At 44.8% G+C, this 576,716-nt stretch overlaps 2 protein-coding genes across 4 annotated transcripts; both read right to left on the reverse strand.

Annotated features, from left to right (window-relative positions):
- Nucleotides 1-41,775: 41,775 nt before the first annotated feature.
- Nucleotides 41,776-350,460, reverse strand: SNORC (secondary ossification center associated regulator of chondrocyte maturation). 3 transcript variants are annotated; one of them, XM_085634694.1, is made up of 3 exons: nucleotides 350,213-350,460; nucleotides 95,638-95,808; nucleotides 41,776-43,610 (listed from the first exon to the last, which is right to left on the reverse strand). In XM_085634694.1, the coding sequence occupies exons 1-3, from the start codon at nucleotides 350,436-350,438 to the stop codon at nucleotides 43,501-43,503; spliced, it is 507 nt and encodes a 168-aa protein (XP_085490820.1). In that variant the 5' UTR covers nucleotides 350,439-350,460; the 3' UTR covers nucleotides 41,776-43,500. The 3 variants fall into 3 exon arrangements, with proteins under 3 accessions (XP_085490820.1, XP_085490821.1, XP_085490822.1); XM_085634695.1 differs by having other exon boundaries at nucleotides 95,638-95,805; nucleotides 350,213-350,454; XM_085634696.1 differs by lacking the exon at nucleotides 350,213-350,460 and adding an exon at nucleotides 190,095-190,232 and having other exon boundaries at nucleotides 95,638-95,805.
- A 116,049-nt stretch (nucleotides 350,461-466,509) lies between these two features.
- LOC146785551 (uncharacterized) lies at nucleotides 466,510-563,330 on the reverse strand. Its single transcript, XM_085633067.1, has 6 exons — nucleotides 563,167-563,330; nucleotides 562,998-563,066; nucleotides 560,065-560,140; nucleotides 501,188-501,249; nucleotides 471,282-471,390; nucleotides 466,510-466,748 (listed from the first exon to the last, which is right to left on the reverse strand). The coding sequence occupies exons 2-6, from the start codon at nucleotides 563,019-563,021 to the stop codon at nucleotides 466,510-466,512; spliced, it is 510 nt and encodes a 169-aa protein (XP_085489193.1). The 5' UTR covers nucleotides 563,022-563,066; nucleotides 563,167-563,330.
- Between the last annotated feature and the right edge of the window lie 13,386 nt (nucleotides 563,331-576,716).

The following is a 576,716-nucleotide window of genomic DNA, read 5'->3' on the forward strand; positions in this document are numbered from 1 at the left end:
GCCAGCGCAGCTCCTCTGGACCTCGGACTGCATTCGCACAAGATGGCGCCTGCTTGGGAGTGCAGCAAACGGAGCTGTGGAACGAGGGTCTAGGGAGGCTCGCCCACTGCAGCCACTGTGCCCAAGTATAAACTAGAGGAGCAACGTTGTCCCGCCTACCGACGCTCATCGCCAGGGGCTGCCCATAGGAGCAAATTAAGGACCCAGGCAAACTCGGCACTAAGTGAGGTGAGGAGGGAAACGGAGCAGAGGCATGGCCTATTGCAGGCTGAGTGGGAAGCCTGTATGTCCAGACAGCAGCAGGTCTGCCTTGGGGTGCAGTTCATTACTTGGAGCAGTGAGAGAGGCACCCAACCTACAGTGAAACACAGACATACCAAGTTCCTGCCTGTAGAGGAGCACCACACTGGGGAGCAGCGCTGGACTGGGGCCTACCTATCCTGGAGCCCTCCACAAGGCCGCAAGGCCAGTTGGATATAGCCTAATGCCCAGCAAGTAAGCAATACCACAAGGGGCCGCTCAACCCTCGAAGCATACTAATATTTCCGGCCCCTACCTGATGCCCCATTGGGGATGCGTGTCTTAACCCTCCCCCCTCACCATCGCCAGGCCACATAGGTGAACTTGTGAAACAACGAAAGAGTGTGAAAATGGAGAGAAAATCAACTTAACAGTGATTCTCCTAATTGACAGAATCAGTGCCAGAGAGACCAAATCAACCTGACTTTAAAGTAAAACCCTCACTCACCAACATAGTTGGTGACATGCTTCATCATGGGGTTTAGCCAGGGGTGCCTTATGCACCTCTGGTGTGCTTTGACGCTTGTCTTAAGGCGGAGCAACAAACTTCCGACTAAAGGAGTGAAGTGATTTGGTGAGTGAAAATCAAAAAAAGGGGGGTTTTAAAAGTCATGTGTCGTCTACCAGAACATTTTAATAGTGGCGAGACATGGACGAATTAAAAAGTGAAAAAGGATAATGACTCCTGACGTTTAATTGGTCAGGTTTATCCTATGGATAATCAAGTGGTCGACATGTTTCAGCTTGTCAATGTATTTCACTAAGCTTTCATCAGGACCTAATTTTGAAAAGGCACCTGGGCGGTATAAGCACGCTAAGGCTTACCCTAACCTCAGGTGCAAGGAACCGATACACTCACGGTTTACAGTAGAGGTCTTCCACTGATTCGAAGGAAACCTCGTGTATCTGTAAACAAATGTGTACAAATATTAAGATCAACATACAAGAAATATTCAAGGTGTATGTAACATACGTCAGATCGAGTGTCAGACATGGCACAAGTTGGAATCAATCGTGTAGTCCCTGCAATTTACATGACCCATGGTAATATACAACAGCTTCCATACAGTTTAGAAAACTGTAGTTTAGTTTGTGTACCAAACATACCCAAGTTCAAGTAAACAGACGGTTGAAACATTAAATCAAAAGTCTAGACTTGGGATGAGATTATTGAGTCAGTGTGGATCACGTTAAAAAAGGCACTGTCAAAGAAAGATCGATTAAAATGGGGCGAGAAATCATCCCAGAATCGAACAAACAATAAGGAAAAATAACTTAAAAGAGCTTACGTATATGAAGGTAAAGAAATGCTCCTTGGGCAAGGAAGCGGTTTGCGGGACTACAGAACAACTATGGTAGAAAAAGGAAAAAACGGGAAAAAATTACAACTTTGAACAACCCGTCATCCCATTCTACCTAAAAGTACCGCTCAGTAAAGAAAAACCACTACATGTTTGTAACGGGCGGTACTCACGTCGTCCAAGTCCTCAGCCAGGTGATTTCACCTACACAGGACCGCCGAGCCCGGAGTCAACACAGAGTAGGGCCTTAGTGTTTAAATACCGAGGGTCAGCAAGGGAAATCCGGAAGTGTCCTCGTCTGCCTGATACGCATGCGCACCATCGGCAAAGGCATAGAGAAAGGACCCAGTCGCTGGCCCTCGGGAGAAAAAAAGACTAGAAAAATCAAATACTCCACTCGTGAAAACTTTATTAGTAGAGTATTGATTAGCGCAAACAATCGTTCAAAATTGGTACAAAATTGGGGGCATATTAAATACCTTTGTCTCATAAAGACTTCGGACAAAGCCCTAAAAAGTTTTTAAACACCCCAGAGTATAAAGATCTTGGGAATCAAAATCGGGGCTTCAGTTTTAGGGCCCGTTGGGTTGAAAGAATAGGGGAAGTCATAGTGTTTGGATACCGAGGGTCAGCGCGGAGAATCCAAAAAAGTCCTCGTCTGCCTGATACGCGTACGCATCATCAGCAGGGGCAGAGAGAAAGGACTCAGTCTCTGGCCCTTGGGAGCAAACACTCGTAAAAGAATTGTTCAAAATTGGGGGCATATTAAATACCTATGTCTCATACATAAAGATTTCGGACAGGGCCCAAAAAGAGGGTGTTAGAGATCTTGGGAACCAAAATCGGAGCTTTCGTTTATAGGCAGGCGAGGACGAGGGAGAAGGAGAGGAAACAGTCAGGTCCACTGGGAGCAGGAGGAAGGGATAGGGAACCACACACGCAGCAAGGCGGGGACCAGCAATCAGAGAGTCTAGTGCTGAATCTCTCCTCGGTCACATTGACACAGACAGAGAGCAAAGTACTTGAGAGGGGATTAGGATTCGTGCCCACTGCATGGCTGGATCGCTTTCGATTACATTGCGAACTTTCAGAATTTTTCAGGAAGTTAAAACTTAAATCTTTTTTCGAGAAAACCAAATCTGATGTCCTTGTAGATCGTCCCAGTGACACCACCTTACGTCTGAAATCTACATTCACCCCCCCCTCCCCATCTGATTCCAGCAGAGCTTACTGCTTTTGAACAAGCAGTTTTTAACGATGTCGAAGCCTTCCAGGACCAAGGAACTTACAAGAACATGAGTGCCCTTGAGTTTCAGGCTCTTCAATCATTACAGAGTAATTCTGACATTGTGATAAAACCTGCTGATAAGGGGGGAGGAATTGTAATCCAGAATGCCATAGATTATGATCTTGAATGCAGACGTCTTCTAAACAACTTGAAGAATTACATCCCTCTAACCACAGATCCCTCTCCAATTTTGAAAACTACTATATGCAATCTTGTCGAACATGCCGAGATAAGTGGATTTATAAGCAAACATGAGGCTGATTTTTTTACTAAAGGAAAAGGCATAATTCCTTATTTTTATACCTTTCCAAAAATTCACAAAAACAAGTCACCCCCTCCGGGCCGCCTCATAGTATCGGGCATTGGCTCTCTATTAGAGCCTCTTTCTATTTTTTGTGATTTTTTTCTGAAACCCATAATTCAGGATACCCCCACCTATCTTAAAGATACCAAAAGTTTTTGGGCATCTCTACAAGAGCTTAAGGTAGATCATGACAACACTATCCTTGTCTCTCTGGATATCGAGAGTCTTTATACAAGCATCCCCCAGGACGATACAATCAAGGTCATTGGGGAAGCTCTTGACTCTATCAACTGGTCTTTTCAAACATCGAAAGGATTTATCATTGAGTGTGCCACTTTGGCACTCAAGAAGAATTTTTTTGAATATCAGGGCACACTATACCTCCAGTCAACAGGTACCTCGATGGGCAGCACTTTTGCGCCGAGTGTGGCAGGATTTTATGTTTTTGATTTTGAACGTAAATTTATCCTGAGCCAACTTAACCCTTTTTCTTCGTATCTTTCCTTTTGGAAGAGATATATCGATGATATTTTTATCATCTGGCAGGGTCCCGAGAGTATCCTTTGTGATTTCCTAATATGGATTAATACCTGTGACCCTCATTTGCTATTCACCCACTCCTTTCATAAACACGAGATGATTTTCTTGGATGTGGTTGTCACTAAGACTGATGGCGCACTATCGACTAAAACACATTACAAACCTACAGCCAAAAACAACCTTTTGGTTTTCTCCAGCTTTCACCCTCGACCATTACGGGAAAACTTCCCCTATGGCCAATATTTACGCATCAGGCGTAATTGTAGTAAGGTGGAGGACTTTCGTACACAGTCCAAAGAACTTACATACAAACTAAAACAGAGGGGTTATCCTGAAACTATTTTAGCCAAAAGCTGCAAACGAGCAAGAAATCAACCCAGAGAGGTCCTGTTGCAGAACTATCCCAGAGAGCCCAGAGACATACCATTGACGTGTGTAACTACTTACAACGTTGCCTCCAACGCCATTGCAAAATCCATTAAGAAAAACTGGAGGATTCTGGAGAGCAATAACATCAAATGGGAAAAACCTTTATTTGCATACAAGAAAGCCATGAGTATTAAAGACTCCCTTGTCCACACGAGACCGAGGATCTTAAATAAGTCCACCGAACTATCTGTCCTTGACACCTGGGGCCTACCACCTATTCTTGGTCATTACCCATGTGGGTCATGTAGTGTGTGCCACCTTACGTCCCCCACTAAAACGTTGGCTTTGGAAACTGGAAAAATTTGGACTCAACGTAGCCACACTAATTGTAACACGACTGATGTGGTCTATTTAATCACATGTCCATGTGATCTTAAATATGTGGGCATGACCACAAGGAAAGTCAAGTTACGCATTGGCGAACATCGAAGTAATGTTCGATGCAAAAGAAGCATGACAAAACTAACTGAACATTTCTTACGCTTCAACCATACTGCGGATGATCTACAATGGACCATCATAGAACAAGTAAAACCATCCTTTTTGTTTGAAAAGGAACAACGTTGGGTCTATCGGTTATCAACACACCTGGTGGGCCTGAACGATAACATTCCATGGGGAACAGTTCTGAGACGCAATAGCTAATGGCTCTCTGTACTGCTGTTGTCTAATTTTCTGAATAATTTCTGAATAAATACCTTAATTTCTGAATACATACCTCTATTTTCCAAAACCGTCCAGCATAAAGACTTCTGGTTCCCTATACTTTTAACCTATTGGGTCCTATAAACGAAAGCTCCGATTTTGGTTCCCAAGATCTCTAACACCCTCTTTTTGGGCCCTGTCCGAAATCTTTATTTATGAGACATAGGTATTTAATATGCCCCCAATTTTGAACAATTCTTATACGAGTGTTTGCGCTAGTCAATACTCTTTCAATAAAGCTTTCACGAGTTGAGTATTTGACGTTCTAGTCTTTTTTCTCCCAAGGGCCAGAGACTGAGTCCTTTCTCTCTGCCCCTGCTGATGATGCGTACGCGTATCAGGCAGACGAGGACTTTTTTGGATTCTCCGTGCTGACCCTCGGTATCCAAACACTATGACTTCCCCTATTCTTTCAACCCAACGGGCCCTAAAACTGAAGCCCCGATTTTGATTCCCAAGATCTTTATACTCTGGGGTGTTTAAAAACTTTTTAGGGCTTTGTCCGAAGTCTTTATGAGACAAAGGTATTTAATATGCCCCCAATTTTGTACCAATTTTGTACGATTGTTTGCGCTAATCAATACTCTACTAATAAAGTTTTCACGAGTGGAGTATTTGATGTTCTAGTCTTTTTTCTCCCGAGGGCCAGCGACTGGGTCCTTTCTCTATGCCTTTGCCGATGGTGCGCATGCGTATCAGGCAGACGAGGACACTTCCGGATTTCCCGCGCTGACCCTCGGTATTTAAACACTAAGGCCCTACTCTGTGTTGACTCCGGGCTCGGCGGTCCTGTGTAGGTGAAATCACCTGGCTGAGGACTTGGACGACGTGAGTACCGCCCGTTACAAACATGTAGTGGTTTTTCTTTACTGAGCAGTACTTTTAGGTAGAATGGGATGACGGGTTGTTCAAAGTTGTAATTTTTTCCCGTTTTTTCCTTTTTCTACCATAGTTGTTCTGTAGTCCCGCAAACCGCTTCCTTGCCCAAGTAGCATTTCTTTACCTTCATATACGTAAGCTCTTTTAAGTTATTTTTCCTTATTGTTTGTTCGATTCTGGGATGATTTCTCGCCCCATTTTAATCGATCTTCCTTTGACAGTGCCTTTTTTAACGTGATCCACACTGACTCAATAATCTCATCCCAAGTCTAGACTTTTGATTTAATGTTTCAACCGTCTGTTTACTTGAACTTGGGTATGTTTGGTACACAAACTAAACTACAGTTTTCTAAACTGTATGGAAGCTGTTGTATATTACCATGGGTCATGTAAATTGCAGGGACTACATGATTGATTCCAACTTGTGCCATGTCTGACACTCGATCTGACGTATGTTACATACACCTTGAATATTTCTTGTATGTTGATCTTAATATTTGTACACATTTTTTTACAGATACACGAGGTTTCCTTCGAATCAGTGGAAGACCTCTACTGTAAACCGTGAGTGTATCGGTTCCTTGCACCTGAGGTTAGGGTAAGCCTTAGCGTGCTTATACCGCCCAGGTGCCTTTTCATAATTAGGTCCTGATGAAAGCTTAGTGAAATACATTGACAAGCTGAAACATGTCGACCACTTGATTATCCATAGGATAAACCTGACCAATTAAACGTCAGGAGTCATTATCCTTTTTCACTTTTTAATTCGTCCATGTCTCGCCACTATTAAAATGTTCTGGTAGACGACACATGACTTTTAAAACCCCCCATTTTTGATTTTCACTCACCAAATCACTTCACTCCTTTAGTCGGAAGTTTGTTGCTCCGCCTTAAGACAAGCGTTGAAGCACACCAGAGGTGCATAAGGCACCCCTGGCTAAACCCCATGATGAAGCATGTCACCAACTATGTTGGTGAGTGAGGGTTTTACTTTAAAGTCAGGTTGATTTGGTCTCTCTGGCACTGATTCTGTCAATTAGGAGAATCACCGTTAGGTTGATTTTCTCTCCATTTTCACACTCTTTCGTTGTTTTTCATTGATTCTGGGGGACTAAGAGTGTAGCTCAACCCTCTCTCTCTTGTTGTTTCTATTGACACATAGGTGAACTGCCATTGGAGCCCCCAAACGGTGCAAACTTGCCTGGGACCCCACCACCGATAGTTCCCCTCCCCTACTACAGTTGTGCAAATGGATCCACTGACCCGAGGAGCATCTGTGGATGCTTTGCGGGACTGGGCCCCTGGCCACACAGAGAAGCTCACAAACCTACACAATTATTAAGCTGCCCGTTCCCCTCCAGGGGGGTGCGATAGTTTATGGCATAGATCACTGCCTGCACCACAACAGTAGGCGTTGCCTTGGTGGCTGGGGTCTGGTCCCCTGCCCACATGAGATAGGTCCCTGGCGGACCAGTGACATCTGCGTGGGAGGCCTGGACCCTTGCGTATAATCATGACCACCTCACGCAATAGTGAAAAGGAGGGCTCTATCAAAGGCCTGCTCATTAAACCTACAAGCAAAAAAGCGGTACACCATGAAGAAGCAACCTCATTGGTTTCATCCTAGGCAGAGGATACCGCAGCGGAGCAGTGAAGAGACGATGCACCAGTTACCAGGGCTTTCTTGGAAGCTCTTTTTGGCACCCTAAGAGTGGACATTGCAACCCTCAAATAGGAGTTGGCAGAGATTAGGGACCTGAAGAAGGAAGTGGATGAACTGGATCAGAGAGTCAATACACTGGAGCACACGAGTGACTGCAACCAAGAACTAGACGCCCACAGCCCACAGGTTCATGTGACGTCTTTGTGCCAAAGCTTTTTTACACCTCACTGGATGGAATTAAAGGACTCCACATTATTGTCCATATTATTGTCCTGGTAATAAGTGCCAACCCCAAAGGCTTTCTGTTAGTGTTCTAGGGGCAGGCTATTCAGGAACACAAGGTTGACCTGACCTTCTTGTATGACATCTGAAAACAGGCTGATGTCCATTCCAGTAGCTTTCAGTGGATTTATGAAATTCAGCAGATGCCACAACATTTGTTTTCATGCAGTACACTCTCCAGAAGTGGAAAATAGAAGTGCCCATTACTGAACCAGAGACAGGAGACTAAGTGTTATCTAGGTTCTTCGAGGCCTTAGGGGGCTTCTGTTGCTAGTGTAACATGTCAACCTGAAAGTCTGATCACTGTATCTAAATGGAAAGAGGTTAGATTTTGTTTTGGATTTTCATGTACCAGTGGTAATAGGAATCTCTGTGGGCATATTTACTATTCTTTCACACAATGCAGGGCAGCAAGTAAAGTTGCTGCATTGCGTGAAAGGGAGACCGCGGAAGTTCTCCATCTTTACAAATGCCCCGTGCCAGTGCAAGCGCCCTTGTGCCATGTTGCAAGAGTGCCTGTGTTACAGGCAGGATTGTTTTTATGCAGGAAGGGACACTTTCCTGCACAAAAACGAACCTCAGAGGCATTTTCTCTTTCTGCAGCACACATGGGAAGAGACAGTAACGGGAGAATACGTGTATTTCTCCTCGTTGTGTCTCACTTGTGAAGGTGTAGCCTATTAACAGAAACCAAGGTTTACCAACTTTAGCTTTAGTCAAAATCCAGGGGTGGGTACATGGGAACACCAATGCTCCACCCATGGAAATCCTCCCCGCGCAAAGTATCCCGAGGCAGCGCAATGTGGTGCCTTGCGTTACCTTGTGTTACTTTACATTTACTAAACCACACCAAGTTGCTTTGCTAAAACTGATTTTGCATTCAGGCTGTGCCACAAAGGAAACTCAACCCTGATGCAAAATCTTTGTCCAGACAGCAGCAGGTCTGCCTTGGGGTGCAGTTCATTACTTGGAGCAGTGAGAGAGGCACCCAACCTACAGTGAAACACAGACATACCAAGTTCCTGCCTGTAGAGGAGCACCACACTGGGGAGCAGCGCTGAACTGGGGCCTACCTATCCTGGAGCCCTCCACAAGGCCGCAGGGCCAGTTGGATATAGCCTAATGCCCAGCAAGTAAGCAATACCACAAGGGGCCGCTCAACCCTCGAAGCACACTAATATTTCCGTCCCCTACCTGATGCCCCATTGGGGATGCGTGTCTTAACCCTCCCCCCTCTCCTTCGCCAGGCCACATAGATGAACTGCCATTGGAGCCCCCAAACGGTGCAAACTTGCCTGGGACCCCACCACCGATAGTACCCCTCCCCTACCACAGTTGTGCAAATGGATCCACTGACCCGAGGAGCATCTGTGGATGCTTTGCGGGACTGGGCCCCTGGCCACACAGAGAAGCTCACAAACCTACACAATTATTAAGCTGCCCGTTCCCCTCCAGGGGGGTGCGATAGTTTATGGCATACCTCACTGCCTGCACCACAACAGTAGGCGTTGCCTTGGTGGCTGGGGTCCGGTCCCCTGCCCACATGAGATAGGTCCCTGGTGGACCAGTGACATCTGCGTGGGAGGCCTGGACTCTTGCGTATAATCATGACCACCTCACGCAATAGTGAAAAGGAGGGCTCTATCAAAGGCCTGCTCATTAAACCTACAAGCAAAAAAGCGGTACACCATGAAGAAGCAACCTCATTGGTGTCATCCCAGGCAGAGGATACCGCAGCGGAGCAGTGAAGAGACGATGCACCAGTTACCAAGGCTTTCTTGGAAGCTCTTTTTGGCACACTAAGAGTGGACATTGCAACCCTCAAATAGGAGTTGGCAGAGATTAGGGACCTGAAGAAGGAAGTGGATGAACTGGATCAGAGAGTCAATACACTGGAGCACACGAGTGACTGCAACAAAGAACAGACGCCCACAGCCTCAAACTGCTGAACCTTCAAGATCAAAATGCTGAACTACGTTACCAGGTGGAGGACCTTGAAAATAGGTCCAGGAGAGTCAACATATGATTTAAGGGTGTTCCTCTCCAAGCCGCTGCAGGAGACCTCAAGGACTATGCGCCTAGGATCTTCTATTATGTAGCACCAGATCTTGCACCACAAGACATCCTGCTGGACCGTACACACAGAGCAGGCCAGCCTGCCAGCTCCCTGGGCATGCCTCAGGATATTCTCACGTACCTACACTACTATAAACAGAAAGAGGTTGTCACGATGGCAGTGCAAGATCATAATACTATAGACTTTGGGGGCAATAAGATATGCCTCTATCAACTCCTCTCACCTATTACTTTGCAACAGCGTCGCTAACTGAAACTACTCACCAAACTACTACAAGAGAAGGGGATCTGCTACCATTGGGGACACCCCTTTCACCTCACTTCTTTCTGGGAAAATGAGACACGAAGTATACGCACCATGGAGGAAGCAAAAATTCGGTGGACATTGATGCACATCCCACAGGTGAGAACCCTGGCACTGCTCCGCATAGCTCTCTCCTCCCTCAGCGAGTTTGAGATGCTTCACAAGACCAAAACAGGAAAAGTTAGGTAAACCGTCTGAGGTGGAAAGCCGCAAGAAAGAGCAGTCCTGCTGCGTCAACTCCAACGACATGAGACAAACGGGGAATCTGGTAACGTCTGATGAGCGTTGCCCCCAGAGACCTCTAATTGAAGACCCCCTGTTCAGTCCCCCATTCCTACCATTAGGATTGGCGATATCCAGGCAGTTGAGTTCCCTAACGTTGTGGAGTGATGGACGTTCAACCCCAGCGGTTACACCACGGACCTTACCTTTTATGCTCAAGGTGACACGGAGAGGGGATTGCCAACATTCTACTGTTTATTGTTCTATATGTTATCTCTTATCTGTTTAATCGATTCTTTCCCCTTTTATCACATTGCATACCAATGCAGTTAGCTACACCCTAACCTCATGACCCCCCTGGGTAGCAATGAAGACAAATGTCATAGGCCTTTTACATTTTTACTTTATATAGGCATGATCAATGGTTAAAATACTCAGTTACAATGTGAGGGGCCTCAACTCACTGGTAAAACATGTGTCCTTTCTATCCATTCTTCGTGCAATATATGTTTGCTCAAGGAAACCCACCTTCTCAAGGCAGACTGACGGCGCATTCAATCACGTTGGTTTGATTGCCAGTATTTCTCATCTAGATTGGGGAAGAAAGCAAGGGTCACAACCTTAATAGCCTCGTACTTCCCTGGCAGGGTAGTTCAAATGCAAGCAGAAATTTCCAGCCCCTTCTCTCACTTCGCATCGCCTTTGAGCCATACACATTCACACTTGCCACTATTTATGCCCCCAATGAACATCAAGAGACCTTCATTCTTGAAGGAACTGGGCCAGGGGATGGCCACCATAGATGCCGATGTTATGATGGGTGGGGACTATAACCTGGTCCTGGATGCCAATCTGGACAGCTCAGTGCAAAGGGTAAGACAGACAGGCGCACTCAAACCGCAAGGTCATCAACAGCTAACCGAGGATAGTCTAACTGATATCAGGCGCAGGCACAATCCTACAGAGAGGACCTACTCCTTTTAGCAGCCCACCAATCCTACACACAAATTGATTTTTTCTTGGTGACACTGCGCTTCTTGGCATTCCTTACAGATGCTGACATTGGAGTTGCTGCCCTCTCCGATCCCTCCAAATCAACATTATGCTCCATATGCCCAGCCTGTTTTCCCAGAGCCACTCCTGGTGCCTTAAACTCCTCACACACGCACCAATAGTCACTGAGATCACAGAGGCAATCCAGGTCTTTTTGGAGACCAATGACACCCCAGAGACACACATAGCGCTGTTATGGGAAACGTTGAAGGCGGTGATCTGGGGCCGATTAATAGCAATCGCAGCTTGCTTCAACTGGGAATGACGGGACAAGCGGGTAGGTCTGGAGGGATGGGTGAGGGAGCTAGAAGACTCTCCAGGTGCCAAACGGGTGCTTGGCTTTGATGAACGTGTGACTACAAGCCACCGCTTCGCTAGATCCATGGTGTAAGGTAATCCTAGACTTGATATTCATTATGCTTTCAGGAACCCGGAAGGCACTATGGTAACCGTAAATTCAGCAGTTTTTTTCTGGTGCCACAGGTTAGGTTACGCCTTGGTGTGCGTATACCGCCGTGGCACTTGGTCCTGACGAAAGCCTCGCTACGGGCATTAGGAGGCTGAAACATGTAGACAAAACTCTCAAATAAATAAATAGACCACACATCACTTTTCAACCTAGGAGGTAACTGGTCAATCTACCCAGTTCTAAACATCCACCTCACTGTTTTTACTCTTGGCTTATTTCTCTTCCAATAAAAAGAGTTTTTTGGGATAGAGGCAATCTTAATCCTTTACACTATCACTTTCTCACCCCCACAGAATCACCAAACCCGCCCCGCTGTAATAAGGCGTCGTAGCATACCAGAGAGGCACTCGGCCTCTCTGGTGGAAACCCAATGATGAAGCATATGACCAACCACGTTGGTGAGTGAGAGTTGTTCTAGAAAACAAAAGTGTTAATTCTAGAAAACAAGAGTGACTCCTCTTGCTAGCTCTTCATCTTTTGGCCTCACTCTTATGTTTATTTGTAAAGCGAAGATGATCACATTGCCAAAGCATTTCAGCACTACTATGCTGATCTCTACAGGGCTGAGGAACTAGCAGAGGAGGATGCTATTTCATCTCTAGACCAAGCTCCTATAGAAGACCTAGATGCCGCAACATGCCCTACACTTAGAGAGTGACATACATACAGGTGAAGTGTTGACGGCGATTTTCCCATCTCCAGTCAGGCAAAGCTGCAGGGCAGGATGGTTATCCCCCTGACTTCTATAAGCTGTTCACCTCCCTCCTTAGCCCCTATCCTCACACGCCTCTATAATTCCTTCAGTGATACAGACTTCTTAATAGTTCCCATGAAAGCAACCACCATTACGGTCATACCCAAAACAGGCAAAGATCCAGCCCAATGTTCATCTCATTGACCTATTTCATTCCTTACATGTTGATGCTAACATTTTCACTACTATTCTAGCAAATCACTTGGCCCCCTATATGCAGTTCCTAGTGGACCCAGATCAAGCGGGTTTTATACCCAAAAGGAGCTGTGATGACAACACTAAGGGCATTTGCCACCTTCTGGATAAAGCTCAGCGCTCGCGAATGCCTGCGCTCCTTTTCTCAATCAACACTGAAAAGGCATTTGATCGGGTCCACTGGCCTTACTTGCAGATGGTACTTCAAAGGATAGGCCTTGGCCATCAGTTCAGAGGATGGGTTTGATGCAGCTACTAAGTCTGAGTTAATGGTCTCACATCCCCAATGTTAGATATTACCCACGGCAGGGGTGTACTTTGTTACCGCTAGTTTTTTCTCTCTATAAGGAGCCATTTGTGGAACATGTACGTGGAAATCCCACTATCTCGAGTATCACATTATGGGGGGGGGGGACACAAACTAGCTCTAAATGCAGACAATGTTATGGTGGCTTTCCGAATCCTCTCCTCAATTGCACTTATTCGGGAACTAGAAGCCTTTGGGAAGGCCTCAGGGTTCAAGGTCAACTTTTTGAAGTCGCAGATACTTAACCTCACGGTTCCACGAGCTGACCAAACCACCATCAAACACCTTTTCCCTTTCCCATGGGTTACACAGGGAGTGGTATATTTAGGCCTTCACATCCACTCCACAACACAACAGATGTCCAAAAGCAAATATGGCATTCTAAAGCGCAATCTTGGTTGGGGTGACTCAAGGCGATCAAAATGACTCTCCTACCTAAGATCCTATACATTATGCAAACTCTCCCTCTACTACCCCACCAGAAGTACTAGGCAAGCTACAACATCTCATAGAGCACTATATATGGGTGAGTAAAAAAGCACGTACAGCTAAGCAACAGGCATACTCGTTCCCTGCAGACGGAGGTCTTGGGATCCTTCATCTCATGCATTACTATCAAACGGCACAGCTTCACTATCTAGTAGAATGGGCTAGGTCCACTACAGAAAAAGATAGGTGTTTTATTGACCTAAGATATTTGGAAGGTACAGTTGCTACCCAAGCCCCACTGACCGCCTCGGGTATACATCTCTCCAACACCCCGAGCTACTATGGGGACCTAGGATAAGGTGCAGTTATCAAAGAAGCTATCCACGCTCATCTCTCCACAAACTCCAATCATTGGGAATTCGGATTTTCCCTCAGCTCACCGGGGCTCTGACTATCTACCGTGGCAGCAGGCTAACTGTAAGAGAATAGGCGACCTCTTTGACCGTACAGGGCTAATGGATTTCCACCAGATCCAACATAATTATGGCTTACACTCAACAGAACATCTGCAATACACGGCAATCAGACACTTGGTCATGCTAACTTCAATTTGTCTGCATGCTAGAAGGCCCCTGTTACCATTTGAAAAATGGCTGATCACCTGGCACTCGGACAAACGTTTACTCTCTGACATATATACCTTCCTCAACACACCACAAACCCACATCACATCTGCGGCACGGCTACAATGGGAAAAGGAATGTGAACACCCCTTCACCCCTATAGAATGGTCAGATATCCAGAAACGGGCCAACACATCAGTGAGCAGTGCCGCCAGCAAGGAGACACTCCTCAAATTGGCACACTACTTGTATAACACCCCAGAACGCACAGCCCAAAGGAAACGCAAATTGTTGTAGGGGCTGTGGCCAGGTAGGGAATCTGACACATCTTCTTTGGCATTGCCCTCAGATTCACCATGACTGGCGCAAAGTCCTTGATGCCATTGATAAAATGTATGACACTAAACTTCCTAGATTCCCGAGCTATGTACTATTGGGTTTCCCCAAAGCCCTGACCTATAACATGAACTGTGTGTGGGAAGGAGCAATCAGTTTAACCCAATGCGCTGCCAAACAAGCTCTTCTAGCTCACTGGGGCACGTCCAAAATACTGAGTGACATCGATTGGTTCCATAAAATCTGGGACATTTTGGGGATGGAAAAACTTACAGCTGTTTCCGAGCAACGCTTACCCCAATTTGATGAAAGTTGGGGCCCATGCATACATTTTCTTACAGAGGAATTCAGAGAACTGATTTGTCCAGCATACCTAGGTGTACTTCTCCTCCTACCGGCAGATCACCCTGCCAATTGAATAGAGATAGGGCACCTGTGCACACACCCTCACATATCCACACAAGCAACAATAGATGCCATTGACTAGACGCGGCCTTTCCCTGACCAGAAGAGTTGACTACCCTCATGCCATTCCTCGTTCATTTCCCCTTCCCTTACTTTTATCCCCTACTCCCTATTTTCTCGTTGCTTCTTCGTGGTCCTCACCGACCAGTGGATATAGGCGAGGTATTCTGTTGTATTTTTCTTGCTATATAAAAAACATTAAAACAAGATTTAAACTGAAAGGCTGACACAAACTAGCAGCTTACCGAGATAATACCAGTTTCCCGCTGTTATGGCTTTTTTGCTATTTCTCATATTTCTGAAGTAGGAAATTGGTTTGAGCCTAAATATGTGATACAGTGACAGAATGAAAATTTGAAAATGGTTCATTCACATGCCCTCGACAGCAGGGCATTTAGTAATTTTATATAGTGTCAAGTTTCATTTAAAGATAAGCATTGGCTTAACGAAACTTGGGGGGGCTCCCGTGCACAGTAGATACAGCCCCCCCCCCCCGCACACACGCACCGTACCCAGTCCAGAGCTCTCAGGCCAGGGACCTGCCAGTGGCAGAGAGGTACCACGGAGTTCATAGACCACCAGAATATCAATGTAACTGCCCCTACACTGTGTAGGGACAGGGGGTTCTTAGATTTGTGGCTGGAGACCAGGTCTCATCCATTGAAACTTAACTTGTTTTATTTTTGTATATATATTTGTAGCTGGCAACCTATAGTGAAAGAAAGGACCTTATTGAGATGGGTAGGAAAGGATCGTCTTGAAAGTAGGAAAGTGAAGGGTACTGATCAGTGTATGAGTCATCTCTCCTAGGGCAACCATAATGATGTGTCATGGTGTCCATGAATTTACTTAACTTGTCTTGTTGAAGAGAGTATCTTAGGTTGTCCAGGTTCTGGGCAGCCTCACATCCGTGCTGGGCATCCTTTATAATCTAGGGTTTTCGCTGATTGTAACGTCTCTGTCATTTCATCTCAGAGGATTCGGTTCATCGGAGCTATTGTTTAAAGAACTCAGATGTATCCTTCATCAGCGATACCATGGTGTGACATATCTCTCACCCCATAATGACACTCTAGTGGATTCAGATATGTCTTTGTTCATCTTTTGGATATCCACATTGTTCCTTATAGAGGCCTATAGAATGAAGGTTTTCAAAGTCCTCTTTCCAATTGTTCGGTCAGCTGAGCATACCACAAACCAGTTGTTTCAGATCTGAGCAATCTTACACACCACTTTTAGTGGCTGGTATAGTTATATAATTTTTGTCGGGCTTTCCCTAAACCCACCCTTCTTCTCAGGTGCCAAATACATCAAACTCTTTGAGGTTCATGTGACGTCTTTGTGCCAAAGCTTTTTTACACCTCACTGGATGGAATTAAAGGACTCCACATTATTGTCCATATTATTGTCCTGGTAATAAGTGCCAACCCCAAAGGCTTTCTGTTAGTGTTCCAGGGGCAGGCTATTCAGGAACACAAGGTTGACCTGACCTTCTTGTATGACATCTGAAAACAGGCTGATGTCCATTCCAGTAGCTTTCAGTGGATTTATGAAATTCAGCAGATGCCACAACATTTGTTTTCATGCAGTACACTCTCCAGAAGTGGAAAATAGAAGTGCACATTACTGAACCAGAGACAGGAGACTAAGTGTTATCTAGGTTCTTCAAGGCCTTAGGGGCTTCTGTTGCTAGTGTAACATGTCAACCTGAAAGTCTGATCACTGTATCTAAATGGAAAGAGGTTAGATTTTGTTTTGGATTTTCATGTACCAGTGGTAAGAGGAATCTCTATTTACTATTCTTTCACACAATGCAGGGCAGCAAGTAAAGTTGCTGCATTGCGTGAAAGGGAGACCGCGGAAGTTCTCCATCTTTACAAATGCCTCGTGCCAGTGCAAGCGCCCTTGTGCCATGTTGCAAGGGTGCCTGTGTTACAGGCAGGATTGTTTTTATGCAGGAAGGGACACTTTCCTGCACAAAAACGAACCTTGGAGGCATTTTCTCTTTCTGCAGCACACATGGGAAGATACAGTAACGGGAGAATACGTGTATTTCTCCTCGTTGTGCCTCACTTGTGAAGGTGTAGCCTATTAACAGAAACCAAGGTTTACCAACTTTAGCTTTAGTCAAAACCTAGGGGTGGGTACATGGGAACACCAATGCTCCACCCATGGAAATCCTCCCCGCGCAAAGTATCCCGAGGCAGCGCAATGTGGTGCCTTGCGTTACCTTGTGTTACTTTGCATTTATTAAACCACACCAAGTTGCTTTGCTAAAACTGATTTTGCATTCAGGCTGTGCCACAAAGGAAACTCAACCCTGATGCAAAATCTTAGCACATTTGAACCTGTATGTTTTATCTCATCTCCCCCTCTAGTCCCAGATATCTTCCATGGATTGAGAACTAGTCAGTACTGTTTCCTGATTTTGAAACCACCAGGCGAGTCTTATCAGTGTTGGTTCTCTAACCTTCCCCTCCTGTGGAAAGGTACCTTCTTTAAATGATAGTCTTTGCCATACCCTAGAAACAGGAGGGCCCCATCATCACCAAACTTTGGCACAGGTTGGTCCCCTTCTTCATCACTGAACTTGACAGATTAGTTTCCGATGGAGCTAGACTTCGCTTACTTACCTAAGCCAGCATTTGGCTCTTATAAAGCAGTAAAATTAGGTTCATTCATGTAAGATGCACCTGCCGCCATGCCAAACAAACCAACCTCTATGACGCCTTCCATAGTGAGTGACATCAAGACGTGTGCTCTTCCTATCCTTCTAGATTCTCACACCATTTTCCAGCAAAGAGAAGTGTTGTTTAGACTTCACCTCTAGTTTGTTTTACCAAATGTCCTCTTTGACCTTAAGCTTCTTGAAGATTGTTTTCATTCTGTCTTATTTTTCCAGCCTCGCAGTTTTTTTCAGCCGAGGAGACAGTTGTGGACAGGAGACTGGCTTTGCAGTCCTACCTTGACTGAACCTTCCCTTCTTGCCTTACCCACAAGGTGTTGTTCACACACCTGACTCGGAAGGTACAAAATATGATGCAAAAGATACCATTGCTAAACGAAAAGTACCCTTAATTGTACATGCAATCCCGATTCCCTTAACGAACGGTGCACCAGCCATCAGTACTAAGGCAAATTTGGGGGCCTCCACGCTCCTTGAATGTATCAGAGATGTTTGTAAGGTAGCTAAGTGAGCTACACCTTCAGGCATTCTGCAAGCTTAGTCCTTGATGCATCTTCAAGACGCCATCCCTCTTCTATCCAAAAGGTTCTCAGGAACATGCTTTCTCGAGTATTTGTACCTCATGTTTAACTTTAGGAATAAACTTTTTTTTAAATTATTTTTATTAATTTAACATTGTCACAACAATTAATAAAAACGACATAACAATACGATTTCAGTATCAGACCTCACAAAACATTGCAATAAATAGGCACTTTTACATACCTTGAAGATGATCTGTACCAACTTACATATGCCAAATGATGCATATTCCAAGAGTAAAAAACATTTTTCTGCAGGAACTATTGAAATTATGCTTCCCAGAATCACGTATCATAATGTGTTAATTCAGGCATACTCTGGATGCCTCTTCAACTATTGAACAGTAGTCCATACCCTTAGCTAGTCTCGAAATGGGGGATGCCCTAGATTGCCCGTGCCTGGCTATAGCCCGCTTGGCCAGTACACACCCAATACAAACCAACATAAGCCTGCCGCCGGAGGCCATCCTAATATCCAAATACTCCTAGGATTATTATACCTATAGGGATGCCTGTCGCTCTTCAAGCATCGCTAGAATTCTATTCCAGTATTTCTGAATCAATCTGCATTCCCAGATCTCTTGGATCCAGGTGGGATCACCAACTATTTGGCAGCCATCTTAGGCTCCACCCAATCCTCCTCATCCACTTCTCCCAAGTCGGATTACCTACGTCCATGGGGTCTGGTACATCGATCACCAAGGTTTAGAATAAACTGGAAATACCTTTCTGCCCAATTTTCTCCAGCGTGAGTTTAGGGTCTAGTGGCTTAAAGTCAGAGATTGGGTCTGGACGTCTCCCCAGAGTCTCTAGTGTGTGCCATAGCTGTAAATAAAGGAAAACGTGGGACTGGCGTGTTTTTGCACAGTTGCTCGAACGAGAGCATGTGATTGTGGACCCACACACCTCGCAGTATAGAGATGGCCAACCTGTCCCATTGCTTAAACCCTTGTAATCACTCTGATTCCTTTAACCACCACCCTCTCACAGTGGTGTTTCCCCTGGTAATCCTTGTGTTATACCTCATCCACTTCAAAGCGTTATGCCAGCTTTCAAGTGGTATAGCAGTAACTTTGGATGTTTGTGCAGGAATCTTGGTGCCATACAGCCAGGACCAGAGGCTGAGCTCTTAAATGCGGCCAGTTGTAGCTTGAAGGCAACCAACAATCCATTGATTAATAATGTGTGCTGCCCAGTACTATAGTTGCAAGTCTACTGCCCCTAATGACCCATTAAATGGTGCCTGAGCATATTTTTTGTAGGCAATCTGGAGGTATTCAGATCCCATGCATAGCTGTTTATACTAGTTTGTAGTTTAGAAATCCTCTTCAGAGGTATCCTCTACGGGTAGGTTTGAAGAATGTATAACAACTAGGGTAATGCGATCATTTTGAATAGAGCAATGTGTCCCAACATATTTAAAGGGAGTGTACTCTAGCGTGTCATGTGTCCCTTGACTCTAAGTTCTAATGGGGTAATGTTCAGCTTCCAGCAGGTCTCAAGGTCTTTAGATACAGGCACGTCCAGATAAACAATTAATGCTGGGACTGTCATGCGGTAGGAAGGGAGGGGTCCCACCATCGAGACTAGAACCGGCTTATCCTAGTCAACTTAGAGGCCGCTGTCCTTCCTTCCATTATCCCACCTCAGCCCCAATAGCTGCACACTCCGCCTTACTCAGCTAACAGCTCAATACCAAAGGGAAAATGAGCAGAAACAAGGGAAGACTTTGTCGGGTGTCTCTCTATATCAGAAACATCCGGCATAATGTATCATATACCCTAATCTGTTGTAGACCATGGAGCAGTAAAGAACCAAAATCTAGGAATCAAAGAAAATGTACATCTCTAGTGACTCCAGTATTTTGAGTGCTAAAACATCCCTTGTTCATTCCAATTGCAAACACCCGTCCTCCTTTCCCACCATGATTACCCTGCTCATGAGCAAATGGCTCCTTAAATTATAAAATAAAATAAAAAGAGCAGTGAGGAGTTTGCCTAGCTATGTCATGAGAGATAATGCACCAATTACAACTGTTGTTCACGCATTCAGCACATAACTTTAGTTAACAGCTCGAAGACGGATCATTTAGTCCTTCCAATAGCATGATTCCCCTTTGTTTCTAGTAGAACTAATAACAAGAGTGGTGGAGTCACCATAAAGGTAACTTTCGTCTTTATTTCTGTATAGGAAGAGCCAGACAGCAAGAACAAACTGGAGGACAGGAAGGGGCTGTGGGTTAGATTTAAAACATGGAGGTGAACAAAGACGATAGAAAATAGAGCAATGGAAAGTGTTTTTTTCAAAATGAAGAGAAAGTGAGCAGAGATGGCTTATACAGCTAACACGAGTTTAACCTCAGCCTAACAAGGGCCCAAACTTACACAGATCATTGAACTGTCCCTACAAGTTCTCCAGCAGGAATTTAAATCTGCCAGAAGTCCTCCAACTTGATCATTGAGCTCCCTTTGACATTATTCTCGGGGCCATCTCTTAGAAATGTCCCCAATCTCATCTAACAGACCTCTCTGCAGAACTTGAATGTTGAGGCCTGGGATCCGGATGGTGTATGGAACCCTAATCTGTCATGGCCAGAGGACCAGCACATTTCTGCCTAGATCAGCTTGCCGCTGCCTCCGAAAAGCATAAAAGAGAAGAAAGGGTCCGACATAGCTCATGTCCTCCTGCAATTGCCTAGTTTCTTGTAGATGTAATTCTAGTAGCATAGCCTGTTTGAGCACCCACAGCATTTTTAGGCAGGAGAGCTGACATTTATAGTGTGCCCACTAGACAGTCAGACTATCATAAACCCCTTTTTAAGCAGCAAGGTTCCACCAATCGTAAAATACACTACTGTTTAATCCAACTTCTACCTTATGGTTGCACACCAGGCAGGCTAGTACTCTGGAATGGCCACGCAGTCACCTAGCTCGCTACAAAGGATAAATAAATGGGCATGTGAGAGCGTGCAGGTAATAAGAGGCTCTGAAAGAGGCCCTGTAGGAGAGTATCTGCTTTCCTATCTTACATACAGTTCATGTTCTCCTCTGATCTAGGCTCTTCCTGATCTCTCCTCTAATTTAGGCAGTTTCTGATCTCTCCTATAATCTCAAATGTTATTGCTCCTCTCTTTTCACAGCAGGTCATGATTCCCTGTCTTCCCAGTGGTTATCATTCTGGAATGGGCAATAACACGAATCTCAGCCATTCATGTTAGGTAGAAAAATATAAACACAGCCAGGAAAGTACAGACATGTTGTATAGTTGGTTTCACCATGCTCCCAACAGTACACATATCCAACCACATGCCTCATACACAGCAACCAACATGAAACTTTAAACAGAGCATTTGCACACAAATCCAACACAGAACATATTCAACATGTAGTTGGGTATCACCCTGCACACCACTAACCCCTCCACCCCTACACGGATACATCACATGTTTGAATACAAAATACATGAAGACAGAATTCCAACATTCATATCTAACACTGCCCAAATATGCTCTTAATGACAGTTGAAACACTCATTAGATGTGATTACCACCTGTTGCCATACATTCATATATCCTTCTGCATGCAAATTGGAATGGCAGTCATTCTAAGTGGGTAAATATGCTATTGTATACAACTATCTAGGATCACTAATCAGACACTAGAAAGATTTGCAAATCATTGAAGGCAGCAAATTCACCAAACCGAGGAGCATACCCATTCCCAATAGGGGTAGCACCTCCTCTCACACCAAATCGGATCTTATGGTCAGGTTTGTTATTTTTTAGGGTGACATCTATGGTGTAATAGTTCACCATAGCATAATATTTAGAGCAAATATTGAGGGCTCCTAAACTTCTAGGACAGCCTAGCTATGTTGGTGCCTGAAGATTAGCACCCCTCCCCAGAATGTGATATAACTTAAGTGCCTATCTGAACCTTATGATGGGTTGGTATTTTTTCCCAGTCGAGTGTGATTTTTGCATCTAACAACATAACCTTGGATGTTGACAGATGGTGCTTGGAGTGCTGGATGTCCAACTATTCGGAACGGGATTCAGATGTTTTTCAAACCGCAGGAGAGACAACGATGTCGGTTTAACGGAAAAAGTAAAAAAAAAAAAATCTTGGAACATTTTAGGTTGTGGATTTAGTGCAGTTGAGAGAAATTAAATAGAGGGTGAATGAGCAAGAAGTCCTACATAGTTCAGGAAAGTTTTCATAGAGCCCACCAGTAGACAGCACACCTGCTGCAGCAGGGAGGTAAGCGAGTTAAGACGTGATACTGTGAACCCTTGGTTTCTCAACATACACTGCCAAGCGTGGAGTCAATTTTCTGTTACTTGTAAGGTATATTTGTATGAAAAATATGATCAAGCAACTGTATAGTTTTCAGAAGGAAGACAGGTGGGTACGGTAAAGGAAATGAGTGGGAGCATAAGTATGGGAGAGAGGCCAGATTTGTCTTTGGTGATTGCAGGTTATGGGACCTACTGAAAGGCACACAGGAGGGATACCTTATTCCTAAAACATTTTGTGAGAATTTTGTAGGTCGACTATAAATTGCATTTGAGGAATTACTAACACTGTAGATCAAACGGCGTCACTTTACCACCCAGTGGCTGTCTGCGTCTTTCACTCTTTCTCATTCTCCGTCATTTCCTTTCTGACATGAGAGAAAGACTCAAGACCATGCCAACAGAAAGAAAGAAGGAAAGATCTGACCAGAACCCCAGGATAAACCTTGTCCTGGCTGAGGGCAAGTAAGACCCACTCTTGGGCCCCAACCGGCAATTGCATTACCTTGCACTACTCTTGAGTATTCATTACGAATTTACATTTTTGGTCTTGTGTCCTTAACTTTAGCAGGCTGAAATCTGATCTCCCAGATACGGAGAAATCCAGACTTTTACTAGTTTGAAATCCGAGAAGTCTTAGGATAATGGTCAACAGTTAGTTGTCTTTTCGCTATGATGGCTTTCTTGGGTCGGTATCATGTCTCTAGTGGGTTGTTAAAAAGTAATAGGCTCTCCGTAGAGCAGGTAAAGGATCAGTGTTACTTCTAAGGTTTTGCACAAACCTGTCTCCTGGTCTACCTCTCATGAAATGTTAAATTAGCCCAAATGATCTGAAGAGGATCTTTTTAGGCTCCTGATGGTATAAGTGGAAGACATAGAGAATAAGAGGCGCTAGCGAGTGCTAGGCCCTGTCTACGCTGTATGTGAATTGGTTTAACTGTAGAGAGCCAACGTAGTGGTTTCAAAGAGAATGAGATGTAGCTCTGTTCTCTAACTCCTGTTGAGCTTTGGGGCTGCAACCTCAGCTTGCTGTCTTCCGCTGAGCTATTCCCCATTCCCTTGAGGCCCCAGTAGATGTTGTTTCTGTAGTTTTAGTGATCTCAAGAGGGAAGGGTAGGTTGGTGAGCATGTGGTGGAGGTGGAAGAAGCAGGGGTGGATCACTGATGTGGGGGTCAGGTAGAGACCCTCTGAATGGACGATGGGGTGAGAAAGACCATGTGTATGAGACAATAGGCCCGGTGTTTAAGGGTCAAAGCCAGTTGACCAAAGAAGAAGGCACAGTTAGAGTTAATTGCCCTGCATACAAGAGCTGATGGCTTGACAACTGTTGGTGAGAGAAGACAGGGGTTCACAAATGTGTCCAGCTACTTCAATAGGTGTCACTTGAAAACATGTACAAGCTGATGCTAAAGAAGTGAATGAAAGAAGCAAACTGGAGATTAACTGGAGATTGAAGAGAATTGTTTAGAAGAACTGCAGTGGAACCTGCAGGTAAATGGAAGGAGTACCATAGGCTGTGAATGATATCAAGGGGAAAGATTATCCTTGCAGGAGGTGTCTCTGAAATGCCTGATGGCCAGTGGTGTCGAAAGCAGCATCCCAGTTCAAGAGCAGCAGGATGACGACACCTTCAGCATATGCTGCCCAAGGGGGATCATGGAGGAAAGAGGCCAGTACCAAATTTGTATCTCTACCTGGGGTAAGCTATCTGCAAGGGATTGTGTAGCTATTTACTCAATGGTTTTGTCTGTTTTTGCAGGATGTGGAGGGACGGGGGGGGGGGGGAGTTCAACATTGCCTGCACAAATGGTAGTATCTAAATGGGAGTGAAGGTGACAGGATTGACTACATCAAGCAACATTATATTTTATTGATGAAAAAACATGTTATGGGTAGGTGGAGGTTAATTACTCCAGAAAAAAGCAAGGCATTGATGATAGATCTCAGTTGAAGGCCTATTGGTTAGAGAAAACTTTAGTGTGGCTGGGCATGGGTTCTAAGGTGGATTGGAAAAGCTGCTTTGTTGTTATCTAGTGCTAATATGGGATGGTAGCAAGATGTTAAAGTGTGTATAAAGAGTTAGATGTTCCTGGAAGGCGTATTGAAGTCCGGGCTTAGAAGCGAGTGGGGAGAGGAGTCATAATTGCGCACAGAGCAATGGAATTGAAGGTGGAAACCTTTTGAGTTAAAGTTACGTTTGTCACACTGTCCTAAAGTTACGTTTGTCGCACTGTCCCAAAAGGGATGGCATGGAATTTGCTGTACACCTTGAGACATCCAAACAACTCTTTCCTAGTTTTTGTGAATATTCTTTTGTGAGTGCTGGATATATAAAAGGATTTACAGCGCCAATTCTGCATCAAATTCATACACTAAATTCACAGAAGTATGCTAGCAGTAATTATGATGACAAGGTGTTCAATTCTTGTACACCCATTCTCACCAGACTCCCAGGTGTGGCTTGTACTATTGGGCACGTGCTGTGATAATGGTCACCCACTGCCCCATGACCTTGTGTTGTGCTCGATAATATTAAGTATAGTGGCCTGACTGATGCCACACACTGGCCTGTGGCTTTCCATCTAAGTCTGTACCATTGGGCACAAAGTGTGATATCACACCCAGACTTGAATCTCGACCTGTAGTCTTGGAGTGATATCGGACCCTGAACTGAAACACTGCATCATGGCTTGCAGTATATGGTCGAGCACTGTGGTATCATATCTTGAAGTGTGATACTCCACCATGGTCTCTGTTACTGGACCATAAGATACTTTTCCTATGAGCTCCACTGCAATGTCCCCTGCAATATGATCTTTCAGCTTTGGGTGTTGTCTTTGCCATCTAAGCCACAGATAGGACCACTACTCCCTAACTGAATGTGATATTGTGCAGCGCAGTATTAAACGCAAAACCGTCATCCTGTATCGGGCAATAGGAAATATTGCGTTAAAGAGAAACAGTGTCCTGCTGTAATCAGAGACCATATTTTCCCTTATAGATATGGACTCCTCAAATACAGATGTTCTGCATTTGGAAATTACTGTACTTATTCTGCACAGTGTTCAAAAACTAGATATAACTCATTTAATTTTTTAATTTAAAAATACAATTGTGATCATACTTTAAGAAGTACTTGGTTTTTGAAAGTGTTGTAGTTTCATTGTGGCTCCCTGTGTGTGCTCCTTGAAGTAGAATGTTGTATCTGAATGAGTCGATAACTTGGCACTTCATTTTTATAAAGATACATCCATTCATCTCTTTATTAGCATATGTATGCCATGAGATACCAAAATAAGATATTAATAGTAAAATTTAAAAAAACACAGAATATTTCGATTAAAACCTAAATATAATAAAAACAGTCCCAATTAGATGTAACTCTTGCTAATCAATAATCAACAAAGGGGTTATCTGTGCTCTCCTTTTCGTAAAACAGGCTCCCATGATGGAACTAACCACAGGCTTGTAAATGGTTCGTGACTCTGATCTGGCACAAAGTCAGCGGCGGCTCCTCCACAATGGTGGAGGAGCGTCGCCCCACTGGCACAGAGCCAGAAGCTGAAAAATAAAACAGAATTTATTATCAGTTTGTTTTTCATCGCAGATGGGGTGAAGTGATGTGCACTGCTCAGTGTGCATGTCGGTATGGCCAGCCAAACAGACATGCGCAGTTAAGTTTCTAAAAAAAAACAGCTGTATTGTGAAGTTGCGGGTTGGAGAACTAGCACAGACTCCCAGTGATTGAGCGAGCATTAAATCAGTTCATTCAGGCCAATCCCTGTGCTGCTCTCATGCTTGGTAAAGAGAGCTGTGCGGGGATTCGATGGGGAGTGTCTGATGCTGTCTCAGGGAATGCTGGGAGCAGAGGAGCACCGAGGCGTGAGGTGGCCAGCAGCATCAGGTATGTTTAATTTATTATTAACACTCCCCCCCGCAATCCCCCCCACTTTTTATATATGTTGGCCTCCACTCCACAAAGAACTAGTGCTTCTGTGCAAGTTGCAATCAAGAACAGTTTTAACAATGGGAAAAGCCATTTAGTACATAAATGGTTAGTCTTAGTGCAAAATCACAGGATTCAGAATTGATGCAGCTGTTGGAGAATTTAGCAATATATGTTTTAATTGGCAAAATGCATAGTCGAAATTTTAAGTATAAGGTGCATCTGGCTGATGTCGTTCAAATATTGTTCCATGCTCAGTGCATGCAGGTTAAAATGAACGAGCATGCTGAGCCAATGCGCTCCTTGACTTTAGTGTGCAAAAATGCTTCTTTGACCATGGCAGCAGTAGCACTGGTAATATGAACTAGTTCTAGTCAAAGATGCCCAAGGCCAAGGTTCTTTAAGCAGTTTCTCACATAGTTTGCCCAGGGATTGTGATGGATTATCTCTATTGAAGACACTTTAAGCATAGTTCTCAGGTATGATTCTCCATAACGACTGGGGTTAAACTCAACCAATACAAGACCAGTACTAGGGCTATAAGCTTAGGAATAGTGACCATACCCAGTTCCAGGTATAAAGAATGCAGCGGTGTGCCAGAGCTCAGATGTAATAGTGGTCTCAAGAAAGAGTTTTCCCTCTTTTTGAGCTATTTGCTTTACTATACTAACATAATTATGTGCCATAGGTTGCTGCTGCCACTGCCTTTTGCTTATATATGTAAAGAACAACACTCAATGTGTGGCAGTCGATCTTATTCTTGAGCCTCACAATGGCTTTGGCAGACTGCTGTAGGGTGCAAAAACAACATGCAAAAACAACAGTTGATGGACAGAATGCAGAACAATGTCATACATTCACACCAATAAAGAGATCTGGGCCTAAATCCATCTTTTTTTGCTCACCATGCCGTTCCAGTTTGAACCCAGCCATATGCAAATCAGTCTTGACCCTGTGCCTCATGGGAACAGTCCAGCCCGAACTGCCAAGCCAGGTCCTCCCTGGACTGGAAACAAGCATCCTAGGACCGGTTTTGGGGTTTCACCCCTTTTCAGCCAGGATAGCTTGATTCCAGGGACATGGAGAGCACGGGAGCCACGTCTGGGCATACCCTTCCCACTCGGGTGACAAATGCAAAAACAACAGTTGATGGACAGAATGCAGAACAATGTCATACATTCACCCCAGTACAGAGATCTGGGCCTAAAGCCATCATTTTTTTGCTCATCATGTCGTTCCAGTTTGAACCCAGCCATATGCAAATAAGTTTTGACCCTGTGCCTCATGGGAACAGTCCAGCCCGAACTGCCAAGCCAGGTCCTCCCTGGACTGGAAACAAGCATCCTAGGACCGGTTTCGGGGTTTCACCCCTCTTCCGCCAGGATAGCTCCGTCCATCATCCCCTTTGGTTTTGCTTTGTTCGCCCTAAGTTGGCAGGGTATGCCCAGACGTGGGTCCCTTGCTCACTTTGCCACTGAATTTAAGCTAGCCTGGCTGATTAGCCAGAAACCGGTCCCAGGATGCTTGTTTCCAGTCCTGGGAAGACATGGCTTGGCAGCTCGGGCTGGACTGTTCCCGTGAGGCACAGGGTCAGACTGATTTGCATATGGCCATGTCTGACCTGGGGTGGTGGAGTGAGCTAAAGAATGATGATGGATTAAACCCAGGTCAGTTGACTGGGGGTGAGTGCTTGCATTGTTCAACACTCCGTCCATCATCCCCTTTGGTTTTGCTTTGTTCGCCCTAAGTTGACAGGGTATGCCCAGACGTGGGTCCCTTGCTCACTTTGCCACTGGATTCAAGCTAGCCTGGCTGATGACGGCTGACTAGCCAAAAACTGGTCCCAGGATGCTTGTTTCCGGTCCAGGGAAGACATGGCTTTGTAGATCAGGCTGGACTGTTCCCATGAGGCACAGGGTCAGACTGATTTGCATATGGATATGTCTGACCTGGGGTGGCGGAGTGAGCTAAAGAATGATGATGGATTAAACCCAGATCAGTTGACTGGGGGTGAGTGCTTGCATTGTTTAACACTCCGTCCATCATCCCCTTTGGTTTTGCTTTAAACTGCTGTAGGGTGTTAGCTGCCTTGTCAACATGGGCGCGCCAATAAAACTTGTAGTTAAAGGAGATCCTCAAATAGTCATTGACCGTGACAATTTAAAGTACCTTGCCAGCTTTTCTTGATGGTTTTATCAGCGGTAGAGATGATCCCATTGGCATTACTTTTGTCTTTTGCATGTTAATAAGGAGGTGTTTTAGGCAGCAGTATCTTTCAAAACGGTTCAGCCTCCTGTGCAGCTCATTTTGTGTGCAGGATAGTGTTACTGCATCATCTGCTAACAGGAGGATGACCGTTTTTTGGTTGCCCAGCTTCAGTACGTCTGTGTGCCCCTTGAGTAAGAATCGTTCAGGAAGAGGGGGAAAAGTAATGGGCGAGAACACACTCCTGATGCACCCTTGAACTGATGTTATGGTATTTGCACTTGTAGAGCGCGCGATTACCCTGGGATGTCCTGGCGCTAAGTATTGGTTTCCGGGGAAAATGAATGTATGCTACTGAGTGAAGACCCATGTCTTCAAGCCCTTCCGAAAGGAGAGGAGATCCGGGGCATTCCTAAGATGAAAAGGAAGCTCATTCCAAGCTCTAGAGGCACAGGAAATGAAACTCCTGCCTCCCCAGTTAACTTTTTTAAAAGTAGGGACTTGCACTGGTTTGGCACCAGCAGACCGTAGCATTCTACCAGGAATATACCATAGAAATTTGCACCTAAGGAACTCCGGACCAGTTCCATTGATGGCCTTAAAAACGGTACATAATGCCTAGAAACAAGTTCTTTGTTTTACAGATAGCCAGTGCAATTTTTTAAGCTCTTCTTTCACGGAAACACATTTCGGTGTTCCAGACAGCAATCTGGTCGCTGCATTTTGGACTAGTTGAAGCCTATTCATATGTTGTTTTTGGATATTAAGATATAGGCCATTGCAGTAATCCAAACGCGACATTATAAGGGCCGTCACCACTGTCTTGAGATTGCTCTCGGTCAACAAGATCTTAATTTTACTTATGATTCTGAGAACCATAAAGCATGCTGAAATCACCATGCTTACTTGATCATCCATGGTAAGTTTATTGTCCACCAATACCCCAAGGTTTTTGGCTTTTCTTGTCGGTATGGGGCAAGAACCAAGGTCCTTCGGCCACCACTCCAGTGTCCACACCCGTGGATTGTTCCCGAACTTTATGACCTCTGTCTTGTTGGAGTTAAGTTTTAAACAATTGTCAGACATCCAGCCAGAGATTGCGCTCATACAGTCATGGAAACGTTCCCCCGTTTCCTTTTCACCTCCCTCAGTCAGTGACAACACTATATGCGTGTCGTCGGCGTAGGAGGTGAGCTGGAAACCAAAGGACCTGATGACTCCCTCCAGTGGTGCCACATATATATTAAAAAGCGTTGGGCTGAGTAATGAGCCCTGTGGCACCCCACAAGGGAGTGAAATAGGTTTGGACGTGTTGCCATCCAATTCCACGGTTTGTGATCTATCAGATAGGAAGGATTGTAGGAGTTTCTATGCTGAACCTTCAACACCGATCTCAGACAACCGGTCCATCAGTAATTTGTGATGGACCGTGTCAAAGGCCGCAGACAGGTCCAGTAGAATCAATACAGCATTGCCTCCCCTGTCTACAGCCTCTCTAATTTCCTCCGTGATGTCAACATAGAGGGTGGATTCACCTCTACTTTCATAGACATTTAACATCTATGTGGCACCCCTAGCGAGAGTGATGCGTAAATTTGGCTTTATCCCCGTGTCTTATGCGGACGATACGCAGCTCCTCTTCCCTTTTAAGACTCTTACTCCGGAATTGAGGAGGTCTTTCTCTGCTGGCATGGAAGCTGTGGCAGGTTGGATGTCCTCCAACTACCTACAGTGTAATGTAAATAAAACGGAGGTCATGCTGTTTGGTGAAGCAAAAATGCTTTGGACCCCTGACTGGTGGCCTCCTGGTCTAGGCATAGCACCTGAGCCCAAACAGATTGTTAAAAATCTGGGGGTTCGCCTGGACCAGGAGTTGTCACTGAAACAACATACAAACTATGTCACTGGCGTATGCTTCCACACCATTAGCTTGCTGCGGAAAGTTTTTCCATTGCTGCCTGAGCAATTCAGGAAAACGCTGGTGCAGGCCCTTGTCATGAGTCGGATTGACTATTGTAATGGTCTCCTACTTTCTGCAAATGAGGGAGTACTGAATAGACTTCAGGTTATACAGAACACCGCGGCTCGCCTCGTTCTAAATGCCCCCCCAAGAACAGCATCTAAGCCTCTGCTAGAAGAACTCCATTGGCTTCCTATCCGTCAAAGGATAAAATTTAAAACTTGCTGTATAATACACAAGAGCCTACATAGACAAGGTCCACTCTATTTGGAAAAGAAATTTATCCCATACATTCCATCTAGAATGCTCAGATCCAGTAATGGGCACTCACTGGTAGTGCCGCGTGCTAAGAAAGCCAGGCACGGAAGTAAAGCACTCTCAGTGTTGGGACCTAAATTGTGGAACTGTCTTCCTGTAGCCACTCGCTCCTGTTTTGAACATCTGGTGTTTAGGAAACAACTAAAAACTCTGTTGTTCACAAATGCAATCTAATGCCTTCCACATGCTCCACTCTTGATATAGGATTCTTATGCCAGTAGCGCAGAGATACTCCAATTGGAGTCGATTCCAGCGCTTTACAAACCTGCAAATAAATAAATAATAGAGAATGATGGTACACATGGCTTTGTGTAATATTGTGATAGCTTGTAAGAGATGCTTTTCAACTCCCTGTTCTTTAAGCGTTTCCCATAGTTTTGATCTATTTACCAGGTCAAAGGCTCATTTAAGGTCGATGAAGGACAAATAAAGTGAGCACTTGAGCGTTTTTGTGCATTTAACACATACCATAAATACCATTATGGCTTGGTCGATGGTACTGATGCACTTTCGAAACCCCATGTGTGCATCTCTGATTACAGTATTCTTGTCCACCCAGGCCTGTAGCCTGTTCAGGACACCCCCAAATATTTTCTCAGTATTGCCCATGAGCGATATTGGCCATGGTTACTTGGTGGCAGCTCATTTTCTTTTTTGTGGAATGGGGCAATGATGGTGGATCGCCAGGAGGATAGGATGTTGTTTTTTCCCAAGACCCCGTTGAATATCTTAGTCAGGTCTGCGAACCAAGTCTTATAGTCAAAGCGAAACATATCAACTAGTACACATTCTGGGCCAGTTGCTTTGCTGGCCTTCTGGTCCATGATTGTTCTTTCTACTTCTGGGCGCAAAATAATTAACTGCTTTCTTATTGGGGGATGTTACATTCTCAAAGGGCTGATGTAGGGTCGCCACTAGAATATATGGTCTTGTAATTATCTACCCTGGTCTGTTCTGGAATATGGTAATCCTGGGATCCTGGCTCTTCTATAAATATTCTGGGATTTTCCTCCAAAAGGATTTGCTGTTCTTTTCTTCTGCCTTAATCAAGTCTTACCACACTTCTTGCTGGTAATTCAATTTCTTACCCCTAAGTAGGGCTTTGTATTCTCTCCTTAAATAAGCTGCCCTTGATTGTAAGAATGGATGACCTTGATTGTAAGAAAATGTTGTAATCCAATTTAGGTGAGTGCACTGATTTCCTGCGTTTGCTCTGAGGTGAGCTCATGAACGATCTGTCTTTAGTTACATCGACAATTATGAGGAGCAGTGGTGTTGAAGGACTTCTCTGGCTGTTAAACATAGTGGTCGACCGTCTTTACATGGATAATCCTGCAGATATCGCAAATCTTTCCCAGAGTAGGAGTAATGTATTTTTTAGGACAGGCACAGAACTGCATTCGGACCTCATGCTGATAGAGAGGAAACATGGGGTAAGTGCTGTCCTGGGAGCCTCTATCCCTAGATTTACAATAGCCCTCATGATGCAAGTGGATGACTGAGGCCTACATGGTGTGTAACCTTCATGTGGTGAGTCGGCTGCCACAAGTACCAGAAGAAAGTGCTAACGAATGCTGTTTGTTGGGACATGAAGATCCTGTAAAACGATTGGACACATTGGTGGATATTAACATATCCCAGAGGTTTGATAGTGTGACATTGGGCAAGTGCAATGTCAATCCAAGACGTTATCCAGTGTTTCCCTCTTCCAGCTTTGTGTAAACCTGGCGTAGAGCATCAGGATTTTGAAAATGGTGGGTATGTGCATGTGAAACATACAAGAAAACGGAGAAAGGGTTTGGCCGCTTACAGACTTAAAAATAAGATGGTATTATGCCACTATTGGTTGTTGGAAGGGATGATATATGTCATTAAGCCATGTTGACCAAATATAAGGCATAAATGAATCCGAGATTTGAAGTGGGATTGTAAGAATGGGAAAAGCCTGGGGGTCAGAGTATGAATTCAGGGTGTCATGAGAGAGAGGGCTTCTGGAGTGTATGTACATATCACATACATGGAGAATTAATTGATTACGTATCTTGGTAATTCTTGGTTCCATTTAAAAATACTGAATTGTTATCTGCAGTCTTTTGGGTGGTTAGTTTGGAGGGTTCTAGTTTGTTTTGTATTTTTGTTTTTAATGAGGAATGTATTATACTTGTGTCATGTAACATCAAAACAGCTGTGTCGCTGATAAAGTGTATGCACAGATATTCAGAATAATGCCTGTTGCAGTTGGATATAATGTTGCTTTGCTAACTAGTACAAGAGATTCCGGGTATGTATCCAAGCGGCCCTTGCTGTTGGAGATCCTTTACTTAACATTGTGACACCAATGCTAAGATTACCAACAAATTAGTCTTGCATGGATAACTTCCCCGATTCAGGTTTAATGCTTACCAAATCATACCAACTCCAACTGACTTTTTTCATAGGCTTCTGCATTTGTATTTTCATTGAATGTTGTTGAGCTGGGGTAATTGAAGAGGACAGGCTGCCAGGACATGGAGATATACTCAGCCATAGAAAGGTAATTAAGTCCTGCTGAAGACAGATCACTTGGGGAGGGGTCAGTCATCTAATATGAGTAGAAGAGGAGTACAGGAGAAGAAAAGGAGAGTATAGAATGTATTTTGGAAAGCATCCACATTTTGCAGTGCAGAAACATCAGTAGGTGAAACAGAATACGCTGTGAGAAAGTGGCTCTGTATATACTGTTCCTTAATAGGTACAGGGTGTACAGAGTCCACAGACCCCAAGGGTTTAACAGAGGTTAAAGTTAGATATAACCTTACTTTCCAAAGTGGTAGCCTGGTCGAGCAGTAAGGCAGTATCAGAGGACAGTGTAAAGCATTTGTTGTACACACTCAGTCAGCAAATAGTTCCACACACTCAATAACTGAACTCTAGGCCAATGGTTTGTATATAAAAAATATATGCTTGTTTTATTTTAGAACCAACACTTAGAATTAAAATATACTTTCTCGACAGGAGATGTTTCATAAAAATACTTTTGTATATGCAATAGACTTTTTAGTAAACAGTTACAAGTAGTTGCAGTAGGCAACTCTATTTCTAAACACAATACATTGAGCTCAATGATAAATTCAAGTTTTATGCAACAGATTACTTTTTAGATTACTTTTGTAATTCCAGGACTGGATCCTAGATTCAGTCCTGGGTCAGTTCTCAGAATCAGTTGATGAAAGTCGACTTTGGTACTGTAATGATTTTTAAATAATATTTAGCTATTTTAAAAGTTAACACTTAGAAAATATTTCTGAGCAAACAATCAATGATTCCCTATGGAAGAAAATTCAGGTTATAGGTACAGTAGGTTATCGTTACTTTTGTAATCCAGTACTGGGTGCCTAGACTCAGTACTGGGACCTTGATCCAAAACAGGTAAGTAATTACGTTTTCAGATGTTATACGATTTTTGAAGAATATTTAGAAATTGCAGAAATCAACACTTGGAAGAAATTTCACAGAAAAACAGTCAATGGTTTCCTACGGAAGAAAAATGAGTTAAAGGTAAGTATAGTTGTGGGTACTTTTCAGAGTCAGTGCTGGGCACCAAGATCCTGCACTAGGAGCTCACCTAAGAGCAGGTGAGTAAATTCGTTGTTGTCACTCGGCTGATTTTTGGTGAATATTTGAAGATTTGAAAAGTCCACACTTAGATAGAGTTTGCGGTTTAAGGGTAAGTACTCGACTGGCAGAGTTGAGGTTCTGGGCACAGACTCAGGGGTCTCCCAGGGTCAGGTAGGTACAGTTGGTTCACCCTCAGCGACTCTAGGGCAGCCGGGTGCAGAGAGAGTTAGGCCCAATGTTATCCTATGAGGGATAGGGGGGCCTTGTTTGGTGGCTGCTGTCTGGCAAGCCACGCGGCTGTGGGAGCTGGGCTCCTGGTCACTTACTCAGGGCAAGTGGGGAAGTAGGAAAGTGTAGAGTTTTCACTGCCAGGGCCAATTGAGGCGGCTGGGTGCAGAGGGCTTTTGAGCCTTCGGGCGCTCATTGGATTTCAATGGGAAATCTCCGGTTTGGAAAAAGACTGCAGGCTCGGGGACGAGGACTCTTCAGGTGCCACCACCACTTCGAGAGGTAAGTTGGGTAGTTGGAGGATAGGTAGGTACCCCGGGATTGGACACAGAGGGCCGTGGGGCGCTGGGTGCAGGGGTGCCTTTTGGTGTCGGAAAATCTTACCCTCTGTTGATCGCGGTTGGGGTGGCACACTGTTCTGAGGCTGCAGGCTTCTTCAGGATTGTCGAGGGGGGTCCTTGGGTGCCGGACTCTGGGTCACAGTCGCCGTGGGGTCGTCCTCGTGGGTTTAGTTCACTCCGGCACCGGCCAGGCTTGGCTGGTGCAGAGTGGGCTGGGATCGCGGTTCCGGGCTGCTGCCAGGGGTGAAAGGTAGGTTCTGAGTAGAGCCTCTACTCATGGGAGTCCCAGGGGATCAGAGTTCAAAGGTAGCCAGGTCCTCTGGGGTTTCTGAGGTTGCTGGCCACAAGAGATGCCGGGTTTGGAGCAGGAGCAGGTTCGAGGTCGACAGGCTGGTAGGGCTGGGGCCAAAGCAGTTGGTGTCTCCCTCTCTTTCGCAGCTGCAGGGCAGGTCTTCTTTTCTTCTCGCTCTTCTTGTAATTTCGGAATCTGGAATCTGGGGAAGGAAGGTTCAGGGTGCCCCTAAATACTAGATTTAGGGGCGTTACAGGTAGGTGAAGGGCAGGGACCAATGGGTCCCCGTCCTGGGGTGGGTACACCCCCTATCCTGCCTCTCTCCTGTGGGAGGGGGGCAGTAGCCTAGTCCTGATAGGGTAGGGCTCCCCATCTTCAAGATGGCGAGAGCCCGGAGATGTGCTTCACCTCGCCTCCCCCACTTGAGGGGTGGGGTTGGCAGGCTAGCACATCCCCTGTCCTTATTTGGGGTTTCCGGCCAAGCTTCCCGCCAGAGTGGGGGTTGCAGGGGCCTGGGGAAGCTCACAGAGGCAGCATGCCTTTGAAGCTTCCCCCTGCCCATCCTGGGGGAGGAGATTTAGCACCTCGCCCAGGATGTGCATTGTTGCAGGACCAGGAGAGCAGGGGCTCTCCTACCCAGGGGTCCAGCAACATGTCTGCTGGGTGGCAGCCTAGGCTGCCTCAGAGCAGACGTGGATTCGTAGGTTAGGTTTCAGGGGGCACCTCTAAGATGCCCTCTGGGGTGCTGGGTACATTAAATCCCACACTGGCATCAGTGTGGGTTTAATGTGCTGAGAAGTTTGATACCAAACTTCCCAGTCTTTAGTGTTGCCATTATGGTGCTGTGGAGCTCGTGTTTGACGAGCTCTCAGCACCATGTACTCTTAAATGGCAGCACTGCACTTACAGGGCTCAGGAATTGACCTGGGCACTGTAGGGGCACAGGGCTCCTGCTCCTGTGCCCACACCATTGGCATAGGACACCCAGCTAGAGGGGTGACTGATGTATGCCATGGCAGTGTAGGTGATGGGCATGGCACACAGGGATGTGTGCCATGTCGACTTTGTTTTGGTTTTGCACCCAAACACTCAGCCTGCCAAGACAGTGTGTGTGTGTAAGGGTACAGGGCCTCTAAGGGTGGCACAAGGTGTGCTGCAGCTCTTAGATGTCTCCCTTGGTCACAAAGCCCTGGGTAGTTAGGATACCATTTACTAGGGCCTGACATGTGGCCAGGGTTTGCCAATTGGGGTTTGGTTTGTTTTAGGGAAGGAACATAGGCCCTGGGCACCTGATTGGCAGGAGTCCAGGGCACACTCAGTCAAAGTACATTCAGCAATTCAGCAAAAAGTGGGGGCATACCATGCAAGAAAGATGGCACTTTCTCACATACGCCTCCTCCATTTTCTAATAAACGTTTACACCAGGAAGAACTAAATTTGAGTCTGTGGTAGATTTGAGACTGTTGGGTCCCCGAATGAATGGTAAGTAGCTACATAGAACACAGGCCTTGGTGGAAGGATATACTTATACCTGGAACCACTTGCTCTAGAAGAATATGTAGCACATCTTCTTGGTGAGGGTACATCAGTGCTAAAGGACTATAAAGCCTCTAGCCACTTCCACTGGCAAGTGTAGGGAGATGGTGAAATTGGCAGCCTGATTGTCACTTTATGTGCACCCGAGTTAAATATGATATGTTAACAGGTAAGGAGAGAGAGCAATGAGGAGGCACAATGCTTTATAGTGGTCTCCTCATGGCCGACAAACAAAACTACTTGTTAGCAAAGAAGTATGCAACTATGTCGTTTTCAATGGGCCTTGCACAGAATCAGAGGCAGAAGGTCAACAATCAAATAATGATGGTGCTAGAGACCTGGAACCAGGGTATCTGTGAGGACATTGCAGAATTGATCCCAGATGGGATTGAAACCATTGGATCCAAGGTTGACATGCTCCCTTATAGACTCAAAATGCAAAGGTATGATGTCAACAAGTGGGGGCATGTATAAAAGAAGTAGAGCAAAGGGTCTCTACTGGAAAGAGCTTAGTAAGCACTAAGCAGATCCCACAGCAGATGGTTAGTGAGTGGTGGGCCAACAGAAGACTAATCTTACAGATATAAAGGATTGATCTAGGTGAAACACTTTAGGCTTCAGTCCTTAATCTGTCTAGGAATACTGAAACAGACCAATGTATTATTTCTTTAAGGACCATATTTTCAGCTGTTGCCCAACAAACAAACCATTGCCTTACTGACCAATAATGTACAGCACAGATTTGAATGTCTGACTCCCAGTTTCATTCTTTAGACCAATATTTCTTAGAACTTAGATAGCTGCAGTCCCACAACACAATTATATGCTAAAAAGCAGACAGGGAAAAGGTAACATAAAGTATCATAGTAATGTCATCCTTTGAAGAGTTTGCAGCTTTGGCACCTCTGGTGAGACAGAACCTCTACCATATTGAAACAAAAAACTTTACTCTTCCAAGATCAAGGTTTTTAAGGCGAGTAAGCTTGTGGCAATATTGCCAGGGGTATTTGTTAGGCCATCACTAGAAAAGTGTTGTGATCACAAATTTGGAAAGAAATGAATTTATGGCTCACTTTCTAGACTGTGAACTTTAACATGTATTGGGAGAGTAGAAGTAGTCACTGAGTTCAAACCTGAAAGATGCCAGCATCAACATTCGAGTGATAGACAATGAACTGGCAAGTGAAATGCAATATTGAGAACTAAGTATGGTAAAGCGGATGGAGCAAATAAATCATTATAGAGTCTATAAAATGCATGCTGAGGAATGCATCCACCACACTAAGCATAGGAGAACATATATATTATACTTACAAGAGACACACCCTTTCAAGAGTGAACATATGAAATTGGGTAGGCAGTGGAATGGCCTCGTAAAAATGTCATTGCAATTTTCAACTGTAATACATGTAGTTAAAGTTGTACTGTTTGTGATTTTCTCAGGACAGATGGGTGGTACTAGATGATGGAGTGAAATGTAATGTGTCTAGGTGAATACTTATGGGCACACTTATGACTTAATTGTTTAGGTTCTTTTTCTTATTATTATATTACATGGGATTCTGTAATCTCTGTATAGACTTGTAACGCACACAGTCGCTGATTATATAAGACGTCGGAACTTCACTATCATAAGTTATTGTGGTCGAGTTCTGACGTCACAATGCCTGCTGCCACAGCCAGCAGCTGAGGTGAAAGGCAGGCCAGATCAGGTCATGAAGCATAATTTAAGTAGCTTTGTAAAGCAACAAAAAAACTGAAGGTTGCTTTTCCTTCTGCTCTATTTTAATAGCTTACAATGACGAGCAGAGAGAATAGGTTTATTTTTTACACTCCTTAGACAGAGAAATGCGAGAATCCTTCTGCATGTTTCTACACATTCCAAGCTACTGCAGCTTTTTTCTATTTTTATATTTCAAAACTGACTTGTATTGAACTGTTTCTAATATTGGTTTGCAAGAAATATCTAACCGGTTTTTGATGTGTTTAATTTTGCACTAGACGTTTATTTTTATACTTCATGTTTGCAAACATGCTTGCAGTTTCATTCTTTAGACCAATATTTCTTAGAACTTAGATAGCTGCAGTCCCACAACACAATTATATGCTAAAAAGCAGACAGGGAAAAGGTAACATAAAGTATCATAGTAATGTCATTCTTTCAAGAGTTTGCAGCTTTGGCACCTCTGGTGAGACAGAACCTCTACCATATTGAAACAAAAAACTTTACTCTTCCAAGATCAAGGTTTTTAAGGCGAGTAAGCTTGTGGCAATATTGCCAGGTGTATTTGTTAGGCCATCACTAGAAAAGTGTTGTGATCACAAATTTGGAAAGAAATGAATTTATGGCTCACTTTCTAGACTGTGAACTTTAACATGTATTGGGAGAGTAGAAGTAGTCACTGAGTTCAAACCTGAAAGATGCCAGCATCAACATTCGAGTGATAGACAATGAACTGGCAAGTGAAATGCAATATTGAGAACTAAGTATGGTAAAGCGGATGGAGCAAATAAATCATTATTGAGTCTATAAAATGCATGCTGAGGAATGCATCCACCACACTAAGCATAGGAGAACACATATATTATACTTACAAGAGACACACCCTTTCAAGAGTGAACATATGAAATTGGGTAGGCAGTGGAATGGCCTCGTAAAATTGTCATTGCAATTTTCAACTGTAATACATGTAGTTAAAGTTGTACTGTTTGTGATTTTCTCAGGACAGATGGGTGGTACTAGATGATGGAGTGAAATGTAATGTGTCTAGGTGAATACTTATGGGCACACTTATGACTTAATTGTTTAGGTTCTTTTTCTTATTATTATATTACATGGGATTCTGTAATCTCTGTATAGACTTGTAACGCACACAGTTGCTGATTATATAAGACATCGGAACTTCACTATCATAAGTTATTGTGGTCGAGTTCTGACGTCACAATGCCTGCTGCCACAGCCAGCAGCTGAGGTGAAAGGCAGGCCAGATCAGGTCATGAAGCATAATTGAAGTAGCTTTGTCAAGCAACAAAAAAACTGAAGGTTGCTTTTCCTTCTGCTCTATTTTAATAGCTTACAATGACGAGCAGAGAGAATAGGTTTATTTTTTACACTCCTTAGACAGAGAAATGCTAGAATCCTTCTGCATGTTTCTACACATTCCAAGCTATTGCAGCTTTTTTCCATTTATATTTTTTAAAACTTACTTGTATTGAACTGTTTCTAATATCGGTTTGCAACAAATATCTAACCGGTTTTTGATGTGTTTCATTTTGCACTAGACGTTTATTTTTATACTTCATGTTTGCAAACATGCTTTCTCTTTCATACGAAGAGGCAATGCACCAAGGTTTTAAGTGGTTTGTGGGACAGGTGATGGTGTGACCATGTATTACATGGGATAACGTACCCCCTGGCGTACATGATGAGGATATTGCAAGCCACAGAGGAGTTCCATAACCTTATAAAAGAACTCGGCCTTCAGCCTTATTACTTTATATGGTTATGAAACTCCTCTGTGGCTTGCACTACCCTTATAATGCATGGCAGGGGGTACTTTATTCATTATATTATTATCATGATGTCACTTTTTGGAAGCCATGGTCAGGACTTATCCAATCACAAACGCAATGGGATAGAATTTTAACACAGTAGTAGACTATGGTTGCATATTAGACAATGGGCTTAAAGCATTTTCTGGGTCAATTGGTTTGACCTTCCTGTACGTTATAGGACTAGTTGTTTCCCAGTATTCTCAAGAAGAGCCAGATATTCTTCCAGAAAAGAGGGGTGCAATTGAAACAATTTCTTTAAACAGGATATGTTTAAACTCCAAATCAGTGTAGGCTTGGGTAGCTAATAGCAAGAGAGAACACACATGCATATTGGAGGATTGTGAATATGTCACAAGTGAACAATGAAAAAACAATTTATGTCAATTACTAATGTTTTGCATGGGTGATTGTGTGGTACAAACCATTGCATCGAATACACGTACAAAAAAAAGACCCCATCAATAAATCTGAGAAGTAAAATGACTGAATAGTCTTGACCAGGAAGTACATAAAGGTGTCACTGATCTATCACTAAAGTGAAGAACAGAACCTCTGGCATGCATACGTTCACCAGGAACCAATACTCACATAGTGAACAGTGTATCATTGTCAACCATGAGATCACGGTACTGTAGAGGTTATAGACCGATGAGATTGTCGTTAAGGTCAATACGCAGCAAGTGGTATCCGAGGTGGAAGGATTGAGACAAAACAGAGGCCACATGGATTACTGTATTGTATCAGACATCGGTAAAATTGTCTGCCAATTTCCAGGAAGGCAGATCTTTTGTAGGTTGTATCTTAAAGAAAGCCCAAACTAGTCCTTTTTATTGTATTGTATTGCAGGATTTTCATAATGCTTCACACCCCTTAGGAGGATACGAAGCACTTCAATTTCCAACGGTTCCCGTGTGCCCTTTCAAAGGTGTGTCTTTGGAAGAGTGTTGGATGTATATGGCTTGCATGGGAGAGTTATGTTGAGGTGTGTGAGATTTGAAGACTTGCTACAAACGTGATGCGTGATGTGTGCGGCTCGTCCCCATGAACTGTCAGACAGTGTTAGAGGAGAAGAAGCCGCTCTTTCCTACTTACCCGTTTATATGCCTCATTGTCGTGACCTCTCTTTATAGCGAAGGTGTTTAGTGCTTTCCCATAGACATCTTAAACGGCGACTCTCCGAAGTTTGAAAACCTTTTCGCCTTAGCAAGCCATTATGTAGTTTCACTAACTTGTTCACTTTCTTTGTTAGTATTATGCCCCCACAAAAATAGAGTTATCGCATTTTGCTCAAAATGTACGCTTCAAATGTCACCGGGTAGTTATTTTTTTAATAATTAAACATCACATAATTTTAATAGATGGATACAGTGGTAAAGCCATGAAATATAATTACTAAACCAGCAGTATTGAATACAAATCCATGGAATAAAAAAAAACTTGAAACAGATAACAGAGTAAAAACATTGCCTTGGCATGATTCTGATTCGCGCGATTCTCAGGCACATTTCATTTATTAGTAAGTATTCTGTCCTTTTTCTTAGCAACAAACTTTTAGGCACCAATGTCACTTCTATACAACGATTCAATCCTGAAAGCATGTTCGTGACAGAGGCACTGTTTGCTAAAAAATTCTGCTAATAATTCCATCTTTTGCACTAAAACACAGGTGCATTTGCCACACTTGGCGACGCATCCCATGTAAGCTGGGCTTTGGAGCAAATTACAAGTGTGCTAAAGCAAACAACTGAGTTACACTTTCAAATTGGTAATATCAGATATTAGTTGTAAACAAATGGAACATCCGAAGATGGAGATCACTAGAATTGTCCTACTTTACCATGAAACCCCTTTTATACGAAATAATATGGAAAAAATGCAAAACTGTAACCGATTAAAAATGAGAAAGTCTGGGATAACTCTAAAGTGTGCTGAATCTTGTGAGTGTGATATCACGAAGAAAGATATTCCATCGCAAAGTGTGATAGCATGTAATCGGGTAACATGCTGGGGCATTCTATCTTGGCAAGAGGTGACATTACAAGGCAGAGCATATTATCTTGTGATGTGAGATATTACTTCTTAGAAGAAGATTTCCTACCATTTGGCAATGTTCGATTTTTGGGGTATGATATGTTGTGAAGTGAGATATTACAGGTTGGAGGGAGAGTTTATTTGTTAAAGTTGAGGTTTTAGAGAGCGTGAACCATATCAATGCAGGTACAAACTAACACCTTGTAGGGTGATGTTGGGTGTGTGTGTGTGTTAGGTATCTGCTAATGCCCCTAGAAGTGAGCATTGTGCACCAACAATGGATGGTGGGCTCTTACACACAGAAATAAGTGAGCACTGAAACAAGGTGCACATACAAAGACTGCAAAGTGAAGAGACACACACACATCTACAGCATGGAACATACACATGATAGAAAGAAAGAAGGGAGGCCCGCCTCACAGGAGCAAGAAACAACTGAGGGAAGGTATCTTACGCATGGGAGGATGAGACCACCAACAAGATGGCCTCTTGTGCACGGAAGGAAGAAATCCCTTAGGGAAGGAATACTGATGCACACGAAGATACAACTGCTCAGGAAAGGTTCTCCAACAGATAAAAAGAAGAGACCACTGATGCAAAGGGTAGTCACGCTCAGAAAGAAGAGATAGTGCTGGAAATGAAAGCTTACATACATGGGGATAAGAATGCTCAGGGAAGCATAATTTAGACAGGAAGTGGCCAGGGAAATATGTAAATAAGAAAACTAGACTGCTGAGAAGAAGAACACCCATGGACACTGGAAGTGAAGACCACCAAACAAATTGGGCTGATATGTGAACAAGAAGCTGAAGATTTAAGGGATACAGAAGTAAAAAATGCTGGGAGACAGGACAAAAGCATGGGAAGATAACACTACTGAAAGAAGGAGCACTCTTGCACATAGAAAGTAAAGGTCCTTGAGGAAAGGCATGCAAGCAAACAGTAGGAAGGAACCTCTCAAGAGAGGCCGCTGAGGGGAGATACACTTGTAAAGCTTTCTTGTGTTCAGGACGCTGAAAACTTCCTTAGAGTAATGACGAGGAGTGCCACGATGACTGAGGAACCCAGGAGAGCTGCAATCACAATAGTGGCGATGGCTCCAGAGCCCAGCGAGCCTGTGGAGGATGAAGAGAGACGACAGTGAGCATACACTCCACTCACTAGTGCATTCTGTAGCAGAACACTATTAATCTCTTGTTTTTATAGCACTTTTAAAGAACATCTTTATACATAATTCTAATTCCCTAATCAAAATTGGGAGTCAACTTCCGAAGGATGAAAGGCGAATATCTGAATATGCAACCTGTAGATCACTGCAGAGCTCACTAGTGCGCACCCAAGAAGTTGTGCTATCTTGCTGGAATGTGAGGAGTTCACTAGACCAATGATCGGTTCTAAGATTTTTCACAGTTATAGTCAAGCTCTTTCAGTGATCTTCCATTTGCAGTTCACTTCATTGATTGTTGACACATGCCAAACACTTTAGCTCAACGTCGATGTCACAACCCAAAGAACCCTTGGTATGGTGAGTGTGAGAAATTGGGTTGTTGGTTGTCTGGGGTGTGAGCATGGGTGAAGTAACAGCCATAATCACTTGCAGGGTGAACCACAAAAAGTCACTAAATTAATCTGTGCTTAACCATGGGTAACTTGGCACAAAAAGCAGTCAGGCTTAACGTAGAGGCAATGCATAAAGTGTTTATGCAGCACACTAACAGTAATAAAGTGAAACACAAATTCATATGTATTAAATATGCCTAGTTGATAAAAACCACTGCATATAAAAAGAGCACAACAACAATTTGTCTTAGAATTACTATTAAAAAGACAGCTTAAAAACTCGTCGAGAAATATTATATTAATACTGGTGCTAGCAACAATTTTACACATAGGATGTAAAGTGCATTTGGAGAGACAGTTGAAAAACTCATCAAAATATATATATATCACAGTACCGGTGCCAGTAAATGAGAATTTGAATAAAAAAAAAAAAAACACAACACAAGTCGAAATCCCATACCAATGTAGAAAAAAAGAGTACATTTTATTAATTTATTTGACAATACAACAACAAAAATCCAATCAGTAGAACTGGAGCTTTGATTTTTTAAAGTTTTAATAAAAACTAGCATCAACTGAGGACATCTAATCACGCAAGACTGGGTAAAAGTTGCAAAATGTGTCCGACCGCGATGGAGTGCAGTTCTGATACAAGAAGTGAATTGGGCCCGGTCAGCTTTTACCTTTGAACTTAGAAAATGTTTTGAGAAAAATGTTCTGAGAAGGGAAAATGCAGGGGGCAAAGCTGTAGGCTGTGTACGGTGAGGGAGCGTCATTGTCAGGGAGCCTTGGGTCAATGCTGCGGTGAATATTTCTATGTTTTGAGACTTAGTCGAGACTTTCAAGTGGGACGAAGCAAGCGGCTGTAGCCAAAGACAGTTCCAGGTGTTCCGATACCCCTTTGGAGAAGGACCACTGAACAGGATTTGCTGTTGTGGAGAAGAACATAGCGGGAGAAGCTGTGAAGTCAATCTGACCACCGATGCACCTTGGGTGGATAGGCAAGCAGCTTGGTCCCAGTCTCCTCCTGGCTGTCAGAACAGTTTTTTGCAAAACATTGTCTATGTCCTAGTTTTGGTATTAGGCCTCTTGGACACCTTTACAACCAAGGGTCCAGGACGTTGCGGGACACCACTTGGGTGGTCAGGACTCATTCAGGCTGGGTCCAGGTGCGGGTTCAAGAGGGTGTTAGCCCTTTGTGTCCCTGAGGCTGTGAACAGGAGACCATCAAACTAGCCCTTAAGAGTCTCTCGGATAGTCCTGGGTTCAGATGAAAATCACAACAGCAGGGTTAGCCTCTGAGGGTTCAAGGCAGGCTCCAGGTAGCAAAGCAATCCTTCCAGGTACAGCAAAGCATCCTTCCAGGTACAGCAAAGCATCCTTGCATACTGCTCAGCAGGTCACAGCAGTGGTCAGTCATGTGAGAATCTTTCCATAGGCCCAGGAGTGAACTGAATAGTCGGTCAGAAGGTCCTCTTTTTTATCGGCTGGTGTCCTTCCTCTGGAATGTGGTAGAAACTTCTAGTAAGGTTCTTTGAAGTGCACGGAATTTCCTGCCTTCCCTGCCTTGGCTCCAAGCTGGCTGCATTGACAATGTGAAGGTGATTAGTTTTTTGTGTGAAGGCAGAGAACACCCTATTCAGTTGCAAGTGGGTTGTGCTCAGCTTCATCCCACTACTCCATCCTGAACAGCAGATGGCCCATTCAGGCACACCTAATCCCTCTATTGTCTGACTGTCTGGGAGGAAGTTACAAACTCTGTCAATTTCAGCACAAAAATAGAGGTATGTAGGCAACAAAAATTTGGGGGAAGACAACCCTATGGTTGCAAGGTCTACAGTGAGTAATTGAAATCATAAAAATAAAGACGCAGATGGCACAGGGAATATTGGAAGTAAGATCTTATTTCCTATAAACAGCAGTTTTAAATAAACAAATGCTATAATTATGGCCAACCAGAATATTTAAGGATTCAAATTCAAGCAGTTGGAAGGACTCAAAAAAAGGTCTTTGAGGTACTAAAATCCCTTACTGACCATAAATGTGTTGATATCAACATTTTCCCCTCTAAGGACCTGTTTGACAAATCGCTCCCTTTGTTTACAATATAATCCTGTGTATTTATGATATTGCAGCTTTTCAGAATCGACTGAAACCTTCAGCTGACCTGGAAATATAAATGGCAACATTGACTGAAGCTCTATCAAAGCTCTGAGGTGACCAAGAAAAATGAATCAGTTGTTGGTTGAATGGAAATTCTTTTATTTCCCAGATACACAAACAGTGGAATCCCTAACAATGGAGATAATACCAGGATCTCTTTTTAAGCCATAACCTGCTCATGTCCAGCAGCTTATTAACCCAGTGGTTGGAGATGCAGTATGCCAATTCCTTCAGATATTCTTGTACTTAAGCATCGTATCAAGCAGCCGAAGAATTAATTTCTAATTTATATCCAGAACATATAGCAAATTATCAAAACTTTACTCTTCTGCTGGCACTGGAAAAGATTCTGGAAAGAGTTGTAGCGTTAACTATATGAATATCTGGAAACAAACAATTACTTGAATGACCAGCAGTGTGGCTTTCAGCCTGGAAGAGGCATGGAAACTGCAACACTGCTTATTAAGGAACAGGTCTGAATGGTTCTAGATGAAGGAGAATTAGCAGGTGTGATCCTTTTGGATCGCTTCTCTACGTTTGATACAGTGATTCACAGTACACCAATCTAACACCTTAAAAAGGCTGGGAAATCAAGGACAGTTTTGCAATGATTCACATCATTTCTAGAGGATTAAGTACAGTAAATTAAGATAGCTAAGCATTTCTTGCCTGCTCTAATATCTTCATGAGAAGTTCATCATTATATCTGGTGCTTTTTATCCTAGATGTACACCCGCTTTCCAAACCTATTCAACCATCAGCTGTACTGTTTCTCATATGCAGGTTGTAGGAAAGTATAATATTAGGTGGTATGGCTGGTTAGCCTCACCATGTAATATTGTTACAATGCCCCAAAGATGGTGCTTGGATTCACACTAATACATCTTTAGAGTAGTCCTGGTAGCATGGCAAAGAGCATTCAGGCTTTACTAGATGAACATGTGGTAGTGGTAGGTATACTTTATTTAGATATAAAAAAATATCTTTAAAAGATCAGCTCAAAGTTACACAGCAAAACATTTTAAATACAGAACCTTTGCATAAAAACGGTAGTTAATAGAAACTTCAAAATACAATAAAAAACTTCACCAATCTATCAATGGAAAAGGACTTAATGTGCAAAGTGCAATGTCCAGTTTAACATTTAAAGTGCATTTAGATACAAGTCTTTGACAAGGACCATGAGTACAGACCATGGACCGTAAAGTGACAGCCAATTGTGCAAAGCAACAGTTCAATAAAGAGGTATATGCAGCAGTTGAGAAATCATAAAATAAAAAGAAATAGCTCTTAAAAAAGCATAAAAGCGAACCAGCCCGTAATTACTTAAGAGAGCGGTAAGCATTTCGTAAGAAAATTGTAAAAGCAATGTTTAGACCTGTGTTTTCTGGCATTAATGCTGCAATAATTGCTTGTCTGCACGTTCGGATTCCCAGCCTGTTCCACTCAGTTTTCAGTTTACGTCTACGTTGTGACATAAAAGATGGACAAAGACAGACTATATGCTCCATGGTTTCGGGAGACATGCCGCACCCCCTGCAGATTACGGCCTCTGACAAACGGCGCCAGACGGGAAGATCTTTTAAAAATTGCCATTTGCCCAGTCTGGCGGCCATAAAGCTGGTTTTTAGGTACAGGGAGTAAGTGCAGGATAAATAAGATGCGGGGGCTAACCGACCATATGAAGACATTGTTGCCCAAGCATGTCTGCGTTTAGCAAATTGGGCTTTATCAATGATCAGGGACCTCATTCGAATACAGTTCTTAATGCTAGTTTTAACATGTGTTAAGCATTTCAGAGTACCGACATGGACTATAAGTAATTGACACGACTCAAGAGAAATCCGACACAAAGTTATAAAAATAGAGTATTTTAATCTTAAATTAGACACCAAAATGAACAGAATAGCATACATATAACCAGAGTTATACATTTTGAGGCAATATTAAATCAGTGCAGTAAAATACATAGACTAAATAACATTGCGGTCAATGGCAAAATCCAATAGTGACAATTGGTCACTTGCAGATCGAGCTGCTTGGGACCCTTATAGGTACATGGTCATGAGGGCCCCAGGACAGGCCACAAAGGTCAAATCAATTTGACTTGGTCCATGGAGTCCAGGTGCAGAGTTTCTTTGGCTGTCCTTGGAGCTAAACGTAAGCTGTGGGTGGTGCTGTTTTTACCACTTACACAGTGTTACAAGAAACAAGATGCAAATACACAACAGGTACACAGCTGCTGACGTCGGATGATGAATGACGGTGTTCTCTGTAGTTGCAGTGTTGAGTGTGGGGGTTGGTTACCGGATTGATGACCAACTAGCCTTGGCAACAGAAAGCACAACAAAAGATTCTGGAACTTCACTGCATCCGGGGAAGTAAACTGAAACTTCAGGGCAGACGAGACTCCAACTCCAACAATGCACTGGACTACCTGGATTTGGGCGATCCTTCGGAGGGCCTGATGGCCAGTGATTTGTAGATGTGGTGAGTGTTTTTACGTGCAGTTTGCAGGAGAGACTGAGGGTGCTTCTGGCTTCTACAAGGGTCCCTCTCTTCTGGGGTGTCGAGATTTGGACAAGGACGAGGGTCGTTCACACAGTTCCAAGTCTGTTGTCTCAGGGACAAAGTATTCCTCTTTTGCTTTGTGCTGGCAGGCAGAGTCCTGTTGTTGGTGACACAGGTCTACTCTTGGTCCTGCTTTGAAGTAAGTTGTTCAGATCTGAGGTACTGGTTTCAGGGGGGTCCCTTAAATCCTAGATTTAGGGGAGTTAAGGGTATGTAGCTAGTAGCCAATGGGCGGCTAGCCCTTGCAGCTAGTCTGCCCCAGAGGTGACCACATCCAGTGCTGTAGGCCACCTTTTCTGCCCAGATCCCACTATTTCTGCCCTCCTAAAGATGGCAGAATTAAATTATAGGTGTACAGACAAGTTGCCCACCCTAGAGGTGTGGCCAGCCTTCCTGGGGGTGTACACCTCCTGCATAGCTAATTTCCCACCTTGCCCAGGTGCAAGCACGTCTGGGGCAAGGGGAGGTCTCTTTCCCCCTCAGACCGACAGCCCAGACGCATATCATAGGCGACATAGCATTTGAAGCTCACTGCTTTGATGTGCCAATTCACTAGCCATCTGGGGAGGAGGGAGGTGTGAACTTCTTTGTGCCCATGCCTTTGTTCCTGACTCCTGGGAGTGACCTCACTGCCAGGCAGGAGGTCAGAATGCTTTCTTGGCAGCCGCAGACATGGGCAAGCACGGGCTGGTCAGCCAAAGCACAGTAAAGCTGAGGGGGAACCAAGGGGTAACCTCTGAGGTGCCCTCTGTGTGCATGCCACGTCGCCCAGGGCATAAAAATCATTACTTATTTTAGTGGTACCATAATGGAGCTGCCAATCTGCATTTGGAGCAAAAAATGGGAGGTGACCATACAAAAAAGAGACACTTTCCTACACAGATAATACCCAACTGATGATCCACCTCAATGAGCATGCTCCAGCTTCTTTAGTTCGCCTGCACAACTGTATGAAGTCAGTCCAACAGTGGATGGCATACAGATTTTAGAAACTATTCCAAACACGTCATAATTAATTATTCTGAGAAACAATAAACTTCGCTGTGTAGAGGCTGTGTGGCCCAGTAGCCAGGGCATGTTCCCATGTCTGGCAGCTAAGGTAAATCTTTAGTGATATCTTAAATGGTGAACTATCAATGCAATCCCAAATAAATATGATCTACAGCGCATGTTATGCTCCTTTCCCCTTCTCCCAAAAGAGATGTATGTCAACAATATATTGGCATGCCTGGATTCCAAATTGGATTATTGCAATATTTTGTACCTGTATCTGCAATTACTGTAGGATAATAAAAATGGAAACACGTTCAGAACGCAGCAGGTGATCTTGCATCAAAGAAAAATTATCATATCTCAGGTGCACAAACAATCCATAAGGTGTACTACCAGAGAGAAATGTTTTGGCTTTCATCTTTGATAAATTACTCAACGTTGGACATCTCTCTTCATTGTGAGGGTCAACTCCTGCTTTAAAGTCACATCTAAAAGAAGAGCCTTAAGAGGGGGTCGTACTTTTAGATACTTAGATGGTAGGATGTGGACTCGATTGTCTCATGGAGTGAGACAGATTAAACAAATCCTCCCTTTCAGAGACGTCCTTAAGACTTTCCTTTCATATGTTGCTTAGCTTATGCTTACTGTACCAAAAATATAGTTCTAAGCACCAAGAAGCCAATGCGGTTGTGCTTTATAAGAAGCACATCAGAAACAACATACATCTACCATAATGTCCCAGTTACTTGGGGGGGTGGAGCTAACTGCCATGCTGTCGGCAGAACACGTCGAGAGCTCCTCGCTGGCCCGCGAGCCCCCAGCCCTTCCTGGCCACCACACCCAGCATCGGGCGACGCCCGAGTGCCCCCAGACTATGGAGGCTGCAGTGGGGGTGGCGAGTGTAGGAGCGGGTGCTCCTGATCAACGGAGAGCGCCTCCTCCTCACATATAAAATTGCAGCTCCGTAGTAAAGTCGAGACAGTGGAGCCTGCCTGTGCAGATTGGCAGCGGCACCCAGGGTGGTGCTTTAAGAGGGGTGGTTTCTTCCCCCCCCTCTTTGTCTCAGGGATCGGCCCAGAAGCAGGGGCCTGCACTACTCCTTGCAGCCCCTGACACTGCAGGCTGGGCCTCCTTGATGGCTTCCTCTTGGCGGGGGGACTTGCAGAGGTGTAGACAAAACGCCACACATGGCTGCAGGGTGAGGAATGCTGCAGCTGGATGGGGTGACCTCCCAGGCCCACGAGCACCTGGATGGTTGGTTGAGGGGAAGATGGGGGTCTTGTGACTAATCGGTTCCCCCCTGCTGCTGGTCTCTGGGGGGAGTGGCCGGGTAGCCTGAGGGGATCCCGCTGCTGTGTGTGGGCCCCTGTATAATCCGTCCCATGGAGGGTGGGTACTCTCTGAAGAGAACTATCCTCCCCCCAGATAGGTGCCCAGCTACCTGCCTTGCATTGACTGTTACTGCCCTGGATGGACCCGGCTGTTAGTGTTTCACCACCACCACCCCCCCCCCCTCCAAAACCTTGGTATTTATCAGATGTTTTTGCGACACCCTTGTTGGAGCTGAGGGACCTAGTTGGCTGGGGATCTCCCTGGTTGCCTGTGGAGGAATTTCAGGACAGCTGCAATATTTGTTGAGAGGTGGGGAAGTGGTTCCACTCCTCATTTTCATTCTGAGGGTGGCCTTAGTTCCCCCTGACTGCTTTGTGCCCCTATGTTGCCACTGCCGTGGTTGTGGCAGACAGTGCTACGCCTACTGGCATTGTTGCTGCTGACTTTCCATACTGGACTTGTGGGACTGGACTCGCTTATACACCCTGGGTATGGGTCTCACCCAGAGATCCAAGGATGATGCCCTAACAAGCCCCCCCCCCCGAGGAGGGGATCAAGCAGGGCGCTGGGGGCAGGGACACCTCCCACATGGACAACAAACTTGATAAGTTACTAGCCGCGACTGATGCTACCGGGTGCACCTGGAGGTAAAGATTGACTCTATTGCGATTGAGCTAGGTCTCATTCGCGAGGAATCTAAGAATGGAGGGGAGGGTGTCTGCCTTGGAGGCATCAGTTCAGGACCTAATGCCTGAGGCTTAAACCACGGTATGCCATCTCATAGAGTTAGAGGCGCATACTCAGTGACTGGCTTCCAGGCTGAACGACCAGGAAGGAAGGGCCCTCCATGACAACATCAGGGTCATTGGGCTAACAGAGAGAGTGATGGGTGATCACATGCTTAGTTTTCTGGAGGACTTGCTCTAGGAGGTTGTAGCCCAAGAGGGTCAAAGTTCTATGCTCTGGACCGGGCACACAGAGTCCCTGCTTTCCCTCCTAAAGTGGGGGCCCCACCCCACCCAGTGGTGGCCTGTCTCCTCCTTTTCTGCAATAGAGAGTTCCTCCTTCAGCAAGCCCGCAACCATGGCCTCTTCGTGATGGAGAATGCTGCAGTATCACTCTATCCTGACTTTACTTACCAGGTTCAAACTCAGTGCATTTCTTTCATCACAGTTAAGAGAAGACTTCATGAGCTGAGGTTGCCCTATTCCCTGCTTTTCCTGGCCCGCTTGAGAGTGCAGGCGGAGGAGATGACTCATTTCTTTCTGGATCCTGCTGCAGCATGGGGCTGGCTGGAAAGCTATGGCAAGGGGACAATGCACCTCGAGCCTGCAGTTCTATTCAGTGGCAAGAAGTGAACCGGCCTACTAAACAGCAGGCAGCCGAGGAATGGATGAGGGCAGTGGAGACAGAAGCTTCCCTGAGATATGGTAGGAGCTCACCACATCCCGAGACATGTTCCCGCAGGTAGTCCACTTCGAGCTTTGTGAGCTCCACGGTACCAAGACTAGAGGACAACCTGCAGGGGTTACTCCAGGCATGTCAGATGGCAATATTTGATCTTATTTAGAAAGGCGTTTGCCTCGTTGGTGGTGCTGTGATGTGGTGGCTACATTGTATTCTTTGGAATTCCCTTGACTTGACTTTCTACTGACCGGGGGGAGCAGGGCATGTGCGGGTGGCTTGTAGTATATGCAATATTTTTCACTCTACTTCCCACTGTCTATCAGACTGGGTGGGCTCTCTCACCTATTGAGCATTCTGACATGGACTTGGTTGGCTCTTGTTGATGGGCCCTAGTTTGTAGGCTACTTGCCTCACTTTAAAAAATCGCATTAGTAAATTGGGGATTATGGAGTGATGCTCACCTGATAGTTAAGACACAATATTTTGTAAATAAAAATTATTAGAGTGGTGCACACAAGGAAGGAGTATTTACCCTATGCTCCTACACTGAAATCCCCAGGGTGGGAGCCCTGTACAAGATTAAACAAACCGTGGGCACACACTATACATACAAAAAACGGTTAGTTTCCGTGCAGTAGTTGTTTGTGGTCAAACATTAACATAAGGAAGAAAGTATGTTTCACATGAATAATGCAATCATCCAAATCTTTGGCGTCAGCAGAGATCTTTTATTTGTAGATCTTGTTCACAGTTCATGTAGGGGGGTTGTGGGAGTTTTTTTTTTTTACTGTTCGGTTTGTTAGTGGTGCGGTTGTGGCAGGAGTGGTTGTATTCTATGGCTGGCGGCTGGAGCTCCGGTCATGTGGCTGGCTTTGGGGGCAGTGGAAGGCATGACTGATTGTTGGAATGGTTGACCGAATACGGCTGATTACCTGGAACGCTTGGGGCCTCTCTAAGCCCTCTAAGCGTTACAATGTTCTGGCCTATTTAAAGCAGAGGGGGGCGCAGGTTGCGTTCCTACAAGAGAACCATCTGTTGAACTCGCAAGAGATGGCGACAGCAACTGTACTGCACTGCTAACTCCGCATTTGTGAGGGAAGCCTTTGTTTGGATCAGACCTAGGGTATCATTCCAATTACATCAGGCAGTTATAGACCCTGAAAGCAGGTATGTGCTAGTGCTGAGATGACTGGATAGCAAAGATGTCGCCTTGATTAATGTTTATGCCCAAAATATCGACCAACCTTCATTCTTGACTATCTTGACACCCCTTATAGTAGGAGGGGACTTCAACTGTATGGCGGACATTTCTCTGGATAGGTCCCACCCCCATTGCACTTGCACTTACGCATGAATTAGCAGAAGTTTTACTGCGCATGAGTGCAGCATTGGGGCCTGGCAGATTGCTGGAGGGTGCGGTACTCCAGGGTCCGGGTTTACTCCTTTCACTCTGGCTTGCAGGATTTAGAGGTATGGTTGGATCGGGTGCTATGTTGTGGCATGTTAGAGGGTGGTGCATGCGGAGTACTTAGCGCAGACCTATTCTGACTACCGTATCTGCTAGGCACTTTCAGGTGGTACCCTGGTATGTCTTGTATCGGTACTTGGAGGTTGCATCCGGCCCTGCTTGAAGATCTGGCATTCCGGATCTAGCTCGGTGGGCAGGTGACTAATTATTGGATTGACAACGTGGGCTCAGCATAGTCGTTAGTTGTTGAATGGGAGTCTTTCAAGGTGGTTGTCCACACTTACTGCATTGCCAGTAAGATGGAATGCGCAACGAGCTGCACTCAGACATTAGACAGCAGGAGTCGGTCCTAAATGGCTGCCCCTGGAGTTGGGCGAGACGCCAGAGGGCAGATAGCGTGTACTTGCTGAACGGGTAAAATTGTTTGCTATGGTGGAATGCCTGCAACAATATGATTACAGGGCTTATATTGCAAGGGCACATGTAGAGAGGGTCAAGTCAGGGAGCATGGTGGCCTAGCTCCTTTGGGAAGAAGAGGCAAAGGGGCATGCTATCCTTCCTGTTAAAGACTCTGCAGGCCAAAACGTGTTCAAGCAGGAGGACTTTAATTGCACTACTATCGTGCTCTGTAAGCAGTGGGTGTGGGGGTTTAATGAGTCGGACGTACTGTGTTATATTGAGGATTCCTTCCCACCAGTACTGGATCCTGCCACATGGAGTGAGTGGATACTGTTGCTACTGTGCAGGCAGTTTGGGTGCAATCAAGGAGATCGCCTGGGTCAAGGTCCTGGGTCAGATGGATTGCCCATAGAATTCTACTCCACTTACTCTGCGGCCATTGAAGCTTTTAACAGAGTGCGATAGCTAAGACTGCTTCTGCCCTCTTTGCACGAAGCCACAATTGTGTCTCTACCCAAGAAAGACAAGGATCCACTGTTGGTAGACTCCTACCACCCCCTCTCTATACTTAACACAGATTATAAGATCCACAGCAAGGTTCTGGCAAACAGGATCTTGCCACATGTGGGCAATTTGATTCATCCTGATCAGACAGATTTTATTCCCTCCCGTAGTACCCTGCCTAATATTCGCCAGCTGATTCACATCGTGGGTATGCAGGAAACTTTCTCACCAAACGACCTGGCATTATCTGTAGATATTCGGAAAGTGTTTGATTCCCTGCGCTAGGAGTTTTTGTATGCTACCTTACTTGGGATGAAGTTTGGAGCAGCTTTCGGTAAATGCACTAGGCTATTGTATACTCAGCCGATGGCAAAAGTCTGAACTGGATTGGTGATATCAGCAGCGTGCACAGTGGAGCAGGGCACTCAACAGGATTGCCCCTGGTCCTCTCTATTATTTGCGCTGGCTCTAGAGCCATTTGCACTACAGTGCAGCAAGGTGGACACTATCAGGGACCGCAGGTATCGGGAGATCGCTTGTGTATCTCGCTATATGCGGATGACATGCTACTGTATCTGCACAATGGGCCATCTGATTTGGAGGGTGCAGTGTCACCTTGTCAGCTTACAGGTGTCTGACTGTCCTAGAGGTTAACAAGCATAAGTCTTGTGCCTACCCCCTGTGACCTGGATCGGAAGAGGATCCCCCCTCCACTGCTGTGCCAGTGCTGCGCCGGGAACATGCCTCCATACGTTACCTGGTAGTTGATGTTTATAGATCTCCAGACTGCTTTTTGAGGGGAACTTTGCCCTATGGCGGGCAGTTGCCTTTTGGAGCCCCCTGCCTATATCAGCCAGTAGTCGGACAGCCATCTCAAAGATGATTCTGCCGCAGCTCCTCTATTTATTTGTGACGCTGCTGGTCGAGCTCCCTAAGACGTATTTTTAGGAATACTGTTACAACCTCGATTGTGCACGGAGAGAATGTCCTAGGGTGAACAGCATGCTACATATGGGCACCGGCATTACAGAGGATACGAACTAGGGTTCCATATACCTGCGAGCTCCCCTTGATGATTCCTTGGTATTGACAGCACCTGGGAGGTTGGGCCAATCTACGCTGTGGCCCGAGGCAAGGCTCACCATACTGGGTGACCTCTGTGCGGGGGTGAAGCTAGTGCTTTCTTGGATTTGAGGGAGATGTAGGAACTTCTGGCGGGGCACTTCCTGTTACATGGGGAAGGGTGGGTTCTACAGAGCCTCTGAAGGATGTGTGTCTCAGCTATCTGTTACTTATAATGGGAATGACGAGGGTGGTCTTGCTGCGCTATAGAGTCCTGTTGAGAGGTGCTCAGGTGGACCTGTTGCAGCTGCACCAATGCTGGATGATGGACTTGGAACCGGTGTTCTGTGACTCTGCCTGGAAGAAAATCCTGGTGTTCATCCGCAAGGTGTCCCAAAATGCTATATTTAAACTTATTCAGTTGTATTTCGTGCCCTAAGCGTATCTCACCCCTAAACATCTTCATACCATGTTTCCTGGGGCTTCGTAGGTGTGTCCCCAATGTCACGCGACCGAGGCGGGGTTCTGCCATATGGTATGGACTTGCCTGGTGCTGGTTCCTTACTGGGCCACTGTCCTGCAAGTAATTTGTCAGGCCACAGACCGACAGTTTGAGTGCTCCTGCAGCTATGTTTATTGGGTATTCATGTTCGAAGTGCAGCGCGGTATGTGACAAACAGGTTTACTGATTTGACGCTTGTGCTTGCCCGACGCCAGTTGACGATGAGCTGTAAATATCCCACTGGTCCTGGCTTGGGTAGATGGGGGCAGGAGTTGACTAGATGGGCAGATTGTGAGAGGAAGAAGCTTTAGAGGGAGGAGGCCAGGAGAGTGCGTAGAGTCCCAACTTTACCTGCTTGAGATGCAATACTCGTGGCTTGCCCAAGACTAGATGCCCTGGGCTGGATTTTACCTGAGGGAGTGGTCACTGCGGTGCCCTTGCCGGAAATAGGCAGAAGACTACTGTCCCCGTCCCCTGCTCCTTCTCCCGAATGTGGGAGGCCCCTGCTGAGTGAGAGGTGGTTGCTCATGTCCTAGCTCTTGATAGAAGAAAGTTACTTTGCTGTAATTGTTTTCTGCCTAGCTTTCCAAGTTCTGGTTATTTCCTTGTTATATCGTTCTCCTTCCATGTATGTACTTCCAGCTGTTACCGACCAATAGCGGTGATGGATCTTGTGACTAGGGCTGGAAAGAAAGACTCTGATGAGGAAGCCTTGGTCTTGCAGTACAGACAATGAGCAGACAGCCATAGCCCCATTACTACAATGCCAATCTTTAACATGACAGTCGTTATCTGTAGTAATGGACCAAACAATATGCATGGTGATGTATGCCAACAAAACCTTGCAATGCGTCTAACTGGTGATAAGCACGTTACTACTCCTAAGTTAATATACATACATCTTATCTAAAGTGGGGCCGGTAATCTTATTTGGGGTGCAAATTCCAGCTTGCAATCAAAATCTAACTACCTTGTGGATGTAAATCACAGGGATTTTCCCCTGCATTTTGCAAGAGAAAAAACCTGCTGGAAACCGCAAGAACAAATTGTACAAAATGTTGTTTTGCAGGCACAGTAATGAGTGAAGTCATGAACAAAGTGTGTATGACTCCTCATTCCTGGATACACAAACTGTAATCGGGTGCTAATTGTGCCATATAAGGCTAGTGAATTCAACTTATGCAAAGTGATATCTTTTTTTTAATAGTAACCAGCGACAGCACTCTCGCTAAGGCGGAGGAGCGTCGCCCCACTGAGTTCAAAGGAAAATAAAATGAATATAATGCATCGTTAATAATGTTACGTTATTATAAGTTTCTTTTTTGTACGGAGTCCTAGCCAGGTTATGTCGGGCGGGGCTTGACTGTCCTCACAGGAAGGAGGAGTGGTTGCTGAACCATAAGTGTGTATGACGGTTTGGCCGCCCGTCTTGAGCCGGCCAAACTATCATGCATGTTCTCCACCCGGCTATATTACAAGGCCGGATGGAAAACATGCACAGGCTCCCACTCTCTGTCTGAGCGACGAACTAGGGCGTTCAGACCAATCACGATTCTGCTGTCATGCTGGTGACAGCAGCATCGTGATTGGCTAGGGGAGTCTGGGAGCTTATACGCTTCCTGCTTCCTGGAGACTACAGAGGACGAGCGGCGACCAGCAGGCAAGTGAGCTTTTCTTTTCTTTCTTCTTTTTGTGCAATTCCCCCACCCCATCACTACATTTCCCTAGCAGCTGCCCCTGATAGTAACTAGGTCTTCCCTGACTTATCGAGATTTTATGATCGTAGTCACCACACTAACACTGTCATTTTGTATTGGCGTGAAAACCCACATGCCTTGTGCACAAGTACATGTCTAAGCTTATCACAAAAAGCAGGTTGGAAGTATAATGTCTGACCCACATTAAGCACAGTAAAGCCTAGTTTGAGAGGCAGAAGTAGGAACTGTCCCCCCGAGGAGAGTCCATCAACCCGTGTTATGCCCCATGGGACATGCGGAGGCCCCCGATCCTACATTGTCGATTTTAGATAGTGCGGCTGAAAGTAACATCTGTACGTCCACTTCTACCCTGACCGTGTTGAATGTACCGATTGTTCTTTTCCTGACAACTGCCCCCACAGCAGGACCGGGGTGTATCACTCCATTCACCATCATGAAGATCGCAGACCCACTGAGGGGAAGCCCGAGGACAGACAGACTCCTTTATTGGCGATGCTGGCTCAGGAAGCACACTGAGCTGTAAACCACCAAATTAACTTGCCCCTAGACCCGGAAGCTCTTTCTTGCAGCTATACTGGAGGATAGGACAATCAACCAGAAGGTAAAGTTGGTGACAGGAATTAACATGAAGTGGCCTCGGTGTGACCTGGAAGTTCTCAATAATGATTACCATTGTAAGAGAATATTCTAGCATAGAGGGAGAATTAATATACTAGCAAATATATTAAACAAGGCAGCTGTAAAGCCACAAGAAAGTGAGTACCGATCATCCAACTCAGGGTGCAACCACATTACTTGGGCAATATAAAGTGCTTCTTGGGCAGGAGAACTAGAAGCTAATGAACAAGTCCCTATATATACATGTGTTTAAAGCACACTGTACATCAACTGAGGAGTGAAGAAAAAAATCTCACATGAGAACCATAGTAAAGCAAGTATTGTTGATCTGTTAAAATGAGGAAAAGACGAGAGCAATAGAGGAGAGTGAAGGAGTAAGGTAAACAGTGATAAATAGCTCAAGAGTGGGGGAGTAGAAGGAAGTGTGAGTTCAAGTTAGGATGAGCATCTATATTTGGCAATGTCGAGAAAGAGGTCCACCTCAGGCTTGAGCGACCTGAGAAGAGGAAGATGGAGCGAAAAGAAATTGCACTTTGCTTCTGTTAATTTTTTCATCATGCTCCTTTCTGATAAGATTCAATTCCAGGTAGATTCACAACCTATCCAACTAGACTTTCATACATATGTTAAGGCTGAGAATCTCTTTGGAGTGGGCAGCATACATTTGTTTTAAACAGTACACTATCTTCACAAGTTCAAATAACAAGTGCCAGTGTCTGAGGTGTTATTGCCATGTGAGCACGTTGGTGCCACGCAAACGCCAGTGCATCTGTAAGGCCATAGAAAGAGGTTGTCCTATCGCTGCTCTAAACTTATGTAACTGGAAATGTAAGGGGTAGGAGCAAAGAGATCTCCAATCAAACGTGTAATACAAAGAGTATATCGTTTTATGGGGGTCAATACAAACAGTAGTCAAGAGGGGCAAACGCTACCTCCAGCCTTAGTGAGTCCTGCCAATTTGCGCAGGGCCAAAGGATCTGTACGTGGAGCAGCAGTTGGGTTGTGGATAGTGTGTCAACAGAGGTAAGTGAGCTTGTTGGCCCTATAGCTATCATAAGGGTAAACGAATGCAATGCAATTTTGTGTCAACGCAGCATGGGTGATGGGGACTTCAGAGTGGTAAACGGTACTGATCCAGCGCTGGGCCAACATCTTACAATTGATTATCCGATAGGTCTTTTCTTTGTCGACGGAGAGGTGAAGGGGGTTAGCATTAGTCAAACACATCTAAATAACTTTGTAACCCATCTGGTACACAATAATAACTAGGAATCAGAAAATAAAGTTAAAAGGTTTTATTACAAGTTAACAGTCAGGATAATGTAAATGCATCTCAATGCCATCCTTTAAAGGTACAGGACAACAATGGGACAGCTAAACCTCCTGAAGAAGTTCAGGCAGGCGCATCAGCATGAGGCAAACAAAAAGTTGCGTCACAGCAATACAGAATATTAACAGTTGAATCTGACGCTCAGAGAAGAGTCTCCGAACCTCTCTGATAAACATGAGTAATGTATAAAGTCATTTAATTTAGAGTCTAAAAGAGTGATTAAATCTAAAGGGGTCTCAAAAGGGTCAGGGAAGTCAGAAAAAGAGAAATATGTGGGAAGGTGTCAACATCGCAAAAGCTTGGTTAAGTGTCTTCCAGGGATAGGGAAGTAAGTGTTAGCCTAAACCCCACTTGGAAAATAATCAAAGGAGAAAACATAGAGGTCTGTACCTCACAAAGTTCAAAGGAGAAATGGCCAACATCAACCAGTTAGAACACCAGTTAATAGCATACAAATGTTCACACCATTAGGGGCTCCATTGTCCTTTCCATTCTCACATTGTGAGCTGCAACATTAATGAATTCTCCCAGACCAGTCCTGTGAACAATATTGACCATGGTTACCCGCAACTCCTCAATACATTACAGAATAGGAACTGTAAATTAATGTTCTGGCTCTCCATGTTCTTTGTCAAGGTCCTCTTCTGAGGCTCTCTATCACTAGGACAGTGTTACACATATTCTCAAACTAATAAACCATGTGAACGTGCCTACAAGAAAAAAGACATGCAAGCAGAAATGGAAAAGCAGGAGGGGCGTGGCCAAGCAGGGACTGGAAATGGCCACGTAGCATGTGAGCTCCGTCGCCCGACTTAGCCCTTAACTATCCTCTTCATCGATCCGCAGCGCCCAGACGTGATCCCGAGTGTCGGATCGTTGGAGGAGCCCGTCCGCCCCGGCCCGGCATGTGGATTATCGAAAACGAGGGAGCGAGTGCCTCTACAAGATCGCGGCCAGCTCACGTCTCGGCAGCCGGGGCCTGTGGTAACGGCTGCGGCCGCCGTGAAGACCCGGGCCGCTCCGCCCCTCTCAACGCTGGTGCCGCGGCCTGTACGGCGGCTGTGAACCCCCCCCCCCCCCTCCCTGCTGCTGATGTTACCTTGAAGACTTGGCCCGCTCCGGAGTGGCTGGCAATATTGGCGGTCCCGCGGGAGGTTGGCGGGAGCTGTGGGTGACCCTTGCTGCGATCCAAATTGAGCGCGCCGGCGGCGGGTCTCAAAATGGCGGCGGCGCGGCTCTAACTGTGGGAACTCCCGTTCACTGCCTGAATGAGTAGCGGTGTTTGGCGGCAGACCACGGAGGGACCCACCTCATTGATAAACAGCTGATGTGCCCAGATCCGAGTGACCGGTGGAGCTGTCGGGACCCTGCCTGAGCGGGGACCGCGCCGCAATGCGTATGGAGAGTATCCTGGACCTGCAGTGACGTAGCAGGTGCGATATCACGCCACAGTGCAGCTAAACAGAGGCGAAACAACAGGTGCAACACCCTTGATGCTGGCAGCCTAATCTGGGGACTTTCTCGCTCCCATAGCGTTGTGCGTCGTTGGGACTGCCAGGCGTCGGGGGCGCACTGTACTGTATAGAGGGGGGTGACGCCAAGTGCCCTGGTCTGACGCCGTGGATTACAGCTGAACGTGGTGGCACCGCGGGCCCTGGTGTGGAACTGTCGGTGACTGCCCATCAGGAGGAGACAGTGGTTTCGCTGGGACTCTTTCTCAAGCGCGGCCCCTCCATCGACCTCAACACGAGCCGCTGTCTAGCGCCTGGGGAGTGGAGCTTCGACTGTGTGGGCCACGGGTGTGACGGCACGGGTGCTGGTCCCGACACCCCGATCGGTGAGCTGTGTGTATCGTTTCGCCTGCCCGCCCCCCCCCCTCTGTTTCTTACCCTGAATCGGCTAACATCTTGCGCTATGACGGACCGTGTCAAGGGATCCGGGGTCAAGGCGGCGAAGTCGGTCCAAACAAATAAATTGGACAGATATACGATCTCTAAGGACCCGCAGCGGGGGCACCAGCAGGAAGAGGGTGAGCAGGGAGGACCTGGACCTGAGGAGCAGAAATTCTCCCTTAAAGACGTCATGGAGGCAATAACGGGGGTTAAGACCTCTTTGGACTCAGTGGCTATTGACATCAACATTATCAGGACCGACCTGGGGAAACTCAATGAAAAGGTGAAGCAGGTGGAAATCACGACTGCCGGCCTGATGAGTGACGTAGCGCAGCTGCAGAGGTAGGTCCGCGACCTGCAGGACTCCCGGAACCTCACAGACCTCAAGTTGGATGATTATGAGGGCCGTCTTTGCCGCAACAATCTTCGCATCATAGGAGTCCCGGAGAAATCAGAGGGACAGACTCCTCATCTATTTGTCAAGGACCTTATCCTCAAGCACCTGCGGCCCAAGGGACTCAGTAAATTCTTTGTGATCGAGCGGACCCACGGGGTCCCGGGCGGCCGACCCAAGCCGGGCGCTCCCCCGCAGCCTATGTTGGCCCGTGTCCTAAACTATCGAGACTGAGATGTGATCCTTCAAAATTCCAGGGCCGGCACTCCCCTCCGATATGAAAATGCTGAAAACTCCTTCTTCCCAGACTTCACGCAAAGGGTGCAGAAAGAACGAAGACTATTTTTGTCTATCAAGCGCGTCCTGAGAGAGAAAGGCCTAAAGTACTCGATGCTGTTCCCGGCTTGGGGGGGGCGGGGGGGGCGGGGGGGGCAGGGGGGATGGGCGGTGGGATCCATGGCTCCACACCTAATCGGGACTACTGATTTATTGTTGGACATATTTCAATTATGTAGTCAAGGGGTGACATTGATGTAGCTTAGGGCTTGGACACGGAGCTCCCTGCTTTACCCCTTTGGATCGTTTTTTCCTTCTTTCCTTGAATTTCTAGGGCGACAGGCACTCTGCAAGTTGTTAATGGGCAGTTTCGAGCCCAGAGGGCAGGGGAGCAGGCCGGGGGGTTGTTGGGTAAGGGTCTTTTTGTCTGTTTTTTGTTTGTTGAATTCGATGTTATGACGATGGTACAGTTTCTATTTTTAAAGGGTTTCAATACCACACGCTAATTCTGACGTGACGCACCTTGCAGAGCAGCTGACTCGGGGGTCGCTGTTGACCTTTTGGTCTTTTAAGGGCCGTTGTATCGCTGCTGCTATTTGTGACTGAATTTGTACTTTTACCTTGTATAATCTGCTGCTAGACCGCTTTCTGTCTTTTACTGTGTATTTTAACTTGTACCAGGCTTATCCCCCACATACTCGCACCTTAAAAACAGCCACTCTCACCTGCTGCTTGAGCGGGACCCCTTCCTTTTGCGCTGTGTCCGCGCCATCTTGGGACAGTCTCGGGTGTGTGAGCAGACGCCATATTGGTAGGGGCACCAGCATCATTAGGTGACAGAGTATAAAACAGGGCACATGCAAGCGCGCAGCCTAATTCTGACGTGACGCACCTTGCAGAGCAGCTGACTCGGGGGTCGCTGTTGACCTTTTGGTCTTTTAAGGGCCGTTGTATCGCTGCTGCTATTTGTGACCGAATTTGTACTTTTACCTTGTATAATCTGCTGCTAGACCGCTTTCGGTCTTTTACTGTGTATTTTAACTTGTACCAGGCTTATCCCCCACATACTCGCACCTTAAAAACAGCCACTCTCACCTGCTGCTTGAGCGGGACCCCTTCCTTTTGCGCTGTGTCCGCGCCATCTTGGGACAGTCTCGGGGGTGTGAGCAGACGCCATATTGGTAGGGGCACCAGCATCATTAGGTGACAGAGTATAAAACAGGGCAAATGCAAGCGCGCAGCCTAATTCTGACGTGACACACCTTGCAGAGCAGCTGACTCGGGGGTCGCTGTTGACCTTTTGGTCTTTTAAGGGCCGTTGTATCGCTGCTGCTATTTGTGACTGAATTTGTACTTTTACCTTGTATAATCTGCTGCTAGACCGCTTTCGGTCTTTCACTGTGTATTTTAACTTGTACCAGGCTTATCCCCCACATACTCGCACCTTAAAAACAGCCACTCTCACCTGCTGCTTGAGCGGGACCCCTTCCTTTTGCGCTGTGTCCGCGCCATCTTGGGACAGTCTCGGGGGTGTGAGCAGACGCCATATTGGTAGGGGCACCAGCATCATTAGGTGACAGAGTATAAAACAGAGCAAATGCAAGCATGCAGCGCGCGGGTGCAGCGGGCGCGCCGATGGCGCGCCGGAGGCGCGCCAGAGGCAAGCCCGTCTGCGCCCGTTCGCGTCTCGGACGAGTATCGGACGACACATGATGCCCCTACTGACACCAAGGTACGCCGCTCCTATTCCAGAATACAGCTGCTAGAGATAGGTAGCAGGTCATACATGCCTACTTCTGCCAACACCGAGCCAGTTGAAAAGGTCACTCAACCCGATTTGGGCACAGGCAAAAGGTGCCTGAAGGCGCAGAATAATCTCATTTGCGGACTGCTAAACAGCCGGTCACTGGTAAAACACCATACGGAAATCACACTACTGATCAAAGATCTGAAGCTCGATGCACTATTCCTTACGGAAACCTGGATCAGAGCTGATTCAGTAGTGGAGATTGGCCTTGCCTGTCCCGAGGGCTTTAAAATCTTACATAAACCCAGGAATGGGGGCAAAGGAGGCGGGGTGGGCCTGATTTATAGGGAGGAACTTCGGGTCACCCTGCTACAGGTGGACGAGGTTGAGGGAATTGAAGTGATGGGCTTTTCATTTCACGCAGCTAGTGGTAATCTACTCACAGGCCTGCTCTGCTATCGCCCCCCAGGGAGTATTACTCCACTGCACCCCCTCTTGAACATCATTACTAATCTATCACTATCACACTCCAAAATGATCATACTGGGGGACTTCAACTGGTGGGAGAACGCCAGTATGAAGAACCAGCTAAGGGACCTGACCTATACTTGCAATTGTCTTGGCCTCCAACAACTAGTCACCTCCGCTACTCATCGGGGAGGTCACATACTTGATCTCCTCTTTGCAATAGAGCCTGAGGTAGAACTTCTAAATATTTCACCCCAAATCTGGACAGACCACTACCTTATTCACTTCAAAATACAGTTAGTCGACCTTCCAGCCCAAGCTAAAACCGAAGTGCTGTATCGGAATGGGAGAGACTGGACTAAACTAGCAAGGACGGGCACTCTCTTAATTCCCCCTTCAGTAAGCTTATTTCAAGCTTCCAGTATGGTGGAGGCGAACTATAACGTCTATCATGAGTTCATCACCGCCGATCTAGACCGTTTAATCCCCATGAAAAAGATGAAAATCAGGAATAAAACCTCAGCGCCCTGGTCCGATGAAGACCTGAGAATGCTAAGACAACACTGCAGAAGGGCCGAAAGGAAATGGAGGAAGGGATACTTAGACAGGGACAAGCTCACGCTAAAATCAGCACAGAGCAGTTACAAGTTGCTCATTGCGGAGCGTAAGGCCAACTTCTATGCCGACTCTATAGTGCAAGCATCAAATGGGGTTAAGGAACTGTTTAAAATTGTAAGAACCATGTCGGCCCCGTGCTGCCTAGAGAATAAAGTAGTAGCCTCACAAAAGCTGTGCAACGAGATTGCCATTCATTTCAAGGATAAAGTGGCTAAGATAGTCGATCTTTTTAAGGGCAACAAAGTAACCAGTCAGGATTTAGATAAGGAGGCGACCAGGGAGAGGCCGACCCGCCATTGCACCCTGGCTTCTTTTCCCACTTTCACGGATCTGTCGTTCGATACGACAGCTCACAGTATTTCCTCCGGTTCCCCCCTTGACCCCCTGCCTCAGAAGGCGTGGAAGACCTACGGCCGCCTGACCTTCCCCTGGCTGCGCCAGATTTGCAACCAGTCCCTGGAAGTGGGCCTGGTCCCAGAGGGTTGGAAACAGGCGATGGTCTCACCCCTCATCAAAAAACCTACCCTGGATCCTACCAACCCGGCTAACTTCCGACCTATCTCTCTCCTTCCTTTTCCTATTAAAATTCTAGAAAAGGTCGTGAGCAGGTCCCTCTCCGACTACTTAGAGGAATACCATCTGTTGGACAGGGACCAGTTTGGCTTCCGTCCCGGACACGGAACGGAGTCAGCTCTGGTCACCATGCTGGACAACATGCGAATGCGGGCTGACGACGGGAGCACCGCTGTTCTAGTGCTCCTGGATATGTCAGCCGCATTTGATACAGTGAGTCATTCAATCCTGCTGGAGCGCCTGGAGGAGTTTGGGGTGAAGGGCCGGGCACTACAGTGGATCCGCTCCTATCTGGCGGGAAGACACCAAGTGGTGACTCTGGGGCCTTTTTCCTCTGAAAAATCCCCCGTAGCCTTTGGAGTGCCGCAGGGCTCCAGCATCAGCCCCATACTGTTTAATATATATCTACAGCCGCTGTTTGCGATCATCAAGGCGTCAGGGGTGGAGTTAATCAACTACGCAGATGATACGCAGCTGGTTTTCTCACTGGAAGGAAAACAGTCAGTCCCCCTTGAACAATTTCAAAATTGCATGAGGATGACCATCGACTGGCTACAGAATAACTGCCTGCAGTTCAATGCAGATAAAACCGAGCTACTCTATTACTCACCGTTAAGACAGATCCAACATTTACCAGTGGATTTCAGGCTCGTTCCGGACAAGGCTCCACTGGCGCCAGCCAAAACAATACGAAATCTCGGTTTTTTGTTCGACACTAATCTCCAGCTGGACTCGCAGGCAAATAAGACGGCCAGCGTGTGCTTCGGGTTACTACGGCTTCTACGCCGAATCCTTCCACTTCTGCCAAAGGACGCCCGTAGCACGGTTGTAAGGAGTACGGTACTAAGCAGAATGGATTACTGTAACTCCTTGTATTTAGGAGCCCCTCAATACATTCTGCAGGGGCTACAGAGAGTCCAGTCAGCTGCTGCGAAACTGGCGTTAAATCGCAAGCATGACTCTTCTTCTACTCAGGCGCTATATGAGCTCCATTGGTTGCAAGTTAGAGAAAGGGTTCTTTTTAAGTCCCTCTGTTTAATCTACAAAGCTACCCACGGGATGGGCCCAGCCCCTCTTCAGGAAATATTTACCCGCTATTCCCCCACAAGACAGTTGCATTCTTCTAACGCCAGTCTGTTGGTTCAACCTAGTTTTAAACGATCATGGATGGGCGGAAGGGCCTTCAGTGTGGTGGGTGCTCGGATGTGGAACGAGCTCCCTCAGGGGATTAGACAGATGAACTCGCTAATGGAATTCAGAAAGAGCCTTAAGACCTGGCTCTTTCCAGTAGCCTGATGGCCCCCTGATCGACCCCCCTCAGCATTGGTGATTCCATTCTGTCAGAGCGCCTGGATACCCGTAGGGTCACAGCCTGCGCTTTATAAATTTCAATACAATGCAATACAATACTCCTCGCACGTATCAATGGGGGTACGGCGTAGCAAGGAAGTTAGAATTTTAAGTTGGAATGTGAACGGGCTGGGGGACAAAATCAAACGTAGTATAGTATTGCAACAGGTTCGGAGGCTTTCACCGGATATTGTGTTACTTCAGGAAACTCACCTCATTGGCCACACATGTAAAGCCATGCACAGATGGGGCTATTCCATGATCACCCATTCAGGGTTTGCGTCTAATTCCAGAGTGGTGGGCATCATGCAAAAGAAATCATTCCCTTTCTCACCTGCTTCCACTCACGTAGATGACCGAGGTAGATATGTGGGTATCACGGGCACATGGGAGGGGATAACCATCACCTTCATGTCCGTTTACGCACCCCCGGGGTTGCAGGCCACCACACTCTCCGATCTCAGCGCGGTGCTGCTGGCGTTGCCGGAGAGGCATCTTGTGATTGGGGGAGACTTCAACTCAGTTGTATCAGGTACACTGGACAGATGCCCCCCGCGCACGCTACCTCCCACCGCTCACTCTTTCTCTAGTTTCTTGGAGGCGATGGGACTGGTGGATGGTTGGAGGGTGTATCACCCTGACAAGGTCTAATACACTTTCCACTCGGGCGCCCATAACAGCCTTTCACGGCTAGACTACATCGTTGTCCCCGCCCCGCAGGTGACGGACATACACGAGATACGGCACTTAGCTAGAGGCATCTCCAACCACTCTCCCCTCTGGGTCCACATTGTCCTTGACGACTCCCCGGTGGGGCATGTCGCCCCAATTAACCCCTGGTACCTTAAAAGCCCTAAAATACGGACCGGTCTGATTAAAGCCATAGATAATTATTTTCGGGAGAATGAACATTCGGTCGACTCCCCACAGACACTATGGGAAGCCTTCAAATCAGTGGTACGGGGCGAAGCCCTCTCCTTAATAGCGGGGTCCAAAAAAGACAAGCTGGCGGCGGTCTCTGACATAGAACAAGAAATCTATCGTCTCGAGAACGACCTTGACCCTGACCCCTCGCCAGAGACTCTCCATGCCCTGCGACTTCGACAGGAGGAATACAGAGCCCTGGTCACCGACCGTGCTAAGCTACTAGGACAGTGCAGACTGGGACAAATTTACGACTGGGGAGATAAAGCCGGGAAATTAATCGCCTGGCTAGATAAAAAGAAGCGCGCTAGCCGACTAGTTCCCGAATTAAGGAGCTCTGGAGGATCTGCTATAGTGGATCCTCAAGGTATAGTTGAACACTTCGCAGCGCACTTCCATACAGTTTACCGCTCCGTCGCGCCATACACTGAAGAGGACTCCTCTGAACTTTTGCGTGACATTTCTCTGCCGGTATTATCCGACAGTGACCGTGCTTTCATGGATAGCGCCCTTATTGCTGACGAGATTGCAACCGCAATCAGAATACTCCGCCCTGGCAAGGCGCTGGGTCCCAATGGCATCCCGATTGAACTCTACAAGCTCTGCCCGGACAGAATAGCACCACATCTGAAATCTATGTTCGAGACTAGCCTAGAGCAGGGATCGCTTCCCCCTGACCAACGAATCGCGACCATTGTCACGATCAATAAGGAAGGGAAACCTAAAACTGACTGTGCCTCCTATAGGCCTATCTCATTGTTGAACGCTGAGTCCAAAATATTAGCCAAGGTGCTCGCCAACAGACTGATCAAGGTTATAGGTGGCCTGGTGCACCCTGACCAATCGGGGTTTATGCCTCGGCGAAACACCGCCCTTAACCTGCGCAGACTGCACGGGGTCTTGGGCAGGGCGTCGACCTTGCGGGAGGATGCCATTGTGGTCTCCCTAGATGCCACTATGGCCTTCGACACACTTGAATGGCCTTATCTCTTCGCCGTACTCACGAAGTTGGGATTTGTGCCGGGCCTTAGTCAATGGGTACGACTACTATACAGTTCTCCAATGGCTCAGGTAACTGTAAATAACAGAAAATCTGACTCCTTTCTACTTAGCCGAGGGACCCGTCAGGGGTGCCCCCTCTCCCCTCTACTGTTCGCCTTAGCTCTTGAGCCCCTTGCGGCCTGGGTCCGCAGGGACGCAATGATCCGTGGGTTGCGGTGGTCGACTGACTGGGAAGACCGTATATCCCTGTACGCAGATGATATACTGCTATACCTTGCATCCCCCAAAAGATCCCTTATCGCGGTATTTGACATCCTGTCCGTCTTTGGTAGATACTCCGGGTTTGGCATCAACTGGCAGAAATCTCTCCTCTATGTCCTGAGTGGAAAGGCCCCCCCAATACCCCGAAACTGTCCCATACCAATAGTCTCAGATGGCTTTAAATACCTGGGTATTTTTATTTCGCTGGGCAAAACTCTCCGTTTTACCCGAAACCTCGCTCCCCTGATACAACAACTAAAGCAAGATATTGGAAATTGGAAATCACTCCCCCTCTCCTTGCTGGGCAAGGCGGCCCTTTTCAAATTGATGTCCCTACCCCGCTTTCTCTATGTCCTCCAGAATTCGGCAGACCCAGTACCAAACTCTTACTTTAAACAAATAGAGGGGCTCCAACGAGACCTTCTCTGGGATGGGAGGCCCCGTATCGCTTTCCACAAACTCACCCTCAACTGGTTCGACGGGGAGATTGGATTGCCTGACATCAAGAAATACTACTGGGCCTCACACCTAATGGCAATAAACCACACCAACTACGGACGGCCCGACGACCCCGGGATTAGTATGGACAGACTGCTCCTTCCAAATGGTTCCCATACCCGGGCCCCTTACTCTAAGCCCAACAGATACCCCCTCACCGGTCCCACTAAGCATACTGTCCATATCTGGCACACGGCGACTGCATCGCTGGGGTGGACCATCAAACTGGCCCTGTCCACGCCCCTGTGGGACTCCCAGAGGCTCGGGGACCTGGGCAACTCACAGGGCTTTGATAAATGGGACCTAATTGGCATCTCCCATATCAGAGACTTGTGGGATAAAACTGGTGTTAAGTCTTTTGACTCCCTTCAACGTCAATATACCATGGCGGAATCAGAGCGTTTTCGCTACCTACAAGTACGCCACGCATTGCAAACAGCTCTGCCCCGTGACACCGCCCCACCTGACTACTCACCATTAGAGGACAGACTGCTAGATGGTTACCTGCCCGAGAGAGCTATCTCCCTAACATACAGGAAACTCATTAACAATATGGATGACCCATTGTTGCCTCTGCGAGAGAAATGGGTGAGGAACGGTATCGAGTTGGACGATGAAAATTGGCAGACCGCAGTCTCCTCCCCCAAAACTGTTGCCATCCCGGCGCGCCTCCGTCTTGTACAACTAAAAATATTACACAGAGTCTACATCACAGGCCCCCAACTGATACACATGGGTGGTCCAGCGGATGGGTATTGCAGAAGGGGATGCACCCAGCTAGGCACGTTCATGCACATAATATGGCACTGCGACCCAATACAGACTTACTGGCGAGAGATCCATAACATTATGAGCCAAGCACTGGAACTTACTGTAAGGCCTGAGGCCCCCAGATGCCTCCTTAATATCTGGGAACCTACTGACCTCAACTCACATGCTGTACAATGGGTCACATTGGGCTGCATTATTGCCAAAAGAAACATTGCCCAACTCTGGGGGGGCAACGCATGCCCCAAGTGTCGTAGATTGGGAGACGGACCTCGACTGGTGTATGCTGCGGGAAAAGACGATTTACGCGGCTAGGGGCTGTCCCCGAAAGTGGTCTAGGATCTGGACTCCCTGGAACACATACCGTGGCTACATATGCACCCCACCAGGTGACCCCGAATGTGACAGTCCCCCCTCACCATAACTTCCAATCATCATCCTCCTATGTCTTAACACCTTGGTTTTGCTGTGTTCCCTGTAATTGATCTGATTGGAACTGTACCTCTATGTTGAACATGTTTAATAAAAAGAATTTAAAAAAAAAAGAAATGGAAAAGCAGTATTTTATGCAGAAAGAAATACAGGCCTACTCATGTCAACCTTTCACATATTATTCAATGGTGCACATTAATACATGTAATTTGTGCACATATAACTATCAATAAATAAAAAATGCCGGTACAGAAATTCAAAACTAGGTTGATGTTGGAGTTTGAAATAATGTAACTTTGAATACACGAGTATAAATGTGACTGAGAATTACATTATACATTTGTATATGAAAACATTAGCGCAAATGTTTAGATAAATATTGCTTGTTTCTGAAGTAAATACATTTTAATGGTGTGAGGATGGTTTTATCCAATCTCTAAAGACTACATTTCATTTTAGTAAGGTTACGGCACGCAGTGTATATGAAATTTTAGTTCTAAAGTGAATGCACTTCAGTACTAAATTTAAGTGCAACATTTTACATTATTAATGTTAGGACACACAAAGTATGTAGTGGTAAGTGAATGTATATATTGCATATTTATCACGTGTAAGGGTGGAACCAAAATGACGCTGCTCCAGCACTGCGGGAGAAGGAGCCCTTCAACAACCATGCAGAATAGAAGCATTGACAAAATATATCATAGCAGAGCTACACAGATCTGGTCCATCCATTACAGAAGTTCGCCAGCAGTCTGGGGAGGCATATCTGAGGGCCCTTTGTCTCAAGAAGAGACTATTGCAAAGCGGTTGATTCAGGGTCCCCTTAGGAGTATAGGACCTGAGTACGCTCAAGGAATGTTGCCCAAGCTTCATGTGCTGATCTCTGTCTTTCCTCCGCTCGGCTCCTGGTCGGGGTCATTCTGCCCTGTGTTTCGGTCCAAGCTGGAACTGAGACTATCTGCAGGGCTGGGAATGGGACACCAGCCATCAGTTACTCTGGGAGGGGCAGAGAAAGAGAGTTGTTCCATGCAGTCCTTTTCGGCAGCCGAGTCCCCAGAGAAATTAGACTTATTTGTTGCCGTTATCCTGAGATTAGCTGGAAATAGAAGAGAGTATGTAAGGCCCAATATTTGCAGTTTTTGTTTTACCCAAGCAAATGATGTACATTGACGCTGCACTGCCACAGTATAGTCAGGAAAAAGCATTATTCTGTGGTTGTTTCCTTCAAGCAGGTCTGCCTGTCTCATGTAAGTTTGCCAGTAAAGTGGGGCGTAGATCCAAAAATGTTATCAGCGGCCTGGAACTATGTGAGCCCTTTCTATGGAGAAAAAGGGAGTCCATTATTGAGGAGGCATAAAATTCTTAATCCAGGTCTCCAACTATGTCATTGAGTTGGGGTCCTCCACCACCTCCGGGAGGTCCACTATTCTGAGACTGCTCCAGTGGGAACGGCCATCTTTATCTTCTGCTTTCTCCTCTAAAAAGCTCATGCAGTCCATTAGGGTGAGCAGCTGGTCCTGGGTATCCTACACCCCTAGCTGTAGTTCCTGCAGTGACCATTCAGCGAGGGTGATGAGCTTAGCAAGCTTTTTGTGGGAAGCACGGAGGAGGCTCACCTCAAAGACCATGGTGTTGATTTTACTCTAGTCGGGCACTCTAGTTTTCTATTGCTCTCAAGATATTTTTCAGTTGTTTCATGAGTGCATTTAATGTTTGTGACATAGGAGTTGACTACCTGCATGTACTCGAAGGGGGAGAGCGGGTCAGAGCCCTGTCCGGTCGAGCTGAGTATGTGGATCGAAGACGGCCATATCAGCACAGAGGCAAAGTACTGCAAACATGTGTAAAACCAGCTGCTTCAGAAGTAGGCAGTAGTAGGTGCGGTCCCCCTTGCAGTGGCAATACAAACACAGGATACCACAGCAGATCTACGTAGGTTGTCACTGCAGCACGTCAAGCCCACACTTTTTAGATGCGAGGCAGACTGGGCAAGGAACTGTAAGCAACGTCATGAATAGAGACAGTATAGAGTGGGAGCGATAGGTCAGCTAATCTCCCAGCAGCTGCTAGCAGAGTGTGGTTCAATCAATCAATCAGGGAATTGTAAGCGCACTACTCACCCGTCGGGATCAGCAGTTTCGTTCAGTCGAAGAGCCAGGTCTTGGCCGCGATGCAGGAGAAAGCTCTTCCTCCGGTTCTGGCTCTGTGGATGCACAGGGTTTCAGCAAGGGTGAGGTAGGTGGATCGGCGGTTTCTTTTGGGTACGTGGAAGGAGATTTTCTCATTGAGGTATAAGAGTTCAGTGTTGTGGAGGCATTTATAAGCGTGGGTGAGTATCTTGAAGGTGACTATCTTTTCGATGGGGAGCCAGTGAAGGTTCCGTAGCTGTTGGCTGACGTGTTTGTGTCGAGGGATGCCGAGGACGAGTCTGGCTGTGGTGTTCTGTAGTCTGGAGCTTGCTGAGTAGAGACTTGTTTATACCGGCATAGAGGGCGTTTCCGTAGTCCAGTCTGCTGGTTAAGAGTGCGTGGGTGACTGTCTTCCTTGACTCGGGGGGGATCCATCTGAAGGTCTTATGGAGGATGCGGAGGGTGTTGAGGCAGCCCAGGGTGAGGAAAGCGAGCAGTATTAAATGCCACTGGAGGCCAGGTCTCAAATGCAATTGTTTTGAAGAAAGGGGGGGCGCAGGAGGGGTCCATCATGTTTCTGGTACTAGCTCTTCCTATTAGAGCTGCGGCAACTTCCAACAATGCACCCTCTGCAACCTGATGATAAGGAGCCAGGGCAGGCTGGCTAGGCAATGGAATGTGCTCCTGAGGGTGCAGGTCTGGACCCAGATTGTAGTTCTACTACCTCATAGGTGGGTCCACCTTGAAGTCATGCCTCTGCACTGCTCCCCACAGCAGCCCCAGTAGTGAGCACTTCAATGTGATGTCTGAGCCCCTCATCACCAGGGTCAAAAGCTCATCCCAGCTGCTGCCTGCAACATCCAGAAAGGCTAAAGTAGGTCGTGGGTCACAGTCCAAGCAATAGCGCGGTCCCTACTGCACAATTGTCGGATGGGTGTGTTCTCTGGGGGTTATTAGAATGCATGCTGAGGCAGGGGGAGATATGCATTCAGGCATCTGCCATCTTGGCCTTCATGGCCACAACATAGGATAGTGAGTGTCTGTTAATGGATTAAAGAGACTTGAGGTGTATTCAGGTATATGCATTTGGTGCACCTATATTTAATGGCACTGGGTGAAGGCTTCTGAGTAAAGCCTTTGGAAAGAGAACTTAGACTTTTACAAATCAAGCACTGTTGGTACCATCCTGATAAGGATGCCCACAGTATGCCAGGAATTACCACGTTTATGCCAGGGCCTGTATTATTTCAGGGACGGGCACTATTATTCCATGGATGACCACAATAGGACAGGATTGTCCAATATTGTTCCAGGATCAGCTTATAACAGGTGTAGATAACACTTGTCATGCCTTGTTGCAAGTGTTTGCGACCACTCCAATACATTTCTTGTCCTGGATATTGGTGGAGGACCCTTTCACTCTTGCTTAGGACTTGTCACTCAGGATTTTGTGCATTCTACATGACAAGAGCCATGCCACGCAGGATTGTGGACGCCTCATGTGTGTTGGCCAGTTATTACCCCAGCCTCCAATCACCATAGCAGTTAATCCTTTCCCCATCTGAGCACCACAAAAGCTGTTACCGAATGCCCCATCCATGTGGCAGGATACAGAAGGATTCAAGATATACTGCAGGGTTTGGTGATCCAGCAGTCCATAAAAGCCACGCCCAGGGCATTGCCAGGGGCTTGACCTTCCCCCCCCCTGTTGAGAGGGAACCACCTGTGTTCCTGTGAATGGGTTCAGCTCCTCGCCTGTGTTCTGCCTCTCTAGTTGTGACCATCTTCAAGCCAGATATCCAGAAGATCTTCCCAGAAGTTTTCTTTTTGCAGCACTTCTTAAATTTCCTTCTGCAGCATCACCTCAAAGACTTTCCTTGCATCCTTGGAATTAACAGATGTCTCTCAGTGCTGTCTTTAGAGACCTCAGGCTAGTGATAGCTAGGGAAAGTTAGATATTACTTGCTTAGATTGTGTGGCTTTTGTACTGTTCCCCTGCACCTACATAATGGGATTCCGTTATACCCTTAAAGTTATGCTGTAATGGCGGTCTCTTGGGCTCAGGCAGTGTTATATGCAGATCCTGGGTGAACTTTGTATTTAATCTGTATTGTCAGTTGTGCATCATTAACAACTGCTCTAGGACATCAGAACAAAACCAGTCTCATGTTGATTGTTTTCGCTCTAACACAAGAAAGGTACTGCGCCATTCATATGTTTAATGTGTACCATAGTCTAGCAGTTAGCTTGAGTATGTCTCGTTTTCTGTAAAATGTTACCATTCAGCAGAAATCCATGTAAAAGAAAAAAATCTGTGTAATTTAACATGATGTAAGAGAGGATCACAGCAGTATTCTTTTTATTATAAAGAAAACAAAATAACTCGTTAGAGATGCCAGAAAATCCAGGAGAACCTTCATCTGGTGAGATGAGCTGTGTGGCTACAAACCAATGATGTCTTTTGTGTGCCTTCTTGCAAGACCCCTGTTTTCCTTTCCTCCTCTTTGCCATTAGCGCCAAGCGCAGTTTTAGACATACTCAGAACTGTCGACGGGGAAGGAAACTAGTGGGTTCCACGTCGTTCCGCAGCAACATATGGAACTACAGGTTAGTGGTGATGAATCTTGACAACTTCAGGCAATGAATGCTCACAATATGCTTGAAAATAGCAAAACTATGGCACTATAAGCTGTATACCAAGGATGGGCATCATTATGTCATGAATGCCCAAAAGTTAACACCTAAATGTCAGAGCAAGCATCATACCAAACTGTGGGCAGTGGGCATCATCGTGTAATGGATGCCGACAATTTGCCAAGAATTACCATAATTAAGTCACTGCTACAATTCACTTACTTCCGCAGCACAACGTCCTCCTCCCTCGGGTGTCTTCCAGGAAGTTCCTGATGCAGGAAACTGCACTACCCAATCCTGGTGCTGCTTTCACAGCATGAAAGCAGCACCAGAATTGGATAGAGCAGGCTCTCCCAGCGCTCCTAAGAGCACTGGAGACCAGTGCTTTCCCTAACCCAGCTTAATTTCAGCATTGATTGATTTGGATTTAACATCAGCTCTTGATCTGAGTTTATGCTGCTCATGAGTTGCATGTAGTACTTGTTTCTTGTATTTGTGATGTTATTGCCAATCTTTACTGTGCACATGCTGTTGCTGATTAACTTTTATTGCAAGATCATTGCTTTCACGAACAATATATTCCAGAGTTGTAGCAAGATGCGGCTTTTAGATTCTCACAATTCACTCTGTCTGGTGTCCATTTTCCTTTGGATTAGGTTATACTTGAACTGTGGATCTGTACTTGATTCAGAATTCTCTTTACCAATCTGGGCAATATTGTCACTTCCTGCTTACAGTGTTACAATACACCTTTGGTACTGTTTCGGATGCTACTCTAAGGCAGCCTATAGCTCTGAGATGCCTTTGGATCTAGTTTCTGGTTGATTACTGGGATTTTACAGATAGCTTTGACTCCTGATTCTGGTACCCAAGTTTACTTCCCTGTACAGGATGCTGCATTTGCTTTCTTGGATCAAGCATTATCATCAATGTTAGTTTAGCCAGGGTGATACTGAATTTGAAAATTGTATAAGATTGAAACAGCAAGCCATCTGATTCCACTTGCATCCAATTAAGCTCTCTTTAGAACATATGTTATTAACTATGGAACATATCTGTTACGACCCCTTTGAGAGCTAGAAACTTAAGTTATACAATGGATAGTTATTTTCTGGAGCAATCCTGAGCTCGTGAAAGGAACTCTTTTTTCTTTCAATTTCTTCTTTTAGTACAATACTGTGTTTAATCTATTTTGAATCAATGTAGTCTATCTTGACTAACCTCAATGAGGAAAATGTACGTTGACTCAGCATCAGCTTATGGATCAGCATAAGCCTTTACTAGGATGGTAGTAACTTGCTTAAGAAGAATTTTGAAGGCTTGTTCACATGGTAATGCCAAAGATTCATGCACTTTGTGGTAAGGTGATTCAGGTTTCGTCCATATTTCAGCTTGTTAATGGACTTGTCAATAAAGTTAGTGGTCTGATTGTCTTGGCAAATCTGCTGAAGTATGCATTAAAACCTATGGAAGTCTCACTGTAAGGTATTTAGTCGCTATGTTACTACTTAGGGAATTAATAAGCTATGTTTTCTGGTGATACTGCGAGTCTGCTATAGTTCACACTATTTCAGAAAAAATGGCACTTGTCAAAGGGCAGTTTGAGGTATTGAGCCTGTCTGGTACTTAAATCAATATGATGTGTTTTTCCAGAGTCCTGCCAAACACAGTGATAGCCTCAAGATACACCAGCATTTACAAATGATTCAATCTCTGACAATCAATTCAATTGATGGAATGACTCCGGGGCACTTTATTAGCTTTGAAGCAAAAAGAACTGAATTATTAGCCAAAACAGTGTTTTTTGTATCTCGTGGAATCTTTGGAATTTTTTAATACTCACCTCAAAAGTTCTAGATAAGAAAACCACGGACTTCCAAATACAGGGTAAAGATTATCATCAGCTCTGTTAGTAGTGCATTGGTCTGGCACTGTTCTGCTGATATAACCAATGACAAAATGTATATCATTATAGCTCTTGGGGTAGAGGACATTTGGAGAAGTGTGTGGTCTTAAGGATTCCCTGATCATTACAGCTGACAACAAAGCTTCTAGATATTTGTGTGCCTCATTCCATTGGCAGATACAAAGCAATCTGTTCATTCTCTAAATTGTGTATTGTCAGACCATCTGGTGCCAATGGTCAACGTCCTCTTGACACGTAGAAAATATTTCAGCAATCCACTTCAGTGCAACTCTGTCAAAGCCCGTTCGGGCGACAGGGCAAGTAGGAGGCAACTGGGCCACAACTGTGGAAGGTGAGGTCACTTGTTTTTGATGTCCCAGGTCTGCCCTACTGTCACTCTGCAAATGGGGCCAAGTACAACCACTTCAGCACTTGGCTCTCAGTGGTAGAGATGGTGAATGGTCACAAGCTTCTCAGAGAGGTTGAGTGCGGTGCTCAAGGTCTGCACTCAACAAACACACACACACATTAGTATAATACATGATTATCCTACCTTTCAAGAAGAAAAGTACTTTAACGCACACTAGAACTAAATACTACACGTAAGGAAATGTACATGCTGCAATTTAGTGTCCTGGCACTACAGTAGGCCTTTGCTTTTTCCAATTATTGACCCAGGTTCCCTCCTTTATGATCTTGGCATTTCCTTCCGGTGGTCTGTTTCTAGCGTGTTTAGACTCAAATGCAGTTTTCCACGGTACACTTGTATTATAATAGAGTCTTTTTTGCTCAATTCACTGGTTTTCTCTCAACAAATCTCTTCCAGTTAGTGAATGTGCCACCCTTGTTGTGCAGCCGTCTGGCTCGTCTGATGCTCACTCACTCACCCTCATCATTGGGAGAGCAGGAACCCAAAGTTCATTTTGGCCTTGTCAGTGTCTGACTGATGAAGTAGCAAGCCATGGCCGGCTGCTCATGGATGTGATGGATCTTCTCAAAGCTGGTCCAGCTAGTCTTTCCAGATCTGTGCGGCATGCACAGTAAGACTCGAGCGGTTGCGGATGCCTGGCACTAGTCTTGCTGCCTAGATGGTGGACAATGGCTAGAAGTACGCTGAGGTATCAGGTCACGCAGCAGCTTTGAGTCACGCTAAGACTAGGTTAAGTGCAGTGACTCAGGTCACGTAATGGTTTCACACTCCAGATGCAATGGTTCAGGACACACCACAACTTCACAGATAGGAACTAAGGTCATGTCATAACTTCACAGATCAGGCACAGCAACTGAAGTCTTGCTGGAGCTTCACAGATCAGGCACAGGCATAGGTCACACAGCATAAACCCACTGGGGCCATGCTGCACCCCACTCCTGGACAGTCAATCCTCCTGTAGTGCTGGCAGGCTCCTTCCCTTTCTCAGCAGGCAGGCTGGTATCTAAGTGCTTCTGGGCAGGTATCATTTCTAGCAGCAAGGGTTGGGCTCAGGTGATGTCTCCTCACCTCTTGGAAACTGGCAGTGAGGCTGATGGCATCCCTATTTGTACAGCAGTCCTCTGAGTACTCTGTGGAGCACTTACATGGTAATAGAAAACACGGTACTGAAAGAACAGGTGGGTCAGTGGGGACTGAAACCAACTCCCTCCTGTGAAATTTACCTATAAGCGAGTGCAAGACATGGCAGTAGAAAATCATACAATTTCCTGAGTTTCTCTGGTAGAGTTTCCATCATGCTCTTAAGGATTTTATTACTCCTCTCCACTAACTCTTTGGTTTTGAGTGGAAAAGTGGTAGGTCTCCCCAACTTGCTCCCACATACCTTTCATACATGAAATCATATTGTCCCACCTTTGAGAAAATACAGTCTTCTGAAATCCAACCTTAGAAAAGATCGCTAGGAGAGCCCTAGCTGCCATCTTTGCATTGTGCTCCTCAGATATATTGCTTCCGGATACCTGGCCTGGTGGCATGGTACACCACAACCAAAATTTACTAATTGCCTAATGCAGAGTGGGGGAGAGCGCAAAAGGACTAACAATGTCTATGTCCACAAGCCCAAATGGGCCATCTAACACTGTCCAAGGCACTACCAGTGCATTTTGATTACCTCCTAACTTCCCACCGAATTGGCAAGTGGGACAGAGTCTACATAACCTGTCTGTGTTTCTGTTCTACCTTGCCAACAAAACATAGGTTCCAACCAATCCTGAGACATTATAATGCATATGTGTTTTGCTAAGAGCACTTAGTCCCTCACTGACACCAGGAGCTTCCTGTAAACTACTGGTACCACTAGCCTCTTGCTAGCACCTGGTTCAGGAATCACAGACTCAAGCAAAGTAGTCCATTGTTCCAGCTAGCATAATGTCTTCCAACCATTCCCTTGCTGACCTGCTCTTGGGCTTTCTTTCAATGTGCCACAAGCGTAGGGCACTGAACTTGTGTGGAATTCCTTGAAGATCCTTGGTCCCAGGCTCCTTCAGGGACTAACATGCAACCTGTTCTCTAGTGAGCACAGCTGATGTGGTCCAAGCCATGAAGGCTTCTGGTCCTAGTGCTAAACCAGAAACAATCAAATCACTATCGATGAGAAAACCAGCACCTTGCTTCTCTCTCACCCCTACATCCACCATGGCTGACATGCCCTTGATTTTTAGCTTAACTTGGTCAATTAGGTGCTCCATGTCCTCTCCACTTGCTACCAAACCTGTGCCATTGGCACCAGGGAGAATTTCCTAGGGTTTGAGATACTTCCTCTGAGCCATAGTATTATAAACTCCTGTTTCTCTCAAGAGAGAACCCTTCCATTACTCAAAGGTTGGGCTTTCTAGCTATGTGCATACGATCCAGTTATCAGATTTGCCACCACCTCAATTGGTTCAGATATGATGGTTTGTGAATATTCTTCAAACGTGGAGATATGTTGATTTTAAGTTGCAAAGCAGAGTTGACCTTTATATATAGAATAAGTAATGGGAGCCTATTGTAGCATGGTAGTACCAGTGCATTCAATTCCACTGTATAGAATTTCCGATTTTGATGTTATGGTTTTGTTGTCTATCAATAAAATGATGTAATCCATGGTGCACTCCAAATGCTCATCATGCACCAATCAACCTACGCCTCAAGTTAGATCATTGATACACTGTGCCTTCTCCTAGATACAATTTAGATACTATACACTCAGTTCATCATTCACCATCTGAAAGCTACCAAGCACACCCTTGTGCTTCATCCTTTACTTTTGAACCCTCATAAAATTGTAATTCTAAATATTAGTGAGATATCATGTTGTCTTACACATGGTACTGCCTGATTTCTGAGCACTTCCCACGAAAAGGACTTGTAATGCATTGATAGCCGTACACTGCCAATGTTTGGAGCAGAATAATTAAGTACTTTTGCCTTGCTCTGTATCTTTCAAAGCTTGAGATACAAAGGATATGATAATTGTTTTTCCAGGCTGCATCTGATTTAACTGCTCCTATTGCATGTAATCTCACATTCGTGGTATGAATATTTCGACATAAGATCTCAAATGTTCCAAGAAGTTCTCCTTGCGGTTTCATGGCATTGTCATATAATAGTCCTTCTTGATAAAAAAGGACCTGCAAACCAGGATACTGAAATCTTAACTGCAACCTTCACTTATCCCTTATCAGACTACCCCAATTCCTTACTGGTTAGACTTCTACTGAATCCACAGCCTTCCTTTTCTATCCTTTCTTTCTATTTAATATACTTCTCTTATTTGTATTACACTCTTGTATTGCCTGGTCTGTAACCTATTCCACTAATCAGCCTGGTTAACCTAAAATTATTATTGGACCTCCCTATCACTTCTCACTGATTTACTATCTCCTGCTTCTCAAACGGTCTTTACTATCCTCATAGCACCAATAGCCAAACTCCAGTCTTGGCCCATGTAAAAATACATGCCCAGTGATGATCTTGTGTGTGGGTGAGACTCGGTCACTCAGATGATTAATCACAGAGCATGTTCTAAATGCACTGTACGTTTTTCACTCCACTGATAGGAAGGCCTACGTAAACCAATTTTAATGATCTATGCTATTCAGGTGAGCACAAAGGCTGCCATGGAGTATATGGTACAGTATCACCTTCAGTGGTGAAGGCTGTATTGATGTTCATTTCTGGTCAAACTTAAAAAATACTTGAGTTTCCCAAGGAGTATTCCCTCCTTTATGCCAATCATGTCAAATTACAATTAACCTGAAAAGTGTTGTCCCTTTTCACTTCCAACTGACATAATCCCACCTGATACTGTCGTGAGGTTTAAGGGTGCCAGCGGACGTTGCGAAGTTAGCATTAGTTTGTGCTCTGCATCACCGCCATCTTGCCGTTTATGCACACAACACTACATGCCTTGTTTCCCGTAAACACCTCTGCTCGTGCTGCTTCACATGGGAACTGTCTGCCTTTCACTATTCCGGTTGTACTCTGTGTTCTAGTCTGTACATCGTGTTCAAGGACAGAAAACAACTTCACTGGTTAATCGGCTTTGGTCCGTCCCCACACACATATAGACATAACATGGAACACAGCTGCGCTACTGACTTTTCGGGTGTTTTTAATATGGCACGAGATGCAAGTTAACATCACTTGGGAGAAAACCTTTCCAGAGGAAGAGCTGTGCTTGTCCGGAGATGTAAATTCTATCATCTAATACTTGAGGTAGGGGGTTCCGCTGTCCAAGCCCAGAGGTCTTCCACTAATACAATAAACATAGCTTGTAGCACGGAGAGGGTGGTAAAGCGCTATAAGGCTTCATCAACTGTCATTATAATATGCTGTCCCCATTCATATTATATGGAATTGTAACTATGCTGATTAGATTGTTTTGATGCATTTCTTTGCTAATGCTAGCACGTGTACTGCATTACAGAGCTTGTTAGTTGAAATAAACATTTTAGACTATACAGTGTCTCTGGTTACTCACATTGTGAACAAGTATGAGTATCTAAGCGAAAGAGTGTCTTGTTCCCACGAAGTCTGAAAGGCCCCGAGTCACATGTTCTAGGATATCCAATCATTGGTAGCTCCGCTGTAGTACGGAGAACGAATGGGATACTATAGCTAGCTGGATAGGGGTTCTGGGCACTGAGGCGTGTTTTTGGTACACCACAATACACCGAAGTACTGGTTTTCTGTGCATAGTTCTGTGTACGCGCAGAATCCCTGCAACATGGCACACCTAACGTTTGGTCTGGTACTTATTTACGAGGCACTTTAGTAGTTCTTAGTACTTGCTCACAATCCCCTCGCCTCTGTTTCCGGAAAACATTGGTGACGGTTTACCTACCTATATTGTCGCTTTTATAGGTGATTCAAGCTTGAGATTTACAAAAAGGTATCGTTCGTATTTTGAATTACGACCCAACATTGTCTAGCCGCCTTTTTTCTTTAGTGTTTTCTCTTCAAGTTTCTATATAGAAGTTGACATCGCGGCACACAGCCGTGTGGCGGTCTGGCATCATTTGCAAGCATGTGGGGTGCCGGATGCAGGTGTCAATCTGATCGTTGTGGTCCAAGCCGACCCAGTATACACATATGAGGTGTTTTATTCCTGGGTCACGTTTCCAGCAGTTGAAAGGGCAGATAATTTGTGGCATAGATACAGCCATACCGCACTTCCTGCTGTGTATCGGCCACATAGAACTTTCCAAGTTCCGTTGACGGCATGGCAACATCGCATTTCGTTTGATGGCACCCTTCCCGTACCCCTGACAACTGTCATGTTGGGCCCGTTGTCGATTGATGGGGCCACTTGGCCAGTGTTGGTGGGTTACATGCCGCATCCACGGCATTTGACATGCGATGTGGCGGCCCTACGTCTCATGCACACTACTCTAATCCGTGTGTATAGAGCATTGGTTCAGTATGTGAACCGCAACATCCAGAAGGGAGCGCCTCAGCTGGTGCAGGCAGTGTTACTATTAGACCCGTAATGGTTATTTCGGTTATGGGCAAGCCTCCCCCAAATAAGGAAGGTTTACCTTATTGACTTGCTGAGAAATTTGACCAGCTGGAAGCAGTGTTTCCACATACCACTCCAGTGGAGAAGCATCGAATTTTGATAATTAGTTTGCAGAAACACTTAGTACCTGAAGTCACTGACTGCGAGAGTTGGGTAAAATATTCGCGGCAGTTTATGCAAAGTGTTTTGGCAAACCATCCATGACAGTACTTCCCTCTGTAATAAAACGTGTTCAAGATGAACACGGTCCAGAGGCCGCAGTCGAATTGGGGATGAGGTTAGTTGGAGCGTATGACGTGGTTGCTGATCTAATCCTTGCTAATGTTAAGGATGATGCAGTCAACTTTCAAGAGTCTAATGCTTTGGAGCTTGTCCCAGATGTGGACAAGCCCCACAAATTACCTAAGATTATTTCCTAGGCTAATAAAACAGTTGGGTGTAATAGTTTGGGTGTTAAGCCTTTTGCTAAAGTGCCTGCACAACCGCAGGCGCAACGGACGTCTCAAACTGATCAAGGAGGCCGTCCTCAATTCCCGAAAAAGAATTGGAAGAATAATAAACAGGGGAAGACACAACAAAAGGAAGGGCGACGGACGACGGGCCACCTTCGATCCCAGAACGCACTTATGAACTGCGTGACCGCGCGTGAATTAAATCTCCTGATCGATTTCAGGTTCCTGATACGTGTCCTCCTCATTCTTCACAGGAAGCATCAGGCTCATATGCTGGTGGAGGTGCCCCGCAGGGACTTGAGCAGTCATGGACGAGTGACGGGCAGGGTAAACAAGAGGCAGCGCCCTCCATTCCAGAAGAAGAAAGTGGCCGCTTTAACTGCGAGGTATGCCACGGATGGTGAGGACCCAGCTCCGGAATCTAACATGGGCAGTAACGCTGCTAGACAGCGGAGGTTACAGTAGTGCGGCAATCACTACATCCATTTCTGGAGGCGACAGCAACTGATACTTTCATTACAGTGGAAACTGCTGACACCCGAGTGGCTCCCCCTGACAGACTATATGAAATTAGTATTCTCATAGAAGGTGACATAAAACGCAAAATCAAAGGGTTTTTTGGGGAAAATCTGACTTCTTTGATTGACATCGTGTTAGCAGAGGCAGACTGGCCCCCGCCTTTCGTTCTAGCAGCTCCGAGAGGGGAGGAGGTAATCCTCCCTAGTTTTTCACACAGTGTCTCGAAAGAGCATGCGCAACATTTTGCAGAACAATGGGCTTCGGTGCTTGCACCGGCTTTATACCGTACTCAGGTGGGATGGGATACAACATCTCCTCACCACGAGATTCCATTGCGGGCCATGCCTCAGGCACAACCCCAATATCCCATCCGAAGGTAGGCAAAGGCTCCTGTAGCGGAAATACTCGACCAATTGGAGTATCAAGGGGTAATTGAGACATGAGTGTCACCTATGAATAACCCTCTTTTTACAGTAACAAAGCCAAACGGGTCGTACCGCATAATTTTGGATTACCATCATTTGAACTCTCATTGTCGGATGAATGCGGTACAGAATACCCATAGTTCAGCTCTAGTGGACAGTCTAGTTCGGAAAAAATATAAGATGACGCTAGATATATCCAATGGCTTTTTTAGCCACAATCTGTCCCCCTTGTCAAGTCAATGGACAGCTTTTACACACAGCAGCAAACATAAACAGTTTACAAGATTAGCGATGGGCTATAAAAACGGCCCAGGTGTTTTCGCCACACGTGTGGTCTCATTGTTAGACACAATCGACCCTGATGCATATTCGTATGTAGATGACATTTAGCTCTCAGATGACGAGTTATATTTGCATCTTTGTCGCGTGGACCGCATCATTGTGGAATTTGCAGACTACGGTTACAAATGTAATTTTGCAAAATCACACATTGCTGAATTTGCAGTGTTGTTCCTGGGCTACGAGCTCAATAATGAGGGACGTGGATTGGCACCGCATTTCCTAGAGATGTGTGCACGCTTGCATCCTCTGACAACCCTGAAAAAATTACAATCCTTGCTGGGTTTCTTAAACTTTGGTCGCACTTACGTACCAGAGATTGCCCAGCGTATCAAGCCTCTTTATGCTTTGATACAACCAACATTTGCGAAAGCATGCTGGCTTCCGGAACATACAAAAACACTGCAGTCTTTGCAGTCTGATTTACTTGATTCTAAACTCTTGCTAACTCGTGACGACCATACTAACCTGGTGAAAAGAATAGTCCCAGGCGTGGTAGGTTTCACATACTTGACGTTTAATGAAGGAGACACAGTTCCTATTGCTTATAAGCCCCACTTGTACACTTCAGCAGAACTGCGGTTTTCCACAGTCGAAAAGGTCTTGACTGCAGCCCAGATGGCAATTCTGAAAGAACGCGCCTGGCTCAAGGAAAACGCATGTTGGTGGTAACACCATATCCTGCTCTGGAAGCAGTGACAAAGGCGAGTGTTCCTAATTCCAAAGCTTTACATCCGCGGTGGATACAATGAGCTACATCATTGACATCCCCAGATGTCACATTTATCTATGATTATTCGTTACAGATTGCAATATGAATTTGTTCATCCAGCTCCTTTGTCCATGCGCCCGCTCGAGGAATACCATTGTATCATTTACACTGACGGTTCGGCACAACCGGCGATTGGATCTAAACATTATTACTCTGCAGCCTGTGCGATTGTGGCTGGTTCCATAGTGAACGGCGAGTTTAAGTCCAGTGTGGTCCAAACACAGGCACTCAGCGACTGCACAGCCCAATTAGCAGAGCTGCGTGTTTTGGTGCTCGCACTGGAGTTTGCAGATCCTAATGTGACTACTTTGACTGTAAGCGATTCCTTTTACTGTGTACAATCTTTTAATGACAATTTATTCTTTTGGTCACACAATGAATACCGTGATTCCAAAGGCAAGACAATTAAGCATAAGATGCTATGGGTTCGGGTGGCAGAGCTGAAAGAACGCCCACTGCTCACATAAGTGATTCATACTCTTGGCCACCAACGTGTAGGAGTACATGCGGTTGGTAACAGCTTAGTTGATGAAGCAGCTAAGTCGGCAGTGGACACGTGCTTAGTAGCAGCAGTTACAAGATCCATGAGTAAAATTGATGATGACATCTTGGCAGCTATAGCTGCTACAGAAAAGGGAGGTAATTATCCGAAAGGATTCCCTTCCAAATACTTTTATCATTTAAACCCTGATAACGTTCCTTATGTGACAATTAATAACGTTGGTGAGAGGTTGATTCCCAACACAGACCGCAGGCTTACACCGATAATCGCAGCACACGAGGGCATGGCCTCGGCGCATGCTGGTGTGTCTGCTACAGTCAGTATCCTGCAACAACATTACTGGTGGCGTGGCTTATATAAACAAACATGTACTTATGTGCTTTCTTGTGACATTTTCCAGCACATCAAGCCGTCTACTGTGACTTGTCCACCACAAACATTGTTATGCATATCCAATAGACCATTTGCTTGTGTTTATTTGTATCACTGAGGTCCTTTTTCTTCTGATACTGCCTATAAATTCATCTTAGTTGCAGTTGATTCGTGCACACGTTTTCTATGGGTTTGGCCACAACGCAGCGTTGACGCTTGAGCTTTAGTCAGGGATTTGCGTGTCTTTGTGGGAATTTTTGCAGTGCGTACCCTACATTCGGACCAGGGTCCGACGTTCGCCTCTAAGGCGTACAAAGAATCCATGCGGTCTTTGGGGGGATGCAGGTCGAATGTTTGTCTCCATATCGGCCGGAGGGCAATTCTGTTGTGGAGCGAATGAACCTTGACTTAAAGCAATCCTTAACAGCTAGAGTCCTAGGCACTGGCAGGAACTGACTCGCCCATTTGTATAGCGTACAATGTGCACTTAATAATCTCCCTAGAAGACCTCTGGGTGGGCGGTCCCTTATGAATTGCTCTTTGGCATGAAAATATTTGTGCCAGACCTTGATGGTCTAGACTTGGCGGCTGCAGCCGTCCCTTTTGACGTAGATTAACATTGTGCTGCATTACAGAACCTACAAGACACAAGAGACAGTCTAGCAAAAGAACATTTACCTGCAGCTGCTGATGGTGCACTGCAGTTTCCAGTGATCAGCTGGCTGCCTAAAATTGGAGAACTGGTCCGAGAGAAGTCAAACCCTGGATCTTACTATTTTAAATTAAATTCCAAATCAAATACGAAGGTTATGCTTACCAACACTAAATTGTTATACTCTGATTCCTTCATCCTTAAATTGGCGGTGGGGTTCCAAAACTTGGCAGGTAAAGGGCACAGAAGCTTTGCATCGTGCATGTCTTATACCAACATAAATACTGTTTTTTAACGATTCTATCTATCAGACTACTTGTCTGGGTTCAGCTACGGCTAAACAACTAAAGACTCCTGCTTTTCCTTCCCTTGCCGAATATCGAGACTGGAATGTTACTACCAATTACACATTTGAGGAGTTGCAGTCTTTATTTACAAATGCAACATTTAATATCTTGAATCTTGACTCTATAGGGTGGTTGGTATGGCAGACCAGTGCAGATGCATGCCAAATGCATTTCCATAACAGGGCTCCAGGTTACACACAGGTTAGACCTGATTCATGATTTACAGCAACACATACTGTTACAACGTATTCTGTTGGTAAATTATGTCAGACTTGGTTACAACACTCTACCTTAGCTTCTGTTAAACAGCATTTGACAATGTTATCGAATGATGTGGATTTATCAGATTTCATAAAAGGCCCGATTGGCCCCAGGCCTAAACGATGGATATATGCAGTTTATAGTGAAATTTGGAAAATGTCTCAAATTGAAGCCGCTTCACGTTTAAGGGCTATAGACCAAGCTAATCTTGAAAAAGTTCTTGCTGTGGTAGATAACAGTATTAATACCCTTTCTTCCAGGATATACACCTTGGACAATATTGTTTCTTCCGTTGTTGATATTGTACAGAATGATGTATCTGTGTTATATCATGGTCAGAACCAATTGCGCTCTATTATGCAGTTAGCATGGACCTTGCAAACGCTTAAAATGGGTGGCGTGCCATGGGACTATGTAAACGCGTCCTCTTTGTTTTTGCCGCAGTGGGATGTCGGTGCCGCATGCACATGATTTCCTGCAACAAAGTTACATCGAGTGCCACGCCAGGTTGCCCACCGATGGTGCTGGAAGCACCCATCATTAATGAGCATGTGTGCTCTTTTTAATTGCTTAACTGGATGGCGTCTACCTTTTCAGATGATGACAATGATTTCCTGTTGGAAGCTGTCGCCACTTTTGGCGCTTACACACTGATGGATTGATTATACCAGGCCCCAGACATTTTTTTTTATTTTTTTTATTTTTCCCACTCCATTTCATTATTTCAGGATACTTTTAATACTAAATAACTGCAAATATCTCACCCTATTGACATTCTTCACTTCCTGGTCGCACAAGCTCTTGTTGCTCAGACTTTTTGAACTCTGTGTTCTAGTTCGATCACGGTGTGTAGGACTGCCCAAGGGAAGGGTGTCGTGAGGTTTAAGGGTGCCAGCGGACGTTGCTAAGTTAGCATTAGTTAATGTTTTGCATCACCACCATCTTGCCGCTTATTCACACAACACTATATGCCTTGGGTACCGTAAACACCTCTGCTTGTGCTGCTTCACATGGGAACTGTCTGCCTTTCACTATTCCGGTTGTGCTCTGTGTTCTAGTCTGTACATCGTGTTCAAGGATAGAAAACAACTTTACTGGTTAATCGGCTTTGGTCCGTCCCCACACACATATAGACATAACATGGAACACAGCTGCGCTTACTGACTTTTCGGGTGTTTTTTATATGGCACGAGATGCAAGTTAACAACACTTGGGAGAAAACCTTTCCAGAGGAAGAGCTGTGCTTGTCCGGAGATGTAAATCCTATCATCTAAGACTTGAGGTAGGGGTTTCTGCTGTCCAAGCCCAGAGGTCTTCCACTTATACAATAAACATAGCTTGTAGCACGGGGAGGGTGGTAAAGCGCTATAAGGCTTCATCCACTGTCATTATAATATGCTGTCCCCGTTCATATTATATGGAATTGTAACTATACTGATTATATTGTTTTGATGCATTTCTTTGCTAATGCTAGCACGTGTACTGCATTACAGAGCTTGTTAGTTGAAATAAACATTTTAGACTATACAGTGTCTCTGGTTACTCACATTGTGACAAGTATGAGTATCTAAACGAAAGAGTGTCTTGTTCCCACGAAGTCTGAGAGGCCTTGAGTCACATGTTCTAGGATATCCAATCATTGGTAGCTCCGCTGTAGTACGGAGAACGAATGGGATACTATAGCTAGCCAGATAGGGGTTCTGGGCACTGAGGCGTCTTTTTGGTACACCACAATACACCGAAGTCCTGGTTTCCTGTGCATAGTTCTGTGTATGTGCAGAATCCCTGCAAAAGTACAATAGAACCAACTCAACCATACCAGTTAGGTTCAAGAACAATGTACAGTGCTGAGAGAGATACCCTCAAGGTGTTGATGATACTGTTTGCACTGTGAATGATGGTTTTGTCTGTCTTGTGGTGTATGTACACCTCTTGGTGGCCCTAAATACAACTACATTTATTGTATGTACTTAGAAAACAGGTGATACTCCGAAATAGATTGTGTTATTTGACATGACCCCATTGTGATATCTGACATGATATCTTTAAAGTTTTACGTAGTTATGATGTAAACTTATATTAAACTTCTGTAACGTAATATCAAAAAGTATTTGGAATGCCAACCGGGTGAGGAAAAAAGTTGAAAGCCTTCAGCAGCCTGCGTTTGAACCAGTATTTAGGAATTTAGGGGTTCCTTTTCATGCTCTTTCACTGCTTGTGTAGGCGGGAGCATTCGTTTTTCGGTAGTTTTACTGTATAGCTTTCCCGGGTAACCCCTCTGTCCCATCACTAAGTGATCCACCCTGTATGCTGGCTCATCTCTATCCGCAAATAGCCAATCGTTAATTGTTACCATCTGTGAGGCCCAATAATATTTTTTAATGTCTGGAATTGCCAGACGCCTTCATAAACACTTCTTTGGAGTTTGGTTCACTATCCCTGAGCCTCCCCCATCCCAGAGGAGTCCCTTCAACTCACTATCCACTTCTCTAAAAAACCTGTCTGGTATCTTGTATGGAGTATTTTGTAGGACAAATAGGATGCGCGGTAGTGTCATCATTGTAAAGAGCTCTGCTCTTCCCATCAAGGAGATCGGTAGGCTCCTCCTATGCGCCACACTTCTTTTCAGGCGCTCCAGTTGGGTCATCACGTTTTCCTCTATGAATTCTGAATCTGTCTGTGTTATAGTAATGCCTAAATCTTAGAATTTTTCTTTAATCGGCAGGGGTAGAACCCCATTCGTGAGTCCGAAAAGCAGTAATTTGCTTGTTTTATATACGTCAGCTTGTGTGGGCTTTACTTCCTCTTCTTGTGACTGTCCCTCCCCGGGAGCATGGGTCCATTACTTGTGTTCTTACACTGCTTGATAATGTAGCTCTTCTTCTGTTGCTATTTGGCCTGATTCCAGGGATTTGGAAGGGTGTGGCCCAGTATGCTTACTCTTTAAGCAACAGATACCAATTTGCAAGGTTGGATATCTCTGTATGCTCTTAGCATATCCTTTCCTGTAGAGTGCTTGGGGATCTCTACTTACTCACACATTTAGTAACACAAATACGAATCACTGAGTGTTGTTCTACATCACCATTATGTTGACATGGCTCAATGTGAAAATGGCACTCGGCTCTATGCATCACGCCAAGACTGCATCTTGGATCCAACATCTTTTCTAGACAAACTGGATAACGCATCTCTCTTTGAAAGAGAGACTGAATTCCTCCTTAATTCTTCTCTGGTACATCCAGCCGTCGGATCTATGTCTGGCTTGCTCTATTAAACCTCTTGAAATATCTCCCAAAATTGTCACCTCTCTACAATTCATCTTTGATTTTCAAACCTCAATAGAACCTCATATTGGAAAAACTCTAGGTCGTCCCACTACTATTGACAGTCTCTGTAAACCTAACACAGGCTGCTGAATGCTTACAACTTTCCTCCTCACCCAAATAGCCTAGCATGTACTTGATATGATGTGGCATAAGTTTAATACAAGTTTACATCATAACTACTCAGCACTTTAAGATGTAAGGTCAGATATCACAATGGGAGGCATGTCCAATACCGTTGACTATTTCGAGATCTCGCCCTTTTTTTTTAGGTGCAAACAATAAATGTAGTTGAGCTTTTTGTCCTACATATTTTCCGGCACATTTTGCATATAGTTCATCAAATGTACATAAAGAAGAGTCTACCCATGCTTAGCCCGTTTCATGTACACTCTGCCACAGTTACTTAACAGCAAAAGGAGAAGAGAACTCAGTGATCATAAAAATCAGAAAATATTTCAATACACAGAGCCATCAAACTCGTACTAAATAATCGTAGTAATTCAACACAACTGGCCAGCCAATCCTGATTCAAGCACAAAACTCCTGTTTGCGCCTGAATCGATATTATAAGTGATGCGCCAATAGCATACCCCTCAGGTGTTTGCTCCCATGGCATGCATAAGGTAAACTGTGGGAGCAAGCAGAGTGTGCACCTCACAACAGGATTAAACATGCATTATTAGCAGCACCTGGTCCCTGACTCCGCGGTGCGATACCTAGAACAGAGAAGAACACCTAATAAATACCACAGTCAGGGGTCCTTGTACTTATTGACAATTAACACCCGGAATTGTTATTAATCAGCCAGAAAGAGAAACTTGATTGTGCAGACGCAAGACTGTTGTACCTCAATGGTGTCGATTTTACCATTCCATTAACGCATTCTTCTCAGCCAATGGTAGGGTGTGAAATATGACAGTTCCACAGTACTCTTGCAGATACGAGGAACTGCGAGAATGCCACTCCAGTGCTCTACGTGCATAGAGCTAGTACTGTGAAGATCTGGGTCACTGGAGGTCCAAATGTCCATCATTTAATTCCCGCCTTTTAAAAATGGCAACAGCTTTGATACAAAATGCTTTCTATATGTGCTGCAGAAGGCAGCACATGTAGAAAGAGGAAAAATCGAGAACTAAAGATATTTCTCCACGTTACACCTCACCTGGCAAGGCGTAGCATTTTGATGCATGCCCAGGTGTATCGCTGATGGTAAGTCTGAGAATGCGCCACCCATGGAACGCCTCCCTGGGACAGAGTACGCAAGGTAGCGATTTGTGCTGCCTTGCGTTACCCCAGATTTCTCAAGCCCTGCAGGGCCACACAAGGTGGCTTTGCATTGCTTGATAAGTCTCACTTAGGTTTTGTGATGCTCTTGCGCACCCCCTTGCATGATACAAGGGTAACACAAAACCTTGATAAATCTGGCCCCAAGTATATATAAGTATTATAGGCAACAAAAATGTTTCGACCAATAGGATAAATTGTAAGTATCTTTACTGTTTCTGGAAAAGCTGTGTATTTTGAATAATCAATTGTAAATTAAAACTTAAGTATAAGGCAAAAGTTACTACAAACACTTAGCCCTGTAGATAATCCCTGTAGATATTGTTCCTATATTCCTATTTTTGCTGCCAGCTGTTTCAATATGAATATCAAGATAATAAATTCTCACCTGTGTGTCTAAAGATTGTTCATAAAGAAGTTCATGGTAAATGTGATAATATGCTCTATGCCTTTTAGGTTTTTCTTCCACTCTTTACAAGTATTTTATCAATAAAATAGTGCTAGCCTAAAACAGCACGTGAACAAAGTGTATTGGATAATATCGGAATTTCTTCAAAATGTTGCTTGAAGATATTAACCTCTATGTGGGGCATAATTGACAACCGTCAAAGTGTCTCCCTTTTAAAAATGAAAGTGTCTACACCTGTAGAACGAGAGATACCCCAAATGTGATATTGAGTATGCCTGGTCAGAGTTCGCGGAGTTCCGCATAAATTCAGCCGAACTACGCGAAGTTTCACAAGTGGTGGAGTGCGTTAGAGCACGCCATTTGCGCTGATTTTTAGCGCTGGCTGTTTGTCCCGCGTTGGAAAATCAGCACGAATGGCATCATTAGAAGTGCAAGAGGGCGCTGCTTGTTTCTACTACACGAATAGATTTTCTACTCAAGCGGCAGTTTCCTCAATGCGAGCAGTAACGACCATTCGCTATAGCCCGCATTGAGAAATCATCAGCCAGGATAGCATGAATCCAGTGGCACAGTGAGCCCGGGACCCTTGTCTGGGCATACCCGGCACACTTAGGGCGGAAATGCAAAAGACACAAAATTGATGGCCGGAATGCAGAACAAATTAAAACATTCACCCCCAGTCAAGAGACCTGGGTTAAATCCATCATTCTTTTGCTCACCTTGCCACCCCAGACACTGGATTCAAGCTATCCTGGCTGATGAGGAGTGAAACTCCTAAACCGGTCCTAGGATGCTTGTTTCCGGTTCAGGGAGGACCTGGCTTGGCAGTTCAGGCTGGACTGTTCCCATGAGGCACTGGGTCAATAATGATCTGTATATGGCTAGGTCTAAACTGGCAGGCCACAATACAAAACATAGGCATTGCTACTGCCATGGCAGCGGTTGCATCCTAATACCTATGGTAAGACCGCCGACAGCCTATCCGGCGGTCCCATTTCCAGAAGGGTGGCGGTCGGAGGAAAGTCCGACTGCCATCCTAATCAGCCCCATAGTGATGAATGTGTCAACTTTGACATAATTTGGCTGCAAAATGGATTACGTCCAGAAAAAAGGTAATTGGTCAGTTCCACTCTAAAACCATCATTAGGTCAATGTCAGTTGACATCACGTTCTGTTGACTTTTAACACCACTCTCTAGGTCTGGCGTTACCCAGGATCTTTTGAGTTTACGACATTTGTAGGTATAATATACTTACTTATAGGGTCATTCAACTAGCTCTATTCATCCATAGGCTTGTTGGTGTGGAATTCACATTTTTCTCCTCTCCTCTACGGAGTACACCATGGGGTGACGGGTGAACCCGCTCCAACAATTGGCTAGCTTCACTTTAATTCACTGAATTCTGCACTTTCACAAGGAGCACATCTAACACACAGTAATTCCCTTCAGTGCTTGGACTACTATGGCGTTATGTTCTTTTTGAGACCAAAACATATATATATTTTTAATCTGTGTTTTCTTTTGGATTGATGATGGCACAGCAACTTCCTCAACAAAGAACTTTTGGAAACACTATGTAAAAAAACACACTGACAAAGCCAAAAGGCTGGAAGCTAATGCTAGACCTGCTGTCTCTGACAATGCTTGTTATTGTAAATGTGGGCTTCAACACGACGAGGGGATTCTGTGGGAAATTGAGGTAGCAGCTTGATGAAAATACATTTCTGACAGAGTTACTGTCCAGTCTAAAAGTGTGATGAATATTTTAGTGAGTGCTTTTGATTTCTCTCTCACTCTCCAGGACTTAGACCTGTACCTTTGCTATTATTTTCACATAATCAATCATTTTCACCGTATGAATCCGTGCAAACCAATGTTCTCCTTCATTAGTCGTACCCAGGGTTTCATTACTTCCTATTTTATCACCTCACATACATACAAATAAGGCTGCCAGCAAGTGATCTCACAGCCTGGGGTACATACCATCTCCATTTTCCAGCAGGTGGGTGGTGTCCTCTATGTTGCTGTCAGCGGTGTAGGGTGGGGCGCCTGTCATTTCTGAGTGCGCTGTTGTAGGTCCAATGGGGCCTGCTCCAGATGGAATTTCGGGGGGTTCATTCCACAGCGTAGGAGACGGGTCCTGTGGGTATTCTGCTGGAAGACACAGTGCGTACATTGTAATTTATACTGGTATTAGAAAGGTGCAGACCTTCTAAAAATGTTTTATCTCCACCTGTACCTACTGAAGGATCTACCATCTGATGCATAATTTACAGACGAGTTCTGAATTGAATCTAAATGAGATTTCCCAGACTTCCTGACTGGATGTCGACATTTTGAAAGTGCTCATGCCCCAAGGAAAGTAAGGTGACGCTACTCCCATGGCACAGCACCAATGCCAAGCCCCCTATGGTGTAAAGAAATGGGATCTACCAGGGCAGGAACAGTGCAAATACCCCAGGACTCGAAGCAAGACCAGTGCTAATAACCTATAATGACCAGGTTGTGCACGGAATTCCACTGCCCAATGAAACAAGCCACAAAAAATGGGCATATTAAGCAATATTCCCATGCGTAACTAGTAATTTCCACAAAATGACACATTATGTGGCTCACCCATGGCCTGTTGTCAGCCCTTATAGATGTGAACTAGAGCATGTGTCTCGAGTACAAGGCTGAAGCAAGTTGCTCATGTTTGAGACAAGGTGCAATGCTTCATGTCATGCTAAAACGCCATTTTTGTAACAGGTGTGGTCGGAGACATCATCAATGGGCAACTCTCTGAAAATATGATACACTGCAATTGTTGAAGGCCCTAGACTGCCCTGCCCAATCAAACGGTGCCAGTGTGTGTCCCACGATATCAGATTCCTTCACATCGCCTGGTGAAAAGTTGATGTCAAACGGTGGAAAAGGAGGCGAGCTGGAAACCCCTGCACTGTGAGGGTTTCTAACTCATCTTTGGAGTTTTTGTACAGACAGTGTTCTTTACAGGTTTTGTGAATGCCCCAGGACATCAACAGAATCCTCAGCCAGCTATTGCTTTTTTTTTTTTTTTTTTTTTAACTCAGCAGGTCTACTTCTCCCTACTCAAATGTGTGACCTTTTACAAAATAGACAACTAGCAAGATACACGTGCCCTATGTCACCGAGCAACAAGCTATGGCACTGAAAATGCTACTATTCAGTAAAATGTCATACTGAGCATGGGAAACTATTGCATTTCAAGGTCCATTGTTCCTGACGTTGAGGCACTAACATCAGATAGCATTGCTCCTAATTTGACTTTACCTTTGCAGGAAAACGTTGATTGACAGGAAATATTTAGAAGAGAATGTTGTCAGTCTAATAATGTCTGCTTTTACATAGGGAGCATTGGGGTTGATTGACTGTTTGACAATTCGACAGAAGCTTAAAGGCCGGTGTCTAGGAGTTGCTGTGGTCTGGTTTTTAGGTCAAGTCTACGAGACAGCACAGCTATGTGGTAAAAAAAGCCCTTTTGTCAATTTTCCAAGAACTTATATTTGGCTTAGAGAACATGCATTGCTTACTGCTGGTTGGCTTTATTGTTACTTTCCTTTGCTTGTTTCTTATTGGATAGTTTGCCTTGTCCATCTTGTGTTTGTCCCTCCCCTGGAGTACAGCCTATTTACTTGCATCTGTTCACTCCTATTCTCACTTTCAGGGAACTACTTTTTTTCTTTCTTAATCACTCCATATGAGTTCATGTGTTTGCCAGTTGTCTCTCTTGTGTGTTTCTCTCCCCTGCACTCCGTCTTGTTCTGTGCTCCCCTTCTCTTGTGCTCCGTTTTGCTCTCACTCGCTCATGTGCTTCACTCCTTCCCCTGTGCCGGCTGTCTCTCATGTGTTGCATTTCCCCTCCTTCCGCCCATTCCCCAGGGTTCCAGTTTCTCCACTGCCCAACATTCCTATTTTTTTAATTACATTTCAAAAAACATTTTATACCTACAACAGCTCTGTTGCACTACTACCTTTTTATTTTATTTACAGAACCGTTTCGGATTGGTAAATTAAAAAAAAAAAAGATAGACACTTCATTTTGGTGGTGCGAGGATATACAATTGTGGTCTATGTGCCTTTTAGTTTTTTTCTTTTTTAATTCATGCTTTCAGCATCAGCATTTTTGCTGATGCTGTACAAGGACAACAGACATTGGTAGAGCCAATAGGTCTCAAAGGCAAGACTTAGGAGCTTTGCAAAGGCTTGCTTTTTTTGAATTGCTGAGTTTGGGCAGCTCGATATACCTGGGCCAATTTGGCAATGGCTGAGCTGGCCCAGGGAAATGGGGCTTGAGAAAGGAAATCAGTTTATGATGCTCGTGACACCACTAAAAGCCAGAGGGGATGATCGTCAATAACAAAACAATGACAATGAGCCTATTTGGTGGGCACAGCACTAAGTGTGCTTGTCCTGCTTCCATTGCATTCTGGGCTCATAATGATCTTTGTAATGTTTAGGTCATCGTCTCATTTTCGGAAGTAAATCATTTTCAATTGTAATTTTAATTTTATTATTATTCAAAATATCATTATTGTTAATCATTTACTTGATACAGCTGACGAACATTGGCAACGTCAATAGTTCTGGCTTGTTCTAGTCATAGGTCAATAGTCTTGTTATATTCCTGGATGCAATACCAAAGCCTCAGAGGCATCCAAATACTGCTCAGGTGGTCTGATGTGTGAAGCCATACATTAGATTTTGTATGTTTTAAGCCACACCTGTAATTAGATAGGCCACACCTCTTGGAAAGGATTCCCTGTTAAACTTCTTTGGCCATGCCCCGTTTAGAGGCCACCCCACATTTTTCATCGCACCTAAAGCACTGATGGGCTGCAATGATGTGCCTGAAGCGCAGAGGCTTCTCTGTGCTTTAAAGGGCAGCTAACAAAGGAGCAGAGAAGTAGGAAAGATAAGGCAGCACTCGACTCTCAATGGGTAAGAGGGCGCAAAGAGCAATCTCTGACTCTACGTAGAAGAGTCTCTCATTTCCGGTTTAGTGGTCTTTCACTCCTAGTAGAAAGGCCACACCCTTCCAATAGGTTTCTCATTCCTGATGTCCTGTGGGGCACCTTAAGTCAGACAGTTCTGGCTTTTTTACTAAGAGCACCTTGCATTCGTTGATTCATCATTTCACTTTTTAACACTTTAAGCATATTTTTTTTAATCCCACAGTCGAAAGTGCTGTTATCAGTACAGCCATGACTAGCTGAAATTGTCATTCATGATGTCTCAGTGAACTAATTCATCCTCTCCTGAAATACATGTTTGACCTCCTGGCCATAGACGCGAAACTCATTGAGCCCAGTCATCCTTCTGAGGTTGATAACATGAGTACCATTGAGTTCAGTAACAATAAACACCTGTTATTCAGCACAAAGATACTAGAAGGGGTAAATGTACGCTTACAATACACGTCTTATCCTATCTTATGCCTTTCTATTGAATGGCCTCTCACCGCCAGTAGATGGGGCCACTCATTTCCCATAGAGCGGCAACTCAATCACGATACAGGAGACTCTCAACCCATATAGGATCTGATTAGGAGTCGGCGGAGCAGTATCGCAAGTGGAGATACCGCTCCATCTGATTCCAAAGAGGCCAGTGTTTCCAGATCTGATATTACTGGGTCCACAATTTTGACCTGAAGCGCTGAACCTAGGTTTATTGGGTGTGAATCTACATCTGGTGAAACCTGGCGCTCTGCTTACAAGGCAGTGGCTGCGGGTAGAGACGCAGCTTAGCTCCAGCACGACCAGTCCGAGCAGGAGGAGGGAAACGGAGAGTACCCCACTCCTGACTCACAAGATCCTGTCCCAGGCCTCCAGACTCCACCACTCAGCAGCCATTGGATCTTGGGTGAGAGGCAGAGGAGACGCCCCTTGACTCCAGTCAACACAAGAGGGGTGAAAGCCAAAGCTCCTCTCAATTTGCAGGAGAGTGTCCGCACCCTTCTGATTCCCCTAAGCCTCCCTCACCATGAACGTCAAACACTCTGAGCTAGAGAAAGAGGCCAGGTGAGAAAACAACCAAGCCCAGCATTATAGGCCCCCGGGGAAAGCAGTGCAATGGGCCCTGCCTACGCAACCCCTCACAGTAATGAAAAATGTTTAACAGAAAATCAGTGTTACATTCTGGTCTGCATGGGGGCCCTATGCTTGTGGGGCACCCAGGCAACTGCCCAGTGAGCCCATTCGTTGAGACGGCACTGAGTCCAGTCCCAAGCTATCACTGACCACTCTCACATAGCAGCAATACCAGAGGGAGAGAGCACGGCACCAGGGTAGAAGCAGTGGGCAAGGGCTGGTAGGGCCAACAGTAACACCACCAGGAGCATCAACTGCTCCCCATTATTATTCGCTAGACCTGGGAGACCCTTGACCGCTATCTGAGCCTCCCTGCTCAGAGCCGGTGGTAGACAAACATTAAGGGGAGAATGAACTTCCAGAAACAGTCATTCTGGTGAGGAGAAGTCCAACTCAGCTCTGTATCCTTCAACTCTTAGGTGTATAAAGGCTTCACGCTACTCACAGCGAGGCTGCTCACTCCTCATTGGTCACTACCCACTCAGCAGCCTTTTACAACCTGGAGGAAACTCACTTCTAATTGAATGGTCTCTACTCCACATAATCTGACCTTTTGTTCCACAAAGAGCGACCCCCACACCCTGAGTAGAAGCCCCTCACTTCCCATTGAGTCATTCTCAGTTCCCATAACTTGCAAAAAGATGCTCAACCCTGAAAGATGTTTCTTTCTTCTCTGGGGTTCCCTGTATTTCCCATTTTAGTTGTTTCAGATCTCTAACAATAACGAGGAACCAGCACTAAACGCTCCCAGTGCAGAGTGCTAGTCCAAAGTGCTCCCGTGCATCCACTACCAGGGTCATGCCTCGCATTTCATAGCTCTAAGCATTACCCTACTCTGTTTTATTATGTGACATTTCATTGTTATCAGGAACTAAAAAGTTACCAATGAGGTCTCTATTTTTGTGCGAAACAGTAATTGTACTGATTTTTGTTATTGCAATTATCTTTATTTTGGTTCCTTATGTCCTTAACCTTAAATTAATCCAGCTTTCCCCACCAGGATTTTTAGTTCACTCATAGGAGATGGTGTGAAGTTTGCTTTCAGTTACAATGTAAAACTCACTTTATTGCACATAATCTATGAGTTAACATAGAATAGTGCCCTGACTTGCATGTGCTCTCGGCACTGTTGTGCCTTTGTATCTCAGTCATGATCTGGTTGTGCCCCCTTGCACACACAGCTATGCCAATGCACCTCAATTTTGAAATATATGTGCAACCCTAACCATGACCTGCATATAACCTATGTATGCACAGCTCTGCCAGCATACCTCAAACCTGACCTGCGCATATTCAGTCTATGCATATATTGCCACAATAAAGAAAAGGGAGTTGGAGGATAGGAAGGTAGGTTTTTGCCTCCTGTTACAATATATCTATCAAAAGGGATCCAAAAGGATCCTGATAAAGCCTACCTAAAAAATAGGTGCTCTATAATTAGTAGAGTCCTATACTAGAAAAAACACTTGTTTTTCTAGAGTCCCCTCACTCACCTAGGGTTACCCCAGGGTGACATGCTTCGTCATAGGGGTCCTCCCAGGCATCTACTGTCTGGGGCGTGCTACAACTTGGCGGAATACGCAGGAGCACTTTTTTATTTTAAACTATGTGTAGTGATGTGCTGTGTGGAGTGAAAAGTGAAATAGATCAATAAAAATTACCTGGATAGTGAGCCCTAATTTTATTCTGCTCTTATCCGGTAAATGTACATTAAAATGGGGCTAGTAGTAGAGAACAGTAACCATTATGTGAAACTGTCCCTAGTTACTTGGTCGACATGTTTCGTGGTTACCCCAACCACTTCATCAGGACCACACAAGGACCAGCCTTGTGTGTACCACTCCGTGTCTTTACAGACAAACAAATACATTTGTACTTTTTGCAACCGATTTGGTTTGCTAAATACATACGATTCCCATGTTACAAGGATTTCTTAGATGCATAGGGTCGTAGTTTTTTTATGGAGGTGTAATTCTACTCCATGGTGTTGCTGGGGCAGGGAGGCTCTAGATATTTGTCTAGATAGGACCATCAATGCTGATGGTCCTATCTAGTAGATGCCTGGGAGGACCCCTATGATGAAGCATGTCACCCTGGGGTAACCCTAGGTGAGTGAGGGGACTCTAGAAAAACAAGTGTTTTTTCTAGTATAGGACTCTACTAATTATAGAGCACCTATTTTTTAGGTAGGCATTATCAGGATCCTTTTGGATCCCTTTTGATAGAGATATGCATATATTGCTACATCAGTGTACCTTAACCATTACCCAAACATACCTAGTGCACGTGTAGCTCTGCCACTGTTCCTCAAAGTTGACCTGCACATACCCTGTGAATGCACACCTCTGCCATGTACCGCAGATTGCCCTGAATATAGGGATATGCAGAGATAGCTGCCAGTGCTTTTCAGTGCTGTCCTGCAGTTGCTATGCACACACTATGCTCTACTCTTGTACGCCAATTGTGGTGTGAAGATGCCCCTGTGCACACACAACTCCACCAGTATAGTTAATTCCCAATATACATGTACAATGTGCACATAGCTCTACTGATGCGCTTGCTTAATTTGAGCCGGTGGTTTCCGGTGCTCAGTACTGGCACTTCATTGGTTTCAAGTGCTCAGCACCGGCACTTAATTGTCACCACCGCACTTAGGACAGTCTGCCACATGGTGACGCTGATCTTCTAATTCAGAGATGAGCAGAACAACGGTTGTTTATGAATACAATATATATAAAAATTGATAATACCTGCCTCCCCAGACATTCCTTTAGGTTTGGGGACCTGGAATAATCTGAACTGTCGCACTTGCAGGCATGAGAGATGGTTAGTAGTTGTTGTGGCAGCGATGACAGGGGCGATGGGTGGTGCAAGCTGCAGTGGCCTCCTGGTCAGGGCCCTGGCACTCATTATTTTACAAAATAAGCACTGATCTGCAAATACACTAGTCACAAAAAGCTTACCTCACTCACGACCTGCACGTAGATGCCACGCTCCCAGTGCACCTCTGTCCTGACCATTCTATACCCTGTGTGCACTCATCTTGGGCAGTGCAGCTCATTCATAACCTGCACATATCACGTGCATTGCCAGTGCACCCCAGCCTTGCCCTGCAGGTACGCTGTGCACCCACAGCTCTGCAAGTGCACCCAAGACCCAACTGAGCATAATTTGTGCACAAAATTGTCTGCTAGTCTACTTCAATACAAGGTATGCCAACATAGCTTCCCCACAGCACTTCAGACGTGACCTGCAGGTGCTTTGAGTGCCCATTCTATAAGCAGGACCCTCGAGGGACCTGAGGGTTAGCAGGAGCCTCAGGGAACCGAGAGTCAGTGTGAGCCTTCAGACAAATAAGGGCAAGTAGGAGTCTCTTGGAACTAACAGTGAACAGGAAACTTCAGGAAATTAGGGTTAAGCAATGGTGTAGCTGGAAGGGGGATGGGGGTAGAGGAGGGCGCCCCAGGCGGCATGAGTTTTGGAGGCGGCGGCCTCCCCCCGGTATTACCTGCCATCTCGGGCGGCAACAGCAAGCTCCCCCCGCTCCTTAATGCGTTTGCCACAGGGCAGCAAACACAGGGACCGCCACGGGCAGCCAGAGGGCTAGCTACGCCACTGGGGTTAACAGGAGCACCTGGCAACCGAGGGTAAACAGAAGCCTCAAGCACCTGAGTGTGAGGAGGAGCCTTGGGGAACTGAGGGTGATGAGGGACCTCAAAGACCAGAGGGTAGCAGGAGCATCTTAGAATGGAGGGTGAACAAGAGCCTTGAAGATCTGAGGGTGACTTAGAGCACTGGGCAGTCGGGCTGCTGCCAATATGCAGTGGCGGAGCGGCAGAGCAGTGGGCGGGAGGGTTGAATTAAAAAAGTTCAAATTAAAAAAACTTACCTGATCTTGTGCCCACCTCGCATTTCAGTGCTCCTCCGTTCTCCTGCTGCTCCCAGCAGTCCCTGGGACAGACTTCCCATCCAATCCAGATGCTGCTCTCAAACTATGAGAGCAGCGCTGGGATTTACCTGAGCGGGCTGGTTTGATGCTCCGCTCCGGCACAGGGAGTCTGTCCCGTTTCTCCACCCACCAGTAGAATACAGCCAGGTTAGAGAAACCTAAGTGAGCTTGTCTGTTTGGCCAGCCTAAGGCGGCCAGCCAAACAGACATGTGCACTTAGAAGTAAACATAGCCCTTCATTCCTCCTCACTCTCATGACCCAGCCTGGCCCCTCCCTACACACGCTGGCTCAGCCAGCAGCTGAAAAATAAAACAATATTAAAATATTGCTGTAATTTTCAGCTGCTGGGTCTGAGCCAGTGGGGCGACTCTCCTTTGCCATTGCAGAGGAGCCGCCGCTGGCACTGGGGACATGTATTGAACAGGGCTCTACTAGGAACATGAGTCGGTGTGTGCCTGTGGGATTTGGTAATTCCATGTGCCCCTGATGGTGAACAGAAATCTCCAAAAGTCTGTGCCTGATCCTTTAGGGCCATTTTGGTCTGGGGTATGTGACGAGCACTAACAAAGACCAAGCAGATCTGTAACTGATGGCGGGCAGGGCTTTCAGGGATCCTACAGTTTTAAGAGGCTATGGGACCATTAGGTTGAGCAGTGGATTTAGGGACCAGAGAATACAACCGATATTTATGGACTTGAAGATTAGAATTAAAAGACTGCAGATGAACTATATTGATGTAATGATGATTTTCAGTCTTGGCCAGTGTTTCTGGTCCCAAACTTAACTTGCTGATACTAAAAAAGCAATGTCTATGTCTATGTACTGTTTCTTGTAGAGCGCATAAATCACCCGAGGGTCTCACATCAATGTTTCACAAAAGGTTGCGGTTTGTGCATGTGAGCTACTTTTTTTGAGGGCCCGGCATATTTTTGTCACCAAAACGACACTGGGCAGTAAAATGTTTACTTGCCTTGTGTGACTTAGGGCCAGATTTTCAAATAAATACACGCAATGCAGTGCAGCACCCAAAGAGGCTGCACTACTTTGCGTGACAAAGAGAGAGCAGGAAAGCGTAATGTCTAGAGATATGGCTCTCTCCTCCCCTTTCCTTAGCACAAGCGCTGATTTCAGCTTCCGGACCCCAAGCACACGTCATAACTCTAGGTTGTGTGTGCAAGTCTAGCATAGGTTTTGCACAGGAAGGGTAGACTTTCTGTACAAAATGCCATGCATAGACAAGTTTAAAAGCTTTTCCCACTTTGTGCACACTTTGTGTGTGTGCTGCACAGTGCAGCACGCATGCGTAGTTGGAAAAAAGGAGATATAAAAACACTACTCCTGTTAGCGCCTCCTTTGAAGTGGCAGTAACTTTTGGCGCTACACCCCGTCTACAATTCTTTGTAAATAGGGTTTTGCGTCAAATGGCATGGGTGGTTGCATGGGAACGCTGATGTACCATCCATGTAACACCACCTTGGCACTAAGTAATGCAAAACAGTGCTTTGTAGTACTTTTAGGGTACATTACAAAGAAAAGATTTTGTGCTGGGTAGCCTTACGTATTTGACACTAACTCAGCGCAAAATGTTTGAAAATCTACCCCTTTGTTTATAGGTCAAATGCTGGTTTCTTTAATGTTTTGCTACTTGGTACGTACAAGCATCAAAACTGTGTAGAAATGCTGTTATAATCGAATTGATCGAGCACTCGCTGCTGACATCTGTAGTTGGTCAAAGGGTCACAGATTTAAATTACAGTATTATTAACTCAGTCTCTCATCCTTTCGGGATCAATAATGGTGTATTTTCATTGAAAGTGCTACATACAAATAATTTGTTGTTACCATTATTAGAGAAGGAATCGTTTACTTCCTGTGATCTTATTGCCTATCGGTATTGATGTTCACTGTGGTGCTACCTTCCGTTGGCGTTTCATATTACCACTGGTAGTAATTCTTGCCAGCAGGCAGCTTTATTTGTCACAGAACAGTGGTACTTCTAACCTGTAGTAATTAATTTCTATGGACGTTATAATGTGCAGAGCTGTGAAGACTGTGGGGTAGATAATAGATTTATTAAAGCTCATGCAATGCAGCACAGCGCAGCAACCTAAGTTCTTTGCTGCACTAAATGAGTAGGAGGGAGGAGGACAGCGCCATATCTAATAAGATATGGTGCTGTCCTGCTCTACTCCTAGCACTGTCTCCCAATCAGGCTGCCTAGCACCACACATGCATGCCTTTTCACAATAGTGTAAAGGTTCATGGGTACCCTTCCAGTGTAAAATACTATGCTTAGACAAACTTTCCAAAAATTTCCCATGTTGGATGTGTGCTGTACCATGCAGCACATATGCAAAGTCTGAAACATTTGGAAAAATAAAAGCATTTCTCCTTATTAATGCCTGCCTCAAAGAGATGTAAGTTTTTGGTACAATACCCTGTCTGCGATTGTCAGTAAACAGGGCTTTGCCTAAAGTCAAAACACAGGGAACGCCTCCTTGATGCAAAGTAACACAAAGCAGTACAAAGCAAACTTTGGCACTGGAAAGTAAATCCCAAATAAACCTTTTGTGTTGGTTTGCGACATGAAATGTGAGTAAATCTGCCCCCGTAATTTATTTGTATTTATCTATAGCTTTTCGTACATCTTTTGAGCAATAAAGCGCCTTGATAGTTCTGATGGTGTGGAATTGTGGTGTTGGCGGGGGTTCTATTCAGTAACTGTTAGGTTAGTTGCTGGCTGTTGTTACAAGAAATGCTGAGGGCCTCTTGAAATCTTCTTGGCTTCCGTATTTTAACCCACCAGCTGCAAATAAACAGCCCAACAGCAAGGGTAACACAGAAGCAATATAAATCCCAACTGCCACATTCTTAACATATTTTGTCAAAAGAGCAGCAGCGTAGCTTAGAAACCTCACCATCTAGGGTCCTAATATTAGGATGTAAAACCGCATGAGTAGGGGCAGTACAACTGCCCAGTTTTAGCTCTCCCCACAAGTATCAGTGTTAAACGGTGGCCTGCATTCTGGAAGTGTCACATGCGTATGAATGATAGCTGACATCCAGGAAGTGCTTAATTTGAGCCGGTGGTTTCCGGTGCTCGGCACCAGCACCTAATTGTCAACACCGGCACTTATGGCAGTCTGCCACATTGTGGCACTGCTTGTTTAATTTACAGATGAGCACAAAAAAAGTTGTTTATTAACTGAATATACATTAAAAACTTTAAATACCTGCCGTTCAAGCCATTTGTATGGCTTTGGGGGCCTGGAATAGTCCCAATTGTCACACTTGTAGGAGTGTGATGGTTAGTAGTTTTGTTGGTACTGTCATTGGTTGCACTGGCAGGGGCAATGGATGATGCACATTGCAGTGGCCTCCTGAAAAGGTTCTTGGCACTTATTGTTTGACAAATTAAGCACTGCATTCAGGAATGTAGGCATCAGTGGTGCAGCCAGTTAAGTGGAACCGAGTCCAGCGGTGGAAGGGAGTCCTAAGCGGCTGGTGTTAAGGGGCGTTGCCCTACTAGCTTCGGAGTCTCTGGACTGGGATCGGGGAAGAGAAGAGACTGTACACAATGCAGCAGCTGCAGCTCCCTACCTAAAAAAAAACTGAATTTGTATTCAACACAAAGCAGTGAGCACTTCATTTGATTCAAATAAAGTGCTCACTGCTTCGTGTTGAATACAAATGCCATTTTTTTTTTAGGAAGGGATGAGGTCAGAGACATCCTGAGCATGTGCAGACCGGTGCGAGGACTACTGCTCGCCCTCGAAGCCCATGCGAGAAGAGTGATGTCAGCCTAAAAGGAGTGGCCAGAGAAAGGGAAAATGGTTGGGTTTAAATGGGGCGCTTATGCTGTGGCCCATGCGATTTTAGCAGCGCGCTATTGAAATGAATGGTAAGGGGCAGGGCTGGCCTATCTCAAGACAGAGTAGTGGGTGGCAACAATTGGAGCCCCCCTTGCCTTCGCGCTACCTCCTAATTGGACTGGGGGAGTGGGCTGTGGAAGAGTTTGGCTGCGCAGGTCTGATTTCGTCATAATCTGCACACTCCGGCCCCTCCACACTCACTTGCCATGGCACGACTGGTGTCTGTGGCTGGCAGCCCTGCTGCTGCTCCTGGCCTCCATCAACACAGGTAAGGCGGATCAATACGTTTTGTTACGATGCCAGGCCTTGAGCGAGCCTCCGAGCAACTGTGCACCACTCCATGATAGCCCGGCTGGTTCATGCACCTTTCGTGTTCATGCTTGTGGTCGGTATCTAGCCGGGGGGTCATCACGTGCAATCCCCGACTTGGCCTTTCAGCCTTCCAAAGCTGAAGAACCGATTTGCTTAATAGGAACACTCTCTGACTGGTTAAGCGCCAAGAGACAAATCACTTAGTCCTGAGTGCTGTATAATCGGTTTTGCTTAGATCTGAGCTGATAGATTGAGATTCCACTCCATGCACAGCACTTGAGCTATATCATCCTGTGCCCCATTCCCCCTCCACCCCCCTGCTCCGGTCTATAGCATGGGAGAGTTCACTGCCCTTTAAGGTGGGCGTAAGTTGTTGCAGTCCTCCGTGTGCTTCAGTACAGGGCTGTTGTGATGCACGAGGGGATTTCAGAGCAGCGCTCAGTGCCCTCCTGTCGTGTTTCCCCAAATAATGTGAGCTAAATATTCTTCCTGTTTAAGCAGCCTGACAAGTGTGAGCGCTGTGGATTGGTCCACCAGTGGGATAAATAAACAGATTTTTGTGAGACTATGACAAACCCAGTGTGCCCATATTTAGTGTAGAGTTTTACTTTCCTGGACACTACGTGCAGGAACACATTCACGCCGGCCCCCGCTCGTGCCTTCATTCCGGCCTTCATTCCGGCAGGGATCAGTATGGCGCCTGGGCTCTGGTATATCTCACGCTGGGCTCTGAGGGCTACCAACACCTGGCCCGCACAGTGTCCCTGATCCAGGGCTTCCCCTGGTGTAGGTGAAGCGATGGCGTGCTCGTGGGTGGACTCCAAAGACTGTGGACTGAAAGTTATACAGGACGACTCTCCTGTGTCCAACTCAGAGGCCCTTAGGCTGGACCGTGCCGCGAGGACTTCGGACTCAGGAGAGGTCACCAGCATCCAGCCAGAACCCAAGAATAGGAGTCCAGTGCCAGACCCACACATAGGGTTGCTGGTCCTGTGTAGTGACCCAGAGGCCTGCCTGTTTACTTCTCTTGCCCTGGAGGCCAAGGCAGTACCTTGTCAACCAGCCCTTAGCTACACCATCTCTGTGCGTGGTTGGGACCAGGTACCCCAGAGAAATAGTGTTTAGACGCCCACTCTGGGCCACCTATTCCACGCATGTGCTGCATCTGTATCACTTCCCACTGCTGGAGGTGCACAGTACTATCCTACAAAGAGACTTACTCCTCCTACACAACTCGCTTCAAAAGATGATGCCCGAATCACAGAATACTGCAAGTGTGCTGTATTCCATGTGTTGTTGACTGTGTTTATGCTTGGGACGGACACTGGCATCGGCTGCAATCACAGCATAGCACTGCAGATTATTGACAGGCTGGGGTGTGACAACAGGTAAGTAATTTCTGGGCAAGGACAATTTCTCACTGTATTTCAGCCGACTTTTATTTTTAATTTTCAGCAGCTACGAGAAGCCTCTGAGCAATTATTCTGAACTCTGCTCCCCTCCTGCCCTGAAATAACTTTTAAATGGTTGTTGCTGAAACAATCAACATTCTACATTAACCACATGGGCTACCTTTGAGCATGTTTTGTTTGTTGCATCGAATCCTCACGTGGGGATTATTGATCGACGAGTGACATTTTTTTCACTCGTCAGGTATCACGTTTTCATATGCTGCTTTACGACTGTGGAACTACATTTATTCCCTCACAGTATCGCCGTTAAAGGGGGTGCATGCTTTTTATTTATCCTCAACATGTATTTTGAGACTCGCTGGACTTGTGTTGCCTTTTATTTTGTTTTTTATATTTGCAACATGGGAAATCAGTTTTTTCCAACATGGCGTTAAATGTGGCTCCTGTACCTGATACAAAATGGCTGACGCTTGAAGTGTGCAGGCAGTTTCAGAGGGGAGCTTGCTCGTGGTCTGATGAGGAATGCAAGTTTGCACATTCACCTAAGAGTTGCCAGGTTGAAATTGGGCAGGTTATTGCCTGCTTTGATTCCCTAAAGCTAAGAGTTTTTATTTGACTTTCACAGTCCATTTTGTTTTAACTATCATGTGTTGTGTGACTTTTTCTGGCAGTTGTGATTGCCTAATTGATGTTTCAAAGTAAGTTATTGATCATTAAAAGCAGATTCATTTTCTATTATGTTTGTTGTCATGCGGGCTTTGAGGATAGTTTGGGTGTTAACCAAAGTAAGAGGTGAAACAACTAAACTAGTCTTCTTGACCAATACTCATTGTCCCATATCAACCCTCTATATTAACAAAAGCAGCTCCAGTGAGTATGTAACAGAGTGCTTGTTTGTATAGTTAGTTGATTCACAATTGCTTTATTAACCTTTCTGCTTTCTCAAATTTGCTTGAAAATGCACCATTTGTCCACTCTTTTTTCAACATTTTCTCGGGGGTGGAGGGGGAGACCCTCCCGAACCTCCGTAGGTTGTTCGGGCTCGCACGCTAAGCTCGCTCGCCGCAGTGCAGTACCACAATCATTTTACGCCTCAACACTTTCAAATGTCACCAGCCGCCACTGCCTAAGCCTCAGAGACATCTTAAGGCATGGGCAAAATGGGCCTTGGCACAGGGCCCCAGCTTGCTCTATCAGGGGGCCCCCTGATAGAGCAAGCTCTGTTCTGCACAGAGTTGTGCCCTAGTAACCTTAAATAATTCTTAAATAGATTTTTTTAAATACCGTTTTCCTTTAATTTATTTTTAACATGGGTGATGTGCTTGAGTCTATTGCAGACATAATGTTGAGCTTATGTTTCATACAACATCCATAACAAAGTTTATTTGAGATCAAAACAGGTCCTCACATGAGAAATTGGAGGATATCACAGAGCTTATTTATAGTAACATTAGTGAGCTTCTGCTGTGTTACAATATTGAAAACAAACATCATTATCCCTGAATATTAGATGTAAACACATTTAGAATTTTAGTCAGTATTATATTGTATAGTAATAGCATTTATATAGTGCTTACTACCCCTGATGAGGCATCAAAGCACTTTTTCGGCGAGTAGCACGATACTCTAGAACCCAAAAGGATTAGTGGTGATTATTATAGTGAAATATGAAATTAATTTGAGCGGTGGATAAGTTAGTCTGTTATTTGGATTGAGAAGGATAGTGGTTGGATGAAAGAGTGAAGAGTTTGCATTTATATAGCGCTTGCTACCTACCTCTGAGGTTGTTGATGCACTTTGGGGGGAGTAGCTCGCTACTCTGGAACCCACGTAGGATTAGTGGTAAATTAGTGTAGGGAAATATGAAAATTAATTTGATTTGAGCCGTTGTGTCGTGCCTGTGCCTGGTCAGAGAGGGCATGAAAGAGCCAAAATTGGATCATAAATTCAAAGCTGTTCTGAACTGAGGCCCCCAAAATAGGTCCTGCTAAAACGGTCACATACTAGTGGTAGTTAGATTACAGGTTACCCGCTCTAATTCATGTAAACACATCGCCTGCCTGGAGCCCAGCAATGTGTTCACTCTAGGGGTATAGGGCTTTTTGGAGGGATTAGGGCAGAGATGATAAGAGTGAAAGGAGTAGAGGGAGGAAGGGAATGAAGGTCAAGGAAAAGGTGACTGAAAGGAGAGGAAAAAGTGACAACGGACAAGGGATAGGGAACAGGAAGTGAAGAGGGCAGGAACAAAGATGTCAGGGAAAGAACAGGAGGAAGGAGATTGAAGAAAGAAGCGAAGACAGGATACAGATATGAGAGAAATGGAGGGAGGCGACTGAGAACAAGCAGATTAAGGGGATATTGGGGAAGAGAAGGTCAGGGCACAGATAGAAGAGAGAGGAGGCTGCAAAAGTTAAGGAGAAAAAAGTGTAACAGAAAGGAGAGGTTACATGGTTGATGAGGCTGGAGAAAGAAGATAAAAGTTGAATGAGAGACGAGAAGCCAAGCGAAGAGAGTCACAGGGATAGGGAGGAGAGCGAGAAAAGAAAGCCGAGGTCACAGAGGGATGGAGAGCGGGAAAAGCAGATAGAATAAAGACTTTGAGACCTATAAATACTTTTTAGGCAGCAGGTGCAGTAACACCCACTGTATGCCAATTATGGCAGTTTATTTATTTAAATTACCAACCCAGGTGGCTGCAGTTTTACTTTATTGCATTAGGGTCCATTACACCCTTCCAAGTGCCAATGGATGGTGTTGGCATATCACAAAGGTTTTGCACATTTGTTACCTGTGTACAATGCTAGTTTTTAAATACATAAACATATTAATATTGGGAGCTAGCCTACACTCTATGCCACTGCACTCTATTATATGCCACTGCACTACATGCCTCTGAAAAACTACGCCACTGCACTCTACACTGCACCACTGCACTTTACGTCACTCTATGCCATTCAAACCTATGCCACTCTACTCAATTCCAATGCACTCTTTCCACTGCACTCTATACCACTCTGCTCTTCTCTGCACCACGGTACTCTACGCTGCTTCACCACTCTATGTCTCTACACCAGTCTACTCTGCTGCTGCATTCTATGCCAGTGCGCTCAATGCTATTCTTCTCTGCACCACTCAACACCATTTCACTTAATCCCATTGCACTCCACTCTACTCTGCACCACTACACTCTATCCCACTCTACTCTGCACCAATCTACTCCATTGCATCGTACTCTGCACCACTGCACTCTACTCCACTCAAATTTACTCTGCAATCTACACTCCTCTAATCTAATCATCACCACTCTGCTCTATGCCACTTAATTCTACTTTGCACTACTCTAGGCAACAGCACCCTTTGCCGCACCACTGTGTTTCACTTCACCACTCTATTCCAGGTCACTGCACTCTACTATCCACCTCTCTATGCCACTGTACTCCACTCTGTTCCATTTCTATATACGCTAATTTATTTAAAATTTACTCTGCACCATTCTGCTTTATGCCACTGCAATCTGCACCACTCTATCCTATGCCACTGCACTCTACTCTGCACCCTTCTACTCTATGCCACTGTACCCTACTCTATTCTTCTCTGCATTATTCTACTCTATGCCTTTCACTCTATGCCACTGCACTCCACGCCACTCTACACCACTGCACTCTACTCTGTAGCACTGCATTCTAGGCCACTCTACACCAGTGCACTCTACTCTGTAGCACTACACTCTATCCCACTCTACTCTGCACCAATCTACTCCATTGCATTCTACTCTGCACCACTGCACTCTACTCCACTCAAATTTACTCTGCAATCCCACACTACTCTAATCTAATCATCACCACTCTGCTCTATGCCACTTAATTCTACTCTGCACTACTCTAGGCAACTGCACTCTTTGCCGCACCACTGTGTTTCACTTCACCACTCTATTCCAGGTCACTGCACTCTACTATCCACCTTTCTATGCCACTGTACTCTACTCTGTTCCATTGCTATATACGCTAATTTACTAAACATTTACTCTGCATCATTCTGCTTTATGCCACTGCAATCTGCACCACTCTATCCTATGCCACTGCACTCTACGCTGCACCACTGCACTCTACTCTGTACCCTTCTACTCTATGCCACTGCACCCTACTCCATTCTTCTCTGCATTATTCTACTCTATGCCTTTCACTCTATGCCACTGCACTCCACGCCACTCTACACCATTGCACTCTACTCTGTAGCACTGCAGTCTTGGCCACTCTACTCTACACCACAGCAATCTATGCCAAACTCATTTACTCTGCACTCTACCCCTAATCTCCTTTGCACCACTCTACGTCACTGCACTCTATTCTGCATCACTCTTCTCTATGCCACTGCACTCTACTCTGCACCACTGCACTCTATGCTACTCTAATCTACTCTTCATTCACCATTCTAATTTACTCTGCACCACTGCACTCTAGTCTGCACCACTCTACATCACTCTACTATATACCTCTGCACTCTACGCCACACTGCTGTATGCCACATCGCTGTATGCCACACCAAGGAACTCTAGGCCACTGCACTCTAATCTGCACCACTGTATTCCATGTCACTGCACTCTCTATGTCACCCGTATCTACTCTGCACCACTCCATGCCACTGCCCTCTGCGCTACTGCACTCTACGCTCCTGCACTATATGCTGCACCACTCTATGCCACTGCACTCTATGCCACTGCACTGTACACCACTCTACCCCACTGCACACTACGCCCCTCTACTCTACTGCACTCTACCCTACTGCACTCTACCCCACTGCACTATACGCCACTCTACTCTCTGCACCCTGCTCTCTACACCACTGCACTCTATGCTACTCCACTCTACACCACTCCACACAGTGCCACTCTGTCCCACTCCACACAGTGCCACTCTAGGGCCCTATACTCTAGGCCCCTTTAGTCTACATCACTCCAAGCCACTATACTACACACTCTGTCAATCCAGACTACACCACACCACTCTACACCATGCCACTCCACTCTACGCAACTCTACTCTATGCCAATCCACTCTAAATCACTGCACTCTACACCACTCTATATCAGTCCACTATATGCCACTCCACTGTACGACACACCACTCAATCCTTTCGTCTACACTCCAAGCCACTCATCTACTCTACTTCACTCCATGCTGCTGTACAACATGGTAAAAAGACATTGTCAAAACCAATAGCTCTCAGTAGGCAAAACCTATTGGCTTTGCCAATGCTTGTTCACTTAATTTGATCTCAGTGATTGTACAGCCTAACCCCTGGGATTGCTGCTTGAAGCCTAATGTAATACCTAATCCTGAGGTTATTCTTTTGCTTCTCAGAAGTACCAACCATGAGCCTCTGGATCACATGCCAGTCTTTCACCAGCTACTTGGACGTTACTTCAGAAAAGTTCCTTAAGCATAAATATACTTTCGCACCTGTTTAATTTCAGCTCAAAGTTGTTCTTAATATAAGTCTTAATTTTCACCACTTTTTAGTTCTGGTTAGCATAATAGGAAAGTCTGATGGAACTGCATGTACCACTGGTGTAAAGGTAAATGATTAACACTGTCTTAACAGGGCAGAAGAAACATCAGCACCTTTTTAAGGACTGAATTGGCAAACCTGGTAAATGGAGGAACACATGGGGGCCGTATCTCTGCATGAATGATTGAACCACGTTTATTGGGCATAAAGCAGTTGCCCAAAGGAGTCTTGGCACTAGGCATGCAAGCCTCAGCCGGATGAGAAGGTGTGGGGGAGGGGAGAGAGAAGGAAAATCAAGGAAGCTGAAAAGGTTTTGAGTAAATTGCAGATGATGTGATCCTTGGAGCTTCTCAGATGTTGCAGATGTGAGCTCCATAATTTCACAGATAGGTAGCAAAAAGTTCTCCAACCCTGTCTGGCTTTAGAGATTCTCGGGGGTTGTAGAAGAAAAGCGGAGAAGGATCTAAGCAGTTGCCTGGGTTGGTAGGGCGAAAATCCATTTTTTTAATGCAATTCTTACACAGGGTATTTTTGGCAGAGGAGTGGCTTTGGCTTCAGGAAGAAATCTAGTTGCCATGTTTTGCACCACCTGTAGATGATGGACTGATGAAACCCTCGACATAGTGCATTTTTGTAATCCAGGCACGAAGTTATCAGAACCTGTATTGGGATCTTGCCTGCTGATTCAGTTAAAAGTGGCATAATCTTTCTCAGAGATTTTAGGCACATACTGTCAGTGGGCACTGCAAGATGGTGGACCCAGGCAGCAGCGGCCATCAGGAGGGAATGGAGGACATGCTAAAGGCAGCAAGGGAAGCAGCAGCCACACACTGGTAATAATGGATTTTGGGGCAACCGAAAGGCGACTCAGGAGGGCAGACCAGCCCAGAGGAACCCATCAACAGAGAGTGAGGAACACTGCGAGGATCGCCCCGAGGAGAGCAAAAGGAGGGACACGCCTAAAAAGCGGCAGGGAAATGCCAGCGTCGGTGACAAGAAAGCAACTGAGAGGAAGAAGGCTGGGTGCCTGTGACAGCGGCATAGACAGCGAGACCCAGTACCAGCAAGTGAGCCAAGACGGCAATTGGTGAGCAGATGAAGCACCCTGAATACCTCAGCGCCGATGGGGTGCACCTCTCAGATGCTGGAATGGAGGCCTTCTAAGCAAGCCTATGGGCTACCATGGCGCTGGCAGGGTGCGAACAGCGACGGAGCACATAGGAGAGTAGCCCGAGGACGTAAGCCCACGGACGGCATGGCAGTAAAGGAGATAAAAGGAGTAGAGCTTAACATGGGTTTGAAAGGCCACACCTGACCATGGTGGGGGGGGGCAGGCCAAGCTACTTACCTTGGGACGCCTTACGGCAGGGTAAGGCAGTCAGAGATGGAGGGTACACAGAGCATAACACTCACAGCCTAGGCCCACCAGACAGCGGACTGCACTGAGCAAGTGAAGGTAGAGATTTAAGCTTAAAAGAATTTGTGGAATTGCCCCTTCCCCCACACTGAAAGTAAATTCCAGCTCAAATACTCCAATGACATTGCTAACCATTAAAATGATTTATGGCATCATTTATGACTGTATGACAAGCTAGCAAAAACCCTATCTACTTGATTTATGGCGTGATTTGTGATGACATGACCAGCCTTATGGCATGATTTATGCTGAGGTTTAAAAGTTTATGCCAATTGCAATTACAATGATTGATTTATGACATACTGGCAGACGGAATGATTTAGGACCCCAAATCAAGTTTCTTTGGGGTATATGTTGTGAATTCAGTTGAATAATAAAGCTATGGTCAAATACTTCCAAAAGCATACACATGGTGTAGTGCTTTATTTCAATGGGAGTGGCTGCGTGCGCGGTTTATTACAGGGTCTGCTTCAGAGTCTTTGGAGTAGGGTAGAATGACAGACTGCATCAAAGGTCACTGAGAGATCAAGGAGTCACCCTTGTCCAGAGTCATACTATTAGTATTATATGACAATAAGCATAGTTTTGTTCTGCTACTCTGTACTATAGCTGGTTCTCAAATCTATTTGGAATTCATCCAAAAACTGGTTAGTTTGAAGGTAATTTGTCAACGGGGAATTGATGGCTTTATCTTGTATTTTGCTGGCAAGTGAAGGATATGTGTTGGCCTGTAGTTAGCAGGTAGGGAAGGATCTCCTGAGAGCTTCTTTAATAAAGGTCCGTCTAACCATTGCCAATTTCCAGTTTCTGGGGACGTCTGCAGAGTTTATTGAGAGGTTGCAGAGATTTGTAATAATGGGAACCATTTCCTTGTTTGCCATTTGAATCACTCATGGAAAACAAGAGTCTAAAAGGAAACCTAATTTGGTTTTCAAGAGGAGATCTTTTACAAGTTGGGCTTCCAACATAGAGAAAGCTTCCAGGAAAGCACAATTTTGAGAAGTTGTGGGCATGTCTATTCGGTCATTAGTAATGGCATTCTTGATTGCCTCTTTAAAATAAGTGGCACATTTGGTGTGAGTGAGTTCTAGAAAAACTTCACTAGCAGGCTGTCTTAAAACACTGACTATCTGGAACAATTCTCTAGTAGGGTTTTTTGCATTGATAATTTTAATAGAACAGTATTCGGCTCTGGCATTGCTTAGGAGGGTTTGTTTATTCATTTATCATTGCTCTATAATCAGTTTTGGTTTCTGTCTAAAAGGCAAGTTTACCCTTTCTTTCAAGTTTCCCACAATTTCGCTTGGCTACTTAACTTAAAGGGTTTCTGAGTACCAGGGGGCTGATAAATTATGGCTCTTTGACTCCCTTGCACAATGAGGGGCATGGAACTTAGTTAAACACAGGTTAAAGTCCTCAGATGCTATTTCTACTCCTGTAATAAAACACACTTCAAATTTACTTGCTTTATTCCCTCATTCTATTTACGATCCCAGGGATTCTTTTCTTAACTCAACAATTTGGCATAATAAAAAATTGCTGATACATGGTAAACCTTTTTTTGGAGGGCTTGGAGAACCAGGGGTTTAGTTTAGATACATCAACTATTCTCAGAATCACAATTTATACCTTTTCCTACGCTCAGACAGCTATTTCATTTTCCAACTTCTTTTAATCATAAATACGCCTTACTTAAACATACTGTGTTGGAGGCCTTTTCCCAGCTCTCTCCTCTGCCTTCAACCCCCAATACCTCTGACTCCCCTTCTAAACTTCATGCCTTATTAGCAACCACACCCAAGGCTTCTATTATTTATAAATATTTGCAAGACACAACCACTGTCAGACAGAAGACAAAAATTGAAGAGGCATGGGAGCGTGATTTCACCACTTGCTGGCCATTAACTCTTTGGGAGGGCATATGGACCAAATTGCGTAAAGCTTCCAGAGCAGCAAATATTACTCAAACACTATTTTTTGTTTATAATAGACTTTTATTTACACCAACTACTTTATGCAAACGTTTCTCATCTAACACGGATACATGTTGGACTTGCTCTTCCCCTAACGCTGATATATTTCATATGTTATTCACCTGTTCACATGTACATAGCTTTTGGAAACAAGTATGGTCTCAAATTAATTTAATGTATAAGACGAATTTCTCCTTTTCTTTTGTACACATTTTCTTGGGTAGTCTCTCATCCATCTGGAATGATGTTTCACTCAATGTCAAGATTATTGATTTGTTATTAGCAATCGCATTTCAACAAATTACTGTCAACTGGAAAGATTTTTCGAAAATCTCATATAGGGCCTGGTGGTATTCTGTATACCATAATCACAGACTAGATACTGCTTTTGATGGGTTGTCAAGGCAAGATTAGTGTATTCTGATTCTTGGAGGAAAAAATTCCAATTCAAAGCAAGTTGATTTAAACGTGAGCTAGTCCTTTATTTGCACTCATACATAGGGGTGGGTATGAGAAAAAACCAAGGGGTGGCACAGCCAACACGTGTTTCGCCCCCTACATGGCCTATAGGCCTGGGGCTTCTTCAGGGCGGGTATTACTGAAAATGGACGTTTCCACGATGTGCTAGAAAGATATAGTCGGATTCTCAAATCTTGGCTAATGCCCGGTACGAGTGTTCTGTTTCATTCAGTTCTCTGCTTTTGTTTACCCATCTCACATGGCCTCAAAACGTGCTGATTTATGGTCGCCTGTCACGATATTCATCGACATTAGTGCTCAGCTGTACTCCCAACCTCGTCCTTCACAGCAGGAGGTTTCCAAACCTCCTTGAATCCCCTAATGATTCCATTAGTTTCGTTCTAATACTTAATGTACATATATGTCTATTTTGATATGCATTCTTTTGTTTCCTCTTTGTATAATTCAACCAATTCTTCTACTCTCTATGTATGGAGCTTGGACTATGTTGTGGTATAATTTGTACTGTATATTGTGTTGGTCACCGAAACTCTTTCTCAATAAAATAATTTGCTGCTATTAGGGCCAATAGTTTCAGTACTAAGTGACTCATGTACAAAGTGTTTAACGGTTGCTAACCTTTCACAGATAGGGTTTGTGACCACAACAACACGTTTTAAAAGGTACTAACCCCAATTAATAAATCGGAAAAGTTTTTGTGAATTGTTAAATGGATTTAGGAAACAATGAGAGGAGAGGAGTTGGCCTAATGGCTAGGGTGGTTGACCTCGAATCTGGGGAACTGGGTTCGAGTCTCGGCAACGACGCTGAACATCCTGTGATTCTGGGCAAATCACTTAATCTCCCCGTGCCTAACAAAAATGAACGTGTCCTCATGTAACGCAACTGGTGCTATGTAAAGCGCTCAGAGGAGTGTCCCCCCCCCCAGCCAGCAGCAGCAGCTGCAAAACTTGAAAAAGAAAATGATAACAAAACATGTTTATTATAGGTTTATTTTTCTCCAAAGAATTCAGTCTAGGGGACAGGCCATGGGGATGACAGGCACGAGGGGGAGTGGTAGGGGCACTGTTGTCAGTGTGCATGTGGGTTTGGCTGGCCGTCTCAGGGTGGCCAAATCAGCATGCGGATTGAAGCTATCTCCAACCCGAGCTGCGTTGCCGGGATGGAGACAGCAGACACAGGCTCCCAGTCTCTCTAGAAGTGCAAATCCAGGCTGCTCAGGCCAATTCTGATGCTGCTCTCATGCTGCAAACAGCATGAGAGCAGTGTTAGGATTGGCTGCAGGTGATTTTTTTTTTTTTTTTTTGTTTTGAGACCTGCCGCCCCTCCACTTTTCCCCAACACCACCCGCGACTGCCATCCAGGTGTGTGGGGCCTTCTATTAATTGACAGACACCTACGCTTTATAGTAAGTTCAAGAGATTTAGATATTCTTGGTTTTCCTGGTGGTCTAGGTGAAAATGTAGGTCTCATAGCAAAGTAAAGTTCACTTTTAGAGTTACCAAAGGAGTTGAAAAGTGGAAATGCTATTGATAAAATTTGTGCTTGGTCCAAGAGGATGGTAAAATATGGCTCCCGAGAAACATGTGGCACTACTGGCTTTGAAGGAAAAAGCTATACACTCTGCCCCCGAGAGTGAGTCGTTCATCATTGTACAATTTCTTCTTTGTATATTAGTGCTATAACCGACACTCTTTTTATTGACGCAATCATGCCTAATGAGTTGGTAATTATAGGGAATGGCATTAGCAACATGTGTTCATAGGTGGTGGGTCTTGTGTTCTGATGTCCAAATGGGTTAGGACTTGTTGTCTATGCCAGATGCAGTTCAGTAGGAGTTCAGGTCCTGTAACCCCGAGGCAGATGCGGAAGTCTAGCCCATCCCCTCGTGTCTCACAGGATCCAATATTGCGTAGGCTGATTACTGCTTTTTCCCATTTTTTGGTGGATGATTGTGCTGGTGGTGTTACTTGCTAAAGTGTAGTTACTGGTTGACTGCGACAAGAGCTTGCATGTTAGTGGACCGGTTGAGCTTTTCTTTAGATATGTGAATAACTGTGTTGTCTAACTTGGTTAGTGTGCCAAAATGCCTCCTTGGATACTCAGCAGTATTCCACCTGGCACCGATCCCCCAGTTCACGTTTCCCTGTATCCATGCTCCAGTGTGTGTCTTAGAGGCCTGGTTATTATACCCCTCTCCGCCCCCCCCCCCAGGCTGTGTGGAGTGTGATATGCTCTACTTGTTTGACGGTTCCACCTCTCGCGCCTTCCATTATTGTGCTTTTTTTTTTAATTCTCGGACCATACTCTAATGACTCTAGGCCAATAGTGAGATCTGTATATGGCTCTTACTTTTCTACTTTATGTATCTGGTGAGGGCCTGCTCAGTGGTACAAAGACTTCTCCAGTGCTTAATTTGTAAATAAATAACTGTCAGTGCTCTCGTCAGGAGGTCACTGCAGATTGCACCATCCATTGCCCCTAACAGTGCTGCCAATGACAGTCCCAATACAACTACTACCCCTCAGACTGATACAAGTGTGACAATTCGGACTATTTCAGGCCACCAAAGCTATAAGAACAGTTTGAGAGGCAGGTAATATTAATTTTTAGTTTATATTAAATTACTAATTATCTGTTGTTGTGGTCATCTCTCAAATTATCAAGACAGCGTCACCTTGTGGCAGACTGTCACAAGCGCCGGTGTTGACAATTAAGTGCTGGTGCCGAGCACCGGAAACCACCAGTTCAAATTAAGCACTGGTTGCTTCATCAGATTTGGGATGGCGAGTGATGGGATGCTGTTTCGGGTGAGTGTGAGTTGTAAAGGGTGGTTAATTGACAGCTTAGGAGAGAAAGAATGTAAGCATGACAGTATTGCAAGCCTAGAGGCAACACTACCTGGAAGAGACAAAAGAGATTGAACAGAGACTGCTCTGGAAATGACATTGTATTTTCAAATGAACACTGTTGATGTGACATACATATGTAATGCAGGGATCCTGCAAGCGGATCGCCTGATGGAGGCTGCCCTCAGGAGAAAAGCTCCAGAAGATGCAATGCAGGCTACCCAGTCACATATAAACAAATAAAGCCACAGCAATGTGGCTGGTCTCCATACACTGACAAATGCTGAAGAAGTGAATGTCCTGCATTCATTGCCCTTTCCGTTGCACAAAAACATTTCAGGGCAGGAAGACTGACGTGTTACAACATTTCCTGGTAGATTTCCTGGTAGATGGGCCAAGTCCAATACTTGGTAAAAGTTCAAGAACTTGGTTGCACTTCCCCCAGCTGTGTCACTTTCATAGCAAAGAAACCCAACAGATTGTGTCATTTCCCCCCACTGCAAGTGCTTAAGGCATTACACTTAGCATTTAGTGTGTGCACAGGGCCCTCGTCACTCTCCTGACTGGTGGTTTGCTCATGGAGAGAGTGAAGGGCATGGTACCTAGCTGGAGACTCACCCTCTATCACTGGCATTTATTTTGCTTCATCTCCGCCTGACTCTCTGTTCCTATTTGACTGCCCTTGCTCATCTCTACCTCATCCTCCCTCTCTTCCTCCTCTCATCTCTTCCTCATTCTCCATGCCCACTGCATTCCACTCCTTTTGCACTGCCACATTCTCCACTCTGGCCTCATCGCCTCACTGTCACTAATTCAGACCCACCTGTTTCTTCTTGTTGCTGCCTGTCACCTGAACCCTAATTCTTCATCTCGCTCATGACACCTCTCCCACCAATGCCTTATCTCTCTCCCTTCTCTTGATCCCGTTCACCCAGTAGCTCTCTGCCATGGTGCCCTTCACACACTGCCTCATTCTTCATTACTGCCTCGCTCTTGGTCCGTGCACTTTTGGTCCTTGCCACTTTACCAACACTGCCCCTTCTCCATCCTTGCCCCGCATCCTCTTCAAACTTCCATAAAACACTTAGTTTCTTCCCCTTCTTAGCTGAACCCAGTTTCCATAGGTGAGAGAAGTAGAGTGGACTATGAATGTTATGTTGTGTGTATTTGAATAGCACACAAGTCAGCCAGGGGGATATCCTGGCCCTGAAGCGGGAGCTGTGGGGTCTGAGCCAGGGATAGGATTAGGTGAAGAACCACATCATCAGTTTCTTCTGGAATTCAAAAACTGAGGAGGCAGCTTTGATGTGAAGTGGAAGGTTGTTCCATGCTGATTTATGGAAAAACAAAAAGTAAGAGACCACATTGGAGGAAACCAAATCATGGAAATCCAATGCTGTGGAAAGCCAATTTTAAGGAAATACAAATAAACTGAAGATTAAAGGAAATATTTTAAAGGAAAGATAATTTTAAGGAAACATCCAAAATCACATCCTTGGGAGAAGATATGGAGTAGTGAGGGTTTTTTGAGTTCAGGGATGGGTGATGGGCAATGAGAGTTTTTTTAGGGTTCATTGAAGGGTGTTTAGTGTGGTGAGAGGGTTTTAGGGTTCACAGATGAGGAGTTTAGGGCTGGTGAGAGTTTTAAGGTTCAGTGATGGGTAGAGTTTTGCGGTAGTGCCACATTCTCCACTCTGGCCTCATCGCCTCACTGTCACTAATTCAGACCCACCTGTTTCTTCTTGTTGCTGCCTGTCACCTGAACCCTAATTCTTCATCTCGCTCATGACACCTCTCCCACCAATGCCTTATCTCTCTCCCTTCTCTTGATCCCGTTCACCCAGTAGCTCTCTGCCATGGTGCCCTTCACACACTGCCTCATTCTTCATTACTGCCTCGCTCTTGGTCCGTGCACTTTTGGTCCTTGCCACTTTACCAACACTGCCCCTTCTCCATCCTTGCCCCGCATCCTCTTCAAACTTCCATAAAACACTTAGTTTCTTCCCCTTCTTAGCTGAACCCAGTTTCCATAGGTGAGAGAAGTAGAGTGGACTATGAATGTTATGTTGTGTGTATTTGAATAGCACACAAGTCAGCCAGGGGGATATCCTGGCCCTGAAGCGGGAGCTGTGGGGTCTGAGCCAGGGATAGGATTAGGTGAAGAACCACATCATCAGTTTCTTCTGGAATTCAAAAACTGAGGAGGCAGCTTTGATGTGAAGTGGAAGGTTGTTCCATGCTGATTTATGGAAAAACAAAAAGTAAGAGACCACATTGGAGGAAACCAAATCATGGAAATCCAATGCTGTGGAAAGCCAATTTTAAGGAAATACAAATAAACTGAAGATTAAAGGAAATATTTTAAAGGAAAGATAATTTTAAGGAAACATCCAAAATCACATCCTTGGGAGAAGATATGGAGTAGTGAGGGTTTTTTGAGTTCAGGGATGGGTGATGGGCAATGAGAGTTTTTTTAGGGTTCATTGAAGGGTGTTTAGTGTGGTGAGAGGGTTTTAGGGTTCACAGATGAGGAGTTTAGGGCTGGTGAGAGTTTTAAGGTTCAGTGATGGGTAGAGTTTTGCGGTAGTGAAGGACTTTTAGTGTCCGGGAATGGGTAAAGTTTAGGGTAGTGTGGGTTTTCAAGGGTTCAGGCATAGGTGGAGTTTATATGTAGAAAGGGTTTTAAGGGTTCAGGGATAATCAGAGTTTAGGGGTGGTGGGGAGTTTTAAGGGATCAAAGATAGGTGGGATTTAGGTGTAGGAAGGAATTTTTAGGGCTCAGGAATGGGTGGAGTGTGGATGTAGTGAGGGGGGTTTGGATAAGAGATGGGTCAAGTTTAGGACTAGGAAGCGCCTTAAGGGTTTAGGAATGTGTGGAATTTAGGAGTCAGAGATAGGTGTAGTTTATGTGTAGGGAGGCATTTTTAGAGAGCAGAGATGGATGGTGTTTAGGGGTGGTGAGGGGTCAGAGAATAGAATTAAAAGCATCTAAAGTAATTTGTGGACAACGTTAAAGATATAAATCCGAAATAATGTCCCCTGACGTAAAGGATTGAAATAAATACCTTCAACAAAAATGTCTCTCAAAGTAAAACCTGCAACTATTTCATTTACACGTTAAAAAATAAGTAAGCAGAAGCCAATTTCGAAAAGAAGACTTTCCATGAAATTGTAAATGCCATTCATCCAGAAAATTTCCCCTAAACTGTTAAGATGAATTGATTCCTCATTAATGGTATTCCGTTAAATTGTTTAAAAAAAAAATCACATATAACCGATCCAGGCTTTAGGAATGAGGTAGGAGAAGGCATGACTGCTGAGTGTGGTGCTGGAAATCAGGACGGGGTGGGGGGAAGGGGTTTAGTTGAGTGACGGCATCTGGTAGGCTTGTGAAAATTTATGCAGTTATTGAGATACATAGGGCAGTTTTTGTAAGGCTTTGTATATGCATGTGAGGAGCTTGAAGAGTGCTCGTTTGTGGGTTCAGAGTCAGGGAGCACTTTGAGGTGCGGGGTAATGTGAGTGTTGGTTGTAAGTTGGGAGTGAAGTCTTCTGGTCATTTGAGTGCTAATTCAAGCACAGAGTGCAGGAATGGAGGAAGTAGCAGTGTAGAGGATGAGAAATATTTTGGAATATATTTGTTTTTCTTGTGAAAGGAATTGATGCAGTGTCTACTACGAGCTGGTGTTTACGGGTTGTGGGGGGGGGGGGGGGGCAGTGGCACTAACTTCACAGGGCCGGGACACTTGTGGTTGAATCATGCCTACATCAGTGCCACTAAGTTTTAAAGTAGACAGGTAGGCAGAGCCAGTTTGTTGACTGCCCAATCGCTAATGAGAGTAGAACTTGTGATGTGACCATCGCTCGCAACTTACCCCATTATGTGGTGCAGGTGTTGTCTGTCCTAACATGAGATAAAGGGTTCACCTTGCTACCACGGCGCTTGCTCTCACAACACACATCCAAGCGCTCAGTCTGATTCGTGAAGTTACACTGGAATGGGAGGGGCCACGCATGGACACAACCAAGGGCCTGGCAAGTGTGGTGGAGTGCAATAAGAGTGCCTGTGCCCCATGCTGAATCAGCCACTGCCCGCAACTGTGCCACCCACTGCCTAGAGGGAGTAACAGCTATCACCGGACCATTCCATTTCCCCTTCTATTGAGTCTGAGCACTCAAAAGCCCTGGATGAACGAAGCATGGCATTGGGCAGCAATCAGTACTGGAATTATACATTTTGTTCCACGGTCAGAGGGTCTGAGAGACTTATCAAGGCAGAGCACTGCCTATTACCACGTCCAGTGTCAAGGAAGGAAGGGAAACAATAGGGCTGCTTGCCCCATGTTGTGGTATGTTATGCCCACAATCCCATATTCATCTGTTGGGTGCCAACTAGACCATGTCAGTGCTGACTTCAGAATCAGGGATTCGGAACACACTAGAATGGCATAAAGGCGCCTTTGGGATATTTGAATATGCCCCAAAAATACAACGAGGTTGGACGGTTTTGATAGGTATGTGGCAAAGATTTTCTGGGACAGTCTCGTATTTTTCAGCATCGGTCCATCCTGGTTTTCACAGAGGGTCAACTGAACACAGAGAGAGGCAAGTTTTCATGTGTTCCAGTAGAGGGTTAGTTAGACGTCCTTAGCAGAAAGCAGTTTAATTAACATAGATGATGCTGCGTGTAAAAGCTGCATCTAATTACCCTAAGTACTTCATTAACTGTGTTTTCTATGTTGGGGAGGAATGTCAATTAAATAATTATGTGCACCTACATGCAAAATTGCAGTTCTACTTCTATGTTTGTGGAATGCCCCAGTTTTTGTTTTTCAAATTCTGGTCACCTTATACTACAGTCCCGTCTAAGTGCCGAAATTCATACCCCAGGTTAATAAATTTGGAGCCACCTACTTTCTCCTAAATAACAACTCTGTTCAGGAGAAGAATGGCCTCTGAATCAAGCCTCTATCAATTTGAGACTTAACTGGAACACTGCAATTAATGTGGACGACCAAAGTTACTTATCTCAAGTTTAATAGCTGTTCATAACATGGCAGCCAGTCTTCTTTTAGGTTTCGGGAAATTCAAGTTGGTAGGCACTCACCTGGTCAAACTTCACTGGTTACCAGTGGGCAAAAAATATATGAATATTTTTCAAGACTCTATGCCTTATCCATCGTATTATACATGCTAAAATCTCTATGCACATCCCACATAGGTTTACCCGTAATGTCCCAACATGTTCTCTGCAAGCGGATGCTAGCGGCTCGCTTAATATGGGCTGTATTGAACTGCCTGGCTAGCCGACGGCTCATTTTCGTAGGTAGGTGCACTTTTGTGGAAATCTAATCCAACTCACATGCGACTTATCCTAGATTTGTTAACGTTCTGCTAATCTCTAAATACTTTACTCTTCGTGCTTAAATTTGTTTCTTATGTTTCCAGCAACAGAATACGCTTGGATAGCAGCGAGCTCTGCATAGTTAATTTCATTAGCACCGTTGTCCATTCATGATGAGAAGAGTTCCCTGGTACACTGGAGGTTGTGAGGATGAGGGAAGGGGAAGATGGCGAGGGGGTGCTCTAATTTGCTTTTGCTAGATGCCAAGAGTGCTAAGCCAGGTAGAGCTGTCCCAGCCAATGAGAATTTGTTTTGCCTAGAGCAATAAGTGGGTTGACTGTTTCAATACCAGATGGATTAATGGACGTCTATATGGCTCAAGGATGAGTGGAAAAACGGATAGACAGATTCATCAATGAAAACTGAATGGGTGTGTGATGGATAGGAACATTTATGGGTTCTTGGATGGACGAATAAATAGCTAACGGGTGAATGGCTAATGATGGATGGCTGAACGGACAGGAAGAAGGTTAAATCGATAGATGGAAAAACCACCTGACAAATCGGTGATAAAGAACTGAGAGGACAGATGGATGACTAGGACAGGGATGGATGGACATATTGTTAGACCACTGGGTGGAGAGGTTTTTGGATAGACACGCCAATAGATGTGCAGCTGAATAAATGGTTAAATGTTTGTCTAGATGGACTAATGACAAATGAAAAGATGTGTGGATGAACATACTGACAGACAGATACATAGAAAGGCCAAACGGAAGGATGTCACCCTTTACCAAACAGTCTCAGAGTATAACCATAGTGTACATGTGCAATGTAAGGAAACAATAAGGCTCCTACCATACCTATCTACTTAGAGGGGTATGAGCTACCTGTGTGTGCAGAGAGCCCCCAGATCCTGTTCCTAATACATGATCTACCGCACTATTCCCTACAACCTCAATCAGGTCTGTGGGATTACTCCAGGAGAGTGGGGTCTCTTGAGCTGCATGAAGCTTGTCTTCAGGGTCACAGAATTGTGATTGTGAGGTACTGTTTGCCAAAGAGTCTCTGGTTTTGTGGCTACTGATTGCCCCCAAGATCTGTAGGTCTAAGGGCGGCCTGGTTGATGATGGGTGTCCCCCACCATGGGGATACAGTGTGCCTGAATTGCCCAATTCTTTAGGATTGGCTTTAGGATTGGCCTAAGGCGTCTCCTGCTTTGGAGTAGCTTGCTCCTGGGGCCTAGGGTATGTAATCTAGTGTTTCTTCTCAGGTTCCACCCTTTGGAGGCAGTAGATACCCTCTAACATCCCATGCTTTGGGGGTATTAGTTGGTTCTCGAAATCCCTTGCTTTAGGTATTACAGTGTTCTGTGCTTCAGGTGTTCCCTTTGCATGCTCCCTGGCGTCAGCTGTGTGTTATGTCCCCAGGGCCCCTTGCTTTTGAGGTATAATGTGTTTTCTGGTCCTCTGGGGTACAATCTGACCCGAGTGGTTACATGCTTTTAATCTGTCTTTCAGGATCACTGCGTTGGTGCAATGAATTTCCATTGGGGTCCATGATTTATTGGCATGGCTGTTCCCAGGGTCTGTTTCTGTGGATACTTATTTCCCCATGAACAACCCGCTTTACAGCTATCCCCAGAGTTATCTGCCTTTGCGGTATGATTTGGCCTGCTCACTGTTCTTTCGTCCCGGGGTTCCCGGGAAATAGATCCATTAAGTTTTGGGAGTTAATTTTGTATCTTCCTTTCATAGTAAGAATTTACAGAAATTTGGGAGTATTTTGGTTTAAAATATCGATATGTGACATTTCTGTCTCCATTGGTTTTTCTTTGAGGCAGAGATGGGAATTCTCCAGTGTTGGACAAGGTCCTGGGCCATTGGCCTTCAAAGAACACCTTGTCCTGTGCGCACACAAACCAAGGGTCGGCGACCCGGGTGGTTTTAGGCAGTGGCCGCCACGATAGCAAGCTACGTCCTTTCGAGAAATGTTGGGCCCTGGCACTTATATTTGATTTATTTGTTTTGTTCTTTGCAAATTAATCATTATAGGTGCACACACAACACCTCACGTCCAGTGTGTGCACTGCAAACCCAAACTGGAAAGAGAAGAGCCCTGTCCGAAACCATAGAGCCTAGGGTGAGTGGCATGAGCATCTCAGTCACTGACAATCACTCCCATGCCTGGCACTAGGGTCTAGCAGCCCTCTCAGCAGTGGATGGGAGTATATTTTAGGTGCAACCCTGGAACGTTGAGAACCTTGTGCTGTACTACTGAACATCCATAATTGATGACCATCCATAATTGTGGCTCATCTTGAATGTAAATTCAAAAATTGTCGAGTGCACTAGCATTAAAGAGAGGGCAGAAATAATAAAGCAGAGACGGCCATTATTTTGGGAACATACTATGCCTATGAACGTAATCTGCAATATCAACGTAAACACAAAAACAATGTTCTGGTATTCCCTTCTAAGTAAATAACATGTTCTTCAGGTATCTCTATTTGCCAAACAATACCAGGAAGAAACGCGGTTTTCCCGACTGAGGCCATCAAGGCCTTGTACCTATTTTATCTTTGCCAGCCAATGCTCCCAGAGCCCCCTTTCACCTCTGCCGGCAATGCCTATTTACTGTTTATGAAAGTGCCATAGCGTGCCTTTGTATCCCCAAAATGTCCGCCAATGCCAAGCTGGGCCCATTTCCAGCCAATGCCGTGATCGACCGGTTTCCCTTTTTCCAGGGAGTGCCTTGATGTGTCTGCTTCCTCCCCACCACTCAGTGGCATGATTTATCCGTTTCCGGTTCACCACCAACTGTCATGATGTGCCCCCAAGCCCCCACATTCCTTCCAATTCCACCATGTGGAGATGTATTCCTTGACACCAGCACCCCGGTGCGCGCTCTTGCCCCTTTCCAGTAATCAACATGTTGTCCCAGTTTTCCCCTTACCAGGCAATGGCACGGTTTGCCAGTTTCCTCTCTACCGGTCGCTGCTGTGATGAGTAAATGTCTCCTTCATTATACAAAGGCATGACGTGTCCGTGTTTTACCTATATGCCTGCAGGTGCCATGATGGTTCCAGTTGCTCTTTGCCAGTGAAAGTTATGATAAGGTAGGATGTTACGGAAGACAGATACATACATGGACCCTTACAGACCGTAATGCTACAAAAAACATGTCTCTGCGAGTCACTGCCTTGGTGTGCCCAGCTTTTCATTGGGTTTCCACACACTAATCGTGTGTGTGCGCACAGAGGCCTAGGCATGTCCCTTGACACAAGTGAGGTCCTGGAGATGTCTTGTGACCTAGAGGGACTTACCCAGCACGCCACATTTTGCTGACAGTGGACTACTATCCCTGTGAGGATGTAGTGTGGTGGAGGCGGCAGCCTATTGTATTTTGTGCCTCTAGAGTTGTGACCAGACCTTTTATCCATGTCATTGGGGTAGAGTCCTACTAACCCACTCATGTAAAGTTCTGCTTGAGCTTAGCACTAGCATCCCAAGTGTATGTTGAGTGTGTCGGTGGCCTGTGTGTGTGGGGGGAGTGAGAGAGAGATAGAGTTAATGGAGGCCTGTGGGATGGATTTTGAATACCCTTAGTCTGTTCCTGTGCACAAGATGGAGGTGAGGTTATTTCCCAGACGGTGAATGTTTATCAGTTGCATTCCCGAAGCTGTAGGGAGAAGACTCGGGCACTGAAGTGGGAAGAAGGGAGACAAGGATCCTTTAGAAATTTAATATGGTTTTGCTGAGAAAAGCTGCCGATTAGTCTTCCTGCAGTGCTGCCATTTTGTAGATGGTGGGGGTGGAGAGTGAACTACAGTCTCTGTTGTTCTGGGTGAGAGGGACCCCTTAAGTGAGGGAAGCCTGTTGTCATTCCCACAATCACTGTTCAGTGTGAGAAACCTAGTTTCCATTGGTACAGCAGGTGCAGTGGCACCAGGACCAGATGCATGAGGGGCCCACTAAACCCGACTATGACTGTATTTCACAGTTCAAAATCAGCCAGGGGCCCATATTCTTCCTTGCAGTAAGACCCATGACACACTGGATAACCCACTGTTCAGCGTGGTTGATAAGAAGCAGGTGCAGAAAGCTCACAGCTCTTTGCGTCTCTGTTTTGAGTGTTCCATGCTGGGGAGTAACCTGCTGTGAAAAACATCAGTCTACATGTAGGCTGTGTCTGGAGGGCAGTCTAAAATGGAACTTAAACATTAAACATGACAAGCCAGTTCTGAAAGTTCAGACAGTTGCTCCACGTCACCTGTTTGCTTTAACTGCATTAAAATGGCAGCCACTATCCCACTTATTGTTCTGGTTGCAAGTTCTCTTTGACAAAGGAAGAGAGTTCCACAGAGTACTTAGAGGATTGCTGGATAACCAGAGCTGGTGTCTGCCTGACAACAAGTTTCCCTGAGGCAAGGGGACCTCACCTGAAGTCTTTCCTTGCTGGAAGAAGCTGTTCCTGTGACTTGAAGCTTCAAGAAGCCAGCCTGCCTGCTGAGGGGCAAGAAGCCCGAAAATTCTCCCAAAAGGTGCGACTATCCAGGGAGAGCCAGATGCAGTGATACCCTATGGCTGCTGGAACCTACTGGGAACAGAGGATGGAGGAGAATGATCGAAAGTCTCAAGAATGGCGGGCACCAGACCCTTCTGGATTGTAGGTTTGGGCCGAAAGTGCAGATCTGCAGCTGACCTCACTTCTGTGCCAAGAAGTGCGGCTGACTGCACTGCTGTGACTGAGAAGCATTCAATGATAAAGAAGAGCTCCCACGGCTGTCCACTGTAGCACGGTAACTCCCCCCCCCCCCCGCTTCAGGTGGCGTGGTCCACCTGAAAAATACCACCAAGTGACACAGAAGCCAGAAGGAAGCTGGAATTTGAAATGGACCTGCTCTGCCTCATGGGACACCTGCAACTTCAGGTACCTGTGCTCGTACTGGAGAACCTCTGATGGTGCCCCCCCCCTGTTCTCTCTCAGAGGCCTGTTGGGACTTATCAGGGATGTTCTTCATCTTCCCCAAAGCAGGAGTATGTTGTCGGTTCCCCACCGCTTCAATTTGAACATAGAGACTTTAAAGGGGGCAGTTCTGAACTAAGCACTATTTATGCTCAACTAACGTTATCTGCACCCAAGTCTCGCTTTGTGCTGTATAGACACTCTATCCTGAGGGGCAGACTGCCTAGCCTTACCAGAGTGGGACAACCGGATGAAGGGAAGTGGTGGGAGGTACCCCAAGAAGAAGTCAACCTAGTGTCAGTACCTTCAGTTGTGCTTTTTAGTATTCTCTATTTAGTATTCCGATCAAGTGTGTGCAATAAAGTAGGTTTCTTATCTAAAGTTAAGCACTTAGCTGGACAATGACATAGTGCTCTGCAGAGTGATTGCTGAGTTCTGAGTTTGTGCACTGACACACTGCCTCCCTCAGAAGCCTGTACCCGCTCACCATCACTACCACGGACAGTCAAATGCTAAAGGAGTTGGACTTGGCCGAGTTTGCAGAGCCATAGTAGAACAGAACCCAGGACATCAGAGGTAAACGACCCCAGCTGCCATGTCTAAAGCCCAGTAGCCCCTGCTTGCCCCATGTCCCCACGAATGAGGTCTACCAATATACAATACCATACACATGAATACATAGACATACACCTGCACACAAGAAAACAGAGGGGGCTCTCCTCACTCATTTGTTTTAATCATTACTATCAGTCATATATAGCTCAACGGCTCCTCTTTAGCTCCAAATCCAATGGTGGTGCAAATGTGCTAACCACTGGGCCTCTCTCGGAGGTCTTGGCCTTCTGGGAGTACCCTTATTCCGATGATTACCCTCAAAGGTGGCCGGAAGGAATAGAACTACATAAAAATATTCGAGGGCAAAATATTCTACTTCAGTCGCCCAATATTTGGGAAAAGTGTATATTCCTGTAAACAGCATAGTATGTTTTACGTCCATGAATGGAATAAAATTATCCACTGAGGCTCGAACACCAGTGCTGTCTCCCCCTCATAAGCATGCATGTGATTGCATTTTTAAAGATATTTTTTTAATTTATATTAATATATGTGGTACATTTCTGTACTGTGTCTTGTCAGCCTCAGCAGAGCTCTATATCAAGAAATTTGGCAATGATGATGGTCTCTTTTGCCACAGTAATAGCAAGCAGGAATGTAAACAAGCATTGGCATAGCCAATAGGTCTCGCTTTTGGGACCTTATAAGTGTTTTGCCATGCAACAGTTGCATAACTAAATACTTATAAGGTGCCAAAAGCGAGACCTATTGGCTATGCCAATGCTTGTTTCTGTCTTTATCGCGATCAAACATGAAAGCGGCCGTGCGGCTGCGAAAGTGAGGCGCGCGTGCGCCCGCGCACATGCACTGTAGCTCTAGGCTACAGCGGTAGCACTTTTTTGAGCCCTCACAAAAAGTCTTGCCAGACCAGCGAATGCGCTGGGTCAAGCGAGACCTAAAAATATTGGTGTCAGTGTGCATGTATGCAATACATCTGCTTGCTCAGTAGAGGTCGTAAGACCCTTATCTTTCACTTTAAAAAACCCACTTCACAATTATGTCTGGGAATGACACAATCCCAATTGGTGTTTTATAGGGCGTGCTGTTCCCTAAATACAGTATAATAGTGATTGAGTGGTGCTAGTAAGTGGAGAAAGGCCAGGTATTACCCCCCTTACCTAGTGGGCCAGCCCATGTTGTATTCGACCAGTATTAATAGAGAACCTGTGAGCCAAGCACCCCCTATAAACCACTATAAGAATACTTTAGGGTGCTCAAAGGTCCTTGCAGATCCGGCTCAACTTGAAAACCAGGAATAAAGAAAAAACAAAGACCAATATAAATCTAGTAGTAGGTTCAATGCAAATACTCGTACAGTCAACCCTTAAGAGATAAAAAGAGATCTACAAGCCAACATCTAATAAAAAAAACACCAACAACAGCTGTAACCAGGAGATTAAAACTATTTGATTTGCCAACCACAGTCTAGAAACAGAGCAATGACTATGAATCACAGAAACACTCAGGCTCAGGTTTAGAGTTGGGTGATAAAAGAAACTCATTTTATTTTGTGGAGGGAGCCGTAAATCCTCTGTGGAGGGTTCTCCTGTGGTGGGGAATTGTCTGGGGGAATTAGCTGTGGCATAGGAATAGCATGCCAAAATTAATTCTTCTGAACGATTCCCATCAATGGAGAATTGGGGCGGGGTCACAATATTGCATGACAATAATACCCTATCCACTGTATCACCATACCACTATGTTGTGGGGCAAATATATAATTACTATTCTCAATGTCACTTATATTTACCATCCAATGTAATTTTAGGTGGAGTTATTAATTAATATATACTTTATTGTACAATATAGCTGTCATTGAAATATTGGTTGGGATGATATTGTTGCCAGTGGTGGCTGCTGCCCCGAAACCGGTCCCAGGATGCTTGTTTCCGGTCCAGGGATGACCTGGCTTGGCAGTTCGGGCTAGACTGTACCCATGAGGCACAGGGTCAAGACTGATTTGCGTATGGCTGTGTCTGAACTGGGGTGGCAAAGAGAGCTAAAGAACGATGATAGATTCAGCCCAGATCTGTGACTGGGTGGGAGTGGTTGAAAAGTTTCAGCGCTCCGTCCATCATCTCCTTGTGTTTGCTTTAAACCTTGGTGTGGCAGGATTGGAGGGTGGTGAGAACAGGGTGAGGGAAATAATAATAATTTAAAAAAAGATCTTACCTGCCACTCCCGGAGGCCTCCTTGAGGCTTCTCTGCTCCAGCCACCTTGGTGCTCCTCTGCTCCCCTCTCCACCCAATCTAGGCGCTGCTCTTGTGCATGAGAGAAGCACCAGGATTGGTCTGAGCGGGCTGAAATGCTGCTCAGTTAGGGACATGGGAGCCTGTGCCTTTTCTCCCACCCGGCTGTGCAAGACAGATGGGTTGGAGAAATGTAAGTGCGCATATCAGTTTGGCTGTCCAAAGACGGCGACCAAACCGACATGCGCACTTATAGTGCAACTACCATTCCTCCTCCCTGGGCCTGTCTGCTGCTGACGCAGACCATGGCCCTGCCCCTCCCTAGACTCGGCTGAGTACGTGAAAAATAAAATAGTTTTACTATCATTTTATTTTTCGTTTGCTGCCTTTCAGCAGTGGGGCGATGCTCCTCCACCATAACGAAGGAGCCGCCCCTGATTGCTGCTCGAAATTAATGAACGGAAAAGCCTTTAACTGAGGATTTACACATTCCTCCGCAATCAAATGGGTATTTCTTTACCTCCAAACTCTAAAGCAGCCCCATAGTCTCAAAATGACACTCAGGGACAATTAGTCTACAAACAGGATAGCTAGCAGAATTATGGATTAGCCCTATTTATAAACAAAATAAGTACCCTATTGAACAACATTAATTAAATATGGAAACTTATAGGGCCACTATTTGATCGAAAAAACAAAAACGGATGCCCATGGAGCACTATTAATCTAGAAATAGAGAAATCGATAATATTCTGTGGAGCACTGTTGGAGTGGAGACCTTAGCATTTCATTTGTGTGGGCAGAAGAAAAGTCGTTTTTTGTGCATAAATTGTGCACGTGGGGGGGGAAGCAATCAGGGAGACAGTTCCTTTTGATCGGAGAGAACAAGGCACGACATTCAAAGTGATTTAATAGCTGATGGATGTGTCACTGCAGCTCAGACACTAAAGATACCTCTGCCACTGTACAGGAATTTTGACTTGAAAGTAGCAATAAGTGACGCATGCATGATGAAAAGGCCAAGAATATTTGTGACTATACATTAAATATATAAGGGGTAATGCTTTTTTTCGTTTTGTTAACTTTGACACCATTTGACGAAACATTCTAAAAAACAGCTCTTTTTTTACCTATTTCTGCATGGAAAGTTTCAGGGTGATCCATCAAGCGGGGGGGGGGGAGGGGTAGAAGAAGGAGGGGGGTCCCAGAACGCAAAATCCCCATGCATTTTTCATAGACTTTTTTAAGAAGTACTAAAGCAAAAACTGCTGAACGGAATTACACCAAATTTGGTAGGAAGCGAGATCTTGATAAACAGACTGTGCTTTTTGTGATTTGGTGTAAATCTGTTCATTAGTTTTTGAGAAATTAAGGTTAAAAATATTTGTCTATCTGGATGGTTGAGTTTGAGGGACTCTTGTGGAAGTCCCTCGAACCCAATTTTAAAACCTAGAGCATTCAGATCTGAATATTGCTCCTGCCTGCAGGGAGCAGCATTTTTAGCTGCTACCTGCGGGCGGGAGCAATGCCGGCTCCTGTTGGATGCGGGGAGCTGGCTGGGGCCTTGGGACTCCCCTAGCGCATCCCCCCCGAGGATATGGTGGTTGCCCTAGGTGGGCACCAGGGCACCCACCCTAAGTTGGCCAGGCCCGGGGGATGGGGCTCCTGGGGCCGATATCCGCCCAGGGAGGGGGGCTACGTGCCTCCCTCTCCATTTAATCACTGGTTGGGCCCTGGAGATGGGGTCCTTGGGGATAAAATCATCCCTAGTGTGGCTTCCTCCCCTTTACACATTGGCCAGGCCCCGGGGGTCTAAATCGGCCTGGGGGGGTATCCATTTGCACCCCCCACAATTTACTAAGGCAGGGCCCTGGGGGATGGGGTCCCTGGGGCCGAAATCAGCTAGGCGAGGTGGAGAGGGGGGCTACATTAATATAATGGTGGTCCTGGGGATGGGTTCCCCCAGGCCAATAATGGTCCAGGAATGAGGGCCACGTACCCCCTCCCCTAAAAAAACATTCATCAAACCCCAGGTGCTATGGTGCCCGGGGTTAAATCAGACCAGGGAGGAGGACACATGCACCCCCACCCCCACAAAATGAGCCAGGCCCCAAGGGATGTAGTGCCATTGCCAAATTCGGCACAGGGAAGGGGCTCTGTTCTCCCGCCCCCTAAAAAATGTGCCAGGCCCCAGGGGATGGGGACCCCGGAGCTAGAAGCGGGCCTGGGAGGGGACCTGTAGATTGGCTTCCTTTTGGGTGTTGGCTCTGAGGCCAACCCCCGCTACACATGGCCAAAGCCATACTCAGCAGCAGTTGTATTAACGTATCATAATTAAATATTACTTTACGGTAAAAAAAACTAGAACTTCCCTGAAAAAACAAAGGTTACAAGACTTTATAGTTTGTAACTAGCATTAAGAAATGCTTAGAAATTCACTGAAAAAACACAGAGTGGAAATTCAGCAGTTATGATTACAGTTATCTCATGTAACTATAGCTCGTACCCTAAGGTAACTACAACTCACGCCCCTTCCACTGCAACATTTGCTGTAGAATTATTAATGAGAAAAGCTATTGTTACGTTAGGGCACAAGCAGGCGCACAACACCTATAGGGCTAAAAGGGCTTTAGAAATCCCACCCACCCGTTTGTCTGAGCCCAGGCAGTTGCAGCTTCCAGGACACGCATACAGTTCCTGAGCTGCTGTGGGCTCGGCTGGGCAGTGACTGGTGTCTTATCGCAGCCTCATCCCAGTGTTTCACAGGTCTTTAACCCTTTCGCTGCGGCGGGAATTCCGCCGCAGCGCTGGGGGGGGTTGGGGGGCAGCACGGTGGCGCTGTGCTCATGACGGAGCCACTCCGTCATGAGCCACGGTTGAGCTGTGCTCATGACGGAGTGGTTCCGTCATGACTCCGCCCAGTTGCGTTGTCCCCCAGCACAGGCGGGGAAACAGCGCCGCGTGGGCGGAGCGGCCGCCAACGGTCGCGGCATGACGGAACCACTCCGTCATGAGCACACGGCAACCGTGGCTCATGACGGAATGGCTCCGTCATGAGCAGGGGAGGGGTTAAAAGACCATTTACATGCCTTTGGGAATGGTTAACAAGTCTTTGCTTGTGTTTTTTCACTGGTTTCAGTACCCCCTGGGTCCCCACTCTGCCTAGTCCTTACATTTGCATTTACTTCTACTGCCACATTGAGAGAATGCATTTCATGAAAATGCATATCAGAGTATGGTTGCCACCTTTTCAAGGAAAAAATACCGAACATTTGTTGTTGTTTTAGAGTCTGCAAAGCCCGGCCATGATACTAAGTAGGACTTTAAACATAATTGAATGTATTCATTTGTAACATGACTTATCTGTCTTTGTTTACTTTAATTATTAGTCATGGATCATTAATGCAGCCATAAATCACATTTATTAGCGCTTTCTATTCATGTTTGCTGTTTGAAGTATGTACAAATAAAGGCTAAAAATACCAGCTTTTCGCCGAGGGGTTGGATGGTACCAGGGCTGAAAAATTGTTTCTAAACACAGCACTGATGGTAACCAAAAGGAACATTGCGGTCAACTGGCTGAACTCGACCACTCCCACCATGTCGCGCTGGCGCAGGGGGGTGGACCGGTGCACTGCGCAAGAACGGCCCCTGTATCAAGCCAGAGGATGCCCGAAGAACTTTTGTAGAATGTTGGGCAAATGGCCTGGGGTGGTAGAGGACTGAGATTTTTTAGCATGCAACTGGGGATTGGGGTGGGTGCGACGATGCCTTCCTCAGGTTTGTTGGATTCTGTATGCTGGTGTAATGTGCTCTCGTCTTGCCATGTATTCATAACTGTAAACACAGCTGGTGTTGTTATTTTTTGCTGGTCTCTCACAAAACTAATAAAATTGGTTATCCCCAAACAAATACCAGCTTTATGTGATTTTGCTCATTTTGGTATCGCCCAGGAAATCAAAATACCAGCGGTGCCAGTAGAAATCCAGTCAGGTGACAACCCGAATCATGAGACTGAAAGTTTCTTGCAGGATCAGTGAATTATTTATTCCCCTCATCCCTGATTGATGCCATAATAACTATAGATTGACTTATGTCTGAAGTCCTACTCGACAACCATTAATAACATGCTGAGTTACTCCAAGTGTCTGGGAGTACAACCTGCATTCGGACAACTCACCCCTCATTCTCACCACTCACCCTTCACTTTCATGCTCACCCTGCACTCACAGCGATCATACTGCGCTCATACTGCTCACCATGCTGATACCCTGCACTCACGCTGTTCATCCTTCCCCTACCCTACGCTCACTGAGCACACGGCTCACCCTGAACTCACAGCAACCACACTGCCCTTACGTCACTCATCAGGAACTCACGCGTACTGTTGCCCCCAAGACCAGGAAAACTGGTCTCCTTATACCCCCTGAAGACCAGGTGAGGGAAAGACTGGACTTCTGCGCTGAGGAGAGAAGCCCCAGAGGAGAAAAAGGGGAAAGACTTGTGCAGGGAGCCAGTGGAACTGGCTTCCTGCAAAGTCTGCCACCTCAGAGGCCAGAAAGCCTGAGGAAATGGCTCCAGGTGTCTGTGGCTTGCTGCCAGGAGCAAAATGAGCCTAAAAGCATGCACAACAGTCCAATGGGGCAGAAGATATCAGCGGGAGAAGTATTTTACCTTTGACTCCATCAGCGTAATCGGAGAAGGAGCTCTATTGCCGTCTGCCAAAACTCCTGTGAGGTGGGTCATGGCTCCAGGGGGTCGTAGCAAGCAGTTGTATGTAATGTTTTGCCTGGGAGGGGCATCTGTGGGCCCCTCCCTAGAGCTCAAGGGCATGGGGACTCCTATCTGCAGGCTGAATTTGATCAATAAGGGCCCGGGACCCCAATCTCTGGGTACCACCCACTAAAGGAAAGGCAGGAGCACCCCTGCACCCCGTGAAGCAATGGGAGGGGACCAGGATCCTCTGGGGCACTGGGAAGTTCCAACGCACCCTTCCCCTTTAGCTGTGGTAGGCCTGCCCCACTCCCTGTGTGTGGGCGGAACGGGCGGCTGCCACAAGAAGGAACACCCTGCTGCAGTAGGGGCAGAGAAGGAGAACTACCAGCTCCCACAGCAGGACATAGGAGTGCTGCCCATGCCGGAAAGTGACCGGGGTAGCTTCCTGAAAGGAAGCGGCGAAGCCACTAATAAAATGTGCAAGCTCCAGGATAAGAGCGCCATAGTGCTTTGCGGGCTGGAAACAGAAAAGACCATTTGTGCTGTAGTGGAGGACAGTATGGTCACTACCAGCGAGTGCTAGGAAGTGCAGAGAAGACGCAGAAGCGCTGCAGCTGCCCCCACAAGGATGCCCCAAACCATACTTCAGTAGTACATGACATAAGTCTAGAGAGGCTTCGAAAGGAGCACCACCGCAAGCCTGGCCTATGTTTTTCAAGCACTCCCCAGGCTGGAGCTTCAGTTCTACAGCTGGGCGTCCAGCACCCTCTAGGGGCCTGTTCTACGGTTGAATTATTGTGGCTTGAAGGTGTGTAAAGAAAGGTACATGCTGTACATCGCCCGCTAGGGGCTAAATCTATGGTTGTATTTAAGATGTGAGAAAATGATGCCCTCTATGGGCTGTGTTTATGATTGCATTCTATCTGGCTGAAAATATACATTAAGCACAAATAGACATTATGTTTATTTTAATATACTTTATATATATAATTATGCTGAGAGTGTTTGCTGATCACAGTGCATATGCTTTACTAACATTAATAAGTGCATTTACACATGATTGTTATTGATGATTGCATTTATATAGAAAATGATGATGTCTTTAACATGTGGTTTGTTGACCTTGAACCTTAGACCGAGCCAATAGACCCATCTTATATGCTTGGATGATCCTTGAGGGGGTCAAAGGTGATTTTGCCATGTCACCTATGGTATTTTCCTAATGCACATATTTGTAAATTAATGTGAAGTATTTAGTAGTGTGTACGTGTTATAAATGTACTTTTTCTTTTTCTAAAGGAAAAGCACTGACGACAATCATTTATTAAGTGTTTTTATTGCGTGCCAGTGAATGGTGTTTACTAGCACACACCACCTTCCCTGAGTAGGCCTTGGACTGCTCTGCGACACTGAGAGGGTCATGTGCTACGAGTTGTTTGGTTTCTAGTGGAGGGTGAATGTGGACCTAATACTTGTGCAGGCCACACCTCTAATATTCCGTTTCCCTACATGTGGCCTTGGAGTAGCTTTGCAGGGCTGTAGCCTTGCCTGATTAATTTCAAACCTGAGCGAGCATATTGTGTCTGATTTGTTGCTTCCAGAGCATTTCTGTCCAATCCAAGATTATGTGTGAGTCCCAACATGGAGGCATGTTTGGAAGAGTGTGAAGTGGCATATGACATATTAACAGCAGCAACCTGTGCCGGTAAGAGCGGTGGGGCCGGGTGTGGGGGGGGCGGGATTTCAACAGACGATGAGGGAAAAATAATTATTTAATTTTCCCTCGTGGTCGTCTGTCGAAACCTCCCTCACACCGGCCCCACCGCTCTTACCTGCACGGTCGGCTGCTACTTATTAAGGTATCAAGTGTATGAGAAATTCGTGGTGATAACCGAGACATGTAGATTGCCGCAACTCTTAGGCACCAAAACGTAAATAAAAGTATGATGTCCGGGGTGGGCATGGTGGCTATCAATTGGATTTTGTTGTTTGTTCTATAAATATAAAACATCAATAAAAATGTATTATAAAAAAGAAAGGTAGGAAGTTACTGACTTACGCTACACAAAATATTGTATTAATATAATGACTTGCCACCTAAGTGGGTGTAGAGATCGATGTTAATTTGATGATAAAATTCGGCCAGTCAAATAGCTCGCCTGAAATGTGTCTACTGCTTCAGCCCTACTGATATTACATGCAACTGGATCTGTCCGGCCTGTTCTCCCTACCAAGTGACTGACTCTGCCCGGCACAACTGAAAAAACATGAAAATGGTTCTGCACTGGCCATGTAAGCCAACCCTGGGACTAGCTGTGCCCTGCCCCCATAATCTTGCAATGTAACTGCCCGCACCAGTCTCACAGAGCTACTGGCTCTCCCCTGCCACATGCTTTGCTCTGCATGGTTCTGCTAGCTAGCCTTGAACTTGAGATGCCTCAGCCCTACTGACATGGCAGGAAACAGGCTCAGTCATAACTGCGCCGACGTGGCATCTGACTTGCTTTGCCCTAGCCCCCCCATTGACCTAGGATGGGAAATGTGTTGGACCCAGTCCTCTAAGCTGACGTGGGATAAACCCTACACGCCACAGTCTGCCATGCGCCTGGTCTGCCGCAGCCCTCCCCCAGCCCTGCTGATCCTGCAGCTGACCAGGCTTCCTGGCCCCAGAGGCCTGCCGTGTGACTGGTTCAGACACAACCAAGGGCCTGTTCGCTTATGAATCTCTCTCCCCAGCCTGTCAGACAAGCCAAGGAGAGAAGTACATTTAAATCAGGCATCAGCCCCAAGCCCCCGCTTGGCCAGGAGGTTTCTAAATAAAATGTGACCAGTCAAACCGATAGGAAAATAAACAAGCAATTTAGGTCTCGCATTCGTCAGAGCTATTGGCGTTGTAAATAAAAATGTCTTTTATCTATGTGTTTTGGTTTGGAGTGTAGTGGATGTATGAACAGAGACACGGCTGTAGCACTGCCTAGGGGTTTAGAATGAGGAATAACCGACTGGACTGCCGAAGCGGCTAGAAACACAGCCTAGAGGACGAGGAATAAGAAATTACCACCAGGAACAGAGACGCAGCTGCAGCACTGCATAGAGGACTTAGAATGTAGAATTACCGACAGGACCAGAGTAGCATCTAGCAGCACTGTTTAGAGTACTTAGAATGAGGAATTACCGACAGAGCCAGAGATGCAGCTAGCTAGCAGCACTGCCTAGAGGACTGAGGAATTACCAGTGGGACCAGAGAAGCAGCTACAGCACTGTCTAGAGGACTGAGAATGAGGAATTACCACTGGGAACAGGGACGCAGCTGCAGCACTGCCTACAGGACTTAGAATGGAGGAGTTACCAATGGGAACAGAGAAGCAGCACTTTCTGGAGGAATTACCACTGGGAACACCGACACAGCTGCAGCACTGCTTAGAGGACTTAGAAATATGGACTTACTGACTGGACCAGAGAAGCAGCTGGCAGCACTGCCTAGAGCACTTAGAATGAGGAATTACTACTGGGACCAGAGAAGCAGGTAGCAACACTGTTTAGAGGACTTAGAATGCAGCTAGCAGCACTGTCTAGAGAATTAAGAATAAGGAACTACCACTGGAAACAGAGAGAGCTGCAGCACTGCCTATAGGACTTAAAATGTGGGCATTACCAACAGGACCAGAGAAGCAGCTGCAGCACTGTTTTGAAGACTTAGTATGAGGAATTGCTGATGTAACCAGATAAGCAGGTAGCAGCACTGCCTAGAGGATTTAGAATGCAGTTAGCGGCGCTGTGTAGGGAATTAAGAAAGAGGAATTACCACTGGGAACCGAGACAGAGCTGCAGCACTGCCTATAGGACTTAAAATGTGGGAATTACCGACAGGACCAGAAAAGCAGCTGCAGCACTGTCTGAAGGACTAAGAACTAGGAATTACAAATGGGACAAGAGTAGCATCACTGTCTTGAAGACTTAGCAGGAGAAATTAATGATGGGACCAGAGTAGCAGGTAGCAGCACTGTCTAGAGGACTTGGAATGAGGAATTACCACTGGGACCAGAGAAGCAGCTGCACACTGTCCAGAGGACAAAGAATGAGGAATTTCCACTGGGACCAGAGAAGCAGCTAGCAGCGCTGCCTAGAGGACTTAGAATGAGGAATTACCGACAGGACCAGAGAAGCAGCTTGCAGCACTGTCTAGAGGACTTAGAATGAGGAATTACTGATAGGACCAGAGAATCGGCTAACAGCACTGCCTAGAGGACTAAGAATGAGGCATTACCACAGGGAACAGAGACACAGCTGCAGCACTGCCTATAGGACCTAAAATGTGGAAATTACCAACAGGACCAGAGAAGCAGCTGCAGCACTGTGTAGAGGACTTAGAACTAGGAATTACCGATGTGACAAGAGTAGCAGCACTGTCTAGAGGACTTAGAATGAGGAATTACCGACAGGACCAGAGTAGCAGCTAGCAGTACTGTCTAAGGACTTAGAACCAGGAATTACAAACAGGACAAGAGTACGAGCTACCAGCACCTTCTTGAAAACTTAGAATGAGGAATTACCGACAGAACCAGGTAGCAGCACTGTCTAGAGGACTTAGAATGAGGAATTACAGAGGGGACCAGAGTAGCAGCACTGTCTAGAGGACTTGGTATGAGGAATTACCGATGGGACCAGAGAAGCAGCTAGCAGCACTGTCTAGAGGACTTAGAACTAGGAATTACCGGCGGAACAAGAGTAGCAGCACTGTCTTGAATACTTAGCATGAGGAATTAAATATGGGACCAGAGTAGCAGATAGCTGCACTGCCTAGAGGACTTAGAACGACTAATTACCGATGGGACAAAAGATGCAGCTGCAGCACTGTCTGGAAGACTTCAAGTGAGGAATTACCACGGGTACCAGAGAAGCAGCTGCAGCACTGTCTAGAGGACTAAGAATGAGGAATTACCACTGGGACCCGAGAAGCAGCTAGCAGTACTGCCTAGAGGACTTAGAACTAGGAATTACCGAGGGGACAAGAGTAGCCAGGTAGAAGCACTGTCTAGAGGACTTAGAATGAGGAATTATCTACTGGGCCAGAGTAGCAGCTAGCAGCACTGCCTAGAGGACTTAGAATGAGAAATCACTGATGGGACCAGAGAAGCAGCTACCAGCACTGACTAGAGGACTAAAAATGAGGAATTTCCAGTGGGACCAGAGAAGAAGTTGCAGCATTGTCTAGAGGATTAAGAATGAGGAATTTCCACTGAGACCAGAGAAGCAGCTAGCAGCACTGGCTAGAGGACTAAGAATAAGGAATTACCTCTGGGAACAGAGATACAGCTGCAGCACTGCTTAAAGGACTAAGAATGGGGAATTGCCACAGGTAACAGAGACACAGTTGCAGCACTGTCTAGAGGACTTAGAATGGTGGAATTACTGACCGGACCAAAGAAGCAGCAATGCCTAGAGAACTTAGAATTAGTAATTATCTACAGGACCAGAGTAGCAGCTAGCAGTACTGCTTAGAAGACTTAGAATTAGGAATTTCCGACTGGACCAGAGAAGCAGCTGTAGCACTGTCTAGAAGACTTAAAATGAGGAAAGAACGAGGAATTATAGATGGGACCAGAGAGGCAGCTAGCAGCACTGGCTAGATGACTAGGAATGGGGAATTACCACTGGGACCAGAGAAGCAGCTGCAGCACTGTCTAGAGGACTAAGAATGAGGAATGCCACTGGGGCCAGAGAAGCAGCTAGCAGCACTGGGTAGAGGACTAAGAATGAGGAATTAAAACTAGGAAGCAAGACACAGGTGCAGCACTGGCTAGAGTACTGAGAATGGAAGAATTACTGACAGGACCAAAGAAGCAACTGTAGCACTGTGTAGAGGACTAAAGATGAGGAATTACAACTGGGTCCAGAGAAGCAGCTAGCAGCACTGGCTAGAGGACTTAGAATGAGAAATTACCGTTGGGAACAGAGACACAGCTGCAGCACTGCTCAGAGGACTTATAATGAGGGATTACTGACACAACCAGAGAAGCAGCTAACAGCACTGTCTAAAGGACTTAAAATGAGGAGTTGCCACTGGGACCAGAAAAGCAGCTGCAGCACTGGTAGAGGACTAAGAATGAGGAACTACCACAGGGAACAAAGATGCAGCTGCAGCACTGCCCAGAGGACTGAGAAAGGGGAATTACCACTGAGATGAGAGGCACAGCTGCCACATTTGTGACCAGGCGCTGTGCGTCCATTGGGGCGTTGGGGCGTTGCCCCCCCGCCCGCACCCGCCGGCGCCCGCAGCTCCCTCCTCGGTGTCTCTGAACTTAGTTTACTTAAGTTCAGAGACGCCGAGGGTGGGGAGAACTGACAATGCATGTCAGTCAGCATGACGTCGGACCGTGGGCGGTCCAGCATCATGTTGACTGACATGCATTGTCAGACAAGCCAGGGAAAGGCAGCACTGCAGCAAAAGTGTGCATGAGTGGGCATGGAGAGTAATTTTTAGCCTGTGCCCAGTCATGCGTACTTGTGTTTTTACTGCCTTGCGCATGCCCAGCCCATTAGGAGCCCCTCGGTCTCCTAATGGGCAGGCGGCGGGCGTAGCGTAAGCTCTGCCCTCAGCCAATCCTGGCGCTGCAGCAGCGCCAGGATTGGCTGAGGGGTTGCCACTCCAGTGCTGACGTGGTGTTCCGGTTTGAAGGGGGCAGAGGCGCCAACGCGGACCAGGAGCAGAGGCGGTCAGGTAAGTTTTTGTTTTCATTTTATTCAGTTCTCCCGCTGCTGGTGGTAGGGTTGGGGTGGTGTTTAGGGTTAGGTAGTAGGGTTGGGGTGGTGTTTAGGGTTGAAATTTGCTAGGGTTCCCGGAGTCTAGGGCTCAGGGCCCGATTCAGGTTCGTGCATAATGGTGTTGGGAAGGTTTTGGGTGGTTCGTCAAAATTCCATCCAGATTTGGCTGATTTTGGGGTGTTTTTGTGGGTTTGCGAGGGGCTTGTGTTTGGGTGAAAAGTCGTACCCCTTCCAGTGGATGGATTTGTGTAATTCTTGCTGAGATTCTTGGGAATGGCTGGAACTAGTGTCCCAGTGAGTTTGAAGATGATCCAAGTAGTGGAAGTGCGAAAATAAAGCATTTTTTGTGAAGGCCCGGATTGCAATGTTATCCAATGGGCGGTGTTGGGGTGCGTGGAGAAGTGTTTTTTAGGGGGTTCCAGTGGATCGACAGGAACGGGGCTGCTGTGAGTGGCAGGGAGGTGGAATTGATGGGTGTGCAGGAAGTTTGGGAGGAATCGATCGATGGGAAGGGTGTTTTTTGGCAAAGTCGAGGAAGGGAAAGAGCTGCCATAGGAGCCCATGTTAAACGTGAGTTTTGCATGTTTTTGGGGTTCGATTGTAGGGTGTTGCAGGTGGTTCCGAGTGGATTTGCTTCTTAGCTGTGATCAGAGTTGGGAAGGTCTAATTTTGATTGCAAGTGTTTTGAAGAAAATCCATGGAGGGGAAGGTGTGTTTTGGGCCTAGTTTCAGAGTGTGTTTTGACGCGACTTTAGGCCTTTGGGAGCTGGCGGTAATGCACATGTTTGGGATGTTAATTTAGGGTGTTCTATGTTTTTGGGAATGGGTTTAGGGGTGTGGGAGCAATGGTGGGAAGGTCTAGTTTGTGTGAAAAAGAGCAGTTTGGTTGTAGTTGAAGGGGAAAGGGAAAGGGTAATTTGGCCCTGTTTTCTAGGTGTATTTTGTGCCATTGGCGAAGATTGCCTGTACTGGGTAATTGCAGGTGTGCGGGATACGAATAAGCTAGAGCGATAGAAATAAACAGATAGCGGTTGGAGAGAGAGAGGTGAGGAGAGGTAGAGGCGAGGATAAACGGAAGCGTGTGCACCACACCAGGCTTGGCAGCTTTATCTCCCACCTTTGCGCCGAAGTGGTAAGCTAGTGTCCAGGTTATGTTACGGGGCACTCCTCCAGCACTTTTACGCCTCGCCATTTTCAAATGTCACCAGCCGCCCCTGTTTGTGACCAGATAAAGAAAAAGATTTACAGAAACAAGAGAAATGGAGCTGCGAGTGGAACATAATGAATGTTAAAACTAAAGATTGGTTGAAAGGGAGCTAGCAAGTAAAGTCACGTTTTTAACAATCTAATTATGTAACTGCTCAACTCGATCTTCAGTGACCCAGACTCTGTAGATCATAAGTGAAAGATAAGGTTATAAGGTGAGAACACACAGAGAAACGGTGGGTGGGAGGGGAAAGCAGTAGCACTGGTCAGACGCATGCGTTTATATAATTTCCAGAACATGAGGCAGGCAATCGGAAAAAGTAGAGTCCAAAAAGAACAGAAATGGACAGAAGTTAAATGAGCCCAGTAACAGGGCCAGTCACTATGGAAGGAAATGAGAGACCAAAAGGAGGGACAAATGGGCACAATTTACTATTCAAAAGTAAGGAATTTCGAAAGGCACCCAGAACAACCAATGACAAGCGACGAACCGGCTTGAAACCCATGTACTGAATACACCATGCCTCGCTGAGCAGCGCATGCGCGCCTCTAAACTCAACCTAAGAAATAAAGAATTTAGAAAGGCACCCGGAACAGTCAATGACAAGCGATGGGCTGGCTTGAAGCCCATGTACTGAATACACCGTTCCACGCAGAGCAGAGCATGTATACTGCTAAGTTAGACCTAAAAACTGAAATCCTCCCTGGTCTTTTACAGCAGTGCAGGCTTTAACAGGTTACAAAAGTGTCCACATATGCCGACGGCAGGGACAGAAAAAGATAGTCCAGTACTTTTCTATTCCCAGATCCAGATGCAAGGAGCGAAGAAATGTTTAACACTCCCGACTTGCCCAGGAGCAGGGTAAATACGTACTCCCTTACTCCCTTAAAATTCCACTGTCCAACTGTGGCAGGGCATTCCAAACACCTCCGTGTTTGACCTAGGGCAGTGGGTGAAAAAGGGTGTACTTTGATAATGCCTCTAGGTGTGCAAATAAGTGCAGAAGCGAGTTCATTAACCCCTCCCCTGCTCATGACGGAACCACTCCGTCATGAGCCACGGTCGCCGTGTGCTCATGACGGAGTGGTTCCGTCATGCTGCGGCCGTTGGCGGCCGCGCCGCCCACGCGGCGCTAATTCCCCGCCTTTGCGGGCGATTAGCGCAGTGGGCGGAGTCATGACGGAACCACTCCGTCATGAGCACAGCTCAACCGTGGCTCATGACGGAGTGGTTCCGTCATGAGCACCGCGCCACCGCGCTGCCCCCAAACCCCCCCCCCCCAGCGCTGCGGCGGAATTCCCGCCGCAGCGAAAGGGTTAAAACACATTCTGTATCTCCGAATGACATAGTGGAGTTTGAAAAGGAAATAATTACAATATGACATACAATAGTTTATTTGTATTATTATATTATCATTGCATACAAAGCGAGAATAAAACACATCATAAATTTGGCTAGTAAAAGGGAATGTGCAAACCTATGTCAAACCCCGAGGCTGTACGTCAGGATCTGCTCTGTTTATACTCAACCCTTGAATGGCTTAGGGTGGCATTTTCTTGAGATTGGAAGGTCCATGGCCTTTTGTTGCACCACTGTCCTCCTGTATGACAATCTGACCTCTGCCTAACAGAGTTTCTAGTGGGAAACCTGCGACCCATGTATCCCTCCTGGTCCTGACAGCTGTCCTGCTCTCCTGTGCGACTGATGTTCACAGAGGACATCTCTCTCGTCCCAGCTGACCCTTAACACATTGCCACCTCTAATATTACCTGTCCCTCTCCCTCTACCAGCTCGCTCTCCTTCATAGTATCTCTCACTCCCATTTAACCACCATGCTCCCCTGTCACAGCGCCTGCATCAGAACTTACCTACGCCAGTGCGCGGAGGGTAAAAGGGGATTCAGGTTGCTCCCACGCCACTGAGTTGTACGCAAGGCTTAGAACTGCAGAGAATGGGGCAGCAGATGTTTGGAGTCCTGGAGCAAGTCAAAAGAACTATACCGGTTCACTAACTAAACGGCATGGTTCCTGCTCTGACCTAGTAGCGTCAATTCAGTTTTAGCATGGCTCAATATGATCACATTCCCTTTCCAAGATGATGCCTCACAGTAATCAGTTCATACACACTTCCTCTTCTGGCCTTGTGTTCCCCTTTTCTTTTCAGAGGCCTTCATGTATATGTACCACTGGAACAAGTCTTCAGATTCTCATCCTCTCAGCCCCCAAGACTCCAAGCGGGTGAGTGTATTTGGTTATTTATATAATACTTACCTGTGTTAGCTTTTGGTCATTTTGCTAATACTGCATTCTGTATCATTTCAAAAGCTGGAGTACTTTATGATGATTCGTATGTTTGTTTGTCTCTCTACATTCCCATACCCTTATTTCCCTGTATCCCCTGAGTCTGGCCCATCGGTTTCTGCTATTCACATGGTGAACTGAGTGTTGTAGGCTATAGAGAGGCTGGTGGTCCGTCTTCTTCATCCTTGGTTCCTTACACTGATGACAGCATGTTCAACCTTCTCAGCCAACCCACTGCCTGCCCTAACGCCTGCCCATTCTCCTTCCCTGCCCCATTTCATCGCAGTGAGCCAGCCCTTCGCTGGCTCCTGGTTCCCAGTCTTTTCACCTTCCTTTAAGCATCTTCTTCTACCATGACCGCTATGACAGTGAGCTGTCCCGTTTGCTACTTTCATGTCACAAGCCATGCAGCGAAGCGTAGAATTTATACCAGAAATGCACAAATGTACACTTCTGAGCCTCCGCATCGAAACATCCTATACCAGGACACCTACAGCCTGTTGTCCTGGATGATCATCCTCAAGCTTGCTTCATCCTTTTTTAACAACCGGCAGCAAATCTCGGTGTTATAAGAAGTGTTCCTGAGCCATACTTAGTGGGACCCTGACTGGCTGCATGGCTGTGTGGAGGTCCAGCTCCAGGTTGGCTTAAGCTGTAGCTTGATTCAGAGCTGCTGAATTTCACATAGAAGGTCGTTTGTCTGCCCTGTGTCCTTCTGAACTGACAGCCCACTTGCCTCCTCGTGCGAGAGCACATCTTTGCCTCTCCATTTGCATGACTGTGACCTCCATGACCTAAAGCCATCAATACTCCTACTCATAAAGATAAGTTTCCAAGAGACCATGGACTCCCTGATCAAAACATTGTCTTAATTTCTTAATCACGCTAAATGGTTCAAGAGATATATACATTTATAACTTGTGCTGCCAAATATTTACACACAAGACTGGCTGTCTAGCTATATTTGGAGTTAGTAATAGGTTAATTAAAGACTTCCCAATGTGGATGTTGCAGTGTGTAACTACAACAACAGTACAGCTGTTAATAGCCAATCAAGGAAATGTCAAACCTCTCTGGACTTTAACATATGGTGGTGGGAGCTGATCTATATAGGTAGTATGGGATGATCTATTTATGACAAAAACAATGACTCCAAGAAAAATAAATAGATGGGAAACAATTGGTTTAACGTTGTATGACAATACTGAAATGTCTAGCAAACTATTGTATGTTTATTTGATTGCATGGTTGATGCGCTAATGACTAATACCAGGAGGTTCGTTTTTTCTATACCCTAAAGAATGTAAAGAAATACATCTTTATTACAATCTGGTTCCTAGGTTAACCATTGTAGGAAGCTGGCTTTTTATGTGGTAGTGTCAATGTAAGTGCACAATATTAAAAAAATACCGGCGACCCTTATTGGTTTACAGGCCTTAAATTAATGATCCCAAGTGCTCTATTTGTTGTAGTATGGTCGAGCAGTTTAGGCTTATCAGAGAGTAGTGTTAAGCATTTGTTGCACACACACAGTCAATAAATAAGACCCACACTCAAGAAGAAATTTGAGAACAAATTTAGAAAAATAACACTGAATTTTATATAATTTTAGACACCAAGATCATTGGATTCAGTTAGGTACTTTCGGAGATAGGATTTTTATAGTAAAGCAAAAATATAGGAAAATAAGTGTTTTAGAGGTGTGAGCCTTGAGCGCAGTAATGTTATCCAATGGGAGAAGAAAACACAGCATACTCATACTTGCAAGCATTTCTGGAGGGTACATTTTGGAGCTAAAGGTGCTTAGGGGCCAAGGTCCGAGAAACCACCAGCAGTTCGGTTTTACCTGCGCTGGTGAGTCCGGATGCAGAGGTGCTGGTGACGTTGGTAGCCTCGAGCGCTATGCGTAAAAGTCAACAGCGAAGTACCAATGGAAGAAAGGCTGAAAGGGGGGACTTGGGGACAACTCCAGCAGAATCCAAAAAAGAGGCTCTGCTCTTGAGGGTCTTTGGGGCAAGGGGGCATCCTTGGTTTACTTGAACTCCGATTTTGAAGCTCGGTGCAGAGGTGTTTTGTCTGGCGGGCAGCTTGCTTCAGAGACTAACTTTACTTGGGTGACCTGGAGAGGGAAATTAAACAGAACAGCAGGGCCACTCTCGGTGGAGACCTCATTTATCCTGAAGTCTCTCGTCTGCAGGTTGGCATTGGCGGTGTCTGGGCTGGACACTCAACAAGCCTTGGTTGCTGCAAATGTTGGTGCTGTGAGGCTCCTACAGGGTCTAGCCTTTCTAAACTCACTGGAGGGACGGGGACAACCTCCTAGAATCACAGTGATCTCCTTCTGGTGAAATGTTCCCTTGGTAGACCCCGTGGTCAACAAGACGGAGTATCGGACAAGTGCATTCGGTGCCTGCAGTGCAGTGGCTCATCTACCCCAAGGGAGATGCTGGTAGGTTGTTGAATCGCTGGACCGCACTCCCAGACTTTGGGAGGATGCACAGCTTCTGTAAGAGTCGGGTCTTTGCAACTGTTTGGACAGCAGCAACCCGGCAGGGTTTGGCGCCAGTATCAAAGCTGGTCCACAGTTCTTGCAATGTTGGCTCTTCTTAGTCCTTCTTTGGTTCCCAGGTAGACAAATTACAATTCCTGGTGTCAGGGAGACCCCAAAATACTGAATTTAGGGGCATTTAGGGGAGTGCAAATGGGCTACTTAACCCTGTGGTGACTACACCCCCAAGATGACCACTTCCTGTGGAGAGTGGGTATAATCCTAACCCAGAGTTCATAGTTTCACCAAATTCAAAATGGTGAAACCCTTCCTTGGCTGTCCACTTCAGGTGGCCCACCTTAGGGGTGTGCCTAGCCTGAAAGTGCAACATGCCTACTATCTAATTTCTCGCCTGTTCTGATGCCAAATGGGCCCTAGGGAAGTGGGTGGCATTCCCCAGGTCCAGGGGGAAGCCTTTGTCGCATATCAAATGATTTAGGCCCAGACCTCTGTACTGGGGTGAATGTATGACATTTTTCTCCATTCTGTCCATCAATTGTTCATTTTGCATATCAAATGCGGCACAGGCTTTGAAGCCTCTGGCCTTGACATGCTAAGTCACTAGCCATCCTGCTGGGGGAGCTGTGATCACCTTCTGCCAGAGCAGGCATTGTTTTTTAATTCTGAGAGCACGGGCTCTCACCTACAGGGGGTCAGAAACTCATGTGTGGTAGCTGGCTGGGAGATACCAGTCAACCAGCACACTAGAGGACTAGTATGTTTTCAGGGAGCATCTCTAAGGTGCCCTCTGGGCGCATGTCATGATAAATCTAGTACTGGCATCAGTACAGATTTATTAATACAAGGAGTTTGATACCAAACACCATTAGTTTCAGTGTAGCCATCATGTAGCTGAGTAACTTGTAATGACCAGTGCCCAGTACAAGTCCTTAAGAAAGCTGCCTGATCACTTGCAATATCAAGTAATGGAATTCGACATCACAGGGGCCTACCTGCTCCTACAGATGTTCCCTCACTTGTAATATAATGCACCTTGCCTTAGGGCTCTAAGGCCTGCTGCAGGGGTGACTTACATATAGTATATGCAGTGTACCATGGCAAGTCACACAGGGAGAGTGCCATGTTGTGTTTTCAATATAGTTTGCCTATTCCACGCCTCCAGCAATGGCAGTCTGCATGCAGTTTTTAGTGGGTCCCTGTGGGAGGCATAATCCATGCTGCAGCCTACAGGGACCCTCTTAAGTACCCATGCCATGGGAACCCGGGGTACCATTTACTAGAGACTTACAGGGGTGCCAAAGTACTTGCCAATTGGGTTACAATTAGAAATGTAACTTGTTTTAATGGAAATAGCACAGGCGCTGGTGGTCTAGTCAGCAGGCACCCAGTGCATTCTCAGTCAAAAAGCATCAGTACTAGGGCAAAAAGTGGGGGTGACCATGTCAAAAAAGGCACTTTCCTACACCCGTCCCTAGTAGAGGTATAAGTATTGAATTATTTCTTTATCTCTCATGAAGGTAAGGCATCCGTAACAACAGTAACATCACAGGGTCTCTTCTCTCCTGGCATTATCCTAATATGTTGGCATGTGTCCCTTTATCTGTACCCTACACTTTTCCTACTGCTTACCTCCATGTGAGAATTTGGGACGTCTTTTCCAGTACATTGAACAATTTGTTGAGAAAACTCACCTCGCCCTGAACCTCCCAAATGAGACAGATCACTTTATGCACCACTTCAAGCTTTCATTTTTTCTTTTATTTACAGTCTTATATGGCACAAACAGGGATGAGAGATCCTTTTACAATGGAAATATAATAAAAGTTATAGATGTGCTGTACAGATAAAAATAAAACAAATGCTATGCAGAAATAAGACCATATTAACAACAATTAAAAGACCATAATAACAATTAGGCAGTGAATAAGAAGATGACTTATTCGGATATAAGGAGTTAATCCACGATTAAGAAGTAAAAACGACAACTGTGTAAAAGCTACACAACCATCACAAAAAAGAAGAAGTAAATCGATAGCAACATGAGATAAAAGCAAAACGTCTACAAGGCAGGGAAAAGGCAATGTTGTTGAATGATTTCTAAGAGGGGGAAAGGGACAATAAGGTCAAGTGAAGGAAGAGAAAATTGAGACAACTGTGGGAATTACGTCATCAAATACAAACATGTAGAAATAGGTTCTATCGAGTAAACATTGAAGGGGGAACCGAAAGAGTATGTTCAACAACCAACGACAGTTACAAGGACCTAAATGGGAAGTGTCTTTGAAACAAAAGCGGTTTAAACTCCTTCTTAAATGACATTTGTGAAACAGGGATGTGTACCGCAGGCAATATATAAGCATAGATGTCATTTAGGGGTCACCAGGGGTCGCAGCATGCCTAGTTGTGACCCCTGGCACTGCCTTTACGAACCCTAGCGTAAGCAGTGGCAAAATCGGTGGCAGGAACAGGAGCAGCTCGTTCTTATGGACATCGGTGGGGGCTTCACTCACCTCGTTTTTAGGTCTCGCCTGACACAGCGCATGCGCTGGTCTGGCGAGACTTATTGAGAGGGCTCCAAAAAGTGCTACCAGGCCAGCCTAGAGCTACAGTGAATGTGCGCGCGCGCCGTGCTTTACCGTGATTACTTGCGGCCGCACAGCCGCTTTGATGTTTGATCGTGATCGCGATCACTTTCACTTTCGCGGCTGCACGGCCGCTTTGCATTGCCAATAGGTCTCGCTTTTGGGACCTTATAAGTATTTAGTAATGCAACTGTTGCATGGCTAAACACTTATAAGGTCTCAAAGGCGAGACCTATTGGCTATGCCAATGCTTGTTGTCATTTGTGTATTATACTAATAGTGAATAATATTACATTAGTCGCTATTAGTTTAATAAACAAAATAGAGTGGAAATAACTGCAATATGACTTTCCTGGCAGCTGAGGTAAGTAAAAATGCTTTTAAATGTATGTATGTTGTGTGCATGCTTGCAGTTTTTTGTGTGTTTAAGTAAGGGAGCGTGTGTGTGTATGTGTGAATGTGTGTGCGTGTGGAGGCAGAGTGTGCATCTATATGTGAGTGTGTGTGTATGTGTGAATGGGTGTGTATGTATAAGCATATGTATGTGTGAGTGAAAGTGAAGGTCAAGGGGCTTGTGAAGTCACTTCCGCTGCCCCTGCATTTTGGTGAATTGACGTCCATGAATGTAATTCAAAATTTTCGTGGCAGTCATGGCATGATTGAGGCATATAGTATGCCGAGGCTTCCAATAAAAGGGCTCCTTGCTGCGTATGGACACTGGCTTCTAGACATCCATTTTGGGACCAATCTAGCTATTGCAAGAGTCCTTGGTGAGCCCTGAGAAACAATGTCCTTTCAGCACACTACCTACTTAGCTTGTTCTCATTTAACCATCTTGCATCGCATCATATGCTGTGCTTCAACAATCTCCCTGTTGCTTTACCTAGCTTGGGATTGTGCCCGCTCTTCTCATTCTTATAAGCCAATGTTATTTTCTAAGTGCACTTGCATAGCGCTGTGCAGTTTAACTCTGCACCCACAAGGGGGTGACCAGATAGTTCCATGTCACTGGGACACTACTTTTCCGTTCTTTGTTTTATACATCGATGCAATCTGAGATCTGTAAACTTAGTTCATTCTGATTGAGCCAATTGGACCAACACACTTGATAACCATGATATATAAAAACAAAGTCTAGGAATGCCGCTGCCCGCGTCCCACGCAGTGGGACATCAGCAGGGCAGCTCTCTAGTGGCCGCCCGTCGCAGCCTTCCCCCTCCCCCTTCTTCTGCCTCGCGCGCGAGGCCACGCCCAGGGAGGAGATCTCCCAACTAGCGTGTAGGTGGAGGCGGGCCGTTTGGGGGGGTGTGGCTAGCCCCCCCCCCTACTTAGGCGTCCCTCTCGCCCAGTTCCTCCTCCGCTTCCTGCGCGCCTCTCCTGCTCGGACACGCGTATTGCCTGCCGCCTGCACCACGCTACTTCGATCGGGGCCCCCCATCAGCGTCGTCGTGCTTTTCGGGATACCATCAACTTTCGGTGAGTCTTGCTAACCTCTCCCACCCCGGCCCTGTCCCTGGGCATGACCAGGTGGACGGGGCCCTGTGGCCCGGATGGCCATGGGTGTGGGGGGCGCAAGCAGTGGCCCGTGTCCCTGCGGGGCGATGCGGGTGTTGCTGGGGGGGCATTTTTCGTGGCGCGCCTGCGGGGTGGCAGGGTAACGGGAGGTCCAGTATCGGACCGGGCGGATGGTTGCGAGTCGTCCAAGTGTACGCGTGTTGTAGGCACCGCCCCCCCCCCCTACACTGTGCGCGGCCATTTTGCCTTGGGTCCATCGCGTTCGAAAGGTACAAGGTCCTGGAAGGTATGCGTGACACGGCGCAAGTCGGGCCGATTCCGGGCAACAGGAAGCATCGAGGGTAGAGTGGGGGGGCCTCTCCGCAACATGGCGGGCCTCGTGGCTGTCGGGTATCGGTGTGGGCGTCGCGTCCACAGATTTGCTTTGGCGCATCGAGAGCAGATGCTCGCACTGCATCAGTATGCCGAATCACAGTGTGGCAGTATGTACATTTTCTGCCCAATAACTTAACCCCCCCCGCCCGTACCAGTATGTGCAATGTAAGGCGCGGTTAGTGCAATCGATCCGATTCGGGGGTCTGAATCGCGTTATATAACATTACGCAACACAAATAAGAATGCTCCCTTAGCCCGCGAAATATACGCGGGCCATCGAATGATGTGGCGCGTTTACGGGCCGCGGGGGGTTGTGAGTCTGTAGGACGTCGCGTCCCATCCTGTGATTTTTTGGGCAATAACTTGACCCTTTCCCGCATCCTGAATTTGTAATGTAATTACGGGGATCGTGTAAACCGCTCCAATATCCCGGGTTGAGTTGCGCTATATAACAAAACGCAATAACACTAACAATGCTCCCTGGCGCGGCGAAAGCTACACAGGCCATCGGACGTTGTAGCGCGTGAACAGACCTCGAGGGTGGTGGTGCAGTTTGGACGTCGCGTCCACATCCAGGGATTCTGGCCAATAACTTGCCTCCCTCCAGCACCTGTATGTGTAATGCAAATACGGTGATCACGAAGAGCGTGCAAATACCGGCGGGTTAGGCTCACGCGATATATATTACTGTGTAATGTGACGCGCCTGGTTCGATCCCTGGTTCGGCAGACACCTTCATCCCCAGCGAACGGATAGGGCCCAAGGGAGAGTGGGGAGCGGTGCCGGTTTCTGAGGCTGGGCGTAGGGACGGGAGCGGTGGGAGCATCCCTGTCCCATGGTGTGTCCTCCTGTGCGGGACCTTGTCCGCCCGTCGTGGCATCTCCTCACCCCCGCCGCACTGACTCAGGGGGTGCGAGGTCTTCGAGCTTCGGAGCCGCATCCGCATCGCGCGTCGATAGGCCACCCTGATTCCGCTCGTAGGGAGCGAATGCGTCTGTCGGCTTTTACATCGGTGCTCGGGTACAGCGCTTTCAGACCTTCGCGATGTACAACTATAGTGGGGTTTTGATTTGAATAGCGGATGGCCCTGACAACGATACAGGGTACTTAACCAGGGGCAAGCCGCGAGGTCGCGTCGACATTCTGTGATTCGGGCCAAATCATTTAATCACCCCGTGCCTAAATGTGTAATGTAAATACGGTGATCGTGTAAAGCGCGCCAATACCGGCGGGTTGGGCTCACGCGGGATATCACTAGGCAACAACAATAGGAATGCTCCTTTTCCCGTTAAAGCTACACGGTCAATCGACGATGTGGCGCGTTTTAATAGACCTCGGGGGGTTGTGTGTGGGTTTGAACGTCGCGTCCACACCCTGTGTTGCGGGACAATACGTGACCCCCTTTCCAGTACCAGAATGTGTAATGTAAATACGGTGATCGTGTAAAGCGCGCCAATACCGGCGGGTTGGGTCCACGCGATATGTAATACGCAACAATAATAAGAATGCTCCTTTCTCCCGTTACATCTACACGGGCAATCAACGATGTGGCGCGTTAAATAGACCGCGGTGGGGTTGGGGTTGGTTTGGACGTCGCGTCCACATCCGGTGATTCTGGGCAATAACGCGACCCCTTCCTGTACCTGAATGTGTAATGTAAGTACGGTGATCGAGTAAAGGGCTCCAATACCGGCGGGTTGAGTTCACGCTACATATCAATACGCATCAGATTAGGAAGGCTCTCTTTCCCGCTACATCGACACAGGGCACCGATCGATGTGGCGCGTTCACGGACCTGACGGTCACGGGCCCGGAGCGCCACGTGCGGGTAGCTTGCAGTCACGTGGCCCCCGCTCGGACAGAGCGATAAGTAGCGCTCACCGCCCACCCAACTGTTGGTGTCTTCTTCTTTATGCAGTTCATGCACAAGGTTTCCTGGCCATGCCAGGGCTGGGGGTTGGGCCGCTGGGGGAGGTCATTTACTGTCTTAATTCAATGAGACGGCCAACAAACCAGGTCGGACAAAGGCCAGGCTGCGCTTAAGGGTGTTCACAGATGCTGTTATCATTGTACTTTGAGAGGGCAGTTTTGCGACACGGGTGGACACAGGCAACGCGGCGCTTGAGTGTGTCGGGTTACCAGCTGTGTGGTTATGGGTATATTTATTGCATTGCCTCTCCCTTCGTTCTAACTCCGCTCCTTTCCCCATTTACAGATCCGGTGAGGGACAGCCCGCAAACGTAGGGCCAGGAACCAAGGAGAAGGCGCAAGGGGGACGCGCGCTAGCTGTGATTTCGGAGTAGCTCACCCGCAATGGAGAATATCGGGACACCGGGTCCACTGTTCTCCCAAGAGACGCAGTCGAGCGCACCGCAAGAAGGGGTCTGGGCGGACTTTATGGCGTTCGCCCGTGAGAAGGGCACGGCGTGGGCCCAAGGTTTCCTTGAGGGTCGCAGGGTGGAGGATTCGGGCGTGGTCGTAACCCCCCCCCCCATCCGAGGGCGTCCCCGGCCTTTCGGGGTCAGTGCCCTGGAGGTCCACCAGGGTGCGTAAGCCCACATCTAAAGACATGCCCGAGGCCCTGCCGGCCAGGAAACGACAGGCGACCGCACCACGTACCGTCCCCCCGGCAGTCGCAACACCACCGGTTCACGACTCTGCCACAGGAATCACTGACATGGCCCAGATGGGCAAAGCCATGGACCACATGCTTAGCCTCATGTCCGTCTTTCAGAGCCGCCTGGACGCATTAGCTGCACCGCCACAGTTGCCCACAGCGTCGGGGCCCGCACCAGCCCAGGCACCCGTGCTCCAAGTCTGGGCTGGGCAGAGTACGGCCGTGGAACAGCGCAATGGTGAGCCTGGGGGAGTCCCGGGGTTGTCACCTCCAGGGTACACAGGTCCCTCCGCAAGTACTGCAGCGAGTATATCCTCGGCTAGCGCGTTGGCGTCCCCACCACCCGCACCGGCGGCTGCTGCGCCCTCCACCCCTGTTGCTGCTGAGTCTACGCCCACCGTGGCACCGGGTGGTGCTATGTCAGGAGGGGAGGGCTTGTGCCAGGTTCCTAAGCCCCTTGTCACCCAAGCGCCATTGGCATCAGGCCGCTGTTCCCTGGCATGGTTGGTACCGCAGGCCGCTAAAAGAAGGGATATGGAAGCGAGAGTATATAGACATTCTGACATTACTTATGCATGGTTCGGCAGGGGTGGACACGAGAAAGATGGGGCGTAAGGAAGAGGAAAGGGTCAGATATCAACGATGGCCGGACAAGACGATCGAAAATTGGACGTCTGCATTTAATATATTGGCAGCTGTAGTAGTGCAGAAATTTCCGGAACAGAGCGAGGCCCTAATGCAGTATGCCAGCACGATCCAAGAAGAGGCGAGGCTCTCTGGGGGGTTGGGTTGGTTCTATTACGACCAGGATTTCCGTAAAAGAATGGCCATATGCCCGGACCTGGGGTGGGATCAGAAGGAGATTCAACTTTGGATAGAACACATGTGCCGACCCACCCGGGATAAGAAGGATCAGGCATATAAGGGGCAAGGGGAGGCAGTCGACAGAAAGAGGGATCAGTTTCCCAGGCGCCCCTTTAAGCAGCCTTTTCGGGGTGGCAGGGGGCGGGGGCAGCGGCAGGGTAAGCGCTTCAATTCGGGCACATGCCGCCTTTACAACGGGGGAAACTGCACCTGGGGGAGGTCATGCAAATTCTCACACAGCTGCAGCAAGTGCGGCGCACAACACCCTGCTACTGCTTGCCCCCCCAGCCAGGGCGCACCACAGCCTGCTGCACCCAACAGGACAGACTCTCAACGGCAATGAGTCCACACATGTACCACCCCCCCCGTCAGTCCTCCCCACCAACTCCACCGCCCCCTGCGTCCCTGGTTTCACCACAAAGCTCCCCAGCCCCGCGAAGGGTCCTTCCCCCATCATCCTGGAAAATATCCTCCCGCTAATTAGGCGTTATCCAATGGTTCAGGACGGGGCCCTACTGGCGGGTGGGTTCATTGATGGTTTTAGGATCCCCTACAAGGGGCCGCTGGAGTCCAGGGATGCACAGAACCTGAAGTCAGCTAGGGACTTGCCCGGGGTGGTGGACCAAAAGGTACGAAAGGAGTTGTCAGCAGGAAGGGTAGCTGGGCCTTTTAGTAGCCCACCCATGGACCATTTCATGGTGTCACCGCTGGGAGTGGTACCGAAAAAACAACAGGGCGCCTACCGCTTAATTCACCACCTATCGTACCCCGAGGGAAATTCTGTGAACCACTGGCTGGACGAGGGGCTTTGTTCCGTGGCATACTGCTCCCTGGACATGGCCATTGACATGGTCAGGAGAGTAGGGAAGGGGGCGTGGTTGGCGAAGGCGGACATTGAATCCGCGTTCCGCCTGCTGCCGGTGCATCCAGCTAGTCAGCATCTGTTAGGCTTCAAGTGGGCGGGACAGTTCTTCTATGATCGCTGCATGCCGATGGGTTGTGCTGTCTCCTGCGCCTACTTCGAAGCCTTCAGCTCGTTCCTTCAGTGGGCCTTGGGGGACCTTCACGGGATCACGCAGGTGACCCACTACCTGGATGACTTCCTATTCTTCGGTCCGGGTGGGACGGACGAGTGTGCGGTAGGCTTGAGTCGGTTTGAGGAGCTGGCAGAGTTTCTAGGAGTTCCCCTTGCCCCGGGTAAGACCGAGGGGCCGGCGCAGGTCTTGACCTTTTTAGGCGTGGAGCTAGATACGGTAAAAGGCGAATCGAGGCTCCCCGCCGATAAGGTACTGGGCTTGTTGCAGGACATCCAGGCGCTGCTGGGCAAGGACAAAGCGACCCTAGGGGCTGTCCAGAGCTTGATTGGCAAATTGAACTTTGCAGCAAGAGTGATTCCAGCGGGCAGGGTATTCTCAAGGAGGCTGGCAGGGGCCACGGCAAATGTAACTCAGAAGCACCATTTTGTACGATTGACCGCCGGCTTGAAGGCTGATCTCGCAATGTGGGCAGAATTTCTCATTGGTTTTAATGGGACGGTGATTTGGAGGGCCCCGTGGATAGCCAGCCAGGAGCTTTGCTTGTTTTCTGATGCGTCTGGAAGGGAAGGTTTTGGTGTGATCCTGGGGGAAGAGTGGTGCGCTATGAGGTGGCCCAATGCGTGGCGTAGAAAGAAGGTGATACAGAACATTGCGGTGTTGGAACTCTTTCCAATTCTAGTAGCGCTGCATCTCTGGCGGGCCACACTGAGCAACATGAAGGTGGTCTTCTGGTCAGACAACATGGCGGTGGTGCACGCCATCAACGGCCTTACTGCCTCGTGCCCGCTAGTCCTGAGTCTGCTGAGGGAGTTAGTCAAAGAGGGTCTGCGCAGCAACATTGAGTTTAGGGCGCGGCACATCGCGGGTGTACGGAATGTGGCAGCTGACGCTCTTTCTCGCTTTCAGTGGCTCCGGTTCCGAGAGGCCTGGCCGTGGGCAAGGGCGGAGATGACACCATTCCCGGACCACCTCTGGCGCTTGCTTCAGTGGGGGAAAGACTGAGGAAGATGGGGGAGAGGTCCCTGGCGCCAGCGACGCGGAGGAAGTACGACTCACAGTTAGCAACGTTCAGAGCAGTGGTGGAGGCGCTGGGTTGCTTAGCCTTGGGGACAGAGGATCAGGTAGAGGCTTTTGTGGTGTGGGCCAAGGAGAACGGCAGATCGCACTCATGGATTTGTGGTCACCTGGCAGCCGTGCGCCATGACGCCAGGTTAGATGGGAGTGTCGACCCAACGGGGTCATCCAAGATTAGGGCGGCCCTGAAGGGCTGGGCCAGGGAGGAGGTTAGACAACCTGACACCAGGGCACCCATTGAATTCATAGACCTTCAACTCCTCCTGGACACGGTACCTCTGATTACTTTCTCCCCGTTCGAAGCTAGGCTGTTTTCAACGGCATTCTGCCTGGCATTCTTTGGCGCATTTAGGGTCAGCGAGCTAGTGGCAAAATCTAAGGCTGACCTGTCTGACACAACGCTGGGGATTGCGGATGTGGCCCTCAATGCATCGCTGGAGCTACGGATTCGCAGATCCAAAACAGACCAGGCGGGGAGGGGGAAGACAGTTGTGCTACAGACCCTAGGGGACAACAGGTACTGCCCGGTTCACATGGTCAGGGAATACCTGGCCTTACGCCCAGCGTCCCCGGGTCCCTTCCTGATTCATGCAGATGGATCCCCCCTCACCAAGTTTCAGTTCGACCGTATTCTGGGTGCCACCCTGTCCAAGGCTGGCCTATCGGGGAGTGGGCGCAGATTCTCCTCGCACTCCTTCAGAATTGGCGCTGCCACTTCAGCGGCAAAAGCCGGCCTGGGCCCAGAGGGGGTAAAAGGGGTGGGGAGTTGGGAGTCTGATTGTTTTAAGAGGTATGTTGGCCCTTGATGCTGTATGTGCAGATCCGACTATTCCCGCCCTGGGTTTGTTCCTTTTGGATGAACGTATCTAATTTTGTGTGTAATAAAGATACGACTACCTAAAAGCTGCTTCATCGTTTCATTGACAGGTCACCAGGTTTGGTTGATGGGACACTCCTACATCACGAGGCTGGAACGCTGGGCAACACACAGGAACTGGTCGCAGAATTTTGCTAACACACAGTTCGTGTGGTTGGGCTCCCCGGGGATGAAATGGAGTGAAGCCCGGGGCATAATTGAACAGCGTCTGGCTGTTGTGGGGGTTCACCCCTCCATTATTATCTTACACCTAGGGGGTAATGACCTGGTTTCCAGGGGAAGGAGGGCCCTGCTCATGTCCATGCAAACTGACTTGCCAGCCATTAGCCAGGCTGGGGGGTCATGCGAAGTCTGGTGGTCGGAAATTGTACCCCGCAGGATTTGGAGGGGGGCCAGGTCCCCGGCAGCAGTAGAGCGGTCACGTAGAAGGGTCAATAGGTCCATGCAAAAATTCATGGAGCGCAGGGGCATGGGCTTCATCAGACATGCACTGATCCAAGAGAAGGTTGAGGGGTACTACGAGAAGGATGGGGTGCACCTGTCCAGGGTAGGGATGGACATGTTCCTGCTCGACGTACAAGAGGCGCTAGCTAGCAAAGGACATCAGTAACACCTATGGAGGGAAGGGGGGGCTCTGGCAGCGACGGTAGCCTCCCCAGAGCTGTGGCGGAGTTACAGGGCGATCTGGAGGCAGACGGGTACAGTAAGGGTACCTCTGCGACAGGCGGTACAGTAAGGGTACCCCTGTCCGGCACAGTAAGGGTGCCCGAGCCAAGGTCCAGGAGCCGAAGGGGGTTCTGGGAAGACCGCGACGGCGCCCCGTTAGTCCTTCGGGCGGTTGGGGGGCCTGACCAACCGGGGGTGTGCCACAACACGCTCCGCCCCTGTCAGAAGGGGCGGGAGTAAGGAGACAGATCACGTGACCCAGAGGATGATCTGAAAATAAGTATGTGCCGCACTGCCGGGCATCGACCCACCGTGTGTGCTGGCTCACCAGGCGGGCGGAGCAGCTAGGGGCTGCTTGCCCTGGATCGCCCGTAAGATAACCCATTTATCGTCATACTTATGTTGTATGAAATAAACCTGCAGCAGTTCTTCACCCACAAAGAAAGTGTCAGTGTAATCCTTGGGTGACGTCTGTGCATGCGTGTTGAATGAAGCGGATGACGGTGTGGTCACTATGCCGCTGCCCGCATCCCACGCAGTGGGACATCAGCAGGGCAGCTCTCTAGTGGCCACCCGTCGCAGCCTTCCCCCTCCCCCTTCTTCTGCCTCGCGTGCGAGGCCACGCCCAGGGAGGAGATCTCCCAACGAGCGTGTAGGTGGAGGCGGGCCGTTTGGGGGGGTGTGGCTAGCCCCCCCCCTACTTAGGCGTCCCTCTCGCCCAGTTCCTCCTCTGCTTCCTGCGCGCCGCTCCTGCTCGGACACGCGTATTCCCACCCTTTCCTCTTACCCTGCGTGGCGGAGACAGCGCGTTATTGGAATGTTTTAATGTTTTTCTTTTGCGTTGCAGGCGGAGTTACAGGGCGATCTGGAGGCAGACGGGTACAGTAAGGGTACCTCTGCGACAGGCGGTACAGTAAGGGTACCCCTGTCCGGCACAGTAAGGGTGCCCGAGCCAAGGTCCAGGAGCCGAAGGGGGTTCTGGGAAGACCGCGACGGCGCCCCGTTAGTCCTTCGGGCGGTCGGGGGGCCTGACCAACCGGGGGTGTGCCACAACACGCTCCGCCCCTGTCAGAAGGGGCGGGAGTAAGGAGACAGATCACGTGACCCAGAGGATGATCTGAAAATAAGTATGTGCCGCACTGCCGGGCATGGACCCACCGTGTGTGCTGGCTCACCAGGCGGGCGGAGCAGCTAGGGGCTGCTTGCCCTGGATCGCCCGTAAGATAACCCATTTATCGTCATACTTATGTTGTATGAAATAAACCTGCAGCAGTTCTTCACCCACAAAGAAAGTGTCAGTGTAATCCTTGGGTGACGTCTGTGCATGCGTGTTGAATGAAGCGGATGACGGTGTGGTCACTATGGAAAAGAGATGTCCCTTGACATGGACCCCAGCTGACAGGCTTTCATACTGGTAGATAAACTGCCACAATCCTTTCCCACACTTTGACCAGTGTTTAATTTGAGCTGGTGGTGTCGGTGCTCGGCACCTGCACTTAATGGTCAACACTGGTGCTTATAATAGTTTGCCACAAGGTGGCACTGTCTGTCTAATTTACAGATGAGCCTAACAACAGTTGTATATTCATTCAATAAATATCAGTTCTATTTTAATTCAATAAATATTATAAATGGCTGATACTTGCCACTCAGGCCACACTCGTAGCTTTGGGGGCCCGGAACAGTCTGAGTTGTCACACTTGTAGGACTGTGATGCTTTGTAGGTGTGTTGGCACTGTAATTGGCAGCGCTGGAAGAAGCAGTGGGTAGTGCGAGTTGCAGTTGCTCCTGATGAGGACCCAGCCACTTATATATTTTTTTTTTTTACAAATTAAGCAGTGACTTTTTCCCACACGATAACGGGTCCAAAATCTTAGTAAATAACACCCTTATGTTCAACTTCAACAGAATACAGTTTCTGCAGCGGGTTTCTGTGACATTCGCCACTCACCCCTCACTGCGCATGCTCCAGACACGTGCCCATTGGCCCGGTCACTCCTGAGGCGAACTAAAACGTTCCATAAACACCAATGCTGCGATCACGCCAGCGCAGAAATAATTCCCGCTCGAATGCTGCACCCCAGACCGAAGGCAAATAGAGATGGAGAGAAGCTTAATCAAAAATAGATATGTATTTACACAAGTCACAAGGAAACGCCTAACGGAAAATCACAGAGAGAAAGTCAATGAAGGGATAAAGCGAGCAAGTACCTGGTATGAGGACGTTGGAGTTTTGGGGTTTGCATGGGGCGAGTGAAGAACTTGGGACCTGGCGTATCTAAGGGTTTACCCGCTCTGTGTGTATGAGGAAATGGGTTGATGCATAATGACCTTAATCTCTGTTAACCAACAGATACCAGGGGGCCTATAGAAGCAACTTCACCGAATGTGCTTTGTCAGTCAGTGAACTTCATTCCACTCCAAGCACACATGCCGCGTGCGCTGAACTACTAATCACGATTCACGCAAGGCACCAGCGCACTTCCTGCGTAGGCCACGCTCACAAGCCACGCTGTTCCAATCAAACACAAGTATAACTTAAACACACAGCTGGTGTTTACCCATTAATCCCCTCGCCCTCCCACCCCGCCCCCTTATCGTCGCCCCACAACTCAGTTAAGCGCCGTCTTTGCCATCACACAGTCTTCCACCCTAGAGTGTTACACGTCTGCTAATGCACCTCGACACCTCTTTAGGTTAAGGAAGCGCTATATAAAAGTAATTCAAATACAACGAAAATTACAATGTTTCTGATCACTTAACAGCGGTTTGCTGACACAACAGGTGAGTAGCCAGACTCATTGAATGTAATAAGGAACATTTATATAGCGACCACCACCAATTGAACTATCTGTGGGCACTTGCATGATAGGTGCCATTATAATCCAAGGAAGCTCATGTTATCCGCACGAGCCCTCAGAATGATGACACTCTAAATTGGCTGCGTCACTATTTAAGCCAGCTGCCTGCCGGCCCGCGAGTAGGTGCATAGCCCACTGGGCTACGTTACCATCTGCCAACACAGCTATGGTGACTGATGGAGAGACGGATCTATATGGATGTGGGTAGTTTGTTTCTCGGTGTTGCCTCCCTTTCACCTCGCCTCTGCCCATACATTCCTTCCACCTGGCGTTACCCAATTACGGCTATGTTCCAAATTGCGCAATGACTAACAATGTCACGAATCATTTTTCCTTCCCTTCCTCGAACAGAAAATATTTTCTCTTGTCTCATCCTTTCCAGGGCTGTCGTGTATACAGGAAACGGCGAGACTTCCGCTAGCCCCCAAACGACTCACCTGATTTTCTGAAATGAACAGTGAGGACACGTATTGCAAATAAAAAAGTGCTTCCCAGACTACACAACCACGGTTTCCTGAGGGATGAGTAAAGGGATGAGTAAAGCAAGCTTTGGCAAAGCCAAGGGCTCTGGAATTGGCCACCAGTCTTTTTTTTTAAGTCAGTGTTTGTTTTGTTTAGTCATGGTTTTTGCTCAAATATTTATTGTTGGGCAAACTGCTGGGCCCTTATCAGTCTAAAATAAAAAATTGGCTGAAATATTCTTTTGGTCTCAAAAAGTACACATTTTCATAGAACTCCATGGCACTACTTTAAGGGCCTCATGTTTGAGGCCCTACTGGCACTATTGCGCCACCGGAACGCCACTTTTTTTACATTCCGGTGGCACAATGTGCCACTGGCATATTTATAAGGCCACGTAAAGCCAAGTTACATGGCTTTTCATGGTCTTATAAATATGTGCCCTTTTCACACAGAAAACTGCACACCCATGGGTGTTGCTGGGGGCATAGCTAGCAACATCCATGGCTTTTTGACATTGCCCCAGATTTACGAGAAATCGTAAGTCTGAGGCAGCACCAAAAACTTACGCCGGGAAGCACAACAAGGAGAAATATCTTTATTCCTCCTAGTTTTTCATCTTTCTATGTGAAGAGAGAGGAACAAGCCTTTTGTGACTGTTTTTGTGCAGGAAGGTTTGCCAGGTAATAAATATCTTCTATTTCTTCAGTGATTCTCGCAAATGGGACCCCCAAGTATGTTGTTTTTACTGGGTCTTTCCCCATCTGTGTTTTCATGTAATCTTCGTCTTCTATGTGTTGCCCCCTGGGATACATATTCACCTGACTGTGGAGTTAGGCTGATCCGTTCATGAAGAAGAACTTGAGAGTTATGTGAATTCAATATTTCAGGATTCAACGTGATAGCTGACACTTGTGTGGTTGCTGATAGATGACACTCTGCAGCTGCTTTGCGCTCACCTCCTTCTCTCCTTTCATATACAACTTTGCTGCAAAGGTCTCCACAACAGACCAGTTAGATGCCGGATCCCACATCTGTCCTGTTATCTCGCTGAATTCTGAAGAGATTTATAAGACTCAATGTGAGAAGTTGGCCTGGTATATGATGTCCATTAATTAAAGTGGGCACATTGCACCAGTCCAAACAACCACTTATGGTGATTTAAGAGGTGAAAGATAACCTTAGAAAGCTCTCCAAGTGGTAGCTGTGGAGAACAGCCTTCAGGCTTAGTCTTGAAGGAATGTTAAGCAGCTTGTTTTACCAGAATGCAACCTTATTGTATTGGTCAAATGAAAGGAGAACCACACAGTAGTTATACAAATATGTATTTATTATTATAACACCTTAAATACCTCACATTATCTGATACACGCAGATAAACACATAGCACACAATACTGTAGCACAGAAACAAACATAAGTAGCACTAATATACAGTGGGCTCCAGGAGGAGACCAAACCATATACTAAAATAGTGGCATAAGAACCACAACTTGAGTCAAGACAGTTTCTAGAGGTTGTAGAATTGCTGGGACCCCAAGGAACCACCAAAGGTGAATAAGGAGGGACCCCACGGAGGGCGGGTGCAGTGTGAGAACACGACCGCGTGCTAAGTACAATTCAATGGGAGAGTCGCGGTTGCAGTTTTAGTGTTTAAGGACCCTTCCCAGTAGATTACGAAGAAACCCTTTATAACATAGAAGGTTGGAGAGCCACCCCACACGTGGATACCGAAGTATCAGTTACCTATCTCAGAGAAGCCGGGTGCATAGGGTCGAAGTGGCGTCGGAAACCGCCGTCGCTCTCAATGGGAGGCTTCAAAGAAATGCCACTGTTGCAAAGAACAAAAGTGTCCAGTGGAACCCACAGGTGGATTCTTGAGGGAAGGAACCTGAAAGCAGAGGGGACAGAGTCTGGGTCACTCAGGAGTGACCAGGGGCTCGGTAGATGAAGGCCCACAGATGTTGGTTTCTTCAGGTGTAAAGAGGGAGACCTTGACTCTGCAGCCATGGGGACCAGGAGACATTGAGGACGACCAGGAGCCGTATACGAGCTGTCCCACAAAGGATGTAGAGTGTAGAGGGGTCGGTGTCCGGCGGGAACACCCACAAGCCTTGGCAGGGCAACCCCCGAAGGTCACGCTCTAGCCCAGCAAGGACCAGGAGACTCACCACAGCAAGGGGAGTCAGGGCAGGCCTGGAGCAAACTGGGGAGTCCAAGAAAATCAGTGTTGTCCCTCAAATGGACCCACACGTCGAACGCACAGGAGTCGCGATGGGACCTCTAGCAGTTTCACAAAACAACAGCTTGCAGGACATAGAGTGTGAGGAGGCCGAAGTCCTTTGTATGAAATGTGCGCAGAGGTTGGGGTTATCGATAGCCCAATGCACTTGGTTGGGGAACACCAACAAGCATATGCACTGACAAATGTACGCGGTGCAGAGGGGTTCGAGTTATGTAGTCCCCAAGAGGGATAATAGCCTCAAACTTGGTTAGAGGGCAGCCCGACCTCAAAGAATGTAGGAACACACCTTCTGTGTTGCTGGAGCCTTCGGAGTCCACAGGAGCTCAGGATCAGCAGCCCAGTGAGGTGCGTTACAGTGCCTGCGAATGTAGGGGAGGGACTCCTTCTCCCAAAGGGAGATACTTCAGTTGTCCTTGATGCTCCACAAGTCCTGCACAGAGCCTGTATGCTGCACAGTCACAGACGCTGCTTTGGACGGAGAGGGAGACGAAGTCGGGCCCAGTCGAAGTCCAGAGCGCCCAGACGGTCGAAGGTCAGTGTTTTTTTTAAAATCAGAATCTTGTCCACCTCGAATCTATGGTCCTAAAGCCAGGTAAGCCCTTTTGTTCCCAGTAGAGAGGGTTGGACTGATTTAGGTGACCCTCCCAGGGGAGGGTCAGGACAGTGGGGAGGATACTCCCCAGTCCTTCGTCCAGTTTCGCGTCAGAGGAGGAGCCAACAGCTCCCAGGACTGGTTTGAACTGGACTATGCACAGGGACACCAAGTGAGCCCAGATACAGACTTTAGGGCACTTTGGAAGTGCACCCACCAAATCCTGTCTGGGAGGTGCTAACACCTCCCTGTGACAGGATGTCTATTGTCCTGCCTTCCCCTGCTCGAGCTTGGCTCAACAGCAGGAGGGCAGAAATGTGTCTCTGGTCGGCTGCAAACATTTTGTGCTGCCCGGGTCGAGAAGGCTGGTAACGGGAAGACCAGTGACCCTATGAAGCTTGCTTCAGAAGGGTGGAATCATACCTCCCACACCGGTTACCGGTGTGGAGGTATGATTTCAAGGTGTTTGATGCCAAACACGACATGTTTTGTTGCAGCCGTTTTGGATAGCATTTTACGCGAGCATATAATCCACCTCTACCTATATGTCAGGCTGCGTCACTGACAAGCCGGGAGAATGGTCTCCGAAGGTTGCAGAGAGGCTCTGCTAATGCAGGGGCACCCTCTCACGTAAAACCCAACACCCTGCCTTCAGGATTGTCAAGGCCTGCTAGAGGGGTGACTGAGAGGTTTTAAGTGTTGTGACCTATAGATATAGTAAACCTATTGTGAGGCCCGGCCTCGTGGCGTGGGCCTCATTGACCACTAGCCCCCAGACCCAACCCATACACCACCCCTGGTCCCTGGTTATAGCCGCCCGTCCTTCCCACCCCGTAGCCACCGAAGACCCCTGGCCACCCTGTCCCGATGGCCGGCCTGGGGCCACAGCGAAATCTAGACCCTGAACGCGCCATGCCCGGCCAAGGGAGAGGGAACCCCCCCCAAGCAAGACAGGGAGGAGTAGTCTCTGTCACACCTCTGACCTCCTCTCAACAGAGGGTTTCGATCGCCCTCCGGATCCCCAGGGAGCTGGCTCCCCGCATGCTGGGTGTCTGGAGTCCCTCCCAGGCCAACCGGAAAGGATCAAAGAGCCGAGCGGCAGGAAATCCCAACACCGCTCCCAGAAGCCAAGACCCCTCTCTGTGTGGACGCCGGACTTCAAAGAGAATGAGGCGTATAACAGGGGGTGCTGAGGGGACTGGGGCAGGGAAGACCTGGAACTAAGAGAGCCCTGCGGACCTGGTCGCGGCTTGACGAAACTGCACAGAAGGACGCTACCTGATCCTTGGATACCATCTGAGCCCTGCTGACGTCATCGCGGCTCCCAAGAACACTACGACCCCTGGGGCCTGCTGAGAGACTCGCGGCTACCCCTGACCCTAAGACCCTCGGGGCCTGCTGAGAGACTCGCGGCTCCTCCTGACTCTAAGACCATCGGAGCCCGCTGAGAGACTCGCGGCTCCCCCCAACTCTAAGACCAGCTGAGCCTGCCAAGTGAATCGCGGCTCCCCAAAGATCTCCCGATTGACAGTTCCTTCCTACCGGAGCCTGGCGGACGTGGTCGCGGCTCGAGAATACACTGGTCCGGCTGGACCCAAGACTGTACCATGTTCCCCGGCTCGAGGATTGAGAGCTGTGCGAAGGATACTCGGCATTGACTCTACACCTAGAACTGTCCCGCTACCCCAATCCCCTTTGTCAAAGTATTACCAAGTTTGTGGTATTGACCAAAGACTACCTTGCGGATCATAAAGATCCAAAGAATCTTAGATAAAGATCTCCGTTTATTGAATCCTACTGTGTGGTGTCCCTTTGTCAAGTAGTGTCAGCTCAGCGAGTGCGATCCTAAAGTACGAGACCCCTTCCTGGAAGGGCCTCCCCGCCGGTGCTCGGCCTGGTTCTGGGAGAGGTGGGTCACGGGGTGGTCAGGATCGTGTTCTGTAACCCCCCCTGAGATCGCCCCTTCCAACACCTATATCTACAGTAAGTGGTGCATGCACCATCTTACACAGGCTGCAATGGCAGGCCTGTAGTTCCTTTTTGCATGGCCTCTCATGGGTGGCATAATACATGCTTCGGCCCATGGGAGGCCTCAGGGGTACCTATGCCCTGGGAACATGTGTACCATATACTAGAGACTGACAAGGGTACCCCAGTATCCAATCTGGAGTGTACCCAAGTACATAAACACAACCAATTTAGGGAGAAAGCAGATAGACTGAGTTCCTGATTAGCAGGATCCCATTCAGACTAGTCAAAAACCAGCAAAACAACCGGCAAAAAGTGGGGGTAACCATGCAGTCAGATCCTACCTTCCTACACTCTATCTTTGGATACATTAATTAGGGCAGAGTGAAAGACAGATTTCAAGCCTTTGTTGTTCTCTTTCTTTGGTAGTGTAGTCCGTTTAACCCCTCTGATTTAGAAAGGTACTAGGGCTTTTCCTACATGGGATGGTGGCAGGCTTGGCATTTAGCATTTGTGACTAAGTGAAGGAAGCCCGCCGGCAATAAAAAGGGACAACAACACCACAATGTATCAGTTCAGCAGATAATAAACAACTGACAAGAAAATAATATTTTGCTATTCTATTAATTCTAGTCCTCTACTTCCACTAGTATTCTTGTATTTAGCCCCTTCCCCCACCGGCTAGAGAGTTTATACTTTTATACTTTAAGTTCTTTAAGTTATCTTGAAAGGAGATCTTTTTCAGTCACTGTATCTCATCTCCATTGTCAGTACAAGGAGAGCCAAACTCATTGGTATGCGCACAACTGCCTAGCACCAAATTCAGGGAAGCAACGCCCCTCATTGACATTGGGGCAAGTGTAAGAGCAAATGGCAATACAAGGAGCCACAGATAAATCTGATTGTCAATGGTTGCTCAAACCAATCAAAATCGTTTTGAAGCCAGTAGAGTGCCACCTGGCCTCTACTATGTCCTGTTGGAAATACACATCCGGAGGGCCAGGTACAGCGCAAAGGTATAAATAAAAGTGGAGCGAATGCTCGTGGTTCACTCAGTGACACTAGTAGTATAGTGTGCATGTATAATTACAATCCAGCGGTGCGGCCTACTCCAAAAGCGGACACCGACCACACATTAGCGACAAGGCAGGTCGGCCATTTACGCGTGCAGAGACACTGTCACCCCGTCATGGCTTCGCCCTGCCCTGCGGTGCCCAAAACCACTTGCATACCACAGGCCCGCAGCCGTGCGCATTGCTCCCCGTCAGGAGAAGAGTGCTCACCTATGACTCGAAGAGCCATGTCTGCTCCTGCTAGGTAGGAGGTCAGTGACCTGCACCCTTGCCTGCTCCTGCGCCCACCCATGCCTGTTCCTGCGTCCACCTTCACCTGCTATGGAGCCCCTCTGCTGCCCATGGAGCTCCTACGCTCCCTGTCTGTGCTGCAGAACAGCTGGCCACAAGGTCACAGTGCCACCTAGTGGCTGCACGCTGCATCACAGCCCCAAAATCGGCACGTTGGCTCCCGCTTCATCTCTGTTGGGAAAGAAGCGGTGGCCTGGCATCCCCGAGTGTGCCCAGTCATCTGGACTTTCTGTGTGTGAGCCTCTCTGCATCTTAAGCCTCCCCAGCAAAGTCATGCGACAATCACCGCTGCCCTGCCCAGGAGTGGTGTGACCAGTGTCTGCACCTGCTTGTTGCCTGGGTCATTCTGAGTTGGGTGAGGCCCTGTTGCTGTGTCAACCATAAGGATTCTTCCCTGCTGACTGTACTGGTGCGTGCACTCACACTCACCAAAGGCAAATTGCACCAGCAACTATGTGCACACACCCTGCCCCGGTGAAGGTACCAAACATGGTGTGCACAAGAGAGACTCTGGACCTCACCACCCTGCTGGCCCCTGCGGTGACTCACACCTGGTGATCACAAAGGAGGTATGCCTGCCAAGCCATAAAACGCACCACCACCTGCCCCTCAGCGTGGCGCACAGGCCTCTGTGGCCCCTATTCCACTGTTCAGCCATATGGTGGACCCAGCTACAGCCCCACCAAGATGGCGCCAGAGGACTGGACAACTCCAACACTACTTTTGCGCCAAACACAATCTGATTGCGCTATGAAACGGTCCATGATGTTCTATGTGGGTGGCGCTAAACTATGCAAACTGTTTGACCAACTGCCCAACACTGGAGGGGATGATGATTTTGATGCAGCGGTGGCAGCCCTAAATAGATACTTCAACCCACAACTGAACCCGTATTATGAGAGGTTCAAATTGCAATAAGCTCTCCAGATGGAAAGTGAGTCAGCGGATGCATTCTACGCGCACCTGCGCAAGCTGGCAAGCACTCCCTGGCATCAATCAGATTGACAGGATTAGGGCACAGATAATCCAAGGACGTTGATCCTCCACCCTGCGCAAGCTAATCCTCTGCCAGCCAGGCATCTCCCACAATGAAATCCTAATCTTAACCAGGTCACACAAACTGGCAGATTCCAGGGACGAAGATATAGAAGGTGCGCTGACACGAAGTGGGACCTTATCCACAACATTGCGCAAATGGTGGAGGACCTCAGGCTAGTGTTCTTCGCCCGCCAAGTTCATGACTCTCACGCAGCAAGCATCCTCGAGGAGTTGCCGCAGCTGTTCCTAGGCCTGGGGTGCCTCCAGGGCCTGAAAGTTAAACTGCACATTGACAAAATCATCTGACCCAAGGCACTTTTGCACAGAAGAGTACCTTTTCAGCTATGCCTGCTGGCAGAAAAAGAACTGGACCAGCTCGAACAGCTAGGAGTCATCGAGAGAGTGGCCGGACCCACACCATGGGTGTGACGCCTAGTCATAGTCCTGACACCGCCCCCCAAGCAACCAGGTGCCATCCCGTTGTGCGTGGACATGAGGCTGCCAAAGAAGCCAATCCACCGTGAGCGAGACACCACCCCCACCATTGAAAAGATTGTTACACATCTCAACAGAGCTCGCTGGTTTTTGAAAACAGATCTGAATGCCAGCTACCACATGCTGGAGCTTGATGAAGTGAGTAGGTACTTTAACACCTTCTCTACCCACATTGGACTCTGCCAATACCGGCGCCTAAACTTTGGGATATCGTCTGCAGCTGAAGTCTTCCAAGAAGTTGTCAGAGAAACCCTATCTGGGTTAGTAGGCGTGATCAACATGAGTGATGACATTCTAATCTACTCAGATACGCCTGAAGATCACCATGTGTGCCTAAGAACTACGCTACAGAGACTGGCTAATAGCAATCTCACCCTCCACAGGAAGAATTTTTCCTTTTACATCAACTCAGTCGAGTTCTTCGACTACCGGTTCTACAGCGAAGGGCCACAAGTCGACCCAAAGAAGGTAGATGCCATTAGGATTGCGGCCATCCCACATAATGCGTATAAAGTCAGAAGCTTCCTGGGCAAGGCAAACTAGTGCGGTTGGTGCATCCCCAATCTGGCTTCCAAATTGGAACTGCTACGTGCCCTGACCAATCATGCCCGCCTCTGGGACTGGGAGAGCCGGGTGGAACAGGCTTTCAAGAACGTGATAGAGGTGCTCCTAGCGGACGCCACAATGGCCTACTTCAACCCTCGACACAGAACTGGTTGTGGTCGCCAGTCCAGTGGTCCTGGGTGTAGTCTTACTGCAAGAAAAAGAAGAAGGCTCCCGTCACATATGCAAGCAGGACACGCATAGACATCTAGATGTGGTACGCCCAGATCAAGAGGGAAGCATTGGCGATCCAATGGGCATGTTGGCACTTCCACTTATATCTCTCTGGAAAGAAATTCCGTGTCATGACCAACCACAAACCCCTGGTCCTTCTCTTTACCGGTACTGCCGGGAATGGGTCACCTCATATCGAACAGTGGGCTGGGCAGGTCAAACCCTACTCCTTCAAAATCACGTGCTGGTCTGGCATAAACAACCCAGCGGACTGTCTGTCCCATCACCCGGCAGCAGCACCAGACTCCTGAGAGACAGTTGAAGGGGCCAAGGAATTCGTACAAATGGTAATGCATGTATCTTTCCCAAAAGCCCTATCGCTATATGAGATCTGTGTAACCACCAGAGACACCAGTACAGTGAAGGCCAAGGAAGCGCTGCACAGACGGCAGTGGAAGAACTTCTTAGATGGTGCAAAAACCTTCATGACCAATGAACAAGCAGCCAGGAACCAACTATGGAGAGTGTGCAAAGAACTCAGCACAAGCAGCACTGGTGTCCTACTGATGGGACACCAAATAGTGATGCCACAATGCTTGTGGGCCCAAGTAGTAGAACTGGCTCACAAGGGACATCAGGGGATTGTGAAAACAAAGGTTCACCTCAGAGAAAAAGTGCGGTTCCCAGGGATGGAAAAGTGGGTGGACGAACAGGTCCGCAACTGCCACTTTTGTACCATCATGACTGGGGACCCACTAAATGATCCAGTAAGCACGGAGGAAGCCTGCACCGCACAGTGGTCACGTGCCAGCATGGGCTTTGGCAGCTTCCCCTATGGCAGGCTTGCTGCTGTGATGATAGACAGTCGCTCAAAGTTTCCAGTGGTAGCGCTTGTCCAGTCAACCTCATTTTTGAATGTCAAGCCAATGCTCTAGAAAGTATGCACACTCCTGGTACTCCCCGAGGAAATGAAAACAGACGAAGGACCCCTTTGAAAGCTGAGATTTCCAGACATACCTCCAAAGCCTGTACATCAGACACAGGAACATAACCTTACAGTAGCCTCAGGCAAATGACGAGATTGAGCGCTTCATGCGCACCCTTAACAAAGCACTCAGGATTGGGTGGTGCGCAGTGAAGATGCAGAGTGCTGCCTTCACCATTTTTTGAGAGCCTACCAACAGTCACCTCACAGCACCACAGGGTGCGCTCAAAGCGATCTATTACTGAGCAGGCACGTCAAGACATCATCCCAGCCAGGCCAAGCTGGAGCCCAGCAAAAATAGACATTCAAGCCACCCAGGAAAAGCGACAGGCCACCAAAGACAGGGCCACCAAGGATCGAAGAGCAATGGCCCCCGCCCATGCTGTCAGTGACCTGGTGGTGCTGAAGGACTGTCATCCCAGATGGAAGTTTTGCACGCCCTTTGAAAAAGAAGTGTGGGAAAGGACAGATATCAAAGAATCAATGGTCACCGTTCGGTGTGGACAGACCACAGTGTCACGCAATGTGTCATGGTTCAAACAAATCAAGAATCAACCGAATAACCAAAGCAACTACCCCACACAGCTGAAGAGACAGACATGTCAGAAGCTGATATCTTGAAACCTGTCATGAACATGGCACTGTCCAGTTCGGAACCCACAGAGGGAGCTGCACCAAGCCTGAACATGGTGCCCACCATCTGACTAAGTGGACCGGAACGACAGGCCCACCGAGAGCCAGGGCCAGAGGTATGGTCTCTGGCCCAATCCAGTGCCCAGCTAGAGACTGAAGGACTAAACATGTGATATTTAAATTTTCATGCCTAAAAGTTTCACGCCAGCAAAAGTTGGTAGGGATGTAAAGTGCAACCCGTCCGCTACTATATACTGTTGCAAATACACAACCGAAGGGCCGGGCGTGTCCCAAAGGTATAAATAAAAGTGGAGTGAACGCTTGTGGTTCACTCGGCGACCCTAGTAGTATAGTATTCATGTATAATTGTTGTCCAGAGCTGCAGCCTACACCACTTTTTCTGACAACATAAGTGACATATTGTGAGTCATTACAACTGGAAGTTCAATGTTTGATAAGCCAGCACATTCTGAATTTCCTGTAAAGGGAAACATGGTTGCCCCTCGCTCTTAGCAGGCAGGTTATTGTCAAATCAAGTGCAAATGGTGTTTAAGACTATTTGACAGTCTGAGCTGTACAATAATTTTGCACCAACTTCATTTTTTTCCCCACACACATTTTGTCAGGTATTACCTGCCAAAACTCTTCAGGGGAAAACTAAGGAAAAAGGGGGGAAATGCAGTTTTATCTTATGGTAAAACTATAATCACAGGTTAGCCATTATTCTGGCATACACATCTTAGAATCGGGAGGTAAGGCCACCAGGTTTGGTAATTGAAATTTACTCATGTGGTTTTACCTTCTAGTATTAGTGCCCACTCAGTATTGAGGCAGCTAAGAACCACATAAGAGACATTGTAGTAGTTGAGTCAAGACTGAGCATCTCTGTGACCATTGCTCGTTTTGCAGCGAACCCCCGAGGCACTGCAAAGACTGCGTAGGACCTTATTTAGAGTTTGGCGAACAGGGTCCTCCGCCACAAACGTGGCTGAGTACCTGTCTGCCACAGTTGCAGTTCCACTGGTTTTAAAAAAATGATTTAACAGTTGCAAGAACTGCCATGTTCTGGTGGTGCAGCCTCAGCTGGCTCTGCAGGCGTAACCTTTGACCGACAGCCAAATGACATTTTGGTCGTCGGGCAAAGTATTGCAGACCATTCTCTCTATTTAGGGCAGACATACCAACATATTTCTATCCTGTTTGAGACCTCCATGGAAAGTCTGTCAGCCCCTAAAAGGAAAACAAAAGCATTGGCATAACCAATAGGTCTCGCCTATGGGACCCAATAAGTGTTTAGCCATGCAGTACATTATCTTGGGTGCTGTTCTGCCTGGGACTGAAGAGCTATACAATTACTAAGCACAAGGTCATGCACTCTGATTCAGGAATCCATGCTTGCCTCCATAAACATTTATGGACACATTCCAAGGCTTTTTAACATTACAGGCAGAAAGACAAATGCCTTGATGCAAGTCAACAGCACTATAACATTTTGTGTGACAGCATCACACGATTATTGAACAGCTTGAAAAATCAGCGTCAGGGGCAAGTTATGCGTAACACAATATGACGCCAGATTTTACACACCTCCCGCTGAAAACAATGCACTGAATTTAGAAAAGCCCAATTGTTTGAGCAGTGCACGAACCTTGCTATACGTGAGTTCATGGACTGCCACCCTTCACTGCATTGTATTGCAGAGTGCTGTCAGTAGTATTAAAAGACTAAAGGGTGCTGTCAGTAGTATCAGAAGAGTGTGAGAGTGCTGTTAGTATAATAAGAATGAGGAGTGCTGTCAGTAGTATCAGAAGAGGGTGCTGCCAGTAGTATGAAAAAAGTGTGAGAGTGCCGTCACTGGCATTAGAAGCATGCTGCCAGTAGTATCAGAAGAGAGGCGTGCTTTCAGTAGTATTAGAAGAGTGTGAGAGTGTGGTCAGTAGCATTAGAAAAGTGTGAGAGTGCAGTCAGTAGCATTAGAAGAGTGTGAGAGTGCTGTCAGAGGCATTAGAAAAGTGTGAGAGCGCTGTCAGTAGCACTAGAAGAGTGTGAGAGTGCTCTCAGTAGCATTGGAAGAGTGTGAGAGTGCTGTCAGTAGCATTAGAAGCATGCTGCCAGTAGTATCAGAAGAGAGGCGTGCTTTCAGTAGTATTAAAAGAGTGTGAGAGTGTGGTCAGTAGCATTAGAAAAGTGTGAGAGTGCAGTCAGTAGCATTAGAAGAGTGTGAGAGTGCTGTCAGTGGCATTAGAAAAGTGTGAGAGTGCTGTCAGTAGCATTAGAAGAGTGTGAGAGTGCTGTCAGTGGCATTAGAAAAGTGTGAGAGCGCTGTCAGTAGCATTAGAAGAGTGGTGTGCTGTCAGTAATATTAGAAGAGTGTGAGAATGGTGTCAGTAGTATTAGAAGAGTGTGAGAGTTCTGACAGTAGTCTAGAAGAGTGTGAGATTGCTGTCAGTAGTGTGTGATTGCCAGTCTGTGAAGTGTGCATCAGTAAGAATTCAAAGATGCGGAGGAGAAGTGGTAATGTTTTGAATAAAAAGAGATGGCTCCGAGTGGAGATAGGGAGATGTGAAGAAACCAGATCAGCCTATAACAAAGGGCCTATAAATAAAAGGAGGACCGGAAGGGTGGGTGATATGATTCATGAGGGAAGGGAGGAACTGCAATTTGCACCTCTTCTGCAGTGTACTATTCAAATATAGTGCCGGAATTAACACAAAATAAACACACAATAGGACATACTGTTGTTATGGAAAGATGTGAAAAGAAACATTAAAATCAAGTTGGAGTGGAAGCTCTGTGAGTTATATCAGAAAAGAAAAAACACCCTGAAGCTTCTAAAAGTGAGTCCAGAGAGGGCGTTCGCAAAGGTTTATGAATAAAATGTGCAGAAGAGTAAAACTTGGGGTGGGGGTCAAGCTATAAGAAAGAGTCCGAAAAGTCAAGAAACAAGTGCTTTAAGACACATTTGTATTTTCAGGTACAGTTATACAGCAGTTCTTTGAGACATACTATCGCTTTCAGTAGCATTTGAAAAATAACAAATATGATGTTTTATTGCTGACTAGAACTTTTCTGAATTTAGGACACCTCCAGCTAGTCCAGGCTTTTTTGCTTTAAATTAGGTTGCATTCTGGGACTTGTATATTCTCTTTTACAGCTGAAGGTACCATACATGATATGGGACACTTGTCACTATGAAAACTCTCAATGTTTCACAAGCAGAAAAAGAATCAGATGCTCAATTAGGTTTGGAGTAGCTGAAAAACAAACTCTGCTGTCGCGTTGTGAAGCAATGATAAAGAAGGCTGTGTATGGTCAGAGGAAAGGGTGGAAGGATATGCTACTGTGAAGCAGGTGAGGCACTCCACGCCGAAGAAGTGCCCATCAACCCAAAGTCCTACTGTAACAATACAACTAAAGCATGGGTGGCCGTAGCAGGAGCACACAAGTAAAATCCCTGCCTTTTGAGCAGAGCTCACAGGAAAAGGCCAATGTTGTGCTTAACCCTAGGGCCCCTTTGTTGGACATGCTATTCAGTCCTGAATAGATTACTGCTGAGTAGTTTGCCATGTGTAACACCTCCAACCAGTCCAAGCATTTTAATTAGCTTACACCTGTGTTCTGTGACTTATTGATAACTATACTGGCTCCACCTAAGAGCAAGCCTCATCGGGCTGGTACTGGTGGGTGCCATGCCGTTTATGTGTTTTGACAAATGCTAACCTTGTTAACAGGCGCCGCTACCACTGCAAGTCCCTGCCTGTAGGAAACTGGGATTTTGTTGCAGTTATCCCCCCACTTTTTAGCTACTAGATGCTGATTTGCGCCTCTGACAGAACACTAAGACCTGCTAACCAGACCTCAGTGCTAGTGTTCCTTCCCTTAAAACAAGGTGTTGTCTAACTGTGCTACAATTGGCTATGGACTTTAGCACCCCTGCAAGTCACTAGTAAATGGTGCCCCAGGCACCTAGGGCATGAGTGCTAAAGAGGGTCCCAAAGGGCTGCAGCATGTCTTATGCCATCCTTAGGGACCAGCACACAAATTCCATACGGACTGCCATTGCAGGCTGTGTTACTTGGTGCAAACTATGGGTGAAAACATGACATGACGCGCTCCTGTGTGCCATGCCAAAGTCACTGCAATATATGTAAGTCACCCCTACAGCAGGTCTTTGAGCCTTAAAGCAGGGTGCATTATATTTTATGTGAGGACATATCTTCATGAGCAGATATGCCCCTGTGATGTCTAGTTCTATTACTAGGCATTACAAGTGAGCAAGGAAGCCATCTTAAGGAATGTACTGGGCACTGGTCAAAACGAGTTCCCCAGCTACATAATGGCTTCACTGAAACCTATTGTGTTTGGTATCAAACACTTCATATTAATACACCCACACTGATTTCAGTGATGGATGTATTGATGAATGCACCCAGGGGGAATCTTAGAGGTACCACCTGAAACATACCATCCTTCTAGTGTGCTGGCTGACTGGCCCAGTCCAGCCTGCCACCACAGACGAGTTACTGACCACCAGGGATGAGAGCCCTCGCTCTCAAAAGGTCAGGAACAATGCCTCTTCTGGAGGCTGGTGTTTTACAACTCCTCCAGGAAGGCTGGTAGGTTAGCATCCCAAGGCAGGGAGCTTCAAAGAGCCCACCACCTTTGGTATGCAAATCGGACTGCCCTCAGAGGTGAGGGCCCATTTGGTGCCAGGACAAGCAGGAAAATTAGTAGTTAGAAAGGCGTGTCCACCCTCAGGCTAGTTCCACCCCTAAGGTGCGCTACTTGATGTTTATACAAAATTTTAAAGTCTGCCATCTTGGTGATGACAGAATTAAGAACTCTGGGACAGGATTATGCCCACTTACCACAGGGAGTGGTCATAAAGGGGGAGTAGTGATCCCAGGGGTAAATAGGCCATTGGCTACTACCCTACACTCCCCTAATACCCCTAAATCTAGTATTTAGGAGAGCCCCTGGCACCAGTAAATCAGATTCCTGCCAACCTAAGAAGAAGGAGGACACCAAATAAACTTGAAGATGTGGAGAAGAAACCGACTTGGCTCCAACTCTGCCAGCCTGTCTGCTGTTCCTGCCAGATTACGCTAAAGGTGTCCCATCGGCAGCTGCTGTGCCTCCAAAAGCCTGGGAACACTGCCTGACTTCAACAAGGACACAGGAACTCCAGTGGAGTAGCATGGCTGCTTCCCTGCACCCCGTAAGCATTCCAAAAGAACTGTGAGAACTTCAGACCACTGCAAACCAGACCCTGGAGAGCACTACTGGACATGTGCCCCTTAGTCCGAGTTGAAAAGGGCCAATGGTGCCAGCATGGTACCCTGACCCTCCAGAGACACAGCCCACCGTGGGTTTGCCCACAGTGGACTCACTGATGCCACCTGCAGCCTCTTTGTGCAGGTCCCCTCCACTGCGAGTGTCTCCGGTGACGAAAACCAGATGCCTCTGAACATCTCTGCACCCGGCCACCCTGGTTAGCGAAGAAGACGACTAAAGGTCTCCCCACGTCCCTGAGCATTGTGAGACTGAGTCCCCTCGTTGGTTCAACCTGACTGGTCTCCCAGTCCCAGCTTGCAGCCTCTTTGCAACCGGACCATTCCTTGTTAAAGTGAATGAAACACCCAACGCCGTAACGCACCTCCGCATCCGAATGCCCCAGAGCCTCCCGAAGTGACCTGTTAGTGTGGCCTTGGATCTTGCCCCATACTGACTTTAAGTCCAGGAGATTGGTCCTGTAAATTGTTGTGAAGTGCTCGAATCCAGGACATGTTTTACCCCATACAATAACATTGGGCACCTGACACTTAAAAGCACCTCGGCGCCCAGCCACCCCATTGCCGCCTGAGGTGAACTGCTGATGCTGCCTTGGACCTTGCCCCATACTCCCCTTAAGTCCAGAAGATTCTTCCTGTAAGTCGTTGTTAAGTGCTCAAACGCAGTACATTTTTCTCTCATTGGATAACATTACCACTCCCAAAGATTGCACTGTCAGCTATTGAAAACTGTAAAAATACATAACTAGAAAAGCACTTACCTGATTCCAATGATCTTTATATCTAAATTAATATAAAAGTGTGCAATTTTATAAATGAGTGTAGAATTTCTTTATTGAGTGTGCAATTCACTTACTGCCTTTGTGTGTGCTATAAATGCTTAGCATTACCCTTTGCTATGCCCAACTGCTCGCCACACTACCACAAAAGAGAGCATCTGGGGTGTCATTTGTGTCTTTGTAATTCCTTTGGGGTTTTTCTGGACTCTTTACACAGTGTACCTCTTTTTGGTCCACTATATAAAGAGGCAGCTTCCTACATTGCCTCATGCACACGGCTGCCATTCAGCAGAGGCCTCAATATAACTGCACCACAGTGCTGCGTGCTTTCCTTCTCACTGTCCACAGACCGGTATGCACATGGAGCAAATGCAATATGACCACTGAATGCAAATTAGAATCTCTGAGCCTGCAATTGACGGGTTGCCCTGTCTCTTAATGACTCTCATAAAATGGTAATAAAAGACGGCTAAAATTACAGGCAACACCAACATAGGAACCAGGGATGGGGGCACATGCTCGGTGCAAGAAAAGGGTCTTAGCAGATGGGGGGGGGGGGGGGGGGGGACAGACACCAGGGTGGGTGGAATAGGGACAGGTGGTGGAAATACAGCTACACTGTACACAAGAAAAGATTTCACCAAGGAAGCATGTGAAACAAGGGTGATATCAGGGTCATGCTTCCAAATATTGCTTAAAACGTTGTAGAGCTTATCAGAGCAGACCATGCTTCCAAAGCCACAACAAGCTGCAGCACATTCCTTACTAACTGCCCGCTAGTGTGAGATTGAGTAAAACCGGTCTGAGTGCAATTCAAGCATTGTGGTAAGAAGAGATCCTCCAGGAGAGAACCACTGTTGTGAGTAAAGAGAACCTGAGATCCCTGCAATCAAACCAAGGAGAAGTCTACATTGAAAACACCAACACTGGCTAACATGGAAGGGAGAGCCAGCATGGGATCAATAAGGGTGATCCAGCACAGAATTGAGTAAAAGTAGACCCCGAAATGGGGTAAAGTTGCAGGGGGTCTCTTAGCATAGAACTAAGAAGGGGAGATCAATAAACACCTGTCTGACAATGTCAAATCCACCAGAAGCCTTGATCCTTCTCAATCTGGATTCAGGCCAAAGCACAGCACTGAGTCAGCCCTGGTTGCTGTCACGGACAACATTAGGCTGTCCCTGGACAGCGGACAATCAATGCTACTCGTGCTGCCTGACCTCTCGGCCGCATTCGACACAGTCTCCCACCAGATCTTGCTCAGGAGGCTGAAGGAAATTGGACTCCGAGGACTAGCCCTTCAGTGGATGGCGAGCTTCCTCTCCTCCCGCTCCCAGACCGTTAACCTAGGTCCTTTTTGGTCAAAGACTATGGGACTGAACAAGGGAGTGCCTCAGGGCTCTTGTCTGAGCCCAACCTTGTTTAATATATACGTCGCTCCCCTGGTTGACCTACTTAGGACATTAGGTTTCACTCTCATTTCATATGCTGACGATACTCAGCTTCTTTTATTCATTTAATAAATCCACTCTTGCAGCCCAGTCCACTTTCTTCACAGGTATGATAGCCATTTCCAACTGGATGAGGAGCAATTTCCTTCAGCTGAATGCAGGGAAGACCGAGATCATGCTCTTCGGAGATGCACCACTGCTGTGGTCACCAGACTGGTGGCCGGTGGATCTTGGCGACTCCCCTGTACCTAAGAATGTTGTCAAGAATCTTGGCATACGCCTAGACCAGGAAGAACATGCTGCCTGTACTGCTGGCTCTTGTTTCCAGGTGCATGGTCTGTTACGGTGAGTCTTCCCTTTCCTCCCGGAGTCCACACGCAAAACTCTCATTCAGGCATTGGTACTAAGCCGCCTGTAACGCTCTCCTGGTCTCAGCCAGAGTCCTCTTTGTGCAGACTGCAGGTAGTCCAGAACACCGCGGCGCGCCTTGTCTTGAATGTCCTACCCAGAATGGCTTCCCTTCCCCTTCTTCAACAGCTTCACTGGCTCCGGGTACACAAACAAATTAAGTTCAAAATCTGTTGCACTGTCCACAAGGCCGTGTATGGCAAGGGCCCCACCTACCTTGCAAAGAAACTCAATCACTATATTCCTACAAGGTCTCTTTGCTCAGGAACTATCTCTTCTCCTTGTTCCTTGGTTTAAGAAATCAAGGATGGGTGGGAAAGCTTTCTCTCACCTTGCCCCTCTCTATTGGAACCAGCTCCCCACCCATCTGAGACAATGCCCTGACCACCTTCAATTTAGAAGGCTCCTCAAAACTGTACTGTTCTAATGTATTCCTTCCTTTGGCCTACTGGTGCATGTACACAGCGCAGAGATACCCCTTCAGGGGTGATTCAGGAGCTATATAAAACATATTAATAAATAAATAATATCTTGCACAGTGCTTGGAAGGAAAGCAAACTAATGGAAAGAAAACATATCTTGCCAACCCATTGACCACAGCCATTATTCACATAACATCAGGCACGGGCAATTAACATCAGATGAAACAAATGATTAACCAGACGTGATTGTATCATCATAGTGGTGAGAAAACTCACAACATAGCTACTTGCATAATACAATGCACCTATGAATCTAGATGGTCTTCTGTGGCTTCCAGCAAAATTCTTTATTCTAGTAAGGGGACTTCTAACATACACCTGTCACCCCTTTCCACCTTTTATGGCTGCAATATATGTTTTCCTTCTTCCCCATTCATGACACCACTACTAATCATCTGCCTCTTGTCATCTCATATGTGAAAGCAGCCACAATAGCTACACAACTAGATTAAACCTGCACACTGATCAGGAAATCCATTAAAAACAGCCATCATGTCACTCAAAGTTTTGGAAACTGGACCCTGAATACCTGTAAAACGGATTAACTCCTTAGGCAGCAGAGAGCCTCCAGATCAGACTGGATGACTATATAAAATACTCTCTGGAGCCAAGGAATGCACACAGTCTCCCTTGCTTTTCTATTCAACATAAAACCAATGTCTTTTAAACTACACACTTCACACCAATGGTAGCTAGTCATCTTTCAAAGCAGTGAAGCATTAATACCTGCCTCAAATTCCAAAAAGTGAACCCAACTTACGCTAGAGAGTTCTGAAGAAGCTCTCCCATTTGAGTACATGTTATGTTATACAACTGTGCCAAATAATGTATTTTCCAGTACAATTTTCATCTAATTATTACTAAACGTCATAGATTCTGTAAAGGAACTGATGAACTATTCCAGTACTTTCTTGTTGTAACAAGCAAGCCTGATTCTCCTCACTATTGTTGGAAGTTCATTCACCCCAAGAATATTAGATAAAAGTGTGTAAATAAGGCACATTTTAGCCCAATTTCAAGACAACATGTGGCTTCCTTTAATTAAACAATATTATGCCAGAGCCATTATTAAACTAGGTGATAGCGTCATCTTAGTTTAAGTGCTTTGTAAAGCATGGTGTTTACCCCAAAGAAGCTAACTCAGACCTCAGAGATATCACGACCAAGAAAATGCGAAAAAGAATAACTAAAAAAACGTCTAAACATCCAAACAACAATCCTGGGATGAGGATGTGGCGTTACAGCCAGAGCTGCCCACTTTGGAACTGGGAAGCCAGGTTTGAGTCTCGGCATTGGATCAACATTCTGTGATCTGGGGCAAATCACTTATGCCCCCGTGACTAAAAAAATGTATGTGACCTTGTGTAAGGTAACTGGTGCTCATGTAAAGCACCCAAAACGTTCAGGTTGTGTTTGCGCTATATAAAACTGCAAAAACAAAACATGTCTTCAATTCCCTCTTTAAGAGCTTGCTATGGATACTCACAATGTGTCAAGAATTACCACCACTATGCCAGCACCAGCATTTTACCAAGGGTGGGCATCATTAAGCGATGCATCAGCTTTATAAAAAGGGTGAGCATCATCATGCCATTGATGCCCCAATAAGCCAAGAATTGCCATCATTATGCTGTGACAAGCACTACATCAAGGGTGGGTATTATCCCTTGGATACTCACTAGAAGACAAGAATCAGCATCATTATGCCAAGGTCAGCATTATGCCAAAGTTAGGCGGTAGGAACCGTGATGCTATGTTTGCTCACAGTATGCCAAGTATTACACTCCTTAATGCCAGGGTCACCATTACACTAATGTTGGGCATCATCATACCATGGATACCCAAATTACGCCGCAAATGATCACCATCATGCCTGAGCTAGCATTATACTAAGTGTGGGCTCCATTGCGCCTTGGATGCCCAAAAAATGCCAAGAACTATCAACATTATGTCAGGGCTAGCATTATACCATCGAGCCATGTGTTTCCATAACGTATCGGAAATATTCACCACTATGCCAGCAGTGCATCATGAGGGGGCACACTTACACATACATGCACTCGTGTTCAAACACAGGTACACGCAGAGATGCAAGAGCTGCTTCAAAGACTTTGAAAAAAATGACTTACCGTCAGATGGCTGGCTCAGTTGAACACATTCCACGCTTGCACTCCCTTGTGATCTTTTCCTACCAGCTCAGTTGTTCGGCAGGCCATGCTTCACAACTGCAGTGTGCATGACGAAGTAGGCCTTAGGTAGGTCGTGCAACATCAAGACTTCTGTTGTGCCTACAGGAAGCACCAGAGCAGATTGTGAAAATGTCCCATTCTGCTGAAGCCGATGGATACTTTTGTCACTAGAGGCATAGGGGCAAGCAAGTTGGTTTGGAGTTTTTCAATTTATTGATTCTCCTGGTCCTGTCCATGGTACATAGATGTTACCAGCAAGCGTCCTTTCCCCAGCTGGAACTATTTCATCAGTTTCTAGTTTTGGTAAGCTCTTGGAGAAAGTGCTAAAGATGACTAACAGTACATTACTGGAATGTGTTTCACACAGGGGTTCTGAGTGACATCAAACAGTCACGAGAATGAAGCTCGAGTTGTCTATGATGTCACTCAGAACCCCGAAGCGCAAAACATCCCAGTAATTCACTTTTTACTCATCCACAACTTTGTTAAGTATGGCAGACAAAATTATCTGTCCTTGCTTTCAAATACTGTGCAGGGGCAGAGGAGTAATGGGAGAGCCATATGTAACATGGCCTCTATTATGTTTCATTTCCCAAAAGTTGAAGAAAATAAAAATCCCTGCCATCCTCGATGTACCCCAACAACTTCCCTGCATTCCTTCCCCATTTTGCAGGGGTGCTTTTACTGCTGGCCATCTAGATAAAATTATAGTGCACACACATGTCTGAGAAGTATACCACATAAGCGTACCTATTCCCCAAAGACCCCAAGGTGACCTATTTTTGTTAAACTTGCAACCAATGACCTTTCTGAGAATTCTAAGTGTTCCCTCTGCCTTTCGGACATGTACATTTCTCTATTAAGTAGACAACTTCAATTTGACCATTCTAGTAAATTATGACACTTGACAATTTAAGTACCTGATGACTTTTCTAATTTCCTTTTTCAAGGCCTTCCTTAGGGTACTTCCAGACTGTTTTTCAAGATATTGGCTTTTTAGTTTCTCTCAGAATTTTTTATCACGGGCTCTACTCTTCCCTACAGAAGTAGTTGACCCTTTCTCTACTATGGTGAGCCATTAGTCCTTGCTGTCGCTTCACTTTGTTCCGTTCCGTGATAGAAGGCGCTTGAGTTATTTCCTCCTCTGAAGAAGAATCCTCATTTTATTCCTACATCATTGTATCAGCGGAACCCCAGCATTCCCATCAAGCTATGGAGAATTTATAAAACCAGGGCAGCAAGGTCATCAACTTTCCCTTCCTCCTTTGTCTCAAAGGAAAATGGTGAGTAACTTTCATCGGCCCTCTCATTGAGGTTTGCTTGCTTCTCTGTGGTGGTGTGAATTCTTGACTTGGGTAAAGCCAGAAACAGTAAAGCTTGGGATGAGCACAAAAGATGGGGTAGCAATGACCTGTTTACTTACCAATAATCTTTTGTACTCCGAGTCTTGGTCTTCCTCTTCACAGTTCTTGCATTTCCATCCTACCCCGCGTTGAATACGTTCAGACGCAGCATCAACTACATGGATTGGCAAGCTGTGTTGTGGAGGGGTGAGGTTAATTCTAGATGAATGGAAAGAGGTGCCCTGGTGGTTCTTTAAAAAATTCACAGGGTAAAACATTTTTAAGGCTAGGGGCAAGAGTGTTAAGGCTAGTGGCGAGAGTGTCTGTCTGCAAAGGGGGACTTCACCAACAGTAGTAATGGCCTGGATCCCATTTAATCTCATACTGAACCCAGCCATCGGCGCCCTTGTCGATCATTAGCGATCTCTGACCTGGTTTTGTAGACGCGTTTGTCTATCTTAATTAGTTAGCACTATTTGAACTATTCCTCTGTGTCTTTGCCAATTGTTGGGCCGACTGTGCTACAGTCTGGATGGAGTCCATGCACTCAATGCTTCAGATAAGTTTTCAAGAGAGAAACTAGTTATATATGCAGACAAATGGGTAACTCGTGCCATTTTTAGAAGCCTTACTATATATCTACGAATAGGATGCTGGGAAAAGGGAAGTAGGTAAATGTATTTGCCTCAGCTATTGTTTACCAACAGTAACTATTTAGATGGGAGGCTCCCGAGTTTCTAAACCAATATTGGCTCTATTTTTAGCTTTCTCCCCGCAAAGCATTCCCTCACCTTTTTTGGGAAACCTCACTCTTTTTCTGTTCCCAACTGTTACTATGTATGCATATGTCAACTTTATTAATGTATTTTGGCGCTTCTGCCCTCCAGAAATAAATACTGCAGAATATAATGTTTAAAACGAATGTCACATCCTTCACAAAATGTTTAGCGATAAGAGAGGGTTTCAGCCCGTAATGAATACCTGAGGCTTCACATGTGAGAGTGTTGTTAGAGGCAAGCTGCAAATTATGGAAGCCTCTCACTTCCTGGGTTCTCATTTTAAATGTTTTTGGACTTTTCTGTGCTTAAACACACCCAAAGTTGTCCAAAAGAAGCATTGCTGTGGCTCACCGGCGGTCGGAGTCTTGCTCGGCAGTGCGCCGTGTGCGTTCCTCGTGGCTGCGTTGGGCTCCTTGCGTCTGCGTCAGCGTGGGGGCCTGTTTGTTTGTGGGAGGGCTGGCCTTGCAGGTCGCCTCAATGCTCTTTTGTGTGCAGGCAACAATCCAGAATTTTAACACACTCTGCACACATTCAACAGGCCTGCGGGGAAAATCGCACTGGGTCGGCATGGCGGGCAGTCGGGACGGAAGAGCAGAGGCCTAAAATCGGGCCAGTTAAATTGGCACCGCGTCAGCCACCTAGACAAGAATAAGCAGCGTGTCAGGAGGGCGTTGAAGCCAGGATCGGCCCGCTAGGGTTGTGAATTACTGTGAATTATTGTTAACAGAACAGCAGACCCTCGCCCTGGTGCTAAGTAGTTCCGTTACTATTTACAACCGTTTTTAACGTTCGGATAGTTTAGTGTGTCAGTAAAGCATAGACCTTTTTATTTTACTTTTTGACTCCATATTGTTTTTAAAGGGGGCATCAACACTTTAATCTAATTCATGTTGATTAAAAGGGAACATAATGAAATACAACTCAAGAAGATGAACTCTTCTGTCACACGCCCCACACTTGCCTATACCACTCTCTTGGACCTCAACACCCTCCCTGTTTCCTCTCCCAGCATCCTCTGCGCCTGGTCCTGGGGAAATCTCCCAACGTTCCAGCGGGTTAGTTGAAGCCCTCATAAAACAAGAAGGCCCGGAGCACAGTTTGTATTCTAGACTTGCAGTTTTGTTTTTACCATATTAACACCGACTTAAAAGTCAGCAAAGTGTGCTTGGATTAAAGCCAGGACTGGCCACTGGTGGCACACATGCAACTTGGCAGCTGTCTACACGTTAATGGGCATCCAATGGTACAATCTGGGGTGTATTTTCAAAAGGAAGTAGCTAAACCATAGTGAGGAAGGGTTTTGTTATTAATTTAGATGATGTTGTCCATCGAGTCTCAGTCAGCAGAAATAGAAACTGTGCTGCTAACATGTTTATTTAGGAAGAATAAGGTCTTAATCACTTTTCTCAGCCTACAATGGTCGTTTTTGAATGACAGACCAAGAGGTATGTGGTGTCAGTTTGAACCTAACTTGGCACTCTGCTATAAGCTAACCATACAAAGTGATCCCACACATTCGACACCATTACTGGGTGATGTACGTACATATGTGAAAAATTATGGCAATCTCAGCTAACTCCTAGTTGGTGTGCTTTGCCATTTTGGTATTGGTGTGCCATCATTAAAAAAAACACCTCACCAGTTTAGCACATTCAGAAAATAAACTGGTTGTGCCTCAGAGGACAAACTGGATATCAAGGCTGAGGAAAGAGTTTCCTCCTCTCCTCCCCTCCCTTTTCCTTTGCCTCCCCTCCCTTTCCTTTTCCCTCTCCTCCTTTCCCTCTCCTCCCCCTTCCCTTCCCTTTCCATCTCCTCTCTTCCCCTCCCTTTCCCTCCCCTCCTTTCCCTCTCCTCTCCCTTTCCTCTCATCTCTTCCCCTCTCATCTCTTCCCCTCCCATCTCTTCTCCTCCCATCCCTTTCCCTCCCCTCCCTTTCCATTCCTCTCATCTCCTCTCCCTCTCCTCTCCTTTCCTCTTTCTCCAAAGCAGCTGTATCAAATCTAGATGCACTTTCTGTTGACATGAGATTCATGGAAAGAGATTCCCATAATTGTGTTTGTGGATTTGTGTGATAGTTCTCTGACCTTACTGCATAGTTTCTCGTTATATGAATCCATATTGATTCTCTAAAATGAAATAATAATCCCCAATATTAGAACACAGAGCTACATTTTCAGAAAATCGTGATAAGTCCAAGAATACAAAATATCTTTTTAATGGATTGCTCCAACAAGCAGAGCCGTGTGGACTGTGGATGTCATGCTAACTACAGAAGGTTGTTAAATCACTTCATGATGGCAGGACAAGTGTGTTAAGTAAAGTGGCTTTTTTGAGAAAACAAATAACAATAAAAAAACAGAACGGATTGATTTGTTAATGAAAATTCTCGCAAAACATGGTGCATGCAAACAAGGAGCGATCTGTCAGTTGTATTGGTAACACTGCAAAGACATAGCCCTTGCAGAGCAGAACATATGCTGACTATCCGCACTACTGATAATTCCTATTGCCCCCTAACCGAAGTTAGTATTGTATTGTAATTGCATTTATATTGCGCATACTACCAATGATGAGGGGTCGAAGCGCTTTTTCGGCAATTAGCACGCTTCTCCAGAACCCATAAAAGATTAGTGGTGAGTTAGTGTAGTGAAATATGACAGTAATTGGAGCAGTGGAAATGTTAGTGATTTGTATTGAGAAGGATAGTGGAGGGATAAAAGAGGGAAAAGATTTGCATTTATATATAGCGCTTGCTACCCCTGAAGAGGTGTTGAAGCGCTTTTTCGGCGAGCCGCATGCTACTCCAGAACCCATAAGGATAGTGGTGAATTAGTGTAGTGAAATATGAAAGTAACTGAGAGTGGTGTATGCTAGTCAGTTATTTGGATTGAGAAGAATAGTGGAGGGATAGAAGAGGGAAAAGGTTTGCATTTATATGGCACTTGCTACCCCTGATGAGGTGTTGGAGTATACGAAAATGCCTGGGTGACTATGTAGACTGTCACCACTCCCTGCAGTGGGGCAGTAAGCAGAACTTAGCCATTGTCTTTAAAGGCAGTCAGGTTTCATTTAAAAAGTAAGGCTTTTTTGTTTAAGTGTTATCAATGGCCCCGTGAACCACTGCCTATTCCTCAACAAAGGTTTTTTTTAAATTCACAAACTGGAAAGAGTGCCAAGGCAACTTCCATTTTGTGAATGGGTGACCACCTCTTTTGAGGTCTATGTAACTTTTCAATGTTTTGTGAACAAATTTCGGTCACAGACATTGGTACATAAGATACCAATTCGACATTTGAAATGGACATCTACAATATGCCCCTTCCAGATACAGAACGGGTATCAATTTGCAATCCCTCTTTTGGAGTCAGAGAAACGTTTCCAATTTCTAAAATGGTAATGGTAAATCGTAAAAAACATTTTGCAGTCGCAAATGGTGACTCGGAGTGTTTGTGACCATAACGAAGTTTAGAACATCTGGCCCACACTTCTTAAATTGAAAAGTATTTATTTACCAAATCCAAATATTGAAAGGGATGCACTAAATTGTTTAACTTTTATAGCACATACCAATGTGTAGAGTTTGATAAGTACTTTGACTCCTATTGAGAGTTTGGCAGTTCCACAGCTCTTGCCCTGCCAAACTCTAGTGGCTGAGCCTCATTTAGAGTTTTTGGGGCATATTTACAAGGGGATATCGCCACCAGAACATCACTTTTAGCAACATTCTTGTGGCGATATCCCCTTCTCCCTATTTACAAAGTGGCGTTAAGACACTTAACGTGGCTGAACACTGCCTTGCAAATAAGGTCCCTTTTCACGCTTCAATTAGCATGAAAGGGGCGTATAATGGGTTTTGCAGTGGGTGTTCCACCGCAACACCTATTGCTTTTTGACACTGCACCATATTTACAAGGCTGGGGCAGTGCTAAAAACTAAGATCAGGGAATACCTGGTCTTAGACTGGTGATACGAGGAGCAATTATTAATTTCTCCTTGTTTTTTGCTCTTTCCGTGTGTGCTGCATTCTGCCTGCGCTGGCGGTAGGCAGTTTTGCCATTGCCAACAAAAATACAGGGGTACACTGTATTTTTGTAAATACGGCACATCCTTGCATTTTAAAAATGTCGAAGCACTGTGTTACCTATTTTGGCGTAACACCACGCTCCGACATTTTTTTGTAAATATCAGCTTTAGAATCAGGGGAAGCACAGGGTTTCTGGTAGCAGAGCTTCAGCCGGCTCCCCAGTTTGGAAACATTTGACAAGGTGACCTTTTTTGCCACAGAGCTGCCCATCCTAGTGACTATCACTGGTTTACCATTTACGGATCTACTATGCGAGGCACGGTGGTCCCAGGCAGAACAAATAAACAATGGCTTTATGTGCAGGGATACATCTTGTACATCAGGGTCATTGCTATCTTATTTTTCACAAACGAGCTCCTGTTCTAGGAGTCGATTTGTGATAAACAAATTAAATGTTGGCAGAGCCAAACATGGTTGTTGCCCAGTATTTGTCTGAACCTTAAGTGCTTTGGATATACTGGATGTATTTAAGACTCAGAGATCACTGCAAGGCAAATATGGAATTCTAAGAAGGGTGGGTGATCAAGTGATCAACGTCTAAGGCAGTAATACTCAAAGTACAGCCCGGGGCCGCATGCTGACCTTAACAAGAGGCCCTCTGGTCAACAGCAGCACTGGGATGCTATTTACTCGACTCAACATAACATTTAAAAAAAAAAAGCTAAATAAATGGGCAAAAATTTATTTCATGGTTAACTGAAGTTTAAGAAAGGAAGTAACTAGGGTGCACTGCACCGCTTAACTTGTGAAATATCTTCTTCATTTTTAAAGACATCTTGCTGCAAAAGTGTAAACATATTATAAATTATTTTCAAGATTGAAAAAGTGTGTTTCATTAACATCCAGAACTGTTTCGCCTTAGAACATCAGATTATATCAGTGCATTGAGAAGTATTTTTTAAAAAGTGGTAATTTTCAAACATGAATTTAGAAACTTTCATTTTTCCCCCACCCTGACAGCAATGCCAATAGTGAACTAAGAGGCAAGTCAGTTGTTATGGGCACTCTTTGGATGGCTGTGTTTCCATTATATATAGACATTATAGTTTATTGAAACAAACACAGAAGTTTTTGTAACACATCCTGAAATCATGTATGTGATAATAAAGAAAAAGGAGGTAAAGTGAAATAAAACAATTGCCTAGGATCACACAATTTGAAGAGAAGCCTTAATTAATCCCAAGCTTTGAGTTTCACATTGTGCTATTCAGACACTAGATGTAAATGCTTCGCTTCCCCTACACCCACCTTGCTTCAACCCTCCGGCCCCCTTTGTCCCCCACTTCTTGATCCCCACCCTGCTGGCATCAATGCAGGCCTCGGTCACATCACTGCCCCTGGGAGTATGTTTGCAAGTACCCATGGTCTAAGGGATGGAATTGGGTCTCCATGCCACAGAAAGCATGGCAAGCTCCATTCCTTTCTTTAAATTAGGCTCTTTATTTCTGACACCCTGTTTACAGCAAAGAACTAAATATAGCACTGAAGAACCAAGAGTAAACTGTTAACCAGCAATTGAATGCTGATAGGAAATTTAGAATACTAACAAGAGGTGGCTGATAGGGAACGGGGGGGATGAAAAAAAATAAAGAAAACATACCTGCTGGTCGCATCGCCAGCCTCCGCCTCTCCTCATCGCAAGAGGCACCCGGGCTCTCAGGTTCCCTAAGCCAATGACAACTCTGCAATGTAGCATTGGGATTTTCCCCCTAAGTTAATCACAACACTGCATTGCAGAGTTGTGATTGGTCTGAGGGCCGTGGTTCGGCACTCAGACGGGACAGGAAGCCTGTGCATGTTCCCTAAGAGGCTGTGTAATGAAGCCTGGTGGGGAACATGCAAAGTGTGCATGAATGTTTAGCTGGCCCAAGACTTCCGGTTAAATATTCATGCTCACATTAAGTGTGCTCGCCACTCCTTCCACGGCCCCTGTTCTGGCCAGCCCTGCCCTTTCGCCACCTAGGAACGGAAAAATAAAATAACGTTTCGTTATAATAATTTTATTTTTCCTCTGCACGGCTCTTAGTGGAGGAGCCACCACTGCTCACATTGCAGCATGCGTCGAGACATTTACAAACAGCTCTATGACTCACAAGAGCTTCAAGACAAAGACAGTCAGGTGTTTTGCTATAGGGCGCATGTACCACATGCCTAACTCTGCAACAAGCAGAGTCGCAAGAGAAACCTATTCATATATAGGAAGTAATTATGACCATCTTAGACCTGCAATCTCTAAACTCGGACGGTTTCTTCCCCTTGTTTAATAAACCCTTCTGCCAGGCCCTGACCCCGATCGTTAGTAGACTCTACAACTCCTTCAGGGAAGTAGGGACCCTCCCTCAATCTCTGCTCAAGGCCTCTTTAAAAGTACTCCCTAAACTGGGGAAAGACAGACTTCACTGCGGCTCCTACTGCCACATATCCCAAAGGTCAACACAAGCTTTTTACTGGTATCCAAGCAGCCCGCCTCAACCTTGTTATACCCTTCCTCATCGATCTAGACCAGTCGGGTTTTATTCCCCATAGACAGTGGGGGGAGTCAATACTAAGTGGATTCTGCACCTTATAGACGAGGCCAAGTGCTCTAAGGGAGAGTATGCTCCTCGCGGTTGACACGGGTCAACGTTCGACAGAGTACATTAGCCCTATCTCACAGTAACTCTAATACACTTCAACTTCAGGAGCAGATTTAGTGGGTGGATACTGAGTGATAACTGGGCTCCATTGGCCACAGTGAGGATCTGGGGGTCTGCTCAGATGCCTTTCCAAAACTCAAGGGGCCAGGGCAGAGGTGTCCGTTGTCCCCATTGTTGTTTTCACTCTATATGGAGCCCTAGGCACAACTAGTGCAGGACGACCCGTGCATCACCTGAACCCCTTTCGGTGGAGACACCCACGCTCTTATAGCCTTTACGCCACTGACATCCTAGTGGCGCTTAATGACCCCCTGCATTCCCTCCATGCCTTTCTGGAGGAGGCACAGGTCTTTGACAAGGCCTCCAAATTCAAAGCCAAACTGCAGAACTCCCAGGCGTTCAACATCACTGTTCTGTCACCACTTCAAGAGTAGCTAGCAGCCCACAATTTATTAACTTGGGCCCCTCCTCTATTACATATCTGGGAATCCAGATTACAAATACACTTCACAACACAGTAATGCTCAACTACTCTTCCCTTTTATGCCAGCCCAAGGTGGCCCTTTCTTTATGGAAGAATTTTGGCCTCTCGTAGCTCGGATACATAGCAGTCCTAAAAATAACAATACTCCCAAGCCCCACCTATTCCAAGTCCTTCCACTCACACCCTCGCCAGGTACGCTCAGGGAGTTGCAGGCAAAACTTTGAATTTCATGTTGAATGGCAAATGCCCACGCATGCTCCGCACACTGGCCGGCCAACATGCAGTGGATGGGGGCCTGGGGGGATTCCCAACCTGCTGAGGTATTTTCAAGCTATGCTGCTCCATTTCTTGGCATCGGAGTGAATCAGAGGCGCACATGCACACAGCAGTAGCTGGGATGCATGTCTGGAAACTCCTGTGACTGCCTTGCAAACATAGACCCTGGGGCCTCTACTCTTCGCTTTTCACCCTCATGACCTGGAACTCCATAGAGACCAGTAGGGGCATGACCAGTAGGGGCATGACCACTTTTGACACCTATTTTTAGCAACCCCGACTTCTCTCCCGGCATCCATTACCACAGCCTTCACAAAATGGCAGTTTGTAGATCAGTGGTATACTTCCGTGACAACAGTGGGATCATTCCCATTGGTGTCATGTCCACAGCCACCCCCAAGAAACAGCTGGTGTTTGCTTCCTTCTCCATGAGTCCCACAGAGATGTCTCTGGTTGAATTGTGGAAATGCAAATACGGGTCGCCTGGGGACCCTTGTCTATCTCGGCAGATCAGGCTACTTGCCGACTGGCTTAACCCAGTCCATAATCACATTTGGAATATCTCACTTTGGTCGGGGATTTTCCCTTCCACTTGGAAACTTGCCTACCTATTACCTGGAAGAAGGCCAATGCCAACCCGGAAGTTCCCAGCAACTTCAGCACTCTCTCCCTACTACCGGCTCTGGCCAAAATACTAGAGAAAATGGTCCATCTTCAACTAGCCAACTTTGTGGAAATCAATGAGCTACTGCATAACTCGCAATCAGGCTTCTGCACAGGGATCGGCACGGAAACTGCGCTGCTTGAAGTAGCAGATGCCATTCACCTGTCTGTGGATGGTGGCTCTTTGCCCATGCTGGTGCTCCTCGACCTTTCAGCAGAGTTCGATACTGTGTTACACTCGATCCTGCTAGAAAGACTGTAGCAGATAGGGGTTCAGGGGACGGCTTTGAAGTGGATTACCTCATATCTTTAGTGCCGCAGCCAACAAGTCTTTCTCCGCCCTTACACCTCCTCTGTCAAACCGCTTAGATGTGGAGTTCGCCAAAGCTCTGCCTTGAGCCCGCTACTTTTCAATATTTATCTTGACTCTTCTGGCAGCTCTCATCGCTAGGAGTGGGGTCAAGGTGATATCCTATGCGGATAACATACAGTTTGTATTTTCCTTTAAAGATCACTCTACTGCAGCTTTCGATTCCTTCAAAAACTGTCTTAAAGACATAGCGATCTGGATGAACTGAAACTTCTTAAAACTTAACACCGATAAAACTGAGGTCTTATTTTTTAACCAAGACTCCCCCCCCCGCCCGCAGGCAGAACTCAGCGCCCCACCTTTCCCTAAGGACTCGGTCAAAACCAAGATGTAAGGTGGGACAAAGACCTGACCCTTTCGGCTCATGTCCGACAAGTCTCCGCTGCCTGTTTTGGAAAGATAAGAACCATCAGAAAATTCCTGGACTTCCTGCCGGAAGAAAGCCAAAGGACCACGGTGCATGCCCATGTGACCTCTCACCTTGACTACGCTTACGCCATCTTCCTGGCTTGCCTAGGTGTCTGATCAGAAGGCTGCAAATGGTGTAGAATGCTGCAGCGAGGCTTGTACGCAGGATCCACGCTGCGCCATCAAATCTCCCCGCACCTCATACTACTCCATTTGCTCCCAGTCGCCAGAAGGATTGAATTCAAGGACTTGACAATTGCGTTTTGTGCCAACCAGGTTAGAGGCCTTTGCGATCTGAGTAAGAGACCTCGCCCGTACCACCAAGAGTGGTCCCTAAGATCCAATCACGACGTTACCTTACTGTCCTCCACTTCTCTAAGGCTAGGCGGCAGGGTAGGTTGTTCTAGGTGGGGACCACTAAACTGTAGAATGACTTGAATCCCCACCTACGCATGCTAAACTCTGAGCAGGAGTTCAGAAAGACACTGAAAACCTGGCTCTTTAAGCTTAGGGATTAGCGGTCCGGTTTATCTTCTCTGCTGTCTGAGGCACTATCGCCGGGACACCTCGCTCGAGGTAGCTGTGCAATTTACAAATGCCCTTTAAAAAATTCCCTTTTACCAACCAAAGGCAGACTATGGCCTGCCAGAGACAGAATGCCTTAGATACCTCCAAATTTGACACTGGGTCACGCAGCCTTCTGTGTGACCAGGCGCGCAGAGATAACGAACACCCTTCAAGAAGTGGCTTCTCATGAAAGATGGAGACTAGTGTACATTATCTATACCATCCTCACCTGGGCTACATCAGGGGAGAAATCCTCATTGAAACTGTTCAAGGAGCAAGAATTAGGTGACACTGTACACCTCTAGAATGGGATGACATACATTACCGCACTGTGGTCAGCTTCAAAAGTGCCATAAAAATAGCAATTTACTGGTATCTCGTGCCAGTCAGGCTTCATCGGGGTTACCCGGCCCATAGCACGACTTATTGGTGAGGCAGTGGAGCCACAGGCACCCTATTGCGCCTTGTATTGTCCTGCTCCAAACTGATTAGTTACTGGGAGCAAGTTTTGAGGGACATTGATGCTTATATGGAGATTCAGTGGCCTCGTCTCCCAACATATATTGTACTCGGTCTCCCCAACTGTTTGACTTATCCATTGAAAACAAAAAGAGGGTGTCAAATCGGCTTAGCTCTGGGTGCAGCACTTCAGGCCATTCTCTTTCAATGGGGAATGGACAAAATCTCTACACACAACTCATGGCTTCACAGGCTGTGCCTGATCCTAGCCATGGAAAAGCTAACACTGGCGGTAGAGCACCGCCCTGACCCCTAATAAGAACTCTGGCACTTGTTTAGTTACCTCCTCTCCAAGAAGTTAAGCAAGTTGACCATCACTAAATACCTGCAAGTCTTGTTCTTAGTTCTACGCGGGAGTGCAGATTCACCAGGAGAGACCTCCAGGGGTGCATTTTCAACTACAGAACCACGCACCTGGACAGTCGGTCACCCCCAGTTACCACCAATCCAGAAGCTAGTAAAGGGGGAGGGAACAGTTACATTCTTTGTTTTCATGAGGTTGGCCTATGCATAAGGCCAGCACAGCTGTTTTGTGTTTTGCAGTTAAACCATTAAAAGTATGGCAGGCTTAGGACCTGAATATAATACCAGTTTTAACTATGCAACTGTCTACTTCCAACAGGCATACATGAGCCATATCTGATCTTTCTTTCCTATATCATTCATCTTGCTGACTTTGTCAAGTGAAAAAATAGATGGTTTGTGTTAGGCCTCTGTCATGACCAGAAAAGAGTTGAATACACATTCCTTTTCCTAGCCTGCGAATGCCTAGATTCTGCAAGCAGGCATATTGGATAGGATTAAGGGCAATCCTAAAAGAGAACTGCCTCCGCCTGTGGATATTTTAATCCAAGATACTCTACTTATTTCTTCATTGTACTAATAAAAACAAACTCTCAAATTTTAAAATATTCCTCCTTCTCCGTTAGAAGCTTAGGCCTAGATTTATTAACACTTTGCAACAGGTTTGCCCCCCAAAAGTGGTCTGGAAAGTAGCCCTAAAATACCAGGGGACCTCAGGATTCAAGGGGACTTAATCCCCCAACTTAAAACACGCCACAGGGCGCGTTTGCACAGTGGTGAAGGTAGGGGGCGGGGCCTGAGGTGATATGTGTGCAAACACGCCCTGTGGCGCGTTTTAATTTAGGGAATTAATTCCTCTTCAATCCAGAGGTCCCCTAGGGGCCAACTAGCCCACCAGGTACGTCCAGGAAGCGCCACGGAACTGCGTTGCAGAGTGTTGTAAAAAGGGGCCTCTGAACACCGCTCTGCAACGCAGCTCCCTGACGCATACTGGAGGTACCTGGTGGGCTAGTTGGCCCCCAGGGGACCGCAGGATTGAAGAGGAATTAATTCCCCAACTTAAAACGCGCCACAGGGCGTGTTTGCCCACGTCAACTCAGGCCCCGCCCCCTTCCTTTACCATTGTACAAATTTTCCTCTAAAATCAGCCGAACTACGAATTCCGATTTACTCACCTGTTATCAGGAGAGAACCCAGGGCTGCATCTATTAGCCCAGCACTGACCCTGAAAAATAATTCTAAGCGTACTTACCAGTAACTTGTATTTCCTTCCATAGGAATCCATTGTGTGGTTTTCAGCAGAAAATTTTCTAAGTGTCCATTTTTGAAACATACAAATATTACTCTGAAATCAGCCGAACTACGAATTCCGATTTACTCACCTGTAATCAGGAGAGAACCCAGTGCTGCATCTTTTAGCCCAGCACTAACCCTGAAAAGTAATTATAAGCGTACTTACCAGTAACTTGTATTTTCTTCCATAGAAATCCATTGTGTGGTTTTCAGCAGAAAAGTTTCTAAGTGCCAATTTTGAAACGTACAAATATTCCTCTAAAATCAGTCGAACTACGAATTCCGATCTACTCACCTGTTATCAGGAGAGCACCCAGTGCAGCATCTTTTAGCCCAGCACTGACCCTGAAGAGTAATTCTAAGCGTACTTACCAGTAACTTGTATTTCCTTCCATAGGAATCCATTGTGTGGTTTTCACCAGAAAATTTTCAAAGTCTCCATTTTTGAAACGTAGAAATCTTCCTCAAAAATCAGCCGAACTACGAATTCCGATTTACTCACCGGTTATCAGGAGAGAACCCAGGGCTGCATCTTTTAGCCCAGCACTGACCCTGAAAAGTAATTCTAAGCGTACTTACCAGTAACTTGTATTTCCTTCCATAGGAATCCATTGAGTGGTTTTCACCAGAAAATTTTCTGTGTCCATTTTTGAAACGTAGAAATATTCCTCTAAAATCAGCCGAACTACGAATTCCGATTTACTCACCTGTAATCAGAAGAGGACCCAGTGCTGCATCTTTTAGCCCAGCACAGACCCTGAAAAGTAATTCTAAGCGTACTTACCAGTAACTTGTATTTCCTTCCATAGGAATCCATTGTGTGGTTTTCACCAGAAAATTTTCAGTGTCCATTTTTGAAACGTACAAATATTCTTCTAAAATCAGCCGAACTACGAATTCCGATTTACTCACCTGTTATCAGGAGAGAACCCAGGGCTGCATCTTTTAGCCCAGCAGTGACCCGGAAGAGTAATTCTAAGCGTACTTACCAGTAACTTGTATTTCCTTCCATAGGAATCCATTGTGTGGTTTTCACCATAAAAGTGTCTATTTTCACAAACTAAAATTATTCCTAAAAAATCCTCTGTATGACTTAAACACATTCTTTCAAATGTTTACAGGAGGTTGGCCAGTGCTGGATCCAGGATCCTCCACTGAGTAAGAAAAAGTAATGATAACACTACTTACCTGCTAAATGAATTTTCTGCCATAGGATAACATTGGTGATTCTATGTGAAAAAATTTCTAAGTGTCAACTTTTAAAATACAATAATATTCCTTAAAAATAACTACTGTAACCAAAGCGCTTTTACTCAACTGTTTACAGGAGATGTCCAAGGACTGTATCTAGGATCCAGTCCTGTGGTTAGAAAAGTAATCCATAAAGTAACTAATTGCATTTCACTAGAAATTCACATTGAGCTCAATGTTGCTTTGTGTTTGAAATTGTGTTGCCCATTGCAACAACTGTAACTACTGTACTTAAAAGTCTGTTGCCTATTTGCCAAGTATTTAAACTAAAGTAATTCATTCTGAGAAAGTATATTTTGTATTGTAATGTATAATGTAATTATAATGTAATTACAAAAAAATATATCTAAAAGTAAATAGTTTAAAAAATATATTAAATCAGTATCAAAAAAATTAGTATAACAATTAATACATTCAAAATTGTCATTTACAAAACCTTTGAAATTCACTGAAAAAACCATAGGTTTCAGGCCTGATATAGTTAGGAATTAGCATTTAAAAAACCTTTGAAATTCACTGAAAACACCATAGGTTTCAGGGGCGTTATAGTTAGGAATTGGCATTTAAAAAACCTTAGAAATTCACTGAAAAGACCATAGGTTTCAGGGGCGTTATAGTTAGCTGGACATTTCCCTCGTACAAAACCCTAGAAATTCCCCCGTTATAGTTAGTTCAGCTAACTATAATTCGCGCCCCCGCAATGCACTGCTGACGATGTCACATATTGCATCATTCATGACATGGTCAGTGACATCACTGATGACATCTCAAATGACATGATGACATCAGTGATGTCATTTGGGATGTCATCAGTGATGTCTCTGACGATGTCATGTTCTATTGTTTTGTACGAGTGAAATGGCCAGCTAACTATAACACCCCTGAAACCTATGGTTTTTTCTGTGAATTTCTAAGGTTTTTTAAATGCTAATTTCTAACAATAATGTCTCTGAAACCTATGTTTTTTTCAGTGAATTTCAAAGCTTTTTTAAATGCTAATTTCTAACTATACCGTCTCTGAAACCTATGTTTTTTTCTAGTGAATTTCAAAGGTTTATTAAATGCTTATTTCTGTGTGATAGTAGTTATATCTATTTTTTGAGAGAGAAACAAAGAGGGGAGTAGAGAGGTACCACTCAACGAGTGGTGGAGGTGGATACTTCCTCCCAGTAAAGCGTACATAAACACAAGGATCCACCCACAGGTATAGTGAATCAAGAGTCTCCCGTTTATACAATATGTATCCCACAGTCGTGGAGAGTACACATCAGTTGTTAAAATGCCCCTCACACACCAAAAGGGCCCTTGGTGTCATGCTTCATCATAGGGGTCTTCCCGCCCCTCTACGGGACGGGGCGTGCTACAACCTACGTTTGCGTGGGAGCACTGTTCTTATTGAGACTGCTATGTGTGGTGCAGGGGTGTGCGAGGAAGGGTCAGGAGTGGATGGAGAGTGATTTAAAAAATACCTGGCTCTCTGGTCTAGGAAAATTTATTCTGCCGTCTAAGCTGGTATTAGTAAAAGGTGAGGGGGAGGAGGGTGTATGCCTCAATGAGCTAGGCCTCCTAATGGTGTCAACATGTTTCGAAGCTTCCCCATGCTTCTTCGTCAGGACCTTAAGGATCCCTTCCTACGACGCACTGTGATGTGTAAAAAATAACAACAAAATAGTGAGTGAAAAAAATCAAAATGGAAGTAAATAGCCTCCAAAAGTTGGTAATGCCCCAATGGGTCTTAAATACTCCTATTAACTTGCTGAAAAGAGAAAAGTATCCTCATGAGCTCAAATACCGAGTGGTAGGAGTGCCAAATAGGCTGCGCCTCCAAGGATCAGTGTCCTGCCCAAATAACCACCCCGGTCGGCTCCGCGACGGAGCCGACCGGGGTGGTTATTTGGGCAGGACACTGATCCTTGGAGGCGCAGCCTATTTGGCACTCCTACCACTCGGTATTTGAGCTCATGAGGATACTTTTCTCTTTTCAGCAAGTTAATAGGAGTATTTAAGACCCATTGGGGCATTACCAACTTTTGGAGGCTATTTACTTCCATTTTGATTTTTTTCACTCACTATTTTGTTGTTATTTTTTACACATCACAGTGCGTCGTAGGAAGGGATCCTTAAGGTCCTGACGAAGAAGCATGGGGAAGCTTCGAAACATGTCAACACCATTAGGAGACCTAGCTCATTGAGGCATACACCCTCCTCCCCCTCACCTTTTACTAATACCAGCTTAGACGGCAGAATAAATTTTCCTAGACCAGAGAGCCAGGTATTTTTTAAATCACTCTCCATCCACTCCTGACCCTTCCTCGCACACCCCTGCACCACACATAGCAGTCTCAATAAGAACAGTGCTCCCACGCAAACGTAGGTTGTAGCACGCCCCGTAGAGGGGCGGGAAGACCCCTATGATGAAGCATGACACCAAGGGCCCTTTTGGTGTGTGAGGGGTATTTTAACAACTGATGTGTACTCTCCACGACTGTGGGATACATATTGTATAAACGGGAGACTCTTGATTCACTATACCTGTGGGTGGATCCTTGTGTTTATATATCTATTTTTTGTACTGATTTTCTACAGTTTTTAACTATTTATAAATATTTTATTCATTAAATAACATTATATATTTTGCTGAAAATTGCAAAAAAAAATGTACAAAAACTTCAAACTGAAATATTGATAAATGTTTTTGTTTTCATTTTTTATTTTAATATATTTATATTATTTTCTTTGTAAAAAAATATTTTCCAATTTTTTTCCGGAGTCGCGCACTCAAAGCGTACACATCACGGTGGGTGCGCGGATTCTAGCCGCCATTTTAGAAACGTCGTGAAGGATCCGCGTATGGTGTGCGACGGCTGCGTGTTACGTCATATACATTTAATATTACGTGATGTGCGCGATTGGTATGCGACCAGTCTGCGACTCCTGCTCCCGCGCATTTGCGACACATGCACATTACGGTACGAGATGCTTGCGCGGTGGCGGGTCCCAAGTGACGTCATATAGGTGCTGGGGCGCGCTGGGTGTGCGACTCCTGCAAAACCAATTTGTTAGTTATAGTTAGGACCTATTATCCATAGGAAATCTGCAACATTCTATTTGGAATAACTTTGGCGCCGGTTGACGCATCTTCGCGAAATTTTCAAAACTGGTGGGGCGCTCCAGTACGCTCCTATCCTGAAAGTCTTGGGGTAATTCGTCAATCGGGGGCCAAGAAAAAAGGGGGGTCCCAAAACGTGTTTTCCCCATGCAATTTTCCATAGGAACCGTTAATCGCAGCTGCAGCCCGAACCAAAATGGAACTGCCAGAAGGCACGGGGGCGGGGACTCCCAGCTACATACAGCGCTTCCCTCTCTGTACCGGCAATGCCAGCCGATACTCATACGGTCCCCAGGATTGGCTCCTCACACCTCGCGCACTATTTTCAGCACTTTTTCTCTGCGTTATTTCTGCGATAAGCGGGCCACTCATCCGCGTCCGCTCTCTTACTCGCGCTCCACGTCGAGCGTCGTAACGTTGCCACGTCGTTACCGAGTCAGTCAGTCAGTCACACAGGAGCGACTCACATACACAAGACCCATTGTCACCTATTGCTTTTTGACACTACCCCATATTTACAAGGCTGGGCCAGCGCTAAAAACTAAGATCAGGGAATACCTGGTCTTAGACTGGTGATACGAGGAGAAATTATTACTTTCTCCTTGTTTTTTGCTCTTTCCATGTGTGCTGCATTCTGCCTGCGCTGGCGCTAGGCAGTTTTGTTATTGCCAGCAAAAATACAGGGGTTCACTGTATTTTTGTAAATACGGCACATTCTTTGCATTTTAAAAATGTCGAAGCACTGTGTTACCTATTTTGGCGTAACACCACACTCCGACATTTTGTTGTATATATCACCCTCAGAATCAGGGGAAGCACAGGTAGCAGAGCTTCAGCTGGCTCCACGGTTCGGAAACATTTGACAACGTGACCTTTTTTGCCACAAAGCTGCCCATCCTAGTGACTATCACTGGTTTACCATTTACGAATCTACTATGCGAGGCACGGTGGTCCCAGGCAGAACAAATAAACAATGGCTTTATGTGCAGGGATAAATCTTGTACATCAGGGTCATTGCTATCTTATTTTTCACAAACGAGCTCCTGTTCTAGGAGTCTATTTGTGATAAATAAATTAAATGTTGGCGGAGTCACACATATGGTTGTTGCTCAGCCTTCGTCTGAACCTTAAGGGCTTTGGATATACTGGATGTATTTAAGACTCAGAGATCACTGCAAGGCAAATAAGGAATTCTAAGAAGGGTGGGTGATCAAGTGATCAACGTCTAAGGCAGTGATACTCAAAGTACAGCCCGGGGCCGCATGCTGACCTTAACAAGAGGCCCTCTGGTCAACAGCAGCACTGGGATGCTATTTACTCGACTCAACATAACATTTAAAAAAATGCTAAATAAATGGGCAAGAATTTGTTTCAAGGTTAACTGAAGTTTAAGAAAGGAAGTAGCTAGGGTGTACTGCACCGCTAAACTTGTGAAATATCTTCTTCATTTTTAAAGACATTTTGCTGCAAAAGTGTCAACGTATGATAAAGTCTTTTCAGAATGGAAAAAGTGTGTTTCATTAACATCCAGAACTGTTTCGTCTTAGAACATCAGATTATATCAGTGCATTGAGAAGTATTTTTTAAAAAGTGGTAATTTTCAAACCTGAATTTAGAAACTTTCATTTTCCCCCCCACCCTGACAGCAATGCCAATAGTGAACTAAGAGGCAAGTCAGTTGTTATGGGCACTCTTTGGATGGCCTGTGTTTCCATTATATATAGACATTATAGTTTATTGAAACAAACACAGAAGATTTTGTAACACATCCTGAAATCATGTATGTGATAATAAAGAAAAAGGAGGTAAAGTGAAATCAAACAATTGCCTAGGATCACACAATTTCAAGAGAAGCCTTAATTAATCCCAAGCTTTGAGTTTCACATTGTACTATTCAGACACTAGATGTAAATGCTTCGCTTCCCCTACACCCACCTTGCTTCAACCCTCCGGCCCCCTTTGTCCCCCACTTCTTGATCCCCACCCTGCTGGCATCAATGCAGGCCTCGGTCACATCACTGCCCCTGGGAGTATGTTTGCAAGTACCCATGGTTTAAGGGATGGAATTGGGTCTCCATGCCACAGAAAGCATGGCAAGCTCCATTCCTTTCTTTAAATTAGGCTCTTTATTTCTGACACCCTGTTTACAGCAAAGAACTAAATATAGCACTGAAGAACCAAGAGTAAACTGTTAACCAGCAATTGAATGCTGATAGGAAATTTAGAATACTAACTAGAGGTGGCTGATAGGGAACGGGGGGGATGAAAAAAAATAAAGAAAACATACCTGCTGGTCGCATCGCCAGCCTCCGCCTCTCCTCATCGCAAGAAGCACCCGGGCTCTCAGGTTCCCTAAGCCAATGACAACTCTGCAATGTAGCATTGGGATTTTTTCCCCTAGTTAATCACAACACTGCATTGCAGAGTTGTGATTGGTCTGAGGGCCGTGGTTCGGCACTCAGACGGGGCAGGAAGCCTGTGCATGTTCCCTAAGAGGCTGTGTAATGAAGCCTGGTGGGGAACATGCAAAGTGTGCATGAATGTTTAGCTGGCCCAAGACTTCCGGTTAAATATTCATGCTCACATTGAGTGTGCTCGCCACTCCTTCCACGGCCCCTGTTCTGGCCAGCCCTGCCCCTTCGCCACCTAGGAACGGAAAAATAAAATAAAGTTTCGTTATAATAATTTTATTTTTCCTCTGCACGGCTCTTAGTGGAGGAGCCACCACTGCTCACATTGCAGCATGCGTCGAGACTTTTACAAACAGCTCTATGACTCACAAGAGCTTCAAGACAAAGACAGTCAGGTGTTTTGCTATAGGGCGCATGTACCACATGCCTAACTCTGCAACAAGCAGAGTCGCAAGAGAAACCTATTCATATATAGGAAGTAATTATGACCATCTTAAACCTGCAATCTCTAAACTCGGACGGTTTCTTCCCCTTGTTTAATAAACCCTTCTGCCAGGCCCTGACCCCGATTGTTAGTAGACTCTACAACTCCTTCAGGGAAGTAGGGACCCTCCCTCAATCTCTGCTCAAGGCCTCTTTAAAAGTACTCCCTAAACTGGGGAAAGACAGCCTTCACTGCGGCTCCTACTGCCACATATCCCAAAGGTCAACACAAGCTTTTTACTGGCATCCAAGCAGCCCGCCTCAACCTTGTTATACCCTTCCTCATCCATCTAGACCAGTCGGGTTTTATTCCCCATAGACAGTGGGGGGAGTCAATACTAAGTGGATTCTGCACCTTATAGACAAGGCCAAGTGCTCTAAGGGAGAGTATGCTCCTCGCGGTTGACACGGGTCAGCGTTCGACAGAGTACATTAGCCCTATCTCACAGTAACTCTAATACACTTCAGCTTCAGGAGCAGATTTAGTGGGTGGATACTGAGTGATAACTGGGCTCCATTGGCCACAGTGAGGATCTGGGGGTCTGCTCAGATCCCTTTCCAAAACTCAAGGGGCCAGGGCAGAGGTGTCCGTTGTCCCCATTGTTGTTCTCACTCTATATGGAGCCCTAGGCACAACTAGTGCAGGACGACCCGTGCATCACCTGAACCCCTTTCGGTGGTGACACCCACGCTATTATAGCCTTTACGCCACTGACATACTAGTGGCGCTTAATGACCCCCTGCATTCCCTCCATGCCTTTCTGGAGGAGGCACAGGTCTTTGGCAAGGCCTCTATATTCAAAGCCAAACTGCAGAAGTCCCAGGCGTTCAACCTCACTGTTTCGTCACCACTTCAAGAGCAGCTAGCAGCCCACAATTTATGCACTTGGGCCCCTCCTCTATTACATATCTAGGAATCCAGATTACAAATACACTTCACAACACAGTAATGCTCAACTACTCTTCCCTCTTATGCCAGCCCAAGGTGGCCCTTTCTTTATGGAAGAATTTTGGCCTCTCATAGTTCGGACACATAGCAGTCCTAAAAATAACAATACTCCCAAGCCCCACCTATTCCAAGTCCTTCCACTCACACCCTCGCCAGGTACGCTCAGGGAGTTGCAGGCAAAACTTTGAATTTAATGTTGAATGGCAAATGCCCATGCATGCTCCGCACACTGGCCTGCCACCATGCAGTGGATGGGGGCCTGGGGGGATTCCCAACCTGCTGAGGTATTTTCAAGCTGTGCTGCTCCATTTCTTGGCATCGGAGTGAATCAGAGGCGCACATGGACACAGCAGTAGCTGGGATGCATGTCTGGAAACTCCTGTGACTGCCTTGCAAACCTAGACCCTGGGGCCTCTACTCTTCGCTTTTCACCCTCATGACCTGGAACTCCATAGAGACCAGTAGGGGCATGACCACTTTTGACACCTATTTTTAGCAACCCCGACTTCTCTCCTGGCATCCATTACCACAGCCTTCACAAAATGGCAGTTTGTAGATCAGTGGTATACTTCTGTGACACCAGTGGGATCATTCCCATTGGTGTCATGTCCACAGCCCCCCCCAAGAAACAGCTGGTGTTTGCTTCCTTCTCCATGAGTCCCACAGAGATGTCTCTGGTTGAATTGTGGAAATGCAAATCCGGGTCGACTGGGGACCCTTGTCTATCTCGGCAGATCAGGCTGCTTGCCGACTGGCTTAACCCAGTCCATATTAACATTTGGAATCTCTCACTTTGGTCGGGGATTTTCCCTTCCACTTGGAAACAACCTACATATTACCTGGAAGAAGGCCAATGCCAACCCGGAAGTTCCCAGCAACTTCAGCACTCTCTCCCTACTACCGGCTCTGGCCAAAATACTAGAGAAAATGGTCCATCTTCAACTAGCCAACTTTATGGAAATCAATGAGCTACTGCATAACTCGCAATCAGGCTTCTGCACAGGGATCGGCACGGAAACTGCGCTGCTTGAAGTAGCAGATGCCATCCACCTGTCTGTGGATGGTGGCTCTTTGCCCATGCTGGTGCTCCTCGACCTTTCAGCAGAGTTCGATACTGTGCTACACTCGATCCTGCTAGAAAGACTGTAGCAGATAGGGGTTCAGGGGACGGCTTTGAAGTGGATTACCTCATATCTTTAGTGCCGCAGCCAACAAGTCTTTCTCCGCCCTTACACCTCCTCTGTCAAACCGCTTAGATGTGGAGTTCGCCAAAGCTCTGCCTTGAGCCCGCTACTTTTCAATATTTATCTGGACTCTTCTGGCAGCTCTCATCGCTGGGAGTGGGGTCAAGGTGATATCCTATGCGGATAACACACAGTTTGTATTTTCCTTTAAAGATCACTCTACTGCAGCTTACGATTCCTTCAAAAACTGTCTTAAAGACATAGCGATCTGGATGAACTGAAACTTCTTAAAACTTAACACCGATAAAACTGAGGTCTTATTTTTTAACCAAGTCTCCCCCCCCCCCCGCCCGCAGGCCTATGGTGGCCTGGGGAACTCAGCGCCCCACCTTTCCCTAAGGACTCGGTCAAAAACCTAGATGTCAGGTGGGACAAAGACCTGACCCTTTCGGCTCATGTCCGACAAGTCTCCGCTGCCTGTTTTGGAAAGATAAGAACCATAAGAAAATTCCTGGACTTCCTGCCGGAAGAAAGCCGAAGGACCACGGTGCATGCCCTTGTGACCTCTCACCTTGACTACGCTAACGGCATCTTCCTGGCTTGCCTAGGTAACTGATCAGAAGGCTGCAAATGGTGTAGAATACTGCAGCGAGGCTTGTACGCAGGATCCACGCTGCACCATCAAATCTCCCCGCACCTCATACTACTCCATTGGCTCCCAGTCGCCAGAAGGATTGAATTCAAGGCCCTAACAATTGCGTTTTGTGCCAACCAGGTTAGAGGCCTTTGCGATCTGAGTAAGAGACCTCGCCCGTACCACCAAGAGTGGTCCTTAAGATCCAATCACGACGTTACCTTACTGTCCCCCGCTTCTCTAAAGCTAGGCGGCAGGGCAGGTTGTTCTATGTGGGGACCACTAAACTGTAGAATGACTTGCCTCCCCACCTACGCATGCTAAACTCTGAGCAGGAGTTCAGAAAGACACTGAAAACCTGGCTCTTTAAGCTTAGGGATTAGCGGTCCGGTTTATCTTCTCTGCTGTCTGAGGCACTATCGCCGGGACACCTCGCTCGAGGTAGCTGTGCGATTTACAAATGCCCTTTAAAAAATTCCCTTTGACCAACTAAAGGCGGACTATGGCCTGCCAGAGACAGAATGCCTTCGATACCTCCAAATTTGACACTGGGTCACACAGCCTTCTGTGTGACCAGGCGCGCAGAGATAACTAACACCCTTCAAGAAGTGGCTTCTCATGAAAGATGGAGACTAGTGTACATTATCTATACCATCCTCACCTGGGCTACATCAGGGGAGAAATCCTCATTGAAACTGTTCAAGGAGCAAGAATTAGGTGACACTGTACACCTCTAGAATGGGATGACATACATTACCGCACTGTGGTCAGCTTCAAAAGTGCCATAAAAATAGCAATTTACTGGTATCTCGTGCCAGTCAGGCTTCATCGGGGTTACCCGGCCCATAGTACGACTTATTGGTGAGGCAGTGGAGCCACAGGCACCTTATTGCGCCTCGTATTGTCCTGCTCCAAACTGATTAGTTACTGGGAGCAAGTTTTGAGGGACATTGATGCTTATATGGAAATTCAGTGGCCTCGTCTCCCAACATATATTGTACTCGGTCTCCCCAACTGTTTGACTTATCCATTGAAAACAAAAAGAGGGTGTCAAATCGGCTTAGCTCTGGGTGCAGCACTTCAGGCCATTCTCTTTCAATGGGGAATGGACAAAATCTCTACACACAACTCATGGCTTCACAGGCTGTGCCTGATCCTAGCCATGGAAAAGCTAACACTGGCGGTAGAGCACCACCCTGACCCCTAATAAGAACTCTGGCACTTGTTTAGTTACCTCCTCTCCAAAAGTTCAGCAAGTTGCCCATCACTAAATACCTGCAAGTCTTGTTCTTAGTTCTACGCGGGGAGTGCAGATTCACCAGGAGAGACCTCCAGGGGTGCATTTTCAACTACAGAACCACGCACCTGGACAGTCGGTCACCCCCAGTTACCACCAATCCAGAAGCTAGTAAAGGGGGAGGGAACAGTTACATTCTTTGTTTTCATGAGGTTGGCCTATGCATAAGGCCAGCACAGCTGTTTTGTGTTTTGCAGTAAAACCATTAAAAGTATGGCAGGCTTAGGACCTGAATATAATACCAGTTTTAACTATGCAACTGTCTACTTCCAACAGGCATACATGAGCCATATCTGATCTTTCTTTCCTATATCATTCATCTTGCTGACTTTGTCAAGTGAAAAAATAGATGGTTTGTGTTAGGCCTCTGTCATGACCAGAAAAGAGTTGAATACACATTCCTTTTCCTAGCCTGCGAATGCCTAGATTCTGCAAGCAGGCATATTGGATAGGATTAAGGGCAATCCTAAAAGAGAACTGCCTCCGCCTGTGGATATTTTAATCCAAGATACTCTACTTATTTCTTCATTGTACTAATAAAAACAAACTCTCAAATTTTAAAATATTCCTCCTTCTCCGTTAGAAGTTAGGCCTAGATTTATTAACACTTTGCAACAGGTTTGCCCCCCAAAAGCGGTCTGGAAAGTAGCCCTAAAATAACACAAAGTAGTGCTCTGCACTGCTTTGCGTCAGGGAGGGAGGGGTTCTCATGAGTGATAGATGAGCATTCCCATGCAATCTTTGATGCAAATCACTATAGACTAAAAAAAGTGAAGGCAGGGCTTTGAGTGAAAAATATAGTCCTCCTTGAGGCAAGCGTAACAGTGGAGATTATTTTTTTGTGCTGGGTGTATGGGAATTTAACATTATATGGCACATTCCTGTCCTTTCCTAGCTCCGGTGCACCCTTGTGTCATGGTGCAACGGTGCCTGCGTTGTAGGCAGGATTGTTTTTGTGCTTTGAGAGGGTGGACAGAGCTGGAAAAAACCCTTCTGGTTTTAATGACATTTCCCAATGGAAAAAGAAAGTCAGGTTGTAAATTTGATTTTTGTTGATTTTAAACTTGTTCTTGCAAAGGCAGAAACAAATGTGGACAAGGACAGCCCACACGTGTTTCGCCCACAGTGGCATTCAGGCCTGATGCTTTTTCAAATGTAGGAGCTATTTCAGAGGCTAGTTGTGCAATCAAGAAGCAAGGTCGTAGTATTATCTTGAGAGTCAATGTGCAGTAGGTTCCGATTCAAAAATTGCTCAAGAACCAGGACATTAGCACACAAAGTATTGCAGTGTTGACTGTGGGCTGTGTAATAGAGGTCTGTCAATCAAAAGAAAACAAAATGTTGCGGTCCAGACAATTTGATTGACTGACCTCTAATACACAGCCTGCCGTCAACACTACAATATTTTGTGTGCTGACGTCCTGTTATTAGCTAACCAAAAAATCTATTCCCTATGGAAATTTGGTCCGAACTATAACTACATATATATTATCTACTGGCGGTCGCCAGTAGATAGTTATAGTTAGGACCTATTTTCCATAGGAAATCCGCAACATTCTATTGGGAATATCTTTGGCGCCGGTTGATGAATCTTCGCGAAATTTTCCAAACTTTTGGCCAGCTCCGCTCCGCTCCTACCCTGAAAGTTCCGTGGTGATTCGTCAAGCGGGGGCAGAGAAAAAAGGGGGGTCCCAAAACACGTTTTCCCCATGCAGTTTCCCATAGGACCTGTTGTCGCAGCTACAGCCCGAACTGCTGAACGGAATTGCACCAAATTTGGCAAGGAGGTAGTCCTCAGTTCAGACACGTGCCTTTTGCTTAAATGGTGTAAATCCGTTCAGTAGTTCCTGAGAAAATTAGAGTTAAAAGTTAGTGATATCTATGGCCGGGAAGGATCCGCGGATGCTCCCCGCACCCTCCCCGAACCCTCCCGAGCACGAGCTGAATGCTAATTGGCTGCCAACACTCTGAATCAGGAAGTGTTGGCAGCCATCTTGTGCTTCGGTAGAACCGAGGCACAAGAAAGCACAAAAACAAAGGCGCAAAACGCGACAAGGGGGCAGGGTAGAAACACCCTGACCCCCTAGGCCTGCTCAGGGGGTCCCCCAAGGACCCCCAGGGCCCAAAAACATATTTAAAAAAAAAAAATTGGCGAGATTCGCGCACCCAGCGCGAATTTCGGCCGAAAAAAAAAAAAAAGAAGCGCGGGGCTCCCGCGCTTCCTTGGTAATTGGCCCCCGGGGGGGGCCAAATCCCGGGGGCAGAAATAAAAAAGTGTGGGGGGTCCCAATCCCCCCCACACTGCCCTGGGGACCGCCACCCCCCAGGGCTCAGAGATACTATATGGGGGGGCTCACGGCCCCCCCCCAGCCCCGGGGACCACCACCCCCCGGGGCATATAGAAAATGGGTGGGGGGGCTCGCAGACCCGGGGACCGCCACCCCCCGGGGCTTGAAAGTATTTGCGAGGGGGGGCTCTCAGGCCCCCCCAGCCCCGGGGACCGCCACCCCCCTGGGCAACTTGTCCGTGTGGGAGGGGGGCCACGCGGCCCCCCTCCTGGAGCCAATGATGGCCCTGGGGACCACCACCCCCCAGGGCCGGCTCCTGCAGTGTCCCGGGGTGCCCACCCCGGGACACTGCTGTTTGCAATGACAGGGCGGGAGCCTCGCGGCCTGATGTGATACTGTGCAAACACGCCCTGTGGCGCATTTTAAGTTGGGGAATTCATTCCTCTTCAATCGAGAGGTCCCCTAGGGCTCAACTAGACCACCAGGTACCTCCAGTAAGCGCCACGGAGCTGCGTTGCAGTGTTGTAAAAAGGGGCGTGGCCTCTGAACACCTCTCTGCAATGCAGCTCCCTGGAGCATACTGGAGGTACCTGGTGGGCAAGTTGGCCGCTAGGGGACCTCAGGATTCAAGGGGACTTAATCCCCCAACTTAAAACACGCCACAGGGCGCGTTTGCACAGCGGTGAAGGTAGGGGGCGGGGTCTGAGGTGATATGTGTGCAAACACGCCCTGTGCCGCGTTTTAATTTAGGGAATTAATTCCTCTTCAATCCAGAGGTCCCCTAGGGGCCAACTAGCCCACCAGGTACCTCCAGGAAGCGCCACGGAGCTGCGTTGCAGAGTGTTGTAAAAAGGGGCGTGGCCTCTGAACACCGCTCTGCAACGCAGCTCCCTGACGCATACTGGAGGTACCTGGTGGGCTAGTTGCCCCCCAGGGGACCGCAGGATTATAGAGGAATTAATTCCCCAACTTAAAATGCGCCACAGGGCGTGTTTGCACACGTCACCTCAGGCCCGCCTCCTTCCTTTACCATTGTACAAATATTCCTCTAAAATCAGCCGAACTACGAATTCCGATTTACTCACCTGTTATCAGGAGAGAACCCAGGGCTGCATCTTTTAGCCCAGCACTGACCCTGAAAAATAATTCTAAGCGTACTTACCAGTAACTAGTATTTCCTTCCATAGGAATCCATTGTGTGGTTTTCAGCAGAAAATTTTCGAAGTGTCCATTTTTGAAACGTACAAATATTACTCTGAAATCAGCCGAACTACGAATTCCGATTTACTCACCTGTAATCAGGAGAGAACCCAGTGCTGCATCTTTTAGCCCAGCACTGACCCTGAAAAATAATTCTTAGCATACTTACCAGTAACTAGTATTTTCTTCCATAGGAATCCATTGTGTGGTTTTCAGCAGAAAAGTTTCTAAGTGTCAATTTTGAAACGTACAAATATTCCTCTAAAATCAGCCGAACTACGAATTCCGGTCCACTCACCTGTTATCAGGAGAGCACCCAGTGCTGCATCTTTTAGCCCAGCACTGACCTTGAAGAGTAATTCTAAGCGTACTTACCAGTAACTTGTATTTCCTTCCATAGGAATCCATTGTGTGGTTTTCACCAGAAAATTTTCTGTGTCCATTTTTGCAGCGTAGAAATATTCCTCTAAAATCAGCCGAACTACGAATTCCGATCCACTCACCTGTTATCAGGAGAGCACCCAGTGCTGCATCTTTTAGCCCAGCACTGACCTTGAAGAGTAATTTTAAGCGTACTTACCAGTAACTTGTATTTCCTTCCATAGGAATCCATTGTGTGGTTTTCACCAGAAAATTTTCTGTGTCCATTTTTGCAACGTAGAAATATTCCTCTAAAATCAGCCGAACTACGAATTCCGATTTACTCACCTGTAATCAGAAGGGGACCCAGTGCTGCATCTTTTAGCCCAGCACAGACCCTGAAAAGTAATTCTAAGTGTACTTTCCAGTAACTTGTATTTCCTTCCATAGGAATCCATTGTGTGGTTTTCACCAGAAAATTTTCAGTGTCCATTTTTGAAACGTACAAATATTCCTCTAAAATCAGCCGAACTACGAATTCCGATTTACTCACCTGTTATCAGGAGAGAACCCAGGGCTGCATCTTTTAGCCCAGCAGTGACCCGGAAGAGTAATTCTAAGCGTACTTACCAGTAACTTGTATTTCCTTCCATAGGAATCCATTGTGTGGTTTTCACCACAAAAGTGTCTATTTTCACAAACTAAAAATATTCCTAAAAAATCCTCTGTACGACTTAAACACATTCTTTCAAATGTTTACAGGAGGTTGGCCAGTGCTGGATCCAGGATCCACCACTGCGTAAGAAAAAGTAATGATAACACTACTTACCTGCTAAGTGAATTTTCTGCCATAGGATAACATTGGTGATTCTATGTGAAAAAATTTCTAAGTGTCAACTTTTAAAATACAATAATATTCCTTAAAAATAACTACTGTAACCAAAGCGCTTTTACTCAACTGTTTACAGGAGATGTCCAAGGACTGAATCTAGGATCCAGTCCTGTGGTTAGAAAAGTAATCCATAAAGTAACTAATTGCATTTCACTAGAAATTCACATTGAGCTCAATGTTGCTTTGTGTTTGAAATTGTGTTGCCCATTGCAACAACTGTAACTACTGTACTTAAAAGTCTGTTGCCTATTTGCCAAGTATTTAAACTAAAGTAATTCATTCTGAGAAAGTATATTTTGTATTGTAATGTATAATGTAATTAAAAATAATAAATCTAAAAATAAATAGTTTAAAAAATATAGTAAATCAGTATCAAAAAAATCAGTATAACAATTAATACATTCAAAATTGTCATTTACAAAACCTTTGAAATTCACTGAAAAAACCATAGGTTTCAGGCCTGATATAGTTAGGAATTAGCATTTAAAAAACCTTTGAAATTCACTGAAAAAACCATAGGTTTCAGGGGCATTATAGTTAGGAATTGGCATTTAAAAAAACCTTAAAAATTCACTGAAAAGACCATAGGTTTCAGGGGCGTTATAGTTAGCTGGACATTTCCCTCGTACAAAACCCTAGAAATTCCCCCGTTATAGTTAGTTCAGCTAACTATAACTCGCGCCCCCGCAATGCACTGCTGACGATGTCACATATTGCATCATTCATGACATGGTCAGTGACATCACTGATGACATATCAAATGACATGATGACATCAGTGATGTCATTTGGGATGTCATCAGTGATGTCACTGACGATGTCATGGTCTATTGTTTTGTACGAGTGAAATGGCCAGCTAACTATAACACCCCTGAAACCTATGGTTTTTTTCTGTGAATTTCAAAGGTTTTTTAAGTCGCGCACTCAAAGCGTACACATCACGGTGGGTGCGCGGATTCTAGCCACCATTTTAGAAACGTCGTGAAGGATCCGCGTATGGTGTGCGACGGCTGCGTGTTACATCATATACATTTAATATTACGTGATGTGCGCGATTGGTATGCGACCAGTCTACGACTCCTGCTCCCGCGCATTTGCGACACATGCACATTACGGTACGAGATGCTTGCGCGGTGGCGGGTCCCAAGTGACGTCATATACGTGCTGGGGCGCGCTGGGTGTGCGACTCCTGCAAAACCAATTTGGTAGTTATAGTTAGGACCTATTATCCATAGGAAATCTGCAACATTCTATTTGGAATAACTTTGGCGCCGGTTGACGCATCTTCGCGAAATTTTCAAAACTGGTGGGGCGCTCAGTTACGCTCCTATCGTGAAAGTCTTGGGGTAATTCGTCAATCGGGGGCCAAGAAAAAAGGGGGGTCCCAAAACGTGTTTTCCCCATGCAATTTTCCATAGGAACCGTTAATCGCAGCTGCAGCCCGAACCAAAATGGAACTGCCAGAAGGCACGGGGGCGGGGACTCCCAGCTACATACAGCGCTTCCCTCTCGGTACCGGCAATGCCAGCCAATACTCACACGGTCCCCAGGATTGGCTCCTCACACCTCGCGCACTATTTAGCACTTTTTCTCTGCGTTTTTTCTGCGATAAGCGGGCCACTCGTCCGCGTCCGCTCTCTTACTCGCGCTCCACGTCGAGCGTCGTAACGTTGCCACGTCGTTACCGAGTCAGTCAGTCAGTCACACAGGAGCGACTCACATACACAAGACCCATTGTCACCTATTGCTTTTTGACACTACCCCATATTTACAAGGCTGGGCCAGCGCTAAAAACTAAGATCAGGGAATACCTGGTCTTAGACTGGTGATACGAGGAGAAATTATTACTTTCTCCTTGTTTTTTCCTCTTTCCATGCGTGCTGCATTCTGCCTGCGCTGGCGCTAGGCAGTTTTGTTATTGCCAGCAAAAATACAGGGGTTCACTGTATTTTTGTAAATACGGCACATTCTTTGCATTTTAAAAATGTCGAAGCACTGTGTTACCTATTTTGGCGTAACACCACACTCCGACATTTTGTTGTAAATATTACCCTTAGAATCAGGGGAAGCACAGGTAGCAGAGCTTCAGCTGGCTCCACGGTTTGGAAACATTTGACAACGTGACCTTTTTTGCCACAAAGCTGCCCATCCTAGTGACTATCACTGGTTTACCATTTACGGATCTACTATGCGAGGCACGGTGGTCCCAGGCAGAACAAATAAACAATGGCTTTATGTGCAGGGATAAATATTGTACATCAGGGTCAATGTTATCTTATTTTTCACAAACGAGCTCCTGTTCTAGGAGTCTATTTGTGATAAATAAATTAAATGTTGGCGGAGCCAAACATATGGTTGTTGCTCAGCATTCGTCTGAACCTTAAGGGCTTTGGATATACTGGATGTATTTAAGACTCAGAGATCACTGCAAGGCAAATATGGAATTCTAAGAAGGGTGGGTGATCAAGTGATCAACGTCTAAGGCAGTAATACTCAAAGTACAGCCCGGGGCCGCATGCTGACCTTAACAAGAGGCCCTCTGGTCAACAGCAGCACTGGGATGCTATTTACTCGACTCAACATAACATTAAAAAAAAAAAAAAGCTAAATAAATGGGCAAGAATTTATTTCATGGTTAACTGAAGTTTAAGAAAGGAAGTAACTAGGGTACACTGCACCGCTTAACTTGTGAAATATCTTCTTCATTTTTAAAGACATCTTGCTGCAAAAGTGCAAACGTATTATAAATTCTTTTCAAAATTGAATAAGTGTATTTCATTAACATCCAGAACTGTTTCGCCTTAGAACATCAGATTATATCAGTGCATTGAGAAGTATTTTTTTTAAAAGTGGTAATTTTCGAACATGAATTTAGAAACTTTCATTTTTTCCCCCACCCTGACAACAATGCCAATAGTGAACTAAGAGGCAAGTCAGTTGTTATGGGCACTCTTTGGATAGCCTGTGTTTCCATTATATATAGACATTATAGTTTATTGAAACAAACACAGACGTTTTTGTAACACATCCTGGAATCATGTATGTGATAATAAAGAAAAAGGAGGTAAAGTGAAATAAAACAATTGCCTAGGATCACACAATTTGGTTAAGAGGAGACGCCTTAATTAATCCCAAGCTTTGAGTTTCACATTGTGCTATTCAGACAGTAGATGTAAATGCTTCGCTTCCCCTACGCCCACCTTGCTTCAACCCTCCGGACCCCCTTTGTCCCCCAATTCTTGATCCCCACCCTGCTGGCATCAATGCAGGCCTCGGTCACATCACGGACTAAAGTTTGTTGCCCCTGGGAGTATGTTTGCGAGTACCCATGGTCTAAGGGATGGAATTGGGTCTCCATGTCACAGAAAGCATGGCAAGCTCCATTCCTTTCTTTAAATTAGGCTCTTTATTTCTGACACCCTGTTTACAGCAAAGAACTTGCATCATCTAAATATAGCACTGAAGAACCAAGAGTAAACTGTTAACCAGCAATTGAATGCTGATAGTTAATTTAGAATACTAACTAGAGGTGGCTGATAGTGAACGGGGGGGGGGGGGAGAGATGAAAAAAATAAAGATAACGTACCTGCTGGTCGCATCGCCAGCCTCCGCCTCTCCTCATCGCAAGAAGCACCCGGGCTCTAAGGTTCCCTAAGCCAATGACAACTCTGCAATGTAGCATTGGGATTTTTTCCCCTAAGTTAATCACAACACTGCATTGCATTGCAGAGTTGTGATTGGTCTGAGGGCCGTGGTTCGGCACTCAGACGGGACAGGAAGCCTGTGCATGTTCCCTAAGAGGCTGTGTAATGAAGCCTGGTGGGGAACATGCAAAGTGTGCATGAATGTTTAGCTGGCCCAAGACTTCCGGTTAAATATTCATGCTCACATTGAGTGTGCTCGCCACTCCTTCCACGGCCCCTGTTCTGGCCAGCCCTGCCCCTTCCCCACCTAGGAACGGAAAAATAAAATAACGTTTCGTTATAATAATTTTATTTTTCCTCTGCACGGCTCTTAGTGGAGGAGCCACCCCTGCTCACATTGCAGCATGCGTCGAGACTTTTACAAACAGCTCTATGACTCACAAGAGCTTCAAGACAAAGACAGTCAGGTGTTTTGCTATAGGGCGCATGTACCACATGCCTAACTCTGCAACAAGCAGAGTCGCAAGAGAAACCTATTCATATATAGGAAGTAAATATGATCTTCTTAGACCTGCAATCTCTAAACTCAGACGGTTTCTTCCCCTTGTTTAATAAACCCTTCTGCCAGGCCCTGACCCCAATCCTTAGTAGACTCTACAACTCCTTCAGGGAAGTAGGGACCCTCCCTCAATCTCTGCTCAAGGCCACTTTAAAAGTACTCCCTAAACTGGGGAAAGACAGACTTCGCTGCAGCTCCTACTGACACATATCCCAAAGGTCAACACAAGCTTTTCACTGGCATCCAAGCAGCCCGCCTCAACCTTGGTATACCCTTCCTCATCGATCTAGACCAGTCGTGTTTTATTCCCCATAGACAGTGGGGGGAGTCAATACTAAGTGGATTCTGCACCTCATAGACGAGGCGAAGTGCTCTAAGGGAGAGTATGCTCCTCGCGGTTGACACAGGTCAGCGTTCGACAGAGTACATTAGCCCTATCTCACAGTAACTCTAATACACTTCAGCTTCAGGAGCAGATTTAGTGGGTGGATACTGAGGGGTAACTAGGCTCCATGGGCCACAGTGAGGATCTGGGGGTCTGCTCAGATCCCTTTCCAAAACTCAAGGGGCCAGGGCAGAGGTGTCCGTTGTCCCCATTGTTGTTCCCACTCTATATGGAGCCCTAGGCACAACTAGTGCAGGACGACCCGTGCATCACCTGAACCCCTTTCGGTGGTGACACCCACGCTATTATAGCCTTTACGCCACTGACATACTAGTGGCGCTTAATGACCCCCTGCATTCCCTCCATGCCTTTCTGGAGGAGGCACAGGTCTTTGGCAAGGCCTCTATATTCAAAGCCAAACTGCAGAAGTCCCAGGCGTTCAACCTCACTGTTTCGTCACCAATTCAAGAGCAGCTAGCAGCCCACAATTCATTAACATGGGCCCCCTCCTCTATTATATACCTGGGGATCCAGATTACAAATACACTTCACAACACAGTAATGCTCAACTACTCTTCCCTTTTATGCCAGCCCAAGGTGGCCCTTTCTTTATGGAAGAATTTTGGCCTCTCATAGCTCGGACACATAGCAGTCCTGAAAATAACAATAATCCCCAGCCTCACCTATTCCAATCCCTTCCACTCACACCCTCACCAGGTACGCTCAGGGAGTTGCAGGCAAAACTTTGAATTTCATGTTGACTGGCAAATGCCCACGCATGCTCCGCACACTGGCCTGCCACCATGCAGTGGATGGGGGCCTGGGGGAATTCCCAACCTGCTGAGGTATTTTCAAGCTATGCTGCTCCGTTTCTTCATGGCGTGGCATCGGAGTGAATCAGAGGCGCACATGGACACAGCAGTAGCTGGGATGCATGTCTGGAAACTCCTGTGGCTGCCTTGCAAACATAGACCCTGGGGCCTCTACTCTTCGCTTTTCACCCTCATGACCTGGAACTCCATAAAGACCAGTAGGGGCATGACCACCTTTGACACCTATTTTTAGCAACCCCGACTTCTCTCCTAGCATCCATTACCACAGCCTTCACAAAATGGCAGTTTGTAGATCAGTGGTATACTTCCTTGACACCAGTGGGATCATTCCCATTGGTGTCATGTCCACAGCCCCCCCAAGAAACAGCTGGTGTTTGCTTCCTTCTCCATGAGTCCCACAGGGATGTCTCTGGTTGAATTGTCGAAATGTAAATACGGGTCGCCTGGAGACCCTTGTCCATCTCGGCAGATCAGGCTACTTGCCGACTGGCTTAACCCAGTCCTTAATCACATTTGGAATATCTCACTTTGGTCGGGGATTTTCCCTTCCACTTGGAAACTTGCCTACCTATTACCTGGAAGAAGGCCAATGCCAACCCGGAACTTTCCAGCAACTTCAGGACTCTCTCTCTACTACCGGCTCTGGCCAAAATACTAGAGAAAATGGTCCATCTTCAACTAGCCAACTTTGTGGAAACCAATGAGCTGCTGCATAACTTGCAATCAGGCTTCTGCACAGGGATCAGCACGGAAACTGTGCTGCTTGAAGTAGCAGATTCCATCCACCTGTCTGTGGACGGTGGCTCTTCGCCCATGCTGGTGCTCCTCGACCTTTCAGCAGCGTTCAATACTGTGTTACACTCGATCCTGCTAGAAAGACTGAAGCAGATAGGGGTTCAGGGGACGGCTTTGAAGTGGATTACCTCATATCTTTAGTGCCGCAGCCAACAAGTCTTTCTCCACCCTTACACCTCCTCTGTCAAACCGCTTAGATGTGGAGTTCGCCAAGGCTCTGCCTGGAGCCCGCTACTTTTCAATATTTATCTTGACTCTTCTGGCAGCTCTCATCGCTAGGAGTGGGGTCAAGGTGATATCCTATGCGGATGACACACAGTTTGTATTTTCCTTTAAAGATCACTCTACTGCAGCTATCGATTCCTTCAAAAACTGTCTTAAAGACATAGCGATCTGGATGAACTGAAACGTCTTAAAACTTAACGCCGATAAAACTGAGGTCTTATTTTTTTACCAAGAATCCCCCCCCCCCCCCCCCCCCCCCCCGCCCGCAGGCCTATGGTGGCCTGGAGAACTCAGCGCCCCACCTTTCCCTAAGGACTCGGTCAAAAACCTAGATGTCAGGTGGGACAAAGACCTGACCCTTTCGGCTCATGTCCGACAAGTCTCAGCTGCCTGTTTTGGAAAGATAAGAACCATCAGAAAATTCCTGGACTTCCTGCCGGAAGAAAGTCGAAGGACCACGGTGCATGCCCTTGTGACTTCTCACCTTGACTTCGCTAACGGCATCTTCCTGGCTTGCCTAGGTGTCTGATCAGAAGGCTGCAAATGGTGTAGAACGCTGCAGCGAGACTTGTACGCAGGGTCCACACCGCGCCATCAAATCTCCCCGCACCTCACACTACTCCATTGGCTCCCAGTCGCCAGAAGGATTGAATTCAAGGCCCTGACAATTGCGTTTTGTGCCAACCAGGTTAGAGGCCTTTGCGATCTGAGTAAGAGACCTCGCCCGTACCACCAAGAGTGGTCCTTAAGATCCAATCACGACGTTACCTTACTGTCCCCCGCTTCTCTAAAGCTAGGCGGCAGGGTAGGTTGTTCTAGGTGGGGACCACTAAACTGTAGAATGACTTGAATCCCCACCTACGCATGCTAAACTCTGAGCAGGAGTTCAGAAAGACACTGAAAACCTGGCTCTTTAAGCTTAGGGATTAGCGGTCCGGTTTATCTTCTCTGCTGTCTGAGGTGCTATCGCCGGGACACCTCGCTCGAGGTAGCTGTGCGATTTACAAATGCCCTTTAAAAATTCCCTTTTACCAACCAAAGGCAGACTATGGCCTGCCAGAGACAGAATGCCTTGGATACCTCCAAATTCGACACTGGGTCACACAGCCTTCTGTGTGACCAGGCACGCAGAGATTACTAACCCCCTTCGAGAAGTGGCTTCTCATGAAAGATGGAGACTAGTGTACATTGTCTATACTATCCTCACCTGGGCTACATCAGGGGAGAAATCCTCATTGAAACTGTTCAAGGAGCAAGAATTAGGTGACACAGTACACCTCTAGAATGGGATGACATACATTACCGCACTGTGGTCAGCTTCAAAAGTGCCATAAAAATAGCAATTTACTGGTATCTCGTGCCAGTCAGGCTTCATCAGGGTTACCCGGCCCATAGCACAACTTATTGGTGAGGCAGTGGAGCCACAGGCACCCTATTGCGCCTCCTATGGTCCTGCTCGCTCCAAACTGATTAGTTACTGGGAGCAAGTTTTGATGGACATTGATGCTTATATGGAGATTCAGTGGCCTCGTCTCCCAACATATATTGTACTCGGTCTCCCCAACCGTTTGACTTATCCATTGAAAACAAAAAGAGGGTGTCAAATCGGCTTAGCTCTGGGTGCAGCACTTCAGGCCATTCTCTTTCAATGGGGAATGGACAAAATCTCGACACGCAGCTCATGGCTTCATGGGCTGTGCCTGATCCTAGCCATGGAAAAGCTAACACTGGCGGTAGAGCACCGCCCTGACCCCTAATAAGAACTCTGGCACTTGTTTAGTTACCTCCTCTCCAAGAAGTTCAGCAAGTTGACCATCACTAAATACCTGCAAGTCTTGTTCTTAGTTCCACGCGGGGAGTGCAGATTCACCGGGAGAGACCTCCAGGGGTGCATTTTCAACTACAGAACCACGCACCTGGACAGTCGGTCACCCCCAGTTACCACCAATCCAGAAGCTAGTAAAGGGGGAGGGAACAGTTACATTCTTTGTTTTCATGAGGCTGGCCCATGCATAAGGCCAGCACAGCTGTTTTGTGTTTTGCAGTAAACCCATTAAATGTATGGCAGGCTTATGACCTGACTATAATACCAGTTTTAACTATGCAACTGTCTACTTCCAACAGGCATACATGAGCCATATCTGATCTTTCTTTCCTATATCATGCATCTTGCTGACTTAGTCAAGCGAAAAAATAGATGGCTTGTGTTAGGCCTCTGACCATGACCAGAAAAGAGTTGAATATACATTCCATTTCCTAGCCTCCGAATGCCCAGATTCTGCAAGCAGGCATATTGGATAGGATTAAGGGCAATCCTAAAAGTGAACTGCATCCACCTGTGGATATTTTAATCCAAGATACTCTACTTATTTCTTCATTGTACTAATAAAAACAAACTCTCAAATTTTAAAATATTCCTCCTTCTCCGTTAGAAGCTTAGGCCTAGATTTATTAACACTTTGCACCAGGTTTGCCCCACAAAAGTGGTCTGGAAAGTAGCCCTAAAGTAACACAAAGTAGTGCTATGCACTGCTTTGCATCAGGGAGGAAGGGGATCTCATGAGTGATAGATGGGCATTCCCATGCAATCTTCGATGCAAATCACTATCGACCAAAAAAAAGTGAAGGCAGGGCTTTAAGTGAAAAATATAGTCCTCCTTGAGGCAAGCGTAACAGTGGAGATTATTTTTTGTGCTGGGTGAAAGGGAGTTTAACATTATATGGCACATTCCTGTCCTTTTTTAGCTCCGGGCATTTTTGGCTACCTAGCGATAACGCAGGCACCCTTGTGTCATGGTGCAACGGTGCCTGTGTTGTAGGCAGGATTGTTTTTGTGCTTTGAGAGGGTGGACAGAGCTGGAAAAAACCCTTCTGGTTTTAATGACATTTCCCAATGGAAAAAGAAACTTAGGTTGTAAATTTGATTTTTGTTGATTTTAAACTTGTTCTTGCAAAGGCAGAAACAAATGTGGACAAGGACAGCCCACACTTATTTCGCCCACAGTGGCATTCAGGCCTGATGCTTTTTCAAATGTAGGAGCTATTTCAGAGGCTAGTTGTGCACTCGAGAAGCGAGGTTGTAGTATTATTTTGAGAGTCAATGTGCAGTAGGATCCGATTCAAAAATTGCTCAAGAACCAGGACATTAGCACACAAAGTATTGCAGTGTTGACAGTGGGCTGTGTAATAGAGGTCTGTCAATCAAAAGAAAACAAAATGTCCAGACAAATTGATCGACTGACCTCTAATACACAGCCTGCCGTCAATACTACAATATTTTGTGTGCTGACGTCCTGTTATTAGCTAACCAAAAAATCTATTCCCTATGGAAATTTGGTCCCAACTATAACTACAACATATATATATATATATGTATTCACTGAAAAACCATAGGTTTCAGAGACGTTTTAGTTAGAAATTAGCATTTAAAAAACCTTAGAAATTCACAGAAAAAATCATAGGTTTCAGGGTTGTTATAGTTAGCTGGCCATTTCACTCATACAAGACCATAGAAATTCCTACGTTATAGTTAGTTCTGCTAACTATAACTCGCGCGCCCGCAATGCACTGCTGATGATGTCACATATTCCATCATTCATGACATGGTCAGTGACATCACTGATGACATCTCAAATGACATGTCATTTAAGATCTCATCAGTGATGCACAATCTTGCACGAGAAGAGTGCAAACGGATGAGAAACACTCCTGCTCCTGCGCCTTCCACCTCAGTGCATCCATCATCCCAAAACTTGGACATCCGTCCTCAATTTCAATATTTAAAAGTGCTCTGCACTAAGTGCAATGCGACTTTGTGCTACGGTGAGCAGTCGATCGATCTGATCTGCCGCCGGCAAGAAAGTCACATTTGCTAGTTTTTGTTTTTTTTTGTTCCCTGAAGTTCATTGTTTGGTTCCTCCTGTTTTGTTTTCTGTTTTTTTTTCTCCAGAAAAAACCAAAAAATCACAAAATATAAAAGAAGAAAGAAGAAATAAAAAAGTTCTTCTAAGAACTAACTTTCCTGGTTTAAAAAAATAGCTAAATTTCTTTGTTAGTGTGTGAAAGTTTAGATGAATGTATGTGTAGTACGTAATTGACTGAATGAATGCATTAGTAGCGTATGGTGAATGTATAAGTGCAGAACTATGAGGAAGTGCTGCAGCATCACACAGTAACCTCTTTAACTGCAGTGTGCTGTAGTACTTCCGAAGCACAGGGATGCAACATATGTACATAAATATGTTGCAAATCTATGCTTCTCTCTGCACGGCTGCTTAAACTGCAGCCATGTAAAGACACAGGCACCCTTGCACTATAGTGCAAGGATATCTGTGTCATGTGCTGTTTGTTTTTCTACAGGAAGACACACCTTCCTGCACAAAAACAATGAGAAAATGCATTTTTCTCCTTCAATGTATGCTGAACATTTCAGCATGCATTGAAGATATAAAAATGTGAAGAAATGAAAACAATTCTCCTTGTTGTGCTTTCCTACACCAATTTTAGAATGGTGCAGCATTCACACACATATCGAGATTTATGATTTCTGATAAATCTAGACATGTGTCTTGTTCTATGAGTATTCAGTGCAATCATGCACAACAACACTTATAGAACACCCTTTCAACGCAAAGTGGTGTGTATAATGAGGTTGTGTTCACATGGAGTATAAAAAGTGCACAGAGTGCCTTTTCCTCTCTTTGTAAATATGAAAGAGTGTCTTGCGCAATAACTATGTTACAAAAAGTGACATATTTCCGGTTTTAAAATTCCTTGCGAATGATAGAAGGTAAGCACAGAGTTTTGTCTGCAAAGATGTTCAAAGAAGAATGATTGAAATGATTGCGGCCCTTCAATAGGTACAATGGGAAATATTATGAACCCCTCAAATCTCTTTTTTTGCAGGTCACATGATATCTGATTATGGTCAGATTTCAAAACTACATAGGTATAAACAGAGTGTTTTTAGAAACGTGTTTCAACTTTGTAGCTTCTTGCAGACCTCCTCATTCTGCATATTGAGACTTAGTTAAACTTACCTTCACAGTAATAGGAATAAAAAATGGTATACATTTTTTTCAGATTTTCATTGCAATCTATATTCATATAAATTGCTTATTTTAAAATTTGGATCTGTGAAAGAAAATGAAAAAAAAATTATAACATGTAATAATAAATTTTTTACAACACAGCATAATTTCCACAAAGTAATTTGTTTGCCTTTTTTGCTGTTCTCAGAATATATTGAATTTCACTAGAAATAGTGATTTCAATCGTACTCATCACATAACAGCGGGCAAAAAAAAAAAACAATCAGAAAGATTGTTAAAAAAACAACAACATGCTATTCTCAGTAAAATACCACAAGATACTAATCACACATATATAAAATGCTTATGGCTAACAAAATTTTGTAAGTTTAACTTACAAAAACTGTAAAGTTGCCGCTTTAAAATATTCACCGAATCGGAGGATGAATTTTTGGAGGAGGCACCACGCCCACAACGTTTTTCTTCAGTGGTGTGGAAATGTCTTACTTTTTCCGAGGGGCAAACAAAGACCAATGCCACCTTGGTCACGTGCAAGATTTGCAAAAGAGTGCTGTCACGAGGGGATCCTAACAAGAAATACTTGTGCGGCACGGCAAGTATGATAAAACACTTAAGGACCCTTCATCCGAACAATCTTGCACGAGAAGAGTGCAAACGGATGAGAAACACTCCTGCTCCTGCGCCTTTCTGAGTTTCTTTTCTTTTTCTTTTTTTTTCTGGCATGATTTCTCTATTTTAACGTTGAAACACAGTAGCTGTAAAAAGGAATCACAAATAAATGTATATTAATAACTTTCAAATGTATACTATTCCATTACTGTACAAACACATTTTATATAAAAACTGACTAAGAAACTATAGCCCTGAACCACAAGTGTGACGATGGTTAAAACACTACATGCATAGTGCATACTACTTTGAAGCAGTTCATGCCCTAAAGCCTACCTCACTAAAAGACTACATGCTAACTGACTGAATGATTATAAGGATACGCACTGGGTGAGTAACAGGGTGTTTGCTAGAAGTGTATGAATACTGACTGGGGAATTGAAGGTGTGAAAGACAACTGTATATATAGTGGATAGGCGTTTGAAGCAGTCCATGTGCTATGGCCTGGCTCACTGCATGAGTACTTGGGTACTGACTGAATGATTAGAGTACAACAAGGAGAGTGCCTGGGTGAATGTATAAGTGGTTGGCTTTTGGCACAGTGAATGGATTAGTACTTGGTACTGAATGGGTCGCTAGAGGAGTGCAAAGGGAGTGACAGGATGTTTGCTGGACTGTATGGATACTGACTAGGGAATTGAAGGTGTAAAAGACAAATGTATAGCATGTTAGAAGACTGCATACATACTGCATAGACATTTGAAGCAGTCTATGTGGTAAAGTATGGTTCACAACATGAGTACTTGGAAACTGACTAAATCATCAGACTACTGCTAGGACAGTGCCTGGGTAAAACTTTTAAATTTTCAGTTCTGGCGCAGTGAAGAGAATAGTACATGGTACTGCACTTTAGTGTAAAACCCTGACTCATTTTATCAATGCATAAGCAAAGACTGGCTTCTAATGCTACTAAAACTTGACAACATGACCGGTTTTAAAACAGTTATCTGACAGCAAATACACGATGTTACCAAATGCTTCTCTCACAATCCTTACCCAAATGCACACAGACTCACAGTGTGATTTTAGACTAGCAACATTATCCGTAGCAGTTTACCAAAACTCATTCACTAGTCTAGAAGAGGTAAGGGTACTGCACACAATCTACATATTTAAGTACAGCACATTAGTGTCAAAGCATGACTCATTTTATCAATGCATAAGCAAAGACTGGCTTCTAATGCTACTAAAACTTGACAACATGACAGGTTTTAAAACAGTTATCTGTCAGCAAATACACGATGTTACCAAATGCTTCTCTCACAGTGGTTCCCAAATGCACACAGACTCACAGTGTGATTCTAGACAACAACCACTATCCCTAGGAGTTTACCAAAACTAATTCATCACAGTGGAAGTGGTAAGGGAGCTGCACACAATCTAAATATTTCAGGACTGCACTTTTGTGTCAAAGCCTGACTCATTTAATCAAAGCATAAGCAAAAACTGCCTTCTAATGCTACTAAAACTTGACAACAAGACAGGTTTTAAAACAGTTATCTGTCAGCAAATACACGATGTTACCAAATGCTTCTCTCACAGTGGTTCCCAAATGCACACAGACTCACAGTGTGATTCTGGACAAGCAACACTATCCCTAGCAGCTTACCAAAACTCATTCACTACTGTGCAAGGGGTAAGGAGACTACACAAAATCTACATATTAAAGTACAGCACATTAGTGTCAAAGCATGACTCATTTTATCAATGCATAAGCAAAGACTGGCTTCTAATGCTACTAAAACTTAACAACATGACAGGTTTTAAAACAGTTATCTGTCAGCAAATACACAATGTTACCAAATGCTTCTCTCACAGTGGTTCCCAAATGCACACAGACTCACAGTGTGATTCTAGACAACAATCACTATCCCTAGGAGTTTACCAAAACTCATTCAATACAGTGGAAGAGGTAAGGGGACTGCACACAAACTACATATTTCAGGACTGCACTTTTGTGTCAAAGCCTAACTCATTTAATCAACGCATAAGCAAAGACTGGCTTCTAATGCTACTAAAACTTGACAACATGACAGGTTTTAAAAGAGTTATCTGTCAGAAAATACATGATGTTACCAAATGCTTCTCTCACAGTGGTTCCCAAATGCACACACACTCACGGTGTGATTCTAGACAAACACCACTATCCCTAGGAGTTTACCAAAACTAATTCACCACAGTGGAAGTGGTAAGGGAGCTGCACACAATCTAAATATTTCAGGACTGCACTTTTGTGTCAAAGCCTGACTCATTTAATCAAAGCATAAGCAAAAGCTGCCTTCTAATGCTACTAAAACTTGACAACAAGACAGGTTTTAAAACAGTTATCTGTCAGCAAATACACGATGTTACCAAATGCTTCTCTCACAGTGGTTCCCAAATGCACACAGACTCACAGTGTCATTCTAGACAAGCAACACTATCCCTAGCAGCTTACCAAAACTCATTCACTACTGTGAAAGGGGTAAGGAGACTACACACAATCTACATATTAAAGTACAGCACATTAGTGTCAAAGCATGACTCATTTTATCAATGCATAAGCAAAGACTGGCTTCTAATGATACTAAAACTTGACAACATAACAGGTTTTAAAACAGTTATCTGTCAGCAAATACACGATGTTACCAAATGCTTCTCTCACAGTGGTTTCCAAATGCACACATACTCACTGTGTGATTCTAGACAAACAACACTATCCCTTGCACTATACCAAAACACATTTCTTCAGCTAGAAGGAGTACTACATTTTAGTGTAGAAACATAACTCATTTCACAAATTCATAAACAATGACTGGTTTCTAATTCTACCAAAATATAAAAACAGCACAGTTATATATCTGCAAACACATGAAAAACACAAATGCTTATCACAGAATGGTTTCTACATGCACACACACTGTCAATAAGATTGTAGAGAAAAAAAGTACTCCCTACACTTTAGCAGGAGAAATACATTAGTCTTATTAAAATCAAAATAGTCTACATACATTTAAATAACTCACCTTTCAAGTTGTTTTGTAGATTAAGAAGTATATTAGTCACACACCAGATATCAGTCACACACCAGATTTTCTTATACAGAATCTCTGCACTGTGCACCTCTCATGAAAACCAAAGAATGGCAAAGTTTCCCTTTCATTTTCCACACATATACATGTAAACATCAACTCACATTCCTTCACACATAAATTCAAAAGCAAAAACACATTTCTATTGGTTAAACATTACAACCCTTTCCAAATGACATAAATTTGAACCTTTCCCCCAATCTGCCTTCTGCCTGTTACCATAGAAACAGGTCATGGCACACTGTACTGAGCACACAGGTCACAAGTTCAGCACACAATGTTGCTAATCAAGACAGCAAGTGTGCTTGACTTTTCAACACATCAGCTTATCATATATAATGTTCCTTACAATCAGTTTTTGTTAACCAATAAGAATCATGCATTTAAAAAACAGAAACATGCACCCTACCTTTCAGTGTAGAAGGTGGCCAAACAACCAATGATTTCTTGTCTTTTTCAAAACTGCATCTTAGCCACCATTTTAGAAACATCTTACTTTCCAAACTGCCATTTCATTTACAGAGACCATCTGAGTGCATCCAGACCTCCTTTCAAGATGCTAAGAGTGTGGATTGTGGGACACAGCTATATTTTCTGGAGCCAAAGTTATGCAGAAAACAAAGGCATTCACAAAGACCTAGGTTTGCCAAATGTAGACATTAAATGGATTGGACAGAGAGGGTTAAAGTGGCACCAATTGATGCCATTGGTGAAATCCTTTATGCATATCCAACACCCTGACCTCATAATAGTGCATTGTGGTGGCAATGACCTAGGCACTTTGACTTGGGGTAGGTCTGGAAATCCTTATGAAGGACACCTTTGCAGAACTGATTTCACTTTTCCCCAAAACTGCCTTTGTGTATTCTAACATATGCCAAAGGCAGAAATGGAACTGGTCCGATCATTTTTGTCCACAAATTGAGAAAGCTAGGAAACATGTGAATAAATCTGTTTCTGCTTTTCTCCAAGACTATAGAATGGGGTCCATTTACAATAATATAATCTGCGCTTTCATATGCAAGAGATGTATAGGAGAGATGGAGTACACTTTACTGATGAAGAAAACAGAGTCTTCCTCAACAACTTTAGACTCTGTATAGGTACTTACTTATAAGTACCAAAAACTCTCAATGAAAAACAACGGCTCTTTTTAGAGCCACTCAAGAACAAAACACTTAAGCTTGATGTTTATCTCCCAAAAATGTCAAATTTATTCCTTGGATCCACGCACCCAACGCGCGAGAATCCGTGCACCCAACGCGTTAGGATGCGTGCACACTGCGCTAATTTTTTTAAAAAGGGGGCCCAAGGGGGTCCTTCTGGGACCCCCTAAGCACCTCTAGAGGGTCAGAGTATTTCCACTCTGCCCCCTTTATGTGTTTTACACACTTATTCCCCTTGCTTCTTCAGCCTCGCTTCTACCGAGGCAGAAAATGGCCGCCAACAGTTCCTGGTTTCGAATGTAGACAGACACTCGACAGCCAATTAGCATTCAGTGCGCGATCGGGAGGGTGCGCGCTCGGTTCGGGGAGGGTGCATTTACGGTGCGGGTAGGGTGCGCGGATCCTCCCCGGCCATAGATATCACTAGCTTTTTTACCCTAAATGTCTCAGGAACTACTGAACAGATTCACACCATTTATGCAAAAGGCACGAGTCTGAACTGAGGACTACCTCTTTGCCAAATTTGGTGTCATTCCGTTCAGCGGTTCAGGCTGTAGCTGCGACAACAGATCCTATGGGAAATTGCATGGGGAAAACGCGTTTTGGGTACCTCCCCTTTTTCTCGGCCCCCGCTTGACGAATCACCACGAAACTTTCAGGGTAGGAGCGGAGCTGGCCAAAAAAAATGGAAAATTTCGTGAAGATTCGTCAACCGGCGCCAAAGTTATTCCCAATAGAATGTTGCGGATTTCCTATGGAAAATAGGTCCTAACTATAACTATCTACTGGCGACCGCCAGTAGATAATATAAACACATACATATATATATGCATATATATATGTGCATCTGTGTGCGTGTGGAGAGAGGTAGAGAGGTAGAGGTGTAGAGGTAGAGAGTAGTAGAGAGAGAGGTAGAGAGAGGTAGAGAGTAGAGGATGAGTAATAGAGAGTAGAGAGTGAGTAGTAGAGAGAGTAGCAGAGTGAGTAGTAGAGTGAGTAGTAGAGTGAGTAGATTGAGTAGTATGGAGTGAGAAGTAGAGAGTGAGTAGTAGAGAGTTAGTAGTAGATAGTAGAGAGTAGTAGAGCGTGAGTAGTAGAGAGTGAGTAGTAGAGAGTAGTAGAGATTGAGTAGTAGAGAGAAGTAGAGAGTGAGTAGTAGAGTAGTAGAGAGTGAGTAGTAGAGAGTGAGAAGCAGAGAGACAATAGTAGAGAGAGAGTAGTAGAGAGTAGTAGAGAGAGAGTAGTAGAGAGTAGTAGAAAGAGAGTAGTAGAGAGTGAGTAGTAGAGTGAGTAGAAGAGAGTAGTAGAGAGAGAGTAGTAGAGAGTGAGTAGAAGAGAGTAGTAGAGAGTGAGTAGTAGAGAGGGAATAGTAGAGAGGGAGTAGTAGAGAGGGGGTAGTAGAGAGGGAGTAGTAGAGTAGTAGAGAGTGAGTAGTAGAGAGTAGTGGAGTAGTGGAGAGTGAGTAGTAGAGAGTCGTAGAGAGTGAGTAGTAGAGTGAGTAGTAGGGAGTAGTAGAGAGTGAGTAGTAGAGTGAGTAGTAGAGAGTAGTAGAGAGCAAGTAGTAGAGAGTGTGTAGTAGAGAGTCAGCAGTAGAGAGAGTAGTAGAGAGTGAGTAGTAGAGAGTAGTAGAGTAGTATAGATTGAGTAGTAGAGAGTAGTAGAGAGCGAGTAGTAGAGAGTGAGTAGTAGAGAGTGAGTAGTAGAGAGCGAGTAGTAGAGAGAGAGTAGTAGAGAGTGAGTAGTAGAGAGTAGTAGAGTGAGTAGTAGAGAGAGTAGGAGAGAGTGAGTAATAAAGTAGTAGAGAGTGAGTGGTAGAGGTTAGTAGAGTGAATAGTAGAGAGTAGTAGAGAGTGAGTAGTAGAGAGAGTAGTAGAGAGTGAGTAGTAGAGAGAGTAGTAGAAAGTAGTAGAGTAAGAAGTAGAGAGTGAGTAGTAGAGAGTAGTAGAGCGAGTAGTAGAGAGTGAGTAGTGGACAGTAGTAGAGTGAGTAGATTGAGTAGTGGAGAGTAGTAGAGAGTAGATTGAGTAGTAGGGAGTGAGTAGTAGAGAGTAGTAGAGAGTGAGTAGTAGAGAGTGAGAAGGAGAGAGAGAGTAGTAGAGAGAAAGTAGTAGAGTGAGTAGTGGAGAGTAGTAGAGAGTGAGTAGTATTGAGAGAGTAGTAGAGAGTGAGTAGTAGAGAGTAGTAGAGAGAGAGTAGTAGAGAGAGAGTAGTAGAGAGCGAGTAGTAGAGAGTGAGTAGTAGAGAGAGAGTAGTAGGGAGTAGTAGAGTAGTAGAGAGTGAGTAGTAGAGAGTGAGTAGTAGAGAGAGAGCAGTAGGGAGTAGTAGAGAGTGAGTAGTAGAGAGTAGTGAATTAGTAGAGAGTGAGTAGTAGAGAGTAGTAGAGAGTGAGTAGTAGAGTGAGTAGTAGGGAGTAGTGTAGAGTGAGTAATAGAGAGTAGTAGAGAGCAAGTAGTAGAGAGTAGTAGAGAGTGAGTAGTAGAGAGTGAGTAGTAGAGAGTAGTAGAGAGTGAGTAGTAGAGAGAGTAGTAGAGATTGAGTAGTAGAGAGTGAGTAGTGGAGAGTAGTGGAGAGTGAGTAGTAGAAAGCAGTAGAGAGCGAGTAGTAGAGGTTGAGTAGTAGAGAGTGAGTAGTAGAGTAGTAGAGAGTGAGTAGTAGAGAGTAGTAGAGTAGTAGAGAGTGAGTAGTAGAGAGTGAGTAGTAGAGTGAGTAGTAGAGAGTAGGATAGAGTAGTAGAGAGTGAGTAGTAGAGAGTAAGTAGTAGAGAGTAACAGAGTGAGTAGTAGTAGAGCGTAGTAGGGAGTGAGTAGTAGGGAGTGAGTAGTAGAGAGTGAATAGTAGAGTGAGTAGTAGAGAGTGAGTAGTAGAGTAGTAGAGAGTGAGTAGTAGAGAGTGAGTAGTAGAGAGTGAGTAGTAGTGAGTAGAGAGTAGTAGAGAGCATAGTAGAGTGTGTAGTATAGACTAGTAGAGAGTAGTAGAGAATAGGAGAGTGAGTAGTAGAGTGTTGTAGAGAGAGAGTAGTAGAGAGTGAGTAGGAGAGAGTAGGAGAGTGAGTAGTAGAGAGTGAGTAGTAGAGAGTGAGTAATAGTGAGTAATAGAGAGTGAGTAGTAGAGATTCATTAGTAGAGCATAGTAGAGAGTGAGTAGTAGAGTGAGTAGTAGAGAGTCAGTAGTAGAGAGTAGTAAAGAGTGAGTAGTAGAGAGAGAGTAGTAGTGAGTAGAGAGTAGTAGAGAGCGTAGTAGAGTGTGTAGTAAAGAGTAGTAGAGAGTAGTAGAGAGTAGTATAGAGAGTAGTAGAGAATAGGAGAGTTAGTAGTAGAGAGAGTAGTAGAGAGTGAGTAGTAGAGAGCGAGTTGTAGAGAGTGAGTAGTAGTGAGTAGTAGAGAGTAGTAGAGTGAGTAATAGAGAGCGAGTAGTGAGTAAGTAGTAGAGAAAAGTGAGTGAGTAGTAGAGAGTGAGTAGTAGAGAGTGAGTAGTAGAGAGTAGTTGAGAGTAGTAGTGAGTAGAGAGTAGTGGAGAGTAGTAGAGAGTAGTAGAGAAAACAAGCTACCATAATACACAATAACTAACAAAAAAACAATACCACAGGCAGCGCTTCCTTCAGCTTCTTGGTGCTTTTATCCAAAGAGGGGCGGGGCTTAAAGCCCTTTACTGAAAGCCCTCTAAATCATTAAATCGCGCCAGCGAGACTGCGCATGTGTGCAGCCCACGCCAGCCGAGACCTAAAAAGTTAGTAGCACCCTGAATCCCAACATATTAATTGCAGACCTTGGAATTTCCTGGTTTTGTAGAGGTCATGTGGGACCTTTAATGTTACCTTACCCTTTCCTACTGAATTAATAAGCTGTTTGAATCATGAAAAATTGCATATAGAGCAAAGGCTAAGTTTCCAGATTTCTGTTCTCCAGCAGAATATAATTATTTTCAGAGTTGTTAATCATTTACATTTTCCTTTCCTCCTGCCTCAATTTATCCTATTTCCCTGCCTGGAGCAGATGAATGGAACGCTACATTTTTATGGAGACCGTGCAAATTAAAAAAATATGGATGTAGATTACAGAATCAGTTTTCAAAGTATTTTCATCTAAACGATTTTACTTTTTTAATCAAATGCAGTTTTGAAGACTTTAAAGGACTTTTTTTCATCTTGTGCATGTGCAGTTTAATGCAAAATGCGAAGTCAATTACTGAGATTAAATACTTTTGAGATGTCAACATGGTCTGATTTATGGTAATGGGTACTGTTCCTTCCAGACCTGATCAGAGTTCAGAAGTCGCCTATTTACTTTAGGAGAGATGGAAACACTCATTGGTAGCTAAAAACAATAGGAGCACATGACTTGCTCTTTCTGCCGAAAGAAAAAACTTCCCACTACCGGGTTCTGTAGACAGACGTACTTTCAAAGCAAGGGGTAATGTTACTGATCACATATCCTGCAGTAAACGCTGTCATAGGTGATCAGCGTCCAGGCACGTCAACCAGATTTTGCCGAATAGAGTACGAACTGTGAGTTTGTCCCTGGTCCTGCGACTGTATGTGTGAGAGAATAGGTGTAAAATACCAACTGTAAAAATGAGCATTTAGTACTTGAAAAGTTACTTACATTTTTTGGTTTCAATCTTTTATTGAGAAATAATCAATATTATGATCACTGTCAACATAATGTTTGATAAGCTATTTTAATGTCTCAACAATGAATTATGCAGAAAAAGATACCGACTTGACTAATTCATGCATTCAATGGAAGAGCACACGTGCCTCTGACGCAAAGCTCCCATTATCTCCCCTGGCAGCAAAGCAGTCAAAACCGACAACAAAGTCGATTTAAATGTGATCCGCCAGCTTCCTTTTCATATTCTACAGGTAACATAAATAATTTGGCAGCAAAGGAAAACATTTTCGGAATCCCCATAAGCGTAAAGCTGACGTTGAAAGCTTGGCCGGGATATCTGGGTTTTCAGCGGCTCCTGAAGCCCCGCCGTCAGCTGCCTCATTAGAGGAGGCATATGGCCTGGAAATATGTTTCACATTCTTCATACCCTCCTCGTTTGCGCCTGGCAGCTATTTTCTTCAACAAGCACGGTCCACTTTCACTTTCGTCCGTTGTGAAAGCTTTCTTGTCTTTATGGGGCCATATGTTTGAAACACATGGCCCCATAAATATAAGAAACCTTTTGCGACGCACTGAAGGCAGACGAGCCCGTCCAAGTGGGCCGTCTCTAAAAGCCAAAAGTGAACATCACAAGGAGCTCTTTTCCATTGGCTGGCCACCGTTTAGCATAAACGGTGATGCCAGTCAATGGAAAAGAGGAGCGGGGCTTAGAGCCCTTTACCAAAACTCCTCCAAAACATTAAATCTCACCAGCGAGACTGCACATGTGCGTAGCCCACGCCACCAGAGACCTAAAAATGTACTCATCACATAGGATTCGGAAAGGTACCACAAGTGGCATTGACCAGGAATAAGCACTCAATATTTTGGGAGCAGTTCTTATTTTTCAGTCCTCAGCTTTGGCTTGGATCAAAAGAGAGAATAGTTGGAAAGAAGATAAACCTAGGAAAACACTGATAATGGAAAAGAGATGAAAAATAACATGCAAGATTGAGATAAAGAGACACAAAGTTTGTGGTGGTGAATAAAGGAAGATGAAGATGGAATCAAGACTAAGCAGTCTTGGTATTCAACAACCTCTACATTCAAACATCACTGGTAGCAGATTCTTTTAAAAAAAATATGGATCCTAACTACATAAAAGTGAAACCGACCAAATGTATTTAACAGATTAGAGATAGTTCAGAAGCAGATCAAAAAATCAGACATCAACATCTATTCACAAAAAATAGGGGTTCAAACCAGTGGCGGCTAGCCAAGGGAGTGCTGTGGGGCGGTAAGGAGGGGCAGAAAGGGGCAGTTTGGGGGGGTAGTGGAGTCCTTCATACCACGGACAGGAGTAAGATAAGTAATTAAATAAATAAAACAATTTACCTTGCGCACGCTGATTCGGTGATGCAGCTCACACAAGGTAAATTGTTGTCTTTATTTAATTTCTTACCTTACTCCTGTCCATCGTATCTCGGACTCGACTAAACCCTGCCCCTCCCCCACCCCACCCACTGCCCCGCAGCACTCTCTCGGCAAGCTGCCACTGGTTCAAACATGTCATTACCAAAAAACATAAAACTAAAAGACAATAAAAAGGGAAATCACACTGAAAAATGTTGCGCCTCAGGTATCGTGTGTTTCGACTGGCAGTTCCTTGCAAATCTATGGTCACTAACATACATATCTAAGAAAAGAAGAACCAGAAATTGCAGTTTCTCCTTTTAAAAAATAAATAAAAAGACATATCCCTCAAGTTAAGGTGGAAAAGAAGAAATAGAAGGGCAGATTTATTAATACTTTGTGGCCCCACAAATTGTTGATAAAGCGGAAAGTTTTCCTAAAAGTAGCTCAAATAGCGCTTTACGCTGCTTTGTGTAGTTTTAACTTAAATGGGCATTCCATGGGTGGTACCTGGGTGCTGCCACACTACAATCCATTGTTTTTTACACGTAGCCAGATCTACAGAGATTGACTCACACGGTTTAGCTTGAATAGATAACGCCCCCTTAAAATAAGGGTTGAGTAGGATAAATGTTGCGATTTCTCCAAACGTTGTAAACCATTGGATGTGGCTGCACTGTATAGCACACATCCAATGTGTTTAATATTACGAAAAAAATTGTCTAAGCATTGGATTTTGTACTGTAAATCTACCCTTCCAGTACAAAACCTGTGCTGGACAGCAGGCACACACCTTTGTGTTTGTGTGGTGCTAGGCAGGCTGTTTGTGCGCAAGGGTGTGGCAAGAGAGCAGCAGCAGGCCATATTTAGTAAATATGGCTCTTCAATACACAATTTTTTTTTGTAAATCTGCCCTAGAATATTTTTCCTATTTACCCCTGGAGCCACAGTGAAAATGAATAAAAGGCTATCATATACAAACATTGTGTTCATAAAACTGTAATATGCTTCTACCATTTAATACAGCCGTAAAAAAATCTAATATGAAGGAATTGTATTCCCCTCACTCCCCCGCCACAGAAAGGACTCAAAACCCCGTCTTGGGAAGTGTCCTTGTGCTAAATGCAGAGATGCACAATGTCATGTTTTGTGAAAGAAAATCGGACCATGTATGTGTGCCATCCATCCTGGATTTGCTGGGAGAGTCCCAGTTTTCCACCCTCTGTCCTGACAAATGTCAGCAAATTCTGCACGTGTCCATTTTTCAGAGAGGGTCGACTGAACAAAGGGAGGTAAAAGTTTTAAGTGTTGCAGTGAAGAATTAGTTAGCAGTCCCTAGCAGAAAGCAGCTTCATTCACATAACTTTGGCTGTGCACAGCGGGGGTTGTCAACAGGGCTTAGCCTACCGCGAGGGCCTGTGGTCAAACCCCCCCACCAGGCTGCCAACCCAACACCACAGTCAGCCTTTAGTGTGCGTGGTGTAGGGTTGGCCTTAGGGCGAAAACATATATCTTAAGGGGAAGGGAGCGTGCAGCTTGGCACTTCCAGAGCCTTAATTGGCCCCAGGGCCCCCTTCCCGGAGGCTAAAAATCAAATTAAAAAGGGGAGGGGCCATGTGGCCACCCCTCCCCGATCTTTAAAAAGATCTGGGGATCCCATATTGGGAACAAAGCTACAATTAAACAGGACGGGGCGTGTGGCCCCCACTCCCAGAGCCTTCTTGAGCCCTGGGGACAATATTCCTGGTGCCATATTCTAAGAGGAGGGGCATGTGGGGCTCCTTCTAAAGCCTCATTAGGCCTCAGGGACTTTATCCCTCTGGGCCAGCCCCCCCCCCCCCCTTCCCAAGCTTTATTAGCCCCTGGGGCCAAATTCAATTAAAGAAAAAGGGGAGGAGCCGCATAGCCACCTCCAAGAGCCTTAATAGGCTCTGTGGACCTCATCCTCCAGTTGTATTCTAAAGGGACTGGGGCAGGCGGCCACACCTCCTAGAGTCTCATCAGACCCTGGGGACCACATCCCCTGGGGCCAAATATAATTTTTTTAAAAGATGAGGGGCCTGGATGGCCCCCTCCCCGAGTCTTATTAGGCCCCAGGGACCCTTTCATGGGGCCAGATATAATAATAAAAAACGGGGAGGGAGCCACACAGCCCCCTTCCCTGAGCCTTATTAGGCCCTGGAGACTCCGTCCCCCAAGGTCTCCATTAATTATAGGGGGGTATCCTTGTGCTCACACGGGCACCCACCAAGGACTACGTTGGGGGCTGCCGTGGGAGCCCCAGAGGCTCCCGGCATGATGCGGGAGCTGGCATTGCCCATGGACAGAGTGAGCAGCTAATTATGCATTCTCCCTCTGGGAGGGAGCAATATGTGTTTTGTTTCCCTGTACATATCAGAATGGGCAGGGAAACAGAACACCAGCCAGTGGGAGCATTTTAAAATCTCCCACCGGCTGGGAGCAGAGTTAGTGTTTGCTCCCATTTGGCGAGAGATTTCAAAATGCTCCCGCCAGGCAGGAGCAAACACGCTAGTGCAAACAGGGAAACTCCTGGTGAACTGCCTTAGACACAGTCACTAAGTCGGCCCCAGGATATGGAGTCCCCGGGGCCTTGAGCGGCTCAGGGAGGGGGGACAGAGTGGCCTTCCTCCCATTTAATTAAAGTGCTGGCCCAGGAGATGGGGACCTTTTTAAGGCTAGGGGAGGGGGACCGTGTAGCCTGCCTGCCTTAAATTTACATTTTGGCTGCATGGGTTGGGGTCCCCAGGGCCTAAGTAGGCTCTGAGAGGGAAGCTGCACACCTTCTCCCTATTTTTAATTACTGGACCCCTGGCGATGGAGTCCCAGGGGAATTTTTAGGATTGGGGAGTGGAGCCACATGGCCCCTCTCCCCTTTTATATCATGTTGGTGCTGCGGTCCATGTGGCCTAATTAGGCTCCGGAGGGGGCCACGCCCCCCCTCCCTTGTTTTGTCTCCTCAGCCCTGGGGGATGGGGTCCCCGGGGCCTCTAAGAGGGTTGGGGAGGGGGGCAATGTGCTCTGCTCCCTCAAAAAAATAACATACATCACCCCTTCAGGGCCTGGCGCTCCCCAAAAGTGTTTTGGCCCCAGGTGGGGTCCCTCGGGACAACACCAGCAGGCCTAGGGGGTCAGTGTATCTGTATCCTCCCCCCATGTGTTCTTTTTTCCTTTTTGTCTTCTACCTTCTTCTCCTGCACAATCATCAACTTAGGTTCTCGCAGCAATACTCAATGGCACCACAGCAACTGCTCCAATCAGTAGTCGTCTAGAAAGTTGCTATGTGGGTGGGCTGAAGCCTGGGTTGGTAGCTCTTCAGGTAGCCGGTGCAATTATAAGGCAGCTGTACCAGGGCCTGCGGTGATCTCTTCTATGCAGGCCTCTAAAAGGTCCCGGTGAGCCCTGTCATCTAAGCCAATCAGTGTTGAGGTAGAGGGCTGGCAAGTAGGCTGTAGATCGGGTCAAAAGCAGTCCATGCTGGGGATTGTTGTGTCATGCAGCCAAGGACCCAGGGGGCGTTTGGTAAGAGGAGTGCATTATCCACTCCAGCGCGGTGCCATTGTGCTGGAATAAGTCTGGGCCCCCAGGTGGCACTTGCTTGGGACTCAGTGCTGCCAAGGGGCCTGCAGTACGACCAGGGCTCAGAGGCCTACCCTGGGGAACTCAGGAAGTGCTGCTGCATCGTGTCCAGAGCCTGGGCAGTTGCGCCCATGGGATGGCACCTGGAGAGGGCCTCTCTCTCCTGGCCCCTACTGCTCAGTGTCAGGCCGGGGGCGAGGTGGCTTGTGTGGGTGAGCACTGACGCAAGGAGGTTTCGCTGCCGTGTAGTAGTCGCTGTCCGGCGGGCGGATTCTATAGTCTGCTGTTCCCGCAGAGATGCCATTGATACTCATGGGCCGGTCACTCCACTCCTTCTCACCAGGATGGCCGCCATCTTGGGGAGTCGGCATCCTTGGTGACAAACTTCGCCGGCCTGCCGCCTTACATGTGCAGCGCCCAGGTACAAGGTTAAGGGGCCAGGCCAGCTGAGGACTCTAGGAGGGGATTCTGCCTCACAGTCAGGCTCAATGAGGTCACGCCGCAGAGTGGCAATTGCAGCGAGAGTGTTCCTATGGCCGTCAGGCCCACAGGGAGTTTGATGCCCCTCATAGATAAGCTACTCCGCTTCTCTCACTCAGGGCAGCCACCATCTTGATAAAGTGAGGTCCTCGCCGGCAGACACCGTTGTCCCCACTGACACTCCTGCGAGGTGCCCAGGAGCAATTCCAGAGTGACACTTTGTCCATGGTCTCTTGGAGGGGCTTCTGCCTCGAAAAGGGTGGTTGAGACTTCCTGGGAACCTCGCGAGAACAGGCATTTGCTGGGTGGGTCAGTGGAGGATGACTCCTACGCTGTAACAATCTAGGCCAAGCCTCTGCCATGCTGTTTTAGACATGGGAATTTGGACTCCTCTTTTTCCTCTCGATGACTGAACTGGGACCAACCCCTCTCTGTCTAAGACCCAGTTCCCATTACCCAGAGAAGGCAACTTCCAACCTGCTCAGCATTCATCTGATGGACTAATGCTAGGGGGTATCTGCAAGATGACACTTTTTCACTCCGCAATTCTTAAAAAAAAAAAAAATGGGACTGGTGCATGTTCCGCGAAAAAACAGTCTATGTGTCACGAGGCTGCTCCAAGAAATGGTTGCAAATATGGGGCAAATGAAATGAATACAGAGGTAATATTTGTCAACCACCTACTATGCCGATGCAACCCTCCTTAGTAGAGTCAACACCCTAATAATTCATGTTTGCTGGTAACATTGTAAAAGTATGTACAACACTGTATGCTAAGTATTATTGATTTCGCATTGTTCCTCTGAATTATAGTAAGTCTGTGACCTTGTTTTTGTTCTTAATAAAAAGAAATTAAAAAAATAAATAAATAAATGGACACGAAAGACATGGCAGCTGACAGACTGGGAAAGAGACACTGCACCCACCACTCTCTCATGCAAATCCCTCTCCAAGGCATGGCTGGCTTCCTCTGTTGCATGACTTTCCTGACCTCCTTTCATCTTGGTATCTCCTATTCTCAGGGGTGGAACACAGGTTCCTGAAGCCCTTGAGGCGCAGGGGAGCCTAAACCCTTCAGGGGGTCTCCAGTCTTTCAGTAGAGTCCTCATTCACCTCAAGGCTACATAATATCTGTGAGATATCGGATACTCAAGGGCCCCTCATCACATTCTGCCAGGGGGCCCTATCATTTTGTGTTATGCCCCTGCCTACTCTATGTTCTTGCCTCAAGTTCTGAGCAGCATTTCTCCCAGCACTTCACAGCAGGTCATGTGTCTCCCTGTTCGCTGGCTGTCTAGAACCTCCCACCTTACTCTTTAGCTTTCCCACTGAAACATGTTTCTCATTTCCTGTCTCCCTCTGGTCTTTGCTGCCCACTGGCCTGCTCTATCCCCCTCATTTCCATGCATGAATGGTCTCCTGTTTTACTCTGGATTTCCCACAACCATTCTGCGCATGAAAAATGTATAAACTTATGAGGGGATCTCTTATGCAGGACACTGCACACATGCCCGGCAGCACAGATATGCCATATAGTTAGGTATAATGTTGCTCAGGTGAGCACATTCTAATCACGTCACATACACAACCTACAACACTGGATATTAGACAGAACATTTCACAAATAGCCACAAATGACAGGTATATCTTGTAGTTGGGTTTTATTGGCACCAAAGCCCTGTCCACTTGGAGACACCATGCACTGTTGTACATCAGATAACATCAGGACAGAACTTCAGACATAAAGCAGAGCCCAAATATACCTGTAATTCTCTTTCACAGCACCTCTTCTCACCAATGGATGTACATGATAGATCACCACCGGGGAGTGGCATGTCTGCCATCCTAGTAGATGTGACAATGACTTGCTTAGCAGTACCAATACCAAGAACATGTACCTACAACTCACTGAGGTCCAAACATGCCCTAAACATACAGAATATATTTATTCACTCGAGTGATAACACATCTGCAGGAGCCAAATCAAGACTCTGGCCGGTGATGGAAACAGTGGATCTGTTTGGAAACTCGCCCCGAACTACTGGAAGCCTTGAGAAAACCTTTTTAAATGGCAGATTTGTGTACTATAAAAAAATGGCAATAGCATACCAAAAAAAGATCACTATCATGTTGATAAAAAATTGGATGACATTATGATTAGACCTAAATTTAGTGATAGAGAAGCACTCTTGAAGCTGAGTCTAGGGAGAAAGCAGCCTGATAGCTGAGGGGATACACAGAGGTCCCATGGAGATTTTCCTTGCCACCTTCAAAAGTAATATGTGGCAAAAGAATCACAATTGTGCTCCTTTACATATCAATATGAATAGTGAGTCAAATGAATAAAAAGGAGGCCATGAACAAAGTCCAGCAGAAGAGGGCTACTTACACACTGAGGGGCACAGCTATCAATATTTCAGGAAATGCAACAATACATACTGCTGCGCTGCGGAAGAGGGCAATAATGCACCATAATTAGAAAAATGTATATGGTGTTTTCCTGTCCTCACCTTACGTTGGCGCACAACGTGCTGCCTTGCACTAATGTAAGCACCGTTGCAGGCAGGATTGCTTTCCTGTAGGAAGGAACACCTTCCAGGCACAAAAACAATAATATGAGGCTTTTTCTCTTTCTGCGAGTGCTCTAGAATGCAGCCAAAGTATAAAATGAGGTAAAAACTACTAGTAATAAAGATATTTCTCCTCATTACATCTCCCCTTAGTAGGCACAGCATTTTGATGCATTCGCAGGTCTACCACTCATGGTAAATCTGGGCATGAGCCAAAATCTATGGGTGGATGCGTGGGAACACCCAGACTCCACCCATGAAACGCCTCCCTGGGGCAGAGTAACGCAAGGCAGCCACTGGCACTGCCTTGCACTACTCCAGATTTACCAAGCACCACATGTCCACGCAAGGTGGCCTTGCGTGACTTGGTAAATCTGACTTTAGTGTTGCGTGGTTCTTGCTTTATCTTGTGTGATGCAAGGGTAACGCTACACTTTGATAATTCTGGGCATGGCTTGATAAATCTGACTTTAGTGTTGCGTTGTCCTTGCATTACCTTGTGTGACGCAAGGGCAACGCAACACTCATTTCATATCTATTTATTTATTTACATCTGGCCATGATCCTCTAGACCTCCAGCAGCTAGGAGCATCAATTCAGTGCTGAACCAAAGGGATAATTACAAGTTTGGAGGCATAACTGCCGTGGAAGCCTGATAGCAGTAGAGTTGTTTCTACAAGGCACAGTCGGGTAACCAAGGAAGAGAGTTGATTGCACTCGTTTCCATTCTCGAATGTCAGGTAAGATAGAGAAACCTTTGGGTACCGCTCTCACACGAGTAAATCCTTAAATAGGAACGTTCCTGTTCCTGTCTGGAACTGAGTAGTCAAAGCATAGCTTGGAGCTCAGGTAGGAGAAAGTATCATATTTGTTTACCAGACCCTGATGACTGATTGAGAGTTTGCTGAGAAGATAAAAAGCACAGCAAGCAAGAACAATCTTGTTATGAAGGAAAAGTGGCATTGTGTCTTTAAGAGGCAACAGGCTTTAACGGAGATCCTGTGAACTGAGATGAGAACCCCAGTGATGAGATGGAACCAGTGAGTGCCTTAAAACCAGTTAGTGAGGTGTTCCTGTTGTCCATGGACATGACTAGAGCCTACTCCATTGTTTGAGGGTCTTATTCCAATATATAGTCCTCAATATTGTCATCCGGCATAGTTGGTATTACACACCTTTTGCTATGCTTTTGATGTAGACGTTGAGGTGAAGTTAACAGATCTTATTCCCAGTGATTAGGCACTGGACACAATTATAGTGAATATCACCACTAGGAGGGATGAGGTTTCATGCTTATACTTGGGTTTCTAGTGGTTCAGTTTTAAACAGGACTGTAATATCGATTCATGGATAGTGATCATGCATTTAAAGTGGTTACCAATATCAGGGGCCATATTTATAATGTTTTAACGCAACGCAGTGCTGCAATGCTTTTAATGGAGAGGGCAGGAATGTGAGATATCTATCAAGATATGGAACATTCCTGCTCTCTCCTTGTTCTGGTGCACTTTTGGCTGCCTAGCACCAACTCAGGCACACTTGCACCATGAAAGAAAGATGAAAAAACAAGGAGAAATAAAGACGTTTCTCCTTGTTGCGCCTCCCTTGGGAAGACGTAGCATTTTGACGCATTCTCAGGTCTACCACTCATGGTGAATTATGAATGCACCATAATCCATGGGTGGATGCATGGGAACACCCACGCTCCACCAATGGAACGCCTCCCTAGGGTAGAGTAACGCCAGGCAGCAACTTGCGCTATCTTTCATTACTCCAGATTTAGCAAGCATCACAGGGCCATGCAAGGTGGCCTTGCCCGGTATGGTAAATCTCACCTAGGTTTTGCACCACCTTTGCATTACCTTGTGTGGCACAAGCACAACACAACACTTTGAGATACGATTCAGTTTCATAGCATATGGATATACCAATCGGCATCAAAAAAACAAAGTGACAGATGGGATACTTGAATTAATGCTTCCCAACCCAACATGCCACTTCAGTTTGGCCCCAGACATGCAAATTAGCCTTGAACCTGCTAAAATGGGAACAGTTCAGCCAGAACTGCCAGGCCAGGTTCTCCATGAACCAGAAGGTAAGTAACCCAGTACTGGTTTTGCCCTTATTATGGGTGATCATCAGCTGTACCTTGATTTCAGTGGCACAATGAGCAGGGGACCCACGTCTGGTAATACCTGTCACACTTAGGGCATTAAAACACATGGTTATGGTTGGAATGCTTGAATTAGTCTCAGCAAAGGAGATCGCTTAGGGCAGCATTCCAATCCATCATTTTTTGGCAACCATGCCACCTCGGTTTGCACCCAGCCATATGCAAATCAGTCTTAACCCTGCTCCAATCAGAACAGTCCAGTATGAACTGCCTGGACAGGTCCTCCCTGAACCGGAAACAAGCATCCCAGCACCAATTTCGCCCTTATTATGGGGTCATCAGCCAGACATAGCTTGATTCCAATTGCACAGAGAGCACGAGACCCACGTCTGGAACATGTTTAGGAAGAACAGACAAAATGATTAGTCAAGCAGGGGAGATGGAACCTCAGAAAAGAGACATTTATAAAGGCTGTGCAGAATAATGGTTTGAGCATGAAATGGTTTCCCCTAAGTGCTTCATTTGTTATAAAAAAAAAAAGAAAGAAAATAAGCTCAGGGAACAAAGTTCTTCTTAGTTTCTCAATAGTAGCAGTGCCGAAAGCAAGGGGTGCCAAATACCAACGCTCCCTGTCTTATTTCAACCTTATTTCCCTTTGGTCTAGCACACTACTCTTCCTGTATCTCTATGAAACTATTCCAAGTCACATTTCATCTCAGCCTTTTCCCTTTTCTCATTGTTTTCTTTTCTGTCTTCTTCATTTGTGTCTTTTGTGCCTTAAACAGCAATGGAGATTGCTATTGCCTTTACTACCCCTGGTGGACTGTTCAATTCACAGCTCATCCCTTTCCTTAACCGATAGTAGTCATGCATTCTAATTTACCAGTCGGCCTTTCAGTGGTGTTTTATTTATTTTTATAACCATAGTAGTTTAGTACATTTCAGTAGGAATGATACATTTGGATACAGAGCAGAAAATGATAGCTGGGGTGCTCACTCACACCACTATCAATGATGGTTTGCTACGTTCTATAAACAAAATATATAAACAACCTGCCTAAACTCTCCCTTCCTTCCCCCGGCTCATCTTTAATCTAATCATGCATCATAGGGTCTCTACTTTTTATGTCATTTGGGTGATTCGCAGAAAGCCTCCTGTAGTTGCACTTCCCTCAGATTGAGAAAAATGGCAAAGCCCTCAACTTTGGCAGGTATTACACTAAAAAAAAATTCCCACCATCAAATATTTCACTAGTAGGCCCCATAGTGAGCCGGAGTCCAGCGCACTCTCAGACGTGTGGGTTGCAAGCTTTACCATCGCCATGATGTTCCAGAGGTGGTAATGCCAGTGTGCGATGTCCAGGGGTTCCTTTATCTTCCAAAAACCCGCCACGGTGGTCTTTGCAGCTCCCAAACAATTCCATAGAAACATACCTGTTAGTTTGAAACCGTATTTCTTGTATCCAAGCCCACAGAAGCAGACACAATAGCTCCTCTGGGATAAGGCACCTTAGTGTAGACCCCAGACCTGCCATGACGTCACTCCAGAAGGGTTTGATTTTAGCCCATACCCACCAAATGTGGAGCATATCCCCTATTATTCCGTTAACCCTCCAACAAAGCAGACTGACAGTGGGGTAAAACTTGTGTTAGCAGGACTGATCTACCAGTTGAACAGCAATGTATAATGAGCCTCCCTGCCCAGTATGCTATGTGATGTCTTGCTAAGACCTTTCCAGATATGTGGCCATTGCCCCTCTGTGAGTTTCTTTCCTATGAGGATCCCCGATTTATATTTGCTTGGGTGCGAAATGTCAATGGATACTTCCATAAGAAGCTCATATAACGTGGAAATGACCCCCTTCGTTCCTGTGGTATGTTGGATACATTTCTCTACTGAAGAAAGTTCTCTTATTACCATTCGTGATTGATCGGATGGGAATCCCAGTGCCGCAGTTGTGGATAGCGTAACCTTTCTTTTCTCTCACTTTGAATTCTTATTTACAGTCATTAATGTTTCAATCACCCCATGTGTTACATGTCAATCACCATGAGGCAATTGCCCTTACGCCAGGCGTTAAAAAGGCCCAGGGCAAGTGCCGGGGTAAAACAAACAACCTTCTTGGATTGAGGGGTACAGAGAGGGATAAGTAGTCAGATTTAGTAAATTATTTACTGTGCCCCAAACAGTCAGTGTGGTGCCCACTGGGTTACTAAAGGGTTAATATGTTGATCTGTCATGTCTGGGTTTCCAGATTAGGTACCAAAGTCTGAGACCTCCAGTAGCTGTGTTCATATGCACCCACATTTTTTCTGATTCATGGGTAGTCCATTCTGCCAGCACCCTCAGCTGTGTTGCCCTGTAATGTGTGTACCTATCTGTCAAAGCCAGCCATCCCCTCTCGCTAAGCTAAAACAGTACTTTATCTGGGTCTCCTTCCTTATTTGCAATTTTATATAGTGCGGACTTGGCCCGAAGACATCAGAGCACTTTACAACACACAGGACACAGGGTTACAGTAACAGTAGTTAAACTTGGATGTTTACATCAGTGAATATGTACAGGAGCTACCACAAGAGAAGGTTACAACAATTGGGAAGAGGACATACTCAGTTAAAGCATTGATTTAGATGGTCAGATTATATAATGAAGGCAGATCAGGGCGCAGTCGAGATCGGACTTAAGTCTTAACTAAGATGCCTGTTAAATAGGAGGAGCTTGAGGTCCTTGATAATGGTTGCTAGGCAGGAGGTTAGATGGAGTGAGGGAGGCAGAGAATTCCAGATTCTAGTGGCACTATCAGAGAAACAATGGTTCATGTATTGTTCTCAACTGAAGGTGGGGGGTCCTAGGAGCAGGGATTGGGCATTTCTGGAACCCTAGGAAGGTGAGGAGGAATGCAGCCCTGTGGGGGTAATGCAAGCGATTTTTAGTTGGGCCCACCATTCAATGAGGAGCCATTGGAGGGTTAGCAAGGAAAATGTCGTCACATTTCTTGAGACCTGAGAGGAAGTATGCTGCAGTATGCAGTGTTGCTTTCAGTGGGCCTAGGTGAACTTTGGGAATGCCTGACAGAAGGGCAATTCCATAGTCTAGTTTCGAGAGAAGAGGTGTTGTGTGCTGTTGGCCATGGCTGCAATGTGGCTGTGAAGATTGAGACGATAATCAAGGGTGATGCCGAGTGATCTGCCACTCTGGACAATGGTGGGCCAGCCATCCAGGGCTGGAAAGTAGGTCATCCATTCTTGTACTGGAGTTGTTGCTTTCAGAGGGGAGTTCAAAAGAAATTATGTTTTTGTTGGGTTTAGTTTTAAATGGTGGTTAGACATCCAGTTTTGAATCTTTAAGAGTGTATTTGAAAGCAGGGCAACTTTTTCTGGGGATGAGATTTTCAAGTATATTTGTGTGTCGTCGGCAAAGAGGGGGAAGAGACTCCCAGAGTTACTGAGAATCACACATAGTGGTTCTAGGAAGAGATTAAAGAGGGTTGGGGATAGGATCGAACCTTGAGGGACCCCTTGTTGAACGATAACTTGTTTCGAGAATGAATTTTCACAATTTGGGAATGGTTGGCTAGGTAAGAGGACAACAAGTTTAGGACACTGACTCAACATCCCATGCGTAGTTCAAGAATACAATGGAGGTCGAGATGGTTGACAGTGTAGAACGCAGCAGATGAATCCAGGAGAAACAGGAGGCAGGAGTTGCCGAAGTCTATGATTCTAAGGGAGTCATCGACTATTTGGAGATCGCAGATTCTTTACTGTAACCTTGGTGGAAACCTGATGGGAGAGTGTTTAGGAGGTTGTTTGTTGAAATGTGTGAGGCTAGTTGGGACACTATGCAACTTTCAATAACTTTGCCTAAAAATGGGAGTGTGGGGACTGGGCAGTAATTGTTCAGGTTCTCTAGATTGAGAGGTTGTTTTTTTTAAGAGCGCAGTAATTTGACGCATTTTTTGTCGTTCTGGGAAGAGGCCCTGTTTGAGAGAAGAATTGACCATGGTGGTCCATAGGGGGAGTAGGTGTGTAGCAAGAGATTTGCTGATAAGAGCCTGGAAAGACATCCTGATGACGGTTTGAGGGTTTTAATTTGGAGATAGTTCATTGTAAGTCCTGCTTAGAGATTGAAGCGAAAGAAGACCATGATTGTAGTGCCTTGCATGGTAGATCTAAACTTTTTCGCGGGAGTCGTTAATGGAAAGTGAGATTTAGATGTCTTTAACTCTTATCAAAGAAATCCACGAAGTTGTTGCAACGGCTCACGGATGACTTAGGAGCCAAAGTGATGAAGAGATTAGTTAACTGTGCAATTACCTCGAACAGGGCTCGTATATGGAAGGATTTGGCTCTGACGATTAGGTCTTTGTTTTGTTTTCTCACATAGCGAAGGTTAGTCATACTCAGATGAGATGGAACTTATCTCCACTCTCCCTTGCATTTTCTGATAAGCTTTCTTTCTTCATAATGCTCTTTTGAGAACCAGGGCCTAGAGTGTTTTGGTCTGGACAATTTGAATTCGAGGGGTGCACATTTGTCAATAAGAGATTTCATGCAGGAGTTGTGCTTGTCGGTAGCCTTGTTAATGTCAAGATGAGGTATAATCGAAATTAGGGTGGGAAAAACCATGATTTAGAGGGAAATGGAGATTATCAGATCCAGAATTGCGCCTTTGAGGTGTGTAGGGTTATGGCAGTGTTGTTGGAGATCATTGCATTGAGAAAGGAGGTAAAGGTGTCCACGTAAGTGTTGCCGACATCTCTCCAGAGGATGTTGAAATCTCCAAGGAAGATATTGTTGTCAGAGCTGATAAGTTGAGAGGTGAAGAAATCCATGAAATCCTAGAACGTGTTTTGACCTGGTAGTTGGTAAAACACATTCAATCTGAGGTTGGAGGTAGATGATGTTGACAGTTAATCCAACATGCATTTGAAGGACTGAAAGTGAGTCATTGGGAGTGTTTGGCATCTCAGAGAGTTTCGGTGATTGATTGCGATACCTCCACCTTGTCTATCTTCCCAGGCACGACATAAAATGGAATCCTCGGGAGGAAGAAGAAGGATGTCAAGAGGATGGTTAGATGAAACATTAAGCTACATTTCAGTGAGGATCAGGATGTCATAATTATGGGTGAGGATCGAGTCTGATATCACTGGACAGTGTTTGATTGCAGATCGGCAATTGTGTAGCATGCATTTCAGGAAGACTCTGTTGTCTTTCTGACTTGACTGTTACGAGAGGGTAGTTGGGATTTGTTTCAAGAGAGGATGAGAGTGCCCTGGGGTGGTGTGTATGAGTTTGAATGTGGTCAGAGATGATGGTGGAAATCGGGCAGGCCCTTATAGGAAAATAGGAGGAGGGAGTAGTGGAATTAGAAGCTGCATAACTCTATAGGTCAGTGTTGTGTGTGAAGAGGAGGAGGTTGGTTTTGAAGGAGCATTGGCGTTGGCAGTGCTATTGGTGTGCGAAGAGGGTTTCTGAGAAGTCTCTCAAGGTCCTGTGTTACAAGTTTTTCAATGCGTGCTTATAAAGATTGGGGGGGCATTTGATCTTGAAAGCATTGGCTCCAGATCTAGAAAGGGGCGATGGGGGGAAACCTGATGGCAGCAGGTGTCGTCAACATGTTGGAGGCTGATGTCAGTTGGGAAGTTATAGATATTGACCTAAGTAACCATTGCTTGGGTAAAGATTGACGTCACAAGGTCGTCCACAGCCATGAAAAGCACACTGGAATTTTAGGGAGAGACCTCATTTGACAGATTTAGGAAGAGCGGTGATCATTTGAAACAAAGTCGTTTTGAATTTGGAAGGGGTACTGATGAAAGTTTTTCACTCGATACATCCATGAGCAGGTCCTCTGTTGTTATTATTTGATGAGTGGTGTGCGACCTGCCCATTTACCCCCTAAGCTCCTTATTGTTGATGAATATATAAATCTAGAACATTCAGTGTGATCTTCCCCCTAGGTAAATAATAATGCCTCTTGAAGAACTTTTAAAGCTTGTGTGCTCTTTAGCCAAATTACATGCCTCTGATATCCTCATCATCTTTTATGCAATTCACTAGTGGTTCAACGCTCAGGACAAATAAGAGAGGGGACTAGGGACACCACTGTTGTGTTCTTCTCCCCAGCCCAAATAGCTTAGACACCCTAAAATTAAGCACAACCCTCAATGTGGGTGTTTGGTATTCTGCTAGAGCTAATCCCATGAAATTCAGACCAAGGCCTCCCCAACTAAGGGGTATATTTACAAGGGGATTGAGCCACCGCAACGTCACTTTGATGATCCCGCGCTGCAATGCCAGGCACCATAATTACAAAGTGGCATTAAGCTTAACGCTGCTTTGTAACTATGGTAACCTTTCATGCAGGTATCTGCATGAAAGGGCGTGCAATGGGTGTTGCTTTTTGACACTGCCCTAGATTTACAAGGTGGTGTCAATCTGAAGCAGCACCAAAAACTAACGCCATGCAATAGCAGGCATTAGAATGGCACAACGAGGAAAAATGCTTCTAGTTCTCCTCGTTGTTGCTTTTTCTTTGTGTGCTGTATTCTGCAGCACACATAGAAAAAGCAAAATGCTATTAATGATTGTTTATGTGCAGGAAGGAACACCTTCTGCACATAAGCAATCAATAAATAATGGAGATTTGCTACTTCTGCGTGTGCGGCAGAATGCAGTACACATAGAAGTAACAAATCATCATTATTGATTGTTTATGTGCAGGAAGGGACACCTTCCTGCACATAAACAATCATTCCCTGAAATGCCGGCACCCTTGCACTATGGTGCAAGGGTGTCTGCGTTGGCACCTGCGGGCAAGCCCTGCACCCAATCTCCCACAAGCGCCCTATCTCCTACAGCCTTTTGGTATGCACTGCAGGCGGTTGGTCTCGCAGGTCCTGGCCACACACAGGCAGAATTACTGACTTTGTGAGAGTCACAAAACCAAACTATAAAATGTGGGCCTGATGACTTTATTAAAGGGCAAGCATATCAATATATAAAGCATATCTATTACCATTGCCCAAAAATCACCAATATTTTTAATCAAATGCATATATAAGTCATTCACAAAATTCAATGTTTATTAACAGTGATTATTATAAAAATGTTGAATAAAGATTTAATTAAAAAAGAAAATCAACATGTCTGTGAGTCTTACTTTTCACATTTCTCAACCCACAAAATGCAATCAAAAAAGTAACCACAAGAGGGACTTGCATTCCAGCTGAGAGTGTTTAAAAAAAATATGGTAAGTTCTCCTGGGGACATGGATTTAATGACGCAGAAAACGTACTGGTTTTTTAGCGTTGCTTGTGGGATGCTGCACACCCTGCAGCCCCCCACAACATTAAAGAAAACATTTACGAACCTATTTATGGCACAGTTTGCGTCGCTCTTGCACCAACCAAAGTGGTGCAAGAGCTACATAAACCTTAAGTCAGATTTTCCAACCATGCAAAGCCTCTGAGTGGCTTCAAACATCTGGAGTACTGTAATACAGCACAAATCGCTGGGTTGCATGACTCTGCCCTGGGAAGGGTTCCATGGGCATTGAACAGGTGTTCCCACACAACTCCCGTGGATTTTGATACATCACCAGATTTACAAGAACTTGTAAACTTGGGAATGCGCCAAAATCTTACACCTTCCCAGGGGAAGCATAGTGAGGAGAAATATTTTCTTTGAGGTGGTCTATCAACCCGAGGTGAACAACCCTGCAAACTACATCTCCCAGCACCCCCTTGCACCGGATGTGGCTCGGCAGGCAGAGGAGGATGAAGGCACAGAGGGTTTAGTAAGAATGATTGTTGAGGATGCTTGTCCACATGCACTATCCCTGGCTGAAATTCAAGAAGCAATGACAACCGACATGTGCATATTGAAAGTCAATGAAACGCTCCAGAGGCAACAATGGTGCAATTTCCTGGATGGAGCTTGGACACTCACTGCAGAAGAACTAACAGCCATGAGCCAGACCTGGCGAATTTGTGATGAGCTCAGTGTGAGTGAAGGTGGGCTCCTGCTGCGAGGCCGCCAAATTGTGATCCTTCACAGTCTATGGGCCCGAGTCATCGAACTGGCCCACCAAGTACACCAAGAAATCACCAAAACCAAAGCCCACCTCAGAGACAAGGTATGGTTCCCAGGGATGGATAAGTGGGTTGGGGAAAAAGTGAGAGTCTGCCACTCATGCACCATCACAAGTAGAGACCGAACAACTACATCCCTGATCACTGAAGAGGCAAGCCTACGCCTGCGGTCGTCTGTCAGCATGGACTTTTAAAGTTTTCTGGATGGGGGGGCTCACTGCCGTCATCATCGACATCCACACCAAATATCCCGCTGTGGAACTGGTGAGGTCAACAGCTTTTGGAAATGTCAGACTGGTGGTGGAGAAAATACTTACACTACTGGGCATAACTGATGAGATCAAAAAAACAATCCTGCTAACAACACTGGAACCTGTGCACCACAGTGGAAGGGTGCCTGCATTGGCACTAGGTTGGTGAAACGGCGCCGCTTCGGGGGAAACAGGAATGCACTGTATTTGATAAATACTGTGCATTCCTGCCATTTCACTTTGACATAGGGTAGCTCAGGAAGGTGACTTGCTGCGCTTCTTATGCCACATCCCTACAAATGAGGCCCTAAGTCTAGTCATGGATTGCAAGGGGAGCCTTCTGATTGGCTGGCAAGCTCTAAACGTTCTACTCCAGTTTTAAATAGAATGTTTTGTTCCCAACTGTTTTCAGAATAACTTGGCTACTCTTCAATGGCTTTACATATTCGATGGATTCCCTTTCCTGATGCTGCAGATAATGGACTGTTTGCAAATGTTATGCTTGTAAGACAATGTGAGCATGTTAGGATAGGAAAAGAATCCAGATGCCCCAACTGGGCAGCCACCACAATTAAATATGCAGCGGTGGCTCCTCCGTTATTGCGGAGGAGCGTCACCAGACTAAAAAATTGCCCCAGATATAGAAAAATAAAATGGTAATAAAGTTAATTTATTACCATTTCATTTTTCAAAACCCCATCCCAAGCGTCGGGATGGGGGTGGGGTGCTTTCTGATTTTTGCTACCAGTCAGGCAGCAGTAGAAAGCAATGATGGGCAGGGCACTTTAAGTTTAAAGTGCACGTGTCTTTTTGGTCGGCTACGGCCAGCCAGACATGCGCATTTTAAACCTCTCTAACTGAGCTGTCTTAGACAGATGGGTTAGAGAAAGCATAGGGCTCCATTGTCCTCGGGAGCGCCAAAGGAGGCCGCTCCCTCCAATCCTGGCACTGCTTTCAATTTGCATGAGAGCAGCACCAGGATTGGTTAGTGCAGTTTCCTGGGTCCTGCTGAAGCTTGCCTGCCTGGAGAAGACTGGAGTGAAGGGGACGTTGCGCCAGGAAGGTGAGTGGAGTTATTTTTTGTTAATTTATTTTTGTACTTTTATTTTTGTCCGCCCAACCCCACGACCCTCCATACATGACAGCCACCACTATATATTTGTGAACAAAGGAATCAAAAGCATGTCAAGTGAAGCCAGAATCTCCGACAAAATAGCCTGATAAGGGAAGCATGGAATTTAGCCAGACTAATAGTGACAGAAGAACAGATGCAAGTTTCATCTTGCCCCCCCAAACATACCAAAGAGAGTTCTTTGTGTAGAAGCAAGCATGAAAATGAACGAGGAAGACCAAAAAGCCTTCTCCGATATTTTTTGGGGCTCTTGCCAGACCCGATAAACCAGGACCCTGGGAGATGGGCGATACTTTTTTTTAGTTGTAGATCTTTAACATTGACTGAAGGTGCTGCCCCCACTCCTCGTTTCTTGCAAAACTAAAGAGACCACCATTCACCATGGCCAGTGGAGAACTCCTGGAAGTAAGTTATGGGGCCCTAATTACACCTTTTGTCAAACTCGATACCTAGCTAGGGAAAAGAATTGACTTTCTGCAAAGTGTAGATGGGAATCCCAAGAGGCCTACATTTGGTGTTATGAGCCCGAAAAAATAAGAGCTTTGATTTGTTCAAATTTGCGTTTACATTCAAGGAATCAATGTAAGGCACACAGTTGCAGACCAGGGAGACTAGACCATTAGCCATTTGGAAATGAGGCTGCATCTTCTGCATATAGCAGGAGTGGCAATCTCCTATTGCCAATTTAAAGAGGATGACAGAGATCCTTGACAAGTTCATCTTCAAGGTTGTTGATGCATAAAGTGAAAAGAAAAGGAGATAACACAGAAAATAGAGTATTCAGTACCCTATTCCCTAGGGCTGTACCAAACTGGCAATTAAAATTGCTTGCCCATGCCCTGAATTAAGCGCACTACCTTAAAGAGAACACCCCAAGGATCAAAGAAATTGACAATCCTTGGGCCTGTCCAACAAGTTGAATGTGGAGGACCGGCCTGTAAATGCCAAGTGAACAGTCTCTCTGCTGATGATGTATTTGCTAATTATCAAGTAAGGTCTAAGACACTGTCTTCTGATACTTAGACCCTCCGTAAACCCCAGCTAGACATCTGATAAGAAGTACCTGTCTTTAAACGAGTTCTAAAGCTGTTCCCCTAAAATCAGGCCAGCCCATTTCACAGTATAGTCAAGGGAGGAAATGGGTCTGTAGCAGTGTGGACCATTCCTTTGGCTCTTTTTGGAAAATTGGGATGGCCATCGGTAGGTCCCAAGTTTGCAAAGTTGCAGGAACTCACACGTAGAGTTAAGTACTGTTATCCAAAAAGGGCCTGATAAATATAAATCTGGGTTAGAATTTAAATTGGGGCAAGGCTATTGTCTGCTCTTGTCTAACGGTTAGAAATTTAAGAGGATTCAAGCTTCATGCAGGTCCGGATTTATCCACATTTACAATGTTGATATGGTCAGAAGTATGGGAAATGAACAGGGTGGGGGAAGTTCAGTTCATTCTATTACAGGAATGGCAGGGCTGCTGTTAGTGCTGATGCCACTATATCTTCTTGTTTGCCAGTTTTCCTGTAATTGAGTCTCAGCTGACAACCCTCAACGCGCTTTCTAAAGTTTTCTAGGGCCAGATGTACGAAGCATTTTACCGCAACTGGTAAAATGCTTTTTGGCAAGTACCAACCCTATTTTTTGAGTCGATAACCTATTACTGATTCGTAAAATAGGGTTTGCAAGTCGCTGTTTGGAATTAATCAATCAGTATTTGTGAAGCACGACTACACACCCGCTAGGCGTTGGGGGGAGGTGGGGGGCCTGCAGGTCCTACTGTGCGCTGAGGTTCAGTCGAAGACCAGGTCTTACGATGCGTGTTAAGGGCGTCCCTTCCTAATAGCGAGTCGCACTGGTATGTAGGAAACTTTTGCGACTGGGAATGCGGTCACAAAACATTTGCAGGTACCACCAAATTCAAGTTGATGGTAACCCATTCACAAAGGGGAAAGGTTCCCAAAGGGACTCCTTCCCCTTTGTGAATGTGGGTGCCAACATTTTTTAAGAGCAGGCAGTGGTCCCACGGGCCACTGCCTACTCTTAAAAAATGAAGAGGTTGCTTTTCTTTTTTATTTTTGAAACGCATCCCGTTTTCCTTTATGGAAAACGGACTGCTTTACAAAAACAATTGCATTATTTAAGAAGCAATCAAAGGCATGGTGGTCTGCTGACCCCAACAGGCCACCATCCCTGTGATTGTAGCCATTCACAATGAGTCGCAAATTGCAAACTGCCTCATGAATATTGAATGTGTCAAACACACTGTTGTACATCGCATTCTGTGATTTCCTAGTAGTGAATCGCTAAAATTCGCTATTAGGAAATCGCAAACACGATTTTGTACATTTGGCCCCTAGTCCCTCGTCCATGAGTGTTGTATTTTTCAGGACCTGGAGTGACCCTGTATCAATGTTCTCCAATCCTCTCTCAGATCCCCAGTCTTCACTCAGATCTCTCCATGTTAATGTGTATCAGTATTGTCTTAGATTTCCTCTCCATAATGCCACTCGAGGCATTGATGCCCTTGAGGCTCCCTGTACTCATCTCTGCGTCTTTCCTGTGCTTGATCTCCTTCACTTATCAACTTCTAACCAGAAGGAAACTGCATCTTCCTTATTCTAAGAAAGAAGGCCTGCACCGGTTCTCACATTGCATTCTGGTAGGTGCAGTTCATAGTATTTTCGAATTACTCACAAGTAGAAAACTGTTTGCCACCAGTGTTGGCACAGCCACTGCTTCTATTCCTGGACATCTGTTTCCAGGTTCTTGCCTGCCTTCAGAAGAAAGGAGCAGGTAGGTTTTGGGTGCTTGAAATACTGCTAGTTTAACAGGTAAAGTACCACACCAAAGCATGCAAGTGCATCCTGTGGCTCATCAACCAAATGACTCCCGGAGGAGCTTAACTATCAATGGTCAAGGGAACACACTTCCAGCAAGCCATCTCTCATAATATGAGGCAGTATCCCTGACCCTCTTACAAACAGGGTGACATGTGGAGAACAATGCTACTAGTAAAATACCTCAGGGCCTGAATAGGATGGCTGTCGGACCGCCACCGACAGGCAGATGGTGGCAGTCCGACTGACACCCTGCAGGACGTTCTGACCGCCACATTATGATGCGGCCGGTCGGACCGCATCTGTCGGAAGACCAACCGATGCTACAGACAGAATCAAGCAGCCTATCGATCGGATTGTATTCTTTACAATAGGGGCGGTGCCTGCCGAGGCACTGCCTTATTGATTACAATGGCCCTTTCCGAGTGACTTTTTATAGGGGTCTGACTACATGGTGCCTGGCACACTGTGCATGGATGTACTCAAAATACATTTTTGAAGTGCGGCTTGTGCTGTTGCCCTTTTCCTGGGCTGCAGCAGAAGCTGCAATAGAAAAATGCATTTTACGATCACCTGCACGGTGGTCGTATAGTGATAGGGAGCGAGGAATCGCTGAACGGTTCCTGCTCTGAATCAATGGTGGTCAGATGCTCGTCCGACCGCCATTGCATTTAAGCCATCAGTGAGTTAAGCGCTAGCAGCTGAGGAGTGTATGTGTCTCCTACTAGTAACAGATTTAAAAAGTGTCAGGGCTGAGCCAGCGTTTGTGGCTTTTGATGTCCACAAATCGAGTTCTATGGAACTTAGTAGTATTGATTTCTGTTAAGAAAGGAATAATCTTACTATATTGCATGCGGTATATCACATGATATATTGCATTGCAATAATATTATAGCTTTTAACCACAAAGTTAGCTCATGTGGCGTTAGGCGCTGTAAACATATATATTTACAATGATGATGTAGTGGTAAGCGATTTAGTGGATGCAATATTTTAGTAGGTCAAAATTGTTGATCATGACAAACTCAGTGAATGTCAAATTTCAAACCTTTGTAACAAGCTCAATATGACAACATAAGTTTTTGTCACCTCTCATGTAAATGTAAATGTTGTAGACTTGTAAAGCGCACAGCTGCCCCAGCAACGGGGCGTCCCGGCGCTGTAGACCGCTGGGGAACCCGTCCTGGCTATCCCTGTGAGATGGTCCCTTTCTGGGTATCTCCAAGGTGAAACCAGGCATCCCCGGCGTCTGTGGGGGGCCGTTGTAGAGATGAGGCAAGCTTAATGCCCAGAGTTGCCGAGTGTGTTCCTGGTTAGAGTAGGTACCGAGGCGAGAATTATCGAGTCCGTTTTGACCCTGGTCCACGACCCTGCCGCGTCGGGAATTGAACCCTGGTCCCTGGCCGATTCTCTGCTTACGGGTCTGCCACCTCTAACTAGTGAGTCACACCTCTCATAGGTCTATCGATAGCCCTGTGGCTCGTTGACACAGGAGACAATAACCCAGTGTTCATCTCCTAACGAGCAATAAATGCCGCTCTGATGTGATCCCGGTATACTGCCATGGTTATACAGACCATCCCTTAATTATACACCGAAATCCCAAACCCGTATTGACCCTGCTGCTCCCTCACCCCACCCAGCCCAGACACTGACACGCATACATACATAGCCTGCTTTTCTGTAAACAAGTTAGTTTAACATTTAGTAGTGACCACAGAACTCTGTCCTCGTCCCCCAAACGATGAAGCCCCGGGCAGCACAAGCCGCCCTTTGTGCCCAGGTAACAAGGATGCCTTCATCCTTCCACTGGCCCACTGCCTACCGTGGCTACCTGGGGCCAGGCGCCCGCACTGCCCATCCGAGGGCAGCCAGCGAAAAATATAGATTTCTACAGCACCGCTAGTGCTCTCTGTACCACCCTCCTCTGCAAGGGATTAGTAACTTCGGTGAGCCGAGAATGGATTTCACTAAGGGTCACCTCTGCCAGCCTCGACCCGTGCCATCCGTGAAGCAAAGGTGGGTGTATATTGCAGCTTCGTGGCACTATGCCCAGCTTCCATGATGCGCTCACTAATATTTTCGGCTTATGTTTTTAACGCCCCCAATTCTCAGCAGATAAGGACACCAGGAGATAAAAGTGGTTTGCCCAAGATCAAGCAAGCTGATCCGTTTCCGTAGCTGGGAATATTAATGCAGGGCCCCCGGTTCTCCAGTCCGTAACGTTACACGAAGAGTATGTGGTGTCCAGTCCATCATGTTCAATCCGATAACTCTTCGGTAAAATTAAATGAAGTAGGTAAAATACACTCAGAGGGAAAAAACGTGCAGGAAAAAAATGGTGTGGTTCCAGCAATAATAGGGACGTCGTACTATATGTGATACAAAATGAAATCACAAAAAAATCGACATCCGAAAAAGCATTTGCAAATTTAGGATTACGCTCGATTCGTAAAAGTGATAAAGTAGTTGCCACACAGTGAGTGACAAATTGACGATCACGCGTAATTACTAACCTTTATGGGCGGCGTCCTTTCTAGCAAGAAAGTAGCTCGAAAATTAAATCAGCACCCACTTGAACCATACCTCCAATCACACTGCGCGTTCAAAGAGACCAAACTCAACCCTTCTTAGGAGAGTTGCTTTCATCATCCTTCCGTTCCTCTATCCAGCATCCATGCTTTCCCCCTTCTATTCATCCTTTCACCAGTCCATCCCTTCTCCTTTCAGTCACTGATCCAGACATGCATACATGCACCCATCAATATATCCATCTATCCATCCCTTCATCCATCTATTTTTTCACTAATTTCTATCCGTCCACTCTTCATCCTTCCAACCATTCACTCTTTCATCTCCAGGGGCAGCTTTAGCGCTGGTAGCGCCTGGTGCGACAGTCTTTTTTGGTGCCCCCCCTTACCTCCCTCTCCACTAATGCCCTCACTACCACTCTCCAACAGTGCCCCTCCCCTCTCCATTGCCCCTTTCTGAAATACAACGTAATTTTATTTTTAATAGCCCTACTCATAGTTCACTCACACTCAATTAGGTGAGCTGCATGGTACACGTTCTTTGCAGCAGGCCCATTAACCCTCTGCGCTACTTTATGATGAGTAAAAACTACCACTAGACAGAATTCTGATTTCTCACCAGCAGTAACATTAATCACCAGTTATTTTGACATTTTTGTTGTTGCCTGAAAACTGCAGGACACACAAGGAAGTTCAGTTGCGTTTAAACCCATGTTATTTTGAAACATAGCGCCCCCCACCAAAGTCAGCACCAGGTGCCGCTGCACCAGTTGCACAGCACTAGAGCTATCCATATTCACCTCTTCTTCCTTCCATCTAGCCACCCTTTCACCCTTCCATTCATTCACCCTTCCATCCTACCTTTCACATTGTCTTCCTTTCATGTTGCCGTACTCTTACACTTTGTTTCTCCTCCCCTTCTTACTCTCTGTATCTAACCATCTTTCGTCTCTCTTCCTTACATTTTCTTTCTTACTGTTCTCTATCTATGCTCACTTTTTGTCCACTTATTTATATTTTCCCTATTTTTATCATTGTTCTTTCTCCATTTCCTTTGCTGGTCCTGTTACTCCAGCCTACACCCCCCTAAGTCATGGCATTCCCTAACAATGTTATTTATAAGCATTTTATCTGCAGGCAGAAGAGGCCCATAAACAACCAATAAGCGTTTTAGTGGGGCCCAGTTCACAAACCAATCAGGCCCAGAGACAGTCACTGCTCAAGTGGGGGTTCACTGGGCCACTGCTTCCTAGATTCTGCTTTCCCTCTTTGTGCTGTGTTTTGGGATGTCTTGGCTCTTCTGTTGGAGTAGGAGCACATTAGGCACTTTTTTGTTGTTGCAGTTATATATAGCGTGAACTCGACCCGGTGATACTGGAGCACTTTACATGAGCACCAGTTACTTTACACAAGGGCACATTCATTTTTGGTAGGCACAGGGAGATTAAGTGATTGGCACAGGATGTTAAGCCGACGCCGAGATTCAAGCCTGGTTTCCTAGTTCCAAAGGCTCTGGCCCTTACACCCAGGGCCGGACTGGGAACCTAAAGCAGCCCGGGCAATTTTCTCAGACCAGCCCCTGGAGAAGCTCTGCCTTTCCTCGGGAGGCTGGAAAAGCTTGCACGCTGCTTTTATTACTGGTGGTCAATATTGCAGCACCAGGCCCCAGTAACAAAACCGGCCCCACCGCTGCAAACCCGACATCCACCTTTCCAGCGTACTGGCGAAATAAATGCCCTATACCGGTATGGCCAGTCCGGCCTTGGTTACGCCACATCCTCTCCCCTTCTTTTTTACCTGTACATGATCAGTCCAATAAATCTTGAAAAATATTCTTGCATCTTTTTTGTCTTGAAAAAACTTGGTCATCAAATTTCAAAATGCGAATATATTCTTTTACCCGATAACCTCACGGGCCCTTGCTTTTTGGTGTCACTCCATTCATCTTCGCCAATGCGACTCGCAAGGTGCTCTCCATCAATGCATTACTCTGAAAACTTTGGAAAGGGTAGCAGCTGATGGATGTCATGCTTTAATTAGCTAAGTTAATTACTTCCAGGGCACAAGTCCTAAAAAAAGAAGTGGGGGGACTAACCAGGTTAGGCAGTATGCAAGTGAAATCATGAGAGATGCCATCACAGCGCATGATGTCGCGACGAGTGACATTGCACGTGACATCACAGTAAGTGACCTCACAAGAAGTGACATTACAAGAAGTGACATCAGATATTAAGACCTCAAACATGTTTATCAGGTATATCATGAGTACATTTAGGCACATTATGAGATTTAACAAATGAGATTTGGCGTCGGGGTTGTGCCAATAAAGTGGCGCAATCCAGACGCAAAATCTGGGCCTCAACTAATACATTTATTTTTTCAAGCCCAGCCACAAAGCAATAGGCAACAAGGAGAAGCATGGCAGTATATCTATTATGCTTAATTGGTTGCAAAGTCTACATTCTAGAATAGTTGTTTGTGTTAAGGCATCTGCTGTAAAGGTGCCCAGTAAATCTCAGGGAATAGTAATAATGGTGAGATAACTCTGGAGTTTAACGCATTCGCTAAAGGGATCTGTATTTTGTGAAGTTCCAGATTTGAATCAAAGTAGTATAAGGTTAATGTGCCTCCCGCAAAGCACATCACGTAACATGCATATGACATTTTTAGGTCTCGCCTGAGCCAGCGCATGCGCTGCTCTGCGAGATATTTAGTAAGTGGGTTTTGAAAGTACTACCACAGGCTTTTTCTGGCCTTAAGCTTGCGGTTACACGCGTGTGCACATGCGCAGCTGCCATCTGTCTTTCCTCCATCACGGGTCATTAAGTGCATCGCGATCACTTTCACTTTCACGGCCGCGTCACTTTCACAGCCGCGCGGCCAATGCTTGTTAGAATGCCTTTCCTGTGCTCGGATTTGTATTCAGCAGCCAGTGAGCCTCCGTATGCCCACAGCATAGCCGCATTTTCTTGACACCCACTCTGCTTGATTTTCTTGGCGCGCACGCGCCTGCTCGCTAACTCCCATTCACAGAACTTGGCTCGCGCAGGCGGCTTCAACGACATCTTGAGAATGTGAGTCTGTGCCACAGGGGTTGGAGCTGAGGTTACACATTTGTGTGAGAGCAGAAGCGGTTCATTTAGTCGCAGGCCAGTATTCGGCAGGTGAGAGGCCAAAGCCGTGGCAACAACTATATGCTACGACCTCTGGGGTTCTGAAATACTTCACATGGCTGAATTATACATGTTCATTACCCGTGCACAATTATTCATGTTTTTTTATTTCCCAAAATTGGTATGCAGTCAATGCAGAGTTATGTATGTTTTCAGACTGTGACTTTCATCTTTGCAGACATCGCACTGTTGGTTCGCTGGTCTTGTTGGCCAACCCCAACACTACAACACATATAACAAATCACCCCTGGCAGGACACAGAGTTCACACACATTGAACAGAGTACCTGCGTTACTTCTCAACATTGTGAAGCAGCGCATCACTGTGGACAGCATTAGAAATGGTGGCAAAGTTATAGTTAGCAAAGTCAAAGACGCGCTCATGCTCATCTCATGTGAATTCACACTGCTTTTCATGCAGATCTTACGACCCACTCCTCCTGGTCATTTTTTTTGCTAATCAAAACATGCTAGAATGGAGCTAGCCATGCTCATTGTTGCATGACTGGAAAGTGTCTTTAAGTGTGCAAATATTTTTATTTTTTTCTGTTGCATGCCTCAATATCAGTCACCTACGCAACTTGCTTATAAAAGCACAGATTCACAGAGTGTATGTCCTGGGAGAGTCCTATCTTTATTTCTAACCCTTGTGAGGACCTCATCCCTTCAATTCCCCCCCCGCACCACCTCTGGGCTTTCATTGTTGCATCGCAATTCCCAAGGCGCTATCTTTGAAACTAGTTTCTTTCGCGATCAGGCGCCATCTGGCTTTCCTGTCGTCTTGCTCTCCCAAGCGCCTCGCTCCGCCCCTCCCCCACCACAGAGGCGATCTCTTTCGCAGCTGCGCGGCATTAACACATGCGCTTATATCTGTCCTAGGCTGTGTTTTTTGAAAGCATGATTTGTATGGTGGCCTGAGCGTCTCTACAAAGGTGAGTTTAGATTACAACTGAAGCTTTTCGAGGTGATGAAGCGTTGTAAATTAGCTTAGTACACTGCCCTGGCCTCATCAGATATGAAGACGATCTAGGCCAGTCAATCTAGGCCAGTTTTAACCTATGGGTAACCTCTAATAGTCCGAATTGTCACTCACAAGTGTGATGCTTTTGTGTTGATAATGGCAGCGCTGGCAGAGGCGATGAATGGTCCAAGCTGCAGTGACCTTTCGAGAAGGGCCCTGGCATTTATTGTTCTTTGTACGAATTAAGCACTGCATAAGACTTTAAATAATGCCTGGCTGTTGGTACATCTCCAGGGACTTCTTGTGCCATTGATGTGTGCATTCCTGGTCTCGTGACTGTGTATGGTGTCCTGCACGTCTGGTGCATGTTCGCCCGCAGGAGTTTACCCCTTTCTGTACATGGGCGTAACATAGGTCCCTGGTTGCCCTCTTCCCATGGACCATTCAACCTAAGGCCAATGTACCTCTGCGCGATACCCATATCCTAAGTTTCCCTCACCAGGTTTGCAGAGGGCATTGCTACTTTTAAGTCTGGCATCACATCACAAGGACTCTTGTAAATAGCATATTGGTAATAATTCTTTAAAATATGCATAGAGTTGACTTGGCTATTTGGCGCATCACTGGCCATGGGAAAGTGCTTTCTTCAGAATGCGCGAGGGGCTATTTTACATTTGACAACTACAACCAATCAGCATGCTGTTACATTCAATTTTAAATCGTCTATATGCAGTCAGTTCAGACACGACTTCTTTATGCTAACCACCCCCACTCCAATTTGGCAACACTCACATTCTGGGTTGAATGTGTGCATGCAAATACAATATATGCCCCTTTGTATGAGCACTCTGAAGCCAGGCCAATGCTTGTTTGTTATTCCATTACGTCTGGGCATCCACGAGACCACCCCTCACTCACACGGATGCCTACGCCGCACGCTGCCCTGGCCTCAGCCCACTCGTCAGTGTAAGATACAAATGTTTATTGAGTTGAAACCGAGGGGTTAAAAATGGGGGAACTGAAAAAGGTTATTTTACAGAACAGGGGCGGAACAAGAAGCTGCCTGGCAGCGCTGTGTCATGAAAGCGATCGTATTTGACTTTTTTTGTGAGTCTAACCTCATGTGTCACTTCATTACCACAGCAAGTCAACTGCGAAAAATGATCCTGATACAGTTATAATTAACTGTTATCTGGCTGATTATTAGAACACGCATTGGCATAGCCAATAGGTCTCGCCTTTGGGACCTTATAAGTATTTAGTTATCCAGCACAATATCCTTACTGCAACAACATTAACTGTTGCATGGCTAAACACTTATAAGGTCCCAAAGGCGAGACCTATTGACTATGCCAATGCTTGTTATTTTATGTAGATAGGTAAGTGGGTTACTACTTTAAACACAGAGATCCTTTTGTTACCTGCAGTTTATAAATTGTAATTTTTGTAATAAGGCACAGTGAGCTATGAAAGACATGTGACTCACACACCTTGTAACCCTGTCTCATGTAACTCATCTTGTACATTGATTTACACATGTACATGATTTATTGTCAATGTATAATGTATGTTACATAAAGAGCTCTGACACCCTGCGTTGCATAGCGCTATAAAAGAAATAAAATACTGCTATTGAAATTGTTATTTGTGTAAATACTGGGACAGACCAACACATCTGACATTCTTACAGTGCATGCATCTCTTCTATGCAGGGAATGAACAAAGGCAAAAGCTGCCTCTCTTAAGTACCTGTGAAGAAATAACAAGCTGTGTGCCTTTGTTTCCCCTCCTCTGCATTTACATTTAAGTGTGAGGTTCCAGGCCGCCTCCAGTCTGGATATTCAAACAAAAGGAGGCCTAATGGTACCTTAACTTCGGGCTAGCTGGAGGTGAAAAAAAAGCTCCCTCGCAGCCTGCACATTGCTGCTGGAAATGGAAAGCAGACCAGGTGCTGCTGAACGTGTCCGGAATCTGAAAATTACACTGGGACAAGTTCAGCATATTTCTATGAGGCCCAAGTTCATGGCAGGAGGGACGGCATCCACCCTGTGGAAATAGTAGGTGGACGCCGTGTACCTGAGTGTACCCCCGGCTTGTGCCCTGATTACTTCACCCTAACAGCCCTGACGTGGGTCCTGTGCCCACTGTGCCCTAGGACTAGGGCAGCACCCTATTGACCTGGTCCAACAAAGCCGTACCACTTCCGGGTTGTATCTGCTGCCCTTCAGGGTGGAGGGGTTGTTTCTATTGGAACTGGAGCTGCTGGTATCCGTACGGTTGCTCCCTGTCTGGAGTGGCACAATTAGGGGCGGAGCTTGATCAGTGAGATATGGCGGGGAAAGGTATGACCTGAGGTTTCCCAGCAGTCACCGAGGCCTGCCCATCCAAGGTCCCAATTTATTATTATTTAGCACAGACGCTTAAACGACGCTAAGCTATAGATACGTTGCCCTGCATACACCACTATCAATCAAACACAGTGCAATGTGGCTTTTTGGCCCACAGCATCCACCTCCCAGAACACAACAGGAGGAGAACAGTGTAAACATCATTATAATTTCACACAAATCCAGACGCTTGGAATAGTAAAGTCTGGCTTTGCATTAAATCGCAATGTGAAATCCAACCAGGCGCAAACAAGGGGCAAGCGGACTATCACATATTCGCAATCGTCAACTGAAACATCCACAAAATTGGATATTTCGTGTCAATTACCCCTGAACAGTTGCCATCACTACAAAATGTGTACAGGAGGGTGTACCTCGAGTACAAATTCACACAAGAAACCAAGGACTTGAATTTGTATTAATGCTTATTATCGTGTTTTGTGCAGTTGATGACTCTGTAAATATGGCATTGGGCTATGTTTCCCCATCATTCGCCCCATAAATATCGCCTCATTGCTGCACTGCGTGAGGTTTAATATATCTCAGTCCACAAGAGGTGATGCAATGAGCTCACCATGGGAGCTTAATGAGTTGGGAGGGTAGAAGGTTGGGGAGTGTTAGTGGAGAAAAAGTGATAATTTCACAATTAAACAACAGTCTCGACTTTCAAAGCTATTCAAGCATTGAGGTATCTGAAAGGTGTACAAAAACCTGCAAACACGTCATCAATCGCACATCAGAGATGGAGATAGCACCAATCAGATGCCCACAAAATCCCAGAGAGTAAAATCCAGGGGGCAGGATTTGCCACAGAATTTTTACAGGTCACGCTGGGAAGATGTCGGGCTTGGGTGTATTCGCTTGGACTCGCTGAACGCAGGAAAGGGGGAGATGGCCTGTCACCCCAGCAGCCCAACGCACCAATGGAAGTCCTGTGGATACTGTCACAGGATGGCGGGGGCGAGCCCTGGATGAGGGAATTGATTGAAGTTGCAGGCACCAGCAGCAGGTGGTACCAGCTGCTGGATGTCCACGAACTCCCATCTGTCAAACTTTCACAACCTCGACTTTCCACCATTCAATCGCATCAACACTCGCACGCGCGGGATAGTTGTTAAAGCAATAAGGCAAAGCAATAAGGCAATCCTGATGTAATCCTTTGGGGGAGAGAGGCCGTGCAGTAGTGAAAAACAAATTTAAGAGTATTTCACTACCAGGACATGTAAAAGGCAAAGTGCATGTCCTACTTCTTAAATACCCTGCATCTTGCCCGTGGGATGTCCAGGGCCTACCTTAGGAGTGCCCTATATGCAATAAAAATGAACGTTTGGGCCTGGCAAGTAGGCTAACTTGCTGGATTGAAATGGCAGTTTAAAACTGCACACACAGACACTGCAGTGGCAGGTCTGAGCCATGTTTAAAGGGCTACTTAAGTGGGTGGCACAATCAGTGCTGCAAGACCACTTGTAGCATTTGATATTCAAGCTCTAGGCACATGTAGTACACTTTACTAGGGACTTCTAAGTAAATCAAATATCCAATTCTGGATAAAACCAATGATACCATGTTTAAAGTAAAGAGCACAAGCACTTTAGCACTGATTAGCAGTGTTTAAGTGCTCAGATTCCTAAGGCCAGCAAAAACAATGTCAGCAAAAATAGGTCAGAAGGCTTAATGTTAGGGGAAACTACGCCAAGGATGCCAGGACTAACAGAAAAGTTTGAGATGACTTTATTATACAACTTGGACCCTCCTACTGAGTTGGCTGGGTGTAGTGGGTTCGGGGATACCGAGGGGACCTATTCTTAGATTTCGGCTGGTATGCCTGCAACTAAATTTGGCTACTACAGGATATAGTTCCCAGAGTGAGGAATAACTACGTAGCCTGGGAATAAAGAGTGAAAACCTGCATATTTTTTCAGATTCTGGGGACTAGTCCACTGATATTTTCCATCTCATCTGAGCAGTGTGTAAATGCCATCAGGGGCTGGCAGCATGAGGACGTCTGGGGCAACGAGAGTAGGTGGCCTGACTTGGGAGGGGGTGGGGGGGTGTTGTCTGCTCCACAGTGCTGCCGGAGGGACATGAGGGAGCGGCCTGTGCCTCTGCCTGCAGCCCCTGCCCTTATCCAGAAAGGTGTTGATCCTCCCGCAGTTAAACCAAGTTGGTGTTTTTCTACCCAGTAATCTGGAGTTTGGAGACACCGGCCTCCTGGAGTACAGTTACAGCATCTGTCCGTACAAACAAAGGCAGGTGTGTCTCTTGATGATACTTAATGTAATGTTTAATCGGTCAGTGCAGAAACTGACTGACTATTAGCTAAGACAAACGCAGGTGCTCTCTCATTAAAAGCATTGTGCCCCTGCTGAGAATTGCTGACACTTTCCTGTTAAAATTAAAGTGGTAGGTCCTGGCCATTTCAAGCAAATATGATGAGATAATAGGAATGAAGTAGTAGACTGCCTTTGAAAATCAGGGATTTCAGAAACTTTGCAACATGTAATGTGGATTAATTTGAAAGATCCAGGCACTTTTTGGGAAACATTGAATCCGCCAGGCTTAAAATGTCATCCCAGTGTGATAATCTGGTGTTTCCTTTAGTGGATATAACAAAAAGTATAAGATATCTCAAGAAAAATGATTCGAAGGAACACCTCCTTTAAATGTTTAGTTTGCATTGTTGGAATGCGTTTACTTTACTCTAAGCAATAAAGTGTATTCACAATTAATTTTACATTGGAAATGTCTGGTAGGACCACGAACAAATATTTTTGATACCCTTGAGTTCTTGATATGGATCATTGACACAATGTCTGGGGTCCAGGGAGGCGCAGCAGGGTGGCATTAGCTAAGCTGCTGCTCCCGAGCGGCGCAGGTGGTGTGGGAGCACCCGACTTTAGGGCATATTGCATTGCTGGTCAGCTGCAGTGGTTGGCCTACTGGCTGGCCGGGAAAAACCTGTTTGAAATCGGCTACACCCCGACCCAACTAGCGCGTGGTACCTTGCAGTCACTGTTGTGCCCCGGTGCCCCTAGGCCATCGGATCCCCCGGCCCTACTGAAGGTAGCACTTCACTATTGGACGAGGGCATGTAAGTATGCTAAAATCCATTTTCTCCCAATATGCCATTGTGTGGCCTCCCCACAAGGCAGGGAATTCTGAGCGCCGGGCGATTACGGACTTGGACGCAACAGGGTGTGGAGACAATAGGAGCCTTTTTTCAGGAAGGCAGTTTGATGCCACACGTGGACTTTGTGAGGGTAAATGGGGTACCCGATACCCAGTTTCTGCTCCATGCGGCGATCTCCCGGTATATCCGGGCGCAGTGGCAGGCGACACCTGTAGAACCCTCAACATTCCACCTCCTGCGCTCCCTTAACCTAATGGGCCATGGGCGTTTCCTGGTTCGTTGGCTGTACCGGGGCCTCCGGGAACACCCACAGATCTCCTTGGCTCCTTTCAGGCTGTGGTGGGAAACAGATTTGTCCCGGGCATTTAGTGATAGAGAGTGGACCTCTATACTGGAGTACCCTAAGAAAATGCCCCGCAATTGCAGGTTGAAAACTATTCAATTGTTTGTTCTCCACAGGGCTTACCTTACACCCCACGCACTAAGTAAGATGTACAATACAGCAGTTGTGGCATGTCCTCGTTGCCCGGCGCCGGATGCCGACCTGATGCATATGCTGTGGCTCTGCCCGGCGCTGCGGGGATACTGGGGTAGGATAACGCAAATCTTAAGTACAATCACTGAGCGCCCCTCCTGGGACGCAGCAGAGGCTTGTTTATTGGGCCTTTTACCGCTCCCCCTTAAAGCGAAACTGTTGCGTCGTTTTGCCAATCTGACATTAATGCTGGCAAAGCGCCTGATAACGCAGCGTTGGAAATCTCGTGCCCCACCGCGGGTGGAGGCCTGGGGAGAGGAGGTGTTGAGATGGTCGGTGGTGGAGCGAGAGGCCCTGTACCGCGAGGAGAGTCGGGGGCTGCGCAAGCGTCCTATATCCCTAGAATGGGCACACCTGACTGAGCTGTTTAGGAATGAAGTGGGGGGAGATGGAGGGGGCTGCAGGGGCCGCTCCCCAGAATCCCCCTGTATGAGCCGGGATGCATGTCGGCGGTGGGGATTGGTGACTGATAGAACCTGTCCCCTGGCACTGAGTGATGACGTGTCCTGAATGATTGAGGCCATTTCCCGATAGGTGGTGACCTGCGCCTCCCCCCTGTACTCCACTTGGTTCCATTTATTTAGTGCTCCCCTCTTGCTGCGTTGTTCAGTCGTCTTCCTTCCCCTGCCGCACGCGTGGGGTGTGATGTCCTTCCCCTCCTCTCTTTCCCCCTTGGCCCCCGCCTCTCCCCCCTCCCCTAGGGGAATGCTCTACGGCCCTAAGACTGACTTATTGTGGCATGGTTTGGTATGGTGGGTGGGTTCGGGGTGGGATTGGGAGTTGGGGAAATATTGGGCGGGCACTGCCCCCCGTGGGTAAAGTATCTTGAAGGATGGGTATGCAACACAACGCAATGTACATGGTTGGAGGACTTCAGGTCATCCTAAGGCATTTTATGAATGTATTGACGAATGTTATACATTATTTACAGGTTTGCACATGTTGCCTGCATTGTCTCCTCTACCCTATATATGCTTAATGTGATTTATGCAATTTGTAACTCATTACTCCTTCTCATGTGAAAACTTAACTGGATCATTGACACAATATGGAAACCAAATATATCCTGATACACAAATATTATGTCAAAAATATCGATCACAAAAATAAAGGTTTTCTATACTTATAATGGTGAGTACAAAAATATCCAAAATAAAATATTGTTTACACTAATATCACAAAATATATAAAATAATATTGTTTTAGAATATATAGTTAAAAACAGTCAATATTAATTATTTTAACATAACATTAAAATATTGTAAATTAAACATGTTTAAGTGATATTTAAACACAAATACAAAATAATCTATATTTTAATTTTCTCATGTGTAAATATGGCTATATATATATATATCTCAAAGAAAACAATCCTGCTCCAACGAAGAAGAGGCACGTACTCTAGGTATGTGTGGATAAGGCTAGTGGATAGGGCTTCTTTATTTTTTGTCAGGTCTCCCACGACCCCGTATTGAAAGAGTTGCGTTTTATCAATCTAATTGGCGCCATAGAATTGAAAGAATATATATATATATATATATATATATATATATAAAATTAATAAAAAAATGTTTTTCATTCACATACAGTTAAAAAAAATTTAACAAATAAACTAGGGAAACAAGTTACATATTTCTAATTTAATTATACAAATTCAGAAAGGCGTTGTGCCAAAACACGTGTCAGTGCTTTTTGGGGCTTGCACATTAAAGCACTTTGCTATCTACTTTCCTGTGAGTGCACTCATTTTTGGTGGTTTGATTCAACTGCCTGTGTGGACGTATCTTATAGCGGCTCACCACCCTGGAGTTCTGCACCCGGGACGCGAGGTGCGATGGGAGGTAAACCTAATGCATTGAATATAACTATACATATTTTTTTTTTTTACATACACATCATTTTTTTAAATAAATGTAACAAACTGCGAAAAAAGTTACATATCTCTAATTTAATTATACAAAAAACTCTATATATAAAAGTTCGTTTTTACAAAAATGTAAAACATTACATGAATTTATATATATATAAAATGTTTAAATTAAATACATAAGTACATCATAATAATAATAAATATGTAAACAATACTAAAAAAAAACGATTAAACTCCAAGAATAATACATTTACTATTCCCACTCCAATATATGAAACAGTAGGCAAGCGTAGGACTCAGGAGGGGTAACATTTACTATTCCCACGCCAGTGTGTGCAACAGAAGGGAAAGCGTTGGACTCAGGAGAGGTTACATTTACTATTCCCACACCAGTCGGTGCAATAGTAGGGAAAGCTTTAGACTCAGGAGGGGTAACATTTACTCATCCCACTCCAGTTGGTGCAACAATGGGAAAGCATTAGACTCAGAAGGGGTAAAATGTACTATTCCCCCCTGTATTCACTAGTGCAGTACAGAGAGAGTACTTTACTTCAAACAAATAACATTTTAACAACTTTATTGAATATAAAAATTAAATGTCTTTCAAAAGTAAAAAATATAAAAATTGTTAATAATCAATTAACACAAATATTAATGTAATAAAAATAAAAACACTATATTCCCACAAACATAACAGTCAACAATAAAAATGTAATAAAAACAAAAGTATAATACAATTAACATATTAATATTATTTTTAAATACATGATTTTTTAAATATTTATAATTACTTTAATTACTTTCCCATCCCTCTATAATTTAACACACCCCAAAAATATAACTTAACAAATATGATAGGTTCACAATTAACATGATCAATTAAATTATACTTTTGCAAATAGTTATCAATAAATTATTTCTACATTAACTTCCCACCCTGTAACCCGAGAAATACAACCCACACCTGACATACAATTAAAAACATTTATCAATTAAATAATAATTTAAATGAATTAATTATGATAAATGTATATCCCACCCTGTATACCCCACAACCCCTACCTAAAAATAATTTGAAAATAAATGATTACATAATTTACATAATTATCAATTAAATAAATACAAATGAATTAATCAAAATGAATTTACTTCCCACCCTATACCCCTACAATCCCCACAGCCCCTTCTTACACAAAAACAATCCTGTCTGCAACACAGGCACCTGTGCCCCATTGTACAAGGGTACCTGTGTTGGTGCTAGGCAGCCATTTGTGCGCCAGAGCAAGGAAAGGAGAGGAATGCGACGAATAATGTTAAATATAGTGCATTTCTGCCCGTTCACGCAGTGCAGCGCATTGCAGCAAAGCCAGGTGGCTGCTCAGCCAAAATTGCCAGGTCTGCTTTGGGTTTCCAGCCCGGCCCTGGGCAGGGTGTGTCTGGTAGTTGATTAAAGAGGCATGAGGTGGATTTAAGATTATGCACCCTTGCTGCGCCAGCGTTCAATTGCATAAGCCACCGGCTTGGGGTACTGGCACTTATTCTTTTACAAATTAAGCACTGTAGGCAGTTTTGATATTTTGAAAGAAGGCATCCTATGGGAGGTCAGGTGAACTGTGTTCGACGTCTGGGTTATCTGCTAAGAGTTGGAAGGCAGCTACCTTCTCTTTAAATTTAAGGGTAAGTAGGGTCCACTGCCTCTTTAGTGAATACTGTTAAAAAAGCGCCTCTGCAAGAAGGAATACAGGGCAGATCCATCAAGGTCAATGCGGCATCTTGGGCGGGTGTTCCATCGGCAGATATCTGCAGCCTGCAGATTGGGCGACTTCTCATGCTTTCATTAGTTGCTAACAGATTCAGGTGAGGAACTTCAATGCTTTTGAATCTGATGTGGTCTTGACTCACCAGTAAGGACGGGGACAAGAAAAGAGGATGCAGGGTATTTGCCAGTAATATTCTTACTACTTTATCCTGCTCTTCCTGGTCACACTTCGCATGTCTAGTCAGCCCAGCTACAGTGATAATGGCGTTGGACCAAAATGGGAATTTTAGCATTATTAAGACGATAAAGAGCAATGCTGGCTCTCTTATGGTGGCAGAAGAATATCTTAGGTTTAAAAATATGTAGCCAAGAGGTTGGTTCCACCTCGCCGATAAGGACGTGGAGTGAAGAGAATTACCAGAAAACACCCTGGCACTGACGGATCAGCATCTCCACTCAGGCGTCCATCTTAATCCCACCACAGATAGACACAGCCAGCCTGGAGAGGCAGAATTCATTACAAGGCTGGTAAAAACATTAAAATACTTCTTTTATATTATGTAATTACTAGACTTAGAGAAGGTCAGGGATTTCCTTAAATTGTTTGATTGATGAAAACATATGCAAAAGAGAATTCATCACTGAAATATAAATAAAACGTAACTATTCCTACATCTTGCAGCACACCTTTTATAAATCTATTACTAAAGCATGCTGTGGTAGTGCTGGAGCGGGTAAAATAAAATATTTTGGTATACCCAATCCATTTATATATGTTTATATTAAAATGACTAAACGATAAATCTTAATGATTAAACAGTATGCTGTGATGAACTAACCAACCTTATTAATCAAGAGAACATACGTGGGAATGCATTTGCATGGCTAAAATAATAGGTGAACTAAGATTGTACGCATATTAAAAATTATATGTTTAGCTTAAGCAACGTTTATGTGATTTGCGCTTAAATAAACCAGCATTAACGGCTTTTAATGTCGCATATGGCTAGATAAATGCATACACATAAGGGTTTTAGCAAGGGAATAACATTGTTTTATTCATTTCCATGTATTAATTACGTTTTGTGTTTCTTTACCTTAAGTTGACTATTAGGCCTGCTAAAAGATGGCCGCCAACTGAATCCACACTAAAGTACAGGACTTCATGCAATTGACAGCAGAGGAAGGCGTCTGCACTGACTACGTAGCAACCTCTCCTTGAACCCCTGAACCAGGTCCATGAAGACTACTCTGGGCGAGATGCCAATGTCCCTGAACATGGAAGAAATGTTGCCATTTGGGAACCAAAAGCCACCTTTTCACAATAGACTGATACTTTCCTGACCTGGGAACGATTTTCCCATACGCCTAGTTTAATACATCATCCGTATGTGAATTTGTAAATTGTTGCTTAAAATCTTGGGACGGGGCTGAATTCAGCCAATGAAAACCCTAGAAATTATGAAATGTTTCGATTATATGTAAAATTTCAGTATAAATATTAGTAGTCCAGAGAGGGAAATTAGGTTACCACCCTACGATCTTGAGACGCACCCTGATCGATGCTATTCACGACGCTGACAGCAGAGGACGGGACGCTAGACTCTTTAATGATTTTCTGAGGACCCGATTCTGACTTAGAGAACGACAATTAGCCAGAATAGGTAATTATGACTCAAGATTCTATTGCATTTGTTAGGATTTTGACTTGCAATTTTAATTAGATAAAGAAATTAATTGTTTGAAGAACTGTGTCGGGTGGTTATTTGTTGAAATGTATATTTTATTAGCATAAGAATTGCAGTGTTTATCATCAAATCACTAGTACAACTAAATGATCCAATTGGCCTCCGGATGGAGGAATTGTCAGGATAAATAAATAGATGTGGTCTCCTCCATCCAAGGGAAATAAAGCTGTAGTTCGGAAGGGAATTTGAAACCCAATCTCCCCTGTAGGCACGGATAGATTGATGAGAATGAATGTCGGTGTTATGGGCCCCACCAGCGTATGATGTATGAATGTGTGTGTGACTGTGGAATCGTTCCGTCCGTGGAAGTAGGAGGAGATTTTTGTGTTCTGAACTGCACCAGTTTTCTTGGTAGCAAGATGATGGTTTTTATTGTCTAGGTTTGATGAGTTGTATATATATATAGTTACCAGTATTCTGGGTAGCTAGAGGTGTGTTTTATTGTTCTAGTTGATGATTTTGGCATGTATATATAGCTTATTGATTATCAATTGATATTGATATATGTATTAACACTATATGTTGAAGTCGTATTGAGTTCTATGTAGTCTGTACGGCTTCTGGGATGTAAGAAGTCGGTGACAATTCTGTAGTAGGACAGAGGTAAGCGCTGTTCTAAGTTGCGCGTCGCATTGTCTGGGTTCGAGTCGGTGGCATCGCTGGGTGTCGCCATTAGAGATAATTTCTGTGTGAGAGAAGTGTATATGATAGCAAAGAGTTATTTGTGAAATTTCAGTCTAAAGTACCAGGAAACCAATAGGTATGCCGATAACGCTTTTTATTGAAAAGGTAGCAGGTGTTCTCTGAGCTTGTTAGAAGGACAGAGTAGAGGTAAGTGCTGCTTTGTTAACAAATGTTATAATTCTGTAGTAGGACAGACTGTACGCTGTTCTCGGGAAAGCAGGATTCTGTGTGAATGAATAGTACTTCTTTGTGTGAAAGTGCGTGAATGAAATAGCATTTGAATTAATTGCGGAACTCTGGTGTTACTTCTCAGGAGCATTATGTTTCCAACTATGTGTTTTAATTCTGGAGAGAACAGTTAATTAATGCGTGGTAGAAGGGTGAAGTAGAGGGATGTGCTACTTTGCCAACGGACGTAATAATTCTGTAGTAGGGCAGAGGTAAGCGCTGCTCTCGGGAAACAGGATTCTCGTGGGAAAGGTCTTTTGCTATTCTGTGGTTAGCGGAGCAGACAATGGAGATGTTTGTACGTTGTAACTAACCAGTATTGTAAATTTGAAACAAAGTCTACCGAGTAGTTTTGTAAAGGAGGGGTGGACTGAGGACAGGAGTCAGGAGTAGAAGCCGCTGCAGCGACTGTAGGCGTCAGAAGGACCGCGCTGAGATTGGACAGCTAGTCAGTGACGTAGACGCTCCAGGATTGGTGCGTTAGTGTGAGTCGCGCAGGGATTGGAAGTTGTGACAACGACGTAGACGCTCCAGGATTGGTGTGTTAGTGTGAGTCGCGCAGGGATTGGAAGTTGTGACAACGACGTAGACGCTCCAGGATTGGTGCGTGAGTAAGAGTCGCGCTACTATTGGATTAAAGATCATACCGAGGTATAGAAGACTAAACGAGTTCACGAAAGACAGGGAAAATGTATTATCATTCACCTGAGAGAAAGAAAAAGTCTGTGTTCAGTAAATTGAAAAATTTATTTGTAAAAGACAAGAAAATTGTGACTAGGGAAGGACAGTTACTCCCTCCGGCAAAGACCCCCGCATCCTTTATGGTTGCGAATTATGGGTACCATACCTGTATTTGGTTAGACAATTGGGTAAAGTATACAAAGGAAGACGGAGTTCTAGCGTTTCCAGAGGATGGGTCTTTTAATTTGGCCATATTAAGGAACTTACGGGAAAGGATGATGAGTTTAGATCCGCGACCTAGGCCTACGCAGTTTGAGGCATTGACAGAGTGGGAAGATGAGATGCATGAGCGAGAAAAGCAGAGAAATGGATCTAGGTACCGGTACATGTTCGGGCGGCCAAATGATCGAGAAACTCATAGCGATAGAATGAGGAGGGGGCGAGATGCCAGTATGACAGAAGGATTATTTCCTCTTAGAACGGAAGGAGAAAGTGGAGGAAGAAAATGTCTAGAAAAAAGAAATCATGTAGAAACCCGGAGGTATGGGGCTAGTGACACAGATGACGATGTTTTAGATGATATGTTTTACAAGAGCCCGCCTCCATACAGACAGGAACCAGAAACGCCCACCACAGGAACACCAGTAAGGGAGACTCTGAGAATCATTAAAACAGAAGTTATGACTCCAGAAGTAAAACGGAGAAATTCACTTAAAGAGAAGGGGACTAAGGTTGAGAATGAAAATTCTAGAAAACTAGCGGAAACCACCTTAGAATTGACTGAGAAAATAAGGGAACTAACGAAAAATCTAGAAGCAGTTACAGTCCCTGTGACCATAGGTCCTGTTATGCCTATTTTTGAGAATCAGAAAAACAGTGAGCAGGGACTAATCGTTCCGTATGTAAACCAGAAACAGGCAGAACAGCCCCTGATGAAAACGAAAGAAAATTCCTGGGGATATGCTATGGGTAAAAGTGAATTACATGTGTCAAAGAATCCATTTTATTGTTCTGATACTGTTGAGAGAAACTGAAGGGTAGAGGGGTCAATGTTAAAACCACAGAGACTGACAGAACCAGGAAATATAGAAAAGTCAGTAAGCATAACTACTGAAGATTTGAATGACTGGCTAAAAGGTTTGCAGAATAAAGAAAAAGAATCACATACCATTGATGTTGCAAAACTAAGGATGGTGTTAGAAGAACTGATAGTAGGGACAATTCCCACAGAAAAGCTGAAAAACTACCAAGATGAGGCACTACTGTTCCTATGCAAGAGCATCACTTGGAAAGCGAAGAATTTACAAGACAGACTAGCAGAAATAGCGAGTGAAATGGGAATTGACATGGACAAGGTAAAGGCATTACAAAAGCCCTACAGAGTGGATTTTACAGAAAAAGACATTGAGAATCTGAACGCTGCAGGACGAATAGGGCAGATTAGGGACATAATCACAGTATTAAGGAAATGGGGAGATGTGGATAAATGGAAGAGCAGGTGGCATAGAAAGCGAGATGACATCTCAGACAGAACATTCCCAGCGTTTCCTGTGAGAGAAAAGGAAAAAGTGGTAATGGAGTTACCTATGAGAGAGATTCTAGGAGGAGGATATGTGCATGTCCCATGGACCAGACAGGACATTTTGTCATTTACCAATGACTTCCCTCGATTGCGGGAAAAGCCGGTCGAGTGGTACAGACAGGTAGACAGATTTGTGAAATTATCAAAAGTGCTGTGGATTGATTTGAATAGTCTGTTTGATATAATAGTGCCAGCAGATTTGTGGGCAGAATGTAAGATAGTCATAGATTGGCCCACCAAAGAATACCCGAGGGATCCCAAAACAGGAGCCCCAGACCCAGAGGTCATGAAGAAGTATGAACAGGTCATGGTCTTCTTGAAGAATAAAGTGCCCCCGAAAGAAACAGATTGGGTTAAAATAGATCGAACACATCAAGAAGCGAAAGAGTCAGTCCATGCATACTATGAACGGCTAATTCTGGCGTTCAAACAGTTCAGTGGGGATGATAGCCAGGGAGAAAAGGACCTGAGTCATTTTGTGTACAGATTTGTGTATGGTCTGCGTCCTGAAATTGGGGACATGATCAAGCAGCACACTGTGGACTGGCAGAGCAAGAAAATAGATGAGATCCTGAGACATGCTAAATACTTTAGTGATGAAATTGAGGCAAAACAGCGGAAACTAAAAGAGAAGGCAATGTGGGCTCAAGTAAAAGTTGCTGAGAGGCAGGAAGCTCAGCTAATAGAACAAGCCAATAATCCAGGCATAAAATCAAAGTTTGGTCCAGGAAAGGGAAAGGGTAACATTGAGGAGGCCAAGAAGAAATTTCCTTGTCACAACTGTGGCAGGTTAGGGCATTGGAAATCCGAGTGTAAAAATCCACCTCTTGCTAATGATGAAAATCCGTCATTAAATCCACAGATGCAGTGTGAGGGGAGTGGCCCATCGCCGCAACAGCAGAAGGCTGTCGGTCTACAGAATCAGGTGCCAAAACCGCCCTTACCACAGAGCCGAAGTACACAGAGGTATAGCAAGGAAACGGGATTCTACAATGAAGAACAGGTAAACAAACCGCAACGCGTGAGCGCTGTGTCACAATATTGGATGCACAATGATGAAAGTGAGCCAGAAGAAATCTATTGATGGTGCCGAAAAGAGGAAGCGAGTGCGTACTTGGCGCATCTCTAGAAATAGATCAGACAGGACCATTTGTAGATGGGAAAGTTAATGATGAAAACATTACTTTCTTAGTAGACACTGGAGCTACACGATCCACTGTCAGATCAGCAGATGTGAAAAATCTTCCTCTTTCGGATGAAACAATCCAAGTAGTTGGTGTGTCAAACACCCAGATAAAAACATACCTTACTGATCCTGTAAAGGTCAGAATAGGGAAATTCTCAGACATGCATATATTCGTGGTGTGTGACACCAGTCCTGTGAATCTATTAGGGAGGGATTTGTTGTGCAAAATGAATTGCACCATATTCTGTACACCAGACGGAATAGCTTTTGAAACACCAGATGAGGATGTCCTGTATAAAATGACCATAGCTAATCGAAAGTGTGAGGTTGCTGGAACCTATGCAGTATTCAATCCAGATGAATTGCCCCCGGAATTGAAACAGACAGTGAAAGCAGCGGTCTGGGACTTCACTGGGGAAGATGTAGGCCTGATGAGAAATGTAGACCCAGTGAGAATTGCTGTAAAAGAGGGAGCTGTTTACCCCAACATTCCACAGTACAGACTGACCCCAGAAATAATAGCAGGGGTAACCCCTTTAATTGAGAAGATGATCCAGCAAGGAGTGCTGAGGGAAATAATGAGCAGTCCATGTAATTCGCCTATCATGGGACTGAAAAAGCCAAGTGGGAAATTCAGGATTGTGCAAGATTTGAGAAAGGTTAACAAGATTGTCGTTTCCTGTTGTCCAATTGTTCCAAATCCCTCAGTGATTTTATATCAGATCCCACATGATGCAGAATGGTATACAGTAATTGATTTGTGTCATGCTTTCTTTTCCATACCTTTGCATCATGACAGCCAGCCACTTTTTGCATTTAGGTTTGGAAACCGTATTTTGGCATGGTGCCGAATCCCACAGGGATACACAGAAAGCCCTTCCATTTTCAATCAGCTGTTAAAGAAATCTCTGGAAAGCCTTACCATGCCTGAGAATTCAGTTTTGGTCCAGTATATTGACGACCTATTGGTGGCGTCAAAGACACGTGAAGCTTGTGAAACAGACACCATAGCTTTGCTAAATCATCTGGCAGATGGAGGACTTAAGGTATCTCCAGCAAAATTGCAGTACTGTAAGAAGGAAGTGACATACTTGGGTCATAATATTGAGAAAGACCTGAGGAAAGTAACCATAGACAGAATCCGAATCATTAGAGGAATGAGAGCTCCAATGACCCAAAGAGAAGTAAGAATGTTCCTAGGAATGGTTGGGTACTGTCGTCAGTGGATAAGTAATTTATCCCTGATTGCTAAACCATTAGTGAAATTGACAAAAAGTGAGGTGAAAGACCCCCTTGAACTGAACAAAGAAGAATTGGCGGCATTCAAACAGCTGAAAAACAGTCTTTGTGAAGCCCCTGCACTAGGTATGCCAGACTATGAAAAGGAGTTTGAGCTATACTGTAGTGAGCGAAATGGGTGTCCACTTTCAGTGTTGATACAGAAACATGGAAGACAAAGAAGGCCAATAGCCTATTTCTCATCAATGCTATATCCAGTGGCAATAGGTCTGCCAGGATGTCTGAAAGCGGTAGCGGCTACATGCCGAAGCCTAGAGCAGAGTGAGGGAATTGTGATGGGGTATCCAGTAAGAGTGTTTGTACCCCATAGTGTGGCGATTCTTTTAACAAGGAGTCGAACACAGTTCATGTCACATAGTCGGCTGACTAAGTATGAAAAGGTCATTCTAGGTGCAAACAATGTGAGTCTGGAAAGATGTGTGAATGTGAATCCAGCTACACTTTTGCCTGATGCAGAGAGAGTGGAGATAAGAGAAGAAGCTGATCATGATTGTCTGGATGTGCTTGATTATTGCACGAAACCTCGTCCTGATATAAAAGACCTACCACTGCCAGAGAGTGATCATGTGTTTTTTGTGGATGGATCCTGTTTGAGAACGGAAGAAGGAGTGTTGAGTGCAAGGAGTGTTGAGTGCAGCCTATGCAGTGTGTACAGTTTCAGCAGTTATAGAGGCATCACCCTTGAAAGGAGTTAGATCCGCTCAAGTAGCAGAAATAGTGGCATTAACCAAGGCATGCAAAATTGGAAGAAATGCAAGAGTGACTGTGATGACTGACAGCCAGTATGGCTTCGGAGTTGTCCACGATTTTGGCCAATTGTGGCTGCAAAGAGGTTTCCTGACCTCAAGTGGAACTCCCATAAGGAATGCAGAAGTGGTTGGAAAATTGCTTGAGGCAATACAAATGCCCAAAGAATTGGCTGTGGTGAAATGTGCTGCTCATGGACAAGGTAGTGATTACATCACCACCGGAAACCGGTTTGCCAATGACATGGCTCAGTATTGTGCCCGAAACAAATATTCGATCAATCGATCTAAGGAAAAGGAAATGTCTTTTTGCTCCATAATGTTTACTAACGTTGTGGGAACATGGGATGAAGTGAGGCAATTGCAGGATGAGGCAGGGGACGAGGAAATGAGGCAGTGGGTAAAAGCAGGATGTGCACCCAGAGAAAAGGATCATGTGTGGGTCTATCGAGATGGAAGACCAGTAATGCCTGATAGCATGATGTCAACCATGGCACGGATGTATCATGGTCAAGGACATCTGGGAAGGGATGCCATGATAAGGGCCTTTAAACAGACCTGGTATAATCCAAAATTCAGACTGATTGCAGAGAGTCTCTGTCAGAGATGTTTGACATGTCAACAGTACAATCCAGGAAGAAAAACAGTGGTGAGTCTGGGTACCATAGGTCGGGAAGGAGGACCTTTCACTAGAATGCAAGTAGATTTCATTGAAATGCCCCCTTACAACAAACTGAGGTATGTTATGGTGGTAGTTTGTCTGTTCTCTAGGTGGGTGGAGGCATACCCAACCAGAAGAAATGATGGAATCACAGTGGCCAAGCTATTGTTGAGGGAATTCATCCCAAGGTACGGGTTCCCAATAACCATTGAATCAGACAGAGGAGGACATTTCTACAATGAGATCATGAAACTAATTTGTGAAGCATTGGGTGTACAACAGAAACTGCATTGTGCCTACCGACCAGAGGCTTCTGGTGTGGTCGAGCAAATGAATGGTACCATTAAAAATAGTATTGGAAAAATGTGTTTGGCCACAGGGCTGAAATGGCCTGATGTCTTGCCTCTGGTTTTGATGACCATTAGGTCTACTCCAGATAGAACCACAGGTTTGAGTCCACACGAGATCATCATGGGATGTGCCATGAGACATGTGTTTGTGCCAGTCAACAAGCTGATGACTATAACTGATGACATGATTTTGGATTACTGTAAAGGCCTGGCTGACGCAGTTCATTCTGTGTTTCACCAGGTTGGAGCGGATGCCACCACACTTGAAAAGAAACCAGCCCATGATTTGAGCCCAGGGGACTGGGTAAGGATAAAAGTACACAGAAGAAGAAACTGCCTGGTTCCAAGGTGGGGAAGGCCAAGACAGGTCATCTTGACTACAACAACTGCTGTGAAGTGTGCAGGACTGAAAAACTGGATACATGCTAGTCACACTCTGAGAGTTCCAAATCCAGCAGACGGCATTGGAAAAGAGTACTTTGACGAATCAGAATCAAGTGATGAGTCAAGCAGTGAGAACACAAAAACAAAAGAAAACCCTGAAAGGGGGGAAAATGAGCCAAGACTAGTTCAGACCCCCAGAGAGGAAATTCTGAGGAAAAGATTGCAGATCTCAGATACTTCAGATTCTGGAGATGAGCAAAACGCAAATGGTGAACACAGAAAGAAGAAAAGGAAAGAAAAGAACATTCAGTCAGAAGTAACATTTACACCAAATGAGAGAGTAGAAGAAATTCCACCTGAGAAAATATTGGAAGAAGAAGAAGAAGGGACAGTTGTAGAAAGAGAGGGACAGATTGCGGAAGATCCCCGAGGAGGTGTAGGGAACTGCAACATCCAGACAGGTGAAGGGACAATAAGTCAGCAAGAAGATTGCGTGCCGGAGACCCGAGGAGGGACAGAAGTAGGGCCAACCCAAGAGGTGGAAAAGGAGACTTCTGAAAAAGAAAAATCAAATGAAACAGAATCTGAAGACAGTGAAACAGAGATACCGGAAGGTCGAGTTCTGAGAAAGAGAACTTGGATCGAAGAAAGAAACGGCAAAGACGGCAAACCAAGAAGAAACGCCAAAGGAGATATTTGGCCAAATAAAATTAAGAAACTAAGATACAGATTGACACGAGCTAAACCCTCAGAGGCTGAACAAGTAAATGAAGTAACCAGTCAGCATCCAGAGAAAGAGGGAGAAACAGAAGTGTCAGAAGCAAACAAACGATCAAGAAAGCCAAATCAGAAATATAAGTCACCTGAATGGACGTACGTGGCACTGCCTGAACAAGGAGAAGAGGCAGATAGTCAAGGAAATCCAGAGGAGACTTGGCTGAAACTGATAAAAGAAGAAGAAACTGGGGAAATCCTGAGAGTTATCTTATCCGACATCGGAGAAGAAGCGGAGGATCAGGAAATCCTGCATGTGGATGACGAGAAGGAAGTGAAAGACGACGAAGGGCCAAGCTGAGTAAATTTGGACGATCCTTGTAGGAATACACAGGATTGAATACGATATTTGGACAACCTGATACGTTTTAGCTTTATAAAGCTACAAGAGGTGAAGTAGAAGAGGCTAAGTCAAAAGACACGGTTAGATCTAACAAGATGGCTAACATAGATGATAATAAGAGTAGATGTACCTTCATGAGAAGATGGTGCAAGACATGTTGCTGTTGTACAGGACTATTAATGCTTCTTTGGAGCGTACTCACTCTTTTGATCTCTTTCAAAGTAACTTTAGATACATTAGCAGGACATACTGAGAATATGAATAATATAGTGAAAAACTCACAAAAAGTAATACCGGTTAGAACAAGCATAGAGCATGTGCATCAAGATAGGTCAATAAATGATTTCTCTAGTAATGTGTTTTCAAAATTGTTGTATGAATATGTTAAAACAATGGAAGTAAGGGATTGCTACGTCTGCATGCAATTACCTGCATCTGTTTCAGAAGGGGTGACTTATCATCACCTCCCAGCAACTTATGGAATAACATGTAGCGTCTTGACTAGTATATTTTATCAAGTAGGAAAATTAGAGTATAATTTGTCTAACATAGATAATATTCTTGGACTATTGCCCATGAATAAAGAATTAAATCCGGCTAAAGATGCTAATACATTAGGAGAAATTTTTATAGAAACTAAAGGACTAACTTTAGAGTATATTTTTAAGAACAATTTAACTTGCAGTTTGAAATCAGAAGAGAAAACATTCTTGGATATGGTTGAGGAGAGAAGATTGAAAATACACAAGAATGCAGAAGGACATAAAGAAGGGGAAAACATTTGGGCAATAGATGGGAACAAGGAAACACAAGGTGATGTTAGACCAACCATAGCTATAGATTCACCACAGAAAGGCAAATTATGCATCATGAGAGAAAGATCCCAGTATGATTACATATATATAGGGACAAGTGAGTGTCATGATACATACTTCATTGCATCTGGATGGGGATTTAGAGGTGAAGACCCAGTTTTTCCTGGATTGTATTATATTTGTGGGAACAAGGCTTATTACAGGTTGCCTGACCATTGGTATGGCACGTTATGTAGGCCTGGTCTTTCCAAAGATTTTTCACATGGATAGAGTAGAAAATAGTGGACCAAATAACCTACTAGTGCGTAGCAGAAGAGACACCTGGTTAGAAATTGTAGGTGATATTTTTGGAGCCTTGATACCAGCAGTGGGAATATCTTTGAATGCAAATAATATTCGGAAGCTGTCCACCATAGTGGATCGTTTGTCAACAAGCACAGCTGGAGGATTTCTATTGGTAAACACTGAATTAGTTGCCATGCGTGCTATGATTATGCAAAATCGACTTGCCCTTGATATTTTATTGGCAAAAGAGGGTGGAGTCTGTGGAATGCTGAAAGTTCAACATTGTTGCACTTACATTCCTGACGAAAGCAGAGATCTAAAAGTCTATATCAAAAATATTACAGAATTGCATGATGAAATAAAACCACTGGAGGTTGAAAGTATCTGGACTAGAATTAGGAATAAGATGGCTGCTATAAAAGCTTTCTTCATTAACCTGTGTGATTTTTGTATTACTATTACTTAGATTAGGATGCCTGTGTTGTAGATATAGAAGAAATAAAAAGAAGGTTAAAAGAGAAATTACAAAAAGAGAGAAAAGAAACCAGAAAAAGATCTCAATGAAATAGAAATGGAAGAGTGGAAGGAGAGTATGTATGATAGAACCCAGAGAGAAGATGAAAGGGAAACAGAATTTTAATTAAGCAAAAATACATTTCAAATTTCTGAAAAGGGGAAACAAATTGAAATTTGTGGGTTGTTTGCTGGTGATAAAATCACCAAAGGGGGGATTGCTGGAGCGGGTAAAATAAAATATTTTGATATACCCAATCCATTTATATATGTTTATATTAAAATGACTAAACGATAAATCTTAATGATTAAACAGTATGCTGTGATGAACTAACCAACCTTATTAATCAAGAGAACATACGTGGGAATGCATTTGCATGGCTAAAATATTAGGTGAACTAAGATTGTACGCATATGAAAAATTATATGTTTAGCTTAAGCAACGTTTATGTGATTTGCGCTTAAATAAACCAGCATTAACGGCTTTTAATGTCGCATATGGCTAGATAAATGCATACACATAAGAGTATTAGCAAGGGAATAACATTGTTCTATTCATTTCCATGTATTAATTACGTTTTGTGTTTCTTTACCTTAAGTTGACTATTAGGCCTGCTAAAAGATGGCCGCCAACTGAATCCACACTAAAGTACATGACTTCATGCAATTGACAGCAGAGGAAGGCGTCTGCACTGACTACGTAGCAACCTCTCCTTGAACCCCTGAACCAGGTCCATGAAGACTACTCTGGGCGAGATGCCAATGTCCCTGAACATGGAAGAAATGTTGCCATTTGGGAACCAAAAGCCACCTTTTCACAATAGACTGATACTTTCCTGACCTGGGAACGATTTTCCCATACGCCTAGTTTAATACATCACCCGTATGTGAATTTGTAAATTGTTGCTTAAAATCTTGGGACGGGGCTGAATTCAGCCAATGAAAACCCTAGAAATTATGAAATGTTTCTATTATATGTAAAATTTCAGTATAAATATAAGTAATCCAGAGAGGGAAATTAGGTTACCACCCTACGATCCTGAGACGCACCCTGATTGATGCTATTCACGACGCTGACAGCAGAGGACGGGACGCTAGACTCTTTAATGATTTTCTGAGGACCCGATTCTGACTTAGAGAACAACAATTAGCCAGAATAGGTAATTATGACTCAAGATTCTATTGCATTTGTTAGGATTTTGACTTGCAATTTTAATTAGATAAAGAAATTAATTGTTTGAAGAACTGTGTCGGGTGGTTATTTCTTGAAATGTATATTTTATTAGCATAAGAATTGCAGTGTTTATCATCAAATCACTAGTACAACTAAATGATCCAATTGGCCTCCGGATGGAGGAATTGTCAGGATAAATAAATAGATGTGTTCTCCTCCATCCAAGGGAAATACAGCTGTAGTTCGGAAGGGAATTTGAAACCCAATCTCCCCTGTAGGCACGGATAGATTGATGAGAATGAATGTCGGTGTTATGGGCCCCACCAGCGTATGATGTATGAATGTGTGTGTGACTGTGGAATCGTTCCGTCCGTGGAAGTAGGAGGAGATTTTTGTGTTCTGAACTGCACCAGTAGCACAGTGTCATTTACAAACTGCACAATTTCCATTGAAATGGCCGCTACATTTGCACAGAAATGCAATTTTACTAATAAAACTAATGAGTGCACAAACGATAATGTGTGGAAACTGGATTTCAGTGAATATTAACATTTGTGCATCACCATGTAGTGTCTTGATTTGTTTTGATCCTATTAAAATCTTTGTTTCCATCACGCCTCGGAGTTACAAACAAACGTGCTTCATTTGTGCTTTCCTAATGGCTGATATATTTTGAAATATTTTTACATTACAATGGCAGGTATTTAAATGTTGTTGATTGTTAGTAAACAATTGACATCATATAGCCTTGCCTTTCATACTCCCTCTACGCCAGCAAGATTGCCACATATTTCACTTTACAAAATTCTCTTAATTTGCAGGCAGAGAAAGAAAAGTAAAAAACATTCTCCACCTTAAAAGAATGAGCAGTAATTTGTCAGAAGACATAACTTAACATTTGACCTCTATTTTTGAACACACAAAAAATGTGAGAAGATTAAAACAAAATTTAAAGTCACATTTATTGCTCATACACCTTGTGAACTCCGGCATGCTTATTTTTGAGGTGCTGCAGCACCCCCTATTTCAGCACCTATGATGGCTGTAAATGCAGAGGTGGCGGCCTGCATGGGACAGCAGACCTCTAGGTCTGCATTCACATTTGCAGCGTACTCGTAAATGACCCCTGTCTTTAATATGGGTCACAATACCAAAATAGGGTCACATTGCGAGAGGGCTGTTGGAACAAGCTTGCTGTGGTCCGTGGCACCACTCTGTGATCTCTCAGATGCCCACAGCAATCCACTCACAAAGTGGAGGCTGTCCATCACTGTTCACTTCGGCAATATTTGATGACCGACAAAGGCAGTCTGTAAACCTTTTTAATGTTATGAGACTGACAGAGTATTCAAAATCACCAATACATTTTCTTACGAGTCAAAAGGGAGGGGAACACCCATGTACCTTGCAAATCATTAGGATTAAGATTGCTGATGTTGAGAGCTGCAACACAATTTAGACTAATTGGGGAATTCTTTAAAAAAAATCATGCAGCGCAGCAGGTCACCTTGCTGCGCTGCGCAATAGGGAAAGGACCGGAATGTGCCGTATCTAACATTGTACCTGTCTTTTCCCTGTGCTGCCACACAATGTGCTGCCTAGCACCGACGCAGGCACCCTTGTGCAAGGGTGCCTGCCTTATGAGCAGGATTGTTTTTGTTCAGGAAGGAAGGAAGACCTTCCTGCACAAAACCAATCCTGAGAGGCATTTTCCTCTTTCTAATGTGCTACAGAATGCATCACACATAGAAAGAGGAAATAACAAGGAGAAATAAAGATAATTCTCCTAGTTACACCTCGCCTGTGGAGATGTAGCATTTTGACGCATTTCCAGGTGTATTGTAATGGTAAATCCGGGATTGCCCCCAAAACCCATGGGTGGATGAGTGGGGACACTGGTGCTCCACCCATGGAACGCCTCCCTGGGGCAGAGTAATGCAATGCAGTGATTTGTGCTGCATTGCGTTACTCTAGATTTATCAATCCACGCAAGGTGGCCTTGAGTGACTTGATAAGTCTAACTTAAGAGTTGCGCCACTCTTGCGCCCCATTGCGTGGCGGAAGGGCGGCGCAACTCTTTAATAAATATGCCCCATTGTTACCTTAATTACATTCCAATTTGGTTTTCCCCACTCAAAGTTTGCCACTTTATGCAGTGCAGTCTTTGAAAGTAAAGAGAAAATACCCTTGGTACTTGGGTGCCTTATCTCAGATAATAGGACACTAATCGTCTTGCTATTTCAAAATCTGCACATTAGTCACTACTTCTAAGGACTGAAAGATGAATAAGAAACCTTGGAGGTGGAGCAGCCAATCATTAACCTATTAAGGGAAATTTACAATAAGTCCACTGCAAAGGTCAGGTTCAGCTTTAACAGAGAATGTTCGGAAGAGTTCTGCATAGCACAGGGTTCGGAGTTGGGCTGGACTGTTCCCATTGGGCACAGGGTCAAGACTGGTTTGCACATGGCTGGGTCCAAACTGGAATAGCATGAGGAGCAAAAGAACAATGGATTTAGACCCAGATCTCTGTACGGGGGTGAATGTATGACATTGTTCTTCATTCTGTCCATCAATTGTTCTTTTCGCATTTGTCACCCCGAGTGGGACAGGTATGCCCAGACGTGGGTCCCGTGCTCTCCATGCCACTGGAGTCAAGCTATCCTGGCTGATGAGGGCTGAAAGCCCGAAACCGGTCCTAGGATGCTTGTTTCCAGTCCAGGGAGGACCTGGCCTGGCAGTTCGGGCTGGACTGTTCCCATTGGGCACAGGGTCAAGACTGATTTGCACATGGCTAGGTCCAAACTGGAATGGCATGAGGAGCAAGAAAACGATGGATTTAGACCCAGATGTCTTTACTGGGGTGAATGTATGACATTTTTCTGTATTCTGTCCATCAATTGTTCTTTTTGCATAGCACAGGGTTCTGGCAGGGCTAAGTACTTGCACCTTTTTGCTCTTCACCCTCTGTCTCAATAACTTGGATAGGGTATTAGTTAAGAGTTGCAGTAACATGCCCCTGCTAAGGCATTGTCCTAGTCCTGCCCTTCTTTATGTGGCTGATGCGGTACTAATGGACAACATGCCAAAAAAACGCCCGCAATCCCGCCTAAATAATTGTGATGAGTTCATGGGCGATGTGGACCTCAGAGTGAACCTGAGTAAAACCTTCATTATGAGCCGCGTCTCTCCCTCACCCACTTCTTGCCATGGTAGAGCTAAAGATGATAACTTAAAATCTAAGCAGTGTATTTGACCTAGTGGACCATTCCATCTTATGGCCTTTCCTGTTGGAACTTGGCGCACCAGAGGCTATCATTTCTTTCTTAGCAAGATTATATGATAGAATGCAAACATGTGTGCGTTTCGGGGCAGGAGGGGAGTGTACCCCAAATTTTGACGTAAAACGTGGGATAAGACAGGGCTGTGTCCTAGCTCCTTTTTTGTTTACTCTATTTATTAATGCCGTCGATTCGGTCCTGAAAACAGTTAAAGCAGATGCTCCCCAGATTGGTGGAACAGGCGTCCCAGTTCTGCTTTATGCGGACGACGCTGTGCTCCTGTCCCGGACCCCGATAGGTCTGCAGCGACTAATGGACCAGTTCTCAGACTTTATCAGTAAACGGAGGCTAGTCATTAATAAGAGTAAAACTCACACTATGGTCTGTGGTACCAGAGGTCAAAAAAATCATGCCTTTTTTATCGATGGGGTGAAAGTTCAGGATGTGGACAAATTCTGTTATCTGGGTGTTATCTTCTCTCATGATGGTAGTTGGTCCCATGATTTAATGAATGTTAGGTCCAAAATGAAGAAAAGTGCCTATGGTATTTTTAAATTTGCCACTAAGATCGGCGACAGAAGAATCAGGGACATGATCCAAATATATAATGCCAGAAGTGTTTCCATCGCATTATATGGGGCTGGGTTGTGGGGCCATACTAATGTTGACTCCTTGAAAAGGGAAGAAAACTGTTTTGTCAAAAAACTGCTTTGTGCCCCCACCTCAGCCTCCACTGATTTAATCCATAGAGAAGTTGGGGTTGCCCACTTAAGTGACCTGATTTTGTTAAGGCCACTAATGGTATGGCGTGCAATCTGGACTAAGGAGGAGTGAGTTTTTAATCAGTCTGTCATTGAGGACTGCCTTAAACTGGACTATTTTTTGAACATACCATGGCTCAATTATATTGTGGATAGCTTTGATACTATATTTGGACTCGATATAGCGGCAGATCTTGGTTCTGCTGGCAATCTCTCTAAGTTAGATATGAAAAATACTTTCATGACGTATCGAGCCCAAAAACGTGCAGTTTTAAGTGGACGCCTCACTTCAGTAATTCTGTACAATAAATATATGTATAATGATGGCTTCCAACTGTATTTGAGCCTGGTAACTAAACCAGCTCATAGGTTTGTTCTGACTAGACTCAGACTTGGGATGGCCCACGGGTTGGTGGCTTTTCCACAACTAAAGAAACAGCCAGTTGGACCGTGCCCATGTGATGGTCACTCGAAACAGAGCACCCTGCACTTTATGACAATTTGCACTCTTTTCTTGAACATGAGGATTGTTAATCTAAAACCAATTTTTAAAAAATATGCTATTTTCAATGTGGAGGATGCTATGAAATTGATTTATGAATTGAATTCTCCGGACAAATGTTTTTTTATTGCCACGTTTTTATGTAAGTCTATTCAGCTTAGGAAAAGCATGATTTTTTAATCTTTTATATGTTTCTTTTTGTACAGCATTTTGCTTGTGTGCTTTTATGGTCATTGTTTCTTTGAATGTACCGAATAAAGCTTCATGAAATGAAATGAAATGAATGATAACTTAAAACAGATAGGTACCTTTCTTATTTGAGGATTGTAATTTGGCTGAGGCAGTACCTGGAAACAGCAAATAAACATCAGGAACAATCAATTTGTGAAGGCATTAACAGCATTCTTCTCGTTTTCATCCAAACTGGGGAACAAACCCAGGAGGGAAATGGACATAATTTACCAAGCCAAGTGTAGGACGATGGCCAATTAAGGGGTCGGTATTACGGGGCGTGCCAATGTCACAAAGTTATAGGTTTCCAAAAATATTTGTTTAAGGAGACTTCTGTCAGTACCATTAGCCACTCTTCTTATGTGTGCAACAAGGAACTGGGTGTAACATATTTGGAAGATCTTATTAGACTCCACCCCCTCCTTTTGTGGTGCAGGGTCTGGAGGAAATGGGAAGCTCACCTGGATAGAGATTCTCCAGGACTGTCTAGCAATTGATCTAGCACTCCCTGGTTCTCATACATTAAGATTATTCGCGATAAACTGGATAGATCTGATTTATTCGATGATCTGGCAATGATCACCCAGGTTACCATTGAACAACTCAAATCATGTACCTTCAGCATTTTGACGAAGATAGATACAATCTAGACAGAAAAAAATCTAGTGTTATTTCGCATTCCAACTTCTTAACTGATGAAGGCTTACGATCATATCTAGATCATATCATAAACAACCAGCACAGGATTGTACTTGCATGATTTAGATTTAATATGGTTTATCAAACTAGGACGTTTCCATGTCAGAAAGATTGGCCAAAAGGCCTTGCAAATTGTCCTTGTGACTGTCTCTTGAATCAAAGCATGATATAATTTTTTTGACATTCCTAAATCAATTTTTATTAAACCCTTATTACAGAAATACCATTTTAGATAATGTAGACCAGCTCTAACCTTTTTTGAAACAATTACGGTGAGCAGAGGTTTGTTTTCCTCTTACATTTGGCACTCCATACATTTTCGAAGGAGTCTCAGTGATTGGCAACTACACCCTGAAATATCTTTTGGGAGACGTGAGAATGGGGTTAAAAAGTGTGTTATTTATTTTCGCTGTACGGCGCATTTTAGCTTTGATTATTTTAGTAACTTTGAGTTCTAATTATGTTTTAGTAAATGATTGACTAAATTGTATTAAATTGTAGATTATAAAAGTGATATCTGTTTTGCACTCTTATGGTTTTATAATGCAAAACAAAATAACGTTTTGAGAAGAATATGGAACCTTGTACCCTAAAGTTTAGCTTATGCTAACCTTCTCTTGAAACTGCTGCAAACCATACGCACTATTTGGAAAACCTTGGGACAAGGAATAATCCAAGATTTTCTGCGAACCACTATGATTCTTAATATTTTAGAAAGTCTCATGGATACTGAAATAAACATATGAACTACAACAGTCTTGCCAAAACACAAATACAGAGGACATGTTGGTCTTTTGGCGGATCTTCAATATTCTTTCACAATCAATTGTAGGTTATAATTATTCTTAAACTGCAATGCGTAACGACAGTTACAATGACAGTGAAATATCAAAAGGTAAATACATAAAACATGATTACAATGGTTATGACAACTATCTCAAAAACTCAACTATTAAATGCATAAAAACTGGGGGGGAATGTAACGCCTCTATACTGAGCCTAAAGTGTACCCTCAACATAACCCTATTCTTAAAACGTTGTCTAATCCTAGCCGTGACCCTAATCGATATGCTAACCCTAAAAATAACATTAACCCATGTGCTAACATCAAGGTTTCTGCAAACACCAAACCTCAAACCAAAGTCTGAGTGCAACATTTGTTGTAAACTATCTCAAATTTAGTTAAAAAAGACTTAACATGTTTTCAAATAAGTCATTTAAAAAGGAAACTATTTTATCTTTAATTTTTTTTAATGTTTCTTTAATCAAGCTGGACTAGGGCTGGGCTTGCAAGTTTTATATTTATTTTTTCACTTGCCCATCTTTTAGATATTTATTTTTTGCTTATTTTTATTGATGATGGCTTGATTAATTATATTTCTTTTGTGCTCACTAGCTTAGGATCACTTGGAGTGGGTATTTCAGTTATCCTAGAAAAAAGTTGTATTTAGTTCCTTTTGGTTTTTGGAAGGAGCCAAGGGAGGACATTTTTCAGATGTTTCTGGGTAGAAATTGTGCGAGAACAGATATTTTGCCTTTTGACTTGAGTTCCACTTGGGGTGTTAGGGAGTTTATATTGCTCCTTGGATATTGTACATGAAGATTCTCTGAGTTATATAGCAGGAAGAAAGCGTGTGAATACATTTGAAGGCATGGCAAACTATTCTGATGAAAATACGACCTATGGCTGAGCCAGTGTAGAGCCTCCTGCCCTCCGTAATATGCTCTCTTACCCTAGACCTGAGAGCAGATGGACCACTGCATTTTGAGTTCTTTGGAGATTATGGAATTGTAATGCAGGAAAACAAGCACAGACTGAATTACAGAAGTCGATACTAGCACAACAAGTAAAACCGACTGGTACTTAGCTTTGGTTATTTTTTGTTCCTATAAAAAATATAAGATTGCGTGTAATATTTTTCTCTATTTATTTAATGGGTTGAACTGTAGACTCAGTATCGCTGCTTTTATCGAACAAACTGCTACAATAATACCTGCTAATGTTCCCCATTTCAGATTCTTACAAATAAATACATCTAGAGTTCTAATAGTTTTTTCCTGTATTTTTTTATTGAAATCATAAATATAAATGAACTGCTCGACCACTGTCCAGCTAATGGTGAGAGATCTAGTTGTTTTAACATTAAGAAAGGAACGCAATGAGTATTAATGACTGCATAACGTCTTGGAGAACATTACAGATTAATTTACAAATCCTATGGAAGAACATGGGCAAATAGGGAAGCATTAAGATTATCCCCATTGGTTCAACTGGTGTTAATGGGGAAAGTTGCACTCTAAGGCCTGATGTATCGAGGGCAGTTTGCAAACCGAAATGAGTATGTTGCACACTGAACGGTTTGCAAACTGCTTTTCATTTTGCAATGCGACCGATGTAGTAAAAGTCGCAGGGCATAATTTGTAATCGCCTTTGAATGGCTGCAAACACAGGAGTTGGGGCCTGTGAGGCCAGGGACAGTAGACCCCCATGTAAGCACGAACAATCCATTCTTTAGTGGAAAAAACAGGTAAGGAAGACTTTCGGAGATGGTAGTGTGGGGTGGAAGGGACAGTGTGCAGTAGAATCCTAGAGCACAGTCTACTCTTCCCCTGAAGCCACCCCCTCCCAACATTATTTCCAGAGAAGAAGCCGTCGCACAGGGCAGGCTGCCTAAAAAATTATTAATCAAAACAAAGGTGGATTATGTCGTCCAAAATATTAGGACGTTAATTGATATTGAATCCTATGATCCTTGTACATAATAAGTTTGGCGACCACGGTGGTAAAGGATTTCAAATTTTACAACAAAGTTTATGACTACATGTTTTGAGCATTATGTAGCAGTGCTTCATTTGTAAAATATTAAATGCCAGGGCTCTGACCAGGAGGCCACTGCAGCTTGCACCACCCATCGCCCCTGTCATCGCTGCCAAAACAACTACTAACCCTCTACTAACCCTCTCTCTCGCATGTAAATGCGACAGTAAAGATTATTCCAGGTCCCAAAGCTAAAAGAATGGCTGGGGGAAGCAGGTATTAGTCATTTTTAGGTCTTGCGCCTAGAGTTGCAGTGCGCAGCTCTGCTCGCGCAGCACGAGACCTCATGGAGGGGGTTCTGAAAACTGACCACACGCTTGTGCGTGTGCTTTTGTTTTCGTCAGCTGCTATTGGCTTTTGCGTGCGTCTTTGTAAAAAAGGCAGCACGCCATTGGTGAAAGGCGTGTGCATGTCCCAGCTTCTTTAGAAATGTAACCGCCCATTTCCCAGTGGTGTCTGTTACGCGCAGCAGCGGCATCTGAGACCTAATACTAAACATGTGCTTCTAATTAGCGCGCGTTCGCTTTGCTGCCGCGTTCCCTCGCCCCCACTCCTCTGTGGGGCGCGCGCACTACTGGTTTCGATTCCGTTCTTTTTAGGTCTTGCGCCTAGCGTTGCAGTGCACAGCACTGCTCACGCAGCGAGAGACCTCTTGTAGGGGGTTTCAAATCTGACAATACCTGTTGCTGCTCCCGAGTAAAGTTGCTAGAAAGAGCAGTTTAGTAATGTAGGAGTTTTTGCGACGCATACCAGGGAGGCTCTCGCGGCAGAGAAGAGGATGGAGGCTCCAGCTGGCCACTCTAATGGAAATCATTACCGCACAGACATTTGTGATCAGTTAAGAAGCAGAGCTGCTCCACAAGGCGAAGGCCGGTTCAAAATAAAAGCTCCCTGCCCAGGTTTCCATCAGAGCACGTCTAAACGCATGCTTGTCTTAGGTGCGACTTTTACTATTCATGTTACCAATTCACAAATTATTTTAATTATTAAATGCACCGTCATAGGGACATGGCGCCGTAATTTTGCATTGGAATCTGTACGTACAGGTCAGTGCAAGGGCAGCATCTGGCTTCCGATGTATCGGTGGCCCGCAAGAGTGCTGACTAAAGCACCGTTCAAAGTTTTTAGGTTGTAGATGTTCAGAAATATAGTGGTACGTTTTATCGTGCTCCCCCACTTCTGTCATCTCATGTTTCTCCCCTTGAGTCTTCTTTCTGGCAGTCATCATCTCTTCCTATTTCTCTTTGCCGCATAAAACTCCCCATTAACTTTAACTTTAATTCACATTCTCCCGTTCACACCGCCTCCGCTCTCCTCCTCTCTGTCTCTCTCACGTCTCACCCTCAAGCCTCGCACAGATGCTCAGAATAACCCAGGAGGCCGTGATGAGGTCTGATCTGAGCCAACATGTAAACAACATTGTTTTACTCTCTTGAATTAATGTTCTCTTAAATTCCTGCACATTTCCTTCTTGCCAGGAAGGACTAAACCTTCTGTTTGTGGGCACCTTTTATCGCCTTATTTAATTATTCTGTGAATCGGCTTTGAGAAGTTGCATACATTTCGAGTAACATTTGACCAAACAAATGTTTTAAAACATTCAGCAACCTCCCTAAATGAAGAAAGAAATCCTCTCAAACGTGCATGCTCAAATAAATAGTTGTAGCTACACAGCGGTTCCGTGTTGTTGTGTGCCCTCTTGTGCCTCTCCTGGCCGGATAAGCAACAACGTGTTGCATTCCGGGACTTGCAGTTCCGCTTTTTGCATTGCAAGTATGGTTTAAATAAATCCTAATATGGAAAGCGTTGGGTAAAACTCTAAAGTGGCTGATGATGACACAAATGAGCAGGGCACCTTGGTAAATGTTCATTATTTATATGTTTTTAAGTTTTTGGGGGGCGTCTTGTATCAGTGCTATGCTACCCCCCCAGAGCACTAAATCATAAGCTAAACAGATTTGTAGAAAATAAGCATTGGGGAAGCTAATCGAATTGAAGTGCTATGGGGTTTGCCAATGATTGTTTGTGTACTGGGGAGCAAGCACAGACAAAAGCATCTGAAATATGAATGCATTAGGAAACAAGCATTTGCAATGCAATAGGTCTCGCATTTACGCAAGTTTAAGCTATTGGCATTGTAAATGACAATGCCTTTTATTTACATTTTAAAACATAAATTAAAGTCATTGTCATTTACAATGCCAATAGCTAAAATTTACGTAAATGCGAGACCTATTGCATTGCAAATGCTTGTTTAATGTATATTGTTTCCCTAAATAGCTGTTATACTGCTCCTCTCTAAATTACATGAGCAGCGCCACCTTGTGGCAGACTGCCCTAAGTGTGGTGTTGACAATTAGGTGCCTATGCCAAGCACCGGAAACCAATTAAGTGCCGGTGCTCAGCACTGGAAAGCTCCGGCTCAAATTAAGCACTTTGTAGTGCAATATCCTTCAAATACCGCAAATAGATATACATTCGGATCAATGGGTGTATAGTTGCGCAATCAAATTTTCACATCAGCAAGCATTCAGTCAGACCAACGAATGTAAAGGTTCAGAAACTAATGGCATTCATACAATATGCGTACCATATCACATCTAAAAGAGTAACATAAAAAGCACAAGGGAAACGGACATAAAAGAAGCCATGGTCCATATTTATTAAGCCCCTGCATCGGATTTGCGTCATGCAAGGTTTTAAGTGATATTTACTCAGCCACGCAAAGCTACCATGTGTGGCTCTTTGCTGCTTAGTAAATCCAGAGTAACGCATGCAGCGAAAATCACTGCCTTGCAATACTCTCTGCTGGGAAGGAGTCTCATGGGTGCTAGGGTGTCTGCTTTGGCGCACTAGGCTGCACACAGAGTGCAGCACTAAGACATAGCACTAAATATGGTGCATTCCTTCTCTCTCTATTTGGCGCAGCAAGTTGTCTTGCTGCATTGAGTAAAATGTTAGTAATTCTGACCCCTAGAATCATTCAAGTCAAATACAGTATTCTGCATTATTGTCTACGCACTTAGGAGCAAAATTTGCCACCTCACACATTTTTGCTTTTCTGTAACTCTTCTGGTGATTAACTTGTCATCCTCAAGTTCAGTTAAGGTGCGCCACATGTTTATTTTCCTCGCTGTACAGAGCACAAGGTTCTGCTGTTCTTGGTGTACACCACAAGTGTACCCCACCCACAGTGCATGTGGTTACTCTTCCCCCACTTGGCTAAGGAGAGACTGATGGCTAGATGGTGTCAGGATCTTTAGAGCCGAGGCAGAGATCTTTTAACCTCCATTTTTGGGAGCGGTCTACTGACCCCCTGTGGAAATTCTACTCAGTCACAGCGAGTGAGTCTCTTCACTCATCCTTGCGTCTATGCGGTGCGTATCCTGCATGTTCCATTTGTGCACTATTTGTTTGGATGTGAATAATTTGTGTGAATGTTGTCCTCTGAGAAGAAACAGCAATGGCAATACACGATTAAGACTGCCCCTCAGGTTGTTTTTTTTGTAGCAACCGCTTTAAGATCTGTAGCCCAGAACGGAAACATGAAGAACCACATCTTTATTTATTTTAGTTGAAAAGTTTTATATAGCGCTGGCTAGACCCGAAGGTATCAGAGCGCTTTATATGAGATAGGACATTGCATCAGAACATTGTTACATAGTTACATCAGTTACTTATTAACGCGTACACATGTCTTATGGGGAGTGGAAAGGTAGAGGCGAGAAGGCGAACAGGGGTAAGGAATGCAAATAGTAAACACAACGGGGAGGCGAGGAGAACAATGTCCGATGTCCAGCTTGGTAGGTGCCGGCCAAGGAGTGAACCAGAGCCAAACTCCTCTTTAGCTGCAATAGACAGCTCAACCGGGCATCAGCCAAGGTTGCTCGGGCACCGTGGAAAATAAAGACAAGTTCAGGTTTCCGCCCATGAGGCATCGTCAAAACTACCATCAAAAGTATTGGTTAAGGTGTTGTTGGAGGGTAAATGTCTGAACTGGAGATCTCGTTAGGGTTCATTGCCTTGGGATTGGTGGGTTTGTTACCGTAACTCAGTTGCAGGTCTTCCTCATTAAGGTCAGGCAGACCAGTAATCATGTTTAAGTCATTGGGTGCCTTTTTTGAGGCCATTTTGAGGTCAGGCTGTTCTCCAGTAAGAGCTTCTTGAATCAAGAGCAGTAGAAAGTATGCCCCTGACTTCAAGGAGATTATGTTTCCTTGTTAAGATATCTGTAATGGGGAGACAGAGACTTATTCCATGCTCTCTCCGATGTCCGCAATGTAGATCGCAGTTTCAGAAGGACTACGTGCTCTCAGATGTGCTCCCCCATTATGTAGCGCATCTGCTCACTAAAAGTGGGGTGATTGGCCCGCAATGGGATGGTGCGCAAATTAGTGCCGGTAACAATATATTCCCCAGCCAAGGCTCCGGTCTCTGGCGGGGGCCCAGTCGCGGGAGGGCAGCAGACTCAGTTTCGCGGGCCCCTCCCCTCCGGTTGTATTCGTACCTTGCTGATGGTGCAGGCAAGTGGTATTCCCGTCCAGGAGTTCTCTCCCCCACTCAGCTGGCAGAACCCTGCTTCGAAAGAGGGCGGGGGGGAGGCCGCTATCGGATGTAAAAGCGGCAGCCGGCGACATGGCTGTAAACTTCTCTCGGCCCCGGGATGTCTTCTCACAATTCCCCGGGCGCCATCTTTGTTCGTTTCAGTGCAGAGATGTCGCGGATCATATCTCGGCGAGGCGGGAACACAGAGAGGCGGTAAAGTATTCAGAATGATCCGCCAGTGTTCCGATTGCAGAATTGTTAAATTAGGCAGGATTAGGACGTGGCGAGGTGCTGCTCTAGATGCCGGTATGTGGGTTCATCACAGAGCTTCAACACCGAGCGGCCATCATGGCCATGGCTCCTCCTCCCCTCCCACATCAATGGCCTGGCAGGACAAACCTGCGCTGAAAAAGAAAGGACTGACTATAATTTGTTTTGCTGCTTCGGCATCTCTGCTCTGGATCTGCCTATTAACTGCCTACCCTTTGATAGAATGTCTAAATACACATTTGAGTGACCAACTATGGCCTTCCTCTTTTATTGTGCTCTGTGTTGTCTGGAACCAGTAGAGACCCTGTTCGGGATGTCTGTACCTGTCTCAATTGTATGTGCCCTTTTACCATTCAATGCTGTTCCAAACCTCCAGTGGAAAGATGTGAGTGGAATAGGATCTTTTGTTAAGGATATTTAACATTACATACCTTGTGATTGCCCTGGGCATCCTACCAGTGACCTCCTGAACTGAACAGAAACTGGTCCTTCAGAGCCGTGTTCATATATTCGCCTGAGCCTCAGAAGAAGCTATGCAACACCAACTGGGGGACATAATCGACCAGAACATGAATTTTAGAGGCTGAAGCCCTTATTGAAAGATGCATGTCTGAAATGCCGACGAGAGATTGTGAGCGTCCTTAACCAAAGAAACATGGACAGATCAGTTGATCATTAGATCAACTGACAAACTGCATCAAGGATGACTGGATAAAATGATCCTTCCCATTAGCTCAAGAATATGCAGTCATGATGGCTCTGTCTGAACCTATGTTCTGTTTCACACATGGGTTTAGTACATACTGGGACCATCAAAGGATGGCACCTCTTGGGTGTTCATGCACTGATCTATCACCAGACTAAATCTAACAGAGAATGTTTCACATGTTTTTAAGAATGAGATTGTTTTGGGGCTTCCCTTATAATAGGGTACGCAATATGTGTCTTTGGTTTAAGAAGATCAATATGATTTTAGAGCCACTTTAGAGTCCAATAGACTCCATTTCTAGTCCAGTGTTTCCACAACTTGTCAGTGAGAATCATCTGGCCTAATGTGACTCTCAGATTCCATATGAACAATTACAAATGAATGTGGGCCCTAATTCTAAGGTACCGGCGGGGGAGCCCACTGAAATTCATTCATAGCACAAGGTGTTTCCATAACATTGACTTGTGACCAGTTAAGATTGGTTAACCACCAAACTCCAGTGGACACATTAAAATAGCTTGTGAAATATGACTTTGGACGGGTTTCTGCTTACCAACCAGAATGTTATCTTTTTGCTTTTTGAGAGAGCATAATTGCTGGGCATCTTTGTAAATATGGAGCATTATTCTCTCTCCCTTAAATGCAATGCAGCACAACAGCTTTGCTTTCCTAATTTTTTTTTCCAGCTGTCCTACTCTCCAATGCCATGTTGTATTACACACTAGACAATATTTTGTCTTGTTGAGATCAGTGCCCTGGTTCATGCTCGACACCAAAGGGGGTACTAATGTATGCTTTGACTGTAGGGTATCTGCTTCTGGTACCCTCTCTTCATTTCAATTGTTCTAATAACATTGTCATATCGCTTTAACATTTGTTGTCAACAGTATGCAATTTGTGTTGTAATCCCTTAAATAAATAATTAAAGTAATAAATACAGGAAAAAAGTTTTCAAATTGTGCATGCTATCATATTTCAATCAATCAATCAATCAGGCATTTGTTAAGCACGACTACTCACCCGTAAGGGTCTCAAGGCGCTGGGGGGTGTGGGGGGGGTGGGCGGGGGGCACAGGTTCCAGTCCATCAAGGAGGGGGTCTGTCGAACAGCCAGGTTTTGAGGTTTCTTGCGAAGATGGGGAGCGGTGTTATCTGCCTGAGGTGGAGCGGAAGGTCGTTCTAGGCTCTGGCCGCGCAGAAGGAGAAGGAGCGGCCTCCCGATCTGGTCTTTCTGGTGCGGGGGACCACGGCGTAGGAGAGCTGGGCTGATCGTAGGGTCCTTTGGGGTGTGTGGAATTTGAGTCGGCTGTTCAAGTATGCTGGTCCGGTGTCGTGGAGGGCCTTGTGTGTGTGGGTGAGCATCTTGAAGGTGTGCACAGGTGCTGGGAGATGTGGCAGTGTCTTGGCAGGTTGAGGACCAGTCTTGCAGCAGTTTTCTGGATGTTCTGTAGCTTGCATGTGAGGTTTTTGTTTATTCCAGAATACAGTGCGTTGCCGTAGTCGAGTCGGCTGGTGACCAGGGCGTGAGTGACGGTCTTTCTGTGTTCGAGGGGGATCCATTTGAAGGTCTTACATAGGAGGCGGAGGGTGTGGAAGCAGGAGGACAAGACGGAGTTGATCTGGCGGTCCATTTTGAGCTCGGAGTCCAGGATGATTCCCAGGTTGCGTGCGTGGTCCGTGGGGGTGGGCAGGTTTCCGAGGGCGGGGGGCCACCAGGTGTCGTTCCAGGTGTCGGGGTTTGAACCCATAATGAGTACTTCCGTCTTGTTGGTGTTTAGTTGTAGGCAGCTGTTTTTCATCCATTTGGTGACGGCTTCCATGCCTTCTCGAAAGTTGTATCTGGCTGTGTTGGGTTCGTTGGATAGGGAGAGGATGAGTTGGGTGTCGTCTGCGCATGACACAATGTTGAGTCCGTAGGTTCTGACGATAGGGGCGAGCGGAGCCATGTAGACGTTGAAGAGCGTAGGGCTAAAAGAGGACCCCTGAGGGGCTCTGCAGGTGGTTGGTGTAGGGTCCGAGAGGAAAGGGGGGGGGGGGGGGGAGTCTGACCCGCTGCGTTCTGCCGAAAAGGAAGGAGCGGATCCAGTCGAGGGCCTTGTCCTGGATCCCTGCGTCGTGGAGTCTGTGCATTAGGGTGCGGTGGGAGACTGTGTTGAACGCCACTGAGAGGCCAAGAAGGATTGGGGCTACTGTTTCTCCCTTGTCCAGTAGGGTGCAGATGTCGTCTGTTGCAGCGAGGAGGGCAGTTTCCGTGCTGTGGTTTTTCTGAAGCTGGATACTTAGTAATTGAATTTTAAATATAGGAAAATAAATCAGGGTGATGCTTTTAAATACATAAAAATTAAATCATAGCACTATACATTGGATAAAATGTATTGGGTTAATGCAAAAGTTTCTTTACATTTTTCGTCACAGCAGTTTTAAATTGATTTTTTTTTTAACACAAACTGAGTTTTTCTTTTTTCCAAGTATATTCAAACATCAATACTTGGATATACCAATGCAGTTCACATTTGCCATCATTACAGTTTTCATTTTGACATACAATTGCCAGTCGTCTTTAACAGTGCATATAGTTATATAGCATGATCTTTCCACTTGGTATGTTCTCATTTTCTGTGTATTTTACATACAGTAAATTAAATGAGTATTGCATATCTCTTACATTCTCAATTCAACCACCCCCAATCCCTCCCCCCACCTACCCAGCAGTTAGCTAACTGGGCAACACATTTGGTATTCACTGCAACATACCTAATGATGATCTATTATATTAATTGTAACATAAACATGAGCAGGCAACACTTTACAGTGTATCATATCACATTTTAGGTCATCATATGCATAGCGTCCATTACTCAAAACACCACTGGCCCTGCGTCGTACAAGGTCTAATTAGCAATATGCTAAAGCAGCATGAGTGCTCAGTGTCGATACCTATGACACATCAGATATCAGGTCAGCAGACACCTGGGTGGACCTGTCCCACACTTTAAAGGCTTCACACAGCATATCCCATGCCATTGCTATGGGTATTTTTCAGTGCACTTGTTGCTCCTCCCTGCGTATCGCCACGCTTTCGTCTAGGCTACACTTTGCTACTTCATTCTTCCACGTCTCTATGCTTGGTGGCCTAGCTGCCTTCCATCTCCTAGTTAGGTGTCTCTTTGCTATTACTAGCGCCAAGTTAGCAAATCACGCCTGAACCTTGCATCCCTTTGGTTGTGGATATATCCCCAGTATGCAGCATTTTGCCTCATTCCATCTACATCTGTTAGGACGTGCGCTATTTGCACCCAGTAGTGTGTGAGTGCCGGACATGCCCATAACATGTGAACGAACCCAGAGTCTGTCTCCGTGCACTTCGGGCAACTCGATGTAATTGCAGGGTACATCTTGTGCAGTCTATGTGGTGTTAGATATGCCCTCTGCGTGATCATGTATTGAATACATTTAAATCCCGCATTACGTGACACTGCTTTCGGATAAGCAAGAAGTGTCTTCTAATCTTTATCATACAGCTCTATTTCCATGTCGGCTTCCCATTTAGCCCGCAAATCCCCTAGTGGGGAAACCCGTGATTCTCCTATGCCCGTCTATAGCCATTTTGTCAAATGCCTACCATTGCCCATTAAATGTAGCATATGGACTAGTTCATTTGCAGGTGGCTCTTGCCCGTCCAGAGCCCACATCCTTCTTACACAGTGCGATAATTCTGCATGTAGGAGAAATAGTGTCTGGCAAGCCATTAGTGCTAATAAAGTCTGCATGTGTCATCATGACACCTTCTTGAAACATTGCCCCCACTGTTATCTTTCTATCCTCCCATCCGACCAGCTGACCCTGTGTGACTATGCCTGTAGGTATAGGCAATCCCAAAAAAGGGGTCCTCGATGCATAGGACAGGCGCGGCTGTGTGCATTTTAAAGCGTATTTCTAGTACTTCAGTGCTATTTGCAATAGTGGAGAGTCCTCACTATTAATTGGGTGTGTGCTATGTAGTTTTGCATGTAGTTTACCCTGCGCCAGCTGTCTGTGTGTATAGTCAATTTCCTGCAAATCACGGCCTGCTAACCAGTATGACAGCCATTGTAACTGACTTGCTATACAGTAGGCCCTAAAATCCGAAGCACCCATACCTCCGGCTGTTGTCAGGAGTTGTAACTTCTTTAGTGCCACCCTACGCTGACCTACGCCCCATATTAGCTCTGTCAGCAGTGAATCTAGCACCTGGAACACATTTGAGGGGATTAGTATTGGGAGCGTTGTAAAATAGTATAGTACCCTAGGAAGCATTACCATCTTTGCGATGGCCGGCCAGCCAGCCCGTGGCAGACAGCGGCAGCGTAATCCGGAACGTTATTTGTGATCGCAATGCCGCTATCGTACTCTGTACATTGCCGTCTAGTGTGTCTTGTTATGTCCTATATATGTGCACTCCCAAATACTTAAATGTGGTTGGAGCAGACTGTATCCTACTATCACCAAAAGCAATTGTATGCGGTGCATCGGGCTGTTTAAAGGAGAAGGCTACTGATTAATCAAAATTTACGTAGAGCCCCGACACCTAGCCAAACTCCGCGAAAAGCATTGCTGCTTCAGGAAGCCCGCTTTATAGGTCTCAAGTATACAGTATTATATCATTTGCGTACAGTGACGTAGCATGCATAGTCGGGACAATAGGTATACCCCAGCTCTGGGCTGACACCCGCAACTTGTGCGCAAGCAGTTCCAGTGTTAGTATAAAAAGCATTGGAGATAGCGGGCATCCCTGTCTTGTACCTCTGTAAATCTTATATGCACTACAGATATATTTACCTGACCTTACACGAGAAGTTGGCGCACCTAGTTCAGGTATTCAGAAAGTATGTTGTACTGACCCAATGCCACCAACATATATTCTCAACTCAGCGTATCAAACGCCTGTATCAGTTCTAGGGAGAGACATCCCGCCGTTGGAAAGTGACCTAAAGGGGCCCACATAACTTGATACAGCCTCCTCACATTATGGGCCGTACACCTGCAGGGCACAAACCCACAATGATCTACATGTATCAACTTGTTAAGGCAGGGTAATAACCGTGCCGCTAGAATCTTGCTCAGTATTTTGTACTCTGTATTTAAGAGTGACAGGCCTCAGTATTTAAGAGTGACAATGTCAGTGCTATCCCTACCAGGCTTCGACAATGATACCACCAATGCCTGACTTGTGGTAGGGGGAAGCACACCTTCCTCCAATGCCGCTGCATATAACCTACTTAATGTGGCGCTAGATCTTTGGCATATGCTGCATGAAATTCAGTGGGGAGGCCATCCAGACCAGGGGTCGTATTCCGCGGCAGGTCCTGGATAGCCATTTGAATATTCTCCGTTGCGATCGGTGACCCTAGATCATCTTTGTCTGCTTCATCCAGCTTTGGAAGATTCACTTCAGGGAGGAATTCCCCAATTTCCTGTATACAAGAGCACCCAGGAGCTGTATTCAATTGCCTGTAATACTTTTGGAATGCCACATTTATCTTTAGCTGGGTGTCAGCCACCTCCCCGTGGGGGGGGGGGGGGCAAATCTTAGTTGTAGGGGTTGCTTGGGGCTGGTTCCGTATGATACGTACTACATCAGTTTTAAATTTATAGTGTGGCTGTTGGATTTGGTTTGGCAAGGCAAAGCCTACAACTATGCATATATTGATGTGTTTAGTTTCATCTTGCCAGCAACAGAATAAGTCACATTTTTGTATCAGACATAAGTAGTGCTAGGTGTGTTTGTGTGTGCAAGATAGGTGTGTCAGTTGGGCACACCAAGACATCGGTTTTGCCCACAGCATGTTTGTCCATATGTTTAGTTTGATGCTTGCATAGAATTTAAATCGGTCTGATTTCTCCACTCAATATAGTTAGTGGCATGTACGCATACATGTGATATTTGTAATTGGGGGGCCTTGTCAACAATGATGTCATGAGTGATGTAATACATGAGGTCATAAGCAGTGAATGGCGAAGGTGCAAGTAATAGTTAGCTCTGTACACTATAAATGGTGAATTTCAGTGATTTTCTGTTTTTAAATGTTAGTTTTCATCTCATTTGAACACCTAAGTATAATGTCACTTTAATTTTTGTGTTTTCTTAGTGTTTTTTTTTTTAATGAAAGCTAAGATCTAATTAAATACTTAAATATAACAGAATTGTAATCATTGTTTTTTCAGTGAATTTCAGTTTTTTTTTAACCTAAAGTCAGTCTTATTAAAACACATAACTATAACGTCACTTTAACCTTTGTCTTTTTCAGTGAATTTCTGGGCCTTCTGATCCTATTAAACTAAGCCACTTTCTGAGTAAACCTCTAACCATCGTCCAAATTAGGTGTAATTCCATTCAGTCATGTTTTTTCTCTATCAGAGAGCAAAGTGTCCTCTGGGAAAGAGTCCATTATTGAAAAAAAATGTAAGTCTTGTGTTGTGGGAAAAAATCCAAGGCCTGGGGGGCACCATAAGAGGTGCCTGGCCGCATCACCCTACAAATTGGTGTGCCATGTGCAAACAGGGACAATGTGCCTGTAGGAAATTGGGTTACTGGTTTAGGGGGGTGTAACTCTACTCAAGTAACAACCACAATTCTCATCAAGGTGAACCAATTTTAAATTTTTAAGTGAAAATACTACCTAAAAGCACAAAGCGCCAACTGTAGTTATCTGTGACAAAGTTACAAGTTCAGTCTGACTGAGATGGAGGGTGGGCCGGATACAGAGAACAAGTTAGGCCCGCTGAACAAAGTACCTGAAATTCTGGTTGAAGAGCGTTGCGAGATCCCACTCTGGTGGTCCTGGGTTCAAGATGTAGGTCTAGTCCCTTTCACTCGGGCAGCAGGGCCGCAAGCAACAGGGTAGAAGAGTATCAGTCCTCCTTGCAGCACAGCAGCACATCAGTCCTTCTGAGTCTTCCACAGGTCCAGAGGTGTACAGAAGAGTTGGGTCAAAGAGTCCACTATATATTTACCTGGTGATAGCTTTCATGTAGGAGAAGTTTCTAAAGGTTTTCACCCCAGAAGTATTTAGAATTTCCTGCCTGGTCACAGCTTGTCTAGGGGCACAAAAGAGTAGTGTGAAACCCTTTGTGAGTGTGCAGAGGCAGTCTTTGTGTTGTGCTAGTGTGGTAGTTAACAACTCCGCACACCCTATCAAGTCAGAGATGGCCCATCCTGCCAACATCTAATACATGTAGTACCACTTTACTAGGGACTTACAAGTAAATTAAATGTGCCAATTGGGTGTAAGGCAATGTTTACATGTTTAGCACTGGTTCACAGGCGTACCAGCTGGTAACATTTGAAAGGGGTGAGGCGTAAAAGTTGGGGATGTGTTTTTCATAGTCAATAAGCGCAGTTCAGTGGTGTTCTCAGGACATTATTTACACATATTTCTCCTTTTGAACTTGACTTTCGGAAAAGCTGACAGACACAAACCAAGGTCATTGCTTCCATTGTACTGTGCTTCTATTATATCATTTATTGCTGAAGCACTTACTTTTAACGCAGACATAATCACTGTAGCATTAACACTGTATAATACATCAGGCAACTTTACATGACTAGTGACTTGACACTGTCTGCTGCCCGGCCTCTGCTCTTTCTTGAAGTGGCACAGTCACAAGAGGAAAACGATAAGTCAGTGTGAACTTGTTCCTTGAGCTGTTATTCTGTCGCACCTGCCCCTCGAATTTCTGATGCATAGATTTCCTTTTGAGGAAACACTCCGTCTTACACTCCTCTTTCGCCCCTTTATTACCGCCAGCAGCCTCTGTTGACTTACGGCATTCAGAGTCCATTCCATTGTTCCAATGATTCTAGGGACTACAGGGCTAGCTTAGAAAAATCAATCTGTACATTATATTTTCAAGAATATTTTTAGATCCCGGCGACTGCTCAAGTCCAGTGCTTAATTTGCAAAACAATTAGTGCCAGGGGCCTCGTCAGGAGGCCACCACAGCTTTCACCTCCCCGTGCACCACTGCTAGCCCTGCGAATGACAGTACTAACGCAACTACTAACCATCACACTGTTCCATGTGTGACAGTTCAGTTCATTCGAGGCCCCAAAGCTAGATTTATGGGTTGGGCAGCAGGTATTCCTTGTTTTTAATGTATATTGAATTAACAAGCAACTATTGTTGTGCTCATCTCTAAATTACACAAACAGCGCCACGAGGTGGCAACTGTCATTAGTGCAGGTGTTGACAATTAAGTGCCAGTGCCAAGCACCAGAAGCCACTGGCTCAAATTAAGCACTGCTTCAAGTCTCTGCACCCAATCTTTTCTTAATCTCAGTGGAAGGATGACAATGTATGTTTTTAAACTGCGTATATGGCTTGTATATCCCCAAATAAAATACGCATCACCCGTGCTTAAGTGGAACAGAAGACGAAAGCAGTAGGGCAGTTTGTGTAACTAGCTACACCCTTCTTACCAACCAGTTTAATCTCCAGCAGGGCAAGGTTAATCTTTTCACCCTTGCGAAGCCACTCTATTGCTTACCAATAATATTAACGGTTCCCATTTACAGCACTTCTAAAAGGAATAATGTGGTAAAAAAAAAAGTGCTATTTTAAACAAGATATTGCGTGTAATGTAAATAAACTGAGCACCTCATTCTCTGACACTACATTTCTCTTATTGGCGACCTGAGGTCACGGGTCTGACTGCACGGGTCAGCAATTCTTAGCGTAATAACCGAGGCTTTTTCAGGACAATTAGCTTCAGGCGCGTAAGAGACTGTGGCTAAGTGCGACATATTAAGGGTTGCGCCTCCCGGATTTTCACGCAATTTGCCTAAAATGTTTCCTACATCCGCGCTTAATAATATTTTGCTCTAACAATATGGGACTGATTTTCCCCGTTGCAAAATGCTTAGATGAACTCCTGAACCAGGTACAATTCACACCCGACTTGCCACCAAGTTTTTGCATGCAAATGGAAGGTTGCACTCAAATCGTGATGCGAGGCCTGGTAATAAGAAAAATGCGGTAAAGATGAACCTGCAAGGTATGAACATTCACTTTGCACTGCAAACCTCAAAGTGGTGGAATCTTACAAGCACCTCCGAACCACTAACCAAAGAGCAGAATTCGGAAGCATCTTTAAGAAAAAGCCTGCTATCGCTCAAAAATGGAATTAATGGAATTCTGAAAGCTGACTAAATAGACCCCATGAGGAAAAACACAAGATTCAATTCCTTCTGGCAGAAATTGTTAAAACAATGTTATTTTAGGTACTTAATGTAGACCCGTCTCCACAGAGAAAAGCGCTTATAAAGAATTTTAGTTTTTTTGTGCGAATAAGTATCTTGGACACGGAGTGCTACATAGAACAAACAACATGGGAGTGTGGCCGTGCGCGGTTACGTGCATGCGTGCATCCGTGCGTTGCGCAATCTGGACACTTAACTAATAGGTGACAGCTCCCATCAAAGAAATAATGGTGTCTAAACAATATTATATTCATGAAATGAAGAACCAAGACGCTGGCAAGACTCTCAGCAAGTCACCAGTGAAGACAGATTCAATGAAATAGCTACCCGTTTTTAAAACGTCCAGCTCTGGGACCAATTAAAACAAGACGGCGTACTTAGTTACACAATATTCTTTAGAAATGATTTATTTGACAAGATTCTGCACAACTTCCATATGTATGATCTAACTTTAAGCAGCAGGGGAGCACTTTACTCACATTTGCGAAGCAAGAACGACCCAGAAATCACGCCGGCTGGAGGACACCTGACAAAATGCAAGAGTCCCCCATGCATAATGCTGTCACTCAAAGGCTCAACTAGAGCCTAACATTTAGGAGGAGGGGTAACTCTTCCAGCAATAGGCAGAGTGGAGATGAAGGGGTGAAAAAACAACAAAGCCTTGTTAACACGTAAATGGCCTTGAAAAGACCTGTGAAGTACTCTGGTGACTTTGCTCTCATGCAGCCTCAAGTAGAAGAAGCATGAAAGCAATGCCAGGATTGGTGTGAGCAGGTCAGCACAGCACTCCATAGGAGACTGGGGGCCTGTGCTGCGTTTCCCAGACTCAGTAAGAGAGACTGGGTTTGAGAGGTCCAAGGTGCGCATGCCGGGATGGACACAGTCAGATCCCTGTCCAACCCAACATTCACAATCATCAGGACTGGCCTCTCCCTGGCCCCACGCCTGATGAACAAACACATCAGCCAGGCCAAGTCCTGTCCTTTAAAGAGTCTGGACTTGGGGAATTTTAAAATGATGTGCTCGTGGCTGGCTGCACTCAGTAGGGGGTCAACACCCATACGCCGCCGAGGAGGAACCACAGTGGTAAGATGTGCAGAGGTCTAAAGGCCAGCAAAAATGAAGTTAGTAAAAACAGGAGGTGTAAAGGCACAACGTTGGGGGGAAACTACGCCAAGGACGTCAGATCCAACATGTGTTCCCCTCAGCCGAAACCAGAGAGAACTTCCCACTCTCATGTGGTTCTTGTTGCCAAGGCGGAAGAGCCTGAAGGACCATCAGTATTGGCATGGCCAGTTTCAGGGCGATGCTCCACCGTTAAGTCCATTCCTTGTATGGAGATGGACCATGTCAAAGTTTGGGCTTCTCACCCCTAATCTGCTTTAGCCATCTGAGGGGCTTATGAACTGTCTGAACCCAGAAGTGAGCCCCAAACATGTATTGTCTCAACTTCTTTAGTGCACAGACCACTGCAAATGCTTCCCTTTCTATTGCACTCCCCTTCTGTTCCCTTGGAGCTAACCTCCTCCTGCTGATGGCTACCAGTTGATCTAGACCCACGTCCCTTATGCCATGCTCTGAGGCATCTGTCTGCATGATGAACTATTGGGAGAAATAAGGGGCCTTGAGCATGGGTGCCGTGCACGTCTTTCTTCAAGGTGTCAAAAGCGTTCTGGCACCCCCGTTCAGATCACCTGTCTGGGCTGCTTCACAGGAGTCAACTCTGTCAAAGGGGCAACAATGGTGCATACCCAGTGACAAATCTCCTATAGTACCCGGTGAGGCACCAGGAAGGCCCTCACGTCAGTCTGGGTCTTGGGGGCTTTCAGGAGATAATGGTTTCAATTTTGACCTGAAGGGGCTGTACCTTCTTCCCTCCAGCCTGGTGACCCAGGAAGACCACAGAACCCTGCCCTATATGGCACTTACTGGCTTTGCTAGTGATGCCTGCCTTTTGCAGGGCCCAAAGCCATTCCCTGAGGTGGCACACATGGTCATCCCAGCTGGAGATGCCAACCACAATGTCATCTAGGCAGCCTTGAAGTTCTCCAATGCAGCCAGTCCATCAATGACCAACTTCTGGAAGGTGGCAGGGGAGTTCTTCATCCCAAAGCTCAACACCCAAAACTGGAAGTGGCTCACTGGGGTAGAGAACACAGACTTCTCTTTGGCCCCTTCATTAAATGCGATCTGCTAATTGTCAGACGTCAGAACAAATGTGCTGACAAACTTGGAAGCCCCCAACCGATCAATGAACTCATCAGCTCAGCTGATGGGGTGAGTGTCAGTCTTAGTGACTGCATTGAACCCCCAGTAAACAACACAGAACTGGAGTTTGGTGGTGGTACCGGGAAGGGTAGCCTTGGGGAACAGCACCACTGGGCTGGACCAGGGGCTGCTGAAGGGATCAATTACCCCCAATTTGGAAGTCTTCCTCCTTTATGCTGGCTCTCACCTTATCAGATGGCCTGTACATCTTATTTTTCACAGGCATACTGTCCCCAGTGTCAATACCATGGGTACACCATCTAGTGAACCCTGGTGTTAGAGAGAAGAGAGAGGCAAACTGCTCCAATACTTGGTGAAAGTACCTCTAAAGCTCTAGGGTGAGGGTAGGGGAGAGGTTGACACCCTCCACTGACCCATCCTGCTCCTTGGAAGAGAGTGGGTCAGTCAGAGGTTCGCTCTCCTCTTCCACTTTATTCTTCGTGACTAGGAGCGCGGTAACCTAGAACCTCTCAAAGTGGGGTTTGAAAAACAAATCTGAGAGTTTTTCACCACCAAGACATGTAAAACACAAAAGCACGGGTCCAACATTTTAAAAACATTTCTCCCTGCCCTATAGGCTGTTTATGGCCTACCCTAGGGTTGATTTATATGTATTAAAATGGAAGGTTTAGGCCTAGTAAAAGGTTTCTTTTGCCAGGTCGAAATGGCAGTTTAAAACTGCACACACAGGCTGCAATGGCAAGCTAGAGACATGTTTAAAGGGCTGCTTCAGTGGGCCCAGTAGTAGCATTTAATTTACAGGCCCTGGGTACATGTAACATATTACCAGGGACTTACAAGTATATTAAATGTGTCAATTGGGTATAAGCCAGTGATACCATGTTTTATGGAGAGAGCACAAGCACTTAGCTCTGGTTAGCAGTGGTAAAGTGTGCAATGTCCTAAAGCCAGCAAAGAAAAGTCAGCAAAAATGGAAGAAGTAATGGCAAAAAGTTGGGGGGAAAACCATGTCAAGGACATCGGACCCAGAGTGCCTTATTACTGATAATATAGTGATACAAAATCAGGGGTGTTCCCAGTGCCACCGCGGTGGAATTCTAACACTGTGACGCAAGGACTCAGTTCAATGCACCAACATTGAATTAGAAAGCGAATTAGACTGCAGCCCTAAAACAAGCTAATTGTGCATTTTTATGCAGGCGATGTTTTCAGGTCGCTATCAGTCCCCCTAGATGAGTCATAGACACCAGCAGCAACCAAAACAATCTTTTGTTTTTGAATAACATACTAAAAGATAGCACAAAGAAATGAGGGCTTGTAGTTTAAAATGTTTTTTTTTTTTTATCCTCAGTTCAGTGCATTACATTTGTATGGTAGGTAACCAGAATGCAATAATAAAATTAGACATATGAGGATCAGCGAAAACAAGAGAAACATGTCTAATGTTTTTTGCGAGTTTCTGACATCCTGAACCCTAAAGCTATTTCTAAGCGCTATGCTGAATTCTCGATACAACATTAAATGGCAAGCCTGCTCTTCAAATTTTAGAGTTTCTTAGGATGGATTGCACAGTATATCCTTGAATAGCTGATTTCAGCTAATCTTTATCAGAGCTCTGTTGAAGAAGCACAACATGTGCTCTTGATAAAGGGCACCTTATGCATGGCTTCTGGAATCAACTATCCAACTACATCATCAGATTTGGTACCGTTACTATGTAAGGAAATAGGTAAGCAATCTGTCTCTGGACTGGGATTTTCCACACGTAGTGAATGTTTATGTTGCCTTGCTGTTAAAAAGGCAAAGATGTGTTTGAATGATGGAAAATGAATGCAAATGATTAAAAAAACTGGGAGTGAGGCATCAGAAGGTGTGGAGAACAGCTGTGTGTAGGGCCTGGCCGTGGCCTAGCTCTGCACCAGTGACTTTTTATCCTCAGTTCAGTGCATTACATTTGTATGGTAGGTAACCAGAATGCAATAATAAAATTAGACATATGAGGATCAGCGAAAACAAGAGAAACATGTCTAATGTTTTTTGCGAGTTTCTGACATCCTGAACCCTAAAGCTATTTCTAAGCGCTATGCTGAATTCTCGATACAACATTAAATGGCAAGCCTGCTCTTCAAATTTTAGAGTTTCTTAGGATGGATTGCACAGTATATCCTTGAATAGCTGATTTCAGCTAATCTTTATCAGAGCTCTGTTGAAGAAGCACAACATGTGCTCTTGATAAAGGGCACCTTATGCATGGCTTCTGGAATCAACTATCCAACTACATCATCAGATTTGGTACCGTTACTATGTAAGGAAATAGGTAAGCAATCTGTCTCTGGACTGGGATTTTCCACACGTAGTGAATGTTTATGTTGCCTTGCTGTTAAAAAGGCAAAGATGTGTTTGAATGATGGAAAATGAATGCAAATGATTAAAAAAACTGGGAGTGAGGCATCAGAAGGTGTGGAGAACAGCTGTGTGTAGGGCCTGGCCGTGGCCTAGCTCTGCACCAGTGACTGTGGTACCAAGCCCGCTGCACACAGCTTTTGAACATGAGTACCACACTTCTGGGTGCATGGCCTATGCAGCCAAATTGCTTCTAGCTTGCTGTGTACATACTATGGGGATATGTACAACAAAAGTGGTGGAGTGAGGAGTTAGCAGTCATAGCTTAACATCTCATTCTGCCACTTCAGAAATGCAAGGCTGCACCATATATACAACAATAAGGTTTGCACCATATTTACAACAATAAGGTCCCCCTTCCTGCACATAAACTGTCTTGAAATGCCATTGTGTCACTTCTATGTGTGCTGCTTAATGCAGCACACATGGAAGTGACAAAATGTCATTTTTTAAAAAGATTGTTCATGTGCACGAAGGGGGACCTTCCTGTAAATAAACAATAAAAGGCTTTTTGCTTTTTCCATGTGTGCTGCACAAAGCAGCACACATGGAAAAAGCAAAAACGAGGAGAGATATAGCATTTCTCCTAATTTTGCCAACTTAAGACCAGGTCTTAATTTTGCCAGCTTAAGACCCGGTCTTAATTTTGGCGCTGCCTCCTATATACACTGACTTTGTAAATAGGGGGCAGCATCAAATCAATGGGTGTTGCAGTGGAACGCCCACCGCAACACCCACTGCCCACCCCTTTCACGCTAAGCACAGCCTTAACTCTGCCTTGTATAGAAGGCGAAGCCCCTATCGCCACGGAAATGTCAAATAAAGTGACATTCCCGTGGTGATAGGGGCTTGTACATATGCCCTATGTTTCCTTATACTGCCCTGTGTGTGTTCCAAAGTGATAGTATAAGTTTATGTACATAAATGGCATTCTTTCTGCTTTTGTTTACAGCCAGATTGCAAAGACCATTTTTGCATTATAAATGCATATATATTTTGTATATTCTTTTCCTAGGAATACCTATAGGTTTCCTTGAAATCTTTCCAGGGGAGGCCTATACTCAATAGGCCGAAATTCATTGATGTTTTTCCTTCTGAGAAGTTCTCATTGGAAATGTTATGTTTCCGTGCTGCTTTGCGGGTGGGTGGGGTTGCTCTGCCCTCGGAGAAGGGTAGGGGAGGAGTGGTTTTCCCACTCCTAAGTGAACATGAATGTTTGATCGGCCATCTTGGACCACCCAAACAGTCATGTGAAATTTCCCTGTTCTCCACACAAGCGGCATTACAGCCTGCGTGGAGAACATGTCAAGGCCCCCATTCCCTGGCTGAGCGTCGAACTACGATGCTCAGACCAATCAACGCTGCATTGTACAAGACATGTTTGAAGGTTTTTGACGAGTGAGGAAACCTGCACTCAGGAAAACTGAAAAAATCATCCAGTTCTGAAAAAGAAATAACCGCAGGAATTCATGGAAGGGTCACCTGTACTATCAAGGTGCTCCAAATAGTTTTAAAGTTTCTGTACGTTACATAACACAATGCAAAAAAAACATATTCTACATAGATACACATTGCTTTGCGTTTAGATTAGAACACTAGCAATACATCAATAACTGAAATCAAATCAGGGTCATCTTAAGAAATGTTGGTAGCTCGGCAAAGAAATATTTTGGGGTCCCCTGATCAAGAACAACTGTGAATGTAATACCCAATTTCATCCAATTCAAGCCCCCATGATGCTGGACAATTCTGAATTATACCTTTATGAAAAAAGCAATTCGACGCCTCGTCAGGGGTAGTAAGCGCTATATGAATGCGATTACAATACAATACAATACATTAGCCTTTCATGAACTGAGACCTGCAACAACAGACAAGTTGACTGGCTTACGGCAACCAAACAGTACCAAACAAAAGCCTGAACAAGCACTGTTAAAAACACCTCTCACTGCACTTGAGCTTAAATATTTTGTCTAACAACACAGCTTTACGTAGAATTAAGAGTCCAAAAATACACATATGGGGCTTGAAATGTCAGCTTTAATTGCCGGATTACCCATTCACAACTGGCATTCACAATGCGGTAGTGAAAATCAGTTCACCACAGCATCAGGTGAAATCTGATCATTTTCTCCTTCCTGCTGTGCCCCCTAGCTCGCCTCTCCTTTGCTCCTTCTATGTGTGTACATCTCTGGCTGGACAGGGACCTCTGACTATGGAGTGAGAGAAAGAAGAAGGGTGGAAGACAGGGCTTACAGAGCTGCAGAGGGAAAGAGGTGAACTCGAGGGCCACGGGAGGCAGAGACAGAAGAGAGGCAGGGAGTCAGAGATAGAAGGTAGGCAGAGATAGAAGAGAGGTAGGGAGAGAGCGATAGAAGAGAGGTGGGCAGGCAGAGATAGAAGAGAGGTAGGGAGGCAGAGATAGAAGGTAGGCAGAGATAGAAGAGAGGTAGGGAGAGAGACATAGAAGAGAGGTGGGCAGGCAGAGATAGAAGAGAGGTAGGGAGGCAGAGACAGAAGTGAGGTAGGGAGGCAGAGACAGAAGTGAGGTAGGGAGAGAGAGATAGAAGAGAGGTGGGCAGGCAGAGATAGAAGAGAGGTAGGGAAGCATAGACAGAAGAGAGGTTGGGAGGCAGAGAGAAGAGAGGTTGGGAGGCAGAGCCAGAAGAGAGGTAGGGAAGCAGATATAGAAGGGAGGCAGAGATAGAAGAGAGGTAGGGAGGCAGAGACAGAAGTGAGGTAGGGAGGCAGAGACAGAAGTGAGGTAGGGAGGCAGAGACAGAAGTGAGGTAGGCAGGCAGAGATAAAAGAGAGGTAGGGAAGCAGACATAAAAGAGAGGTAGGGAAGCAGAGATAAAAGAGAGGTAGGGAAGCAGAGACAGAAGAGAGGTAGGGAAGCAGAGACAGAAGAGAGGTAGGGAGGCAGAGAGAAGAGAGGTTGGGAGGCAGAGCCAGAAGAGAGGTAGGGAAGCAGATGTAGAAGGGAGGCAGAGACAGAAGAGAGGTAGGGAGGCAGAGATAGAAGAGAGGTAGGGAGGCAGAGACAGAAGAGAGGCAGGAAGGTAGAGAGAAGGGAGACGGAGATAGAAGAGAGGTAGGGAGGCAGAGATAGAAGAGAGGTAGGGAAGCAGAGACAGAAGAGAGAGGTAGGGAGGCAGAGATAGAAGAGAGGTAGGGAGGCACAGATAGAAGAGAGGTAGGGAGGCAGAGGTAGAAGAGAGGTAGGGAGGCAGAGACAGAAGTGAGGTAGGGAGGCAGAGATAGAAGTGAGGTAGGGAGGCAGAGATAGAAGAGAGGTAGGGAGGCAGAGATAGAAGAGAGGCAGGGAGGCAGAGACAGAAGTGAGGTAGGGAGGCAGAGATAGAAGAGAGGTAGGGAGGCAGAGATAGAAGAGAGGTAGGGAGGCAGAGATAGAAGAGAGGGAGGGAGGCAGAGATAGAAGAGAGGTAGGGAGGCAGAGGTAGGGAGGCAGAGATAGAAGAGAGGTAGGGAGGCAGATATAGAAGACAGGCAGGAAGGCAGAGACAAAAGAGGCAGGTATAGAAGAGAGGTAGGGAGGCAGAGATAGAAGAGAGGTAGGGAGGCAGAGATAGAAGAGAGGTAGGGAGGCAGATACAGAAGAGAGGTAGGGAGGCAGATATAGAAGAGAGCTAGGGAGACAGAGACAGAAGAGGGGTAGGGAGGCAGAGATAGAAGAGAGGTAGGGATGCAGAGACAGAGAGAGGTACAGAGGCAGAGACAGAAGGGAGGTAGGGAAGCAGAGAAAGAAGAGAGGTAGGGAAGCAGTGATAGAAGAGAGATAGGGAGGCAGAGATAGAAGAGAGGTAGACAGACTGGGCTGAGATTAAAGGTAATGATACGTACAGGCATACTGAGAGGGAGGCACAAAGAGGGAGAAAGATGTCGGGAGAGAAATAGAGGTAGTGTGGTAGGTAGGATTTTGCAGTGGTGTAGAAATGTAGCAATGTATAGAGGGCTGTAGATAGTGATGGTGCAGGTAAAACAACATTTTGTATACCTTCTCTATTTTGCATGATAAAATACCCAATTATGTAACTTCCTAACTATTAACCTTTATTAATTGTTTGCCGTGGTCTAAATAATCAATATTACACCTTAATAAACACAAATTACACGCGGGACTAGATGCTAAGTGCATGGCAAATAATTCTAATGACTAACTGAAGTACGCATATTCATTGTAGCATGTGTTGTGATAGGAATTTTGCATGATTTATGTTGCTTTTGTAATGGGTTGCGTTCCTGGCAGGACGAAATGGTGAGTATTATTGCTTTAAATGTTGCTATAAGCTAGGAAAATACTAATATATAAAAGGGTTAGTGTGGGTCTAAACATTAGAATCTTCATTTCCGTATATTAATTACTTTCTATGTTTGTTTTGCTTAAGTTGGCATTCGGGCCTACTAGGCCGCAATATCCAAAATGGAGTTCGGAAGTGGCCACCGTTGTGTGAGCGAGATATCTACTGAGCAGACTCGGATGGCTCTGAAGATCTCCAGGCGTCCTCTGACCAGGTCACAGTGTTCCTTGTCAAGGATAGGAACGTGGAGGACTGCCAAAACTCGACTGGTGTGACTGACAGAGAATACAAAGGACAGCTGTCCCTAGAAGCTTGTATATTGATATTTCGGACCCTTTCGCATGAGAATTTTCCAAACCATGGAATGACATCTTCGGTCTCATGAGAAACAAAGAACTCTGTGAATAAGGCCTGACATTGCAAATTGTGATGGATTAGCCAATCAGAGACATTTCCAATGTAGCAGATGTAGCATGTTACCCGAAATTCATTATAAAAGGGGGGTTAGTAGAGGGGTGTAGGTTGTTGCGTTCCTGCAGTGTGATTCGAATCCCCGTTGACAGATTTTGCTTGCATGAGTACCGGGTCCCTGGAGATCTATGGGACTGTGCTGTGCCGAGCAAAATAACTTTTTTTCTGGACTGATTGGGGTTGTAGCCTGCATTCAATTGGAGGGTTATATATCGGATGGGATTTGATTTATGCAGGGCCGATAGGTTGCGGAAGAATGGTCGTCAAAATCAGAGATTAGGTAAATATAATTGTCATCCTGTTTATGTCAATGTTATTAATATTCTGATTGATTATAATGCTGATTATGTCAATGAGGGTGAATTTAATTAGATAAACTAAAACATTTATTAACAGAAAATGAGTTTGTAATTCTTTAAAGAGTATCGATTAAAGATTCTGAGACTTTAAATGTGTTTTAGCTGGTTCTAAATCACCATCAACCAGTCCAACTAATTGGTCCATCGACCACGTGGTGGAATGCCTTGATGTTAAAGTTAGGTTTCTATAAGTGCAGATGTATAATATGTAAATACTGTAAATATTTCTTTCTTAGGTAATAAGGTACCCCCCCCCCCACATGTCCAGTGCTTCTCTTCCTCCTGTGTGCAGATTCAAGTGAGACGTATGAGTGTTGGTGTTATGGGCCCCACCAATGAATGTGTGCGTGAATGAGTAAGTGTGATGGAGGATCTGTGACGCAGGGAGGATATGTAAATTTGCCCTTTCCCGCTGGAGCAATAGGAAGTAGGAAGTTTACAGAAAGGTAGTGGATGATGTATGGGGGCAGAGAGGTAGAGCGAGAGTTAAGGTAGAAAGTGAGGTGAGCTGGAGAGAGATGGAGGCAGGGAGAAGTATAAGGAGCCAGGTACGGAGGGGTGAGAGGGAGGGATAACATGAGAAGGTATGTATGGATAGGCAGGTCAGGTAAAGAGCAGGGAGGCTGAGAGAAAGGTAGGGAGAGAGGTGAAAGGCAGATATATTGATGAGCTGTAGTGAGAACAGATGAAGCAGAGAGGCAGAGGTGAGGTATAGAAAGAGATGATATTGGTGTAGAGAGAGTGTGAGGTAGAGACGTGAGCCAATGATAGACTGGCAGCAGAGGGTGGGGTCGAAAAACAGACAGTGACTGATTGAGCTAGTGGAACAGGTGAGGCAGAGGGGATAGAAGTAGAAATAAAGGGGAGGTGGAGAGGTAAGTAGTGGCTAGAGAGAGATTTGGGAAAGAGCAAGAAGAGCTAGTGATAGGTGAGGTACAAAGAGAGGTGACCAAAAGAGTGGTGACGTAGAGAAATAGGTGAAAGGTAGAGAGAGGTGAGGTATAGGGTGACGGAGAGAAACAGTAGGGGATGAAAAAGGAAATAAAGATGAAAGCTAGGTGAATCAGTTGGATAAGAGAGACAGGGGTGAGATTGAAAAAGACCAGTGAAGTAGAGGGAGAGGAGTGGTGAGGTAGAGAGGGAGGAGCGGTGTGGGAGAAGCGGTGAGGTAGAGCAGGAGGACCGGTGAGGTAGGGGGAGAGGACCGGTGAGGTAGAGGAAGAGGACCGGTGAGGTAGAGGAAGAGGAGCGGTGAGGTAGAGAGAGAGGAGCGGTGAGGTGGAGAGAGAGGAGCGGTGAGGTGGAGAGAGAGGAGCGGTGCGGTGGAGAGAGAGGAGCGGTGCGGTGGAGAGAGAGAGCGGTGTCGTGGAGAGAGGAGCGGTGTGGTAGAGAGGGAGTAGCAGTGAGGTAGAGAGGGAGGAGCAGTGAGGTAGGGAGGAGCAGTGAGGTAGAGAGGAAGGAGCGGTGAGGTAGAGAGGAAGGAGCGGTGAGGTAGAGAGAGGAGCGGTGAAGTAGAGTGAGAGGAGCTGTGAGGTAGAGAGAGAAGAGCGGTGAGGTAGAGAGAGAGGAACGCGAGGTAGAAAGGGATGAGCGGTGAGGTAGAGAGAGAGGAGCGGTGAGGTAGAGAGAGAGGAGAGGTGAGGTAGAGAGAGAGGAGAGGTGAGGTAGAGAGAGAGGAGAGGTGAGGTAGAGAGAGAGGAGCAGTGAGGTAGAGAGAGAGGAGCAGTGAGGTAGAGAGGGAGGAGCAGTGAGGTAGAGAGAGGGAGGAGCAGTGAGGTTGAGAGGAAGGAGCGGTGAGGTAGAGAGGAAGGAGCGGTGAGGTAGAGAGGAAGGAGCGGTGAGGTAGAGAGGAAGAAGCGGTGAGGTAGAGAGAGGAGCGGTGAAGTAGAGCGAGAGGAGCCGTGAGGTAGAGAGAGAAGAGCGGTGAGGTAGAGAGAGAAGAGCGGTGAGGTAGAGAGAGAGGAACGCGAGGTAGAGAGGGAGGAGCGGCGAAGTAGAGAGAGAGGTGCGGCGAGGTAGAGAGGGAGGAGCGGCGAAGTAGAGAGGGAGGAGCAGCGAGGTAAAGAGGGAGGACCGGCGAGGTAAAGAGGGAGGAGTGGCGAGGTAAAGAGGGAGGAGCGGCGAGGTAGAGAGGGAGGAGCGGCGAGGTAGAGAGGGAGGAGCGGCGAGGTAGAGAGGGAGGAGCGGCGAGGTAGAGAGGGAGGAGCGGCGAGGTAGAGAGGGAGGAGCGGCAAGGTAGAGAGGGAGGAGCGGTGAGGTAGAGAGGGAGGAGCAGTGAGGTGGAGAGAGAGGAGAGGTGAGGTAGAGAAGCAGTGAGGTAGAGGGGGAGGTGCGGTAAGGTAGAGCGGGAGGAGCGGTGAGGTAGAGAGGGAGAAGCGGTGAGGTAGAGAGGGAGGAGCGGGGAGGTAGAGGGGGAGGAACGGTGAGGTAGAGGGAGGAGCGGTGAGGTAGAGAGAGAGGTTAGGTAGGGGGGACAGCAAGAGATGTAGAGGTAGGCTAAGAGAGTCGTAGCTCAAAAGGTGAGTTATTTTTTATTGCCATTTATTAAGTTATACATAAGCATATACTAAGATGTACAAATTGGGTCATATATATATACATATCAATCGTACATTAACCATATTGCATTTTTTTTTTTTTTTTAAATTAACAACCAAAACTGGTCAGCATGGTAGAATCACAGTTAACTTAATATACAAAGCACAACACTATAATCGGATCTGTGATGGTTACACCCAGGTGAGCACAATATAGCTTCATGATATTGTTAGCCCTTCCCAGCGTCTACATACATGTGGAGGCCATCCACCAAAATCAATATTCTATCCCCAAGGTTGAATGGTTACATTTCTCTTCGACTATGCCTTGCCGGATACCGCTCTGCCAAGTATAGGCTCACAATCTTTGTCAAAACAGGAAGTGCTATAATGCTCTGATGCCAGGGACCCCCAGAATTGGTGTGAGTGCGACAAGTGAAGTTACGTTTGGTGTCAAGGTAAGCCAGTGTGCTTAGGTGAGGAGACTTAATCACAAAATTGGCTCTGTGGTTAACTTGTGGGAAAGATGTACTCAACCGCCCTCTTACTTTTGAACAGTCAGGCACAGCTGTAAGGAGTACGCTTTAGTGGCCTTATGGTATATCGTTGGATACAATTAAGTAAGTCGCCGGCATCATAGATTTATGGAAGGATGAGGGACCTGGATTGCGGACTAAAAATTGTTAAGAAGGAGGAAGGGTTTCATTTCCACAGTAGACCTGAATGATGCTCAGACAAGTACTAAGACAGTAGACATATCTAGTTGTCGATACTTTGAGACAAGAGTGTTGTTGAAAAATTGATGGAGAGCAGTGCCTTTAAGGCAAAATAAATTGGTAGGAGCCCCATGTACACACTGAATACTAAGGAGCGGCGAGTAATAATCCTTGTGGGAACATCACATCACGAAGAGAGAAGAAGCATCTTGAAGAGTTCCTATAAAACCATTGTTTTTTACCAGAGAAGTGGGAAGCGAACCATTTTAGGACAGTGTCTGTGGCACCCATGTGTGGAAAAAGGCCTACAAATAGCACCAACTGGCCAACAGTGTTGAAAGCTGCTGGCGGCCTTGGGGTTACTGGGGGCAAAAGGTGCCATTGTCCATGATCTTTATAGGATCGTCATTGGCCTTGACCAATTTTGATGTTGCCACCATGGTAAAACTCGGATTGGTGAGATAGGTGATAGTTGGGGAGATCAATGTCACCTAGAGTTAGTCAACAAATTACCACTCAGGGTCACTCCCTACAAAAGGTAGGGGGTTAGTAAAGCGAAATAGTAAAAAGCTCTTGGCTGTACTGGTTCATGTGCCACAACGGGGGACTCTTGAAAAGCAGCGTGATCTCCAATCTCAGATTCACACATAGGAGCTGTGGTAATAAAGTGATGGTTGGAGAGCTGCTCTATCCCCTAGCTTTAGAGTTTCAGCCATCGTATGACATTGCTTCCAAGAATTGAGGTCCACTTGTGATCCTGGGTTGGGTAATCAAATATCGTTGCTAAGCGGGGAGTCTCGCCTTTCTAATGCAGCCTCTATTTTTTTGCATACCAAGTTTGATCCCGTGTTTTCAAAGCCAAGGGGCTGTCTACATTTACAATGCTAATAGATGGATCTGCAGTGTTGTGTCATAGGTAGAAGTTACGGGGTTTAACACACAGCATTTCCAAGTTATTTTTTATTTAAAAAAATATGTTTTATTATTTTCATATTGCCCAAAGCGATCAAATAACATGGCACTGTCACAGCAGCAATGTTCCAGTTTATTACATAAGTGTCATCTCTGCTGGGCAGTTATCTTATGGATGAGTGTTTAATGTCTCTTGGGTCTCCTTTCTTATTAAGTGTTAGACACTGTTTATACCCTTGTCCTTTTCTTTCATTCTGTTAGCTTCTCTATTTTTGCTTTCTGTGTCCCTTTTTTCAGTTTATCGCGTGCATGAGATTTTGTTTACCATTCGCTGGCTTCAATGTCACTCTTATTCGCTGGCTCCTGATTGGTATAGACGTCCTGTTTCATTTTCTCTTCGTTTGTTTCTCCCTTCTGTGGAGCATGGACCAAGTACTTATTGCCTCTTTTTTATTAGTGTCCTTCCACTGCTCGTGCTGAGATTGAGATATTTTTTCTTTCTTCTTCCTGCATTGTCCTTGTTGTTGCTTGTTCCCTAGAGCCCCTCCCACATCAGTATGTGTACCACCACCGCACCTTACATCACCACAACCCTACCATAACCAGCATCATCCTAACCAACACCACTCTACACTAACCACCACGATAATAACAATACTAACCTACACTAACCACCACCCAAAGCACCACCAAGATAACCACCACTGCTGCTCACTCTCTAACCATCACTACCACCTAAGGCACCACCAAAAAACACCGTTCATAACACCCCCCAAACCACCACCACCCTACCACCACCACCCCGACCACCACAACCCTAACCAGCATACCACCACCACCCTACCACTAACACCACCACCCTAATCAACACCACCACCCTAGCACAACCTTAACTAGCCTACCACCACACCCACCACCCTATCCCTAACACCACTACCCTAACCATAACCACCCTAACCTACCACCACCATTTCCTAACTCCCACCACTCTACCCTAACTACCATCACCTTATCCTCCCCACCACTCTACCCTAAGCACCACCACCCTACCCAGCATAACCTACCCAGCACAACCAACCCACCATAACCACCCCACCATATCACCACCATTCTAACCACTACCATGCTAACCAGCCTACCTACACAATTACCAACACCAACCTAACCACAACCCTACCTTAACAATCACCTTAGCCACCACCACCCTACCCAACAATCTACCCCAGCCACCACCATTACTATCTTAACCACCACCACCCAACCCTAACCACCACCACTCCAACCACCACTACCACCCTAACTACCATCACCACCCAAGCCAACAGCCTAGTCACAACACTTACCAAAACCAAGCTAACCACAACCAACCTAACCCCCACCATCCTACCCTTACCACCACCACCCTGCCCTAACGACTACCATAATTTCACCTCCCTAACCACCACTACCCTTAACACCACCACACTTACCATCCTAACTACTACCACCATATCCAGCATATTGCCACCCTACCCCAACCACCACTAGCCTCACCGCCACCAGCCTCACCATCATCACCATACCACCACCATAACTATCACACCTCTCACCATTAACATCACTCACTACTCTGCAGGGGATACCTTCTGTGTAGATTGTTCTTTCAGTCTCTATTTAGCATTCCCTCAGATTACGCTGACTAACCGGTTCTTCCAAAAGATAAGACAGCACCATGTTTATGACATCTTAATTGCTCCAGATTAGGCCCTTCAGGCAGAGAACCCAAACCTCCAGCAGTAGAGTTATAAACCTCCATGACAGCCCCCTCTCTCACTAACATTCAGTTTCAGTGCAAAGGCTAGATGCTGCATCTGGGTGTAGCCTCATTGCCTTGAACTTGAGAGGCAAACTTTGGTGGCATCTGATTTACTAGCAGAGGTCCTTGATGTCTATTTATTTGCCAGGTGCACCTCTTTGAGGGCCATTTTCTCTTGTAGGTGGCACATTTTGTTCAATGTGAAGAGCATTTTTTAGATCCTTTATAGTCTGAGTTATATTTATGGTGACCTTGGCAGAAAAGAGCTTAAATGTAGCCCCTGTCACAGCCTACGCGGTGGCCATTTCCAATTTTTTTCTCATGTTTAAGGGCAAACTTCAAGTTACCTGTGGTGATAAGATTTTTAGAAGGATTCTAAAATCAGTGCCCCCTGATTTCATACCACCCTTCTTTTGAAATCCTTTATAGCGTCTCTATTCAAGCCCCTACATATTTGTCTATTGAAGATTTTAACGCAGAAGATGGTTGTTTTAGTTGCTCTCACCTCCACCAGATGGCTAGACAATGTTCCCCAAGGATGAATTGACTGTGAATCAAATTGACATTCCAGCTTACTGTCGTCTCGGAATTTCATTTATTGCAAGTCATTTCTCTGCTAGCATCTTTTCTTACACATCAACTATCAAAAGCAGAGAAGCATCTAAGTAGGCTTCATGATAGATGGGCATTGCATTCCTAAATCCACAGATCTTCTAGTTTCTGTATAGGTGACAATCTGTTTCCCTTCGGAAACTTCTTTATTGATAAAGCTGTACTTAAGCAAGTCAATTCTAGATAGATCTCCTTGTGTATTAAGCACTGTTAGGAATTGGTAGGGAAGGGATCCACCAAAAGGCTTGTGTGCTCACTTTGTGTGAGTGAAAGAGAATACCTTGAGTTTACTTTGGGATCCATGTGTCAGAAAGCTACGTGGACCTCATTACATTCCTTTGCCCAGCATTATTACCTTGATGAACAGGACAGAGCACAATCACAATACGGCAGGGCAGTCTTTCAGATAAACTTAGTATAAAAAGCAGTACACTCAAGACTCCTCGTTCAGTGATGCTCTGCAAGCAGATCATACTAGGAATCTACGGGGGCGAATATCCATTAGAAGAACAAGAAGTACTTATCTTTGGTGATCTTCTATATGGTTGATATGATACTTCCCACAGATCAATCAATCAATCAATCAGAGACATTTATAGAGCGCGCCTACCTACCCGTAGGGTCTCGAGGCGCTATGGGGGGGGGGTGCCGCTACTGCTCGAACAGCCAGGTCTTGAGCTTCTTCCTGAAGGAGAGGTGGTCTTGGGTCAGGCGCAGGTCTGCCGGGAGGGAGTTCCAGGTCTTGGCGGCCAGGTAGGAGAAGGACCTTCCTCCTGTGGTGGCTCTGCGGATGCGTGGGACGGCGGCGAGGGCGTGGCTGGCGGATCGGAGGTGGCGTTTGGGAGCGTAGAAGTTGATTCGGTTGTTGAGGTAGCTCGGGCCTTGGTCGTGGAGAGCTCTGTGTGCGTGGGTAAGGAGGCGGAAGGTGATTCTCTTGTTGACCGGGAGCCAGTGCAGGTCTCTTAGGTGTCCGGAGATGTGGCTGTGTCGTGGGATGTCGAGGATGAGTCTGGCTGAGGCGTTCTGGATGCGCTGGAGCCTCTTCTGGATCTTGGCGGTGGTTCCGGCATAGAGTGCGTTGCCGTAGTCCAGTCGGCTGGTGACGAGGGCCTGGGTGACGGTCTTCCTGGTCTCTGTGGGGATCCACCAGAAGATCTTCCGCAGCATGCGCAGGATGTTGAAGCATGACGAGGAGACGGCGTTGACTTGCTTGGTCATGGAGAGGGAGGAGTCCAAGATGAAACCCAGGTTGCGTGCGTGGTCCGTCGGTTTGGGTGCGGTGCCCAGGGCGGGGGGCCACCAGGAGTCGTCCCAGGCGGAGGGCGAGGATCTCAGGATGAGGACCTCCGTCTTATCTGAGTTCAGTTTCAGGCGGCTCGTCGTCATCCACTCGGCTACCTCTCTCATCCCCTCGTGCAGGTTGGCTCTGGCGGTGGCGGGGTCGTTGGTCAGGGAGAGGATCAGCTGGGTGTCGTCGGCGTAGGAGATTATGTTGAGGTTGTGTTGGCGTGCGATGGCCGCGAGGGGGCTCATGTAGACGTTGAAGAGAGTCGGGCTCAGTGAGGATCCTTGTGGGACGCCGCAGATGACTTTGGTGGCCTCTGACTTGTACGGTGGTAGGCGGACTCTTTGTGTTCTTCCGTCGAGAAAGGAGACGATCCATTCCAGCGCCTTCTCCTGGATTCCGACGTTGCTGAGGCGCTGCACTAGGGTGCGGTGGCAGACCGTGTCGAAAGCCGCGGAGAGGTCTAGGAGGATGAGGGCCGCTGTTTCCCCGTTGTCCATCAGGGCTCGGATGTCGTCGGTGGCGGCGATGAGGGCGGTCTCGGTGCTGTGGTTGGCACGGAAACCGGACTGTGATGGGTCGAGGGATCCATTCGTCTCGAGGAAGGCGGCCAGCTGTTTGTTGACGGTCTTCTCGATGACTTTGGCTGGAAACGGGAGGAGCGAGATGGGGCGGTAATTCTTGAGTTCGGTGGGATCTGCTGTAGGTTTCTTCAGTAGAGCGCTGAGTTCGGCGTGCTTCCAGCTCTCGGGGAAGGTGGCGGTGTCGAATGAGGTGTTGATGATGTCCCGCAGGTGGGGTGCGATGACAACGTCGGCTTTGTTGAAGACGTGGTGAGGGCAGGGGTCGGTAGGAGATCCGGAGTGGACGGAGTTCATCGTGTGGACGGTGTCTTCGGTGTTGACCGGGGTCCAGGCGCGGAGGGTGGTGGTGGGTGGATGTCCTGCGGTCGTGGCGTGCGTCGGTTGAGTGCTGAAGCTGTCGTGTATGTCCGCGATCTTGTTGTGGAAGTAGGAAGCGAGGGAGTTGCAGAGGTCTTGCGAAGGGGTGATGTCGTTGTTTCCGGCGTTGGGGTTGGAGAGCTCTTTCACGATGTTGAAGAGTTCCTTGCTGTCCACCCACCTCCCCTTTTGGGGATTTTTTTTTTGTTACAAATATTTTCATTTGCTTTGCCTATTGCATCCTTAGACAATGCAGGGTGCAGAAAAACAGGTTGAAAGTAATGTCACGAGTTCCAGTGACAACAAAGATACAATCTGACATTATTTCAAGTCCTCCCGCTCATTGGATGATGTCTCAAAGCAAATTCTCTGGATCCAATTCGCCGTCAGCGGAAAAAGTTAATACAAGTAATCTGTGGCAGCTGCTGTAATGCTTCAGAAAAAAATATTCAAGCTAAGTACTTGTTCTTCAGAAATGGTGGGAAACATCAACATCCTTATGGATTGAACCCGCATCCTAAAACCCAGGACTAATATTTTTCCAGGAGTACTGCCTCAGACACTTGCTCCACCTTTTGCCTTTTCCATAAAAATTCCTGATTGGATTTTGGAAACAGTGCCCATCCATGACTCCCCACCTATTTAACAACTCATTTGCAGCGGGCCAGTAAGCAATGATCAGTTTGTGACTTACCACTCGAGAGTACAAAGTTAAAGACATTGTGTGTTTATAAAACAAAACATGAGTGGTAATAAATCACTGATGCTTTAATAACAGAAAATAGTAAACATTAGCCCTATTTAAACACTATTCTCACTGGAAAAGACAGTTAATTGACCACCTGTAAATTAAGTAAGCCAGGAAAGGAGGTAGAGGGTTCACTGTCCGGGCACCTCTCCTTTGTAGGAGCACATTGGCACAAGAAGAGTGATCCATGTGTCATGCTACTTCAGATCGCTTGGTGACAACATACTCACTGGGATCAAACACTTGGCGTTCAATAATAAATCAATAGAAAAAACTGAAAGTCTTGCAACTGGTCAGGTGTACAAGAAACAGCGGCCTTTGACCATCTTGTTTCATCTCCAGTGATAGTTTAGAGTCTATGTAAAATGTTTTCCCACTGTGATGGTGACAGTATGCCTCTGACAGTGGATAGATGTATGTATACCAAAGAGGACATCGATTTAGGAATATTGGTGAACATCTGGCCTCCAGCAATGGACAGGCAAGAAACAGTACCCATTAAAGATTGACCCAGAAGCAGGAGTACAAAGAGAAGGATCTTGGTGTCACTATAAAGAAGCGGATATTGAAAGCGTGAAGCAAGCTTGAGAGATGCTGAAGATAAAGATGAAGCTAGGAGAGGATTTGACCCAACGGCTAGAGCGGTCGACCTCGAAGCTAGGGAACCGGGTTCGAGCGTCGGCAGGGATGCTCAACATCCTGTGATTTTGAACAAATCACTTAATCTACCCGTGCCTACCAAAAATTAATGTGGTTCTCTGTAACGCAACTGGTGCTCATATAAAGCGCTCAGATACCTTCAGGTCGAGGTTGCGCTATATAAAACCCTTTAAAATAAATGAAACAGTTTAAAAAAATCAAAAATGAGCCAAGCTACTCTTCTCAATAAGCTGATTTCCAAACTGCAAAATAAAACAACTAGACCGTGCTTCAGTCTTCAGAAACTAAAATAAATTACAAGGGCCATGAAGTCAAACCATTGGCTTCTGGTAGAGTAAGTGACTGAATTCTAGATTCTTTCCACAATACACAAAGCGTCCTGAGTAAAGACTTGGAATAGAATTTCTTACCACTCTATATCCAGGTCAGTTCCCTTTGATCAACCACTGGAAACTTGATTAAACCAATAGGCATCAAAGTTAAAACATGAAGGCTGGACCTTTCAAGAACAAAGTCTAGTACTTTTGAATAATAAGCTGATGGCAGAACCCAGCCTCCTGTGTTCAGAAAAACTCCTGAAGTACGAGTTACTTACCTTCGGTAACGATGTATCTGGTAGAGACGATTCAAGCCGCAGATTCCTTCACATAGAATTATCCCCAGGCGTGAGACTGGATCCGGAAACTTTTTTGCCACAGCATCCCTGCGCACCGGGGGCAGGGGGTCATCACGCGACTCCGCCCAGGTGTCCTCCGCGTACGTGATGTCAGCGAGGTCACATAAGACCCGCCCCGGTGCGCCTATGTAAATTTTCTTCGGAGAACTTTTCCGCACCACAACGCGGAACCACCAGATAAAAAACTGTGGAAGCATGGGAACAGTGTGCAAAGAGCAGAAAAATTGGAAAGAAACGGTGACTAAAAACACCACCAGAGTAGTGCCAACACCGCAGAACCCAAGGGCAGGGAAAGAAGAACAAGCAGAAACCTCTGCCAGCACATAGACAGCCTCCCATCCCTGTGCCCCGAAGGCAAAGAACATGCGTAAAGTCATGGCACACGTAGTAAACCAACACCCCCCCCCCATCCTGAGCAAGGAATGGACCAGTCCCAAGACAAACAGGGACAACAAACTTCCAAGCCACCCCAAACTAGAGGGCAACCACCCAGAAGGACATGGGCAAGACATGGCCAGAGGACCCTCAATCAGAGGATAGCAATGGAAGGAAGGGAGGGGAGGGAGGACAGGGATAGAAAGCAGTCCCCCCAAACCTGGAGTAGCCAGAGCAGCAGGGCACCGGAACCCCATCCTCCAAAGAACCAAGGAGGAATGAACTGCCCCCAGACAGAGTCACCCGTCAAGAACAAGGAAGGCACTCACAGGAGACACAGCCGCCCACCGGGAGGCGAGTACCGAAGACCAACCCAAGGGTCCTTGCAGAATAGGGGAGGAAGGGCGGGCCGTGAAGGAATCTGCGGCTACAATCATCTCTACCAGATACATCGTTACCGAAGGTAAGTAACTCATACATCTGATAGAAACTACTAGCCACAGGTTCCTTCACGTAGAATAGATACCCTAGCAATACCCACGGGGAAGGAGGGTCTGCGAAAGGACCCCACCAACCTCGCCCCGCCAGGCCAAGGTAACCCCCCACCAGCAGAACCCCACCGACCCCAAGGGGATGTAGGAGGGAAAGAAAGCTGAAGAAGCTCGTGCCCTCACAGCAGAGCAACCAAGGCTAAGGACGGAGAGGCCGAAGCACCCCACTCCCCCACAAGGCAACACAGCTGCCGCTCAACGCCAAGGTAGGAAAGGCGGAAGAAGAAGAAGCTGCGAGGGCCCAAGAAAACGAGAGAAAAGAAAGCGAACCCACTCCAGATGGAGAGCAACCTGCCAGCCTGCACAGCGCCAGCAGTCAAGCCGCCAGAAGCAAGAAGAACAGCCCGAGGCCCCAGGAAGGCCGAGTAGGTGACGCCTGGCAAGGGAGAACACAGGATCATCCCAGACCTCAGGACAGGAGCAGGGAGAGGAGGAGATGCCTGGGCACACCACTACGAGTGGCCGCGCACACGACCTCAGGAAGCAAAAGCAACCTACCTAAACGCCATGGAGAACAAGCACCTGAAGGCGACCAGAACCCTCTAGCAGAGCGCAAGCTATATGACAGCTACCACTACCCTACATAGGGTACGTAAAGTCCCAAGATATGGGAACTCTCTTAGAAAAGAACTTCAGCAGCAGAGGAAAAAACAAAAGAGCCACGGGGAAAAAAACAAGCCAGCTGAAGGCTTGACAAGCAGCCCAAGCAAAGCAGAAGGCCCAATCTCAGGGCCAAGTCTGCGCAACAACTCCTACAGAATCCATACACCATCAACACAAGGGCCGTCCAGCAGCCAACAATGCCAAAGTCCCAAGGAAGGACGTAAACGGCCAGTAAACACTCCATAGCCAGAACAACTGGCCTAAGAAGGCCCAGAAGCAACCCAACTCAGAAGTCACTGAGGAGGTGGAGGATAAGCCGGAGGAGGAGGACGGAACACTGCCAAGAGCCTTTGGATGGCGGAGTCGGCCAGGGCATGGAACAACAGGCTGCCATCAAACGGAAGGTCGATGATTCACTCCCAAATATTCTCAGGGAATACTCCGTCCCGAAGCCAAACATGGCGATGGAGAGCGACTGAGGAAGCCATGGCCTGGCCCAGCACCTCTGAGATGTCCAGAGCAGAGCGGAGAATAAACGCCGCAAGCTCCCGGCCATCCAAAGCGTGATGCCGTAAGCCCACTGGACCAGACTCCTGGGACGCCGCAGATCCCAGAGACTCAGCCGAGTCCCACAAACAGGAGGAGACCTGCGCTGGTCGAGGCGAACATGCTACGTCCTCAAGAGTCCAGCCAGCGGGCCTCTCGGGACGGCGGAGTCAACAGTGGCGGCAGGGAGGGAAAAGCAGTCCGCAAAAGGGGACTGGCGGCTGAGGGGTGAAGGGAAAGACATGCCGGGTCACGCGGTGCTGGGAGGTGCCGGCGCAGAAGATGCTGAGGCACCGGGTCCCCTGAGGCAGAACGACTCCAAGCCCCCGTCAAGGAAGAAAGGAGTGAACCTTCAAATGGAAGTAAGATTTCCCTCCCACCAGAGCCCTGGTGGAGGACCTCCAATAGATGGTCCGCCGGAAGGTGAGCCACCGGGTAACCCATGCGCAGGATGCCCACAGCCATGGACGGCTGCAAACTTAGGCGGTCTTCCCCGAGGCCAAGCGGGACGGGCAAGGGCCAGACCTTGAAGTCAGAAGGAGCCGAAGAATGAGGGGACCTGATGCTCTTCCGACGAACACCTCTGCCTCAGGAAGGGCAGGGAGCCGCCCTTCGATGCCGGTGAAAAAGCCACCACACGGCGACCAGTCTCCGGGGAGGACGACACCAATATACAGCCTCCCTTCGGAGAAGAAGGAGCGTCTGAAGACGAATCCGCGGTACGACCCCTGCGCGGAGCCGTAGAGTCCGCTGCTTGAGGTAGGACGTCGGCACCAGCCGGCGTCACTGGACAAGGTACCTCCAAGCCACCCCGCACCAGACACCGGAGTAGAGCTGGAGCCGCACCGGCCTCGGGATGGTGCCGGAATGACGCCGACCCGACCCCTGCCGAGGCAGCCAACTGCGTCGGGGAACGAGACGGGCCTGGGGAGTGGCACAAAGCCCTCCGCCAGCTGCGGCCCAGAATGAGGCGAAGATCGCTCGGCAACCCATGTGGCAACGCCAGGGACAATTCAACCTCCGACTCGCCTTCCGACGAGGCAGCCACCTGTGGGGAGGGACGAGAGGGGCCCAGAGAGGGACAAGGAGTCTTCCCTGGGCCTCAACCCGGAGCGGGACGAGGAGGGTCCCCCGACCCCTGTGGCTCCGCACGATCCAGCTTCTGCTGGTGCCGTAGCGGCGTCACCTCAGCCTTAGACAGGACCACCTTGTCAAAGGACCGAGAGGGGCTTGGGGATGGGACCCGAGCCCCGGCGACCTCCCGCGACACCACAGGGACACCCGCAGGAGTTTGCGGTGAGGCAGAGACACTGTGGCCTGAAGGAGGTGCCCCAGAGGAGTCGCACCACAACAGTACCACATGCTCCAAGCCTGGATCCGAACCAGTCGGCGCCAGGGCTGGAGCCACCGGCGGCAGCGCAGAGGACCCTGCGCAGGGTGAGGGATCCGCCGACGCCCCAGGAGGAGAAGGAGGAAGAGACGCCAGCGAGGCCTGCAAAGCCACAGCGTATGTGTCCATTTGGACTCTCGATGCCCCAACACCGGGAAACGGTGGATAGGACGACACGTGGGGCCGCATAACCCGTGGAGAGTCCACGCCCCCGGTAGGCCGGAAACCAGCCCCCGGGGACGAACTGCGACACTTACCCACCGGGAAGCGACGCTCACGTGACGTCGGAGAAAGGCGAGGACGACAACCACGGCCATATCTGAAGCTGTCCACCGAAGCAGACCGAGGGAAGGACGTCAACCTGGAGAGACGCACCAAGAGAAGTTTCATCCAGCGCTCCCGCCGTTACTTCGGCTTCAAATGTTGGCACGCCGTACAAATCTGTGGTGCCGTGATCCTCCCCCAAACACCACATACAAATGAGGTGAGGGTCCGTCGCCGACATAAGACGCCCACAAGGCGTGCAAGATTTAAAGCCCGAAGGCATTCGCACACTGTTCCACCAAAGAAATGGAAGAAAAAGGGGCCCTAACAGGCCCGTAGCAAGGATCGGATCCGCGTTGCACGCGGAAAAGGAAAAACTGACGTAGGCACGCCGGGGAGGGTCTTATGTGACCTCGCTGACGTCACGTACGTGAACGATGCCTGGGCAGAGTAGCGTGATGTTGCCCCACCCCCACGCGCAGGGATGCTGTGGCAAAAAAGGTTCCGGATCCAGTCTCACGCCTGGGGATAATTCTACGTGAAGGAATCTGCGGCTAGTAGTCTCTATCAGATAGCTAAACTATGTTGCTTGGCATTCAGGTGAGCATAAGTTAATCGCAAAGGCTAAAGAATACCAGACAGGTGGCCCTTCCTAACATCGAGTTGGGCTTTACCTCTGTCAAATTTATGTTCAGCTTTCTTTGCTTTATTGCACTAAAGTAACCAGAAGGCAACAATGCTGCACCACACAAGCTTGCAATTGCACTGAAATGGGCCGCTTGCTGCGTAAGAAAGTGCTCAAAGTTCACCTCAGACACTGCAATTGCTCAAGTTTCTTTCATAAGTAAATGAACGTGAGTGCCCAAAGCTACAGACAGATGGAAATGAATCAGAACTTTGACACTGCTGCCCTCCATCTCGGCTAATCAAAGTATGTTTCCATGTAACGATAACTATTCAGCACTTACCTGTTTGGGGGAGAAACGGAGCAACTCACATCAATGGAGGGCGATGGGAGATGGTTTGCGTACAAAAAGTGGGATTTTACATTACAATGATTTTTTTATAATACCTGCTTACATCACATAACAGATATCCATAATTTGAGACACAGGTTGATTAGGTAATTTGCTGAAAAATAGTAAAGTTATGGGCAAGTGCCTACAACGAGATTAGTGCGTAGGTCTTCAGGTTTCAAGAATAGCCACTGGGCACCATCTCGTCTATACCTCACGTGGATAAGTCCTACACTTGATACTAAGACCTGGCAGCGGGCAGCAGTAGTACAGATCCAGGGTATATCACTCTGCAGAAGACTGTGGCAGAGATATAAGACCATGTCCAAGCAATTTAGCAGGAAAGTGCAGATGTGAAATAAGTCAAAAAGTGGGTGGATGCACAGGATCTGGAGTTGACATTTTGAATAATGGTGTTACAGCAACACATTTCCTTGCCTTGAACAACTATAGAAAAATAAGTTAAAGCATTCAAATTTGGCAAGGGAGGACTGTAAGTGTTAGGTATCATTAAATGTATCATAGCTGAACATAACCCATGCAATGAACAGAAACACAGACTAGATGGACACAATTCATACTCTGATAAAGGCAAAGGTTCAACTCAGTTAAAAAGTTCTCAAGGTCAAAGTTGCCTATGATTTACGGAGGAGGATATGGGATAAAGATGGCTTCTCTCACATGGAGCGTTGCTATTTCCACCTTAACTTGCAAAGTGACCCATGTATTTTGCATCCAGACACGTCTTCACTATAGTTATTACATCTACAGCACTGGTCAGTCCATCTGTAAAGTTCTGAAGACACATTGCAGGATCAGAGGTATACTTATAATTGCTTAGACTGAGGGCCAGGTCAAAGTTCTCATATTAAATCCCCAGGAATAACTTCATTCCCGGTGTGAGTACAGTGGTGTATTAAAGAAGGTCTTATATTAAGAGTACAAATTTAACCAGCATTGAGAAAGCAAATAGGTCTGCATTTTTTCATATTTTTGAATACATATGTAATATGCAAACAAAAATTGACAAACATATATACAAATAAAGGAGTAGGCCATCAGCCCAGGCACACCAGCCGTGGCATTGAAGAGCCCTCCTTTTCGGGTGACTTTGCATATTTGATCATGTTAAGAGCTGCCACTCACAGTGCAAGAGAGTCAATGGATGAAGTGGATTGACCCATTGCCTGTTGCTCTATGCTGTGTGAAGCAGAAGCAAAATGTGAATGACGCCCGACAGACCAATAGATGAGGGGGCTATCTGTAACCCAGGTATCTATGCATATGCCTAATGTATTTTTATTAAACGTTTTCGTAAAAACCTAAAGCTGGCGATACAACTCACGTTGTCTATGCCAGACCTAAAAAGGCGGTACAAAGAAGCATAATTTGGGCTCCAGCTGAAATAGAGTACCCACCAACGGCAGGGGCGCCGGCACAGGTAAGAGCAGTGGGGCAAGGTGAGGTGGGAGCAGGGGGAGGGGAGTCGACAGATGACAGAATAGGTATAATTAAATAAATAACACCTATACCATCATCCGTCGGCTTCCCCCCCCCGATGCGCCCCACCGCACCGCACTTGCCTGTCGCCGCTGCCCAACAGCTAGCTTACTTTGTCTCCTGCCACACTAACCACAACTCATAACACCCTGTCTACAAGGGCCTTCCTCTTTGTCCATCTCCCAGGACAATCCCACATGGAATTTAGAATAGACCACATCCTTCTCCCTGCCCCGGCGTTACACATCCCATTAATATGACAGCACAACTTATAAGGCAGCCTGCAGCACTGAATACGGTCTTGGGTGGGTGGTGAATGGTCGTGCTCCTTCACATGTGGTGTCAGAGGTAGAGGTGCAGGAGTCATCTCAGCACTTCTGTATTATGAGCTACAATAACATCAAACCATGCATTCGGAACAGGATCATGGATTTATGCCCTAGTCGCTGTCTTTTTGAACTAATAACAAAAATAAATCAGACCATGGAAAACGGCGATGACGACAAAGTGCACCACATAGGACAGCAACGTCAACCTACATAGTACAGCTTTTAATCTAACAGGCTTTTTTAGGTCTCGTCTAAGCATGTCATGTGCTGTCTCTTCGAAACATGCTGTATCTACTTTGAGGGGTTTCACCACACCCACCGCTTACCATTCGTTGTTTCCTGTGCATTTCTAAATTCCTTACTTTTCAGTGGTGAAATGTTGCTCTTTGTCCCGCCTTTGGGTGTGTTGTTCCGTCTCACAGAGACTGCCCCTGTGACATATCGCCCTACTCCTTTGTTTATTTATGGTTTTATCGAGGCACTCTTTTTTCTTTAGGCTTGGCTTGTATTTTTGCGCATTGTTTAGAGAATTGCTCCTGCTCTGTTTACTGCTTGTCCCCAGAGGCTCTCCTTCACACCCCACCAGCTGTGCCATTTACTGTGAGCCTCTGGTTGGATCTGAATTACTCCCCTGCCATTTATTGCTTATCAGTGGCGGATGCTCTGACTTCACAAGGGTTGGCTGAATAGCGCTTTATGACCCCGCCTCCTCATTGGGACGCCAGCAGACACTGTTAGACCAGACCAGTAAAAGACCTGTTAGCTCTTTGCAGATTTTTTTTTTTTATACACAGCGCGAACTCGACCCGTAAGTATTGGAGCGCTTTACATGAGCACCAGTTAAGTTACACATGGACAAGTTATTTTTTGGTATGCACAGGGATATTAAGTGATTCAGTAAGACGCTTGAGTCGGCGGAGTGAAAGCTGCTCTTGTCACCTGCCTTGATGCCTGTGTGACCCCAGTTGCCATGGAGCCCATGATGCAGTAAGGTGACGGTGCAGGGCCCATGGCCGAGCAGGTTCTTGCCCGTCCGGGGCCCACTCTCTGATGCAGGATGCCCTGGTGCAGCTGCTAGAGGCGCGGCCCTCGGTGCCATCGTGTTTCCTGGAGGAGCTCTGTGGGTGCGTGGCACAAGGCGGGCTGGAGACACAGAGCACTGAGCAGGTGCTGTGGCACCTGCTGCTGGTGCCTTACACCCATAGGTTAGGTGGCTGAGGAGTGAGGGGAGCCCGGGTGTAGCAGCCCCAGAGCATGCATTAGTTGCAGAAGCCTCTTAGGGGTGCAATGGGAAATGTAGCACCAATGCGTACACTGGAATATGTGTATGCCGAGGACAGCTGGGATAAAACCTGTCAACTTGTCAGATAACAAACGTTTTGAAATGTTTTCACAAATTAGTACTTTGTTTGTGAAACACAGTCCCAGTCTAGATACTTTAATATGGAAGCCGCTCCGTTAAATAATGCCACCCCACCTTCCAGTCCATTAATGGTAGTAAGATTTTCCCTTTGCCTAAGCTACACTCACTCATGTTTTTTAAATGGCGAAATATACTTGACCTCTCTTTAGCAAACTGTAGGTTCGCTATATGTTATCTCTTCAGAATGATGCAGCAGCTTAATGCATTCCATAAACTGCATGTTAGCAAAAGCACAGCTAAGACATTTAGCATGTGCCTGTGGTCTACTGGAGTACCGTAAGGGGTAGTAAGAGCTATATAAAGGCATAAACCATACTATGCAAATGCGAGGACATGAAGGCGGGCATGGAGTTTCTGAGAATAATGTGTCAGAGAAGACGATGTGAAGTGTTCTGATTGAGTAGGGTGAAATATGACCTTATTTTATTCCAGGGGATGCCTTCCTGCATCTCGATTCAAGCGGGGCTTTTTTCCAAGCATTGATGAGTGAAGCTTGTCCATTAGTGTATTTGTGTTCTGCAATCCCTTTTAGTTTCGTCTGTCATCGGAGTATTTGTTGCTTAAGTAATGTGGCTTTTTATTTAATTTATTTGGGATTTGTTTCACTTACCAGTCTGTTAAGATGGGGAACAACCTTTACAACGCAACTATTACAACGCACTACACTTACAACGCAATTTTTACAACGCAACATCCACTACAACGCATTCCATTACATCGCATGACACTACAACGCATTTTTAAAAACTACCTTTACAACGCATTCCATTACATCGCATACTACCTTTACAACGCATACCATTACAACGCATAATATTACATTAAAACCCCTACACTATCCAACACTTACCCTACTGTTGCACCCCCTGGAGTAAGAATAGTAATTTTTACCCCTATACTATCCAACACTTACCCTACTGTTGCACCCCCTGGAGTAAGAATAGTAATTTTTACCCCTATACTATCCAACACTTACCCTACTGTTGCACCCCCTGGAGTAAGAATAGTAATTTTTACCCCTATACTATCCAATACTTACCCTACTGTTGCACCCCCTGGAGTAAGAATAGTAATTTTTACCCCTATACTATCCAACACTTACCCGACTGTTGCACCCCCTGGAGTAAGAATAGTAATTTTTACCCCTATACTATCCAACACTTACCCTACTGTTGCACCCCCTGGAGTAAGAATAGTAATTTTTACCCCTATACTATCCAATACTTACCCTACTGTTGCACCTCCTGGAGTAAGAATAGTAATTTTTACCCCTATACTATCTAACACTTACCCTACTGTTGCACCCCCTGGAGTAAGAATAGTAATTTTTACCCCTATACTATCCAATACTTACCCTACTGTTGCACCCCCTGGAGTAAGAATAGTGATTTTTACCCCTATACTATCCAACACTTACCCTACTGTTGCACCCCCTGGAGTAAGAATAGTAATTTTTACCCCTATACTATCCAATACTTACCTTAAATGCAATGTAATATTATGCGTTGTAATGGTATGCGTTGTAAAGGTAGTATGCAATGTAATGGAATGCGTTGTAAAGGTAGTTTTTAAAAATGCGTTGTAGTGTCATGCGATGTAGTGGAATGCGTTGTAGTGGATGTTGCGTTGTAAAAAATGCGTTGTAAGTGCATGCGTTGTAAAAGTGTGCGTTGTAACGACATACATCTTGTTAACCCCTTCCCTGCTCATGACGGAACCGTTCCGTCATGAGCCACGGTTGCCGTGTGCTCATGACGGAACGGTTCCGTCATGGCAATCCTGTCGGCGGCCGCTCCGCCTGCGCGGCGCTGTTTCCCCGCCTGTGCGGGGCGACAACGCAAATGGGCGGAGTCATGACGGAACCGTTCCGTCATGAGCACAGCTCAACTGTGGCTCATGACGGAGCGGCTCCGTCATGAGCACAGGCCCGCCGCGCTGCCCCCCCGCACCCCCCCGCGCCGCGGCGGAATTCCCGCCGCGGCGAAGGGGTTAAGATATAGTTTGAAGTAGTTTCCAAGCTTTGAATAAAGGTTCCCATACATAGATTTTGGGGAAATCACTTTATATTTGCATACCTACAATATCCTCATATGTCCGTTACATCAACCATTGCTGCGGTTTAGAGCTATGCTACTTTTCTCTTACTGGAGCCTAGCTGTCTCCTTTCTCAACACAGCTACAAAGTATTCAACTTTCTCACTTGACTCCAGACTCTTGGTCATTATATTGTTGCTGTTTAGGGGTAAATAAGTTACTGCAGATGGCTTCGGAGGTTAAATGAGTACTTTTAATCCTTTTGGTTATGTTCACCATGGAAGCGGATTGGGATGCATTCTCTCCTTTTTTTTTTTTTTTGTAAAATGAGAAGCTTGCAACTCCGAGTCTGGAGTAGCAGAAAACGGTTGAATACTTTCTATTTGTGTTTAAAAAGGTGAAAGCTGCCCTCTTTGAAAGAGAATCTTGGCATAGCTGTAAAGATCTCTGTAGATGCTGAGACCAGCATGTGTGCCTTTTGTTGGTAGTAAACGTTGCGTGAAGTACACTAAATTACCTGTTGCGAAGCTTCCTACTGACACTGGAACCTAGTTTGCAAGCTGGCAAGTTATTGATATTGAGCTACCTTTGCTGTTTTTATTGTTAAGTTATGTTAAAACGTACCATTTGATACAGAAAGAATTAAATGATTATTGTTGGCAACAGTAAAACAACAAGAGATCTGGGTGAGCCGGACCTGGTAGCTTAGTGGACTAATGCAGCCATTGAAGGGGCCTGTGTTCGACCTCATGGTCACAGGTTCGAATCCCAGAAGGTCCACTCAGCCTTTCATACTTCTGAGGTCAATAAAATGAGTACCATTGAGTTGGGTAACAATAAACATCTATTATTCAGCGCCAAGATACCAGTGGGTGAATGTGCACTTTACAAATACAAATGTTATGATTGTGTTTCCTTCAACATTAAAATAAATTAATTTCAAACACATCGAATGCAATATTTCCAATGCTAAGTAAAGCTTTATGAAGATTTTGCGACACAAGATGCGCTAAGACACTAGTCAATGAAATATACTTATTAATGATTAAACTTCAAGCGTGAACTACTTTTCATTTTCATATATTAAATGACACAATGTCTCACATATTTAATAACATCTCCCTCGTATAACTAATTAAAGATATGTTATAGGCCTATTGCTGGATTTCAAGCTTATCTTTTTTATACTGCACTGTAATAAGCAGCGTAACTGTGATGCCATATAGCAACACAAGGTCCTAAAAATGTCCTTTTCTGAAGATATATTACAAAAGAGAAGCACTTTTGTCCTGTTTGTTAGCTTTACTTTGATGTCGTATTTTAGTGCGTTTTTCTCCTGAAGCCGCCCATGTAACAAACACGGCGTTATATTGAATCATTCTCAGTTACCTGCTAGGACAGAGGGGTTGTTTGAAACCGACTATTATATTGATTGGACCGCAGTTACCTCAAAGGACAGTAGGGTTGGATGTAAATAGTGTTACTTCTTATTCTGCCTCATATTTATTCTATTATGTTTTTGGGCGATAGTTTGTGAACATTTGAAAATGACTTTATATTTATGTGCCAACAGAGGAGAGGTGGTGGTGTAATGGCTACCGCTGCCAAACTTGGAGCTGGGGAACCAGGTTCAAGTCTCCGTATTGGCTTAACATCCTGTGATTTTTGGCAAATCACTTCTTACTTTCTAGCTGCCTCTTCTTTCTCCGTCTTCCTTTCTATAGAAATACATTTATTGTTCAGTTAATTAAAACCACAACAATAGCAACATTAAACAAATATACAAAATAACAATAAAAATGGGATATATCCCTTTTTGTGTTCTCTAAAGACAAAACCATTTCTTATCCTAATATTTACACTTCTTCCTGTATAATGTAAACACAACATTTGCCTAATTAAAACAATATCTCAAGTATTACATCAAACAACCATTTTACCAGGCAAATGGCCTTATGTTGAATGATCCTTTTACTAAATTCTGAGGCTAATCAAGGTTCGACTAGGCTGCACAGGAGCATTTTAATAAATCAGTTCCTCAAAGGTAAGTGGTTCACTTAGCATAATCTCCAATGTCACATCTCATAACCGTTTAAACTTGCCACTAGTCTTTATTTGATATTTCCTCATGTTTAATTAGGAGTTTGATTAACCGACAGTTAAGCTGTGGATCTTCCGGATCTAGACATTTTAATATTGCAGTTCTGCAAGAGCGTACACCTCTTTTATTGAGTGATCCCCTTAACACTTTCCGGCGATCCTCACCTAACGCTGGGCAGATACAGACTAAGTGAATAAAATCCTGCGTTGGTGCTCCACAGAGACAGGATTTTGGGCCCTGATATTTCCAACGTGGCTGGTCTGCATTTGATGGCAATTTACCAAAGCAAATCGCTATAAATTTGGATTTTAGATGGCAAGAAAATGGCTGATCCCAATATGCCCTCCTTTCTTGTAGTCCCTCCTTTCAGCCTCTCCTCCTTGCAACCTTATTTCCAGTGTTTCTTTGTTTCTATCCTACATATTTTAGCTCCTTTCTTCATTTCCTCCTTTCTCACTTTATTCTTCATTTTCTCCTGCCATAACTCTTTTCTTTCTTTTCTCCTTCTCCTCATAATAATACTCAACGCCATGCCACATAATACCGCCACACACCATGCCACATAATTCCACACAAAATCACACAAATCAATGCCACACAATTCTGCACCACACAACATAATTACGCTCCACATAACACCACTAAGCATCCCATAATTACATTACACATAATTACACTCTACTTAATACAACATAAATACACCCCACATAAATGCAATCTATGCCACATACCAGCAATACACATAAATGCACTACACATCATGGCAATTCAAATAAGCATAATTTCACGTTTTTTAGAAATATGAGAGGCAACACAAGTAAAAAGCTGTATATAAGTAATACAACACAGGAACAAATTTCCAATTGATACGAAATATTCGCAGTGTTCAGATGTTCTTTTTATTCCATGACGCAGTGCAACAATGTTCACAGCCAACGCGTTTCGCCCAAGCATGGGCTTTTTCAAGGCACGCAATAATAACCGTAGATACACAAACTATGTTCCACAGATATCGTAGCAAAAGGTGTAGGTAGAATCAAAATGAAAAGTAGAGCGTAACCGCACAAAAGTCACAGAGTACATCCAGGATAAGATTTCGTAGGAAGTCCTAGTGGTATTAGTTTTCAAATGGTATTTTCCAGGTGTACCATCGGGGGGTCAGTAACGCCGCTTGCCGACACGACGGCAAGCGGCGTTACTGACCCCCCGATGGTACACCTGGAAAATACCATTTGAAAACTAATACCACTAGGACTTCCTACGAAATCTTATCCTGGATGTACTCTGTGACTTTTGTGCGGTTACGCTCTACTTTTCATTTTGATTCTACCTACACCTTTTGCTACGATATCTGTGGAACATAGTTTGTGTATCTACGGTTATTATTGCGTGCCTTGAAAAAGCCCATGCTTGGGCGAAACGCGTTGGCTGTGAACATTGTTGCACTGCGTCATGGAATAAAAAGAACATCTGAACACTGCGAATATTTCGTATCAATTGGAAATTTGTTCCTGTGTTGTATTACTTATATACAGCTTTTTACTTGTGTTGCCTCTCATATTTCTAAAAAACGTGTTGTATTTGTGGCCTTACAAGCAGCAGGCCATTTGAGGTGGGCAATACTAGCACTACTGCAAGGTGACAGGTCTAGGCTGTGCATTCGGATATAACCTAGCTGCTTTTCTCTTTTAGCCATATAAGCATAATTTCACTAAACGCCACACAATTTCCCACCACACAATTCAATTCCACACATTTTAAATACACACCACATAATTCCACACCAAACCACATATTTGAAATACACAACAGAATTGCACAACACGCCACATACCTCCAATACACAGCACATATTTCCAGATCATGCCAAAAAATGTAATGCACCACATAAATCAACTCCATAACATGCCACTACGCAACACACAATACCGTTCCACATAATTCCACATAGTTAACTACATAACACACATTCTCATTTACATAATTCCAATACACTTAATATGATTTAATTACTACCACACAATTCCACGTCACACGATTCAACCACAAACAATTCCAATACAACACATCTCTCTCCCTTGCACTTCTACCAACACTGTTGTCTCTTCCCACATAACCACTTCCCCTCCGATCTCTCTCTCACTCTCCCGCTAAACACTCTCATATCGGAATACCACTTGAAGTCTCTCACTCCTCCCTCACACTACCGGTCTCCTCTCTATACTGACAACTCACAAATGCTATCTTCCTGTACCTCTCACACTGAGCACTAGTCCATCTCTCACCTCCCCTCTCTAGATGCTCCTTCCACTTGTCCCTCTAACTCTGTCTCTCTCTGTCTCTCTCTCTCTCCTACTCTTTCTCACCCATCTCTCTCGCACTATTCCCGCCTCTCTCATGTGGTTAACTTGAGGTCTTCAAGCACAGTTTCTATCCAGTAACTTTGCAAAGTTTCCACCCCTCAAATCCACGCTCTTCTCCTCTTCACAGGGTGTCTTCTTGCATACACAAATCCTCCCTCTTTATGCGTCTGTGGCCTGCTCGCCCCTTCTTTCTCTCCTTCTCACACACTTTTTCTGCTCCTCTGTCTCAAGTTCAATAACAGCTTCCAACACAAACTACCTAAACCTCTCAGTCTACCTATCTATTCTCTGAAGCTCTCACCACTATCTCTTCACCCTGCCGCATAATTCCACTACACAAATACACTACACACCACACAATTCCACATCTAACAATTCCAATACAACCCTCATAATTCCACTCCACAAACATCCACTACACTCCAAAACAAAACACATAGGTAAAAAAAAATTCAATTTACAAAGCCGATAGCTATAATTCTTACAAATGAGAGACCTACTGCATTGCAAATGCTTGCTTTTTTTGGGGCGCCTCTTCGAGCCGACTAGCATCTAGGCGCTGTCCGTGCTAGTACATTAGGAAACTGACATACAGCAAGACGGGCGGAGGGTTGGGTATATGATTTGATAATGTTTCCTTCCTAAAGTCATATTATGCATTTAATGACTAAAACGTTCTCTTATATGTACAAAATCTGCCCTGTGTAACTATGTGTGGCAAATGTCGGATGTTATCTGCTAAAATCGTACCTGTCGATTTATTGTAAAGCGCTCCGATGCCCAGTGGGCCTGGTACGCTCTATACAAGACGTCTACTTATTTTTATTTTTTATAAAAAAACTTGATTTCTTCACTTAGCGCCCCAAACTCTATTACTAAAACTTCCAAGCCAACAGTGCACAACCTGGAAGTTCCAATATTCATCTCTGGTAAGATGTTATCATTTCTAAGACACCCCAGTTCTGTGCGTACCTGTGTGCACTAGACATAAGAGGGAGCTTCCCATTGGCTCTCCAGGGCTGTGAACACCCCGCGCGCTCTCGGTTCGAACGTTCACAGGAACGACTCACCCTTTCACCCCGAGGCCGAAGAAATGAGTGACTTTGAGGTACGAAACAGCGTCAAATGGCGTTGCCCCCAAGCGCAGAAGTACTTCGCATTATTAGGGTATTTACCTGTCAGCACAGTGGGGACCAGGATTCCCGACAGGGTAAGCACCAGGAGCACCTCGGGGCGGACCATGCTTCTCCGGTGATGGCGAGAGGATGTGGGTGCCGATGAAGCAGGAGGGCCCTCCAGTGAGTGTCCACCCAGGGGCAGAGTTTGGAGAGCCGCGGGTACAATGGGGACTCTGTGCCCCGCGCAGACAGCAGAGCCCAAAACCAAACACTCAAACATCATACAGTCCTCCGGCGGGCTGACGCTGCCTCGCGCCCCCTCCCCGTTCTGCAAATACACACACAGCTGAAGGTGCAGGGAGGTGTTAACTAACTGCAGCCCCCCTCCCCGACAGCCAGCGCCAGGCAATTTTTTTTCGGATTGGTTCGACATATCACAAGAGGCCTTAGAGTGCATAGATGGAACATAGCAGCAAGAGAGGTAAAGGTAAGTTAGCCTTGTAGGATGAGCAAGAGATGCAGGAATGTGGCTGTATTCTGTATGCACAAATTTAAATTCCTTAGTTTGTGATGCCTATTAGTCAAGAGCCCATAAAACACATTAATTGTATTACATTTAATAGTGAGGCCGAAAACCCTACTGCTACTAGGTTTTTGGATTGCAATTGGATTTACATAGCGCCTTGCTGTGTATGGCACTTGAATCATTCTTGACAAATATATTGTATTCTGTACTCACTTTAAAGGCTTTGGACCAGTTTATTACAACCATTGGCTTTTTTTTTGCTCTGAAACCTCAAGCCATTATCTTGAGGCATTGTCAATCACATCCAGTAGCGGCTCCTCCGCTAAGGCGGAGGAGTGTCGACTCACTGCTTTTTAGCAGTGAAATAAAGAGAAAATAAAATGTTAAGAACTTGCAGTTTTATCATTTTATTTTCTCCTACTTCCTCAGCTTTGCGTGAGAGGGTGGGGGCAGGGAAGGAGTGGTAGCACCCTCCTAGGTGCGCAAAGACTGCTTGGGCGGCCCTCTCGGGTCGACCAAACACAGTCTTGCAGCAGTCGCATTTTCCCAAAGCAGGCTGCATTACAGCCTGCGTGGAGAACATGTCTAGGCTCCCAGTCAGCATCTGAGCGCCGTTACACAGCGCTCACACCAATCACAACGCTGCTAGGGCAGCGTTGTGATTGGCTGACTGTGAGCTTGGGTGTGCTTCCTGTTCAGGCCAGCGAGGGAGGACTACGGAGGAGAGACGTCGCGAGGAAGCGGTGAGAAGGAAAGTTTATTTTATTTTTTTAATACCCGCTTCCCCGGCATCCTCCCCCGCCTCCCGCCCCTGCCCACACCCCCTACCTCCAATATGTGCTGACTGCCGCTGATCACATCTTAGATCAGCCCACATGACTATTTTTGTCTCACCTTTTTAGAACTTTTAGCTGTCCGTTGTTTAGAGAAGTATTGTGGACAACACCAATACATACAGTGAGTGGGCTTTGGGTCAGTCCACTGTATATCATTTGCTGTTTTTGTTCTAAATCTCATTTGCTTGCTTTGGGCAAGTACATCACAGAAGGTGGTGGGAAGAAGCACACAGGTGAAAGAAAGCAACATGGAGCATGGCGATGAGGGGAACAGCAGTATGCGAGGAAGACAGCTGGGAAACATATGCACTTGTGAAGTGCTTAGCCAAAAAGAAAACAAGCATTGGCATAGCCAATAGGTCTCGCCTTTGGGACCTTATAAGTGTTTAGCCATGCAACAGTTGCATAACTAAACACTTATAAGGTCCCAAAAGCAAGACCTATTGGCTATGCCAATGCTTGTTTTAACTGCTGCAATCTATTGAAGCCTCACGGAGAACATCAAAGCGGCCGTGCGGCCGCGTAAGTGCTCGCGATCAAACATCAAAGCGGCCCGCGCACATGCACTGTAGCTCTAGGCTGGCCTGGTAGCACTATTTGGAGCCCTCACAAAATGTCTCGCCAGACCAGCGCATGCGCTGGGTCAGGCGAGACCTAAAAATAGTGCTTTAACAGTGAACAGTGGAAGGGCACAAGTAATGCGTCCCATGCTCCAGGAAAGGGGCAAACACAAGAAGAGGAAGTAAAGTGGTGGCTTTGCCAATGCTTGTTGTAATTGGTGGCTTGTGGATATCAGCCATAATTATTATCCTGGCAACAGGACCGGGAGAGAGACAGAGTTTGCAGCTCTTGCCAGAGCAATATGACAGAGACAAGATCATTTTAGTCTCTATCATAGTCCAAGATGTCCGCCCCCTTGTTTTTATTAGTATTTATTTCCTGTAATGTTCCAGAGAACAACACATATTGAACACCCCAAAAAATGCTGTACAAAACTTAAACTTCTGACAAATATTTTTTTTTTAAAAACTGTTAACTGACTTAGGGTTATACAATACGATTAACTATAATGGATACTAGTGCAACATTAACTTCAATACGATTTGTGAGTTAATGAATAATCGTTTCGATTTGTGATTGTAACCATGTAGTGACGATGGTTGTGTAATTTATTGATTGCTTTTCTATTTGTGTATTGTTTTGTACTGAAGGAAGTCATTGACCTATTGGAGAATAGGAAGTACACCAAGAACAACATTACAAAAATGGAGGGACAAGGCTTGGAATTTTTAAAAAAGAATTCAGAGATTGTGATAAAGGCGGCTGATAAGGGGGGGGGGGTGCTATAGTCATACAAAGCATGCAACACTATATAACCGAGATTAAAAAACAATTGGATGTACAAGAAAGTTATCTTAAGATAAGGACACCGCTCAAGAATTGTGAAACAAATCAATATACTAACACGTAAAGGATTAGAGAACGGTTACCTTAGTGACCCTGAATATGACTTCCTAAATAAGAATCCGAGGATAGCTACACCCTTCCCAAGGTGCATAAGAATTTGGAACAACCACCAGGGAGACCAATTGTCAGCGGTTGTGAGTCCCTTTTACAACAACTGAGCAAATACACTGATACATTTTTGAGACCCTGGGTAGTTGAAACTAGGTTTAACATTAGGAGCCCCACGGATGTCATACAGATGGTGGAAATTTGACCTACTACCCAGTTCCTTGTCACTCTTGATGTGGCCTTGCTATACACCAGTATACCACAAGATCAGGCTTTGGAAGTCATACGTGAGGTTCTCAAAAGAAGAGATGGCCCAGCATGGGTGCCGACTGATTTCATAGTTCTATTACTGGAGATCACCATGAGTCAGAACTACTTTGTCTTTCAGAACGAGTTCTTTCAAAAGAAGGGCGTGGTCATGGGAGATAGATTTGCTCCTAATCTGGTAAATTTGTACATGTACCAATATGAAGACAGATATATACAACCCCTTTGTAAACAACATCACGATGTGGAAACGGTACATCAACGATGTACTTATGATCTGGACTGGCAGTGAATTAAATCTGATTGACTTTTCCTTTTGGCTAAATGGTAGGTCACCAGATATAAAATTCACAATGTCTTTCTACAAAGTGGTGATCAATTTCCTCGATTTGTCATTGGAAGTAGAAGATGCAAGGATATACACCACCCTATTTAGGAGGCCCACGGAAAGCAATGCGTTGCTCAGTTACAACTCTCACCATCCTTGGAACCTTCAGGATAATCTGCCCTATGGGCAATTCCTGAGAGTCTGACGGAATTGCATACGTAGAACAGACTTCTTTTAAGAAACTGATGTACTGATCAACAGATTAAAGGAAAGAGGGTATCCAAATGGCCTTCTACATAGAGCAAGGGAAAGGGTTTGTAGTGTCCTCGTGAAACATTGCTAGAGGTGAAGAAAAAGAGTGACATTACCAATATTAGACTAGTTTCTGTCACCACATTCAAAACCAGAAGCAATTAGATTAAGAAGGTGGTCAATAAATACTGGAAATTGGTGGCAATCGAGATAGACACAACTGAAAAAACAAGTTTTGCTTGGAAAAGAGGTAAATATGTAAAAGACTTCGTTGTCAGCTCCCTTTTGAAAACTAGACATGCACCAGTCCTCAGAGCACAATTGAATTTACCACCAGTAGAAATATAGGAATTCATACATTCAGATCAGACACATACATTACATCATCATACCAATTGCAATAACTCTGATGTGACATTATTTAAAACATTTTCCTTGCAATTACCTACTAGCATGCAGAGAGGAGAAGAGGGTGTGTTACTGCTTCTGTGGACTGTTAGCAAGACTTTGATGAAAGAGCAGAAGCTCTGAAACACGTCAGGCTACTGAAAATGTTTGGAATGAAATGCCGGGTTGAAAGTAAAGCTTCTGATGAAACATCCTTTGATGAGTAAGTCTTCAATTTTGGACAACAAATTGGAAACATATGTGTGTGTGTGTGTATATATATATTCACTGAAAAAACCATAGGTTTCACACACGTTATAGTTAGGAAATAGCATTTAAAAAACCTTGCAAATTCACTGAAAAAACCATAGGTTTCACACATGTTATAGTTAGCTGGACATTTTACTTGTAAATAACCAATGAAATTCCCCCGTTATAGTTAGTTCAGCTAACTATAACTCGCGCGCCCGCAATCCACTGCTGATGACGTCACATATTACATCACTCATGACATGGTCAGTGACATCACTCATGACATCACTGATGACATCTCAAATGACATCACTGATGACGTCATCCATTGAGTATGTGTTTCTGAACAATTTTAATATGTTTAATATATATAGGGAAAGGCCTGTTGAAGAATGAGTGGCTGTACAAGTGTGTAAATGGATTATTTTCTGTGGTGCGTAACACGATTCTATAAGTGAGTCATTAAATGTATCTTACTGCAGACTAGTAACTAAACTGTGTAAATGTCTGTATGTGTCTGTATGTTGGTGTATAAGCGGCTGCATGGTTTTGTGAATAGCTATATGAGTGTCTATATGAGTTATTGATTTCTTGTCTCAGTATCTGTATGGGTTCCTGAGTGTTTGTGTGGGTAGGGTGTGTGTGACTCTATGCATAAATGTGTGAGTGGGTGATTCTATGGGTGCATGGTTTTAAGAGTGCATCTGTGATGGACTGTATGGTTGAGTGAGTGTATGTATGGGTGTGTTAGGGATTGAATGTATATCTCAGTGGTACATTTGTGACTAACTACATATGTGAAAGGCAGTATATATGCGTGTAAGAGTATATAAGTGGGTAGATGTGAGAGTGTGTGATTGTGAGAGTGATTGTATGGATGAGTGTGTGCTTGTATCAATGATTCTATAAGAGCGTAAGAATGTGGTACTATTTTTATGACTAAGTGAACTTGAGTGTGTATAACCGCATAGATGAGTAAATGGGAGTCTGATTATTTGCATGACTGACTAGGTGTGAGAGTACCTCTATGGATGATTGGTGGTGTGTGAGTGTCTATATAGGTGTATAAATGCATATGATAGTTTTGTATGGAGTGACTGTAAGTATGAGTGACTGTACAGGTGAATGAGTGGAGGTGTATGTAGACCTAAGAGTTAATAAGTGGGTATGAAGTTATTGGTATTGCAGTATGTATGGTTTTGAGAATGGAACTCTTAAATTTTGAGTTGGTGTATCAAAGGTTATATTAGGGTGTGAGAAGATGCGCTAATTTATCACATGGATGACATCAGTGATGTCATCAGTGATGTCATTTGAGATGTCATCAGTGATGTCATGAGTGATGTCACTGACCATGTCATGAGTGATGTAATATGTGACGTCATCAGCAGTGGATTGCGGGCGCGCGAGTTATAGTTAGCTGAACTAACTATAACGGGATAATTTCATTGGTTTTTTACGAGTAAAATGTCCAGCTAACTATAACATGTGTGAAACCTATGGTTTTTTCAGTGAATTTGCAAGGTTTTTTAAATGCTATTTCCTAACTATAACGTGTGTGAAACCTATGGTTTTTTCAGTGAATTTCAAAGGTTTTTTAAATGCTAATTTTAGAATTTTGTAATATATTTTTTATATATTTCTTTTACAAAAATTTCCCTATGTATACATTTTTAAATTATCTGTATCCTTTAATTTGGTGTGGCTCATTTTTTTTTTACTTTGAATTTGGATAAAGTTGAACAGCATTGTTAATATGTTCTATTAACTTATGTCCACTTTATTTCTTTTTTTTTTTCTATAAATTTTTAGGGTGCGCGCACCTAGTACGCATGCGTACGTTTTTTATGTACGCCTGCGTACGTTATCTACGTACGCATACATATGTTTTAGTGCGCGCTCGCAGCGCGCACCTAGTACGCATGCGTACGTTTTTTGTGTACGCATGCGTCCGTTATATACGTACGCATACGTACGTTTTAGTACGCGCTCGCAGCGCGCACCCAGTACACATGCGTACGTACGCTTGCGTGCGTGCGTTGTACGTGCTCCGCGCGCTAAACTCGCGCATACGCGCGGAGAACGCGCGCTGACGTTCGCATATGCGCGTTACGTACGCGCATAATACTTATGCGCATGCACGCGTACGCGTTTGCGCATGCGTAATTGCACCGTGCGCGCTCTGAGCTTGCTCCGTGCGCGCACCTCGGGTTATGTGATTAATAAAACAACACTTTTAATTGGTTTTCATTACTTTCAGTTTCAGATTGTTTCAACACCACACCCAATCCCCTCATGGCATGTCATGTGATCAAGAAACATCACTTTTCATTGGTTCAAAGTACTTTCAGTTCCAGATTCTTCCAAAATCACACCCACTCCCCTCATGGTTAGTTCTGATTCCCTTGGAGAAGGAGCTACAATGGCAGAGCACCAGCCACCTTCTGAGAGTGAACAGGACACTCTTGAGAGGCAGAGGAAGCAGAAAGACTCCTTTATATGGCAGTTTTTCACTTTTCCTGAGGGACAAAAGAAGGTGAATGCACCAAAGGTCACCTGCATACTTTGTCAGCGCACCTTATCACGTGGGAATGCTAATAAGAAGTACTCTTTTAGTATTCACACAATGTTGAGGCATGTTGAGAAAATGCATCCTGTGACTTTTCGTCAAGCTTCTGGAGCAAACCCTCCACCTGCTCAGCCGACGACATCTGCAGCAGCTCAGCCGAGCACATCTTTGGCAGCTCAGCCGAGCACTTCTTCTGCGATGGTGCCTTCACCTTCTTACACACCTCTGGATATTCGTCCTTGTTTTGGGAGGATGAGTACACGCTGCATGGATTGTGGTACTCTTATTACTATGGCTGAGAGCAGTGTTGATCTCATTCAGAGAAAATTTGAGGAGCACTCTTGCAGTGAGCCATAGTTTTGTTATTTTTTTTTTCGTTTTTCTCTTCCTCTGTCCCTACATTAACTCAAGGGCCACCTAAAATCTAAACACAAAAACTTGTTTTTTGAATCTATTTGTCAATTTCTTTTTTGGGGTGCTCGCACCCTGCGCGCACCCAATGATGTTTTTAAAAAAAAATAATCATTTTTTTCACCTTTAGTAAACCGTCAGGGACTCCCTGACAAAGAGAGGGGAGTGGCAAAGTAATTAAAAAAGAGATGGTGTACATTTCACAGATGAAGGGAAGAGAGTCTTCCTATTAAACTTTAAACTCTGCATCAGTACGTATAGGTACCCTAAACCTATCAAAAAAGATAATAGCTCATTTTAGTGCTGCGTTTGAATTGGCTGTATTTACAAGGAGAGGAAAAGACACACAGAGTGGCTTATCCTCTCCTTGTAAATATGGAAAAGCACCCTGCGCCACTAGTACGTCAAGAAAAGTGACGTAGTGGTGGCGCAGGTGGCTTGTAAATCTGCCCCAGAGATGTTAAGGAAATTAAGGGTAAAACAGACAAACAGAGAGTGACAGATACAGAGACAGAGAGCAAACAACTGAGAAGGAGTAAGGCAGTTAAAAAGACTAAGACATATGGATACAGAGAAAGAAACATGGATGAAAAATTAGTGATGGAGGTAGTAAAGGTAGGGGAGTAGTAGAGAAGGAGTGAGGGAGTTACAAAAGAGTAGTAAAGCAGGAAGAGAGAGTGAGAAGAGAAATGAGAAAAGCAGAGTAAGGAGAGATGAAGAAAAGGAAGCATGAAACGAAAGCAGTGACACATACAGATATTTTAAACTTACCTGACCATCAAAGTAACTTATTTAGAAATAAATGTTTTTATTTAATTGCAAGGAAACTGAATTACATTTTCTAAATTTTCTTTCTAGTTCTGAAAAAAAGAAAAAAGTATTAATATTCAACAATACATTTTATTAAACAGTACATGTTTTTTCATATTTAGCAAAGCAATTTTTTGCCCTTTTTTTGCTGTTTTCAGAATGTTTTGATTTTCACTGAAAATAGTGAAATCAATTGTATTCATCATTTAACAGCGGGCAAAAAAAAAACCAATCTGAAAGATTGTTTAAAAAAGCCCCAAATGTATCCTTACTAAAACATACCTTAATAGAAATGTCAAAAATACCTTTTAAGTACAATAACAATTTTCAAGAAATAACGTCTGTAAACCTTGTTGCAAAAGAACATTTTCCAAAATAATATCTGTCAAAGAAGTCCACAATTGTTTGTTTTTATGTTATGTTATTTATATTTTTATAGCGCACAGCTGCCCCAGCAAAGGGGCGTCCTGGCGCTGTGACAGATGCTACAACATAACACACAATAAAAGAAAAGGAAATTAACCAGACACGGGAAACAGTAAAGTTTTAATCGCCTGCCTGAAGGCGAGCAGGTCTTCAAGAGCTCGGATGTGTACCGGGAGCGAGTTCCACAAACCTGCCGCGAGCACCCTAAAGGAGCGGCCACCCATTCTACTCAATTTAAAGCGCGGACAGACCGCCAGGTGAAGCCTCTCCGATCTCAAGGATCTCAAAGGAACATAGGGCGTGAGTAGGTTAGCAAGTGCCGGGGGCGAAGAAGATTTCAAAATTTTAAAGGTCAGGCATAGCGCTTTGAACTGAATTCGCTGTCTGACCGGGAGCCAATGTAAGGCCGCGATGGTACCAGACACTGAACAATGTCTAGGGAGGCCCACAATGGCCCGAGCCGCGGCATTTTGCACCCTTTGGAGCCTAGAGGCCTCCTCTTGATTCACCCCTAACAGCAGTGAACTGCCGTAGTCCAGCCGAGATAGTATAGAGGCCTGGACCACAAGCTGTCTGGTGGGGGGATCAAAATACTTTAAGACCGGCCTTATTCCCCGCAGAATGCCATAGCACGTGGCAGCCACCTTCTTAGTGTGGTCCTTGAAGGTGAGCGCAGAGTCCAACCAGATGCCTAAATTTCTCACTCCAGAAGCTGGAATGGGAGTGACCCCCAACTCTGATGGCCACCACTGGTTACCCCATAGCTCAGCATGCTTCCCTAATACCAACACCTCTGTTTTGGTGGCATTTAACTGAAGGCAGTTGGTGCGAAGCCAGCTTGCTACTGCCAACAAACCCGCTCGAAATTTGGGGGCCTCCACCTCAGGGTCTCCACTAAGTGTCACCGCTAGCTGTGTGTCGTCCGCATATGAGGCCATCGTAAGACCCCACTGTTTAACGACACCAGCCAACGGTTTCACATAGAGGTTGAACATAGTAGGGCTCAACGAGGATCCCTGTGGTACCCCCAGCTCCAGGGGATAAGTGGCAGATTGGCCAGGTGGTATGGCCACTTTAAAAGAACGATCTGATAGAAAAGACCGAAACCACTGGAGAGCGAGATCAGTCACTCCCGCCTCCTGTAAGCGTTGGATCAGTATATGGTGGGACACAGTATCGAAGGCAGCGCTTAGATCTAATAGTAAAAGCGCTGCAGTGCGACCTGAATCCAGAACCTGGCGTAGATGTTCCGTGATGTAAAGTAATGCCGTCTCGGTACTGTGTCCCGACCGGAAGCCGTTCTGACTGGAATCCAATATCTGGTTGCGAGCCAGATGCTCAGACAGAACAGAGTTGACATGGGCTTCTGTTACTTTGGCAATCCAAGGCAGCAGGGATATGGGTCGATAATTCTCTGGCAGCCGGGGGTCAGAGTTGGCTTTTTTTAGTATAGGAGTAACCACTGCCTGTTTCCAAGCCGTGGGTACCATTCCGCTGGACAATGACATATTGATAAGATTCAATATGGGGTCACGGCAGAGTGGGGAAAGTGTGTTAATTAAGGCTGGCTTTAACGGGTCCGAGGGAGAACCTGACTTGACCCTGAGGCTAAGCCTATCAAAGGTCTCAGTAGTCAGTTCAGGTAGCATTGCAAGAGTCTCATATCCCAACGTATCGGGGACAGTAACCTCTCGGTTCTGGTGGAGTGTGTCAAAGCTTTGGTAGATTGTTTCCACTTTCTCCACAAAAAAAGAGGCCAGCTTATCACAGTGGGAATCTGTGCAAATCACCTCTGAGGTGGATCTGTTTTTCATAAGATCCTTCAGTATCTTAAAAATCAGTTTTGAAGGGTTAGGGCTGGTGGCAAATTCTTGAGCGTAAAATGCGGCTCGTGTTCTGCAAATAGCTCTATGATAGAGCTTCAGCTCAGTAAAATACAGAGTTTTCAGAGCAGGGCTGTAGGATCTTCTCCATTCCCTCTCTGTTTTTCGGCAGGCTTTTTTTAGTTCTGCGAGTGAGTCATTATACCAAGGACTAGGTGTTTTTGTCCGGCCTTTCGACCACCGTAAAGGTATGAGAGAGTCCAAGGCATCGGTGATCCAGGCGCAGAACTGTTGGTAACCTTGTTCCACATTAAAAAAGATGCTCAGAGGTTTCTGTTCCAGTATGCTATAAAACTCCTCAAGCCTAAGCTTATGCCAAGGCCTTTTTAGAATAGGTCTGTCAACAGCTTTAAAAGGCTTATCGTGAACCGGACAAAAGGCTTCTATAAGCAGATGATCAGTCCACCCCATCAGCTTCGGATCTGACAACCTTACCCCCTCAAGTGTGGAAAAAAAGGGGTCCAAAATATGGCCCCCTGAGTGGGTTGGAAGGGTGACGAGCTGAGTGAGTTGAAGAGCTTCGAGGTTCGCCAGCAGAGTGCTCACCGTAGTGGATGACCCATTATCAAAATGGATGTTAAGGTCCCCCACGATGTTGAAATTGGCACAATCAAGTGCTATAGGACCGATCATATCGGCCAGTGCGGACCTGAAGACAGAATCATTGCCCGGAGGACGATAAATAAGCATACCACTGAAAGTGAATTGGTGGGAAAAAGCAACTTTAAAAATAGCACTTTCACATGCAGGTAGCCCCGACGGTTTCCAATCAGCTGGAAAACAGGATTTGACTGCCATAGCAATACCACCTCCTCTTGTGGTTCTATTGGAAGTGAAGACGGTATAGTTCTGAGGGAATGCAAGATTCAATATGGCAGAATCCGAATCCTGCAGCCAGGTTTCTGTCATTAGAAAGACATCGGGGTCCTCTTTCTCTAGCAGATCATAAATGGACAGGTGATGTTTTACCAGCGACCTAATGTTTAAGCACCAAATACGAAGATCTCGAGATGCAACACACGGTCGCGTGACAGGAATAGCATCTTCCAGGGAACGGATTTTAGTAGGGCTCTTAAGAGACCAGCCTTTGCAGGCACAGCTATAAGGGCCGACTAGAGGGTCCACAGGCTTGCAGGCACTTCCTCTGGACAATCGCCTTATGGACAGCAGCTCGGACCGTGTGTAAAACACCATACCTACCGGAATCGGCGATACAACACCACGACGAGAAACCGAGCCTGCCCAGCCTTGCGCTGCCTCGACGCGGACGAGCGCAGACGGGCAGGACTCTGGCACGACTCCGGCTAAGCGACGGCGTCCACACCTGCGCGTCCCGCTGCGCGGGAGAGGGGAGCTTTAAGTAGGCTCACCAATCCCAGCGCGAGCGCGAGGACGCTCCAAGATGGCGCCCAAAGTTGCAATTACAGCCCTACCCAAAATGGCACCCACAGTGAACCACCCCCGAGATCCAGGCCCGCCAAAACGGCAGTGAGGGAGCCAATTATGTGCGGAATGAGGAGGGGGCAAGACCCAGCTAAAAACAAGGGAGAAGTGCAGCAAGGTAAATTAAAACAAATAGACAAAAAACGGGATTTTTAAAAAGCAAAGCGCCAGCAGCAGCGCTAGCAACAGCAAGTACGCAGTAGAGTAAGCATCTGTCAAGGCCGGCTCAGAACTGAGTCCGCCTTAAGTAGGCTCACCAATCCCAGCGCGAGCGCGAGGACGCTCCAAGATGGCGCCCAAAGTTGCAATTACAGCCCTACCCAAAATGGCACCCACAGTGAACCACCCCCGAGATCCAGGCCCGCCAAAACGGCAGTGAGGGAGCCAATTATGTGCGGAATGAGGAGGGGGCAAGACCCAGCTAAAAACAAGGGAGAAGTGCAGCAAGGTAAATTAAAACAAATAGACAAAAAACGGGATTTTTAAAAAGCAAAGCGCCAGCAGCAGCGCTAGCAACAGCAAGTACGCAGTAGAGTAAGCATCTGTCAAGGCCGGCTCAGAACTGAGTCCGCCTTAAGTAGGCTCACCAATCCCAGCGCGAGCGCGAGGACGCTCCAAGATGGCGCCCAAAGTTGCAATTACAGCCCTACCCAAAATGGCACCCACAGTGAACCACCCCCGAGATCCAGGCCCGCCAAAACGGCAGTGAGGGAGCCAATTATGTGCGGAATGAGGAGGGGGCAAGACCCAGCTAAAAACAAGGGAGAAGTGCAGCAAGGTAAATTAAAACAAATAGACAAAAAACGGGATTTTTAAAAAGCAAAGCGCCAGCAGCAGCGCTAGCAACAGCAAGTACGCAGTAGAGTAAGCATCTGTCAAACCTTTTACCTTTCCTTGAGGCCAAATGGTAAGTTTAAAATCCCTTTTGAGTGAAATATTCAATTTTAATCCTTTAAAATTTAAATAATGCTTTCTTCAGATGCTAAATTTAGTATTTAAAATTTGGGTTTCAGAAAAATTAAGTAACAATTGGGTAAATCATAAGGCAAACGTTGCTTGAAAATCAATTGAGAATCATTACACAGTGTCCATCCTTTTTCACATTTAAGATAAACTGTGTAATGACCAGAAGTTATATAGAAGGACCGTCATGAAAAATTATTGCAACTGCTACAAAAGTTTTTCCAGATATAGATAATTGATTACCAACAAACTTCTTTAGTAAAGTTTCCAATTTTGTTCCATCAGCTCTACAACGTCGTACCATTAAAATTACATACTGTCCATATTTCTTTAAAAATAACGTTGACAACATTTCAGATTTACATTCAGAACATTCCATGTTGTGATTAGCATCTTTAACTAATTTACTAAAAGTCACTGTTTTACTTTCTGGTAATGGTAAATATATGAACCTTTCAGAATCAACATTAGTACTGCTTGTGTTCATACAGTTATCACAACAATGTTCCCATTTATAAGAGACACCAAATAAATTGTCTACTTCTACCCCTTCATCTTCCAGTACCATCAGGATATACATCAAGAATTCCTGTGCATCTTGCTGGACATTTAGTGTAAACTGTGTACATCCAGAACATACATCTAAAAGATTTCTAACACCAGAAGCACTTTCTATTTTATTTTGATCATTACTCAGCTTCTCATAAAGGAGACTCAGCAAAGAACAGAATCTTTTTTCATGATTCAGTATTATCTGCTCTTGCAAACTTTCCAGATAAAATACAACATTCAGCACTACATTTGCGTAGCAGTTGACACCAGAGCTATTTTCAAAATGACAACCAACAACCTCTTCCACACTATCCTTTTTCTTTTTGCTTGCAGTCACATCACTGTCTTTTTGTTTTCTCTTCTGTACATCCTCATTACAGATATTCTCAAATCTCCTTTTCCGACAAACACATTTTTCAAACACAGGATACTGACCTAAATGAGGAGCATAGCTTCTTCTTAATCTATTATACTCCTTTACACAGTTTGCATCAGCACTTACTTTTGAGTCATCAAAGTCTATCATGAATAAACCAGATAATTTTTTCACGTGTGACAAAGCAACATATGCCATACCTTCTTTAAACACAGTAGATCCAATGTTTACAAAAGCACTATCAACAGTTAATCCTTGAGATTTGTGAATAGTTACAGCATATGCTAGAGAAATCGGAAACTGCTTCCTATGTACATATAAGTCCTTCACTAGCAAAAAACGAACTGAACAACGACTAATGACTTTAACCTCTTCAATCTGATAAAATTTTATTTTTAATTCCATCTTTTTCTGGTACTTTACAAAACCCACAACTTTACCCATAGCTCCATTCACTAAACCTTTTTCTACATCCAAATTACGTCTTAAAATTACTCTACAGTTCATACACACAAAGATTCTTTTCCAAACCAGCTGTTTTTGAAATGTTTTTCTCTAGAGAATCCAATTTAGTAGCCAATTTGCTTGTTAATATAATAGTTATTCGTTCATGTTGAATTTTATCCACAGCTTCCAGTTTTATGATCTCTTCATTTTCCAATTTCAAAAGTTCTTGATTGAATACAGAGCATTCATGTAGTGTTGGCATTAAGCAGATTACAGGATTTTTTTCAGCAATTTTCTTGTATATTTTCTCTGGAACTATTTCTTCTGTTGTAAACAAATTACTCAGCAATCGACTCTGTAATACTTTTCTGCCATGTTCTGTGAGTAGTCCAATTCTTATATCTTTCAGAATACTTGCATAATCCTCATCATTGGCTTGCCTCATATTGGTAATGAGTTCCTTATACTCAAAATATGTCCAAATATTTACATTGCCTATACTTCCTAACGACTTTTTCGTGTCTTCATGTGTAAGTGTATGGAATACCGGTTGTCCTTTAACTGGAGTAAGTTGCAAAAGATCCCCAAAAACTATGACGTGTTTTCCTCCAAATAACACGTCATAGTCTGTCTTCAGAATTTGCTGCATTCTTAAATGCACAAAGGCAAGCATTAAGTTTGATACCATGCTTACCTCATAAATAATGAGTACTTTCATTTTCTTCAATACTCTTGAAACTTCCAAGCATGCTTCTCCTGCTAGTTTGTGGTACTGTATTTTGTTCTCATGCTCTACTGGTAACATTAGCAAATGATGTAAGGTAACTCCTTTTATGTTATACGCTGCTAACCCAGTTGGAGCAGTAACAACACAAGACAAAATGGAATCCATTTTCTTCTGTAGGTAGCTTCTAATTACATTAATTAAGAAACTTTTTCCAGTTCCTGCTTGTCCACTTACATACATTCTCATTGGTTCAAAAGATGTGCATGAGCACTCTTTATTTTCATGTAGTAATCCGTGATCAATTATTTTCCTGACTTCTTCATAAATTTGTTTTTGTTCTTCATTCAGTTGCTGCTCCAAATATGTTAAGTCTACTAAATCTTCCTGAGCTTGATTCATAGCTGTTTCCACTTCATTCATGGCTATTGCTGCTTCATTTTCTACGATTGGTTGTCCTAGAGGATCTTGACTGAATGTCCCAGAACTTTGACTGTCTTGAGAACTGTCTCTAGCTACTTCAGCTGCAATTGTTGCTTCTTGTTCAATTTCTTCATTTAACATTTGAACATAAGTTGTGAAAGTACTGCATTCTATGCTGTCTTTGCTAGCATTGAAGGAATCTTCATACCTCTGGAATTCTCCAAGTAGTTCGTCCTCTAAACGCCATGGTTTAAACAGCTGCAAAAGTGCCAAGTAGTAAAATTCCTTTTTGTCAGGAGTGTCGCAACTCAGCTTCCGGTGATTTATCAAACTTCCTTTTGTTTGCTTCACCAAACATCCTTCCTCACCACTGACTTTATATTTTCCATTGTTGATATCTTCTGTGGCATTCAGTTTAAAAATGAAGTTCTGCAGCACTTCATAGAGACACATGTTCTCAAGGTGATGACTTCTTTGTGGGTAATATGTGTCCAACATGTTTGTTCTTAAAATGTCTGTACTTTCTGGTTCGAACTCTGGCTAAATCTTCAATTTCTCGAATAGATTTCAGTACCCGATTTCGCATTCCTGCAAGGCCTAAACTTACCCAAATTATTCTTCTGGGTTTCGAGTACAGACTTGCAGATGATAACCTATCTGAGCATTCGTAGGATCCAATTTCTCGATGCGATAACATCTTTAAACTGAAACTGTATAGCTTCTTACTGACAGTCTTCTCGTGAGAAATCTCTTCCCACATTTCCTTCAATTCCGTTTTCTCAGATTCAGTGATGTAAGATGTGACATACCGAGCAACAGCAATAGAATTGTCAGCCACATACTGTATATCCATGTTAGCATTCCACATGGATAAAATGACTGGGTTGTAGTCATTTATATATTTTGACTCTTCTTTTCTTCTTAGGTTGTAAGTATTCTTAGGCGATTTTCTTGTAATAGTATGTCGCACAGCTGACATAAAACTGTTTACTCTTCCTTTTGAAAGAACAGGTCGTGGAAATCCAAATCGACATTTTGTGTAGAATTTATCTTTACTCTTGTACTTTCGTCGACAGTATTTTCCACACCGATGACTTTGGAAACGTAAAACTTTCTCTTTTAAGTTTTTCTCTTCTGTGCTTTTAGGTATAGCACATGTTGCATATCCTTCAATGAAAGATAAAACTGCTTCATCAGCATCTGTTCCACATTTTGGGGCATCCTTGATCCACAACAGCATATGAATGTGAGGAGCACCTCTTGCTTGGTACTCTTTTCTCCAAAAGAAATCCACAACTTCTCCAAGAGGTGGATTTTTCTTATTGCAGATGAAGGACATCATAGCCTCAAATCTATGATTAAAATATCTGCAAACATTAACCGGATCCAATGAGCACAATTCTCCTGCTGTCTTGTATTGTATGTTTTTAATGTTTTAATTTGCCTCTCGAAGAAAATCTAGAAGATCATCCCAAGCGTACTCAGCACAGCTTAGGGGAAGGAACCATGTAGGAGTTCCTAAATTCCGTAACATACACTTCAATTCTCCATGGCGTCGGTACCAATATTCATTAGTCCCACGCTGACAAGCCATCAAATTGATCAATTGAGATTCCAAATGATCATCTCGCTGTTGCACTTTGTTGATAAAGTCCTTTGCTGACACATTATGTAGATGTACTCCAGTTTTCAAAATGTGATTTACTGCATAAGATAGTGCAGACAAGTCACTTTCAAATAAAAGATGGAACAAATAAGGAATACTTTGACGAAATCTGGGATCTTCTGCATATAATCTTGTAGTCTGATACTCCGAAGCAGGAATCTGTACTGGACGTTCATTATATCGTCCACCTTCTCCTGTAGGAAACAGTTGGGAAAACAACGAGCTTCCAAGCTCTCCTCCCATACACAGTCTGCTTACCAGAAGACTTTTTCTGTTTTCCAACACGAGCTTCTCCTCCTATTTTTTTTTTACCAGTTGTCTTCAAATATAGTTGTTGTTGCTTTTCTTTTCTCTTTCTTGACTTTATAGGCATCTGTAAATTTTTTCACTGTTGCTCAGCAATACCTGCAAGAAACTAAAAAAAATACCTTTATGTAATTTTAATTCATTACAATTTTTTTTTTAGCTTTTCAAATCCTATCACATGAGCTGACCCTTTCCTACGAGTCCAAGTCTTACAAAACAAGAGAAACATGAATTAAATCTCTGACAACAATTCCTGTGTGCACACAGACTCATGGTGTGATTCTTGGCAGAAAACAATATTTGATTGGCAATTTGAAAGCACATTTACTACTGTGGAGGAGCAAGTGATAATTACTGTGACAGCCTGACACATTTTTCTTATATTTTAGAGAAGCAGAAAAGAGCACATGTCCTTACAGCTATTTGAGACCATGACCATGTGTTACAGGGTGAGTGATTAGACTAGAGCAAAGGAAATGAGCCTTGGTGACGTTGAATGTGTTTGCGTTACACACTGCTATCTGAAACACAACACAGAGCTGAGTATTACGCATGGGAGTGTATGAGAAGCTGCTGCGTATGTGCAAAAAGTGTGTTTCTGGAGACTGTGTATTGTCAGTTGCAAGAGAGATCTGCATGGAAACTTGCACAACTGCATGAACACTGCAGATATGTGTGTAAGAGTACATGTGTGGTAAGGGTTAATTGGAGTTTTGAACATGTAGGAACTACCTCACCCATTACAAGATTGGAAGGAAAATCTACCTTGTTGATTTGAAATGTGTTAGCATTTGCCTCTCATTTTTGAGATAGTGATTTCTGCTGAGTGCTAACCAACACATTTGAAGAAAACAAGCTGGCCCTTTCCTGAAAGTGCAAGTTTTACAGAACAACAGCAACACAAATTAAATCTCTGACAACAATGCCTGTGTGCACACAGACTCATGGTGTGATTCTAGGCAGAAAGCGATATTTCCTTTAGCAATTTGAAAGCACATTTAGTACTGTGGAGGAGCAAGTGATAATTACTGTGACAGCCTGACACATTTTCCTTATATTTTAGACAAGCAAAAAAGAGCACATGTCCTAACAGCTCCTTGAGACCATGACCATGTGTTACAGGGTGAGTGATTAGACTTCAGCAAAGGAAATGAGCCTTGATGACGTTGAATGTGTTTGCATTATACATTGCTATCTGAAACACAACACAGAGCTGAGTATTATGCATGGGAGTGTAGGAGAAGCTGCTGCATGTGTGCAAAGAGTGTGTTTCTGGAGACTGTGTATTGTCAGTTGCAAGAGAGATCTGCATGGAGACTTTTACAACTGCATGAAGACTGCAGATAAGTGTGTAAGAGTACATGTTTGGTAAAGGTTAATTGAAGTTTTGTACATGTAGGAAGTACCTCACCCATTACAAGATTGGAAGGAAAATCTACCCTGTTGATTTCAAATGTGTTAGCATTTGCCTCTCATTTGTGAGATCATGATTTCTGCTGAGTGCTAGCCATCACACTTTAAGAAAACAAGCTGCCCTTTTCCTGCGAGTGCAAGTTTTACAGAACAACAGCACCACAAATTAAATCTCTGACAACAATTCCTGTGTGCACACTGTCTCATGGTGTGATTCTAGGCACAAAACAGTATTCCTGGGTGATACCAGGCCCTTTCCTGAAAGTGCAAGTTTTACAGAACAACAGCAACACAAATTAAATCTCTGACAACAATTCCTGTGTGCACACTGTCTCATGGTGTGATTCTAGGCAGAAAACAGTATTCCTGGGTGATACCAGGCCCTTTCCTGAAAGTGCAAGTTTTACAGAACAACAGCAACACAAATTAAATCTCTGACAACAATTCCTGTGTGCACACTGTCTCATGGTGTGATTCTAGGCAGAAAACAGTATTCCTGGGTGATACCAGTACACCTTAACTTATGTTGAAGACATACTCCATAATATCTAACATGTTCAAGGCACTTAAATATCTTCCTTAACATAAAATGTAAAACACAACTTTTAAAGTGGTAGGAAAATGTACCATGCTATTTTCAAATGTGTTTGCATTTGCCTCTCATTTTTGAGATAGTGATTTCTGCTGAGTGCTAACCAACACAGTTGAAGAAAAGAAGCTGGCCCTTTCTTAAAAGTGCAAGTTTTACAAAACAACAGCAACACAAATTAAATCTCTGACAACAATTCCTGTGTGCACACAGACTCATGGTGTGATTCTAAGCACAAAGCGATATTTTCTTTGGCAATTTGAAAGCACATTTAGTACTGTGGTGGAGCAAGTGATAATTACTGTGACAGCCTGACACATTTTTCTTATATTTTAGACAAGCAGAAAAGAGCACATGTCCCAACAGCTGCTTGAGACCATGACCATGTGTTACAAAAAACAAGCTGCCCCTTTCCTGCGAGTGCAAGGGTAATAGAGCAAGACCAACACGAATTAAATCTCTGATAACAATTCCTATGTGCTCATGGTGTGATTCTAGGCAGAAAACAGTGTTCCTGGGTGATACCAGTACACCTTAACTTATAGTGAAGACATACTCCATAATATCTAACATGTTTAAGGCACTTAAATATCTTCTTTAACATAAAATGTAAAACACCACTTTTAAAGTGGTAGGAAAATGTACCATGCTATTTTCAAATGTGTTTTCATTTGCCTCTTTTTTGTGAGTAACTAATTTCTGCTGAATGCTAACCATCACACTTTAAGCAAACAAACTGCCCCTTTTCTGTGAGTGCAAGGCTAACAGAACAAGAGCAACACAAATTAAATCTCTGACAACAAATTCTGTGTGCAGACAGACTCATGATGTGATTCTAGGCACAAAACAGTATTCCTCAGTGATACCACTACACCTTAACTTACAGTGAAGACATACTCCATAATATCTTACAAGTTCAAGACAGTTAAATATCTCCTAAAACACAAAATGTAAAACACAACTTTAAAAGAAGAATGACAATTCTAATATTTATATAAAAAATCACCACATACATCCCCTCTCAAACTCATAACTCACCTTTAAAATTAGTTAGTTGAGAAAGAAATGTGGCACTCAAACAGCAGATTATCAGAGCCAGAATCTCAGAGCTGTACACCTCTCTCCTCTCACCACAACCAGTAAATGGCAATGTTTCCCTCTCTTTTTTCACACATATACATGTTAATGTAAAATCACAGTCCTTCCCACATTTTTTCAAATGGAATCACACATTTCTATTGGTTGCAACTTTCAACCCCTTTCCAAATCATCCCTTCCACCAACATGACTTCTGCCTGCTACCATAGCAACAGGTCATGGAACACTGGTGTGAGCAGAGAGGTCAGAAGTTCAGCACACAACGTTTCAAATCCAAAGAGCAAGAGTGCTTGACTTTTCAAACCTAACAGCAAATCCAAAGTAATGTTCAGTGGGAACACATTTATCTGTACCAATCCAAAACATGCTTTTAAAAATGTAAACATACAGCCTAGTTTTAACTGTAAAATGGTTTGAATTAGCCAATGAGTTCTTTTTATTAAAAAAAAGTATGGATGCCTCCATTTTTCAACTGTCTTTCTTTTCATATTGCCATTCTACTGAAAGACACCTCCTGAGTGCATCCTGTTCTCCTTGAAAGATGGTCACAGTGTGGATTGTAGGTCATAGCTATGTCTTCTGGAGTGAAAAATTTGCAGAAAAAGAGGTATTGTAAAAGACCTTGCTTTGCCAAATGTAGACATTAAATGGATTGGTCAGAGAGGATTAAAGTGGCACCAATTAATGCCTTTGGTGAAAACCTTTCTACATCTCCCACAGCCTAACCTTATTATTGTGCACTGTGGTGGAAATGACCTAGGCACTTTAACTGGGGTAGGTCTGGAAATGCTTATTAAGGACACCTTTCTGCAATTGATGTCACTTTTTCCACAAACTGCCTTTGTATATTCTAATATATGCCAAAGGCAAAAGTGGAACTGGTCCAACAAATTTTGTCCGCAGATTGACAAAGCAAGAAAGCACGTCAATAAGTCTGTTTCTGCTTTCCTCAGAGACTATGGTATGGGTTCTATATACCACAACAACTTGCGTTACAACATGCAAGACATTTATAGAGGAGACGGTGTACATTTCAATGATGAAGGGAACAGAGTCTTCCTCTTGAACTTTAGACTCTGCATCGGTACTTACTTGTAGGTACCGAAAAACACTCAATAAACACAAGGGCTCTTTTTAGAGCCACCTAATATCTAAACACTTAAACTTGATTTTTATTTAAATTTTTTTAAATGTTTTTTTTCGGGTGCGCGCAGAGTGCGCGCACCTCGCGATGTTTTTTAAAAAAATTTAAATCTTTTTTTTTGCCCTTCGTGGTCCTACTGTGACCCCCTGACAATGGCTAGGGGGTCAAGAACTCCCTACTCTTCCCCCTATTCATGTTCTCCACCTTTCCTTTTCAGTGCGACAGACAAAATGGCGGCCGACACTTCCTGATTTCGACCGATTCGAATGTTTACTGACATCTAACAACCAATCAGAATTACTCTCGCGCGCGGCAGGGTGCGCGCACAGGGCTTGCACAGTGCGCGCACCCTGTGCGCGTATAGATATTGATATGCTTTTAAATGCTATTTTCTCAGGAAATACTGAACAGATTTACACCAGACCTGCGAAAGGCACTTCCTTGACCTTACGGCTACCTCTCTGACAAATTTCACGTAATTCTGTTCAGCCGTTCGGGCTGTAGCTGCGACTAAAGGTCCTATAGAAAAATGCATGGGGAAAACGCGTTTTGGGACCCCCACTGTTTCTCGGCCCCCGCTTGACGAATCACCCTGAGACTTTCAGGGTAGGAGCTGAGCGGAGCGCCCCATTAGCTTTGAAAATTTCACGAGGATTCGTCAACCGGCGCCAAAGTTATTGAAAATAGAATTTTGAGATTTCCTATGGAAACTCGGTCCTAACTATAACTATCTACTGGCGACCGCCAGTAGATAATATATATATATATATATATTCAAAGCCCAAGATAGATCCAATTCGACGTCGGCGCTCTCAATGTTGCACGGTGCGTATCTATTCGGCAGGATCCAGACGATATATATTCACAAAACTTAGTCTCTAGGACTAAAGAACAACGCACTCACTCGTATGTTTTATAAAGATCCAGTGATCAAGCCTTTGGAAGAGGTGAAATACGTTGGGTCTGGCAAGAAAATAAAGCTGCTGTAAGTCTTTATAAAACATACGAGTGAGTGCGTTCTTCTTTAGTCCTAGAGACTAAGTTTTGTGAATATATATATATTATCTACTGGCGGTCGCCAGTAGATAGTTATAGTTAGGACCGTGTTTCCATAGGAAATCTGAAAATTCTATTTTGAATAACTTTGGCGCCGGTTGACGAATCCTCGCGAAATTTTCAAAACTAATGGGGCGCTCCGCTCAGCTCCTACCCTGAAAGTCTTGGGGCGATTCGTCAAGCGGGGGCTGAGAAAAAAGGGGGGTCCCAAAACGCGTTTTCCCCATGCATTTTCCCATAGGACCTTTACTCGAAGGTACAGCCCGAACGGCTGAACAGAATTACTTGAAATTTGGCAGAGAGGTAGTCCTCAGGTCAGGGAAGTGCCTTTTGCAGGTCTGGTGTCAATCTGTTCAGTAGTTCCTGAGAAAATCAAAAGTAAAATCATATATATATGTGGGCGGAGCCTAACCACACGTCTCATCCTGAGATCTGATTGGCTGTCAGCACTTCATCCAAGAAGTGTTGGCAGCCATCTTGGGACCAATATACATGATAGCACCTCATTAAAAAGCATTGCAGGTAATAGAAGGTTTTAAGACTTTAGTTACATTATAAATCATTTGTTGATGGTACCATACTCATTTTAGGAATTGTGGTATGTTCTAAGGTGATTTTACCATGTGACAAAGCCTTCTGCTGGGATATCATGATTGAGAGAAAAATATTTTCTCATGCTTTTCCCACAGAGGTTTGGAAGGTGATCTATAAGCTAAACTGAGAGCTTATTTTCTGTAAATTCACATTATCTTTCTCAGTCATGTGAGAATGAAGTCTGACATTCTCAGTAAAACATGTACATCCAACAAGGGCAGAGACTGTCAGTTGATTCCTTTGTGTTCTACTGCAGCTTCCCAGAGTGTTCCAAAGAACAACTAGAGCGCTAACAGTTCTACTTATGATAAACGTATGGCACACCTGAAGCCATCTTGCTTGGATTAAAGTGGTAACTCTTAAAACATTTAATTTAAAAAGGAACAAAATGAGGGGGTTCATTTTTCCATAAAAAGTATGATTAGTGCTGCAGAAAGAAAAATTAGGGCTGACTTCTCAAATCCTCTTCTATTTCATTAAAAAATTCTGACATGCAGACTGAAACATGCACTTTCAATACCAGCAGCAGTTTTCCCTGGTGAGCAGTAGCTTTACTACAGTGATCTAATGAGCAAAAAGAGTGCTAACATTCTGAATTTATGGCAAATGTGTGACACATCTGAATGCCTTCTTGATGGAATCAAAGTAAAAAACTGAACGTATTTCCTACTGAGGAGACTGCAGTAAATGAGGAAATTAGGAAACTTCATAACAAATAAGTCTCCCAAGATGGCCACCAGAGGCAAAAGAGCCCAAATGTAGCCCAAATATCACCAAGATGTAGCCCAAGTATAGCCCAATGACAGAATGTCCCAGAGTGTTCTTAAAAACAACTAGAGCGCTTACTGTCTTCATTATGACAAAAGTATGGCACACCTGAAGCCATCTTGATTGGAATAAACTGGTAACACTTAAAACATTTAATTTAAAAAGGAACACAATGAGGGGGTTCATTTTGCCATAGAAATTATGATTAATGCTGAAGAAAGAAAATGAGGGCACATTTTGAGTGACTTCTCAAATCCTCTTCTATTTCATTAAAAAATTCTGACATGCAGACTGAAACATGCACTTTTAATACCAGGAGCAGACTTCCATGGTGAACAGTAGTTTTACTACAGTGATCTAATGAGCAACTAGAGTGCTAACATTCAGAATTTATGGCAAATGTGTGACATATCTGAATACCTTCATGATGGAATCAAAGTAAAAAACTGAAAGCATTTCCTACTGAGGAGACTGCAGTACATGAGGAAATTAGGAAACTTCATAACAAATAAATCTCCCAAGATGGCCAACGGAGACAAAAGAGCCCAAATGTAGCCCAAAATCACCCAGATGTAGCCCAAATATAGCCCAATGACAGAAGTGTGCAAAACACTTATTATTTTGTGTTTTTGCAGTGTTATATAGTGCAGACTTGTCAGGTATTGGAGTGCTTTACATGAGCATTGGTTACATCACACAAGAACAAATTCATTTTGGTTGTAGACATGGGGAGACTAAGTGATTTGACCAGAATCATAGAATGTCGAGCTGAAGCAGAAACTCCAACCTGGTTCCCCAGTTGCAAAGTCTGCAGTTCTGGAAGTAACACCACATCCTCTCCCCTAAGTGCAACATTTAATCAAGTGGTCAACTGGATAAAAAACATAAAGATAACAAATAATTTAAAAGTGCTTTGTCGCTATTTGAAAACTCAGAAAATATGTCCTTATTTTAGTCTTTTAGAGCACTAACCATAATTTTGATGCCAATAAGACCCTCTCATATATGTAATTTCTAAAGGAAATGCTCTAGGTATTACAGTTTTGATTACATCAAGATAACGTCAGGCGTTCCACACTTTTTAAATAAATATAGAATGTTAGCAATCTAGTTGTTCATTAGGATACTGTTGAGAGGCAGAGGCCAGGGGCACGGACTCTGAAAATTGAAGGCAGGTAGGAGGGTGCAAAGGCAACAATTTAACCACACTGAGCAGGCATTAAGGGCCGTGGCAGCACAACAGACTATGGAGGGCAGTGGAAAGGGGGGCAGGGGCAACAAACCAACAATACAGGACTTGCAAGAGAGGCTGTGGCAATGTAATAGACCATTGTGGGCAGAAGGAAGAGGCAATGGTAGTACAACCATACATGCCAACAGACCCGATTCAGCCAGGAAACGTCCAATGTTTTTAAGATCAAATGGGCTTTATTTGATCTGTCTCCTGTCTACAATCTCCTCTTTTTCAATGTAACTCAAAGGGGAAAATCAATACCCCAGTTTTTTTTCAAAATCGCCCTCTTACCAAGTTCAAAATGTTCGCAAGTATGGTACATTGGATCATGGAAGGAAATGGGGTAGGGACATGGACTTGGATAACAGAGGACAGGAGGGACATGGAGAGGTGCACCAAACTGACCCTGCAGGGCAGGCATCAGGGTTTGCAGCAGCACAATACACCACACAGGGCATGCGGGACGGGAGTGCAGCACAACAATCCATAGAAAGCAAGAGGGAGGGGACAGGACCATGCACATGGACAACAGAGAACCGAGGGGCAAGAGGCAATGGTAGCTAGATGACCATAATGGACAGACAGGAGAGAAAGCTGCAGCATAACAGAACATAAAGGGCAGGAGGGACGGATCAGGGGCATTACAATGGAACAGACAAGCCAGGAGGGAGGGAGTAGGGGTCTGCACATGTAAACTGGGGGCTGGGGGCAAGGGGGCAGGGCAGGAGCAGCAAGATAGCCATGGAGGTCAGGCAAGATGGGCACTAGAAGCAAGACACACCATGAAGAGCAACAGTGAGACTGTGATGGAATACACACAGACCATGGAGGGATGGTGGGAGGGGGTCAGGGGCGGCTAACTGACCACACAGGGAAGGTGGGAGGGGCCATGGCAGCACAGAAGACCATGCATGGCAAGTGGGAGGGTTAGTGGCAGCACAATGGCTATGATGAGCAAGAAGGAGGGTGCAGGGGCATGCACAAAGGACGATGGAGGATAGAAGGGAGGGTCAGGACCTGTGCACAGACAAGAAAGTTCAGGGGAAGGGGCCTCACAACAGACCGCACGAGGCAGGCAGGAGGAGCAGTTGCAGCACAACAGACCAGGGAGGGCAGAAGGGTGTGGCAGTACAATGGACCATGTAGGACAGAAGGAAGAGGATAGGGGCATGGCATGTGGACAGGCAGGGTGGAGGTGGCAGGGACAGGTTACAGTCATCTGACAATGCTAGGCAGGTGGGAGGGGAGTGGCAGCTCAACAGAACACTCAGAGTAGATAGGAGTGGCAGGTCCATGGAACATGGTGGGCAAAAAGGATGGAGCAGGGGCATGCACAAAGACATCGGAGGGCAGGGGGAAGGAGAATAGGGGCTGCAAGCTAAGCACAGAGTTTAAGCAGGAGGTCAATGATGGGGCATAGAATTGGGCAATGGAGGGCAGGAGGAGTGGACTGGTACATCATACTAAATTGAGGGCAGTGGCAGCACATCAGACCATGCATGGCAGGAGGGAGGAGGCTAGTCCATGGATTCACACAACAGAGGATAGGGAGGAGGGGGATGGGGCAGCAAGCTAACTGTTCAGAGAAGGCGGGTATTAGGAACTTTATTGTTTTTAAAACGTGTGTCTGTGCGAACTACTTAAAATATGAACAAGTATGCAGCATAATCTCACTTTTATTCAGGAAGAAGAGGACGTTTGTGACCGTGACTCTGGGCTCACTTGGCAGAAACACCCCCTGACCCTCCACCCCCTATCGCAAAATGTAATGCCCGTGAAAAGGGTAGGTGAACACAGTGTTATATAGAACATAGTCCTGAGAGCACGATTGAAAATGAAAACTAGATATAATGTATGGTATAAACTATGCACCAAAAAGTGTGATATAAGATGAACCGGGCGTGAAATATAATATGCAATACATTGTGCGCAATGACAGATTCATTGGAGAGCGCGAGATAGCACAGGCACTAGCGCGTGCTATGCGATATGCGCCTTGGAGTGTAATATGCACAGGGCAGTGTTGTGTAACCTAACTAGTCTCTAAAGTTGTAATATAAAATATGTGCTGGGGAGTGTAACGTTGCATATGCACTGTGACAAAGATATGGATCCCAGATTGTAATATGTATGGCATATCACTGTGCGTTATAACATAGGCATCGAGGAAGGCACGTTAGATGGGGCAATATAACCCGTGCGAAGACAAGTGTGGCATGACATATTCACGGGGTGGTGTTACAGTGCACATGGGCTAGAGAGTGTCATAGCATATGCACTAGCTGGTGGAATACAACACAGAGGTGTGTGGCACTCAGCAGGCAATGGTGGGTGTAACACAGCATTGGGCTCTGCCAGGAGCATGCTGTGACTCTCAAGTGATGTTCGTCCCCTTTCCAGAGAGTAAAATAAAAAGTATTACACATCCGGCAGTGGATGTGTGTTTTATTAACCATGAGGGGGGTTTCTTGCATAGTTTTGGTCAAATTTTTGTCGAATCCCCTTTGAATGGCTTGGTGTGCATGTGTATTAAATGTGCCCGTCAATAGCTACCCATGTTTGTATAAATAAACGACAAGGGTGTCTACCGGGATTAGGCACGGTAGGGCATCAGACATGTCAGAGCTTCACTAGTGGTGTAAATACATTCCACGTGGATTAATTGTATGCATAGTCGCCTTTTAATGAATATCACGCAAATCGTCATGGTGATAGGTACGTACGGTTTGTCCAGCATGTCCTAGGTGTGTCTATAAATATATATTTTTTTTAAAATAATAAAAAACAGTGGCCGGCCCTGGGGATTGGGGTCAAAAAAATATAATTGGGAGACAGGCCCTGGGGGATGGGGTCATCAGGGCCAATACATTAGAATAAGAAGGGGAACCACACAGCCCCCCTTCTTAAAAAATTAAAATAAATAAAAGACTGGCATCGTGCCGGAGGCCACGCCCCCTCCTTGCAGCACTCTGCAAACGCGCCCCCTGGCGAGTTGTAAATTGGGGAATTAATTCCTCTTCAATACTGAGGGTCCTTGAGGGCCAACTAGCCCAACAGGCATCTCCAGTATGCGCCAGGGAGCTGCGCTGCAGACAGGTGTTCTGAGGCCAAGCCCCTTTTTACACCTCTCTGCAACGCAGCTCTGTGGCGCTTACTGGAGGTACCTAGTGGTCTAGTTTGACCCTAGGGACCCTTAGGATTCAAGGGGACTTAATCTCTCAACTTAGAACAGCCACAGGGCGCGTTTACACAGTGGTGAAGGGAGGGGACGGGGCCTGAGGTGACGTGTGCAAACACGCACTATGGCACGTTTTAAATTGGGGATATAATTTCCCTTCAATACTGAGGGCCCCTGGGGGCTAACTAGCCCACCAAGTGCTTCCAGTAAGCACCACTGAGCTGCATTGCAGAGAGGTGGTCCAGGCCGTGCCACTTTTTACACCTCTCTGCAACGCAGCTCTGTGGCACTTACTGGAGGTACCTAGTGGGCTAGTTGGACCCTAGGGACCCTCAGGATTCAAATGAACTTAATCTCCCAACTAAAAACGGACACAGGGTGTGTCTACACAGTGGTGAAGGGAGGGGACAGGGCCTGAGTTAACGTGTGCAAAAACGCCCTGTGGCCTGTTTTAAGAGGTAGTTTTAATCCCCCTGCCCTAATATATACTAGGGGCTTACAGAGGAGGTCATGCTAATCACAGGGGGACCCCAACGCATAATGTTCCCTAGTGTATGTAGGTGTTTTCACTGTATTCTAAGTGTCTTTTAACATAGCACTGGTTAGTCACTCAGTTACCACCAGTATCCGTCTGAAAAAGTTGAGGGTACAGGATGATTTTGCAACAAGGCTTCTTTCTGCTCTTCTTTTTGTTCTTTCTGCACGTTATCCTTCTTCCTGCACTTTTCTTCGTCTTTGAGGACTTCTGTTGCTTCTTTCTGCACTTCTTTTTATTCTTTCTGTGCTTTTTTTCTTCTTTCTTCACATGTCCTATCTCTGTAGGCATAGTTAGAAATTAGCATTTAAAAAACCTTTGAAATTCACAGAAAAAACCATAGGTTTCAGGCAGGTGTGTTATAGTTAGCTGGACTTTTCACTTGTACAAAACCATTGAAATTCCCCCGTTATAGTTAGTTCAGCTAACTAGAACTCGCGCGCCCGCAATGCACTGCTGATGACTTCACATATTACATCACTCATGACATCACTGATGACATCTCAAATGACATCACTGATGACATCACTGATGACATCATCCTTGTGATAGAGTGACAGACCTCCTCTCACCCTAATATAACCTTTGATACACACATTCAAAAATAGAGAATAACATTTTCAAAACAATGGACATACCAAAACCAGTTACAACAACCTCTTCAGTAATTCTAAGATCCACATACTCATCCACTCATTCACCAACAGTCCTATACAGTCACTCATACATGTACTCACTCATCATATGTACTCATACACCTATACATCCTGTTACACAATGCCACTCATCCATAGAGTTACTCACACACATAGTCACTCATGCTAATAAAGAATCAAACATACATTTACTTGCATATACAGTTATACACACACCACCACACTTACTTCTACGGAAACTTACACATACTTAGTCTTTTAAACAATCACTTATAGAAACACATACTTATTCATACAGGAACTCTTTCAATCTCTCACTCTCACATATACTCACTTATATACACCAATAGTTACATATACTAGTTTAAAACATATGTAGTTACTCATAAAGACACTATTGAGACAGTCATTCACTCGCTAACACACCCATACACACACTCATCCACCCATACAGTCCTGCACACATGCTGTCTTCAACACATACAAACAGTGAGTCACTCATTCATGCACCTATGCACTACGTAATACCCCCCACCGAACCATGCAGACACTCAGACTGATACTCAAAAAACCAACTAATAACCTATATAGACACCCATGTAGCTACTCACAACCCATGCAGCCACTTATACACAAAGTGAGAGACTGATACAGATATTTACATATTTAAACATTACTCACAAAGCCATGTATTCACTATGATACACTTAATCAGTCAGTTACACAATCAATTTTTCAAAAACAAATCATCCATTTAGACACTTATATACCCATTTATTCTTCCATCGACCTTGAGATATACATATATAAAACATATTTAATTTTCAGAAAAACACACATTCACTGGATGATGTCATCAGTGATGTCATTTGAGATGTCATCAGTGATGTCATGAGTGATGTCACTGACCATGTCATGAGTGATGTAATATGTGACGTCATCAGCAGTGCATTGCGGGCGCGCGAGTTATAGTTAGCTGAACTAACTATAACGGGGGAATTTCAATGGTTTTGTACAAGTGAAAAGTCCAGCTAACTATAACACCCCTGAAACCTATGGTTTTTTCAGTGAATTTCTGAGGTCTTTTAAATGCTAATTCCTAACTATAACGTGCTACAGCCCAAACTGCGGATAGGAATTACACCAAATTTGGCAAAGAGGTAGCCCTTGGTTCACACTCGTGCCTTTTGGTTAAATGGTGTAAATCCGTTCAGTAGTTGTTGAGAAAATCAAAAGTAAAATCACATATATATCTGGGCGGAGCCTAACCACACATCTCATCGTGAGATCTGATTGGCTGTCAGCACTTCATCCAAGAAGTGTTGGCAGCCATCTTGGGACCAATATACATGATAGCACCTCATTAAAAAGCATTGCAGTTAATAGAAGGTTTTAAACTTTAGTTACATTATAAATCATTTGTTGATGGTACCATACTCATTTTAGGAATTGTGGAGTCTTCTAAGGTGAATTTACCAGGTGAAAAAGCCGTCTGCTGAGATATCATGAATCATGTTTTAGAGAAAACTATTTTCTCATGCTTTTCCCACAGAGGTTTGGAAGGTGATCTATAATCTAAACTGAGAGCATATTTTCTGTAAATTCACATTCTCTTTCTCAGTCATGTGAGAATGAAGTCTGACATTCTCAGTAAAACATGTACATCCAACAAGGGCAGAGACTGTCAGTTGATTCCTTTGTGTTCTACTGCAGCTTCCCAGAGTGTTCTAAAGAACAACTAGAGCGCTAACAGTCCTACTTATAACAAACGTATTGCACACCTGAAGCCATCTTGATTGGAATAAAGTGGTAACTCTTAAAACATTTAATTTAAAAAGGAACAAAATGAGGGGGTTCATTTTGCCATAGAAAGTATGATTAGTGTTGCAGAAAGAAAAATTAGGGCACATTTTGAGTGACTTCTCAAATCCTCTTCTATTTCATAAAAAAATTCTAACATGCAGACTGAAACATGCACTTTCAATACCAGCAGCAGACTTCCCTGGTGAGCAGTAGCTTTCCTACAGTGATATAATGAGCAACTAGAGTGCTAACATTCTGAATTTATGACAAATGTGTGACACATCTGAATGCCTTCTTGATGGAATCAAAGTAAAACACTGAAAGTATTTCCTACTGAGGAGACTGTAGTAAATGAGGAAATTAGGAAACTTCATAACAAAGAAGTCTCCCAAGATGGCCACAAGAGACAAAAGAGCCCAAATGTAGCACAAATATCACCCAGATGTAGCCCAAGTATAGCCCAATGACAGAATGTCCCAGAGTGTTCTAAAGAACAACTAGAGCGCTAACAGTCTCACTTTTGACAAAGTATGGCACACCTGAAGCCATCTTGATTGGAATAAAGTGGTAACACTTAAAACATTTAATTTGCAAAGTAACAAAATGAGGGGGTTCATTTTGCCACAGAAAATATTATGATTTGTGCTGCAGAAAGAAAAATTAAGGCACATTTTGACTTCTCAAATCCTCTTCCATTTCATTAAAAAATTCTGACATGCAGACTGAAACATGTACTCCATGTAAACAAGCATTGAAAATACAATAGGTCTCGCCCTCGTTTAAGTTAAAGCAATTCTGTTTCTAATTAGGTGGATTTTTAGCTTTGCTTGTATTAGTGTTTTTCAAACTTTCATGTGCATAACATGCATATGTATGCATATATGTATATGTATGCATGCATTTATATTTGTATTTATATAGATATGCAGATTATATATATGTTTATATATGTATGTATATATATATTCACTGAAAAAAACATAGGTTTCAGGGGCAGTATAGTTAGCTGGACATTTCCCTCGTACAAAACCCTAGAAATTCCCCTGTTATAGTTAGTTCAGCTAACTATAACTTGCACCCCCGCAATGCACTGCTGATGACGTCACATATTACATCACTCATGACATGGTCAGTGACATCACTGATGACATCACTGATGACATCTCAAATGACATCACTGATGAAATAACTGATGACATCATCCAGTGAGTATGTGTTTCTGTACAGTTTTAATATCTTAAATATATATAGGGAAATGTCTGTTGAAGAATGAGTGGGTGTACAAGTGTGTGAATGGATGATTTTCTAGGTGCGTAACTGACTTTATAAGTGAGTCATTAAATGTATCTTACTGCAGACTAGTGACTAAACTGTGAATGTCTGTATGTGTCTGTGTGTTGGTGTATAAGTGGCTGCATGGTTTTGTGAATAGCTATTTGAGTGTCTATATGGGTTATTGATTGGTTGTCTGAGTATCTGTATGGGTGCCTAAGTGTTTGTGTGGGTAGGGTGTGTGTGACTCTGTGCATAGATGTGTGAGTGGGTGTTTCTATGGGTAGCATGGTTTTAAGAGTGCAACTGTGATGGACTGTATGGTTGGGTGAGTGTATGTATGGGTGTGTTAGTGATTGAATGTATATCTCAGTTGTACATGTATCAGTAACTATATATGTGAAACGCAGTGTATATGTGTGTAAGAGTATATAACTATCTATATGTGAGAGTGGGTGATTGTGGAAGTGGCGGTATGGATGAGTGTGTGCTTGTATTACTAATTGTATCAGAGCGTCACAATGTGTTAGTATTTTTATGAGTAAGTGATCTTGAGTGTGTTTAACTGTATAGGTGAGTAAATTGGACTGTGTTTAATTATTTGCACGACTGACTAGGTGTGTCAGTACCTCAATGGATGATTGGCGGTGTGTGAGTGTCTATATAGGTGTATAAATGCATATGATAGTCTTGTACGGAGTAACTAAGTATGAGTGACTGTACAGGTGAGTGAGTGGAGGTGTATGTAGACCTAAGAGTTAATGTGTGGGTATGTAGTTATTGGTATTGGAGTATCTATGGTTTTCAAAACGGCCAACTGAAATTTTGAGTCGGTGTATCAAAGGTTATATTAGGGTGTGAGAAGATGCACTAATTTATCACATGGATGACGTCATCAGTGATGTCATCAGTGATGTCATTTGAGATGTCATCAGTGATGTCATGAGTGATGTCACTGACCATGTCATGAGTGATGTAATATGTGACATCAGCAGTGCATTGCGGGGGCACGAGTTATAGTTAGCTGAACTAACTATAACAGGGGAATTTCTAGGGTTTTGTACGAGGGAAATGTCCAGCTAACTATAACGCCCCTGAAACCTATGTTTTTTTCAGTGAATTTCAAAGGTTTTTTAAATGCCAATTCCTAACTATAACGCCCCTGAAACCTTTGGTTTTTTCAGTGAATTTCAAAGGTTTTTTAAATGCCAATTTCTAACTAGAACGTGCATGAAACCTATGTTTTTTTCAGTGAATTTCAAAGGTTTTTTAAATGCTAATTCCTATCTACAACTTATCTCTAAAGATGTCATGTTTAATGATTTTGATTGGATTTCTATATTTTTCCAATTCAGTGTGTCAATTTCATTAATTATGTTTTTTTTAAATACTTTTTTATCACCATTTTTTAAACTTATTTTTTCAATTAATTCTTTTAAAAATTAAAAAATATTATTTGAATTTAATGGGTTTTTCAAACATATTTTTCAAAATATTTTTTTAACTATATGTTCAAAACTTTCTTATAAGTACCAAAAACTCTCAATGCACACAACAGCTCTTTTTAGAGCCACTCAAGAACAAAACACTTATGCTTGATCTTTATCGCCCAACAATTTCAAATTTTTTTTCCTTGGATCCACGCACCCAACGCGAGAGAATCCGTGCACCCAACGTAATAGGATGCGCGCATTTCGCCGTATTTATTTTCAAGGGGGCCCCAGGGGGTCCTTCTGGGACCCCCTAAGCACCTCTAGAGGGTCAGAGTATTTCCACTCTGCCCCCTTTATATGTTTTACACACTTATTCCCCTTGCTTCTTCAGCCTCGCTTCTACCGAGGCAGAAAATGGCCGCCAACAGTTCCTGGTTTCGAATGTAGACAGACACTCGACAGCCAATTAGCATTCAGCACGCGATCGGGAGGGTACGCGCTCGGTTCGAGGAGGGTGCGCTTACGGTGCGGGTAGGGTGCGCGGATCCTCCCCGGCCATAGATATATATGTACTTTTAACTCTAATTTTCTCAGGAACTACTGAACAGATTCACACCATTTATGCAAAAGGCACGAATCTGAACTGAGGACTACCTCTTTCCCAAATTTGGTGTCATTCCGTTCAGCGGTTCGGGCTGTAGCTGCCACAGCAGATCCTATGGGAAATTGCATGGGAAAAACGCGTTTTGGGATCCCCCATTTTTCTCGGCCCCCGCTTGACGAATCACCACGAAACTTGTCACGAGTGATGTAATATGTGACGTCATCAGCAGTGCATTGCGCGCGCGCGAGTTATAGTTAGCTGAACTAACGATAACGGGGGAATTTCAATGGTTTTGTACAAGTGAAAAGTCCAGCTAACTATAACGCCCCTGAAACCTATAGTTTTTTCAGTGAATTCCTAAGGTTTTTTAAATGCTAATTCCTAACTATAACGTGCCTGAAACCTATGGTTTTTCAGTGAATTTCAAAGGTTTTTTAAATGCAAATTTCTAACTATACCTACAGCGATAGGACATGTGAGGAAAGAAGAAAAACGCACAGAAAGAAAAAAAAGAAATGCAGAAAGAAGCAACAGAAGTCCTCAAAGACGAAGAAAAGTGCAGGAAGAAGGATAACGTGCAGAAAGAACAAACAGAAGAGCAGAAAGAAGCCTTGTTGCAAACAACTTTTTCAGACGGATACTGGTGGTAACTAAGTCTGACTAACCAGTCCTAGAGCCAGTGCTATGTTAAAAGACACTCAGAATACAGTGAAAACACCTACATACACCAGGGAACACTATGCGTTGGGGTCCCCCTGTGATTAGTATGACCACCTCTGTAAGCCCCTAGTATATAATAGGGCAGGGGATTAAAACTACCTCTTAAAACGCGCCACAGGGCGTGTTTGCACACGTCACCTCAGGCCCCGTCCCCTCCCTTCCCCACTGTGTAAACACGCCCTGTGGCCGTTTTAAGTTGGGAGATTAAGTTCATTTGAATCCTGAGGGTCCCTAGAGTCCAACTACACCACTAGGTACCTCCAGTAAGCGCCACAGGGCTGCGTTGCAGAGAGATGTAAAAAGGGGCACGGCCTAGACCACCTCTCTGCAACGCAGCGCAGTGGCGCTTACTAGAAGCACCTGGTGGGCAAGTTGGCCCCCTGGGTCCCTCAGGATTGAAGGGGAATTATTTCCCTAACTTAAAACGCGCCACAGGGCGTGTTTGCACACGTTAACTCAGGTCCTGTCCCCTCCCTTTACCACTGTGTAAACACGCCCTGTGGCCATTTTTAGTTGGGAGATTAAGTTCATTTGAATCCTGAGGGTCCCTAGAGTCCAACTAGCCCACTAGGTACCTCCAATAAGCGCCACAGAGCTGCGTGGCAGAGAGGTGTAAAAAGTGGCACAGCCTGGACCACCTCTCTGCAACGCAGCTCAGTGGCGCTTACTGGAAGCACCTGGTGGGCTAGTTAGCCCCCAGGGGCCCTCAGGATTGAAGGGGAATTATTTCCACAACTTAAAACGCGCCATAGGGCGTGTTTGCACACGTCACCTCAGGCCCCGTCCCCTCCCTTCCCCACTGTGTAAACACGCCCTGTGGCCGTTTTTTAAGTTGGGAGATTAAGTCGCCTTGAATCCTGTGGGTCCCTAGGGGCAAAATAGCTCACTAGGTACGTCTAGTAAGCGCCATTGCAGAGGGGTGTAAAAAGGGGCATGGCCTGCACCACCGCTCTTCAACGCAGAGCAGTGGCGCTTACTGAAAGCACCTGGTGGGCTAGTTAGCCCCCAGGGGCCCTCTGGATTGAAGGGGAGTTATTTCCACAACTTAAAAGGCGCCATAGGGCGTGTTTGCACACGTCACCTCAGGCCCCGTCCCCTCCCTTCCCCTCTGTGTAAACACGCCCTGTGGACGTTTTTTAAGTTGGGAGATTAAGTCCCCTCGAATCCTGAGGGTCCCTAGGGGCAAAATAGCTCACTAGGTACGTCCAGCGCCATTGCAGAGAGGTGTAAAAAGGGGCACAGCCTGCACCACCTCTCTGCAACGCAGAGCAGTGGCACTTACTGGAAGCACCTGGTGCGCTAGTTGGCCCCCAGGGTCCCTCAGGATTGAAAGGGAATTATTTCCCCAACTTAAAACGCGCCACAGGGCATGTTTACACACATCACCTCAGGCCCCGTCCCCTCCCTTAACCACTGTGTAAATGTGCCCTGTGGCCGTTCTAAGTTGAGAGATTAAGTCCCCTTGAATCCTAAGGGTACCTAGGGTTAAACTAGCCCACTAGGTACCTCCAGTAAGCGCCACAGGGCTGCGTTGCATAGAGGTGTAAAAAGGGGCTTGGCCTCAGAACACCTGTCTGCAACGCATCTCCCTGGCGCATACTGGAGGTACCTGTTGGGCTAGTTGGCCCTCAGGGACCCTCAGTATTGAAGGGGAGTTAATTCCCCAACTTACAACTGGCTAGGGGGCGCGTTTGCAGAGTGCTGCAAGGAGGGGGCATGGCCTCCGGCACGATGCCGGTCTTTTATTTATTTTATTCTTTTAAGAAGGAGGGCTGTGTGGCCCCCCTTCGTTTTCTAATGTATTGGCCCTGGGGACCCCATCCCCCAGGGCCTGCACCCTAAGTTTTTTTTGTTGAAAAAAATAAACTTAGCCCTCCCAAGGCCTTAATCGGCCCTGGGGACCCCAACCCCCGGGTCATGGCCTTTTAAAAAAAAATTCTTTAGGAGGGGGGCTGCGTTGCCCCCCACCTCAGGCCACTTATGGCCCCGGGGACCCCATCCCCCGTGCCGGCCTTTGTTTTTTTATTATTTAAAAAATATATATATTTATAGAAACACCTAGGACATGCTGGACAAACCGTATGTACCTATCACCATGACGATTTGCGTGATATTCATTAAAAGGCGACTATGCATACAATGAATCCACGTGGAATGTATTTACACCGCTAGTGAAGCTCTGACGTGTCTGACGCCCTACCGTGCCTAATCCCGGCGCCCCCGCCAGTGGGTACTCTCCAAGTAGACACCCTTGTCGTTTATTTATGCAAACATGGGTAGCTATTGACGGGCACATTTAATACACACACACACCAAGCCATTCAAAGGGGATTCGACAAAAATTCGACCAAACTATGCAGGAAACCCCCCTCACGGTTAATAAAACACACATCCACCGCCGGATGTGTAATAATTTTTATTTTACTCTCTGGAAAGGAGACAAACCTCACTTGAGAGTCACAGCGTGCTCCTGGCTGAGCCCAATGCTGTGTTACACCCACCAGTGCCCGCCGAGCGCCACACACCTCTGTGTTGTATTCCACCAGCTAGTGCGTATGCTATGACACTCTCTAGCCCATGTGCACTGTAACACCACCCCGTGAATATGTCATGCCACTCTTGCCTTAGCACGGGTTATCTTGCCCCATCTAACGTGCCTTCCTCGATGCCTATGTTATAACGCACAGCGCTATGCCATACATATTACAATCTGGGATCCATATCTTTGTCACAGTGCATATGCAACGTTACACTCCCCGGCACATATTTTATATTACAACTTTAGAGACTAGTTAGGTTACACAACACTGCCCTGTGCATATTACACTCCAAGGCGCATATCGCATAGCACGCGCTATTGCCTGTGCTATCTCGCGCTCTCCAATGAATCTGTCATTGCGCACACTGTATTGCATATTATATTTCATGCCCTGGTTCATCTTATATCACACTTTTTGGTGCATAGTTTATACCATATACTATATCTAGTTTTCATTTTCATTCGCGCTCTCAGGACTGTGTTCTATATAACACTGCGTCCACCTACCCTTTTCACGGGCATTACATCTTAGGAGGGGGGGTTGGAGGGTCAGGGGTGTTTCTGCCAAGTGAGCCCGGAGTCAGTCACAAACATCCTCTTCTTCCTGAATAAAAGTGAGATTATGCTGCATACTTGTTCATATTTTAAGTAGTTCGCACAGACACACATTTGAAAAATAATAAAGTTCCTAATACCCACCTTCTCTGAACAGTTAGCTTGCTGCCCCATCCACCTCCTCCCTATCCTCTGTTGTCTGAATCCATGAACTAGCCTCCTCCCTACTGCCATGCATGGTCTGATGTGCTGCCACTGCCAGCCCACTCCTCCTGCCCTCCATTGCCCAATTCTATGGCCCATCATTGACCTCCTGCTTAGCCTCTGTGCTTAGCTTGCTGCCCCTATTCTCCTTCCCCCTGCCCTCCGATGTCTTTGTGCATGCCCCTGCTCCATCCTTTTTGCCCACCATGTTCCATGGACCTCCCCCTCCTATCTACTCTGAGTGTTCTGTTGAGCTGCCACTCCCCTTCCACCTGCCTAGCATTGTCAGATGACTGTAACCTGTCCCTGCCACCTCCAACCTGCCTGTCAACATGCCATGCCCCTATCCCCTTCCTCCTGTCCTTCATGGTCCATTTTACTGCCACACCCTTCTGCCCTCCCTGGTCTGTTGTGCTGCAACTGCTCCTCCTGCCTGCCCCACGCGGTCTGTTGTGAGGCCCCTTCCCCTGAACTCTCTTGTCTGTGTCCAGGTCCTGACCCTCCCTTCTATCCTCCATGGTCCTTTGTGCATGCCCCTGCACCCTCCTTCTTGCCCATCATAGCCATTGTGCTGCCACTAACCTTCCCGCTTGCCATGCATGGTCTTCTGTGCTGCCATGGCCTCTCCCACCTTCCCTGTGTGGTCAGCTAGCTGCCCCTGACACCCTCCCACCTTCCCTCCATGGTCTGTGTGTATGCCATCATAGTCTCACTGTTGCTCTCCATGGCGTGTCTTGTTTCTAGTGCCCATCCTGCCTGACCTCCATGGTCATCTTGCTGCTCCTGCCCTGCCCCCTTGCCCCCAGCCCTCTGTTTCCATATGCAGACCCCTACTCCCTCCCTCCTGGCTTGCCTGTTCCATTGTAATGCCCCTGATCCGTCCATCCTGCCCTTTATGGTCTGTTATGCTGCAGCTTTCTCTCCTGTCTGTCCATAATGGTCAGCTAGCTACCATTGCCTCTTTCCCCTCTGTTCTCTGTTGTCCATGTGCATGGTCCTGTCCCCTCCCTATTGCTTTCTATGGATTGTTGTACTGCACTCCCGTCCCGCATGCCCTGTGTGGTGTATTGTGCTGCTGCAAACCCTGATGCCTGCCCTGTAGGGTCAGTTTGGTGCACCTCTCCATGTCCCTCCTGTCCTCTTTTGTCAGAGTCCATGTCCCTACCCCAATTCCTCCTGCCTACCATGATCCAATGTACCATACTTGCGAACATTTTGAACTTGGTGAGAGGGAGATTTTGAAAAAAAACTGGGGTATTGATTTTCCCCTTTGAGTTCCATTGAAAAAGAGGAGATTGTAGACAGGAGACAGATCAAATAAAGCCCATTTGAGCTTAAAAACATTGGACGTTTCCTGGCTGAAACGGGTCTGTTGGCATGTATGGCTGTACTACCACTGCCTCTTCCTTCTGCCCACAATGGTCTATTATATTGCCACAGCCTCTCTTGCCAGTCCTGTATTGTTGGTTTGTTGCCCCTGCCCCCCTTTCCGCTGCCCTCCATAGTCTGTTGTGCTGCCACTACCCTTCCTGCCTGCCCAGTGTGGTCAAATTGTTGCCTCTGCGCTCTCCTACCTGCCTTCAATTTTCAGAGTCCGTGCCCCTGGCCTCTGTCTCTCAACAGTATCCCAATGAACAACTAGATTGCAAACATTCTATATTTATTACAAAAGTGTGGAACGCCTGACGTCATCTTGATGTAATCAAAACTGTAATACCTAGAGCATTTCCTTTAGAAATTACATATATGAGAGGGTCTTATTTGCATCAAAATTATGGTTAGTGCGCTAAAAAACTAAAATGAGGACATATTTTCTGAGTTTTCAAATAGCGACAAAGAACTTTTAAATTATTTGTAATCTTTATGTTTTTTTATCCAGTTGACCACTTGAGTAAATGTTGCACTTAGGGGAGAGGATGTGGTGTTACTTCCAGAGCTGCAGACTTTGCAACTGGGGAACCAGGTTAGAGTTTCTGCTTCAGCTCAACATTCTGTGATTCTGGTCAAATCACTTAATCTCCCCATGTCTACAACCAAAATGAATTTGATCTTGTGTGATGTAACCAATGCTCATATAAAGCACTCCAATACCTGACAAGTCTACACTTTATAAAACTGAAAATACACAAAAAATAAGTGTTTTGCACACTTCTGTCATTGGGCTACATGTGGGCTACATCTGGGTGATATCTGTGCTGCATTTGGGCTCTTTTGTCTCTGGTGGCCATCTTGGGAGATTTATTTGTTATGAAGTTTCCTAATTTCCTCATTTACTGCAGTCTCCTCAGTAGGAAAGGCTTTCAGTTTTTTACTTTGATTCCATCAAGAAGGTATTCAGATATGTCACACATTTGCCATAAATTCTGAATGATAGCACTCTAGTTGCTCATTAGGTCACTGTAGTAAAGCTACTGCTCATCACGTAAGTCTGCTGCTGGTATTAAAAGTGCATGTTTCAGTCTGCATATCAGAATTTTTTAATGAAATAGAAGAGGATTTGAGAAGTCACTGAAAATGTGCCCTCATTTTTCTTTCTTCAGCACTAATCATAATTTCTATGGCAAAATGAACCCCCTCATTGTGTTCCTTTTTAAATTAAATGTTTTAAGTGTTACCACTTCATTCCAATCAAGATGGCTTCAGGTGTGCCATACTTTTGTCATAAGTAAGACAGTAAGCGCTCTAGTTGTTCTTAAGAAACCTCTGGGACATTCTGTCCTTGGGCTATACTTGGGCTACATCTGGGCTCTTTTGTCTCTGGTGGCCATCTTGGGAGATTTATTTGTTATGAAGTTTCCTAATTTCCTCATTTACTGCAGTCTCCTCAGTAGGAAATACTTTCAGTTTTTTTACTTTAGTTCCATCAATAAGGCATTCAGATGTGTCACACATTTGCCATCAATTCTGAATGTTAGCACTCTAGTTGCTCATTAGATCACTGTGGGTAAGCTACTGCTCCCCAGGGAAGTCTGCTGCTGGTATTCGAAGTGCATGTTTCAGTCTGCATGTCAGAATTGTTTTATGAAATAGAAGAGGATTTGAGAAGTCAAAATGTGCCCTAATTTTTCTTTCTGCAGCACTAATCATAATTTCTATGGCAAAATGAACCCCCTCATTTTGTTCCTTTGTAAATTAAATGTTTTAAGTGTTACCACTTCATTCCAATCAAGATGGCTTCAGTTGGGCCATACTTTTGTCATAAGTAAGACTGTTAGCGCTCTAGTTGTTCGTTAGAACACTCTGGGACATTCTGTCATTGGGCTACATATGGGTGATATTTGGGCTACATTTGGGCTCTTTTGTCTCTGGTGGCCATTTTAAGAGACTTATTTGTTATGAAGTTTCCTAATTTCCTCATTTACTACAGTCTCCTCAATAGGAAATACTTTCAGTTTTTTTACTTTGATTCCATCAAGAAGGCATTCAGATGTGTCACACATTTGCCATAAATTCAGAATGTTAGCACTCTAGTTGCTTATTAGATCACTGTAGTAAAGCTACTGCTCACCAGGGAAGTCTGCTGCTGGTATTGAAAGTGCATGTTTCAGTCTGCATGTCAGAATGTTTTAATGAAATAGAAGAGGATTTGAGAAGTTACTCAAAATGTGCCCTAATATTTCTTTCTGCAGCACTAATCATACTTTCTGTGGCAAAATGAACCCCCTCATTTTGTTCCTTTTTAAATTAAATGTTTTAAGAGTTACCACTTTATTCCAATCAAGATGGCTTCAGGTGTACAATACGTTTGTCATAAGTGGGACTGTTAGCGCTCTAGTTGTTCTTTAGAACACTCTGGGAAGCTGCAGTAGAACACAAAGTAATCAACTGACAGTCTCTGCCCTTGTTGGATGTACATGTTTTACTGAGAATGTCAGACTTCATTCTCACATGACTGAGAAAGATAATGTGAATTTACAGAAAATATGCTCAGTTTAGCTTAAAGATAACCTTCCAAACCTCTGTGGGAAAAGCATGTGAAAATAGTTTTCTCTCAAACATGATTCATGATAACACAGCAGAAGGCTTTTTCAAATGGTAAAATCACCTTCGAACAAACCACAATTCCTAAAATGAGTATGGTACCATCAACAAATGATTTATAATGTAACTAAAGTCTTAAAACCTTCTATTAACTGCAATGCTTTTTAATGAGGTGCTATCATGTACATTGGTCCCAAGATGGCTGCCAACACTTCTTGGATGAAGTACTGATAGCCAATTAGATCTCACAATGAGATGTGTGGTTAGGCTCCGCCCAGATATATCATTCTTTTTAACTCTAAATTTCTCAGGAACTACTGAACGGATTTACACCATTTAAGCAAAAGGCACAAGTCTGAACTGAGGACTACCCCTTTGCCAAATTTGGTGTAATTCCGTTCAGCAGTTCAGGCTGTAGCTGCGTCAACAGGTCCTATAGGAAAATGCATGGGGAAAACACGTTTTGGGACCCCCCTTTTTTCTCGGCCCCCGCTTGACGAATCACCGTGAAATTTTCAGGACAGGAGCGGACCGGAGCTGGCCAAAAGTTTGGAGAATTTGGTGAAGATTTGTCATTCGGTGCCAACTGTATTCCAAATAGAATGTTGCGGATTTCCTATGGAAAATAGGTCCTAACTATAACTACCTACTGGCGACTGCCAGTAGGTAATATATACATATGTGTGTGCGTGTATATATTTGTGTGTGTGTGTGTGTGTATATATATATATATTCACTGAAAAAACCATAGGTTTCAGGTGCGTTATAGTTAGCTGGACATTTCCCTCATACAAAACCCTAGAAAATCCCCTCTTATAGTTAGTTCAGCTAACTATAACTCGTGCCCCCGCAATGCACTGCTGATGATGTCACATATTACATCACTCATGACATGGTCAGTGACATCACTCATGACATCACTGATGCCCTGACTGCTGCTTGCTGCCTTCACGCCGGACATAGCCATTGTATCCTGAGGAGGGCGGGACTGCGAGGACCAGCTCCCCCAGCGCCCGGAGCACCATCGGCGCAGCTGGGTCCTCTTCCCAGCCTCTCCCCCTGACCAGTGCAGCGACTCGCGGCCCCCGCTTCGCGGGAGCCGCTCGGAGTTATAAACTCCCATTTACAGCAGAACTTTGTGTGCCCTGACTGCTGCTTGCTGCCTTCACACCGGACATAGCCATTGTATCCTGAGGAGGGCGGGACTGCGAGGACCAGCTCCCCCAGCGCCCGGAGCACCATCGGCGCAGCTGGGTCCTCTTCCCAGCCACTCCCCCTGACCAGTGCAGCGACTCGCGGCCCCCGCTTCGCGGGGGCTGCTCGGAGTTATAAACTCCCATTTACAGCAGAACTTTGTGTGCCCTGACTGCTGCTTGCTGCCTTCACGCCAGACATAGCCATTGTATCCTGAGGAGGGCGGGACTGCGAGGACCAGCTCCCCCAGCGCCCGGAGCACCATCGGCGCAGCTGGGTTCTCTTCCCAGCCACTCCCACTGCCGAGGTTTATTAAATATATACTGCCCACATCATTCGCGCTAGCGGAACGAAGCGCGGTGCGAAGCCCGGGCAAAGGGCGGGCCCGTCTGAGCCCGTCCGAGCACGGTAGAGGACGGGACGGGGCATAACTCTCGGCCCCTAGGGTATGTGGATCTACATTTGTTACATCAAGTCACTGGTTGCCTGTGTTGCCTTTGAAACACCGGTCTGCTGGGCTCTTAGAATTATTGCTCTTGCTGTCCGTCAATATCACTGGTGTTTTGGCTATGGCAACTGGAGGTGTGGGAAAGGGGAGGAAGTCCCTTACTGGTTCAGGAGTTGTTGGCACACTGGATAACTTTATCACCAGGGCCAGCTCTGTGTTACAGAGGGAAAGTGAGCTAACTGAAAAAAGGCTCTCTTTGGACCAAATCTTTACCAAACGGTCCTCACTGGGGAACATTGCTACAGTGCAGTCACCAACTAACCATTGCACTTCCAGCCAAGCGCATATTGTAAATTCCCATGACAGCCTATCTATATCTTCAGCTTTGATCCATAATACCAACAGCTTTACCGAGCTTGAAGAGTCTACTGCTCAAGCTCCAACTCTTCCTGTAACCTCTGTGGGGATAACTAGATCTGGCCTACCAATCCGCTTGGAAGCTTCTAATGCTACTTTGATAAAGCAGACTGCTAGACGTAAGCGGAGTGGCACAGTTCCTCCGAACAAAAGATCGAAATATTCTAAGCGGCTTAAACCCGGAGTTTTAGACTGTGCAGTTAATACAGAATTTGTCAATCTGGCGACGCAAAGTACTGAGTGTGACCTGGGTACGGATCTTGGAGGAGAATTCTGGACTAAGTTGGAGCAGCTATTTACTGCTATATGCCTCCCAATGTGTAATAGACTTGATCTAATTGAAAAAAAGCTCTCTGCTTTTGAACTACGGTTTGCCGGTGCCTTGGGGGTCACTGAGCCTAGTAGGTGGGAGGGCACTAACACTAACACTAATTTTTCTCTCTCTGCTAAAAACTCAGTCGGACCAACTGCCTCTGCACTCAAACCACCTAACCCAAGGCTAGAAGTAGTAGCTCATTCCACCCTGCAGTGTGATAGGCCAGGAACCACTGCCCAAATAGCACCTGATGGCCCAACCTTACTATCTGTAACCGAGAATGCTCCGAGTAAGGGAAATCTTGCCACCTCAAATTCACCTGTTGATCTGAGCATTCACAATGCACCACAAAATACCCTTAGTCGCCCAAACACTGACACTCAAGCAACACACAAGCTAACTTGTTTGGACCTCCCCCCTGAATCAGTTCCTTATGTGGTGGTTCTCTCTGGGGTTCCTACCTTGGACAAGGGTATAAAGGAGGACTTTAGTAAGCTTAAAAATAAGTGTATTCACTGGCTGAATCGTCACAAACCCCTTCCCAATAGATGCAGGAGCGAAATCCTTTTCGTAAGACGGCTAGATTGGGTGGGTCATAGAACTAAAGATGTACAGGGAGACTGCATTGTAATCAATTTCAGAAATCCTAGAACAGTCAGTTATATCTGTAATACGCAGTCATGTACCTCTGGCTGCTCTGAAACATCCATCAAAGCCCTTCCAATCACATATTTTTACCCGGGTCCACCTTTAGTAGGCTGTGAAGCTCTTGGGAGGGGCTGGGTGACTGGTCCAGGAAGGGCCGAGGTGGGTTTCCCTCCCCATCGATTCAATGAAACCCAAGTTAATACTCAATTTTGCCCACCTACTCTTGAAACTTTCCATCATTTCAACAGCTATAATGTTTTAGATCAGGTGGACTGACGCTTGGACCCCAGTGTTTCTACCACCTTGACTGGGGCCCAGAATGGGTTATACAACAATAAGGTAGCCAGGGGGCTCAACCATCTCAGGTTTGATCCATCTTCCCCCCTGTTCACACCTAACTCCAAGGTAGCCAAATCTACGGGATGTTTTACTACACCTTTGGAAGATCTTCCCGTTCTGCCACTGCCGGGGGGGTTGGCACATGAACATGTCCGGGTAAATTTAGACAGGGAATGTACCCTCCCAAGTGTCCTTTCTACTAAACAAGAGCCCAAGATCGATATCAACTTTATTTCTTGGAACGTAGCGGGCTTAAAGAATAAACAGATTTGCGAAGAGTGGGGTAATTTTATGTACACCTTCGATATCTGTCTATTGCAAGAGACCTGGGCTTTGGAAAATCACCAACGGGAGGGGTTTGCTTCTTTTGACATTCTTGCTCTATCTAGTGGTAGGGGGAGACCTTCTGGAGGTCTCAGCACATGGGTTGCAACTTACCTGGGTGCTACAGCCAGGCAACTTCAAACAGGCTGTGACGATATCCTATGTGTTCTATTAGACCTGCCTGGGAATGAACATCTAGTTCTTTTGAATGTTTACTCAAGACCCTCCCCAGGTGGTAGAGAATCTAAGGTCATTACAGCTTTGAATGATTTTATCCTGACCCTAGATCCTGAATATTCTGTCATAGTAGGTGGCGACTTTAATTGTCAATATGAGCCACTCAGTCTGATAGACCAAAATGACCCTGTGGCGGAAGATACACATTCGAATATCCCTGAGCCTATGATCCCTATGGTCAAAGCCTGGACCCCACTAGTGCTACAAATTCTCTCTCTTACCCTTTCCTTATCCCTGAGGGCTTGCAATGGCAGATTCAAATCTGATCAGCCCGGACAAACTACCTTCAATAGAGTTGGACAACTGTCGATCTTGGATTATATCCTGATCGATATAGTATCTTGGGACAAGGTGCTAGATTTCAGGGTGGTCGCCCGCGATGATAGCGACCACAACGCCCTTACTATGAAATTAAAATCAGGTAGCTGGGGTCTCTCAACTAATGGCACTGTGGTGCTTCCATCTCCGCAACCCTTAATTCTGCACAATAACAGACGTAGAGTTAGATGGTCCAGCATTCTTGTGTGCCCTGAGAAACTGGCAGAAACTTATAGATTGGCATTGCCCTGTCTTAATGAAATGGCCGGAGTTGTGTTAAATTGCTTTTCTACCGAGAGCGTATCTAGTCCTGTTAATATCCATACCCAGCTATCCATTCAACTTTTTGATGTTTTCTCCCGGGCAGAGGCCCCTAAGACTCATGTGGCCAATAAACAATCTTGGTACACCCCCGAGTGTAGGAAATTAAAAGCTGAATTGATCTTGGCAATCAAAGCCAAGGATAAATTTAGGACTAAACTACTTCGAGCCCAGTACAAACAACTGATCCACAGGGCAAGGAAGTCTTGGGAAGCTGACAAATGGGAGGAGCTAAGAATAGCATTACAGAATAAGGATTTTAAGACCTTTTGGGCCATTGTCAGCAATGGCAAGAAAGATCCTAATACCATCACTGGCTCTAACATAGCTCCTGCAGTATGGGAAGGGCATTTTGGGGGTTTATATTCTGTAACGAACTGTGACCCACCCTTTTTAACTGATCCTCTCCCTAACATAGCTTGTTGTGCTGAGTATACCCAAACAATTAAGATCAAAGAGGTTGAAAATGCCATCCGCATGCTCATACCTAACAAAGCGCCGGGTTTGGACAAAATCCCAGGTGACCTTTTCAGGTCTGAACCCATGATATGGGCACCATATTTATGTGTCCTGTTCAATTCCATCTTACTCGGCGCAGAACCACCAGTAACCTGGCGAGGCGCTGAGATAGTGCCAATTCACAAAAAAGGCTGTCCTTTACAGCCCTCGAATTATCGCCCGATAAGCCTAATTGACACGACCCAAAAGCTATTCGGGCGTATAATCTTGGACAGACTACAGGCTTGGGAAGAAGAAAATAACATTTTAAGCACTTTACAGGCTGGCTTCAGGAAGGGTATTTCAACCCTCGACCAGATCTTCCGTCTCCAGGTCATATACTGGAAGTCTGTGAGTGTGGAGGGTGGCAGCCTCTACCTTATTATCGTTGATCTAAGATCAGCATTTGATCTGGTCCCGAGAGAAAAGCTCTGGGCAGTCCTGCAAATGCTTAATGTTCCCACCTATCTCCTAGATGTTTTGTAGAGTCTTTACAAGGGCAATTTCGCCCAGGTTAGATGTGGAAAGCATGGCGAACTCTCCGAACGCTTCCTTGTCAATCGAGGAGTCCGACAAGGATGTGTGCTAGCGCCCACGTTGTTCTGCCTATATATTAATGGGCTCATAAAACATCTCCTAGCCATAAAAGATACTGATGTCCCTAGGCTGGCCTCGGGCAAGGTACCAGCCCTAATGTTTGCCGACGACACCTTGTTGTTGTCACGCACCCCCATGGGAATCCAGCGTATTTTAGATGGCTTTGTAGACTTTTGCAGTGATAGGGGCCTTGAGATCAACTTAGCCAAAACGAAATTTATGATTCTTAACCCTCCCAAACACACTCGCCCCAACCCAGTATTGAATGGTATCCCCCTTGAACGGGTGAAAACGTTTGGTTACTTGGGGATCACACTCCAAGAAGATCTGGGATGGGGAGGTCAGGTTGTCAACTCCACTCTTAAGCTGACCCAAACCACAGGAGGTATGGCTAGATTGTTCAACGGTTCGGTCTTTAAACCAGCTACACCAGTGGTAGAAATTTTCAAAACCCAGGCCAGAGCTGCTTCAATCTATGGAGCGGAACTTTGGGGCCACTCCAAAATCGACAGCTTATCAAGGGTCGAAAACTCCTTTTTAAGGAATTTGTTGAGCCTACCCTCTAGTTCTCCGCTGGTCCCTATTAGGTTCGACCTGGGTCTGCTCCCCATTGAAGAGGTGGTGGCTGTGCGGCCTGTTTACTATTGGAAGAGACTTTGGTCCAATCCGGACCTGGAAACCTACAGAAATGAATTTTTGGGGCTCTGGCCTACAATCAAAAATATAAATATTCCCTGGTTAATCTATGTTAGGGACACTTGTGCCAAGATTGGCTACCAGGAACTCTGGGATACTCCAGAAAGTTCTTGTCTGGCTGTTTCAAAAACCAACTTGGCTGAACAGTTTAGACATTTTCATTTATCATGCTTGCACATGAATTCAAAATTAGGTAGGTTGACTGCCCAGTTTCTTCAGATTAAACCGAACTACGGGAGGGAGTTATTTCTGGATTTGATTTTCCCCCCTGTTGCTAGGAAGTTATATGTCCAATTAAGAATGGGCACCCTACCAATTAGGTCTTTCACTTCTAGATGGGACACTAACAAAAACACTTCATGTCCAGCATGTGGCTACAAACTGGAGGACGAAAACCATGTGTTCTTCTTTTGCCCAACGTACCTTTCCCATTGGAAACGCTGGGTAAAGCCTATCTGCAGAAATCTTGGCTTCAGAGACTGTGCTAATGCCCTGCGAGTTTTAAAATATGACACCCACCCCCCAATTGTTTTCGCAGTATCACGTTTTCTGAATGCTGTATGGTTGCAGCGCAGGAAATTTTCCACCAATTGTTAATTATTCGAATATTTCAACCTAACTATTCTATTTCATTTTGGTGGTTAAAACGTGTTCTGCCTTTTGACTTGGTTTTTTTTCTTTTTATCTTTTATCTTTTTTTACTTGCATTGCTGTAATGTATTGTTGCTTTTATGGCCCTCGTGGCCGAAATAAAGTTCATGAATGAATGAGAAATAGAATTGCTTTAACTTAAACGAGGGCGAGACCTATTGTATTTTCAATGCTTGTTTACTTTGGTTCCATCAAGAAGGCATTCAGATGTGTCACACATTTGCCATAAATTCTGAATGGTAGCACTCTAGTTGCTCATTAGATCACTGTAGTAAAGCTACTGCTCACCAGGGAAGTCTGTTGCTGGTATTCAGAGTACATGTTTCAGTCTGCATGTCAGAATTTTTTAATGAAATGGAAGAGGATTTGAGAAGTCAAAATGTGCCTTAATTTTTCTTTCTGCAGCACTAATCCTAATATTTTCTGTGGCAAAATGAACCCTCTCATTTTGTTCCTTTGCAAATTAAATGTTTTAAGTGTTACCACTTTATTCCAATCAAGATGGCTTCAGGTGTGCCATATTTTTGTCATAAGTAAGACTGTTAGCGCTCTAGTTGTTCTTTAGAACACTCTGGGACATTCTGTCATTGGGCTATACTTGGGCTACATCTGGGTGATATTTGTGCTACATTTGGGCTCTTTTGTCTCTGGTGGCCATCTTGGGAGACTTCTTTGTTATGAAGTATCCTAATTTCCTCATTTACTACAGTCTCCACAGTAGGAAATACTTTAAGTTTTTTACTTTGATTCCATCAAGAAGGCATTCAGAAGTGTCACACATTTTCCAAAAATTTGGAATGTTAGCACTATAGTTGCTTATTAGCTCACTATTGTAAATCTACTGCTCACCAGGGAAGTCTGCTGCTGGTATTAAAAGTGCATGTTTCAGTCTGCATGTCAGAATTTTTTAATGAAATAGAAGAGGATTTGAGAAGTCACTCAAAATGAGCCCTGATTTTTCTGTTTTCAGCACTAATCATAATTTCTATGGCAAAATGAACACCCTCATTGTGTTCCTTTTAAATTAAACAACTCACTCTCTACTACTCACTCGCTAGTACTCTCTACTACTCACTCTACTACTCTCTACTACTACTCACTCTACTACTCTCTACTACTCACTCTCTACTATTCTCCACTACTCTCTCTCTACTACTCCCTCTCTACTACTCCCTCTGCTACTCTCTCTACTGCGCTCTCTACTACTCACTCTACTACTTTACTACTCACTACTACTCTCTCTCTACTACTCCCTCTCTACTACTCACTCTACTACTCCCTACTACTCTGTCTCTACTACTCTCTCTATTACTCACTCTCTACTACTCTCTACTACTCACTCTCTACTACTCACTCTCTACTACTCACTCTCCACTACTCACTCTCCACTACTAGCTTTCTACTACTCTCTACTACTCTCTACTACTCACTATACTACTCACTCTCTACTACTCTCTACCGCTCACTCTCTACTACTCTCTCTCTACTACTCTCTCTCTACTACTCACTCTCTACTACTCACTCTACTACTCTCTCCACTACTCACTCTCTACTACTAGCTCTCTACTACTCTCTACTACTCACTCTCTACTACTCTCTACTACTCACTCTACTACTCACTCTCTACTACTCTCTACCGCTCACTCTCTACCGCTCACTCTATACTACTCTCTCTCTACTACTCTCTCTACTATCTCTACTACTCACTCTCTACTACTCACTCTACTACTCACTCTCTACTACTCTCTCTCTGCTACTCACTCTCTACTGCTCTTTACTACTCACTCTCTACTACTCACTCTCTACTACTCTACTACTCTCTAGTACTCACTCTAATACTAAATCTCTACTACTCACTCTCTGCTCTCTATTACTCACTCTCTACCTCTCTTCCTCTCTCTACTTCTTTCTACCTCTCTACCTCTACCTCGTTACCTCTACACCTCTACACCTCTACACCCCTTTCCTATCTCTAAACGCACACATATGCACATATACATATGCTTATATATGCATATGCATTTATATGTATGTGTATATATATACATACATAAACAAATATATAATCTGCATATCTATATAAATACAAATATAAATGCATACATATATATATATGCATACATATGCATGTTATGTACATGAAAGTTTGAAAAACACTAATAAAAGCAAAGCTAAAAAGCCACCTAATTACAAACAGAATTGCTTTAACTTAAACGAGGGCGAGACCTATTGCATTTGCAATGCTTGTTTACTTTGGTTCCAACAAGAAGGCATTCAGATGTGTCACACATTTGCCATAAATTCTGAATGTTAGCACAATGAACTCCCTCATTTTGTTACTTTGCAAATTAAATGTTTTAAGTGTTACCACTTTATTCCAATCAAGATGGCTTCAGGTGTGCCATACTTTGTCAAAAGTGAGACTGTTGGGGAGGAGCCTAGCGCTTGACCAAGATGGCCGCGTGAGCTTTGAGCTCCCGAGACCCTCGTGCCCTCCGTCGTCTATCCTGTATATAATCCTGTTTGTATGCATGGCATCGTGTAGATGACTTGTCAGGGAGGCGATCGATGCCACCCGAGGTCGAATCGCCCACCGGGAACCGGAGTTATGCATGGCGGAAGATTGAGGCCTATCTCCGAGGGATGCCAGGGGCTTGAGTTGGCAGGATGCCCGACCTCTAATTGAACAACAGCGGCCAGGCGAGGTGTGAACTGCCGGACGGAGGTCCCTATCCTTTCACTTTCACTTTCTCGCCCTTTGTCTGCCCAGCCCAGGGAGTGCTCACGGCTGCTTTATTAACATTTGGACGCTCTGCATGCCACACTGGCGACCCATCGTAAGACGGAGCACTCCTGATCTCTCTCGCTGAGAGAGGGCAGTCCTGTTTGAACCGACTTGCTTGAGCCCACCATGTCGGGCAAAGCAGAGGTGGACCGGCCGAAGCCTAAGGCCACCAGGCGGGGAGCCTATACTCAAGCCAATAACATGGACCGCTATGCCCAGCAGAGGGGGTCACCGGGTGCACCGAGCCAGTCCCCGGACATACAGAAGACTGCTTCGCCCTTGGCCCCGGAGCTCTCACTGCAGGATGTCATGGGCGCACTTGACGGGCTGCAGACTTCGATTGGGAGACAGTTTGATGCCCTGGCGCACAAAGTGGATACCATCTTGGTGGATGTTAATCTGATCCGCGCGGACTTGGGCAAAACAAATGAACGGGTCAAATCCCTGGACATCAAGACCACGGGCCTCGCCGATGATGTCTCGGACCTGCAGACCGAGGTCCGTAAGTTGCGGACCGAGAGTGATCTCGCCGCCCGTCGGCTGGAGGACTTCGAGAGCCGGGCCAGGCGCAACAACGTGCGCGTTATCGGGGTCCCGGAGTCCTCGGACGAGACTTCAGTGAACCTGCTCGTGGAGGACTTGGTGCTCAACCATCTGCAGCCTAAGGGTCTAGGGAAGTTCTTCGCAGTTGAGAGGGCCCATAGAGTACCGGGTGGGCGGCCCAAGGTGGGAGCCCCACCGAGGCCGATTGTCGCCCGGCTCTTTCATTTTCGAGACCGGGACGCTATCCTGCAGGCCTCGAGGGTAACGGGCCCGGTCCCCTTCCAGAACGCGTCGGTGAATTTCTATCCTGACTTCACCCAGCAGGTGCAGAGGCAGCGGCAGGGCTTCCTGGGGGTGAAGAGGAGGCTTCGGGAGAGGGAACTGAAATACGCCATGCTCTTCCCTGCCAGACTACGTGTGGTGTTTGAAGACCGAACATTCTTCTTTGAGTCGCCTGCCATGGCGGATGAATGGCTGGACGCTCTGCCTCGACGACGCACGGAAGAGGACACTGCCGTAGACGGGGACAGTGGCCGGGATGAACAAGGTTGATGTCTTCGGAACCGGACTGACTCGGACTGACTTTAGATAATGACTTGCAGTAAATACGGAGGTTGTGGGAGGACGAGGGGAGCTCTTTCCTCCCTTAGGGTACTTTTTGTAGATTTTGGGTTTGGTAGGGCGACAGGCACACTGCAAGTTGGGGGGGCTTTGTAAGCTGCAGCAGGGGTGCAGGGTGGGGGGGGTTTCCGGGATTTTGGGTTTGTTGTTGGGGGGTTTGTTTCCGCAAGACATAGTGATTATTTCCAGGACTGTTCCATGGTGGCTCTTCGGGTGTGGGGTGGGCCTCTTTCCGTTTGGGGATGGGGGGTAGGGGTTTAAGTGTTATAAGCTGGAATGTTAATGGTTTGGGGGATCGCATTAAGCGTGGGATTGTTTTGCAATTCTTGAAACGGTCATTGCCGGATGTTGCCCTGCTGCAGGAGACGCATCTTATAGGTAATACGTGCTATGCCCTGAATAGGAAGGGTTATAAATTCATAGCTCATTCGGGATTCTCCTCTGGGTCCAGGGGTGTGGGCATCCTAGTCAGAGCCTCGCTACCATTTGAGGTGGACTCCACCATTGTTGATGATAGGGGGAGGTTTGTGGCGGTGGCGGGGCGGTGGGAAGGAAGAACTTTGGTTTTAGTTTCGGTTTATGTCCCGCCGGCCCTGCAGGCCTCCACGTTCACAGATCTGGGTAGGGCCTTGCTGGATCTCCCGGAGGGTATGCTTGTGGTGGGAGGGGATTTCAACGCTGTTAGCTCCGGTCTGCTGGATAGATACCCGCCCAGAGACACAGGGGGGGCTCAGAAGTGGCTTCCAGACTTTCTAGACACGCTTGGCCTGAGATTGCTGGAGGCTCCGGCACCCCACACAGAGTCAATACACTTTCCACTCCGGGGCGCATGGTAGCCTTTCCAGGATTGATTACCTACTCACTCTGGCTGCGCATGCCTCATTGGTGTCCGAGGCCAGGCACATGGCGCGTGGTATATCTGACCATTCGCCAGTGTGGGTCAGGCTGGATCTGGGTCGGGAGGGAGGGGGAAGGGTGGCCCCTATCAACCCTTGGTATTTCCGAGACCCCAAGATGCGCAGCGCGCTGGTAAAGACAGTAGATAATTTTTTCAAGGACAATCAGGGATCCGTGGTCTCGGCGATGTCGCTGTGGGAAGCATTTAAGACCGTGCTGCGAGGGGAAGCCCTCTCCCTTGTAGTGGCTGCCAAGCGGCGGAGAGATGGCGAGGTTTTGCAGGTTGAGGAGGAGATCGCGGCTTTGGAGGGAGCGCTGGAGGAGGAGGTTACAGAGGCCTCACTGCATGAGCTGTGCTTGAAGCAATCCGAGTATAAGGACCTGGTGACGAATGCCGCTAAGACCCTCAGTAGGGAACAGCAGGGCCGTCTGTATGATGTTGGTGACAAGGCCGGGAAACTCCTGGCTTGGCTGGACAAAAAAGAACGGGTCAATAGAGTAGTGCCGGAGTTGACGGGAGAGGGGGGAGAGGTGATTGTGGAACCTGAGAGGATTGTACAGTGTTTCTCGGACTATTTCCGTATGGTTTACGCCTCAGTGTCGGACAGGCCGCCCGAGGACTCGCGTGACCTCCTGCGTGATATCGCATTGCCCTGTCTCTCCGATATAGATAGGGACGATCTAGATGGTGACATAACGGTCGATGAGGTGGCGGGGGCTATCCGCGCGTTGAACTCGGGCAAGGCCTCGGGTCCGAACGGCTTGCCGGTCGACCTGTACAAGCTGTTTCCGGATAGGGTCGCCCCTCACCTGCGCGCCATGTTCGTGGAGGCGCGGGGGAGTGGGGCCCTCCCGTTGGATCAGCGACTGGCGACGATAGTGGTTATACACAAAGAGGGCAAACCCCGAGATAAGTGCGCCTCGTATAGGCCTATCTCACTCCTTAATGCAGAGCCGAAGATTCTGGCTAAAATCCTGGCGGCCCGATTGATTAGGGTACTCGGTGACTTGGTCCACCCGGATCAATCCGGATTCATCCCGCACCGTAACACAGCGTTAAATCTTCGGCGCCTTCATGGTGTTATCGCCAGGGCGGGCACGCTGCGTGAACCAGCTATTGTGGCGTCTCTCGATGCCACGATGGCCTTTGACACGGTGGAATGGGCATATTTGTGGGCCGTGTTGACCAAGTTCGGCTTTGGCCACGGTTTTGTGAGCTGGGTGAGGTTGCTGTATGAGGGCCCTCTTGCGAGTGTGGTGGTAAATGGCCGGGCGTCGACTCCGTTTCAGCTTGGGAGGGGTACTCGGCAAGGTTGTCCCCTGTCGCCATTGTTGTTCGCCCTCGAGCCGCTGGCTGCGTGGATACGCTGGCACCCGGATATACGGGGACTTAGGTGGTCGCCTGAACACGAGGACCGTATATCGCTCTATGCTGATGACATCTTGTTGTATCTTGCCTCACCCAAGAAATCACTTATAGTGGTCTGTGACGTACTCACATCTTTCGGTAGGAACTCGGGTCTCGTTATCAACTGGAGTAAATCGTATTTATATGTTCTTAGTGGCGAGGTTCCACCGATCCCTCGAACTTGTTCGATCCAGGTCGCTCAGCAGGGCTTCGTGTATCTGGGGATCTTTATCTCCATGGACTCTGCTGTGCGATATGAGAGGAACCTCCTCCCCCCCCTAGTGCGCCTGAGGCGGGATGTGGAGGGCTGGCGGAGACTGCCGCTCTCCCTCGTTGGGCGCGCGGCCCTGTTCAAAATGATGTCTCTTCCCCGGTTCCTCTACGCGCTGCAGAATACTTTGGATTGGGTACCGGCCCACTACTTTCGGGAGGTCGAAGGCCTCCAACGAACGTTGCTGTGGGATGGGCGGCCGCGAATAGCTATTGCAAAGTTGACGCTTCCATGGTATGACGGGGGTATTGCGCTTCCAGACATCCGACGGTACTATTGGGCCACCCAGCTGAGTGCGATTAATCATGGGTTTTATGGCCCTGCCCTCAACCCGGGGTATGCCATGGACAGGTGGTTACTGCGTGGTGGTAATTATTACAGGGCGTTGTACTCGCGGTCCCTGGACTCGTCCCTCAAGGGGCCCACTGGTGTGGCGGTGCGTGTGTGGAAGGTGGCAACTGACTCGCTGGGCTGGAAGGATAGGCTCACCCTCGCTACCCCGCTGTTTGAATCTGAGAGACTGGGTAGGCTTTGGCACACAAAGGGATTTGACAAATGGGACTTGATCGGCATCTCCAGGGTCGGTGATGTGCTGATTAAGGGGAGGGTGAAGTCCTTTGAAGAGTTGCAGAAGGAGTATGAGCTGGGGCCATCTGAGTTTTTCCGCTATATTCAGGTGCGTCACGCCCTCCGATCAGTCCTCATAGAGGGTGAGAAGGTGCCTGAGTCCTCTCCTTTGGAGGACCGGGTCCTTGATGGCCATATGCCCGAGAGCACAATCTCGCTCATCTATAAGAAGCTGATCAACGTCCGGGCGGATATGCTTCTGGGGCTGAGGGAGCAGTGGACTAGGGATGGCCTCGAGTTGGATGACGAGGATTGGCAGTCTGCTGTTTCCTCTCCTAAGGAGGTTGCGATCCCGTCGCGTCTGAGGCTGGTGCAGCTTAAAATACTGCATCGAGTGTATGTGACGGGGCCAAGGCTGGTTCACATGGGATTCTCGGAGGACGGCCTATGCAGGAGGGGATGTGGTATGGTGGGTACTTTCCTGCATATCATTTGGGAATGTGGTGTCATTACGGATTTCTGGAGGAGAGTTCATGCAGTGATGGGGGAGGTGACGGGCATTGCTATGCAGCCGGAAGCGCGGTGTTGCCTCCTGAATGTCTGGGGGCCCACTGACCACGATGAGGCACAGACCCAATGGGTGACTCTGGGTAACATGGTCGCTAAGAGAGATATCGCGCGACTGTGGGGCTCCGCGGGACACCCCACATTGACCGCGTGGAAAGAAAATATGGACTGGAGTATGCTAAGGGAGAAGACGGTATATTGCGCTAGAGGCCGCCCTCGGAAGTGGCACGCCATCTGGGGGTGGTGGAATCAATACAGGGGGGGAATTTGTCTTGCACCTGACTTGGATCCCCCCGAGGAACAGCTTTCCTCCTAACCTTCTTTCCAGCTCAGAATGGTTAATGGACTTCTTTGGCCTCTGCTGTCCCCCTTCTTCCTCTTTTCACAGTACTGTAACTGGTAGATGATTGGGGTCCTGCCTCCCCTGGGGGGCTATCACCATGGGCATTCAGTGTTCTTGCCTTGCTGGGGGTTGTTGTGTGTTTTGTGTTTATTTAAAAATGGAATCTTTGCACTCCTCCTTCACTGTACTGTGGACGCGTCTCTGTTCCTCCTTATCGAAGCTGCCGAACCTCCGGGTTGTCAGCTGAATAGCTGTGTCCAGACTTTTGAAAATAAAGGTTTTTATTAAAAAAAAAAATTAAAAAAAAGAAAAGAAAAAAAAAAGTGAGACTGTTAGCGCTCTAGTTGTTCTTTAGAACACTCTGGGAAATTCTGTCATTAGGCTATACTTGGGCTACATCTGGGTTGTATTTGTGCTACATTTGGGCTCTTTTGTCTCTTGTGGCCATCTTGGGAGACTTATTTGTTATGAAGTTTCCTAATTTCCTCATTTACTGCAGTCTCCTCAGTAGGAAATGCTTTCAGTTTTTTACTTTGATTCCATCAAGAAGGTATTCAGATATGTCACACATTTGCCAAAAATTTGGAGTGTTAGCACTATAGTTGCTTATTAGATCACTATTGTAAAGCTACTGCTCACCAGGGAAGTCTGCTGCTGGTATTAAAAGCATGTTTCAGTCTGCATGTCAGAATTTTTTAATGAAATAGAAGAGGATTTGAGAAGTCACTCAAAATGAGCCCTGATTTTTCTGTTTTCAGCACTAATCATAATTTCTATGGCAAAATGAACCCCCTCATTGTGTTCCTTTTAAATTAAACAACTCACTCTCTACTACTCACTCGCTAGTACTCTCTACTACTCACTCTACTACTACTACTACTCACTCTACTACTCTCTACTACTCACTCTCTACTATTCTCCACTACTCTCTGTCTACTACTCCCTCTCTACTACTCCCTCTACTACTCTCTACTACTCTCTCTACTGCGCTCTCTACTACTCACTCTACTACTTTACTACTCACTCTCTACTACTCTCCACTACTCTCTCTCTACTACTCCCTCTCTACTACTCCCTCTCTACTACTCCCTACTACTCTGTCTCTACTACTCTCTCTATTACTCACTCTCTACTACTCGCTCTCTACTACTCGCACTCTACTACTCACTTGCTACTACTCTCTACTACTCTCTACTACTACTCTCTACTACTCACTCTCTACTACTCTACTACTCACTCTCTACTACTCTACTACTCACTCTCTACTACTCTCCACTACTCTCTCTCTACTACTCACTCTCTACTACTCACTCTCTACTATTCACTCTCTACTACTCTCTACTACTCACTCTCCACTACTCACTCTCTACTACTAGCTTTCTACTACTCTCTACTACTCACTCTCTACTACTCACTCTCTACTACTCTCTACCGCTCACTCTCTACTACTCACTCTCTACTACTCTCTCTATAATGCTCTCTCTCTACTACTCACTCTCTACTACTCACTCTCTACTACTCACTCTCTACTACTCTCTACCGCTCACTCTCTACTACTCACTCTATACTACTCTCTCTATGATGCTCTCTCTCTACTACTCTCTCTCAACTACTCACTCAACTACTCTCTCTACTACTCACTCTCTACTACTCACTCTCTACTACTCACTCTCTACTACTCACTCTCTACTACTCACTCTCTGCTACTCTCTGCTACTCACTCTCTACTACTCACTCTCTGCTCTCTATTACTCACTCTCTACCTCTCTTCCTCTCTACTACTTTCTACCTCTCCACCTCTCTACCTCTACACCTCTACACCCCTTTCCTATCTCTAAACGCACACATATGCACATATACATATGGTTATATATGCATATGCATTTATATGTATGTGTATATATATGCATACATATATAAACAAATATATAATCTGCATATCTATATAAATACAAATATAAATGCATACATACATATACATATATGCATACATATGCATGTTATGTACATGAAAGTTTGAAAAACACTAATAAAAGCAAAGCTAAAAAGCCACCTAATTACAAACAGAATTGCTTTAACTTAAACGAGGGCGAGACCTATTGCATTTTCAATGCTTGTTTACTTTGGTTCCAACAAGAAGGCATTCAGATGTGTCACACATTTGCCATAAATTCTGAATGTTAGCACAATGAACCCCCTCATTTTGTTACTTTGCAAATTAAATGTTTTAAGTGTTACCACTTTATTCCAATCAAGATGGCTTCAGGTGTGCCATACTTTGTCAAAAGTGAGACTGTTAGCGCTCTAGTTGTTCTTTAGAACACTCTGGGACATTCTGTCATTGGGCTATACTTGGGCTACATCTGGGTGATATTTGTGCTACATTTGGGCTCTTGTGTCTCTTGTGGCCATCTTGGGAGACTTATTTGTTATGAAGTTTCCTAATTTCCTCATTTACTACAGTCTCCTCCGTAGGAAACACTTTCAGTGTTTTACTTTGATTCCTTCAAGAAGGCATTCAGATGTGTCACACATTTGTCATTAATTCAGAATGTTAGCACTCTAGTTGCTCATTATATCACTGTAGGAATGCTACTGCTCACCAGGGAAGTCTGCTGCTGGTATTGAAAGTGCATGTTTCAGTCTGCATGTTAGAATTTTTTGATGAAATAGAAGAGGATTTGAGAAGTCACTCAAAATGTGCCCTAATTTTTCTTTCTGCAGCACTAATCATACTTTCTATGGCAAAATGAACCCCCGCATTTTGTTCCTTTTTAAATTAAATGTTTTAAGAGTTACCACTTTATTCCAATCAAGATGGCTTCAGGTGTGCAATACGTTTGTTATAAGTAGGACTGTTAGCGCTCTAGTTGTTCTTTAGAACACTCTGGGAAGCTGCAGTAGAACACAAAGGAATCAACTGACAGTCTCTGCCCTTGTTGGAAGCACATGTTTTACTGAGAATGTCAGACTTCATTCTCACATGACTGAGAAAGAGAATGTGAATTTACAGAAAATATGCTCTCAGTTTAGATTATAGATCACCTTCCAAACCTCTGTGGGAAAAGCATGAGAAAATAGTTTTCTCTCAAACATGATTCATGATATCCCAGCAGATGGCTTTTTCACATGGTAAATTCACCTTAGAACACTCCACAATTCCTAAAATGAGTATGGTACCATCAACAAATGATTTATAATGTAACTAAAGTTTAAAACCTTCTATTAACTGCAATGCTTTTTAATGAGGTGCTATCATGTATATTGGTCCCAAGATGGCTGCCAACACTTCTTGGATGAAGTGCTGACAGCCAATCAGATCTCACGATGAGATGTGTGGTTAGGCTCCGCCCAGATATATATGTGATTTTACTTTAGATTTTATCAACAACTACTGAACGGATTTACACCATTTAACCAAAAGGCACGAGTGTGAACCAAGGGCTACCTCTTTGCCAAATTTTGTGTAATTCCGATCATCAGTTTGGGCTGTAGCTGTGATTAAAGGTTCCTATGGAAAATTGCATGGGGAAAACATGTTTTGGGACCCCCCTATTTTCTCGGCCCCTGCTTGACGAATCACCCAGAGACTTTCAGGATAGGAGCGGACTGGAGCGCCCCACCAGTTTTGAAAATTTAGCGAAGATTCGTCAACCGGCGCCAAAGTTATTCCAAATAGAATGCTGCGGATTTCCTATGGATAATAGGTCCTAACTATAACTGGCGACTGCCAGTAGGTAATATATATACATATATATATATACATATATATATATATCCTCCAAAGTCTGCCCTGCATTAAGGATGCACTCCAACAGCTGGTGATTTACACAAACCATTTATTCAAGGAAACAGCCATCGTAATCCGATCTTTAAATTCCTTCTGCCTGACGCGTTTCAGAGCATCGTGCTCTTTCCTCAGAGGCATTTGAATGCACACATTGTTCAGGCTCCCACAGTTCCCTGCGCGCTTTTACAAATTTATAGGCCTCCGGTGTGCCTTTCTTAATGAATGTCATTGCGGTGCACACTGGAACTTGTGGTGTTATTTATGCCATTTCTTCCCTCCAGTGGGTTGTGTGTGAATCCAATCAATTACAAGGACTGCTCGTAAGCCCTCCAGTGGGCCTCAGATTACTATTGCTGTTTCACGATTTAAGAACCAACTGTGCCGATTTCAGATTCTGAGCAAGTTCAGATCTAACGGACCCTTCTTGGTCTTTAAGGGCGGTGCGCTCCTCCACGGCCGGACCCGCCGTGTTCTTCATCCTCCAAAGTCTGCCCTGCATTAAGGACGCACTCCATACAGCTGGTGATATATATATATATTCAGGCTCCCAGTCTCACCCTTGCTGCTGCACTCGGGGCGGGTGCTTTAAACCGCTATTCGTGGGGGTGAGGTCACGTAGATAAATTCAGGCTACAGATGCGAAGCACTCACGGGACATTTTTAAAGTTGATTTAATGATGCAAATGCATTTCGGCGTATCAGCCTTCCTCAGTGCATATAAAATGTCCCGTGAGTGCTTCGCATCTGTAGCCTGAATTTATCTACGTGACCTCACCCCCACGAATAGCGGTTTAAAGCACCCGCCCCGAGTGCAGCAGCAAGGGTGAGACTGGGAGCCTGAATGTAATTACTGCCAGCACCGCCGAAAAAGAGAATGACACAGCATCCTACCAGCGCTGCTGACAATTATTTAATTGAAGGACTGAAGTAATTCATACGGAAACCTGCAGGATGCCAAATCTTTCTCCTTTCTGGCAGGCGAGGGACTTGAACAACATTATGGCACTTATTTTTGGAGGCATCACAACCGGACCAATCTCGAAGGGCTGGCTAAATCATGCACCATGTGAGTGTAACTGTATTCTGCTTTTTAAAATCGTCTATGAAAGACTGAGACTCCTTTGAGTTCAAACGATCTGTTTTCATCTAATTCAGTACACACAGACATGGCAGCCAAATAAAAGGCATTTGGACCTTGAACTGTTCCAGTCCTTCGTCACTTGTTGTGAATATGTAATTCTCCAATGAAATCAATTTCTATCGTATTTAAACACACATCATGTTTAAGCGTCAGTTGATATGCACTGAGGAAGGCTGATACGCCGAAATGCATTTGCATCATTAAATCAACTTTAGATATATATATATATTCACAAAACTTAGTCTCTAGGACTAAAGAAGAACGCACTCACTCGTATGTTTTATGAAGACTTACAGCGGCTTTATTTTCTTGCCAGACCCAACGCATTTCACCTCTTCCAAAGGCTTGATCACTGGATCTTTATAAAACATACGAGTGAGTGCGTTCTTCTTTAGTCCTAGAGACTAAGTTTTGTGAATATATATCGTCTGGATCCTGCCAAATAGATACGCACCGTGCTACATTGAGAGCGCCGACGTCGAATTGGATCGATCTTGGGCTTTGAATATATATAGATATATATATATATATATACACATACACACATACACACACACATATGTTTCCAATTTGTTGTCCAAAATTGAAGACTTACTCAGCAAAGGATGTTTCATCAGAAACTTTACTTTCAACCCGGCATTTCATTCCAAACATTTTCAGTAGCCTGACGTGTTTCAGAGCTTCTGCTCTTTCATCAAAGTCTTGCTAACAGTCCACAGAAGCAGTAACACACCCTCTTCTCCCCTCTGCATGCTAGTAGGTAATTGCAAGGAAAATGTTTTAAATAAAGTTGCAATTTGAACACAGATCCCACTGAAGGGAAATATTGGTGCACAACACATACCACAACACCCAGCATGCACGAACTCTGCAACCCACTTGGGAGACCCACCTGAGGGCAATTACCTACTAACATGCAGAGGGGAGAAGTGGGTGGGTTACTGTTTCTGTGGACTGTTAGCAGGCCTCCGATGAAAGAGCAGGAGCTCTGAAACACGTCAGGCTATGGAAAATGTTTGGAATTAAATGCCGGTTTGAAAGTAAAGTTTCTGATTAAACATCCTTTGCTGAGTGCGTACGTGCTCCGTGTGCGCATGCGTACGTGCTCCACATGCGCATGCGTACGTGCTCCACATGCGTATGCGCGCGTGCTCCGTACGCGCGTGCTCCGTACGCGCATGCGTGCGTGCTCCGTGCACGCATGCGTGCGCGCACGGTGCGTGCACGACAAGTCATGTGATTAAGAAACAACACTTTTCATTGGTTTATAGTAGTTTCAGTTCCAGAAACTTGCAACACCACACCCACTCCTCTCATTATTTCTTCTGATTCCCTGGGAGAAGGAGCTGAGCAGCTTTTCCAGTACTTGAGAATGGCAGAGCAGCAGTCATCTTCTGGGAGTGAGCAGGAGACCCTTGTGTCACAGAGACAGAGGAAACAGAAAGACTCTTTTATATGGCAATTTTTTACATTTCCAGAGGGGCAGAAGAAGGTGAATGCTCCGAAAGTCACCTGCACTATTTGTGGTGTTGTCTTATCAAGAGGAGATCCTAAAAAGAAATACTCTTTTAGTATTTTTACTATGATCAGGCACGTTAAAGGAGTACATCCTGTGGCTTATGCTCGAGCTGCTAGAGACAACCCTCCAGCAGCTCAGCCGAGCACATCATCGGCAGCTCAGCCGAGCACTTCATCTGCGGCGGCAGCTTCACCTGCTTCTGTTCCTCTGGATATTCACCCTCTGTTCAAGAGGGTGCATATACGGTGCAATGCGTGCAATGCTCTTCTCTCTTATGGTGACACCAGCATTCCCCTAATAGAGAGCAAGATACAGCAGCACACATGCGGCACCCCATCATTTTTTTGTTCCTCTGTTCCTCAATTAACACAACGGCTCTTTTTAGAGCCACCTAACATCTAAACACTTAAATTTGATTTTTAATTCTAGTTTTTTTAATGATTTTTTTCCACCGTGCGCGCACCATACGCGCACCTCGCGGTTTTTTGAAAAAAAATATAATGTTTTTTTCACCCTTCGGGGTCCTTCAGGGACCCCCTGACAAAAGCTAGGGGGTCAGGAACTCTGTACCCTGCCCCCTTTTCACGTTCTCTACCTTTCTTTTTCACTGTCACACACAAAATGGCAGACGACACTTCCTGATTTCGACCGATTCGAATGTTGACTGACATGTAACCACCAATCACAATTACGCTCGTGCACGTTAAGGTGTGCGCACGGTGCGCGCTTATAGATATTTATGTACTTTTAACTGCAATTTTCTCAGGAACTACTGAACAGATTGACACCATATATGCAAAAGGCACATCCCTGACCTGAGGACTACCTCTTTGCCAAATTTCAAGTAATTCTGTTCAGCCGTTCGGGCTGTACCTTCGACTAAAGGTCCTATGGGAAAATGCATGGGGAAAACGCGTTTTAGGACCCCCCTTTTTTCTCAGCCCCCGCTTGACGAATCACCCTGAGACTTTCAGGGTAGGAGCTGAGCGGAGCGCCCCATTAGTTTTGAAAATTTCGCGAGGATTCGTCAACCGGCGCCAAAGTTATTCAAAATTGAATTTTGAGATGTCCTATGGAAACTCGGTCCTAACTATAACTATCTACTGGCGACCGCCAGTAGATAATATATATACATATATATATATATATATATATATATATATATATATATATATATATATATATATATATATATATATATATATTGTATGTATATATATATATATATATATTACCTACTGGCAGTCGCCAGTAGGTAGTTATAGTTAGGACCTATTTTCCATAGGAAATCCTCAACATTCTATTCCCAATAAGTCTGGCGCCGGTTGACGAATCTTCGCGAAATTTTCCAAACTTTTGGCCAGCTCCGGTCCGCTCCTATCCTGATAGGACCTTTTGACGCAGCTACAGCCCGGACTGCTGAACGGAATTACACCAAATTTGGCAAAGAGGTAGTCCTCAGTTCAGACTCATGCCTTTTGCTTAAATGGTGTAAATCCGTTCAGTAGTTCCTGAGAAAATTAGAGTTAAAAGTACATATATATCTATGGCATCGGAGGATCCGCGCACCCTATGTACACCCTGAGCGCATCCTCTGCGAACCGTGCATGCACTATCCCGATCACGCGCTGAATGCTAATTGGCTATCAAGTGTCTCTCAACATTCGAAACCAGGAACTGTTGGCAGACATTTTGTGCCTCGGTAGAAGCGAGGCTGAGGAAGTAAGGGAAATAAGTGTGTGAAAGATGTGAAGGGGGCAGGGTAGAAATACTCTGACCCTCTAGTGGTGCTTAGGGAGTCCCAGAGGGCACCCCCAGGGCGCCCTTTAAAAAAAAAAAAAAAAATACGGCAAAATGCGCACAGGGTGCGCGGATCCGGCCGTAAAAGAAAAAACCCGAAGCGCTGCCTTTCGCGCTTCCTTAATAATTAGCCCCCGGGTGCCAAATCCCGGGGGCAAAATGCATAAAAAATTAAAAGGGAGGCCCAGGGTGGCCCCCAGCCCCAGGGACCGCTACCCCCGGGGCTACAAAATAAATAGGGTGGGGGGGCTGAACGGCCCCCCAAGCCACCACCCCCTGGGGCTTTATTTATTGAGGGAGGGGGGCTGCGTGGCCCCCCTCCTGGAGCCTTCGAGGGCCCTGGGGAGTCTCCTGCCCTCCCTTAGCAAACTTTTTTTGGATTTCGAAAGAGAGAGCAGGGAAACCTGCTCTCTCTTTCAAAATCCAAACGTATTGCTTTTCCACACGGGGAGCTGCATGTCAGCAGCTCCCCATGTGGAAAAAGCAATGCCGGCTCCAGAAGGACGCGGGTAGCCGGCTGGGACTGTTGGGGCTCCCCCACGGTCCCCAACGTGTTTTTATAAGCCCCGGGGGATGGGGTCCCCAGGGATAATAAAAATTAGTGATAGGGGCTATTTTTTTTACTGTAAAATTAGGAGTCGCGCATCCTAACGCGTTTGGTGCACGATTTCTCTCGCATAGGGTGCGCGGTTCCTAATGCGTTGGGTGCGCGACTCCAAGGAAAAAAACTGAATTTTTTGGGAGATAGCCATCAAGCTTAAGTGTTTTGTTCTTGGGTGGCTCTAAAAAGAGCCGTTGTGTTCATTGAGAATTTTTGGTAATTATAAGTAAGTACCTATACAGAGTCTAAAGTTGTTGAGGAAGACTCTGTTTCCTTCATCAGTAAAGTGTACTCCATCTCTCCTATACATCTCTTGCATATGAAGGGGCAGATTGTTATTGTAAATGGACCCCATTCTATAGTCTCGGAGAAAAGCAGAAACAGATTTATTCACATGTTTCCTAGCTTTCTCAATCTGTGGACAAAAATGATTGGACCAGTTCCATTTCTGCCTTTGGCATATGTTAGAATACACAAAGGCAGTTCTGGGAAAAAGTGAAATCAATTCTGTAAAGGTGTCCTTCATAAGCATTTCCACACCTACCCCAGTCAAAGTGCCTAGGTCATTGCCACCACCGTGCACTATTATGAGGTCAGGGTGTTGTAGATGCATAAAGGATTTTACCAATGGCATCAATTGGTGCCACTTTAACCCTCTCTGTCCAATCCATTTAATGTCTACATTTGGCAAACCTAGGTCTTTGTGAATGCCTTTGTTTTCTGCATACCTTTGGCTCCAGAAAATATAGCTGTGTCCCACAATCCACACTCTAAGCATCTTGAAGGGAGGTCTGGATGCACTCAGATGGTCTCTGTAAATGAAATGGCAGTTTGAAAAGTAAGATTTTTCTAAAATGGTGGCTAAGATGCAGTTTTGAAAAAAGACAAGAAATCATTGGTTGTTTGACAACCTTTCTATACTGAAAAGTAGGGTGCATGTTTCTGTTTTTTAAACGCATGATTCTTATTGGTTAACAAAAACTGATTGAAAGGAACATTATATATGATAAGCTGATTTGTTGAAAAGTCAAGCACACTTGCTGTTTTGATTAGCAACATTGTGTGCTGAACTTGCGACCTGTATGCTCAGTTAAGTGTTCCATGGCCTGTTTCTATTGTAACAGGCAGAAGGCAGATTGGGGGTAGGGTTCAAATTTATGTCATTTGGAAAGGGTTGAAATGTTTAACCAATAGATATGTGTGTTATGTTTTTAATTAATGTGGGAAGGAATGTGATTTGATGTGTACATGTATATGTGTGCAAAATGAGAGGGACACTTTGCCATTCTTTGGTTTTGCTGACTTACTTCTTAATCTACAAAACAACTTGAAAGGTGAGTTATTTAATTGTGAGGGGATGTATGTGGTCTATTTTGATTTTAATCAGACTAATGTATTTCTCCTGCTAAAGTGCAGGGAGTACTTTTTTTGTCTACAATCTTATTGACAGTGTGTGTGCATGTAGAAACCATTCTGTGATAAGCATTTGTGTTTTTCATGTGTTTGCAGACAGATAACTGTGCTGTTTTTATGTTTTGGTAGAATTAGAAACCAGTCATTGTTTATGTATTTTCAAAATGAGTCATGTTTCTACACTAAAATGTAGTACTTCTTCTAGATCAAGAAATGTGTTTTGGTACAGTGCAAGGGATAGTGTTGTTTGTCTAGAATCACACAGCGAGTCTGTGTGCATTTAGGAATCATTTTGAGAGAAACATTTTGGTACTAATGTGTAGTAGAAAATTTTCTGCAATGTGTGCAGTCACCTTACATCTTGTAGACTAGTGAATGTATTTTGTACAAGGGATAGTTGGCTGTCTACAATCACACTGTGAGTTTGTGTGCATTTGGGCAATCATTGTGAGAAAACCATTTGGTAACTTCATGTATTTGCTTGCAGATTACTGCTTTAAAATTTGGTTTGTTGTCAACTTTGAGTAGCATTAGAGGGCAGTCATTGCTTATGCAATTGCAAAATGAGTCAGGCTTTCACAGTAGTGTGCAGTATTGAAATATGTAGAATGTGTACAGTCCCCTTACCCCTTCCACAGTAGTGAATGAGTTTTGGTAGACTCCTAGGGATAGTGTTGCTTGTCTAGAATCACACTGTGAGTCTGTGTGCATTTGGGTAACCATTGTGAGAGAAGCATTTGGTAACATCGTGTGTTTGCTGACAGATAACTGTTTTAAAACCTGTCATGTTGTCAAGTTTTAGTAGCATTAGAAGCCAGTCTTTGCTTATGCATTGATAAAATGAGTTCGGCTTTGACACTAAAGTACAGTACTGAAATATGTAGATTGTGTGCAGTCCCCTTACTCCTTCCAGAGTAGTGAATGTGTTTTGGTAAAGTCCAAGGGATAGTGTTGCTTGTCTAGAATCACACTGTGAGTCTGTGTGCGTTGGGACAACCATTGTAAGAGAAGCATTTGGTTATATTGTGTATTTGCTGACAAATAACTGTTTTAAAACCTGTCATGTTGTCAAGTTTTAGTAGTATTAGAAGCCAGTTATTGCTTATGCATTCATAAAATGAGTCAGGCTTTGACATTAAAGTGCAGTACTGAAATATGTAGATTGTGTGCAGTCCCCTTACCCCTTCCACAGTAGTGAATGAGTTTTGCTAAACTCCTAGGGCTAGTGTTGCTTGTCTCGAATCATACTGTGGGTAGTACAAAATTTTGTATACCCCCCCCACCATTCTGCATGTTTATATTAATCTGAATAATCAACTAATAGTAATCTTATTAATTAGTTTGAAGTGGAGACTTACCAATTATATTAACAAAAGAATTACACATGGGATTTGCATTCTGCATGGCTAAACTAATTGTATACTAACATATGTACGCATACTAATAGTAGAAAATTAGAATTTTGCATGATATATGTTGCTTTTGTGATGTAATTGTAAGTTGCGCATCATTGAGTGAGTATAAACGCTTTGAATGTTGCTGTTCTGCTAGATAATTACTTACACATAAGGGAATTAGTGAGGGTTTAACATTTTATTAGCCATTTCCATGTTTTAATTACGTTTTTGTGTTTGTTTTGCTTAAGTTGTCCATTTCGGCCTACTTCAAAATGGCTGACCGAGACGTACAACGTGACTGCTGCTGACACACGAGGTTCTTGGTGAAGTGCGCATGTGTCACTGCCAGCAACAATGGCCTAGTCCTGACCCCAGGAGATGATGTTCTTACCAAGGACACTCTGGGAGCTTCGCCAAGGATAATACAATGGACTGTCTTTAAAACCGGAACCAGCAAGTGCGATGACTTAATCTTGCGGACTATGTGAGAACTTTAACGAGTGACCCCACATCCACCAATGAGGACAGTCTAAAACCCCAATCTTGATACATTTTGACATTAATTTCATTATAAAAGTAGGTAGAATAGTGAACTAAAAAAAACTCTTCCTTCTTTGACGAACTTGATTTCCTGACGTTATGCTGACGGAGAGGACGGTGACACTGCTGGACAGCTGTTGTCCTGAATCTATGAGAGACTGAATTGCGGCATGACTTTGATGAATTTAAAGATTTTCCACAACTTGACTGACTTAGAGGACGACTAATAGCCAGATTAGGTAAATATGATGTTCTGCGGTTTGGATGATGATTTCTAACAATTTGCAATTTTATTTGATAAACGATATTTGATTAATTGATAAATGTGTTGTGTCGATTATTTGAAGAAGAAAACTAGGATAAGAGAAGAGTATAGATAGATGAATTGGATCACTAAATCATAAAAACAACTAATTGATTCATCACCCAATGAGGGGAATATCACAAGGTTAGAGTTAATAAAGTATTCAATGCATTTAGGGTTTAGGTAAAGATATTCCTTTCACGTCAGCGTTTGGAAACTTATTCCTCTAGGGAAGCAGATCAATGAAGCATGAGTGTTGGTGTTATGGGCCCCGCCAATTAATGTTTTTGAGTGAATTTGCTATTGCTGTATTTGGTCTGTGACGAAGGGGGAATTTGATGCTCCACGCTGCAACAGTTTTTCTGGTAGCAGATTGATGGTTATTATTGTTTGGGTTTGGTGATTATTGCTTGTAAATTGCTTATTGATTATTGGTTATGGATACTGGTTTATGTACTAACACTCTATGTTGAGTTGTGTCGAGTTGTTTGTTGTTTGCACGGCTTCTGGGATGTAGGAAGTCGGAAGTTTGTGACGGTTCCGTAGTAGAGCAGAGGTAAGCGCTGCTCTCGGGAAAGACGGAATTGTTGTTGCCCTGTAGGTACACAGGGCGAGACATGTAACGATTGAAGTTGCACAACGCATTGTTTGGGTTCGATTCGGTGACACGTCGTGTGTTGCCATTAGAGACATTTTCTGTGTGAGAGAAGTGTGTATGATAGCAAAGGTCACCTGTGAAATTTTGGTCTTAGGTACCAGGAGTCCAAATGGCATTCCGATAACGCTTATCACTGGAAAGGTAACAGGGGTTCTCTGAGCTTGCTAGAAGGATAAAGTAGAGGGAAGTGCTACTTTGTTAATGTATGTTATAATTCTGTAGAAGGACAGACTGTTCGCTGTTCTCGGCAAAGACAGGATTCTGTGTGAATGTACCACATTTTTTCTCGTATGAACGTGCGTGAATGTAAAGGCATTCAGGTTAATTGTGAAACTCTAGTTTTATTTCTCAGGAGCATTGGGTCTCCAACTATGTGTCTTAATTCTGGAGAAACGGTTAGCTAAAGCTTGTTAGAAGGGTAAGGTAGAGGGATGTGCTACTTTATCAACGGAAGTAACGATTCCGTAGTAGGGCAGAGGTAAGCGCTGCTCTCGGGAAAGACGGAATTCTCGTGAGAAAGGTCTATTGCTATTCCTTGGTTAGCGAAGCGGACAATGGTGGTGTATTTATGTTGTTAATAACAGAATTGTAAATTTGAAACAAAAACTTACCGAGTGGATTTTGTAAAGGAGGGGTAGACAGGAGCAGGAGCTGCGGCAGCGGCTGCTGATGTCAGAACGACCGCGCTGGGATTGGACAGTCGGTCGGAAACGTAAAACACTCTGGATTGGTGCGTTAGTGTGCACCGCACTAGGAGTGGAGAAGTACAGGGTGACGTAGATGCTCCGTATTGGTGCGTTAGTGTGAGTCGCGCAGGGATTGGAGAATTGCAGAAGTGACATAGACGTTCCAGACAGCCGCGGTGCGTCCATTGGGGCGTAGGGGCGTAGCCCCACCAGCCCTGCTGGACCCGCGGCTGCCAAAATAATTAAAATAAATCATGATAAATCATGTCAAAATAAAAATAAATGTACGGCAAAATATGCGATATTTACCCGGGCATCACCCGACTGATTCGGGACTCGGGAGTGCGCAGGGGGGCGGTAGTTGTTTTCCTTCCCGGTTCCCGCATGTATGCTTCGGGCAGCAACTTGCCCGAGCATGCGCAATAAAGTCCCCAGGGCGTAGCTAGTAGGGGGGGGGGGTTATGCTGGCGGCACCCCGGCCTGGCAGCAAAAGGGCGACAGGGCGAGCGGTCGGTGTGCCCTACAAGCCAATCCCGGCGCTGCATGCAGCGCCAGGATTGGCCGGTCACCGCGCAGCACAGCAGGGGCAATCCATATTGGATGCCGAGCGTGGGTGGTTCAGCCGCCCAGCACAATGGCCAATCACTGTCTCTGACTTAATGTAGTCATGCAGTGATTGGCCATTTGCGGCGCGCGGCGCTGTTGGGATCCGGTTCTGCCTGGTTACAGCCTGGTAACGGTCGGGTTCACTCGCTCCTCGCCTGAGTCGTGACTCGCCTCGTGGATTGAAGTCCTTCGATTCTGCCAGCAAGCGAAGGTAAGTAAGTCACTTCCTGTGAGATCATGAGTTATGATGCCACTTCCTGAGATGTTACTTAGTGATGCCACATGCAGTGTCATGCGCCCACCGTGATGTAACGTGCTGTGACATCACACACCATGATATTGTGCCATGATGTCTCTTGAATACTGCCTCTGTTGATTAGTACGCTTACTAATTTTTGGGGAGACCTGTGCCGTGAGAAAAGGTATTCGCTATCTGGCATTACCCGACGAGGGCACGACTTTCCTATCCTGAACTAACATGTTTTTCTGAAGCGATAGTCCATGAGAAGAGTCTGGTAAGACTACAAGCCCCAGAATGCACAAGCAGTAAATAAAACTGTAAGAGTGGGAAGCAGGAGGTGCAGTAAACGAATAGGAGGCTTATTCCGTCGCCCTCGGGGGTCAGGCGATGTTAGTTCCACCCTGACAGAGCCCGGGCGACGCCACCTAACAAAACTGACCAGCAGTGTTCAGGCCGATTCCTTGTTCTGCTTTTTCACTTTCAGCAACTACGAAAGGCATCGATTTGAGAGCATGAAGCTCAACTGATCAGATACTAGTTATAGCACACACTGCAAATCTGCCGTCCTCTAGGCGCTATATCTGTGGACTAACTTGGCGAAACTCGCTGCAACCCATCTCAGATTAAAGTCCCCCCTCGGACTGAGGCGCTTTAGTAGCATATTTGGTGCCTCGAAAAAGCTTACATAAAACATAACACAATATCACCGTAACAAAAACATAATTTGCAACGTGACACACAAGAGCACGTTTCCCATTTATAGCTGCAAATTCAAATCTCATAATTCATGGTAATTATGTTCTCCCAGTGAATTAGTTTACATATTTCACGCGCTCTGCGTCATGTCTGTGAATTACAGTCTGGAAGCAAGAGGCTACGAAGAACAGGAGCTCTTTACAGCGACCTGTTATCTGGGCATATTGGACAGTTTCTTATAGTGGTCCGTGAAGAAAGTGTTGTGTGTCTGTGGGACGTACAATGATAGGTTGCATTGGATCAGCGCGGCTGCCTCGTGGGAGGGTATGTTGTAACTGGGTGCTGGTCTATGCTGAAGACAGATCACGCTGTACAACTGAGCCTATCGGGGAGCAAAGTGGCTAAATTAAATGAGTGTATGGGCTGATTAGAAGCTGGGGAACCAGGTTCCATTCGCAACTGGTGCTCACGTAAAGCGCTCGTATACCTTCGGGTCGAGTTCGCGCTATATAAAACTGAAAATAAAGTACGGGTAGCATGAGCTAGTAATGAAGGCTGCAGTGCATATGGGTACACTGATGTGCACTATGCATTATTCATTCGGTTTTCCTGCCCAGAGGTGGTGGGACAGGCAAAGTCTGGTAGTGTCAACACAGGTCTGCGTAATTTACACGCGCAGCGCTCTTTGACACTACAAACACATGCGCCCCCGTGACTCCTGGCGCACTCACGCTATGCTGTGATGACTCTGCGCAGTCCACCTCTCTCTCCTACCACACTTACGCGCGTCACCCCTCCACTATCCAACAAACCTATGACAAAATCCAACACCCTCGTGGTCAAAGCATTGTCTGAAGGCTCTCCTGTGCACTCTGACCTCCACTTGCACTTCCGGATGCACCCAGGAAACACACCAAGCAAGCATGCACCCTTATCGGTACCCGGGTGCCCCCAAAAATAATCCATGCATTGCGGCTCACACACAATGATTCGGTTCCATCTTGTATGTCTGCGAGCTAGAGTGCGCTCTGTGTGCAGTGCATGCATGTCCATTCACTGGAGCCTACTGTCAACTATACGTGTTTTGTGTGCAAGTTATATGCGTGTTTTGAATGTGTTGTGATTGTATTGCTGTGTATTGTAAGCGGTGTACCGTGTTGTTCGTTGTGTGTTTGACTGTTACTTTTTATATTCTGCTCTTTGAATTGTTGTGAAAAGTGTGTATTTTTGGTTTCCTGAAATGTCTTTATGTACAGCATGTACACATAGTTGTGCATTGTTCTCTTATGTGTGCCCACTGCTTTGCAAGTGGCTGAACTGCTGTGCATTGAGGTGTGTGTGTCAGTATATTGTTACCCAATGTGTTTATATGCGTAATTACATTTTACACTTAGAACTGTATGTAGCAGTCTGGTTTGGTTTCTTCTGCACTGTTTGTGAAGTGAAAAATGACTGCTCTGTGTTTTTTCCCCACAGTCTTTGTTTCATTACCCTACTGTTTCAAAAATAAATTGTTATCTTTTCATTTTCATCACCTGACAACCTGAAACATTACCGCATTTTGGGGCAATTTTCCAGCAAACAACAAGAGGACCCCAACCTCCTTTGCTGCTCTCTCACCCGACCCCGGCTACAACCCAGCAAACACCAGTGTTAAAGGTAAGGAAACTGATGCTATATATTTTTTTACATCGTAGTTAGAGCTATGTCTGTGGTCACTCTCAAGGCCCTCAAGCAGTGTCTTTCAGTGCCTCCAGCAACCACTATGGCACAGAGAGGCAGGAGGCAGTACGGCTCTATTTTTAGCAGTCATTTGAGATGTATTAGGATAATGCACAAGATATATGTATAATGTATTTATACTGAAATTTCATATTATTGCACTGCACCTTATACGTTGTACTTTGATTATTGACAGGTTTCTTTAATATATATATATATATATATATATTGGTAAGGCCAGCAACACCCCATCATGAATACAGTACAAGAGCTGATTACAAAGTCATTCCAGTCACGGCCACTTGAACAAAAACTACAGTTAAAACAATTGGGACCTCATCAGCCTGAAATAAACCTACAGCAAACTAACCAGGACAGAGGAAAAATGTCAAAACGTACATTCTCAAATGCCTGGTACACAAAAGCTGATTGGCTTACAGGGTGCCCTATAAGAAATTCTCTGTTCTGCTTCCCCTGCTTGCTGTTTGGCGGTGACTTTTCTTGGACACGGCAAGGAATGGTCGACCTGAAGCACATCGCTGAAAAAATAAAGAAGCATGCGCTCACAAGAAATCATCTGGAAAACCTGACAAGACTGGGAATGTTGGGGGAAGACGCACCAATTGAGCAGCAGATAAATGATGCGTATCGCAAATCCATTCAAAAACAATGAAGCTGTTGATAAGAACAGACAAAATCTATCCAAGATCATTGATTGCATTCGTTTCTGTGGTGCTTTCGAACTGGCATTGCGAGGCCATGACGAATCAGAAACTTCCTCAAAACCCGGGATCTTCCGAGGCCTAGTGGATTTAATATCAACCATAGACCAGGATTTGGAAAGACATTTAGCACATGCTACAGTCTTTAAGGGCACCTCTAATACAATACAAAATGAACTCCTTGACTGTATGCTCGAAATTATAAGAAGCCATATTGTGCAAGAGTTGCGAAACACAGACTTTGTGGCTATTCAGGCTGATGACACCACTGATGTGTCCACTCAAACACAGTCCGTGTTAGTGTTTCGGTACCTTGACAGTGACAGAAACATTGTGGAAAGATTTTATGGCTTCACGCATTTAAGTGACTCTAGTGCAGCAACTATCACTGAAGCAATACTGTGTCAACTGGACTTAATTTTCCCGGACCTGCCTCAAAAACAAAAGCTTATCGCACAAAGCTATGACGGTGCATCCGTAATGAGTGGGAGCCTTAGTGGAGTTCAGAAGAGAATTCGAGATGTGTACCCTAATGCTCATTTCGTGCACTGTTACGCCCACCAACTCAATCTTATTATGCAACAGGCGGTATCAAAGATCAGAGAGACACGAGTCTTCTTTCAGGATATCGGAGGCATAGCAGCATTCTTCACACGTTCCCCCAAAAGAACAGAAGCCCTTCATGAGATTGTGGACAAAAGCGTACCAAGGGGATCCTCAACTCGTTGGAACTTTCACATTCGTACAGTCAACTTAATCTTTGAACAGAGGGAGGGCCTTGAGAAATGTTTTGTCGCCATAGCATCCAGAGCAGACTTTGATCACACAAGTCAGAATGAAGCCCATGGCTTTATTAGAACACTACAAGCCAAAGAGTTTCAGTTCTTACTGTTTTTATTTCATGACATAATGATTCCTGTTGATGTGTTATACGATCAGTTGCAAAGAAAAGACCTAGATACTGTCTCTGTGAAAGCCAATACATCTGCATTTGTACAACAGATTATGAAAGTGAGAGATGGGGTTGAAGATTTAGAGAGCAAACTGCCGCAGCATTCTGTTTTTGCAAACCGCAGACAAAACATCACCTCTCTGGTTCGAATTGGAAAGGAGATATGTGACATTGTAATTGTGCAGGCGAAAGAACGCTTTTCGTTCACAAAACATTTGGTGAGTGTGACTTTATTGCAAAGTAAAGAGTTTGCACAATATGATGAATCCTTCCCTGAGCGTGCTCTGAATCAGGCTGTGGAAGCGTATCCTATGCTCAAAAAAGAGCAGCTGAGAACTGAGTTAACTGTACTCTACGGAATGCCTGTGTACCGGAAGGCCACAAGCGCCTTGACTTTGCTGAGTTTAATTCATAAACTGCATATGGAAAACTCACTTACAGAGACAGTGACTTTACTAAAAATTGTGATTACGACTCCAATGACAACAGTAGAAGCTGAACGATGTTTTTCAGCCTTAAAGCGCATAAAGACATTCCTCAGGAACACCATGCTAGAGGAAAGACTAAATGCTTTGGCGATGCTATCTGTAGAGAGCAAGCTAGTCCAAAAGATACCGGACTTCAACATGAAAGTAATTGACAAGTTTGCTACACTGAAAGACAGACGTGCGGATTTCATCTACAAAAAGTGAATTCTGCTACTTGTTTGAATACAAAAAATTCTGATTGAGGTAAGAAATGCATTGTTATCTCTGTTTTTAAAAGTTTTGTAGTGTTTGTTCTATTTGGAGACTACACAGATTTGCTCACCTTTGTTCACTGGCCGGACCTGTCTCCCGCAGGGTGAACGATTCGTTGCTTGTGTTGCCTATCAAACCTTTCCCCTTGGCAAATTGCGAAAACCTTTATACCAGTGGTTCCCAAACTGTTTACTCCTGAGGACCCCAATTGAGTCACCACTGGAAGCCGGGGACCCCCAAGCAATTTGTATGACTTAAATTTCAAACATTAAAACAGTAATTCGAAAACAATAAACACACGTGTGCACACAAAACGGATACTCGAATTACTAAGGATTTTAGTATTTTATATTGAAAGAATTTGCAAAAAACAGGAGGGTTAGCGCTGCATCTCCATGACTAACTTTTAAATGGTTGGTTTTATTTCGCAGTATGAGACTCCTGCCAGGGCCAGACTGGAAACCCAAAGCAGCCCTGGCAAATGTTTTCAGACCAGTCCCCATACAGTGCACACCTAGTGCAGTGAGTGCGCCTGACCACTACAAAGGGGGCTTTGGGAGGCTCTCCCCCCAAGACAATTTAGGAAACAATGGTGCAGTCTACAACAAATTTATCATTATATATTGAATTGTATCAGCTTTTAAAGAGTAGTAAATGATGACCTTACTATGCACCAGGATATGACAATCTTTGTTGGGGTTCTTCAATGATTCCCATATTATCCTCCTCCAACAGTGCCTCTCATCTCTCCATAGCCCCTCTGTCACATGTATTTAATTTGTTTTATAACATCTCTCATACCATTGAAGGATGTCAGAGCACCTTAAATCACACACATATAGGGGCAGATTTACAAGCCCCTTGCGCCACAGGTGCGTCACAAAAAGTGATGCACCGGTGACGCATTTTAGTGCCCCATATTTCCAAGGCAGGAAAAGCAACCCTGCGTGACTTTTCCTGGTCTTGTAAATATGGCCCAATTGCACACAGCACTTTACGTGAAAGGGACGTTCCATGAGTGTTGCTGTGGGTGTTCCCACGCATAACCCATAGAACCAGACACATTTCCAGATTTACGAGGAATCGTAAATCTGGAAATGTGTCTGAATGCTACGCCACCCCAGGGGAGGCGTAGGGAGGGGCAACTTGGAGAAATGTATTAATTTCTCCTCTTTCTATGCATGTTGCATTCTGAAGCACGCATAGAAACAGGATATTACCTCTGGTGATTGTTTATGTACAGGAAGGTGTCCCTTCCTGCACATAAACAATCAGTAAAACAATGACGTTTTGCAAGTTCTATGTGTGCTAATGCAGCACACTTAGAAGTTGAAAAACGCCATTTCTGATTGTTTATGTGCAGGAAGTAACCCTTCCTGCATGTAAACAATCTCCCCACGACACAGGCATCCTTGCACCATGGTGCAAATGTGCCTGTGCAGGCGCATGGCAGCAGTTTGTGCGCCAGCACAGGGGGAAGCACAGAGATGCAACATATTGTTGTAAATATGTCGCATCCCTGTGCTTCGAAAGTGACTCAGTGCGGCGCAGCCAAATGGCTTGCAACACACACAGTCAAATTCCTTGCAAATCTGCCCCATGGAGACAATGATTCATACGTGTAAATCAGTGTATAGAAAATGTTACATAAGGCAAATGCGACTACAGGGTGTAGGATTCACATGTTATTCATACTGGTAGGCATTTTTAAAGAGTGCTTGGTCTGGAGAAGCACAAACTCAGGATTCAGAACATAACAGTGGTTAGCATTGACTTTAACAATAAAAATGTATTGCCACCCAAATAAACCTTTTTAGCAGGATTAGGATAATGAAAGACTTGAAACAAACATATGTTTCTAACTTGTATCATGCAGCTTGCAAGCAGCTCTTTGATGACAGTTTATAGGTCACTGTGCTAGATTACTATTGTCACTTATGAACTGCACAGTAACAAAAGAATCTGTGACTAAAGCAGTAACCCACTAACCTAGGCACATAAAAAATATTTTTCAAAATGCATGGTACACGTTCTTTGCAGTAGGCATATTAACCCTCTGTGCTACATTAGATAAGTCAAAGCTGCCACTTGACACAACTCTCATCTCTCTCCAGCAGGTACATTAATCACCGACGTAATCTTGACACTTTTATTGTTGCTGGAAAACTGCTGATTCTACAAGGAACTTTTTTGTGCTTTTAAAATTACTGCCTGAGGACCCCCTGGGAATGTGTCATGGACCCCTGGGGGTCCGCGGACCACAGTTTGGGAAACACTGCTTTATACCATTTATATTTGGGGTACTTGCGTGGACCTATGTGAAGTGTGTGTACAAAGTTCAGCTCAACCAGAATCACGGTAACAGCGCATTGCGCTGCCTCTTTTATATTCAGTATATTGTAAGACTGTTTTTCTTCCCCCGCCTTTCCTTGTTTTGTTTCCCTGTTTTCCCCTTGCTTGCCATTCGTTACTCTAGAGTCTAATATTCAGTATGTTGTAAGACTGTTTTTCTTCCCCCGCCTTTCCTTGTTTTGTTTCCCTGTTTTCCCCTTGCGTGCCATTCGTTACTCTAGAGTCTAATAGAGTCGGAAGGCCGTAGGGGAAGACTGTGGACTTTTCTTCAAGTTCCTGACGCTCCTGCGGAACGAGCCTGGCAACCATTACACTGCTGTGCAACTTCTTCTACTCTTAGAGCTGAGATTTCCATGAGTCTTATAGTCTGAATTCAGCACCTGAGCATAATAGGACAGAATGTATGAAGCTCTGTGGTAATACTGAATAAGCAGCTACCTATGTTATGCCATCTATTAATGTAATAACTGCACTTTCACAATTGCTTTATTAACCTTCCTGCTTTCTCAAATTTGCTTGAAAATGCACGATTTTTCTTCTTTTTTTTCAAAATTTTCTTGGGGGGGCGGAACCCCCCCAAACCCCCCTTTTGGGGTTCGGGCTCGCTCCCTGCGCTCACTCGCTACGGTGCTGTATGCTAATTCGTTTGCGCCTCACCACTTTAAAATCTCACCCACCGCCCCTGGTTCCAGATTGGTGCGTTAGTGTGAGTCGCGCTACGATTGGACAGAATAGCGGTACAGTGTAAGGAGAGACTAGTGATACACGAAAGAAAAGACAATGTATTACGATCCACCAGAAAAGGAGAAAAAGTCTTGGTTTGGTAGAATTAAAAAATGGTTTAAAAAGGACAAAACCGATTGTAACTAGGGAAGGACAGTTACTTCCTCCACCGAAAACCCCTGCATCCTTTATGGTTGCGAAATATGGATATCACACCTGTATTTGGTCAGATAATTGGGTCAAGTATACCGAAAAGGACGAGGTGTTGGCTTTTCCAGAACATGGTTCATTTAATTTGGCAGTTTTGAGAAATTGATGAATTTAGAACCAAGACCTAGACCGACACAATTTGAAGCATTGACGGAGCGGGAAGATGAGATGCATGACCGTGAAAGACAGAGAAGTGGCAGAGGGTATAGGTACATGTTTGGTAGGTCATACGGACATGAGACTCATGATGATCGAATGAGAAGGTGGCGGAATGCGAGTATGACTGAGGGTTTGTTTCCCGTAAGAACTGCAGGAGAGAATGAAGGAAGAAAGTGTGTAGAAAAGAGGCCTAATGTGGAATCGAGAGGGTATGGAGTGAATGAGTCAGAGGATGATGTTCTTGATGACATGTTCTATAAAAATCCACCCCCATATCGACCAGAACCAGAAATATTAACCCCAAGTGCCCCAGTGAAAGAAACAGTACGAATCATAAAATTGGAACCAGAGTTCCAAGATTTGGGAAGAAACAATTCCATTAGAGAGGTAGAGAAGAAGTCCAGAGGTAAAATAAATGTAGAAAATTCAGCAGAACTAGCGAAAACGACCCTAGAATTAACAGAGAAAATGAGAGAATTTACTAAAAATCTGGAAGCGGTAACAGCTCCAGTAACGATAGGTCCAGTAGTGCCTATTTTTGATAAACAAAAAGATAGCGAACATTGCTTGACGGTCCCTTATAAAAGTAATAAACAGGTTGAACAACCAAGAATGAGTCAGAATGATAATCCATGGAGACAGACTATGAGTATGATTGAACCGAATTTTTCAAATAACCCGTTTGTAGGCCTAAACTGTGCAGAAAGGCGTATGACAATAGTGGATTCAATATCAGAAACACAAAAGGATTTTGGACAAGGAAATTTAGAGAAGCCAGTAGGACCATCTACAGAGGAATTGAGTGAATGGTTGAGAAGCTTGCAGAAGAAAGACAAAGAATCTCAGTCAATAGATGTGGCCAAACTACGAATGGTACTGGAAGAGTTAATAGTAGGAACTATCCCTACGGAAAACTAAAAAAACTTACCAAGATGAGGAGTTGTTATTTCTGTGTAAAAGCGTAACATGGAGAGCAAAAAGTCTCCATGACAGATTAGAAGAAGTGGCAAATGAAATGGGTATTGATATTGAAAAGTAAAAGCACTACAGAAACCATATCGGGTAGATTTCACTGAAAAAAACATTGAAAACATGAATACCACAGGACGAATAGATCAGATTAAGGAGATAATTATTTTGTTGAGAAAATGGGTAGATGTGGACAAATGGAAAAGTAGATGGTATCGAAAATGAGATGACGTTTCGCATAAGACTTTTTCAGCTTTCCCTGTCAGAGAAAAGGAGAAGGTTGTGACAGAATGCCCTACGAGAGAGATTCCAGGAGGAGGATATGTACATGTCTCATGGACTAGACAGGATATTTTGTCATTTACAAATGACTTCCCTCGACTACGTGAAAAACCCGTCGAATGGTATAGACAGGTGGACAGGTTTGTAAAATTGTCCAAAGTATTGTGGATTGATCTAAATAGCTTGTTTGACATAATAGTACCAGCAGATCTATGGACAGAGTGCAAAATAATGATAGATTGGCCGACACAGGAATACCCAAGGGATCCAAAAACAGGGGCTCCAGACCCTGAAGTCATGAAAAAATATGAACAGGTTATGGCATTTTTGAAAAACAAGGTACCTCCTAAAGAGACAGACTGGGTAAAAATTGACAGAACACATCAGGAAAGCAAAGAATCAGTACATACCTATTATGAGAGGTTAATTTTGGCCTTTAAACAATTTTGTGGAGATGAAAGTCTAAGTGAAAAGGATTTGAGTCATTTTGTATACAGGTTTGTATATGGTCTTCGTCCAGAAATTAGTGAGATGATAAAGCAGCATACTGTAGACTGGCAAATTAAGAAAATAGACGAAGTACTGAGACATGCTAAATATATCAGTGATGAAATTGAAGCAAAACAGCGAAAATTGAAAGAAAAGGCTATGTGGGCACAAGTAAAGGTAGCAGAGAGACAGGAAGCTCAATTAGCAGAACAAGCAGGGTCAAGACCAAAATTTAATCCTGGGGAAGGTAAAGGAAATATCGAGGAAGCTAAAAAGAAATTTCCGTGTCATAATTGCGTTAGGATAGGGCATTGGAAATCCGAGTGTAAATTTCCTCCGAGTACTAACGATGAAAATGCATCATTGAATCCACAGGTGTAGAATGAGGTGAGTGGTCAACAGCAGCGACAACAGCAGGTTGTAACACAACAGAATCAGGTGCCAAAACCACCTTTTCCACAGAACAAAAATTGCCAGAAGTATAGTAAGGAAAATGGATTCTACAACGAAGAACAGGTAAATAAGCCACCACGTGCTAGCGCTGCTTCGCAGTATTGGCTGCAACGTGATGAAAGCGATTCAGAGGAGGGTTATTGACGGTGCCCAAGGGAGGAAGAAGAGTGCGTACTTGACCAGACAGGCCCATTTGTAGATGGAAAAGTTAATAATGAAAATATTACTTTCCTAGTTGATACTGGTGCTACTCGATCAACTGTTAGATCAGCTGATGTCAAGAATCTTCCTCTCTCGGATTAAACGATCCAAGTAGTTGGTGTATCCAACAGACAGATTAAAACATACCTTCCAGAACCAGTGAAAGTTAGCATAGGGAAATTCTCTGAAATGCACCGGTTTGTCGTGTGCGACACCAGTCCTGTGAACTTGTTAGGTAGAGATTTATTGTGCAAAATGAACTGCACTATATTTTGTACTCCAGATGGAATAGCCTTTGAAACACCAGATGATGATGTGCTGTAAAAAATGACAATGGCAACCAGGGAGAAGGAGGTTACTGGAACCTATGCTGACGAATTACCCAAAGAATTAAAACAATCTGTTAAAGCAGAAGTTTGGGATTTCACAGGAGAAGACGTAGGACTGATGAGAAATGTAGACCCAGTAAAAATAACAGTAAAAGAAGGAGTAAGTTACCCAAATGTCCCTCAATATAAATTGACACCTGAAATAATCGAAGGAGTTACTCCTGTGATTGAGAAAATGATAAAACAAGGAATTTTGAGAGAAATAATGAGTAGCCCATGTAATTCACCAATAATGGGACTGAAAAAAGCCTAGTGGGAAGTTCAGGATAGTGCAAGATCTGAGAAAGATAAACAAAATTGTTGTACCATGCTGTCCCATTGTACCGAATCCATCTGTGATTGTATATCAGATTCCCCATGACGCAGAATGGTATACAGTGATTGATCCATGCCATGCTTTCTTTTCCATCCCTTTGCATCATGACAGTCAGTAAAATTTAGCATTTCGTTTTGTGAGGTAGACACGGTAGCCTTGCTGAATCATTTGGCAGATGGAGGACTAAAAGTGTCACCATCGAAATTATAATTATGTAAGAAGGAAATACAATATTTAGGACATAACATTGAAAAAGGACTGAGAAGAATAACCATAGACAGAATCAGGATCATAAAGAAAATGAGTCCACCAATGACCCAAAGAGAAGTGAGAATGTTTCTGGGAATGTTTAGATATTGTCATCAGTGGATTAGCAATTTTTCATTGATCGCGAAACCTTTGGTACGACTGACAAGAAGTGATGTGAAAGATCCCATTGATTTGAACAAAGAGGAATTGACAGCATTCAAAAGATTGAGAGATGGGTTGTGTGAAGCACCTGCATTAGGTATGCCTGATAATGAAAAGGAGTTCGAGTTGTATTGTAGTGAGAGAAATGGATGTGCACTCTCTGTTCTAGTACAGAAGCATGGAAAACTGAGGAGACCAATTGCATATTTTTCATCCATGTTGGACCCAGTAGCTGTAGCCCTACCTGGGTGTTTGAAAGCAGTAGCTGCTACATGTCGAAGTTGGGAACAGAGTGAGGGAATTGTGATGGGTTATCCTGTGAAAGTGTTTGTACCACATGATGTGGCGATCCTTTTAACAAGGAGTCATACTCAGTATATGACACACAGTCGGCTGACTAAGTATGAAAAGGTCCTATTGGGTGCAACAAATGTAAGTCTTGTGAGATGTGTGAATGTGAATCCTTCAACACCGTTGGCAGATGCAGAGAATGTGGAAGTAAGAGATGAAGCAGATCATGACTGTTTGGATGTACTTGATTTCTGTACAAAACCACGACCTGACATAAAAGATGAACCCCTACCAGAAAGTGATTTTGTTATGTTTGTTGATGGATCTTGTTTGAGGACAGATGATGGAGTGTTGAGTGCAGCATATGAGGTCTGTACAGTTGCAGCAGTAATGGAAGCATCCTATTTGAAAGGAGTAAAATCGGTCCAAGTAACTGAACTTGTTGCCTTGACGAGAGCATGCAAGATTGGGAAAAGTGTGAGAGTGACTGTGATAACTGATGGTCAGTATGGCTATGGAGTCGTCCATGACTTCGGCCAGATATGGCTGCAGAGAGGTTTCTTAACCTTGAGTGGAACTCCCATTAAGAATGCTGAAGTGGTTGGAAAGTTGCTTGAGGCGATACAGCTGCCTAGGCAATTGGCTGTTGTAAAATGTGCTGCCCATAGTCGCAGTGGTGATTATATTGCCACTGGTAACAAATTCGCAAATGACATGGCACAATACTGTGCACGAAATCAGAATTCAATCGGGCTAAGGAAAAGGAGGTGATTTCTTGTTTCCCAATGTTTACTAACACTGTGGGAACATGGGAAGAAGTAAGACAATTGCGGGAAGAAGCAGGAGAGGAAGAAATAAAACAGTGGGTAAAAGCAGGATGTGAACCAAGAGAGAAAGATCATGTGTGGGTCTATCGAGATGGAAGACCAGTCATGTCTGATAGCATGATGTCTGCCATGGCACGGATGTATCATGGACAGGGACAAATAGGGAGAGACGCTATGATTAGGTCCTTTAAGCAGACTTGGTATAATGCAAAATTCAGACTTGTAGCAGAAAGTCTTTGTCAGAGATGTCTAATTTGTCAGCAATACAATCCAGGAACAAAGACAGTAGTGAGTCTAGGAACAATAGGCCGAGAAGGAGGGCCTTTTCCCAGAATGCAAGTGGATTTCATTGAAATGCCTCACTGTAACAGGTTGAGGTATGTTTTGGTTATGGTATGTCTATTTTCCAGGTGGGTAGAGACGTTCCCAACAAGAAGAAATGATGGGATGACAGTGGCAAAATTACTTTTGAGGGAATTTATCCGTAGATTTGGGTTCCCATTGACAATTGAATCAGACCGAGGAGGACATTTCCATAATGAGATCATAAAACTGATTTGTGAAGCATTGAATGTACGACAAAAACTACATTGTGCCTACCGACCAGAGGTTTCTGGTGTAGTAGAACAAATGAATGGTACTATCAAAAACAGAATAGGGAAAATGTGTTTAGCCACAGGAATGAAATGGCCTGATGTATTGCCTCTCGTACTCATGACTGTTAGGTCAATTACAGACAGAACTACAGGGTTGAGTCCACATGAAATCATCATGGGACGAGCCATGCGCCACGTTTTTATACCAGTCAACAAGCTTATGACTATAACTGATGACATGGTTTTGGAATACTGTAAGAGCCTGGCTGACGCAGTTGATTCTGTGTTTCATCAGGTTGGAGCGGAGGCCACCACCCATGAAAAGAAGCCAGCCCATGATCTAAGCCCAGGGGACTGGGTAAGGATAAAAGTCCACAGAAGAAGAAACTGTTTGGTTCCCAGGTGGGGAAAACCAAGACAAGTCATCTTGACCACAACAACAGCTGTGAAGTGTGCTGGATTGAACAACTGGACCCATGCAAGCCATACTTTGAGAATTCCAAATCCAGTCGACAGCAAAGAAAAGTAGTATTTTAATGAATCAGAATCCAGTACTGAGTCGGATGACGGAGAGCCAAAAGACAAAGAAAACCCTGAAAGGGGGAAACAGAGCCGAGTTTAACTTTTGTTCCCAGAAGTAATTCCCTGAGGAGAAGGTTACAGATTTCTGATACCAGTTCAGATTCAGAGACAGAACAAAGAGCACAATCTTCCAGGGAAGAACAAAGGAAGGATAAAGAAAAGGACAGTGGAGACGCGATAAAAGAGATACATGAGAAAGAAGTGCCAGATGAAAGATTGAGAGAAATTCCACCTGAAATAACACACTTGGATGAACAGGTGCCAGATACAGAGAGAGAGGGAAAGATTATTGCGGAAGACCCCTGAGGAGGTGTAGGGAACTCCAACATCCAGTTAGAAGCAGGGACAAGTAGTCATCAGGAAGATTGCGTGCCGGAAATTCAAGGAGGGACAGAAATAGGGAAAACAAAAGAAGTGGTGGAAAAAGAAACTGTTGAGAGTAAAAAGCAAGTTGAAACAGAGTCAGAGGAAAGCGAAGATGAAGTACCAGAAGGCTGAGCTCTGAGAAAGAGAGCTTGGAGGACTGAAAAGAACGATAAAGGGAGTAAACTAAAAAGAGTTGCAAAAGACGATGTTTGGCAGAATACAATTAAAAGATTGAGATATCGACTGACACGTGTAAATTCGCCAAGGGCTGAACAGGTGAATGAAGTGACGAGTCAGGAGAAATTGAAAGAAGAAGAGACAATTGTGGTTAAAGGAAGAAAAAGAACAAGGAAACCTAACCAGAAGTATAAATCACTGTAATGGACATATGTGGCCCTGCCTGAAGTAAAAGAAGTGGCGGATAGCCAAGGAAATCCAGAGGTGGTTGTACCGGAAGTGGTTGAGGAAAACAAAGAATCGGAAGTCCTGAGAGTTATCTTGTCCGATATTGGAGAAGAAGCGGATGTTCAGGACATTCTGTCTACCGAAAACGAAGGAAAAGTGAAAGATGATGAAATGCCAAACTGAATGAGACAGGAAAATTACTGATGGAAAGACAATAAAATACTGAAAAAGACAAAAACTGGTAGAACCACGTAGGTGCTTAGAGCCTTGGGTTAGAAAACTAGTTGTGAAGTAGAAGAGGCTAAGTCAAAAGACATGGTCCATTTTAGCAAAGATGGTGAACATAGATAGTAGCTAAGGTAGATGTACATTCTTTAGGAGATGGTGTAAAATGTGTTGTTGTTGTACAGGATTATTAATGCTTCTTTGGGGTATACTTGCTCTACTAATCTCATTTAAAGTTACTATAGATACATTAGAAGGACATAGTGAAAACATAACTAATATAGGGAAGATTCAAAAGGTAGTTCCGACTAGAATAGATAAAAATTATTTGCATAAAGATAGGTCTATAACAGATTTTTCTAATAATGTGTTTTCAAAATTGTTGTATGAATATGTAAAAACAATGGACGTAAGGGATTGCTACGTATGTATGCAGTTACCTGTATCTGAAGCAGTAACTTATCATCACCTTCCAGTAACTTATGGAATAACATGTAGTGTAATAGCTAGTTTATCTATCAACCAGGTAAATTAGAGTATTATTTTTCAGATGTAGATACTATATTTTCACAAGTACCGTCAATTAACAAACTAAATAAGGTAAAACTTGCAAAGGTATTAGGTGAATTTTTCTTAGAGACTAAAGAACTAACATTAGAATACATTTAGAAATAACCTGACTTGCAGTTTAAAGAAAGAAGAGAAGACATTTTTAGATATGGTTGAAGAAAGGAGATTGAAAATGCAAAGAAAGGCCTCAGAAGGGAAAGTGGAGAAAACAGTTTGGGATGGAGAAATGGAGAAACACTTAAAAGGGGAAAGAAGTCCAACTATGGCTTTATATTGGCCTCAGAAAGGAAAATTGTATATTAGAAGGAATCAAACAGCATATGATAATTATTTTGTAGGGAATAGTGAGTGCCATGATACATACCGAATCATGGGAGGATGGGGATTTAAAGGTGGAAAAGATCCAGTCTTTCCAGGACTGTATTTCCTTTGTGGGAACAGGGCATATTATCGTTTGCCAGACCATTGGTATGGCACATGTTATGTTGGCCTGGTTTTTCCAAAGATTTTTCATATGGATAGAGGAGAAGATGGTGTACATAGTTTAGGTAGTTATTTAGCACGTAGTAAGAGAGAATCTTGGACTGTAAATGTGGGTGACATTTTTGGAGCACTGATACCTGCAGTGGGAATATCTCTGAATGCAAACAAAATTAGAAGACTTTCAACAGTAGTGGATCGCTTTTCAACAAGCACCGCTGGAGGATTCTTATTGGTAAATACTGAAATGGTTGCCATGCGCGCTATGGTAATGCAAAATCGACTTGCCCTTGATATTTTATCGGCAAAAGAGGGTGGAGTCTGTGGAATGCTGAAAGTTCAACATTGTTGTACTTACATTCCTGAAGAAAGTAGAGATTTGAAAATTTATATTAAGAATATTACAGAATTGCATGACGAAATTGTACCACTGGAGGTTGAAGGTGTTTGGGAAAAGATTGGAAAGAAACTATCAGCTATTAAAGATATTGTAATTAAACTAGGTAGTACATTTTTAGGTAAGATATTACTTCCATTAACATGTGTGATTTTCTTAGTATTAATAATTAGACTAGGATGTATTTGTCATAAAAAGGATAAAAATCAGAAAAGGTTAAAAAGAGAAAACTTAAGGAGAAGAGATAAGAAACAAGAAAGAGAATTTGAAGAAATAGAATTGGAAGAAATCAAGGAGAGTATGTATAAAACAGCAAAAAGAAAAGAAACAGGGGAAACTGAAATATGAATAAAACAAGAAATCACTTTGAAATTCCGTATAAGGGGATACAAAATTTTTGTTGGTGTGGTGCTATAGTCACCAAAGGGGGGATTGCTGGAGCGGGTAGTACAAAATGTTGTATACCCCCACCCCCATTCTGCATGTTTATATTAATCTGAATAATCAACTAATAGTAATCTTATTAATTAGTTTGAAGTGGAGACTTACCAATTAAAACAACAAAAGAATTACACGTGGGATTTGCATTTTGCATGGCTAAACTAATTGTATACTAACATATGGACGCATACTAATAGTAGAAAATTAGAATATTGCATGATATATGTTGCTTTTGTGATGTAATTGTAAGTTGCGCATCATTGAGTGAGTTTAAACGCTTTGAATGTTGCTATTCTGCTAGATAATTACTTACACATAAGGGAATTAGTGAGGGTTTAACATTTTATTAGCCATTTCCATGTTTTAATTACGTTTTTGTGTTTGTTTTGCTTAAGTTGTCCATTTCGGCCTACTTCAAAATGGCTGACCGAGACGTACAACGTGACTGCTGCTGACACACGAGGTTCTTGGTGAAGTGCGCATGCGTCACTGCCAGCAACAATGGCCTAGTCCTGACCCCAGGAGATGATGTTCTTACCAAGGACACTCTGGGAGCTTCGCCAAGGATAATACAATGGACTGTCTTTAAAACCGGAACCAGCAAGTGCGATGACTTAATCTTGTGGACTATGTGAGCACTTTACCGAGTGACCCCACATCCACCAATGAGGACAGTCTAAAACCCCAATCTTGATACATTTTGACATTAATTTCATTATAAAAGTAGGTAGAAAAGTGAACTAAAAAAAACTCTTCCTTCTTTGACGAACTTGATTTCCTGACGTTATGCTGACGGAGAGGACGGTGACAATGCTGGACAGCTGTTATCCTGAATCCATGAGAGACTGAATTGCGGCCTGACTTTGATGAATTTAAAGATTTTCCACGACTTGACTGACTTAGAGGACGACTAATAGCCAGATTAGGTAAATATGATGTTCTGCAGTTTGGATGATGATGTCTAACAATTTGCAATTTTATTAGATAAACGATATTTGATTAATTGATAAATGTGTTGTGTCGATTATTTGAAGAAGAAAACTAGAATAAGAGAAGAGTATAGATAGATGAATTGGATCACTAAATCATAAAAACAACTAATTGATTCATCACCCAATGAGGGGAATATCACAAGGTTGGCGTTAATAAAGTATTCAATGCATTTAGGGTTTAGGTAAAGATATTCCTTTCATGTCAGCGTTTGGAAATTCATTCCTCTAGGGAAGCAGATCAATGAAGTATGAGTGTTGGTGTTATGGGCCCCACCAATTAATGTTTTTGAGTGAATTTGCTATTGCAGTATTTGGTCTGTGACGAAGGGGGAATTTGATGTTCCACGCTGCAACAACATCATGTATTTGATGACAGATAACTTTTAAAACCTGTCATGTTGTCAAGTTTTAGTAGCATTAGAAGCCAGTCTTTGCTTATGCGTTGATAAAATGAGTCAGGCTTTGACACTAAAGTACAGTACTGAAATATGTAGATTGTGTGCAGTTCCCTTACTCCTTCCAGAGTAGTGAATCTGTTTTGGTAAAGTCCAAGGGATAGTGTTGCTTGTCTAGAATCACACTGTGAGTCTGTGTGCATTTGGCCAACCATTGTGAGAGAAGCATTTGGTTATATTGTGTTTTTGCTGACAAATAACTGTTTTAAAACCTATCATGTTGTCAAGTTTTAGTAGTATTAGAAGCCAGCTATTGCTTATGCATTCATAAAATGAGTCAGGCTTTGACACTAAAGTGCAGTACTGAAATATGTAGATTGTGTGCAGTCCCCTTACCCCTTCCAGAGTAGTGAATGAGTTTTGGTAAAGTTCAAGGGATAGTGTTGCTTGTCTACAATCATACTGTGAGTCTGTGTGCGTTGGGCTAACCATTGTGAGAGAAGCATTTGGTAACATCATGTGTTTGCTGACAGAGAACTGTTTTAAAACCTGTCAAGTTTTAGTAGCATTAGAAGCCAGTCATTGCTTATGCATTCATAAAATCAGCCAGGCTTTGACACTAAAGTGCAGTACTGAAATATGTAGATTGTGTGCAATCCCCTTACCCCTTCCAGAGTAGTGAATGAGTTTTGGTAAAGTCCAAGGGATAGTGTTGCTTGTCTAGAATCACACTGTGAGTCTGTGTGCATTTGGGAACCACTGTGAGAGATGCATTTGGGTACTTTATATCTTTGCATACACATAACTGCTTAAAAACCTTTCCTGTTCTCAAGTTTTGGTAGAATTAGAAGCCAGTCATTGCTTATGTGTTCACCCAGGAACTCTCCTTGCAATACTGTAAACATTCAGTTAATATCCAAGTAGTAATGGAGGGAGGCAGACCTTAGCACATGGATTGATTCAAACGCCTATCCACTATGCATGCAGTCCTCTAACCATCTACACACTTGTCTTTCACAACTTCAATTCCCCAGTAAATATCTATACACTTCCAGGAAACACCCTGTCACTGCCCTTGCACTCCTCTACTGATCCATTCAGCACCATGTACTAATCCATTCACTGTGCGAAAACCCAACCACTTATAACTTCACGGAGGCACTGTCCTTGCAGTACTCTAATGATTCAGTCAGTACCCAGGTACTTATGTAGTGAACCCGGCCTTAGCACATGGACTACTTCAAACGTCTATCCGCTATGCATGCAGGCCTCTAACCACCTACACAATTGTCTTTCACACCTTCAATTGCCCAGTCAGTATCTATATACTCCAATAAACACCCTGTCACTCCCCTTGCACACCTACAGTGACTCATCCAGCACCCTGTACTAATCTATTCACTGCGCCAAAACCCCAAAACTTCAAAGATTCATCCAGGCACTCTCCTTGCAGTACTCTAACGATTCAGTCAGTACCCAGGTACTCATGCAGTGACCCACGCCTTAGCCCATGGAGTGCTTCAAACGTCTGTCCAGTATGCATGCAAGCCTCTAGTCACCTACACACTTGTCTTTCACTTCTTCAATTAACTAGTCAGTATCTATTAACTCCAGTAAACACTAATTCAGTCCACTTGCACACCTCTAGTGACTCATCTGGCACTATGTAGTAATCTATTCACTGCACCAAAACACAAAAACTTAAAAAGATTAACCCAGGCACTCTCCTTGCAGTAGTGTAATGATTCAGTCAGTACCCAGGTAATCATGCAGTGTCCAAGGTCTTAGCTCATGGACTGTTTAAACGTCTATCCACTATGCATGCAGGCCTCTAGTCACCTACACACTTGTCTTTCACTTCTTCAATTAACTAGTCAGTATCTATATACTTCAATAAACACACTGTCACTCATCTTGCACTCCTCCAGTGACTGATCCAGTACCATGTACTGATCTATTCACTGCGCCAAAACCGAAAAACTTAAAAGTTTCACCCTGGCAGTCTCCTAGCAGTAGTTTAATGATTCAGTCAGTACGCAGGTACTCATGCAGTGAACCAGGCCTTAGCCCATGGAGTACTTCAAACGTCTGTCGAGTATGCATGCAGGCCTCTAGTCACCTACACACTTGTCTTTCACTTCTTCAATTAACTAGTCAGTATCTATAAACTCCAGTAAACACTCTTTCAGTCCACTTGCACACCTCTAGTGACTCATCTGGCACTATGTAGTAATCTATTCACTGTACCACAACACAAAAACTTAAAAAGATTAACCCAGGCACTCTCCTTGCAGTAGTGTAATGATTCAGTCAGTACGCAGGTACTCATGCAGTGAACCATGCATTACTACATGGACTGCTTCAAAGGTCTATCCAGTATGCATGCAGGCTTCTAACCTACTATACACTTGTCTTTAACAGCTTGAATTCCCCAGTCAGTATTCGTGTACTTCCAGCAAACACCCTGTCACTCCCCTTGCACTCCTCTAGTGACCTATTCAGCATCATGTACTAATCCATTGACTGCACCAAAACCCACCCACTTATAAATTCACCAAGGTACTCTCCTTGTAGTACTCTAATGATTCAGTCAGTACCCAGGTTCTTATGTAGTGAACCCGGCCTTAGCACATGGACTACTTCAAACATCTATCCACTATGCATGCAGGCCTCTAACCACCTACACAATTGTCTTTCACACCTTCAATTGCCCAGTCAGTATCTATATACTCCAATAAACATCCTGTCACTCCCCTTGCACAACTCCAGTGACTCATCCAGCACCATGTACTAATCTATTCATTGCGCCAAAACCCCAAAACTTAAAAGATTCATCCAGGCACTCTCCTTGCAGTACTCTAATGATTCAGGCAGTACCCAGGTACTCATGCAGTGACCGAGGCCTTAGCCCATGGAGTGCTTCAAACGTCTGTCCAGTATGCATGCAGGCCTCTAGTCACCTACACACTTGTCTTTCACTTCTTCAATTAACTAGTCAATATCTATAAACTCCAGTAAACACTCTTTCAGTCCACTTGCACACCTCTAGTGACTCATCTGGCACTATGTAGTAATCTATTCACTGTACCAAAACACAAAAACTTAAAAAGATTAACCCAGGCACTCTCCTTGCAGTAGTGTAATGATTCAGTCAGTACCCAGGTAATCATGCAGTGTCCGAGGTCTTAGCTCAGTGACTGTTTAAACGTCTATCCACTATGCATGCAGGCCTCTAGTCACCTACACACTTGTCTTTCACTTCTTCAATTAACTAGTCAGTGTTGGACCTGTCAGCCTTAGGGTAGTCTCCCCATCTATTTTTGATCGTGCCTCATTTTTTCCACCCTCATTTTTGATGTTGGACTTAGGTCTCCGGGCGCCTTTTCATTGCCAACCAGTGTTAAGGTGCAGGTGCTCCCTTCTCCCAAGATGGCTGCCACAGACCCCTGCTACTGCAGAGTGGTCTTTCATAGTAGCACCCTAGCTGCCAGGAGCTGGCTGGAACCCCACAACAATGTTGCAACACCAGCCTGCTTTTTTTGTCCCATAGGTAGAATGGGGAAGCTCCTGGAATGTGCTGGAACCTTCTAGAAGGGAGGTGTGGTTTTTACTTTTGCCACCGTGGCTAGAGGTCAACTGACCGAGTGATACATAAGTGAGGGAGGGAACTTTTTGTAGTTAGTTGGCCAGTTGGGGTGAAGCAGAGCTGGAGAATCCACGCAGGAGTGTAGGCGGTAGGGCCTAGCCAGGGACTTATGCCTCTGAGAGTGACAGGGCTTAGGTGCTGCCTCTTAAGTGAGTGAGGGATCCTGTGAAACCCACTGATCTTGCCCAGCAGTAGGAGGACCCAGGGAACCTCTGCCCAGCCTGACTAGGAAGGACCTAGTCGCCAACTCATCCCCTACCCCCCAAGGAACAGAACCCCAAGGGCGCCAGTATCATCTGCACCACAAAGACTGAAAATTGAAACTGCAGAACTGACATCCTGAAACTTCATGCCAAGCTGAATATTGTAACTTCATGAAACGACTGATTGCCTGACTGCTGGGGATCGACCAGGTACTGGCGCTGTGTTTCCTGCGCTGCCAGACCTGACCTGTGACCCCCTGTGCAAATCTGCTGTCGAGCGCGGAGCTGGCCGAGCTCTCGCTTAATTTGTAACCCCCCCGGGTGCCAGGACCCGCAACGCGATCACCGCCGCGGCCCGTAGGCCTCAGGGAAGTGTCAGTGCCAAGTCGGAGCCTGCGGAGAAGCCCGGGGCCCCGCCGCTGCCGTCGCAGCGTCAGAAGGAAGAGCGAGTGTCCGGGAGTGTCCCGCGCCATTGCGCGCATCGGAAGGAGGACCCGGAGCGGAACCGAGCGACGAGACCAAGGTAACCCCCGGGGGCTGGGAGGTAGCGCGGCCGTGTGGCGGCCTGAGACTCGCCCCCCCCCTGCTCCCCGGGAGTCGTGGGAAGGCCCGGTGCGCCCCCTGCCACCGGGAACGACACCGCATGCAGTGACTGTGACTTTCCCCCCTCCGTGGGATTTCCCGTCGTAATTGTGAGTCTTCCCTCCGTGGGATTACCCTCTCCTGGGGACTGCCGTTCGCCGGACTCAACCGTGCTCAATGCATTCTGTGTCCCAGTAACGCCGATCCTTCCATTGTATTTCCCAGTGCTCAATGCGTTCTAGGTTGGAGTAGCGCTGATCGTTCAATTGTATTTAACAGTGCTCAATGTGTTCTATGACCCCGTAGCGCTGATTATTCCATTGTATTTACCAGTGCTCAATGCGTTCTAGGTTGGAGTAGCGCTGATCGTTCCATTGTATTCAACAGTGCTCAATGTGTGCTATGACCCAGTAGCGCTGATTATTCCATTGTATTTACCAGTGCTCAATGCGTTCTAGGTTGGAGTAGCGCTGATCGTTCCATTGTATTCAACAGTGCTCAATGTGTGCTATGACCCAGTAGCGCTGATTATTACATTGTATTTACCAGTGCTCAATGCGTTCTATGTCGCAGTAGCGCTAACCATTCCTGTGTATTCACCAGCCCTCAATGCGCTCTAAGTCTAAGGGGCGCTGACCCCATGTGTTGCATCCACAAGCGCTCCTTTCGCCAGTGAAGGTCCCAAGTGCAAGGCGCTTACTGTACCCACAACGCTTATGCTCAGGGTGCTAGGCAGACATTATACGACCGCAAGTTATGCTCATGTTCCTTTGTTTCTTCGTAGACACCAGTAGCGTCACGTGTGCAGGCCCCGGCCCGCAGCACTAGGGAAGTTCATACTGCAGGGATTGCTGAGGTAACCGTAGCGAGATGCTGTAATGCACATGTTAAAGTGTACAGGTAATGAGATGCTGTAACGCACATGTTAAAGTGTACAGGTAATGAGAAACTGTAATGCAAATGTGAATGTGTATAAGCTAAGATACATTGCCCTCCAAGATCACCGTGTGTGCTCCTTTGATTAGATAAAACCTGATTAATTTGCATTCACCTTATTGTGTGGCGTCCATTATTGTGTGCGTTTACTGCTTCAGAGGATGTGTGTGTTGTATGGTCGCTTAACACACAGGCCTTTGGGTGCCCAGCCGCTCGTGTCACGTTACCCCCTTAGGGCCTGGAGATCCCAGGTCTTACAGTCAGTATATATATACTTCAATAAACACCCTGTCACTCATCTGGCACTCCTCCAGTGACTGATCCAGTACCATGTACTAATGTATTCACTGCGCCAAAACCGAAAAACGTATAAATTCACCCAGGCACTCTTCTTGTAATAGTCTAATCATTCAGTCAGTAGCCAAGTACTATTGGAGTGAGGCAGGCCTTAGCACATGGATTGATTCAAACGCATTTCCACTTTGCATGGAGGCCTCTAACTACCAACACAATTGTATTTGAGACCTTCAATTTCCCAGTCAGTATCTATAAACTCCAATAAACACCCTGTCACTCCAATTGCACACCTCCACTGACTCATTTGGCACTATCTACTAATCTATTCACTGCGCCACAACCCAAAAACTTAAAAAGATTCACCCAGGCACTCTCCTTGCAGTACTCTAATGGTTCAGTCAGTACCCAGGTAGTTTTGTAGTGATCCGGGTGTTACTCCATGGACTGTTTCAAACGTCTATCCACTATGCATGCAGGTCTCTAGCCACCTACACACTTGTCTTTCACACCTTCAATACCCCGGTCAGTATTCATACAGTTCCCGCAAACACCCTGTCACTCCCCTTATACTTCTCCAGTGACTCATTCAGCACCATTTACTAATGTATTTACTGTGCCCAAAAGAAAATACTTATAAATTCATCCAGGCACTCTCCTTGCATTACTCAAAACATTCAGTCAGTATCCAAGTACTGTTGGAGTGAAGCAGACCTTAGCACATGGAATGATTCAAACGCCTATCCACTATGCATGTAGGTCTCTAATCACCTACACACTTTTCTTTCACACCATCAATATCCCAGTCAGTATCCATACACTTCTAGAAAACACCCTGTCACTCACCCAGTGTCTCTCCTAATAGTACTGTAATCATTCAGTCAGTAAGCAGGTAGTCTTTCAGTAAGCATGTAGTCTTTCAGTGAGGCAGGCTTTAGGGCATGAACTGCTTCAAAGTAGTATGCACTATGCATGTAGTGTTTTAACCATCGTCACACTTGTGCTTCAGGGCTATATTTTCTTAGTCAGTATTTATATAAAATGTGTTTGTATAGTAATAAAAAAGTATACATTTTAAAGTTATTAATATACATTTATTTGTGATTATTTTTTTACAGATACTGTTTTTCACCATTAAAATAGAGAAATCATGCCAGAAAAAGAAAAGAACAGAGACAGGAGAGTTACTTGAAGAAAAATCAACCACAAGTATTGAATGAACAACATAATGTGGCTAAAAAGAAAAAATCTTCTGGTAAGATCACAAAGCAATTTATTAAAAATGTTTGTAGTACCAGACAGAATGTACAGAATGCTGAAACCTCAAAGAATGCTTCAACTAGAAAAAATATTCAAAATAATAGGAAAAGCAAAAAAGCAAATGGACAGTCAAAGGACGCGAAGTATGGTAAAAGAAGGCAAAATCAGTATAAGGAAATACGCAAAAAAATATTTTACAAGGGAGTAGTGCATAATTTGCTGAAAGATGTGAAGAAATATAAAAAGAGAGCTCTATTTTATAAAAAGAAGAAGCATATTGAAACCATTGTTGAAAAGGCTTTTGAAGTAAAAAGGAAACTATTCATTTTAGTATTAAACAGAATTTGATCACTAGATAAACCAATCCATTTAATGAAGGCCAAAAGTAGGAGTAATTAATAGAACACATTTTTGTGATTTTTTTGGGGAGAATGGAAACTCAGTTCCAGTTCAGAGCCTTTCTTTAATGAAGAGAGTTATTTACAGAGCAATAATTTATTGCATGCAGTTGACACCAGTGGTCGAGGTTATGAGGTTAGAGATGGTTGTCCAATTGACAAAGAGAAAATGGTTGAAAGAAATGCAGAAGAAGTGATAGGTGATGAAGTTCTAGGGAGACGTCCTAAACACCCTGTGTACACTTGGGATTGTAGTAGTATTTGTAGTGTACGACAAGAATCTATTGATAAATTATGTAGTTTTTTACGAGCATATAGTAAAAAAAGTGTTAAAAGATGAGGGTGTTGCAAGGACTAGACCCTTGCAGAGTGAGAAAAAATACTGGTTTGCAAGGTCATTCTCTGGCTTGTCTTTCTAGGAAAGTTTGTCAAAGTGTTTTTCACCATTTCAGGATGTTGGCGGTACATCATACTCAAATGCGGAAGTTAGTGAGAAGATTGAATTATGCAAAAAGTCCAGCTCTAAAGTTAAATGAGTTGAACAGTGCTCTTTTGCGTGGGTCAGTATCAGATGTGAAGAAGGTTTGTGATGATATTGAGTTTTGTTACAAGAGAGTGCAGAAACTGACACATTAGTAGAACAAAATGTTGAAGACAATGTAGAACCCGTGATTACAAAAAATGTTGAAGATCAAATCACAAAGTTTAAGGTAATTTCAGGTGAAAGACCAAATGTTTCTTGGATTTGTTGTCGGCGAAGTCACTATAAAAATCAGACTAGGAGTGTCAATCTGTATTTAAAAAGTGAAACAGAAAATAATGATAAGTGGAAGGAATTTGCAACTTATTTGTTGGCAGAGGATTGTTTTGATTTGGGATCTGAGCAGCGTATTTGCAAATATTGTTATAACAAATTAGATTAGAATAAAATGCCTGCTAGAGCTGTTCATAATAATCTAGAGTTGGTTGCTATTCCTCCAGAGCTGATAGATTTAAATATGTATGAGTCTATTCTCATTTAATGTGTGCACCCGTTTCAGGCTATTGTTCGCATGGAGCCTAAAACAGGTAAATTACCTCCATCAGAGTTACAAAGAGGATTGAAAGGAAGAGTTGTGTATTTACCGTTAGATTTAAAGAAAAACATTGAAACTATTGGTGTAGACCATGCAGAAAATGAACCACTAGTCATTCTAGTTAATGGTGTTCCTACTAAGAATAAGAAAATCTGGCAAGAGTTAGTGGATGTTAGAAAAGTGCAAAAGGCATCATTGTATCTGATAAAAAATAATGAGTACTATAGAAATGTGTTTGTAGGAGAAGAATAAATAGATTTAGCAGAAGATACTGAAACATTAAGTGGACAAATTGAAAAAGTGGACATGTCCAGATGTGAGGAAATCTATGAACATTACTGTGTACATCCCCTTCATTCCAAAGAGGTGATGGGGAATACGATTGAGTTGTTCCAAATGAAAAAAGCAAGAGGCAGTCCCATGAGTGTATGGGAAGAGAGCTTGGAAGCTCGTCGTTTCCCACAGTTGTTTCCAACAGGAAAAGGTGGACGATATGATGAACGTCCTGTGCAGATTCCTGCATCTGAATATCGAAAACAAGATTATATGCAGAAGATCCAGGATTTCGACAATGTATCCCTTATATGTTTCATCTTCTGTTTGAAAGTGACTTGTCTGGACTTTCATATGCAGTAAATCACATTTTAAAAACTGGAATGCATCTGCAAAATGTAACTGCAAAGGATTTTATGGATAGAGTGCATCAGAGAGATGATTATTTAGAATCTCAGTTGATTCACCTGATGGCATGTCAGCGTGGGAATAATGAATATTGGTACGTCGTCATGGAGAACTGAAATGTATGCTACGGAATTTAGGAACTCCTACATGGTTCGTTACACTAAGCTGTGCTGAGTATGCTTGGGATGATTTACTTGAATTTCTTCCAGAGGCAAATTCCAATATAAAAAATATTGAATACAAGACACCTGGAGAATTGTGCTCTTTGGATCCTGCTAATGTATGCAGATATTTCAATCATAGATTTGAAGCTATGATGTCTTTCAGCTGCAATAAAAAAATCCTCCTCTTGGAGAAGTTGTGGATTTCTTTTGGAGAAAGGAGTATCAAGCAAGAGGTGCTCCTCATATACATATTATGGATCAAGGACGCCCCCAAATTTGGAACAGATTCAGATGATACTGTTTTGCCTTTCATTGAAGATTATGCCACATGTGCTGTACCCAATAGCAGAGAAGATAAAAACTTAAAACAACAAGTCTTACGATTCCAAAGCCATAGGTGTGGAAAATACAGTCGACAAAAGTACAAGTCAAAGGATAAGTTCTATACCAAATGTCGTTTTGGATTTCCACGTCCTGTATTATCCAAAGGAAGAGTGAACAGTTTTATGTCAGCTATGCGACATACCATCCCAAGAAAGTCTCCGAAAAATACTTACAACTTAAGAAGAAGCGAAGAGTCAAAATACATAAATGACTACAATCCAGTTATTTTATCCATGTGGAACGCTAACATGGATATTCAGTATGTTGCGGACAATTCCACTGCTGTTGCTCAATATGTAACGTCCTACATTACTAAATCAGACAAGACAGAATTGAAAGAAATGTGGGAAGAGATTTCTCACGAGAAGAGTCTAAGTAAGAAATTATAACGTTTCAGTTTGAAGATGTTATCGCATCGTGAAATTGGAGCATATGAATGCTCAGATCGGCTATCATCTGCAAGTCTATACTCCAAAAGTAGAAGAATCATTTGGGTGAGTCTAGGTCTTGCAGCAATGCGAAATCGGGTACTGAAATCTGTTCAAGAAATTGAATAGAACCAGAAAGTACAGATATTTTGAAAATGAATATGTTGGACACATATTACCCAAACAGAAGTCATCATCTTGAGAACATGTGTCTCTATGAAGGGCTGCAAAACTATTCTTTTAAACGGAATACTACAGAGAACATCAATGATGGAAAATATGCAGTGATTGGTTCCGAAGGATGTTTGGTGAAACAAAGGAAATGAAATTTAATTAATCACAGGAAACTGAGTTGCGACACTGCTGATAAAAGGGAATTTTACTATTTAGCCCTTTTGCAAATGTTCAAACCATGGCGTTCAGAACTGGAATAGCTATGAAGATTCATTTAATGCTTGTAAAGATAGCATACAATGCAGTGCTTTTGTAAATTATGTGAAAATGTTGAATGATGAAATTGATCAAGAGGCTACAATTGTATGATTACATTCGAGCAACTCCAATCCAAATATGGGATGGCACCAACGGAGCGTTTTTGATACTATCAAATAAAGCACGCCTTAGAGGCAGTAATCCCGCCCGCCACCAACTTACCCGAGGCATCGCCATTGGAAGATAGGTTACTCACAGAGCACATGGACAAAAGGGCAATTTCCATGACGTATCAGAAAATCATTAACAACGCAGCTGACCCCATGCAAAAGCTCTGTGCCAAATGGTTGGCGGAGCTGGGAGACATCGACGACTCAGACTGGCAGGACGCATTAGCCTCACCCAGGGAAGTGGCAATCCCATCCCGACTTCGTCTGATAATACTTAAGATCCTACATAGAGTATACTAAACACGACTGACACTTTACCACATGGGGAGAGCGGACACTCCACTCTGCTTGAGGGGATGTGGGATGCCTGGTGGTTTCTTCCACACTATCTGGGAGTGCCCTGAGATAATGAAATATTGGAAATTGGTAATGGGAAAAATCACACGATTCAGCGATAGCCCAGTCCCGCCCAAACCCAAGCGCTGCCTTTTAAACATCTGGGAACCCACAGACCTTAATATCACTCGACAGACGTGGGCAACCTTGGGAATGATGATGGCAAAAAAGAATATCGCAAGACACTGGGGTGCTGCGGCCGCCCCTACACTCACAGAATGGTGTAAGGACATGGATATAGCTATGGTAGCTGAAAAGACTGTATATGTACGCAGGGGGTGCCCAAAAAAATTGATACGGCTGTGGAAAGGGTGGAACATATACAGGGGGAGCTATGCACCTTACCGCTTATACCACAAGACTCTGAAGGAACGACATGAAGAAGATCTTTGTAATAGAATACTGGGATCTGCATGTGAGGTATTACATGCATGTATGTGGTGACATGCTGATGACTGAAGTTGACAACTCAATCGATAGAAGTTTAAAAAAAACAAGTTGAATGTAAGATGGACTATCTGGCTGTCTATATGATCTAATTATGTACCTCCTGGTTATTGCTATTTTAATGAAAAATAAAAAATATATTTTTAAAAAAAAGAAGCTACAATTGCAGCTGAGATTGCTAGAGACAGTTCTCAAGACAGTCAAAGTTTTGCTGCACTGAGTCAAGATCCTAGGACAACCAATTGTTGAAAATGAAGCAGCAATTGCCATGAATGAGGTGGAAACCGCAATGTATCAAGCTCAAGAAGATGTAATGCAGTTAGGAAACTTGGAAGAACAACTAAATGTTGAACAGAAACAAATATATCAACAAGTGAAAGAGCAGATTGCCCATGGATTACTTCATGAAAAGAAAGGGTGCTCATGTACATCGTTTCAACCTATCCGAATGTATGTGAGTGGTCAAGCTGGAACAGGAAAAAGTTTCTTAATTAAAGTAATTACAAGTTATCTGCAGAGAACAACTGAGTCGCATTTGTCTTGTGTTGTCACTGCTCCAACTGGGTTGGCCGCACATAACATTAAAGGAATTACTTTACATCGTTTACTAATGCTACCAGTTGAGCATGAGAACAAATTGGAATACCACAAGCTATCTGGAGAAGCTTTTTGTGAAGTTTCAAGAGTTCTGAAGAAAATGAAACTTCTCATTATTGATGAGATGAGCATGGTCTCAAACTTGATGCTTGCCTTTGTGCATTTAAGAATGAAGCAAATTCTTAAAACAGAGTATGACGTTTTATTTGGAGGAAAACACACACGTCATAGTTTTTGGAGATCTACTGCAACTGACTCCGGTAAAAGGACAACCGGTATTTAAAAAACTTGCACATGAAGATACCAGAAAGTCTCTTGATAGTGTTGGTAAGGTGAACATTTGGACATATTTTGAATACAAAGAACTGACAACAAATATACAACAGGCAAATGATGCTGAATATGGAAGTATTCTTCAAGATATAAGAATTGGACTTCTGACAGAACATGGCGAACAAGCTTTGCAGAGTCGATTACTTTCCAATTTGTTTCCAAATGAAAATGTAGTTCCTGAGAAAGTGTACATGAAAATTGCAGAAAATAAATCAGTGATCTGCTTAATGCCAACACTGCGCGAGTGTTCTATATTCAACGAAGAACTGTTGAAACTGGAAAATGAAGAAATTATAAAAATGGAAGCCATCGATAAAATAGAGCATGAAGGAATCACTATTATTTTGACGGGAAAATTGAAAACAAAACTGGATTCTTTAGAAAAAAAGAGATCTAAAACGGCTGGTTTAGAAAAGACTCTATATGCATGTGTAAACTGTCGGGTAATTTTAAGACGTAATTTGGATGTCGAAAAAGGTTTAGTTAATGGAGCAATGGGTAAAGTGGTGGATTTTGTTAAATATCAGAAAAAAGAAGGAATTGAATTTTTAAAAATTAAATTTGATCAGATTGAAGAAGGTAAAGAAATTGTTTGTTGTTCAGTCGTTTTTTGCTTATTAAAGATTTATATGTCCGTAGGAAACAATTTCCATATTCTCTGGCATATGCAGTGACTATTCATAAATCTCAAGGATTAAGTGTATACAGTGCATTGGTGAACATTGGATCTACCGTGTTTAAAGAGTGTATGGCATATGTTGCTTTGTCGCGAGTCAGAACATTATCTGGTTTGTTTTTGATTGATTTTAATGACACAAAGGTTACTGCAGATGCAAACTGTGTAAAAGAGTTTAATAGGTTAAGAAGGGCGTATGCTCCCAATTTAGGTCAATATCCTGTATTTGAAAAGCAGGTTTGAGAATATCTGTACTGAAGGTGTAGAAAAGGGAAAAGAACAAGATAATGTTGTGATTGCAAGTAAAAAGAAAAAGGACACTATTGAAGAGATTGTTGGTTATCAGTTTGAAAATAGTTCAGGTGTCAACTGCTATGCTAATGTAGTGGTCAATGTTGTTTTTTATCTTGAAGGTTTGCAAGAACAAATTATGCAGAATCGGCAAAAAAGATTTTGTTCTTTGTTGCATTCTGTTTATGAAAAATTGACAACAGATACAAGTAAAATACAAACTGTTTCAGATGTTCGTAATCTTATGGATGTGTGTTCTGGTTCTACACAATTTACGCAAAATATCCAACAAGATGCTCAGAAATTCTTAATGTATATGCTTACCATTTTTGAAAATGAAGGTGTAGAAATTGAAAATATTTTTGGCCTTTGTTACAAATGGGAACATCATTGTGAAAATTGCATGTATACATCTAGCACTAATGTAGACACTGAAAGATTTCTATATTTAACATTACCGGACTGTAAATGAGTGTCTTTCAATAAATTAGTTAAAGGTGCAAATCAAAACATGGAGTGTAGCCAATGTAAATCAGAAATGTTATCCACATTATTTTTAAAAAAATATGGACAATATATAATTTTAATGATGCAACGTTGTACAGCTGATGGAAGGAAATTGAATACTTTAATAAAGCAATTTGTAGCAACACAACTTTCAATATCAGGAAGGACTTTTGTAGCAATTGCAATAATTTTCCATGATAGTCCTTCAACAACATCTGGACATTTCACTGCCTATCTAAAATGTGACAAAGGCTGGACACTTTGTAATGATGCCCAGTTGGTTTTCAAACAACGTTTGCCTAGTGAATTACCAAATTCCTACCTAATATTTTTAAAGCCAAAGTTATAGGAAGATAATTCACTCTGACGAATTTATTATTATAATTTAATAGGATTACCATTGGACAATTTACATAAAAAGGAGTGCAAAAATACCATTTGGCCTCAAGGAAAGGTATATGTTTGAATTATGGACTTTTTCGTGCTCATTGACTTGGTGAATATTTTAATGCGACAACATTTACAGTTTTTATAAGTTAAAGTTATAAAAATGTTGTTACCCATAAGCATTTCATATATGTGTGATTTGTATTTTCTGGTATTTTACTGAGAGTAGCATGTTGGGTTTTTTAAAACTATCTTTTTGATTGTTTTTTTTGCCTGCTGTTATGTGATGAGTATGATTGAAATCACTATTTCTAGTGAAATTCAATATATTCTGAGAACAGTAGAAAAGGCAAACAAATTACTTTGTTTAAATTATGCTGTGTTCTAAAAATGTATTATTACGTGTTATAACTATTTTTTCTTTTCTTTCACAGATCCTAATTCTAAAATAAGCAATTTACCCCAATTTACATTACAAAAAACATCTGAAAAAAATGTGTACCATTTTTTATTTCTATTACTGTGAAGGTAAGTTTAACTAAGTATTAATATGTACAATGGGCAGATCTGCAAGAAGCTACCCATTGTACCTATTGAAGGACCGCAATCATTTCATTCAGTGATGTCACTGACCATGTCATGATTGATGTAATATGTGACGTCATCAGCAGTGCACTGCGGGGGAGCGAGTTATAGTTAGATGAACTAACTATAACGAGGGAATTTCTAGGGTTTTGTACGAGGGAAATGTCCAGCTAACTATAACGCCCCTGAAATCTATGGTTTTTTCAGTGAATTTCTAAGGTTTTTTTAAATGCTAATTCCTAACTATAACGTGCATGAAACCTATGGTTTTTTCAGTGAATATATATATGTATATTTTGTCAAATAATTGTCACAGTTTGCAAAGCAATTGCATTGCCCAACAGAACACATTGTAGCCCATATCATGTAGACCCAGGTTTTGAGGGTCACTGGGTAACCTCATTATTTTTTATGGCCGAAGTCATCTACCGGTGCTATTAAATTTCAGTGGCCCAAATAGCAAGGCTGCACAGTCTTCAATCCACCTTTTGCCTCTTTAAAGTACTACCAGACACTCCCTTAACCTGTATCTCACTCTGGCAAGTTCCTCCTATTTTCCCTTTGGGACCTCTTTCCTGCCTTTCTCTTCCTCCTTCTTTCCCATTTGTGTGTTTTCCCTTCTCTTGAGATTGGAAAATATCTGAGCAGGAAAAATAAGGGATGGTCCCCAAAAATAAGTGCTGGTGGCCCGCACCAGCTCAAATCAAGCACCACTCTACTGACAGCAATTACATTGGGACTCAAGGGTTCTCCTCCCCTAGGCTGCTGTGCTCGTGCCCGCCCACAGGTCAGTTGTTCAGCCGACTATCAATACCTCACTGCCCCGACCCTCACCACCATGTCGGGCTCCCTGCTGGAAATGCCGAAATGCCAAGGCTGAGGCCGGAGGAGGGGGGGGGGGGGCTTTACTGAGTTGTGGGTCTCACTCTTTCTTGAGCGTTGTGGGCCACGGGACCGCAACTGGCTTGTCTTCCTTGTTCTCCTATTGGCCCCAACTCATCGTGCTGCTCTTGTACCACCGTCACTGTGCTCAAACTCACTCAGGGAGTCGAGTGAGTTTGAGACGTGCAGCAGGACAGCGGTCGGTGTGCGGGTGGGCTGAGCCGGGGAGACTGATTGGGCCTTCAACCAAGGACAAGGCTTTCCCCCTTTCTTTCTCTTTCTGTGCATCAGAGCCCGAATTCTGACTCTCAATCAGCTTTTCCTTCAACAAATAACTTTGACTATTGACCACACTGGGCATTTGAAGATTGAGGTGAAATGTGATGAGCTGGAGGAAAATCAGCAAGCGAGTCCTGGAAATTCATGTAAATATCTGTGTGCAATGACTATCTGCTTTTGCCAAGGGAAGGAGGTAAGTGGCTAACTTATTGTTGTACATACAGTTATACAATTTATACCTAGTAATCAGCAACCAGTAATCTGAATGGAGGTGCTGTCTGGGCTATCTTTAACTATCCCTGAACCCGAATCGTCTGGAATTGCCAGGAGTTGTAGTTGCCAAAAGGTGCCTGTGGGTTCTAGCTACTTCAACCTGTCAGGAGGAGTTTGTCAGTCTTGTCCCCTCCGTCAGTTCTTCTTCCTTTACCGCTCTCTGTGTTGAATCATTGCAATTTATAGCAATTGGGGCAGATCAGAACAAGATCAGAGTTACAGTGTCACACTGGGTTTTCACTTGTGTCTGTGTCTAATAGAGTTATATTTTTGAAATGGGAAAGCACAAGGCAAATTCTCGGCCCCAGAAATTAGTACGACCATGGAGAGTTTCCTACAGTGAGAAAGTAAGTGTGATTAATAAGGAAATCGAGCTGGCCGAGAGGAGGTTATCAATACCACACAAAAGTAGGGCAAGCATGTGATCCACACGTTGTAATAGAGTTGCAACCTATTGTATCCCTATTCTCTACTCTTATTCTAAACAACATCCATTTATGGACGGAAAAGCCTCACCCACATGATTGTGGCATTCTTCACCATTTGTCCAGTCCGCCCCATCGGGTTTAGATGACACCAACTCGACAATCTCAACCTTGACATGGAAAAAAAACTCTGGGAGGAAGGAGCGCAGAATAAAGTACCAGATCCTAAAGCTATAAAACTGCCTCTGTGCGTATCCTGGACATCTCCTTTATTATTAGGATCGCACAGAATAGAGTTAAAATTGTTCCACAATCAGGAATAATCATAGAGAGGTGCATGGGAGTGATGAAGACTCACTACACCCCCACGTCCAATAATGCCAACATGTTTCGGGCCAACAAAAAGATACCCTACTTCCAAGTGAAGGGTTGTGGGCCTTTGTTAGGGCAGGGTCCGTACTGTCTGGAAAGCATGCATAAATTGTGCATCGTGGTAAATTCTTACCTAGTCTTGCCTACAACCTAGTGCTTGTCAGTACACCCAAGGACGAAAAACCAAACGAGATGAAAATATCAATCCAATGTATAGAATGTAGGAGAAAAAGCGGTAATAAAAATAAAGGTTTTTAAACAAATTCTATAGTGTGAATCACTACTGTACAAACAGTGAAAAAAGTTCTGTGGTTCACTTCTAAATAACTTGTTTGCATTCTTTGTGTGCCAACCCCAGTGTGATCATGCAACAATCGTGTCCATATCACTTACCCTGCAGTCATCAGTCACTAAGATGGGGGATCTTCACCTGTAGTCACACCAAAAAAAAAAAAGAATGATTGGGTCCCTCACCTCTGGGTACATTCATGTCCATTCAATTATGCCTGCCCAGGGAACTTCAATTCCCGGTGCGTGACCTTGCATGAATGATATGCTAGTGAGCGCCGTGGAAGAATAGACAAAAAAGGTTCTTTTACATTAAGGATGCTATTGATACCACAACCCAAAGACGAGGAAAAGCTTTTCAATGCATAACTTCCAGCCACACCTGTAAGTCATCTGTTCTGGCAAAAAAACGGGAACTGTGAGAGGAGGTTATCTCTGTGAACTTCACCCGCTGCCTGCTCTCAAGTCTGTTCTCAGCTGAGACAAATGACAATGTGGTGCTCAACTTTGGTGCACCGAAGAGACTCAGGTCTCTGTACCTCTATCTGCATTTTCAGGCATCAGTTCTGTACCAGTATTAGAGGACTGGGGTGAAGGAATGCAATCCTCGGGCCAAGTCCCAGGCAAAGAGATTAATAGGAAATTCCAAGAAGGGAAAAGCAAAAGATCAGAGGAAGGCGCAAGACCTAAAAGACCTTGCCCCGGCTCTCCCTCAGGTGAGCAAAGTACAGGCAATAGCAGCGTCAAGGGCAATATGTAGTACAATGAGGAATCTTACATTCTCGTTGACGAGATCTCCAAAGGTGTGCCATCATTGTTCTCTTTTGCCTTGAGCCCCATATTAGCGCAAATAACCAAAATTGAAGAAACCCTTTCAAAACTAAATTAATTGCCCGGGGAGGGTAGATTCGTGGGCCAGCAGAGAAAAAAACAAGAACAGATGAGTGCCATTGCTTTTATCGTGAGGGTCGCACTGCTTAGTTGGTGTTACTACATGTTTCTTAAACATACCCCCGCATGTTATCTTGTGGACGTGCACCGCTTAAGATTTCTGATAGTACAAATGTGACTTGGAATTTATTGTGTAGATGCGCGCCGCTAAGACTTTTGTGATTAAACTAAAGTTGCTTGAGATTTAATCGCACAGATGCGCACCGCTCAGTTGAGACAGCTAAGACTCTGATCATTGAACTAATGTTGCTTGGCCTTTATTCTTGCAGATGTGCACCACATAGTTGAGACAATTTTATGAAAAACCCCTATGTACATTGCAAAAACTCTAATTGAGAACAACAAATATTTAACCGAGTAGATAGAAGACTTACGGTTCTTCCCCTCAAAATTGCCAAGGCTGTGAATAGAACAGTCCTTAAGAACTAAGAGTCCCAATGGGTATACCCAGAGGATGTGGAAGTAACAACATGAACATTAGATTACTACCCAATATCTGGTGCATGCCCTTAGCCCCAAAGAAACCTCACGTTTGGTAGAGTTGACCAGGGCTTTATCACACATGCCACGAGGCCCAAACATTGCGACAGGAAAACGTAGACTTGCAACGGAGATATAAACTACATGCTAATCTTTTGGACAGTAGAAAGATCGAGAAAGAAAAAGAGAAACCCCCGTTCTTCAGCCTCCTAGTTTTGGGATGGGTTTAGGGAAGAGTGCTGCAGTACCATTGCCTCCAGTTTCAGCAACAGTCCTACAGGCCCTCAATGTAACAGTCACCACGCCCACAACTGTGCCTCTGGCTCCTCCTGAAAGAGTTTTTGGCAACAGTATTAAGTATAATATTTTCAAAAATCTGCATCAGCTGCGATTTTTGTGTCACCCTGCGGCCTTCCCTAACGATGCTTCCAAAGTAGCCTTTATCATTTCTTACATGGGAGGCAATGCTACCATGTGGCCTATTTCTCTTGTAGAGAGGAATAACCTTCTTCTTTATGATTTTGTCCACTTCAAAGAAGCGATGCGAAAACCTTTTGCCAAACATCTATTTATCCAAGCTAGCAACAAGCTTTTAAACCTATGTCAGGGAGGTAAGGATCTGCTTACCTATATTACTACCTTAAACTAGCTAGTCCCTGAAACCAACTGGCCTGAGGAAAAGCGTACTTCTTTATTTTACTGAAGGTGGAGGGATGACCTCGAGGATATTTTGATCCAGATTGGCCCGATTAATATTCTGAAATCATTGATTTAGTGGTGAAACTAGATATTTGATTAGGAGTAAGAAAGGGAGAACGATCTTGAGGGGACACTATAGTGGTCATAGTAAAAACTGAAAAGAAGAGCCAACAAAAAATGCTCAGGATCCACCTGAACCAATGTAAATTGGGGGGCTTTGGGGCCCTCTGTCTAAAGAAGAAAAGGACAGAAGGAGAAAACTCAACCTTTGTCTTTATTGTGGTAAATCCGGACACTTCACTTGTGAGTGTCCAAATAAACCAGGTATTACCAAGAAAGTGATTGGAATGGTAGAATCTGGCCCCAGCCTCTCGGAAAACTTGCTTACCAAGCATGGAAAATCATGTGATCTCAAAAAACATTGCCAATCCCATCAACAAAGTACCAAGGCACTTAACCATCATCGTGACCTTTATAACTTCAAAAAAGGTTTGGAAAGTGCTCCCTATACTTTTGGATTCAGGGGCCATGGGCAATTTTTGGGATTGTGGCCTAGCTACCTGTTTTAGGAATCCCCAAGATAGAGAAAAAGGAGCCTGAGCCCATGAGAGCCATGGATAGCTCAGATCTTTCTTTTGGACTTATAGTTCAGCTGGCTTTTCCTCTTACTATAGAGTGCACCAAAAGCCATACAGAAAGTATAAGTTTTGATTTAAACAATACCCCAGCTTTTGGAGCCATCTTGGAAGCACCCTGGCTGCAACGCAATAACCCCAAAATTGATTTGGTACTATGAAAGATTACTTTTGACTCAAAATATTCCTGGCATTCTGTTATCAGGAAGTATCAAATGTGGTCACCCCTTTGAGTTGTACTTTTATACAAAGTATAGAAAAGACTGATATCCCTGAAGCCTACAGAGATTTTCAAGACATATTTTACGAACAAAAGGCTACTCAACTGCCACCCCACAGGTCGTATGGTTGCCGGATTGCCCTTGTCCCAGGAGCAGCTGTACCCTGTAGCAGGTTATACACTCTCATTATACATCATTCAACTTCACCAGTTTCTCTCCCGTTATTTTGTGTGCCCAAGAAAAACAGGTAGTTGCGCTCATGTCTTGATTAGCGTGGAGTCAATTAGGCTACCATCAAAAACCGTTATCCTCTACCATTGATCCCTATTTTTCTAGACCAAGCCCACCAGTCCAAGATTTACACCAAATTGGACTTACGAGGAGCTTACCATCCCATTAAAGTAATGGAGAGAAATAAATGGAAAACAGCTTTCCGTACCAAGTTCGGTCTTTTAGACTGCACAGTGATGCCATTATATCTTTACAAGCCCCCTGCAGCCTTCCAGTTGTTTATAAATGAAATTCTATAGCAGTTCCTAAACATCTGCGTTGTCTGCATAGTCGACATCCTCATTTACTCTTCCAGCAAGGATGAAAACAAAGTATGTTCGAGCCGTTCATCATCGGCTCCCTGAACACCAGCTATTTGCCTAGTTGAAACAATTTACCTTTCAGGCTACCACAATTGAGTTGCTAGGGTGCGTGATTTCACCCATCGATATTGTCATGGATCAATCAAAGGTTAAGGCCATTTTCAACTGGGGAGCCCCTAAAACCCTCAAGAAAGTTCAACGTTTTTTGGACTTCACTAATGTCTATCATCTGTTCATACCCCACTTCTCTGATACTGTAACTCCCACCACACGGTTAAGGAAAGGAAAACATTTTAATTGGACCAACGAAGCTGAAGTATTTTGCAAGTTAAAAAAAGGTTTGCTGAATCCCCGATTTACATCACCCAGATCCTGCCCAGCTATTTTTTTTAAGCTAATGCCTCTCAGGTAGTAGTGCGTGTGGTACTGTCCCAAAGAGACCCTGATTCAGGCCATTTCCATCCTGTAGCCTATTCCACAATAAAGCTCTTACGTGCAGAGCAGAACTACACGGTGGCGGAGAGAGAACTTTTAGCTATTAGCTTTCCAAGAGTGGAGACAATTTTTGTTAGGGGCCAGACACACGATAACCATTTACACAGATGACAGAAATGTACAGTTCTTTCAGACATCATAAGCTTTGGCACCAAGACAGTTATGCTGGTTACTGTTTTACAATGAATTTGATTTTGTCATTACCTACTGCCCAGGGGCCTCTAAGCAAAAGGCAAACACGCTTTCTTTTCTAGGGTTCTGCTCTATGGAGAAAGAGGCAGACCGAACACAAAATATAATTCTGCAGGGTAAAATCATCGCCTTATGTACTTCAAAGGACTTCCTAGGAAATGTAGGACAGCAGCCCTCGATATCAAGCCACCCAAAGGGGTAGATAAGAAGGATAACCTACTGTATCTCAAAAAGAGATTATACATTCCCTATCAAGTATTGAGAGACACCATCTTATATTGGAATCATAATACTACCTCAGCAGGACACCTTGGAGAAAAGAAAACCATAGACGTCTGTAAAAGATGGTTTTGGTGGCCCGACTTTACCTGCAGATGTTAAAAACTGTGTTCAAACTTGCCCCACATGTATCTGTTAGAAGCCACAACACACATCACCTTCAGGGTTGATATGTCCGTTAAAAGAACTATTGATGGATGGAATGCATAACAAATCAAAACATTCACCCCCAGTCAAGAGATCTGGGTTAAATCCATCATTCTTTTGCTCACCATGCCACCCCAGTTTAGACCTGACCATATGCAAATTAGTCTTGACCCTGTGCCTCATGGGAACAGTCCAGCCCGAATTGCCAAGCCAGGTCCTCCCTGGACCGGAAACAAGCATCCGAGGACCGGTTTGGGGGTTTCACCCCTCTTCAGCCAGGATAGCTTTATTCCAGTGGCATGGAGAGCATGGGACTCACGTCTGAGCATACCCGTCCCACTCGGGGTGACAAATGCAATGGTATGTCCGTTACCCATTCCCTCGTCATCCCTGCATACTCTTAGCATGGACTTTGTCACTGATTTAACTGTGTTCAATGGTTATTCAGGAGTGTTAGTAATCATAGATTACCTGACTAAGATGGCACACTCTGTACCACTCAAACAATTAGCATCAGCTAAAGAATTAGTTTCCAATATCTTGGTTTCAGATTGAGGACCCCAATTTGTATCCAAGTTTTTACGAACCTTCTGTTCATTGCTAGGATCTCACATTTATTTGTCTTCAGCTTACCATCCACAGATGGATGGACAAACAAAACTAGTGAATCAGTCTATGGAGCGAATTTTGCGGGGTTTAGTTTCCGATTGGTCCAAAGATTGGAACAATTCTCTCCAGCTTGCAGAATTTGTGTATAACAACTGTTCACATACTGCTAATGTGGTTTCCCCATTTTCCTGCCTCTTAGGCTATCACCCAAGAATGCTTCCATTAGAGACAGTTAAACCTACATCCAAGGTCCTGTCAGTGAATACCCATAATCAGAATTTGTGTAACATTCAACAGACAGTATGACTTCACATCTCACTATATCAGGGTCACATGAAAAAACAATCAGATAAGCATAAAAAACCTGGACCACGGTACCAAGAAGGAGATCTGGTATGGTTATCCTCCAAGAAGTTACAAATGGGTGGGTTCGAGAAACTATGCCCCTGGTATCAAGCCCCTTTTTCCATAGCAGAAATTCTCACTCCAGTTACTATAAAACTCTCCTTACCTGACAATTACAAAATACATCCAGTGTTCCATGTTTCTTTATTGTGACTTGCCCAAGTAACACTCAGGCTACTCCACCACCACCCTCAGTTAAGGTCAAAGGGCACTGGGAATTTCAAGTCCATATAATTATGGACTCAAAGAGAATCAGGGGGGTGCTGCACTACCCAATTGCTTGGAAAGAGTTCGGCCCGTAAAATCATTCTTGGGAACTGGTGCCAGCAGCGCATGCTCCACATCTGGTGTGCCTTTTTCATCTCTACTTTCCTTCCAAGCCTGGCCGCATAACTAGACTCATGGGGAGGACTGTCAGGGTTCATGACACATCTTGCCTTGTTTGCCAGTTGACCAAGGTCTGTTACTAAATTAGGCAATGCCCATACTCCTTCAACTTCCCACAGGGACAATCCCCCTGCTTCCCCCTTTTTGTTCTTGCCAGCATAAATCTTGTACATTACTAATATAACAATAAAATACATGAAAACCCGTACTGACACCATTGGTTCTAGTATTATAACTTAACACGTGCAGCCTTTTGACACTTGGACAAATCACATGTGCTGCCTCATGACTTAATCACACCCCTCCAGTGGGCAAGACTGACCTTGTGACTAGGTGGTCATCTTTACTGGGGGAAGAGTATAAAACCATGCCCCAGTCATCACCCTTTGCTTGGCTTTGTTCCTTGGTTCTCCAGAGTGTCTGCTCTCCCTGCTCTCTCTTTACCTGCTGAAGTCCAATTCTTCGGATCCTTCCCCTCTTCTAGCTCCACACTGCAACCTCTGCCGATGCCCCAAAAGAGAAACTTATATGAAAACAAGAAGAGATAAGTAAATGGTTTTATCACGTGGCCGCACTCCGCTCAGTTGCCATGACTACATGTTTCTTGAACTAATGTTCCCTTGTGTGTTATCACGCGGATGCACACCGCTTAACATTTAATGAGAGAACTAATATCTTTTGGCATTTATTGCGCAGACACACACCGCTAAGACTTTTGTTATTGGACTAATGTTGCTTAGAATTTAACACACAGATGCGCACCGCTTAGTCGAGACAGCTAAGACGTTGGCGATTGAACTAATGTTGCCTGGCATTTAATTGCACGGATGTGCACTGCTTTGTTGAACTAATTTTATGAAAACACCTTATTCAGGTTGCAAAAACTCTCGCTGCGAATAACTAAGATTTAACTGAGTACATTGAAGACTTAAGTCGTGTTAAAAGGTGCTCCAGGAAGTTGGAGATACCACATCACTCCTACTAAAGATACCTGGTTCTTCTTCTCTATACCCCTCCCCACTCCACATTTTGACACTTTACTCCTCCCTAGGCTACACCACTTCACTTTATGCCACTCTACAAAATTCCCTCTATGCCACTATACTCTACAACACTCTACTCCACTCTATGCCAATCCACTCTCCTACACTACACCACTCTATGCCACTCCACTCTTTGGCAATCTTCTCTGCTCTGCATCACTCTATGCAACTCCTTCTATACCACTCCAAGTTAGTTTACTCCACTCCGTGCCACTCCGCTCTGCGCCATTCCACTCTAGGACATTCTATGCCCTTCCACTCTACTCCCTCCACGACACTCTATGCTTCTTCATACCATTGAGCAACACTCTGCGCCACTCTGCTTTATGCCATTAACATTTACCCATGTTGAACAGTATTCAGGCTGGTGTATAACATGTCTAAAACACATTGGCAAAGCCACTAGCTCATACATGTTATGTTATGTTATGTTAAATAGTTTGTAAAGCGCGTGAATCACCCCCGAAGGGGTCTCTCAGCGATGGCAGAACTGTGCTGGGGTAATGTAGCGGTGTCATTCTGAGAAAAGGGTGGTCTTTAGTATCTTTCTGAACCCAAGGTAATCGGAGCATTGTCTAAGCGGGAGGGAAAGCTGATTCCAGACCAGTGGTGCTTGGTAGGAGAAAGATCTGCCTCCTAGCCGTGCTCTCTTTATCCTCGGAATGAGTAACAGCGATTTGGAGCCTGATCTCAGGTCGCGGTTGGGAATATATTGGAGGAGCCTTTCAGTCAGGTAGGAAGGGCCAGGGCCCCACAGTGCTTTATGAGTCAGACAACAGAGCTTAAACTTGACTTGTTTCCTCACCGGCAACCAATGCAGTTGCCGAAGCAGCGGGATAGAGGCAGATCTGCCTGGGGCTTTGGTGACCAGTCGTGCTGCGGTGTTTTGCACCACTTGCAGACGGCTAAGGGCAGATTAATTAGCAGCGGCCATAAGGGCGTTGCAGTAATCCAGTTTATTTAATACCAGAGCCTGAACAATTGTCTTGCGAAAACAGTCCGGGAGATAAGGAAGAGCTTTCCTCAAAAGGCGCTATGTAAAGAAGCATGCACTGACGGTGTGAGAAACGTGATCCTTCATAGACATGGCCTGATCAAAGCGAATACCAAGGTTTTTTACTGTAAGTTTAGGCAACGGAGCGGGGCCCAGCTCAGTTGGCCACCAAGTTGGTGACCACATGATGGGGGCATCTCCATAGAGGATGATCTCCGTTTTGCTGGCATTTACCTGCAAGAAATTTCCACTCATCCACTCCGAAATGGCCAGCATACCTTGGGAGAAACAGGTTTGGGCGGTCAGTGAAGATTTATCAAAAGGGAAGATGAGTTGGGTATCATCCGCATAAGATATGGGGATGAACCCAAGGGATCTTAGGAGAGGAGCAAGGGGGGCCACATAGATGTTGAACAACGTAGGGCTCAAACAAGAGCCCTGTGGCACACCCTTGGTCAGACAGTCGGTGGTGGAGCGAAAAGGGCCAAGGTTCAGGGTTTGTGTGCGGTTAGTAAGGAAGCTAGTTACCCAACTAAGCGCCGTACCCCCTAGTCCTGCCCCTCTTAATCTTTCGAGCAAGGTCAGATGGTCAACCGTATCGAAAGCGGCGGAGAGATCTAAAAGGACCAAGATGGCAGATTGTCCCTGATCGAGCGTCCATCTGATACAATCGGTAACAGCTACCAGGGCAGTCTCGGTGCTGTAGTTTGAGCGGAACCCTGATTGGGACGGGTCCAGGTAGCCAGTCGCTTCGATATGGTTCGAGATATGTTTGTTCACATATTTCTCGAGGACCTTGCTCAAATAAGGGAGGAGGGAGATAGGGCGAAGGTTGGCAAGGTCATCCATAGGAAACTTGTTATTTTTACGCAGTGGGATGAACTGTGCAGCTTTCCAGGAGAGGGGAACTAGCCCCTTACTTAAAGAGGAGTTAAAAAGCAGGCTGACAGGGTCTGCAAGTGCATAAGCAAGAGACGTCCCTATTCTTGCAGGCATAACATCTAAGGGAGAGCCGGATTTAACATTGCACAATAATGTGGCGGTCTCATCCCGTGAGAGGGGAGGAAGGGTCAGCAAGGTTGTGTGTTTGACAGTAGGGGATTTCACAGTGTCATCAGACAGTGAGGTGTGGCAGGGTTTAGAGAATTTGTCATAGATGGTATCAGTTTTTTGTATGAGAAAAGAGCTGATTTTATTGCAGAGAGACTGGGAATGATTATTGACCAAATCACAAGCTTTCGGAGAAGTGAAGTCTTGCAAAATTTGGTGGAGGATTTTAGGCGCATTACCTGCTAGCCTTAATTGTGAAGCTATATATGTTCTACGGGCTTGTTTAATTTCTTTATGATAAAGAGTTAGCACGGCTCTAAAGTTTGCTTTATCGGTGTCTTGGTGGGTGCGTCGCCACTTTCGTTCCAGATTTTTGCATCAGCTTTTCGTTGTACGTAGTACCAGGGTGAACCAGACCGCCAAAGTGTTCCTAGGGGCTTTAGAACATATCTTTACAGGGGCAATAGAATTGATGGCCGCTAAAACAGTAGTGTTAAAAAGGGTGAGATTATCTTCAATATTGTTGGTCAGGGGATACCTTGGAGGAATAAAAGCTAATGAGAAAGACTCTGGATTGATTTTAGACCATTGTCTATAGGAGAATCGGATGTGTGCTGCCGTAGAAGAGGGCGTAAAAGGGTACTGCACTTGAAAACTAATAAGAGCATGATCAGTCCAGCACATAGGGTGAGGGGCTTTACAGATTAGCCGGTCAGTGTTAGAAAAAATGATGTCTATAGTATGACCAGCCGTGTGTGTGGGACCCTCATTTTTTTTGGTAAGGTGCAGTGTGGAAAGATCAGAAACAAAGGCTGATATTTCGGGAAGCGAAAGATTGTCGCTATGTATATTAAAATCACTTAATAATAGGAAGTTCTTAGAAGCAATCACATGGGGGGCTATTAATTGAGAAGAGAAATCCTTTATAGGGCGAGGGGGGCGATAGACCAATGCCCCTCTCCAAAAATCGTGGGTGACCATTTCCATTTTAAAGATCAAGATTTCAATTTGGGTATTGGTGCGTTGGTCTAGGATAGAGATTTTTGCGCGATCGTTATGAATGATTGCAACCCCCCCCCCCCCCCCCCACCCCCCCCCCCCCGGTTTTCAGCTGCCTGTCGAGCCCCTGAATCCTATAACCATCGGGGATGGCGATCTTAATATCTGGGCCACTGGTGAGTTTCAACCAAGTCTCAGTCAGGAAACCCACATCAGGTAAGTCGGTCGTTAGTAAGTCCCAGATCTCTGATGCGTGTTTTGGGAGCAATCTCACATTACTTAAAAAGCCCTTCCAGTGGTTGTGCTGTAAGGTATTAGGAGTCGGGATATAACTATTGCTGGTCATGTTAATGTCCGGGAACGCAGGGGGCCCGGTATCATACTGCCCAGGGATATATACTGAGGGGGCATTCTGTAGAATTTCAGCTTCCCAGTTACTCTGAAATCTACATTGTGTGCAGGTAATGGGTCCTTCCAGAGAGTGTGGCACCACATTGTGGCATGACAAACTAGTCAGAGGCGACCTAGCACAAATGAGCCTAAGTTCAGCACCACTATATACTAGTTTGCACTTACTAGGATTGACTGTGAAAGTGGCATAGTCCCTGGCGCCTGGCGATGTCCGGGTGCAGACGGGCTTGCCTTTGGCGCGCCTTTGGCGCTCCGCCGGCGCGCTTGCGCCATGGCCCTCTAAGTAGTGTGTGCGGAGCAGACGCTAGACTGCTCCCCACGTTACCTCCAAGATGGCGGGCGGGCGGGAGTCGTGTAATGCGGTGCAAAAAACACATTGGGGCTCCGTCCAGACAATTTGGAGGAAGAATGCAGGCGGTAAGATCAGCCACAATATACAAAATAGATATTAAAAAGAGTTTAAAAGGTGTATTTGACTTAAAATTCAATCAGGGTAAAAGCACTCTTAAAAAACTCGGTAAAGGAAATTGATATAAAAGCCACAAGTGACAACAATTACTGCACTCAAGACACCTTGCACAGCGCGGCAGCCTCGATCTCCCGGCTCAAGCCTCAGGAGATGTCGACATAGGCAAGACCTATTGAATTTGTCAATGCTTGTTTGTGAGAGCCTCGTTCTGTACCGTTTTTATGTTTCTTCAAAAACAGTTTCAATGCAGGCGCCATTATGGGGACTGAAGGAATTTCAAAAGTTGTCCCCAGGGGCTAATGGCCGATCTTTACATTGAGAACTCCCATCTCACTTTTTAGAAAGCAAAGAATGCAAATGGGTACGATGCATGGACACTTCTTCCTTTATGCAATGCTCTTTAGGGTGACAGGGTTTTCTGGTAGTCCACAAGGGTCGCCATTGTGCTAGGAGATTATACAGAGAGACCTGTGATGTGAGGGCTGTGTGGAGGTGAGAGCCGTGTAGTCAGACAAATCATCCATGGCTGCTTGCCTAATGGCTGGGGACTTGCAATCCTCAGAGGAGATTTAGGATGAACACTACTGTCCAACCATGAAGATGCTTTCTTTAAGGTTTGTGTGTGGGAGAAACAATGCCTTTTTCCTCCAGATCCTACTCCTCCTCCTCCTGGACCAGCCTCTGCTTCTCCTAATCTTGGTGGATGGTCGTAGCTACCGATATTGTTGCTTGGAGGGGGATCGGATTCTCTCCTCGGATTACACGCCATCCTGCTTTTATGGATGGTTCAGCATCATAGTACAGCTCAATTTCCCTAGTACCTGGAAGATTTCAACAGATGGAGTATATCACATCCAATTTTGGTTCAAATTCTCAACATAGTACCTTACATAAAAATTGTTCTGCAATTAAAGAAGAAAGTTAGTACCATTTGAGCCTAAGACAACATATGCTATTAAGGGTTAATCCAGGGATGACCTAATTATATCTAAAAAATGTAACCTTACCAGCTACAGCAACATAGATGACTGTTGTGAAGTTCCCCAATAAGGTCAGCTGCTGAACCTAAGTACTTCCAGATGGTGTTTTTAAAATATGTCCAGATCCAGCAGTTATACTGATAAGATGTAGGTTCAATTGATATTAACAATCTAAAAAAATTATCATGGCAACAAATGCAGATACTTTAAAGCAGGCTTTTCCAATGAGTAACTTGTGAGCTACTTGTAGCACTCCAGCTGCCTGTACGTAAATCTTGTGTGTGCTGCCCTGCCTACTGAATTTGAAGCTTTTGCTTGGTTGAAATAATAGAGGAATACCAAAATTGTAAATGATAAGCGGGTATTCGAGATGGAAATGTGTGTATTTTCAGAACCCTTTAGGTGATGTTTGTAAGAAAATAGTGGACTTTGTAAATATTTTAATACATTATTCAAGTGGTGAGGAGAGACATATTACTTCTATTATTACCTTTGTTTCTGGGACAATCTAGCTATGGTTCTTGTGTATTACCCATATAGAGGCATTTCAAATTGCTAAAGCATTTTTTTTTAACATTATTAGACGCAACTTTGTCTGAGGCACTGGGGTGATCATTGCTGGCAATCTTGTATGGAGTGCCCACTAATGTAAGCTTGTGTGATAGGGTCCCTACTACAACAGATCTAATAGTAGCTCTGGGTGATATTCATTGAACATTAGCAGATCAGATTACATAAAAGGTTGGAGACCCCTGCATCAGAGAGACATACAGGAGGTTACTCACCTCTATTATTACTTTAACCTGTAAACTTTTAATATACTAGCAAAAAAAAGAGAAAAAAGTTAGCGAAAGTACTAATGATGATATGTAGATTTTAAGATCATAGGTGCCCATACTTACATGACGGGTAGATGTGAAGGGGTCTAATTGCTGCTGCCAGGATGTTCCCTAGTGTCCGAGTTGAAGGTCTTTTGAATGTTGACACCAGGGGCGATTTGAATGACAGAAGCTGACAGGAAAGAGAGAGGCATACATAGGGAGTAAGTCATTGTAAATCAAAGATGACAATGCTAGGTATATGTTTTAGTACTCCGGTTTAGATAGACAACAATTTTGTGATAGTTAAACTGAGGCCTAATGTATCATAGTGCTACCCATACACTGACAAATTTCAGTGGCAATTCACTTTTTTTTAAATTATTTTTTTTATTTTGCCCAAAAAAAACGCTTATTATTACGTCATGACATTTTCTGCATACATAGTAAACAAGCATTGGCATAGCAAATAGGTCTCGCCTTTGGCACCTTATAAGTGTTTATCCAGAGATATTGACTTTGCCTATGTCTTTAAGCTGTTCTGTACAGAAGTCTGCAGCATGCTGGAAAGTTATAATAAAGAAGTGTCAGAAGCATTTTTGTTACCTTATATATGACCAAGAAAGCATTATGTACGACTGAACGACCATATTAAAAAAGTATTAACAATAAATAATGTCTTGAGTTTTTTGTGTCCTTTCAATGCTGGCAACTTCTATCTGCCTGTCCCAATGGTTTCTTGTTATGGGTTTTTTTGTTATGGGGGGGGGGGCATAAATAACAGGAGGGTAAAGGTTGGGAAATAGTACCTGTATAACAGTCAGTGAGAGAGTCAGTCAGTGAGAGAGTCAGTTAGTCAGTCAGTGAGAGAGTCAGTTAGTCAGTCAGTGAGAGAGAGAGAGAGTTAGTCAGAGAGTCAGTGAGTGAGAGAGAGTGAGTCAGTCAGTGAGAGAGAGTGAGTGAGTGAGTCAGTCAGTCGGTCGGTCGGTCGGTCAGTCAGTGAGAGAGTCCGTTTGTGAGAGAGAGAGTCAGTGAGAGAGCCAGTCAGTCCATGAGAGAGTCAGTCAGTGAGAGAGAGAGTGAGTCAGTCAGTGAAAGAGTCAGACAGTCCACGAGAGAGTCAGTCAGTCGGTGAGAGAGTGAGTGTAGGAGAGTAGGATCTGCACTTATGTTGCCCACACTTTTATTCTGATGTTAACACTGGTTTCTGGCTATAGTCTGGCTGTGTCCCTGCTAATCAGGGCCCCAGTCTCTCTGTTCTCTCTAAACAACTTGGAGTGCATATTAGATGCACTAGTGATTGGATACTGTGGTACCTTATGAGCCCCTAGTATATGGTACCTTAGGTACCAAGTGCATAGGTACTTCACAGGCCTACTAGGGGCTGAAGCATGTATTATGCCACCCCTGGGAAGCAGACTAAATCTGACACCACAGGCCTGCTAAGGCAGCCTGGGTGAGGTAGTGTTAGCACTCCTTACTGAGGTATAGGTTCCTATATCTCACCGTACACACACATATAAACCTATCAGTCACCCCTAAGGCAGGCCCTATCAATCCTGAGGGGAGGGTGCTTGGTTTACAGTGTGAGAGGGTGCCTCTGCCTGAGCAGGGCCCCTCTGCAGCTGGCAGAGTCTATTCTCTGTGGCTGTTTGTGGATGCGGTTAAACCATATACTCTTAAGTGCATTATAACCTAGCGGTAAATGCTAACTTTGGAATGACTGCATCAAAACATGTCGTGTTTGGTGTCAAACAACTTGGAATCATACCCCCACACTAGTAACTGGTGTGGGAGTATGATCCCACCCTTCTAGAGGGGACGACATGTACCTACTGTGGAAACACGGTAGAAATCTGAAAGAGCCCTGGCATCACAAAATGGATGCCACCAGCACAGACACTGGGCTGCCCTCCTGCTGCTGACTGAAACTCACAGTGGAGGAGGCCCAACAATAGGCATCCTGTCACAGGGAGGTGTCACCACCTTCCAGACAGGATTTAGTGTATTGCGGCTGGGTGGGTGCACTCCTAGAGTGCTGTGAAGTCCTGCACTGGGGGAGCAGTAGGCTCCTCTGTGCATATGCCAGCTCAAACCGGTTCAGGGGCTACCTGCCCCTGCTCTGGCGCGAAACTGGACAAAGGGAAGTGGGTGTAACCACCCACTCCCCTGACCCTCCCAGTGGAGTGGTCATATAGCTAGTCTCTCCCTTCCTTTTAGTATAAGTTAGAGAACCCTTGCCATTGCAAGTTAGATATCCCTGGATGACGCTTCACAAGAAGAATCCTGGCCCTTTGACGTTCCACTACCTTTGGAAGACGGAAGAATCTCCATTGGAGTCAAGGAGTGACTCCCCTGCTTGGCAGGCACCAAAAACTTGAATCAACGGTCGCAAACTTTCCTGCTCCTGCCAGAGCCCGAAGTCCCTGCAGTCCCAGAAGTGGATTTCCTAACTTCTGGAAGGCCATTGTGAATCCCCAGCAGAGCTGAGGCGAGTGAAACCCACGAGTGACGAGGAACCGCAATACCTGGGAAACGTGAACTATTGTCGAGTGCAACCCCTTCACAACGTTCTAAGAACTTGTTCTTTGGACCACGTGTGGCCCAAGCCTCCAGCAGGATTTCCCTTGAACATCAGAGGCCTACCTCGTCCCGAGTGACCGTGGGCTCCTGTGAAGCGAATCCTAACGAGGCATCTTCATGATCCCTTGCCGGCTGGCTTGTGGGTCCCCTGAAGACTTCTTCATCAAACCAAAGGGCTCCCCTGGTTGCTCCAGGCCTGCCCTGACTTACCCTTGTTGTGTGAGTCCCTCAGACCTTGCTGGTCTGCACCGCTGACTTTCTTCAATCTTAACGAGACTTGCTGTTGCCAAGGCTTGTTGGCTCCAATCCGGTTGCCGACACCTCAGTAAGCTGCAGACTTCGTGGGACACTCTGAATCCAGCTCCTGGTTGTTGTCGACGCCTCGTGGTGGAAGAGTCAAAACACCCTTGATCACCTGAAATCACCCGACTTCCATGGGCATCCATCTTCCTGGCACCGGGTCACTGGCAAGTGACTGTGAACACTGTCCCTTCTGCTTTCAGGTCATCTTCATCTTGAATCCAGCCTTGGATTCCACCGCACACTTCTTCAGTCTTCGCAAGCAGCAAAACTTCTTCGGCTTCCATAGAAAACGACGACGCGACCCGACACCAAAAGACACCTATGCACCCGGCTTCCCTGGGTGAGGTAACTCGTGCACTCCAGTGCTCCTGTGGGTGTTGGCCCTTGAACTACTTACCTTGTAAGTGACTTGCTTGTTGACTCTCTAGAAGTACCCTTAAACTTTAAAAATCCAACCGCGACTTGCTCCATTGAAATCGATAGGGAACCCACGGCTGTGTTCTCACACTGCATGCGTCTTCCGTGGGTCCTTTACTTACCTGCCTTGGGTGGATTAGTGAAGCCCCAGCGATTCTACAGGCCCTAGGCCTTGTCCCCTTGCAAGTCGACTTTCCTAAACCTCTTTTTTAGTATATGGTCTGGTACGCCCCTAGGGCTCCAGCCATATTTGTGCTTAACTTATTGTGAAACGTTGATATTTGCACATGTTCCTGACTTCTAATCTCATAAAGAGATTAGTAGAGTGTGTCTAGAAATAAATACATATATATTTGATATATATACCTGTGTGGTGTCCTTTCATTTGGTAATTCAAGAGATTATAAGGTAAAACAAGCTGCTTTACATTCCTCTGAGACTTAGCCTGAAGGCTGCTCTCCACAGCTACCACTAGGATAGCTTTCTTTAAAAGGTTGTCTTAAACCTATCTACCATAGTCGAATTGGACTGGTGCAAAGTGGCCACTGCATATGCCAGGCCAACTTCTCACATTGGTGGGCAGTTTGTGGGATTCCAGCTTGCCATTGTTTCACCAGAAAATCACTATTTGAATTACTAACTGAAACCACTAAAGGTACTCAAGGTACATATAAAGTCAAGCTTAGTATCAATAAGTTCTACTGAACTTAGAGCTGTTTGTGAAGGGATAGCACACCCATGCTACAGCTCAAGCTAGGATCAGTAGGCCACAAACTAGTGTAGGTAGTACAACACTGCACAACACTAGAATGTCCTCAAGGGATGAAGCCAGTGGGTCCACCCAGCCTCAGTATAAGGACATGACCTTCTTTTAATTGAAGGCCATGTGTGTCTCAAGACACCTGAAGCTAGGACAGAGTCCCTCCACACTAGGCCTGATAGATCTGCTGATAGCAGATGATCTGTGGTTGGCTCTAGGAGCTAACAGATCTGAATCAGGGGGTGGGTCAATTACAGTGTCTGGGTCAGATGATGAAAATCAAGATGATCAGGACTTTGTGGTTGAAGGGCTAGACCCACATAGGTCTGAAAAGGACAGGGGAATTCTCCCTAAGAGAATTGAAAGAGTGGAGGAGAGGCCTAGGTCCATTTCTCGGGACCACTCATATCACTCTGGCAGAGAATCTGTCCATCAGAGGAGCTCATACTTTAATAGAAGAGAGACCTCCACTGAAAGAATGTACAAACTGCTGCAGTATGAGGAAGCACGGTTTGCCCTTAAGGCTAAGCAGTTGGCATTCGACAAAGAAGCCTTTGAGCTCCAGAGAGCTTCTAGAAAAGAGGGGTTAGAACCCCCTGGTGGCAGCAACAGTGTCCCTAGAGTCAGAGATTATATTCCAGATCATAGGCACCTGTCCAAGGTTGTTCCTCCCTACCAGAGTGGGGATGATATCCACAAATGGATAACTGCTATGGAGAGGGCCTGTAGAGCACACCAGGTCCCCCAGAAACAGTGGGCAGCAATCTTGTGGTTCTCCTTTTCAGATAAAGGTAGAGACAAGCTCCTCACTGTTAGAGAAGAGGATGCTGATGACTATGAAGTCCTGAAAAGTGCATTAATAGATGGGTTTGGCTTAACCACTGAGCAGTACAGGTTGAAGTTCAGAGACACCCAGAAAGCACAGAATCAGGACTGGACAGGCTTTGTAGATTGTGCAACCAAGGCTCTGGAGGGTTGGCTGGTTGGTAGTAGAGTTACTGATTTTAAGGGATTGTATAATCTTATGATGAGAGAACAGATCCTTAATAATTGCCAAAACCAGTTGGACTGGTGGACTCTGATCTGACCTCTCCCCAAGAATTGGGAAAGAAGGCAGACAAATGGGTCAGAACCAGGGTGAGGCATAAAACCCAGAACCAAGGGGGTGACAATAAGAAGCGGGATCCTAAAGGCTCTGAGAAAGGTGGGGATAAGTCAAAAGACCAGAAGTCTTCACAAAGGCCCCACAAATCTGCATCTGGTGGGGATTCACAGTCTACAAAGGGAAAAGGCCAAAAGAAGCCCTGGTGCAAATTCTGTAAACAGAAAGGGCACTGGACTTCTGATTGTACCAAGTCCAAAGACCAAACCACCACCACTCCTGCCCCTAAGGCAACTGTTCCCCCTAGTGCAGCTACTGGTGGAGGTAGCAATCAGAATAAGGGTGTAGTAGGGCTGACACTGGGTTCTGAAGTGGACTCTGGCCTAGTCAGAGTACCCACTCAGGCATTGCTGGTTTGTGAGGGAGACATGGATATGTCCTGCCTAGTGAGCCCCAGTAATCTGGGCAAATACAAACAGCAGCCTGTAATAAATGGCAAACAGGCTTTGGCATTCAGGGACACAGGTGCTAGTGTCACCATGGTGGCAGAGGATCTTGTGGACCCTTGGCAGATCATCCTGGGTGAAATGTACCAGGTTACCAATGCAAGCAATGTCAGGACCAACCATAGTCTGGCAGTTGTGAATTTCTCATGGAGAGGGGTAACTGGCCTCAAGAAGGTAGTAGTCAGTGCAGACCTCCCTGTCGAATGTCTATTGGGCAATGATCTAGAGGCTTCAGCCTGGTCTGAAGTAGAGTTATGGACTCATGCTGAGATGTTGGGCATACCTGCAGAGGTATTTGCTGTGACCAGCTCACAAGCCAAAATGCATCAAACTGAACCAGCTCTGGATCCTGAAAATATGGACCATGGGCTACCCAAGAGGAGAAGCAGTAGGGTTAAGGCAGTGCCTTCCCCTCTGTCTCAGATCTCAGATTCCCCTCCTGAGGGAGGAGAAGCAGATCCTGAAGAAGGATCTATCCCAGAGGGACTTGAGCCTGATCAGGTTGAGTTCTTGGGGGCAGGAGTACCTTCCAGGGAAGATCTGAGGAAGGAGCAACAGTGCTGCCCCTCTCTTGAACCCCTCAGACAGCAGACTGCTGCTGAGGCTGCTGGGAGTACTAGTGGGTCCCATAAAGTTTATTGGGATGAGGGACTCCTATATTCTGAGGCTAGAGATCCTACCCCTGGAGCCACCAGGAGGTTGGTAATACCTCAGAAGTTTAGGGGGTTCCTCTTGACCCTAGCACATGACATCCCATTGGCAGGACACTTTGGCCAAAACAAGACCTGGGACAGGCTTGTTCCACATTTCCATTGGCCACACATGTCAGAGGACACCAAGGAGTTTTTTCGCTCCTGTGTCACTTGCCAAGCCAGTGGCAAGTCAGGTGGCACAACAAAGGCCCCCCTGATACCACTACCTGTGGTGGGGGTACCCTTTGAAAGGGTATGGATTGACATTGTTGGTCCCCTTGACCCTCCAACAGCATCTGGGCACAGGTTTATCCTGGTGGTTGTGGATCATGCCACCAGGTACCCAGAAGCAATTCCCCTCAGGACCACCACAGCCCCTGTGGTGGCAAGAGCCCTCATTGGAGTCTTCTCCAGAGTGGGTTTCCCTAAGGAGGTTATATCTGGCAGAGGTGCAAACTTCGTGTCAGGGTATCTAAAAGCAATGTGGAAGGAGTGTGGTGTCAATTATATATTCACTACTCCCTATCACCCACAATGCAATGGGTTAGTTGAAAGGTTCAACAAAACCCTAAAGGGAATGATTAAAGGCCTCCCAGAAAAGCTTAGGCGAAAATGGGACCTTTTACTTCCCTGCCTTCTGTTTGCATACAGAGAGGTCCCACAGAAGGCAGTTGGCTACAGCCCTTTTGAACTTATGTTTGGGCACCCTGTAAGAGGTCCATTATGTTTGGTGAAGGAGGGCTGGGAGTTACCTCTCAAACCTCCCAAACAGGATGTGATGGACTATATACTTGGTCTCGCTCGAGGATGACTGAGTATATGAAGAAGGCAACAAAAAACCTGGAGGCAAGCCAAGAACTACAAAAACATACAATGGCGGACTAAAGAGAACGGTCCCCAATCAAAGTTCCATACAAATATATAGTCCTATGCACTGCTTATCCAGTACCTGCAGTTGTTTAGTACCACTGCCCAGCATATTTGAAATGGCAACAATTGGAAAGGTGCACCAAGAAAAGATTCTAATCCATAGGAGTCCAATATGTATTTTTTTTCGATTATAATTTATTACTTCTTTATATCCATATATAGAACATCCAGTCAAGGTGTTTGAAATTACTTATGGAACTTAATCAGGGCTCATATAAGCCTTATTCATAGACCTCTCTCCATATTATAGTGGAATCCTTGTGCATCCTTTCCATAGATGTTCAAAATGTATAACTTAAGTCAATTTTTTCCATAGAATATAGCCGCTCCACATGAGTTTTGTGGTAGTGTTCACAATGGAAAAACCAGGAGGGATAACTCCCTAACAAATACCTTGATGTGTATTTCCTCGTCCGTAGCCCATTCAAAATGTTTTGTTTTCACAATTTAGCTGTACTGACAACAAAACTCCTGCCTCACCAGTTGGCTTTCCTGACTCTGGGGATCACAAGTGTTTTGGATCCTGCACAGCGCAATGGCCTGTTAAGGATGTACCACTGAAAGGAGTGCCTCAAGAATTCTGGTACTCAGGGTAGGAGACCTTCATAGGCCAAGCAAAGGGCCTTCATTTTTGACCCGGCTGAGGACCGGGAGCAAATGCCATTTTCTGAGACCAGGACAGATTGAGTGAAATTTCGGGAGATCCAAGATCATTCTAGCTGTAGCGTTCTGAACCAGTTGAAGTCTACTAGCAAGCTTTTCTTGTAGTTTCATGTAGAAGCTGTTAAAATAGTCCAACTTTGAAAGAACTAATGCAGTAATCAAATTTTTCCTGGAATTATCTGGAATGCAAGGTAGAATCTTCCTAATCATCCTATGGGTGAGATAGGATGAAGATACCACTGCAGAGACTTGGGCTTCGAGGTTAAGTTTGTTGTCGAGAATGATGCCCAGGTTTTTGGCTTTGGGCACAGAAATTGGAGGGGGACCGAGAACATCAAGCCACCAGACTGGAGAAGAGAAGGGGGGAGAATACCAAACAGTACCACTTCAGTTTGCCCAGAGTTGAGTTTTAAACAGCGTTTGCTCATCCAGAGAAAGACTGCTCCAATGCATTCTTGAAATTGTATGGGTGTAGACAGATCATTGTTGAGGGCTGCGACTTCCAATTGGGTGTCGTCAGCATAGGAGGTAAGATCAAGGTTAAAACTTTTGATAAGAGGAGCCAATTTGGACACAAATATTAAAGAGAGTTGGACTCAGTAGGGATCCCTGCGGGACCCTGCATGGCAAAGTGAAAGGTGTAGAATTGAAGTTGCCCAATGCCAGACTTTGCGTCCTATTAGAGAGAAAGGAGGTAAGCAGGGACAGAGCTTTATCCTTGATCACTATTGCCGCTAAACTGTGGATCGGTGTCCTATGATACACTGTATCAAAAGCGGCAGATAGGTCAAGGAGAATGAGGGAGGCAGATCCCCCTCTGTCTAACATGGTCCTAATCTCTTCTGTTGCTTCGACCAGGGCACTTTCTGTACAGTACCCTGCTCTAAATCTGAACTGAGTCAGGTCCAAAATTTGGTTGTCATGAATAAATTTGGAAACTTTTAAGTGCATCATTTTTTCTACAAGTTTTGAGGGGGGGGGAGTGATATCAGGCGGTAGTTATTAGGATCGGTTGAGCAGAGATTGGGCTTTTTTATTTAGGGAAAAATGGAAGCTTGCTTCCATCCTGAAGGAAAGACACCTGTAGAAAACATTGTATTAAAAATGCCTGAGAGATTGGTGGCAATCACCTCTGGTTCTAGTTTAAGTATCTTGGGGGGGGGGGGGGTGGATAGGTCATAGGGTCATGCAAATTTAGCTCCCATAAGGATGAAGGCCACTTGACTGGGAGAAGTGGGAGTGAATACAGGAAGAGGGTGGTAATCATGCTCTGAGATATCTGCCATGGTGGAGTTAGGGGCCTTTTTAATCATCTGTGTGTAGTATTTATGTTTCTCTTTGATAAGATTTTTGGATGTAGCTAGTGCTAAATTATATCAAAGTTTTTTCTTAGGTGTCGTAGTGCATTCGCCAACTCCTTTCCTTCCTGCTGCAGGCTTGCTTTTCCAGCTTAAGGGCTTCGGTAAACCAAGGAGCAGATAATTGCTTCCTGTTGGAGTGTGAAGGGTTAGGCGAGTCTAGATTAAGAAACGTGGAGTTGAGCCAGTCCTAATAGTGCTTGGATGCTAGCTCAGCATCGGGTGGCAAGATAGGTTGATTTTGTGCCAGGAGTTTGGGTAGAGTGTCAGAATCTAATTTGTTCCACGCTATGTGCACGGTAGGATCGACTGACTAGGACTGTTGATATAGTTTATGTGGAATGTTGAGCTAAAAAATGATGGCATATGGGTCGGACCAGCTAAGCGGGAGAACCTTTGTAACGGATGTAGGGGTTACTAGTGAAGAGTCTGTCCAGAGTATGATCTGTTAAGTGTGTGGTTTCCTTTAGAAGTTGATTAAGCCCTAGAGGCATAGAAATTTCCAAGAGGGCTTGTGTGTCTTTATCCTCCTTAGCTTCCAAACACAAGTTGAAATCACCTAAGATAGAAAATTGTGAGTCTGAAGGCTATACTCAAACAGTGGCTGAAAGCTATTTAAAAAATTGCTTTTTGTGCCGGGTGGGTGATACAGGAGTATGCCTTTAAAAAACTGCTGCTTATGGCAGCCTAAGCTGAACAGACATGCTTCACATTCAGTGGAAGGGGAGGCAGTGCAGTTAGCTGTCAGATTACTGCGATATATCAGGGCTAGGCCTCCGCCTCTTTTTAATGGCCTATCAAGTCTAAAAAGTGAATAACCAGTGGGGATGGCCACCGCAAAAATCTGAGTTGCATGTCTTATCTCCCAAGGTTTCGGTAATAAATAGTGCGTCAAGGTGTTCGCTGTCGAACAAATTTGTAATTTCAAACTTGTGTTGGGGCAGAGAGTGAGCATTAATTGATGCAAGCTGCAGCTTAATTCCCTTTTTAGGTCTCGCCTGAGCCAGCGCATGCGCTGCCAGACATTTAGTTAGGGCTTTTAAAAGTGCTGCCACACGGCCTAGCGCTTGCGTTCACACGCGCAGCCTCCATACAGCAAAGCTTGCATCACTGAGATACACTCTTCTTCCGATCAGACACTCACCTCCACTTCGGAAATTCATGAGGAGTTCTTAGACTACTTCACTGCCTTGTACTCCACTAGAACGGGGGTTGACCTTTCGGCGCAGGAGGCTTATTTGTCTGAAATAGCTTTGGTGTATCTGGAAAAAGACATGCAAGATTTCCTTGCTGAACCGATAACCGAATCCGAGGTTCTTGGTGCCATTGCCACCTTCTGTTGTTCCTCAGACCCCGGTCTTGACGGCTTCACGGGGGTCTTTTATAAGACTTATAAAGATTTGCTGGTCCTGCAGCTGATTGAGGTATATACAGAGGTCCTCGAGAAGCAGATGCGACCCCCTACGCTTAGGGAGGCGGTCGGTGTCCTTCTCCCCAAACCTGAAAAAGATCCAACGTCGTGTGGTTCGTAGAGGCCGTTGTCCCTTTTGAACTTAGACTATAAAATATTAGCTAAAATAGTGACAAAACGCCTTTCCCAGTTTATGGAATTCATAATTTCTCTGCCCAATCTGGGTTTGTCCCCCACCGATCCACTTCTTTAAATCTTAGAACACTCTTCTCGGTTCTACACAGAATCGATCCTACGGTTCCGGCGGCTGCCATCCTATTGGATACCGAGAAGGCCTTTGATTCTTTAGAATGACCCTTCTTCCTCTCGATAATGCGCCGCATGGGCATGCCGATACGCTTTATGGCCACCACCGACCTACTGTACAGTGGCCCCACAGCTTGGCTTCGCATTAATGGAACCCTATCTCGTCCTTTCTCCCTCTCCCACGGCACGCAAAAGGGCTGCCCCCTTTCAACCTTTTTATTTATTTTGGCCATGGATCCTCTGATCCGTCACTTTCAGGAAAGACATCTACAAAGGGGCTTACAATTCAACACTGCCCCCCTTCTAGTTTCCCTTTATGCGGATGACACCATCCTCTACCTTAGAGACCCCCGGGTTAACTTAGAGCCCCTCATCAGAGAAATATTCCAGTTTAGCCTCGTCTCTGGCCTAGGCATAAACTGGCGTAAGTCAGTGATCTTCCCGTTAACCCCCAGCACGACCCCCTGGGAGTGCGAATTGCCTTTGGAATGGTGCACTGATTCCATCAAATACCTGTGCATTCATATACATCTTGATACTGCTCAGATCCTTCAACTCAACTACTGTCAAGCAATCACCACACTCGATTGAGAGATGGCTACACTTGCCCTTGTCCATAGCTGGCCGGGTCGTAATTCTTAAAATGATAGTATTGCCCAAATTTTTGTATTTTTTCAGCAATATTCCTATCCCCTCACTAATGTTTTTTTTTTTTTTTTTTACAATTGCGCAAACTCCTTATAAGACTGGTGTTGGGTGGTAAACAAGCTCGTGTACGCTGGCAAATTTTTACCCTACCGTACGATAGAGGTGGCTATGGCGTACCAGACTTAAAACTGTATTATTTAGTGGCTCAGTGCTGCTATGCCTACACGTGGTTCCACCCAGATGGGCGGATCCCCTATCTATGTCCGGAGGCAGATTTTGTCCTTCCTGAACAGTTATCGACTGTGCTACCCAAGGGAGTTCCCAAAGACCCTACTGACATTCAGACAGTCTCCACCACTAGCGGGGCCTGGGATAAGCTGCGACGGGTCACCACTGCTCCCGTACTATTCTCCTCCGCCCTGCCTGTCTCAAATGCTTGTTGGTTTCCAATCACTGGCGAAAAGTTGATCCAGCACACCTTAACCAAGTTTGACATTACTACATTTCGGGACTTATATCCTGAGGGGCATATTTTTTCCCCGTCGGAAGATGCCTGTTTTCAGGCCGTCACTTTTATGGACAGCTTCGTACTGAGTCGGATCCGTTCTGTGCTGAGCGCTGCTCTGCCTGGCTTCCCCCTTGAGCCGGAATCTTTCCTGCCCTTAACATTCATAATAGAAAGCCCTACTCGGGCACATCTCATCTCTAAACTATACAAATCCTGCGCGTCCCTATGGCCCGTTCATGACGATAAAGTCCGCGCAGACTGGGAGGCAGATCTGGGAAACCCTATCACAGACGATCAGTGGGCTAAGTGCTGTGCAGTGACACAGGACATCTCACTAAAGAGTAGACATAAACTACAACATTACAAGTTCCTGCGTCAAATTTATTTCACCCCAGCTAAAGCACACAGACTGGACCTGACTAGACCGCACACATGCCGCAAATGCGCAGCCCCACACGCTGATTTCGCTCACCTCACATGGACTTGCCCCAAGCTCCACACATACTGGGAAGAAGTGCACTGCACACTAGGTGCCATGACGAAGTTGACCCTTAACCTCATCCCGGAAGTAGCACTGCTGGGATATACCGTGAACTTCCCCAAAAATGTCAGACATTTTGCATCCCTCAGTTTATTGATAGCTAAACCCGAAATTGCTCTATTATGGGGTCACAGAGCCGCTCCCACCCTGGCAGGCTGGTTACGCAGTCTGGCTTATTGCAATACAAATTGCGAGGTATATTCTGGTCTACTGCCCAGGACTTCTCGGCCTAAAGACATCTGGGGCCCCTACAGACTGTATGCAAACAATCTACAGCAAGATTCTAGCTCTCAGCTACACCACTGCATAGTCCCAGAAGGCGTGGGGTGAAGTGCTTACCCTCACACATCCTTTGTCTGATATGCTCTATTTTAACCCCACAAATGGTTTATCAGGAAGTTTTTATGACTTACGGTATCTGTGGATATTTAAATGAGTTTGAATCTTAGCTATTCAACGCCAATCAACGGAGTGTGCAGATGTGGGTTGGCCTGGAAGACTATACTTTCTTTGCAATATAATATTGTTCAGCAGGGTATGAACATCTTATGACATGTGTTTTATGGTAATGATGTGACACGCATTCTAAGTGCTTTCTCTTTCAATACTTATTGTTTTAATGCCAAGATGTTGTCAATGACCATATATGCCTGCACTAACTTATCTCTTGCCAAAATGATAAAGTCTAAAAAATAAAAAAAGAATAAAAACTACACATGGAACTTTGTCAATAAATCCAGTGGTGTTCCCATATTAGGGGGCCCATTATAGATTTGTTTCAGTCCCATAAGTTGGTCGTAAGAAACACTTTGCCATGGAATCTGATATTAATATTCTTCTTTTAACTAGCAATGCTGCCTATATAACGGTTTTTAATATAAATAGGGTTTTCCTTACAACTGCAATCGGATAGAATTTTATTAATGTGCTCTTTTTATAAATGTAAGATATATTGCAAAAGATTTTAAGCAACTGTGCTCTTTTTTACAGATGTAAGATATATTGCAAATGATTTTAAGTAATTGTGCAATACATTTTTTTCATTCAGTTACACAGTCGATACAGTTCTGCCAGTAATGACTAATTACAGATGATTCCTTTATTGTTTATAATGGGTGCTCCACTATTAAAATGTGGTTTAGTTTGGGCTAGTGTCAACGAGATCTCTGGGATCTGGCTTACACACATCTTGGCAGCAAATATGAGAGTAGTGTATGAGCCCCAGAAATTGATGGTTATTACTATGATTTAAGGGGAGGCATATGCGAAATTTGCACCAGAGCTGCCTTCTTTATCTATGTCTCCAGAGAAGCCCGTAGACCCCATCCAGGCGTGATGTACAAGTGCCACACTGGTGCATATTGCCCTACCTATGTTACACAGTCGGCGTGGTTCTGTTATTTTTTTAAAGAACAGTTATTCATTTTAAAGTAAGCGGTTTAACAATACCTCTACATACCTTGATTTACTCAATTTGAAGACATACCAACACTTATTACTCTGAACCAATTGGTTTGTATATGACAAGTATATTTAGTAATCAGACAATATCATTCCACAATATTACTCAATATGGAGCTCCATGTGTGGCAAGTGAAAAAAATGTGCTTGTGCAACGTATCAAGGAATTTGAGTAAATATACAATAAATACACAGTTCTTAGTTATTCTTGTATGGCCTGGCCATATGTTTCTTTAAAAAGTCTCTCAAAATGGGCTTCTGACGTTAATCCACTTTTACTTCATTGTCAAAATTGGTCTTTATGATGCAGGCCAAACTACAAAACCCATCGACGTTTCAGCCCGTTTAGATTGCGTGTGCTGTATAAACATCAATTTGGGACTTCGTCAGGATAGTGTGTGGAACACCCTGTATGTACATTAATATAATGTCAGTCCTAATGTCTTTAATAAATATTTGATTTTGTTTTAAAAAAGGAGAACGAGCAAGGGGAAGACTTATCTACAACTTGTGGTAAATTACTTAAAAGGCACCTTCTGGTCGCCAATACATCTGATGATCTGAAAATAATCGCCCCTAAGATGCGTAATTGAAAATTATTCTTATAGACCTTATCACAGTTTTATTTATACTTCTATAGAAGACAAAACTGAAATTACCAAGAATGCAGAGAGTCAAATAATACGTGCCACTTCATTACTTTGGGACATCACATTCATCAGGGAATAATTACATGTGACAAACGGGGAGAGCTGTGTGTTATTTACAAGTTCTCTCCATGCGCTACTATTGTGATTCACAAACTATACAGTGGACTTACAGTGCCTGGTTGATTCCTTTGCAGGCTTCTCCAAGTTATGTCTTTCTCATTAGCGATGCAAGGCATTGGGCACTCACAGATAAAGAAGTAGTAGCACCTCAATGTTAACGCACACATTTCAGAGACAGTAAAAATACCTCCACCATGATTGCTCTCTTGTAGTACGTGTTCAATGCTTACTGGGAAAGATGGTGACTGCTCAGATTGCATGAAGACAAAGTAGCAAGTGAACCACTACAAGAGTCAAAGAATTTAATGGGTATGTAATAAATTAAAATGAGTGGTGAGAATGTACATTGCTGAGGTTATTGCAGAGATACATTTTTCACACATAGATTCCATCTGATATAAGGGATACTGAGTGTGATGGGTTTGCATAAAAACATATAAATAAACAAACAGTATGTATAAAACACTGTTATAGTTACACATTATTCTATAACCACATTTAAAGAATGCCGCCTGTTTGTTAATTTCTTCAAATTCATTAAGTCCCTTGCAGACAGTGTCAAGCAAATGTATCCACTTTCTTTCTCTTAAATTCAATACTGTGTTCACGTTATCTCCATGTGGGTTCTTGGGGATTTACTCAAGTACAGACCACTTAAGACTAACAGCTATGTGGCCAGCACTAGTGACAGCTTCTACAAGAGGAGCCATTTGGGTTTTATGTTGTATTCTACTACAATGCTGGAGGATCCTGGCCTCAACTTTCTGCTGGGTCTGGCCCATGTGAGTCACATCACATGGGCATTTATGTATGTACACTATGTCTGTGCTGGTAAAGTCAGGGTGTTTTTTAGAATGTCAGTCAGTCAGTCAAAGGTAACTTTATTTGGTTTTCACAAACCATAAAGCATATAAAACATATTTCATATTGAAAAAAAACCAACATATTTTCAGTTCATAAAATTCGACTTAGTTCCTTTGTGGCACCCAGCCTTCAAACTTTGCCCACTATTGTAAGTAAGCTTTCTACCGCTATCATACATTTTATCCCCCTGCATATTAAAATGTTTGATGCGGCACCCATCCAACTTGTCGCCGCCTGTCTGCAGGTGCAGATATTTAAATCATTAAAACTGTTCTCAGCATCTTCCTTCTTTCTGATTTTACTGTTTCACAGACACACAGTAAATGGCTCAGAGATTCAATATGATAACCGCATAAACGACATGCCTTTGTTTGATCCTTATTTTTCCAGGAGGGCGCCAAGTCTAATGAACAATGATCTCCAAATCTGTATGCCATAAACCTCCTTTTTAAGGACAATCGGAAATGAGCTGCTAGGTAGGGTTGTGGTCTTAGCCGTGTGTAGGAATTTATTATGACCCATGCGTGGCGGAGTCTTAATAATCCCCTCTTGTCCTCCACGAAGGATAATGCTTTTGCTTTGTTATTGCAAGCTTTTTAAAATGTGGCCTTTTCCAACTTGCTGTTCCAAAGCCCATAGAGCTCTAATTTTTCCAGGGCTATCCTCAGTTGGTCCCCCCACGAGTTTGGGATTCTTTGCTCTAGTTGTTGTTTTATTTCCAACCAGCATAAGTTGTTCAAAGTTCCCAATTCTGCTGCTCTGAGTTTCCAGCATAGATTTACCATGGTTGCCTTCCTTTGGAATACTTGGCTCTGTGGTCCGAATTCCAAACGAATTTGTGCTGGCGAGGAGCCTTTAAAGAGGTTGAATACCGTTTTATAAACCTTGGTTTGTAATTTATTTAAGATGTTACTTTCTTGGCCATGCCAGGTTTCCAGACCGTAGGACAAGGTCGGTAGCAATTGGGCTGCCATGATTTTTAAAAGATGCCCGTGTGAAGGGCTTTCCAGTTTCTTGTATAGTTGTTTGTAGGCAAATATTAAGGATTGAGCTTTTGCTGTGATCTCCTTTTTCTGCTCCACCATTGACAGATTTCTTGCCATTTTAATGCCCAAGTATTTATAAACTCTTATTTCCTCTATTTGAGAGTTCTTTGCGTACCATTTGTAGTTTCCTTGTCTTGGGCCCGCTAATCTTACCACCTTGGTTTTGGATTTATTCAATTCTAAACCTTGGGCGTCCATGTATTCTATAAGTTTGTTTATTGTCCTTTGTAGCCCTATCGGAGTTTGACTTACCAGGACAATATCATCTGCATACTGTAAGTATTGAACCGGCTAATTTGCCAAATTTGGTGGGTGTCCATTTATTTGTTCTAAGTGGCTGTTCAAATCTGCTAGGTATAAATTAAATAAGCATGGAGAAAGGACACAGCCCTGTTTTAATCCGTTTGTTATGTTTATTTTTGAAGAGACTCTTTGTCCATCCCCTAGTTTTACAGTAGCCCATGTTTCGCTGTATAGTGCTTGTATTGCGTTTATCAGTGGCTGTGGCAGTCCCCATGCTTTCAGTTTCTTCCACAAGCGGTCCCGCGGCACTCTATCGAAAGCCGCTTTTAGGTCTATATAGCAAGCCACTAATACTCCCCTTTTCCTTTCAGCTTTTTCCGTAGGAATTGTCAAGGCTGTTAGATTTGTAATGGTGCCCATTCCCCGTCTGAAGCCTGTTTGGAATTTTGGGATAATGTTGTTTTCCTCTGTCCACTCTTGTAGATGTTCCAAGATGCATGAAGCATAGAGTTTGGCCTCTACGTCGATCAGGGCGATCAACCTGTAATTCCCTGGTTCTGTTCTAATGCCGCTCTTGTAAATTGGGTGGAACAGATTACCGCTCCAGGATTGTGGGATCTTGTTGTCACGGAACACATGGTTAAAAAGAGGTGTTAGATATTTTGCCCAAACTTCCGGGTCTCGTTTGAACAGGGCATTTGGTAGCCCGTTTGGGCCTGCTGCTCCTTCCGCTTTCAAATTTTTTATCAGTGTTTTTATGCGTTTAACAGTTGTCAGAGTTTGGTCTTCTACTTCCCAGCTAAACTGATTTTTTCCACTTTCAATATTAGTGCTGGTTACCTCGCAGTAAGGTTCTTTTTCCTTTACGTTTGGTGACCTTACTGCATCCACCTTTTCTAATCCTAGTTTGGGGTTATACAATTTATCAATGTGTTCTAGCCAAGTGCTTTCGCTTATTCCGATGGTGTTTTGCTTTCCGTGTCCTTTCATTAATTTGTTGATTATACCCCAAAATTCTTTACTATTTGGTAGTTTGCTTGCCCACAGCAGATCTTCCCATAACTTTTCTCTGTATTTTCTTTTTTCCACTCTGCATTCCACCTTGTAGTCTTTTCTCAATTTTTGGATCTTTCCGCTGTCTATTTTTTTTCCCATTTTAATTGCTTGCGCGTTTTGTCTTACCTCTTTGGCGATATTTCTTTTTTTGTTTCTCATCTGTATTGTGTACCATGGCTCTTTGATAAACCTGTGATTCCCTTTGCTTACTGTTTTTGCTGGAAATTTGTCCAGGAGTGATTCACATAGTTCCTCCCAGTTACTTAATGATTGTACTGCTGACTCCTCAGCATTCTTTATGTGTTCATTCACCATGTCCATTATCTCTTCCATGATGGCTCCTCTCCATTTAAGCTTCCGTAAGTTGTATATTTCGGGCCATGCAACTAATGATGCTACACACTCCTTTTGCTTGATGTTTAAGTCTAGGACTGTCTCCTGAGGGAAATGATCGCTCTCTGGTCGTGTTGAGATGCGGAAATTGTCTACCCGGGGCGTTAGCTCTTTACTGATTATCGTGTAATCAATAATTGCTTGTTTTTTTCCACAGGAAAAGGTGATACCTGCCGGTTGATCTCCCTTCATGTTTCCATTTAGGATGACCATGCCTAGTTTTTCCAGCTTGTTTCGTATATTTTGATCTTTATTCTTATTCTTATTCTTATTCGTCTTTCCTCCTGTCAGATTATAATTAAAGTCCCCTGATATTATCATCTTGTGATATATATGTGTGACTTGTAGTGTTTTTATTAGATTTATTAGAGTTGACAGTTTCTCCTCTTTTTTGTTCTATGCAGGATGAATATAAATATTAAGGATTATTAGCTTATCTCCCACTCCTTCTCCTTGTGCAGGAAGATTTTCTTCCACTTTTATTATTTGGATCCAGTTTTCTCCGGAATCCATTTCCTCAGTTTGCCAGTCATTTTCTGTTGCAGTGTATATGGACAAACCCCCTCTTGGATGCCCATACTTGGAGGTTTTTTCCGCCATTATGTGGAATTCTTCGTATTCTGCCAAGTGCTTTGGTGAAGTGTTCCATGTTTCTTGTAGCAGTATTACTTTAAAATTACTTAAATAGGTGAGGGTTTCTTGATCTTGTTGCATTTCTTTAAAACCATGAACGTTCCAGGAGCAGATCATGGTCTTTTTCTCATTTTGATTTACTGCCTTATTGTTTTGTTCCCCCCTTACTGTGATGTTATCATCAGGATCGATGTGAATTCAAGGTGTGGGGTAACCAAGACCAGTCATGGTTTCCCTCTGACTGGGTAGTTGTTTGTCTGTCCGTAATAATTTGCACGCCGGCTCCCCTGCTTGTCTCTTGATTTGGTGACGTACTTCTGGCTCCTTTTAGTACCATAGAAGACTTTCCCTTTATTTTTAGCAGCCCGGAAACCTCGTCGTTTATTAGCGGGTATGGATATTTTATTAACGGTGGATATGATATTGTTATGCCCCAAGTTGCGAAGATCTCCCTGGTGGAGAAGATCCGTTCCGTTGTCTCAATCGACTCCCATGTTGTTCTACTTACTTCCAAGTCCATCTCCATGTTAACTTGGACAAAATCTAGTGCCAAGAGATCGGACGATGGAATATCCCTTAATTTCCGAATTTCTCTAAATAGTCTCATTATATTACCCCTATTTAGTGTGTCGTTTTTTCCCTTTGTTTGATATTCCGGCTTGAAGATTAGTTTACAGCCTGTCTCTGCTGGGTTTGGTTGAGATTCTTGATTTCCATTTTGTTCCCTTTTTTCCCTTTTCCTTTCCCCTGCCTTAGCGTTGATCATGAGCTCGATGGTGGGCCGTCCTTTTGCGCTTAATTTTGGCATTGTATCTTCCTCTTCGCTTTGACTTCTATTGTCCTCCTTTGTTCTGAACATTTTAGCTGTCCTGGTCTTCTCCATTTGTTTTTTCTCCGCTAATGTTTTGCACGTCCGGCCTTTTTTATCCAGGGTAATTGATAGCTGGGTGTCTGTACTTGACGCTCTTTCTATGTACAGTCCAGGACTTTTTTCCCTTTTTGGCAGGTTTGTTTTATCTTCTTTAGTTATCCGTTTGGTTATTACTTCCCGGTGCTTGGTTTTTGGGCCATCATCGTTTTTTACTTCAGGTACCGCTTTTTGAGCCGTGTCTTCTATTACCTGTGGTTTTGTTGTTTGTTTGTTTTTATCCCTTCTTATCACGTTTTCCGTCTCCTCCTCTATGTTCGTTTTTACTTTTTCGACGGTATTCCACCCTTTTATTACTTTTCTATCAGCAGGTTCTGGTGCACACTGATTGCTTTGCATGGATATATTGCAGTCCCTCAAATTGTCTAATATGTTTGATTCTTCAGTGTTTTGCTGTATTGTTAGGCCAGTGACTGCTTGCTCTTGTGCACTATTGTTAGCGTTTTGTGCAAAAATGGCATAATTTTGTTTTTTTCCTTGCTTAATTTTTGAATTGACGTTCTTCCTAGCTTTCCGTGCTCGTTTACGTTGTCTTTTGGTTTGATTTTCCAACACGCTTGGGGTGGCAGGTGTATTTTTTTCGCTGTGCCTATTGCCCTGCTCTTTTGTTATGTTTGCATCGCCCTCCGTGGAGTTTTCTGCAGGTTCTATACTTTGCCTCATACTTCTTTGTTTTTCAATCATTGTAATTTTACCTGCATTTACTAAGCACGATGTTTCCTCTGTTTGTTTTCTTACTTGTGCTGCACGTAGGATCTCTGTCAAAATTTCTGGTAGGCTTGACAGTTTATCTATTATTTTGCCGCACCCGCAGCTTTGGTCCAATACTTTGTTTTTGTTTTGTCTGTCTTTATTTATTCCATTAGTTATTTGATCTGAAATTTTGTCCAGCTTGTTATTGATTCCTGCAATGTGAGTTGCGATCAGGTTCATTAAGTCTACCTGCACGTCCAATTTGTCCGATTGAAAATTTAATACAGTGATTGCTTGCAGTAGACTTTTTAGTAACGAATCGCTCCAAGTGGTTATTTCTTTATTTGTTGGTGGTATTGAGATCCCTGATATGGAATCGAACCCGCTTACTGATGAAATGGTGATTGGTGACTGTGTTTTTTTATCTCCATGTGGCGAGCCACTTCGCCCCGTGTTTACTTTTTTCCAAAGAATGGGGCTGGGGGTGTGCTTGATGGGGGTTGATACTGCTCCCCTTTCCACTCCCCTTTCCTTTTTTTCCGGCGGATTTGTGTCCCTATGTTTTCCCTGGTTTATTGCCCCCGATTCCTCCACTTGTTGGGTATTAAATTCTAGCATCTTTATGAGGTTGTCTTCCTCTGTTATTGAAAAAAATCTTGACCAGTTTGTCTTTTGGATTATTCCTCGTTGTGTAACTTGATCTCCGCCTTCGCTTTGTTCCCTTAACATATACCTTTGTGCAGTTTTTTCTTCCTTGCTTTTTTCATGGGTGGCTGTAAGTTGGGATGTAGGTTGAACTATGGGTTGGGGTGCCGGGACATGTGTTTGGGCTGTCGTTTTTAGAAGCCATTTTTTTAAAGCTGATTTTTCTTGAACCGGTCTTCCATCCTTTCCTTCTGGCACCCTTCCTTCTTTTTGTTGACACTTTTCTGGTTGTCTTGACATTGCTTCTGGGCTTTTATCTCCGGCTCTTTTTGGTGTTATCGAGTGTATCGGTTTTATGGGAGTTTGTAGGCTTTGTGCCTCTTCTGTGTTTGCATAAATTGCCGCCATCGGGTCTTTTAAAAACTGAAATTTATGCTTTAGGTTTTTCCCACCGTACTTAAATGACTCTATAGCTGTAATAGGGATCAAACTCTTTTCTTGTGGGTTAGAATCCTCTTTTAACTTACTCTTGTTTCCAGATTTGTTAACCGCTTTTGTTTGATCCTGTGTTGTCGCTCTTTTCTTATTTTTATGGATGGGGGCTTGATGAACTTTTCCTGACCGCATATCCCCAGTTCTCCACTCCGATTGGTAATAGGACTGATCCCGATGACTATCTTGACCCCTGTGCTGTTTTCCGCTGTTACTGCTGTCCCTCCACTGCAGGGTTTTCTTATCTCTCCAGTCAGAGGTACTGTGAGCACTGCTTCACCTCTACTTCGCCTCACCACACCTCACCTCCAGACTTTCACCTCCCACGCAACTTCCAGCGCCTCCTCCCAAGCCTGTCTGCTCCTTCTGCATCCTGTCGAGTGGCAAACTCCCCTGCCGGGTCACCTCCTCAGCTACCGACCCTTACACTAGGTGCGGCGCGAGGTGCTGTGGGGTGGCTTGGGGCCCGACGCACGATTGGGGCAGCTGCCGTCAGGGAGAAACTGCGTTGAAGTGTTGCAGAGTCTGGCAATGTGGTGACTTTATCTGTAGTGTCAAGTCACTTACAATCTACTTGGGTCCCTCTGTTGGGGCCTCAGGTCACAAGTTCTCAAGCTAATAGCCCATAAATAGATTAACAGTTTTTACCAGTTATTACCAGGCGGACCACCGTAATTTTACTGTTGCCTGCGTTAAAGCTGGTGCTTGACTGCTTGAGTCCCGGTGCTTGAATAGTAGCTAGTAGCTTAAATATGCTTAGTTTGATGATTAAGTAGTGCATAGGTAGAACTGTGGTCCCCCCTTTGCGCCTGTAACTCTGCCGGGGTTGGCTTTTCCTGCAGGGCTGCTGCTCACTGCTACTGCCTTCGACTCGCCTTTTGCTTGCCAAAATCCATGACCGTGACAGGCCCTCGAGTCCAAAGCACAAGCAGGATATGACTTTGGGGGCCTCTGGGGCTCAGGGGCTCGGGCTTAGGGCTAACAGCCTTCCCCCCCCAGCCCAACCCGCACCCGCTCCCAGCACCAGTCACCCGGCTCACCGCTTCTTGACGCCTCTCCTCTCTCCTCTCTCCTTGCTGTGTGGTGCGGCGCGGAGCGGTAGGGGGAGCCTCTGGATGCGGGGAGCCTCGAGACCTCCGGCTGCCTGGAACCGTGCCTGGAACCGTGTTACTCCACTTCACTTCGATCCGCCTCCGCTTTGCTCCTCACGCTCCTCACGCTGCCTTGACTGCTCTACTGCTCAAACTGCTACTGCTCCGCGGTGCTCCATGGCGCTTCACGGTGCCTCCCGTACGTGAGGTCCTATGTCCTGTGTCCGTTCGCTCCCCTTACAGTACAGCACAGCACGCCGCTCCACAGATGCAGAACACAGCCAGACGGACGCGCCGGCCGGTGATTGCAACGGGGGGTCCCAGCAGGTGTCCAAGCGGGGGTCCAAGCGGGTCAGACATGGATTTTGGCAGTCCGTGGGTCCGTGAGCCAGTAGCCCGTTTCTCTGCAGCTTGCCTGCTCGGAGTTCGGCGTTTCAGCGTTCTGGCGTTCTGGTGATTGTGGCTCTCTGTCTCTCTGGCTCCCTCTACTGGATCACCTCGACAAGCACCACTATCCCTAGGAGTTTACCAAAACTCATTCACTATACTAGAATGATTCTCCTATTGTTGTATGTGAATTCTTTTGCCTCTACAGTCATCACAGGCCTTGCATTTTCCACACTAGGAATGTCCCACAATGTGGGGCAAGTTCCATCATGCCATTGAATCTGGTGGGTCTGGTATCAGCAATAGTGTGCTCACTACAAAGGTTTGTCAATGGTCATCAGGTCCCAATGTCTGCTAATTATTTTCTTAATCTAATTGCTGATGTGTACAAGAAGTAGTCACATATATCGCTTTCATTCCCTTCTTGCTCTCTGGGTTCCAACAGATATTCCCTGGGGCAATACAACGCTCTTTTGCATGAGTGTTTCAATAGCTCTGTAGGGTAGCCCGTCTCTTAATCTTTGGAGAAGGATATTAGATTCACTTAAATAATCCACAGACTGGTATTATTTCTTCAGATCCTTAAGAACTGCCCTAGGGTAGATTATACCGTAAACTCATGGGATGATGGCTAGTGTACCTTAAAAGTGTTTTGCTCTGTGGGCTTACAAAATAATGTTGTATAAAGATTGCCATTCTCTATTCTGACAATTATGTCAAAGACATTAACTTCATTATTGCTGTGTGGCATGGTAAAGTGGCTATCTGGTGACCTGTTAGTAAAGCAAATAAGAACTTTTTCTAGTATGGTGACATCCCCAGAACCGGAATGAATCCTGCTCCCATAGCCACCCCTTTGGACAGGTAATAAAAATTACCCCAGAATACAAAGACAGTTTTGTCATTGCTATTTTTACTAATTCCACTACAAACACTGTGGGAGCCTGCATGGGTTGCTCTCTGGAGTTAAGTATATCTCTTACCACCTCTAGGATGGTATGTTGTGAGATCTTTGTGTAAAGAGGTGTCACAACCCCAGGGGCTACTGGGCCCAACCATGGTGTTTGAGACACTTTATTTCTGATGTCCTGAGGTCCAGCCTCCTATAGATCCCGCTCTACTGGGCCAAGTACACCTTCTGCATTTGACTCTCGTGGTAGCTTTGGCCGAGCAGTCAAGGCTTCCTTGAGGGTGATGCATATAGAGGTCAGTGAACACGACTCATAACTCAAAGTGCAAATAGTACAAACAATAAATCAATGTACGGCCAAATACTTGCTTTTATAAGAAAAAGTAGTATTTTCTTTCTAACTCTACACATGCACAGAAATGCAACATTCAAATCTCACTCTCCCTAGAGGTCGGGGCTCTAGTAGTTGTCAGTGGAATCTCTATCCCACCCTCCTTTGTGTAACGTGTTCAGGGTTATTCCCGATTCACTGGTGGCAGCATCAGAGAATGCAAACAATTAGGCCATACTCAAGACTTTTCCCTTTTAACCTTTTAGGAACTTAGTCAAAAGTGTCCAAGGTTCCGTAACACTGTTTGCAGTAAGTTCCTCCGAGGTCCAACTGGCCCAATATACGTCTTCCCCGATATCATTGTACAGAAGTGTTAAGCGATGCAGCAGGCACCTTCAAATGAGCAACCATGACTCCTGCTCCATTCGTAGAGGTCAGGCTGTTTGCAGCCTATGCGGAGGCACCCAGCCGTGCAGGCTCTCTATCCTAAGCTCCGCTGCCAGAGTTCTCCCAGATGTCGGAGCAGCTCCCTAATCACGAAGACACATAAGCTGACCATGCACCCATGGTGGTGGGGGGGGGGGGGGGGGGGGGGGGGGAAGGTGTGTATTAGGAATCCTTTATTTAGCTCCCAACTGGAGCTAGCAAGGGTGCGACGCTGTCCACAGTGTCTCCGACAGTCCTCAGTGGTGAGGCTAGGGCAGTTCCCTGTATTGCGGGTCCAACCGGATGATTGTAGCTTCAGTCTCTCGTTTTGGTGACGGCCCAAATCCTTTGGCAAAGTTGGCACCGGCTGCCCCAGCTGGCAGGAGTTGCCACAGTATGGGGTTATACGGGCACAAGCTATCCCACTGCACATGCCACGTCCCTGACAGTCACACTTCTTTGCCCTCCTTGAAGTAGTAACTTTACCAGAGGACTCTGGCAAAAGGGGTCACCGCAGCATGGCTGTATAGGCAGAGCAAGACCCGCACAGCTCTCAACACATGGCTCTGTCTACAGAGGGCCTCACTTGGCATACAAGAGTCGCTGAAACAATCTTGCACACGGGTGATGGCCTGATCGGTGCTTAGCTGAATCCTCACACCTCGCACAGGGAGTCTCGTAGTAGGGTTCCCCACTGGACCTCGCTCGCTCCAACGCTCTCCTCTTCCTCATTGGGCACACTGGTCTTGGGATGCAGGCAGGCGCTGGTGCTCCAGGGCAGGTAGTCTCGGTTTCCCTGGGTGGTGTTCCCTGACCAGACATGGAAACTAGCAGGTCTTGACCCCAGTCCTGGTCACAGTAGAAGTCTTGCAAAACGTCACCTTCGGACACATCCCGGCTGGCTTCTTGAAGAGGAAAAATTCTTGGGGACTCAATCTCCTGTTATTGTGTTTTTCCAGACAACATATGTGATTTGGGGTCTGGGTCTTTAAAGTTTTGCTTCTGTTGAAGTGGGCACTTCTCCTTTTCATCTTCCTTCATAAAGTGTTCTGCCACAACAGGCACATCCACGAAGCTGATTGCCAACAACACAATTCAAGGGAGTGACTTGAGTTCACACCTGGATGTCAGCCACAGTGATATGTGCATCAAAAGGTTCATCCTAGACCCCCAGCTTTACTCTTTACTATTCTCTCATCAGCCCCATCTCCCTTCCGGGGATGTTTCCAGGCCTTTTCCTTGTAATCTATCACTGAATCAAAGAACAGTATTTTGAAATGCAAAGGGAGATTCTTAATTTTCCCTCCAGTGTGCCCCCACCCTGCTCAAATGAATGCAGCAATACACATCTGTCTGGGGACATTCCTCCTCATTTCTATACCAGGCAGGGTTTGGCTTCCCATAATGCAACCCAGGGTCCTCTGTACAATGTTCCATTGCAGGCACACTCACTCAGTGTACATTCACACCACACTTCCAGCCCAGCACTGTTCCTTCATGCATTGTACCTTTACATGTACCCTTGTATCCTGCGCGCGCGCACAGTCTGTGCACACTGGTCAGCACAGAAGTTTTTTTTTATATTTAACCATGGTTTGCTCTTCGCAAACAGACACACTGCCAGCACACTCACTCACTATGTACATTCTGCACAAAACTTCACCCTTCAGATCTTACCCCACACAAGCACACATACACTCTGCACATGCTTTATCCACACATGCACTGCACAGCACTACAATCTCTCATGCAATGTATTATTCTCTGCATAAATACACCCAGTACATGTAGTAACAATGCATGTGCTGTAAAGTACTGCTCCATCCTTGTACTGTACCCTTCCCAGGCACACATACAACTGACGCAAAGTTACTAATCCTGCACTGCACAGCACTCTACAACTTCCACAATGAAGGCAAAGGTTGAGTTAAGCACACAGCAGGACTTTTAAAAAGGAAATGAGCCTGAAGGCCTCCCTCCAGTGAGAGAGTAAAAAAAGGCCCAGTTCACTACTACTAAACCCTATACGTTATGCTGCCACCACCGCGCTCGTGCTGCTTAACTCCAGGTGTAGGTGGTAGCCTTCCACTACTATGAGGGTAGCGTTTTGGGCACCAATCCTGGTCCAACAAGACTACAATCCATGAGACAGACCTGTGTCATGGCACACGCATGATCCATGATCTGCCACTCATGGCAGAGGTGAATGTCTTTGTAGAGGACTTTTCCTTCCCAACAACAGGCTTTGCCCACGGTGACCAATAATTGGTTTGGGGTATGGATGGGTAGTCCTCTATTTGTCTGATCACATCCATGGTGTCACATTCATAGGATTTGGTGTGCTAATGTACTTGCAAAGTGGTTCTAGAATACATTAACACCCCAGTACGACAGGATGATCGGGTGGCTTGACCAACCTTTTGTGTATTTTGGGAGGGTATAAATGGTAGGCATGCTTGGTCTTTTTAAAGAATCCAATTCATGATCACTTAGAGAGCTTGCAATTGTTATTAAATTCCTTAATCAGAGTACTAACCTCTTGCATGGGAGCCGCTCTTAATTTGGTGAAATTTTCTTGCACCCCCAACTGTGATGGTGTCGGAAAGTGCCCCTTTTTGACAAAGTCACCCCTACCTTTTTGCCTTGTATCTCATGCAATTTTGACAGAAGTGCACTGAGTTCCTGCTATTCAGGTCCCCCAGTGGCACATCCCGTTCCCTAAAACTGTACAATTATACCCCCAATTGGCAATGTCATTAGCACTCCTTGCAAGTTCTTAGTAAATGGTCCCCCCTGGTACCTAGGGCAAGAATGCTAAAGAGGGTCCCTAAGAGCTGCAGCATGTCTTATACCACCCTAAGGGACCCCTCAGCAAGAACGTTCAAACTGTCATGGCAGGCTGAGTGCCATGGTGCAGATAAGATTACTTTACTAACCTTCGGTAAAGCCTTGCCATGTAGAAACAGGATCTAGCCACAGATTCTTTATCGTTGAATTCTCCCCAGGCACCAGAACAGATCCCAATTTCTTTTTTGTTTTTTTAACAGCAGTACCTCTGGGCATTGGTAGGGGGCTTCGAGCGACTCCAAAGAGACGTCGCCCACCAGATACGATGTCGTCGGAGTTCATATAGGCCCTACCCTGAAGCTCTGATGTCATTCTTCTCCGTGACTGTTTTCCACACGAAAAATGCAGAGCCTCTCATAGAAACTGCCTATGGAAACAGTGCACCAAAATAGAGACATCTTATGTCAAAGCATTACGAAGTCCCAATAAAAGGCATTAGAATGCCCAGAAGGGATCTTGTAGACAAAAGGAACAGCCAGTTTTCAGAACGGGAAGGATCAAGGAATCTGCGGCTAGATTCAGTCTCTACCAGATAAGGCGTTACCGAAGGTAAGTAAACTATTCATTGATAGAGAAATCAAGCCGCAGATTGCTTATCTGTGAATTAGATATCCAAGCAATATCATACCCGGAGGATCTGTGAACTGATCCCACTAAGGGATCTCTGAATAGGACTAGCTGGTCTGTAATAAGATAGAGTGACCGAACGTCTTAGGAATGTAGGTAAGGACAGGAAACTTCCCACCAGAAGGATTGTGGTAAATCCGCATGGAAGTAACATACATAAATCATGGGAAAAAATGGGGAAATGCAACCATGGTACTGGAATAAAGAAGTGGAGAAAAATAACACTTTATGGAAGCACAATACTACATAGCTCCCCAAATGGTAACCGGACCATTAGTGGATGGGACTGAAGGCCAAGGACAACAGCCAATGCCACTGAGCCAGAGCTCCTTGCTGTAGAAACAAGCCTGTGAGCTAAACTTGCCCTGAGAAACACAGGAAAAAAGAGAGGAATCTCAGAACTCATCCATAATATACAGAGCACCAATCAATGCTGCAATAGAAGCCGTGCGCAACAGCAAGTATTGGCATAGACCACTTGTGGTCAGAGAAAACACTGCTAGAGAGAGATGAGCCCTCTGGGACTATCGAACATAGAAGCTACAGAGGAAGGGCAAGCAAATGCATATGCAACGACTAAATGAAGGTTCCAATAGGGCAGAAGGAAAGCCGCGGTGACTTAATCATAAAACATACGCCCTCTTAGGAAAGTCAGCATAGAATGACTTGTAATATATACACATATATATATATTAGATGCATAATATATGTTTATATATACATGAACACACACACACATATCTATATATATTTTTTTTTCACTGAAAAAAACAAAGGTTATAGGGACTTTATAGTTAGGCTCAGATTTCACTCATACAAAACCAGTGAAATTCAGCAATCATAGTTACCTGAGCTAACTATAACTTACACCTCAGCAATGCAACGAGAGAGAGCCAGGAGGTCACCAGGAACACAACGCCCAGTCGCACTCAAGGAGGAGCATGGTTTAGCCAGGTACTGTCACGACTACTGGGGAGACACGGGAGGTGTGAGAAGTCTACCGAGGGAAGTCCGAAAACCTCCTTAATTGCATGTCGTATGCTACATATTTATCTGCTAATTTCATTAGACACTGTAGTCTTTCGTCTTTTCAACGAGAATCAATCCCACCCCATTTCCATCGCAATACTAGTTGTGTGCACACTAACGATCTAAGGAAATACTCTCAATTAACCTAAGGACGCATGGCATGCCTATTTGAGAGAAGGGTGTTACCAGAGACCCAGAAAACCGTGTCTAAGACAATCAGAAAGTAAAGCACAGGAAAGGAAAGATTTATTTCATGAGTATTTCCACTATTCAAGGGCATAATTCCACTGGGTGAAGGTTACCGAGAACTGAATCATTCTCTATTGGTTCTCACACAATCCCACCTCAAAACTTATGATGAACTTGAACAAGGAAAACTTGTATACTTACCTCTCTACTATCTGTCTTCCTAGGGGCATATGAAGATCTGGTGGTCCCGAATTCCCTGGCACCTGTAAAGAAGAGCAGAGCGAAAATCACTCAATCCTGTTTATCCACTCCTCGATGGAGACAACCCTTATGATGTTATCAAAGGCATTATTTTGGACCATTTGGGTCTGGATACTGAGTCATACAGAGCAATGTTTAGAAAAGAAAGGAGATACCCTGGTTATAGATCAAAGATGCTATATTTCAAACTTAAGATGGCAGCCGATAAATGGCTAAAACCTAATGAGTCTAGTAAAGAGGAAATAATGAAGCAGATCTATTTAGAGCAGTATCTGGAAGTCCTCCCCGTGGTTACACAAAAATGGCGAAGACAGCATACCCACCTGACAGCTGAATAAGCTGTAGTAATGGATATAATTTTCGTGCAGGCTCAACCATGAGGTTACGATTGGGAAGTAGAGAGAAGCCATAAAAAGAATCCCTCTACAGGAGGCAGAAAACCTGGGGAAGAAACCCAACAAACCTTCCATACACCACTACAAAGCGCAAACTATGAAACCAGAAGCTATTACCCAAAATGCACCCCAATGTTTTGAGTTTGGTGACTAGGGCCACATAGCACGATTGTGTCCCACCAAAAAAACCAGTAGATAAACCCATGGGTATCAGTTATGTTTCACACTCTTGTACACTCAAGAATTTAGACTATCTTTTAATGTAAGTCTGCAGGTGAACGCTACATGGGTTACATATCTGTAAGATTCCAGTTGTAAGCAGTCAGTAGTGCAAGGGAACCTCATCCATGCTTCACAGATACTCCCAGGAAGGTCCGTAAGCATTAGATGCATCCACTGTGATGTAAAAACATATCCTGTAGCAAAACTCACTGTAACCACCAGAAAGGGTCAGAGCATGGATATTGAAGTAGGCATATTGCAGAATCTTCCACAAGACATATTAGGAGTCGGCAACCCCGAGTTCGTAAAAGCGTTTTTAACTAACCTCGGTCTCTACAAACCAGATATGAATTCCCCTAAGGAGCTCTCTTCTAGAAATACGCACCTCACACCAGAGCTCTGGGAAATAGACCGCGATTCCCAATTCTTACAAAATAATGACACCCCCCCAAAATCCTCCCACTACCTTCCCTCAATTCATTATACAAAAAGGCCTACTATATAGAGTGGGCAAACCGAATGAACCCCCACAGTTGTTTTGCCCCTAAGGAATTTTGGGCAAATCATGTTTTTTGCACACTCTCTTTCAGGCTATATTACGCTACTTTTATTGGAAAGGAATCTATGCCACCATCCAGAGGTATTGTCAAGAATGCAAAGTCTGTAAAAAAAAAAAATTACAAATTCCTCATCGATCTCCACCAGTACCCCTTTAGCCTCTACCCATGATAGGAACACTCTTCGAGCATATAGGAATGTATATATTAGGACCACGATGCGTGTATAAGGTAACCGTCATGGTGGACGTGATGTGAGTTAGCGCCGCTTTTATGCAAATTCTCCTCCTGCCGGGGACCGACTACCCACGCTGGAAACTGGAAACCTGTAGCATGTCAGCTCATCCTGGTCAAGTCGCTTCCAGCGTGGAGGATGAGGGAGGAGATGTGCGGCACATATTGGTGATTGGGGTCTAGACCCGCTGCCTGGATGATGACACTGATGATGCAGGAAGAGATTGGCCGGAGAGGAAAGGAGTAATTGGCTGTGGACGGCCACTGTGCCAGCTGGTCTGAAGTGACTTCATCGGTGATGGGACGTGACCAGACCCGATGGTCCGGTGGTGAGTGAGTGCGGCGCCGGCGGGGGTAAGACCAGGAACGGCATCAATAACCACTGCCTCGGCTCAGAACAGAAATGCATTCCTCCTATGGGTGCGTACAAACAGCACACTTTGCTGCTGCTCTGAAGTTGATGAGGTCTGACCGGCTATGTATGCTGCAGCACTGGGGTCCTGAGGCAGCCGCAGTGTGGTTCCTGTGGGGGAAAAGGGTCCGCCCGCTCTAATGGAGGCCCAAGTGCTGGGTAGACCCTGGCTCGGGTACCTGTGACCACCAAACAACTTACACCAAAGAATCCTACCCCAATCACCAAAGAAACATTCGCCTTCAGTGGTGGGGACCGGTGGTTTGAGGCACTGATGTGACTTCACACTACGAATGTGCCACTCAACACTACCTGATGATTCCAGCGCACCCCGGCCCCCTGCCATTGTAACCCTACCCCCGCTCTGATCAAAAGGATGTCTGCTGGACGCTGCGGGTGCTGTTGGTGAGGCCCTGTTGGGCTACTGGGCACCTGCCGGCATAGCTGCCAGGACTCTGGAAACTGAACTCTACTACTAGCAATTGCAGCATTCCCTAAGGGTGCTCTCCCCCTTGGCAGGCAGCACGAGCTCCATAAGCCCATTTACCGAGGTGTCATTAGATGCGTGACCACTGAGAAGACATATCCCTTCTCTAACTGCGATACTTCATGGTGGGGCGATCACTGAGTAGGGTTGCTGCAGGTGTTGGAGGGAAGACCAGGCAAGAGCAACATCTGTATGCTCACTGGCTGGATGCTGCACCGGTGCCTCTGCCGTACAAGACCGGAGCGCTGAGGGCTGCTCGTGCCATCCCACTACCCTGCATTACACCTAGACCCTGCTATCCAATTGCTGTCAGAGTATCCTGTAGAAGGAGGAGAGGATGGGCCACCAACGTGTGACGACCCAGGGCACATCTGTTTGACCCGCATTCGAGCAGGAACAACCACAAGACGACATGGACACCAACGTACCTAATGTTCCCCATCCTCCTTTGGACATAAATTGGACTCAGTCCTAGCAGCGGTCGAAAAACTCGGCACGATGCTGGAATTCATAAGGAACTTACGCGAGAACAAAATTGACACAGTTACGACTGACCTGACGCTGCTCCAACTCATGGACAAAGTCCACTATGCTAAACAATCTATTGCAGAATTGCAACCGAAAACAAGCGAACTGGACACCTCGTTAGGCCTTATGACAGACTGAGTAGAAATGCTGAAATGTAAAGTGAAGGATGTGGAGGGTCGATCACGCCACAACAACGTGCGGGTAGTCGGCCTACCGGAGGAATCGGATGCTGTTGAGCACATGGAGCGCTGGATGCAGCAGCTGCTGCCTCAAGGTACCATCTCACGACACTTCGACGTGGAGTGGGCGCACCCAGTTCCTGCCAGGGATGCAATCCTGAAAGAGACCCAGCAACCAACTCAGACCGAAATAGGCAATGCAACCATCAAATTTTTCCCGAACTATACTGTAGAGGTGCAGCAACTACGTAGTTCCTTCCTTGCAGTCATACGCCGGTTGTGCGAACTTGAAATCAAATATGCACGCCTACAAATTGTTGATGGGAAAACCCATTTCTTTGACACATCTAGAAATGTCTGGGACTGGCTGGAAACTACGGGCCATTCCACAGCCAGCAGACCATAGAATGCAGAAACTTTTGTGTGAGGCGGTGCGAGAGGGCACTGCCATTACAGAGGCCCCCTTCCTTGCATGATGTGCCCAATCTGAAGCAAATAATCCAGGAGCCTTTGCGAATGCTGCAATCTGTGGTGGCACAAGATCAAAACTCCGGATTGGACGCAAAGTCTATACGATCGCTCAGCAACAATAACTCATCAACAACATGGCCCTCCGGAGCGGATTTGTCTGCCCCTCTGGAGGTCACCTCACAAACGTCTAATAACATTATCTTACAACTATTGTAACTCTAACTCATGTTGTAAAAATGTTTTATTGTCCCCCACCTCTGTCTGCGACTTTCACATCTACTGTTGTGTGCCAGGGTTGTCATCTCTTTCAGGTATGCAGTATAGGCCTCTATTGATTGATACAGTTGACACTACTTCACACTAATGGTCATATGCACAGGGGTCACTGCAAATAATGTACCTATTGATGGCACGGGTCCCCAGACACATCTTCTCATTTAAGCAGGGTAAACGCCTATTAACCCACTTGCTCTCCCCCGTTGGATATTTGTCTAACCAACCTTGTCTGTAAAAACATGTTTTTCGTTTGGGTGGGCACCTATTGTGCTACTGATCTATTGGTATTTACAGTACAGTTTTATTGTTTACATGTGTTATATTGTGTGGTGCAACCCACATCCTTTGCAGACTCTCCCACATGCTCCCCATTATTTTTCCCTACTACTCCGGACCCTTCACCCTTTCTGGGGGGGTGATTACGCGTTGGGGAGGGAAAACATAACACAACACTCATGCCTCACTATAACATAGTTACTGTTTGAGGCATGCACACTCTATCACAACAATATGCTGTATATGCCTATCTAAAGCGACACTTGGTGCGCATTGCACTAATACATGAAACTCACCTGACAAAGATGGAGAATAGACTACATAGGAAATGTAGGGGCCAGTTACATGCCACTGGATTTTCAAGTTATGCCTGTGGGGCATTTCTGTGGATTAGACCTGGTACCCAGTTTGTCATGGAGGACTCAATTATAGACACCAAGTGCCATTAAGGACGAGTACGACTGGATGGTCATCCTATACTGCTAGGATCTCTCTATGCACCAAACATGGACCAAGCTCCTTATCTGCAGACACTATCATGCACGCTATCACCACGGAACGGGAATACTATGGCTACTCCAGGTGGGGGGTGGACTTTAACAGCGTATTGGACACCACTCTTGACCGATCCTTCCCTCCACTACCATGTACACTTTCTATCTACAATGCTCGCACACTATCAAACTAGCTGCGACAATGGCATCTGGTGGATAAATGGCGCAGCCGCAACCAGACGGTGAGGGTTTACTCCTTCTATTCCGCTCCTCATAAACTACATGTCTGCACTGATAGACTGGTGGCAACCCAGTCACTGCTATCATCTATCATGACAACAGACTAATTAGGAAGCACACACTCTGATCATAATCCCCAACTCTTATAACTGCAATGGCATACCCCCCCTATTCTCACATTGCAGTTCCAGCCAACACTCTTGGAGGACCCACTGTTCCGAGCATCACTAGGCTCGATGATAGATGATTATTTCCAACATATTGCGGGTACAGCTTCCACTAGCCTGATTGAATGGAATGCCTTTCAAGGTAACATTAAGGGGACACTGTTTGAGAACACTGAGCAACATGAGGAGTGGACTTAACAAGACATTGCTGATTCGGAGAAAAAGCTCTTGGGGGCTGGAAACTAAGGCTGTAGAGGACCTGTACAACTCAACTGCACTAACCAACGCGAGGAAAAAGCATGCAGCACTATTGGAACGTTTGTGTTGTCTCAAATATGCAGCACACTCGGCACACACACACACAACACTGCAGACAAGGCTGGACCCTTGCTGGCGTGGCTAATCCGCCAAACCCATCCTCACAGACCAATCACAGCGCTGAGGTGCCAGCCCCCTCCTCTACACACAGGCTGCTATTCACAATGAGCTCAACTACCACTACACTGAAATCTAGCAATCAAGCACAGACCGGGACCGTAATAAATATAGGGCGATTTGGGCTGACCTACCCATACCCAACATCACAGTTGACGAACATCTGGAATTAGACGAACCGCTAACTTTAACTTTTGGAACAACATCAAAGCTCTGGCCAATGGCAAGACTCTGGGTCTGGACAGATTGCCCTCTGAACTTAACAAAGCTTATGCACCACAACTTGCCCCATACCTGCTTAAAATGTATGACAAAGACCTAGCTTTAGGAAGCATTTCAGAGTACCAGAATGCAGCGACAGTTATATCTAACCGTAGTACAGAGTCAGCTCTGATTAAGACTACAGAAGAAATTCGCTCCTCACTGGACAGCGGTGGGTCAGCAGCCTAGGTGCTGCTTGACCTATCCACTGCATTTGATACGGTAGACCATACTCTTCTGGTTCATCGTCTACAAACTATTGGGATAAGATCGTTTTTATCAGAAAGTACCCAATCAGTTGATTTGGGAAAATTTAAGTCGGCACCTTTTACCCTTCCATGCGGTGTTCCGCAGGGCTCATCTTTGAGCCCCACACTTTTTAATATTTATGTAGCGCAATTAGCACCACTGATAAGAAGTTTTAATTTGATTCCCACTTCTTATGCAGACGACACCCAGCTGGTGATCTCAACAGTCGATAAGGATATCAACCACTCACCAAAACTCCATGACTGTATGCTTTCCTTAAGTCATTGGATGAGTACTCATTGCTTGAAATTAAACTCAAGCAAAACTGAGGGGATTATGTTCGGAAACCTCTTTCCACCTTGGTCCCCAGCCTGGTGGCCAGATAATCTTGGTCCTCCCCCTACCACGGTGAATAAAGCTAAAAATCTCGGGGTTATCATAGACGAGAAACTTAGTTTTAAAGCTCAAGTCTCCAAGGTTGTGTCCTCTTCGTTCTTTACAATTCAGACTATAAGGAAAATGTTGCCTTTTATTCCTAAATCCTGCAGAAAGTTGGTAGTAACCTCCTTAGTCTTGTCTAAACTTGACTACTGTAATGGACTGTACATCAAAGTGCAATCGACCCTCCTCAGGAAGTTACAGGCAGTACAAAATGCTGCCACAAGACTGATTCTGGACATACCTAAATATAAGTCTGTCAGATCAGCATTGCGAGACCTCCACTGGCTGCCAGTCAGTCAGCGGATAAAGTTCAAGGCACTTTGCATGGCCCATAAGGCTTTGCACAAAGAAGGACCGAAATTTCTAGAGGACCTTTTCAGATGGTATTCTCCAAATAGACCTCTGCGTTCGGCTAATGCCCATCTGATGCCGGTGGTCAGGATAAAAAGATGAACTGGGGGGAGGGGGAGCGTTTCACCTATAACACCACAGAGGAATGGAATTCTCTTCCACTATATCTTAGAAACATTTCCTCCCTTCTCGAGTTCAGAAAACAACTGAAGACCTGGCTCTTTTAGTAGTAGTAGCACTGAGTACAGTATGTAGCACTGGAAGCGCCAAGACACCCGAGTGTATTTGTGCGCTGTATACATTTTATTAACATAACATATCTTTGTCCAAACCCCATAAAATACATGAACTCCCCGGCACCTACCGTCCACTGGCACTACGGAATACGTGTGAGAAGTTGGCCTGATATATGCTGTCCACTAATTATAATGGGCACCTTGTATCAGTCCAAACAACCCCTGATTGGTTATAGGTCAAAGACAACCTTTATTGAAAGCTATCCTAGTGGTAGCTATGTAGAGCAGTCTTCAGGCTAAGACTTGAAGGAATGTAAAGCAGCTTGTTTTACCAGTCTATAATCTCTTGAGTCACTAAATGAAAGAATCCATACCAGGTGTGTATATATATATATATATATATATATATATATATATATATATATATTAGTTATAGTTAGGACCGTGTTTCCATAGGAAATCCGCAACATTCTATTTGGAATAACTTTGGCGCCGGTTGACGAATCCTCGCGAAATTTTCAAAATAGGTGGGGCGCTCCGCTCCGCTCCTACCCTGAAAGTCTCAGGGGGATTCGTCAAGCGGGGGCTGAGAAAAAAGGGGGGTCCCAAAACACGTCTTCCCCATGCAATTTTCCATAGGGACCTTTAGTCCAAGGTACAGCCCGAACGGCTGAACAGAATTACTTGAAATTTGGCAGAGAGGTAGTCCTCAGCTCAGGGAAGTGCCTTTTGCAGGTCGGGTGTCAATCTGTTCAGTAGTTCCTGAGAAAATCAAAAGTAAAATCATATATATATGTGGGCGGAGCCTAACCACACATCTCATCCTGAGATCTGATTGGCTGTCAGCACTTCATCCAAGAAGTGTTGGCAGCCATCTTGGGACCAATATACATGATAGCACCTCATTAAAAAGCATTGCAGTTAATAGAAGGTTTTAAGACTTTAGTTACATTATAAATCATTTGTTGATGGTACCATACTCATTTTAGGAATTGTGGTATGTTCTAAGGTGATTTCACCATGTGAAAAAGCCTTCTGCTGGGATATCATGATTGAGAGAAAAATATTTTCTCATGCTTTTCCCACAGAGGTTTGGAAGGTGATCTATAAGCTAAACTGAGAGCTTATTTTCTGTAATTTCACATTATCTTTATCAGTCATGTGAGAATGAAGTCTGACATTCTCAGTAAAACATGTACATCCAACAAGGGCAGAAACTGTCAGTTGATTCCTTTGTGTTCTACTGCAGCTTCCCAGAGTGTTCCAAAGAACAACTAGAGCGCTAACAGTCCTACTTATGATAAACGTATGGCACACCTGAAGCCATCTTGCTTGGATTAAAGTGGTAACTCTTAAAACATTTAATTTAAGAAGGAACAAAATGAGGGGGTTCATTTTTCCATAAAAAGTATGATTAGTGCTGCAGAAAGAAAAATTAGGGCACATTTTGAGTGACTTCTCAAATCCTCTTCTATTTCATTAAAAAATTCTGACATGCAGACTGAAACATGCACTTTCAATACCAGCAGCAGTTTTCCCTGGTGAGCAGTAGTTTTACTACAGTGATCTAATGAGCAAAAAGAGTGCTAACATTCTGAATTTATGGCAAATGTGTGACACATCTGAATGCCTTCTTGATGGAATCAAAGTAAAAAACTGAAAGTATTTCCTACTGAGGAGACTGCAGTAAATGAGGAAATTAGGAAACTTCATAACAAATAAGTCTCCCAAGATGGCCACCAGAGACAAAAGAGCCCAAATGTAGCCCAAATATCACCCAGATGTAGCCCAAGTATAGCCCAATGACAGAATGTCCCAGAGTGTTCTTAAAAACAACTAGAGCGCTTACTGTCTTCATTATGACAAAAGTATGGCACACCTGAAGCCATCTTGATTGGAATAAACTGGTAACACTTAAAACATTTAATTTAAAAAGGAACACGATGAGGGGGTTCATTTTGCCATAGAAATTATGATTAATGCTGAAGAAAGAAAATGAGGGCACATTTTGAGTGACTTCTCAAATCCTCTTCTATTTCATTAAAAAATTCTGACATGCAGACTAAAACATGCACTTTTAATACCAGGAGCAGACTTCCATGGTGAACAGTAGTTTTACTACAGTGATCTAATGAGCAACTAGAGTGCTAACTTTCAGAATTTATGGCAAATGTGTGACATATCTGAATACCTTCATGATGGAATCAGAGTAAAAAACTGAAAGCATTTCCTACTGAGGAGACTGCAGTACATGAGGAAATTAGGAAACTTCATAACAAATAAATCTCCCAAGATGGCCACCGGAGACAAAAGAGCCCAAATGTAACCCAAAATCACCCAGATATAGCCCAATGACAGAAGTGTGCAAAACACTTATTATTTTGTGTTTTTGCAGTGTTATATAGTGCAGACTTGTCAGGTATTGGAGTGCTTTACATGAGCATTGGTTACATCACAAAAGAACAAATTCATTTTGGTTGTAGACATGGGGAGACTAAGTGATTTGACCAGAATCACAGAATGTCGAGCTGAAGCAGAAACTCCAACCTGGTTCCCCAGTTGCAAAGTCTGCAGTTCTGGAAGTAACACCACATCCTCTCCCCTAAGTGCAACATTTAATCAAGTGGTCAACTGGATAAAAAAACATAAAGATAACAAATAATTTAAAAGTGCTTTGTCGCTATTTGAAAACTCAGAAAATATGTCCTTATTTTAGTCTTTTAGAGCACTAACCATAATTTTGATGCCAATAAGACCCTCTCATATATGTAATTTCTAAAGGAAATGCTCTAGGTATTACACTTTTGATTACATCAAGATGACGTCAGGCGTTCCACACTTTTGTAATAAATATAGAATGTTAGCAATCTAGTTGTTCATTAGGATACTGTTGAGAGGCAGAGGCCAGGGGCACAGACTCTGAAAATTGAAGGCAGGTAGGAGGGTGCAAAGGCAACAATTTAACCACACTGAGCAGGCAGGAAGGGCCGTGGCAGCACAACAGACTATGGAGGGCAGTGGAAAGGGGGGCAGGGGCAACAAACCAACAATACAGGACTTGCAAGAGAGGCTGTGGCAATGTAATAGACCATTGTGGGCAGAAGGAAGAGGCAATGGTAGTACAACCATACATGCCAACAGACCCGATTCAGCCAGGAAACGTCCAATGTTTTTAAGCTCAAATGGGCTTTATTTGATCTGTCTCCTGTCTACAATCTCCTCTTTTTCAATGTAACTCAAAGGGGAAAATCAATACTCCATTTTTTTTTCAAAATCTCCCTCTTACCAAGTTCAAAATGTTCGCAAGTATGGTACATTGGATCATGGAAGGAAATGGGGTAGGGACATAGACTTGGATAACAGAGGACAGGAGGGACATGGAGAGGTGCACCAAACTGACCCTGCAGGGCAGGCATCAGGGTTTGCAGCAGCACAATACACCACACAGGGCATGCGGGACGGGAGTGCAGCACAACAATCCATAGAAAGCAATAGGGAGGGGACAGGACCATGCACATGGACAACAGAGAACAGAGGGGCAAGAGGCAATGGTAGCTAGCTGACCATAATGGACAGACAGGAGAGAAAGCTGCAGCATAACAGACCATAAAGGGCAGGAGGGACGGATCAGGGGCATTACAATGGAACAAACAAGCCAGGAGGGAGGGAGTAGGGGTCTGCACATGTAAACAGAGGGCTGGGGGCAAGGGGGCAGGGCAGGAGCAGCAAGATAGCCATGGAGGTCAGGCAGGATGGGCACTAGAAGCAAGACACACCATGAAGAGCAACAGTGAGACTGTGATGGCATACACACAGACCATGGAGGGAAGGTGGGAGGGGGTCAGGGGCAGCTAACTGACCACACAGGGAAGGTGGGAGGGGCCATGGCAGCACAGAAGACCATGCATGGCAAGTGGGAAGGTTAGTGGCAGCACAATGGCTATGATGGGCAAGAAGGAGGGTGCAGGGGCATGCACAAAGGACGATGGAGGATAGAAGGGAGGGTCAGGACCTGTGCACAGACAAGAAAGTTCAGGGGAAGGGGCCTCACAACAGACCGCACGGGGCAGGCAGGAGGAGCAGTTGCAGCACAACAGACCAGGGAGGGCAGAAGGGTGTGGCAGTACAATGGACCATGTAGGACAGGAGGAAGAGGATAGGGGCATGGCATGTGGACAGGCAGGGTGGAGGTGGCAGGGACAGGTTACAGTCATCTGACAATGCCAGGCAGGTGGAAGGGGAGTGGCAGCTCAACAGAACACTCAGAGTAGATAGGAGTGGCAGGTCCATGGAACTTGGTGGGCAAAAAGGATGGAGCAGGGGCATGCACAAAGACATCGGAGGGCAGGGGGAAGGAGAATAGGGGCAGCAAGCTAAGCACAGAGTTTAAGCAGGAGGTCAATGATGGGGCATAGAATTGGGCAAGGGAGGGCAGGAGGAGTGGACTGGTACATCATACTAAATTGAGGGCAGTGGCAGCATATCAGACTATGCATGACAGGAGGGAGGAGGCTAGTCCATGGATTCACACAACAGAGGATAGGGAGGAGGGGGATGGGGCAGCAAGCTAACTGTTCAGAGAAGGCGGGTATTAGGAACTTTATTGTTTTTAAAACGTGTGTATGTGCGAACTACTTAAAATATGAACAAGTATGCAGCATAATCTCACTTTTATTCAGGAAAAGAGGACGTTTGTGACTGTGACTCCGGGCTCACTTGGCAGAAACACCCCCTGACCCTCCACCCCCTATCGCAAAATGTAATGCCCGTGAAAAGGGTAGGTGAATACAGTGTTATATAGAACATAGTCCTGAGAGCACGATTGAAAATGAAAACTAGATATAGTGTATGGTATAAACTATGCACCAAAAAGTGTGATATAAGATGAACCGGGCGTGAAATATAATATGCAATACATTTTGCGCAATGACAGATTCATTGGAGAGCGCGAGATAGCACAGGCACTAGCGCGTGCTATGCGATATGCGCCTTGGAGTGCAATATGCACAGGGCAGTGTTGTGTAACCTAACTAGTCTCTAAAGTTGTAATATAAAATATGTGCTGGGGAGTGTAACGTTGCATATGCACTGTGACAAAGATATGGATCCCAGATTGTAATATGTATGGCATAGCACTGTGCGTTATAACATAGGCATCGAGGAAGGCACGTTAGATGGGGCAATATACCCCGTGCGAAGACAAGTGTGGCATGACATATTCACGGGGTGGTGTTACAGTGCACATGGGCTAGAGAGTGTCATAGCATATGCACTAGCTGGTGGAATACAACAATGAGGTGTGTGGCACTCGGCAGGCAATGGTGGGTGTAACACAGCATTGGGCTCTGCCAGGAGCGCGCTGTGACTCTCAAGTGATGTTCGTCCCCTTTCCAGAGAGTAAAATAAAAAGTATTACACATCCGGCATTGGATGTGTGTTTTATTAACCGTGAAGGGGGTTTCTTGCATAGTTTTGGTCGAATTTTTGTCGAATCCCCTTTGAATGGCTTGGCGTGCATGTGTATTAAATGTGCCCGTCAATAGCTACCCATGTTTGTATAAATAAACGACAAGGGTGTCTACCGGGGTTAGGCACGGTAGGGCATCAGACATGCCAGAGCTTCACTAGTGGTGTAAATACATTCCACGTGGATTAATTGTATGCATAGTCGCCTTTTAATGAATATCACGCAAATCGTCATGGTGATAGGTACGTACGGTTTGTCCAGCATGTCCTAGGTGTGTCTATAAATATATATATTTTGAAAAATAATAAAAAACAGTGGCCGGCCCTGGGGATTGGGGTCAAAAAAATATAATTAGGAGACAGGCCCTGGGGGATGGGGTCATCAGAGCCAATAAATTAGAATAAGAAGGGGAACCACACAGCCCCCCTTCTTAAAAAATTAAAATAAATAAAAGACTGGCATCGTGCCGGAGGCCATGCCCCCTCCTTGCAGCACTCTGCAAACGAGCCCCCTGGCGAGTTGTAAGTTGGGGAATTAATTCCTCTTCAATACTGAGGGTCCCTGAGGGGCAACTAGCCCAACAGGCATCTCCAGTATGCGCCAGCGAGCTGCGCTGCAGACAGGTGTTCTGAGGCCAAGCCCCTTTTTACACCTCTCTGCAACGCAGCTATGTGGCGCTTACTGGAGGTACCTAGTGGTCTAGTTTGACCCTAGGGACCCTTAGGATTCAAGGGGACTTAATCTCTCAACTTAGAACAGCCACAGTGCGCGTTTACACAGTGGTGAAGGGAGGGGATGGGACCTGAGGTGACGTGTGCAAACACGCACTATGGCACGTTTTAAATTGGGGATATAATTTCCCTTCAATACTGAGGGCCCCTGGGGGCTAACTGGCCCACCAAGTGCTTCCAGTAAGCGCCACTGAGCTGCATTGCAGAGAGGTGGTCTAGGCCGGGCCACTTTTTACACCTCTCTGCAACGCAGCTCTGTGGCACTTACTGGAGGTACCTAGTGGGCTAGTTGGACCCTAGGGACCCTCAGGATTCAAATGAACTTAATCTCCCAACTAAAAACGGACACAGGGCGTGTTTACACAGTGGTGAAGGGAGGGGACGGGGCCTGAGTTAACGTGTGCAAAAACGCCCTGTGGCCTGTTTTAAGAGGTAGTTTTAATCCCCCTGCCCTATTATATACTAGGGGCTTACAGAGGAGGTCATGCTAATCACAGGGGGACCCCAACGCATAATGTTCCCTAGTGTATGTAGGTGTTTTCACTGTATTCTAAGTGTCTTTTAACATAGCACTGGCTCTAGGACTGGTTAGTCAGACTCAGTTACCACCAGTATCCGTCTGAAAAAGTTGAGGGTACAGGATGATTTTGCAACAAGGATTCTTTCTGCTCTTCTTTTTGTTCTTTCTGCACGTTATCCTTCTTCCTGCACTTTTCTTCGTCTTTGAGGACTTCTGTTGCTTCTTTCTGCACTTCTTTTTTTTCTTTCTGTGCATTTTTTCTTCTTTCTTCACATGTCCTATCTCTGTAGGCATAGTTAGAAATTAGCATTTAAAAAACCTTTGAAATTCACAGAAAAAACCATAGGTTTCAGGCACGTTATAGTTAGGAATTAGCATTTAAAAAACCTCAGAAATTCACTGAAAAAACCATAGGTTTCAGGGGTGTTATAGTTAGCTGGACTTTTCACTTGTACAAAACCATTGAAATTCCCCCGTTATAGTTAGTTCATCTAACTATAACTCGCCCACCCGCAATGCAATGCTGATGACGTCACATATTACATCACTCATGACATGGTCAGTGACATCACTCATGACATCACTCATGACATCTCAAATGACATCACTGATGACATCACTGATGACATCATCCTTGTGATAGAGTGGCAGACCTCCTCTCACCTTAATATAACCTTTGATACACACATTCAAAAATAGAGACTAAAATTTTCAAAACAATGGACATACCAATACCAGTTACAACAACCTCTTCAGTAATTCTAAGATCCACATACACATCCACTCATTCACCAACAGTCCTATACAGTCACTCATACATGTACTCACTCATCATATGTACTCATACACCTATACATCCTGTTCCACAATGCCACTCATCCATAGTGTTACTCACATACATAGTCACTCATGCTAATAAAGAATCAAACATACATTTACTTGCATATACAGTTATACACACACCACCACACTTACTTGTATGGAAACTTACACATACTTAGTCTTTTAAACAATCACTTATAGAAACACATACTTATTCATACAGGAACTCTTTCAATCTCACATATACTCACTTATATACACCAATAGTCACATATACTAGTTTAAAACATATGTAGTTACTCATAAAGACACTATTGAGACAGTCATTCACTCACTAACACACCCATACACACACTCATCCACCCATACAGTCCTGCACACATGCTGTCTTCAACACATACAAACAGTGAGTCACTCATTCATGCACCTATGTACTACGTAATACCCCCCACCGAACCATGCAGACACTCAGACTGATACTCAAAAAACCAACTAATAACCTATATAGACACCCATGTAGCTACTCACCAACCCATGCAACCACTTATACAGAAAGTGAGAGACTGATACAGATATTTACATATTTAAACATTACTCACTAAGCCATGTATTCACTATGATACACTTAATCAGTCAGTTACACAATCAATTTTTCAAAAACAAATCATCCATTTAGACACTTATATACCCATTTATTCTTCCATCGACCTTGAGATATACATATATAAAACATATTTAATTTTCAGAAAAACACACATTCACTGGATGATGTCATCAGTGATGTCATCAGTGATGTCATTTGAGATGTCATCAGTGATGTCATGAGTGATGTCACTGACCATGTCATGAGTGATGTAATATGTGACGTCATTAGCAGTGCATTGCGGGCGCGCGAGTTATAGTTAGCTGAACTAACTATAACGGGGGAATTTCAATGGTTTTGTACAAGTGAAAAGTCCAGCTAACTATAACACCCCTGAAACCTATGGTTTTTTCAGTGAATATATATATATATATATATATATATCATCACCAAGTGCACACTTACTGGTATAAAGTAGGCAGGACACAGCTCCGGGATTCAAACGGTTTTAATTGCAGCAATTGAAACGTACAGCAAAGTTTGTGAAACGCAGAGGCAGACGCGTTTCTAGCCGGGTCACGGCTTTCATCAGTGCCGGAATCACAGGTATGATTTAAATCGCCTGGAGTTCTTTTGAAGCTTTTGGAGACCACTCCCAATGTAATAGTCTCTTAGCTCCTCCTCTTAATGCCAGGTGTGTACCTCCTCACACAGCGTTCCAAAGCAAGCTGCACGCTGGGTAATGTAGTCAATCGAGGAAACTTAATCCAGTGATTAAGAAAGTCCAAAACACACAGTGGTGTCCCCAAACTAGGCGATATTCCACATATTCCGCCACAGCTTGCCTAAACGAAGATTTGTCTGATTCCTGCTGCTCGTTTCCCTTAATCAGGCATATATATATATATATATATATATATATATATATATATTACCTACTGGCGGTCGCCAGTAGGTAGTTATAGTTAGGACCACGTTTCCATAGGAAATCCGCAACATTCTTTTTTGAATAACTTTGGCGCCGGTCGACGAATCCTCGCGAATTTTTCAAAATAGGTGGGGCGCTACGCTCCGCTCCTACCCTGAAAGTCTCGGGGGGATTCGTCAAGCGGGGGCTGAGATAAAAGGGGGGTCCCAAAACGCGTTTTTCCCATGCATTTTTCCATAGGACCTTTAGACAGGGCTACAGCCCGAACGGCTGAACAGAATTACTAGAAATTTGGCAGAGAGGTAGTCCTCAGGTCAAGGAAGTGCCTTTTGTAGGTTTGGTGTAAATCTGTTCAGTAGATTCAGAGAAAATAGCCTTTAAATCAATATATATATCTGAGCCAGCTTACGGTGCGCTTACGGTACGCTTACGGTACGCTTATTGTACGCGTACAGTGGCGTGCGCGAGCGCGATTCTGATTGGCTCTTAGATCTTAGTAAACATTCGAATCGGCCGAAACCAGGAAGCGGCGGCCGCCATTTTCTCTCTCGCACTGAGAGTGATTTCTAAAATATAAAGCCCAAAAACATGTAAAGGGTCTGTTTAGACAGCTCCCACACACATAGCCATGTTGAGGGAGTCCCCAAAGATCCCCCAAGGCCAAAAACGGAATTTGTATTTTTTCGGTAATTTCGCCGATTACGCTTACCGTACGCATACGGTAAAAAATTAAAAAAAAATAATAATTATCCACACTCTCTCCACCCCGTGTGCAATTGGTGCCCGCAGGGCACCAATTGTGCATGGCTTATTAGAGATGAGATAAACTAAAATATTTAAAAAAAAAATAATAAAAAAAAAAATTATCCACACTCTCTCCACCCCGTGTGCAAATGGTGCCCGAAGGGCACCATTTGTGCATGGCTTATAAAATATACGAAAAATTAAAATATTACCTTTCAAAACGAAGTGCATCATATGTCCTCCATGTGCGCACGGTGCGCGAAGCGCATCGTGCGTACATGGCCCATCTAGCGTAACGTGGGCACGCGGTGCGCGTAGCGCACCGCGTGCCCACCGTGCGTGCACGGCACTAACTGCGTAAAGTGGGCGCGCGGTGCTCACTGTGCGCGCACGGAACGAACTGCGTAAAGTGGGCGCGCACGCCACGAATGGCGTAAAGTAACTTAGCATTTAAAAAACCGTACAAATTCACTGAAAAAACCATAGGTTTCACACACGTTATAGTTAGGAATTAGCATTTAAAAAACCTTGCAAATTCACTGAAAAAACCATAGGTTTCACACATGTTATAGTTAGCGGAAATTTTACTGATAAAAAACCAATGAAATTCCCCCGTTATAGTTAGTGCAGGCAACTATAACTCACGCGACCGCAATCTTCTGCTGATGACATATGTGTCTTTATGAAAAAAAAATATTTGTAATATATGTATAGCTAAAAATGTATGGAAGAAGACATGGGCAAATAAGTGTCTAAATACAGTATTAGCATCAGCAGAGGATTGCGGTCGCGTGAGTTATAGTTGCCTGCACTAACTATAACGGGGGAATTTCATTGGTTTTTTATCAGTAAAATTTCCGCTAACTATAACATGTGTGAAACCTATGGTTTTTTCAGTGAATTTGCAAGGTTTTTTAAATGCTAATTCCTAACTATAACGTGTGTGAAACCTATGGTTTTTTCAGTGAATATATATATATATATATATATATAGAAAATATATGTATTTATTACTAAACACACCCTCCTAGTCTCTTTATGAGACTAGAGGTCAAAACACATAAGTTACACTTCAATAATCACAGTAAAATAGCACAAATACACGTCAGGCCATAGAGGCGAGCCACACCATATACTAAAATAGTGGTATAAGAACCACGACTTAACTAGACACAAGACCGGAGTCTGGGTAGTTGGAGCAACCCAGTCCATTATGGTCTGGATTTTGCTCTGCAATGGTTGAACCTGGCCTCCACCTACAAGGTGGCCCAGGTACACAACCTGACTCTGCCCTATCCGGCACTTAGTAGCCTTGATAGTTAGGCCTGCTTTTTGCAGGACCTCCAAAACATTCCTCAGGTGGACCAGGTGATCCTCCCAGGTGGAGCTAAAGACAGCAATATCATCTAGATATGCTGCACTATAGTCTTCCAGGTCTGTAAGGACTTGATTCACCAACCTTTGGAAAGTGGCAGGTGCATTCTTCAAACCAAAGGGCATTACCACAAATTGATAGTGCCCACTAGGGGTAGAAAATGCTGTCTTTGGCTTTGCATCATCAGCTAGTCTGATCTGCCAGTAACCAGCTGTCAGGTCAAATGTGCTTAGAAACTTGGCTGAGGCCAAAGTATCTATTAGCTCATCTGCCCTGGGGATGGGATGGACATCAGTCCTAGTGACTGCATTGAGACCCCTGTAGTCTACACAGCAACTAATTTCTCTCTTGCCATCTGTGGTGTGAGGTTTAGGTACCAGGACTACAGGACTATCCCAAGGGCTAACTGAGGGTTCAATAACTCCCAAATCCAAAATCTTTTGGACTTCTGTCCTTATACAGTCCCTGACATGGTCAGGTTGCATGTAGATCTTATTCTTCACAGGCAGACTGTCCCCAGTGTCCACTTCATGAGTGCACCAGGTGGTCTGCCTTGGAGTCAGAGAAAACATATGTCTGAACTGGCTGAGAAGTTTTCTGCAGTCAGTTTGCTGCTGGGCAGTGAGGCTTCCTGCCAAGGCTACACCATCAACTGACCCATCATCAGGGTTCTGAGAAAGCAGGTCAGGGAGTGGGTCACTCTCTTCCTCCTGTCCTTCATCAGTAGCCATGAACAAGCCCATGTCTGCCCTGTCAACATATGGTTTTAGTCTGTTGACATGAAGTACCCTGTGGGGACTCCTAGGGGTTCCAAGGTCTACCAAGTAGGTAACCTCCCTTTTCTGTTCAACAATTGTGTGGGGGCCACTCCATTTGTCCTGGAGGGCTGCTGGGGCCACAGGCTCCAACACCCACCTTCTGTCCTGGCTGGTAGACAGTCAGTACAGCCTTTTGGTCATGCCAGGCTTTTAGTAATTCCTGGCTAGGTTCAAGGTTTTTGGTTGCCTTTTTCATATACTTCGCCATCCTGGAACGGAGACCAAGTACATAGTCCACTATGTCCTGTTTGGGGGGCTTGAGAGGTAACTCCCATCCTTCCTTAACCAGACACAATGGACCCCTGACAGGGTGACCAAACAAAAGTTCAAAAGGGCTATAACCAACCCCCTTTTGAGGCACCTCCCTGTATGCAAATAAAAGACAGGGCAAGAGTATGTCCCATTTTCGCCTAAGCTTTTCTGAGAGTCCTTTAATCATGCCCTTTAAGGTTTTGTTGAATCTTTCAACTAAACCATTACATTGTGGGTGATAGGGTGTGGTGAACTTGTAGTTCACTCCACACTCCTTCCACATAGCAGTCAACTAACTAGACATGAGGTTTGCACCCCTGCCTGATACTACCTCCTTAGGAAAGCCTACTCTTGAGAATACACTCAAGAGAGCTCTTGCCACCACAGGTGCTGTAGTGGTCCTTAGGGGGAATTGCTTCTGGGTACCTGGTGTCATGATCCACCACCACCAGTATAAATCTGTGCTCAGATGCTGTTTGAGGATCCATGGGACCAACAATGTCAATCCCAACTCTCTCAAAGGGAACCCCCACCACAGGTAGTGGTATCAGGGGGGCCTTTGTGGTTCCATCTGCCTTGCCACTGGCTTGGCAGGTCACACAGGAGCGACAAAAACTCCTTAGTGTCTTCAGACATGTGGGGCCAGTGAAAGTGAGGAACAATTCTGTCCCAAGTCTTGTTCTGGCCCAGGTGTCCTGCTAGGGGAATATCATGGGCTAGTGTCAATATGAAGCCCCTAAACTTCAGAGGTATAACCAACCTCCTGGATGCACCAGGCTTGGGGTCTCTACACTCTGAGTAAAGGAGTCCATCATCCCAATAAACTTTATGGGTGCCATTAGCATTCCCAGCAGCCTCATCAGTAGCTTGCTTTCTGAGGGGTTCAAGAGAGGGGCAAGTTTTCTGCTCTTGGCTCAGATCAAACCTGGAAGGGCCCCCTGTCCCCAAGAACTCAACCTGGTCAGGTTCAAGCTCCTCTGGGACAGTTCCTTCTTCAGGCTCAAGATCATCTCCCTGAGGAGACTAATCTACATTCTGAGTCAGGTGGGAAGGCACTACCTTAACCCTACTGCTCCTCCTCTTGGGAGGCACCTGGTCCATTATTCCAGAATCCAGGGCCTGTCCAGCTTTAGACATTTTGGCCTGTGACCTAGTCACAGCAAAGACATGAGCAGGGATCCCTAACATTTCTGCATGTGTCCTGAGCTCCACTTCAGCCCATGCTGAAGTTTCTAGATCATTGCCAAGCAAGCACTGTACTGGTAGGTCTGCACCTACCACAACCTTCTTAAGGCCAGTTACCCCTCCCCAGGAGAAGTTAACAACTGCCAGAGAATGGTCTGTTCTGACATTGCTAGCATTGGTCACTTGGTACATTTCACCAAGTATAATCTGCCCAGGATCCACAAGATCTTCTGTCACCATTGTGACACTTGCTCCTGTGTCCCTGAATGCCCAAGCCTCTACTCCATGTATTATAGGCTGTTGTCTGTATTTGCCCAGATTACTGGGGCTCACAAAGGGGGACATATCCATGCCCCCATTGTTGCAAAGTCACCCACCTGAACTCCGGTTGTTCCTTCTTCGATGCTGCCTGTCCCCGAATCTCCCTGAAGCCAGCCGATAGCGCAAGGAGTTATAATTCTTGCGATTCCGTCTGACCCCCGGGGGAAGGGGGAATTGGGAAGAGAGAGAAAAAATAACACTGGTGTCTCGGTGATTGTATTGTTCGGACAATGGCCAGGGTGAACTTCTGTTTTTTCTGTTTTCTAGGTTTCAGGAGCACCTGTCTTTAAAAGACATAGAAACACAATTGTAACAAAGCTATATAATTGTCCTTAGGCTTCTCTGTAAAACACTTCTGTTTTCTAAACATACCACAGAAAAGAACCTGGACGTTGAAATCACCATCTAGATAATATCATTGAATTGTGGATATTCTGTGTTTATCTCTCTGTAACAAATAAACAATAACTTCAGTGAAATAAAGTGCACTGCGCCTTAACTAAATGTATCTCTCATTAGTCATCTCTATCAACACATTATACCGGATAGTCTTTTGGATCTCAACTTAAACGGGATTCTGTAGTGATTTGAAAAAATAAAATTAAAGAAAGTAAAAAGTCTTTCCAAATATATGTATATTTGGTAACACAATATTGTCAATAGTGAAGATCTGGCTTCTTTTTAAAAGTACCAAAGTTCTTTGATAAACTCCAGAGTTTGTTTCTTTAGAAAACACCAAAGTTCTTTTACAGCTGTAATTCGTAAGCTTCTAAAACTCGAAGCCTACCGCTGGATTAACGTAGTCTTAACATTTTTCTGAATTTACTAATATGTCAATAACTCCTTGTACTTTAGTTCGTGAAGAGTTAATCGGGTTTCTCTCCCGATGAGTCCTTGCGTCAAAAAAAAGGTGCTTGAAGGAAGATGCTCTTACCTCATAAGTTGTTTTGTTTAGAGCGTTACCTTCATTTCCTCGAGGGTTGCTAAGCAACTGATGTTGTTGACCTTTTCTCTTTCTTTTTGTGTGTGCAGGAAGTTCGGTGACGACCTCCAGGAAGCGGAAGACGACACCACCGGAAACCCGAAGGTGAGAATCTCCGGGATGTCAAGAGTCTGCAAAGGAGAGCCATAAGATTGCTGCCCACTGCTCCTGGGGGACCCTTTGTACTTTACAGGCACTTTCCAGTGCAGTTATCCATTTGTGGATGTCATCCCCACTCTGGTAGGGATTCAAGGCAGGAGTCCGGAGCCAACAGGAGACGGAGTCAGGTAAGTGGAGCTCACAAGAAGCGAAGCACTGAATCAAAGCGGGTGGGGTTTAAATAGGGCTGAGCGCGCATGGTTCTGGAAACGGTTGAAAACGTGTTCTGAGGATGATTTGCATAACTCGTGTACCGGCACTGAGGATGATTTGCATAACTCGTGTACCGGCACGGCGGTTACAAAACGTGTTTGAAGCAATTAACAACGTGTCTTAGTACTATCTTGTGGAATGATAGTTATGGTGATTCAAATACAATAAAAACAAACATTGGCAAATGTAATACAGCATGTTGATTTCAGGGAACTATTAAAAGACCATCATGCCTTTTTGACTTTTATAATCACTTGAACAATATTGTAGAAAATACATCTTTGAATAATGTGACAGATTATAGAGATTACGCATGAACACCAGTGTCAAAATATTTCAGAATACATTTTGGAAGTACTATAATCAGAGCGTGTTCTAGGTTTTCATAACACCCATCACAGACCAGCACAGCCTGAGTTGGAACTCTGACTAGGCCAGAGTCCATCTCAGAACCCAGGGTCAACCCTACTACACCCTTATTCTGAACATTGCCGCCACCTATTGTAGCTGTACTAGGGGGAACAGTTGCCTTAGAGGCAATAGTGGCTGGAGTAGATTCTTTGGACTTGGTGCAGTCACTGGTCCAGTGAGTTTTCTGTTTACAGATTTTGCACCAAGGTTTCTTTTGGCGTTTTCCCTTGTTAGACTGTGAATCCCCACCTGAAGAAGATTTTTGGGGGCCTTGTGAAGACTTCTGGTCTTTACCCTTCTCCCCACCCTTATCAGAGTTTTTAGGATCTTGCTTCTTGGTTTCACCACCTTGGTTCTGTACCTTCTGCCTCACCCTGGTTCTGACCCACTTGTCTGCCTTCTTTCTCAATTCTTGGGGAGACGTCAGATCTGAGTCTACCAGGTACTATGCAACAGCTGATTCTGACAATTATTAAGGATCTGCTCCCTCATAATCAAATTGTACAATCCTTGATAGTCATGCACTTTACTGCCAAGTAACCAACCTTCCAGAGCCTTAGTAGCACAATCTACAAAGTCTACCCAGTCCTGAGTCTGTGCCTTTTGGGTATCCCTGAACTTTAACCTGTATTGCTCAGTGGTTAGGCCAAACCCATCAATTAAGGCACTCTTCAGACTGTTGTAATCATCTGCCTCCTCCTCTCTAACAGTGAGGAGCTTATCTCTATCTTTGTCTGCAAAGGAGAGCCATAAAGGTAAGTATACTTTATTTAGATATAAAAATATCCTTAAAAGAACACCTCAAAGTTACACAGCAATACACTTTAAAAACAGAACCTTAGCATGAGAGCAGTAGATGATAAAAACTTCAAATTGCAATAAAAAACTTCACCGATATATCAATTGAATAAAGACTTAGTGTGCAAAATGCAATGACAAGCATAACGTTTAAAATACATTTGATTTCAAATGTTTGACAAAAACCGTAAATGCAGTCCAATATTCCATAAAATTACAACCAATTATGCAAAGCATCAGTCAGATAAAAGTAGTGTTAGCAGCATTTGAGAAATTACACAATGAAATGAAATAGCTCATAGAAGAGCATAAAAACAAACCAAACCGTTACTACTTAAGAGAACGGTAAGCATGTCGTAAAAAAGTTGTAAAAGCAATATTTAGACCTGTATTTTCTGGCATTAAAGCTGCAATAATTGCTTGTCTGCACGTTCGGATTCCCAGCCTATTCCACTCAATTTTCAATTTACGTCTACGTTGTGACATAAAAGATGGACAAAGACATACTATATGCTCCAAGGTTTCGGGAGACATAGCGCACCCTCTGCAGATTACGTCCTCTGACAGACGGCGCCAGACGGGCAGATCTTTTAGAAATTGCCAATCGCCCAGTCTGGCAGCCATAAAGCTGATTTTTAGGTGCAAGGAGTAAGTGCAAGATAAGTAAGATGCGGGGGATAACCGACCATACGAGGTCATTGTTGCCCAAGCATGTCTGCGTTTGGCAAATTGGGCTTTGTCGATGATCAGGGACCTCATTCGAGTGCTGTTCTTAATGCTAGTTTTAAATGCTGATTTACTAGGGTTGAGGTCCCATAGTGCACCTGCAGACATTTCTTGGATCGAATCCTTAAGAAGACGGCTGTAAGAGCCGCGTGGATTTGTCTGGGAAATATCCAACCAAATTAAGGACTCCAATGAGCCTGTAATTGCCTGTCTCAATTTGTGGCACAGGTTTAGATACAATCCAGTGGCTGAAATTTCATAGTTTAATAGACCAAATTCTAGTCTGATCTGTGCAGCAGAGGCTGATTTGGGCAAGTGGAGGATTTTTTTATAGAGTTTCGTCACATGTTGGTTAAAAGAGGAGTTTAATTTCCCCCTAAAAATCTCAACACCATAAGTCAATGTAGGCCCTATTTTTGCTCTCATAACTTCCAGTTATGGGGACAGGCTTGGGCCAGACAAATTTCTTGAGAGCTTGCAAAAATTCACCTGTAGGTTCATGGCTTTTACTGAAATGACCTTACGCTGTTGGTTAAAGTTACCCCTGGAGTCAAAAGTGACCCCAAGATATTTATAAGTGTTTCCTATTCGGAGGCTAGAGTTGTTGAACAGCCAACCTCCCCCACGGTATAGTTTTCTACCAAAAGTGACCACTTGGGTTTTCTTTAGATTGACCTCCAACCCATTCATGGTTGTGTAGATTTCCAATCTGTTTAGTAGCCTTTGCAGCCCTACCCGTGTCAAACTGAAAAGGACCAGGTCGTCGGCATATAAAAGATTGCTTATCGGTACACCTCCCATCTTGAGCGAGTGGCTGTTTGTTTCTTCCAGGGAGGATGGCAAATCAGTTATGAACAGATTGAAAAGAAGGGGGGCCAGCACACATCCCTGTTTGACCCCTCTAGTTGTCATAATTTTCCGAGAGAGATGTGTGCCGCTCCCCAACTTCACTTGTACCCACGTGCCCGAATGGAGTTGGATGATCGCATCCAGAAGTTTGTCTGGGATCCCCCATTTCTTTAGCTTCTCCCATAGAGCGGCCCTTGGTACCCGATCAAATGCGGCTTTAAAATCTATAAAACAACAGAAAGCCATCCTAGATGTAACTAATGCTTTGTTGACAATAATAGACAATGACAGTAAGTTGGTCATAGTACCAGAGGTAGCGGTAAAGCCAGTTTGGTTCAATGGAATCAGATTGTTCTGCTCTACCCAATATCTCAGTTCCCCCAATAGTGTTCCTACAAAAAACTTGGCTTCAATATCTAACAGAGCTATTAGTCTGTAATTATTTGGAGAGGCATGAGAACCGGACTTCTAAATCGGATTAATTATTGCCCCTCGCCATGAATCCAGTATAGTTGAACTTGTCAGTGCACAATTGAAAAGATTGGTTAAATATCTCGACCATAGATCAATGTTTGTTTTAAAGAACTGTGGTAGGCCATTTGGACCCGGAGCGCCATCTGATCTTGCTTTTGATAGTACTTTGGTGACCATTTCTTGAGTGACTTGTAGGTCTTCACTTCGTGGATCTGAACAGACCATAGAGCTACTCCTGATCGATTGTGGGTTGGGTGTCAGTTGTTTAGGAACAGATAAAACTGTAGACACAGAGACCTCTGAGGCCTTAAAATGGTCAGTCAAATAGGTAGATCAGGCAGCTTCTGCAATGTTTGCTGACCCGGATCTAGAGGAGCTAGAGTTTTGGCGGTTGATTAGGGCCCAGAATCTTTTAGAGTTGCAGCTTTTGCTCTCCCATAGAAGTTTGCACCAGAATTGGGCTAGATGGCGCCGTTTATCAGATTGTATTGCATCCCTGAGTAGTTTTTGGATGGCTTTATACCCATTCAAGGACTCATTGTTTCCTGGGGACGTCTTAAGAATCCGCAGAGCTTTGTCTCTAGATTTCTTCAATGCCCTTATTTGACTGGAGATTTGGAACTGGCGGCTAAAATGAGCTTTGTGAGCGTGTTGGCTAGATGGAAAACAACTTGTCAATTGGGAGCAGAAGGACGACCACGCACCAGTGGAGAAAACCGCTGCGGCAGTACTTCCTGTTATAAATACCAAACAAGCTTCCATGATATTTGGGCTGATGTCATCATTCCATCTTAACCGTTTTAGGTTTTCTGTATAAATTCCTGGGCATGTCATTGAAGCAGGTTTATGAAACTCTGGCTGAATATTAAGGGTGACGACTTGGGGATGGTGATCACTTCCTGATCGAGGAAGAATACTATAGTTGCTCAGATGATGGAACAGCGCTGAATTGCAGATGGTGTAATCTAAGTAGGAGCATTTGCGGCCATTTGACCAGGACCAATTGGGAGGAGTATCATTCGTAGATCTGCCATTCATTACCAGAAAACCAATACTTAAAAATTGCAGCACACAAAGCTCACCAAGGCCACAATACACTTGGTTTGGAGGTTTGGACTGGGCCTTGACTTCCGGGGTTGTTGATGTAAAAAGTCCTTCGTAATCGATGGAATTACCCTGGAAAAGGTTAGTGTTGAAATCTCCAGTAATAATGTAATCAGAATTGGGATAATCCACCACCAGGTCACACACAGTTTTCATTAAACGCGTTAGATGGGCCTTTTTTGAACGGGTATTAGGATTGATATAAACATTAAGGAGTAAAAGAGAACGCTGATTGTTCCATGCGCTAATTTTAACACCAAGTAACCAGTCTTCGTCAAAGGTCAGTATCTCAATCGGGCCTTTTAAGTTATTTTGAAACATATATCGACAGACCACCTTTAGGGTGGCCATAGAGACAAGTTCTGATTGCCGGTTTCCAGAATTCAATGAAACCAATAACTGGGCTGGTTTGAGAGGCCCAGGTTTCCTGAAGGGCAATTAAGTCATGACCAAAAATAAAAGAATGGATCTCTGAATTTGTGAGTTTCTGAGAGAGACCACTAATGTTCCATGAACATAGGGTGAGCAAAGACTGCGACTGGGGGGACGGAATAGTAGAAGAAGGATATAGGAGGCGTCCTGATTGAACCTGGGCTACAAGATGTTCATCACGTGGTCAATCAGATATATTACGGGACAGAGTGGCTGGTAGCCAACCCCAGTCAGAAATGTTATCAAAATTCAGGGGATTAGACCGTCCATCTTCGGTTGATTGTAGTGATCCTAAGGCGTTTTTAAGGATTGAGTATGGCCTATTTTTCCCCCCAGGTCTATGGCGGACCGGACTTAGCAAAGTAGAGGGTTGTTGAGATAACACTGTGGGGTATCCTGGCGTGGAGTAGGGGTAGATTTTGATGCCCCATTTCCGAAATAAGGCCTTTTGATCTAAGAATAGTCGTACCCAAATGGTAGACTTAAAGGACACCACGGTTACCTCAGAGGGTTGAGTACCCCTTGGGGGGAGAAATTCAATTGACTCGATATCATCCGAAATCAAAGCCTCAAAACCCGGAACACTGTTTACTAATTTAATTATGTTTGATCTGTTAAGAATGTCCTGCCGACCTTTTGATTTGTATTCGGGGGCAAGGAGAATTTTTAGGGACTGTGTGTCACTAATAACAGTATCGGTGATCAAGATTGAGTTAGGCTGTAAGAATTTGGCACTTGGGGAATCTGAGTGTGCTCTTTGATGAGATTGGAGAAGGGCCCGTGTGCCCTTCTCCAATCCTTGTCCGAGAGTCTTTCAATAAAGTTGATATATTATTGAAGATTGTGTTATGGATTGTGGGTCTAAGTCGAGATGGACTTGGCAACACTGCTACTTGGGGTTGGGGTATTGTGACTAATGACCTCATTGTAGTTATCTCAGTGGAATTGCCTCTTGGTTCGTTTGTGGCCGGCTGAGATTCTGAAGGCCCATTTTCCAGTGGTAAAAGGCTTTGCTCAAGACTGCTCGGAGGAATCTGTTGGTTGGTGGTTGTAGTTATGTCTGCCTTGTGAGGGCTTCGAGAAAAACTTGTTGGCGTTGCTAAAGATTGTGAGGTGCTTGGGGTGTTTTTGTTGGTAGCGATTGAAAACAAAGGGAATAATTTAGGGAGATCAGCTTTGGTGTTAAGTCTTGTTTTATTCCTTTGTTTTCGCTGACGTTTACGCTCTCTCTTACTACAGGGTGGCAAGGGAGGGTGGAGCATTTCCGGGATGGTGGAGGCAACGACAGCTGGATTGACACTTGACCCTGCCTTATTACTAACAATGACATTAAGAAACCCATTTACTGTCTGAGGGCTTGTAGCGGCTTGTACCAACGGTACCGTCAGACATAAAGAACCTTGGGCTTGGTGAGGGTCATCTTGATGGTCGGTCTGTGTCATAGAACATTTTCGTTCCTCTCTCGTCTGTAACCCAGTGGTCGTTGGTGTTGGGGTATTCACCTGATCTGATTCGTGTGTTAAGAGAGATCGAGAGGGTTGATCAAGCCGAGACGGAACAACGCCACCCTTCAGCAGTTTTACTTAATTTAGGACACTAGTTAAAAAGTCTGGGAGCGAGGAAAGGGAATCAATAATAGGTGAGCAGCAACAGATTGACTGAACCAGTTTTGAAGATGCTTGCGCACTCATTATTAGATTGTTCAGTTTGTCCAGCTTACTATCGATCCCTGCTGTGAACAAAGCTAAAGTGTTCAATAGGTCCACCTGAGTGTCCAATTTGTCCAAATGGTAATTTAGGGCCGTGACTGTAGATTGAAAAGTCTGAAGTAATTGGGGCCAGATGGTCGGGGTTGTGACGGCATCATGGTGAAGCTCCTTTTTAGATCTAGAGTGGGGTGTGTTATTAGGTGAAGTGGAGGTGTTCATAAAGGAAAAAGACAGATCTACTAGCCGTTGATCTTTTAATTCTGTCTTTTGTAAAACCTTTGAAAAGGCTGAAGTTACTGCTTGGGGTGAAAGTGGACGCTGTTGCGGTTTAACTTGGTCTGGGCTCCCCTCCAGAAAACTTAAGACCTGCGGTGAACCGGGACTGAGGGTATCAGAAATGGGAATCAAGTCATTATGGCCATGAATTTGTGGAAAAATTAAATGAGAATGAGGCACAATGGGAGCCATCTCAAACTCCTGGGGGTTATGTGGTGACATAACCAAAAAATTCTCTGATTGAGATACATGCGGAGCTTGGAGACTTAGATTATGAGTTGAACTCACAAAAGGTTGCTGATTAGAGCAGTACTCTTGATTAACAGAGACATGGGGGAGGGAAGGCTGACTTGGTGAGGGTTGATGATGACTTAAGACCGGTGTTTGAGTTGTAATCATAGCACATCCCGGAATGGCGGGAGCAGACTCCGCGACTGTGGCCAACCATTTTGATTTCTTCCGTTTTAAAGCTGGAAGTACTTTTCTCGTATTCCCGGATCTCATCTCTTCTGTTGTTGTGCGAGGCTTATTAAAGTCTGTGGGTTGATAGACTGGGTCGCTCAGCCCTTAGTCAAGCACACCCTTGATTGCTGGGTGAGCCAACCAAGCTGGAATGTGTTTACAAGAACACGAGGGGGCGTGAGAGACCAGATTGTCTCCCGGACAGACTTACTGGGAATATCCAAGCTTGGCCTGGACGGAAAGAGCAGACTCAGCTGACTATGACAGCATGGACAAGGGCACCCCCCGCTTGCTTGGTCCCCAATCAACCACTTGCTAATCCCTTACCTGCGGCCTCCCATCAGTTGCTCCCAACGGCTTTGGGGGGAAGACCCTCAAGTCTAAACCCCCACCAAACTCCCAGTACCCTGACCCCCCCAAGACTTCGCGTCCACGACTGACAGGTCATGAAATACCCAGTTTGAATAGCCGGTAGAGTCGCAGTGCGGCGGCAAGGGGAGGGGGACTGGGCCAGCGGAAGGGTGCCAAATTCCCCCTGGGCAGTAGGAGCAGTGCTGGTAGCGGCGGGCTGGGGGGGTTGAGGGGCACAGGGGAGCAGAACCAAGGCTGGAGAGCCCACTAACTGGCGAGCTGTCAGGCGACCAGAACAGCTGACTGACTGCCCAATTGGCTGGCCGAGGTAGAGTGGATCCGAGCGATGCAAAACGGTAGGCGGCGATCTAAGAGTCCAAAGCTGGCAGAGGCCAGGCAAGATGGGGAGCCAGAGTGGCCGGAACCGGGGGCAGCTAGCAAAAGGAAACCGAAGGCTTAAGAGACCACAAGCGGGGGAGACTGCGGGGGCAGGAGCACAATGCGACGTGTAGAAGAGCTTGGTGCGTTAGGGCGTAACAACCACACACCCCCGACGCTCCCCAAGTCCCCAGGTCGACTTACTTGATGCCGCTCCGCCACCTTGTCTTCCTTGGGGCTAGCAGCAGACGCTGCCTGACCGCCCTCTACCCCCTGCTCTCAGCCGCTGCTGCCACTTCCGCCGCCGGTCGCACCCGCAGGACCTCAAAAATCAACCGGGTCTCTGCAGGTCAATCACAGGTTTCTCGCGGCCTCTCACGGACCTCTACGCAACGCTCGCACAGCTCAGAACGCTCCGCCCACAGTGCTCGCCACAGTCAACTGTCTGACGCCTGATGCTCACGTTGTGACGCTCCTCCTTCCAAGGTGCGCGGCGCTCGTTCGTTTGCGGAGAGCCATAAGATTGCTGCCCACTGCTCCTGGGGGACCCTTTGTACTTTACAGGCACTTTCCAGGGCAGTTATCCATTTGTGGATGTCATCCCCACTCTGGTAGGGAGGGGCAATCTTATTCAGGTTTCTATGGTCATGAGACCTTTCCCTATCTCTAGGGATGTTGCTGCCACCATGGGACTCTAGTTCCAACATTTTCTAGGTCTGTAGAGTTCTGGGGCCTCCTTATCTAGGGCTACCTGCTTTCTTCTGATTTCAAGCTGAGCTTCCTCATACTTAAGCAGTCTCTCCCTTCTCTCCTGAGAGGTTTCCCTCTTATGAGAGGAGATTGAGGTCCCTATAGAGGAGTTAGAATGGTTTGACTCCACTGAGGGAGATCTTGACCTTCTTGGCCCACCACCAACTCTCCCAGGAGGGACAAAGAGGGGTCCATTATGGTCCTCTCCATCACTGTCTAGGGGAGCTGGATTTTCCAGATCCAGATCATTGTCATCTGCCTGTCTAGCCTCAGAGGTCAGGTCATAGGGAATTTCACCCCTAGGCCTTTCCTCATGTGCTGTCCCACCCACTCTGCCTAGCCCTTCAGATCCTAAAGATCCGCTAAGGTCATTCAGCCTGAGTACCTCTGTGAGATGCTGGGTGGTTGGACTTTTGTCTGTCTTCAGTTTCCTAGTTGTACATGATGCTCTCAGTTCCATTAATGGGAGTCTATCATACTGGGAATCTTGAAACCCGTTGGCTTCTGGCAAGGACCTACTCGTTCCTGGCCTTGAAGACATTACTAGTGTGGTGTGGTGTATGGCACTACCTACTCTAGTGTGGCCTACTAAACTCTCTTGAGTTGTAGAAAGGGTGTACTATCCCTTAACACACAACTCTAAGTTCAGTAGAACTTACTGTATTCTAAAGCTTGAATTATATGTACCTAGGGTACGTTTAGTGGTTTTCAGTTAGTTACTCAATTGAGATTATCTGGTAAAACAATAGCAAGCTGGATTCCCATCGCTGCCACCAATGTGAGAAGTTGGCCTGATATATGCTGTCCACTAATTATAGTGGGTACCTTGTATCAGTCCAATTAACCCCTTATTGGTTATAGGTCAAAGACAACCTTTATTGAAAGCTATCCTAGTGGTAGCTATGGAGAGCAGTCTTCAGGATAAGTCTTGAAGGAATGTAAAGCAGCTTGTTTTACCAGTCTATAATCTCTTGAGTCACTAAATGAAAGATATCCACACCATGTATATATATAAAATATATGTATTTATTACTAAACACACCCTCCTAGTCCCTTTATGAGACTAGAGGTCAAAACACATAATTTACACTTCAATAATCACAGTAAAATAGCACAAGTACACGTCAGGCCCTCGGGGCGAGCCAAACCATATACTAAAATAGTGGTATAAGAACCATGACTTAACTAGACACAAGGCCTAGAGCCTGTAGAATCGCTGGGTCCCCCAGGAACCACCCAAGGTAGTGACACAGGGGACCCACAGGGGCCGTGTCCAGTGTGTGAACACAGCCGCGAGCTCCCGTTAGCTTCTATGGGGAAAGTCGCAGCTAGATTTTTAAAGATTAGGGACACTTAGAAATGAGTCAGGACCAAACCCTTTTGGACTTAGGAAGTTCCAGGGCTAGAACCCACGGGAGCACCGTAGTACTCGTGGTGCCTCACCCAGGGAAGCCGGGTGCATAGGTGTCTTTTGGTGTCGGGTCGTCTATTTCAATGGGAGCTGGCGAAGAAATGCTGCTGCCGTGAAGATGCGAAGTGTCCGAAAAGATACAAGCCTGGATTGAAGGTGAGAAGAACCTGAAAGCAGAGGGGACAGAGTCTGGGTCACTTCCCAGTGACCAGGAAGGCGATGAGTAGATGCCCACCAATGTGGGGTGATTTCAGATGAAACTTGACTCTTCAGCCACGAGGACCAGGAGGTGTCGAGGACAACCAGGAGCTGGATTCAAGCTGACCCACAAAGGATGTCGAGTGCTGCAGTGTCGGTGCCCGGATTGGACACAACAAGCCTTGGCAACAGCAACCCACGCAGAAACAAGTAAGATGCTTCGGTGCACACCAGCAAGGTCTGTGGGACTCACCACTTGGATGGGAGTCAGGGTACTTCTGGAGCAACCAGGAAAGCCCAAGGAAATACAAAGTTACCCCCTCAGGGACCCACCAGTCAACGGACCAGGGATCGCGAAGGGACCTCGAGACGAAACACAAAATGGCATCCCACGGGTCACTCGGAATGACCAGGCCGACAATCTTCAGTGCTCGAGGTGGGGGCTATAAGTTAGCCCAAGCGCTTCAAGCGATGTCGAGAAGTCAATGCACTTGCAGAAATGCACGGTGATCAGGAGTTCCAGTTCCACGCTACTCACGAGGGCAGTGGGTCTCAGCTCTGCTGGGGACTCGGGTCAGCCTCTGAGATGTCTGGAAATCCTCTTCCTGGGCTGCAAATACTTCGGAGTCCGGCGGGAGCTTCGATGATGCAGACCGGCAAATTGCTTTGTTGGTGCCTGCCAAGCAGAGGAGTCACTCATTGACCCCAAGGGAGATTTCTTCAGTCCTATGGTCTTGAGCAGAGCGTCGAAGGTCCAGGATTCAGCTTCAGAGTTTCGTCCAGGGTAATCTAAAATCCTAAGGACAGGGGTCCAATACTTATACTAAGGTAGGGGGGTTGGACATACTCTGGGGACCCACCTATGGGAGGGTTTGGAAAGAGGGGTGGCTACACCCATTTCCTTTGTCCACTTTCGCGCCAGAGCAGGGGCTGGAAGCCCCTGAACCGGTTTGAGCTGGACTATGCACAGGGACACCAAATGCGCCCCCAGTGCAGGACTTCAAAGCACTCAGAGAGTGCTCCCACCCAGCCCCAATACACAAGAGCCTGTCTGGGAGGTGGTTCCACCTCCCTGTGACAGGAAACCTATTGTCCAGGCCTCCCCTGCCGGAGTTTCGGTCAGCAGCAGGAGGCCAGACCAGTGTCTGGGGTTGCAGCATCCATTTTGTGATGCCAGAGCTCTATTAAGTTTCTACCGGGTATACCAGTGCTGTCATGTCTCTCCCTCTAGAAGGGTGGGATCATACTTCCACACCAGTTACCGTATTGATGCAGTCTCCCTCATGTGAGGTCAGTCTCCCTCATGTGAGGTTAATAAACTTGTGTATTACTATTTCAGCTTCCGTGCCACTCTCTTCTTTGTTGGTTTAAGGACCAGGTGCATCAGTGAACCCCTTAAAAGGTTTTTGATTTCTACAAATTGGCGCCCGAACGTGGACCTCATCGGAGAAGCGGCTATTCAAGGGAGTGGTCTTGACGGAAGACAGGAATCTACTGAGGAGGACAGGACAGGAATCTACTGAGGAGGTACCCTACGCAAGAAGACTCTTTGTCTTTTAGGACCAACGTATTTTCCGGTTTTCCCGATCTGACCCTTCAGGTGTTAGTCGCTCCCGACTGAGATTTTCTTTGGCGTGAGTACTTTAAAACGACCGTTAGGTCACTCAAAACTTGGCAGTCGGAGGTTGGAGACTTTGGTTTGGTAAGGTTGTTGTAGCAACACTTTTTGGAGTTACTTGGCCAAGCTCTTGTTTGTTTGTTTGCTGCAGCAAATGAAGGCAGGTAATGAGGAGATTTGTCTCTAAATTTTGAAAACTTTAACGGCACACATTGTGTTAAGTGTCACTTGGCGAATAAAATTGTATATGCTACAATATTCTTGGCATGCCTGTTTCTAGCACACTTCGCAGAAAGTGTTGCTGTCTTGGAGGTACCAATATGGATTTAGAAAGTACTTAGCTGATTCCTCTAGAGGGGATACCTAAATAGGTTTAGGTATATTAAAAATTGTATTTCTTCCATGATGTATACTACATCATGGAACAAAATATATATATAAAACGGATCCTGATCTGCGCAGTAAAATTCATAAGTGGTGATATGGAGCGCTTTTGAGTGTTCTGCCAGCCAAACTGGTGATTTGGTGTATTTGGCTTCTTGAACATGGAACAGTCTTTGGGCTGTTTTGGTGCAGTCTTTTGGACTACTTTTGAGAGCTCTTTTTGTAAATATGACTTACAATTGGTATTTACAAATGGTTTGGTTTGAGTACAGTCTCTGGGCTGTCTCTTGTTTTTGTCCTAAGTATTGATTTGTGGGTTGATTTTTTTTGTTGTATGTGGTTGTGGACTGACATACTTGTGAAGTACTTGTTTCAGTAAGTAGACTATGTTTTTTGTGTGAGAATGGCTTGCTTTAAACAAGCAGTGTTGTGTGTTCTGAGTGTATGACCCCCTTCTTGCAAATGTCTGGAATGAGCTCAGTTTGTTTGTTGTTGTCATTCTGGTATGCAAATGTCATTGAAAGAACTACATTTTAAAATTCCAGAAATGAATTATGTAACATATGCTAAATAGTTGCACGCTACCATTAAAGTGAAAAAGTAAGAAACTATAGATGTGTGACAATTGCCACAGTGGTAAAGATAAATTACAATTCACACTCAATAGGAATAAAATAGGCCTCATAGAAAGGAAGAAAAAACGAAATTGTGTGCTTTACACACCTAGGACTCTATATATAATGTTACAGCCTTCTCCTTAGATACATTGTATTAGATATTAAAAGGCATTCACATTATTTGAGTAATTAGTTGCTGTAAAATAAAAGTGTCTCTTTCACCACATTACAAAAACGATAGGTTTTGACTGGCTTGGAATGCCTGAGTTTTACATAGACTGAACCGCGCTCAAAATTCCAGCACCAGAAAGAGAGCCTTTCTTTTTGCAGCTGTTTCAAAGCTGTCTGCTCGAAGGATGCTGTCACTGGGATAATAAATGGTTTATCATCTTTTTGGGGTTTCCATGAGGACATTAGGATTTAGTAAGGCCTTTTTCTCTTGAAAAGGCATGAGACGCTGACTCCTGCTGATCATAAAATCACAGCTGAGTAAACAACACATGGCTATTCCTGGCCACAAAGTTACAGATTAAGCCGTGGGAAACATTGTATGAAGGCACGTGCATTAAAGTCTACTGATTTTGAAAAGTTAGAAATACAGTTTCATTATTTTGGATAAAATAGAAAGGATCAAAAGTGTAGGACTTTATTTTCTTGTTGTTTTTTTACATAAGCACATTTGTGGTTTTGATGGTAAATAATTACTGCCCTTTAAAAAGTGGCGCAAGCTATTTTATGTTTCGGTAAAGCTTCTGTGCTTAGTGTTATAAATAAATGCATTTAAAGGCGAAAGGAATGAGGCTTGCTTTTTATATGTGGAAATATCAAAAGGGTTGGTGATCATTATTTAAATTTTTTTTGGACTATATGAGAAAAAAATTTTTTATTAAAAATAATTGCACTAAAATCGTTTTTGTTCTTTGCAATGTCTAATAATCATACTGTGAAAAATATAAGCTACTAGCATCAAAGTGGAATTTAAGCAGCACTTTACCACAATGTGGGGGGTGACATGTGAAATTTCGCTTTACCCAGGCGTATAAAAACTTATTTAATGGTGTACCTTATACATTTCTGATCCCCCGCACCTGGGATAGCTAGGGGAGACCCTGGGGGTCCCTAATATGCAAAAACATTGTAGGTTATCCATTTTTAAGTGCCCCTACCACCAAAGTCGAGTTTGGGCACAATTTACTTTTAACAAAAAAAAGCAGTTCTGCCACTCAGGGCAGTTTTCAAACTGATCTCAGGCTTCAGTAATGCACACATGCAAGTATAGAACAAGCAGCTGACCTCTAAACTGCTAGAAAGCACATCAGACACTGCAAACAAATAAAAATTAGCATAAAGAAACAGCTGAAGTTATTATCCTACCTTTAAAATTGTTAGCACACAGGTACATAACAGGACTGCCTTTCAGCTGTGATTCTTCAGAGTTACTTTGAATTGGAAAGGCTGCCTGGGAATAGCCTTTTCTCAGACAGGTGACAACAGGTTTAAGAGTCAGAGGCCAAGGTCTATTTTTAGAACTGACCAGCCCTACTGAACGTGAAATTTCCATGCAGGGAGCCACTGTGACAGTAAGTGATTTCTACATTACACTATGGAAGCTTGTACTATTAAAGTGTCGTTTGATAAACTGATTTCTTTGTGTTAATTAAATATCCTTATTCTCACATTGTAGGGTAAAGCACTACAGATCTGTTTTAGGTAACATTGGCTAAAGGAAATATTGCATATTCTGTTAGGAGCACATGGGGATATCACTGTTTTCTTGTGCAATAATACAAGTGTAGGAGATATGCAGGTGGGGTTTTTTCTATTGAATAACATTATCAAGGGATAGCAGTTTCTGTAGGCCATAGAGAATAGCTCTGCCGTGTATATAGCACTAATGCTTTTGGTTTAAAGATTACTGTGCAAGGGCTGAGATAAGGAGGCAATGGGATTTAGTTTGCATTTATGCGCCCTCATGTTACACTAGTAAAATTGCTAAAGGAATTGGTAGTTGGTTATTAATGTTTTCTAGCTAGCTCAATGTGCTATTTACCTCCTACAAGTTTGTTTGTGCCCACTTGCCAAAACTAGGGGTAGATAGTGTCGACAGAAGGTCACCTGTTTCAGGTTACCTACTGTCGCATTGGGGAGGAGATTAGCTCTTGGGCAAATTAAGGGTAACTAAAATTAGGTACCACATTGTCAGTTTTCTTGATTTATGTGCTCTCTCTCTCTATCTCTTTTTCTCACTTTCTTTTGAGCTTGTCTAAGCTGTCTAGGAACGGCGATAAGATATTTAATTGGCTATTCAGTAACACTGTTTTAAAATTATTGTTAGCATTAGTAAAATGAATAAAAAATACGTCATGTTACTGCCCATTCTATCTGATGAAATTATGAAAGGATAAGTAGTCTAGGTTGCTGGTCTCTTATTTGACCTTTAAGGGGAACTATATGTTATTCTCATGCTATATACTAGTCTTTTTTTAGTTAGTCTGTGTAATTGAGCTGACAGAATCCCTGTTGAAATAGCATTTTTAGATTTTCCCGTCGCGCCTATAACATGATAACATGACCCTAAGTGTAAGATGCAGGTGTTTTTACGTAAGAAATAATTTTAGAAGTGTCTACAGTCCTGTACAAGTAGTGCAAGGTTCATAAGTAGAAGTGTTGCAAATGTCCTTTTTCTTGAAGTTCTTCAGATGAATAATATAGGAATACACAAATGTAAGGATTTAGAGTATGTCCGTATTGTTTTTCTTTTTTCCCCTCAGAATTGAGTAAATAAACATACACTTCCTTGGCTGCTTCAAATAGTGTAACGTTTTACTCTTGTCAGTTCACCAAAAAGATCCTTTTATACTCGTTAATAGGTCCAGGTTTTTTTTTTTAAACTCTCAGATAGATGAAGTGGTTCTTGGGTGCCTTGCTAATGTATGGGGCGCCCCAACACTAAGAAAGTATTCTGAGACTATCCTCTCTATTGATAGATTATTTGTATGCCTTGTCTAAAGATCTTTTGTTCTGTCCACCAATAGATATTTGCTGCCCTACAACCATTGCCAGAGGGGCCCGGACATCAGATTCAGCCTGGGGAGTCAGCACCAGTCCAGTTTGAAGCCAAGGTGAAGGGAACCAGCACAGGCATTGCTGGCAACTAGGACCTCAGTGAAGGTAGAATGCCGGAAGCACTGGGACGTGAAGTGTGTGCCCCTGCCACTGTCTTGGGCGAAAGACAGGGTCACAAATCAGAATGGAGAAGTGATCCTTTTGTGGATCCAGTTATTTTTTATTTATTTTTTTAAATGTGTTTATTGGTGAAACTCACTGTCATGGATACAGAAAAGGACAACAATTTTGGCTGGCATATGTATAGTAAATAAACCTTCATTAGACAAAAAATATACATTACATCACAGTTGCACCTTCTGTACTTCTATGCATGTCCAACTCCACCACCGGAGACACCACAGGATCTCCCCGATGTGCATCCAGTTTTTGATGCCCAGCTGAGAGAGTCACAGACCGACAAAGACGGCAAGGAGGCTTTTGCTTGAGGTGACCCCTTTTGAAACAAGGGTTGCTTCAGATATCCCAGCATCAAGTCTTTGAGTCATGGTCTCTAAGTGAATGCAAGTCTGCACCTCTGTTTGTTAATCAAGAGATACCTGAGCATACTGGGTACAATCTGTGGCCCCAACAAAGAGCAGTGTGTCAGCAGAGCAACACAGGAGTTAGGGAAGGACTTGAGTTCAGGGTACAGGTGCTGTGCCTTTGGTGCCTGTTACATTAAAGTGAAGAAAACTGGTGCACTGCCTGAGACACTGGACAGGATCGCTGAGGGCATTTGTCCCGGAGGGCGATTGCCCTAATCTGATAGAAGAAACTTTTCCCTTAAAACTGGGCCGTGATTGTTTTCTTGAGTTACAAGTTGTGCAGCTCCACCGTTGGATGAACAATAGGAGCATGCCTGTGAGACTCAGACGGACACAGGGAGAAGACTCCCCTCTGGCTGGTTGTACAGCGACTTCAATTCCTCAAGGACTTTTTGTTAGTAATGTACCTGTTTGGTCATCCAATTTTTGAGGAGGAGCAGCCCTTTGCGGCTCCTCGTCCTAATTCCCATGGACCCGTTAGGTCCTCCTGGTCCCCTGCAGCCAAGATAGTTTTTGTAATGATCCTTGTATTTTCTTTAATATTTCCATTTGGAATAATGTTTATTCTGCAACAGAAACGGTTTGTTGAACAGTTGACAAAGGTTACTTTGCCCTCCCCCTAAACATATTAAGTGATACTCTAGCCCTCATAAAAAGAACACTGGAAAGGTCAATTAAAAAATGTTTGTTTTTTAAAGATATTATATTAGACATGTGCTGTTGGCTATTCTGAAGTTCAAATAGAAGTTCACTGAAATTTATCGGAGCCCTGAAACTTAGAATTGGACTGGATGGTTTTGGGATTTGCTTTCTGCTTGGGGTTGGAAAATATTGCGATTTCTGTTTGTAATAATAGCCATTATTTTCTCCTGCTATCTGTGTGTTCATTATGACCTAATGCTTTGTTCCCTTTGTGCTCCTGTCTATACCTTATATATACCCGCTTAACAATGTTTAGAATGTAAATGCCTACCTAGCAATGGATCAGAATATTAATGGATTATGAGAAAAAATGTGCAAAATATCTCCTATATTCCTTTTAGATCATAGTGGATATCTTCAGCTAATGCTAAAACGGCCATCTGTGGAAACTAGCGGCAATGGCTGTTAGCATCAGCTGAAGCCATTTTGTTTTTGGCAGCCATTTTAGTTAGCCATGTGTTTTCCCCCTCTTCACTGTTGAATGCCCTTGTATTCTGCTTGTGTCATGTGATATAGTTAACTCCTTCAGCACTGAGCCAGAGCCTTGCACATGCTCAGAAAGACCTGTGGCTGCCAGAATGGACCTGCTCTTAGTATATAACTGTCAGGCTGTTTTTACTGATGTTAGGAGAAATGTCTCCCCTCCCACTTTGTTGAGCAAGCAATTATTGTATACCAATATTAGTCAATAACTATTCTTGTATGTGCCAGTACCTCCCCTTGGTCTCATGCTGACTATGCAACAAATGTATATATAAGACCCATATCCTCTGTACTCCTTAGACTGCCTGAGGGTACCGTATTGACGCAGTCCCTTATGTGAGGTCAATCTCCCTCATGTGAGGTTAATAAACTTGTGTTTTACTATTTCAGCTTCCATGCCAATCTCTTCTTTGTTGGTTTAAGGACCAGGTGCATCAGTGAACCCCTTAAAAGGTTTTTGATTTCTACAAATGAACCTGATGTAAAAGAAGAACATTCAAGACGTGAGTAAGTTAAGAACATCTTTATTCTCGGTCTCCTCTCTCCACCAGGAATCCAGCAACTGCCAGATTGCCAACATTCTTAGGCAGCCTCCCAGAGACAGAAGGGAGATACCATTAAACAAAAGAGGGAAGGGGAAAAGAGAGGAAGCAGGAAATACCATGATACAAACCTATACATAACATATATCAGGAAATAACAAATTCAGAATATAACAGACCAACTGCTTAGAGTCGTCAGGCCCCTTACTATCAGCAGATATTCGTATTCATAGAGGTACGCATCAGGGCTGCCCATTGTCACCATTACTATTATCGCTGGCCATGGAACAACTGGTCCTAGCCCTTCGAAAAGAGGGAGCACAAGGGGGCATAACAATAGGCGATGGACTACATGTCATCTCCTTGAACACTGACATGCTGCTGTACTTGCAGGACATACACAATATCCCTACTATGGTCAATGCTACCCTGTTGGACCTAGAGTCCTAGGGTAGCTTGGCTCAAGTAGAAAGGCTTACTCCAGAATTGCATGTTGTGCTTGCGTCACACTCACTTCACACTTCAACGCTTTACCACTTAAAAATAAATAAATGACGCTACACCAATTATTTAGAGAGGGTAGGTAAGCTTTATCTTTCCTTATCAGGTGAAGTTAATCAATTTTTATCCAATACCTTACAAAGTCAGAACATTTCATCTCGTCCGATTTAGCAATACTCTTCTACTTCAAATGTAGCAAGATCTCAAGCGCACCCCTTTTAATGTTTCGAATCAACACCATACTCAATAGCGCGTTGAACCAAAACACCAAACGAAGCGCTCCCCAGGGCAATCACTATACACCGGAAATCAGGTGTTTACTTTAAGCGTTACACATACCATTTACATTTCTTTGGGGATCAAGTGATTATTCTAAGCGCTGCACATTACATTCTCATTTCTTTGAAGATCAAGTGATTATTCTAAGCGCTGCACATTACATTCTCATTTCTTTGAAGATCAAGTGATTATTCTAAGCGCTGCACATTACATTCACATTTCTTTGAAGATCAAGTGATTATTCTAAGCGCTGCACATTACATTCTCGTTTCTTTGAAGATCAAGTGATTATTCTAAGCGCTGCACATTACATTCTCATTTCTTTGAAGATCAAGTGATTATTCTAAGCGCTGCACATTACATTCTCATTTCTTTGAAGATCAAGTGATTATTCTAAGCGCTGCACATTACATTCTCATTTCTTTGAAGATCAAGTGATTATTCTAAGCGCTGCACATTACATTCTCATTTCTTTGAAGATCAAGTGATTATTCTAAGCGCTGCACATTACATTCTCATTTCTTTGAAGGTCAAGATATAAATTAGGGGTCTCCTATGTAGTCGGAGATCGGGGCTATCAGGATGTCACACTGGCCTCAGTTACCACAATCCGGAACACTCCCCCAAAATGCCCGGCTTACTAGTAAAGAACCACGTCTTCCTCAGGAGAGGCTTGGAAAGCCCAGGAACCGAGTTCTTCTTGCTGGGGGCAGAGGGGGCTCAACATCCTCCGGGAGGAATCTCCCTGGGGGAAGGGGCGAATCCGGGGCCACACTGGCCTTCCGCCCACCTTCCCCGAGGGTTTCTCTAATTCGGGCCTCTTGTGGGTCACTCGAGTCGGATTGAGGACTCGCTCCTCTGAGCCCCACTCACCGGCAAGCCCACTTCCTGATAGACCTTGAGGTGGTGACAACGCTGACGTGGGGTCGTTCCTGGGCCCCACGAGGACCCTTGAAACCAGGCGCTCAACCACCCAGTGACTGCCGGGAGGCACGCCCACAGCCGCCAGACGCAGCGCGGCCTGCGGGGGCGCGGCCTCCTCACACAGCCAGCTCCAGCGGGGGCGGCACTCCTCAGACCGCCCCCTGCATGCGATCAGAGGATCGCAGCTTCAAGGCCCGTCACAGACTTCTACTCAGGGGCGCGGCCTCCTCACACAATCTGACCTCGGTGGGGCGCCGCTTCTTAGTCCGCCCCTTTGCATCCGATCCGAGTAAGGCAGGCTTCCCTTTCACTCCGGGCTAGGCCACGCTATCATATCCCGCACAATGGGACCCCGGGCCTCCTCATGGGCCCCCCAGTTGACGGTAGGATGATTTCCCAAACCCCTGGGCTGCGGCGGTGAGTGTTTCAGATAGGGTCTCAAGTCAGGGGTGGCTAAAATTAAGGAGGTGATCCGATCTCTGGGGCAATCGAAGCTTTTAGCCAAATCCCTGGGACTGTGTCGCAGATCACCTTACCTTCAGTCGAAAGTAGTGGTCAGTCGATATCCCTGGATTAATTCAGGGTTCCAGACAACAGCAGGGGTGTGGAAGGTGTAGCCAAAGTCAGTGTCTCTCTATCCTAACTTCCTTCAAGGGACCTGACTGAACAGGAGCGCCTGGGGTAGTTGTGACCTGGAGTCAGTGGCTGGTAACAGGGTCAGGTCAAGAGGTCGAGGGTGGTATCAGCTGGGGAGGGAAGTAAAGCAGACCCTAAGAACTGTCAAATTTCCTCTCTAGTGCATCCACCTCCCCACTCAGATGCCTTACTCCTGACTTCCTCACAGCACACCTTCTTTTCTAAAAGGGCCGACGCACCTCCCCTCTATTTATAACCTGGGCCCTGACTGGCCAGAGTGGTACAGAAGGTTCTGGAACCCCTCATGACAGTCTATGGCCCAGGTTCTGAGGTGACAGTTTAGTCCACCATTTTGTGAAGTGACTCGCTTCCTCCCTCCATTTTAGTGAAGCACCTTGCGCCTCACCCTCAGGTATTGAAAATGGGGTGCCCAGAGCCTCTATGTCAACACCCAAAAACTAATGGACAGAAAAATTAGAGGCCCAAAGGGGTGAGAAAAAAAAAGAAAATGAGGAGGGGACAGCCAAGGGCTGGCAGGTCTAATATACCCTGACGCAATTTGCAGACATATCAGGACTGAGAGTCAACTGGACAAAATCATGTGTCTTCCCCTTCCACCCGAATACGGTCAACCTTAAGCTGAGAATTTGGGAGGCACAATTGATCTGGCAACACTGCACTTTTAAATATCTGAGCATACAGGTATATAAGAGTATGACAGATCTCTTTGAGGGCAACGTCACACGGGCAGTCACTGCATTGCACACACAGATCACTTTCTGGTGCACCTTATCTCTAACAGTCATCGGAAGGGTGGCTCTACTTAAAACAGTGGCCTTACCCGGCTTCTTTATTTCTTTAACAATCTTCCCATCTACATTCCAGGGGCGTTTTTGGGGAAATCCGTAAAACAGGTCAGGGACTTCATCTGGAATAAGTCAAAATGTAGGATTGCTTTGGAAAAGCTGTCCGCCTCACCAACAATGGAGGCCTAGCAGCCCCACAGTTTGAGCACTACTAGCTGGCTGCTCAAATCCAATGGATTGCACAGTCGCTTGCAGGTTTACACTTATAAAATACGCCTACATCTATGCTGGGATGGTTATCACTAGAAATAGCACATTTATTCTACCCCTACACGAGGTGAGCCCCGCCAGAATCTCTCCTAATGGGAGTGGCACATAGATGCTATCGAAGATACTTATGCACCACTAAACAGGTTCTCCCTACGCGCTGGGCCTGGCACTACTGGATACTTCTATGACAGCTAGCCCAGCGTCAGAACTGGAGGCGTGGCTTGCAGCGAGGTTAAGCACTTTGGGGGCCTTATACAGAGATGGCGTATTGGCACCATATGAAACTAATGGAAGAGGATGGCTCGTTTCCGGGCCCTTTTTTGCTTAACCAATTGCTACTTAAAACACAACAACAGCACTGAAAAGACAACCTCTGAACTTCCGACATGCCTTACGGTTCAATATCCACAGGGGAAGGGTGGGAGTGGACACCTCACGCGCTGGTTTGTGGGCTCTATGCGCTACCACTGCGGCAGCTCTGGGAGACTGACTTCACTCGCCCCTACTCAGATCGGGAATTGCCTTCACAGCTGGTAGGCCCACAACACATAAAACACAACGCCCACTTTAAACTTCTACACTTCTACATAGTACATAGGGCTTATCTTACCCCTGCTAACATTAACAGATATTATCACAAAACAGATGCTGCATGCCCCAGATGCTCTTGTATTGATGCAGATCTATTACACATGTTATGGACCTGCCCATCTCTACACACCTATTGGTATGCCGGAACGACAGACTTGTCTGCTTGTACCGAGTGTCCAGACCTACATCATTAGGAGACATACCTGCTAGGACTCTATCACAGGTCTAAAAAACAAAGTGACCTCCCGCTTCCAGGTCCTGGGGTTCAAAGTTGCCAAATGCCTTATTATGGAGAGATGGAAATCTCCCACACCCCGGAGTTTGCTGCCTGGGAGCGTTCAATGGACGACTGGGTGCAGGCCAAAAGTGGGGCCGTTCACATGGAGGACACAATAGGTCTGTGGAAATATCCCATTGCCGTATACTGAGACACCATCCTTCTAGCCCTACATATGCACCTCACGGATGATGATGCACATGCGCCCACCGTCATGGCTGAGAACCTGACGCAATAAGCCACGGAACGCCTTGGTTTCATCCCCTCCCCCACCTTTTTTTTATCACTAACATGATGAGAAATTGGCCCCGATGTTTGCTGACCCCCTAACAGACTTCTTCCCCTTCCTGTTTTTCATTCAATGCTTGCAGCCATCACACATAGCCTGTGATTAACATTTGGGAGGATGCATGGGCATTTATAACAACAGGACGCTGCGGTTCACTATGTTTTGTTCTTTTTTCATGGTTATTGTTGGAAGAAAAATAAAGATCTGTATTGTACCTTCCCTGAACATTGCTCGCAATGGGAACTATCTGGTTATTGGAACCTTCTTAGAACATTTTTGTTGCCCAATGTCTAGATGCTCACCTCCCTTTCCACACTTCCTTTTAAGTTCCAATTCAGAGATTTCACTGTACAACTGCGTAAATGTTAGAATTGTATAAAACACGGGTTACCTTTATAATTCGCTAATGTCTGAATACAAGTTTACAACAAACTGTTCATGAACGGAAATGAGATGTTAACCATAAAACGTATTCTCAAAAAACAGATTCAAACAAAACATGGATATAATAGGACTGCTCTCTAAATCATGCAAGGGTAATTAGTACGTCTTAGTAATCGTAGACTATTCCACAAAATTTCCGGAGACCATACCGCTAAGATCCACAAACACCAAAAGTACAGCACAACACCCAATAGAGGTGTTCTCTTGAGTAGGGTTTCCCAAAGAGATCCTCACGGATCAGGGAACCCCTTTTGTGTCCTACCTCATGAAGCAAGTCTGTCAATTGTTAAATCCCACCCATCTGAAGACTTCAGTCTATTATCCCCAGACATATGGTCTGGTGAAACAATATAATGGCTAATTGAAATTAATAACTCTAAAGAGGATGTTAACTGGTGAGGGTAAGACCTGGGACCAACTCCTTCCCTTAGCTCTTTTTGTACTCAGGGGTCAAACTCAAAGCAGCCTAGGGTGTTCCTCCTTCGAGTTACTGTATGGAAGGAAGCCAAGGAGTTTCCTAGAAATTACCAAAGAGGTCTGGGAAAAAAATGTGGGTGGTGAAGCGAGAGGACTGCTGGAATATGGTAACCAACTAGGACAGGCATGCTCAGAGATTTAGCCCATTGTAATTTAGAGAAGAGCCAGATAAGGCAAAAAAAGGTCTATGACAGGGAAAAAGTGCCAAAGTGAATGACTGGGTATTGGTGTTGCTGCCAACATCAGCAAAAAAAAAAATCCAAATGGAATGGGCCCTATAAGAATACAGCTAAAATTGGCAAAGTTACCCATCATCTGAAGGTCACCCCAGCAAGAGCAAAATTTCATGTCAACTTATTAAAAAAGTGGTTAGGTCCTACACCTAAACAGTTAAATTCAGTTAGCACAGTATTCCCTCAACAGAGTACTCCTAGCCTCCTTCCTATTAATGATGTGCTTACAGAAAATGAAAAAAACTAATTTTTGTCAGTGTTACGACCCTTCTCACACCTCTTTTCTGATATCCCTAGGTAAGACCCATTTGGCTGAACATGCCATTCCCACTCAACCAGGGGCTCTTGCGAAACAAGAAACCTATAGAATTCCCGCTGACCGTAGAGAGCCATACACAACGAAGTGCAGAGGATGCTCCAAATAGGAATGATAAAACCCTCCTAGAGCAAGTGGTTCTCCTCGATCGTGACTAAGCCCCATTGCACCATTCATTCCTGCATTGACTTTAGGGCCATCAACAGGGTGTCCACATGTGATGCAAAACTCCTTCCTAGGGCAGATGAATTAATTGAGAACCCGAGTGAGACCACATACATTACAACACACAAAAGGATATTGGCAGGTGCCCTTAAAAGTATCAGACCGAGAAAAAATGGCCTTTACTACCCCCGAGGTGTGGTAAATAAAAATACCGGACTGAATTTCATACGGAATCTTAAAATAAATAGCTCAAAATAACAAGAGGCAGAATCCGTGGTATAAGAGGTTTTCTAATGGGCTTTATTCCATTCAAAATGGCCGACTCGAGTCGCGGCCTCCAGGTTCCGTCACCACGAGGGCTCAGGAAGTGAAGTACAATAATTTATTAACAGACATGTATTTTTATAATAAGTACATTACAATGAAACGAATGTAGAAGGCGTAACATTTGATAAGAAAAGTGACAAAACAGTGACATAATCGAAACTAGGCGTAATAAGGAATAAAAGAAACATGATTGGTTAGAATTATCAGACATAGGTGGATCTATAAGATAATACTTGGCATAGATGCGCGCGCGGCAGCATGACGTGTAATTGACGTGCAACTAGGGGGTGAAGGGGACTTGACATTTAGCTCTACATGTGGAGACGAGAAGTCTGGGGTCAAGTCAACCTAATCCCAAATCATATCTAACATCCTATGTTTAAAGAACTATGTTATCCACAAGGAAGAGACTCTCGGACAGAATCTATTCTATACTGACTGTGTACGTGTACAAGCGTCTAAGTGTCTATATGAGATGCGAGGGATAGAAAACTTTCCATGGCAACAGGGCTATGAATCACTTGCAGGAGGACGGAAAGCTGAGTTCCTTGCTTGTGAGCTAAAGGAAATGTTTACCTAAATCACTGGACAGGAATGCATCGGCTGGAGAGCAAAATAGATAATTCGAAGGTGAAATACAACTTCTTGGCAGACAGGCGAAAACTGGCCGAGGCAGGCACCGTTAGCTGCACAGGGAGTAGGACAAAGTTCATGGATACAGATGCGAGCTCAAGCTGAAGCTGTCAAAGACAGAGAGCAGGGAAAAGCTTGAGGACAGAATCGGGCCTACTTGCCTGAACTGTAAAAATGAAGTAACTTAGCCATATAAAGTCGGTGGCCTTTCATACTTAGGAACCAAATATCCAGCCCATTGATGGCGGATCTGACAGAGAACATGTTGACGGTAGACACACATATGTTTGCGTCTTAGAAACTGGAACTGGAGGGAACATACATGTACTTGTAACATGCATATAGAACCGTTGGGGTCCAAGATAGGGGACATAACTGATCAGGAAAATCCACATTTCCACATTCCCTCCTTGTCCCCTTCTTGCCCTTTACGAGACATCAATCTTCATTAATCCATCGACTTGCTCATGGAGCATCATTTCTTCTTCTTTCTTCTTCCGGGATTTTGAACGGGACCTGTGATGTGGAATGCATGATGTGGCACACAGACCACAAATCGCTGGTCCACATTGTAGGCATAAACAACAACTGAAGAGCATAAGAAGGCCAATACCTAGGAAGGATAGAACTCTCCATCCCCAGGCTGATATCACACTCCAAAACCACCCGGACCACGTCCAAGTGCCTGGATTCTCGTGTATCTGGCTTACAATCTTATGAAGGCGTGTTATAGCTTTATATACAGATGGCGAATTTTCTGGTATGAATATGCAGCAGCTGGATCCGATGACCCTGCAAGCTCCGCCCCTATCGGCCAGGATGACGTCAAGGACAAGACGATTCTGGAGAACAACAATTCTCATCACTGATTGTTCCTCTGTCAGATTGCCTAGGGCGGCTATAGTCTCGTTTACTACAGCTTCAAGAGTCTTGGTGAGTCTGCGTATCAGCTTACTATTTGATATTGTACCTATATAGGGAAAGATACCTTTATTGAAATCTACATACTTGTCCCATGCTGTTTCAGTATAATCGACAACTGGGAGATCTCTTTGCTCTCTATTGTGTACTAAATGAACATTTCGATAATAATCAGGGGGAGCTAGGAAAACAGGTGGCAAAAGGAATGCTATGTAACAGGTACCATCCCAATCTAGAGGCAGACGCATATATGCCGTCTGACCACATATGAAGTAAGAATGGCGAGAAGCTCTAAATGAAGATTTACCTTGATCACTATATTCTACTGTAGTAACGCATTGGCTATGGCCCATATGTATGGAACCAACTTTTCTTACACATAATTCACCCTTAACTGGAAATACGGACATAGTGGGCAGAATTAGTTCAACTTCGGATTTGACTTTCAGAATCATAAGATTAGGCGTAAAATTACCTAATTTATACACTTCATTTTCTAAATCAGTTCCTGTTCTACTGGGGTGACCCTCCTTATTAGGGTGACAGACTTTGAATAAAACTAGATTCAGATTTCCCCATATCCAATGTTGTTGATAAACTGCTGTGTCTGGGTCTATGGAATTTAACAAACTAAACCATGCTCCACAGGAGCCATTGTGTGTGAATGGATGTGGGAAGAAAGGCAGAACTCCTTTGTTATTCTGATAGGGAGGAAGTCGGCCACACACCCAACAATTGGTCGCATTACTAGTCTGATGGGAATGATGTAACATACTAATGAAGGTGTTATTGCGCAGCGCAAGTCTATAAGATAATTCATGTGGCGGTAGGTCACTAAAAGAATGTTCTGCAGCAACATTATAAACATGTCTAGAGATAGGATGATATATGTACAAAATCACACTCGTAATAATTACTAAAATACTCAATAAAAACAAAATTAATAATGTCCTCATACAGTAGTTACGCAGTGATTTACAATACGCCTGTCGTTTCAACATTTCTCGGGTATTTTCTCTACTCAGGTCCAAGGGATACATGTCGGAGACAATTCAACCGCTTCACCTTGGAGAGGACTTAAACAATCAAATTGCTCGACTGTTTGGGCCTAAGCTTTAATTTATAGCACTGAGAGTCATTCTTTTCAACAAAAGGAAGTTTTGAATCAGTCTGTGAGGGAGTGCAGGGCACAGTGTCTATATCTGAAGGTAGTCCATGAAATTTTTTGACGTGACTTGAATGAATCCACCCTTTTCGTCCCTCGATCTTCACGGCTGTTCTTGTGGTCAACAGGACCAACTTGGGTGCTTTCCACCTGGGCTCCAATTGACTTTTCCTGTCGAAGTTTCTCACAAAGACAAGATTACCCGGAACAACGTCATGGGGTTTCGCCTCAGTGTTGTCGGGAAAGGCTGCAGCTACCTGTGAACGAGAAGATTGTAGTGCAGACATCAAGGAAGCCAGGTAATCTGTCAGCATATTACAGTCAACATCAGTTATTTTACGTGGTATAGGCGTCCCCCACATATTCGGCGGTCTACCGAAGATCACCTCATACGGGGATAGCCCTGTTCTAGAGTGTGCTACCATTCTCATGTAAAAGAGTGCAACTGGTAATGCTACTATCCAGTCGACACCTTTCTCTCTACATATTTTGGACAGTCTGATTTTCAGTGTCTGGTTATGTCTTTCTACGAGACCTGCTGCCTCGGGGTGTCGGACACAGTGGAATTTCCACTGATATCCCAACAAGAGTGAGACATGTTTCATTAATTCGGATGAGAAAGGCTGGCCGTTATCTGAATATACAACACGTGGTAAACCGTACCGTGGGAAGAATTCTCGAACTAGCTGTTTGGCAGTAGTCGGGGCAGTGTAATCTGATACGGGATACGCCTCTGTCCAACGGGAGAGAGCGCAGACAACTACGAGGACATATTTGAATCCTCGACAACGTTCCATCTGAATATAATCCATCTGGAGGACTTCAAAAGGATGGTCAGGAGGCTGAAATCCACCCTGCTCTACGGGAACACTCTTTCCTGGATTAAACTGACAACATATCATACAGGTACGAACTTTTTGTTTAGCTGCTGCTCGTAAATGTTTGTTGAACCAAATGTGCTGAATGCTGTCTAGCATAGCCTTCTCTCCTAAATGTGCTGGACTGTGAACTGTAGCTATAATGGCTTGAACCATGGAATCAGGGAGAAACCATACAGATTTCTCCTTTGTCATCCACCCTTGATCTGTCTGGATCCCTCCTAGTTCCGTCCACTTCTTTATTTCTTCTGCTGTGGCATGTGTCTGTATGTCAATTACGTCAAGTGCGGGATCCTTAATTGTCATACACTGTGTTGGTATCTGAACTATTGGCTTTGTCATGTCTAATGTGCGATTCTGAGCAGTCTGTTTAGCTGTTCTATCAGCTAAATCATTGCCTTGAGAAATGGTATCAGTAACCTTCGTGTGTGCTTTACATTTCATAATCGATATAGCAGTGGGTAGATGTATTGCGTCTAACAAGGCATGAATGAGGGGCCCGTGCTGAATGTGGGCACCATGGGACGTTAAATAACCTCTCTCTCGCCATAGCACGCCGAAGTCGTGTACAACTCCGAATGCATAACGTGAGTCAGTGTATACATTAACTTTCTTATTTGTGGCTTGAATACAGGCTTGCGTTAGAGCAATAAGTTCTGCTGCTTGGGCTGACAGAGTATCTATACAATGTGTCTCAATAACTTCAGTGTCTGTTGTGACTGCATACGCGGCCACTAAATCTCCTGTACTTGCTCTCATGCATGATCCGTCTACATACAACGTCAGGTCTGGATCTAACAATGGAACGTCTGTCAAGTCTTGTCTAGGTTTCGTCTTTATTTCAATGATTTCAACACAATCATGAGCTAGTGGGTCTGTTCCAATTACAGGTAATAGTGTAGCAGGATTCAATGTATTACACCGTCGGATCTCTATGTGTGGTTGAAACAATGTCAGTTCATAACCGGTAAGTCTTGCTATGGTCAAGTGTTGTGTTTGTGTTCGGTTCACAAGAACCTCTACTGCATGTGGTACTTGAACTGTCAACGGGTGTCCTAATACTATGGCATCGCTTTGTCTGATTGCTAAAGCTGTCGCTGCCACTGATTTCAGGCATGCAGGCAAAGCCTGAGCTACGGGATCTAATGTACTGGAAAAATAAGCACATGGCTTGCATGATCCTGCTTGATCCTGAGTGAGTACTGACAAGGCAGTACCTTCGCGTTCTGTAACAAAGAGTGTAAAAGGTTTGCTATAACATGGTGTTGCTAAAACAGGTGCTTGACATAAAGCTTCCTTTAGGCTTTCAAAAGCTTGTGTATGTTCCTGAGTCCAAGGGAGAACAGTCGATGTGGCTGCCTCCTGTGTAGTTAACTGAATGAGTGGTTTTGCTAGAAATGCGTACTGAGGGATCCACTGCCTACAATATGAAGTGAGGCCTATGAAAGCCCGCACCTCCTTTTGTGTCTGGGGTATTGACATGTTAGCAATTAACTGGATGCGATCTGGTGTAAGCTGCCTTCCCTCCTTGGACAGCGAGTGACCAAGATAAATAACTCGCTGAACACAGAATTGCAGCTTAGAAGGGGACACCTTGTGCCCCTTGTCGGCTAGGAAATGTAAAACTGTCAGAGAAGCTTTTTCACATTCTGGCTCGCTTCTCGCGGTGATCAGCAGATCATCGACATATTGAAGCAGTGCAGTATTGACTGGCATGTGGATACTGTCAAGTTCTCGTTTCAATGCTTGGCTGTAGATGCTGGGGCTTTCTGTAAATCCTTGAGGAGCGCGTGAGAATTTAAAGCTGCGCCCATTTAAACTGAATCCGAACAAGTATTGGCTTTCCGGATCTATTGGGACGCTGAAAAAGGCATTCTTGAGATCAATTACAGTAAAGAATGTTGCTTCGGAATCAATTGCTGTCAACAATGATGATATATCAGGGACCACAGGGAATTGTGGTACAATACACTTGTTTAGTTCACGCAAATCAATAACCAATCGGTATACTGGCGGAGCAGTAGGATCAGTTCGTTTAAGAATCGGAATTATCGGTGAATTACATACATTGGAGTCTGTTTCTACAACTACTCCCTGGGCAATTAGCTCATCAATGATTTTTAACAAAGCCACTACAGCATCATGCGGTAACTTGTATTGTCGCATTCGTGGTAGTACCACTCCTGCTTTCAATGTAACTCGATAGGGTGTAATGTTCATGCAGCCAACATCCGTAGGGCCTTGTGCCCATAGATGTACTGGTAAAGTCTGTAGTCGGGGATCCATGTCTCTAGACACATAGTGACCTTTAAAATCACGTAAAAACAACCTTACTCCTTCCGGAGAACAACATATTATGGCTCCTAGTGCTTTCAGAGTCTTAATTCCTAACAGATTTTCTGGGCATGATTTAGTAAGCAATAAATCTGTAGTTCGTGTCAAAGGTCCTATCGTAAGTGGTAGAGGCTGTGATACTTCATTAACAATAGGTTTTCCTGAAAAACCAAGGGAAACATTTTGAGAGCCTGAGAGGGGTGCCCCTGGAACTTCACTACGTTTTATGGTTGTTCGACTTGCCCCTGTATCGAGTAAGAATTTTCTATCTTGACCTAATAATTCACTATGTACATAAGGTCCTTCTTGATCTACCGGAATCTCGATAAGCGGTAAGTCAACTTCCCTCTCTAGGCTGGTTCATGCGTAACGCTGATACTCAGGGTATTCATACTGTGCAGTCTGATACATTTGTCGTGTTGTGGTTTGTGTGGCAGTAGCAGGCAACGGTGGTGCAGCTGGCACAAACTGTATGGGTTGCTGTGAGGCTGGCATGGACTGTTGCTGAACTGGCATGGACTGTCCATGCTGCATAGCTCCTTGTTCATTCTGATCTTGTCTAACTAATCGTGGTCTCTCCTTTGCAATACCTGTAGCTATATTACGTTTCAGGACTTGACAATCATGTACATAATGGCCTAGTTGTTTACAGTAATTGCAGGTTCCTTTTACAGGAACTGCAGAATCACCAGAATGTGTCACACCCTTTTTGTGACCATCCGCTGGTACTGTCTGAGAAACTAGCATTTTCATTTTTGTATCCTTCATGCGTCTATGCTCGTGTTCTTGTTCATCCCTAATTCTATTGTGATGATACTGTAACATTTGTAGCATTTGCGACGGAGTGTTACTTTGCCAGGTACTCTCGAATTTCAATATTCTATTCTTCACTGGAGGCAATGCATTTTCCACTAATTTTGTCACAAATAAATGTGGATATGAATCACTACTTGCTTTTATACCACTATTTATACCAAAACATTTTTCAAATCGAGCATAATAATCGCTTGTGTCTTCATCTTGCTTTTGTTTACAGGCTGTGATTGCACCCCAATCTTCCTTTTTTGTAGTTAATAAACGTGGCAGTACCTGTACTAGTAAACCTGGTAATAGTTTAACTTTATCCCCGAGCCCCGAACCTGCAGCTCGGCCCCTTTCTTCCTCTGCTAATGCTGTCCAGTCTATCTTTTGGTCTCCCACTTCCCACTCTTTTTCTTTCAGTTTTTCATATATGCCAGCAGGCAAAAGCACCTTTAATATCGTCATAATATCAGGAAAGGTGTACTCTCCCATCAGTAACATGTCTTTAATTTCTCGGTGGAAACCCGCTGGGTCTTTGTCATGACTAGGTACTACTTTTTTCATTTCTAATAATTCCATTTTTGATATGGGTGTGTAAACAAATACACGGTGAAACTCATTGTCTTCGCCTTTTATTGGGTGCACTTCTCGTAGAGGATTTTGTCTATCCATGTAGTACGGTGCTCTTTCTCTGTGGGGCAGCGAGAGAGAATCCGGACTTACAAAAAGGACATACTGCTTACGTGACACTAATATCTCTTTAATTAGCTTGTTACTAGAACCTCTCCATCTATTCGTGAGTAGTTCCGTTAATATATCAGGTAAAGGACCAGGGTCAGCATGTTGGCTCTTATATAATATGAGGAGTTGCTGAATCATATATATTCCAGCTAAACGTTGTTCATCTGTACTGAGGTTAAAAAACGTGTGTGCTACGGTCTCATCACCGTATTTTTCAGGACTGTCAATCCAGTGAACGGCTGATCTGGCTAATTCTTGCTCATCCATGGAATCGAGGAGGTGATAACCTCTTCGTTCTCGTAGTATTTTATCTGCGGCTTGAAACAAATGTTCAGGAGATTTCAGATTTATTACAGGCGTCGGATACGTTCTGCTATTATTTGGACATACAGAGTGTATGGGATCAGAAAAACATCTAGTATTTTCACAAGATCTTCCTCTGCCTACATAGGCTATGGTCTCTGACTGTCTTGCGGAATTCCCTGATTCGGACACTTCATCTTGCTCAAACTCGTCTGTTCCCAATCTTTCTTCATGAATACGCTCTATTTCTTTACGGATTTTTCGGCACATGGCTATTATACAATTTTGCTTATCGTGTCTCCCTTCTGATATATTCTGACTCCATCTTGTAAGAATAAGCATTGCATTCGGGTCTACCCCCGGACGATCTTGATTTCTGATTACACAATTTATGAGGAAACGTAACAGTTCCCCCTGTATCTCTACTTTCTGGAATTCCATAGCTCTGTTAATACATCCTGGATCTCGTCCTGTTTGAACAAAATGATATATGTTATCTAGATGCGTAGTCATCCCTGGTAACCTTGCTAAATACTCTGCGGCTCGCCTGATACGTAATGATGCCAGGACCATTTCGTCCTCTTTACCAACCACTGGGTCATATCTACAATTTACAAGGAGTTCCTTAAGCGTACGTTCACTTACGAATTTAGGTGTACGTGAATGCGCTGACTCTTGAAAAACAAGTTTATTTATTCTGGGTGGTGTAAAAGTACTGCTAGCACCTCCCGTGGCCCCATCTGGGGCGTCGGGTGTGAATGGATTCGTTGAACGTGACACAGCAACTATGGGTGTCGATACCCCTATAGGATCGACTGCGGAGACAGATGCGGAAACAGATGTGCTTGCCGAAGCTTGTATCGGGACTTGCTGTTGCACGGGGACAGATACCTGATCCTGACGTTGAACCCCTCCGCCAGACGGTCTATGTGGTGTGGCGTTAGCATACTCGGGAGCTGCATCGTCTAGATATGAGGAAAGAAAAACATCTTCTGCGGTTCTGGGATGCCCCTTTGGATGTACCTTAATTGGAAATAATGGGGGTGGCAAGTCTTTTGGTATCTCTGGAGCAGCCTTAGGTAGTCCTTCGGCTAGAAGGGGATACATACCATTCATAAGAGCATTTCTTTGTCTATTCACTTGTTCTGATTTCACTCGGATACCTTCCTCAATTAATAGATTTTCTTGAACTTTATTTGAACTTTCTTTACTCCTCTCTTCTTGTCTACGTGCTTTTTCTGTTCGTCTATGAGATTCTTTACGCCATAACTCAACAGCGTCTTTCTGTGACTGTCTGACCTTTCTTTTCCATAACTCTTCCTCCACTTTCATGATGCACTCTGCATCCCAGGTTCCCGCTATGGGCCACCTTTGACTTTCCGGTAATCCTTTGGTATAATCTACCCATAGATCAAGAAACAATATGGCATCTAAGCCATGCTTATGGTACATGAAATGTCCTGGAGTGTCTCTAGGAGGAATAGGAACTGCTTCTTCAAGCACCCCTTTTCTGGTAGTAATCTGTCTTAACTTCGAGAAGAGCGGCATATTGACAACTGATCTGATACTTACTCTTGAATTTTCTTAATACGAAAAACACCATAAATGAACAGTGAACAATGAACAGTCATTCATACCACAATATGCAAGACATTTCTGAATACTTTAAACATTAAACATTAAACATTATAACAATGATCGACAATGATGACAGTCTGCCTAACTAATCACCACGCTGAATTCTTGACAATAACTGAATACTTCGGAATACTTGATATGAATTCTTGACAATAACTGAATACTTCGGAATACTTGATATACTGCTAAACAGTACATATACACTGCTAAACAGTGCAGACCGGATTTGTGTACCCAAATCCGTCTTGACCGGCACAACCTATGTGCGCGTCAACCCGCCTCCCCGGCGATGGTACTCACCGAGTAGCTCCTTGAAACGGAAGGCCTCAGAGAATGGACAGGACTCGATAACTGCGGACATCGGACCCTCTGGACGTCGGGATTTCGGAAAACCTGGTGGGCCTCTGTATACCTCGGATCTTGCTCTCTCAGCTAGGCTCTGGTCGGGATACTTCGCACTTCTCACCGCCTCGTCTGGGTTGATCGCAGCCTCAGTCGCCCCCGCTTGACCGGAGGGAGCTTACAGGAAATCCTGCTGGTACGCGTTTATGGTCCGTCCAGCTGTGGCAGGAGACCGGGCCTGCAACGCACCGCCGGCGCGTGAGATGAGAAAGTGTCCCTGTTCGGGCGCCATTATGTGGTAAATAAAAATACCGGACTGAATTTCATACGGAATCTTAAAATAAATAGCTCAAAATAACAAGAGGCAGAATCCGTGGTATAAGAGGTTTTCTAATGGGCTTTATTCCATTCAAAATGGCCGACTCGAGTCGCGGCCTCCAGGTTCCGTCACCACGAGGGCTCAGGAAGTGAAGTACAATAATTTATTAACAGACATGTATTTTTATAATAAGTACATTACAATGAAACGAATGTAGAAGGCGTAACATTTGATAAGAAAAGTGACAAAACAGTGACATAATCGAAACTAGGCGTAATAAGGAATAAAAGAAACATGATTGGTTAGAATTATCAGACATAGGTGGATCTATAAGATAATACTTGGCATAGATGCGCGCGCGGCAGCATGACGTGTAATTGACGTGCAACTAGGGGGTGAAGGGGACTTGACATTTAGCTCTACATGTGGAGACGAGAAGTCTGGGGTCAAGTCAACCTAATCCCAAATCATATCTAACATCCTATGTTTAAAGAACTATGTTATCCACAAGGAAGAGACTCTCGGACAGAATCTATTCTATACTGACTGTGTACGTGTACAAGCGTCTAAGTGTCTATATGAGATGCGAGGGATAGAAAACTTTCCATGGCAACAGGGCTATGAATCACTTGCAGGAGGACGGAAAGCTGAGTTCCTTGCTTGTGAGCTAAAGGAAATGTTTACCTAAATCACTGGACAGGAATGCATCGGCTGGAGAGCAAAATAGATAATTCGAAGGTGAAATACAACTTCTTGGCAGACAGGCGAAAACTGGCCGAGGCAGGCACCGTTAGCTGCACAGGGAGTAGGACAAAGTTCATGGATACAGATGCGAGCTCAAGCTGAAGCTGTCAAAGACAGAGAGCAGGGAAAAGCTTGAGGACAGAATCGGGCCTACTTGCCTGAACTGTAAAAATGAAGTAACTTAGCCATATAAAGTCGGTGGCCTTTCATACTTAGGAACCAAATATCCAGCCCATTGATGGCGGATCTGACAGAGAACATGTTGACGGTAGACACACATATGTTTGCGTCTTAGAAACTGGAACTGGAGGGAACATACATGTACTTGTAACATGCATATAGAACCGTTGGGGTCCAAGATAGGGGACATAACTGATCAGGAAAATCCACATTTCCACAGAGGGATTGTTTATATTTACTGTTTTGCTCTTTGGGCTTTATGGGGCCTGGAAACTTTTCAAAGATTCATGAATCAATCCTATGCCTCTGTTTATATTGACAATATACGTATAGTAAAAATAAACTCCTAGGCAGTCTCTATGTAAAAAAGACCATCTATCAATATTGATGTTGGGAAACGAGAGAAATGCTAAAAACATCAATTTAATTTCAAGGATAATCAATTTTATTTCTTCATCTTATTCATTTTTTCATTTTTTCAAAAAGAAAAAGGAATTTCATATCATCTAATACATACAATATAAATTAAAAAATAGATCAACAACAATAAAAAATATACAATACAATACAATATAAAATAAGTGGCAGCTTGTAATGAATAATCGTAATCGACGCGCGTTTCGGCGTTCACAACGCCTTCATCAGGAGTAGCCACAAAAGTATCTACAATAATAAAAGACGTATAATCAGAAAACAGACTAATGTTTATATTTGCATCAATATCTTTTCTAAATCATTATTGTGAATACATTCTCAAATTCCCAACATGAACAGTAAAATTAATATTCTGATATAAGTACTGTGATAATAGAATGCTAGAACAAACTAATTTACACATATTTAGAGCAGTTTTCTTCTCTATTATGAAATGCAAATAGCCAAAAGAGAGAGATGAAAAACAGAAAGATAGAACAAGACAAACTATATAGTGAAAATAGACTTACTTAAAATATCAAAAATCGATCTTTTATGGGGTAAAATTTGCATTAACCGATGTTGTCTATCTGGTATGGATGATGGCTGAAAATACACCAATCACAAAATGCAACATGTTATATATAACCGTGTATAGATTCACCTAATGTTAGCATAGATGGAACAGAATGTTCCATATTATATTCAAGAATTTAAATATTATTCTATATTAATCCGATGTAACTTACTTTCAACAGGTAAGAGGATTGACAGTACGTCTAAGGATAAATCTTATTTTTATATAGGCTTTGATACAGAATCTAAAATGGAAACACCATATTTTAATTTCATATCAATCATAATTATAGTGATAATACAAATCATTGAAGTATGCGTAGAGAAACTACCTTTTATTTCTCTTCTGGTTAAGAGGAGATTATAAGCCCCAACTGAGCATTAATCTGCAGATTCATGTGGTTTAATTGCCTAAATAGAGTTGATTTCAAAACGGGTTCTAAAGAAAAAACAGAGGAGTTATCCAAAAAAGGCAAACTAGTAAACCTTCATGTGAATAACAGTTAGCTAGAAGGAATACTTGACTAACCTTCGCACACATCGCGATGTCATCTATTTAAAGGGTAAGTTCCACGAATAATTTTTCTGGAACCTAAAGAAAACATATTTCAAGTATAGAATCAGTCTACTATCTATATTCGCTAGATCTAATATAGAGAGTAACTCAGGCGGGCTAAATTTACCTTGTTTGACAATATAGTCATGTACAGCATAACATGGGAACAACACCTTGTTCATTGTAGAAATGGTCTCCACGCATAAAATGGGGCCAATCTACATATTAATGCAAAAATGTCCCAAGCAAGGTACTCTAGAGTTAAATACCTAGGATACATATTGGGCAATGCCCTCATTGAACCACAAGAAGATAAGGTGTGTTCTATAAACGACACCCCATTTCCACATAACAAAAGAGGGGTGCATGCCTTCTTGGTTATTACCAGTGCTTTATTTCCAGATATTCCATGATTGCTAGTCCTTCAACAGATCTCCTAAAGAAAGAGACTCTCAACAGAGAAATGCAAAATCCCACAGACCGCGTCAAGGAGGTCTTTAGACTTCTCAAACAATCTATTACCTCCAGCCAGTCCTGATCTCCCCAATTTTTTATAAGAAGTTCATCTTACAAACAGATGTTTCTGAGGTCGGAATTGGCATTGTGCTGTCCCAGATTAATGCTAATGGGCTAGCAGAGCATGTCCTTTTCATAAGCCAGAAACTCTTTCCTACAGAACAACGATACCCCATGGTTGAAAAGGAATGTTTAGCCATTAAAAGGGCCGTGGAAAAACTAAGCAACTATCTGGTGGGCAGACCTTTCATACTGTACACAGATAATGCCCCTTTGACCTGGATGATCGGGAACAAGAGCAATAACCCACGTGTCCTGAGATGGTTCCTTTCTTTGTAACCCTTTCAGTTTGAGGTCCGGCATCAGAAGGGTCAGGACAATAACAACATAGATATCTTATCTAGATTGTCTTTTACTAGAGTGTGAAAATCCTGAGGTGGGGATGTGTCACAACTGAAGGGGTGGCGTGGACCCATCTGAGGATACAGAAGATTACTTACCATGGCACTGCACCAGCAGAGACTTGAAAGACTCAACTACCTGCTCTTCTTTTACAGCCCATTCTTCAAGGTCAGGCAGGGGAAAAAGGGATGCCCGGAAATGCTGCGAATTCTAACCCAGAAAGTAAGTGGGAGGCGGCCAAAATGATGAATGAGGGACATGGCCCCTTTAGTTGATTGACTTGAGGATGAGGTCAGATGCCGACCAGAGTGCTGAAGACCCAGAATCAAGACTACAGAAAGAGGGCAAAGCAGGAGGAGGATGTGGAGACAGTGCCCTTACCGAGTACAGGCGCCCTCACGCAAGACCAAAAGGAAAAGGTCCAGTTACTCTATTTGCGGGAAGACATCTAGCCCGAAAGAAGCTGCCGAAGCAGGAGCAATGAGAGTGAGTCAGGAGGCCACTGGGAACACTGCATCACAACAAGTACTACTTAAGTGCGTGGACCAAATCCACGTCTTATCGAATACAAACCCTGGTAAGGTAAGAATGGGATGTCCCTATATGAAGCAACCCACTAGGGAGTGGGGAAGGAAACAATTCCTTTTGTTTTAATTACCCTCACACACCCTAGTGGTGTCATGCTTCATCATTGGGTCACCCCGACGCCTAAAAGTCAGGGTGGGCTCGACAGTGTTCCAGGGACCTCTTGTGATATATGGCCAGGGGGAATTAAAGATTGAAAAACCGCAGGCAGATCCCAGTGTCCCTTTATTCTTAGATCTGTCAGGATTAATAAAAAATGTAAATAAGAGTAGGGTTGGAGTATTATGATCCTAATGCCAACATGTTTCAGTCCCAAGTGGGCCTAAATAGGTCCTTGACTTTCCTCCCTCCCTGGGAAATGCAGAAGAAGTTTCCCTATACTGCTTATTATTTAAAGGTAGACAGCTGCTCCTTAAATTTTAGGTAAAGATAACTTATCTTTTTAATTTTTTCTTTCACTTCATCTGTAAATACAAGAACAAACAACAAAAAGGAGATCATAGTGCATTATTCAATAGAAAAACGTCACTGCTTTCCACATGTGATGTGCTTACCGAGGCACCTGTGTTGTCATCACGGTATGAAGGACACATCAACGACCACATCTATTTGGTATGTGATTAAGATACTGTTTAGTTTTACCACACTCACGTAGGTGGTAAAATATAGTGTGGTGGCGACCATTATCGTATACTGTCGCTATACACATCCTTGTGCGTGTACACTCAGAGTGAAGGAAACCCGTGTCACACACACTAAAAAGCCAAATGCTGCTATCAGTCGCCGTGCTGAATCATTCATGCTACTCATACATACAGTGCCCCTTACCCGACTGCGGGAGAGGAAAATCATCTCCGGGGACCTCACAAATTCAAGGGGTAGTCCTTTAGTCGAACACTGCATTGCGGTAGGAATGATGTCCAGTGAGAAAAATGAAGACAAGAAGTGACGTTAAAAGTAACCAGGAATGGCCATATTGTAGCGTAATCACACGTACCTGTTGTAAAGTAAGTGGTAACCAGTGGCCAATGCTACTTTCGACCTCAAGGGTCCTGCCACGCTCAGTAACCTACTCAGTGAGGGTCCACAGGCTTTTTGGCAGAACAAACGAAGAAAGGTGTTTAAATATACCGCAAGCACGCAGGGAAGCTGGAACATGCCCCGCCCTCTGGTTGTGGCCAAAATCACGGACAACGAGAGTGGACGCATGAATACAGCGTCATACGTTTAGAAAAAACGCTGGGAATTGTGGTCCCCAACGTAGACTCTGGTTCCGGATAGTGGAAGCCACATTTTTACAAAAAGAATGATCAAATAAAGATAACACCCCAATAAACAACAAAAGTAAATAAAAAGTTATTTTAAGGGAAATTTTTCATGATCAGCCGCAAACCGCATTGTTTTGTCCCGTAGTGCTTGTGAACTGACCTGGGATTCAAAAAGACATCAGCTTTATTGAGACGCTGGGCCAGTGAAAAAAGTGAGGTCAGGGTGATATGGCAATAACTAATACTATGTCCTGTTATTCTAGTGACATATAATTACGCCCTAGTAATAAACATGAGTAGTTTTAAACAATTAATACGAAGAATATTTTCGTAATCAACCGCAAAAACTATTGCTACGTCCTGTAGCGCTTGTGAATCTTCCTAAAATTCTGAACTACACCAGCTTTGTTGAGACACTCGGCCAGTAAAAACAGCGGTGCCAAGGTGACATAGTAAAACGTATTACTACGTCCTGTTGTTTTTGTGACCTGGCGTGATGTTCAAAAATGTCCCTCGTTTATTACAGACACACGGCCAGTAAAGACCAGTGTTGCCAGGGTGACATGGCCAAAGTGTGGATGTATGTCAATTGGTGACGCCTAGGATATTAGAGCTGGAATCTGTACCATGTGAAAGAAGGGATCCAGACTGCCCGCGCCACGATGATTGAAAGAGTCAGCTTTTTTCCGTAAAGGTTATTTTAGCGATATGCTGTTTGTGTACTTCTTTTAACATTCACAAGATACCAACTAGAACAGCTCCATGTGCACCTCATTCTACCAACTCCAGTGATGAAATGTGATTAGTAGTGTCTCACAGAATATGAAGTACTAAAATCATCTTTTATTAAGTTGGATCCAAGGTATAGAATCATTGAGCCCAGTTAAATGGGTCTTCAATCTGTAGACCCATCGTTGTTCACGCTCTAGAAGTCTGTTGGTAAGGTTGCCAGTTCTCTTCACCTTCTCAATGATAGTCCATTTAATGTCTGTATCACTGTGATTTTTTTCTAGATAGTGGGCAGTGAGTTAGGCTGCCACAATTTTGCTATAACACCCTGTTGCTATTACAACTAGTATGCGAATGTTGTTCCCAAGGGCATGTCATACCGAGGTCAATTAGTGTGGTGTGTTCCGTCAGGGGACCCACCACATATGACCCACATGGATAGTGACCTATAACTGGTGGGATGTTCCAAAGTGTAAGTTGTTTAGTAGTCTTAGGTCTCTGTGTGTTAGTATGCATCAATGTGTCTCTTAGACTTTTGTTTCTCCTAAACAAAAACATTGGTTTTGCAAACGTAAGGTTGTTTGATGTTAAAACCGACCATTTCTTGTTGATGATTTTTTTTAATGTCGTTAGAAGAAGAATTATATGTGGTGACACATATCAATGTGTCTCTTTCTCGTCTTTCATGTGATTCCAGTAAGGCCTCTCGGGGGATGTTGCGAGATCTTTTATTGGCTCTTTCAATGATTTTTTTCGGGTAGGCCTTCTGTTACAACTTAGTGGTTAGTATTTCTACTTCTTTTTTATAATTTTTTAGGTCAGCACAATTCCTGTGTACCCTGAGGAACTGGTAAGTTCTCCCTCAAGGCACACGGGTGGGCACTGTCAAAATGTAACAAGCTGTTTCTGTCTATGGGCTTGGTGTAAAGTGAACTGACCAGGGTGCCTCCCCTGTCCCCTGGCCATGAACCTAACATCTAAGAAGGAAGCCACCTCACTGTCTGTGGTCATGGTGAAATGCAGGTGTGGATTAAGCTGGTTCATCCAGTTTAGAAAGTTATTCAGATTGGATTCATCTCCCTTCCAGATGATCAAGATGTCATCAATTTATCTAAACCACTTACAGATGTTATCAGAGTAAGGGTTCGTGGGCCAGATATGTTGGTATTCAAATTGGCCCACGTACAGACACGCTATGCTAGGCGCAAAGGTGCTGCCCATAGAAGTACCATGGACTTGTAGATGCATTTGGTCTTCAAAACTGAAAAGGTTTTTGGTTAGGGCTAAGCACATGAGGGTGATGACCCAACTGACACGTGTTTCCCATTGCCAGGCTTCGTGTCTCAAGAGGACCTCTATCACGCAGATGCTTTCTTCTTGTGGAATGCTTGTATAGAGCGCTTCCACTTTCCGACTAAGCCTGGGCGTAGTTCGCGGAGTTTTGGTACGCGGAACTTCGCGAAGTTACAAAAATACTCCGCAAAGTTTCGCAAGTGGCGGAGTGTTGTGCGAACTGCTGTTCGCGTGGGTCTTTTTGCAGCTCGGGTATAAATTCTACCCGAGCTGCAGCTCGCGAACTTACCATTCGCGAGCAGGTAAACAACTCCGCTGCACTACGCGAAGCAGGGTTTTCTTGCACTGCGTGGAGCGCGGAGTGCAGAAAACTCCGTAAACTCCGCGAACGGAGTGGAGTTCAACGCCCAGGCCTAGTTCTGACACACCATGGTATTTACTACTGGGTCGTATGATATGTCTATAAAGGAGGTTGAGTAGATGTTTAGTATCTTTCACATACGATTTGATTCGCGTGACAAGGGGTCGCAAGAACCAATCCTTGTACTTGGACAGAGATTCAAGGATGGACACAATACCAGACACAATGGGTCTCCCGAGAGGTGGAATTTTACCTTTGTGTATCTTAGGTATTGTGTAAAAGAGCGGCACCCTCCGATCGTCTGGAGTGAGGAAGTCATGCTCTTTCTTCGTAATCCAGTTGCGCTCTAGCGCATCTGTGGTCAGTGTTCTTATTGTTTTTTTGAGTCGTGCCATGGGGTCTCTGTTGATTTCCTTGTAGTATTTTTCATCAGCCAGGAGATTCATACATGCTGTTCTCTAGGCATTCGTGCTCTGAATGACCGTCACGCCCCCATTGTCGGCCGGCTTGATTACAATATCAGATCTTGTGCTTAAAGATTTTAAAGCCACTCTTTCATTGTTGTTCAAGTTATTGTAGATGCCTTTCTTCACTTGAAGTTGCTCCACTTCCTTAGTGACACCCTCTTCAAAAGCAATGACTTCCGGGAGCATCAAGGAGTCTGGCGGGAATAAATTAGACTTAAGAAGCAGTGTAGTGTGGTTGTAGACTCTTGTTTCCCCTTCTTCCTCTTCTCCCGCCCTGTCCTAAAAAAGGGTTTGAATTGTAGTTTGGTTGGAAGAAGGGTCCTGTTTGGTATTGGGGCAGTCCATGGAACGGAGCAGAGCCATAAGTTCCTGGCCAGGGGGTACAATTGTGGTGGTACATAACCCTGGTTGAAATTCGCTTTCCGGGGTCTTCTTGGTCTACCTCTCCAGCTCTTGTTAGAGCCATCGCTTGACCACTCGTCTTGTTCTGAGTCTGAGGTACCGGATTCTCCCAAGTAGGATGATCCTGAATCAGAGTTTTCTTGACCCTTGTAGTCATCTTTACTGTATGGGTATATTCTTTCATGGCAGAATTTCTTAAGGTCTTTCTGTAGTTTGTTAATTTTACTTCGCATCAAGCAGTCCTTATGTTCCCCAATATCTTTGTTTCCTTCCTCAAGTTTTTTCTTAAAGAGTGTGATTTTGATTTCAGTCATCAGTGCATCTTCGCTGGTTTTTATTTTTATCAACAGCGCCTCAGAAATTCATTTGGCTGTGTTTATAATGAGGATCAACCAATCGCGTGTGCATCGCCACACGATTAGTGACCACTCCTTCCGAAACAATGGATCATCCAAAAAGATTGAGGGCCTTTATGAGCAGGAGACCTGTGGCAGCTGTATTTCCACGTAAATATTCAGTCATAATTACTCCGTGTAACAAAACCTTCATTTGGGTACGTTTCAGTTCCTTCAACTCATCCCAATTTTGGGCTTGGTTGAAACTTTGACTTATGTTAGTATCCGGTAGTAATGAATGGGCAGCCAAAATGGCAGATGCTATTTCATCTGAATATCCGAGGCCAAAAGCTTCAGCCATGATTGGTGAATTTCTAAGCGTGCAAATAGTATAGAAGGTGGGGGTAAGGAGTGCCAACAGATAGGTGACGATAGTGCAAAGAGTGATAGGTAAGTGTCTGTGGGCGAACTCAACTGACCAGACAGTATATTTAAAACAACTTTTTATTATGGAATTTATCAGAAACAAGCCCCACAGCTGTATGCTGCTCAATACCTGACACAACTATGGCAATCGGGAAAGAACCCTTCCCCTATGCCGTAAAGCCCGTGAGGAACTCATGTGGGAGTACACCCTCCCGTGTTCAAAACATTGAATCACAACAAGTACTCCTTGAGTGCGTGGACCGAATCCACGTCTTATCAAATACAGACCCTGGTATGGTAAGAATGGGAAGTCCCTATATGAAGTAACCCACTAGGGACCGTATTCCAGGGAGTTCTTGTTTTAATCTTTAATTCCCACTGGCCATATATCCCCCTGGAATATTTTCGAGCCCACCCTGACTTTTAGGCGTCAGGGTGACCCAGTGATGAAGCATGACACCTCTAGGGTGTGTGAGGGTAATTAAAACAAAAGGAATTGTTTCCTTCCCCACTCCCTAGTGGGTTACTTCATATCGGGAATTCCCATTCTTACCTTACCAGGGTTTGTATTTGATAAGACATGGATGTGGTCCACGCACTCAAGGAGTACTTGTTGTGATTGTGTTTTGAACACGGGAGGGTGTACTCCTACGCGAGAGTTCCTCTCGGCCCTTACAGCATAGGGGAAGGGTTCTTTCATGATTGCCATAGTTGTGTCAGCCACTGGGAACACACAACACCCAGCCGTGCTCCCGGAGGAGCGTGGCTTAACTAGGTATGGTCGCCACTACTGGGGATATACGATGGGAGAAGTCTAAATGGGGAAGGTCACAAAACTGCCTTTGCATGTTGTATGCCACATATTTGTCTGCTCGTTTTCCTCTTTTCACAGGGAAATTATCCCACCCCATTTCCATCGCTATACTAGTTGTGTGCACACTAATAACCTCAGAAAATACTCTCAATGAAGTCAAGGATGAGTGGGATGCCTGATTGAGAGAAGAGACCCAGAAAACTGTTTCTAAGATAAGACAATCTGACAGGAAATTACATTCATATACATCTTTTGTTTGGTAAACATTTATTTCATGAATTTTTCCATTATTCAAGGGCACAATTCCACTGGGTGAAGGTGACAAACTGAATAATTCTCTATTGGTTCCCACACAACCCCACCTCAAAACTTATCAAACTTGAACAGGGAAAACTGGTATACTTACCTCTGGCTATCTTTTTTCTGAGGAGCATATGAAGATCTGGTGTTCCTGAATTCCCTGGCGCCTGTAAAGAAGAAGAGAAGAGTGAAAATCACTCAGTCCCCTTGTTTATCCACTCCTCGATATCAAAACAAAAAACACTATACCCAGCACTAAAAGCGTTTTGTGTCCCAATTGAACCCCGCTACCTTACAAACATTAACAAACAACACTATTGACTAAATGGGTGCAATCAGGCAACTGAGAGATAACTGAAAAAGAAGACAGCAGGTGTGAAAAAACTCCCCTAGATAATCTTTCTATTGGGATGGAGACTGGTTATCAGACAAGAAAAGGGGGCTAAAGCATTGGATAAGAGACAGAGTAAATAGTTGTGTAAAGACCAAGTACCACGAAGTGGAGGTCTGAGAAAAAAAGATCAGTATGAAAAACTGAAGTAACAGAGATGCAGTGCATAAAAGCACAACAAATGTTAAGGCTGGGAAGAGATGTCTTTAGAGGAGACTGAACCCATAAAAAGACTAGAATGGATAATCTAAAGCAAAAACCTTAATTATACCACTACTATGGAGGAGAAAAGACCCCACATCTTCTAAAGAAAGAGAAGGGAGATAAAGAAAGAATCCACAAGCAAAATGAATCTCCAAATAAGGAATAAATGGCATAATGAACCCCAAGGGTTGGAACCTTATCACGGCCAATGGGGATTGAGGGAAACTCTCAGGAAAAGTTTCCAACTTCCTTACAAACCAAACCCAAGACATAAGGTGGTTAAGAAACACATGTTCAAGAAGAAATGTAAGATGAAAAACAGTAATGAGCCCAAAAAAGGGTAGAAGGCGACATCTGTAGAACAACCAGGTCGGTAACTAAAAGCTGTGGTTGGTGTCTGAACTATCACAGAAGTGTTACTTGTAGGAACAAAGGCACAAGGCATTGCCCAAAAGTATTGCTCCAAAGCAAAAAGCAAATAACAGCTTTAAACAGGGTAGAAGCACATTAAAGACAGCAAAGGTGATGGCACAGGAAATAAAGGGTTGGAAAAGTACTCAACCCCTAGCCAAGAAACCCCAATTAGGAACCTTGAGAAAAATAGAAGTGGCAGGAGCCCTTATTGCCAATGCATAGTGAGAGCTAGCTCAAAAAGAATTTCCAAAGCCCTGAGAAAGAACCTAGGAGGAAACACTGCCTAGGCCAGGAGTGGACAATATACCTCAGGCCAAAGGCTATGCCCGTCCCCCTGCAACTACCAGGGAAGGAAGGACGCCAGCAAGAGTATAAGGACAAAAAACAATGGTGAGGAGAAATACACTGAGAAAACAGGGGGGGGCAGGTGCAAGCAGAAACCCCCTGCACTATCTTACCAAAAGCACTTAATTTGAAGTCCCCTATAAGCGATAGTATGGATTAAAAAAAGCAAAAGTAGGAATACCTATAAGGCATACAGACTATGTTACCAGAAGGATAGGGAACAAGGCAACAGTGCATCAGCACACTAGCAAAATACCCTATATAGAATTAGAACTTAGGAAGAAAAAAACATCTTCAGAAAAGAAGAACACCTTGCATCAACAGGAGTTGAAGGCCAATAGGGCCACAAAATAATACACATACTGGATAACGGGGACCATAGCCTGTCATCGACAGTTGAAGAAGTAAGAAAATATATCTTCAGAGGGAATGAACACCTAACCAGGTGCAACCTGTAGGCAGCGATGAAAAGAAAAAAGCCAAAGGGCACTGCTCTAGAATGCTCACATGCAAAAGAAATAAAGAATACTGACCCACTACAAGTCTAGTACAGGAGGAATAAGGGTGTCGCATGGTATAGAAAAACACAGTTAAGATTCTGTTCCACCTCGACTATCCCGAAAATGCCGCAAGGCGGAATTGGCATAAGCACCGAACAGATGTACACCATTGAAAGTCATGTCCATCAGCCTTTGAAAGACCAGAGTTGCATAGCCATACACGACGGCGGAGTGCCACTGAAAAAAACATGGCTCGCCTGACAGTATCCATGCCACACCAAATTAACAATTTAGCTATTTGTTGACCATCATGAAATATCTGGGCAAGATCGTTTCGGGTCTCATCCAGAAGCAAAGGGAGCAGTTGCTAGACCAATTCCCACAATGTGTGAAAAAAGCGTCCCAGAACACAAGCGGTATTAAGTGATTGCAAGGCTGAACTGGAGGCAGAAAACACATGCCGACCAGAAGTATTGATACTCCTGGACTCCCTGTCCGGAGGAACGTTAGAAAGGGAGCGGATGTCAGGGAAAGCTGTAGCAGCCTCTACCATGAAGCTGCTGGAGTTGACAGGCCGTGTCCCCGGGGGCAGGGAGATGCCTATGTGCTAGTGACCGGTCCACTGGGGTTCCCCTGTAGCGGGCTTAGCCCAAGATTCCCAACAAAGGATCATATAGGGCTTCACTGTAGGGGAGCACAGGCTCAACCCCCGTTTGGCCCCGATGAAGCATCCTAATTAATGGGTCGATGACCACCTGAACAGAAGGGAGATGCAGCTCCAGATCCACAGCTGCCCTCCTAAGAAGCTAAGCGAAGTCAGAGCTTACCTCTGTAGTGAGGCCAGGAGCAGAAAAGTGACCCTAGGATGGGGAGGAGTCAAGGCTACTAACCTCACCCGACTCAGTGAGCCTACTAACCTCCAGAGGAGGCTGGACAGTGTCAGTCATTGGGTGAATAAACCCCAGTTCTTCTCCACCAGAAGCCTGTTCTACCAGAGGAAAACTAGTAGGAGGTTCCTCAAAAGGAGGAGAAAAGGTGTCCTAGGCGAACTGCATCACCAGCACTGCCCCGACGCCATCTGGTGTCAATGTGGTCATGCCATCCAGCGTCGATGTGGCAACGCCTCAGATTCAGAGAGGAAGGATGACAGCGTTGATCGGGACCGCCAACGCCGATATCACAGTCGGTTGATCGGATACTGGTGTCGCAGGAGGGAAGCCCGAAGGGCTGTGCACCAGAGCAGAGACCGATTGGGCTACGAATATAGAGATCCTAACTGAAGCAGAGGGAGACCCCGCCGGTGTTGATTCAGTTAAGGCTCCTATGACCTCCTTGGGGCTGAAAGACGCAGCAGCAGGAGGTGGAGACCCAAAGATGAAATGAAAGGAAGAATAGTACTCCAGCATCTGGTCCAGAGTCACACCGGTTCCAGGGAATACTGGGAGGCATGGGATAGACTCTTGCCTTGAGGAACAAGTTACTTACCTTCAGTAACGCATTATCTGGTAGAGACGGGATCTAGCCACAGGTTCCTTGCTTTAGAATCCTCTCCAGAAGCGAGACTGGATTGGGCAATTTTTTCCCATAGCAAGTCCGCACGCCGGCAGAGGGCGTCACACGACTCTATATTGATGTCGTCCACCAGATGAGACATCGACGGAGTCCGTATAAGTCCCTTGCCCACGTGCTGTCAGTTTCTTTCGTGACCATTTTCTGCACTCGAAAAGCGGAGCCAGCTAAAGGAGCTGTGAATTGAACAGTGTAGCAAAGACCATCAAAAGACACAAAGTGTCAATTAATTAACATAACCATAATTCAGTTTATGAATATCTAAACCACAACCTCAAGATGAAAGAGTATCACTATAAGTAATAAAAACCGGGTTCTCTCTCTCACCGTTTAAAAAAAATAAAATAATAATTGAGTTTGCAGAGAGGGGAGGATAGTCGGGTCGTTAAGGAATCTGCGACTAGATCCTGTCTTATCAGATAATGAGTTACCAAAGGTAAGTAACTTATTCATCTGACAGAGACATCTTGCCGCAGATTCCTTATTTTAGAATCAAATGCTATACCATTCCTGGAGGAGTGTCTGCGAACAATAAACATGAAAAGTCTCTTGCTAAGAGAAAACCTGCCCAAAATAAAAGAATGGGAGAAAACTGAAATGTATATTAACAGTACTGTGAAGATACACACCCTAACCTATAGAGTCCCCAGAAGGGACCGTAGGTAAATAAAGTCGCAAGACTCAAACCACCGGAATAACATAACCTTGTCAGAAAGACTAGACCGGTTTAACATATTTTTTCAAAATAACTGTGGACAGAAACACAGTAACAACATTATTAATGCAATAAACACATGGGCAAGATATCACCCATGCCAAAAAAACTTTGTCACCAACCACATGGCTATATATTCAAATCCGGACAGCATGTTCAAACCTATGAACCAAGACCAGCCAGCCGTGCCGCTGACCCACACTTGTAAGCTAGCTATGGACAGGGTTGCTCTGTAAATAACAGAGAAAATCCATCCTCTATGGTGAACACAAATGATCATATAACAGAAAAGTCAGACAACCTTAGCCTCCCATTGACATAGAAGCAGTCAGTTCATAGAAAAAAGAACTAGAGAAGTAAAAGGACCTGTAGAACATCCTATATACACAAAAATACAGATATAAATGGACATTTAGGAGTAAAATATTCAAACGCCTATGTATCAACAAAAGAACATTTATTCTAACTGATAGGTGAAAGAGAAATAACCTGCACGTGACAGTGACATAACAGTATGTGACCATAGCAGAATCATACCTTTAGAAACGCAAAAGTATCCAACCCACCAAAGAAATGAAATGAAAAAGAGTTTATATAGCGCAATACAATTACCCAAAGGTGTCAAGGCACTAGCTCATCAGGTAAAATATGCCCTAAGATCTTAATTCAGAGTCAGATATTAAACAGCCATGTTTTTAACACTTTCCTGAAAGCCAACAAGTGTGTTCCGTCTTTTAACCTCTGGAGACGAGAGATCCAGAATCTGGTTGTACCGACTAGAATGCTTCTGCCACCCCAGAAGCTTTTCTTGAACCTGGGAATCAACAGATTCTGAGACTGAGCTGAGCGTAGATGGCGCTTAGGAATGTACCGTCGGAGGTTCTGCTTGAAAAAGGCTGGCCCTATGTCGTGGGTTGCTTTAAATCCTATGCAAAGAGCTTTGAACTCAATACGTCTTTTCACTGGTAACCAGTGTAACTCTTTTAACCCAGCAGTGGCAGATCTGTGCTTGGTAATGTCCAGCAGGATGTGCGCTGCGGCATTTTATACAATCTGTAGTTTAGTTAGGCATTTAGTCCTGAGGTGAATAAAAAGACCATAGCAGTAAATCGGCTCTGGACAGAACCAGAGCAGAGATCACCAGCTTGTGTAGATTGACAGGAATGAAAGGAAGGATTTTTCTGAGTAATTTTAATGTGTAGAGGGATACAGAGGTGACCTGGTTCACATGACCTTCAAATGTGAGCTTGGAGTCAAAGGTGACTCCTAAGTTTTTTACCTTATTTGTAGAGATGGGCAAAGTGCCCAGTTCCGGTGGCCAGAAAGCTGGAGACCAGAAAGTGGTGTTGCTGCCAAAGAGTAAAACTTCAGTTTTATTGGAATTTAATTTCAGACAGTTGTTGGTGGCCATCCAATACCCGACCTAACAGAGGCAGGTATAATACTCTGATGCTGTGACTGAAGGCGAGCCTGTCACTGATACCACAATTTGGGTATCACCAGCATAAGAAATTGCTGAGAAACCCAGAGATCTAATCAACTGCGCCAGGGGAGCAACGTAGATGTTAAAAAGGGTGGGACTCAATGATGAGCCCTGGGGTACCCCACAAGGCAGTGTACATTTGGGTGATTTGAATTCCGACAGAGCTACAAACTGTTCTCGGCCAGACAGAAAGGATATGAGTAAGGAGAGAGCTTTTCCTTTTACGCCTATTCGCTCAAGGCCTTCCAGTAATTTTTTATGATTACCAGTGTTGATTGCGGAAGAGAGGTCATGCAGCACAAGTGCTTCATTGCCCCCTGCATTGACCGTCTGCCTGATCTGATCAGATGCTGAGATCAATGCCAGTTCCGTGCTATGGTGCTTTCTGAAGCCAAACTGGGTGGCATCCAGGAAGGCATGTTTCTCGATATAATCAGATATTACTACATTCATGGCCTTCTCTACCATTTTAGTGGGCAGGGGGCCTCTTGAGATTGCACGATAATTATTAGGATCCGCCACATATAGGTTTGCTTTCTTAAGAAGAGGGAGGACTGATGCTAATTTCCAGTTAGTGGGAAATATGCATTGGGAGAACATTTGGTTAAAGATGGGAGACAGATGGGAGGCAATTACTTCTTGTAGAAGATGAAAGATCTTGGGGGGCAGGGGTCCCATGGGGAGCCAGCTTTCGTAGACCGAAGTAGTTTGGTGACCTGATCAGGGGTCAATGATGGAAAGTGAAGTAGTTCAGAAAGTTCGACAGATTTTGAGGTGGCTAAGGAGATCTCCTTTGTTGTGTTAAGAGTGACTGACAAACACTGGGAGGGGTAGCACATTGAGACAAGGATGTAGAGAAACCACTGTAGACTGATCTAACTTTGTCCTGAAAGAACGGTGGCTAAGGAGTTGCAAAAAGCGTGGCTCACCGGTGTGTTTCCTATTTCAGGGGGGTTTGGCTGGCTTTTTTACTGTGGCAAAAAGTTCCTTGGATACGTTTTTTTGCTGCTGTTATGGCTGTAGTGAATTAGCAGGTGTTCTCATAGTGCATACATTTTTTATAGTCAATCAAAGATTGTTTATAGGCTATTCTGTCACTGCTATCACAGCGAAATCTCCATTTCCTTTCAATATGGCAGCAGTTTTGTTTTTGAAGTCTAAGATGTTCAGTATACCAGGGTTCAGAGCGTCTTAATCTACGATTAGTAGTGGGCTTTTCAGGTAGAACATGATCAGTTGAGCTGCGGAGCAATGCAAGTTGCCTAAAAGACCACTATTAAACCATGACAGCATAAAATTGAATAAGATATCAAGAAGTAAAAGAAATCTTGATAGCCTAACCAACACGAAGGTCTGCCCAAGACCTTGCCTTATAAATAGAGACCATCATCGATGGACGGTAAAAGCTGAAAAAGACTAATAATAATTTGCCTAACCCTCTAGGAGCCACACTTCACCAAGTGAGAACCCAAACTACAGCCCCTAAAGGTAGAAAATAAGGCAAAGAGTTGTCTACCCGCAACTATAGACAGGTAGATAATGAAGGGAATTGCCCTGTAGGAGCGGGCCATAATCCTGAATATCAGTAATAACAGTCTTCTACAAAAGGTAGAAATAGAAGGCCCATGCCTCTCCCTTCAAGGACCAATCTACATTAATTATAGGTAGAGAAGAAATGGTACACCATAGATGGAAATGTTCTCAAACAACCCTTTCCAATAGAAGGAAAAGACTCACTTAAAATACTATATATGCCTGAAGGCCTACAATAATCTGATATCACACCAGGAAAGTCAAACCAATAATGCTAAGAGAACATGAACATATTCATCAACACTGGTCAGAAGACAGAACCTGAACAGCAATATACTACCATAAAATATCACAAGACACATGTTTACTAATAGTGTTCTACCTCCAACATACATCGAGAACTCCATCCATCACACAAACACAAGGCCTGTACCAGGGTAAAATCCAAAGCCACATAATGCAGGCTATAGGTGTCTTCTGAAAAAAGATCAAAAGGAATCTTAGGATAGACACCCTAGTGCCATACCCTACAAAACATGTTAGGCTAAGACAATTAAGAGGGTCTTCGCACCTAAGCTTATCAAAGGGTGAAATTGTACACACCATGACTCCATGGGATACCAACTCAAAAATACCACTGAGAACTACCTATACATAGAGTGGAACTCAAAGCACTCTACATGAGAAACAGTGTATAAGTTGAACAGACCCCTCTGACCCCATATATAAGCATATATAGATGTATAGATATATATAAATAAATGCCCATTTGAAGATGCTCACACCAGTATACAAACAATACCCCACGTAGGGTATAGTATATACCGTAAGGGTATCACTCTTTAAACCTAAACTCTTCTCCAGAGTGATTCAAACTGTAAGACCTGTATAACAGGGCTCAGATAAACAATATAGCATAAATTAAACACTGATAAACCATCACTAACAGAGTCTAGCCTCTGCAGCTCGCAGAATAACCTAGAAAAATGCTTATTCTA

The sequence above is a fragment of the Triturus cristatus genome, chromosome 11, assembly GCF_964204655.1.
Source record: "Triturus cristatus chromosome 11, aTriCri1.1, whole genome shotgun sequence".
NCBI classification, from domain to species: domain Eukaryota; kingdom Metazoa; phylum Chordata; class Amphibia; order Caudata; family Salamandridae; genus Triturus; species Triturus cristatus.

What these genes read in the sequence shown, in the direction of transcription:
- SNORC (XM_085634694.1), bottom strand. Translation starts at nt 350,438, where the DNA reads ATGATGTTTGAGTGTTTGGTTTTGGGCTCTGCTGTCTGCGCGGGGCAC. An exon ending in GGTCCCCACTGTGCTGACAG is followed by an intron (nt 95,809 to 350,212) that starts GTAAATACCCTA and finishes TGTGTCTTCCAG; the next exon opens with CAGAATACCCACAGGACCCG. An exon ending in CCTGCTGGAAAATGGAGATG is followed by an intron (nt 43,611 to 95,637) that starts GTATGTACCCCA and finishes CATCCTCCACAG; the next exon opens with GCTCGCTGGGCTCTGGAGCC.
- LOC146785551 (XM_085633067.1), bottom strand. Translation starts at nt 563,021, where the DNA reads ATGATTTTCCTCTCCCGCAGTCGG. An exon ending in GGAAGACAGATAGTAGAGAG is followed by an intron (nt 471,391 to 501,187) that starts GTAAGTATACAA and finishes CTTTCCTGTCAG; the next exon opens with CTTCTGTCATTCAAATCGCC. An exon ending in CCTTCACATCTACCCGTCAT is followed by an intron (nt 466,749 to 471,281) that starts GTAAGTATGGGC and finishes GTTTCTCCCAAG; the next exon opens with GTATGCTGGCCATTTCGGAG.